The 536,139-nt window shown below is 44.2% G+C and overlaps 5 protein-coding genes and 1 long non-coding RNA gene across 14 annotated transcripts; 3 read left to right on the top strand and 3 right to left on the bottom strand.

Annotated features, from left to right (window-relative positions):
* Positions 1-12,534: 12,534 nt before the first annotated feature.
* C20H3orf20 (chromosome 20 C3orf20 homolog) lies at positions 12,535-96,541 on the top strand. The gene is made up of 14 exons (XM_049863416.1): positions 12,535-13,006; positions 14,177-14,317; positions 26,644-26,763; positions 29,805-29,937; positions 31,067-31,366; positions 49,472-49,624; positions 50,420-50,540; positions 56,465-56,596; positions 63,344-63,467; positions 65,212-65,461; positions 86,279-86,582; positions 88,712-88,819; positions 90,146-90,288; positions 96,436-96,541. Exons 1-14 carry the CDS (start codon positions 12,535-12,537, stop codon positions 96,539-96,541), a joined length of 2,607 nt encoding a protein of 868 aa, XP_049719373.1.
* Positions 96,542-182,958: 86,417 nt separating this feature from the next.
* FGD5 (FYVE, RhoGEF and PH domain containing 5) lies at positions 182,959-337,290 on the top strand. Its single transcript, XM_049863003.1, has 21 exons — positions 182,959-183,280; positions 192,467-195,155; positions 246,143-246,275; positions 264,053-264,111; positions 264,219-264,249; positions 287,786-287,946; positions 288,418-288,574; positions 289,152-289,239; positions 290,899-290,949; positions 291,548-291,606; positions 302,076-302,147; positions 303,154-303,222; positions 307,564-307,647; positions 309,482-309,561; positions 312,254-312,353; positions 312,753-312,890; positions 313,524-313,653; positions 315,115-315,245; positions 319,481-319,609; positions 323,624-323,778; positions 324,145-337,290. Exons 1-21 carry the CDS (start codon positions 183,268-183,270, stop codon positions 324,179-324,181), a joined length of 4,566 nt encoding a protein of 1,521 aa, XP_049718960.1. The 5' UTR covers positions 182,959-183,267; the 3' UTR covers positions 324,182-337,290.
* On the bottom strand, positions 319,452-344,967 carry LOC126064214 (uncharacterized). The gene is made up of 2 exons (XR_007514460.1): positions 343,748-344,967; positions 319,452-323,387 (listed from the first exon to the last, which is right to left on the bottom strand). It is a non-coding gene; the product is annotated as an uncharacterized LOC126064214 (long non-coding RNA).
* Positions 344,968-345,202: 235 nt separating this feature from the next.
* NR2C2 (nuclear receptor subfamily 2 group C member 2) lies at positions 345,203-474,005 on the top strand. Of its 7 annotated transcripts, XM_049863008.1 has the most exons (21): positions 345,433-350,823; positions 352,566-361,444; positions 361,601-361,691; positions 361,867-366,786; positions 381,944-382,016; positions 391,094-391,162; positions 393,039-393,262; positions 418,846-418,956; positions 431,512-431,712; positions 433,276-433,378; positions 443,248-443,427; positions 445,480-445,627; positions 446,390-446,483; positions 448,755-448,888; positions 449,416-449,454; positions 449,904-450,081; positions 451,340-451,461; positions 453,928-454,067; positions 455,839-455,976; positions 456,836-456,941; positions 467,456-474,005. In XM_049863008.1, the coding sequence occupies exons 7-21, from the start codon at positions 393,254-393,256 to the stop codon at positions 467,628-467,630; spliced, it is 1,878 nt and encodes a 625-aa protein (XP_049718965.1). In that variant the 5' UTR covers positions 345,433-350,823; positions 352,566-361,444; positions 361,601-361,691; positions 361,867-366,786; positions 381,944-382,016; positions 391,094-391,162; positions 393,039-393,253; the 3' UTR covers positions 467,631-474,005. The 7 variants fall into 7 exon arrangements, with proteins under 7 accessions (XP_049718967.1, XP_049718965.1, XP_049718963.1 ...); XM_049863006.1 differs by lacking the exons at positions 381,944-382,016; positions 391,094-391,162; positions 393,039-393,262; XM_049863007.1 differs by lacking the exons at positions 345,433-350,823; positions 381,944-382,016; positions 391,094-391,162; positions 393,039-393,262; positions 449,416-449,454.
* An 81-nt stretch (positions 474,006-474,086) lies between these two features.
* MRPS25 (mitochondrial ribosomal protein S25) lies at positions 474,087-498,195 on the bottom strand. The gene is made up of 4 exons (XM_049863012.1): positions 497,939-498,195; positions 479,598-479,704; positions 475,917-476,004; positions 474,087-475,162 (listed from the first exon to the last, which is right to left on the bottom strand). Exons 1-4 carry the CDS (start codon positions 498,070-498,072, stop codon positions 474,970-474,972), a joined length of 522 nt encoding a protein of 173 aa, XP_049718969.1. The 5' UTR covers positions 498,073-498,195; the 3' UTR covers positions 474,087-474,969.
* A 5,150-nt stretch (positions 498,196-503,345) lies between these two features.
* Positions 503,346-535,142, bottom strand: RBSN (rabenosyn, RAB effector). 3 transcript variants are annotated; one of them, XM_049862664.1, is made up of 12 exons: positions 535,053-535,142; positions 532,208-532,527; positions 527,560-527,700; positions 525,050-525,150; positions 524,148-524,193; positions 523,873-524,034; positions 521,676-521,917; positions 519,837-519,907; positions 511,613-511,699; positions 510,596-510,698; positions 508,789-508,893; positions 503,346-508,174 (listed from the first exon to the last, which is right to left on the bottom strand). In XM_049862664.1, the coding sequence occupies exons 2-12, from the start codon at positions 532,353-532,355 to the stop codon at positions 507,023-507,025; spliced, it is 2,358 nt and encodes a 785-aa protein (XP_049718621.1). In that variant the 5' UTR covers positions 532,356-532,527; positions 535,053-535,142; the 3' UTR covers positions 503,346-507,022. The 3 variants fall into 3 exon arrangements, with proteins under 3 accessions (XP_049718621.1, XP_049718620.1, XP_049718619.1); XM_049862663.1 differs by having other exon boundaries at positions 534,944-535,131; XM_049862662.1 differs by having other exon boundaries at positions 535,012-535,131.
* Between the last annotated feature and the right edge of the window lie 997 nt (positions 535,143-536,139).

Raw genomic sequence — 536,139 nt, 5'->3', positions numbered from 1 at the left:
TTCAGCGGGAAAAGTAGAGCCACCTACCCAAGTTGTTCCAAACATAGGTAATCGTATTCTAAATTTTCCCAATAGCTGAATTGAGTCTCAATTTTTAGATTTAAGTTAATAAAATGAAAATTCGGTTTCTTAGTCATTCTAACCACATTCCACGTGCTCCAAAGGCTACTGCAGTGGACAGACCAACCCTAAAAGACCTGTTTTTACATGCTTTATGATCTGATTATGTACAAGCCTCCCTTTCGTAACTAAAGGATTGGCAAATACATTTCTTCCAGGCGTGCGTTAAACATTCAGGGTACTCTTAGGACCATATTTATCTTGGGAGCAAGTACTGGCAAACCCTCCGGGAGGAAAACATGACCACGCCTTAGTTATGTCTTTGTAGAGAGCTAAGTGAAGCGTTTTGGATCAGAAATTACTTTGAATTATGTGTTTTCCCTGTCATCTCTTCTCTAGGCCTTTGTGTGTTTTGCTACAGTTGGTCTGAATTGTCTAAATAAATCATTTTTTTTGCTGGAAAAATCCCCAACGGAGAAAATGTAAATTCATATACATGAGGTTCCTGCTATGTTTAGCCATACATTTGCCAAAGATAATTTACTTCTTCTTAAAGCTGTAGTGCAGCCCGCAGGGTGGTTTTCAGCTAACCTTGTTGTGACATACAGGCAAGGCAGTAGAATTTAGAACTTAGAATGGGGGCGGGTACTGGTCTTTACAGTTAATACAACATAGCCAGGCCATATGTGTTTATTTCCTTTTAAGCCAGTAAATTGAACTACAGTGGTTGTCTGTAAAGCAGTTCATGTGAGAAACTACATGACTCAGGTAAGAGATGGTGACTGATGAGAACTTGTTGACCCATTGGAAACGGAGAGAGAAAATGAAACTCCCAGCCCTTTCCACCTGCCCTTGCTAGCTGGCTTGGTTGGTGAGGTGTTTTGCTAGTGTAGGTTGTAGGCATCGAGCTTCATGTTTGAAGTGTGTGTGTGTGTGTGTGTGTGATTGGTGTAGGTCATTGTCTAGGAAAACTGAAAAATCAAAATAGTCAAGTGTTCACAAGCGAAGCAAAGTGTAGTGAAAACCTGTACCCAGCCTAGTACTGATCCTCCATTAGGGCGTTTTAAAAAGAAGTCCCGGGCTACGTGTATGTACTCAGGCATAATAAATGTATGTTTGTCTGGTAATGAGAGAGGTCAGAAATATTTCTCAGCACCGACAATTTAAATAACATTCTCTACTACGTTTCTAATTATCCTGTTTTCCCCAACTCTGAAACCTTACGTGGCTTGGTGGCAATTTTTCCTGGTTTTGAGCATTTTCCCTGGGGTATGTTGTATTCTTCTCCATATCTACTCAATTATTACTGATAATGGAACTTACCTGAGTCTGAACACTTAGGAGACTTGGCCCCTCAGGTCCACCTCGCCCTGACGCACACCATCCTCTCCACACACACACAGTCACGGTGCCTCAGGGCTGTCTTGGAATACCTCGATCCGCCCGTTTGCTGTTTCTGACTAACATGGCTTATGTTGAAGGAGGCTTTTGGGCTTTCTGATGTTATCAGGAAAACCCAAGAAAAACCCCTACTCCCAGCCAGGGGTCTCCCAGCTACAAGTGCTAGCTGTCTTTGCGGGAGACTCATGTTTTATATTACCTTCTTTCCAAAAATGATCATCTTTACCTTAAAAAGAGAAGAGTCTAAATCATGGTCTGCATAGATTTTCATGTGCCGTGTATATGTTTATATACCATTTGAGTTTTTCTGACCACTATTTCTAGAGCTCAGCTTCTCAGTTATTTTTAATCACTGCCCAGTAGGTCCTCAGATTAATATACATCATTGACAGTCACATCCCCAGTTGTTGGCTGTCTGCATTCTTTCACGATTTTGAATGAAGCAGTTGTAAGCATCTTTTAATTTCATTTAGCAAGCATTGATCTGTATACAAGTACCTCTCCTCCCCCTTTATAAGCAGGCCCCTTGGGCATTATTTTCTGAAGGGAGACCACTGGGTCAAAGGGAGGATCGTTTTTACGTTTCTTTGGTACCATAATGAATCTCCGCGGTCGAGGATGCAGGTGGTTTACAAGTGAGTTCCCTGCAGGGCGAACAGATATTGATTAGTCAGAATCAACTCAACAGCGGTGGGTTTTTAGGTAACATAAGGAGCTGCCTAGTGACTCAGCAGTTAAAGAGTTTGGCTGCAAACCAAAATGTTGGGATTTCAAATCCACCAGCTAGCTGCTCCTTGGAAACCTTATGGGGCAATTCTATGTGTCCTGTAGGATTGCTGTGAGCTGGAATCAACTCGACAGCAGTGGTCTGGTTCTGATCTAGGTAGCATAAAAGGAGCCATGGTGGTGCAGTGGTTAAGCGCTCAGCAGCTAAGCAAAAGGACAGCAGTTTGAACCCACCAGCTGCTCTGTGGAGAAAGATGTGGCAGTCTGCTTCTGTAAAGATTACAGCCTTGGAAACCCCATTGGGGCAGTTCTACCCTGTCCTATATGGTCACTATGAGTTGGAATTGACTCCGTGGCAACAGGTTTGGTTTTTTAGCTTTAGGTAGCATAAGGGAGTCCCTGGGTGGCAAAAATGGTTAAGTGTTTGAATACTTACCAAAAGATTGGCGGTTCAAAACCACCCAGAGGTGCCTCAGAAGAAAGGCCCAGCAATCTGCTTCCAAAAGGTCACAGCCTTGATTACCCTATGAAGCGCAGTTCTACTCTGCAACTCTGCAACATGAGCTGGAATCGACTCTGTGGCATCGGGTTTGTTTTTTTTTTTGATAGATAGCGTAAAGTTAAGCCTTAATGTATGTGCACTGGCCTAACTGTGCTTGCTCTAAGATCCACTTCTCTCTGTAGCCGAGTCCTGCACGTTTTCTCTCATTTGCTAAGAGAATTCAAGCACCTATCCAGCACATGGTTTTATATGCTGAACAATGGAACAGGGCCTATTAGTTTTCCCTTAGTCCAATCTCCATTCCTCTCCTGTGCAGATCAAGGGTGTATTTTCCTGCCTGTCCCACCAGAAGCTGTGCTTGCTCACAGTTTGCAGCCATGCAATCTGGACTCATTGCCCTTAGCAAAAGTGTTTCTGATTAAAACCAGAGTGAGCCAGAAACTAGAGAAAATAGCAAAGAAAGCCAGGATCAGATAAGCTGAAGCAGCTTAGTTTAAGTTTGTCATTCAGTATACAGCTTTGTTTACTTCTTTCCAATCACGTGTTCTTGGATCTGAGCCAGTAAAAGGAGTAGGCATACCCTTCTCTCTTTGAAATCTACACCTGAATGTCCCCATCCCAGTTTCCTTCTCAGCAGGTGCCCCAGGTTCTCCCGAAGCCTGTTCTGAACGTGCCCACTTTTCATCCCTGGCCAGCACTGTGTGCCCTCGGCAATTCGCTGCGTCTGTGCCTTCTCAGTAGCCCTCCCTAGCGCACCTAGGATTGGGAATCCTTTGTTGCTACAGGCAAGAAGGGAGCTATGGGGACAGCTCACCTTGGCAGATACCCAAGGGTAGTCGACGTTCCCTACCACTCCTTCCCTTCCCGCAGTGCCGGCACCAGAAGGACAGTCTCAACTTCAGATGCCTCCTGGGCTTGCAATCCTCGCGTGGTTTCCCATTACCTACAAGATAAATTCCCAGCTCAGCATATGACACAAGTGCTTTGCATACGGCCCTGCGACCCCTCCAGCTTCATCTCCCACTCTCTGCCCTCCCCCATCCATGCTATCTTAAGGCATCTTCAAGTTACTTGCAGTTCTCCAAACTTGTCGGGCTGTTTAAGGCCTCCAGCTTTTACAGGTGCTGTTCCCATTGCCTGACATGGGCTTTCCTTCCTGGTTCACTATCAGTCACCAGTTGCCGTCAAGTCCATTCCGACTCATGGAGATGTGTCAGATTAGAATGATGCGCCAAAGGTTTTCAAGGCTGTGATCTTCCAAAGGTAGATCACCAGGCCTTTCTTCCAAGGCATCTCTGGGTGGGTTTGAACCACCAACCTTTCAGTTAGTAGCCAAGCGTTTGACCATTTGAACTTCCAGGGACTCCCTCTTTGTTCACAAATCAGCTTCTATTTCATGACCAGTTTATGTAATTGCCTTTGTGCAGCCTTTTTCACCACTTCAAATAATGACCTTTTTTCCCCCTAAATTATTTGTTGTTGTTGAGCATATACACACCAAAACGTACACCAATTCAACAGTTCCTACGTGTACAATTTGGTGACACTGATTAGATTCTTCAACTTGTACAGCCATTCTCACCCTCCTTTTCTGAGTTGTTCTTCCCTCCTTAACATAAACTCACTATCCCCTAAGGTTCCTATCTAATCTCTCGAGTTGCTGTTGTCAATTTGATACCATATAGATAGTTCTTAAAAGAGCATAATGCTCAAGGCAGACTTTTTTTACTGGGTAAGCTAAGCTATTGTTCAGTTTTAAGATGACTTCAGGGGATATTTTTGGCTTAAGGTTTAAAGATTATCTCAGCAATAATTTTAGGGGTTCATCTACCCACCATGGCTCCAGAAAGTCTAGAGTCCATGAGAGTTTGAAATTCTGTTCTGAATTTTCCCCCTTTTAATCAGGATTCTTCTATGGAATCTTTGATCAAAATGTTCAGCAATAGTAGCCAGGAACCATCCAGTTCTGGTCTCATGGCAAAGGAGGCAGTTGTTCATGGAGGCAATCAGCCACACATTCCATATCCTCCTCCTATTCCTGACTTTACGTCTTCCTCTGTTGCTGCAGGTGAATAGAGACCAATTGAATGGCCGCTTGCAAGTTTTTGAGATTCCAGGCACTATGCAACGAACTAGGACGTAGAACAGAAGTTTTATGTATATACTGGTTATTATATTCTTGTCAGATATATAGTTTCCAAAGATATTGTCCCAGTCTGTAACTCCTTTTTTCACTTTTTTGATAAAGTCTCTTGATAAACAAAAGTTTTTAATTTTTATGAGGTCCTATTATTTTGTCTTTTGTTATTTGTGTTTTTGTTATTAGATAATCTACTGCTGAAAGTTAGACCTGACAGTATTGCCCCTGCTTGTTCTTCTAAGAATTTTATGGTTTTAGTTTGCACATTTAGATCCTTAGTCCATATTGAATTTGCTTTTGTGTATGGTGTGAGGCATAGATCCTATTTCATTTTTCTGCTTGTGGAAATCCAATTTTCCCAGCACCGTCTATTGAAGAAACTCTTCTTTCTCCATCCAATGGACTTAGCACTCTTGTGAAAAATCAGTTGATCACAGATGTGTGATTTTATTTCTGGACTCCCAATTCTGTTGCATTGGTATACGTGTCTGTTGTTATACCAGTACAAGGCTGTTTTGATTAATGTTGTTGTTGTTAGGTGCCATCAAGTTGGTTCCGACTCTTAGTGGCCCTATGTACAACAGAATGAAACGCTGCCCAGTCCTGCGCCATCCTCACGATCACTGTTATGCTTGAGCCCATTGTTGCAGCCCCTGTGTCAGCCCATCTCATTGAGGGTCTTCCTTTTTTTCTCTGACCCTCTGCTTTACCAGGCATGATGTCCTTCTCCACGGACTGATCCCTCCTGATAACATGTCCAAAGTATGTGAGACGTAGTCTCACCACCCTTGGTTCTAAGGAGCATTTTAGTTGCACTTTGTCCAAGATAGATTTGTTCGTTCTTTTTGACAGTCCGTGGTATATTCAGTATTCTTATTTTTTAAACATACTACCACTCGCTGCATTTTGATTGGCACACTTAGCTCATTAACATTCATTGTAATTACTGATAAGAAATGACTTCTACCATTTTGTTATTTGTTTGCTGTGTGTCTTAAGCCTTCTTTGTCTTTGTCCTTCACTACTGCTTGCTTATGTGTTTTGTCGGTTTAATGTAGCGTTTTTGGTTCCCTTCTCCTATTTTTTGTGTATGTTTTTATATATATATTTTTTTAGTGGTTACCATGAATATTACATTTTAAGAGCTTGTGTTTATAACATTGTAAGGTAAGCTGGTACCAACTTCAGCAACATACACAAGAAATTTCATATCTGTACTATCCCTCTCCCCCCTTTTGTTGTTATCACTAATGGTGTCTTTATGTTTCATGTGCCCTGTAGCGTAATTATATCCTTGCCTTTTATATATTTGTTATTTAAAAACATGAAGGACAAAATATTTAGAATTATCAAGCATGAATGCCTTATTATTAGCCCTTATACTTTTCCCTGCAGTTCCCTTTATTACGGATCTTTCTTTTTATGTATAGCTTCAAATTACTTTTTAGTGCCTTTTCCCCTTCCATCTACAGAACTCCCGTTAGTGTTTTTTGTAGGGTCAGTCTGGTGGATATGAACTCTTTCAGCTTCTGTTTGTCTGGGATTGTTTTAATTTCACCCCATTCTTGAAGGATAGTTTTGCTGGGTATAGTATTCTCGGTTGACAGTGGGGTTTTTTTTTTTTTCTTCCTTTCAGCACTTTAAATATAGCATTCCATTGACTTCTGGCTTCCAATGTTTCTGAGGAAAACTCAGCACTTAATCTTACTGGGGATCCTTTGTATGTGACTGTTTGCTTCTCTCTACCTGCTTTCAGGATTCTCTCTTTATCTTTTATTTTTGAGGGCCTAAGTATGATGTGTCATGGTATAGATATCTTGGGGTTTATCCTGCTTGGGGCTCTTTGAGCTTCTTGGATTTGTAGATTCATGTCCTTTGTTAGATTGGGAAAATTTTCTGTCATTATTTCTTCAAATATTCTTTCTGTCCCTTTTTTTCTCTCATCTCTTTCTGGAATTCCCATGATATATTAGGTCTCTTGTTGTTGTCTCATAATTCCATTAAACTGTGCTCAGCCTTCTTGAGCCTCTGTTCTTGTTGCTCTTCAGTGTCTGTAATTTTAACTATCTTATCCTCTAATTCTCTGATTCTTTCTTCTGCCTGATTAAATCTGTTGGTAAGTCCTGTTGTGTTTCTCATTTCAATTATTATCAATTTCAGTTGCAATATCTCTTTTTTTAGATCCTCATTTTGTTCTTGCATTGTTTTACTCCTTTTTTCTCTTTGTCTGTGCTTTCCCTTAGTCCTTTAATTATGTTGTTGTATTATAGAGTTCCATTTTTTTTTCTTCATTATTTGGTCATCCCTAGATGTGCTTTCATTCCTTTTGTCATGTTAATTTGGTTGGGCCATCATTTCTCTGTTCTTTGAGTGTCTTGTAATTTTTGTTGTTGTGGCATTAAAATTTTTGAGGGTGTTAACTTTCTCAGTTTTCACCAGTATTTGGTATTTTTGCCCACACTACTTTCTGCAAGAAACTCTAGGGTGGACAAAGCCTTTGGCCTTTGCTTACCATTTCCTATCCCTCGCTATGATAGCTCCTTCTCCCTCCCTGGGTTAATTGAGATTGGAAAGTTCCATCTCTCATTTTTCAACTTTCAATCTCTCTCAAGCACACCAGAGAATATGCTGTGGTGAGTCTGTCCAACAGGGGTCACCACCGCTCAGGTGAGCTATCATGTGTTAACCTGTGCACCAGAGGGGATAGTCCCCTCTTTGTGGCTATTACTCCCTTCTCTGTTTCTGCAATCACATTTTTAGTTGGTTTTGCCTGAGGTTTCCTTCCCTGCTGTGTGGGGGCTGCTTATATCTGAGCTGGCATTCAGGGGGAGCACAGGTAGACTTTCCTCCATTTCAGGAGGAGGAAGGGCTGACACTACCCAGAAGAACCTCCGAGAGATCTGTGTTGTTAGTTTCAGACCCCCCAGTGCCCCTATGGTGATTGGGGGAATAGTCTCCGCTTAGGCGATCTGCCTCCTGACTCCACTGTAAGAAACCTTCCGTAGGAGTTTGAGTTCATATCAGTCCAGCAGCTGACAGTTACCAGTAGGGGTAGGGATAGTCACACTCCAAACAGACCCCTAGGGTGGTCTACCTTGTAGCTGTCAGAGCCTGCCCTGTAGTCTGCTGGCTGAGATACAGCCTCCACTCAGGATGCCTGCTTCCTAGCACACAGCAGCCTCAGTCAGCAGTCCTCAGCACCAACCGTAAGGGGGATCAGACAGACCCAAACTGATCCCCAAGGAGTCCTATCCTGTTTGCACAGGGAGGCAGGATTTCCATGGCTTTGTGGTTATTTCTGTTGTGTAACCCTTATCATATACTCTGTAAGTTCATTTTGTAAGTCTGTTTTTGCCTTTTATACTGTGATCTACTCAAGAGCAAGATCTGTGTCTCAGTGATGAGAAGATGAATGAATGACAGCATAAAAATTGATGAAAAGAGGGAGTGATGGTGTCCCAGCATGGTGGTGTCAGTCAGGAATCCCACTTGACTACAAGACGCGAGATCTGAATAAAGTATCTTAAAGATGCTATGGGTTTATTCCCCCACATAAAAGACATTTAGAGGTAGGTGGTTAAAGACGCCATCAGGAACCCAGGCTCTGCCATTCTGCTTTGTCTCCTTTAGTACATGGCTGGTCCCCTCAAGGTCAGCTCATGGGTCAAGATGACTGCTAGGGCTACAGCCTTTTCATACATTCCAGGCAGGATGAAGAAGAAGGGTGGTGGGTAAAGAAAAAGTGTCCTTTCCTTGAAGGCAGCCTCCTTTAAAGAGATTTCTCCGAGTTCTACCCAAAAACTTCCACTTTCATCTCATAAGCCAGATGTAGACACATGATTACCTCTTTTGAAAAAGATATATCATAATAAATATAGGTAATTAAAAATAATATTTCTTTAAAAAACAGCTTTTAAATCTAAATAAACATTTGTCCAAAGAAATATACAAATGGTCAATAAGCACATGAAAAGATGCACGACATCATTAGTCATTCCAAAAACATACCAACCTGTTGCCATTGAGTCAGTTCTGACTCATGGCGACCCCATGTGTTACAGAGTAGAACTGCTCCATGGGGTTTTCTCGGCTGTAACCTTATTAGAAGCACATCACCAGGCCTTTCTTCTGCAGTACCACTGGGTGGGTTCAAAATGCCAACGTTTAGGTTAGCAGTTGAGAGCAAACCATTTGCGCCACGTAGGGACCTCATTGGAGCTCTGGTGGCACAGTGATTATGCTTTCAGCTGCTAACAAATGTTTGGCAGTTCAAATCCACCACCCTCTCCTTGGAAATCCTATGGGGCAGTTCTACTCTGTCCTATAGGGTCGCTATGAGTCGGAATTGACTCCATGGCAACAGGTCCCTACCTCATTAATGTCATTGTCATTGTTTTTACGCGCTGTTGAGTCCATTTTGACTCAGAGAGACATCTGATGGAGTAGAATCACCCCACAGAGTTTTCTTGGCTGTAATCTTTGCAGAAGCAGTCACCAGGTCTTTCTCCACTGGAGTCACTGTGAGTTAAAAACAACTCAATGACACCTAACAACAGTTATTAGTCATTAGGGAAATGCAAATCAAAAGCACAATGAAATACAGCTTTATACCCACTAGAATGGCTAGAATCAAAAAGGCATAATAACAAATATTGATAAGGATATGGAGAAATTAGAGCCTTGGTGGGAATCTAAAATAGTGCAGCCACTGTGGAAAACAGCTTGGCAGTTCCTCAAGAAGTTCCGCATAGAGCTAGCACGTGACCCAGCAATTCTACTCTACATAAGTATCTAAGAGAATGAAAACATATGTCCATATAAAAACATACATGAATAGCAACACTATTCATAATTTCCACATGTTCATAAACTGATGGATGGATAAATAAAATGTGATATATCCGTACAGTGAAATATTATTTGGCAATAAAAGAAACCCAATACTGATACACACAATGAGAGGGATGAGCTTCAAAAACAACACAGAGTGAAAGAAGCCGTACACAAAGGACCAGGTGTTGTATGATTCCATTTATATGCAACGTCCAGAATACGAGACAGGAAGTAGATTAGTGGTTGCTGGGGTGGGGGTAATGGGGAGTGACTGCTAACAGCTACGGGGTTTCCTTTTAGGGTGATGAAAATGTTCTAAAAGTAGATAGTGGTGTTGGTTGCATAATGCAGTGAATATACTAAAAACCATTGTTGTACCTATTAAAAAGTGACTTGTGTGGTGTGTGAAGATTATCTTTATCTCAATAAAGCTGTTTTAAAAATCAGCTTTTATCTGTTTGTAAAACATATCTTTAAAATTAACCTCAAAAGAAAGGAAATGGTGGAGGGGGCTGGGAAGAAGTTCCCAAAACCAGTTAACATTTAAAAGATTGTATTAGTTGTCTTCTTCTCTTCATCTGAGTCTTGGCTTTAAAAAAAAAAAAATCTGCCCTGCATAGTCAGGGTCAGATCTCTCTGGCTGGTTGCCCAGCTGACAGAGACTCTGAATGGTTTCTTTGTTCTGTAACTTATCATTTCAAAAACGGGTCTATTTTTTGGAGCCTCCAAAGCTGCAGAATAGCGATGCCAGGGGGTCAGCAAATAGGCTTAAGCAGTCGATTTATCTGCACGCCAGCAGGGTGTTAGGAGAGCTTGTTCTATGCAACTCTTGTTACTCGGAGATTTTGTTGCTAATAAACAGAGGCATCTGGAAGGCTGTGAAGAAGTAGTATCATGCCTGGAAGGGCTTCTGCACCAGAAGTCTGTGGACAGGTAGTTCCTAACAAAGAGCTTTGTCCCTCTAAGTCTCTGATTCCTTGTCAGTAGAACAGGAAAAACACTGCCATTCTCATCGCAGGGCTGTTACTCACAACCATACCTATGAGCATGCTTTGTAAACACTGAAGGTAGGTAATAGTAGAAACTGTCCTGGAACATCAGCCTAGGAGTGGCTCCAGAGGACTGAACTGTTAACAGGTCAAGGTCTGAGAATGAAAGAGGCTTATCTGGCTGGAGAAGAAGAGTGTGGGCTCAATGGAGGGGCATTGTCAGGAAGAGAGGGTAAGAGAGAGAGCTGGAAGACTGCAGTAATAGACTGTTGTTGTCAGAAGGCACTGACCAGCAGTCTTCCTCCATTGGCTCAAAAGGCCACCAGCTATGCTGGTCGCCACAGCAGGGTCATTTAAGTTAGACAGCAGGGAACCATGCTGACACCACATCAAGATGCTGGCAAAGAGCAACCGAGGAGGGCACAGAATCCCTCTCTTATAAGCATCCCTTGGACCAATCCTTATGTGTTCCAGATTCTTGAGCCTCTTTTACCCGTTGCTGTTGAGTCAATCCTGACTCATAGCAACCCTATAGAACAGAGCAGAACTACACTATAGGGCTTCCAAGAAGCAGCTGGTGGATTGGAAGTGCCAACTTTTTGGTTAGCAGTCAAGCTCTTAACCACTACGCCACCAGGGTTCCTGAGCCTTTTTTGTAGAAGCTTATATTCTCACAACACTCCTCAGGAATTCAAAGAAAAAAAAAAAAAAAGAAAATCACCATTTTGTGTAGCATCAGATCAGGAAGTGTTTTTACATTTTTATGAATGTATTTTAGATGGATATATTCCTGAAGAATGTTACATGGGTTCATTTTGGTTCAATGAATGAAGCTTTCAGATCCAGTAACAAAACCTGCACAGATGTTTTTAGTCATTTTTGTGATCATTATTCTTTATACTCTCTCTTCAACCAGTGGCCTATTTTTGGTATAAGTTAAGAATAAAAAACAATTAAAAAAATATGGAAAGGTGAAAACACCATGGCATCTAAAGAACACGCCATCTGTCCTCCCTTGAAGAAAACTCAGAGCCCTCACATAGTTCTACTTAAGCTGGGAAAATATCGATTATAGTTCACTGATTTTGAAGTTGGCAGTTTTCACATTTTATCACCTCTGAAATCGTGATACGTCTTACAGTCAATGGCATCTTATGTTCATTCTTCCTTTCTTGTAAGATTTTGCAGCTTATAATCAATGATGTCTTGGATTTGATGACATGTGGTACATTGTATTAGTCCCTGAATTAAGAAAGATATGCTTTCCTCGTTCTTCCTGTCTGCCCTTGGGTGTACATGTTGAATAGTTCCATGCCCACCCTTGCATTGCAGCCAGGAGCTTCAGTGTCACCAGAGGGGGCCAACGAACCATCTTTTTGTTTTTGCAGGTTTTTATTGATAGACCACAAGCAGATCTTCCATCCTCAGATCTTTAACTATGAAAGGTGCAGTGGAACCTCTCTCCCTTTCCCATCCCTCCCATTCTTCTGGCCACCGGGGTCCTTCCATAGGTATTCAGTTTGTATGACTGTCACTGGAAGCTTTTCTGGAATCATACTCTGTATAGACATCACCTGGCTCTTTCCAAAGTCACCCACTGTCACTGCTCTGTCTAATGGTGTCTCTGGGAAGAAAAGGGAGAGGAGGTATGCCTTAGCCTACTTTTGACCAATTATTTCCTTACTCTTCCAGGAGAAGAGCCACAAGCTCAATGACCTGTAAGGGCCATTTCAGCACTTCCATTTTGCCTGTCTCCAGGGCTTCACCTTAGGTAGGAACTTTTGCTCTCATTCACCTCTCACAGTGCTCTGACTCTTTATAGCTGAAGGTCCCTCTTGTCCAAGATGGACAGTGTTACCTAGCAGGATGCATTCTCTAACAACATGAATGACATCAAGAGTAACCAAGAACTGTACCAGCACTACTCAGCCATGGCCCCCAAGATGCTGGCCCGCATCTCCAAACTCCTCATGACCTGCCGGAACTCAGGCATCCATGTACCCAAGGGCATCAGAAACATCTTTGAGTTCACCTGGGAAGAGCTCATCGCTGACCCCATGGTGCCTACCCCGTCTGACATCTTAGGCCTGGAGATCAGTTTGGGGCCACCACCTATGCCTGTGGAGTTGGCTCCCGTGCAGCTCCCTACCCAGAAGAAACTACCACCGCCAGTACCACCACCATCACTACTGCCAAAATCCAGTGGTGCAACCAAGCACTCCACCCCATCTCCTACCCAGACACGCGCAGTGACTGCCGGCCAGGAAACCCTGCACAAGTTTCAGCGCCAGTCCATCCACCTGCTGACAGAACTCCTCACCCTGAAAATGAAGGCCATGGTGGAGTCTGCATCAGGTAAGGCTGGCTTACAAGATTCTGGAAGGATCTGGTCCAGATGTGTTTTTTGTGTGTATGTGTATCCACCATATTCACCCCAGACAGGTATACTAGGATGAGCTGGAAATAGGTGGCAGCACGGATCTGCTTTAGGAATTTAATTCCTTCCCATTACCACTCCCAAGAGTCATCCTCTCATCTCTCTGATCTCCCATTTTTCCTTCCATTCCCACAACTTTGGAGAGCCCAGATTGGAAGGTTAGCAGTTGTCTTAGTTTCCTAGGACTGCCATAACAAAATACCACAAGATGGGTGACTTCAAACAGCAGAAATTTATTGTTTCACAGTTCTGGAGAGAGAAGTTGAAATTCAGGACCTTGGCAAGGCTCTGCTCTCTCTGCCAACTCTAGGGGAAGATCCTTCCTTGTCTCTTGCAGCTTTTGGTAACCCCAGGCATTTCCTGCCTTTCCTTGGCTTGTAGATGCATCTGCATACAGCCTCTCCTCCTGTGTGAACCCTGTCTCCCTTTTATAAAGGAAGACAATACTCAGAAGCGATTAGGACCTAACCTACTCTGGTATGACCTCATTAGCTTAAGTGATAATATCTTCAAAGAAAGACCCTATATCCAAACAGGGGTTAGGAATTCAACATATCTGCCTGAGGGGCACAAGTTGATGCATAACAGTAGTGAAGAACAGCGTGAGCTCAGAGGCATTGAAGGGAGGAGTTGGTGGTAATTATTCAGAGGAGGAGAGAGACAGCACCCATGAGGCACAGTGTGGAGGTATGAATCAGGAGGGCCTACTGGAAGGTAGCAAGACAAAAGCCCAGTGGACCCAGAGCCAGGATCCTTATGAATACTAGGGTTCAAGGTGAGGGTGTCATCCCAGGATCAAGGCAGGGACCTAGAGCAGCATCAGTAACTAAGCCTTCTCCATGCTGTGTTATTTTAGATACTAACAGACCTGTGGGTAGTAATAGAGAAGGGTAAGGGGGCTGAGAGCAAAGGGCCCTGACAGGTCTTGAGAGTTTGAGACCCTTTCATTAGGAGCCCACTCAAACTTGCTTACTCTAGGAATGGATCTTCCCTCTACTCTACATCCTGGGCCCTTTAAGGAGGTTGCTTTCTACAAGCACCAGTCCCTTGCTGGGAGGAAAATGTGTTGTCTTTGATGATTCCTTTAGTAGGTGCCAACCCGCTGGACATCACAAGACGCTTCGTGGAGGCCAGCCACCTTCTCCATCTCAATGCCAAGGAGATGGCCTTTGACTACTTGGTCGGCACAATCGGGAGAAGTGGCTATAGTGGTGGACAGTTGGGGAAAGGTGGGTACCTGCGTGTCAGCCCTTAGGTAAAAAGTTCAAACAAAACCAACAAGAATGCAGTGAAAGGTAAAACCCCCAGTTTAAAAGTCTTTCATTTCCAAGAGTTGAGGTGGATGTGGAGCAGTAGAGACTCTCAAACACTATAGGGAAGTATATACATGTGTGCAGTTACTGTGAAGCATAATTTGGTGGTATCTGTTTGATGGAAGATGTTTCTATTTTACCACCCAGCAGTTTCTCTTCTAGGTCACTCCCTAGATCTGTGCTTTGCAAACTATCTGTGAAGGACCGTTATTTTAAATTTCCAATCTGTCGTGGACCTATCCTTTTTAAAATACTATAAAAATATCACAGCGGTGTCAAATTGCTACAAAAGTTTCTAAATGCTTACTTCCAATTTTTATACTTACATTGTCATAGGCTGGTCTGGACTGATACCAATCCACAGACCACACTTAGAGTGGCACTGCCCTGGAGCAACTCACACAAGTGTATAAGAAGTGGGATAAGAATGTTTATTGCAGAATTACTTGGGATGGCAAGAAAATTGGAAACAACCTAAATGTCCATCAACAGGAGAATAAGTAAATTATGGTCTATTTAGACAGTGGAACACATGAGCAGTGAAAATAAATGAAGCACTACAGCACACAACACAGATAAATCTCAAAAACGTAGTGTTAACAATACTGGGGAAATCAGCACATCTTGACCAAGAAGTTTCATAGACACATCCAGACTCTCTGAGGGACTGAATTACTGGGCTGAGGGCTGAGGACCATGGTCTCGGGAGACATCTAGCTCAATTGGCCTAACATAGTTTATAAAGAAAAAGTTCTACATACTACTCTGGTGAGTAGTGTCTGGGGTCTTAAAAGCTTGTGAGCAGCCATCTAAGACATTCAACTGGTCCCACCCTGTCTGGAGCAAGGGAGAATGAAGAAAACCAAAGACACAAGGGAAAAACTAGTCCAAAGAACTAATGGACTACAACTACCACAGCCTCCACCAGGCTGAGTCCAGCACAGCTAGATGGTGTCTGGCTACCACCACCAACTGCTCTGACAGGGATCACAATAGAGGGCCCCAGACAGAGCTAGAGAAAAATATAGAACAAAATTCAAACTCACAAAAAAAGATCAGACCTACTGGTCAGACGGAGACTGGAGAAACTCCAAGAGTATGACCTCGGACATCCTTTTAACTCAGTACTGAAGTCATCCCTGAGGTTCACCCTTCAGCCAAAGATTAGAGAGGCCCATAAACCAAAATGAAACTAAACGGGCACACCAGCTCAGAGGCAAGCACTAGAAGGTAAGAGGGAACAGAAAAGCTGGTTAACAGGGAACCCAAGGTCAAGAAGGGAAGAGTGTTGACATGTTGTGGGGTTGGCAACAAATGTAACGAAACAATATGTGTATTAACTGTTTAATGAGAAACTAATTTGCTCTGTAAACCTTCATCTAAAGTACAATAAAATAATAATAAAATGTAGCGTTAAGCAAAAAAAAAAAAAAAAAGCAAGCTGTGGAAGAATACATCTGGTATGATACCATTTAAATCAAGTTCTAAATATTTAATAATATATTGTTTGTGGGTACATTATAGGAAATACAAGTATAAATGCATGAAGGGGGATGTCAAATGCAAATTCAGGGAGTGATCTCTGGAGAGAAGGGAATGGGATCTGGGAGCAGTATACAGTGGTTCAGTTGTATATGTGATATTTTATATTTCATGCTTTGTGCATACACAAATGTTCATTTTGAATGCCTAAAAGTACCCACTATTAGGAGATTTTATGTTGTTGTTAGGTGCCTTTGAGTTGGTTCCGACTCATAGTAACCCTGTGTACAACAGAATGAAACACTGCCCGGTCCTGCGCCATCCTCACAATCATTGCTGTGCTTGAGCCCATTGTTGGAGCCACTGCGTCATTCCATCTCCTTGAGGGTCTTCCTCTTTTTCACTGACCACTTTACCAACCATGATGTCCTTTCCAGGGCCTGGTCCCTGCTGATAACACGCCCAAAGTACACAAGATGAAGTCTTGCCATTCTTGCTTCTAAGGAGCATTCAGGCTGTACTTCTTCCAAGACAGATTTATTCATTCTTGTGGCAGTCCATGGTATATATTCAATATTTTTCACCAACACCATAATTCAAAAGCATCAATTCTTCTCTGGTCTTCCTTATTCTTCGTCCAGCTTCCACATGCTTATGAGGCTATTGAAAATACCATGATTTCACCAACACCATAATTCAAAAGCATCAATTCTTCTCTGGTCTTCCTTATTCTTCGTCCAGCTTCCACATGCTTATGAGGATATTGAAAATACCATGGTTTGGGTCAGGCACACTTGAGTCCTCAGAATGACATCTTCACTTTTTAACACTTTAAAGAGGTCTTTTGCAGAAGATTTCACCCGTGCAATATTTCATTTGATCTCTTGGTTGCTGCTTCCATGGGCATTGATTATGGATCCACTTAAAATGAAATCCTAGACAACTTCAGTGTTTTCTTTGTTTATCAGGATGCTGCTTATTGGTCCAGTTGTGAGGACTTTTGTTTTCATTATAATCCATACTGAAGGCTGCGGGAGGTTTTATAAAACCACCCACTGCCGTCGAGTCAATTCAGACTCATAGCGACCCTATAGGTCAGAGTAGAACTACCCCATAGAGTTTCCAAGGAGTGCCTGGTGGACTTGAACCACCAACCTTTTGGTTAGCAGCTGTAGCACTTAACTACTACTCCACCAGGGTTTCTAGGAGGTTTTATAGGGAACCATAAAAAGAAAAATTGTATATCATAGCCATTCACCCTCACCATAAAATTAGTCCCCATTTACCATTTAGCATGTTTAGCCATGTCAGGTAAGTCGATATCTTTCTTGGGCTCTCCCTGATGGTTAGAGGTTAAACATCTAATAATAGTATGCGGATACAGTGAAAATGAAGTGCATAGTAAAGTTTCACATCTTGGGAAAGAAGTAGGATTTCATGAAGTCAATGAAAGTGATGTTGGGGAGCTGCTCAAATCACATGGGAAGCCACTGATAAGTGATGTAGCAGAACAAAACTAGGTGACTACTTAAGAAGGGAAAGTCATCTAGGTTAATGACTGTGAAGAAGGAGGAACGTTTTGTGTGTCAAAAGCTTAAAACAAAAATCGATAAAGCCCTTGAATATTTTTGCAAAAGACAAACATAAAGGAACTTATGTTTTATTGTGCTAGCATACAGTCATTCAGGAAAAAAAAAAATCACACCCCCTCAAAAAATCAACATTTTTTATTTCTTATGAGAATTAACATGTACTTACAATGTAAACCAAGTTTTCTTAAATTCAAGATAAAATAAGCTTATTTTTATGATTTTTCATTTCTTTTTCTAAGATAAAATTCCAGTCAAACATTTTCCCAACTATTTACCAGGAAATCGAGATCTCTGCTTTAAGGGGATTTACTCTGGGCAGATCCTCTCTTTATGGTACAGTTATTTATTCAAATGCTTTTCATGCTGGCATAACTGGATATCTATCTGTAAAAAAAATGAAACAAGACCCGTACCTCACAACATACAAAAAAAACTAACTCAAAATGGGTCAAAGACCTAAATGTAAAATCTAAAATGTTGAAGATCTTGGAAGTAAAAATAGGGACAATGCTAGGGGCCATAATACATGGCATAAATACTATACAAACCATAACTAACAATGCACAAACATCAGAGGAGAAACTAGATAACAGGTAGCCCCTAAAAATCAAACACTTATGCTCATCCAAAGACTTCACCAAAAGAGTAAAAAGGCAACCTACAGGCGGGGAAAGAATTTTTGGCTGCAACATACCTAATAAGGGTCTAATCTCTAAAACCTATAAGATATTGCAACACCTCAACAACAAAAAGGCCATCTAATTTAAAAATGGGGAAAGGATATGAACAAGCACTTCACCAAAGAAGACATTCGGGTGGCCAGCAGACACATGAGGAAATGCTCACAATCATTAGCCATTAGAGAAATGCAAATCAAAACTGCAATAAGACACTGTCTCACCCCAACAAGGCTGGCGCTAATACAAAAAACACTAACAAATGTTGAAGAGGTTGTGGAGAGATTAGAACTCTTATGCATTGTAGGTGGGAAAGTAAAATGGTACAACCACTTTGAAAATAAGAGCTGTCACACAAATAGACATACGCACACCCATGTTCACTGCAGCACTACTCACAATAGCAAAAAGATGGAAACAACTTAAATGCCCATCAACAGACAAATGGATAAACAAATTATAGTACATACAGACAATAGGATATTACGGAACAATAAAAGCAATGATGAATCCGAGAAACATCTCACAACATGGATGAATCTGGAGGGCATTATGCTGAGTGAAATAAGTCAGTCAGAAAAGAACAAATATTGTATGAGTCCACTATTATAAGAACTTAAGAAAAGGTTTAAAAACAGAAAAAAAAAGCATTCTTTGGTGGTTACAAGGGTGGGGAGAGAGGGGGAGGGGAAATCATTAACTAGATAGTAGACAAAGATCAACTTCAGTTAAGGGAAGGACAACACACAGTACAGGGGAAATCAGCACAACTAGACCAAAGCAAAAGCAAAGAAGTTTCCTGGACATCCAAACACTTTGAGGGACAGAGTAGCTGAGACTGGGGCCTGTGGACCATAGTTTCGGAGGACATCTCGGTCAATTGGCACAACATAGTTTATAAAAAGAATGTTCTACATTCCACTTTGGTGAGTGGCATCTGGTGTCTTAAAAGCTTGCCAGCGTATCTAAGATACATCAATTAGTCCCATCCCATTCAGAGCAAAGGAGAATGAGGAAAACCAAAGGCACAAGGAAAATACTAGCCCAAAAACTAAAGGACCAAATGAACCAGAGACTCCATCAGCCTGAGATCAGAAGAACTGAACGGTGCCTGGCTACCACCAATGACTGTCCTGACAGGAAACACAACAGAGAGTTCCAGACAAAGCAGGAGAAACATGTGGAACAGTCCACCCAGAAATGCCTCAGAAGAAAGGCCGGGTGATCTACTTCCAAAAATCAGTGATTGAAAACCCTATGGAGCACTGTTACCCTCTGACACACTTGAGGTTGCTATGAGTCCGAAGTGACTCAATGGCAACTTCTTTTAAATAAGATTTTATTGTTTTTGGTGAAAGTTTACACAGCAGAATAAGGTTCCCATTTGACAATTTTCTATACAAATTATTCAGTGACAGTTACACTTTTCAGAACGTGTCAACATTTTCTTTAACTGCATTCTGGTTGTTTCGTTTCCAGTACTCTAGTTTCCCTAGCCCCTTATCTTTTCATTTTTGCTTTACAGTAATTGTTGACCTTTTGGTCTCATATAGGTGGCTTTCTAATGAAGTCCCATATTCATGAATAATATCCTTTATTTTGAGTGCCAATATGTTATTTCACTAAAAGGTGATCTCAAGGGATAGTTTCAGTTCAAGGTTGAAAGAATATCTCAGGGCAATAGTCTCAAGGGAGTCCTTCAGTCTCAACTGGTCCAGTAAGTCTGGACTTTTTAAGAATTTGAGTTCTGTTCCACATTTTTCTCCTGTTCTATCAGGGTCCATCTACTATGGCCCTGATCAGAACTGTAGGTAGTGGTAACCGGGCACCATCTAGTTCTTCTGGTCTCAGGGTAGATGATACAATGGTTCATGTAACCTCTTTGCCTGGTAGACTAATTTCTTCTCTGAGACTTTGGTTTCCTTCTTTCTCTTTTGCTCCTGATGAATAGAGACCGATAGTTGTATCTTAGATGGCTGTTCACAAGTTTTTAAGGCCCCAGACCCCACTAACCTCACTAGGATGCAGAACGTAAACTTTGTGAGCTGTATTATGCCAGTTGATTGAGTTTTCCCATGAGACTAACACAGAGTAGGAAGAAAATTTTGGCTGCAGCATATCCGATCAGGGTCTAATCTCTAAAACCTACAAGATACTGCAAAACCTCAACAACAAAATAACAAATAACCCATGTAAAAAATGGGCAAAGGATACGAACAGGCACTTCACCAAAGAAGACATTCAGGCAGCTAACAGGTACATGAGGAAATGCTCACGATCATCAGCCACTAGAGAAATGCAAATCAAAACTACAATGAGATTCCATCTCACCCCAACAAGGCTAGCATTAATCCAAAAAACACAAAATAATAAATGTTGGAGTGGTTGTGGAGAGACTGGAACATTTATGCACTGCTGGTGGGAATGTAAAAAGGTACAACCACTTTGGAAGCCAATTTGGCACTTCCTTAAAAATCTAGCAATAGAAGTAACATACGATCCAGCAACCCCAGCACTTGGAGTATATCCTAGAGAAATAAGAGCTGTCACACGAATAGGTATATGCACACACATGTTCATTGCAGCAATGTTCACAATATCAAAAAGTTGGAAACAACATAGGTGGCCATCAATGGATGAATGGATAAACAAATTATGGTATATTCACACATTGGAATACTATGCAACAATAAAGAACAATGATGAATCCTTGAAACATTTTATAACCTGGAGGAATCTGGAAGGCATTATGCTGAGTGAAATAAGTCAGTCACAAAAGGACAAATATTATATGAGACCACTATTATAAAAACTCAAGGTTTAAACACAGAAGAAAACATTCTTTGTGGTTACGGGGGGGAGGCGGGGAGGGAGAAGGGTATTCACTAACTAGATAGTAGATAAGAATTATCTTAGGTGAAGGGAAGGACAACACACAATACAAGGGAAGTCAGCACAACTGGACTAAACCAAAAGCTGAGAAGTTTCCTGAATACAACCAAACACTTCAAGGGACCGAGTAGCAGGAGCGGGGGTTTGGGGACCATGGTTTCAGGGGACATCTAGGTCAACTGGTGTAACAGTTTATTAAGAAAATGTTCTGCATCCCATTTTGGTGAGTGACATCTGGGGTCTTAAATGCTAGCAAGTGGCCATCTAAGATGCATCAATTGGTTCTATTCCACTTGGAGCTAAGGAAAATGAAGAACACCAAAGACACAAGGAAAACATTAGCCCAAGAAACAAAAAGGGCCACATAAGCCAGAGAGACTCCATCTGTCTGAGACCAGAAAAACTACATGGTGCCCGGCTACCACCAAGGAGCTCCCTGACAGGGAACACAACAAAGAGTCCCTGACGGAGCAGGAAAAAAGTAGGGTGCAGAACTCAAATTCTAGTAAAAAGGTCAGAGTTAATGGTCTGAGACTGGAGGAACCCCAGAAGACATGGCCCCCAGACTCTCTGTTAACCCAGAACTAAAACCATTCCCAAAGCCAACTCTTCAGACAAAGATTTGACTGGACTATAAGACATAACAAATTATGGATAACGTTGCCAAGAACGGGAGTTCCAGAACACTTAATTGTGCTCATGAGGAACCTTTACACAGATCAAGAGGTGGTTGTTCGGACAGAACAAGGGGTTACTGATTGGTTTAAAGTCAGGAAAAGTGTGTGCCAGGGTTGTATTCTTTCACCATACCTATTCAAACTGTATGCTGAGCAAATAATTTGAGAAGCTGAGCTATATGAAGAAGAATGGGGCATCAGGATTGGTGGAAGACTCATTAACAACCTGCATTATGCAGATGGCACAACCTTGCTTGCTGAAAGTGAAGAGGACTTGAAGCACTTATTAATGAAGCTCAAAGACCACAGCCTTCAGTCTGGATTGCACCTCAACATAAAACAATAAATTCTCACAACTGGACCAATGAGCAACATCATGATAAACGGAGAAAAGCTTGAAGTTGTCAAGGGTTTCATTTTACTTGGATCCACAATCAACAGCCATGGAAGCAGCAGTCAAGAAATCAAAAGACGCATTGCATTGGGTAAATCTGCTGCAAAGGACCTCTTTAAAGTGTTGAGGAGCAAAGATGTCACCCTGAAGACTAAGGTGTGCCTGACCCAAGCCATGGTATTTTCAATCGCATCATATGCATGTGAAAGCTGGACAATGAATAAGGAAGATCAAAGAAGAATTGATGCCCTTGAGTTGTGGTGTTGGCAAAGAATATTGAATATACATGGACTGCCAGAAGAACGAACAAATCTGTCTTAGAAGAAGTACAACCAGAATGCTCCTTAGAAGCAAGGATGGCGAGACTGCGTCTTACATACTTTGGACATGTTGTCAGGAGGGATCAGTCTCTGGAGAAGGACATCATTCTAGGCAAAGTACAGGGTCAGCGGAAAAGAGGAAGACCCTCAACAAGGTGGATTGGCACAGTGGCTGCAACAATGGGCTCAAGCATAACAACGATTGTAAGGATGGCACAGGATGGGGCAGTGTTTCGTTCTGTTGTGCATAGGGTCGCTATGAGTCGGAGCCGACTTGATGGCACCTAACAACAACAATAAGACATAAAATGATACTAGTGAAGAGTGTGCTTCATGAGACTAAATGGGCAGCTCCTGTCTGGAGGCAAGTTGAGAGGGTGGAAAGGGACAGGAGCTGCTTGCATGGACACGGGAAATCCAGGGCGGAAAGGAAGGGTGTGCTGACATACAGGAATAGCAACCAGGGTCACATAGCAATGTGTGTATAAATTTTTGTGTGAGAACTAACTTGAGCTGTAAACTTTCACTTAAAGCACAATTAAAAAAAAAGCGGGAACATAGTAATATTTGCCTTTATATAATTGACTTATTTCACTTAGCATTATGTCCTCCAAATCAACCCATGTTATAATACGTTTTTCGGACTCATCATCGTTATTTATGGTGGCATAGTATTCCATTGTAAGTATGTACCGTCGTGCATTGACCGGCACTCAGGCTGTTTCCATTTTTTTGCTGTTGTGAATCATGCTGCAATGAACATAGGTGTGCATATGCCTGTCCGTGACTTTTATTACATCTCTGGGACATATACTTAGAAGTAGGATGGCTCAATCATAAGGCATTTCTATTTCTAGTTTTTTGAGGAAGCACCACACCGTTTTTCATAGTGGTTGTACCATTTTACAGTCCCCCCAACAATGGATAATTGGTCTAATCTCCCCACATCCTTGCCAAGATTTTTTTTTAACTGTTTTGCTTATAATCAGTGTCGTTTTAGCTGGGGTGAGATGGTATCTCATTGTAGTTTTGATTTGCTTTTCTCTAATGGCTAATTGTCATGAGAATCTTTGCATGTGTTTGCTGGCCACTTTAATGTCCTCTTTGATGAAGTGTGTGTTCATGTCCTTTGCCCATTTCTTAATTGGGTTGTTTGTCTTTTTGTTGTCGAGTTGTTGAAGTTTTCTATATATTTCAGATATTATACCCCTCTTGGATATGTCCTTCCCAAAGATTCTTTCCCAGTCTGTAGGTTGTCTTTTTACTCTTTTGATAAAGTCTTTTAATAAAGCACAAAGTATTTAACTTTTAGGTGATCTCAATTATCTAATTTATCTTCTGCTATTTGTGCATTTGTAGTTATGTTTGTTAGCTTATTATTTTTAAAAAATAGGTCCAATAATTTTCTCCCTATGTTTTCTTCTAGGAACTTTATAGTTTTAGGTTTAACATTCAGATCTTTGATCCACGTTGAGTTAGTTTTTGTGCATGGTGTGAAGTATGGGTTCTGTTTTATTTTTCTGCACGTGGATAGCCAGTTTTGCCAGCACCATTTATTAAAGAGACCATTTCTTCCCCATTGAATGGACTTTGACTCCTTGACAAAAATCAGTTGTCCATAGATAGATGGATTTATTCCTGGGTTCTCAATTCTGTTCCACTCGTCTGTGTGCCTTTTATTGAACAAATACCTGGCTGTTTTGATTACAGTGGCTGTATGGTATGTTTTGATATCGGGGAATGTGAGGCCTCCCACTTTGTTCTTCTTCTTCAATATTGCTTTGGATATTTGGGACCTCTTTCCTTTCTATATAAAGTTGGTCATTAGTTTTTCCATTTCAATAAAGAATGTTGCTGGGATCTGTATTGGAATTGCATTTATCTGTAGATTGCTTTAGGTCGTATTGACATTTTCACTATATTAAGCTTTCCAATCCATGAGCACGGAATGTCCTTCCATTTATGTAGGTCTCTTTTAGGTTCTTCTAGTGGCATTTTATGATTTTCATTGTATAAGCCTTTTATGTTCCTGTTTAAGTTAATTCCTAGGTATTTTATTGTTTGGGGGGTATTGTAAATGGTATTGGAAACCCTGGTGGCGTAGTGGTTAAGCACTACGGCTGCTAACCAAAGGGTTGGCAGTTCGAATCCGCCAGGGACTCCTTGGAAACCCTATGGGGCAGTTCTACTCTGTCCTATAGGGTCGCTATGAGTCGGAATTGATGACATTGGGTTTTTGGGTTTGGGTAAATGGTATTGTTTTCTTGATTTCCTTTTCAGAATACTCCTTGTTAGTGTAAAGGAACCCAACTGATTTTTGTGTGTTGATCTTGTGCCCTGCAGTGTTGCTAAGTTCTATTAGATTCAGCAGTTTTCTTGTGGAATCTTTAAGGTTTTCTCTGTATAGGATCATATCATCTGTAAATAGAGAGAGTTTTACTTCCTTCTTTCTAATTTAGATACCTTTTATTTCTTTCTTGCCTTTTTTCTCTGGCTAGGACTTCCAGTACTGTATTGATTAAGAGTGGTGATAATGGGCATTCTTGTCTTATTCCCATTCTCAAGGGGAAGTCTCTCAGTCTTTCTCCATTGAAAATAATGTTAGCTGTTGGTTTCACATGTTGTTGTTGTTGCTGGTGCCATCGAGTCAGTTCCAACTCATAGCGACCCCTATGAGCAACAGAACAAAACCCTGCCCGGTCCTGCACCATCCTCACAATCGTTGCTATGCCTGAGCCCACTGTTGCAGCCACTGTGTCAACCCATCTTGTTGATTTTGCGTACATGCTCTTAATTATGTTGAGAAATTTCCTTTTCTACTCCTACTTTGCTGAGAGTTTTTATCAGAAAAAGGTGTTGGATTTTATCAAATGCATTTTCTGCATCAATTGAGATGATCATGTGGTTCTTTTCCTTTGTTTCATGTATGTGATGAATTATATTGATTGATTTTCTAACGTTGAACCACCCTTGCATTCCTAGTGTGACTCCCACTTGATTGTGATATGAGGCTTTCTTAATATATTGTTAAATTCTCTTGGCTAGAATTGTTGAGAATTTTTGCATTTATATTCATGAGGGATATTTGTCTGTAATTTTTTTTTTGTAGTGTCTATGCCGGGGTTATGCCTGGTTTTGATATCAGGGTGATGCTGGCTTCATAGAATGAGTTAAGAATATTCCTTCTTTTTCTATGTTTTAGAAGACTTTGAGTAAAATTGATGTCAACTCCTCTCTGAATGTTTGGTAAAATTCCTCAGTGAAACCATCTGATCCTGGGCTTTTTGTTGTTGTTGTTGGCGATTTTTGTAATGACATCTTCAATCTCTTCTTTTCTTGTGGGTCTGTTTAGATTTTGTGTGTCTATTTGTGTTAGTTTAGGGAGGTAGCATGTTCTAGGAATTTGTCCATTTCATCTAGGTTTTCAAGTTCACTGAAGCACAGTTTTTCGTAGTGTTCTGTTATGATCCTCTCTGTCTCAGTTGGGTCTGTTTTAATGTTTCCAGTGTCATTTCTTATTTTGGTTATTTGCCTCTTCTCGTCTTTTTTTTTTTTTTTTTTCAATCAGTTAAACCAGTGGTTTGTCTACTTTATTGATCCTTTCAAAGAACCAGCTTCTGGTTTTGCTGATTCTATTGTTTGCCTGTTTTCTATTTCATTTATTTCTGCTCTGATCTCTTTTATTTCTTTCTTATGGTTCCTTTGGTCTTCTTTTACTCTACCTTTTCTTTTTGTTCAAGTTGTCGGGTTGCTGATTTTGGATATTTCTTCTTTTTTTTTAATGTAGGCATTTATTGCTATGGATTTTACTCTGAGCACTGCTTTTGCTGTGTTCCAAAGGTTTTGATATGTTGTGTTTTTATTTTTGTTTGATTCTAAGTATTTTTTTTAATTTCACTTTCTATATCTGCATTTGCCCATAGAGTAATGTCCCCTTTTGTGCTTGCTGCTCCCTGCACCCTGCTCTGGTGTCAGTTCACTCTTGAGGGGCCTGGGAGGGGAGAGGTTCTAGAGGGGAACTTAAAGATTTTTCTTAATTACTCTGAGCCTACCAAAGTGTTAAAAAGTCTGTTTCTTCTCGGACCTGATTATTTTGAAATAACAGAGAACTTTAGAATATCTGGTCCACTATACCACTAGAATAAGAAGTCTATACTACATTTTTGGTTAAAATTTTGAAAGAAAAATTCCGCTCTCTTCCACTCCAGATTCATTCAATAGCATCTCTGCCGTGGGAGTGAACTCACCGTATCAGCTCATTTACCAGTCTTCTACAGGCTGTCTGAGCTTTTCTCTCTCAACCATAAGGGAAGGCAAGAGGAAAACAGGTAAAAATGGTTCTCAGCAAGACTATCTTTGGTGGTGGTATTGGTGGGGGACAGGAGATTCCCTTATAGCATGTGAAGGTTGGTGAGATGGTTTGATTTGGTTTTCTGATTGGAGGGATGCATTGGAGGCCCAGCAGCTATTGATATAATATTGATGAATCTCAACCCTGTCACTTCACCTGTAGTCTAATCCTCTGAATGTCTTCATGCCCTCTAAACCTGGTTATATACTTTCCTTGCCTGGGACAACCCCGCCAAGCCCACATTTACCACATTCTACAGTTCCTAAAATCAGTCCTTCTGCTCAGAGAGATTTGCATTGCCCCTGGTCACACAGTTAGTAATAGAACCAGGATTTGAACAGAGGTATGGAGCCCTGGTGGCACAGTGGTTAAGAGCTCGGCTGCTGAGCAAAATTTAGGCAGTTCGAATCCACAAGCACTTCTCAGAAACTCTGTGGGACAGTTCTACTCTGTCCTATAGGGTCACTATGAGTCAGAATTGACTTAGTGGCAATGGGTTTTGGTTTTATTCATGGATACAATCTAACAGATGCCAGTTGTGTGTCCAATACTGGGCTAGTTCATGTGGGGAGAAAACAGAGACATAGAAGACACTCCTATTAAGGAAGACACACCAGATAGCAGATGAGATCAAAAGGTATAAAAACAATTGTGCAACCAGAAGGCCAGAGAAGGGAGAGATGAGTTGGATCTGGAGAGGAGCAGGACAAGACCTTCCAGAACTTCCAGCGCTGCCCAGGGCTGTGATGCAGGGAGGGCGGGATAGGGTGGGTAAGGTAGGATCTGGGAGGTAGGAGTGCTCAAAGTCTGTCCAATTGATTCCCACAGATCCTGGAGGTAAGCCTGGAAGTTGAGAAGCTTGGATTTTATTTCTGCCCCTGCCCCTGACTGGCCGTGTGACTTGCCAACCTCCGGCCTCACTCTCCTCCTTGGTAAAATGGGTATGGTTACTGGGGCGGTCAGCAGTGTTCATAGATCTGAAACACACATTTGTTGTTATTACTGTATTCCTTTATGTCGTCATTTACCATATTGATTTTATCCTATATCCTTTCAGCTATGGAATAAATAGTCATTGAGTACTTACTAATTGTCAGTCACTGTTCTGAATGCTGGGGATATAGCCTCCGCCAGTGGAGCTGAAATTCTCAGCTTCCCTGGGCAGGGAGTAGATTCACCTGCCTGTCACTTGTTTCCCTTTCTTCACCTCTGTGGACGCAGTTCATCTCATGTGGTCCACTAACACACAACCTCATGTCCACCACCCCTTCGTTTGCTTCCAGTCTTACCACATCTCCTCCTGAACTGGCTCTAAATCCATGCGGATACTTTTAGGGTAAGGAAGGTATTCTCAAGGAACCCCGTGATTTCACGGTTCTTTCTTCCTAATGACTTTCAGGGTGATACCTTGAGTAAGGCTGTTCCAAAGCAAACGTTAAGTAAGTCGGTTAGTGTTTCTCTCTGTCTATGCCCTGCCACCCCATCAAGACGCAATTCTTCATTATGGCCTTTGGTGTTGCAGCATCCCTGCTAGGATGTAGGTTCAGTGATGCAGCATTTGGTATAGGTTCTCAACCTTGTCTGGGAATTACTCTCACATGTGCATGTTACCATGGGTGATTGACCTTCCCTAATAGCTTATAAGTAAAGCAACTGTATGTCCTAGTTTGCCCAGGAATGTCCCAGCTTATGCTTATTGTCCTGGCATAATTGCCAGTTATACCCACTTTCTATCTAAAAAGTTTCCCAGTTTGGCTAATACGTAGTCATTCCAGTTTTAAGTCATTTTGAGTTTGGGGCCTCCACTATCTGTTCCATATGCATGTTCTATCACGCCTCACCAAATGTGCCCGCCTTTGCACTTCTGGGGCGGGGAAGACTTGGGGCAAATACATCCCAGGAGTTGGACCAGCTTCCTGAGGGGACAGCAGCTACATCCGAGAGGGAGTTCCACATTTGAGGAAGAGGACTGGGGGAAGTGTGTGGACGGTGTTCCTAGTCAGAGCAAGAGGCTGTCAGCACTGCGGCCCGGGCCTCCTGGGCCAGGCCAGACTTAGACACTCAGGCCAGCAGGTAGCTCTAGGATGTCAGCCACCAAGAAGCTGGAGCTCAGGCCATGGCCTTAAGGTCAGGGTCAAGACTCTGGTCCCTGGTGGCAGGAGGGGTGGCAGAAGGACCAGGAACTGGTCAGGGTAGTTGATACCAGGGACAGTGCCCAAGCACCAGCCAGAAACTCAAAGGTTGGCTGACCACAAGGATGGCTCCAATCGGAGGCCCTTGGGGCCCAGCCGAAACCTGAGAATCCCCCGGGCCTGAAACCAGATGTCATTCCTGAGACCAAGGCAAAGTTGAGCCTGCAGAGAGTGAAGGAGATCAGATGGTTGCATTGCAGGCAGGTGGGGCAGCCTAACTTGGAGGCAGGCAGGACCTGACATACACCCCAAGCAGAGCCTTCTGAAACCTCAGTCGTTTGAGGGGTCACCTCTACAACTTTGTTTTACCATACCCTCAGGCCACTTAACACTTGCCACGGAGGATAACAGCAAAAATAAGCACAATAAACACAAGCCATTTTCTTTCAGTCTCAATTGATACATACTTCTCCCTGTAGAAGGCTCTGAGCTTAGTCAACATTAGAGAAATGGTAAGGCCAACTTAGACAAAATGGAGGGTTTTTTTTTTTCTCTTTAATCAGAAGCATCAAAAGGGAATGACTTCACTGTTGATGTTAGCCATGTCAGTGTGCTGCCCACCTAAACCCAGGCTGCCTCCTCACTTGTCACAAATGGGTCCCTAATAAGTGCTTAACAATTTACTTGTACAGACTCGAGTCTTTTGTATAAGTGACCTGTCAAGGATTCAGGCCCCTGGGAAGCATAAAACGATGCCCCCATTGTTTTGATTCTTGGGAGATGCTGCTCTCCTGCTATCTCCCCTCACCCTCATCCCCTGGTGAACATGGCAGCTTAAAAAACCATTTTCTAACTCCCCCTCCCAACCTCTTTGTCTATGGTACAGGCAAATCCAAAATTGTGGAAGACGTAACCCCATCCCCGCTACGCGTAGCAGGGACCTCTACCTCTGACAGCATGGAGTTGAGCGACCCCTGCCCCGAGGCCCGGGAGAAGCTGCACGAGATGTGTTGCCATATGTGAGCACCCCGGGGGTCAGGGGTGGCCGAGTGTCCTCACGGTCCCCTTACCCCCATAACCAAGCCTGAGAGGGGATGGCCAAGGAGGGGGATGGTTGCCAGGGCCCATCTGTGCAGGAAGGGGAGATCAGAGGATTGTGCCTGCCACCCAATCATCATAACAATAATGACAGTGGTGATGGCTGTCCCTTCACACACACAGCTTCCCCACATCCTTTCCCATTCATAATCCTTTCCATCCTCACTATGATCTGACGAGGAAGAATTGATTAATGCCTGCTTTGCAATCAAGGAAACTGAAGCAGCCTAGGCCGGTAAGTGGTTGTCTGAGGTAACACTGCCACGTCTATCTGGCTTTAAGTGCAATGCTCATTGCCCTTGCAGCATGTGGCCTCGGTAATGCCGCTCTCTTGGGTCTTTTCAGATTAAAGACCCTGTGCCCTGAATTTTTATTTCTTCACATAATTTGTCAGATGTTCTTCTACTTTTGTAGAAACATGTTTTCTTAATACTTCTCAAAACAAAACAAAAAAGACATTTACATTGATTATTAATGACACTTACGATTAAGTGGGTCCCACAACTCCCAGCAAGTGATTCTACATTTCCCCAAAATCCCAGACCATAAAGTATTAAAAATGTATGCACAGCTACTATCTAAGTCATATACGTCCCCTAAGGGTAACTAGGCCACCGAGTGTTACTACAGCTACAGAGCATGGGCAGGGGGCAGCCACCCAGGTTTCCACCTTTCTGGCATCCTGTAAGGAAGCTCTCTTTACTTGTAACCCAAGGATTGGGGGTGATCAGAGTCTCCAGCTCACCTGGTCCCTCCATTCTGCCTACAGTTCCACTCTGTAGGTCCTCACTCCAGCACCGAAGGTGGAAATCCAGACATCAGGGAAGGACCTGGTCTTTGAGAGATGCTGAGACCTTCCCACTTCTTCCTAAATGCACTGTCTATGAGGGGTTTTATGAGGTTGAAGGGGTGGTGTGGAGTGGATACTTCTGAGGACAGGGGATGGGATGGGAGCCTGGGTCACTGGCGAGAATGAAGGGACTATCTAGAGATTCCCCTGGAGAGTGAGAGCCAAGTAGCTAGAAGACATGTTGGTCACCTTCCCTGCAGAGAAGCCGAAAGGGCCTCGTGGAGAGGGAAGAATATCTCCTACCCGGTGATATTACGCAGCTACAGGACAAAGATACCTGTTCATCCATCACCGACTCCCAAAGGGGATTTGGGGGCCCACCATGCTCATTTCCCGAGTTCCAACCACCCTCACACTTCAGGTGCTCAGACCCCTACTCCCATCACCCATCAGCCTTCCGTTCACCAAACTCTCTATGGTCGGCATTCTCAAGAGTGGAGGGGGCCCAAGAAGACCATCAAGTTGCATTACACCTTCTATGATGGGTCCTCTTTCGTTTAGTATCCTTTTATTTGGTACTGTCTTTCTCCCTGGCAACTCAGCTCCTGCTACCCCAAAACCAAAGAAACCAGACCAGGTGCTGTTGGGTTGATTCCAACTCATGGAGACCCTATGTGTGTCAGAGTAGAACTATGATCCAGAGGATTTTCAGTGGCTGACTTTCTTGGAAATAGATTGCCAGGCCTTTCTTCTGAGGTACCTCTAGGTGGACTCAAACCACCAACATTTTGGTTAGCAGCCAAGTGCTTAACTGTCCGTGCCATTCAGGAACTCCTCTGAAGCTTCGGGGCTTAAAAAAGCCTAAGTTTTAACTTCTGCTTTTTATTTGATCAGAGAGACTTAGTGACAGGTCACTTAGGTGATTAAGTGTTTGCCCAGGTCAGAGTCAGGAGGGTGTAAAAATGGCATGGCGGCAGCATCAGACCTGTTTACCTAACTTCACGATGGGGAGGGAGAATTACCTCAGTATCACCCTAAGACTGACTCCTATGAGGCGGAGGTCAGATATACCTCCTCTCTGCAACCTTTTTAACAGTTCTGACACCAGCGACCCCTCCCTTGGCAAGCTCTACTTCTCTGCTGGGTTCTATAATTTGTGGTGGTGGCCACACAGAACTTACGGACAATGTTCACGATTATGGGTTTATTAGGAAAGTAGCAGGTTACAATTCAGGATCAGAAATGACTCAGGATACAGCAGTTCTTCAACCAGGACAGGCTCTTCTCAGATGTGCCAGAAGGCAGGCCTCACTCTCCGGCCCTTGGCCCCTCGGTGCCTCAGCCTGGCCTCTGCCTTGCTCGAGCAAGTGTTAGAAATCTCTTTAGCTCTACCAATAAATGCCCAGGGGCACCCCACTCCTCCAGGAAGCCTCCTGCCCAAAGGCACTCAGCTCTCATGGTCTGAGGGTTGGCAAATCCCCTGGAGATGCCTCGTTCAGTGAGCAGGAAAGCCTACTGTACCATCTCATACTGGTTTCCTGGTTCTGCTGCTGCTGGTTCTCTGCTATGCCTGCTGCTGCTTCTTGCCGTGCTGGACCATCTCCAGTGTTACAGCTCTCTGTCTTCTGGGTCTAGGAGGCTCTCAGCATGGGGGTCCCCAGTCCAAAGGACACAGTGTACTCCTAGCTCTTCTTCTTGGTGGTAGTGTCCCCTCACCTCCACTTGTCTCTCCTTTTATGTCTTGTAAGATTAAAGGTATGATTCAAGTCAGGGTGTGACTTAATAAGGGTGGTGACTGGGGTAAGGGTGGTGACTTGAGTCACACCCTCTAGTAAAGATACGTCCCACCCTAATCCTACCTCATTAACATAACAGAAAACTCACAAATGAGACCATAACCACAGGCATAGAGGTTAGAATTTATAACATATCACAAAACGGAGGATAATTACATCAGACCACAAATGGAGGATGATTACATTATTACATAACTGCCAAATTACATCGTTACACAACTGCCAAACCACTGAAAATCATGGCTCAGCCAAGGTGACACATAACTTTAACCATCACAGGTTCCATTACACGTTGTTTGCACAGTTCCACTCAATCGTTGTGTAGGACTCACACAGACCATGGCTAGAAGGACCATATTAAATAATTCACTGCACTACAGAGGGTCAGAAGAAGTACCAAGTTCCAAGCCCCAAGCTCAGTTCATTTCAGATCAGCAAGAATATACCAAACCCCTACTTCATGTGAGCATGAATATGATAGTCCCAGACTCCAAGGATCTGCCAGGTGAGAAGAGGTTGAAAACAGAAAACAATTCATCTCTAGCAGAGAGAAGAGGTCTTTGGAGGCTCTATATACTTTGGGATCTTTACCCTGCTGTCCCTGGCTCAATGGTTAAGCCCTGTGTTCCTTGCCTACTCCTCCCCAAAAGGTCCACGTTTTTGGAGCCTGAACCCTCACCACCATATTCTACTGGCACGTACCCAATCTGCTCCCCAGCTGAGGTCTGCCTGTTTTCGTGAGCATATGGCTACCTAGGTTCCAACCTCCGGGTTCTCTCTGAGAACCTGATGAAAGCCATAGACCTTTTCCCCCAGAAATACGTGCTTATACACAAGCATGTAAAGTGTTACCTGTGATTGCAGACCAATGCCTGTCTATGGACCTGGATCTGAGAATGCTAGATTTAGGGAAACCATGGCTTCTAAAAGGCCTTTGGAGGGTGAACCTGGTAGACTATGCATACTTCAGAGTAAATTGAGTCGGATTGCTTTTCTTCATTCACAGACATTTATCAAATATCTATTATGTGTAATGAATTAATAGAATGAAATGAAGGGGCCATTTATAGCTTAGAGAGAACATGTTTAGATAAATTGCTTTCTTCCCAAATGAATTTGGGTGGTGAAGGTAAGCGAGAGTCCTTCCTTTGGAGAAAGTATGGGAAGCAACAGATCAGAAAGTCACCTTGGCCTCCTGTGTTCTTTTCAGGGGTCCTGTTGCCCACTCCCAAGCATGCCCTACAGCTGGAACAGACTTGATACCCAATCCATTTGGCAACACTGAGGCCAACAAGGGTGAAAAAAAAAAAAATTTTTTTTTTTTTTTGAAGCACTTATTATTTCAGGTTACACGGTCTTAGTTACACAAAATGTTAAAGATGGTAGACACACACAAACTCATTCATTCTTGACCCCATGTTGTAGATGTGGGGAAATTGAGGCCCCAAAGGGTGGGGTGACTTACTCAATGCCACAAAAGGAATTCGGTGGCAGAGCCAGGCTTGGATTCAGGGCCTCCTTCCTCAATCTAGGGCCCTTTTTTCAAGCACCCTTTTTATGCCTTTAAGGATGGCTTCCTCCAGCAGACAGGGGGGCAGGGGGGATGGAAGGGGACTTACTTTGCTAATAAAGTCACTAGGCACTCAGGATTCCCTGTCTTGGGAGGAGAAGGCAGATCTCTGAGCTGTCTCAGCTATCTTTCATAGAGGCCAAGCTGTCAAACCAGGGTTGCAGTAACAGCCCTCTCGCCTCATTGAGCCTATCTCTTGACTGAACTGGGAATTCAGGATTTAAGCTCCTTGTCAAAGAAGTCCTATTGTTTCTCTGACCATAAATGAATCCTTTCATCATACTCTGTTAAAGCGTGCTTCCAATGTGTCCTGCAATACTGAACACAGCCAATTCCTTTGAGAATAGCCGCTGCTTGCTATGGGTTGTGGAACCTCAGCCCCTACTTTTCTGACTCTTCATTACATTTAATAAGATTATCTCCCTGAGCTATGTTGTTGAATTAGGTTTCTATTATTAGGACCAGATGGGGAGGTGGACTAGCATATGATCTGGGCACCGCATCCCAGCTTGCTGGAATCTTTTGTCTCGACTATCCCAGAATTCTGAGGCTCTCTGGGTGGGACCACTCCAAATCTTGGGGCCTTGGCTGTGGGCATACTTGTCTCATACTGCAACAATGATCATATCTTGGCCAGTCATTGTTCTAGACCCAGTTCTTGGCAACCTTGCACAAATCACTTAATCTCTCTGTGTCTCACTTTCCTCAATTATAAGATGAAGACATTGGACTCAAAGATCCTGAAAGGGAAGTTCTGTGTTACTGTGTGCAGATGGCCAAAGCACATGGGCAGCTGTCTGATCCCTCCTGAATAGAGAAAATGTTTGGAAAACACTTCGCTCACCTCGTGGCTACCACAGAACCCTGGGTTCAGATTGATTTCTGCTTCCACAGAGATTGCTGGGCAAAACTCTCAGGTAAAAAGTTATACATCAGCCCTTGGGGTACCAAAAGGCTCCAAGTCGTGCTGGGGTTTGCACTTGCCAGCTTCAGACCCCAAAGCCATTGTGGTATATATTTCGTTTGGGTTGTCAGTGCCTCCCGGATCTCTTCCCTCAATCACCGATTCTCCCTTCAAAACCTTCCCTCACACTAAGATACAAATTTTAAATTTAAATTAATAACAAACATCAATCACTATGTGTCCGACACTGTGCTCAGCTCTATCGCTTAGGGATTCGTTGAGTATTCAGAACCACTCTGTGAGATAATCATTTTTTTTTTAATTTATTGTGGTAAAATACACATAACATAAAATTTATTTTAAAAAGTAAAGAATTCAGTGGCATTAAAACATTCACGGTGTTGTGCAAAAGGAAATCCCATACCCATTATCAGTCATTCCGCATATCTCCCTTTGCCCCAGTTCCTGGAAACCACTCACCTATGGATTTGTCTGTTCTGGCCATTTCATATAAATGGAATACAACATGTGGTCTTTTGGTGTCTGGCTTCTTTTACTCAGCATAATGTTTTCAAAGTTCATCCACATTGTAGCATTTTTTTTTTTTTAGGTAAAATTCACATAACATAAAATTATTTTAATGTGTACCATTCAGTGGCATTTAGTATAATTCACAATGTTGTGCAACCACCACCTCTGTCAAGTTCCAAACCATTCTCATCACCCAAAAAGAAAACCCATTATACAATCACTTCCCATCTCCCCCTACCCCAGTCCCTGTTGTTGTTGTTGTTAGGTGCCATCGAGTTGGTTCCGACTCATAGCGAGCCTGTGCACAACGGAACGAAACACTGCCTGGTCCTGCGCCACCCTTACAATCGTTGTTATGTTTGAGCTCATTGTTGCAGCCACTGTGTCAATCCACCTCGTTGAGGGTCTTCCTCTTTTCCACTGACCCTGTACTCTTCCAAGCATGATGTCCTTCTCCAGGGACTGATCCCTCCTGACAACATGTCCAAAGTATGTAAGATGCAGTCTCACCATCCTTGCCTTTAAGGAGCATTCTGGTTGTGTTTCTTCCAAGACAGATTTGTTCATTCTTTTGGCAGTCCATGGTATATTCAATATTCTTCACCAACACTACAATTCAAAGGCGTTAACTCTTCTTCAGTCTTCCTTATTCATTGTCCAGCTTTCACATGCATATGATGCGATCGAAAATACCATGGCTTGGGTCAGGCACACCTTAGTCTTCCAGGTGACATCTTTGCTCTTCAACACTTTGAAGAGGTCCTTTGCAGCAGATTTGCCCAATGCAATGCGTCTTTTGATTTCTTGACTGCTGCTTCCATGGCTGTTGATTGTGGATCCAAGTAAAATGAAATCCTTGACAACTTCAATCTTTTCTCCCTTTATCATGATGTTGCTCATTGGTCCAGTTGTGAGGATTTTTGTTTTCTTTATGTTGAGGTGCAATCCAGACTGAAGGCTGTGGTCTTTGATCTTCATTAATAAGTGCTTCAAGTCCTCTTCACTTTCAGCAAGCAAGGTTGTGTCATTTGCATAACGCAGGTTGTTAATTAGTCTTCCTCCAATTCTGATGCCCCGTTCTTCTTCATATAGTCCAGCTTCTTGTATTATTTGTTCGGCATACAGATTAAATAGGTATGGTGAAAGAATACAACCCTGCCACACACCTTTTCTGACTCTAAACCAATCAGTATCCTCTTGTTCTGTCTGAACAACTGCCTCTTGATCCATGTAAAGGTTCCTCATGAGCACAATTAAGTGTTCTGGAATTCCCATTCTTTGCAGTGTTATCCATAATTTGTTATGATCCATACAGTCAAATACCTTTGCATAATCAATAAAACACAGGTAAACATCCTTCTGGTATTCTCTGCTTTCATCCAGGAGCCATCTGACATCAGCAATGATATCCCTGGTTCCACGTCCTCTTCTGAAACCAGCCTGAATTTCTGGCAGTTCCTGTTGAACCCTGGGAACCACCAATCTGCCTCTGTCTGTGTCGATTTGCCTATATTAGATACTTCATATAAATGGAAGCATACAATATGTGACCTTGAGTCTGGTTTCTTTCCTTAGCTTAATGTTTTACCATGTTGTTGTATCTATCAGAACTACATTCCTTTTTATGACTGAATAATATTCCATTGTATGTATGCAATGTATACCACATTTTGTTTATCCATTCACCCATTGATGGACACTTTGGTGGTTTCCACCTTTTGACTGTTGTGGATAGTGCTGCTATGAACATTCTTGTACAAGTTTTTGTTTGAACATCTGTTTTCAATTCTTTTGGTTATACGCCTAGGAGTGGAATTGCTTGTTCATAGGGTAATTCTATGTTGAACTCATTGAGGAGCTGCCAAACGGTTTTCCGCACCAGCTACACTATTTTACATTCCCGTCAGCAGTATGAGGGTTCCAATTAATTCGCATCCTCATCAACTCTTGTTATTTGCTGATTTTTTATTATTATTATCATAGCCATCCTAGTGAGTGTGAAGTGCTATCTCATTGAGGCTCTGATTTCCATTTCCCTGATGACTAATGGCACTGAGAATCTTTTCACAAGATTGTTGGCCACTTGGATATTTTCTTTGGGGAAATGTTTATTCAAGTCCTTTGTTGAATTTTTTATTGGGCTGTTTGTCTTTTAGTTGTCGAGTTTAAGGATTCTTTATGTATTCTGAATAGTAGACCCTGACGAGATAGGTGATTCGCAAATATTTTCTCCATTCAGTGGGGTGTCTTCATTCCCTTAATAGTATCTTTTGATGCAAAAAGTTTTTAATTTGGATTAAGTCCAATTTTTAAATTTCTGTTGTCTTATTGTGCTTTGAGTTTCCTATCTAAAACCATTGCCAAATCCAAGGTCATAAAGATTTACTCCTACATTTTCTTCTAAAGGTTTATAGTTTTTACTTTTAGAGTTAGGTCTTGATATGTTTTAAGGTAGAGTGTGAGATGATTCATTGGTGATCCATATGCATATGGTTATCCAGTTGTCCCAGCACCATTTGTTGAAGACACTATTTCTCCATTGAATGGTCTTGTCACTCTGTTGAAAATGAATTGACCATAGATGTATGCATTTATTTCTGGATTCTCAATTCTCTTCTATTGATCTATTTGTCTACCCTGACGCCAGTACCACACTATTTTTAATTACTGTAGCTTTGTAGTGAGTTTTGAAATCCGGAAATATGAGTCTTCCCTTTGTTTTTCTTTTTCAAGATTGTTTTGGCCATTTGGGGCATTTGGGGTTCCTTGTAATTCCATATGTATTTGAGGATCAACTTTTCCCCATTTCTGAAAAAAAAATTGGGATTTTGATAGGCATTACATTGAACCTCAATCACTTTGAGGAGTATTGTCATCTTAACAATATTAAGTCTTTCAATCCATGAGCACAGGATGTCTTTCGATTTATTTAGATACTCTTTAATTTCTACCAACAATGTTTTCTAGCTTTTAGCATACAAGTCTTTCACTTTCTTGGTTAAATTTATTCCTAAGTATTTTATTATTTTTGATGCTTGTTATAGATCTAATTGTGTCCGCCCAAAATGTGTGTCAACTTGGCTAGGCCATGATTCCCAGTATTGTGTGGTTGTCCTCCATTTTGTGATCTGATATAATTATCCCATGCTTTGCAAATTCCAGCCTCTATGATATTAATGAGGCAGGATTAGAGGCAGTTAATTTAACAAGGCAGGATACAGTCTGTAGAATGAGATTGTATCTTGACTCAATCTCTTTTGAGATATAAAAGAGAGACGTGAGCAGAGAGGAGAGGGACCTCATTACTACCAAGCAAGAAGAGCCAGGAATGGAGCATGTCTTTTGGACCCAAGGTCTCTGTGCTGAGAACTTCCGAGACCAGGGGAAGATTGATGACAAGGACCTCCCCAAAAGCCGACGGAGAAAAAAACCGTCCCCTAGAGCTGGCACCCTGAATTCAGACTTCTAGCCTCCCAAATTGTGAAAGAGTAAATTTCTGTTTGTTAAAGCCATCCACTTGTGGTATTTTTGTTATAGCAGCACTAGATAATTAAGACAATGCTATTGCAAATGAAATTGTTTTCTTAATTTCCTTTTGGATTGTTCATTGCTAATGTATAGAAATACAATTGATTTTGTGTGTTGATTTTGTTTTGTGGATTCTTAAGAATTTTCTATATATAAGATCATGCCATCTGTCAACAGAGATAATTTTACTTCTTCCTTTCCAATTTGGATGCCCTTTATTTCCTTTTCTTGCCTAGTAGTTCTGGTTAGAACTTCCAGTACAATGTTGAATAGAAGTGATGAAAGCACACGTTCTTGTCTTGTTCCTGATCCCAGGAACAAGCTTCTAGACTTTTACCATTGATTATGATATTATCTGTGGGTTTTTCATAAATTCCCTTTATCATTGTTTTGTTTTGTGTTTTTTTTTTAACTTTATTTTTGATGAAAATATACACAGCAAGACCTGCTCCCATTCCACAGTTTCTAGACATACTGATAAGTGATGTTGGCTGTATTCTTCACTTTGTGTCAACATTCTTATTATTTCTGTTCTAGTTGTTTCACTTCCATTTACTTAATCTTTCTGCCCCCAACCTTCATATGTGTTTTAAAATAGCTATTGATCCTTTGGTCTTATGTGGGTGTGGGTGTGTGTGTGTGTGTATATATATATAATATTAAGATATTAAGTGATTTTATCATGAAAGGGTGTTGGATTTTGTCAAATGCTTTTTTGCTTCAATTGAAATTGAACTGAAATAAATTCATGTGATTTTTCCCTTCATTATCTTAATGTGATGTATTATATTCATTTATTTTATGTTGAATCACCCTTGCATCCCTGGGATATACCCATTTGGTTGTAGTGTATAAATAATATGCTGCTGGTTTCAATTTGCTAATATTTTTACATCTGTATTTATAAGAAATATTGGTATGTAGTTTTCTTATGAAGTCTTTGTCTGTCTTTGGTATAAGGGTAATACTGTTCTCACATAATGAGTAAGTGTTCCTTTTCTTCTGTTTTTAGAAGTTTTCAAGGAGTTAATTTTTTTCCATTTTTTTAAAAATAATTTTTATTGAGCTTTAAGTGAACGTTTACAAATCAAGTCAGTGTGTCACATATAAGCTTATATACACCTTACTCCTTACTCCCACTTACTCTCCCCCTAATGAGTCAGCCCTTCCAGTCTATCCTTTCATGACAATTTTGCCAGTTTCTAACCCTCTCTACCCTGCTATCTCCCCTCCAGACAGGAGATGCCAACACAGTCTCAAGTGTCCACCTGATACAAGTAGCTCTCTCTTCATCAGCATCTCTCTCCTACCCATTGTCCAGTCCCTTCCGTGTCTGATGAGTTGTCTTCTGGAATGGTTCCTGTCCTGGGCCAACAGAAGGTTTGGGGACCATGACCGCCGGGATTCCTCTAGTCTCAGTCAGACCATTAAGTCTGTCTTTTTGTGAGAATTTGGGGTCTGCATCCCACTGATCTCCTGCTCCCTCAGGGGTTCTCTGTTGTGCTCCCTGTCAGGGCAGTCATGGGTTGTGGCCGGCACCATCTAGTTCTTCTGGTCTCAGGATGATGTAAGACTCTGGTTCATGTGGCCCTTTCTGTCTCTTGGGCTCTTAGTTATTGTGTGACCTTGGTGTTCTTGTTCTTCATTCTCCTTTGCTCCAGGTGGGTTGAGACCCGTTGATGCATCTAAATGGCCGCTTGTTAGCATTTAAGACCCCAGACGCCACATTTCAAAGTGGGATGCAGAATGTTTTCACAATAGTATTATTTTGCCAATTGACTTAGAAGTTCCCTTAAGCCATAGTCCCCAAACCCCTGCCCTTGCTCCGCTGACCTTTGAAGCATTCAGTTTATCCCGGAAACTTCTTTGCTTTTGGTCCAGTCCATTTGAGCTGACCTTCAATGTATCGAGTATTGTCCGTCCCTTCACCTAAAATAGTTCTTATCTACTAACTAATCAGTAAATAACCCTCTCCCGCCTTCCCTCCCTCCCCTCCTCGTAACCACAAAAGTATGTGTTCTTCTCAGTTTATACTATTTCTCAAGATCTTATAATAGTGGTCTTATACAATATTTGTCCTTTTGCCTCTGACTAATTTCACTCAGCATAATGCCTTCCAGGTTCCTCCATGTTATGAAATGTTTCACAGATTTGTCACTGTTCTTTATCGATGTGTAGTATTCCATTGTGTGAATATACCACAATTTATTTAACCATTCATCCGTTGATGGACACCTTGGTTGCTTCCAGCTTTTTGCTATTGTAAACAGAGCTGCAATAAACATGGGTGTGCATATATCTGTTCGTGTGAAGGCTCTTATTACTCTAGGGTATATTCTAAGGAGTGGGATTTCTGGGTTGTATGGTAGTTCTATTTCTAACTTTTTAAGAAAATGCCAGATAGATTTCCAAAGTGGTTGTACCATTTTACATTCCCACCAGCAGTGTATAAGAGTTCCAATCTCTCCGCAGCCTCTCCAACATCTATTGTTTTGTGTTTTTTGGATTAATGCCAGCCTTGTTGGAGTGAGATGGAATCTCATCGTGGTTTTAATTTGCATTTCTCTAATGGCTAATGATCGAGAGCATTTTCTCATGTGTCTGTCAGCTGCCTGAATATCTTCTTTAGTGAAGTGTGTGTTCATAACCTTTGCCCACTTCTTGATTGGGTTGTTTGTCTTTTTGTGGTTGAGTTTTAACAGAATCATATAGATTTTAGAGATCAGGCACTGGTCGGAGATGTCATAACTGAAAATTCTTTCCCAATCTGTAGGTGGTCTTTTTACTCTTTTGGTGAAGTCTTTAGATGAGCATAGGTGTTTGATTTTTAGGAGCTCCCAGTTATCTGGTTTCTCTTCGTCATTTTTGGTAATATTTTGTATTCTGTTTATGCCTTGAATTAGGGCTCCTAACGTTGTCCCAATTTTTTCTTCCATGATCTTTATCGTTTTAGTCTTTATGTTTAGGTCTTTGATCCACTTGGAGTTAGTTTTTGTGCGTGGTGTGAGGTATGGGTCCTGTTTCATTTTTTTTGCAAATGGATATCCAGTTATGCCAGCACCATTTGTTAAAAAGACTATCTTTTCCCCAATTAACTGACACTGGGCCTTTGTCAAATATCAGCTGTTCATATGTGGATGGATTTATATCTGGGTTCTCAATTCTGTTCCATTGGTCTATGTGTCTGTTGTTGTACCAGTACCAGGCTGTTTTGACTACTGTGGCTGTATAATAGGTTCCAAAATCAGGTAGAGTGAGGCCTCCCACTTTCTTCTTCTTTTTCAGTAATGCTTTACTTATCCGCGGCTTCTTTCCCTTCCATATGAAGTTGGTGATTTGTTTCTCCACCACATTAAAAAATGTCATTGGAATTTGCATCAGAATTGCATTGTATGTATAGATGGCTTTTGGTAGGATAGACATTTTTACTATGTTAAGTCTTCCTATCCATGAGCAAGGTATGTTTTTCCACTTAAGTAGGTCCTTTTTAGTTTCTTGCAGTAGTTCTTTGTAGTTTTGTTTGTATAGGTCCTTTACATCTTTGGTAAGATTTATTCCTAAGTATTTTATCTTCTTGGGGGCTACTGTGAATGGTATGGATTTGGTGATTTCCTCTTCGATGTTCTTTTTGTGGATGTAGAGGAATCCAAGTGATTTTTGTGTGTTTATCTTATAACCTGAGACTCTGCCAAACTCTTCTATTAGTTTCAGTAGTTTTCTGGAGGATTCTTTAGGGTTTTCTGTGTATAAGATCATGTCATCTGCAAATAGAGATAATTTTACTTCCCCCTTGCCAATCCGGATGCCCTTTATTTCTTTGTCTAGCCTAATTGCTCTGGCTAGGACTTCTAGCACAATGTTGAATAAGAGCGATGATAAAGGGCATCCTTGTCTGGTTCCCGTTCTCAAGGGAAATGCTTTCAAGCTCTCTCAAGGAGTTAATTTTTTAATTAACTCTTTAATAGAGCTCACCAATGAAAGCATCTAGTCCTAGGCTTTCTTTGTTGGAGGATTTTTTTTTTTTTTTTTAACTAATTCAATCTCTTTTACTTGTCATAGGTTTATTTAGATTTTCTAATTCTTCTCAAGTCAGTTTTGGTAGTTTGTGTCTTTCTAGGACTAGCTTATCTAATTTGTTGGCATACAATTGTTCATTGTATTTTCTTATCATCCTTTTTATTTCTTTAAGATCAGTAGTAATATCCTTACTTTTTTTCTAATAATTTGAGTCTTTTCTCTTATTTTTTCAGTCTAACTAAAGGTTTGTCAATTTTGTTGATCTTTTGAAAAAAACAACTTTTGATTTCATTGATTGTCTCTATTGTTCTTCTATTCTCTATTTTGTTTGTCTCCACTCTAATCTTTATTATTTACTTCATTCTGATTGCTTTGGGTTTAGTTTTCTCCAATTAAGATTTGGAAGTTCTTAAGTTAGAAGTTTGGGTTATTGATTTCACATCTTTATTCTTTACTAATGTAAGCGTTATAGCTAACAAGTTTTCTCTGAACACTGCACTTATTTCATCCCATAAATTTTGGTATGTTGTATATTCATTTTCATTTCATCTCAAAGTACTTTCTAATTTCCCTTGTGATTTATTGTTTGGTTTATTTATTGGTTAAGAAGGAGCTGTGTAATTTCCCCATATATTTGAATTTTTCTAAATATCCTTCTATTATTGATTTCTAGTTTAATTCCATTGTGACACCCAGAGCTCAACAGGACTACCTTGTTTTTCCAGGTCTTGTAAGTTTTCTGCCTTTGACAGGATGCAGTCTTACCACTTTTCTATCATTTATCTTAATGAAAAATGTTTGAGTTTTCCTTCTCTGACAGGTTTCTGCTTTATACTTTCACAGATTTACTGTATTTTGCATGATTTCTATGTTTTTAAATTTATTGAGACTTGTTTTTTGGCCTAATATATGATCTATTCTGGAGAATGTTTCATGTGCACTTGAGAAAAATCTGTATCCTTTTGTTGGCTAGAGTTAGGCCTCAGTGGTTAGAGTTAGGCCTAATTGGTTTATACTTTTTAAGTTCTCTGTTTCATTGTTAAACTTCTGTTTAATTGTTCTATCCATTATTGAGAATCAGGTATTGAAGCCTCCAATGATTATTTTAGATCTATTTATTTCTTCCTTCAACTCTGTCAATTTTTGCATTATATATTTTTGAGCTCTGATGTTAGGTGTGCTTATGTATTTAATTGTTTTATCTTCTTGAGGGATTGACCTTTTCCTCAACATATAATGTCCTTTGTCTCATTACAATCTTTGACTTAAAGTCTATTTTTGTCTGGTATTAGTATAGCTACCTCTGCCCACTTTGGTTACTCTTTGCATAGAATATATTTTTCCATCCTTTCGCTTTCAAGCCAATTGTGTCTTTGGATCCAAAGTGAGTCTTTTGTAGACATCATAGGTGCCTCATGTTTATGTATATATGCTGCCAGTCCCTACCTTCTGGTTGTAGAGTTTAATCCACTTAAAGTAACTACTGATATGAAAGGCTCGCTGCTGCCATTTACTGTTTTCTGTATGTCTTATCTCTTTTTCTTCCTCATTTCCTCCTTTTGTGTTTGATTTTTTATTTTTCGCTCTTTCAATTTCCCTCTCATTTCCTTTTCTGTATTTTGAAATTAATTTTCTCAGTTCTTTTCCTGAAAATTACAATCGATAAACCAACTAGTTTGAATTAATACCAGCTTAACTTCAATTGTATTTTTTTTTTTTTTTTAACTTCAATAGTATACAAAACGCTGCTGTCATACAGCTCCATTCTTCCCCCCATGATGGTTAAGGTTGTGTGTCAACTTGGGTGGGCCATGATTCTCAGTGGTTTGGAAGTTATGATGTAGCTTGGCAGCTATGTAATAATGTAATTACCTCCATAATGAGATCTGATGTAATCACTTCCATGATGAGATCTGCTACATCTGCCAGTCAGTTAAAAGGGAGTTTCCTTGGAGGTGTGGCCTGCATCCAATATATGGTGGACCTTCTGGCAAAGCTCACTGGCTTTTGCTCATTGTGGATCCTCATCTGGCCTCCAGTTCTTGGGACTTGAGTTAGCAGCTTACCTGCTGATATTGGAATTCATCAGCCTCTGCAGCCTGTGAGCCAGTGGACTGCCATCTTACCTGCCGATCTTGGGATTCATCAGCCTCTGCAGCCTCTGAGCCAGAAACCTGCTGTCTGACCTGCTGGTCTTGGGTTCACCAGCCCCTGCAGCTACATGTGTCAGGAGATGCCTCCAGCCTGACCCACAGACTTGGGACTTTCTAGCCTCTACAACCGTGTGAGCCATTTCCTTGATATAAACCTCTCTCTATAGACAGATGGAAACCCTGGTGGCATAGTGGTTAAGTGCTACGGCTGCTAACCAAGAGGTCAGCAGTTCAAATCCGCCAGGTGCTCCTTGGAAACTCTATGGTGCAGTTCTACTCTGTTCTATATGGTCACTATGAGTCAGAATTGACTCGACAGCAGTGGGTTTATAGATAGATAGATAGATTACATAGAAAGGTATAGATGCATTTCACTAGTTTTGCTCCTCTAGAGAACTCAGCCTAAGACACACCTTATGTTGTTTTTATCAGAAATTACACTTTTATATATATATTTGTGTAGTTACCTTTATTGATTTTTATTTTTTTATAGCTTTGTATTACTGTTTAGTGTCCTTTCATTACAGCTTGAAGGACTCCCTTTAGCATTTCTTGTTGGGCTCATCTACTAGTGACAAACTTTCTCAGCTTTTGTTTATCTGGGTATGTCTTAAATTCTCTTTAGTTAAAAAAATTTATTGTGGTTATATATATATATATTTTTTAATTTTTTGTTGTGATAAAATATATACAACAGAACATTTTCCATTTTAACCACTTTTAAGTGTACGATTCAGTGACATTAGTTATATTTACAATGGTGTACAACCATTACTGCTCTCTATTTCCAGAATCTTTTCATTACCCCAAACAGAAACTAAGTATTCATGAAGCAATAACTTTCCATCCCCCTTTCTCCCAGCTCCTGGTAAGCACTAATCTACTTTGTTCTTTATGCATTTGTCTATTCTAGATATTTCATGTAAGTTCTCCTCAATTTTTGAGGAATGGTTTTGCTTGATGTAGAATTATTGGATGACAGTTTTTTTTCCTTTCAGCGCTTTAAATATGTCATTCCACTGTCTTCTGCCTTCTGTAGTTTCTGATGAAAAACCCACCTTTAATCTTACTGAAGATCCCTTGTACACGACGAGTTTCTTCTCTTGCTGCTTTTGATATTCTCTCCTTGTTCTTCTACAGTTTGATTATAATGTGTTTCAGTGTGGATCTCTTTGAGTTTATCCTACTTGAAGTTCATTGAGATTCTTGGATGCATAGATTCATGTCTTTCATAAAATTTGGGAAATTTTCAGCCATTATTTTTTAAAATATTCTTTATGAACCTTTCTCTCCTCTCCCTTTGGGACTCGTATTAGGCACATGTTGGTACACTTGGTGGTGTCCCACAGATCCCTTAGGCTCTGTTCAGTTTTATTTATTTATCTTCATTTCTAATCCTGAGACTGGAAAATCTCAATTGATCTGTCTTCAAGTTTGCGGATTCTTTCTTCTACTGCTCTTATCTTCTGTTAAACATCTCCAGTGAGTTTTTTCATTTAGTTGGTGTACTTTTCAGCTCCAGATTTTCCATTTGGCTAATTTTATAATTTCTATCTCTGTACCATGACTATCAGTTTAGTGAGGCATTGTTCTTATGATTTCCTTCAGTTCTTTGTTAAGTTTTCTTTAGCTCTTTGATCATACTTAAGACAGTTGATTTAAGGTCTTTACCTAGTAAGCCCAGTGTCTGAATTTCCTCAGGGGGATGATTTCTATAAAAATCTGTTTTTCCTTTGAATAGGTCATACATACTTTCTTCTTTTTGTTAGAAACTGAATATTTTGAATATTATAATGCCATAACTCTTGAAATTCTCCTCTCTTCCCAGGTTTTGTTGTTGCTGATTGTGGTAATTTGTGGTTGTTTGTTTGTTTAGTAGCATTTCTAAAGTATTTTATATAAAGACTGTATTCTTTGTCATGTGTGGTCACTGAAGTCTCTGTTCTGTTAGCTTAATGATCAGTGCTAGTGAATTCACAGAGATTTCCTTAAATGTCTGGAGCCATAAACAAACAAACAACAAGGACCAAAAAGGAAAAAAATACTCTCCCAGTCTTTGCAGATTAGCTCAGAGTTGAGGCACTCCTTCAATGCTTAGCCAGGTGAAGCGTTGCAACTCTGTCTTAGCTTTCACTTTCTGCTGTGAAGAACCTAAAGATTAGCCAGATGTGAAAGCTTAGGGTCTTCTCAGGTTTTTTCTTAGCATGTGTCTAGCCCCTTTCCAGATTCACTGGTATACGTGGGAGCTTTTCAAAGCCCTTACTCCCCCATATATCTCCTTCTACAGCCTCTTACTTCCTAAGCATTCCAGTCCATCTTCTGCTTGCCTAGTCTGTTATCCTTTGCCTCAGGTGGTTGCATTTAGTACATACCTTTAAGTGCTTTCAACAAACACCACTGGGGAGGCTGTTCCAACCCTGAGAAAGTTCTGAGAGAGGTGAAACAAAGGCAAGCCTCTCAGCTGATCCCTCAGGAGCCACCAGACAGATCAAAATCTCCCATCACAATTCTCTCTGGCACCAGCAAGCCACACTAGGAATGCATGCTGCTATCCCCATGGCTAGCTCTGGGCTAGGGAATAGGGGATGATATGCAGTTAAGTAAAAACTCCACAATACTCTCTTACCAAAATTTAACAGTTTCTTTCTTAAGCGCTTTTCTGGTTGTTTTAAGGTTTTTGTTTTTGTTTTTAAATTAGATCCCAGAGCTCAGAAAAATTAGATTTGGAAGTTTTTTCTAGGTTGTTTCTTTAGCAGAGGAGCAGATTTTTGGAGTTCCCTTGGCTGACATTTTTGGTAATGTCACCAAGCATTACTTTTATCCCTGTTTTTCATATGAGAAAATTGAGGCTCAGAAGGGTTATTTAAACTTGTTCAGGGTTTCAGAATTTAGTATTAGAGCCAGGATCTAAACCCAAGTGGTCCGACTTGAGCTTATCCTCACAGCCACAGTGCTTCACAGATTTTGACTGAGCCTCTTACAGCTGGGGATACAACATGCAAAACATACAGCCCTGCCCTCTAGGAATTGCGTAGTGTCAGAGAAGGTTGTGAACACAACAAGAAAAAAATTATCAGTGCTATCTGAGAGGCACAGAGGGATGAGGAAATGCAGAAGGGGCAGAAGCCATTTCCCGTGGAGGGACCGGGGAAGCTGTGTGGAAAAGGTTGGCAGGCTCTGCCATTATAGCAATAATCAGCAGTCATTGAGCATTGGCTCTCTGTTGGGCACTTCAGACACTTGACCTTATTGAGTTCTCATAAGGTATGTCCCTATATGACATCTGAGGCTCAGAGAGGTGAAGCAAATTATTCAGGTCACATGGCTCAGGGGTGGTTGGACTGGGATTGCAAACCAGGTTAAAGGGACTCTAAAGATTGTGTCTTTTTAATGTTTCAAATATGGCTCTCTGTTGAGCCCTGCACCAGAGGGCTTGCACCCTGAGCAGGGTAAAGGAAGAGAAGCTCTCATGAGGTGTGTATGGTATTTTTCTGCTGGCAGGAAAAGATTTAGTGTAGTGGACCCCAGTGCTAACCACTGAAATTCATTTACATAATGTAATTCCTGCACACAAGACAGTAGCTGGCAACACCATGGCCTTGTGAGTCAGGACAAATGCTTCTTGGGGGCTCCTTAGGAGGAAATGAGCAGGGAGACATTGCCGACCCTCCTAGACTGGCCACAAGGGGCGTAGCCTGACAGTGTTAGAAATATCACTGGCTTAGGAGTTCAGACAATGACTCTGCCATTTCTTTGTGGAGTGGTCCTGGGAAGGCCATTTCTCTGCACCTTAAGTTTCTCATCTGTAGGGTGGCCAACTCATCCTGGCTCGCCTGAGACTTTCTTGGTTTTAGTACTGAAGGTCCCATGTCCCAGGAAACACCTCGGACCCAGGGAAACCCTACTCATCTGTGAGATGGGGATAATACTTCCTACCACAGGGTTGTCGAGAGGAATAGAAAGAAGATACATGAAAGCACTCGGCATGTGGTTGTGTTCCATGATAGTTTAATCGTTACTTATGCAAAATGCAGGGAAGGTCATTGAAGAGGATGAATGATGTACTCAATAGCTAAGACTTTGACATGTAGACTTGCTTCCCATGGGGCACCTGGGAACAGAACCGGGAGAGCTTTCTGTTAGTTCCACTTGACCATTTCTACCAGCTATCCCTCTGGAAACATCGCCATGTGTCAGATCCCTACGTGCTGCAGAGGGAGAGCCATCACCTGGCTCTTTAACGATGTGCCCAACTTCTCCTTCCTGGCCCTGTTCAACGCTGAAGGCCAGGGCTGCGTTCAGTACAACACAAAAGCCCGGTGAGTGGGTTGTGGGAACCCTGGCCCCATGGAAGTGTCTCTAGGGGTGACAGAGGAGGGCACTAGGTGGCAACTAGGAGTCTCTGGGAAAAGCAGGGGCCTTCCAGTGTCCAGAGGTGTAGGAAGGCAGGGAGACAGGGTCAAGGCAGTACCTACAGGGAAGTAGGTACTTGGAGGCTAGGCTCTTGCTTGCTGGATCCATGTTGCAGCCAATAAGAATGGCAGCTCCCCAAGTCCTACTCCACTTGGTAACTCCATAACACCTCACTCAATGCTAGAACATATAATCAAGATCTTGATTATTGGTTAGAATCATAGAAGAATTCTACTATGGAAAAATGTTCTATACCAGGAGTGAGTGGAGGAGAGGCTATGGACACCAGTTCTGTGGTGTCTTTTAAAAGAAGCACATAGTCTTGCTAGCCAAAGGTTGATTTTGTCCAGCCTTTCATCAGGAACTTAGAAGCAATTGCCTACTTTTGTATTATAGATGTTCCTGCTCCCACTTTTGTGCCCTGAGAGCTTGTATGCTCATGATCCTGGCACAAATTCCATTTCTTCCCCTCTTGGGTTTGACTTGAGTCCCCACCATCTCCCTCAGGCCTGCCCTCCTACAAAATCCCCCAGTAGCACCAAGTGTTAAGGGCCCTCAGAGCATACTAGGCTGAGGAAGCAAGGTAAGCTGCAGGACTCCAAGTTTCCTCCAGCCTGGGACAGTGTCAGAGCCCTACCTGTAGAAGTAAGAGCTTTTTTCCATGGCCCAGTGGAAACTATTCATTTCTGTGTCTCTTCTAGCTGTCCATATGTCTTGGTCTTAGATGAGGAAGGTGGGACCACCAATGACCAAAAGGGCTACGTAGTCCACAAGTGGAGCTGGACTTCTAAGACAGAGACGTTGCTCTCCCTGGAATACAAGGTAATGGTAAGCAGCACAGGGTGGCGGGGGCGGGGGCAGCATTGAGCTCCTCCACCATAAGGAGTGCCTTGGCAGCCTTCTCTGGGCTGCTCAGCATTAAAAGCCACAGGACTACCTATAAGACAGGAACCCTGCCCTCAAGGAGCTCAGTCTCATTCAGAGGTTCCAAAATTGGTGTGTGGTGGCCCAGGGCTGGCTGAGGTAAAATTTTCACCAGCCTACAGAAACTGTTAGCTGTGATCTTTCTTGGTAATATCCTTCCTATTTTATTTTTATTATTACATTTTTATAGTTAAAATGTCCTTTATTTTATGAAATAACAATTATAGTAATTGATAATTTTATCTCTAATGTCTATACATGGCAGTAATAAAATTTTATTCAGTCATTCATCAAAGATTAAATAATTATTTAATGTTGAATTATTACTAATATTAAATAATAACAATAAATTTAATTTATTAACAAAGTAATTGAATGTGTTTGTCACTTTATCTAGGGCAGAGTTTCTCAACCTTGGCATACTGGTATTTTGGCTGGATAGTTCTCAGTGATGGGGGCCATCCTGTGCATTATAGGATGTTTTTCAGCATCCTTGGCCCCTACTCATTAGATGCCGGTAGTGGCCACTCAGTGTGACAACCAAAAATATCTCCAAACATTGGCAAATGTTCCCTAGGGGGCAAAATTGCCCCCAATTGGGAACCACTGATCTAGAAGATAGAAAGATAAACAAGACCCCCTCAAGGAACTCAAGAGTCTAGCGGACTAATAAGAACACAACTAGACAAGGATAAGAGCTGCGACAGGGGCAAGCTTATAGGATTGGGATTCAGAGAAAGATCACAGAACATAGAATCAGCTCAAGGTGACCTCAGATTATGGACCCCAAGATAAGGATTACAAACATAAGTGCTCTTAGAGTGCATGGAGGGGTGCAAGCATCCTAGCCCTAACCCTCTGTCTCTTACCCTTTCTGTTAATCCTGTACATTGGCCATTGGGTTTTCTCCTTATATTCTGCTTTCTTTAGATCACACCTCTGCTCAGAAATATTCAATCCCTTGAGTATGCCTCATGCTTACTAACCCCATAGCCTGAAATGCACCCCCTCTTCCTCTCTGCCAACTCAAACTTGCCTTCCTGCAAAGCCCTTCTCAGACTTCCCCTCTTTCATGGCACCCCAGCCCATACCCATTTCTCTCTTCTCACAGTGCCCACAGACTATATTAATCATTTCACAATTAGTAATATAACGAAGAGGTTCTCAGCTCTGGCTGCATATCAGAATCACCTATAAAAACCAAAAACCCATTGCCATCGAGTCAATTCTGACTCATAGCAACTCTATAGGACAGAGTAAAACTCACCCATAGGGTTTCCAAGGAATGGCTGGTGAATTTGAACTGCTGACCTTTTGGTCTGCATCCGAATGCTTAACCATTATGCCACCGGGGCTCCCTACAGGACTTTAAAAAAATATAGATTCCCAAGCACAGATCCAGAGCAATTCTGATTCAGTTGGTTTATTATGAGTTCTGAATTTCTGTAGTTTTTTTAAAGTTCACAAATGTTTCTGATACTTGGCCAAGTCTGAGTCCCCAATATAAGGTTGTTGAGTTGTCTTAATATATATGTATGAAAAGTTTATAGTCCAAGAAGATTATAAATTAGTTGAAGGCAGGTACCATATTATGCGTTAATGTGGCCAAGTGGAAAAAGATCTGGGATGAGAGACTGAGGAGCCTACTACTAGTGTCAGCTTTTCCAGACTTTGGCTGTACGGCTTTGTGAAAACCACTTAGCTTGCAGCATCTAAATAAAGTGGGTAATGGAACCTGCCCTCTTGCCTCGCAGTGCTTTTGTGAGAATTAAATAGTGGAGGGGAAGATACTTTGACATCACTAAAGTATTTTAGCAGTGTATTTTAGCTCATTGTTTTATCCCCTGGAACTGTATACGAAACGTGCAACAGGTGCTGGGATAGTCAGGAACAGCCTGGAAGAGAAAGTGGCCCTTGAGTTGTAACATGAGTGTATGTGAGTATGATTGACATAAAGTGGAGAAGGAAGGAAGAATATTCTGGGTAGAGGGAGTAGCATTTGTAAAGGTTTGGAGTTGGGGCTCAGTGTGGCAACCTTGAAAGTTCACAAATGTTTCTTGTGAAAGAAAGGTGGGACCTGAGGTGTATAGTTTGCAGGTTGGGGGTGAAAAGCATTGGATGAAGGGCTCGCATGATGTCTGGAGGCTGCAGTGGCTAGTTTTTTGTTTTGTTTTTAACTCAGATATTTGCCATTTATAGTGTTCTTGATTCCTTCCTGAAAACCAAATTTTCCTCTGGTATAATTTTCCTTCAACCTGGAGAATTTTCTTCAGCATTTCTTGAAGTACATATCTGGCAACAAACTCTCAGTTTTCTTTTATGTCTTTGTTGAAGGATATTTTACTAGATATGGAATTCTGAGTTGACGGTTTCTGCCCCACCCCTCCCCCCGCCAGCACTTCGAAGATGTTGTTCCATTGTGTTCTGTCCTTCATAGTTTATGTAAGAAGTCTGGGGATTTTCAAATCACTGCCCGTTTTCTCTAGCTGCTTTCAAGATTTTCTCTTTTCTTGGTTTTCTAAGTTTGACTATGATGTGTCTAAGAGTGGTTGCCTTCATATTTATTCTATTTGGGTTTACTGAGCATCTTGAACCTGTAAATTCATGCATTTCACCAAATCTGGAAGTCTTCTGCCATTATTTTAGAAAAAAATTTTTGCTCCAATCTCTCACCTTTTCTTCTCAGAGTCCATTACACGTATTTTAGAACTTTTGATATTGTCCAAAAGGTCCTAGCGGTTCTGTTCTTTTTTCAAAAATTTTCTCTTTACTTCTCAGATTGATTAGTTCTATTCATCTATATTCAAGTTCACTGACTTTCTTCTGTCATCTCAATTCTGCTATTATGCCAATCCTGTGAATTTTTTTTTAATTTTAGATATTATATTTTTCAGATCTAGAAATTCCATTTAGTTCTTTTTTATAGTTTCTATTTCTATGCTGAGATTTCCTATTTTTTCATTCATTACAAGTGTATTTTTCTACACTTCATTGAACATAGTTAAATTAGCTGCTTTAACTTCCTTGCCCGATAATTCCAATGTCTGGGCCATATCTGACAGGGTTGGCTTCTGTTGATTATCTGTTGTCTTGAGCATAGGTAACACTTTACTAGTTCTTCATATGTCACATAATTTGGATCGTATTCAGAACATGGCAAATGTTATGTTGTGGAGACTCTGAGTTCTATTATATTTCTCTGAAAAGTGTTGATACTCTGTTTTAACTGGCAATTAACTTGGTTAGACTCAAACTACAAACTCTGTCTCACAGTGGGCAGCAGCTCAAATCTAAGTTCAATTTTTGTTTGTTTTGCCCTACCCGTAAGCTGTTTTGAGTCTACCCTGTACATGCATGATTTCAGGGATTGGCCAGAAACTTGTGCAGTTTATAGGCAGAATTTGGAGCTCTCCTTCTCTGGCTCTGTCCATTCTTGAATTCCTTCCTCACTTTCCTCTGACTATAGTTGCACCATTTCTGTCCTCTGGCTCTTTAGGCCAGAAAGACAGTGGGTTTTCTATGAGAATTTTGGCCATGACTGTGGCCCACCCTCAGCCTAATAATGTAAATAATAAATGTAAAACAGAAACTCACACCATGCTGATCCCTTCTTTTAAGTTTTGACTCCCTTTCAAAATCTGCCTGCTTTTTTTTACAGGTAGCTGTTTTTGTATTTTTCAAGTTTTAGTAACCTGCATGAGGGTCATCCTGTTAGGAGCTGACTTTGTTATATTGAAAGTAGAACCAGGTGGTTAGTTTTTAAGCTGAGGACTGGTATGGTGGGTCAGCATTTGTGTGGAAGGTCAGGTGGAGAGGGAGAGAGCAGTGGAGGGGCTTGTGGAAAGGCTAGTTGTGGGGCTACTAGTCAGACCTGACATGAGTAAGAGTGGTGGCAATAAAAAAGAGGGGAAAGACATATAGAAAAATAAATAATTCAATGGAGTTCTTTTACAGGCTATACAGGAAAATGAGAGAGGAGGGAATAATAGATGACTCCACAGTCCCCAACCATGCGTCTGGGTGGGTGACAGTCCCATTTGTGGAAACAGGGAAGTTGGAAAAGAGGATCAGTGATTGATATGGTTTTAGATATGCTGATTGGGCTCAGTGGTCATCTCTCCCTGGGCTGTTGCAACATAGATCCTGACTCTGAGTGAGAGATTGGTGCTGCAGATAAGGATTTGGGGATGATGGATATATGTGACCGGGCTGGCTTATGAATGAGTAAGAAGATAAGCAGTAGCTCAGTTTGGAGAGCACCATATTTGGGGCATTGGGGGAGAGAAAGAGAAACCACCCAGGGGTCAGGGATAATAAATAACAGCTTCACCATCATAAGTCCTTTGCATGTTTTATCCCATGAAATTTGCTCAATGTCCTAGAAGAAATGTTCTACTATTGTCCCGAGTCTCAGGAAAGCTAACCAACTTGCCCAAAATTGCTTAAGTAGTAAGCGGTGATACTGGGATTTGAACCCTGTCCAACTTCAGGAATTGAGTTCTTAACCATGGCTCTATACTGCATTCCTCCAGGAGAACAGGAGAGGGTAGGGATTCCCTTTAGTGAGGGTGATCAACAATTTTGAAGATCTCAAAACTTGGCAAGAAGACAGCCATAGATAAATGTTTTCAGGGTGCTGGAGGATACTAGAATCCTGACTGCAGAGAATGAGGAACTGGCTCAATGGTAAGGAAGTTAAGTGTAGACCCTTGGGCCACCAAGTGGAATGTAGAATAAAATGACAGAGTAAAGTGGAGATTGTTTCCTAAATTCAGAAGAATCCTGAGAGTGTTTGTAGGCAAGAGGGTATTGTAGATCAGGGATATTGAAGGCTGAAGAAAGAAGCATTTCCATTCAACAGCCACATACTTGTAGGCCCTTGGATAGGGCCACTCTGTATAAATAACTCACTGCACATGTGAACTGTCCAGGAGACTTGAGTATGAGTCGTTCTGCCCTGTCCTGATGATAGCTCCTCATGTTTGGTATGGGCCTTTATGGCTTACAAAGTCACTCCCATAATCTTTATCTCATTGCTCTAGCCTTTCAACTATATCTTGTCGAAGAATTCAAGATTCAGAGAGGCTAAATGGCTTGCTAACAAGAGTCAGGGCTGGGGCTCACCCCTAGACCACCATGTTCTCAGTAAGGAGTGAGTTGGTATAAGGGCAACTCACTCTCTCTATGTTCCCACCTGGGACTATTAAACAGGAAATCCCACCTTTGGGAAGTGATGAAAAGGGGAGCTTTTGCCCCTTTTTCCACTAGTCTTTGGCACTTCCTCAGAGAAAGAGTAGTAACATATTTGGTGAGTATAGGGGAAGGGATTGAGCACGTGTGGCTCAGCCCCTGTGGGGTTCACTTTTTCCATCTGCCCACCCACTCACAAGTGGGATACCTTCTGGTGCTCCTTGCCATAGGATCAGCTTCCCAAGCTCTAGGGCAAGGTTTGTAGTAAGACTGGTGCCTGGGTGCATACTAAGTCAGGGGCAAAGTATTAGCCTCTGATCCAAGCTGCATTTCCAATCCAGCTTGACCAGAAACGAAGCTGTTCATCTGCCTGATGTGGTTCTAAACTTGGGTTGGAATGGGAAGGAACAGGGATAAGGAGGCATCAGTTACTTTTCCTGCTAATCCACCAAAGAGAGACTGGAATCTTTCTCTTTCCCATAAAAGCTAAATTCTAACATAAGAAATGGAAAGATCTTACAAATTCTTCAGTCTCGAGTGAAGAGGTGTTTTGTGGTTTGTGGTGGTTCAGGAAAGGGTAGGTGGGACAATAGAAGCAGGAGTCCTGTGATCATTCATTCCTTCACCTGCAGGTGAATGATCAAATGAAGTTGACCGTGCTGGGGCAGGACTCAATAGTGGTCACCTTCACCGCCCTGAATGAGACAGTAACACTCACTATATCGGCCAACAATTGTCCTCATGGGATGACACATGATAAACGGGTAAGGCAAAGCTGACCAGCACCCAGCTCTGACCCCAGGGCATCTTAGTGTGGGGGGCCACCTCACATCTCAATACCTTTGCTCGTGCTGTCCCCCCGATGCAAGGCCTTACCTCTTTCTCTGCCTAATGGACTCCTACTCATTATTCATGGCCTAAGCTTAGAGTCACCTTCTCTGTGAAACTTCTCATATCAGCTAAGAGTCTTTCAGCTGTCAGTGACAGGACCCAATGCAGACTGGCTTAAACATAAAAAGAGAACATACTGGCTCAGCAACTGAAAACTCTGTCAATATCTAGCTTCAGGCATCGTGTGGATCCAGGTCCTCAAACGATTCCGTAAGATCTTTCCAACTCTTGACTCCGTTCTCCTCTTTATTAGATTTATTGTCAGAAAGTTTCTCTCCTTATGGTGACAAGATGCTCATGAGCATCTCTGGGCTATTATTATACCAGTTTTCATCTTCCCCGGAGAAGAAAGCTTTTTCTTGCCTAAGCACTGCTGTAAAAGTGCCATTTTTCAGCACTCACTGACTCCCTTGGCTATCTGTGGCTGAAGTATTCACTGTGGTGAGGCTGTGTGTTCCTCTTATTGGCCAGGCTGGAATTTCATGCCCATCCTGGGAGCCAATAGGGGAGATCAGCCCAGGGCTGAACCAATTGGTTCTGCCCAGTTCAGTCATGGTCAACGAAACGAAACCCAAAAGGACTCAAATTTTTAAAATGTGGGTAAAGCATAACGGTAAGCAGAATGGGAAGAATTATGAGTTGAAGCCCTGCTAAGAACTTCATTTCCCTCTCAGAAAACAAGGGCAGCGTGTGCACTGGGTAGTAAACAAACCTCTTGACCAGCGGAGTTGAAAACAGTGGTGTCCCACTCAAAGATGGCGGCCGACTACGTCGCTTTGAAAGTGTGTTGCTCTCCACAGTCCTGGCAATAATCCATCCCGCCACATCAGGCTCCTGAAAGGGTTGCTATGCCTCTTCCAAGTCTCCCATTGCAGGGCTTCAACTTGTAATTTTTCCTCTTCCGCATATCTTTCCACTTCTCTCAAATTAAAAATTCAAGTCTGTTCTGATTTCACTTCGTTGGCCATGGCCAAAGCCCTGGATCAGCCGTAAGTGGACCATCTGGGCTAAGTATGACCAGGAGTGTTTTCCTAAAGGAAAAATAATGGTGCTGTTATCAGCAGGAGAAGAAATGATGCTAGACAGAATAACTGCCAATGTGTTGGCGACCACTCCTCACTGCTCCCTTCCCCACCCAGGTAGAATGCGTCTCTCCCTCTGCTGAGCCCTCCAGCAGTGACGCTCTTCCGTTCTAGCATTCCTTTATTTATGAGCCAAGCTCCTCCACCACACTGCAGATCCCCCCTGGGTCCTACTAATGTCTGTTTCCCCAGAATTTAGCACAGGACTGCTTAAATTAAGTACTTACTAAGTATTTGTTCCACCACACATCTGTCAGTTTGTCATACTATGGTGGCTTGCATGTTGCTGTTATGCTGGAAGCTATGCCACCAGTATTTCAAATGCCAGCAGGGTCACCCATGGTGAAGAGGTTTCAGTGGAGCTTCCAGACTAAGGCCATGAAGAAAGCCCCGGTGGTGATCTACTTCTGAAAATTAGCCAGTGACAACGGTATGGATCACAACAGAACGGTGCCCGATGGACACAGTGCTGGAAGATGAGCACCTAGACCGGAAGGCACTACCATAGCTGCAAAACAGTTCATACAGACTGACAATCGTGAAAACAGTGAAGGACTGGGCAACACTGCGTTCTGTTGTGCATGTGGTTGCCATGAGTCAGAGCCGACTCAATGGCAGCTAACAACCACAACAGGTATTTGTTGGATGAATGAGAAAACAGCAGAGGCTTCTGTTCATTGGGTCTTCGTTGACCCTGCTGCGTGCCTGGGTCTGGGTCAATACCACGGGGAGAGAAGGAGGAGATGGAGAAGACGACCAGAACAACACACAGTCCCTAATCCCTGAGGGTGTATAGTCCGGAAGGGAATGCTTGACGTGTAGCACTGAAGCACCCAAGGGCTCAGTCAGATGGTGCAGACCATTCTCGTTCCATAAAGGGCACTTCAGCGGGGCTGGCTTACTCAGGGAGGGCTCCTTGGAGCAGGAGCAGGGTGACCACACCTCCCACTTGACCTGGGCCAATCTCAGTTTACACCTGTAAGCCTGGTGGAATTATTAAGAGTACCACCTTTCACTCTCTAAAGTGTCCTGGTTTGGATGATAAATTCTATGGTCATCCTGAGCATGAAGTGAGCAAGCTGCAGAGGTAAGTGCCACTGCATGCCACAGGCCCACAGACTCACAGAGCTGGCCAGTATACCAGTTGCCATCCGTTTGGTTCTAACTCACGGTGACCTATGCGTATCAGAGTAGAACCGTGCTTTGTAGGGTTTTCAGTGGCTAATGTTTTAGAAGTGGATTGCCAGGCTTTTCTCCCAAAGCACCTCTGGGTGGACTCGAACTTCCAGCCTTTTGGTTAGAAACTGAGCATGTTAACTGTTTGCCCCACTCATGGACTCCACAGCCGACACAGCCCCTAAAGAGCGCTGGCCCCATTCTCATTTTCACAAGGAAACCAAGGCAAAGATTTGTTGGAGATCAATGTTATCTGAATAAGAAAATACCTGTGTTTCTCCTGGAGGAACAATTTGCCCCTGTTTTTTTCTACTGCATTTTAAGTGCAGCAGCGTTTCAACTTCAGCCATTCGTTAACTAATTCAATAAACGTTGATTAGCAACCACAGTGAGCCAGGTTGGCTGACGGGGAAATAGAAATGAAGAAGTTACTCTCCTTCTCATCTCTGAGATACTTTCAGTTTATTGGATTATAACCACCAGTTATAATCCAGCTTGATTAACGTGGGGTCCCAGATAGAGGGGCGCTGCAGGTACTGGGGACCAAGGAGAGAAAGTGTTCATTAAAGGGGCCTCAGAGGAACTCCCAGGAAATGCAAATGCCAGTGAATTCAACCTGGACTGGTTGCTTCAAAGATCAAAATATCCACAGGATTTTCAGTCTGTCTGGGCTGAGAGAAATTATCAGGCTTGTGGATGACTGTGTGCTGTCAATTTGGCCCCGTACTATTACTCTAAACATCATTGTCACGTGCATGCTATGTATGAGGTCACACATCTGTTTCTTGAATACCTTTTCAGACTGTGTAAAAATGTAAGTTTACTTCTAAAGGGCAATAGGTTTTAGAAAAGACTCATTCTTGTAAAATTCCAGGAATGTTCTGTTTTTCTGGCAGCCCATGGTCGGGTTATCTCTGAAGTCTGGAACACAGCTGAGAAGCAGGGCATAGCAATTAAAGACCCCATGAATAATCAAGAGAAGTCCCTCTAAGTTCTTGTACTACACGTGTCCTCTGGGCATAGGAAACCAATGCCGCAACCACCAATCGCCGTCAAGTTGAATCCGACTCCTGGCAATGCCACGTGTGTCAGAGTAGAAGTGTTCTCCACAGGGTTTTCAATGGCTGATTTTTTGGCTGTAGATTGCCAGACCTTTCTTCTGAGGCACGTCTGGGTAAACGAATAGCCAATTTTTCAGGTAGTAGCCAAGTGCTTTAACTGTTTGCTCCTCCAGGGACTCTAAGCATAGGAAAGCCCCTCAGTGATTCAAGTCTTTTTTTTTTTTTCCTGAGCTTAAGCAAGTTTTGCAAACTAGAATCAGAAGTCCAGAGTTAGACGGATGGTTCAGTGCGGTAGCCACAAGCCACATGTGGCTATTGAGCACTTGAAATGTGAGTAGTCCAAATTGAGATGGGTGGCAAATGTAAAATAAACCCAGATTTCAAAGACTTAGAATGAAAAGAGAAAGTAAAATCTCTCATTAATAATTGTTTATGTGAGCCACAGGTTGAAATGATAATCTTTTTTGATCTATTGGGTTAAATAACTATATTATTAAAATGAATTTCACCTGTCAAAATTTTTTTCATATGGATAGTAGAGTATTTAAAGTTACATATGTAGCCTGCAATGTATTCCTACTGGACGAGCTGGTCTAGAGGGCAGAGTCCCCATTATGGGAAGCATGCATTAAGGGAAGTTTACAGAGACTCGGTGTGACAGGTAGAAGGCTGCAAAGTTAATTAAAAATGGCATCATAACTCACAGAGCATAACTGTCTTGGGGACATTTAGCAAAGGGCTAAACAGACCAGTACGCTGAAACAGCTTCTGGAAACAGTGCAGCCTTAGAGAAGATGGTAATTGACCATGACCAAGAAGACTGACCTGCCAAAAAAGCGGTCAGGTTTTAACCTTGTCTGTCTGAGAATACAGGATGTGTACCGTATATTACAGCATTCCAACTAGGTAACCAGATGAATAAATATCATGACTTATTGCAGGCAGCAGGGTTTCCAAATGTTGCTTTCACCGTGTGGTTAAGCATCTCAGGATATTTCTGCATGAAATCTTGAGGCTCATAGGATTGGCTCATCTGAGATTCTTGGACTGTGAAAGCTGAAAGGAGCCTATGGGAAAATTTGCTGAGCGTAGAGTTGGCAAAGAGCTTAGGCTAGGAAGAAGCCATAAGGCCTTTCCCTTCCTTGTCCTAGGCCTCAGTTTCCTCAACCGTGTAGAGCTCTGTGAGGGCCTGCCCAGCTTTGATGTGCTCCCACTCTGTGACTTTTGCAATCTGTTCAATTGCCACTGTGTGTGTGCTTATTTGGGGTGGCTTATCCGTCACCTACCAAATTCCTGGCCACCTAGGAAGACTGTGGGGGATAGCCCCCTCCCCCCAAGTCTCTGTCACTGGGAAGCTTGTTCGATAGCTTCCCCAGACACTCATCACCCTGGAAGAGCCACCCATCAGAGTGACAGCCAAAACGGCAGTTGCAGCTTTTACAGCCCTGCAGCCTGACTCTTCACTAAATATTTCTATCAAGGCAGCACTTCGGGAGCGAGGTAACGTCTTAATTTAAATGCTTTATTAGCTCGGAGTGCTACCGCAAATCCTTTTTGGAAGCAGCCTGGGTATAAATTACAAATAAATAAATAAAATTAGCCCAGAAGCAGCTGCTGGGGCAGGCAATCTGAAGGATTGTTGCGCCCTTCTATTCATTGGGACATCCTTTACAGAATCCCTACTTGCAGGGTAAGGAGGAAGCTGGGCCAGCTTCGCTGTTCTTTAGAAAAGCTGTTTGCCACCCGCCCCATTCTCCCACTCTCTCCACCTGATACTTAAATTCCACAGGAGAAATTTTTTTCGCTCTTCCCCTGTGTAAAGAGGAGACCTAGAAAGCATGGGTCCTGCCCTCAAGAATCTGATGAAGTCTAGGGACAGAGGAAGAATAAAAATGACCAGGACACAGGGCAGAAGGGAAAGGAATGGAAGCAGGACAAAGATGGCAGTTTAGCATAGAGGGCAGTTACTGTTGGCTACGAAAATCTGGGAAGGCATCCGGGAGAAAAAGACTTTTAAAAAGTTGGGTCCTGACTACAAATTCCTCTGGAATCTGAGACCGATTTTGCCATACCACTGAGACGCCCCAACGGTTCAGAGGGCATTGTAGATCAGGTTCCCTGGGAACAGACTCTGAAATGGAAACACAAATGCAGTTGTTTATTGTGGAGGATTCCTGAGGGTAGCAGGCTTGGCCCGAGGGAGAGGTTGAGCAGCAATGCAGTCACAGCAAAGACCTCAGTGATCCCACAGGTGCCCCGGAGCCAGAATGGCCCTTTAGCGTAATCCTGGATTGAGACAAGAAGCCTGAGTCTTTGTCCCCACAATGACCAATCGTCATGCATGACCTTTGGCCAAGGACAATTCCTCAGCTGAGAGCTATTGGCAGCTGGAGAAATGCAGGAGCCTCTGGGAGACATACCACGGTATCTACTACAGGGTGGGACTGGCAGCGCAGCGAGAGCTCCCAGAGGCCTTGGTTCATTCAGCTATTTATTAATACAATGAACATTTGTTGAGCTCCTTCTACAGGACAGGCACTCAGACACAGAGGATGCTGTCTTAGTGACCTAGTGCTACTGTAACACAAATACCACACGTGGGTGGCTTTAAAGAGCAGAAACTTAATATTCTCACAGTTCAGGAGACTAAAAGTCCAAATCAGGGTCTTGACCATGTAGATTCCTTCCTTGTTGGTAGCCCCAAACACTCCTTGGTTCCTTGGCAATTCTCACATAGCATCTGTCTTTCTAGTATGTGTGCGTCCTTCTCTGTGTCTATGCTGCTCTTTATATAACTCAGAAGTGATTAGGTTTAGGATCCACCCTACACTGTTATGACTGCAACTGATTGATTACATTATATCAGATTGCACTGTGAATGGTGATTACATTACGTTACGTTATGTTACACTACATGCACAGGTATAGAGGTTGGGGGGACACAGTTCAATCCATAACCAATCAAGACTCACTCCCTGGCCTCTAGGAGCTTACAGTCTAGAGGCGAAGACAGATTCAGATACAATTAATTACTTATGTCTTCAAGTTCCAGAGAGACCATTATGGGGGTTCAAGGCAAGTGGCAGCTCTGGGCAGTAAAATCAGGGAAAACCTTCCAAGATGGGGCCATGTGAGTCAGGTCAGGGCCAGTGTGCAGAAACTCACGGGGCTGAGGGGAGAGAAGTGCTTTTCAGGCAGAGGGAACAACACATACTCCAAACAAGAGCAAGTCCTGGTTTTCACTGGGTAGGGCAGACAACACCTCGAAGGGCAAGTGACAACCGCCTTTCCCTCTCTGCAGGTGCCCCGCAGAATCAGCAGCCTTGACGACAAGATTTCTAAGATGAGCCGAGCCCTGGCTGAGATCAAGAAGAGGTTTCAGAAAACAGTGACTCAGTTCATGAATTCTGTCTTGCTGACAGCAGGTAACAAGGGGGCAGAAAAGTGGGTCACCAGCAGGTTGTCTCATAGGACAGCTCTCCCCCAGTTCCTACTGATTGCTTCATCTTGAGTCTGAGTCTCCAACAGGGTGGCCAAGGCAGGGAGGATTGTCCAGGTATAGATGGGGCATTAGACTCCAATTGCCACATCGCTAATAAACAGTGAACTTTGCCACTTCAACTTCTGAGCCCTCTCCCTGTGTGTCTGTTCATGTTTCTGTGTGTCTGCCTTATTTTCCTATGTCTCTTATTGTCTCCCTGTATCACTCCTTGTCCCCAGCCCCACATCTAGGTCACCTGTCAGCTCCATGTTCCACATCGTCCATCCATTCATAGCCACTGTTCCTCCCTCCTTGTTGTGGGAGACCTCAGTAGAAGAAGAAAAAACAGTCACCTCCCCAGGCTGTTCTTGTCAGGCCCACAGAGTTCCCCTAGGCAGGCATGGGTAGCCTCAGGAGCCCTTCCACCTCTGGGCTTTCCTCATCACGGCCCACGGACCTGGAGACAAAGGATCACTCACCCTACAGTGTGTTGCGCCCTTGCTAGATACCAAGGGGCTGTGCTCTCCCCAGGGCCTCCATGGGGAAATTGTCCTTTGTCCTTAAAGACTCAGTTAAAATGCCCCCCTCTCTGGGAGGCCTTTCCTGACTCCCCCGGCAGAATTGGTCACACCTTCTACCTTCCTCGGGACACCCAGAGCATTTTATAGGTGCTCTAATTTTATAGAGCTTACTTCCAAGCATTGTAAAGGAATATTAGCCCTGGTAGCACAGTGGTTAAGAGCTCAGCAGCTAACCAAAAGGTTAGCAGTTTGAATCCACCAGGCACTCCTTGGAAACCCTATGGGACAGTTCTACTCTGCCCTATAGGGTTGATATGAGCTGGAATCAACTCAACAGCAACGGGTTTGGTTTGTTTTCTTTATACCCCCTACACCCCAGTCTGGGCCAACTCTCTGTGCCCAGCATCTATCACCCACTAAATGTTTGGTAAGCGGATAAAGGAAAAAGAATTCCCTGACCTCAGAAGTTTTCCAGGCTAGTAGGGGAAGCGAGACAAGAGTGCAAATAAATACAACACAACGAAGGAAGTAGATGGAAGTTACTTAAATCTGGCAACCGGGGAAGAGAATTCTGAGGGACAGGAAGAGCATGAGTCAGAAATGCATGCTGAATGAGGTCTCCCTCTGTACCCAGCCTCTGCGAGGGTGCAATGGAGGATACAGAGCCAAATGAGGCCAGGCCATGTGGGGAGAGTGAGGTCTGCACTGGATCTAGACAATGAAGAGAGGTGGGATGTCTTCTTCTTACATCCATCCAACATTTACTGATTAAAACTTGTACTAGGGTTAAAATATTGCCTGATACAGTGCTGGAAGATGAGCCCCCTACATTGGAAGGCGCTCAAAATACACAGTGGCTGCAACAATGGACTCAAGTATATCAACAATCATGAAGATGGCACAGACCAGGCAGGGTTTTGTTCTGTTGTGTGTGGGGTCAGCGTGAGTCAGAGCCTACTCAGGGACAACTACTGACAATAACATTTGTACTAGGCAGTAGAGGGGAGGCACTCCAGGCAGGGGTGCCAGGAGGAGTGAAGAAGTGGGGATGGAGATGAGCTGGCAAGGGCTCATGTGTTCAGAGCCTCAGAGCAGAGGCAGAGGAGGCCAAGGAGGTTGGCTGAGGCAAGGCTGGGAAGAGAGATTGATGGCAGTGTCTGTTAACAGGTCTATTCACCATAGAATATCCCATAAGAGAAGAGGCAGAGCTCATTCGGACCAAGGTGAAATCCGGGCCTTATGTTGATCGGGCCCCCAAGCTGAGTTTATTCTCAGGAGAACCTCTCTTAAGATCTCACTCGGCGCGACCAGAATCCTCGATTGGAGAATCTTCCAGGGAAGAGTCTGCATCTGCTCCTGTGAGCCCCACTCGGAGGAAGACCCTCAAAATCCAAGCCAAGCCCATGGTTAAATCCAGGTTGGTGGAGCCCTTCGTTTCTTCCACTTCTGTGTGTCAGTTGCTGTCATGGGTAGATGAAGGTGAAGGAGACAGAAGAGGCCCCTCCGTTTTGGTGCTTAAGTTCTAGGGGAGGGGAAAGATAGAAGACAAACAAAGGAGCAAATGAAATAATTTTAGATAATAATAAGGGCTAGGAAGCAAATAAATCAGAGTAATAGGCTAGAGCAGGGGTTGGCAAACTATGGCTCACGGTCCAAATCTGGCCTTGTTGCCTGTTTTTTATGGCCCATGAGCTAAGAATGGATTTTGCATTTTTAAATTCTTGGGGAGAAGATCAAGAGTATTTCATGACATGTGAAATTATATGAAATTCAAACTTCATTATCCATAAACAAGGTTTCGTTGGAACGCAGCCACACCAATTTACTTGCATACTGTCTGCAGCTGCTTTCCTGCTACACTGGAAGAGTTGAGTAGTTGTGACAGAGATCCCCTGGCCTGCAAAGCCTAAAATATTTACTATCTGGCCCTTTAAGGAAACCCTGGTGGCGTGGTGGTTAAGTCCTAGGGCTGCTAACCAAAAGGTCAGCAGTTCAAATCCATCAGGTGCTCCTTGGAAACCCTATGCAGCAGTTCTACTCTGACCTACAGGGTCACTATGAGTCGGAATTGACTCGATGGCAACAGGTTTGGTTTTTTTTTTGGCACTTTATAGAAAATGTTTACTCCCCACCCCCAGAGCAGAGAGTATAGTGGTGTGGGATGTGCCCCACTAGGTGGAGAGGTCAGGGAAGACGATTCTGAGGAGACGGTATATAAATGGAGGTCTGAAGGATGAGAAATCAGCAGCCACAAACAGATATGGGGAAAGAACATCAGGCAGAGGGTACAGCAAGTACAAAGGCCCTGAAACAGGAACAAATATGGTCTGTGTGAGGAACAGCAAGAAGACCAGTGTGACTGGACGTGAAGAAGGGGGAGTATGATGTGAATTGAGGACAGAGAGGTAGGCAGGACCCAGACCAAGGAGCCTTTTTTGCATCAGAGGAAGCCATTCCATGGCTTTGGGAAAGGGTGTGTGTAAAATGGTGGCAGTGGTACTAGCATCATCACCTGTCTAACCTCATGGGGGATAATGACCAGGATCAGCCCAAAGCTGATTCTCACGGGGTGGAGATCAGGCATACCTCCACTCCAAGCTTTTTACCAATTCTGACTCCAGCTATTCTCCCCACGACACTCTATTTCTGTACTGGGTTCAATAATCTATTGCAATTGCCACAAAACTCACAGACTGTACTTACAGTTAAATGGTTTATTAAGGAAGTAACAGGGTACAACCTGGGATCAGGATCAGGAAGCATGTAGGCAAAGTCTCCCTTCTTCAGTGCAGGACAGCTCTTTCAGCTCCTCTAAATTGTGCAGGCCTTCTCTCTCTCTTTCAGGACAGACTCCTCTCAGCATCCTGAGGGCAGGTTCCTTTCAGCCCCCTAAGGACAGGCTCCTCTCAGCCTGCTCAGAACAGGCTGTCCTTGGCACCCTGAGGACAGGCTCCTCCTGGCCCTCTCAGGACAGACTCCTCTCGACCCATCTCAGGACAGGCTTCTCTTAGCCCTGCTGTCTGTTGCCACCAGCTCTGCCACTGAGCCCCTTCCGGGCCTCTCACTGTCCTCAATATTACAGCCCTTGGCCTGTTACAGATCTTTTATGAGGTTCCTTGCCTCCTCTCTCTCTTTCTTTGCTGCTTCTCTCTTCTTTGTTCCTTTTGCTTCTTCCTGCTGCTTCTCTTCCTGCTTCTTTCTGTCTGACAAACCTCTGTGGGGATGGCTGCTTAAATACACAAACACCTTGTCAATTTCAAAGCATGGCACTCTCATCAGGGCCATGAACTGACTAATCCTCTCTCAGTAGGCTACAGACACTTCTTTTGCATAGTAGGTGTGACGGTTAAGGTTATGTGTCAACTTGGCTGGACCATGATTCTCAATGATGTGGCAGTTACATAATGATGTAATTGGCAGTTATATAATGATGTAGTCACCCTCCATGATGTGATCTGATCTGATCAGCCAATCAGTTGTAAGGGGAGTTTCCTTGTGGATGTGGCCTTCATCGTATATTCTGGCAAAGTTTACTTGCTTGCTCTGGATCCTGCATCTGGCTCATCATCATCTGACATCCGATTCTTGGGACTTGAGCCAGTGGCCTGCCATATTGCCTTCCAGTCAAGGGATTCATCAGCCTCCACAGTCTGTAGACCAGCAGCCTCCTGCCTTAATTGCCAGTCTTGGATTCATCAGCCTCTGCAGCCCATGAGCAAGTGGCCTGCTGTCTGCCCTTCCGATCTTGGGTTCATCAGCCCCTGCAGCTGTGTGAGTCAGGAGAAGCCTCTAGCCTGACACCTGACCCACAGACTTGGAACTTGCCAACCTCTACAACCGTGTGAGCCAGTTCCTTGAGATAAATCTTTCCCTCTCTTTATACATACATATATATATATATATAATCACTGGTTTTGCTTTTCTAGAGAACCCAGCCTAAGACATTTGGTGCCGAGAGTGGTTCTATACAAACAAAATCATAAGGATGAATTTTCTGAATTGGTTCTCAAGTGTCACTAATCTTAAAGGTACTGATGATTCTGCCTCCAGTCGTAAAGATGACGCTGCTAATCCATGGCATGAGATGGCAATATCAGTACGCAAAATATCATCACCAATAGATCAAGTATTGCTGAGAAGCAAAGCCCTGGGTAATTGCATGTTTGATACTTTTCTACAATTTTGTTAGAATGAGGCTGGTTGGTTGACCCTACTTTCACTAGACAAAGTGGTTAAAGAAAAGAATGAGCTTAGGGCTTCAGAGTCACAACTTAAGCACAGCATAAAAGACCTCAAATTTGCCACTTCTGCCCTGAAAGACTTATTTCTTGTAGTTACAGAGCCAATACTGCAAAAAACCAAAATCAGAGTCTTATTATAAGAGTGGCTGAATTACAATGCGAATGAATCCCCAACCTCGAATGGTGTCTGAAGTTAAAGTGATACCATTGACCGAGAAGAAATGGGATCCTGAAACTTGGGATGGAGACATATGGGCAGATAATGAGGAAGCTGGGGACACCGAGCCCGTAAATTCTGTTGAATCACTCCTACCAACAGAACCAGCCCTCTTACCCCCACCTGAAGAGATCACTCCACCTTTGTCTGCTAAGCCACCCTCCCCAGTAAAACCATCATCCCTTCCACCCCCATCTGATGAGATTAACCCAGCTGTGCCTGAAGAGTCTTTGTCTGAGATATCACCTGCAGCAACACCTGGGGTATTCCCTGAAGTAGGGAAATTGGCATGTTAGAGTGGATTTCTCAGGGGAGACCCACAAACCCACACATGGCGTGCCCAGAGGACACACCTTTTACCACAACAGTGAGGAACAAATTTGTGAAGGAAGCCCCAGCATCCATGAAGACTGCTGTGATTGCTATTTCATGTAAGTCAGATTTGACAGTGGGAACTACCCTAACTGAATTGGGGCCTAACTACAACGGGGCTGATTGGATCCCATGGTGGTAGGGACAAGTGGCAGCACTCAATCGACAAAGACAAGGTTGATGTGGTTGCTGTAACCGACAGTGGAGTTAAAGCAATAATCAGAGTAGCCTGACTCATATGGACTTATGCTGTTGGCTACTTAGTCATGGTGTCTCTAGGAGTGAAAGAGATGGATGGGAAATGTACTAAATATTGACTTGATCTGTACAAGCAGAAGAATTCCAGGTCAAGTGAATGGCAGTCCAACTCAAATCTCCAGAATAGAAAGTCATGGCCCCTCAGTCAATTCCCAGACTTGAGCCAGTTTACAGACCCACAAACCCTTGAATGAAAGGGAGGCTGGGTCCCTTTGAGGAAGAACCCCACTATGCTGCCAAAAATTTATACCGTTAATCTCTTTCCCAGCCTTCCCCAAAGGGATCTATGGTCTTTTACAAGAGTGACTGTTCATTGGGGAAGAGGAAAAAATCAGACTTTTGGGGGATTACTGGATACTGGCTCTGAATTGACAGTTTTGTTCTTATTGGGATAGACACTCTTGATACAGATTTGCCTTCCTTGAATGCAATGCCTCTGCCAAAACTACCATCTGTGGACTCACAGAATCTTATCCACCGTCATGGTATCCAACAAAGCATTGCCTCAGATCAAAGGACTCACATCACAGTAAATGAAGTATTCCTCATGGAATTCACTTGTCTCACCATGTTCCCCATAATCCTGAAGCCACTGGCTTGATAGAACAATGGAATGGCCTTCTAAAGACACAATTCTGGTGCCAGCTAGGTAGCAACACTTTGCAGGGTTGGGGCAATGTTCTCTAGGAGGCTATATATGCTCTAAACCAACATCTAGTATATGGTGCTGTTTCTCCAATAGCCAGGATTCATAATTCCAGGAATCAAGGTGTGGAGATGGTAGTGGCACCACTCACTATTACCTTAGTGAGCCATTCACAAAATTTTTGCTTCCTGCCCCCATGACCCTATGCCCTGCACATCTAGAGTCTTAGTTCCAAAGGGAGGAATGATCCCACCTGGAAACACATCACTGATTCCACTGAACTGGAAGTTAAGAATGCCACCCAGCCACCTTGGGGTCCTCAGGCCTCTGAATCAACAGGCAAAGAAGGGAGTTACCTTATTGGCTAGAGTGTTCGACCCTGACTACAAAGGGGCAATTGGATTGATGTTGCATAATGGAGGTAAAAAAGAGTATGTCTGGAATAAAAGAGATCCCTCAGGGCATTTCTTAGTACTACATGCCCTGTGATTAAAGTCTATGGCAAACTATAGCAACCCAATTCCAACATGACTACTGATAGCCCAGACCCTTCAGGAATGAAGGTTTGGGTCACCCCACCAGGCAAAGAACCATGACCAGTTGAGATGCTTGTTGAGGGTATGGGAATACGGAATGGGTGGTGGAAGAAGGTAGTTCTAAATACCAGTTATAAGCATGTGACCAGCTGCAGAAATGAAGACTATAATCGTTGAGTATTTCTTCCTTGTCTGTGTGCATCAAATATTTTTGTTTTCTTCACTTATAAAATATATGATGTAAATGGGGCTAGTGCATTTTTGGTTGTACATATGATAGTTGTATCATGTTAGGTGAATGTATGGCTTCATAATTGTCTATTTAGAGATTATGGTTTAAAGAGATGTGTACAGGTGCCAAGTTGACAAGGGGTGGGACTGTGATGGTTAAGGTTGTGTGTCAACTTGGCTGGACCATGATTCTCAGTTGTTTAATAGTTATGTAATGATGTATTTTAGCAGCTATGTAATGATGTAGTCATCCTCCATGATGTGATCAGCCAATCAGTTGTAAGGGGAGTTTCCTTGCTGGTATGGCCTCCATCCAATATGTATATCGATGTTCTGGCAAAGCTCACTTGCTTGCTCTGGATCCTCCATCTGGCTCATCATCTGACCTCCGGTTCTTGGGACTTGAGCCAGCATTCTGCCATATTGCCTGCCAATGTTGGGGTTCATCAGCATCCACAGCCTGTGAGCCAGCAGTCTGCTTCTTACCTGCCAATCTTAAATTCATTAGCCTCTAGCCTGTGAGCCAGCATCCAGCCATCTGGCCTGCAGATCTTGGGTTCATCAGACCCTGCAGCTACAGAGGCCTCCAGCCTGACGCTTGACCCCCAGACTTGGGACTTGCCAACCTCTACCGCCACATGAGCCATTTCCTTGAGACAAATCTACCTAGATGGTTAGCTATTTATACACTTCACTGGTTTTCCTTCTCTAGAGAACCCAGCATAAGAGAGTAGGCTGCAGGCACTTCATTTTCACAGTCTATTGACCAGTCCCTGCAAAATGCATACCAATCGCAGGGCAGGCTACAGCCCAGGTCCAGACAAAAAGTATCAAAACCAAGTTTTTTACAGTTTACCCAGGAAATGTCAATCAATCTGAACATAAGTAACAAACCCTCTGTGGTAGAAAAATAGGGAAAAGACCTATCAAGGGTTATGGGAAAAAAAACCTCTCAAGCTGTTTTTCCAAAGAACCAAGGAAAAAGATCTCATAAATTTTTTATATCCTGTTTAACAGCTTTCCCTACTCAAGCAACATGGCAATATTGTCCAGAGCTGCCTTTTAGTAGCTTTTTTGGTTTCGACTATCAAATTTATCTCTATCCTCCACCTGGAATTTATTTCTGTACCTGATGTGATGTAGTGGTTGTCTAAATTTGTTCCATATGGCTGTCTAAGTGATCTAGCTCCACCCATTGAAAAAATTTTTATATTCTCTCAGCTCTTTGGTGCAAACTCTGTCACAAGTCAACGTCCTGTGTATATAAATTATCATTTTCTGAGCTCTCTATTTTGTTCTTTGTCTAACGTTTCACCAATACCAAACCGTCTTAATTATTACAGCTTTATAATAAATATCGATATGCAGCAGAGTGAGTACTCAAACTTTGTTATTCTTTAAAATTGTTGGCCCTTTACATTTCCATGAAATTTTAATATCAGCTTGTCAATTTAAAGAATTTCCTGGGATTTCAGTTGAATTGTTAATGTCTTTTGAAATATTTCAATCCATGGACATGGTATATTCCTTTAATTATTTAGGTCTTCTTTAATCTCTCTATAACATTTTATATTTTTTAGCACAGAGGACTTTTATGTCTTTCATTAGATTCATACCATGTTATTTAATGGTTTGTGTGCTATTATAAATTATATTTTTTTAATTTAATTTTTCTATTTGTTGCTAGTATGTAGAAAGGCAATTGGTTTTATCTCATTCTTAAATTTATTTTTAATTTTCATACAGTAAACTTTAATCTTTTTGGTGTAAACATCTATGAATTTTGACAAATGCTTAGAGTTGTGTAATCACCACCATAGCCAATACACAATGGTTCCATCAGTCCTTCCCCCCAAAATATTCCCTCATGCAACTCCTTTGTAGTCGAATTCTTCTCTCATCCTTATTCCCTGAAAACCACTGATCTGTTCTCTGTTACTAGTTTTGCCTTTTCCAGAATGTCATATAAATGGAATTATACTGTATGTAGCCTTTTCAGTCTAGCGCCTTCACTTACCATAATGCAAGTGAGACTAATCCTGTTTTTGCATATATTAATAGTTTGTTTCTTTTTATTGCTCAGTAGTATTGTTTCAGGATTCCCTAAGGACCACCTCCACATTTGGAGGTTCATTAAGACTCATGGGACTTAACATACAGTTGTACTCATAGATAAGATTTATTAAAGTGAAAGGATTCATGATATAATCAACAAGGGAAAAAGACACAAAAATTGGAGAAACCCATGTAAAAGTTTCCATATTCTTTTTCCCTCCTGTGAGGGGACACACCACTCATGCTTCTTTCTCCAGCAGCAAAAAATGCAGTAACGTGTATGCAATGTTTCTGCCCAGGGAAGCCCATTAGAGACCCAGGACACAAAGTTTTTATTGGGTCCTGGTCACATAGACACCTTCTGCCTAGCAACTGTCAAAATTCCAGACACCCAGAAAGAAAGCAGACGTTCAGCATAAATCACATTGTTTGCACAAACAGTCTAAACACAATGCAGGGAATGGTTCAGGTGCCAAGTTCCCAGATGTAAGCCAAGGGCCAAACTTGTAATCAGTCCCTTCTAAAGATAATAGCCTCAGGCCTTCTGTGTAAACTCTTTTCTGCACATATTCCATTGTATGGTTGGGCAACGTTTTGTTTCTCCACTCACCCATTGACAGACATTTGACTTGAGTAAATGCCTGAGAGTGAGATTGTTGGGTTGAATATTAAGTGTATGTTTTACCTTATAAGAAAGGCCAAATTATTTTCCCAAGTAGCTATACCATTTTACATTCCCACCAGTAATGTATGAGAGTTCCAGTTGTTCCGAATCTTCATCAGTAGTAGATATAGTCGGTTTTGTTTTAGCCATTCTAACAGATGTGTAGGGATAGCTCATTATCATTTTAATTTACATTCCCTAATAATAATGATATTGAACATCTTTTCATGTGTTTATTTGCCATTTATAATCTTCTTTGTTGACGTATCTGTTCGAATATTTTTAAAATTACTGTGATATATATGTACACATAAACACACATATATATTTTAATAAACATTTGCCATCTCAGCTATTTTTACACATGCAATTCAGTGATATTAAATACATTCACCAAGTTGTACAACCATCAACACTATGTTTCCAAATTTTTTCATCACCCTTAACAGAAACTCAGTACCTCTTAAGAAATAACTTCCTCCTTTTCTCTCCCACCTGCCCCTGGTAACCACTAATAAAATTTGTCCCTCTGTGTTTGCACATTCTAGATATTTCATATTTCATGTAAGTGTGTTGTTGTTAGGTGCCATTGAGTTGGTTCCGATTCCTAGCGATCCTATGTACAACAGAACAAATCTACCCTTTCTCGCACCATCCTCACAATCATTGCTATGTTTGAGCCCATTTTTACAGCTACTGTGTCAATCCGTCTCATTAAGGGTTTTCCTCTTTTTCACTAATCCCCTACTTTATCATGCGCGACGTTCTTCTCCAGGGACTGGTTCCTTCTAATAATATGTCCAAAGAACATGAGACGAAGTCTCACCATCCTTGCTTCTAAGAAGTGTTCTGGCTGTACTTCTTCCAAAACAGATTTGTTTGTTCTTCTGGCAGTCCGTGGTATATTCACTATTCTTTGCCAACACCATAATTCAAAGCCATCAATTCTTCTTAGGTCTTCCTTATTCACTTTTCAACTTCAGCATGTATATGAGGTGACTGAAAATACCATGGTGTGGGTCAGACACACTGTTAGTCCTTTTATATCTGCCTTATTTCATGCAGCATAACGTTTTCAAGGTTCATCCACGTTGTAACATGTATCAGAACTTTATTTCTCTTTATGGCTGAATAATATTTCATTGTATGAATACTACATTTTGTTTGTCCATTCACCTGTTGATGAACACTTGGGTTGTTTCCACCTTTGGCTATTGTGCTCTGAACATTGGTGTACAAGTATCTGTTTCTGTCACTCCTTTCAAGTCTTCTAGGTATATACCTAGAAATATTTTCCCTAGTGGCTACACCATTTTACAATTTCACCCACAGTGAATGAGGCTTTCAATTTCTCCACATCCCCTGCAACACTTGTGGTTTTCTGTTTTTCTGATAATAGCCATCCCAGTTGGCGTAGAGTGGTATCTCACTGTGGTTTTGATTTGCATTTCAGTGGTAGAATTCTAGCCTCCCACAAAGGAGACCCAGGTTTGATTCCCAGCCAATGCTCCTCAAGTGCAGCCACCATCTGTCAACAAGGGATTGCATGTTGCTATGATGCTGAACAGGTTTCAGTGGAAGTTTCAGACTAAATGGACTAGGGAAAAAGGCTGGATAATCAGCTTCTGAAAATCAGCCAGTGATAACCCTATGGATCAAAACGGTCTGACCCCATTGTGCACGGGGTCATCACGAGTGCAGGTGACTTGATAGCAGCTAACAACAATGTCAACAATGACTAATAACATTGAGCATCTTGCAATGTGCTTTTTGGTCATTTGTATATCTTCTTTGGTGAAATGTATATTCAATTCCTTTGTCCATTTTTCAATTGGGCTTTTTATCTTTTTGATGTTGAGTTGTATAAATTATTTATATATTCTAAATATTAAACCCATATCAGATATTTTCTTTCACTTTGTAGGTTGTTTCTTTACTGTGTTGATAAAGTCCTTTGACACACAAAATTTTTTAGTTTCAATGAAGTCCAATATGTCATTTTGTCTTTTGTTGCTGGGGCTTTTGGTGTCATATCTAAGAATCTATCGTCAAAAACTAGATCCTGAAACATTATCTCTGTGTTTTGTTCTAAGAGTTTTATGGTCTTAGTTCTTACATTTAGGTAGTTGATCCATTTTGAGCTAATTTTCGTATATGGTGTGAGCTATGGGTCCAACTTCATTGTTTTGCATGTGGAAATCCAGTTATCTTGGCACCGTTAATTGAAATCTGTTCAAATCTTTTGCACATTTTTTATATGGCTGTTTGTTTTCTTATGTTGAGTTTTGAGAGCTGCTTATTCTAGATACAAGCCCTTTATCAGATATGGGATTTACAGATATTTTCTCACAATCTATGGCTTGATTTTTCATCCTCTTACAGAGCAAAAGTTTTCTGTTTTGATGAAGTTCAATTTATCAGTTTTTTCTTTTATAGATTGTAACTTTGGTGTCATGTCTAAAAACTCTTGCCTAACCCAATTGTTCTCCACCAAAAATGATTTTGTCCCCCAGGGAACATTTGGCAATGTTTAGAGACATTTTTGATTGTCACAACTAGGGGGTACTACTACCATCTAGTGGGTAAAAGTCAGCAACGCTGCTAATGATCCTACAATGGACCAAACACTACTTCCACAACAAAGAATTATTCAGTCCATAACGTCAATAGTACCAAAATTGAGAAACCCCGGCCTAGCCCAATGTCACAAAAAGATTTTCTTCTATAAGTTTTATAGTTTTATGTTTTACATTTAGGTCAATGGTCCATTTTGAGTTAATTTTTTTTAATAAGGTACAACGTATGAGTTGAAGTTCTTTTTTGTTCGTACTAAATGTTCCAACAGCATATTTCAAAAAGATAACATTTTCTCTTTTAAATTGCCTTTGCACCTTTATAAAAATATCAATTGGCTATATTTATGTGGGCCTCTTCCTGGATCCTTTATTTTGTTAATACTGTATGGTGAATTACACTGATGATTTTCAAAAGTTGAACCAGCCTTGCATTCCTGGGGTAAGCCCCACTTGGTCATAATGTATTTTTCTTGCTAGTTCAATTTTCTAACATTTTGTTGGTAATTTTTTGCATCTATATGCGTGAGGGTTATTGGTCTGTAGTTTTCTTGTAATGTTTTTGTCCAGCTTTGGCATCAGGGTAATGTTGGCCTAATAAAATGTATAGGATGTATTTCCTCCTCTTCTATTTTGTATTGAATTGGTATTAATTTTTTCCTTAAATGTTTGGTACAATTTATCAATGAAACCATCTCACCAAGTTTCCTTTATTGGAAACCCTTTAAGTACAAATTTAATGACTTTAATAGTTATAGCACTATTCAAGTTATCTGTTTCTTCTTGAGTAAGTTTTAGTAGCTTGTGTTTTTAAAGGAATTGGCTCATTCCGTCTAAGTTGGTGAATTTACATGCAAAGAGACATTTGTACTGTTCACTTATTATCTTTTTAATGTCTGTAGGGCCTTTAGTGATAGCCTTTCTTTTATTTCTGATATTGGTAAATTGTGTCTTTTTTTTTTTTTTTCTTGGTCAGCCTAGTTAGAGTTCCGTCAATTTTATTGCTCTTTTCAAAGAACCACCTTTTGGTTTCATTGTTTTATCTAATTGTTTTTCTGTTTACAATTTCATTGATTTCTGCTTTTTATTGTTTTCTTCCTTCTGCTTACTTTGTGTTTAACTTGCCCTTTTCTGGTTTCTTAAGGTATAAGCTTAGAGTATTGATTTGAGGCCTTCTTTTCCAATGTATAAACATTTAATTCTGTAAATTTTTCTCTAAGTACTCCTCTACCTGCATCCCACAAATTTTGACATGTTGGATTTTTGTTGTTATTCAGTTCAAAATACAGTAAAACCTGCGAAAGCTGGAGCTTGTGTAATGCAGAAACCTCTCAGAGAAGGAAAACTCAAATATTTTCCACTAAAAGGAGTGATAGAAAAGTGGTAAGACTGCACCCTGTCAAAGGCAGAAAACTGACAAGACCCAGAAAAACAAGGCAATCCCGTTCCGGTTCTCAAGGAGTTTCACTGTATTTTCTAATTTCCCTTGTAACATCATCTGTGACCCATGGGTTATTTATAAGTGTGTAATTGGTTTTTTGGGTTAATTTCCAAATATGTGAGGATTTTACAGATTTCTTTCTGTTACTGACTTGTAGTTTATTTCTGGTATAGCCTAAGAACATATTTTGTATGATTTCAGTTCTTTTAAATTTGTTAAGGTTTGTTTTAAGATCCCAGAATATGGCCTATCTTGGTGAGTGTTCCATATGCACTTGCAAAGAATGTATTCTGCCCTTGTTGGGTGGAGTCTTCAACAAATGACCATGAGGTCAAGTTGCTTGATAGTATCGCTGATTTTCTGTCTTCTTGTTCTGTTGATCACTGAGAAGGAGTGTTGATGTTTCCAAGCATGATTGTGGATTTGTCAATTTTTCCTTCATGTTCTTTTTTTTTCTTCATGTCTTAGAGCTATGCTGTTAGGTGTGAAACATTTAGGACTATTATGTCTTCTTGGTGAATTGATTCTTTCATCATTATGTAATGTGTCTCTTTATATCTGCTAATTTTTCTTATTCTAAAGTCTACTTTCTCTGTTAATAGCATACACATTCCAGCTTTCTTTTGATTACTGTTTCCATGGTTGTCTTAGTCATCTAGTGCTGCTATAACAGAAATACCACAAGTGGATGCCTTTAACAAAGAGAAGTTTGTTCTCTCACAGTCCAATAGGCTACAAGTCTGAATTCAGGGCACCAGCTCCAGGGGAAGGCTTTCTCTCTCTGTCGGCATTGGAGGAAGGTCCTTGTCATCAGTCTTCCCTTGGTCTGGGAGCATCTCAGTGCAGGAACCTCAGGTCCAAAGAATGCGCTCTGCTCCCGGTGCTGCTTGCTTTCTTGGCGATATGAGGTCCCTGCCCTCCTCCCTCGCTAGCTTCCCTTTCCTTTTATCTCTTGAGAAATAAAAGGTGGTGCAGGCCACATCTCAGGGAAACTCCCTTTACATTGGTTCAGGGACGTGACCTGGGTAAGTGTAGTGTTACAATCCCACCCTAATCCTCTTTAACATAAAATTACAATCACAAAATGGAGGACAACCACACAATACTGGGAATCACGGCCTAACCAAGTTGACACACATTTTGGGGGGATATATAATCAATCCTTGACAACGGCATAAATTTTCTCTCCTTTTACCTTTAATCTGTCTATATGTTTAGAGTGGGTTTCTTTTATATAGCATATAGTTAGGTCTCATATTTTATCTAGCTTTACACTGTCTTTAGTTGATGCATTTAGGCTATTTACATTTATGTAATTACCGATATGATTAAAGTCTACCATTTTATTATTTTTTTCTGTTCTTCTGCTCTGCTTTTTCATTCTTCTCTTTCTCCTTTCCTGCCTATTTTTGGATTATTTAAAATTTCCTTAGTATTTTATTTTAATTTATCTACTGGTGTTTTGGACCCTAATAGCATAGTGGTTAAGTGCTACAGCTGCTAACCAAAAGTCCGGCTGTTCAAATCTACCAGGTGCTTCTTGGAAACTCTATGGGGCAGTTCTTGACTCAATGGCAACAGGTTTGGTTTGGGTTTTTTACTGGTGTTTTGGCTATATCTCTTTGCTTTTTAATTAAGTGTTTGCTCTAGGATTTACAATATGCATGCCTTGCCCATCACAATCTATCTAGGTCTAATATTTTACCATTGTAAGGCAAATGTAGAAGACTTACAACCATATAAGTTTCTTTATTCTCCCATTCTTTATATTATAAAGATATTTATCATTTCTGTTGCTCTTTATCCATTCCTGAAATTCTAAGTTTGCCTCTGGGATCATTCTCCTTCAGTCTGAAGTATTTCCTTTGGCGTCTCTTCTAGTGCAGATCTGCTGATGATAAACTGTCTTTGTTTTCTTTAATCTGAAGATACCAGTAAAAAACCAGTGCCGTCGAGTCGATTCCGACTCATAGCGACCCTATAGGACAGAGTAGAACTGCCCCAAAAAGTTTCCAAGGAGCACCTGGCAGATTTGAACTGCCAACCTTTTGGTTAGCAGCTGTAGCACTTAACCACTACGCTAGATAGATGTCTTTATAGCTGTAGCACTTAACCACTACGCTAGATAGATGTCTTTATAGCTGTAGCACTTAACCACTACACTAGATAGATGTCTTTATTTTGCTCTCATTCCTGAAGGATATTTTCACTGAATACAGGATTGTGATTTGACAGGGTTTTTGTTTCCTTCCAGCAATGTGAAGATGTTGTTCCACAGTCTTGTGGTTTCCATTCTTTCCGATGGGAAATTCTCAGTCATTTGAATCATTATTCCTCTATATGTAATGTGTAGTTTTTGTTTTTTTTCTTTCTGGCTGTTTTTAAGATCTTTTTGGTATATTTGGTTTTTAGCAGCTGGATTTTGATGTGTCTGGATGTGGTTTTATTTTATCATATCTGGAGTTTGTGAGATTCTTGAATCTATAAATGTATGTCTTTCACCAAAATTGAGGAAATTTTTAGTCAGCATTTCTTCAAATGTGTTTTTCTATACCAGTCTCTTTCTCCTCTCCTTCATTGACACGATGTTGGACACTTTGAAATTGTCTGTGAGGTGCTGAAAGCAATTTGGCCTTTATTTTCAGTTCTTTTGTGCCAGACCACACCTGGGGCTAATGACTGGGTGCTGACCAGACCAAGAGACATCACCTGCAGCCTGATGTTGACTAGTCTCAGAGGGCATGATGTAATCCATCTTGACCATGTGGTGAGGCCAATAAAGACTCTGAGCACAGAGGCTCAGAGGGCTTCCTGGTTGATGAGAACATCTGCACTCAGGAGGGTAGAGCATCCCCTTGGGTCATGGAAGCTTCAAATTGGGATCCCTTCCAGACCTCAACCTATGTGTTTCTTCATTTGTATCCTTTTTGGTTGTAATAAATTTGTAGTCATAAGCAAATCATTGAACCCAAAGAGGCAGCGGGAGCCAGCAGGTCGGGAAAGGGGTGTTGTGTGGAGTCCTGGTTTGTGGCTGATATCTTGAAAGGGTAGGGTGAAACCAGCTGTGAATCTGTGGCCAGGAGGGCAGAAGAGTGGGATGTTGTGTGGACTCCACAAGCTTTCGGTCGGTGTCTGCCTATTTGGCAGTCTGAAGAACTGTGTCCTTTTAAATTGTGAACTCTGATCTAGCTCTGGGGTGGCTAGGGTCATAGAAGGCCTGTGTGGACAGGTGGTCTGAAGGACAGTATTCATCTAACTTGTGAGCTCTGACCTAGCTCTGGGTGGCTACGGTAGGAGAGAGTGTGCATGAGTAGCAGACAGTGAGAATGGAGAAGTGGGAAGGTGAGGATAGGATCTACCTCCACACTTTGTGAACTGGATTCATGCTAAGCCTTACCATGCAGTTAGCAACAAAGGTGGAATTTACCCATTTTGTCCCTTATGTAGCATGGTGTTCCACAGGGCACTGAAGCTTTGTTCTTTTTTTTTTTTTTTAATCTTTTTTTCTCTCTGTTCTTCAGATTGAGTTATTTATATTGCTGTATCTTCAAGTCACTGATTCTTTCCTCTGTCTTCTGCATTCTGCTATTGAAACCATCTACTGAATTTTTATTTCAAATACTGTATTTCTCAGTTCTAAAACTTTTATTTGATTCTTTATTTATATTTTCTTTTTCTTGGCTAAGAGCTTCTATCTTTTCATTCATTTCATGGAGGATGGTTATAATAGCTGCTTTAAAGTCTTTGATAATTCCAACATCTGGATCATCTTGGGGTTGGCATGTGTCTTTTCCCTTGGGTAGATTTTCCGAGTTCATGGTATGTTGAATAATTTTGGATTATATCCTAAACATTTTGTATATTGTGTTGTCAAACTCTAGGTCCTTTTAAAGTCCTTTGGGAATGTTGATTTGTGTGTGTGTGTGTGTGCGTGTTGTTTTAACAATCAACTGGTTATATTCAGACTGCAAGTCCTGTCTTGCCTTTTGTGGGTGGTAATTCCAATTTCAGTTAAATTTTCAAAGCCTTTACAATGGTGTTTAGGTCTGCCCCTTATATGTGCTACTTGGGGATTAGTTTGGAACTTGGACAGTAGTTTATATGATAGTTCAGTTCTCAAAATTTCTGCTATGCTTTCTGGGGGATATTCTGTACATGCACAACTTGACTGGGAGTCTAGGACTTAGGTCAGTTTATACATGAAATTATGAGACCCTCTTTTCCTGCTCTCTCCTCTGTATGATTTCCCCTCATACTCTCCAGAAATCAGGAGCTCTGTTTTCTGGTCTTCTGGATAAAAAACATACTCTCCAGCAGTCAGGAGCCCAGTTTTCTGATCTTCAGAGTTGTAGCCATGGGCATTTTTTTTTCTTTTTTAAATATTTTATTGGAGTAAAATATATAACAAAAAATTTACCATTGTAGCCTGCTTTTCTCTTCCCCTACTATTTCCCTTTTCTTTTTTTTTTTTTAATAATTTTTATTGTGCTTTAAGTGAAAGTTTAAAAATCAAGTCAGTCTGTCACATGTAAGCTTATATACACCTTACTACATACTCCCATTTACTCTCCCCCTAATGAGTCAGCCCACTCCCTTCCTCCAGTCTCTCCTTTCGTGACCGTTTTGCCAGTTTGTAACCCTCTCTCCCCTCCAGACAGGAGATGCCAATACAGTCTCAAGTGTCCACCTGATACAAGTAGCTCACTCTTCATCAGCATCTCTCTCCAGCCCATTGTCCAGTCCCTTCCATGTCTGATGAGTAGTCTTCGGGAATGGTTCCTATCCTGGGCCAGCAGAAGGTTTGGGGACCATGACTGCTGGGATTCTTCTAGTCTTAGTCAGACCATTAAGTCTGGTCTTTTTATGAGAATTTGGGGTCTGCATCCCACTGTTCTTCTGCTCCCTCAGGAGCTCTCTGTTGTATTCCCTGTCAGGGCAGTCATCAGTTGTAGCCGGACACCATCTAGTTCTTCTGGTCTCAGGATGATGTAAGTCTCTAGTTCATGTGGCCGTTTCTGTCTCGGGCTCATAGTTATCGTGTGACCTTGGTGTTCTTCATTCTCCTTTGATCCAGATGGGTTGAGACCAATTGATGCATCTTAGATGGCCGCTTGTTAGCATTTAAGACCCCAGACGCCACACTTCAAAGTGGGATGCGGAACGTTATCATAATAGAGTTTATCATGCCAATTGACTTAGAAGTCCCCTTAAGCCATAGTCCCCAAACCCCCACCCTTGCTCCGCTGACCTTCGAAGCATTCAGTTTATCCCGGAAACTTCTTTGCTTTTAGTCCAGTCCAGTTGAGCTGACCTTCCCTGCATTGAGTATTGTCCTTCCCTTCACCTAAAGTAGTTCTTATCTACTAACCAATCAGTAAATAACCCTCTCCCACCTTCCCACCCTCCCCCCTCTCGTAACCACAAAAGAATGTGTTCTTCTCAGTTTATACTATTTCTCAAGAACTTACAATAGTGGTCTTATACAGTATTTGTCCTTTTGCATCTGACTAATTTCACTCAGCATAATGCCTTCCAGGTTCCTCCATGTTATGAAATATTTCACAGATTTGTCACTGTTCTTTATCGATGCGTAGTATTCCATTGTGTGAATATACCACAGTTTATTTACTCATTCATCCGTTGATGGACACCTTGGTTGCTTCCAGCTTTTTGCTGTTGTAAACAGAGCTGCAATAAACATGGGTGTGCATATATCTGTTCGTGTGAAGGCTCTTGTTTCTCTAGGGTATATTCCGAGGAGTGGGATTTCTGGGTTGTATGGTAGTTCTATTTCTAACTGTTTAAGATAACGCCAGATAGATTTCCAAAGTGGTTGTACCATTTTACATTCCCACCAGCAGTGTATAAGAGTTCCAACCTCTCCGCAGCCTCTCCAACATTCATTATTTTGTGTTTTTTGGATTAATGCCAGCCTTGTTGCAGTGAGATGGAATCTCATCGTAGTTTTAATTTGCATTTCTCTAATGGCTAATGATCGAGAGCATTTTCTCATGTCTCTGTTAGCTGCCTGAATATCTTCTTTAGTGAAGTGTGTGTTCATATCCTTTGCCCACTTCTTGATTGGGTTGTTTGTCTTTTTGTGGTTGAGTTTTGACAGAATCATGTAGATTTTAGAGATCAAGTGCTGGTCGGAGATGTCATAGCTGAAAATTCTTTCCCAGTCTGTAGGTGGTCTTTTTACTCTTTTGGTGAAGTCTTTAGATGAGCATAGGTGTTTGATTTTTAGGAGCTCCCAGTTATCTGGTTTCTCTTCGTCATTTTTGGTAATGTTTTGTATTCTGTTTATGCCTTGTATTAGGGCTCCTAGGGTTGTCCCTATTTTTTCTTCCATGATCTTTATCGTTTTAGTCTTTATGTTTAGGTCTTTGATCCACTTGGAGTTAGTTTTTGTGCATGGTGTGAGGTATGGGTCCTGTTTCATTTTTTTGCAAATGGATATCCAGTTATGCCAGCACCATTTGTTAAAAAGACTATCTTTTCCCCAATTAACTGACACTGGGCCTTTGTCAAATATCAGCTGCTCATATGTGGATGGATTTATATCTGGGTTCTCAATTCTGTTCCATTGGTCTATGTGCCTGTTGTTGTACTAGTACCAGGCTGTTTTGACTACTGTGGCTGTATAATATGTTCTAAAATCAGGTAGAGTGAGGCCTCCCAGTTTCTTCTTCTTTTTCAGTAATGCTTTACTTATCCGGGGCTTCTTTCCCTTCCATATGAAGTTGGTGATTTGTTTCTACATCACTTTAAAAAACGTCATTGGAATTTGGATCGGAAGTGCATTGTATGTATAGATGGCTTTTGGTAGAATAGACATTTTTACTATGTTTAGTCTTCCTATCCATGAGCAGCCACTGGCATTTTTAAACAGTTCTCCATGACTGGGCCCACCTTTAGGGTGAAGTGATGAGAGGAAACAGATTTTTTTAAATACTGGAAATTCCACTCACACTCTTTGCATGTGAGGGATCCCTTTTCCTGGTTCTCATATCCAGAGAGATGGGTTTTCTTTCAAGGGAATGTCAATGTCATTGGGGCACAGCCAGGAAAGAAAAAAGAGGAAACAAAACGAGAATTCTCCCCACACACCAATATTTTTTAACACTTTGAAGATGTCTTTCTGTTGTTTTCTATCTTCTATAATTTCTGTTAAGAAGTCAGCTCTCTTATTGTTACTCCTTTGAAAGTAATTTGTCTTTTTCCTATTGGTCTGAATTTTTTTTTCTATCTTTACTTTTTAGAGATTTTCTTTGATGTGCCTAGATGTGATTTTCATTGTATGTATCCTGTTTGTAGCACTTCTTTAGCTTTCATCAGTTTGGGAAAATTCTCAGCCATTATTTAGTTAAATATTGGTTTTGTTTCTTTCCTACTCTTCTTCCTTCTTCTCCTCTATCTGGGATTCTAAATACATCCATGTTACACCTTTTCACTGAGTTCTTTATATCTCTTATTCTCTGTTCTATATTTTTCATCCTTTTTCCCCTACTGTACTTCAGTCTGGATATTTTCTACTGATCTGTCTTCCAATTTGCTAATGCTTTCTTTAACTGTGTCTTATCTGCTCTTAAAACTCATCTCTTGAGTTCTTGAATTAATTTATTCTATTTTTTCAGTTCTACAAGTTCTGTTTGACTCTTTTAGATTCTAATTCTATGCTGAAATTCTCCATATTGTCTTCTTTTTTTTTTGTACATATTAATCATAATCACTTTACAGTCTATGTCAAATAACTTCCAGGTTTCTGTAAAGAGCAAAGACTATTTATTAGATGTACAAAAGTGTTATTTAAACTGTAAGTGCTACAAAAATGTAGAATAATGTGATAATGTGTTTCTGGATACCCTCAAGAACACTGAAGGAAGGTAAAGAGGGAACAGACAAATCTGTCTACCACATCAGGGCTACCTTACCATATACTTTGGCTAGATTTTCAGCAGGCAACAGGCAGCAAAGAGGGCAGGGAGGGGCTTATGTGGGAAGCTAGAAGACAGCACTCCCTCTCCAGGAGGGAACAGTGAGCAAGGGTGAACAGAACCCCTTCCTAACCATTTTTATAGCCTCAGGAGCTCTAGAGAGGATGCTGAACATCAGAGTGTGGAGCAGGAGAGGTAGGTTCCTGCTACTGCAGCAGCTGTCCTGTCTGGAGAGGCAGCTGAGGTCTGAACAAGTCCTTTGGGAAGGAGCTGCTAGGCATAGGAACTTTGGCACCAGGCTTCCAGGATTGCAGAGCCCAGAGCTGGGGGGGGGTGGGGGGGGGGACGGGGATTTTTCTAAGTGTAGAGGCCAGAGTAGAGAAAAGTCAAGTTGAAATGGAAAGTAAGACAACTGATGAGGGCACCATAGACCAGGCCGAAGAGCAGTCAGGGGCATGAGAAGTCATAAGAACATCATGGCCGTCTTTAAAGCACATTGGAGGGACTTGGACTTTCATTCTGTAAAAGATGGAAAACCACTGGTGGGTTTCCACCAGAGGACTGATGTGACCTGATTCAGGTTTAACAGGATCACTTTGTCTGCATGCGGGTAGAGAGTGGACTGAAGAGGGGCCGAGGAAAGAAACAGAGGGCCCATTTGGAGGTAACAGCAGGCAGCTAGGCAAGACAGGCTGGAGGCCTGGAGTCCATTGGTAGGGGTGGAGGGAAGGACAAGTGGTTACATCTCTGACAGGCTTGCTGACAGCTTGGACGGGATGTGGGTGCAAGAGAAAGAGGAGTGAAGGATAACTCTGAAGTTTGGGTCCATAAATGGATGGATGAACAAATAGTTTCTTATTCCTGCCTTGCACCTGAGGACACTGAGGCCCAGAGTGGTCAGGGCATCCAGCTGCAGCCAGCTGCCTTGCACATTGGTGTGGAAGCCAGCTGAGGGCCTGCCTGTAGCTAGACTCTTCACGGGGCCTTCCTCAGTCTGGGTCAGTGGCAATGAGGACGGGCCAGAGCCTGTCTGCTGAGCACCACCCCTTTGCTCTCCTTGCAGGGCCAAAGCCCAAGAGGCACGCAGCCCCACTGCCTGGGCAGCCTCGCCCTGCGACTGCCCGCTGGTGCTGCGGAAGCTCATCCGCAAGGAAGACATCCGGGCCGGCTGCAAATGCGTTGTGAAGGCACCCCTGGTATCTGATGTGGAGCTGGAGCGCTTCATGTCAGCACCCCGCGACCCCAGCCAGGTACTGGTGTTCGGGATCATCTCAGTCCAGAACCCAGCCAGAACCGCCCACCTCCAGTGGCTGCTGGACACCCTCTACCGTCACCGGCAGCAGGGCCGTGCCTCACCCTGCATCCAGGTTGGTCAAGGCCCCTGGGGAGGCCCCAGCAGGGCTCAGGCTAGGGAGGGGGCCCAGAGAAGGATCCCATGAGGCTAGGAGTGGTCTGACATCTGGGGGAGAGGCTACCCCTCCAGCCTTTCAGGTTCTTTTCTCCTTAGTCTTTGCTCACATGCTTGCTCCTGTCAGAATGCTCTGCCCCACCGCTCCACCTCCCCCTCCCCCTTCCATCCCAGGATGAGTTACTACATCAAGCTGAGCACCTTGTCTGATCCTAAGACACGGTCAAGGCGCTGTCATTTTCCTCTGGATCACGCATCACAGTTGTGATAACTTATTTGTGTGACCATTTAGAACACAAACTGTGTTCCCCTCCACCTTCTACATTTGCCTACAGTCCCTGAGTGCCCACTGTGAGCTGGGCTCGAGCAGGCTCTGGGTCCCACGGCTAACTCACACATGGCCATGCCTGAAGGAGCTTCCAGCAAGGTGGGGGACAAGTTCCACTGGCCCTGATGATGGCCACGCAGGGACGGCAGCTCCAGGCACTGCAGGAGCCAGGAAGGGTGTGCCTGCCGCCTCTCAGAGGGTGGAAGGGTCCCCAGGAGGACTGGATTTGGCAGGGGGCTGAGTGTTTCCAGCAGAGGCAGGGGCCTGTGCAAAGGCTGATGCAGGAGAAAGGGCTGCTTGAGCTCCACCTCCTTATGGTAGAAGTCCCGAGGGAGTCAAGGGCCCAAGGGCTGGACAGGGCGCCTATAACCCCATCCCTGCCCTTGTGCCCCAGCACAATCATCCCTAAGTCTCAGGTCTTCGTCCTTTAAGTCAGCAGTCATCCTTGGCGTGTTACCCAAAATCAGGGGTGGCAGCGTCCTCAAACTAACTGAGGCAGAGGATGCCATGTGGACACATGAGCTTTGTGTCCACCTGGTGACATCTTTAAGTCCTCCTTACAAATGCCAGGAGCTCAGGATTTGTGACCCCTCTGATCAGATGCTAATAACCCACTCACTCTTTCATTCCAAGTTAGCACAAAGTCAGTCACAAGCCCTTTCACTAGTCTCATACGTGGAAGCCACATTTGTTTCCTGGAGTTGACTTCTGATTTCGTTAAATTCTGTGAACATTTGTTTCATACCTGCTCTGTGTCCATCAGTGTATAAGACAGACCTAATCCTCCCTCCATGGGACTTCGAATTGACTTTAGTTTACAGAGCTTTATCTGTTCATCCATAATTGTCCCTAAATAGTGGGAATTCCTGGGTGCTCTGGCCCTGCCATGAACAGCATGAATGGGGACAAGGCCTGGCTAAGGTGGTGGAGCAGATGAAGATCTGGGTGATGGGAGTGATGGCTGCCATGGCTAGAGGTGGTGTCTGGTCTCTCTGTGACTTGTGCCCCACCATTAGGGCAGAAACACTCCCTGACATTCTCTTACTTTGAAAGCCTGAGCACTGGGAGCCATTCCTGGTGTCCCATTTTTAAATGAAAGTTCAGTGTGACTCAGCAGGGTGGCTGGCGGCACCTGAAAATAAAAGGCAGATTGAAACTGAAAAACATCACATTGGCTGCTTTAATGGACCTTTAGCATCCAGAATGAAGGAGTTGAAAGAGACCAGCTTTAGTCTGGATTGAGGTGTAGGTGTAGTTCCAGTCCTGCATCGAATTCAATGGCCTGCAGGTGTCTGGAGGGGCAGCCAACCTGGGGTAGCAGGAGAAGGAAACCCTTATCCTGTGGGAAGCAGATGCCTAAGCCTGGAAATGGGTGCACCTGGAGCATGGCTTTCATCTTCAAATCTCCCAAGGGCTTATCCCAGGGCAGAGGGAGCAGTTATGTTCTATGAACCTCATAAGATGGTGCCAGGTGTCATCTCAGTGACAACCTTCACCAATGGAGGGCCCTCAGTGGACCCACTGCCTCTGGGGACAGTGAGCTCGTCATGGAGGAGTATATGTGGGGGCAGAATGACCCCTTGGGCAGGAGTGGGGCAGGGGGTTGTAGCATGGGGCTCCAGGACTCAGATGGGCACTCGCCTGGCCGAGAATCCCGGAATCCAAGTGAGTCTTCTTGGGATGCACTCAATGGCAACTAAATGCAACACTAACAATTTCTTGGTGTGGGGTGAGAGCACTGGGCATTTCTGTCTTGGCAGTGCCGGCATGACCCCTACCGCCTGCTGCGGTATGACCCGGACAGCCCCCTGCAGAACGACCCGCCTCTGCTGGTGAAGAAGTACGCGGTGGTGCAGGGCATGGTTCTGGTGAGCCGGAGCCCAGTCACAAATGTGGGAGGAGTGAGAAAGAGAGGGACAATGAGGGAGCGTGGGCTTCAGGATCTGCTCCCCACCCATGCAGAGGCCAGAGAGAGGAAGGACTCATCGGGGGGTCACCCAGCACGGGGAGCTGAGGCTAGAGCCCAGCCTCCCGTCCCCAACCCTCAGCTCTACCCAACGTGTTCCCCAATCCAGGAGACTGAAGGGACAGGAGGTACTTAACCCAGAGAATCAAATTCCTTTTAACACATGTTTTTAAATAAGCTTTATACTAAAAACAGGAGTCCCTGAGTGGGGCAAATAGTTAAGCACTCGACCAACTAACTGAAGGCTGGCTGTTCGAACCCACCCAAAGGCTCCTGGGCAGACAGGCCTGGCGATTTGCTTCTGAAAGGTCACAGCCCTTTGGAGCAGTTCTGCTCTGCACACATGGAGTCGTCAGGAGTCAGAATGGACTCGATGCCACTGGTTTGGTATTTTTGGTTTGGTTATACTAAAAACAATTTATTATAAAAAAAATATGTGTTCAGTAGAGAAAATTTGGAAAATACAATTTAGAAAATAATTCTCATATTATGCAGAGAGAGTACAAACACAGGGCCCCTGCTCACAATTTGGTGTCTGGCCTTGCAGTCTTTTTCTTCATATATGGTTTAGGGTCCTGCTTTGTTAACTGAAATGATATCATGAACATTTCCCCAGGTCTTTAAATCATTTGTAACACCTGACTTTTAATGACTGCATAGTAGCCTGCCATTCAATTTCTCCATCCCTGCTCCCTTTCTTGGACATTTAGGTTATTTCCAACTTTTTTTTTTCCCCATAACAAATAGCGCCATGATGAGTCTCCTTGCCCATAAATCTTTGGACAGCTCTCTAATTGTTGGAGACTGACATGTGGAAGTTGGGGAATACAGAGAGGAGCATGTCTACCCTCCCCTGAGGAGGGCTAAGCACACACAGATATGTGGGGTGAGAAGCAGAGTTGGCTGGACAGCTGTGGGCAGCGGGGTGGGCCTCCGAGCAGAGAGACACCCTTCAGGCCCCAGCACGTTGGGAGGGCTGTGAGCGAAGTGCCCACAGGAGGGCTAAGGCTAGGAGGGTGGGGCTGTGCTCTGACTTGGAGGCCTACCACACTTCACTGGGCCACTCAGGCGGGCAGCACCCCTTCCTGGGCCACCAGAGGCCTAAATTCCAGCCCAAGCTCTGCGACGCCCATGGCCCTGTCCTCTGAGCTTGAGAACTCACCTGCCTTATTATTTCATGCTGATGTGCTGAGGGCCTCCCCCTCTGTTTCCTCCCGTCTGTCAACAGATGTTCGCTGAGGGGAAGCTCCTTTTTGGAGGCTGTGTTTTGAATGGATATGGCTTCAGCAAGCAGAACCTGCTGAAACAGATCTTCCGGGCTCGACATGATTGCAAGATGGGCTACTTCCTGCCAGATGACTACAAATTTAGGTAAAACAGGAAATCCGTGGGGATGAGGGATGGGTATAGGGAGGGATGCAGAGAAGACAGCCTGTGGGGGGGGGGGCACATGGGGAGGTGAGTGGAGCCAAAGAGGAGTGAGGTGGGGGAAGCCAGAGATAGCAGAGGACAGCCTTGGCTGCAGTGCGCATGGTAAAAACTGGCGGCAAGGGGAATTTGCAGGTGGGCAGGGCAGAACAGGAGCAGGCACTCAGTCTGTGAACAAGGCCGTGTTGTTGGTTGGTCTGGGTCACAAGGTTGGGAAGGCAGGGAAATGGGATTGTTTGCACAGTGCTGGTTCCTGCTGGAGAACTAATACAGACAGGGTTTGGGCAGGGGCCCTTGCTACCCTCTTCCTTCTTTCCTGCCACTCCCTACTACCTGTGCAGTATGCAGTTCCAACTCTGCCTCTACTCTGCACACCAGCAGGACCACATAGACCATGATTGTTCATGGAGTGACTGTAGACCTTGTATACGGAGGCAGGGTGCTGCCCCTAAGCCTCTAATCTCAGATTTTTCAACCAAGAGCTACCAATGTATTGAGCACCTGGGCCCAGCTTTGCTGAGATGGTCACAGGTAGGTTTCTTGGCTCAGGAAGCATGCTGCCTTGTCCAGGAAAGGAGCCTAGTGTTTATGAAGTTACTGAGAGCTCTGTCAGGAGCCTATGACCAGATTCTAAAATGTCTGGCACCAGACAGTGTGGTGCAGTAAATCAGGGGTCACGAGGCATAAAGTCCCTGCTCCACTCTTTACTAGCTGAGTGACCTTGGGCTCATCAGTCTGCCTCCCTAATCCTCAGTTTCCTCACCCTTCAAATGAGGATGATCATACCTATCTCACAGGGTCATCGTGAGGGTCTTATGCTATTGTGTTTGTTGAAGTGCTTTGTAAGCCATAAAGCAGTGAACCAGCATGTATAAAAACATTATCTGCATGAAGATGTGTCGTTGTCTATGATTGTACCCCACAGTACTGAGCCCGGGCAGCCCTCCATTCCCACACAGGTTCCTTGGTTTTCTAGGCGTCCAGATGCCAGTGAGCTGAGTCTGAGCCTTGTCCAAATGTCTGCCTGGCCTGATGAAGTAGGGGGATCCTACCCCCAGGACCAGTGGAGGTCACACAAAATGACCCCAAAATCATGGAGCACTTCATAGAGCCTAGGAACATCAGGAAGGGCAGATACTGAAATGTGCCGGAAAAAAAAACACTGAGATCCCATGGCCTAAGGCTCAAAGAGGGGAGAAGTCTTATCCTGGATTCTCTAGAGAAGCAAAACCAGTAAAGCAAATAAATATATATAGAGAAAGAGATTTATATCAAGGAAATGGCTCACGTGGTTATAGAGGCTGGAACATCCCAAGTCCGTGGGTGAGGAAAGAGGCTTTTCCTGATTCACTTAGCCACAGGGGCTGGCAAACCCAAGATTGGCAGGTCAGAGAGCAGGGCTCTTGCTAACAGGCTGCAAAGATCAATGAATCCCAAGATTGGTAGGCCAGACCGCAGGTAAGCTGCTAGCTCAAATCCCAAGAACCAGAGGTCAGACAAACAGGAGCCAGCTGCAGGATCCAGCGTGAGCAAAAAGCCCCCAAGCCTTGCCAGAATGTCCACTTATATTTGATGCAGGCCATATGCCCAAGGAAACTCCCTTTCAACTGATTGGCTACTCACAGCAGATTCCATCATGGGGGTAATCACATGTCAGATCTCAACAGGGAAGTGATCACAATGTTATACAACTGCCAAAACACTGAAAATCATGGCCCAGCCAAATAGACACACAATCTTAACCATCACAGGAGGGCTCAGAGGCACCTGAAAACAAGTTCATCAACAGTCCAGAGGAAAGTAAGACAAGGAGCTGGGACCGCTCAGGTTTAACCCTGTCAAGACCCTATTACTTTCTCTTTTTAAATTTATTTTTGATACTATGTGTTTTCAGTAATGGAAGGCATGCTGAATCAAGGAGTCTTGCTGAATTCATGTTATGAAATATGAATTTTGATACATATTTTGTGGTGAACATATGTCCCAAAAAACACACCAAATCATGGCACCATAATTTGTGGGATGCAATGTCCCACCAATCATAGGAGTCACAAGTTACTGCAGGTGCCTTCCATTTGGTCACATTGGTCACCTCCTGTTTTCCAAATATCACACACACACACACACAAACCACCAGAGCTCCCTATCCCTACCTATCACATAAAAAAAATCACATAGGAAACCATAAATATGTTTACAAGGCTTATCTAGCCATACAAAAGCCAAAAGAGACAAAAGTTTGACCCAATCACAGTTCCTAGGTGCACTGTCTCATACATAAGCCTTCTTCTACCTTAGTGAATTTTTGCTGAAGAACATTTCTTTCATTTTTCACCATTATACGAGCCCCCACTGGAGGGCAGCATACACTTTTAGTGGGAAAAGCAGCCTCCCAAGAAAGCTGAGAACCCAAAAATGTTTGTGGGCACATTCTGTCCCTAGAACCATGAAAGATAAGAGAAACACCAAAGACAGAAGGAGGAGGATACCAGCACAGATGGACAGAAGAGAGGGCAGTGACCTGTCCATAAAAAAACCCATTGCTGTCGAGTCGATTCCAACTCATAGTGACCCTATAGAACACAGTAAAATTGCCCCATAGGGTTTCCAAGTAGCAGTTGGTGGATTTGAACTGTTGAGCTTTTGGTTAGTAGCAGTAGCTCTTAACCACTGTGCCACCAGGGCTCCAAGAACCTGTCATGAAGACCAAAATTGCAAATGAGCTGAGGCTGCTGGAAAATGCAAAGACAACAAGCAAAGGCTCTTTCAGAAACATTCAGAGAGAGGACAGGAGGAAGGCAGGCTTGCCACTTGGGGATGTGATGAATGGGGAATCGGGGGGTGCTGAGAGTAATTACAACAGCACAAAAAGGTGTAGCTCTTACTTTGCTTCTGCCGTCCTCAAGAACAAGGCAATAGGTCAAATAGGAAAGGGAGGCAATGTCTTTAAAAGGGAAGAGAAAGGTAAAAAGGAGACTGGCCACCTTGAATAGCTGTGACCTGGACAAGCCACTTACCCTCTCTGGGACTCAGCCTCTCTGTCTGTAAAGTAAGAAAAGGAAGAGTTTTCATTGTGTTGGGCTGTGAGGGTTACCTGTCAACTCTGTAGAGTGCTGGTACATCACTAACATTCACTGAGAGTTTACTAATTACAGTTGTTAGTGCCATTATTATTATTATTACTAAATAAGTTCTGGTCTCCTAATTTGTTACATCCAAGGGTTCTGAGAGGACTTAAAGGTATATTTACAGCAGTTTTCAATAATTTTTGAGGAATGGTGGGGAAGGAATCAGAAAACTAGATACGCACACAAAGTAGATATACACAAAGACAGCCTAGGTTTTTGAAAGTGGAAAAGGGTAGATTCCTGAAATTATAAACTATTAGGATTCATCCTAATTCCGGAATGACCTATTAGGTTGATGGTTTGAAAGCATTTAGGGAAAAAAGGGGGTGGAATGTCACAGGACAACTTCAACGATTTTCAATGAGTTGTCAACAATTTCATTCTACTTGGATTCACAATCAATGCCCATGGAAGCAACAGTCAAGAAATCAAAGAACATTGGACAAATCTGCTGCAAAAGACCACTTTGAAGTGTTAAATAGCAAAGATGTCATTATAAGAACTAAAGCATGCCTGACCCAAGCCATGTTATTTTCAGTCACCTCATATGTATGCAAAAGTTGGACAATAAATAAGAAGATTGAAGAACTGACACATTTGAATTGTGGTGTTGGCAAAGAATATTGGCTATACAGTGGACTGCCAGAACAATGAACAAATCTGTCTTGGAAGAAGTACGATTAGAATGCTCCTTAGAAGTGAGGATGGTGAGACTTTGTCTCACTTACTTTGGATATATTATCAAAGGGACCTGTCCCTGGAGAAGGACATTGTGCTTGGTAGAGGATCAGTGAAAAATAGGAAGACCCTCAATGAGATGGACTGACACAGTGGCTTCAACAGTGGGCTCAAACATAGCAACCATTGTGAGGATAGTGCAGGACTAGGCAACATTTCATTCTGTTATACAAAAGGTTGCTACTTGATGGCACCTAACAACAACATATCTGTGAAATAAACCACCCCAAGCAACAATCATTATTGCTCATGGTCTGGGACTCAACTAGGCATTTCTTGCTTGGGGTCCTCATGTACTTGTGGTTAGAAGCTGGCTGGGGCTGAAATAGCCTGGAAGCATTTCTTACATGCATGCCTGACTACTGATGCTGGCTGTCAGCCAGAACACTTACTCTTGGCTTCTCTATGTGGCCTGGGCTTCCACACAGCATGGCGGCTGGGTTCTGAGAGCAAGCGTCCCAAGAAAGAGCTGATAGAAGCTGTATTGTCTTTTATGACCTAGCCTCATAAGTCATGTAGCATTACATTCCCCTGCATGCAAGTCCCTGGGACAGTGGTCGGCTAGACTTGGCAGACAACTGACCAAGGTGTCAGCATTCCATCAGAAGTGTGATTTCTAGGCTGTGAGTTAAGTTCATATCTCCTTGTGGGTTTTCTAGAGTTTTCATAGGTCTGATCACCGAGGTAGCCCAATTCTGGCCAACGTGGAGGGGTGTGTGTATATGTTGGGGAAGGCAGTTCTCTTCCTACCTCTATCGTTCTGACATCCAGCCTTGCACCCTCACCCAGGTGAGGAGGTAGATCTGGCTATAAAAGCCTTACCTCCTCTCTGACTCACACTGAGAGGGCCCCATAGCCCTGAACTCAACTTTTCCTCTTCTTCCTTCTCCAAGTCAGGTCCCAACCGAGGAGAGGTCCCTTTGTCAAAGAGCTTGCTACCTCTGAGCCTTGGTCTCGAGCAGCCCCAGCCACTTCCCCTCCCTTCTCCAGCACCCTTTCCCCCAGTCCACAACAGTGCATAGCCAACCTACCACTTGCCAGCTACTATGGCAGCATCCTCCCTCAGCCCAAGGAAGCCTACCCTAGAGGCTACCTCCCTAGGCCTTTCTCATTCTATCCTCAGGCCCCTCAATAGCTCTTATAAAAGATGAGTAAATCCAGGCTCTGGAAGAGGGTGTACATTCTCTGTGCCCACAGGTCAAGGCATGGAAGAGCTGGCATTCAGCCTTGGCCCCCGGCTGCCTTCCAGAAAGCTGACCTCCCCTCTCCACACCCAGGCAGCTTTCCCTACCGTACCCACTTTGTTGGGTCTCAGCAAGGCTTTGGTTTAGCTCCAGGGTTTTGACATGGTGAGCCTGTTGCTGACCTGCTCTAGGTCAAGTCATTCTGTTAGGGGAGCCAGGGACAAGCAAGGTGGGGACCAGGCCTGGCTGCTGAGATAAAGCTCCTGGCTCGTGGAGAGCAAGCAGTAGAAGCCTTCCAGGATGGAGGCAATGCTGGACTTCCCATGTGTTAGGGAGTCAATGTGGATCAGTTCATGAGAAGTCCAGGCGAGACCTGCTGGAGCAGGGGCCCCTACTGAAGTTATGATAAGCAGGCATCGGGTAGGCAGGGGAAGGGCCTGTCAAAGGGGGCTTCCATAACTTGATTTTACAGGAAATGAGGAGCCATTGAAGGTTTTGAGCTAGGGAGAAGCTTAATCAGAGTCAGGCTTTAAACTCACGAACATGGCAGGGACTGGTTTGGGGTTTATCAAGATTGTCATGAGCTTGTCACAGGAACAGATGATTGGTATGGATGAAGAGGGTCAAAGCCACCTCTCTCTGGACTGAGGACCTGAGTGGGACTGAGAGAGATGTTACCTTCCTCGAGTGGAACAAGGGAAGGTGGGCTCCACTCACCAAAGCAAGTACAAAGATTTTTGAAATTGGGTGCTCAGTAAACTCTTTCGGTATAGATGAATGGATGAATGAAATGTCCAGGGGGCAGGGGGGCTCTGCTTCTTTCTGGAACTTTTCCCGCACTCTCCAAGAACCCAATGCCCGCCAGAGATCCTGAGGATCTCCTCTCCATTCCGGCTGGGTGGCGTGAGGGAGCTTTGCAGGGAGGCCTGAAGGGTCCCTCAGCCTACCCCCTGTACCTCCGCCTCTACCCCTGCCCTCTGGGAATAGCACAGGCTGGAAGCAACTGCTTCTGGGCTCAGCCCAGGCTCCTTCTCACACAGGTGGCCTGAGGGCCTCATCTTCTTCAACGGCCACTCGGCAGGTCTTCAGTCTGCAGATGAGGTGTTCAAAAGGGCCATTTCAACGTTACTGTATGTGCTCCTGTGAGGTGGGGGTGAGGCACGAAGAAAAGCCTTAGTTTGCTAAATGCAAACTCTGTGAATATACCAGATTCTGAGGCCCTGTTTTGGTATTTCTTCATTTTTTAATTTTTCTAGGAACCTCAAGAGGATGGAAGGGTCCCCAGTTGTCTCTTGTTGACTCAGAAAGGCCTCGACCTTGAGCAAGTCATTATTTGTCCCTTCATGTGGTCTTTAAGGGCAGTAGAGATTTAAACAGACCACCACACTGTTTCTTGCTCAAAGCCTTTGTGAGTCCCACCCCTGCCTCGACGGTCTCTCCACACTCACTCCCAGCCCAAGCCCATCCTCAGCCTGGGTGGCTCATGCTTCACATTCAATTCTTTGGCATGGATGCCATCTTCCCCCAGAAAGTGGGTGGGATGCCACTTCCCCAGCTGCCACCTCCCTGCCAGCTACTCGTGGGGCAAGGCCTAGCAGGACCAAGCCAAGCAGAGCCCAGTAAGTGCGGACTGAATGAACACACAGTGGGTGATGAGTGGGTCCTGTCCCTGCCATGAACTCACTAGGTGCCCTTGAACAAGCCTCTCATCTCTCTGGACATCAACGCCCTTGTCTGTAGCATGGGGACAGAGGTCCTTGAGTAGCCTGTTTCCCAGGGCTGTGTGATACTCAAAACTGTTGTACCCAGGAAGTGGGTGTAGTAGGCAGTAAGTGGGGTGCAAGGGGAGGAGGACCATGCCTCATGATGGTTTCCTGACTTCATTCCTCTCTCCTTGCCCGCTCGCACCCCTACCCCCACAGGCATCACCTGTGGTCAGGGTTGGGAGTTCAGAAGTAGCTGGCACATGGGATGGGGCAAATCTAGCCTAAGACAGAAGCCAGGGAAGCAAACCCTGGGCCTCCAGAGTGGTCAGATCCTGCCTTCACCGGCCCTTGGGAAAAGAAGCACTTGTGCCCTTTTTCTCTCGATCAAGAAAACAAACAAGTGAACAGTTGCTGTTGAGTTGACTCCAACTCAGGGTGACCCCATGTGTGTCAGAATGAAACTGTGCCCCGTAGGGTTTTTTTTTTTTTTTTTTATAATAACTTTTATTAAGCTTCAAGTGAACGTTTACAAATCCAATCAGTCTGTCACATATAAGTTTACATACATCTCACTCCCTACTCCCACTTACTCTCCCCGTCTTGAGTCAGCCCTTTCAGTCTCTCCTTTCTTGACAATTTTGCCGGCTTCCCTCTCTCTCTATCCTCCCATCCCCCCTCCAGACAAGAGTTGCCAACACAATCTCAAGTGTACACCTGATATAATTAGCTCACTCTTCATCAGCGTCTCTCTCCCACCCGCTGACCAGTCCCTTTCATGTCTGATGAGTTGTCTTCAGGGATGGTTCCTGTCCTGTGTCAACAGGAGGTCTGGAGAGCATGACCGCCGGGATTCCTCCAGTCTCAGTCAGACCATTAAGTTTGGTCTTCTTATGAGAATTTGGGGTCTGCATCCCACTGCTCTCCTGCTCCCTCAGGGGTCCTCTGCTGAGCTCCCTGTCAGGGCAGTCATCGATTGTGGCCGGGCACCAACTAGTTCTTCTGGTCTCAGGATGATGTAGGTCTCTGGTTCATGTGGCCCTTTCTGTCTCTTGGGCTCTTAGTTGTCATGTGGACTTGGTGTTCTTCATTTTCCTTTGCTCCAGGTGGGTTGAGACCAATTGCTGCATCTTAGATGGCTGCTTGTTAGCATTTAAGACCCCAGACGCCACATTTCAAAGTGGGATGCAGAATGATTTCATAATAGAATTATTTTGCCAATTGACTTAGAAGTCCCCGCAAACCATGTTCCCCAGACCCCCGCGCTTGCTCCGCTGAGCTTTGAAGCATTCATTTTATCCTGGAAACTTCTTTGCTTTTGGTCCAGTCCAATTGAGCTGACCTTCCATGTATTGAGTGTTGTCTTTCCCTTCACCTAAAGCAGTTCTTATCTACTGATTAATCAATAAAAAACCCTCTCCCACCCTCCCTCCCTCCCCCCCTCGTAACCACAAAAGTATGTGTTCTTCTCAGGTTTACTATTTCTCAAGATCTTATAATAGTGGTCTTATACAGTATTTGTCCTTTTGCCTCTGACTCATTTCGCTCAGCATAATGCCTTCCAGGTTCCTCCATGTTATGAAATGTTTCAGAGATTCGTCACTGTTCTTTATCGATGCGTAGTATTCCATTGTGTGAATATACCACAATTTATTTACCCATTCATCCGTTGATGGACACCTTGGTTGCTTCCAACTTTTTGCTATTGTAAACAGAGCTGCAATAAACATGGGTGTGCATATATCTGTTTGTATGAAGGCTCTTGTATCTCTAGGGTATATTCCGAGGAGTGGGATTTCTGGGTTGTATGGTAGTTCTATTTCTAACTGTTTAAGATAACGCCAGATAGATTTCCAAAGTGGTTGTACCATTTTACATTCCCACCAGCAGTGTATGAGAGTTCCAATCTCTCCGCAGCCTCTCCAACATTTATTATTTTGTGTTTTTTGGATTAATGCCAGCCTTGCTGGTGTGAGATGGAATCTCATCGTAGTTTTAATTTGCATTTCTCTAATGGCTAATGATCGAGAGCATTTTCTCATGTATCTGTTGGCTGCCTGAATATCTTCTTTAGAGAAATGTGTGTTCATATCCTTTGCCCACTTCTTGATTGGGTTGTTTGTCTTTTTGTGGTTGAGTTTTGACAGAATCATGTAGATTTTAGAGATCAGGCGCTGGTCGGAGATGTCATAGCTGAAAATTCTTTCCCAATCTGTAGGTGGTCTTTTTACTCTTTTGGTGAAGTCTTTAGATGAGCATAGGTGTTTGATTTTTAGGAGCTCCCAGTTATCTGGTTTCTCTTCGTCATTTTTGGTAATGTTTTGTATTCTGTTTATACCTTGTATTAGGGCTCCTAGGGTTGTCCCAATTTTTTCTTCCATGATCTTTATCGTTTTAGTCTTTATGTTTAGGTCTTTGATCCACTTGGAGTTAGTTTTTGTGCATGGTGTGAGGTATGGGTCCTGTTTCATTTTTTTGCAAATGGATATCCAGTTATGCCAGCACCATTTGTTAAAAAGGCTGTCTTTTCCCCAGTTAATTGACACTGGTCCTTTGTCAAATATCAGCTGCTCATACGTGGATGGATCTATGTCTGGGTTCTCAATTCTGTTCCATTGGTCTATGTGTCTGTTGTTGTACCAATACCAGGCTGTTTTGACTACTGTGGCTGTATAATAGGTTCTGAAGTCAGGTAAGGTGAGGCCTCCCACTTTCTTCTTCTTTTTCAGTAGTGCTTTGCTTATCCGGGGCTTTTTTCCCTTCCATATGAAATTGGTGATTTGTTTCTCTATCCCCTTAAAATATGACATTGGAATTTGGATCGGAAGTGCGTTAAATGTATAGATGGCTTTTGGTAGTATAGACATTTTTACTATGTTAAGTCTTCCTATCCATGAGCAAGGTATGTTTTTCCACTTAAGTATGTCCTTTTGAATTTCTTGTAGTAGAGCTTTGTAGTTTTCTTTGTATAGGTCTTTTACATCCTTGGTAAGATTTATTCCTAAGTATCTTATCTTCTTGGGGGCTACCGTGAATGGTATTGATTTGGTTATTTCCTCTTCGGTGTTCTTTTTGTTGATGTAGAGGAATCCAAGTGATTTTTGTATGTTTATTTTATAACCTGAGACTCTGCCAAACTCTTCTATTAGTTTCAGTAGTTTTCTGGAGGATTCCTTAGGGTTTTCTGTGTATATAATCATGTCATCTGCAAATAGTGATAACTTTACTTCTTCCTTGCCAATCCGGATACCTTTTATTTCTTTGTCTAGCCTGATTGCCCTGGCTAAGACTTCCAACACGATGTTGAATAAGAGCGGTGATAAAGGGCATCCTTGTCTGGTTCCCGTTCTCAAGGGAAATGCTTTCAGGTTCTCTCCATTTAGAGTGATATTGGCTGTTGGCTTTGCATAGATGCCCTTTATTATGTTGAGGAATTTTCCTTCAATTCCTATTTTGGTAAGAGTTTTTATCATAAATGGGTGTTGGACTTTGTCAAATGCCTTTTCTGCATCAATTGATAAGATCATGTGGTTTTTGTCTTTTGTTTTATTTATGTGATGGATTACATTAATGGTTTTTCTGATATTAAACCAGCCTTGCATACCTGGTATAAATCCCACTTGATCAGGGTGAATTATTTTTTTGATGTGTTGTTGGATTCTATTGGCTAGAATTTTGTTGAGGATTTTTGCATCAATGTTCATGAGGGATATAGGTCTATAATTTTCTTTTTTTGTAATGTCTTTACCTGGTTTTGGTATCAGGGAGATGGTGGCTTCATAGAATGAGTTGGGTAGTATTCCGTCATTTTCTATGCTTTGGAATACCTTTAGTAGTAGTGGTGTTAACTCTTCTCTGAAAATTTGGTAGAACTCTGCAGTGAAGCCATCCGGGCCAGGACTTTTTTTTGTTGGGAGTTTTTTGATTACCGTTTCAATCTCTTTTTTTGTTATGGGTCTATTTAGTTGTTCTGCTTCTGAATGTGTTAGTTTAGGTAGGTAGTGTTTTTCAAGGAATTCATCCATTTCTTCTAGGTTTTCAAATTTGTTAGAGTACAATTTTTCATAATAATCTGAAATGATTCTTTTAATTTCATTTGGTTCTGTTGTGATGTGGTCCTTCTCATTTCTTATTCGGGTTATTTGTTTCCTTTCCTGTATTTCTTTAGTCAGTCTAGCCAATGGTTTATCAATTTTGTTAATTTTTTCAAAGAACCAGCTTTTGGCTTTGTTAATTCTTTCAATTGTTTTTCTGTTCTCTAATTCATTTAGTTCAGCTCTAATTTTTATTATTTGTTTTCTTCTGGTGCCTGATGGATTCTTTTGTTGCTCACTTTCTATTTGTTCAAGTTGTAGGGACAGTTCTCTGATTTTGGCTCTTTCTTCTTTTTGTATGTGTGCATTTATTGATATAAATTGACCTCTGAGCACTGCTTTTGCTGTGTCCCAGAGGTTTTGATAGGAAGTATTTTCATTCTCGTTGCTGTCTATGAATTTCCTTATTCCCTCCTTGATGTCTTCTATAACCCAGTCTTTTTTCAGGAGGGTATTGTTCATTTTCCAAGTATTTGATTTCTTTTCCCTCGTTCTTCTGTTATTGATCTCTAGTTTTATTGCCTTGTGGTCTGAGAAGATGCTTTGTAATATTTCGATGTTTTGGACTCTGCAAAGGTTTGTTTTATGACCTAATATGTGGTCTATTCTAGAGAATGTTCCATGTGCGCTAGAAAAAAAAGTATATTTTGCAGCAGTTGGGTGGAGAGTTCTGTATAAGTCAATGAGGTCAAGTTGGTTGATTGTTGTAATTAGATCTTCCGTGTCTCTGTTGAGCTTCTTACTGGATGTCCTGTCCTTCTCCGAAAGGGGTGTGTTGAAGTCTCCTACTATAATTGTGGAGGTATCTATCTCGCTTTTCAGTTCTGTTAAAATTTGATTTATATATCTTGCAGCCCTGTCATTGGGTGCGTAAATATTTAATATGGTTATGTCTTCCTGATCAATTGTCCCTTTTATCATTATATAGTGTCCTTCTTTATCCTTTGTGGTGGATTTAAGTCTAAAGTCTATTTTGTCAGAAATTAATATTGCTACTCCTCTTCTTTTTTGCTTATTGTTTGCTTGATATACTTTTTTCCATCCTTTGAGTTTTAGTTTGTTTGTGTCTCTAAGTCTAAGGTGTGTCTCTTGTAGGCAGCATATAGATGGATCGTGTTTCTTTATCCAGTCTGTGACTCTCTGTCTCTTTATTGGTGCATTTAGTCCATTTACATTCAGGGTAATTATAGATAAATAAGTTTTTAGTGCTGTCATTTTGATGCCTTTTTATGTGTGTTGTTGACAATTTCATTTTTCCACATACTTTTTTGTGCTGAGGCGTTTTTCTTAGTAAATTGTGAGATCCTCACTTTCATAGTGTTTGACTTTATGTTAGTTGAGTCGTTACGTTTTTCTTGGTTTTTGTCTTGAGTTATAGAGTTGTTATACCTTTTTGTGGTTACCTCATTATATACCCCTATTTTTCTAAGTAAAAACCTAACTTGTATTGTTCTATATCGCCTTGTATCACTCTCCATATGGCAGTTCAATGCCTCCTGTATTTAGTCCCTCTTTTTGATTATTGTGATCTTTTACCTATTGACTTCCATGATTCCCTGTTATGTGTATTTTTTTTTAATTAATCTTAATTTGTTTGTTTTTGTGATTTCCCTATTTGAGTTGATATCAGGACGTTCTGTTTTGTGACCTTGTGTTGTGCTGATATCTGATATTATTGGTTCCCTGACCAAACAATATCCTTTAGTATTTCTTGTAGCTTTGGTTTGGTTTTTGCAAATTCTCTAAACTTGTGTTTGTCTGTAAATATCTTAATTTCGCCTTCATATTTCAGAGAGAGTTTTGCTGGATATATGATCCTTGGTTGGCAGTTCTTCTCCTTCAGTGTTCTGTATATGTCGTCCCATTCCCTTCTTGCCTGCATGGTTTCTGCTGAGTAGTCAGAACATATTCTTATTGATTCTCCCTTGAAGGAAACCTTTCTTTTCTCCCTGGCTGCTTTTAAAATTTTCTGTTTATCTTTGGTTTTGGTGAGTTTGATGATAATATGTCTTGGTGTTTTTCTTTTTGGATCAATCTTAAATGGGGTTCGATGAGCATCTTGGATAGATATCCTTTCGTCTTTCATGATGTCAGGGAAGTTTTCTGTCAGAAGTTCTTCAACTATTTTCTCTGTGTTTTCTGTCCCCCCTCCCTGTTCTGGGACTCCAATCACCCGCAGGTTATCCTTCTTGATAGAGTCCCACATAATTCTTAGGGTTTCTTCATTTTTTTTAATTCTTTTATCTGATTTTTTTTCAGCTATGTTGGTGTTGATTCCCTGGTCCTCCAGATGTCCCAGTCTGCATTCTAATTGCTCGAGTCTGCTCCTCTGACTTCCTAGTGTGTTGTCTAATTCTGTTATTTTATTGTTAATCTTTTGGATTTCTACATGTTGTCTCTCTATGGATTCTTGCAACTTATTAATTTTTCCAGTATGTTCTTGAATAATCTTTTTGAGTTCTTCAACAGTTTTATCAGTGTGTTCCTTGGCTTTTTCTGCAGATATCCTAATTTCATTTGTGATATCATTAAGCATTCTGTAAATTAGTTTTTTATATTCTGTATCTGATAATTCCAAAATTGTATCTTCATTTGGGAAAGATTTTGATTCTTTTGTTTGGGGAGTTGGAGAAGCTGTCACGGTCTGCTTCTTTAAGTGGTTTGATATGGATTGTTGTCTCCGAGCCATCACTGGGAAACTAGTTTTTCCAGAAAATCCGCTAAAAAAAAAACTGCAGTCAGATCCCTATCAGAGTTCTCCCTCTGGCTCAGGCTATTCAGATGTTAATGAAGCCGCCTGGGGAGGGTGGGGGAGGGAACAGAGAGATAGGAGAGTAGCACTTCAGAATATAGCCAGAGTTGCTTGTCTTGCTTGGAAAGACTATTATATCTGAGATTCCCGCGGGCGCGTCGCCTATGTGTGCTGTCTGTGTGGAGATTGCCCCCGGGGGGTCTGGCCCGCTGGAGTCACGGTCAGATCCTCCGCTTCCAGCCCCACGCCCAGCGTCAAGGCTCCCCTACTGGGACGGTGCACTCTCGACTCCAAAATCAGTCGCTGCCTCCCGGGGACTTCTCGTCCCTCCAGCCGCGTGGCCGTGCCGTCCCCGTGAACCAGGTGGGCCCCCTCCCGGGGTTAGTTCAGATGGGTGGAGTAGCTCCCCGTGCTTGTGCCGCGACCGAGTGTCCCGGCTGGAACGCTGTTCTCCCCGCTCCAATACCAGTCGCTGCCTCCCGGGGACTTCTCCTACCGGCTGCGTCCCACGCCGCCCGCGCGACCCGGATGGTCACCTTCCCGGGGTTAGTTCAGGGGGTGGAGCAACTCTCCGTGTTTATGGCGTACCTGCGTGCAGTCCAAATCCCTGTGGGACGGTTCCCCGGCTCGGGTGCTGCTCTTTCTGCTCCAAGATCAGTCACTGCCTCCCGGGGACTTCTCCTAACGGCTGCGTCCCACGCCGCCCGTGGAACCGGCTAGTCCCCCTCCCGGGGTTAGTTCAGGGGGGTGGAGCAGGTCTCTGTGCTTGTGCCGTACCTGACTGGTATGCTGGCTCCAGGCTCTGGAAACAATCGCTGCTTCCCCGTATTAGTTCGTTCTCCGTCTCTAAATCTGTGTTTGTTGTTCAGGGTTCGTAGATTGTTATGTATGTGATCGATTCACTTGTTTTTCCGTGTCTTTGTTGTAAGAGGGATCCGAGGTAGCGTCTGCCTAGTCCGCCATCTTGGCTCCGCCTCCCCCCGTAGGGTTTTCAGTGATTGATTTTTCAGAAGTAAATCACCAGGCCTTTCTTCAAAAGTGCCTCTGGGTAGACTAGAACTGCCAACCTTTCAGTTAGCAACCAAGCGTGTTAACCATTCACACCACCCGGGACTTCTTTTTCTCTTTAGGAATGTGGGAATCGCAGGGACCAGGCTGGTGGGGGCTGCTTGCCCCCTGGCACCCCCAGCTCTAGGTCCCTCTGGCTCTGCCCCACTCAGTAATCCCCCCCCCATCCTGCCTCCCTGCAGCGCTTCAATCCCCATCCAGAGCCTCGTGGATTCTGAACTGTCAAAGAGAGCAATATTGGAGGATGTCCAAGGAAGCTTTTCCTCGTTGGCCCTGGGGGATAGGATGGAGGAGTCGTCTCCAGAAGTGGAGAAGTAGGTATCCCCACAAGCCTGGCTAGAAGAATAGGTGTCACTAACATCAGGGCCCTGGCTCTGCCACCAATACCACAGCTGGTGGTGGGGCCTTGGGTGAGTCACTCTCCCAGGCCTTAGTCATCTCCGTAAACCCCTCCGTAAACCCTGGCCCCTCTTATCCACACAGTCCAGCTGGCATCAAGTCTGCTCCCTGGAGCTGCTGGCTGTGGTCTGGGGGGTGGAGATGGTGGCCCTTTTGCAGATGGTACCCCAACCCCACAGCCCAGACCCATTGTCTGATGGGTGGTGACTGCTTGCTGTGCCTGCAAGGAACTAGCTAGAACTGTCAAAAGTGCACTCAATCGGTGGTGTTAGCTGTGAAACAAAGCATGACCCTATGTGTTCACACAGTCCTCATCAAGATAGAAAAGCAAAACCACAAGCATCTAGAAAAGTCACAAGTGCCATGGGTACCCTAGGGCTGGAAACGAGCCCAGGCAGCATCATGTGTGCCAGGGAGAGAGACGCAGAGACCTGGGCTGAGCCCAGGGCAGGGCTCCAGCTTCTGCTCAGGCCAGCACCCCCCCACCCACCCACAGCATTTGCCTCTCTCTATTTTGATAATTAGAGTAAAGGAGCCCGAAATGGACCCTCATCCTCTCAGCAAAGCCAGGAGGGGCAGTAAGAAGATATCTGGCTGGAAGAAACAGTCCTCTAAGAAGTGATGCCGCCTACACCAGCCACTGAGAGTACCAGGCCACAGGCCTGGACACTGCTTCTCCCCCATCCCCGTCTCCATAGCCTCCTACCTGCCTTCCCAACCTCTGTGTAATAAACAAGCCTGCTCCAGCATCTGGGTGAGGCCGTGGGGTAGGCTGGGGCAGGCCTGGCTAGGTCTTGCTCATACAAGGCCCGAGGCCCCCTGACAGCCCTGTTCCAGGCTAAGTCCTCGGAAACTTGGTTCTCCCAAACTCAGGGCTTCCTCTGTGGCTGGTTGAAAGAGTCTGAGAATGTTCCACACCTAAGGCCACAAAGGTCCCTCACTCCAAGGGTCCAAGATCAATAATATATTAACCCCTGCAGATGGAGCTATACTGTGCCTTCCTCCCCTTCACTGGGTGGGAAGATTCAGGCCCAAGTGGAAAAGAGGGCTAAAGAAAGAAGAGGGATGAGGGAGGCAGGCAGAGAAGGGCAGAACAGATGAGAGAAGAGGCAAAGAGAGACGGTGAGAAAGGAGCAAGTGGGGGAGGGAGGAAAGAGGTGAGAGGGAGGAAGAAACCAGGGGGAAGGGAAGGAGAGGGAGAGAATGTAGTGGGGATGTTAGAAGCAGGTAGGGACACAGAGGCCACCCCAGGGACCCTTCACTGGCACCTGGAAAGCTAGAGCCCTGCGGCCCCCATGTCAGGCTAATACCCCCATTCAGCCCAGCACCAGTGCCCTCTGGTGGAGTCCTTACCAACCTCACCGGGCCTGGAGATGGCTGGCTCCCTGGTGGCACAGGCAGGGGCCTCGTGGCACCAGCTCTTGGCCAGCAGCTCTGAGCTCCCATGCCTAGGGCTCACGAGAGTCCATTTCCTCGGAGTGGAGTAAAGGCTTCAAAGGGTCTGCTCGTCTCCAAGCCGGAAGAGCTCAGGCCTGGATCTACGGTTGGTCGGCACTCAGTGACTTGTTCTACATTTAAGTGTTCGTGTTGCCTTTGTAAGATAAGCTTTTTCAGTCTGAAGTTTTTGAAGTTTAATTTTAATATTTTAAATTGTACTCTTCATATGTATTTTTTTAAATTATACCCTGCCAAATAGATTTGAAATGGCCTGCTGTGTTCTTAAGCCTGTATCATTTGATATTTAAGGGCCGTGGTATTTGTCATGGCTCCCGGTGTCTAACCACTCTCCCCGCCTTCCCTCCAGGGCACAAGTACACAAGAGGACAGAAAGGCAAGGGGAAACAGCTACCACCTCACCCAGGCATACAGGCACCTAATACCCCTAAGGCAGGACTCTGGTGAAGGTTGGAATGGCCTGAGGTCTCTGATCTCCTGCTCTGACTCGGATCTCTGAGCCCGCGGCACGTCAACAGCCACGTGGGCTAGGAGCACAGGCCTATCTCTAAAGGGCAGTTCTGGCCCCACGCAGCGTGCTCCCCACTCCGAAATGGGGCAGGAAAGAGCTACATATGAGCAGGGGTGCCTCCCACTGGTGGAACGGGGCCAGTGAATGTCCAAACCACCAGTTGCCGTCCAGTTGGTCCCGATTCATGGCGATCTCGTGTGTGTCAGAGCAGAACTGTGATCCACAGAGTTTTCAATAGCTGAGTTTTTGGAAGCAGGTCACCAGGACTTTCTTCCAAGGTGCCTCTGGGACGGACTTGAACCTCCAGCCTTTCAGCTAGCAGCGGGCATGTTAATAACTTGCACCACCCAGGGATTCCGGTGGATGTCCAGTGCTACATCATGAAATGGTTCTCCGGGGAGGAGGAAGAAAAGGGGAAGAAAAATGGAAACACTGGGAGAAGGAGATTAGCTTTCATCCCCTAACAATGTTCCAACAATATTTGCAAGCCAGGAGTGATGGGGAGGTGCTGGGCTACTCGGGAAAGTCATTAACGCTTGTCTGACTTGTCGTAGTGAAACACCAAACTTATACTTTTCTGGAAATGAAAACAAAGAGTTTTACTGAAGGATAAAAATGTTTTGTGAAATGGGAGACACACAAGCACCCGGACAGGATGCTGCAGTGCTCCAAACTGCAAAAAGAGAGACAGATTTTTGTTACAGGAAGCAAACAAAGGTTTTGTCTGATCACAGGCACATGACAAAAGTTTCAAGGGGTTTGTCAAACTACAGACTTTCTTAACATTAATCTCTAACCTAACATTAATCTGTAACCTACTGGGACCTGTTTGATCGAGACAATCTTCTTAACATCAGCAAGTCTATTTGTTAACATCCTGGGGAACAATTGACTTGGCTTTCTGCATATTTTCCTCTCCCTCTTATCTTAAGGTAACAAGCTATACTTCTACAGATTTACAAAGAGTCAGCAAAAATGGAGCAAAGGTCTCAGTGAGTACATGAAGCCTGATTTGAGGGTATCAGTAAATTAGAACTGAGACTTGGTAGTTTGGCATTTACCTCATCTTGAGACAACTGCAAGGCTTCATCTTTACTTAACATTATCAGTTGTGTTTCCTAACTTCCTGGGACAATGTTGACTAAAAGTATTCTCCTAGGACAAGCTGCATAAACATTCTTAGCGAACAATTCTTAGTATAAGCGAAAGTCCTTTCTCTTTTCTGTGTTACGAACAATTAAACTTTTACAAGAGGCTGAATTATCTTTTGAGCAAAACCAAAAGCTTCTAGGTCAGACTACAGTTTGATTCAAAATGGAATTTAATTTAGATATGGGCTTGCTACTTTATTCATGCCAAGCACCTCGGGTTTTGGGGTCCACATACACTTCCATACACAGGCTCTAATAGCTGGTTTTTTCCTTCACACTCTCCCCTATTTTTTTTTTCTTTGCACACAGGGTGGTACAAGACTTTCTAAGGCAAAAAACTGTGGCCTGATTCAAGTGGACGCTCCACAGATGACAAATAAACGATGCGTTGCTGCTTATTCTATACCCCAGGCCTATGCAGGCATCATTAATCAATCACAGCACTCTTTCCTACTGAACCTGGTGATGCCTCTCAGAAACTGTCAGCACAAAGATCCAGACAGGCACCAACTAACTACCAATCTTTGCCATCCATGCAGTAGCTCTTTCCTCTACCTGAGCCTCAGTTTTTAGGAAGGCCTCTTGGAGTAAGTGAGGGTCAGGTCAGAGCCAGAGATTAAAGGGTAGGTTTTGTTAGGAGGCTGTGCTGTGCCAGGAGTGGGTAAGTGGAGATGGGATTACTCACCCTCCAGGTAATCAGTCTGTCAGGGAGACAAGTAATGGTCAGTAGCCTTGGGGTATCTGGGAAATGGGGGCAGGGCCTCCCTTTATCGTTGAGCTCCTTTTGTTCAATGCTTGTTCAGACTGAGCAGAAGGCCCTGGAGAGAGGAAGTCTATCCATGACGAGCCCAAGAGTCAAATTAAAACTAGAAGGAAATCCAGAGATCAGAGGATCTAACCCCTCACTTTATGGAGAAGGTGATTGGGGCCCAGAGAAAGGAGGGGGGCTGCCAGAGGCCACACAGCCAACAAATGCTGGCATTAAGTGAGGTTCCCAGTGCCAAATCCACTCTCTATCCTCCACTCCATCTCTCTGTAGGGAGCTGGACCCAGGGCCAGAGAGGAAGGGGGAACTGGTAGGACAGAAAGACAGGCACTAGACTTCCATTTCCAGCAATACTACAGATTAGATGGACTGGAAAAAAAAAACCAAAAAACTCTTCAGTTAAAAAACACACAGAACTACTGGATAACCTGAATCAAATACCACTTTAAATGCTTATCTGGCCTCACACGGTAATAAGGAAAATCCTCAAGGGACTAAAAACAAAGAGGAAGCAAGAGCTCCCAGTGACCTAGAACCTGGACCTTAGTGGTTGCTAGAGACAGGAGACAGAGCCTTGGGTCTGAACAAGATGGCAAATTTTACATGAGATTCTCAAATGTAAATCTGGGACGTTCAATATATCAAAAATGCAAAGGGAACTTAAAAGCCTCAGTCTCAGTCAGAGAAAAAAGTTTTGGTTAAGTTTACCTCTCAGAATTATATTTATAGCCTACTTTTACAGAGATTTGGGGTTTACATGCATATACAGTCTTTGAAGTCTGCGGAACCCCAAGCCAGTGGTCACCAGTTAGTAGCCTGCCAGGATGCCTGGCAGAAACAAACACAAATCCTTTCTGGAGATTGGCACTCTCAAACTAGACCTCATAGGATTCCCACAGAGAGAGTCCAGCTGAACTTGAATTCACAATCCAAAATTTGGAAACATAAGCCAAAATGAATTAAACAGATATCAATATTTAATATCAAACATTAAATTAGTCATCCAAGACTTTGGATATTGGGATTGTCAGATACAGATTATATGTTTAAAATGTTTAAATAAATTAAAAAAAAAAAAGAAAAAGAGAAGCAAGGAAGAAGGTTATCAAACAAAATGGAGATGGACTGAATTTTGCTTCAACACATGTTAGAGTAATGTATTAGACTGGTCCTCCTACCACAAATAACCAGAACACTGGACAAAATATGAAAAATTATTTCCAGACATTGAACAAGAGACAGAAGAGGTTTGTGATAATGAAAAGAAGAGAAACAGTGAGTTCTACAATCACTGTGACTTTCTGCAAGAGATACTTTATGGATCATGGTCCAAGAAATTTGGAAGACAGCTACCTGGCCAACTGACTGCAAGAGATTTGTATTTGTGCCCATTCCAAAGAAAGGTGATCCAAGAGAATGCAGAAATTATCAAACAATATCATTAATATCACACACAAGTAAAATTTTGCTAAAGATAATTAAAAAACAGTTGCAGCGGTATATCGACAGGGAATTGCCAGAAATTCAAGCCGGATTCAGAAGAGAATGTGGAATGAGGGATATCATTGCTGATGTCAGATGGATCTTGGCTGAAAGCAGAGAATACCAGAAAGATGTTTAAAAAAAAAAAAAAAAAAAAAAACCATTGCCCTCAAGTGGATTCTGACTCATACCAACCCTATAGAACAGAGTAGAACTGCCCCATAGTTTTCAAGGAGTGCCTGGTGGATTCGAACTGCTGACCCCTTTAGTTAACGGCCATAGCTCTTAACCTCTATGCCACCAGCATTTTCAGAAAGATGTTTACCTAAGTTTTATTGACTGTGCAAAGGCATTCAACTGCGTGGATCTGTTATGGATTGAATTGTGTCCCCTCAAAATGTGTGTCAGCTTGGCTGGCCATGATTCCTAGTTTTCTGTGGCTGTCCACAATTTTATGATCTGATATGATTATCCTATGTGTTGTAAATTCTAACCTTTTTTTATGAGATTAAATGGGGCCCTGGTGGCACAGTGGCTAAAGAGCTTGGCTGCTAACTAAAAGGTCAGCAGTTTGAACCTACCAACCACCCCTTGGATACCCTATGGGGCAGTTCTCCTCTGTCCTATAGAGTCACTAGGAGTCAGAATTGACTCTAGAGCAATGGGTTATTTATTTTTTTTAATGATATTTATAAGGCAGGATTAGAGGCAGTTATGTTAACGAAGCAGGACTCAATCTACAGGATTAGGATGTATCTTGAGTCAATCTCTTTTAAGATATAAAAAAGAGAATCTAGCAGAGAGAAGAGGGACCCCATGCCAACAAGAAAGAAGTTATGGGAGCAAAGCGTGTCCTTTGGACCTGGGGTCCCTTCACTGAGAAGCTCCTAGACCCACGGGAAGTTTAATGACAAGGACCTTCCCCCAGAGCTGACATGACAGAGAGATAAAGACTTCCCCTGGAGCTGGTGCCCTGAATTTGGACTTCTAGCCTCCAAAACTGTGAGAGAATAAATTTGTGTTTGTTAAAGCCATCCACCTGTGATATTTCTGTTATAACAGCACTAGATAACCAAGACGGGATCATAACAAATTATTGATAACATTGCATAGAATGGGAATTTCAGAACACTTAATCGTGCTCGTGAGGAACCTGTACATAGACCAAGAGGCCTTTGTTCAAACACAAAAAGGGGATACTGCATGGTTTAAAATCAGGAAAGGTGTGCGTCAAGGTTGTATTCTTTCACCATACTTATTCAATCTGTATGCTGAAAAAATAATCCAAGAAGCTGGAGTCTATGAAGAAGAAAACAGCATTAGGACTGGAGGAAGACTCATTAACAACCTGCAATATGCAGATGACACAACCTTGCTTGCTTAAAGTGAAGAGGATTTGAAGTACTTCGTGATGAAGACTAAAACTACACATTCAGTATGAATTACACTTGAACATAAGGAAAACAAAAATCCTCACAACTGGACCAATAAGCAACTTCATGATAAATGGAGAAAAGACTGAAAGTTGTCAAGGCTTTCATTTTACTTAGATCCACAATCAACACCCACGGAAGCAGCAGTCAGGTAATCAAACAATGTACAGCATTGGGCAAACCTGCTGCAAAAGACCTCTTTAAAGTGTTGAAAAGCAAAGATGTCACTTGAGGATTTAGCTGCGCCTGACCTAAAAAAAAGCCATGGTAATTTCAATCGCCTCACATGCATCTGAAAGCTGGACGATGAATAAGGAAGGCCAAAGAAGAACTGACGCATTTGTATTGTGGTGTTGGTGAAGAATACTGAATACACCATGAACTGCCAGAAGAACAAAAAAGCCTGTCTTAGAAGAAGTACAGCCAGAGTGCTCCTTGGAAGCGAGAGTAGTGAGACTTCATCTCATGTACTTTGGACATGTTATCAGGAGGCATCAGTCCCTGGAGAAGGACATCATGTTTGGTAAGTTAGAGGGTCAGTGAAAAAGAGGAAGACCCTCAATGAGATGGACTGACACAGTGGTTCCAGCAATGGGTTCAAACACAGCAACCATTGCTAGGATGGCACAAGGGCAGGCAGTATTTCATTCTATTGTACATAGGGTTGCTATGAGTCAGAACTAACTTGATGTCACCTAACAATGACAACAACATAAATAACTGTATACCAATAAATTAGATAACTTAGATTAAATGGACAAATTCCTAGAAAGAAACTACCCTGATACCAAAAACAAAGACATCACAAAGAAAACTACAGATCTATATCTATGAATATAGATATAAGAAACCTCAACAAAATACTAACAAATGAATCCAGCAGTATATGAAAAGATTGTACACCATGATCATGTGGGGTTTATCCCAGAAATACAAGGTTGGTTTAACATCTGAAAATCAGTTAATGTAATGTAATGCACCATATAAATAGAATAAAAGATAGAACCACATGATCACAAAAAAGACCAGAGAAAAAGTATTTGACAAAATCCAATAGCCCTTCATAATAAAACGTTAAACAAACTAACTTTTTCAATCTGAAGAGGACATCTACAAACAACCCACGGCTAACAGTCTACTCAATGGTGAAAGCCTGAGTGCTTTCCTCCAAATGTCAGGAAAAGACGAGGATGTCCATTTGCACCACTTCTATTCAACATTGTCCTAGAGTTTGTAGCCTAGGGAGTTAGGAAATAAAGAGAAATAAAAGGTATCCAGGTTGAAAAGGAAGTAAAACAGACATCAGTAATCTTGTATAATGTAGAAAATTAACTGTTTAAACTAATAAACTAATTCAGCCAGATTGTAGGACAGTGTTGATGTTGTAGGTTCCATCGAGTCAGTTCCAACTCATAGTGAGTGACCCCAGGGACAACAGAAGAAAACACTGCCTGGTCTTGTACCTTCCTCACAACCTTCGCAACGCTTGAGCCCATTGTTGCAGCCACTGTATCAATCCCTCTTGTTGAGGGTCTTCCTCTTTTCTGCTGATCCTCTACTTTGCCAAGCATGACGTTCTTCTCCAGGAACCGGTCCCCCTGATAACATGTCCAAAGTTTGTGAGATGAAGTCTCTTCATTCTTGCTTCCAAGGACATTCTGGTTGTACTTCTTCCAAGACAGACTTGTTCATTCTTCATTCTCCTGGCAGTCCATATATTTTTTGCCAACACCATAATTCAAATGCATCAATTCTTCCGTCTTCCTTATTCATTGTTCAGCTTTCCCATGTATGTGAGGCAATTGAAAATATCACGGCTTGGGTCAGGCACACCATAGTCCTCAAAGTGACATCTTTGCTTTTTAACACTTTAAAGAGGTCTTTTGCAGCAGATTTTTCCAATGCAATATATCTTTTGATTTCTTGACTGCTGCTTCCATGGGCATTGATTGTGGATCCAAGTAAAATGAAATCCTTGACGACTTCAGTTTTCTCTCCTTATCATGATGTTGTTTATTGGTGGAGTTGTAAGAATTTTTGTTCTCTTTATGTTGAGGTGTAATCCATACTGAAGGCTGTAGTCTTTGATCTTCATCAGGAAGTGTTTCAAGTCCTCTTAGCTTTCAGCAAGCAAGGTTGTGTCATCTGCATATCGCAGGTTTTTAGTCTTCATCCAATCCTTATGCCATATTCTTCTTCATATAGTCCAGTTTCTCAGATTATTTGCTCAGCATACAGATTGAATAAGTATGGTGAAAGGATACAAACCTGACATACACCTTTCCTGATTTTAAACCATGCAGCATTCCCTGTTCTTTTCAAATGACTGACTCTTGGTTGTGAGATACAAGACCAATATACAAAATTTTATTTTATTTTTATATGCTTTCAATGAATGATCTGAAAATAAAATTAGGAAAGCAACTCCACTTACAGTAGCATCAAAGAAAATAAAATATTTAAGAATAAATTTAACAAAAGAAGTATAAAATTTATATCTATAAACTGCAAAACATTGTTGAAATAAATTAAAGAAAATCTAAATAAATAGAAAATAGGCATCCCATGTTCATGGATCTTAATATTGTTAAGATATCAATACTCTCCAAACTGATCTACATATTCATTGCAATCCCTATGATATCTCAGCTGTCTTTTTTTAAGAAATGGAAAACCTGATCCTAAAATTCATATAGAAATGAAAGGAACATAGGATAGCAAATATATATGTGTGTGTGTGTGTGTGTGTGTATGTGTATATATATATATATATATATATATATATATATATATATATATATATATATATGAGCAAAGTTGAAGGACTCACACTTCCCAAATTCAAAACTTACTACAAAGGTATATTAATCAAAACAGTGTGGGGCTGAAATGAGGACAGACATATGGATCAATGGAACAGAATTAAGAATCCAGAAATAAACTCACATTAATTGATCTTTGAGAAGGGTGCCAAAACATTTTAACGGGGAAAAATAGTATTTTCAGCAAATGGTACTGAAATAACTGGATATCATATGCAAAAGAATGAAGTTATACCCATATCTCACACTGTATACAAAAATTAACTCAAAATAGATCAAAACCTAAATGTAAGAGCTAAAAATATGAAACTCTTGGAAAAAAATATAGGAATAAATCTTTGTGATTCCTGCATTAGAAAAAACTTTCTTAGATTGGACACCAAAATCAAAACTTACAAAAGAAAAATCGTAGGTGAATTGGACTTCATCAAAATTAAAAACTTTTGGTCTTCAAAGGACTGACCAAGAAAATGGAAAAGCAGCTCACAGAATGGAAGAATATATTTGCAAAACATATTTGATAAGGGACTTGTATCTAAACATAAAAAGAACTCTTACAGTTAAATGGGCAAACAACCCAACTTTAAAAATGGGCAGAGGATCTGAATAGATATCTCTAAAAAGAAGGATATGTGAATGGCTAATAGGTACATGAAAAGATGCTTAATAATTAATTAACATTATTAGCCATCAGAGAAATACAAATAAAAACCAAAATGAGAATCAACTTCACACTCAGTAGGATAGCTAAAATTAAAAAGACAGATAATAACAAGTGTTAGAGAAGATGTGGACAAATTGGACCACTCATACACATGTCATTGTTAGGTGCCTACAACCAGGTTCCAACACATAGCAACCCTACGTACAACAGAATGAGACATGGCTCGATCCTGCGCCACCCTCACAATCATTGCTATGTGTGAGCCCCTTGTTGCAGCCACTGTGTCAGTCCATCTCATTGAAGGTCTTTCTCTTTTTCGCTGACCCTCTAACTTACCAAACATGATGCCCTTCTTCAGGGACTGATCCCTCCTAATAAATGTCCAAAGTACATGAGATGAAGTCTCACCACCCTCGCTTCCAAGGAACATTCTGGCTGTACTTCTAAGACAGACTTGTTTGTTCTTCTGGCAGTCCATGGTATATTCAGTATTCCTTGTCAGCACCATTATTCAAACTCATCAGCTCTTCTTTGACCTTCCTTATTCATTGTCCAGCTTTCACATGCATGCGAAGCAATTGAAATTATCATGGTCAGGTGCACCTTAATCCTCAAGTGACATCTCTGCTTTTCAACACTTTAAAGAAGTCTTTTGCAGCAGGTTTACCCAGTGCAGTACATCGTTTGATTACTTGACTGTTGCTTCCATGGGTGTTGATTGTGGATCTAAGTAAAATGAAATCCTTGACAACTTCAATTATTTCTCCACTTATCATGATGTTGCTTATTGGCCCGGTTGTGAGGATTTTTGTTTTCATATGTTGAAGTGCTTCAAGTCCTATTTGCTTTCAGCAAGCAAGGTTGTGTCATCTGCGTATTGCAGGTTGTTAATGAGCCTTCCTCCAATCTTGATACTGTGTTTTTCTTCATATACTCCGGTTTCTCCGATTATTTGCTCAGCATATAGGCTGAATAAGTATGGTGAAAGAATACAACCCTGACACACACCTCTCCCTATTTTTAAACCATGCAGTATCCCCTTTTTGTGTTTGGATGAACTGCCTCTTGGTCTATGTACAAGTTCCTCATGAGCACAATTAAGTTCTGGAATTCCCATTCCACACAATGTTATCCGTAATTTGTTACGATCCACACAGTCAAATGCCTTTGCATAGTCAATAAAACACAGATAAACATCTTTCTGGTATTCTCTGCTTTCAGCCAGGATCCATCTGACATCAGCAATGATATCCCTCGTTCCACATCCTCTTCTGAATCCAGCTTGAATTTTTGGTAGTGCCCTGTTGACACACTGCTGCAAACGCTTTTGAATGATCTTCAGCAAAATTTTACTCGTGTGTGATATTAATGATATTGTTCAATAATTTCCACATTCTGTTGAATCACCTTTCTTTGGAATGGACACAGATATGGATCTCTTCCAGTCAGTTGCCCAGGTAGCTGTCTTCCAAATTTCTTGGCATAGACAAGTGAGCACCTCCAGTGCTGTACCCCTTTGTTGAAAGATCTCAACTGGTGTCATGTCAATTCCTGGAGTCTTGTTTTTGGACTTCTTCCTTCAATGCCATTGGTTCTTGATTATATGCTATCTCTTGAAATGCTGAATGGTGACCAATTCTTTTTTTTTTTTTTGTGATTTAAGTGAAAGTTTACAAATCAAGTCAGTCAAGTCAGTCTCTTACACAAAAACTTATATACACCTTGCTATGTACTCCTAGCTACTCTCCCCCTAGTGAGACAGCATACTCCTTCTCTCCACCCTATATTCCCCATGTCCATTCAACCACCTCCTGTCCCCCTCTGCCTTCTCATCTTGCCTCCAGACAGGAGCTGCCCACATAGTTTCATGTGTCTACTTGAGCCAAGAAGCTCACTCCTGGCCAGTATCATTTTCTTATAGTCCAGTCTAATCCGTGTCTGAAGAGTTGGTTTTGGGAATGGTTCCAGCCTTGGGCTAACAGAACGTCTGGGCACCATGACCTCTGGGGTCGTTCTAGTCTCATTCAGACCATTAAGTCTGGTCTTTTGATGAGAATTTGAGGTCTGCATCCCACTGTTCTCCTGCTCTATCAGGGATTCTCCGTTGTGCTCCCTATCAGGTCAGTCATTGTTGGTTGTAGCTACGCACCGTCTAGTTCTTCTGGTCTGAGGCTGGTGTAGTCTCTGGTTTATGTGGCCCTTTCTGTCTCTTGGGCTCATATCTACCTTGTATCTTTTATGTTCCTCATTCTCCTTCGCTTCAGGTGGATTGAGAACAATAGATGCATCTTAGATGGCTGCTAGCTAATGTTTAAGACCCCAGACGCCACTCACCAAAGTGGGATCCAGAACGTTTTCGTGATACATTTTGTAATGCCAGTTGACCTAGATGTCCCCTGAAACCATGGTCCCCAGACCCCTGTCCCTGCTACTCTGGCCTTCAAAGCATTTGGTTGTATTCACGAAACTTCTTTGCTTTTGGTTTAGTCCAGTTTTGCTGACCTTTCCTGTATTGTGTGTTGTCTTTCCCTTCACCTAAAATAGTTCTTGCAAATGGTGACCAATTCTTTTTGATACAGTAACTCTGTGTATTCTCTCTGTCTTCTTTTGATGCTTCCTGCGTCATTCAATATTTTGCCCATAAAATCCTTCAAAATTGCAACTCAAGGCTTGAATTTTTTCTTCAATTCTTTCAGGTTGAGAAATGCTGAGTGTGTTCTTCTCTTTTGGTTTTGTAGCTCCATGTCTTTGCACATTTCGTTATATTTACTGTGTCTTCTTGAGTGGCCTTTGAAATCTTCTGTTCAGTTCTTTTACTTCACCATTTCTTCCACTCACTTTATCAACTCTATGTTCAAGAGCAAGTTTCAGAGTCCCTTCTGACATCCATTTTGGTCTTTTCTTTCTTTCCTGTCTTTTTAACAACACCTTGCTTTCTTCATGTGGGACGTCCTTGATGTCATTCCACAGCTCAACTGGTCTTCTATCATTAGTATTTAATGCATCAAATCTATTCTTCAGATGGTCTTCCAAACTCAGGTGGAATAGACTCAAGGTCATACTTTGGTTCTCATGCACTTGTTTTAATTTTCTTCAGCTTCAACTTAAATTTGCGTATGAGCAATTGGTAGTCTGTTCCACAATTGGTCCCTGGCCTTGTTCTGACTGATGATGTTGGTTTTTCTATCATCTCTTTCCACCAATGTAGTCTGTTTTATTCCTGTATTTTCCACCCAGTGAGGTCCATGTGTATAGTCACTCTTTATGTTGTTGAAAAAAAGTATTTGCAGTGAATATGTCGTTGGTCTTGCAAAATTCTATCATGCAATCTCTGGCATTGTTTCTGTCACCAAAGGCATATTTTCTAACTACCAATCCTTCTTTGTTTCCGACTTTTACATTCCAATCCCATGTAATTATCCCTGCAAATGATTTCATATTTGATCAATTTTGGACTGCAGAAGCTGGTAAAAATCTTCAATTTCCTAGTCTTTAGCATTAGTGGTTGGTGTGTGAATTTGAATAGTAGTGATATTAACTGGTCTTCCTTGTAGGCATATGGATATTATCCTATCACTGTTGTGTTGTACTTCAGGATAGATCTTTAAACACTCTTTTTGATGGTGAATGCAATGCCATTCCTCTTCAATTGGTCATTCCCAGCAGAATAGACAATACGATTGTCTGATTCAAAATGGCCAATACCAGTCCATTTCAGCTCACTGATACCTAGGATATCGATTTTTATGCATTCCACTTCATTTTTGACAACTTTCAATTTTCCTGGTTTCATACTATGTACTTTCCACATTCCAATTATTAATGGATGTTTGCATATGTTTCTTCTCATTTTGAGTAGTGCCACATCAGCAGAGGAAGGTCCCAAAAGCTTTACTCCATCCATGTCATTAAGGTCAACCCTTCTTTGAGGAGGCAGCTCGTCCTCAGTAGTATTTTGAGTGCCTTCCAACCTGAAGGGCTCATCTTCCAGCACTATATCAGACAACATTCCACTGCTATTCATAAGGTTTTCACTGGCCAGTTTTTTCAAAAGTAGACTGCCAGGTCCTTCTTCTTAGTCTTTCTTAGACTGGAAGGTCCGTTGAAACCTGTCTACCATAGATGATCCTGCTGGAATATGAAATACTGGTGGCATAGCATCCATCATTACAGCAACATGCAAGTCACTGCAGTACAATAAACTAACAAATGTGTGGGAATAAACTGCTGGTGGAATTGTAAAAGTGTTCTGTCATTTTGGAAAATAGTTTTGTAATTGAAAAAGTTAAAGATAGAGTTATATTTCTATGACCCAGCATTCCACTCTTAGCTATATGTTGTTGCTGTTATGTGCCATTGAGTTGATTCCAACTCATACCAATCTCATGTGACAGAGCAGAACTGCCCCTTAGGGTTTCCCAGGCTGTAATCTTTCCAGGGGAGCCCTAATGGTGCAGTGGTTAAGAGCTACTGCTGCTATCCAAAAGGTTGGCAGTTTGATTCCACCAATCGCTCCTTGGAAACCCTATTGGGGCAGTTCTACTTTGTCCTGTCAGGTCACTATGAGTCAGAGTCAACTCAATGGTGAGTTTTTTTTTTTTTTTTTTTTTTTATGGGAGCAGATCGCCAAGTCTTTTCTCCTGCAGAGACACTGGTGAGTTCAAACCACCAACTTTATGGTTAGCAGCTGAGTGCTTAACCATTGCACCACCAGGGCTCCCTCTTAGCTGCATACTCATGAAAAATGAAAACATATTTCCACACAAAAGCTTGTAAGGAATGCTCATGACATTATTCGTAATAGCAAAAAATGTGGAAAGAACCCAAATATCGATTGATTGATGAATAGATAAACAAAATGTGTTTATATGTACATTCAATGGGATATTATTCAGGAAAAAAAGGAATGTAGTACTGACATATACTTCAACATGGGTGAACAACAAGGATGGTCTTATATATGCATATAAGGCCACATATTGTATGATTCCATTTATATAAAATGGCCAGAATAGGAAAATTATAGGGGCAGAAGTGGTTTACTAGGGCTGGGGACAGTGTGGGGCATGGAGTTTTTTGGGGGGTAATGAAAATTTTCTAAAATTGATTGCAGTAATGATTGCACAGCTTTGTGAATATACCAAAAACCATTGCATTACAAATTTTAAATAGATGAATCGTATGGTATAAGAATTATACCTCAATAAAGATGTTATTTTTTCAAAAAAATAAAGAAGAAAGAGTATATGCTAATATCAGTAGGTACAGAAAAAGCTTTAGCAAAATTCAGCATCTGCTTATGATAAAAACTCCCATCAAACTAGGAATAGAAAGGAAGTCCCTCAATATGATAAAGACTATTCACAAAAAACTTAATATTATACTTAATGGTGAAAGACTGAATACTTTCCTCCTAAGATCAGGAACAATATAAGGATGCCTGTCTTGTTTAGTCCTATTTAACATCGTATGGAGGTCCTAGCCAGGGCAATACAGCAAGCGAAAGAGATAAAAGGCATACAGATTGGAAAGAAGGAAATGAAATGATGAAGAATATAGAAAATCTTAAAGGATATGAAAAAAAGCTATTAGAAGCAATAAATGAGATTAGCAAATTTGGAGAATACATGTTCAATACACAAAAATCTATTGTATTCTAAGTTTTTTTTTTTTAAACCATTTACAATAGTATACAAAAAACATGATGTACTCAATGATTGACAACTTAGGTGCTAACCAAAAGGTCAGCAGTTCAAATCCACCAGCTGCTCCTTGGAAACCCTATGGGGGTAGTTCTCCTCTGTCCTATAGGGTTGCTATGAGTCAGAACTGACTCAATGGCACAGAACAACAATAACTACTTAGTAATAAAGGAATTTTAACAAAATAGGTGCAAAACCATACACTTAAAACCACTAATCGGTGAAAAAGGTGGAGTAAAGAACTCCAAGAGCCCATTCCTCCACAGAAACAGTGAATAAACTGGCAAAATCTGTCAGAACCAATTCTTTTGGAACTCTGAAAAATAGTCAAAGGTTTACAGCCACCAAAGGAACACTTAATGAAAAAAGAGACTGAATCATGTTGTTTAAGGAAATTACTATGACTCACCAGCTAACCACTAAGCTAACCAGAGACTCAGCGGCCAACAAGGATAAAGAATACACATTTTACAAAGTTAATTCAGAAAATTCACTAAACAAACAGCAGCAGCCTCAACAAGCAGCAACAACAAACCCTGGGGAGAGGGCAGAATCTGATTTCCACAGTTACCACATTATATATTCAAAATATCCAGTTTCCAATTAAAAAAAAAAATTACAAGGCACACAATGAAGCAGGAAACCATGACCCATTCACAGAAATAAACTAAATGAATAGAAATTCTACCTAAGTAATCCCAGGCATTGGACATATTATATTAGACAAAGACTTTAAATGAACTGTCTTGAATGTGTTCAAAGAGCTAAAAGAAACCATAGACAAAGAACTAAAGGAAAGCAGGAAAATGATATCTCACAAAAGACAATATAAATATAGAGATAGGAATGACTTTTTTTTTTTTAATTTTGGGGCTGAAAAGTACAATAAATGAATTGAAAAATTCACTAGTGGTGCTTGACAGCAAATTTGAGCAGGCAGAAGGAATAAATATACTTGAAGACAGGTTAATTGAAATTACCAGTCTGAGGAGCATAAAGAGAGATGAACAGAGCCTACAAGATCTGTGGGACACCATCAAGCTGAAGTACTGATACAGGCTTCAACATGGATGAGCCTTGAAAACATTATGCTAAATAAAACAGGATGGTTATAACAGGAGACCAAGAAGGAGAGAGAAAATGGAAGAAAGAATATTTGAAGAAATAGTGACCGAAATGTCCCAAATTTGATGAAAAACATGAATCTACATATCCAAGATGCTCAACAAACTGCCAATAGGCTAACCTCAAAGAGATCTACGCCAAGACATGCTATAAGCAAACTGACAAAAGACAAAGAAAATCTTGAAACTAGCAAGAGAGAAATGACTCATCACATATAAGGGGTCCTCAGTAAGACCGACAGCCAATTTTTCAGCAAAATCCATGCAGGCCAGAAGGCAGTGGGATGACATATTTAATGTGTTGAAAGAAAAAAAAATGTCCATCAAGAATCCAAATACAATAAAACTATCCTCCCAAAAATAAGGGAGAACTTAAGACATTCCTGATAAAAGCTGAGGGAGTTTGTTGCTAGCAGACTTGCCTTACAAAATATGGAAAGTCTTTGAAAGTGAACTGAAAGGACACTAGACAGTAACCCAAAGCCATACAAAGAAATGAAGAACACTGATAAAGGTACACACTTTGGTAAATATAAAATCCAGTATTTTTGTATTTTGGCTTGTAACTCAGGTTTTTTTCAATATAAATCATAAGACAAATGTATAAAACAATAATCATAAATATGCTAATGAGCACACAATGTATAAAAATGTAGTTTGTGACAATAAAAATATAAAGGAGGGGGTAGAACTGTGTAGGAGCAGTTTTTGTATACTATTAAAGCTAAGCTGGTATTAATTCAAACAAGATTGCTATAAATTTAAGATGTTAATTATAATTTTCAGGGTAACCTCTAAGAAAATAACTAAAAAATACATAAGAAGGGAAATAAGGGAATCAAACCAGTACACTACAAAAAAATCAATTAACCACAAAAGAAGGCAGTAACAAAGGAAATGAGGAACAAAAAAGATACATATAGAAAACAAATAGCAAAATGGCAGAAGTCAGTCCTACCATATCAATAATTAATGGATTAAACTCTCCAATTAAAAGGCAGAGATTGATTGGCACAATGGATAAATAAACATGATTCCACTATATGCTCTCTGCAGGAGACTCACTTTAGACCCAGAACACAACTAGGTTGAAAGTGAAAGGACGGAAAAGATATTCCATGCAAAAAATAACCAAAAGGGAGCTGGGGTGGCTATGTTAATGCCGCAGTAGAGTCTGGCCTTGTCTAATTTTAGGAGGCGGGTGGAGAATCAAGATCAACAGCCCAGGGCTGATTCTTATTAGGTAGAGGTCAGACATACTTCCTCCCTCCAACCTTTTCACCAATTCTGACACCAGCTGTCTCTTCCACTGCACTCTCTACTGCTCTGCTGGATTAGGTAATTCGTTGCAATAAAAAAAAAAATAGCCACTTAGAATTCACAGACCATACTCCCAGTTAAGGGATTTATTAGGGAAGTAACAGGTTACAATTCAGGTTCAGGAATGACTCAGGATACAGTTCTTTGATCAGGACAGCCTCTTCTCACCCGTGCCCACAGGCAGGCTTCTCCCTGACCCTTGGCCCTTGTCCCTCGGCCTGGCCTCAGCCCTGCTTAAGCAAATGTTACAAAGCTCTTTAGCTTCACCAATAAGTACCCAGAGGTACCCCACTCCACCAGTAAGCCTCGACCCAAAGGGCTGGGAAGTCCAGTGTGTTGCCTCACACTAGTCTCTTGGTTCTACTGCTGCCGTTTCTCTGCTGCCACTTCTGTTTCACGGTGTCTCTGGTGTTACAGTTCTCTCTGTCCCCTGGGCTGAGGAGTTTCTCAGCACAGGGATCCTTGGCCCAAAGGACATGCTCTGCTCTTGTTTCTTCTTTTTTGTTGATGGTAAGGTCACCTCTCTGCTCTGGGATTGGCTCTCTTTTTAAGACTAGTGAAATGGCAAAACTGACCACTCCCCTCATTAAGTTTCCATATACCTTGTTTGCATGGTCTCACCCCCACAAAGGATCTGTGCACCTTATTTGCATTGTTAGTAAGCTGTCCAATCCCTTTGGTGGGCCACAAGTACCTTATTTGCATAGTCCCACCCAATTATCATGTGACGGTTACAAGGAAAATGGTTAGAAGAGTCATATTAAGTAATTCACCGCAGCACAGAAAAGATATTCCATGCAAACAGTAACCATAAGGGAGCTGGGGGTGACTGCTAATATCAGACAAAACAGACTTCATGTAAAAAATTGTTCCATGATACAAATAAGGGCATTATGTATTGATAAAATGGTCAACAGATGAAGAAGATGTAACAATTATAAACATATACATACTTAACAACAAAGCCCCACAATATATGAAGCAAAAAACTGACGGGATTCAAGGGGGAGAAATAGTTCAACAGTAATAGGTAGAGATTACAACACTCTGCTTTCAGTAGCGGATAAAACAACTAGACAAAAGGTGAACAAGGAAATAGGAGACTTGAAAACTGCTGTAAACTAACTAGATCTGACAGACATACATAGAACACTCTACCCAACAACAAACGACGGTATAACACACATTCTTCTGAAGTGCAGATGGAACATTCCCCAGTATACACCGTATGTTAGGCCACAAAAGAAGTCGCAATAAATTGAAAAACATTAAAATCATAAAGAGTGCCTTCTCTGAGCAAAATAGATTAAAATTAGAAATAGATAACAGAAGGTAATTTGGAAAGTTCACAAATATGTGGAAATTAAAGGACACGCTTTCAAACAATATAGAAGAAATCGCAAGGGAAATTAGAAAATACTTTGAGAAAAATGAAAATAAAAACAAGACATACCAAAACTTATGGAATGCAGTGAAAGCAACGCTCCAAGGAAAATCTGTATCTGTAAATGCCTACCTTAAAAAAGAAGGAAATAAGAAAAAGTTAAATAACCCAGTTAAAAAATGGGCAAAAGACTTGAGAAGATATTTCTCCAAAGAACATATACAAATGGTCAATAACCACATGAAAAGACGCTCAATATCTTTAGTCATTGAAAACCCGTTGCCGTCAAGTCAATTCCGACCCATAGTGGCCCCAGAGGACACAGTACAACTGCCTCATAGGGTTTCCAAGCAGTGGCTGGTGGATTTGAACTGTCAACCTTTTGGTTAGCAGCCATATTACTTAACCATTGTGCCACCAGGGCTCCCATTAGTTATTGGGGTGATGCAAATCAAAACCACTTTGAGATACCACTTCACACACACTAGGATGGCTATTATTAAAAACACTGAAAATAACAAGTGTTGACAAGGATGTGGAGAAATTGGAAGCCTTGTCCACTGCTGGTGGGAATGTAAAATGGTACAGCTGCTGTAGAAAACTGTTTGGCAGTTACTCAAAAATTTAAACATAGAATTACCATATGACCCAGCAATTTCACTCCTGGGTATATACCCCCAAAATTTGAAAGCAGGTGTTCAAACAAAGACTTGTATATGAATGTTTATAGCTGCACTATTCGCAATAGCCCCCCAAAACTGGAATCCATTGGATGAATGGAGAAACAAAACGTGGTACATCTACACAATGGAATATTACTCAGCCCTAAAAAGGAATGAAGTACTGATACATACTTTGACTTAGATGGACCTTGAAAATATTATGCTAAGTGAAAGAAGCTAGACATAAAAAGCCACATATCATATGATTCCATTTATATGAAATGTCCAGAGTTAGCAAAAATTTTTTGAATCTGTGAATATATTCAAACACATTAGTAATCAGAACTGGTTAGACCCGTTGCCGTGGAGTTGATTCCAACTCATAACGACCATACAGGACAGAGTAGAACTGCACCATAGGGTTTCCAAAATGCTGCTGGTGGATTCAAACTGCCAATCTTTTGGTTAGCAGCTGAGCTCTTAACCACTGCACTACCAGGGCTCCACCAGTAATCAGAGAAATGCTAATTAAAATATTAATGAGATATCACTTTATACTTACTGGATTGAAAGAAAATGTAGATAGATGACGTGAAAATGTGGTGGGATGAGGAGCTATGGGAGTCCTTACACATGGCCAAGTGGAGGTTTTCCCTGGAGAGCAACCAGGATGTACTTAGAGAAATTGTGTGGACCTAGACATTCTGCCCATGGGTATACATACCATCAGAAAGACCCGGCAGCATCCGTTTTGGTGGGGGGCGTTAGAGACAGACAGTGTGTCCACCGCCGGGGAGCAGGTGGATCTAGTGCTGTGGAGGTGCACGTGGATTCGCCCTCAGCAGTAAGACGCAGTGAGTTAGGCGCACACACAACAATATGGCATTCTTAAACACAGCACAGGGTGTAAGAAACAGAATGAGATCCTCACAGTGGCATTTGCACCAGGAGTGAACTGGGGCAGAAGAAAGAGAGCAGAGTGCTTGCCCAAGGGGCTGAGCCTGATCTGCTGGGAGCCCAGGATGGCTACAGGGAGCCCAGGAGAATAGAATAAACCCAAGGCCCCCAGGTGCTGAGGCCTCTGGCTCCTTTTCACCCACAGTTAACAAGACTTTCCTCCCGCTTCCATAAATAAAGCCTGCTTCTCCCTGCACCCCACACCCACCAAACATTTACATGTCTTGAGACTATGTGCAAGCCACTTGGTGTTTGTGGGCCTCTGCTTCCTCATCTGTAAAGTGGCCATGATCACAGTAACAACCCCCCCAAGGCTGTTGGGTGGATTAAATACCATAATGCAGGGAATGTGGATGACAATAACTATTTATTAATAAAATGTCTAAAGAGTTTCTCCTCCTTCTTCGCCCACCTCCCAAGGATGCCATCCTCCACCATGCAAGGTCCATCAGCTTCATCAAGGGTTAAGGTGCTCGGCTGCCAGCTGCTGAGAAGCAGGAGTAAAGTGTCCACTGACAGCCAATGTCTCCCTATCTGTGAGCAATCTCCTACCGCTCTCAGTTCAGGCTTTCAGAAATGAAACCCCCCCGGCTGGCCAAGGAGGCACCGACAGCGCTGGCTGCATCATAATGACTTTCCCCGACAGGGGGATTGGGGTGGGTGCTCCCCTCTCAGCTTGCCTTGGCTCTCTTTCCCTTCCACAGGACTAGGGTCTGCGGGGGACCCCTGGGCTGTCCCAGAGCTGTCAGCTCACATGTGGGAGAGAGATTGGGTCGTTCAAGCTTCTGGCCCTGTGGAATTGAAGGGAAGGGGAAGAAAGAAGGGAGGGTGGAGGTCTTAAACTGTAGGGGGGAAAGCTGGGGTTCTGGAGCTGGGGGCAGGGGAGGGAGAGATAGCTGAGGGTCCTGAGGCTGAGATGGGGGGAACCACTGGTGGTCCTGAAGCTGGAGAACTGCTGTGCCCCAGACACTGGGCCTTCAAGACCTCATCCTGCCGTGGGTTAGTGCAGGATTTTTCAAGCTGCAGAGTATGACCTATTACTGAGTTGGAAGATCAATTTAGTGGGTTGTGATCTGCATTTTTAAGAACTAGAATAGAAAATATCAGCATACATTATATTAAATAAAACTAAAAGCTTTGTTTCAGTCACCTGTGAGTGCAGACCCAGAGTCACCTGACTGGTCTGTGACCTCGGGCACATTCTTTAACCTTCCTTATCTGTCAATGGGGAGAAGACCCGCACCCGCTTCCTGAGTTATTATGAGAATAGAATGAGGGAACACAGGGACGTGCCTGGCACATGTAAACACCCTGTGATGTTTGGCTCTTTTTTTGTTCTCACTGGGCCACTGTGGAAAATGTGTTTCTTCCTTGGGAGAGCTGTCACAAAAGCTCGAGAGCCTCTTCAATCAAGGGATGTGTATAGGACCAGCTTGTGGCAAGAATTCAGGGTGCAGCCTTGTGCAGGGGAGTTGCTCTTATTAAATTAGAAATGAGGGGCCCGAGAGGAAAACGAAAAGCAAGAACAAGAGTCTCCAGAGGCAGGGCTGAGTGCATACAGCCCTCACCAGTTTACACAGCCCACTGGCCTCCCTTAGCCCTTGGGCACTCTGGACAAGGTACTGGCGCCACCGGCATGGTGTTGCCCACTTTGCAGGTGAGGGGTGGAGACTCAGGGTGAAGGGCATTCTTTGCATTGTGTTCCAAGTCAGCTACAGGCCGGGACGCGCACCAGGCAGTCAGTCTTCAGTCTCTGGACTGCACTGCTGGCCACTTAGGCCCACCCCAACCCAACAAGGACCAAACTGCTGGCCACTCAGGCCCACTCCAACCCAACAAGGGTCTCTTTTTTGGGGGGGGGAGGGCGATACGGAAATGATAATAATTATCCTAATTTCCCAATTGATAGGCTCCAGGAAGGAGGAAATAAACTTGAAAAAAAAATCCTCTGGCTAGTCCCTCTTTTATAGTTGTCCCACCTCCAGCCTCGGGTCCCCAGAGCAGTAAATTATGGGATGAAGGACCTAACTCCTCGCTCGATGAGTCCACCCTGAGACCTGGTACTTCATCAGACGAGGAAGCTGGGCCTTTACCAGGAGCAATGAGAGCTTAGAAACTACCGAGACTGGGCCTAGCTGATGTCAAGATGACTAAGCAGGCGGAAGGGATCCCAACTGGGGCTGAGCTTGTCCCAGGACCCTAATGACAGCACTCGAATCTCCTGAGTGGGTGGGATGGGCCCTGCACTCTGCTTGATGTGCATCTGTTTATCCAGTCCTCCCCCAACTGTATCATGCCCATTTTACAAGCGGGTAGACTGAGGCTCAGAGACGTCAAGTCACTCACAGGCCTCCACATCATGGCTGAGGCTTCTCTGACTACAGAGCCTGTGCTCCAAGGCCTCATATACACAGTTAATCCTAACACAATGCTGGCAGGTAGGTGTTATTACCCTTTCCTGGTTATTCATTCAACTAATTTCATTTTTTTTTTTTTGTGGGTTTAATTTCATATCGCAATGGCTACATGCCAGGCCTGATTCAAAGATAGAAAGGCAGCCAGAGTCCAGCTCTCACTGAGTTTACAAGCAAGGAAACAAATCATTTATTGATCTCCTGCTGTGTGTCAATGGTCCCTAGGTGGTGCAAATTCATTTGCACTCCACTGCTAACTTAACGGTTGGCAGTTCGAGCCCATCCAGCAGCACCACAGAAGAAAAGCCTGGCAGTCTGCTCCCATAAAGTTCACAGCCAAGAAAATCCTATGGAGTGCAATTCTACTTTGCAACACATGGGGTTGCCGTGAGTCAGAATCAATGGCAAAAGATTTTTTTTTTAACTACGTGTCAGACACAATACTTAACTGCTTTAGCTCCTTCAATGCCTACCCCAGTTTCTCCCACACTCACACCCCATTTTCAAATGTGAAGGTGAAGCTGGGAGTGGGAAAAGGGTGGGCCCAAGACCTCACAGCCAATGTGGGCGTAGCCAGGTCTGAGCCTAGACTCCCTGCCCTCGAAACCCTCAGAGCTGGTGAAGCCAGGCTTGCTGGGACCAGCCGGAGTGTGCACCTCACTTCCTCTCTCTGCCCCTCACCCCCTCACTCCGAGTTCTTCATCCAAGATGGCCTCGTTTCTGTTCCTCGAACAAGCCGAGGTCCCTCATGCCTGTGCAGTGGCCATGCCCTCTGTCTGGAAGTCTCTCCGCCACATCATTGCCATATGGCTAGCAACTTATTACCGGTCAGTCCCATTCAAACTTCAGCTCCTCAGAGGGCCCCTGCCCTCCCCATTCGTGTTGTCCTCTGCCTCCACCCTCGAACCCTCACCCCATATCACCTATTTCATTTTCCTCTAAGTGTTTATGACTACCTGGTCTTGGTTCAGGTATGTGTTTTCTGTCTACCTGATGGGACGGAAAGTTCATGAGCACAGATTCTCATTTCACATTCCAGTTTTGTCTCTACGAAGCAGAGTAAACTTGCCTAAGTCATTTCCTTTCTCTCAGCAGGGCCGGATTACCCAATAAGCAAGGTACACACCACAAAACAGGTGAAATTGTTCACTACAAATTAGTAAGTAAACACAAGTAAGCCCATGTGTACCTTGCTTAATGTAAGCCCGTATGCACCTTGCTTACTGGTTAATCCACTCTTGTCTCTTGGCCTCGGTGTCTTATCTGTAAAAGGGGGATGCTGACATCTACCGCTCAGAATGTTGGCAAGGATACACCATGACAATGACATGGTACCCAGCATACAGTAGGAGCATATCACACAATGTTGTTGCTGTTAGGTGCCATCGAGCTGATTTTCCACTCATATTGACCCCATATAACAGAGCAGAACTGTCCCATAGGGTTTTCTAGGCTGTCGTTTCTATGGGAACAAATTGCAAGTTCTTTTTCCCAAGGAGCAGATGGTTGGTTTGAACCACCAACCTTTCGGTTAGCAGCCAAATGCTTAACCGTTGTGCCAGCACAATACCAAAACCAAACCTGCTGCCAACAAGTTGATTCTGACTCATAGTGACCCTATGGGACAGGGTAGAACTGCACCGTAGGGTTTCCAAGGAGCACCGGGTGGATTCAAACTGCCAACATTTTGATTAGCAGCCATAGCTCTCAATCACTATGCCACCAGCGTTTCCTCCAGCACAATGGGTGGTAAAATAAATGTGCACACAACATATAACCCAATTTAAAAATGGGCCAAACAACCAACTTGACCTCGTAGACATATGTAGAACACTCCACCCAACAGCAACCAACGATACTTTCTTTTCTAGTGCACTTGGAACATTCTCTAGAATAGACCACATATTAGGTCATAAAGCAAGCCTTAGCAGAATCCAAAAAATTGAAATATTATGAAGCATCTTCTCTGACCATAAGACCACAAAAGTGGAAATCAATAACAGGAAAAGCAGGGAAAAGAAATCAAACACTTGGAAACTGAACAATACCCTACTCAAAAAGACTGGATTATAGAAGACGTTAAGGATGGAATAAAGAAATTCATAGAATCCAATGAGAATGAAAACACTTCCTATCAGAACCTTTGGGACATGGCAAAAGCGGTGCTCAGAGGCCAATTTATATCAATAAATGCACACATCCAAAAAGAAGAAAGGCCAAAATCAAAGAATTATCCCTACAACTTGAACGAATAGAAAGAGAGCAACAAAAGAAACCCACAGGCACCAGAAGAAAACAAATAATAAAAATTAGAGCTGAACTAAATGAAGTAGAAAACAGAAAAACAATTGAAAGAATTAACAAGACCAAAAGCTGGTTTTTTGAAAAAAATCAACACAATTGATACACCATTGACCACACTGACAAAAAAAAAAAAAAAAAACAGGAGAAGAAGCAAATAACCTGAATAAGAAATGAGATGGGCGATATTACAACAGACCCAACTGAAATTAAAAGAATCATATCGGATTACTATGAAAAACTATACCCAAACAAATTTGAAAACCTAGAAGAAATGGATGAATTCCTAGAAACACACTACCTACCTAAACTAACACAAACAGAGGTAGAACAACTAAATAGACCCATAACAAAAGAAGGGATTGAAAAGGTAATCAAAAAACTCCCAACAAAAAAAAAGCCCTGGTCCAGACGGCTTCACTGCAGAGTTCTACCAAACTTTCAGAGAAGAGTTAACACCACTACTACTAAAGGTATTTCAGAGCACAGAGAAGGACGGAATACTACCAACACATTCTATGAAGCCACCATCTCCCTGATACCAAAACCAGGTAAAGACACCACAAGAAAAGAAAATTATAGACCTATATCCCTCATGAACATAGATGCAAAAATCCTCAACAAAATTCTAGCCAATAAAATTCAACAACATATCAAAAAAAAACTCACCATGACCAAGTGGGATTCATACCAGGTATGCAGGGATGGTTCAACATTAGAAAAACAATTAATGTAATCTACCACATAAATAAAACAAAAGACAAGAATCACATGATTTTATCAATTGATGCAGAAATGGCATTTGACAAAGTTCAACACTCATTCATGATAAAAACTCTCAGCAAAACAGGGATAGAAGGAAAATTCCTCAACATAATAAAGGGCATTTATACAAAGCCAATAGCCAACATCACCCTAAATGGAGAGAGCCTGAAAGCATTCCCCTTGAGATCAGGAACCAGACAAGGATGCCCTTTATCACCACTCTTATTCAACATTGTATTGGAGGTCCTAGCCAGAGCAATTAGGCTAGATAAAGAAATAAAGGGCATCCAGATTGGCAAGGAAGAAGTAAAAGTATCTCTATTAGCAGATGACATGATCTTATACACAGAAAACCCTAAGGAATCCTCAAGAAAACTACTGAAACTAATAGAAGAGTTCAGCAGAGTATCGGGATGCAAGATAAACATACAAAAATCATTTGGATTCCTCTACACCAACAAAAAGAACATCAAAGAGGAAATCACCCAATCAATGCCATTTACAGTAGCCTCCAAGAAGATAAAATACTTAGGAATAAATCTTACCAGAGATGTAAAAGACTTATACAAAGAAAACTACAGTACACTTCTGCAAGAAAAAAAAGGTAGGTAAGTGGAAAAACATACCTTGCTCGTGGGTAGGAAGACCGAACATTATAAAAATGTCTATTCTACCAAAAGCAATCTATACATTTAATGCAATTCCAATCCAAATTCCAACGACATTCTTTAATTTTAAATGGAGAAACAAATCACCAACTTCGTATGGAAGGGAAAGAGGCCCCAGATAAATAAGGCATTACTGAAAAAGAAGAACAAAGTGGGAGGCCTTACTTTACCTGACTTTAGAACCCATTATACCGCCACAGTAGTCAAAACAGCCTGGTAATGGTACAACAACAGATACATGGACCAATGGAACAGAATTGAGAATCCAGACATAAACCCATCCACATATGAGCAGCTGATATTAGACAAATGCCCCAAACAGTTAAATGGGGAAAAGACGGTCTTTTTAACAAAGGTGCTGGCATAACTGGATATCCATCTGCAAAAAAATGAAACAAGACCCATACCTCACTCCATGCACAAAAACTAACTCAAAATGGATCAAAGACCTAAATATAAAATCTAAAACGATAAAGATCATGGAAGAAAAAATAGGGACAATGTTAGGAGCCCTAATACAAGGCATAAACAGTATACAAAACATTACTGATAATGCAGAAGAAAAACTAGATAACTGGGAGCTCCTAAAAATCAAACAGCTATGCTCATCCAAAGATTTCATCAAAAGAGTAAAAAGATTACCTACAGGCTGGGAAAAAGTTTTTAGCTATGACATTTCTGATCAGTACCTGATCTACATGATACTGAAAAAACTCAACTGCAAAAAGACAAATAACCCAATTAAAAAGTGGGCAAAAGATATGAATAGACACTTCACTAAAGAAGACATTCAGGAAGCTAACAGATACATAAGGAAATGTTCACGATCATTAGCCATTAGAGAAATGCAGATGAAAACTACAATGAGATTTCATCTCACTCCAACAAGGCTGGCATTAATTCAAAAAACACAAAATAATAAATGTTGGAGAGACTGGAACACTTATACACTGCTGGTGGGAATGTAAAATGGTACAACCACTTTGGAAATCGATTTGTAGCTTCCTTAAAAAGCTAGAAATAGAACTACCATACAATCCAGCAATCCCACTGCTTGGAATGTATCCTAGAGAAATAAGAACCTTTACATGATTGCACACCCATGTTTACTGCAGCACTGTTTACAATAGCAAAAAGATGGAAGCACCCAAGGTGCCCATCAATGGATGAATGGATAAATAAATTATTTTATATTCACACAATGGAATACTACGCATCGATAAAGAACAGTGAGGAATCTGTGAAACATTTCATAACACGGAGGAAGCTGGTAGGCATTATGCTGAGCGAAATTAGTCAGTTGCAAAAGGACAAATATTGTATAAGACCACTATTATAAGAACTTGAGAAATAGTTTAAACTGAGAAGAAAACATTCTTTTGTGGTTACAAGAGCGGGGAGGGAGGGAAGGTGGAAGAGGGGTATTCACTAATTAGGTAGTAGATAACAACTACTTTAGGTGAAGGGAAAGACAGTACACAATACAGGGGAGGTCAGCACAACTGGACTAAACCAAAAGCAAAGAAGTTTCCTGAATAAACTGAATGCTTCGAAAGCCAGCATAGCAGGGGCCAGGGGTCTGGGGACCATGGTTTCAGGGGACATCTAAGTCAATTGGCATAATAAAATCTATTAAGAAAACATTCTGCATCCCACTTTGAAGAGTGGTGTCTGGGGTCTTAAGCGCTAGCAAGCAGCCATCTAAGATGCCTCAATTGGTCTCAACCCACCTGGATCAAAGGCGAATGAAGAACACCAAGGACACAAGGCAGTTACGAGCCCAAGAGACAGAAAAGGCCACGTGAACCAGAGACTACCTCATCCTGAGACCAGAAGAACTAGATGGTGCCTGGCTACAACCGATGACTGCCCTGACAGGGAACACAACAGAGAACCCCTGAGGGAGCAGGAGACCAGTGGGATGCAGACCCCAAATTCTCATAAGACCAGACTTAATGGTCTGACTGAGACTAGAAGGACCCCGGTGGTCATGGCCCCCAGACCCTCTGTTGGCCCAGGACAGGAACCATTCCCGAAGCCAACTCTTCAGACATGGATTGGACTGGACAATGGGTTGGAGAGGGATGCTGGTGAGGAGTGAGCTTCTTGGATCAGGGGGACACTTGAGACTATGTTAGCATCTCCTGCTTGGAGGGGAGATGAGAGGGTGGAGGGAGTTAAAAGCTGGCAAAATGGACACAAAAAGAGAGAGTGGAGGAAGAGAGCGGGCTGTCTTATTAGGGGGAGAGTAATTGGGAGTGTGCAGCAAGGTGTATATAAGTTTTTGTGTGAGAGACTGACTTGATTTGTAAACTTTCAGTTAAAGCACAATAAAAATTATATATATATAAATAAAAGGGCCAGGGACTTGAACAGACATTTCGCCAAAGAAAATATTTTAATGGACAATAGAACATGAAAAGATGTTCAACATCGTTAGTCATTAGGGAAGTGCAAATCGAAACCACAGTGAGATACCATTTCACGCCCACTAGCGTGGTTATGATAAAAGAGGCAGACAAAAGCAAGTGTTGGTGACAACGTGGATCAGTCAGAACCCTCATCCACTGCTGGTGGGAAGGTGAATAGTGCAACTGCCCAGAAAAACAATCTGGAAGTCCTTCAAGTGGTTAACATAGAGTTGCCGTGTGAGCCAGCGATTCCACTTTTGGTGTGCGTAAGTCCACACAAAAGCTCGTACACAAATATTCGTAGCAGCATTATTTATAACAGCCAGAAGGTGAAAACAACTCAAATATCCAGCAACAGATGAATAATAAAATGTGTTATATCCATCTGGTGGAATATTATTTGACAGTAAAAAGAAACGAGCTATCAAGCCACGAAAAGGCAAGGAGGAACCTTAAACGCATACTGCTAATAAGTGAAAAAGGAAGGAGCCCTGGTGGCACAGCGGTTAAACTAACCGGAAGGTCGGCAGTTCAAACCCACCAGTTGCTCTGTGGGGGAAAAATGTGGCAGTCTGCTTCCGTAAAGATTTATGGCCTTAGAAACCCTATAGGGCAGTTCTACTCTGGCCTATAAGGTTGCTATGTGTCAGAATCAACTTGACAGCAATGAGTTTTGTGTTTTTTTTTTTTTTAATGAAAGAAGCCAGTCCAAAAGAGCTACATACAGTATGATTTCAATTATGAAAAAATTGCTGTCGAGTTGATTCCGACTCATAGCAATCCTATAGGACAAAGTAGAACTGCCCCATAGGGTTTCCAAGACTGTAATCTTTAAGGAAGCAGGCTGCCATGTCTTTCTCCTGCAGAGTGGCTGGTGGGTTCGAACTGCTGACCTTACAGTTAACAGCTGAGCTCTTAACCACTGAACCACCAGGGCTCTTTCCAACTATAAAACATTCTGGAAAAGGCAAAACTACAGAGAGGCAAAAGATGAACGGTTGCTAGGGCTTCAGGAGGAGGGGGGAGGGATGAACAGATGGACTTTTAGGGTAGTGAAACTGTTTTGTGTGACACTGTAATGGTGGACATGTGACATTATACACTTGTCAAAACCTATAGGACTGTAGAACACACGGAGCGAACCCTACCGTAAACCACAGACTTGCATTAATGATAATGTATCGATATTCATTCATCAATTGTAGCAAACGTACCACACTAATGCCAAGTGTTAATAATAGAAGAAACTGTGTGCAGAGGAGAGAAAGGGCATGAATAGGAATTCTGTACTTGCTGCAGAATTTTCCTAAGCCTAAACCTACTCTAAAAAATCAAGTGTATTTTTTTAAAGGAATAGAGTATGGATACATGCTATGACATGGATGAGCCTTGAAAACATTATGCTAAATGAAAGAAATCGGGCAAACAGACCACGTATTGTCTGGTTCCATTGATATGAAACGTCCTGAACAGACAAATTCATCAAGACAGAAAGTAGATTAGTGGGTGCAGGGGCTGGGGGAGTGGGTTGGGGAGGTAATGGGGACAGAGTTTCTTTTTGAGGTGATGAAAATGGTCTAAATTTAGATTGTGCTGGTGGTTGCACAACTCTGGGGATAGACTAACACCCCACTGAGTTTACACTTTAAAAGGGTGAGTTGTATGGTAAGTTTTAAATTACCCTAGGAGGCAAATTCTCTTGTGAGTCCCATTTTACAGACAAGGAAAATTAAGCATAGGGAGATGAGTTAGGTTGCTCAAGATCACACAGCCGGTTAGTGGCAGGGCTGGGATTTGAACCCAGTCCCTCTGGCTCCAGAACCCATGGTCTTACACCAGTCACTTGGACAAATATTATAATTCCTAGAAAATACACTTTGTAATCTCTAACAGCCCCTGGCTGGTGCAAACAGTTAATGTGCTAGGCTGTAGACGAAAAGGTTGGAGGTTCAAGTCCATCTAGAGCTGCCTCAGAAGAAAGGTCCGGTGATCTAGTGAGAAATCAGCCATTGAGAATCCTATGGAGCACAGTTCTACTCTGACACACATGGGGGTCACCATGAATCAGAGTCAACTCAACAGCAGCTGGTTTTGGTTTATTTATTAGACACCTGCCTCATCAGGGACTGAGTGAAATGCTTCCCCCATATTAGTCCATTTAATCGACTCCATTTTTCAAATGAGGAAACTGAGGCTCAGCAACTTGCCAGAAGCCACCCGGCTGGTTAAAAGCTGAGCTTGGATGTGAATTCTTCTATTTAACAAAAAAACCTTCGCTTTTTCTACTCCTTCATGCTACCTCGTAGAAAGAATGTCAGGGGCCATGGAGCCCAGCAACTTCCTTTACAGATGGGGAAACTGAGGCTCAGAGCAGGCAAGTGCCTGCCCAAAACTAGGCAGCTCCTTGGGCCTCAGCTTTCCCACCAGTGAGGTGGGATGGGGTGAATTCCTAAGTCCTCCCCTTTTCAAGATCCAATGGTCCTTTATTTGGTGGGTTTTGATTCTGTGAATCTAAATGACTCCTCCTCGCTCCCAACAAGGAAACAACATTTGTTGAGAAAAAAAAAAAAGAGAAAGAAAAGAAATTAAAAAACTCACCCTGGTTCTTAGTCTGTGGTGTTGTGGAAACAACCAGTGAAGACAATAAGGCAGGAGGTAACCAGCCACAGAGTGGAAGTGAAGAAAGAAGTGAGGGCAGTGAACTGTCCCCAGAGCAGATGGGCGGCCGGCTTTTCTCCATTCAGGAAGGAGGCAGAAGAGCTCTCAGCATCCTTGATCTAGCCCATCCCGAACACCTGCTAAGCACTGGGACCCCAAGCAGCTTCCTTTAATTCTTGTAACAGCTCCCCCTTTCATGGATGGAAAAACTGAGGCAGGGGATGGATCTCAAGGTCCAGAGCCAGAAACAAGTGTCCAGGTTAGCAGGAAGCATGTCCCAAGTATGGCCAGGGAGGTGATAAGGGCACTGGGCAGATGTGGGGACAGTTGAGGCCTGCAGGGGCTCTTCCCAGAGGCTAGAGTGCTCCCCTCCATGGAGGGGTGTTTGCCCACCTGCAGTGGGGGCTGGTTAGGGTATGGGGAGGGGCTGGGGCCTCTGACAGGATGGACTGGGGTACCATTGCCTCCCCTTTCCTCTGCCTCTCTTTCCGCCTAACACCTAGCTGCTCTGCCCAACCGGTATCCTTTTCAGGCTTTCTCTCTTACTCTTCCCACCCTTGCCCCATAAATCTGTTTGGAATGGGTGCATAAGTATACTCATTAAAAAAAAAAAAAATTCTCTCTGACTAAGGGTATCTTTCTGTCTCTGTGTCTGTCTGCTATCTCTGTCTCCTCATCTTCCTGACTCTGGGTTTCTCACTGTCTCTGTTGCCTCTGTCTCATTTGGCCTCTCCTTCTCTAACTGTACTCATTCTCTGTCTATCTGTCTGTCTGATTCTCTCTGTCACTGGATCTGTGTGTGTGCCTGTCTGTCTCTCTCTTCATCTCTCTGTGTCTCTCTGTCTCTGGGTCTCTCTCTCTACCTCTGTCTGTTTCTGTCTTTCCACTGGCTTTTTAGCTTCCTCCCTCCTGAGGTCCCCTCTGGACAGAAATTCCTTCTAGACAAGCTGCCCCCCACCTCACCCCATCTGTCTCCTCTCCTAAAAGCAGAAGAGTTTCAAGGGCTGGGGACAGCAGTCAGCTAGGCAGGAACTCGGCAAGACCACACAAGCCTCATCCTCCTTTTGGGCAGACATTGAGCTGTGTGATGTCTTCAGGCCAGGACCCTAGAGGGTGGCCTGAGGGACAGAGCAGTTGGTCAGGTCCTGGCTGGGCAACCACAAGACCACCTGTGAAAGACCTAGTTCTTAACAGTTTAGCAAGAAAAGAATGCATTGGCTCCCAACCACAGTGACTGGAGAGGGGACATAGCCCCACCAGGACCCTCTTTCTTGGCTTTCATCTCTGCCCACCTCTGCAGACTCTCACGTGGCTTCTCCAGTAACAGGAGTGTTTGCTCCCAGCGTCTGTAGATCAGTCTCAGGGAAGGACTCTGATTGGCTATTCCTTGACCTAGTCATTGTTGCCAGATGGATTGAGAACTATGATTGGCCATGTCTATCAGCAGATGGGGTGTCAACGCTTATTACCAGGAGAAGGGGGATAGAAAAACGTGCTGAGCAGAGAAAAACAATAGCTGCAAGAGTCTCTTCCCTACGCTGGCCATGTGGTCTAGATCATGTCCTACCTCTTCCCCGCCTGTTTCCTCAGCTATAAAATGGGACTGGAGACAAAGAAAGGGGAGGAGTCTTTAGTGACTCCTCCTATACCTGCAGAATTCACAAATGTGCCACATTCTGATGATGACTTTGCCCAATCAGGATCCCCAGCCCTGTGGTTCCATTGGTCCCCAAATGAATGAACTCTCTTCCGATTTTGCCCTAAAAGCTGCCCTCACATGAGCTCATTCAGGCCTGAAATCACTCCATGAGGGAGGAACTCACACTCTCTCCATTTTTCAGAAGAGAAAACGGAGACACCAGGAAGTTAAGCAACAAGCAAAATAATTCAGTGACCAAACTCAAACCCGTTGCCTTCAAGTCACAGCGATCCTTTAGGACAGAGTAGAACTGCCCCATAGAGTTTCCAAGTTTTTTTTTTTTTTTTGGTAGATTCAAACCGCCGACTTTTTGATTAGCAGCTTGAGCTCTTAACCACTCTGCTACCAGGGCTGCAAGTCAGTGACAGAAGGACAAATATTGTATGATCCCAATTACATGAAATATCTAGAACAGGGAAATGTATAAAACACCAAAAACCAAACACATTGCTGTCGAGCTGATTCCAACTCAAAGCAGTAAATGTATAGAGACAAAAATTTACTCATGGCTACCAGGGGCAGGGTAGAGGGAAAAGGGGGAGTCATTGCTAAGGGTTTCTGTTGAGGGTGATGGAAAAATCTGGGTAGTGGTGATGACAGCACGACATGGTGAAGGTGATTAATGTCACTGAATTGCTGTGTTGAAATGGCAAATGTTTTGTCATATATATACTTCCCACAGTCAAAAAAAAAAGAAGTCTCTTGCCCAAGTCACAGAATAAGTGGCAGAGCCAAGATCTGAACTCATGAACTCGAGTCTTTTGACCTAAAACACAGGGAAGAACTGCTTTTCTCTTTTTCTACAGGAAATAGGGAAAGAGAGAAGGAAGAAGAAAAAGGAGAAAAGGGGGGAGCTAGATGAGAATGTCAGAAAAATAAGAAGCTACGATTTTCCTCAGGAACACAACCGTGGGCCGCTTCTGCTCCAAAGCTGGGACGAGGTGGGGCAGAGGGCGGGCACCAGGGAGGGTGTCACTAGGGAAGGTATCACCAGGGAGGGCACTACAGGTGGTGTGCAGGGCCTCAGTGCAGGCTGAGAGGCAGGAAGCACTGGGGAGTATTTGCCTAGTAGGTAAGGTCTCAGGAAGGGAGCAGTGGAGGGTATGGGTGGGAAAGTGGATTGAGGCCAAAGGGCCTTGAATGCCAAGCTCAGGGGGCAGAGGAGGGAGGAGGAGGCAGTGTGACAACCTGGAATTACCCTCCTCTAGGACCAAGGTTGCCTGTGCCCAGGGCTTCCAGTTGGCACTTCCAGGCTGATGCTCCCCACTCATCTGTCCCAAACGTGGGCACTGCAGCCTGGAAGGTTCCTGGGCTATTGACACTGGCCACAGCATGGGTTTGGGGCCCAGCGTGGTGCTGGTGGGGGAAGGTGATTAGGTCTCCACAGCCCTCCAGGCCAATGCCTTCCCTTCCCTGCTGCCTCTGCCCAGTCCAGGCCCCATCACTGCTCCCCTGCTCTCTGCTCCCATCTCGCCCCTGACAAGTGATTTCTTTATGGCCCTGGCACTCCCCTGCTCAAAGCCCTTCCATGGCTCCCCACTGCCTTTGCAAATGCACTGTCCTGTCCCTTTTATCCTTGTCTCATTACCTAGTGGGCTGCTACTCAAAGTTCAGGCCTCAGTTAGCTATCACCTCCTCCAGGAAGCCTTCCACAAATCTCCACTGTGTTCCATGTCTTTTCTAGGCATCCACAACCCCCTCTCCTTCCACTTAACCTTTGCCATTAATACCTGTCTACATGTCACCTCTCCATTGGCTCTGGGCTCCTCCAGGCACGACCTGGGTCTCCCCTCTCATCGATAACCCTGCTCCCTGCCAGGGGCTAGCCCAGAGAGGGTGCCCAGGAAATGCTTGCTGAATGACTATGTGACCAATAGACTGAGCGAGTGTTGGAAGTGAGGGAGGCAGGCAGGGAAGGTAGGGAGAAGGGAGAGGGTCACAGCGTCTTTGGCTTTGGTCAGTCCTGACCGGGGAGCAGACTGAGCCCTGCATGTAAAAAGGACCCTTGCGTGCCCCAGTAAATCTCCCTTCTTCTCTCCCTGCCCCCACACAGGTCACCAATGCACTCAATCCTTGGGCTCATGTCTTGCCCCTCACCTCAGTTTATAGGCAGCCCTAGACTCTCCACTCCAGACCTACTCTAGACAGTTCTTCCTCAGGGGTGACACTGCCTGAAGTCCCTCATCTGAGCCCTCCTGACAAGAGGCTCCCAGAGGCTGTGTTGTCTGTCGAACACTGCCCCAGGGCCCAGCGATGTGCTGGCTACTCCACATGGCTCATCTCATTCAAACCCCCCAAGAAACCTAGAGCTGGGGACATTTACAAACCTGTTTTACAGAGCAGAGCATACAGGCTGTTCTGGGAGAGGCACTCCATTATCTAGTGGGAGAAACACTTTGTGAGCCTGTGCCTGGGAGTCAGGAGACATGGGCTCCAGTCCGAGATCAATGACAAATCTGCCCAAGGACGCAAGTGGGGTCAGCGACCCCTCCAGCCACCAGGAGCCACCATGACCCACTCCTGACACCCACTGTTAGGCAAGGACTCGAGGCCAGGCCGGCCCACAGAGTGCTGGGTCCACCCAGCAGCTGCCCAGCTCCCGACAGATCTGAGCCTTTGCTGGCTGCCAGCCCAACGCCAGGCATGACAGGCTCCGTTCTGTCCCCACGCGCTGTGGCTGGAGCTGAGCGCAGCGTGGGCTGCCACATTAATGGCAGCTAATGCCCCAAACAGGAGGAGTTGCTCTCCCCCTCTAAGTTTCTGTCCAACGCCAACAAATACTCATCGACTGCTAGTGCATGGCACCCACAGGGCTACAGCAGGGAGTGAAACAACAAGGGCCCTCCTCTCCAGGTTTGGAGGGGTTGATGCTAAATCCAGTAAGCAAAATACATAGGATGGAAAGGACAAATATGGCATGATCCCACTTACATGAAATATCTGCAATAGGCAAATGCACAGAGACAGAAAATGAAGTAGTGGTTACCATAAAAGATGGAGGAATGAAGAGTTATTGCTTAAGGGATACAGAGTTTCCATTCAGGGAAATGAAAAAAAAAAAAATCTAAATAAACGAAACAAAATATATAGTGTGTCTGGTGGTGATGAGGGTTGTAGGAAGGTGTCTTGGTTATCTAGTGCTGCTATAACAGAAATACCACAAGTTGGACGAATGGCTTTAACAAACAGATTGATTTTCTCACAGTTTAGGAGGCTGGAAGTCCAAATTCAGAACATCAGCTCTAGGGGAAGGCTTTCTTTCTCTGTTGGCTCTGGAACAAGGTCCTTGTCTCTTCAGCTGCTGCTTCCTGGTTCCTTGGAGATCTCCATGTGTCTTGGCATCTCTCTTCCTCCATCTCTGCTTGCTAGTTTGCTTGTTTAATCTCTTTTATATCTCAAAAGAGATTGACTCAAGATATACCCTATGCTAATGCTGCCTCATTAACATAACAAAGATAACCCATTCCCAAATGGGATTATAACCACAGGCATAGAGGTTAGGATTTATAACACATATTTTGGGGGGACATAATTCAATCCATAACAGAAGGGTAAAGCAGGGAGGGCCTCCCTGAGGAGGTGACATTTGAACAAAGACCTGAAGGAGGTGAGGGAGGAGCCACTGGGATGTCCAAAGGAAGAGCCTTTCGAGTAAAGGCCCTGGGATGGGAGTGGGCTTGGAGTGGTCAAAGAACTATTTTGGCTGTGTGGCTAAAGTGGAAGGGCTATGGCAGAGTGAAGAGGAGGAGAGATGAGAGGGCAACCGTGGGCCTTCTACTGGGAGAGTGTTGGCTTTTACTCTGAGGGAGGTGAGAGCTGTGGAGAGTGCTGAGTGAAGGAGGGATGGGCCCTGACCTGCCTGTGTGTGGAGACCTGCCTGTCTGTGGAGATGGAGGCAGAGAGCCCAATAAGGAGGCCACTACAGTCCTCCAAGTGAGTGATGACAGTGGTTTGGCCAGGCTGGCAACAGTGAGACATGGTCAACTTCTGGGCATATATCTTGAAGGTCAAGTCAACAGGATTTCCTAACACATCAGATTTGGGGTGGGAGGGAAAGAGAGGTGTCAGGCATGGGGTGTCAAGGTTTTGGCCCTGAGCAACTGGAAGGCTGAGGATGCAGTTCCTGGGGGGAGGGGGGCTATGGGAAGAGCAGATTCGGGCAGTGGCATTGGGACCTGGGTTTCAGTTGTTGAGATGCCAACCAGGCACCCAGGAGACAGGGCTGGTGCTGGCTTCCCAGGGTGCAGAGACTGTGGAAGGAAGGCAGCCAGCCTCTCCATTCAGGAAGGTACTTCCTGGGAAAGGGAGGCACACGGGAGAGAGAGTGGGCTGCAATGGAGGGGTCAGCCTCCCCATGAGCTGGGGTGCTGGCTCGCATCCAGGGGTCTCCAGCCTGAGACTTAGGACCCTTCTCCAAGCTGGCTTGAGGGGCACAAGTGGAGGGAGGCCAAGAGGGGACTCTCTTGAGGAAGGCTGGAATTCCCACCTTGTTGGTGTTTTCAAGGGATGCTTTTCAGCTGGTTGTGGGTCTCTTAATTGTAAGCAATTTGCTCTGGGTAAAGCAGACAAAGCACAGAGTAAACAGATGTCCCTTACCATTCTCTTCCTGTCCTTCCCATTGCATCAGGGGGAGTCTCAAGTGGGTGCTACCACGTCTTTAACACCTTTGGACACTTGCTAATATCTCTCCTTAACCAAAGGAGGCCAGGTTTCAAGCTCAGAGCCTTCTGTAGGTGACAGAATTGGCAAGAATTTAATAATGTAGCTTTATGCCCAGAGTCAATTTGTTGTACTGTGGCAGCTTGCGTGTTGCCGTGATGCTGGAATCTATGCCATTGGTATTGCAAATGCCAGTAGGGTCATTCATGGAGGACAGGTTTTAGCAGAGCTCCAGACTAAAATAGACTAGGAAGAAGGACCTGGCAGTCTACTTCTGAAAAATCTGGACAGTGAAAACCTTATGAATAGCAGCGGAACACTGTCTGACATAGTGTCGAAAGATGAGCCTCTCAGGTTGGAAGGCACTCAAAAGAAGAGCTGTCTCCTCAAAGTACAATCAACCTTAATGACGTGGTTGGAGTAAAGCTTTTCAGACCTTCATCTGCTGATGTGGCATGATTCAGAACAAGAAGAGCTGCAAACATCCATTAATAATTGGAATGTGGAATGTATGAAGTATGAATCTAGGAAAATTGGAAGTCATCAAAAATGAAATGGAACGCATAGACATACTTATCCTGCGCATTAGTGAGCTGAAATGGACTGGTATTGGCCATTTTGAATCAGGTAATCATATGATCTACTATGGTAAGAATGACAAACTGAAGAGGAATGGTGTCACATTCATCATCAAAAAGAACATTTCAAGATCTATCCTGAAGTACAACACTGTTGGTAATGGGATAATATGCATATGCCTACAAGGAAGACCAGTGAATACGGCTATTATTCAAATTTATGCATTGCCCACTAATGCCAAAGGTTAAGAAACTAAAGATTTTTACCAACTTCTGCAGTATGAAAATGATCAAATATGCAACCAAGATGCATTGATAATTACTGGTGATGGGAATGTGAAAGGTAGAAACAGAGAAGAAGGATTGGTAGTCGGAAAATATGGCCTTGGTAATAAAAATGATGCTGGAGATTGCATGATAGAATTTTGCAAGACCAATGGCTTATTCATTGCAAATATCTTTTTTCAACAACATAAACATGGACCTCGCTGGATGGAATACACAGGAATCGAATCAACCACATCTGTGGAAAGAGACAATGGAGAAGCTCAATATTATCGGTCCAAAACAAGGCCAGGGGCTGACTGTGAGCAAGTCATCAACTGCTCATATGCAAATTCAAGTTGAAGCTGAAGAAAAATTTTAACAATCCACAAGAGCCAAAGTACGACCTTAAGTATATCCCACCTGAATTTAGCGAATAGATTTAACCCATTGAACACTAATGACTGAAGACCAGAAAAGTTGTAAAATGACATCAAGGATGTTTTACACGAAGAAAGCAAAAGGTCATTAAGAAGACAGGAAAGAAAGAAAAGACCAAAGTGGATGTCAGAAAAGACTCTAAAACTTGCTATTGAACATAGGGTAGCTAAAGCAAATGGAAGAAATGATGAAGTAAAAGAGCTGGACAGAAGATTTCAAGGGGCAGCTCAAGAAGACAAAGTAAAGTATTATAATGAAATATGCAAAGACCTGGAGTTAGAAAACCAAAAGGGAAGAACATGCTCAGCATTTCTCAAGCTGAAAGAGCTGAAGAAAAAATTAAAGCCTCAAGTTGCAATTTTCAAGGAGTCTGTGGGCAAAATATCGAATGACTCAGAAAACATCAAAAGAAGATGGAAGGAAGAGACAGCCATTGTACCAAAAAGAACTGGTCAACATTCAACCATTTCAGAAGGAAGCATATGACCGAGAACCGATGGTACTGAAGGAAGAAGTCCAAGCTGCATTGAAGTCACTGGCGAAAAACAAGGCTCCAGGAATTGAAAGAATACCAACTGAGATCTTTCAACTAACAGATGCAATGTTGGAAGCACTCACTTGCCTATGCCAAGAATTTTGGAAGACAGTGACCTGGCCAACTGACTGGAAGAGATCCATATTTGTGTCCATCACAAAGAAGGGTGATCCAACAGAATGTGGAAATTTTCGAACAATATCTTCAATATCACATGCAAGTAAAATTTTGCTGAAGATAATTCGAAAACAATTGAAGCAGTACATCAACAGGGAATTGCTAGAAATTCAAACTGGATTCAGAAGAGGGCATGGAACTAGGGATATCATTGCAGATGTCAGATGGATCTTGGCTGAAATCAGAGAATACCAGAAAGATGTTTACCTATGTTTTATTGTCTATGCAAAGACATTTGATTGTGTGGGTCATGACAAATTATGGATAACTTTGCAAAGAATGGGAATTCCAGAGCACTTAATTATGCTCATGAGAAACCTGTCCACAGACCAAGAGGCAGGTGTTCGAACAGAACAAGGGGACATTGCGTGGTTTAAAAGAAGGAAAGGGGTGCATCACAGTTGTATCCTTATACTCTGTTGTATCCTTTCAATCTGTATGCTGAGCAAATAATCTGATAAACTGGACTACGTGAAAAAGAATGTGGGATCAGAATTGGAGGAAGACTCATTAACAACCTGGGATATGCAGATGACACAACCTTGTCTTGCTGAAAGTGAAGAGGACTTGAAGTACTTAACTGATGAAGGTCAAAGACTACAGCCTTCAGTATGGATTGCACCTCAACATAAAGAAAACAAAAATCCTCATAATTGGACCAATAAGAAACATCATGATAAACACAGAAAAGATTGAAGTTGTCGGAGATTTCACTTTACTTGGGTCCACAATCAGCGCTCATGGAGGCAGCAGTCAAGAAATCAAAGAACACACTGCATTAGGCAAATCTGCTGCAAAAGACCTCGTTAAAGTGTTGAAAAGCACAAATATCACTTTGAGACCTAAGGTGCTCCTGAACCAAGCTATGGTATTTTGAATCACCTTGTAGGCTTTGGAAAGCTGCACAACAAATAAGGAAGACCAAAGAAGAATTGATGCCTTTGAATTGTGGTTTTGGCAAAGAATATTGAATATACCATGGACTGCCAGAAGAATGAACAAGTCTGTCTTGGAAGATGTACAACCAGAATGCTCCTTGGAAATGAGGATGGAGGAGACTTCATCTCAAGTACTTTGGACATGCTATCAGGAGGGACCAGTCCCTGGAAAAGGACATCATGCTTGGTAAAGTAGAGGGTCAGTGAAAAAGAGGAAGACCCTCAAGAGTATGGATTGACACAGTGACTGCAAGGATGGGCTCAAACATAGCAACGACTGTGAAAATGGCACAGAACCAGGCAACAATTTGGTTTGTTGTACTTAGAGTGGCTATGAGTTGGAACTGACTCTACGGCACCTAGTAAAACATGTCCAGTTTACCTATTTTACAGTGACCTTGTATTTATGACAAATCACAGCAGTGATTAAAAGTTTCCCTTTTTTAGATTACACTAGAGGGTCCTGGACAGAGCTGATGGAAAATATATAACAAAATTCTAACTCACAAAAAAAGACCAGACTTACTGTCCTGAGACTAGAGAAACCACAAGAGTATGACCCCCGAACACCCTTTCAGCTCAGTAATGAAGTCACTGCTGAGGTTCACCCTTCAGCCAAAGATTAGACAGGACCATAAAACAAAACCAGACTAAAGGGGCACAACAGCCCAGGGACAAGGACCAGAAGGCAGGAGTGGACAAGAAAGCTGGTAACAGGGAACTCAAGGTCGAGAAGGGAGAGTGTTGACATTTCAGGGGGTTGTTAACCAATGTCAGAAGACAATACGTGTACTAACTGTTTAATAAGAAACTAGTTTGTTCTGTAAACCTTCATCTAAAGTTCAATAAAAATTTTTTTTAATTTAATTTTATTGTGTGTTAAGTGAAAGTTTACAACACAAATTAATTTCTCTTTCAAAAATTTATACCCGAATTGTTCTGTGACATTGGTTGCAATCCCCACAGTGTCAACACTCTCCCTTTTCCCTTTCCACACTGAGTTCCCTGTGCCCATTTGTCCAGTTTTCCTGTCCCTTCCTGCCTTTTTGTCTTTGCTTTTGGGCAGGTGTTGCCCATTTGTTCGTGTATACTTGATTGAACTAAAGAGCACATTCCTCACGTGTTATTGGTTGTTTTATAGGCCTGTCTAATCTTTGGCTGAAATGTGGACTTCAGGAATGGCTTCAGTTCTGAGTTAGCAGGGTGTCTGCAGGCCATAGTCTCAGGGGGTTATCCAGTTTCTGTCAGGCGATTAAGTCTGGTCTTTTTTGGTCAGTTTAAATTTTTTCTACATTTTTCTCCCACTCTGTCTAGGACCCTCTATTGTGATCCCTATCAGAGTAGTTGGTGGTAGTAGCTGGGCACCATCTAGTCGTGCTGGACTCAGTCTAGTGGAAACTGCGTTAGTTGTGGTCCATTAGTCCATTGGACTAATCTTTCCCTTGTTTCTTTGGTTTTCTTCATTCTCACTTGCTCCAGACGGGGTGGGACCAGTGGAATATCTTAGATGGTCGCTCCCAAGCTTTTAAGACCCCAGATGCTACTTACAAAAGTAGGATGTAGCACATTTTCTTTATAAACTACGCCATGCCTGTTGAGCTAGATGTTCCCTAAGGCCATGGTCCCCAGCCCTCAGCCCAGTAATTTGGTCCTTCAGGAAGTTTGCCTGTGTCTATGAAGCTTCCAGGCACTTGCCTTGGTCAAGTTGTACTGACTTCCCCAGTATTGTGTACTGTCTTACTACCTAGTTGTTTTTGTTGTTTTTAAGAAAGGTGTTATTCAATTTCTATGCATTTGATTTTCTTTTTTTTTTTTCCTTGCTCTCTTGTTATTGATTTCCACTTTTATGGCATTGTGATCAGAGAGAATGCTCTGTATTATTTTGATGGTTTGGATTTTATTGAAGGTTGCTTTGTGGCCTAAAATGTGGTCTATTCTGGAGAATATTCCATGTGTCAACACTCTTCCCCTTTCCCTTTCCACTGCAAGTTCTCCATGTCCATTTGTTTAGTTTTTCTGTCCCTTCCTGCCTTTTCGTCTTTGCGTTTGGGCAGGTGTTGCCAGTTTGGTCTCATGTACTTGATTGAACTGAGAAGTATATCGCTCATGTATATTATTGCTTGTTTTATAGGCCTGGCTACTCTTTGGCTGAAAGGCAGTTGCTTAGTAGGTATTGAGTTTCTCTTTGGGGTATAAAAAAGGTTTAGAAATAAATGGCGGTGATGGCTGCACAACATGGTGAAAGTAGTTAATGTCACTGAGTTGTACACTTAAAAATGTGTAAAAGAGCAAATTTTATGTTATATATATTTAACCACAATAAAAATTTTGGAAGATTATTGAGAACTTGAGACACACCCCCTTAATAAACATTTCAGCACGGTTGCTACGAGGCTTGGCTTGTGTTGTTTGTCTTGTTTGGGGTAATGACTCTGTCTGGTCTCACTGTCTGCGACGTCCCCTTTCTTTCCTGTCTCCAGAGCCTTCTCCTCCAGAAAGTGGGAACAGCAGGCCTCAGCTTCTTCACTGCCCACCTTGGCCAGGTTCTGAGATGACTGAGAGTCCTAGTCCACTGGGGGCATCTCCACATGGGCCAGGTCTGTCTGTACTTGCACTGTATGACACACTGACTCCTCACCTGGGGTCTCTGCCACCCGGGGCCCTCAGGTCTTAGGGGTAGCGGCAAATTTAGCTTTCTGCCTACTAGGGCTTTGCACATCATAGCTCCTCTTGTCGAGCGCTCACCGAGTGCCCCCTCTGTATGCACGACTCATCTACCCCTCAGCAGTCCTGTGAGGTGGGTACTGTGCTGTCTCCATTTTATGGATGAGGATGCCGAGATGATGAGGCTGGCCCAGATCACGTGACAGACGAGTATCTGGTCCAGGATGATACATGATAGTGAGCGCTGAGCTGAGTCCCCAAGCTTCACCTGGGAAGGGGTGGGCAAGAGGAGCAGGAGAGGATGGGGGGGGCCTCAGGACTCTGCCTCTTCCAAAAAAGTGGCTTCAACCATGTGTCCAGCAGTTGCCCTTCCACAAGCTCAGTCTGTTAAGGACAAACCAGTACCCCCCAGGCACTGGGAACTGATTCTTCCCTTCTGGTCATGTTGCTAAGTGCTGTCGAGTAGGCCCCAACTCATGGTGACTCCATGCAGAACAGAGTGCCCATTCCCAAGATCGGTTGCTGATCAGACTATTGTTATCCAGAGGGTTTTCACTGGCTGATTTTTGGAAGTAGATTGTCAGGCCTTTCTTCCTAGTCTGTCTGAGCCTGGAAGCTCCGCTGAAACCTGTTCAGCATCACAGCAGCTTGCAGCCCCCACTGACCAATGCCTTGTGTCTACGCATGAGGTGCATGGGCCAGGAGTTGAAAGCAGGTCTCCTGCAGAGAAGGGGAGAATTCTACCACTGAACTATCACCGACCCAAGAGTCCTCCCGTCCCAAGACTCAAACCCATTGCCGTTGAGTCACTACCAATTCATAGCGACCCTGTAGGACAGAGTAGAACTGGCCCCTATGGCTTCCAAGGCTATAAGTCTTTACGGAAGCAGATTGCCACATTTTTCTCCCGTGGGGCGGCTGGTGGGTTCAAACCGCTAACCTTTCAGTTAACAGATGAGCACTTTAACCACCATGCCAACAGAGGTCCTTAGTCTTCCCTTACCAAAAAAAAAACCAAACCCGTTGCTGTGGAATAGGTTCTCACTCATAGCGACCCTATAGGACAGAGTACAACTGCCCCATAAGGTTTCCAAGGAGTGGCTGGTGGATTCTAACTGCTAACCTTTTGGTTAGCAGCTGAGCTCTTAACCACTGTGCCACTTGGGCTCCAGCCCTCCCTTAAACCACAAAAGGAGACCAAACCCTTTGCCATCGAGTCAATTCTGACTCATAGCGACCCTAATCAGACTCCTGAAGAGGGCAATGCTTAACATTAAAGGCTGTGATTTCTGATATCCATAGGGTGAAAGCTCCTCCTTGGAGTTCCTCCGTAATAATTTCTACCACATTTACTCTGTGCCAGGCACTGGGCTTACACTTCACAGGTACAAACTTGCTTACCCCTCACAATGGCCCTATGATGTAGGTGTTTGTATTATTCCCATTTTGAAGGGGACAGGGAGGCAAAAATGCTTATATAAGGTCGTACAGCACGTCCATGGTGGAGCCGGGAGTCAAGCCCAGGGAATTTGCCTCCAGGCTCATCAAAAGTGCAGGCCAGGCCTGAGAGGCCAGAGAGGATAAGGTTGTGGGATCTGGAGCTGCTGGGGCAGAAGATCCAGCCCCCCCACGCTGGCCTGGGTGGTGGCCAGAGCGGGGGAAGCCCGGGAGCCCTCTTACATGGTATTGTCACCCCTGGAGGGTGGGTGTGCCCCCTCTGCTTGCACACCCCCAGTGATGAGGAGCTCACTCCCTCCTGCAGCCTCTGTCCTCCCTGCCCCACTCTGCCTGAGAGAAACTTCCTCGTCCTCACCCTGTGACTCCATCCCCTGGTAAGGCCCGGTGCTGCCCTTGGAACCCCCAGGCCTGCTTGCTCCCCCTGCTCTGAGATAGCATCTAGGACCCTCAGGCTGTGCCAGCTGCAGCCCCTCTGACTCTCCCTAACCAGAGGACTTTTCCGAACCCCAAAGTCTGTGACCGTCACCCAGGGGGCTCTAAGGGTGGTGTGGAGATTAAAATGAAGACAGTTCTGCAGCTACTTGTGTCTGTGTGTGTCTGTGTGTACACATGTGTATATGTATGCATGCGCATAGGTATGGGTGCACGTGTATTCTGTGGAGGGTGCGTGTGCACATGTGCGTGCATACATGTGTGTAAGTGTGTATGGTGTGTGTGGTGTGTGTGTGTAAAAATGGCAGTGTGGTGTCAGAGGTCTTCCAGCTTCTGGAGGGGGGAGAAGAGAGAATCATTAGCAGCCTCAGCCCAAGAATGATTGCTCTGAGGTGGAGGTCAAACATACCTCCACCCTCCAACCTTTTCACCAACCCTGACACCAGCCATCCCTTCCATGGCACTCTCTACTTCTCTGCTGGGTTCAACAATTCATTGCCATGGGCACACAGAACTCACAGACAATACTCACAATTACAGGGTTTATTAGCGAAGTAACAGAATACAACTCAGTATCAGGTACAACTCAGGACTCAGTTCTTAGGTCAGGAAAGTTTATTGACTAGGCCTGTAGGCAGGCTTCTCTCTCTCTGTGTTCTTGGCCCCACAGCCCCTCGGCCCCTTGGCCCCTCGGCCCCTCGACCCTTTGGCCCCTCAGCCCCTCAGGCTGGCCTGACCTCTGCCTTGCTCAGGCAAGTGTTATAAAGCTCTTCAGCTCTACCAGTAAGTGCTGGGAGGCACCCCGTTCCACTAGCAAGCCTCATGCCTGAAGGCATTCAACTCTCGCCCCATGGGTTGGCATGCCCACTATAGCCACCTCACTCAGTGGGCTGTAGATCTGCTGGTTCTGCTGCTGCCATTTCTCTGCTGCGCTTGCCTCTGCTTGTCACTGTCTCAAGCCTTCTCTGATGTTACAGCTCCCTCTGTCTCCTGGGTCTAGGAGGGACCCCAAGTCTAAAGGACAAGCTCTGCTCCTAGCTCTTCTTTCTTGATGGTAGTGAGGTTCCCACTCTGCTCTGGGATTGGCTTTCTTTTAGACCTTACGGGATGGCAAAATTGACCAATTCCCTCATTAGGTTTCCATACACCTTATTTGTATTGTCAGCAAGCTGTCCAATCCACTTGGTGGGCCACAAGCCCCTTATTTGCATAGTCACTTTGTGGGAGTTACAAGACAAGGCTAAAAGGGCCACATTAAGTAATTCACTGCACCGCAGCATGTGTGAGTGTGTGTGGTATCTACGTGTGAGTGTGTGACATGTATAGTGTATGTGCATCTGTGTATCTGTGTGATGTGTGGGGTGTGAGTGTGCGTTGGGTGTGTTTGTGTATACATGTTTATGTGTACATGTGTCAGGGCTGGTGTGGGGGTGGGGGTGCAGTGCTCTGCTTCCACCCAGCCTCTCTACTTCTGCCCCCACTGAGAGGCCAGCCTGTTGCGCTGTTTCCAGGGTCTGGCCCTTTTAAATTTAGCTGCAGGAAAAAGCAGTTTCTACAGGCCTGGAACGCAGAGACAATCAGCAACAGGAAAAAGTCATCCGAGGGGAGTTTTCAATGAATTATGGGGGCATTGTTCCTGCACCAAGGAGCCAGGGCTGCTGGTTCGGGCCTCACTGACCCAGCCCAGGCCTTTGGGCAAAACATTTGCCTGGAGCTACGTCAGGACAACACAATGTGGGCGTCTGAAGGCCAAAAAAAAAAAAAAAAAAAAGTCAGAGGAAAAAAAATACTGGAAATTCCCTGAGTCCCAGCAATGGAAGAGCCTTTCTTGAAAATCAACAGCAAGGGAAAGGTTGCTGCCCGCCCAGGCGGGGACCTCGGGGAGCGGGAGGAAGTCGCAAGCGATATTTTGAGATATTTTCAGTCTGGTGTGATGCCGGTTGATTTTCCAAAACACAGGGCCTCATGCTGGGGGGAGAGCTGAGGTTGGACTGGGGCTGACTAGGGGTGTGGCCGGGGTGCAGGATGGGCCAGGACGAGGACATAAACAGAAGCTGACCCAGTTGGAGAGCTCTGGTGCTCCTGCCGGCCAACTCCCAGGCCCCTCGAAGCCCTGGGAGGCCCAGGGGGTCTCCTGTTGACCCAAAGACCCTTCCAGACCTATCTTTGGTGAGAGAACTGCAGATGAGTTCTGGGATCCCCCATGCAGAAAGCCTGCTGGGTGGCCAGACGGAATCTGCTTGCTTGCCTCTCCTGACAGGGAACTCACTACCTTTTGGGCAACCTGCCCTATTTCTGCAGAGCTCTGACTGCGAAAAGCATTAATAATGTTTACTGAAGGGACACAGCCATGATCAAAACAGACAAGAATTCCTGTCCTCATGGAGCTGACATTCCAGTGAGGGAACACTGACAACATACAAAATAAATAAATTTTATAGTATGCTAAAAATTGCAAATGCTATGGAGGAGATAGGGCCTTTGGTGGTTGTGGTAGAATTCTTGCCTTCTGTGCAGGAGGCTCGTGTTCGTTTCCCAGCCAGTGTACCTCGTGTGCAGCCACTGCCCATCTGTCAGCGAGGCTTGCATGTTGCTATGATGCTGAGCAGATTTCAGCGGAGCTTCCAGACTAAGACAGGCTAGGAAGAAAGGCCTGGTGATCCACCTCCAAAAATCAACCAGCAAAAATCCTATAGATCATAACGGTCCAATCCGAAACCAGTTACGGGGGTAGTGCAGGACCAGGCAGCATTTTGTTCCGTTGCACATGGTGTTGTCCTGAGTGGGGGGCCAACTCAACAGCAGCTAATGATAACAATAACAACACGGAGAAGATAAAGCAGGGAAGAGGGAAGGAGGGGCTTGGGATGCAACTCTGAAAATGTAGGGTTGAGAAGAAAATTCTTCCTCACTCTCGGTCGGCTGGAATCTACCTTCCTGGGATGTTCCCAGGGTCCCCTGTTCTGCCTCCTGGACCCACAAGCCCACCTGTTCACCCTGTCCTGGGACAGCCCTGTTCCGTTCTGGGCTAAGCAGGGCCAGCACCCCATAGGAAAGGGGCTCCAACTCCCTTCTCGTCCTTCTCCAAGGGTCCCAAGCTGAACACCTTTAAAAGTTCTACCTCTATTAATGCAACCTAAGGTGCCCTTTGAAGTTCTCTAGGTGATGCAAATGGTTTGCACTCAAACTGTTAACTTAAAGGTTGGCAGTTTGAAACCACCCAGTGGTACCTTGAAAGAAAGTGTTTCCATAAAGATTACAGCCTAGAAACCCTATGGAGCACAGTTCTACCTTGTAACACAAGGGATCACCACGAGTCGGAATGGACTCCATGGCGACTACAACAAGATCGCCTTTAGCTGCCTTAGTAGCTGCACCCCACCGTTAACTCCTGCTGAGCCAGCAGCTTCTGGTGCTATGAGCTGTCAATAAGACCGTCTTCTCTACCCAAGGTCAAGGGTAGCATGGCTCCCAGACCCAAAAACCAGACTTGAGTTTATTCCTATCACCTTCCTGTGCGAGGGTCTGTCCATGCAGCTAGCAGAGATCTTTTTGGCACAGAGGTGGAGCATGGAGAAGGCACACGAAGAGTTAATATTTCTACCATACAGAGGGTGCCTATAAATCGATAAGAAAAATACACAACAAAACTAGAGAAACAAACGTGGGCTAAGAATATGATCAGGAATTCACAGATAGGGAAATGCAAATGGCCAATGGACGAATGAGAAGAAGCTCAACCTCCCAGGGAGTCTTGGAAATGCAAATTGAAAGAACAATGAGATGCCATTCTTCTCTCATCAGATTGGAAAAAATATTAAATATTGATGACATCCAGTGCCAGAAAAGGGGAGGGGGAGTCAGGACGTTTGGACCCTGCTGAGGGGGAGTGTCAACGGCCGCAATCTTCTGGGACAGTAATCTGTGGTTTCTAGGAAAGTTTAAAATGGGTGCACCCTTTGATCCAGTAATTCCACTTTTGAGAATTTATCCTACAAAACCGTAGATGCATAAGGTGATCCTGTCATGGATTGAATTGTGTCCCTCCCAAAATACGTGTCAACTTGGTTAGGCCATGATTCCCAGTATTGTGTGGTTGTCCTCAATTTCGTGATTGTAATTTTATGCTAAAGAGGATTAGGGTGGGATTGTAACATCACCCTTACTCAGGTCACCAACCTGATCCAAGGTAAAGGGAGTTTCCCTGGGGTGTGGCCTGCACCACCTTTTAGCTTCAGGAGATAAAAAGAAAGGGAAGCAAGCAGAGTTGGGGACCTCATACCACCAAGAAAGAAGCACCAGGAGCAGAGTGTGTCCTTTGGGCTTGGGGTCCCTACGTGAAGAAGCTCCTAGTCCTGGGGAACATTGACAAGAAGGCCGACAGAGAGAATGTCTTCCCCTGGAGCTGATGCCCTGAATTTGGACTTTTAGCCTATTTTACTATGAGGAAATAAATTTCCCTTTGTTAAAGCCATCCACTTGTGGTAATTCTGTTATGGCAGCACCAGGTGACTAAGACAGATCTGTACAAGGATGTTGGTTGCCAAAAAAAAAAAAAAGAGTGTACTAAATATTGATCAATAGAGCAATGATCGAATGATCTATAGGACATTCATCCTATAAAATATTAGGTAGCTAATAAGATCTCTAGGCGCGGAGCTGGAAACATGTTTATGATATATTATTAGACAAAAAACAAATTGCAAAGTCAGGCATAGAGTATGACGCTATTTTTGTAAATATGTTTGCAAGAGCAAGGAGAAAAGTGGAAAAAAATACTCACTAAACTGCTAACATCCGTTACCCCAGGGGAGGAGAATCGCGAGAGCAAGATTGTTAGCTTTTTCTGTGTCGCTTCCAAGTTGTTTGACTCACACAATAAGTTTTCATGGCTCTAATAGTTTAAGTAGTAACTGCTTTTTCTTAAAAGTCATTTTTAAATGGTTCTTTTTTGAAAACCCTATGCAGCCCAGTTCTACTCTGACACACGTGGAGTCGCCATGAGTGGGAATCTACTCCACACCAACTTTTTTTTTTCCCCCAGTACTCAAAGTATATATATTTTTTAATTTAAAAATGTTTGTGGTGAGGATATGTATAACAAAAATCATGCTGTTTCAACATTTTTATGTGTACAGTTCAGGACACTGATTACTTCCATCATGTCCTGCAGCCATTTAAAGGGTTCTTGTGGAGATCTGTCCATCAGGTGATAATAGGGAGCCAGGGAGGGCACTTGCATATAATGGGAATCGGCCCAAGGACAGGATGGAAAGTTGTCCTCTCCCTGCTGGGCTGGGGGCTACCAGGAGGCCCATGTGACTTCCAGCTCATTGCAGATCCCCCTCCTGAACCTCCCAAAAGATACAAGAGCAGGGGTCCCATAGTTCACTGAGCCCCATGGATTCTCCCTGCCTCAGTTTCCCATATCTGCCTCACCTGTCTTCTCTGTTCTGCAAATGGCACAGACTCCAGAAACTGTGAAGAAGGGACTAGGCTAGTTTTCCTAATCTTGGTCAAAGATTTGGGGGTTCAGGGCCTAGGCCTGGAGGATGACTAGTTTCCATCTTGCCTGCCAACTCTGAACAGTGAGATAGAGGCAGCCAGCGGTGCTATGCAGAACGGAATTCAGAAGCCACTCTAGGATCTACTGGGAAGTGTCTGCAGTTAATTAGTAATATCTGCACTGGACATGGCATTGGTGAAAGGAAGCACCAGGTTACTGACGGGCCCGAAGTGGTCCAGGTAAATGATTTCCAGAGTGACTTTTGTACAGGAATCACTGGGGACCTTGTTAACATGCAGGTTCTGATCTAGTCAGGTGGGAATGGGGCCTGAGATTTTGCATTTCTGACAAACTTCTGGCTGATACTGATGCTACTGGTCCATTGAGGAGCAAGGGGCAGGGATCTTTTAGCTCTCCATTCACAGCCACATGCTCCTCTCCCTGGACTTTTCCACATTTGCACAGAGGAGTCAATACATCAAACACGGCTGCTATCCATCACATGGTCTGATTCTTGTAACAGCCTAGGTCATTACCTTCTTTGACAGATGAAGAACTGGAGGCCTGAGGGGGGAAGAACTCGGCCCAGGCACCCTACCCATAGGTGGCAAAGGTGGACCCAGGAAGAAGATGGCCAACCTTGGCCCCACCCAGCCACCCCCTTTCTCCTGGAGCCTGAAACCAGCCAGAGAGACCCTGCTGCTCCCTCAAGTGCTGCTTTCATGCTTTCACTGCTGTAAATAAGGCCTTGCCAGCTCTCTCCTTCCTCTGTCTCCATCCACACTGGGCTCTGAAGCCAAGGAGGGACAGAGTGAGTTATGGGCTCGGGGAAGCCCATTAGTCACTGGAGCAAGGGAAGTTAACTCGAGCTTATTAACGCTAAACGTTTATTATTCACATTGATCACCGCTGCAGACAGCACCCGCTCCCCACCCCCCAGAGCCAGGGCTGCACATTCTTATAAGCAAGATTGAGATCTGGGCTGAAGACGTTCCCTGTGTTTCCAAGTCCCTAGAAAAGAAAAGCAGTCAGGGTGCGGACTGCTTAGCTGCCCCAAGGGCCCTTCCAAGAGGCCTGCCACTCACCCACTCCCCACTTATCTGCCAGCCCCTGATCTGGGCTGGGACCTGAGCCCAGACCTTGGATGGCACAAAGGAGGTGGGGCAGCCTGGTGGGTAAGAGTCTCACCTTCAGGTCTGCATGCAGCAGCTGGTGACCTTGTGTCAGTCACATGACTTTTGAGAGATTCAACTTGGCCTTCTAGAAAATGGGGATGTGTTCATTTATCCAACAAATATTTATTGAGCATCTACTATATGCCAGGCACTGTTCTAGGCATTAAGATAGAGTAAAGGACAGATACACTGTCTGCCCCCGTGGGATTTATATATTGGAGGTGGAGACAGTTAGAAAGTGATTGAAAAACAAAATAATGTCAGATAGTGGTGCAGTGAAGAAAAGAACCAGGGTCATATGATGGACAGTGACTAGTGGCACCGGGGGATGTTAGAGGGGGTAGCCAGGGAAAGCCTCTCCAAGGTAACATTTCCTGAATGATAGGAAGGATCCAAACACAGGAAGATTATGGGAAGAGCAATCCAGGCAGAGGGAACAGCAAGTGCAAAGGCCCTGAGGCAGGCAAACCTTGGCCGGGGTGTCCCAGAGGCATGCATGATGGGAGTGTGGTATGAGATGAGGAGGGAGAAATGAGGCCAGTTCACATGGGGCCTTGCAGGCCATTGCAAGGATTTTGGATTTTATTCTAAATCCAGTGGGGAGCCACTGGGTGGTTTTAGGTTGAAAAGGTCATTAAAAATATAACCATATTTAACCTCCCTCCAATGCTATTATGAAGAGTGGTAGACACTGGGTACCCCGCCCAGATCCCCATTAGCAGGATACCAGCAAATGGCTGACAGGTGCCTCTTCTCCTGTGAATTGCCCCCAGCTACTTACCTTCTCCAGGTTAGGCCCCCTTGCCTCCAAGTGGGGTCAGCTCTGTGGTGCTATGCGTGTTCTGGGGCTACTGGGGTCAGGCTGAGACCAGCCTCCAGCCAGGACCACAGGCGGGCTTGGCCCTTCTCTCCTGCCCTCTCCTGCACCCCTCCCTTCTTTCTGTGAGTATTTCTCAGTAATTCACTTGTACCTAGATCCTTGACTCAGGCTGTGCTTCGAGGGAACCCTTTCCCCACCACCAAGCCATGAGGATGGGACAGAATAGTGACCGTAAAGGTTGAACTTAACGCCTACCACTTGGCAGTAACGCAGGGTGACGAACTCATCCTGGTTTGCCCAGGACATCCCCGATTTTAGGGCTGAAAGTCCTGTGTCCCAGGAAACCCTTAGTTCTGGGCAAACCGGGACGGATGGTCACCCTTGGTAACCCTGGGTATAAATGTTGCTAGCTGCCGTGGAATCGGCCCCTGACTCTTGGTGATCCCATGCAGAATGGAATGAAACACTGCTCAGTGCTGCACTCTCTCCATGACTGGCTGAGATCAGACTGGTGTGAAACATAGGATTTTTCTTGGTTGATTTTTGGAAGTAAATCACCAGGCCTTTCTTCCTAGTCTTTCTTGGTCTGGAAGCTCTGCTGAAGTCTGTTCAGCATTATATCTACACGCAAGCCTCCGCTGACAGGTGTATCGGCCAGGAATTGAACCCAGGTTGCCTGCATGTGAGATGAGAATTCTACCACTGAATTACCACTGCCCCCACATATGCATTCATACATTTATTTCCGTCAAATACTTCCTGGTGGTCTCCTTGTGTCAGGCTCGTCAGTGGAACCACGACAGGGTCCTGCCCTCATGGAGCTCAGTCCAGTTGCAGGAGGAAGATAGTACATTAGAGAGTGACTCAGGATGTGCAGGTCAGGAGAGCCCTCCAGGGGTGGTGAGGTGGGGGCTGCCTCTAAAGGAGGAGAAGCTGCTGCCTAGGAAAAGGGGAGGGGGCATCTGGGCAGAACACCCACCCTGGTGAGCGAATGCCCAGGAGAGGCCCTGGCTTTGGATCTACAAATTCAGAGAGGCTGAGAGAAGCAGGTTCTGGGTGATTCCATGAGCCATGCCCTGAGCTCCTCCAGGCCTCAGTTTCCCTATCTGGGAAGGTCCCTCCAGCTCCAGCAGACAATTCAGAAAGTCTACGAAACAAAAACCTCTTTGGGAGGAGCCTATGAGGCCACTGAGGCCCCAGGGCCATCCTGAGCCGCCAGTGCACATGGAGATGGGGAGGCAGTGCCATCTCTCAGTCAAGGTCGTTAAGACAGAACAAGAAACTTTCTCTGAACCCTGAAGTCCGGCAACAACCCCAACAAGTAGGCCTATTATCTCCATTTTACAGATAAAGAAACTGAGGCTTAGAGAGATATAGTAATTGCTTAGAGTTACATAGACAACAGTAGTGGAGCCAGGGCTAGGTCCCAGGACTCTCAGGCTCCATAGCCACTGAGCCTGACAGTAATCCAATAAATTCAAGATGATACAGAAGGCATTATTACCTCCATTTTATTCATTCCTCTATGCACTCCCCCTTTATCCATTCCCTTTTATAAAGGAAGTGGACAAAAGCACAGATTCTGTGGCCAGTCTGCCTGGGGTCCAATCCCAGCTCCACCATGCATAAGGTGTGGGACCGAAGGCAAATTACTTAAGCTGTTTGTGCTTTGAGTTCCTCTCTTTAAAACCGAAGGGCATAATAGCACCTCCCTCAAAGGGTTGTTGTAAAGGTTAAATGAGTTGATAAATGTAAAGCACTTAAAACTATGTAGCACATTGTAAGTCTCAGCTATTATTGCTTTTTTACTATGATGACTTAGTATGATGCAAATCATAACAATAAAACATTGGAAACAACCTAAAGGTTCAGCTATAGGTGAGTTATTAAGCCAATCATGATTTATCCGTTTCAAAGGACACAAGAGTAAATAAGACAAGGTGGTCAAAAAAGGCCCTGAATAGTTAAAGTAATACTGAAGAAGACGAACAAAGTAGGAGGCTTCACACTTCCTGATCTCAAAACATACTATACAGCCACAGTAATAAAAACAGCCTGGGACTAATTCAATGACAGACACATAGATCAATGGAACAGAATTGAGAACCCAGAAGTAAATCCATCCATCTGTGGACAATTGATTTTTGACAAGGGGTCAAAGTCCATTCAATGGGGATGAAACGGTCTCTTTAACAAATGGTTCTGGCAAAACTAGCTATCCATTTGCAGAAAAATGAAACAGGACCCATATCTCACACCATACACAAAACTAACTCAAAATGGATCAAAGACTAAATATTAAAGCTAAAACTGTAAAGTTCCTGGAAGATAACATAGAGACAAAACCATGGGACCTAATTTTTTTCAGAAATAGGTTATCAAACACAACTACAAATGCATGAACAACAGAATACAAATTAGACAACTGGGACCTCCTAAAAATTAAATACTTGTGGTCATCAAAAGACTTTATCAAAAGAGTAAAAAGAGAACCTATAGACTGGGAAAAAGTCTTTGGGAATGACATATCTGATAAGGGTCTAATCTCTAAAACATATAGAAAACTTCAACAACTCAATATCAAAAAACAATTCAATTAAAAAATGGGCAAAGGACATGAACAGGCAGTTCACCAAAGAGGACTTTCAACCGGCCAACAAACACATGAAAAGATACTCATGATCATTAGCCATTAGAGAGATGCAAATCAAAATTTACAATGAGAAACCATCTCACCCCAGCAAAATTGGCACCAATTAAAGGGGAAAAAAAAAAAAAAAACAGAAAACAACAAATGCTGGCAAGGACATGAGGAGGTTGGAGCCCTTATCCACTGCTGGTGGGATTATAAATTGGTACAACCACTATGGAAAACAGTATGGCGCTTCCTCAAAAAGCTAGGAATAAAAATATCATATGATCCCGCATTCCTACTCCTGTGTATATACCCTAGAGATCTAATAGCAGTGGCAAGAATAGACATGCACATCTATGTTCATTGCAGCAAAAAGATGGAAACAACCTAAGTGCCAATCAGTGAATGAATGGATAAACAAATTGTGGTACGTACATACAATGGAATACTAAGCAACCATAAAGAATAACGATGAGTTCTCAATATATATTATAATGTGGATGAATCTGGAGGACATTATGCTGAGTGAAATAAGTCAATCACAAAAGGGCAAATATTGTGTGATCACACTTTTAAAAGCAGATAAGAATAAGCTATACATACAGAAAGCAACACTCATTGGTGGTTACCAGGGATGGGAGGGGGAGGAAAGGGGAATCACTCTCTAGACAGCAGACACTTGTTATTTTTGCTGTCAAACCCATTGCCTTTGAGTTGATTCGAACTCACAGTGACAATACAGAGCAGAGTAGAACTGCCCTACAGGGTCTCCAGGCAGCAGCTGGTGGATTCAAACTGCCAACCTTTTGGTTAACAGCTGTAGCTCTTAACCACTGTGCTACAGGGCTCCATTTTTGGTGATAGGAAAGACAATACCGAATGTAGGTGGAGCGTGCACAAATTGCCAAGGTAAATGATGATGCTAAGAAGTACACAAGAATGAGGGACATTTTTGGTCTTTGCAACAATTCTTATATTGCTTGTAAGAATGCACAATAACAACCAAAAATTATGTATGTGGTCACATAGGTAGATATGTGTGCAGATATGTGTACAGGAAGGTTTGTGCGGTTATATACGGGTGCACATATAGGCATATCTGAAGGCGTATGTACATATATATGTATGTGTATGCTGCATATATATTCATATATATAACAAAGCACATAGGGGACACAGTTACATATATTTCCTAGACATAACCAAACACCTTGTGGGATTGGTCTACTGGATTTGAAGGCTTAGGACCATAGTCTCATGGAACAACTTCATCAACTGGCATAATATAGATCATAAAGTTTATGTTCTACATTCTAGCTTGGTGAGTAGTGTCTGGGGTCTTAAAAGTTTGCAAGCAACCATCTAAGATACTACCATTGGTCTCTATTTGTCCAGAGCAAAGGAGAAAGAAGGAAACCAAAGACTCAATGAAGAAGCTAGTCAACAGGACTAATAACCTATACCAAGCATGGCCTCATTTATCTTGAGACCAGAATTAGATGGTGCCTTGCTACCACTATCAACCTTTCTGACCAGGGACACAAGAGATGGTCCTGGATAGAATGGGAGAAAAATGTAGAACGAAAGTCAAATTCTTAAAAAAAAAATAAGGCCAGACTTATTGGGCCAGTAGAGACTAGAGGAACCCCCAAGACTATCACCCTGAGATACTCTTTAAATTTTGTACTGAAACCACACCCGAAGGTCAGCTTTTAGCTAAATAATAGCTTGGCTCATAAAGTAAGCAATAACATCTGTGAGCACTGTGCTCTTTAAAAAAAATCATCTATATGAGACCAAATGGTCAACATTTAGCCTACAGCAAAGATGAGAAGGTAAGAGGGGTGCAGGGAAGCTAGATTAATGGAGATGGAACAAACAGAATGGAAATAATGAGAATGTTGACACATTATGAAAAATGTAACCAATGTCACTGAATGTTACATATAAAAAAATGTTACATATAGAAATTATTAAATGGGAACCTAATCCGCTGTGTAAACTTTCACCAAAAACACAATACAATACTATTAAAATTAAGTAAATATATGAATAAAATAAAAACGGATTACAAAAAATGTCAGAGTGGTCTTGGTGCAAGGTCCCTGGGTGGTACAAATGGTTTGCACTCAACTACTAACCTAAAGGTTGATGGTTCAAACTCACCAAACGACACCACAGGAGAAAGGCCTGGTGATCTGCTTCCATAAAGGTTACAGCCAAGAAAACACTCTGGAGCAGTTCTACTGGGGTAGAATACATGGGGTCACCATGAGTGGGAATTGACTCAATGGCAATGAGTTTGGTTTGGTTTGGGTTGAGCCTGAGTGCAAGGACAGACAAATAGATGCATGGAACAGAATAGAGTCCAGAATCAAACCGGCACACATGGAATCATATGACTTAATAACAACAGAGACACTGCAGTACTGTGGGAAAAAGACAATGTTTTAAATAGATGGTGCTGGATAAGTTGGATATACACATGGGGAACAAAGATTCTTGACCCCTACCTCACACCACACACCATTTCAGTTTCAGTGCACACTAAGCAGCCTTTCACCTTGACGAGAATATTGGCTGTGTATACACCTACTCAGACCCGTGCATTTGAAATAGGTAATTCAATGAGAAAGCTTGAGAACGCAGGATAGTAAAACTGAACTAACTACCACCATTTCAAATGCGTGCATAGAATCTGACAAAGATAAACCAGTTGCTGTCGAGTCGATTCCAATTCATGGAGATCCCACGTGTATCAGGGTAGAGCTGTGCTTTGTAGGGTTTTCAATGGCTGATTTTTCAGAAGTGGAATACCAGGCTTTTCTTCCGAGGCACCTCTGGGTGAACCTGAACTTCTAACCTTTTGGTTAGCAGCTGAGAACGTTAACTATCTCCACCACCCAGGGGCTCCCTGACAAGGATGTTAAGGTGAATTTCCATGGTGTCAATGGCTTTACGTGAACGAAAATGCTGGTTGTGATGGTTGTCCTTTTCAGTAAAACAAAGGACAGTTCTTAATTTTGAAGCTAACTCACACATCTCACCCAAACTAAGATAATTGCAGGAGAAGGACAATGAATCTCAGGCAACAAGTCGTCAATAAGAAAGTTCCAATTTCCTTCAGCGAAAAAGGAAAACATGTTTTTGTTGTCCCCTGACAGCAAGATGGAAAAAAATAAAATCACCAAGGGAAAAGTCACCCCACGCTTTCCTCGCGTTCGTGGGCCCCCACCATTGTGGCGCTGCAAGGAAGTCTAAAGTTGAATGAGCAAAACATGTTTTCCTTCTGCAGGACATCTGTAGGAACTGTTGGAATCAATTTTTGGAAAACATAAAAATAAAATAAACCTCAGTCCATGGTAAACACTACCCCTTCTATCTGGGATCAGGAAAGCAAAGGTTAGGATTGGGGTCAGTGTAGAACAGTGGGCCAGCAGGCCATGCAGGAGGCGGGACACTGTGTGAGGCAGGAGTCTTCCTACGCCTTGGTTTCCCCATCTGCAGATACACAATCCCGTGTCCACCTCACAGGGGTGGGGGTGACTGTGCCATTTCACTCACTCAGTCACTGTGTGTTTAGCTCCTCTGTTTCAGGCTGTGACCTGGGGGCTGGACACCATAAGATGCAGTTGTCCTAGCACTGGTATGAGCAGGGCCAGCTTCATGGGCATGTGGCCAGTGCAGTCACACAGGGGCCCACACTCACATGGGCCTGCACTTTGTCTAAACCCCCATGCTCTCCCATTACCATCTTGAAATTGCCAATTATTTCTGGACAGTGGCTCAACATTTTCATTTTGCACTAGGCCCTGCAAATTATGTAGCTGGTTCTGGGCATGAAATAAGACCCCACGAGGTTTTCTGATTGCTTGCTGGGTATATCTGACCCCTCTGGGTTCCACCTAAGGCCCAGCACAAAGCGGGTGCTGATGAATGGGGCTTTAAGTTAAAGTGAGAGTAGAAGCTGGGGTCGCGGGCCATGCTTCACCACCTGTCTCAGGTATGCCTGGCCACAGGAGCTTCTCATACCTCGTGGGAGGAGGATATTGCCACTGTTTCAGGGGAAATCATCTCCGTTTTGGTTTGGAATTTCCTGAGTTAAGTAGAAAAAACACCAGCTGTGTAAGTGATGCAAACGGTTAAGCACTCAGTGGGTGATCAAAAGGTTGGAGGTTTGAATCCACCGAGAGGTGCCTCGTAGGAAGGTCTGGCGATCTACTTCTGAAAAAGCAGCCATTGAAACCCTACAGAGCACAGTTGTCCTCTGACACAGATGGGGTCGACATGAGTCAAAACTGACGCAGCAGCAACTGGTTAACTGGTGTGGTCACAACAGACCTGGGATCGACTCCTTCCCCCTCGCCGCCAGTGTGTTCTTGGGCAAGTCTCTTCTCTGTGGGCCTCAGTTTCCTCATGTGTAAAATGGGTATACTCACACTGGGCATACAGAGTGCTTGCGAAGATTAGATAGGACAATGCTTACGGTACCATAGTCCTGCTAGTTTGAGGAGGCACCAAGCCCACGTCCAAACAGAGCAAGGGTATCTGGATCCTGAGGGAGGCGTTACACAGACCTGAAATTTCCAGGACTAAAGGATTAAGTTTAGAGGCAAATCCCCCTCAGCCTTTAAAATTGAGTTTGGTTTGACCTTAAATCACTGCCCTGAGAGAAGAGTGAGTGCCCTGGGTGACTAAAACACTCACCTGTGCATCAGAATCCAGAAGGGCTGGACTCCGCTGCCTGTTCAGGAGTGAAATGTGAGCAAATTGTAATTTAGAGACAGTCAAAACTATCAAGCCAATAAGAAATGCCACATGGGTTAGACCTTCACAAAACGCACAAAAATATCAAATCCTAACTGATCACCTACTATGTGGCAGGCACTTAATTAATAACACTTAATGATCATAGAATCTAACATTTATTGGGGAGGCATTGGTGGGTCCATCCTAGAAATTTTCCCTTTCATGGGGGAGACCTGGGTTTTATTCCCGACCAGTTCATCTCATGTGAAGCCACCACCCGACTGTCGGAGAAGCCTACTTGTTGCTACAATGCTAAGCAGGTTTCAGTGGACCTTCTAGGCTAAGACAAATTAGAAAGAAAGGCCTGGTGACCTACTTCTGAAAATTAGCTCATCGATCCTGGGGATGGTGCAGGGCCAGGCAGGATTTCATTCCATTGTGCATGGGGTCTCCAGGAGTCAGGGACCAAGTGGACAGCGGTCGACAGTATTTATTGAGGAGTTGCTATGCGTCAGGTACTGGGCTAAGTGTTTAAGGGTCATTATCCTATTTTGTCTTCTTAATGGGCATATGTGGCAGGTGCCAGAATTTTCCCATTTTACAGATGAGGAGACAGACACCCAGAGAGGGAAACAGAGGTGCCGCGGCACAGAGCTAGTAAATAGTGGGGCTGGGACTAAAACCTCGGAGCATCTTCCATGCTCTCATCCCAAACTCAGCTTTCAAAGCTCTGGCCCCAGCCCACAACGTATGGAATACTAAGTAGGATTCAGCATGTGGCCTCTGCCTGGTCACATGTGGAACACACTCCCCATGCACCTCCACCTTGTTTAGGGACTCCCCGAGCTGAGGAGGGCCAGGCTGCCCTCTGCATCAGGGCAGGCAGCTTGGAGGTAGTTGGGCAGAGAGGGCTGTGTGTGCTAACTGCAGCATCCTCTCAGGGACAGGGCCGTGAGGCAATGGATGGTCGCCAGAGGCACCAAGGGTTTAATGGTATTCCCGGACTGGGCTGATTCATTTCTCTAAGTGTCTGGGCTCCAGGCGGGAGAGGCTCACACCCGTAACTGATGGTGTCCCTGAAGGGGTCACGCTGATGCACACCACACAGGCACACATGCTTACTAAGTTAATTAATATGGTCTTTCCAGAGCCACTTTCTCACCTCTGCTACAGGGCCTACAGGGTCTCAGTCTCCATTCTGGAGCTGGAATGGGGAACACAAATCAGGATTTGGCCTTGGGGCACATCAAAATGCCTCTTTTGAACACCCCCTTTCTGGTGCATCAGGGAAGGTAACACTGTTACCCTCATTCTGCAAAGCCACCCCACTAAGGAAGGATTGGTCCTGTGAGGAAGTGAGTTCTCTGACCCTGGGAACATTCAAGCAGAGGGTGGCTGTCAGAGGTGGGAAGTCGGAGCAGACAACTCGTCAGGTCCTTCCTGGCCTGCCACTCTTCCCTGCTCGGCAGGGCAGGCCTGGATATGGCCAGCCCCTTTAGACAGTACCCCACATTGTTGAATACTAACAATCAGGTTCTCATCTAACAACTCAGAACTTCAGTCCCTTTGGCTAGAAAGGGGTCTGAGTGTTCCCTTGCCCTAGGCTCTACTCACCTTTTAATGTAACTTCCAAAGGCGTAACCCCATGTTTCCCAAAATAAAGAATCCAGAGCCCAATCCCAGGGAATCTTAACTCAGTGGGCTTGGGACGCAGTGTGGTAATCCGTATTTTCAATTAGCCCAGAAGACTCTTCTGATCAGGGGGTTTGGGTTCCACTGTACGAACCCGAAGGTGTGGACTATGGCAGTGAGCAGCAAACCCTGAGAGATTTTTCAGAAAGTCCAATCACCCTTTTTCGTTCTCCGTTTGTACAGGAGGCCGCTTTCTGCTGGGGGTGGCGTGGGGCGGGGAAAGGTTCAGGCTTCTGAATCACTGCTGGATTTAACTACCCCTCTGCGACTTACCAGCCACAGGACCTCAGCTTCCTCATCTGAAAACTGGGGATAATGATACATCCCTCCTGGTACCCTCAGCCCCCAACGTGGTTCTTGGCAAGTAGGTGCTCGATCAAGGTTAATTCCTTTATGTACTAATACCAACAGTACCTGGGTGGTGCAAATGGTTAAATGTTTGACTACTAGCCGCAAAGTTAACTGTCTGAACCCAACCAGAGGCACCTCGGAAGACAGAAGTAGTGATCCGCTTCCAGAATCAGCTTGCAGCACGTAACAACAACAAATCCCAGTTACCGTGGAGTCGACTCCAACTCACTGTGACCCCGTATGCGTCTGAGTAGAACTGTGCTCCACAGGGCCTTCAATGGCTGTGATCTTTTGGAAGTAGATTACCAGGTCTTTCTTCTGAAGGGCCTCTGGGTGGATTTGAACTCCCAACCTTTCAGGTTAGTAGCTGAGTGCTTAACCATTTGTGCCACTCAGGGATTCCTTTATAAAACAAACATTTAATCCTTGATCCCCCACTAATCCTCTTGAGAACTGGTTTCCTAGAGCAAGACCATCAGTCCTTTCAGACTTGGAAGCCTCCCTGCACCCTGAAGAGGTGAGTGGGAGTTTGGTGATGAGCCCCGGGAATGGGGGACTCTGTTGCTATCATTTGTTCAGCACTGAACACACATTACAATGAGTGCTTACTGTGTGCCAGGCACTATTCCAGACACTGGGGATAGCGCAGCCCATGAGGAAGACTAGTTCTGCCCTCCTGGAGCAGACATCTTAGTTGGGGAGACAGACAACACATAGGATGACAGATGAATAAATGGAGGGATATCAGATATGGATGCATGAAATGAAAAAGAGAGACTGGGTGGGTGGATGGGATGGCAGGGTGGGGCTGAGAGCTGAGTGGTAGTCAGGGAAACCTCTGTGAGGAGGTGACGTTTGAGGCTTGCATAATGAGAGGAGCCCATCCAGTCACAACTTGGGAAGACATTTTCCCAGTGGAGGGAACAGCAGGTTCTGGGGCTGGGACCAGTGAGGCAGGGTCAGGAAAGGAAGGGTAGGCCAGTGTGGCTGGAGGGGAGTGGAAAGGGAAGGATGGTGGGGGTAAGGCGGATGAGGGACCAGTCTTAGAGACCATGACACAGACAGCAGATGTATGCCCAGTGCAACTGTTGAGCACCTGCTGTGTGCCAGCCAGGATACTGGGAGCAGCACCTCCCAGCATCCTCACAGCAGCCCTTGGGCACTGAAGGAGAGGGAGGGGCATGTCCTGGCGACCCATCAGGGAAAAGGCTGGCTCCTGAGTGGTGTCACATTTGGGCACAAGCCCCAAGGTCGCCAACACCCCCCCCCCCACCCGCCAACACAGGTTAGGGAATGACTGTCTCTCTCCTGACTCAGGTCTCTCCAGGGTGATAGGGCAGGGTCCTCCAAAAAAAAAAAAAAAAAACACCTTTCAGAACCCCAAGTGCCCAAGGGGACAAAGCCAGAGGGAAATCTTTAAAAATTCCTACAGAATCTGCCCCTCCCCTCTGTGGCTTCACACGGCTCAGAGAATAACATTCAAAGTCCTGCATCCTGTGGCCCCTGAAGAGCGACCCCTCCTGCCTTCTCTCTGACCACTTGTGCTCCTTGCTGTTCCTCAGACAGCACACGCCCTTCCTCACCTCAGGTCCTTTGCCCCTGCTGTTCCCTCTACCTGGAATGCCCTTCCCCCAGGTCTGCATACAACAGACTCCTCCTCATGCCCCCAGGTGTCCTCTCCTCAGAGGCCCCTTCTTGACCTGTCACGCTGAAGAGACCTCTCTACACACCCCATCTCTAACCATTGCTCACAGCACTGATGGCTCTCTGAAATTATCTCATTTACATTTATTTGTGTACTTGTTCACTGTCTACCTCCTCAACTACAAAATTCATTCCACGAGGGCAGAGGTTTTGTTAGTGTGGTTGTTCACTGCTACGTCCTCAGGACTGACTGGCATGACACAGAGAAAATGTTTTGAATGAGTAAATGTTGAACGAGTAAAGGCTCACAACAGCCCTCCGTGGCAGGCACTCTAATCCCATTTTACAGGTAGAGAAACTCAGGCCTGGGAAGGAACCAAGATTTAAATTGAGACACGGCCTGACTCTAGACCCCACACGTGTGCCAGCTGTGCCTGACTTACTGGGTGACCAGGCCTTTACCCTCTGAGCTAACCTAAACATCCTCATCCATAAGACAGGTGTAAAATTCCAGCCATGACTTTTCCCCAGAATAGTGAGAGCCTTGGAGGATGTCACTGAGGAGGACCCACCTTCTCACCTGTACATGTCACCACCCCATGAGGGGTCAGTAGGTTGGAGGAGCGGCCCTCAGCCAGGCCTGCCTTCGGAAGGGTTAACGTGGCCTCTTTGTCCCGTGGTTGCCATGGGGACAGTTCCTGTCCTTCAGGAAGCAGGGAGAGCAGTTTCCTGTTTTGAAGAAGGCTTGAGGGCTGTTTTCCTCCAATCAGCCTGCCCAGAGAGGGGCAGGAAGCGCAGGGCCGGTAGCCCCTGCCGCTGGGTGTGTGGCGGAGCTGTGCCCACACCCAGCCTGCCAGGAGGGGCCATTGTGGAAATGCAGCCTTGGGAAAGAGCCAAACAGGCCAGCGCAAGGAAAAAAAATGGCTGGCCGGAAGAGGGTGGCTGCTTCCTCCACAGACCTTGAATCCCACCCAGTGATAAAAAACCCACCCAGTGATAAAAACTCAGAGCTGGCCCTGCCCAGCCTCAGGCTGCCCTCCCCCAGAGCTCAGTCCTTTCTTGGGGAGTTGTAGACTGTAACCCCTGTTCCAGCCAAGGCCTGCTGGGCAAAGGCCACCTTCTCATCAGCCTCTGAGGACCTGCCTGCCCCTTTCCACTAAATGCACCACCATCCCTCACATGGCACTTCCCATCCCCGCAGCATTGTCCCTGCCTGGCCTGCCCTTTCCTGCTCCCCTCCTCCTGGAAGCCTTCTTAGCATGCATTTGAGCCCCCATAGCAGTCCCAGGTCAGGAATGTTCGTAAGTTCAGGCCTCATCCCCTCTAACTGGACACCTGCTCCAGCCTCCTCAGGTCATCATCCTACCCCTTTGGCTGGCCCACCACTCCAGCTACCACCATTATCTTTCTACCACACAGGTCTGACCACATCATTCCTTCCCCTCAAAAACGCTCCATGGCTCCCATGGCCTGCAGAATAAAGTCCAAACTCCCTGGCCTGTCAGTGGAGCGTTTTCCCCACATGTACCCCATGCTGTGACCACCACACTTCTCACCATGCCCCAGCCCTGCCTTCCTCTTCCCCCTCCAGGCACTGCTTGGGCTGTTCCCTCCGCCTGGAAAATGCCACAGCCCAGCCTAAATGTCACCTCCTTTGGGAAGCCTTCCTGCCCAGGTCCCAGCCAAGGCACATTATCCTTTCTTCTAGCTCTCCTCCCCTAGCTCAATTCAAGCCCCACCAGCCCCACTGATTTCACCGTTAACAGACCCAAGCCCTTCTCTGACCAGACTGTGAGCTCTTCAAGAACAGAAAAGTGAAGAGAGACAGAAATGAACATTCCTTATTCAGTCCTTGTAGACAGCAAGGAGAGAGGTCTCATTATCCCCATTTTACAGAGGAGAAAATCGAGGTACAGAAAGAAGTGTCCTGCCCGATGCCAGAGGCAGTGAATGGTGAAGTTGGGGGTCTCCAGGCCCCCTTCTCCTCTCCTCATGCCTGGCCTGGGTCACCACTGAGGTGGGGGTGGGTGGGTGCCTGAGCCAAGCTTATCTGAGGTTCCCCCCACCAATCTTTGTGGCATGGGAAGGAAAGGGCGGCCTTGCTAAGACTGTCCACCCCAGCAGGTGTCCGGCCTAGATTTGTCCTCCCCTGGAGCCAGGAAGGCAACTCGATTATTCTCCAGGGGGAAGATAAGCCCTGGTGGCCGATGACGTCGAAGCCTCGGCACTGCAAGTGAAGCGTCCCAAGCTGCAGGGACCTAGGGGTAACTTTCTTTTTAATAACGTGCATTTCATCTGTGGTGACAAAAGGTACACTGCTCGTCATGAAAAACCAGGGGACACAGAAGGACTGTGCCTGAAGAGTGGGATGTGAAGGCGGCCAGCAGTGGGGTCCCAGCTTCATAGCAGAGCCCCAGTCTCAGCGGGAAACAAAACCTCAGGCTTTCGCCACTTGTCTCTCCTGAGCTGGGGCAGGAAGCATAGCCAGGGTGCCACCCGTGCCTCAGGAACCCCCCTCACCCAGCCTAGTATATAGTGGCTATTCAATCAGTGCTTCCTCCTGTCTCTCTCCTGCTCTGATTGAGGGGTCTGTGGGCCTCAGTTCCTGGGCTGTTTTGTTTATAACATTTATTGAGTACCAGCTACGTACCAGACATTGAAATGATCATTATTGAGCACCTCCTATGACTCTCTCCTCTGCTGAGTGCTTTACAGGAATTATCTCATTTAATGAGCAGACACCATTATCACTTCCATTTTACAAGAGCCAGTGTGCCCAAGTGGGTAAGAGAGCCAGCTCCAGAGCCAGGCTGACTCTCTTCCACTTACTAGCTGTGCATTCCTGGACAAGTGCCTTAGCCTCTCTGAGCTGTGATACCCTCGTCTGTAAAATGGGGTTAATAATAATGCCTACCCATGGGCTGTGGAGAATATTAAATGAGTTCATATATGCAAAACATTTTCTTGAGTGCACGTAATACACGCTCAACAAATATGAACTATTTTGGTTTACCAATGGGGAAACTGAGGCTCAGTGACGTGCCCAAGATCATGCCCAGGTTAGCATACTTCCTGACGGAGACACTTGGCCATGGCCATCTTCACAAGGGCTCACAGCGCCTCCTCTGGTTCCCTTTTGTTTTTCGAGAACGTGACCTCCTCCAGGTTCCGTGCTGGCTTAGCCCTTTGCCAAGGCTTCAGGTCACAGGAACAGGGGGCTGGATTTCAGCGGTTTTAGCCCAAGGTTGCCCCAGATTGTCTAAGGATAATAAAAAGATGGGAGACATTTGCTTACTTGGAGAATCCTGATTTTTATGGTATATTGTGTATGAGTGAGAGGTGTACGGGGTGGGGCAGTTTTAGAAGACCCAGGGTCTTCAACAGTCCAGTGGGGGGTGACGTTGGTTTCAGTAGCCCAGGGCATATGCCATCCCTGCAGCAGCATCTGAAGACATCTGAGGGGTGGTGCAATAATAGGAGCACTAGGTTGGGAGGTCCATGTTTCCACCATTGGTGATCTAATCAGAATGATGGATAATCGGCATTGAGTGGCCTGCTCCTCAGCTAATCGGACACTCTGGAGGGCAGAGTCTGAATTTGGCCTGGTTGCCTTGTACCTGGCTCAGGGCCTGGCACAAAGGGGGCTCTCAGCACATTTTTGTTGAACGAAGGAAGGAAGGAAGGGAGGGAGAGAGAGGGAGGGAAGGAGGGAAGAAGGAAGGAAGGAAGGTCCAGAGTTCTGGTCCTGACTTCGCCACTATGACCTTGGCAGGGGTGGTGTGATGGTGAACAGCACAGGCTTTGGAGACAGATAGACCTAGGTTTAGTCCCAACTCCACCACTAGCTCTGATACATGAGTAAGTCTCTCACGTCTCTGGCGCTCAGTTTTCTCATCTGTAAAATGGGAATAATGATAAAACCACTCCATATGCTTATGAGAAGTATGAAAAGGGTTTAGCACAGAGAAAGTGCTCAATAGATGTTGTTTTTGTTGGGTGCCATCAAGTCAAATCCAACTTATGGAGACCCCATGTGTTACAGTATAGAACTGCCCCCACAGGATTTTCTTTACAGAAGCAGATTACCAGGTCTTTCTCCCACAAAGCTACTGGGTGGGTTCGAACTGCCAACCTTTCCGTTAGCAGCCCAGCACTTAACTGTTGTGCCACCGGGGCTCCCTAAGGAGCACAGTTCTACTCTGACACATATGGGGTTGCCATGAGTTGAAGTCAACTCAACGGCATCTAGTTATCTTTTAAAGTGCTGTAAAAACGGTGTGGCAGCAGCGTCTGACCTCTAACTTCACAAGGAGGAAAGGGAATCAAGATCAACAGCCTAAGGCTGATTCTTATCAGGTGGAGGTTAGACATATCTCCCCTCTCCAACCTTATTACCAATTCTGACAACCAGCCGTCCCTCCCACGGCACTCTCTACTTTTCTGCTGGGTTTGGTAATTCATTGCAATGGCCACACAAAACTCACAGACCATATTCACAGTTAAGGGGTTTATTAGGGAAGCAACAGGTTACAATTCAGGTTCAGAAACGACTCAGGGTATAGTTCTTTAACCAGGACAGCCTCTTCTCAGCTGTGCTCATAGGCAAGCCTCTCTCTGGCCCTCGCCTCCTTGGTCTGGCCTCGGCCCTTCTTGGGCAAGAGTTACAAAGCTCTTTAGCTCTGCCAATAAGTGCCTGGGGACACCCCGCTCCAACAGTAAGCCTCAGCCGATGGCACTCGGCCCTTGTGCTCCGTGCGTCCGAGAAGCTAGTTCTGCCAGGTGCCCGGAGGCTCCCCATTCCGACAGCAAGCTTCTTGCCCTAAGGTGCTCAGCTTTCTTGCTCAGTGAGCCAGGAAAGCCCACTGCACCATCTCCTGCCTGTCTCCTGGTTCTGCTGTCTCTGGGGCCGCCATTTCTCTGCCACTGTTTCTCACCATCTTTCACTGTCTCACAGCTCTGTCTCCTGGGTCTAGGAGGTTCTTGGCGCAGGGATCCCAGGTGCAAAGGACGTGCTCCACCCCGTCTCTTCTACTTGGTGGTAGTTAGGTTCCCCCTATTTCCTTCTCTGGGATGACTCATTTTAAGCCTAGCGGGATGACAAAACTGACCAATCCCCTTGTAGGATTCCATACACCTAATTTGCATGATCTCACCCCCCACAAGGGTGCCATACACCTTATTTGCGTTTTTAGCAAGCTATCCACTCCCTTTGGTGGGCCACAAGCATCTTATTTGCATAGTCCCACCCAGTCATTTGGTGGGAGTTATAAGACTGTGGCAAGAAAGACCATATAAAAATTATCCATCACATGGCAAACACCAATGATAATAATAATATATGCTGGTAGCTACTGGCCGTTTAGACCATCCTAGTAGACAGAAAGAGCAGAAGGAAAGAGAACCAAAAGAGAAGGAAGGTCAACTTGAGGAGGCCTGACCACTGCTGAGGATCTGCCTTCAAGGTGTCGTGCTCCAACCCTGCCAGGCTCCTTCAGGAGGGGAGGAAGGGCTTCTGTTTTCAAAAGATGAAATAAGAGACTGCAGCTATTCCAGGAAAAGGTGCAGGGTTTTCAAGCTCCACAGGATTGACTCAGCACTAGATGCCTGGAGATGTGGATTCCATCCCTGGCTGTGCCCCTAACTCACTCCATGACTTCAGGCCAGTCATTTCCTCTTTCTGGGCCTCAGCTTCCCCATCTGTCAAATGGGGCCTAACATTTCCCCTGGGTCATTCACAGTTTGTTGAGAGAAACAACCAAATTGGTAAGAGCATTTTGGAAAAATAAAAAATCTAGGGAGACATTCATTTTTGCCTATCACAAAGAAGAAAATTCAGACCATGTTCTCTGAGAGCATGCAGTGTGAGCTCTGGCTGGGCTGTAAGGGAAAATGACCCCTTTCTGGGCCTCAGTCTTCCCATCTATAAAACGGGGATATAAAAACTCCTTTATAGGATTCCTGGGGAGAATGCATGTGTGAAAGGCTCATAAACAGGAGCAAAGATGGTCATCATCCCATCAAGTCCTTTTTGGGTATTTACTGTCATCCCCTAGTATTCAGCAAGTGGCTGTGGCTCAGCTTCATAAGGACTAAGCAAGTCCGACCGACAGTGTTAACACTGGATGTTTGTAAACACCACAGTCTTTCACATCCATTTTCTCCTATTAGAAAAAACTAACAAAGGAGTAAGCATTTCAATTTCACAGCCCATAACTCTGAACCATCAGGTGGCATCAGCTAAACAAATTCAGGCCTGTGCATTTTCCCAACTGGCCTTGGTGCTATTATTTTTTAAAGTAGATTCTGCTTAGCCTCCAATCCCAAATTCAACAGTAGTGAAAAGGGTTTAGCAAAGAATTGAGGTCTCTCCATGGCCTCCTTTCTCCCCTGCAGTGAAGGGTGACATTGGCCATTGAGAGAATTATCTGAGCCCCCCCTCTCCTGCCCCTGCCCTAGGGGTCCTAGGCTATTTGGTTTTTCTTGCTCATTCCTAGAAACAAGCTCAATGCTTTAAAATCTATTTTCTTTTGCATCAAATATTGAAGCGATTTATCCACTCACTCACCCATTGGTACCCATATTCAAACACAGACATACCTCCTCAACCTTGTCTACCACCAACCCACCTCTTCCATCACCTCTCCTACCTCTGCCTCCTCTAGACCTCATCATCACCTTCACCACCTTTCCCACCTCTACCCTCTCTTGTCCCCCTCCATTACCTCAGCCCAGGGATGGATTACCCAATAAGTAAGGTAAGCAGGACATCCACAAAACAGGGGTACCAGTTGCCCAAAGCAAAGACCCACAGATGCCAAGCAGACAGGACACAAGGAAAAGTGAGCACCACAGTGGAGAGGCACTGTTAGAGCAATAAGTGAAACTGATGCCAGCTCCAGTGCTTGAGGACGTGCCGGCTGGAAATAAAAGTTCACACAGGGTCAGGAGGGTGGCCATGTGCAAGGCTGTTAAGCTATGAGGACCCTACCACCTCAACACCTTCATTGACATCTGTCTCCTACAGTCCCCTCCCTTGTAATTGAAACTCCTTCTCAGCAGGTCTCTTGGGAGTATACTATTTCTTTCTAATAAACAAGAGGTGGGGGTGGGCTATTGAGTCTAACTCTTGCTACATTCACCCAATATGTAAGTGGATCCAACATGAGCAGTTACTGGGCAAGGATGGATTATATTAATGGATAACAGGTCTCTGACCCATTTTCAGAGAACCGTCTTGTACATCCATGTCTGCTAATACAGCAACTCCAGCCAGGAGGGTCAGCAATGCTCTTTGCCACGATATAAACACAAGGGTATGCTCTTGTGCACATCCTGGCAAACAACCAATGGGAACTCCAGTCCCAGATGATGCGCAAAAGTGAGGGAACTCGGATATGTCGACCAATGCAATGAATTCAGTTAAGTTACTTTTTAACTGTATAGTATTTACATACAGGGTCATGTCCTAAGTTTTATATACAATAATATTTATAACTTTAACTTCCAAATATGTTTGGCATGCATGCGGATGCATTCTAGCATATATTCAATACTAACATAGCAAACGTCCAAAAAGTTTTAATTTACGTATCAAGTAAGTTTCATTTTTTTATTGTATCTTGTGCAGGACAAAGTACTTGATATTACTCTGTATGTGCTAATAAACGAGGTAGTAAACCAAAAAAATCCATTGCTGTCAAGTCGATCTCGACTCCTAGAGACCCTACAGGACAGAGTAGAACTGCCCCATAGAGTTTCCAAGGAGTGGCTGGTGGATTCAAACTGTAGACCTTTTGGTTAGCAGCCATAGCTCTTGAAAACCAAACGTGTTGCTGTCGACTCGGTTCTGACTCATGGTGATTCCATAGGACACGGTAGAACTGCCCCATAGAGTTTCCAAAGAGCAACTGGTGGGTTTGAACTGCCGACCTTTTGGTTAGCAGCCAAGCTCTTAACCACTGGGCCACCAAGGCTCCAGGCACATTAAGAGGACACAAAATTCAATATTTATTTATTGTGCAAAGGAGGAAACACAATGCATATTTCCCAATTTTGAAATTGCTTTACGCATATTCCTAACTTTAACAATGACTAACTGCACAACAGAACACTCATTTCATCCCTATAGAGACTCAAAAACCCTCAGCATTCGACAATGATTCAAGACAGGCTCAATCCGTTATCTTTTATTATGTGTGGAATTAGATAATTTTGGCAGCTTAAATGTGATGACATCATTGAAAAATCTATATGAGCAAAGAATAGAAATGTTTTTAATTATAACATGTTAGAGATGAAAGCTGTATCTAGAAATAAAATATAGTAACTTGTTATAATATTTATTTTCTGATCATTAAATTTTCTTTTATGACATCTTTTCACGTGTTCATTTACAATTATAGCACTTACTACAAAGCAAGTACCAAAATTAAAGTACGAGTCATTTAAAGCAAAATTAAAACCTGTAACCCGCTGCTGTCGAGTGGCTTTCCCACGCACAGCAAAACTGGTGAAAGTCAATTTTTCATTGTGGGAGATTAATAGAATTTTACGTTGTTGAAACAGCTAAGCTCATTGATTCATTTTCTTTGTTGTAGAGTATGTCGGATATTCTTTCTGTAGGAAATGTGGTATATTGTAAAAATCTTAGCACCCTGCATCCACTAAAAACTTTATAATCCATTTCAGGTCATTCCACTAAAATGGCGAACCCCACTTTTGTGTTCAATTGCTACCATTATAGTCACATTTAAGAAGTTATATCATGGATAGCTAAAACCCACACACATATATCCGCATAGATATAACTCACATACCCCATTCGAATGCGTGAGTAAGCAGAGGAGGGGGCACTACAGATTATCAGTGTTCAGGGCCCTCACGTGCCTTAGTCCTGCTCTGCCTCAACCATCTCCATCACTTCTTCCACCCCTACCTCCTCTAGCACCTTGTCAACCATCTCCATCACATCTGTCACCTCGACCACCTCTACCTTCTCCAGCACTTCATCAACCACTCCATCACCTTGACGACCACCACCTCCATCATCTCAACCGATTCCATAACCTCTACCACATTACTTCAGCTAATTCCACCACTTCAATCTCAATAATTCCATGTCTTAGTTATCTAGTGCTGCTATAACAGAAATACCACAAGTAGATGGCTTTATCAAAGAGAAACTGATTCTCTCACAGTCTAGGAGGCTAGAAGGCTGAATTCGGGGTGCCAGCTCCAGGGGAAGGCTTTCTCTCTGTCGGCACTGGGGGAAGGTCCTTGTCATCAATCTCCCCCAGTCCAGGAGCTTCTCAGAGCAAGGTCCCCGGGTCCAAAAGATGTGCTGTGCTCCCAGTGCTTCTTTCTTGGTGGTATGATGTCTCCCTGTCTCTCTGCTCCGGTCTGTTTTATATCTCAGAAGAGATTGACTCAAAATACAACCTCATCTTGTAGATTGAGTCCTGCCTCATTAAGATAACTGCCTCTAATCCTGCTTCATTAACATCATGGAGGTAGGATTTATGACACATAGAAAAATCACATCATATGATAAAACGGTGGACAATCACACAATACTGGGAATTATGACCTAGTCAAGTTGACACACAGTTTTGGTGGACACAATTCAATCCGTAACACTCCATAACCTCCATCGTCCCGCCACCTCAACCAACTCCACCACTCCCACCACTTCCATCACTTCCTCCAAGTCCACCACCTCCACCACCAACTACATCACATCCTCCATCTTCACCACCATTTCCACAACTATATCCATCACCTCCTCCACCTCCACCACTTCTACCACCTCACCACCTCCACCTCCTTTACCTCCTTAACCTCCAATACCACCTCTACTACTTCTAACAGCACCTCCACCATCACCATCTCCACCCACCTCCATGGATCCACTAGGCTTATTCAGAGCCTGTTTAAGTAACACAACATTTCCATTCCAGAGGCACAAGTATTTCTGTGGCTTGGAGATAGGTTGTTAGAGAGGATCAAATTCAATTTCTCATTTTGTAGTTGGGGAAACAGGTCCTTGCCTTCGCCTGAAAGTGCACATGATCCAGTTCTATATTACGGGCATTATAAACAACAACAGCAAAGACTGCAAACCTGGTTAGCTTTGTGGAGTGCAAAAGCACTCTAGAAACATTTTTGTAAGGATACCAACAAGTGAATTTAATGTCCTCTGTCTTTCCACATGGCCTTACTGGAATCTATTTATTCTTGCCTTCAGTGTGTATGCGTTGATCTCTGTGTGCCAGGCACAGACTGGTTCACGTAAAAATTCAGATCAGACCTTCATGCATACCATGCATTTTTAGTGAGCACCTAAGATGCACCAGGAGTTCTGCTGGGTGCATATTAGGTGCTCACCAGAAACTTACCAACCTTCTAATAATGTATTAATAAGAAGACAGAGGGCAGGGATTTAAGTTCTTCCTCCAAAGAGAACCTGGGGAAATTGTGATGTCCTTTCCCTTCCTCTGTGTACCTTGGCAGCATGTCTGGCCAAAAAGAAATGGGGTGGGTTGTTTCTCCAACCGTAATGTGCACACAAATCATCTGAAGACCATGTTAAAATGCAGATTCCGACTTAGTAGTTCTGGGGCCTGAAGTTCTACATTTCTAAGAAGCAAGGCATTTCGCCAGTGCGATAAAAACCTCTGCTCATCTGGGACCACTTGGACCAAAAGGCTGGGCAAAAGGTTTCTAGATTCAGGCAGACACAGCCAAGGCTACGAAATGCCTCACGTCCATTTGGAATTCTGCCTCCTCACCAAGACCCCAGTCTCTGCCTCCTTCAATCCCAGGAAACCAAAAGTGGTCCCAGACAATAGCCTGAACATTCATCCTAGGCCTTTATTCACGTGGACAACACGAATCTTCAGAGGACCTACAAAGTGCTGGGTTCTGTGCTAACTGCCAGGGCTGCAGCATTGGGCAGGGCAAACACAGCCCCCGTCCTTGGAGCAATCAGCTGGGCAAAGGGTCATTTCTGGGCATTTCTTCCCCATCTGATGGAAAGGAAGGGATGAGCTTTGCCCACAGTATATATATTAGTTGCCTAGGGCTGCCGTAACAAAGTACCACAAAGTGGGTGGCTTAAGACAACAGAAACTTATGGTCTCACAGTTCCGGAGGCTGGAAATCTGAAATCAAGGTGTCAGCAGGACCATGCTCTCTCTGAAGGTTCTAGGGGAAGATCTTTCCTTGCCTCTTCATAGTTTCTGGTGGCTCGTGGCAATCCTTGGTGTTCCTTGTCTTGTAGACGTATCACTCCAATCTCTACCTCCACCCTCACATAGCCACCTTTCCTCTTTGTCTGTCTGTGTCTCTTCTTCCTCTTTTATAGGACACCACTCATCTTGGCCCAAGTAACTCCCTCCACCTGGAAACCCGTTCCTTTCCACTTCTCCCAGCTGCCTGATCCATCCATCCTTCTCCACTTGGAGGCCACCTTCAAGCACCCCAGCAGGGTAGCAGACCTATCTGGGAGCTCTTTTAGGGCGGAGGCTGGGTCTGAGTCATCCACTTTGCCCTAAACCAGGCCCAAGGAGATGCTGGCCCTTGTGCACTGAGTGAAAAATGATGTCACCTGCTCAGGGAGGCCTTCCTTAATTTCCATTCTCTAATTTTTTTTTTTTTTTTTTTTTTTTACCCCAGTGGTTCTCAAACATGTGCTTGCATCAGAAGGACCTGAAAAGTTTGGTAAAACATTTAGGATTTCTGATTCAGTAAGTCTGGGGAGGGTCCTGAGAATTTTCGTATCTAACTTTCCATACGGGTGTGGGGACACTTTCAGAGGCCCTACTGTACCTTATTACCTTGGAGCATCTCCCTCAAGGCACTTACCACTATCTGAAATGGTATTTGCTGCTTGTCTTGGGTCTCCAGCGACCTAGCGACCTCCTCTCACCTAAGGTCCATGAAGGCAAGAATTTGGGGCTGCCTTGTTCCGCCCTCAGCACAGCGCCTAGCGCAGGACTGAACGATGTTCGACATTGCAAATAAACGGACAGATGGGCCGTTGGATGCAAAGACCAGAAAGTCCTCAGGAGCCCCATTCACAGGCCTCCCCAGGCCCCGGTCCTAATCCCTTGAACCTCGAGCGGCTCCCCCAATCCCCACGGCCACGGCCCCTTTAAATGTGCACGGGAATGCCTCGCCCCTCGGCTCCCTAGATCCCTGACTGAACAGAAAAAAAAAAAAAAAAAAGGCTTCCTCTTCGCTAGCGGGAGGAAACATCTAGGAGGGGGCGGAGGCGCGCGGCGGCAGCAGCAGGGCAGCGAGGCTGGGGCGCCGCGGCCAAAGCGCAGCGCGTCCCGCGCGGAGCCCGGAGCCGACGCGACGCCTCGGGCTGCCCCGGCCACCGCCCCTCCCCCGTGCGCTCTACCCCGCGCCCCCTCCCCTCTCTGCTCCTCCGCCCCCACCGGCGCGGCCCCGCCCCCGGAGGCTCGTGCTCAGCGCCCCCACTTGCCCTGGTTCCGCGCGGAATCCCGAGTAAAGGGGCAGCCGCGCGCTGCTCCGGCCGTGACCCCGCGCGCCGCGCTCGCACCCCGTCCCCTCCACCGGCCCCATCCCCGCCCCAGGCTCGCGCCCCGCGCCCCCACTTGCCCTGCGCGCCGCGCGGTGTCCGGCGCGCGCCGGGGGGCGGGGCGGGCGCCAAGGGGTGCGGGCCCCGCGGGGCGGCCATGGAGTGAAGAGGCGCGCTGACTCGAACTCGGACAGACTGACGCACCGACGATCTGACGGGCGGCCCCGGGCACCGCGCGCTGGAAGATGAACAGAGCAGGTAGGAGGCTCCGTGGGACCTCAGGCGCCGCGGGACGCGCGCGAGGGGTCCCGGTCGGGCTCTCCAAGTTGGAACCCTTGGGGTTCCTGGAGTGAGCTGCCAGGACTCCCCGACCTTCCCACCCTGCACAGCCTCGCCCGGGGTATGGGCGGGTCCCGAGTCTCTTCGCCGTTGAAGCTGAGAATCGGGGGCCCCTGCCGGAGACGCCCCGCCCCAGGGACGCCCCGTCAGCCTTGGCGAGACCGCGCCTGGCCTCGTTAGCGTGTAACCCATTCTCACCGCGGCTCCCAGAGCGAGGGTCTCCTCAGTAGCAGAGAAAGGCACCCCATTTGCAAAAGCGACTTGGTTGCGCCCCCAAACCCTGTCCCTAGCTCCTGAGGTTCCCGCCAGGCCCTTGCTCAGGCTCCTCAGGGGCACCATCTGGCCCAAGGACCCATCCAGAGCTTTCTCACAACTGGGGTTCGTTCTTGGGCCTCCAGTACCTTTAGAGAATTCCCCGCTCCTTTCTCTCTCCCCAAAACCCGAAGCTTGGCGCACACTCCCCGGATGAGACGAAAAAGCCCTAAATTTACTCCCCCCACCCTCAGTGCACCCCACCCCTCGCAGCACCCTGGCCGGGGGCCGCCTTTGTGCCTCTCCCAGGGGATCGAACGCCAAGAGGACACTCCTAGCCGAGGCTCAGCCGCACACCAGGCGCCCCCCCATCCCTCGCCACCTCTGTCCTGATAATCTGACTTCCTCCCCCACCTCCCCACCCCCAGCTCATCCCTCCAGTTCGGGGATTCCGTGAATACAGAATGTATTTGGAAAGAAATCCTAGCAGGAGTGCCATTTAACAGATTTAGAAACTGAGAATCAGAATTGGGCGATGTCTAGGGCCACTTCTTGGAAGTCCCATCTCAACCCACTGAGAGGGCAGAAAGTTCCCTCAAAGATGCGAGTTTACAAGGGAACATTCCCAGTTAACTTCATCATCTGCCTGCCAGGAGCGATTGCCACTCTTTTTTCTTTTTCTCTTAGAATTGAGCCGAGGGCAGCCCCCTCCACGACCAACACCCTTGTCCGAAGCCATACTCCAAAACACATCCCTAAAGAAACAGGAAGCCACCATTTTGGCTGTCTTGGAACCATATCCTGCTGTCTTGTGTGTGTGTGTGTGTGTGTTGTGGATTTTTTCTTTAAAAAAAAAAAAATAGTTTTAGTGAAAAAAAAAATCATTGTCTTGAGAGAGCTGTGCAGGCAGGAGACATTGGGGCTGGACTGATTTGACAAAGGAGCTTCTCGGGGACTTAGGAGTGTGGCCACCACCTCCCTGTGTCCAGGCGCTGTTGCTGCGGGGCATGTGGACACCTGGCAGCTAGTAGGTGGCTCACAGAATTGGGGGGAGGGAGGGTAGGGGCAAGGGTACCACTTGGTGGGAGCAGAGAAGGCTGGAGCAGGGTCCCAGCCACCAAGCCAGCCACTGCTGGGAGGAAGAAGGTGGCCTCCTGCCTATGCTGGCACAGCCTAGACAGAACCAGGCTAGCTTTTTCCTACGCTCCCAATAAAACTCGCTTTAAAACAATGGTGAGAGAGTTTCCAGTTTTCCCACATGTTTCCCTGCGTGAAGCTTGGGGGAGCCCTCCCTTCTCTTCATCTGGGGGATGGAGTGAGTCGAAATCAACTTAGAGGCAGGTTTGGTTCCAGGAAATCTTAGCAGCTATCATCTTTGGGTTCAGCTGCCCAGTAATTTATCTCTAGCACAAACCTGATTACTATTTCAGTGTGATAGCCACGATAGCAGCCTCTTGTCATGATTTCTGTGTGCGATAACCTGAGTCCCCTGATTGTGTAGCGTAGTGGTTCACGGACTTTGTGGGCTTGAATCTCAGAGCAACCGTTTACTTAGTTATGTGACCTTGAGCAGGTGACATCCTCTCTGTGCTTCAGTTTCTTCATCTCAGAAATGGGGATGAAAAGATCTTTCTCACTGAGTTCTCATGGTTAAATGAAATAATTCAGGTAAGATGCCTAGAACAATGTCTGTCACGTTACAAGCGACCAATAAATACTGTAGTTAGGTGCTGTTGCGTTGATTCTGACTCATAGTGACCCTGTTTACAACAGAAGGAAACATTACCTGGTGCTGCGCCATCTTCACAATTGTTGCTGTGTTTGAGCCCATTGTTGCAGCCACTGTGTCAGTCCATCTCATTGAGAGTCTTCCTCTTTTTTGTTGACCTTTTACTTTACCGAGCATGATGTCCTTCTCTAGGGACTTTTCCCTCCTGATACTAAAAAAAATATTTATTGTGTGCTTACTATGAATCTTTTTACTATGAATCAGAGTCCCAGGGTGGTGCAAATGGTTAAGCGCTCAGCTGCTAACCAAAAGGTTGGAGGTTCGAGTCTACCTAGAGGTGCCTCGGAAGAAATCTACTTCTGAAAAATCAGCCATTGAAAACCCTGTGGAGCACATTTCTACCCTGACATACACGCGGTCACCATGAGTTAGAATTGACTTGACAGCAACTGGCTACTGGTTCTGATTACTATGAATCAGACCCTGCTTTTGAGTGTTTTACTTGTATTGATTTATTTAGTTTTTATAATAGCCTTATTAGGTGAGTACTGTTGCTATCCCTGTTTTATAAATGGGAAAATTGAGGTGCAGAAATGTCATAAGGAAGTCACTGGGTGGTGCTGAGACAAGATGGTAACTCAAGACTGTCCAGCTTGAGAGTCTACTTTTTTATCCAGTGCCCAACACACAGTACGTACCCAGGAAGTGTTTGCCAGTTGACTTTGTTGGGCATCTTATGTCTGTTATTTCCCTTGAATTTCTTAACAGTGCTGTGAAAAAGGGAGGGAGGGATGTATCTTCCATTTTATTGAGAAGAAAACTGAGGCTTGGAGGGGCAAAGCGATGTGTCCAAGGTCACACAACCAGTGAGTGGCAAAGCTGGGATTGGAGTCCAGGTCTTGCTGAGCCCAAAGCTCATGCTCTTTGTACCTGGCATACTTTCTTCCCAGTAAGTGCTCGGTCATGGATCACTGGGCTAGGTTAACAGCAGCTAATTAGAAATCATCAGGCTTGGCATAGACAGTCCAGCAGGTACCCACGAATGCAAGTGAAATTAAGATGCAGTTGGAAGGTGAAACTGGAAAATAATTACTCTTGGAACATATGGTTATGAGAATTCCGGGGGGAGTGTAGTAAGCTGCAGTTGAAGCAGACTTAGGGACTGAAGATGTGAATGTCACAGGACATCACAGAAAGAGCCCTGAGTTTAACAGGTTGTGGTTGGCCGGAGCAGACGGCGCTTCCTGACTGGCCCAATCCTCTCGTTTTAGAGCTGGGGAACTAAGGCTCAGAGAGGAGAAGGCTATTGCCCAAGGTCGCACCTCCAGTTAATGGCAGAGCCATGGGTGGAGATCAGGGATCCTGCCTCCCAGTCCAGTGCTCCTCCCAGTACCCCCTCTAGTTGAACCTCTACATGGATGGCAAGGGAGCAGCAAACATGAATATGTGGATGACAGATATTTAATTAGGGAGAAAATATAAACTGGTACCAGGAAGCTGGCAGGAGATGGTTTTTATCACCAGAAACTGCTCATAATCTCTTTCTCCTGTTGTTGTGGTTCCCCCTGCCCCCAGTTAACTCTTGGCATTTTGGCTCAGCGAGTGTCCTGCATTTGAGTCCTCCTCAGGTTTAGCAAACTGCCAGGATGCCCTGGGAGTTGGCAGTGAGGGTGGGGAGGTTACGATTCCCAGGCTCTGTGATACAGGGAGGGAGAAGGTTCACACAGCAGCAGAGGGAATCAGGAGAATGCAAAGGGTTCACCACCTACATCCACACTGGATTCTGGGGAGTCGGTAGGATTAGCTTAACCCACAAAGGATAAGCTCTGATTTATCCTGTAGTTTTCCCCCTAAATCTCAACCACACTGGACTCTTTACGGTACCCCTAAAGTACTTTGCATTCACCTGCCTCTGGTCCTCTGCATGTGCTGTTCCGCTCCCTGGGATGCCCTGTCCCCACCCTCTTTTTGATTATGAAAATCCTCCCTGTGTTTCAGTGTGCACCCCAGTGTTGCCTCTTCCCTGAGCCTTCTCTAGGCAGAATTCTGTTTCAAAAACCACCTGCTTATGGTAATTCTGTTGTAGCAGCACTAGATAACTAAGACAAGAGTGTTCCTCTTTTTCACTCACCTTCTGTGCATCTCCAGGGACTGGTAACATGTCCAAAGTACATGAGACTAAGACTCACCATCTTCATTCCTAAGGACCATTCTGTCTGTAAAAAAAAAAAAAAATTCTGTCTGTACTTCTTCCAAAATGGATCTATTCATGAGAGTCCATGGTATATTCATTATTCTTCACTGTTTTCATAATTTAAAGGCATTTAGAGACACAGATAACGTTGTACTCTGAGGGCAGAGCTGCATCTGGTTCATTGTCGGAAGGGAGGCAGGGAGGGAGCAGACCTGGGAGCACTCACACTCGATTGTCTTTGTACCTCACGGGTATTCCCTCCTCAGTCTCCTCTGCTGGCTCCTTCTCATAACATCGGAGGCACCAGCTCCCTCCTTGGTCCTGCTGTCCATAATGATCCCTTGGTGATTTCACCAGACTCATGCCTTCAATTCCATCTATGTGATGGATGCCTCCAGCCAGACCTCCCTCTGGGCCCAGACTGCTATTCAGATACCTACTTGGTGTCTCCACCTAGGTATCTAATAACTCAAATAGTTTTGTCACTGCTGTTGAGTCAGCCCCGATTCTGGTGACCCCATGTATAACAGAACGTCGTCCAGTTCTCCATCAGCCTCACAATCTCCAGGATATTCGAGTTCACTGTTGTGACTGTTGTGCCAGTCCATCTCGCTGAGGGTCTCCCTCACCCTCACTGGCCCTCTGCTTCACCAAACATGGTATGTCCTCCTCCAGCAATTGATTCATCCTTGTGACACATCGAAGACAGTGTTCTGTTGTGATCCCTAAGATTTTCATTGACTAATTTTTGGAACTGAATCCCCAGACCTTTCTTCCTGGTCTGTCTAAAGCTCTGCTGAAACCTGTCCACCATGGGTGACCCTGCTGGTGTTTGAAATATGGATGGCATAGCTTCCAGGATCACCACAGTATGACAAACTGACTGACCAGCGGTGGAACTGGAACTTAATATGTGCAAACTGAAATTCTGGCTTTCCCTGCCCACCACCTATAGTCTTCCCCTGTCGCATTTGGTGGCATATTCACATTTCTAGTTGCTCAAAACTTGGGCAATGTCCTTGACCTTCTTTCTTTTTCTTACACCCCATATCTAAATTGTCAGCAGATGCTTTCAACTCTACCTTCATATTCGGAACCTGAGTCATTTCCACCACTTCCACTGCTACGTGGGCCATACCTCATCTCTTGCCTGGATTATTGCAACAGTGTCATCACTGGTCTCTGTGCCTCCATCTGCACCACATCAGTTTATCTTCAGCACAGTAGCCAGAGTGCTCATGTCCTTCCTCTGTTCAAAACCCTTTAATGGCTTCGCACATCACTCTGAGCAAACCCAGAGTCCTCCATGGCCTTCATGGGCCTGCGTAATCTGAACCCTTCTCATTACCCCTCTGGCCTCATCTCCCACTTCTCCCTCTTGCCGTTTCTAGAACATGCCAAGTAAACTTTGCCCTCACCTCTTTCGAGTCTTTGCTCAAATATCCCCTCAGTGAGGCCCCCACTCCTAATCTGTTGTTGTTATCTGCCGTTCCGTGCACGGTGGAACAAGATGTTGCCTGGTCCTGTGTCATCCCGTGATGCATTATGGAGCAGACTGTTGTGATCCGCAGAGTTTTCACTGGTCAGTTTTCAGAAGTAGATTGCCAGGCCTTTCTTCCTAGTCCATCTTAGTCTGGAAGCTCCACTGAAACCTGTTCAGCACCATAGCCACACACAAGCCTCCACCGACAGATGGGTGGTAGCTGTAACATACAGTATGTAATATACTTACTGCTTTTATTGCTTACCTCCCAGTGCTAGAATATAAGGTCCACAAGGATAGGGTCTTCACTTCATTTATTGATGTATCCAAAGAGCATAGATGAATGCTTGGCACATAGTAGGTGCTCATAAATATATATTGATTTTAGTTGGATTAAAGGAGATTGAATGAGAGTGAATAAAGCCAGTTATTCACCTTCTGGTCAGTTAGTACTTCTGAGCCCTGACCCTGGCCTTGTATAAACCTCTCACCTGGCCAGCTGTCCCTGGTCCCTCTGGCTTCAATGTCCCTGCATTTTACCCTTCTCTGCCTCACTAGATCCTAGGACCCCTGAGCCTCCTCTGTAGAGAAAACACTCGGTGGCAGAAAGGTAAAGACAGAGTTCAGGTGACTGGACCAGGAAGCAGGAAACTCACCATCTACCCAGCTCTGCTCTGGACTTGCTGGAGCAGTCCAAGGCAATCACTTGCCCTCTCTGTGCCTTGGTTTGCTTATCTTTCAGTGAGGAGCCAGGCAAGGCCATTTTGCGTGGTGTGCTATAGTCTAAGAGGGGATGCAGGTGAAATGCCCCAACCCCAGAATTGGAAGCACGAGATGGCGTGAGTACTGTCATTCCCTAGGGTCTTTTGGGAAAGGCATTGTCTTGCAGGATCATGCCTCAGACGCCATCTCTAGCCTTTCCCAAAGAGATGGTGCCCGCTGATCAATAGGTTGACTGGATGAAGGATGAGGTGGAGGTAGGGGGCGGGGCAGTCAGTCCAGGTGATGGTCGTTTTTCAAGGCCCATCTGTCTTTCTGTCACGTCTCATGGCGCCCATGTAAAGTGCCACCTGTTAAGGATGAGAAATGAGAGTCCTCACCCCCACAGAATGATTTCATGCTGATGCCTTATGCTGAGGCCTTGAAGCTGATATTATGTAGTATATCAGTGTGGAGCAAGACTCATACGGGGGGAAGATGAGAGATGGGCAAATATCGACTGTATCAGGACGATAATAGCTACTGTTTATTGAGTGCTTGTATATGAAGTTCTGCTACTAAGCACTTTTAATATATATCTTTTAATCTTAACAACCCCTTGAGGGTAGGTACTACTGTTGTACCCATTTTAAAGATGAGGAAACTGAGGCTCAGCTTTATAGTTTATAAGTGGCAAAACCATGATTCATACCCATGTCAGCCAGGCTGCAAAGGCTCACACTGTTAGCCCACCCTGCTAGGCAGCTGAAGCTTATCTGTATAAGCTCCGAATTTTTGTTTTCTCACTAATCTGGACAGATGTTTTTTCCTAAACGATGACAGCTCACTCTGCCTTCAGTGTGGAAAGGGACTGGCAGGGACAGACAGGAACAGGGCGGCCAGGGAAGCGATGTGGATGGTGGACCTGGCTTATGGCAGGCAGTAAAGATGCTTAAATCGAAAGTGGGCAACTACTCCCTTGACTGTTCCACTTGTCCAAATCCTTCCCATCCTGCAAAATTTAGCTGAGATTTCACCTTCCCCAAGAGATCTTCCCTTACCACTGGACACTTCAGCCCTTGCTTCCCTAATTCCTGTTGCATTTATGGTTTGCACCACATCTTTTATTCTGCCATCTTCAACGGATGGAAACCCTAGTAGTATAGTGGTTAAGAGATACAGCTGCTAACCAAAAGGTCAGCAGTTCAAATCCACCAGGTGGTCTTTGGAAACCCTATGGGACAGCCTTGCTCTGTCTGATAGGGTTGCTATGTGTCAGAATTGACTCAACGGCAATGGAGTTTTTGTTTTGTTTTAACAGATCTTCAGCATTCACGAAGGATGAGACCTTTTGTAGATATCCTTGTTGGCAAATGCCAAAAACCAAACCTGTTGCCATCGAGTCAATTCCGGCTCATAGTGACCCTATAAGACATAGTAGAGCTGCCCCATAGGGTTTCCAAGGCTGTAAGCTTTACGGGAGCAGACTGCCACATCTTTCTCCCATGGTGTGGCTGGTGGGTTGAGCTGCCGACCATTCGGTTAGTAGCCAAGTGCGTAACCACTGTGCCACCAGGGCTCCTTATGTTGGCAAATACCATAGAATTCCTCCCGTGAAATTAGGATGCAGGACAATTAGCGGGATACCAGTCTTAAAGCATTTAGAATTCAGGTGGGACCCCCTGCAGAATCTTACATCACTGCCACAAACCATTGGTATGTCACTTCTAAAGGGATGATACAATGGACTGTTGAGCCATCATGTTCCATGGGCCTCTGACTCTCAACTCTATTTGTTCTGTTAGTCTTGCCTCCCTAACTTGACTATGAGTACTCAGCAGAGATATTCTATTCATCTTGAAGTGAGAAGACTCTACTATCTACAGTGCTGTGTGTATAGATAGTAGGTATCCAGTGAGTTTACTCTAAAATGTTAGCTCCACGAGGGTGACAGAGATGGTGGCTATCAAGTTCAACATTGTCTCATGAGCACCTGGCACATCCCACCGAGTTGCCATCAGGTCGACCCGAACTCCTGGCAACCCCACGTGTGTCAGAGAAAACAGTGTTCCATAGGGTTTTCATTGGCAGCTTTTTCACAAGTAGATCATCGGGCCTTTCTTCTGAGGCACCTCTGGGTGGACTTGAACCTCCAACCTTCTGGTTAGCAGCCAAGCATATGCACATAGCACGCAGCATGTGTTTAATAAATATTTGTTGAACGGACGCCTGCAGCAACCTGGACACCCTTATTTGAGGACAAGATTTCATTTGTTGAGTTTTGTTAGCTGGACTGTATATAGAAGAAGGATCTGTTCACATTGTTTATAGAATAACTCTTAAATGGAAGGTCAAGGAATTTTAAAGGTTATGGTGGAGAGGATAAGCTTAAAACAAAATATAATAGATCGAGATCGCATGGAGTCCCTGGGTAGTACAAACGATTATGTACATAGCTATTAACCAAAAGGTTGGCAGTTTGAGTCCACCCAGAGGCACCTTGAAGAAGGGCCTGGTGATTACTTCTGAAAAATCAACCATTGAAAACCCTGTGGAGCACAATACTCTCACACAAATGGGGTTGCCATGAGTCCGGATTGACTCGATGGCAACTGGTTTGGTTCTTTTTTTGGTTTTTGGTTCACATGGGTCGAGGGAACCATCTTTAATGTCCCCTTGCAGATGACATGCAGGAGAATCTGAATAGAAATAAAGTTAACTGTAGTTTTCTCTCTTTTCACCCTCCAGATTCACCGAAGCCACCAGTTGCTCCCAAGCCAAAGACTACTAGCCCCCTCACACCACTGGCTTCACCCAAATTCCCTTCATCACCCCGACCTGACAGTCTTCACAGTCCAAACTCTATGATCAGGGGGCCAAAGCCCCCCATTGCCCCCAAGCCCAAGCTGAGTGCCCCCCATGAGTGGCGAGCCAGCGTGTATGTGAACAACAGCTTAAACAAATGCAGCAATGGGAAACTGCTCTGCGTAGATAGGGGGCTTTATGAAGGGCACCAGTCCAACCTGGAGTGCTCTGAGTCAGAGGCAGATGAGGACTACATTGTGGCCCCCAAGGCGCCGGTGAGAGCGGAGGAACCCGCGGATGGGGACTGTGTGGAGAATGAAGTCTTGGTGCCTGCAGATGCTCCTGGGGAAGAGGAACACAAGGAGGAGGGAGGTGAAGAGTGTGATGTGGAGGGGTCAGGAGCTGGAGAGGACATGGCTGCCCTGGCTGAAGGGACAGTGAGTGGAGAGAGTGATGGAGGCATGGCCCAGGCCCCTGAGAACGCGGCTGAGGAGGAGGACTGTGAGGGTGACCTGGGGGAAGGAGAGCAGGTGCTTACACAAAAGGAGGAAGAGGAGGAGGTGGAGGAACACAGTGCATACAACCAGGAGGACAGGGGCCCTCGGGATGGAGAGGAGGTCTTCCAGCACGATATCCCGACCCACATCAAACTAGAGGACCCGGTAGCCCCTGGTGAGGCGCCTGGACTCCCTGAGGCCCCCATGGAGGTGGAAGAGGACAGTGAGAAAGGTTGTGCCATGGCAGAAGCCAGGGACCCGGATGAGCGAGTGGCTTCCAGCAATCCCAGCGAGGTGGATGCTGAAGATGCCAGGGAGGAGCCCCCAGAGAAGGAGGAATTGGCCTCAGATGTCCAGGAGGCAGCCATGGCTGTAGAAAACCCAAATGTCTCTGCGGAGACGTGTGAAGATGCCACAGGAGGTGGTGGCCAGGTGGACGATGCCCATCCTGACCCAGGTGAGAGCACCAGCCAGGAAGAAGGGGCAGTGGTCCAGAAGATGGATGAAGACCCTCAGAGAGGTGAGGGCCCCATCGAGGACGAGGAAGATGAGCCTGCTGAGGACAGCTGCCAGATAGTTCCTTTCGAGAATGACTGTGCTGACAGCTTCGAGACATCCCTTACAGGGAGTCCCTACGAGTTCTTCGCGACTGAGAGCACCTCTTTTTGTAGTGAAAGCTATCCGCCATTTTCTGAGTCAGCAGAAGGCTTAGAATCAGAGCAAGGGTCAAAGTCAGAGCTTTGTGCAGAGGAGGACCCTGAGGCTGGGACTGTGTGTGGCCAGCATGACCCCCCGGAGGGTGCTGTCTGTGAGGGCCCCTCTGTCCCTGAGGTGGTGGTCTTGCCAGAGGACGCCTTGGGTGAGGATGCCATGGACGACTCGCTCACCAACCCCTATGTGTTGGGTGTTGGCCTTGCGTGCCAGGCTGACTGGTGTGAAGCGCAAACTGGGCCCAACGCCCTGAGTGGTTATGCCACAAGGGAAGAAATGAGCTCCGATGTGGATGGCGGCCTGCTCCCCATCGACAGGAAAAACCTCGTCTCCAGAGCCCGTCCCCACTCCGGGAAGGTGGCTGGCTACGTCCCAGAAACTGTCCCAGAAGAAACTGGACCAGAATCTGGCTCGGCAGCTGTTGGCGGTGGAGGTGCCATTGCAGAGGCAAGAAAGACAGGTTTGTCACTGGAGGGGAAGCCTCCGGAAGCCACCAGCAGGGCCTTGCCGGCCAAGCCTAGGGCCTTCACTCTGTACCCACGGTCATTCTCTGTAGAAGGCCGAGAGATTCCGTTTTCCCTGTTCCGCGAGCCGGAGGGATCTGGGTTAGATGACCATCGGATAAAAAGGAATGAGGACAACCTTTCTCTGCCCTGTATGATCGGCTCTTCTGGAAGCTTCTCCCAGAGAAACCATCTACCCTCCAGTGGTACATCGACACCATCGTCTGTGGTCGACATCCCACCCCCCTTTGACCTGGCCTGCATCACCAAGAAGCCCATTACAAAGAGCTCACCCTCACTCCTGACTGAGAGCGACTCCCTGGACAAGCACACCAAGAAGAAGAAGTCATCCTTTAAGCGATTCCTGGCACTGACGTTTAAGAAGAAGACAGAGAGCAAAGTGCATGTGGAGGTGAATGTGTCCTCTTCCCGCTCCTCCTCAGAGTCCAGCTACCACGGGCCTTCCCGGCTCCTGGAGATCGACCGGAGAAGCCTCAGTAACTCGCCTCAGCTAAAGTCTAGGACGGGGAAGCTCCGGGCTTCTGAGTCCCCCTCCTCCCTCATCTTCTACAGGGATGGCAAGAGGAGAGGTGTCCCCTTCAGCAGAACGGTGTCCAGAGTGGAGTCTTTCGAAGACCGCTCTAGGCCTCCCTTCCTGCCCTTGCCACTGACCAAGCCGCGGTCCATCTCGTTCCCCAATGCAGACACTTCAGACTACGAGAACATTCCAGCTATGAATTCTGACTATGAAAACATCCAGATTCCACCCCGGAGGCCTGCAAGGACTGGGACTTTCACGAAGCTCTTTGAAGATCATAGCAGAGCCGTGTCCATGGCAAATGAAAATGATGGCTATGTGGACATGAGCAGCTTCAACGCCTTTGAGAGCAAACAGCAGGGTGCAGACCAAGAAGCAGAAAGGTACCGTAGAATTGTATTTTCTTTCTTGTTTGGCAGGGGTGGATATCGGAGAGGCAGCTGAGGTGTAGGTGACAGAATGGACTTGCCTTTGAGTCTCCCATTTTGCTTCCTTCTGGCTGTGTGACTTGAGTGAGTGGCTTTACCTCTCCGAGCCTCAGTTACTTCATCTATGAAATGGGACTCATGTTTGAGAAGGTCAAAGTAGATAATCTGCGTGAGACTACTGTGTAAAGTGTGGGATATGGTACAATGTGAGTGTGTGTATTTATGTTCCTTGGGGGACATTTCTCATCTCTTTTAGGTAGATGGCTTTGCTACTCGCCCCTGGGAAGGTCACCAAGAGAAAAGGTTGTGGAATCTTACCAAACTAAATCTCTTTCACCATCAGGAAAATACCCTCAATTGAGATTGATACCTTTTTATTGTGTAAATATACACTGTATTCAATGGGGAACTAGAAAAGACAATTTATTTAGATTGTTTAAAAAGCTAAGGGTGCCCTGAGCTAAATTTCTGAATGGAGTCTTTAAGAGGTACATCCAAGCTGAATGTTTTTTTGGACTGATTCACTTTGGAAGTGGGAGTGAAACACTGGAGCTATTGATAAGAGCAGGGGTTTTCTGACCTCCACCTTTCCAAGACTGCCTGAATGCACTTACTGGTTATCCTAAGTGGATAATTGCCAAATCTGGCTGTTCCTTGTACATTGTGGATGCAACTTAAAGGCGGTGCAGTTAAATGCTAGCCATTTACACTCTTCTGCCTGATCTAAATAACGAAAAGCCAAAATTGTTATGATTTTAAAAGAAATATCTGATCTTCCCTCTAATGTGCAGTAACTTAACCAGTCCTGCACAGCTGTTGCTGCCACAAGAATTCCTAAGGGATCTGCAGTAATGAATAGATAAGAATGATTTGCAATTAGCATTAGCTATATTGCTGGAGTACAGATGCTAGGAAGTGTTTGGATGGTGTATTCTCTTGAGTATTTTACACGGTTTCCCACCTTGGCTCCGTCTTCTCCCTACCCCAAGTCTGGATAAAGCTATTCATTAATTTTGTCTAGGATGAAGGGGTTTGTTTGCCAAGCAAAGAACAGGGTCTAATTTAGACAAGGTAGACATGTGGGAGCTCGTAGAGGGTTGGGGAGGCAGAGCCAAACAATGCATTGCGTTTGTAGTTATCAGCAGGGTTTGACAAGACCATATCCTAGGTGAGTGCCTCCCAGCACTATACAGAACCAAGCTTTGAAACATTAAAATCTCCATGCTGGAAGGGACCTCAAGGGGCATATGGTCAAGCTTCCCATCTCTAACAGGTGGTCATCCAGTGTACATTTGAATTCCTCTAGCCACAGGGAACACGCCACTTCCTGGGGCTGCCTTGTCTGTTGCTAGGTACCCTGACTATTAGGAAGTTTTTCTTTCTGATTGAGGCACGCACTGTCTCCCCTCCAAGATCCCTGCCACAGTCACACGGGCTCTGTTCTTTCAAGTCAGGTACACGAACTCATTTCCTCTTTTGTGTACAGCCCTTTAGAGACTGTCTTAGTTACCTAGTGCTGCTGTAACAGAAATACCACAAGTGGATATCTTTTAAAAAAGAGAAATTTATTCTCTCACAGTCTAGGAGGCTAGAAATCCAAATTCAGGGCACCAGTTCCAGAGGAAGTCCTTTTCTCTCTGTTGGCTCTGGAGGAAAGTCCTTGTTTGTCATCAGTCTTCCCCAGTTGAGGAGCTTCTCAGCACAGGGACCCCAGGTCCAAAGGACATGCTCTGCTTCTGGCACTACTTTCTTGGTGGTATGAGGTCCTCATCCCAAGTTTCAAGATCCCATTTCTTCCCAATCAATGTCCTCACTTTAACTGTAGACAGTTAAGTTGCTGTTGTAATTCAGCCACTCTTAGAATAAGACTGTGGGTTTGGTTTTCAGCAATCTCAGCTCTGTTATGACAGGAAATCAGTCTTTCTTTCAAAGCACAAGTGGAAACTTTGAGGTCATTTATGCGGCACTCGAGCTTTGACTCTGAAGCCCTAAGAGCACTTCTTTCTTTCACCAGTTTGTCTAGTGAAAGTAGGACCAACCAACCAGCTTCCTTATACTTCTCGTTATGACAAAATTGTAGAAAGGTATCTTGCATGCAATCATGCAGAGCCTTACCTTTCAACAGTACCTGATCTATTGGTGGTGATATTTTACGTATTTGTATTCCCACCTCACTCCGTGGATTAGCAGTGCCCTCTTCACTGCTGGAAGCAGAGTCATCAACTTTAAGACTAATCAGACTTCAGAACCAACTTAGAAAACTCATCCTTATAATTTTGTTTCTCTGGAACCACTCCTGGTACCAAATGTCTTAGGCTGGGTTCTCTAGAGAAGCAAAACCAATAAAGCATATAAATATATATAGAGAGAAAGATTTATATCAAGGAAATGGCTCATGCAGTTGTAGAGGCTGGCACATCCTAAGCCCATGGGTCAGGATAGAGGCTTCTCCTGATTCACATAGCTGCAGGGGCTGGTGAACCCAAGATCAGCAGGTCAGAGAGCAGGGCTCTTGCTCACAGGCTGTGAAGATGGATGAATCCCAGGGTCAGCAGGCAAGACCACAGATAAGCTTCTAGGTCAAGTCCCAAGAGCCAGAAGCCAGACGAACAGGAGCCAGCTGCAGGATCCAGCGCAAGCAAAAAGCCCCCAAGCCTTGCCAAAATGTCTGCTTATATTCGATGCAGGCCACACACCCAAGGAAACTCCCTTTCAGCTGGTTGGCTACTCACAGCATATCCCATCATGAGGGTGATTACGTATCAGATCTCGACAGGGAAGTGATCACAACATTATACAACTGCCAAAACACTGAGAACCATGGCCCAGCTAAGTTGACACACAGTCTTAACCATCACAGAGACTGAAATCCGCATCCATAGAATCACAGGATTTTAGAGCTGGAAGGAACTTCAGACCTCATCTAGTCCTGTTACAGAGTAGGAAACTAAGGCACAGGGGGAAAATGACTTGCCTGCAGTCTCTCAGCAAGTTAGTGGAGAAATCAGTGCTAGGACTTGGGTTTCTGACTGACTCCTGGTTCAGTAATTTGCCATGAATTAACACTAAGGGATGCCGGGTCTGGTTGTGCAGGCTGTGCACAGTACAACCCCAGGGCCACCATTCACCTTTTAGTCTGTGAATGGACCCCCCTAGAGTTGTGCAGTGCACTGGCTACTTGGCCATCTGGAAGGGCCCTTTTGCCTTGACCTGTACCTTGTCCAAAAAACAAACAAGTTCCCTTCATCCAGACTAACATGACAATAAATGAATAAAATATCCATGGAAATACTAATGTCTACCATAGCGTTTACCATATTTTGGGAAACCCTGGTAGCCTAGTGGTTAAGTGCCAGGGCTGCTAACCAAATGGTCGGCAGTTCAAATCCACCAGACAGTCCTTGGAAACTGTATGGAGCAGTTCTGCTGTGTCCTGTAGGATCCCTGTGAGTCAGAAGTGACTCAACGGCACCTGACAACCATATTGTGACTGTGTACTTTGTGCCAGGCACTGTGCTAGGGGCTTTTCCTGGATTACCTCACAGTCGATGCTACAGCCTGGGGCCTTAGTTGAACATCCTGAACTCTCAGACTCTGAATTTCAAAAGCACTATTGGCCCAGCTCTGGAGACATGTCACCGAAGACCAGACTGACTGGGGTAAATCTCCCATGCAGGAACCACATCCTCTTGGACATCAATCAGTGAGCAATGCTTTCTTCTGCTTTCCTGCATGAAACAGATGGAAGCAAGGGGGCAGGAAAATTCCCGCTTTGGGCTGGAACAGGTCTGGGCAAGGGAGGTTTCAGACACATCAAGTTGAGAGGCATGAATGACTGCCCGTGGGGGTGGGGGCCCCACTTCTGCACTGAATGGGCTTTTTAAGTATGGGGGATGCTGGTTATCTGAGACATGTCCACAGGGGTCCTTGGGGTCAGATGGGATGAGAGGGTGGGGAGGCAGTTCCTTCCTCCTTCCGGTGCTTGTCCTACCCTACACCTTGTTCAGTGTGAGGATCAGAGGCAGAAGCCAAAATAAATATAAACAGCCCTGAAAGAGAGTAAGACAGTACACTGAAAGATGTGGGTCTAAAATCTGCTCATGAACTTGCTGTGGGGCCTTGGAAAAGGCTGGGCCACAGTTTCTTCATCTGTAAATTGAGAACGCTAGACCAGATCTGTGTTCCTCAAGCATCAGCCTTTCTGCTGTCACCTTTGCCGTTCTTGCTACACCGCCTGCACTAGGATTTACTTATTGTTTTTCTTTAAATCAATCCATCTTTTTTACTTAATAAAAAAATACTTAGAAAAGAAACTTTATGCCACTATTGGGAAATGGAAAATCACTATCAGTTGCCATAAATAAGAAGGTAATTGAAAAATAAGATAGAAAGAAGAATAAAATAACATTGGTTATTAACACTGGCTTGAGGTTGTTACTTGCCAAAGTTGTGAGCTGGAGGCCTGGTCTCTTTGTTAAACAGGGAGATGTGTAAGTGTTGGAGAGGTGTTAAAGACACCTTGGTACCACATGGAGACCTTCAACTTGACATAAGCAGAAGGATTCAAAGAGCCTTGAAAAGGAAATAACTCTCTTGTGGTGTCATTCAGTGTTATTTAAATCCAAGTCCTTTTTCCCATTAAAAGGGCCTCCCTTCAAGAAACATAGAGTTAAAAAAAAAAAAAGAAGAAAGAAACAAATGTGGAGTGTATTACAGAATTCAGAAAGCCCTTTGAGACCCCTAAATCAATGAGCAGCAGCTCAGGGTCTAATGGAAGATTAGGAAGGTTCTTCTGTGCAGTTACTTCCTTTGAGATTTATATACACAGATAATAGCTCTTTAGTGGCTGTAATATTATTATTAGCCATCTTATATTTTATAAAATAAAATTATATCAATCATTGTATATGTTCATCTTTCTCATGGTACACTATGAAAGGTTTTGTTCTCCTTTAGTTTAAAATGTAATTTGCAAAACATTCTTTTGTTCCTGAGTTGACCTTTGTGCAAAAGAGAAAAAGAAAAAAAAAAAAAGTTGCCAGCAGTGATCTAGCCCAACACTTCACTTTTCAAATAGGGTGTTTTATGACCTCGGTCAGTACTTAGTGGGGGTATCCCAATCTTCTGAATATCCCACTGCACCTCAATGTGGTGGTTACCCACTAGGAACTTAATAAATGCATGTAGAAGAATTAGTGATTTTAAACTTCAAGGGGAAAAGAACTATCATTCATGAAGTACCTACTTTAAGCAACAATTCTAGGCGCTTTGTATACATTTACGAAACACCTGTTTTATGCAAGACACTGCACACAATGGTCTTGTCCTAAGTGTCTCATTAAATGTATGTTCTTTCTGTTTGTTTTAATATGATGCTGAGTCTCCTTTAATAACGCAGCATTGTACGTCAGCGCAGATCTCTGCTGCCACTCTCTGCAACATTTTATTGGGAAAATGTTTGAACTCACAGAAAAGTTGAAAGAGTTTTACAGGAAGCATCCCTGTGCTTATCCCTGTGTCTCCCCGTCTCTCCATCCACGGCCTTTTCTGTTTACAGATGAGGACACTGTGGCCCAGGGAAATTCCGCGAGAGGTAGTAGAGCACGGTGGTCAGGCACATGGGCTTTTGAGCCAAGCTGCCTGGGTCTGAATTGATGCTCCACCACTTGTTAGCAGTGTGACCTGGGACAAGTTTTTTTACCTCTCTGTGCCTCCATTTCTTCCCCTGTAAAGGAGTGTGATGATAGCACCTGCCGCATAACGTCCTTAAGTCTAAAGGAATTAACATGGCACGTAATAAAGTGATCAGTAAACATTTCTTTTTAAGCGACATGATCAAGGTCACATAGTGGTGGAGGCAGAATTTGAATCCTTTTCTGTCTGATTCCAAGGGTGTAGGTGGCAGGTGACTGTCTTTCTCAGCTGTTCTTCTGCATATGATGGACTCGGTGGTTAGGACATCACTGGGGTCATCAACATGTGCACTTTAGCTGCGGGCATGGCAGCCTTACCTCTGGACTCCCGCATGAGATTGGTTCAGGGCTACAGCCAACAACTCGAGCAATATTGATTTGGAGTCCTACCAGCCTCTTACACAAAGGACAGCAGCACCAGGGGTTTTCTAATTGCGTGATTATAATAGTAAAAGTGCCCGTTTGTATGGCCGTGATCATAGCTGTTATCTCACTTGCAACTTACAGTGGGTTGGGCAGGGTAAGGATCCTCAGTGTGCATTTTCCAGGTGGGAAAACTGAGACCTGGTGAAGCGATAGGAACTCTTCTCTGTCACACAGGTAGTAAGTTGCAAAAGGACAAATACCGTATGATCCCCCTTATATAAAATAAGCAAATATATAGAAACGAAGTGGTTACTGGGGTATGAAGGAGGCGGGGGAGGGTTTGCTTAGGGTGCATTGAGTTTATAGTAATAGTGGTGGAATTATTTGGAAAAAGGGTAGCATGAATGGTTGTACAACTGAAGAATGTAATCAGTGTCACTGAATTGTACATGTGGAAATTGTTGAGATGGCATATGCATTGTTACACATACTTCTACCACAGTTTTTAAAAAAATGAGTTTGTGGATTGGCCACATTGTATGACATGCATATGAGAATAAGGAGTGAGAAAATCCAGGTAGTTTAATGTTCCAGCTAACTAATCATGACCATGCATTTACTCATTTAAGAAATGAGTCGTCCTCGGGAAGGGACTGTACTGAGTGAAGTGTAGGAGGAGAGAAAGGTGGACCAGGCACCACCCCTGCCCTCAGTGGACTTACAGTCTGAGGGTAGGGAGAAGACTAAGACCCAAGTCACAGCATGCAAGATGGAAACAGCTCAGGACCCCAAAAGTAAGGAGTCTGAGGAGGGAGGAATGGTTTTATGGACAAGGTGGTATTTGAATGGACATACACTGAAGGAAAAGAAGGCTTTGGACATTTGGAGATAGGGAGAAGGCATTTCAGGAAGAGGGAAGTGGCTGAGGAAAGGTGTAGAGTACATATGGAGAAACATATAACAATGGTTTTTAGCAGCTAGAACTGCATTGAAAATGATTTAATCTTTATTCGGAAGATAGCTTGGCATACTTATACTTACCCTGGAAAAGAGTTCTCATTGTCTGCAGAAGTAGAGAACATAGAGAGGAGATTGGGTTGAAAGACTGCAGGACAAACTCAAATGACATCTTTTTCTAATTGCCAGTTATTGCAGTACAGTGTTGCACCAACTCAGCTAAGTCACCCATTCACTCTGCTAACATTTGTTGAGCATCTATTAAATGTCAGATACTATTCTAGGTACTAGAGGGATGAAGATCCCTGTCCTCGAGGCATTTTCAGTCTGGCTGGCTGGGGAGAAAGGCTGATAAAGAGGCAGCTAGAACATAGTGGGAGCCCTGGTGGCACAGTGGTAAAAGAGCTTGTCTGCTAACCGAAAGGTCTGCAGTTCAAATCTACCAGCTGCTCTTTGGAAACCCTATGGAGCAGTTCTGCTCTGTCCTGGAGGGTCACTTGATGGCAACGGGTTTGGGGTTTTTTGGTTTTTTGGTGTTTTTTAGAACATAGCACGATAAAGGGATAAAGGCTTTACCAGGAGTACACTCAAACAGCTGGAGGAGGAGGGACAGTAGAGGAGGCTCCCTGTCTAGGAGACACTTGAGCTGGGTTTTGACAGAGGAATAGGAGTTCATGGTGGAAGCAAACAGTCTTAGAGGAGGAGAAAGCTTGCCTAAGAGTCTGGCAGTTGGACAGGACCTTGATGTATTCTGGAGATGGTGCTCAACACACATGGCTGAGAGATGAAGTTGGGAAGGCAGGTTGGGGCCCAATTGAGAGGTGCCTTGTAGATCAGTTTAGTGAGTTTGTACTTTCCCCCTTGTCAGTGGGGAGTCAATGGTGATTTTTAAATGGCAGGGAAGGGATGACACGATGAAGATCATGCATTGACATGAATACCTTGTTGGCAGTGGGGAGAGTGGAAGGAATGGAGAGAGGGAAAACAGGGAGATGAGTTAAGAGGCTGTTGCAGTGGTCCCCTCAAGAGGTGATGAAGCCCAACCCAGGGATGTAGCAGTGGGAAGGGGCAGAGAGGAATTCTGCTTTCAGAATGTGCACAGCAACCCTAGCTTCCCCAGTGTCCACTTAACTCTAGGGCTAGTTAGTGTCTACCTTTGCCTTTCTCTGCTCATTCTTGTATTTATCTTTTATAGTCTGTCTGGCCCCAAATAAATAAAAGGTTTGACGTACTTTCCAATAGAAGACACAGCAAAGAAAAAAAAAAAAGAATTAAATCTTTAAAATAAAATTTAGAGAATACAAGCCAAGTCATAAAGTTGGGAGAGGTGATGGTGTGGGTAGCCCAGACCAAGGACAGCAGCTGCGGTGAAAGTTCGGAAAATCCAGTGCAAAATCTAGCAATAAGAGCCTCCTCCTACCCTCTCACTCCCAACCCACCACCTCCCAGCATCAGGGCTTGAGGCATAAAATGTAGTAAATATTTTGCTGAAGTGATTCCCCAAGAAAGTGAAACCTGACTTTCATTTTTTACCACCGGAGACGGTACTGTAGCAACAAATCTATGCATCCTTGTAAAACAAAGGTGATTTACAGCCTCATCTGTAAATCCTTGGGTGTGTATGTAGCAGAGCTGCTGCTAAGCCTCCTGCTGACTAATTCCATTGGTGCTGAGAGCTGCGTGGCTGGATTTTTGGCACATCCTAGCTGTGGTATTCATTGGTATCTTTATATCTGCCTGTAAGCTGGGAGCCTTCCTATTATTATGTTTTTGACAAATGAACTCATGCAGAGCTTTCATTAAGTTTCATTGAAAGGACCTGGAAATGCCATAAAAATTATTATAATCTCAAAACCATCATATCCTCATGCATGTGGCTGTGCTTCCCATTGAAATTGACTGATGAGACTACTCAGTTTTTAATTTTCTGACTTAAAATAAGACCATCTGCAGCTTTTTTTTTTTTAGCAATAATTTTTAATTAAATGCAATAAAATTTACAGGAAAGGCCCCTATAAGAAAATCGTGTCAGGAACGCAGTTATTGTAACATTAGTAGTGCCATATTAAGGCCCCCAACTACTTTTTGTTTCCTTCCAGAGCTATATAATGTTGAAGAAATTCTGATTAAGTGTTCATCATAAAGTGGTTTTACCTTCATAAAGTCAGGGCCTCCCCCGTTGGGAAGTGGGAAAATAATTCCCGCTAATAAAAGACAGTCATGTTGTCAAGAGCTCTTTGGTAAAATGTCAGCAGCTGATCTCCTTGACCAGCTGAGCCCCAGAGGAAGGGTGAGGTCTTTGTTCCAACCAGTCTGGATGGCGCTTCATATATTTGGGCCTCTCTCTTCCCACCTGTAGAATGGGGATGAGCATATCATATGATGCAGACAGAGAAAAAAGGCATGTCTTATCTATGTTTCAGGCACTCCTCCAGTCAGTATGCATTTCATTGTTAGCTGCCATCCAGTCAGCCCTTGACACAGGGTAAACCCACGCACAACGAAATGAAATGGTGTCTGGTCCTGCACCATCCCCGTGATCAGTTGCAGATCAGACCATTGCGATCCGAATATAGGGTTTTCATTGGCTGATTTTTAGAAGTAGATCACTAGGCCTTTCTTCGTAGTCCGTCTTAGTGTGGAAAAAAAAAAAAAAAACTCCACTAAAACCTGTCCAGCATCATAGCAACACCCAAGCCTGCACCGATGGGTACTGGCTGCACATGAAGTACACTGGCGACTACCTGCTAGGTGCCCCAGTATGAGCTTTGCACCAGTATGAACAGACAGATGAGGTCCCTGCTCTCACAGAACTGGCATTCTCCTAGGGAGAGGCAGACAGTAAACAGACTAATGTGTAAATGAGATAATTATAGCCTGTGAAAAAGAAGGAAATAGAGTGATGTGATGGAAAGTGGTGGAATGGTGGTCAAGGAAAGCTTCTGTGAGGAAATGACTTTTGAGTGAACCTTGAATGACATTACGACTTTGTAAAAACAGCATAGGGGCAGTGTGTGACCTCCTCTAGCTTCATGAGGGGGAAGGAGAATCAAGATGAACAGCCAAAGGCTGATTCCTATGAGGTGGAGGTCAGACATGACTCCTCTCTTTGCTACCTTTACCAATTCTGATACCAACTCCCTTCCCACAGTACTCTCTACTTCTCTGCTGGGTTCAATAATTCATTGCAGTGGCCCCACAGAACTCACAGACCGTACTCACAATTATGGGGTTTATTAGGGAAGTAACAGTTTACAGTTCAGGCTCAGGAATGCTCAAAGACAAAGTTCTTCCATCAGGACAGCCTCTTTCTTCACAGCCGTGCTCGCAGGCACACCTCTCTCTGACCCTAGGCCTCTGCCCAAAGGCACTCAGCTTTCTCGCATCGTGGGCTGGGAAGCTCACCGTACCATCTCCTGCTGCTGGGTCTCTCCTGTCGTGTCTCCCCTGCCACCACTTCTTACCATCTTCAGGGTTACAGCTGGCTCGCTCTGTCAGTCTCCTGCTTCCAGGAGCTTCTCAGGACAGGGATTCTGGGTCCAAAAGACGTGCTGGTTCCTGGCTGTTCTTCCTTGGTGGTGGTGGGATGCTCTCTTTCCTGCCTCTGGGGTGGCTTATTTCAAGCCCAGCGGGATGGCAAAACTGACCAATCCCTTTGGTAAGCCACAATTATCTTATTTGCACAGTCCCTCCCAATCATTTGGGTGACCATGGTGAGAAAGGCCACACAAAAGTGATCCATTACACTGCAGACATCATGGTGGGAAGGAGGGCATTCTGGGCAGAGGGAACAGAAGGAACAAAGGCCCTGAGGTTGGAGGTCCTTGTGGGGTTTGTGGAGAGGCAAGTGATGGGAGATGAGATGGGCAGAGGCCTCCATGAAAGAAAGATCTGACTTTAATAAGAAGCCATTGAAGGAATGTGTTAGGATCCAGAAATGTTTGAATTATATGAACTTTTCAGACCATTTCACAAGATTTGTATGTTTAGGGTCAGATCAGCCAATAATTTGAAAATGCAACAAAGAGTATTTGCTGTTCAGAACGGTTCTGGGGGCATTAAAGGGGCTAGGGTTTAGGTCCCAGATCTGCCTCTAGCTATGTGATTTTGAGCATCTGGGTCTCAGGTCTCCCACTTATGACTGCTCTGGAATGGTTTGGAACCAGTGGCTTTGTGTTCTTCATATGAGTGCCCTTTACAGAAGTTAGCAGTGGTCCAGGATACCTAGAGGAGACTGTTCAGGCCAGATGAGAGCGGGTGGCAGGTGATAAGGCTGGGAAAATTCCTGAGAAGGAACTTGCTGAATTTGAACATGTATTCCCTAATACATTGAATTGATTTGATCCTATGAGCATTAGGGAGCTATTGAAGGCTTTAGAGCACGGGAGTGATGCAGTCAGCTAGTGCTTTAGCATAGCTATCGTCGGCTGTGTGGGATGAAATGGAGGAAAAGCAGCCACCACAGTAAGGCATCTAAACACCAGAGGATCAAGACTTGATAGCAGGACTTAGCCTCTTCATCTTCTATATAGTTAAAAAAAAAAAAAAAATTGCTGTTGAGTGGATTCCAACTCATAGCGACCCTATAGGACAGGGTAGAACCTATAGGGTTTCCAGGGAGCAGCTGGTAGATTTGATCTGTCGACCTTTTGGTTAGCAGCCCTAGCACTTAACCACTGCGCCACCAGCGTAGAATGCTATAAATTTTAGGGCATTCCAGTCGCAGCTATGGCACAGTGGCTCAGAGCAGAATAAACCAGAGCCACATTTAAGCCTGAATTTCCCAGCATATGGGGTTCTCTGGTTGGCTGACGGCATTTAGTTAGCACAGTTGACAGAAGAGAGGCAGTGTGACACAGCAGGAAGAGAGAATGCGCTAAAGTTGAGCTCTGCCGCTTACCCTGTTGTCTAATCTGTACAAGAGGGTACAGTGGTCCTTTCATCACTAAGTTGTCATAAAGAGTCAGATAGTCCATGTGCAGGGGCTTTGTCAGATACAAAAAGTCATACCATCGGCCTCGTACTTTGCTTCCAGGAGCTGAGGTGCACAGGCAGATACTGCTTCCCACTCCAGTGTGTCAGGCTCTGTTGAGCACTCGCTATATGCCCGGCACAGCCTTAGACCTTTTCTGTGTGTTAACTCAGTTCATCTTAAAAGCCACCCTGCAACATAGATACTTTTATTGTCTATACTTTGCAGATGAGGAAACTGAGGCACAAAGAGGTTAAGTAAAGGACTCAGGATCACAGAGCTAGTCAGGGGCAGAGCTGGAATTTTAACCCAGGTGGTTTCCAGCACCCATGTTCTCAACAGTGCTGTGAGGTGCTTTCTCATGCTATGTGCATTATTCCTGGATATCCCTTTGGGGGTAGTTACCCAGTTTTACTTTTTTAGTAGATAAAGAAACTAAGGTTCAGGGTAGTGACATGACTTCCAAGCCAGTAAGCGATGGAGCCAGGACTGGAAGGTAGGTCTCTCTAGGTCAGCGGTCTGCTGTCTTTCTGGCTCACCTCCTTTGAGAGTCCCCACAACTGGAATTCGACACCTCTAGGTGTCAAAGATGGAGACACACGCTGGGGTCTGAATCTTCAGAATGGAAATGTCCCTATTCCAGGTGTTGAGAGTCAGACTGCTTCTAATGACTGTCCACTTGCTTAGATCCACGTGGCCAGGAGGTGATGTAAAAACTATTTATAGAGAGAACAGCACACATGATTGCAGTAACAATCAAAGGGATGATATTATGCGGGAGGTTAACGCTTCCTTAGATTGCCTGGCCAGGGTCGGGTAGGGCCCTTGGGGAATTTATCATCCATGCTTACAGTACTCTAGGTCAACAGGACAAAAAGCTCATCATGATTTCTAAGTGATGAATGAATGCATTTCAGCTGGCTTCTTCAGAATGCCCCAAGATTGTCTAGCCTCCCAAGGATGAAGGCAGCCGCCGAGTCGTGTGTCGGGGAATTCTGAGCTTGCAGCTGAGAATTGTGGTGATTCCCTCTCTTGGCAAAGCCTGGGTCTCTGGCTGATTTCCTCCAAGACAAATGGCTCTGGATTGAGATTGTTTTTAAGGATGATGTGGCTGGCCTCTATGTAAACAGACTCATTTTCTACATGCACGAGGTTGTTCTGGAGCCTTGGATAGAGCCCAAGGGAAGTTTCTCCAGGTCAAGGCATGACCTAAGAACTTGAAATTTCAGGCTTGCTTGCATGTTTTAATTAAGAAAACTAGATACCACACACACACACACACATGCACACACACACAAAAAAAATCCTGACTTACAGAATCTGCTTGAGGACCTTGAGTTCTGCTTGTACTTTGTTACGGTGTGACTTCCATACTCTAAAACGTGTGTCCAGCAGGGCTGTCCTGTGAAGTAGTGAGCTTCCCATCATGGCTAGTAATCAAACAGAAGTGGAGAGGACACCAGAGCCTATCGTGAGGCTGTTGTGGCATTCATGGGACAGGAAATCTGAGCTCTTGGGGTCATTCTTGGCTGTGCATTTGGAGTCCTAAGGAAGCAGGTAGGCTGGAGAGGCCCAAGGAGGCTTTACTGTTAGTTGCTGTCAAGTGGATACCAACTCGTGGTGATCCCACCTGCAGAGTAGAACTGCTCCATAAAGTTTTCAAGGCTGTGAACTTTTGGAAGGTGACCTTGGCTCTTCCAGGGAGCCTGTGGGTGGGCTCTAACCACCAGCCTTTCAGCTAGTAGTAGAGCACTTAACCATTTGTGCCACCCAGGGACTCCTAAAGAGACCGCAGGAGGATCCAATATCTGCTCTGAGACCAGTTCCAAGAGGTACCTCCTGATACAGGAAGATGTGGTTGTCATATCCAGCGCCCACTTCATCTGAATGCTGACTCACCTGCTGAAAATTCAGCACTCAGAAGCGGGGTAGCTCCTGGGCCCTGGCCTCCCTAGGGAGAGTGCAGAAGCTATCTTCTAGAGTCGCCGACCTGGCTGAATTGTAGTGGGTAGGAAGATTGGTTATGTGCTGCTCCTTGGGCTCCTTCATACACTTAATTTCAGTGATTTTCAAATCTTCTGTTGCAGTGGAATCTTCTTTCAAATGAAAACTTACTTGGAACCTCAACATAAAACATGGGTTTGTTATTATAATTCTGTTTCATAATTTCAGTTAATGTGATTGTCATGAATAGAAGTCTTGGAAATTGGAGTTATGGATTGCAGTACTGGTTTTGTAGCCTAATTAAGTGTGATAATTTTGTGTAGCTGTATGTTGTGGGGGTTGGGAGCATGCTCTCTGGAGCCAGATGGCTGCATTTAAATCTTAGCTCTGCCACTTACTAGTTGTGTATTCTTGGGCCAATTACTTAACCTCTTTGTGCCTCAGCTTCCTTATCAGGGAAAACAGCAGTACCACCTCAAGGAGTTGTGAGGGTTAAATAAATTAACATGCGCAAAGAATTTAGCACAAACGTAGTGCATTGTGAGTGCTCAGTACACTTTAGCTATTATGATTAGCACCATATCAGCGTCTGTATCCATGAAATTCAAAGCAGACATTTGTGAATCTTCACCCGCAGTAACCTAGGGCTTCTGAGGAACACTTCTTGAAAACACCACCTCATTTCGTATAATCTGGACAGGGTTCTTTTAATACGAGCTATCTGTTGGGTATACATGTGAAGTCTTTTTCACCAGTCATTTAATCAGTTGCTTACAGAATCCTGTGCCAGTAATAATGGGGGAGGAGAAGACATGGTGGTTCCAGCCCATCTTTCAAAAAGAGGCATTTAATTATACATCATGATCAAGTGAGATTTATTCCAGGAATGCAAGGTTGGTTCAACATTAGAAAATCAGTCAACGTAATACACTACATTAATAGAACAAAGGAAAAGAATCACATGATTATCTCAACTTTTGCAGAAAAGGCATTTGATAAAATTCAGTACCCTTTCTTGATAAAAACTCTCAACAAGATAAGCATAAAAGGGAAGTACCTCCACATGATTAAGCACATTTATGAAGAACTAACAGCTGACATTATACTCAATGGAGAAAGATTGAGAACTTTTCTCTTGAAAACAGGAACAAGGCAAGGATGCCCAGTTTCGACGCTGCTATTCAATATTGTACTGGAAATCCTAGCCAAAGGAACATGACAAGAAAAAGAAATAAAAGTTACCCAGTTTGGAAAAGAAAAGGTAAAAGTATCTCTATACACAGATAACAAGATCCTATATAGAAAATCCCAAAGAATCTACTAAAAAGCTTCTAGAACTAATAGAGGAATTTAGCAAAGTTGCAGGATACAAGATCAACACACAAAAATCTGTTCAGTTTCTATGCATCAGATGTGAGAAATCTGAAAAGGAGATTAAGAAAACTACATTTACAATAGCAGCTAAGACAACAAAATGTCTAGGAATAAATTTACTCAGGGATGTAAAAGACTTATACAATAAAAATGATAAAACACTGTTGAAAGAGATTAAAGAAGACCTAAATAGATGAAAAGACATTCTGTGCTCATGAATTGGAAGACTTAATATAGTTAAGATGTCACTACTACCTGTCTTAGTTATCTAGTGCTGCTATGACAGAAATACTACAAGTGGAAGACTTTAACAAAGAGAATTTTATTCTCTCACAGTCTAGGAGGCTAGAGGTCCAATTCAAGGTGCCAGCTCCAGAGGAAGGCTTTCTCTGTCTGTCGGCTCTGGAGGAAGGCCCTTATCATCAATCTTTCCCCATGGAAGAGCTTCTTAGAGCAGGGATCCTGGGTCCAAAGGACACGCTATTCTCCTGGCTCTTGTTTCTTGGTAGTATGAGGTCCCCATGTCTCTCTGCTCACTTTTCTCTTTTATATCTTGAAAGAGATTGGCTTAAGACAAAACCTAATCTTACAGATTGAGTCCTGCCTCATTACCGTAACTGCTGCTAATCCCACCTCATTAACATCGTAGAAATAGGATTTACAGCACACAGGAAAAACCCATCAGATGACAAAATGGTGGACAGTCACACAACACTGGGAATCATGGCTTAGCCAAGTTGACACACATTTTGGGGGGACACAATTCAATCCATGACATTCTACCCTTTGGCTCCCCAAAATTCATGTCCTTGCCACTTGTAAAACACATTCACACCATCATATCTTAGCAAAAGTGTTAACTCCAAGTCCAAAATCTAAAAATTTCTCTTAGTCTGTGAAATCTCGAGTACAAATTATATGCTTCCAAAGTACAGTGGTAGAACGGGCACAAGCTAGACATTTCCATTAAAAATGGGAGAAATTGGAGGGAAAGAAGGAATAACAGGCACCAAGCAAGTCAGCAGAACACATTATATTAGCCCTCAAGGCTTGAAAATAATCCTCTGTTCTCTGAGACCATTTAGACAGTGGCCCTGCCCTCCAGACTCTAGGTGTTGGCCACACTCTCCAGATTCTGAGTGGAGGCCTCTCGGCTCACTGGAAGGGCAACTCTGCTGCCTCGAATTTGGGTGGCCCCATTCTCCTGGTCCATCTCAGTGGCAACTCCACCACCCTTTGGGACCCAGGCAGCTCAGCTTCTTGTGTTCCTTGTCTCTTCAGCTTCTGCTTCCTGGTTCCTTGGCCTCTCAGTCCCTTGGGCCTCACCGCCCTGTCTGCCCTGCTGGGGCAAGTGTTCCAAAGCTCTTTAGCTCCACTGGTAAGTGCCTGGAGGCACCCCACTCCAGTAGTAAACTTCGGCCGAAAGGCACTCAGCTCTCTTGTTCCATGGGTTGGCAAGAATAGCTCCAGAGGTAAGTGCCTGGAAGTACCCCACTCCACCAGGAAGCCTCCTGCCAAAAGCACTCAGCTGCCTCGCTCCATGGGTCAGCTCCAGCACTGTCTCACGCTGGTCTCCTGGTTTTGCTGTTGCCGTTTTCTGCTGCTGCTTCGCACTGTCTGTACCATCTCCGGTATAACATCTCTCCTTATTTCCTTCTGAGTCCTCTATCTAGTCACAGTTTCAGAACGGCTTCCAAATTTTAGGTATTAGCACCCCACTCTCAGTACCAGATACTGTCTTAGTTATATAGTGCTGCTGTAACAGAAATACTCAAGTGGATGGCTTTAACAAAGAGAAAGTTATTTTCTCACAGTCTAGGAGGCTAGAAGTCCAAATTCAGGGTTCAAGCTCCAGGGGAAGGCTTTGTCTGTCGGCTCTGCAGGAACGTCCTTGTCATCAATTTTCCCCACTGGAGGAGCTTCTCAGCCCAGGGACTCCAAGTCCAAAGGACGCGCCATTCTCCTGGCTCTTGTTTCTTGGTAGCATGAGGTTCCCATGTCTCTCTGCTCACTTCTCTCTTTTATATCTCAAAAGAGATTGGCTTAAGACAAAACCTAATCTTGTAGATTGAGTCCTGCCTCATTAACATAACTGCCTCTAATCCTACCTCGTTAACATCATAGAAATAGGATTTATAACACAGGAAAATCCCATCAGATGATAAAATGATGGACAGTCACACAATACTGGGAATCATGGCCTAGCCAAATTGGCACATATTTTGGGGGGACACAATTCAATCCATGGCACTACCCAAAGTGATCTACAGATACAATGCAATCCTGGTCAAAATTCCAACACAGTCTTTACAGGAATGGAAAGAACTAATCCTCAAATTTATATGGAAAGACGAGACCCTAGATAGCCAAAGCAATTTTGAAGAACAACAAAGTAGGAGGCTTCTGACTTCAAAACGTATTACACAGCTACATTAATCAAGGAGCCCTGGTGGCATAGTGGCTAAAAGCTGCATCTGTTCGAGTCCACCAGCTGCTCCTTGGCAACCCTATGGGGCAGTTCAGCCCTATCCTATAGGGTCACTATGAGTCGGAATTGAATTGATGGCAACAAGTTGTTTTGTTTTTTTTTTTCCACAGTAATCAAAATATCCTGGTACTGGTTTAATGATAGACACACAGACCAATGGAATAGAATTGAAAATCCAGAAATAAATCCAAACATCTGTGGTCAATTGATTTTCGACAAGGGAGCCAAATCCATTCAGTGTGGAAGGAACAGTCTCTTCAACAAATGGTGCTAGCCATACTGGATTTCCACATGCAGAAAAATGAAACAAGATCCATACCTCATACCATACCCAAAAACTAACTCAAAATGGATGAAAGACCTAAATGTTAAATCTAAAACCGTGAAGCCTTGGAAGAATATAGGAGCAAAGCTTTGGGACCTAATTTTCTTCAATGTTAGATTGGCAAACACAACAACAAATGAACAAGCAACAGAAAACAAAATAGATAACTGGGACTTCATAAAAGTTAAATACTTACGTTCGTCAAAAGACTTTATAAAAAGAGTAAAGAGACAGTCTACAGACTGGTAAAAAGTCTTTGGGAATGATATAACTGATAAGGGTCTAATATCTAGAATATATAGAAAACTTCTACAACCTATCAACAAAAAGACAGATAACCCAATCAGAAAACTGGGCAAGGGACATGAACAGACACTTCACCAAAGAGGATATTTCAAATGGCCAACAGATACATGAAAAGATTCTCAAAATCATTAGCAATCAGAGAAATGCAAATTAAAACCACAATGAGATACCATTTCACTCCTATTAAGGGGCTAAGATTAGAACAAACAACAACAACAACAAAAAGCCCCAGAAAATAATAAGTGTTGGAAGGGATGTGGAGAAATTGGAGCCCTCATCCATTGCTGGTGGGAATGCAGAATGATACAGCCATTGTGGAAAACAGCCTGGCAGTTCCACAAAAAACTAGAGGAGCTAATATATGACCCAGCAATTCCTCTCCTAGGTATATACTCTAGGGATCTAATAGAAGTGATAGGAACAGACATATGCACACCTATGTTCTTTGCAGCGCTATTCACAATAGGGAAAAGATGGAAACAACCTAAGTGCCTGTAACAGATGAATGGAGAAGTAAAGTGTGGTACACACAAACAATGGACTACTACTCAACAGTAAAGAAAATTGAGTTTCCAAAATATCTTGAAATATGAATGAACTGGAGGACATTAAACCAAACCTGTTGCCATTGAGTTGATTCCAACTTATGACAACCCTGTAGGACAGAGTAGAACTGCCCTATAGAGTTTTTAAGGAGCGCCTGGTGGATTCAAACTGCCAGCCTTTTGGTTAGCAGCCGTAGCTCGTAACCACTACGCCACCAGGGGTTCCTGGAGGACATGTGTCTACTGTCTAGGGAGTGAATCCCCTTCCCCCCGTCCCTGGTAACCACTGATGAACATTAGTTTCTGTATGTTTACGTGTTCATGTCAGTTCATAAAAGTGAGAACATTCTCTGTGTGTGTGTGTGTGTGTGTGTATGGAAACCCTGGTGGCGTAGTGATTAAGTGGTACAGCTGCTAACCAAAGGGTCGGCAGTTTAAATCCGCCAGGCGCTCCTAGGAAAATCCGTGGGGCAGTTCTACTCTGTCCTATAGGGTCGCTATGAGTCGGAATCGACTTGATGGCACTGGGTTTTTGTTTTGGTTTTTTGTATATACAGATAGATAGCTAGATAGATAGCTAGATAGATAGCTAGATAGCTAGATAGATAAAGATATATTTTTTGTGTGTGTGTGTAATTTCCTCCATTGTGTTATTTCTGGTGATGGGAAAGCTAACACTGAATAAGGGTGAATTGTGCACAGCTCAATGAAGGTAAATGATGTCACTAAAATGTACAAGAAAAAAGGACCTGCTGGTAATTGCTATGGTATATATGATTGTGAAACGACGGTAACAACAGCCAAAAAATATACGTGCAGGTATATATGTATGTATGTAGGCATGTATGTGTATAAAAAAAAACCAAACCCATTGCCGTCGGGTCAGTCTGACTCATAGCAACCCTATAGGACAGAGTAGAACTGCCCCATAGTGTTTCCAAGGAGTAAGCTGGTGGTTTCAAACTGCTGACCTTTTGGTTAGCAGCCTAGCTCTTAACCACTGTGCCACCAGGGCTCCGTATATGTGTATAAAAACAAAAACGTGTATAGGTATGTGTGTGTGTGTGTGTATATATATATATATATATATATATGTCTTGGATGAAGTACAACCAGAATGCTCCTTAGAAGCAAGGATGGTGAGACTGCATCTTACATACTTTGGACATGTCAGGAGGGCTCAGTCCCTGGAGAAGGACATCATACTTGGCAGAGTACAGGGTCAGCGGAAAAGAGGAAGACCCTCAACGAGGTGGTTTGACACAGTGGCTGCAACAGTGGGCTCAAGCATAACAATGATTATGGGCATGGCGTGGGACCGGGCAGTGTTTCATTCTGTGGTACATAGGGCCGCTATGAGTCAGAACCGACTCGACAACACCTAACAACAACAACATGTATATGTGTGTGTATATATAGGTGTATGTATACCTACTAGCTCCATTGATTCTCCCCGCAGCCACCCTTTGGAGTAGGCAAGACACAGATTGTTTTAGTCACCCAGCGCTGCTGTACCACACATACCACAAGTGGGTGGCTTTAAAGAACACAGATTTGTTTTCTCACAGTTCAGGAGGCTAGAAGTCTGAATTCAGAGTGTGGCTCTAGGGGAGGTCCTTCCTTTTCTATTTCAGCTTTGAGTAGCTGCAGATGGGTCTGTCCCCATATTCTGTCTTCTTTTCCCACTGTGTGTTTCTCTGTGTCTATCCTGCTCTTTTTATAATTCAGAAGTGGTTAGATTTAGAACCCACTCTACTCAAGTATGACCCAATTAACACAACAAATAAAACGCTGTTTCCGAACAGGATCATGTTTACAGGTAAAGGGACCAATATTTTAATACATATTTGGAGGGGACATAATTCAATCCATTTTTTATTGTTAGTTGCCGTTGACTCAGCTCCAGCTCACGGTGACCTTACATATAACAATGAAATGTTGCCTGGCCTGGTGCCATCTTCATGATCATTGGTATGTTTAAGTTAAAAGCAACATTCAATCAAAGACCTGGAAGACAAATAGGGGATAGTCATAAAGAGTTATTTTTTGTGTGGGATCTTGGGTAAGCAGGCTATACAATGGGGATAATAGATAAGGTCAAATAACTTATGGTTAAGGAAAACCCATGCTAGGTACTTGGCACAGGGTCTGGTTCTCAGTGAATGTTAATTATTGTTGTTGTCATTATGCTAGTACATAATATGTAGAAGGGATCTAAGGAGGGGCGAGAAGGCCCCTTTAAGACCAAGGGTTTGGGAAATACCAGCGAAGGGGCAGGTGATGAACAGAGTAGAAACTGGAGACTCAAAGAGTAGCTGGTACAAGATAGCATTGCTGGCAAGTGGCAGGGTTGGAATTAAAGCTCTGGGTGTCTGCTCCGAAGCCACATGCACATGGCCAATGGGGAGTTGAGGTGATTGGCCCTGCGACTGACATGGGTAGGGTGTGGCAGTCATGGGCCACACCTGGAGTGCTGCCGGAGGGTGATAACAGAAGAAAGGCGGATGATTTCATGGGACTGGGGATTGTTCTGGGCCAGCACTACCTCCCCACTCCCTGCCCCATTGAAGCTCCTTGTAGATGCTGCATCTTGTTTCCAGGGAGGTTCCTGATCCAAACCCAAGTTTCCTTGCCAGCCTGAGGCCAGAGGTCAAGGCTGGGTTCAGAGCCATGGAGTGAGTCAGAGGCTTCATGGAAATCAGAGAGCCTGGATGGCTATTCAGGCTCAGAGACAAGGAGGCCTCCCCTTGTCTTCCCCAAACCCAAACACCCATGGACTCTAGGATGACCTGAAGTCCCCACCTAGGGCTGGCCAGCAGCACTGAGTGAAGAGATGTTTGTGGCTTCCAACTTTATCCCCCGCCCCCTCCCCGCCTAGATTTTTGGTCTCTCTGTGAGCCTCCCCTGTGTTCCAGTCGTGGGGAGGGAGTTCAAGATACCCCCTAGCCAGTCTAAACTCCCCCACTTTACAGAGGAGAAACTGAGGCCTAGAGAGGAGAAGAGAGAAGTGCTGGGACTTGGGTCCTTGATCCCTCCACTGAACCAGCGGCATAAGCTTAGTAAATAAATGGATAAGATGGTGAAGGAGGCGAGGGCAGTGCTGAACCCAGGGAATGGCGTGCCACTCTAATGGGAGGATTTCAGATGCTGTATTAAATGCTTGGGGGGATATTCTGGAACAGAGAGCCTTCTTTGTGTTCCTCAGAGCCCAGCAGGTACGCACCACCCTCGCTGACCTCCCCCACCCTGGGAGTTGATCACTTTCTCCGTTGTACCTCCCTGTAGAATCTGTCCCCTGTGTTGTTGATGTAACTTCTCCCTGACTGCACCATGAGTTCCAACAGGGCATTGGCATGTATGGTTCGTCCCCATGTCCCAGCACTTAGCCCGGGCCGTGGTGCCCAGGTGATGCTCAGCACAAGTGTGTTAAATAAATGAATGTATTTATTATGCAGGCTGGGGGCACTGTGTTATCTCAGAGGGTTGTACCCCACCTGAATAGAACCTTCACCCTTCATAAGAACAGGTTCTTACCAAGGCCCAGCAGTGTGCCGGGTGCTGGGGAAACAGGAGAAGCAGGCAGGCAGTAGCTCTTTCCCTCCTGGAGTTTATAGCCTGCCTATTTCATGTAAAGTAACGTGAAGTGCCTGATGAAACAGTTAATTATTTAAATTCAGCTATGATGAGCACTCCAAAGAAGTACATGAATTCTAAGCACTTGTGACAGGGACTCTCTCCTGCTTGTGGCCAGAGAAGACCTTTGAGAAACCAAATCTTGGGCTGGGTCCTAAAATATGATCAGGAATTAACCTGTAAAGAGGGGCTTGGGGGAAAGGTCAGGAAGAGTTTTCCAGGCTGAGGGAACCCCGTGAGTCGCATGTATGCAGCCTGTTGTGTTCCACCACAAGGACCCTGTGAGGAAGGTACAGTTATCGTTCCATTTCACAGATGAGGAAACTGAGGCTCAGATCAGGGAAGTGTCTGCCCAAAGCCATACAAATACCACAAGGAAAAGCTGGGATTTGGAGGCAGATCTGTCCGAGTCCAGGGCCCATGCTCTTTCTGTGGCTGGTTGTGCCCTGACGGGGCAGGAAGCCGGAGCTGGCTTGGTGATGTCACAGTCCACTGGGCCAGAGCCTTCACTTCCTGGCTGGGAAGGCCAGACTCACTGCTCCACTCCCTGCCCACACCCAAGGGCTCACCCACTCCCAGCTCCTTCCTTTTCTCTTTCACTCTGCATCCTGGCCCTTTTTTTTTTTGGCAGCTGTTACCTATGTGATCAACTCCAGGCTTCTGCTTCCTCAGCTGTACAATGAGGAGGCAGACAACAGAATTTCTGAGGTTCCTGAGAGTTTAGTTTTTCTACCTGTGACTCTGACCTTGAAAGACATTTTTGAGCCTGACATATAGAAATAAATGTTTAAATCACTCTCATGAACATTCACTGGACAGCTCCTTCAGGCCAGCCCTGGTGGGCCTGGGATCTGGGAATCACAGACAGCGCTCAGACTTAGATCCCGCCGAGGAAGGCAGATCAACAAACAGCTAATTAGATGTGATTATAAGTATGATACACAGCGTTCTGCAGGCTCAGGAGGAGCAGCCAAGTGCTTCGAAGAAAAGGCTTCCCTGAGGAGTTTGCAGGGTTCTAAATGGACATTTGAGCCTGGGCTTAAAGGATGAATAAGTTTGCAAGGTGAAGTGTGTGAAACCCAGACCAGTTGCTGGCCCCATGTGTGTCAAGAGTAACACTGTGCTCCATAGGATTTTCAGTGGCTGATTTTTTGGAAGTAGTTTGTCAGGCCTTTCTTCTGAGGCACCTCTGGGTAGACTTGAACCTCCAGCCTTTTGGTTAGCAGCCTAGCGAGTTAACTGGTTGCACCACCCAGAGACCCTGAAGCGTGAGAATGATATTCCAGACAGCAGGGACAGCATACACAAAAACACACGGCTATGAAAGTGCACCATGTACAGAGCCAGAGGGGAGCACACGGCGGCCAGACTGTATGTGGTGTGGGTGGTAGATGGCAAGAGGTCAGACTCCCAAGCTTCAGCTCCTGTAGTGTGGAGAATAGAAGCAGAGAGCTGAGAGGCAGGGCTGAGATTCCCAGCCTGGGGCTCTGATCCTGCTCCTGCTGCCTTCGTTGAGGCATCCCCTGCCTTTTTTTCATCTTTGTTGAAACTACCTGAAATTAAGTAGGAGAGTCCCCTCCCCCACAGTTGGAGAAGGGGAAGGTGTGGGGGTAACAATGTCTTTTGAGGCTGGGGTCCGGTCTGCCTCCCAATTATCCCTGGAGAGGGGCCATCTCAGCTCACAGGGGGTCTCCTTCTCAAGTTGCCTTTAATGGACGATGCCTTGATGACAGGCACAAATTAGTTTCTTTTGAATGGGCCAATTAGAGCTAATAGCTGGGGGAAAATGTCTTTAGGTGGCATTGGGCTGAGGTCTAGCCTTCTCTCGGCTTTGTGGTGTGAACTAGAGGGGCTTTTCAAAACCCTGGTTGCTCTGGCATCTAGCTTGCTCCATCCTCATCTCTTTGGCCTGAGGGGCAGCTGGTTCTTGAATAAATAGTATTCAGCCGTGTGTGGACTCTGTCCTCCTACAGAGGTGGAGGCAGGTTGGGAGGTGTTTGCAGGCTCTTTGTGAATCACGGGTCTAAGCCAGTGACTGATTTTGGTAATTTTACAAAGGTGTCCATAGCATGCCATAGTTTGGTTTTGGGATTACAGCCCTGGTTTCCCTCTGGGAGTGAAAATTGCCCCAGAAAAGCCTCACACACATACCCCTCCCCTGCCCAGTTCTGTGTGTTGCTCTCTGCCTCTTGCTTTGTGACCTTGATAGATTCGCTTCTACTTTCTGGGCCTCAGTTTCCCCATTTGCAAAGTGACAGGTTTAGGCTAAGTTATTCCTAAGGGTTGTTTTGAGTCTAACGACCTATTAGTGTTCTATTGCTGCTTTTATATGGCCTTTCTTGGTGTGGTCTTGTAACTCCCACTAAATGATTGGGTGGGACTATGCAATGAGGTACATGTGGCCCACCGAAGGGATTGGACAGCTTGCTAATAATGCAAATAAGATGCATGGCACCCTTGTGGAGGTGGGACCATGCAAATAAGGTATATGGAACCCTAACGAGGGAATTGGTCAGTTTTGCCATCCTACCAGGCTTAAAATGAACCATCTGAGAGGCAGAAAGGGGGGACCTCACTACCACCAATGAGAGATGGGAGCAGAGTGCATTCTTTGGACTAGTGATCTCTGTGCTGATAACTGCCTAGATCCAGGAGACAGAGAGAGCTGTAACAGCTGAGATGGTGTAAGACACAAGAAGCAGTAGCAGAGAGATGATGGCAGCAGGAGCCACAGAATCAGGAGACCAGTAGGAGACAGCACAGTGGGCTTCCCGGCCCACGGAGGGAGGAAGCTGAGCACCTCAGGCAGGAGGCTTGTGGTGGAGTGGGGCACCTCCGGGCACGTGGCAGAGCCAGGCTTGCCGACCCACAGAGTGAGAGAGCTGAGCACTTTTGGGCAGGAGGCTTGCTGGTGGAGTAGAGTTCCTGTGGGCACTTGTTGGTGGAGCTAGGCTTGCTGACCCATGGACCAAGAGAGCTGAGTGTCTTCAGGCCAAGGCTTACTGGCAAAGCAGGGTGCCTCTGGGCACTTATTGGCAGAGATAAAGCACTTTGTAGCACTTGTCTGAGCAAGGCAGAGGCTGGGCCAAGGGGCTGAGGGCCAGAGAGAGGTCTGCCTGCGGGCACGGCTGAGAAGAGGCTGTCCTGGTCAAAGAACTGTATCCTGAGTCATCCCTGATCCTGGATTATAACCTGTTAGTTCCCTAATAGACCCCATAATCATGAGTATTGCCTGTGAGTTCTGTGTGGCATTGCAACTAATTATTGAACCCAGTAGAGAAGTAAACAGTGCCATGTAAGGGACAGCTGGTGTCACAGTTGGTAAAAAGGCTGGAGAGAGAAGGTATGTCTGACCTCTGCCTCATAGGAATCGGCCTTGGGCTGTTGATACTGCTGATTCTCTCACCGTCACTTGTGAAGTTAGATGAGGAGGTCAGACACACCCGCCACGGCATTTTTACACATAGCAATTTACTACACACTTAGTGACTTCGAACAACATCCATTTTTTATCTTGCAGCTCTGCAGGTCAGAAGTCTGGTAGACTTGGCTGTGTGCTCTGTTTAGGGTCTCTCAAGGCTGAAATCAGCATGTCTGCTGACCGGAGCTTTCTTCTGGAGGCTTTGGGGAGAACCTGCTTCCAAGCTCATGCAGGTTGATGGCTGACTTCAGTTGCAGGGCTGAGGCCCCTGTGTCCTTGCTGACTATCAACAGGGACTGATCTTTGATCCCAGAGGCCACCTGCATTTCTTTTCGTGATTTCCACACGGCCCCCTCTAGCAACAGTGGGTCGAATCCCTCTCTCACTTTAAATCTCTGTGATTTCTCTTTCTGCCATTACATCTCTCTGAGAGAAAGATTTATCTCAAGGAAATGGTTCACGTGGTTGTAGAGGCTGGCAAGTCCCAAGTCCGTGGGTCAGGTGTCAGGCTGGAGGCTTCTCCTGACTCACATAGCTTCAGGGGCTGATGACTCTAAGATCAGGAGGGAATACGGCAGACCCCTGGCTCAAGGCCCAAGAACTGGATGTCAGATGATGGTGAGCTGGATGCAGGATCCAGAGCAAGCGAAAGCCCGCGAGCTTTTTCAGAACATTCATATGTATTGGATGCAGGCCACACCCCTGGGGAAATGCCCCTTGCAACTGATTGGCTGATCACATCAAATAACATCATGGAGGTGATAACATTATATCACAAAATGGAAGATAACTACATCATTACTTAACTGCCAAACTACATTATTACAGAACTGTCTTAGTCATCTGGTGCTACTGTAACAGACATACCAAAAGTGGATGGCTTTAACAAACAGAAATTTATTTCCTCAGAGTAAAGTAGGCTAAAAGTCCAAATTCAGGGCGTCACCTCCACGGGAAGGCTTTCTCTCTCTTTCAGCCTTCTCATCAGTCTTTCCCCAGACTAGAAGCTTCTCTGTGCAGGAACCCCAGGTCCAAAGGGCACGCTCTGCTTCCAGCACTGCTTTCTTGGTGGTATGAGGTCCCCCTGTTGCTCTGCTGACTTCTTTTTTATATCTCAAGAGATGGCCTCAAGACAAAATCCAATCTTGTAGATTGAGTCCTGCTTCGCTGAAGCAACTGCCTCCCTCATTGACATCATAGAGGAAGGGTTTACGACATGTCGGAAAATCACACAATACCAGGAATCCTGACCCAGCCAAACTGATATACACATTTTGGGGGGACATAATTCAATCCATGAAACTACATCATTGCATAACTGCCAAATGACATCATTGCTTAACTCCCAAACCACTGAGAATCATGGCCCAGCCATATTGATGCACAACCTTAACCATCATAAGTCCTGAGTGCAAAACACATTCCCTTCATCCCAAGGTACCCCAAAATCTCATCCCGTTACAGCCTCTACTTAAAAACTCTCATCTAAATCTCATCAGTTCAAAAGTCCCAAATCTCATCATCTTAAATCAGGTATGGGCATGATCCATCCTGTGGCATAATTCCTCTTCATCAGTGAATCTGAGAAACTAAAACAGGTCATCTGAGTCCCAGAATACAGTGATGGGACTGGCATAGGGTAACAGAAACATTCCAGTTCAAGCGAAGAAAATGGGAGGTTAAATGAAGTCAGATGACACAGCAGGGGGCCTCGCATTCCTCTCCCAAAACTATGGGGGGAAAACACACCAGCCTCTCAGTCCCTTCTACCTCTGCTTCCGTAGTTGATCAGAAGAACACTAATTATATTTTTGGAGTCCCTGGGTAGTATAAACAGTTAACACACTCTCCTGCTAACTGTAAGTTGAAGTTTCAAGTCCCAGAAGTACCTTGGAAGAAAGACCAGGGTTGTCTCCTTCCAAAAATCCAACATTGAAAACATTGCAGCACAGTTCTACTCTGATACACATGGGGTGGCCATGAGTCAGAGTTGATTCGACGGATGGCAACTGTTAGTTATATCCTGGCCCTGTCTTTGGGGTTTTGGGAATATGCATTTGCACAGCTTTGTATCAGTTGGTTAGAAGCAATAAAGAATTTAATTGAAACGCAGCAGAAAGGTTTTAAGTAAGACATCAGAGCGATGTTTGGTATGAAAAGGATTTGTTAGCACCGAAGGAAAAGCCTTTGCTTCCAGCACCACCTCTTCCCTTTCCTCAACACCAGGAAGCGGGAAACACAAAGGCTTTGGCATTAGCTCCGCCACTTTCTAGCTGTGTGAGATTAGGGAATTCATTTCACCTCCCTGAACCTTAGTCTCTTCATCTGTAAAATGGAGATATCACGGCACACCTCGTAAACTTGTTGTGAAGATCAAATGAGAATAGTATGTGCAAATGTTTTATAGACTTTTAACTGTTTGCAAGTAGCTGTATTTGTGTCTGGGCCCCAGTGGGTCAAGTCTAGTGCCCACCTGGGGGGTCCCAGGAGGCTTGGCTGCCATGGCACCTCCTCCTCCTTTGGAATGAGTCACCCCTCCCCTCCTTGATAACCTGATTAATTGGCAAGCGTTTATGGGAAAGAACAAGAAGTGGAACTCATGACAATGGGCAGAATTCCAGCAACACTGAAGGAAATAGTGCTGTTGGGGTAGTCCAAACCAAAAACCAAACGTGTTGCTGTCAAGTTCATTCTGACTCATAGAGACCCTGCAGGACAGAGTAGAACTGCCCCATAGAGTTTTCAAGGAGCAGCTGGTGGATTGGAACTGCCAACCTTTTGGTTATAGTGGGAGGGAAATTTAGCCAATCCATTTCAGTTTAAAAAAAAAAATTAATATTTTCTAAAAAGTAATATGCACTCCAGAAATCCAGATCTATGGTAAAAAATGAAATCTTAGTCCACTGAGCTCCTCTTCTCCAGCCCCCTCCCCAGATGTTACCAACACGCTCTCCAGTAATGATAATTGATAATCACCTGGGCCTGCTCGGTTGGGCCATGTAAGATGGGAACGGTGGTAATACTGAGGGGCAGTGAAGGTACTTTTAATTACACTGGGAATAATTGTGAAGATTCTCAATAAAAGTCAAACACTGAAAATTATCACCGTAAAGTGCTGCTCTATGCAGGATGACTACTTACCGTTGCTGAGCCGTCTTTATTCCGATGAGATTGGCTGCAGTTACAGAGCGCCAGGGCCTGCTGGGTTAACGCTGCTCCACGGTGGTGTGTATCAAATTATAGAGGGCTGAGGAGTGAGAGGGTCGATGGGAATAATTCAAGATTCTGTAAGGATTCTGGGAGGGAGGAAGGAAATGAACAGGCTTACGCAGTTAAGGAGAAGACTTACTTTTTAGGATAAGATTTCAGAGAAGATACAGAAAAGGGCATGGGTATAACTGACAATTGCCCTTCCTCCCTTATCTAGAAACCCTGCTGGCGTAGTGGTTAAGTGCTATGGCTGCTAACCAAAAGGTCAGTAGTTCAAATCCACCAGGAGCTCCTTGGAAACTCTACGGGGCAGTTCTACTCTATTCTATAGGATTCCTATGAGTCAAGGACACAGGCCGGGGGGAGGGTCCCGAGCCGTCTCCTGGGGGTCTGAGTATGACAGGAAGTGCCATCACTAACAGTGTTGACCTGACAGGTACAATCGAGGGGTACCGGCCCCTACGGCAGCCTCTGCCTCCCAGAAGTCCCAGTCACTCAAGAGCACTTATTCCTGGGGATTTAGAAGGCTGCTTCCCCTCAGTGTGCTGGGGCCCCAGACCCTGCCTTCTGCGGTCCTTTTTTCCCCAAGAAGACTCAGGCGTTGCTAGAATCCAGATGTTTGGCTTTCATTCCTGCCCAGCACAGAGTTCAGCCTGACAGTTAAGTCTGGGGTGTGCTTTTGTCTTGGAAAGACCTCCTGGCTCGGGCAGCCTCAGACTTCTGGGACCCAGTGAAATGTAACTACACGTCCCCATGTCAGAAATGCCAAGTTGTCCTTAAACCAGCTAATGATGTCCCAGCAAGGCCCTTCTGCCATTTCTCTACAAGGAGTTAAAGGGGAGCTTCTCCTCAGACGACAAGATCACAGCCACATCCTTGTTTGACCAGCCGGTGAGGGGCTAGAAATGACTTCACTAGAGGGTGCTGAACTTCTAGAAAATGCTGAACTTCAAAGTGTCCTCTCTTCCTTGTCCATGGTGTGGGTACAGCATAGTGTCTGAGTCCAGTCTGCTCAGCGCAGGCGTCCAACCCCCCAGGTAGCCTCCTTGCTCCATCTCTGGTGTGTTAGGGCACGCCTCCTCCCCACTACTCAGGTCTTCCCGTTTGGGACTCTGTAGGCCCCTCAAGCCCTTCCACACTTGTCCCACCCCATTCTTCCAACATCTCTCCGCCCCCCTTATGTCCCTCAGAACCGACCAAACAAAATCACGTCTTGTCCCGTATACATCTGAGCTTTCTGACCCCACACCGTTCCCTTGCTGTGCTTAATACCCAGCTGCTCTTTCACTCTTTCCATGTGTCCACTTCCTTCCCAAGGGCACAGTTTGGCCCATTGTAAATACCACCTTCTCCTCGTTGCTTTGATTGTGTCTTTTGGCAGTTAGTGGTATCTCTTGTGTCATTTGATTTTCCCAACAGTTTTTCTGTCCTTCTCTTACAGTTTACGGGACTTTTTGCTTTCCCCACTCTTACGTGGCCATGTACCTGTTATTGTGGTATGGCTCCTAGTTAGACTGTCAGCTACATGTGAGCAAGGACTTTTCTTCCTTTTCTCCTTTGGTGTCCAGCACAGTGCCAGGCATGTAAGGATTCCATACTGTGTCTTGGAGGGGAAGATGGGTGGTGGTAGATAGACAGGTGGATAGTTAGTTGGACAGGTTCCCATCATCCATTGCTAGTGGAAGTGTGAAATGGGGCGGACTTTGTGGAAAACAGTTTGGCAGTTCCTCAAAAAGTTGAACATAGAATTTACCATATGACCCAGCAATTCCATTGCTAGGTATATACCCAAAAGAATTGAAGTCAGGGATGAAGACAAGTACTTGTACAGCAGTGTTCCTTGCAACACTGTTCACAGTAGCCAAAAGGTGGAAATAACCCAAGTGTCTATCAATAGCTGAATGGGTAAATAAAATGTGGTGTATACATACAATGGAATATCACCCAGCCGTAAAGAGAAGTGAAGTTTTTATATGTGTTACAACACAGATGAACTTTGAAAACCTTATGCTAAGTGAAAAGGCCACATATTGTATGATTACATTCATACGAGGTATCTAGAACAGGCAACTGCGTAGAGGCCAGAGTAGATTAATGGCTACCAGGGGCTTGGGATGGGGGGGAATGGGAAGTTACTGCTTGAGGGGTATTGAGTTTCTCTTTGGGGTGACAAAAGTGTTTTGGAGATGATAGTGGTGATGGGTGCACAATTGTGAACGTAATTAACGCCATTGAATTGTACACTCAAAACTGGTGAATTTTATATACATTTTACCACAATAAGGTGTTTTTAAAAACACAGAGGCACAGGTTCTACAGGCCATGGTGCCCTCTTGCCTCAGACAGATTGCTCCAATGAGACCTCTGTGCTGGGCTGTCCCCCCACCTCCTTCCTCTGCACCATTAAAATAGAAAACACAAGTATATGTTTAAGTGTTTGCTATATTTATCAAATGAGGTTTATGTTTCTTATTCTTAATTTAAAAATGCTCAGCTGAAGACTTGATGTTTCTGGGAGAAAAAAAGAGAATCTTAAATTGAGTTACCTTTTTCTCATGTTTGACCTTTTGCTTGATTCATGTTTTTCTTTTTAGACTGTGGCTCTTGATGAAAGGAAGGGTCCCTGTCCAAAACTTAACGTAGTACCCGGCACAGAGCAGGGTCTTCATAAATACTGAGCTGAACCACGCTGCAGTCAACAGAATAGGAACCGTGAGGTTGCTGAGGCTTGGAGATTGTCCACTAAATGTGCTCAGAGGGGGTTTAGCATGGGTGGAGAGGGAGGCTGATGGGCCGTGGCCAGGTGCCTTCTCTGCTGTGGGCTTCACCTCCCTGCATAGACCCTCTCTGGGGGCAGACTCTGAGTCGCACTGGCTGCAGGCAGCCCTCGGCCGAGGACTCTGCAGCTGGCATTGCATGCAGAGCCTCATCTGGAGGCCAGGCAGCCCCACTTGAATCCCAGGCCCCGGTTGTGCTGGGCCCACCCCTGCCCAGACCCTGATGAGTGTGCCAGGCTCACCCTGCCCCACTTCTGATGAGCTCACAGCTGACCCCACCCCATCAGGCTCGCTTTCCAGTGGACAAAACACCTAGCCTGGTGGGAGGAAGGAATGCTGGAGGCTGGAGGTCAACTCTCAGTTTTGCACCTGTATGTGCGCACAGGGCTTTTCTCACTTCCTTGCCCCTCACAGCAACCCTGAGGGTTGGAGGGAAGGGATTCCTGTCCCTACCTGACAGATGGAGAGATCAAAGCTCCCAGGGTTGCACTAGGTGAGATGGGGTATGAACCTGAGTTTCCTGACCCTCTCAGCTACAGCATTTCTCAAATCTTAATGTGCCTAAAAATCAGAAATGGCAAATGTTCTATTACATATATATTTACCGCAGTAAAAAAAAAAAAAAAATGTTGCTTGTTAGAATGCCAGTTTCCAGGCCCTGCCCCCAGAGATTCTGATTCACTGGGTCAGGAATCTGCACTTTTTACCACCTCCCAGAGGTACTCTAAGGCCCACACTTTGAGAAACACTGTGCTAGATCTCGTGGCTTCTCCTTAATAAGCTGTGTGGGGAAGTTACCTCCACCTCTGTAAGGTCCATTCCAGGATTCCCGGGGCCAAGATGAAGGCAGAGGAGAGGAGAATGTGGCCTCAGGACCTGGCTGACCTTTGTGTATTTATGTGAAGGAAGGGTTGGGGAAAAGCACCCCTTCAGGGACAGCCAGTTGGGACAGGTAGTACAAGTTGCCAAGCAATCTCTAGGTTTGTCACGGCAAACCTGTGACCCAAGACTAGTACTGAGCAGTGCCTGAAGTGTCTTGCTTTTTAGTGAGACTTGGTTTAAAATTCTGGCTACCCAGCTTACCAGCTGCATGATTTTGAGTAGTCACTTAATGTCTCTGAGCCTCAGTTTTCTCATCTGTGAAATGGAGCCAGTGATTCCTATCTCATAGACTTGTTGGGAGAACTAAATTATATAATTAACACACTGTTGTGCTTCAATAAAAAAAAAAAAACTCAGTTTCTCCCAACCAGGCCACATACATACCGGTCTCCATGCCTTTGCTCCCGCTGCTATTTTTCCTACCTGGAAAGTCTTGTCCTCATCTCTTCTCTTAACTACTGTTCATCTGCTCAGTTGCAATAGCCCCTGACCAGTGTCTCATTACCTTCCAAGGTATGCAGGGAAGTCCCCGCCCCGGGTTTTGGGGTAGCTGGAAGGACAGGTATCTACCTCAGTGAGGGCTCTTAACTTCTCTGCCTCTTGGGATTCAAGAGTTCACAGAAATGCTGCCTCAGCTCATTCAGAGAATGCCTAGAGTTTCTAGTTTGTTTGTTCTCATTTTCTGTCGCTTGTACTTGTCACCAAATCCTCCTGACATCCCCTTCCCCCACACCATTTCCATTGTAAGAGTGCTGAAGATAGAGATTTTCCAGTTCCACTCATTGAATCGGGCTGGCTGCAGGAGTGGTTTCATCCAGCTGCATTCCATGGTCATCCTCAACTGACCGGCCACACCAACCCATAAATTATTTTACTTTTGGAAGTTTGACGTTAAATGAATGAAGTTACTCGCTTTGCGGTTGGAAGGGACCTTTACAATGGGGACACCAGGCCCTTACTAGATGCCTCAGTTCCCAGCAAGGTGGTACTTGAATACCTCCAGGGACAGGGTTCTCACTCCCCCCATGCAAGGCTGTTGCGTCATCTTACAGCAGTTTTGTCTGCTGGTTTCTCTTCTGACTCTGAGAGGTTTGGTAAGCTTGCCTGTACCAGAGAGTCTGGAAACAAGTGATGCAGGCAGGCGCAAGGCAGCAGGACTCTGAACCCAAAGGCTGGGATGTGAAGTAGGTTATCAAGACAGGGACCCAGACCCGGGCTCTGGGTTACAAGGTGGGGTTCACATCATTCCCAGTGCTGGGCCTCATCGTCAAGGTGGGATGTGGAGCCGTGATCACAGCAGTGTATTTTGTTTTTAGAACTTTACAGCTTGCCAACTGCTTTAGTACACTTAATCTCAGAATTAGTCTCAGAATCTGGGGCCCGGCGGGGAGGCGGTACTGAGACTGAGGTAGGAGGCAGGGTGGGGCAACATGTAGAGAGGAAGGATGAGGGGATGAGGGACTGGGCTGCTTGGAGACTGGGTTTGGGGTTGGGTGATGGTACACAGAGACAAACCCATGCCACCAAGTCCTGTGATTTATTTAAGTAAAGGCATCTTTCTCTTACTAAAACACTTCCCTGTTTGATGATACTTCAGACTGATTTTAAACAAGATTTTTCTCCTGAGTCATTAACTAGGGGCAAACTCATCATTTTAATCAAACTTGAGTCGACAACCTAGATTTTCACGATGAGTAGAATGTTTCAAACCAGTTTGGGGCTTGAGGTTGGTGGATCACCATGCCATCCTCAGGATTCAGTTTTCCAGCTCATTGCCTGTTTCCCAGCACTTTCTTTCATCCCAGCCAGAATGGTCTTTGCAATGAGTGGTTTCCCGAGCCTCCCATTGTTGTAGTCTCTGTCCTGCGCATGTAGGGAGGGGACCGTGCCAGCTGGAGTTGCAGCCGAACTTTTAGAACCCATATTTCAAAGCAATTACTGACAAAAAAGAAAGATTAACTGCACAGCTCATAAATACTTCCAGATACCCGGCCACAGGCTGATCACGCAGTACCCTGGGTGCATGGCGAGTCTTTTGACCTGCCCCCACACTGGGCTCGGAGTCAGGAGCCACTGTCCAAGGTCTTGGTCCTCTGGGGTTCATGCAGGGAATAAAGAGGTGTGGTTCTGCCAAGGGGAGAACTGTCTGCCATGGGGCCAGAGACTGGGCTCCAGTCCTCCTTGAACCGTCTTGCTGTGGGTCTTGGGCAGGTCTTTTGGCCTCTCTGGGGCTCATTTTTTCCTCCCTCTGTTGGAGATGGTAATGCCTACCATACAGGTTCGTGGTGAGAATCAGTTTAGGTTATGTGGAGGTGTTTGTAAAGTGCTGTACAGATTGCAGCTGAGCTATAAGGAAATCCTGTCCAACTGATTCTTAGAGCCTAAGATGGTAAGTTTAAGACAAAGGTGGCTAGACCTGGTGGTGGGGTACTTGGGTGGCACAGTTAAGTGATTGGCTCATAACCCAAAGGTTGGAGGTTTGAGTCCGTTGCGGGGCTAGGCTTCCCAGCTTGGGACTAAGCCCTGCCTAGGGTCTTGCCTTCTACTGACCAAGAATGACCAGGAGAGGCTCAGAGGTTCCACATGAACAAAGGTTTATTAGTGACAGAAAGAGAGTAAAGGCTCGTGAGGGAAAGATGGAGGGGGGCTTCCACCTATGCTAGCCTCCAGTCTCTCCCCAAACAAAGGATTTCCTAGGGTTTATAAAAGTTTTTAGGAGGGAAAAAGGCATTATCTTTATTCATTAAATGGGTGAAGATTTCCAGGAGAAGGAGGGATTATGAAAATCAGATGCACGTGCAGTTAGAATTCAAGATGGATTTCTGCACAGAGGTTGCTGGAACTAAGATGGAGTCTGTCACAAAGGCTGCCAGGATGTCAAGCAGGACTTATTCTGGGATGTCGTGCATGTGTGATGCCTCTGGACCATGGTTCAAGTCCCAGCGAGGGGTCCCTGCTCATGTTCGTCTCATGTGGAAGGTCATTCATAGGCCACATTGATCTTTACTGCGCACGCTCTATACCTGGTGGGGTCTTGAAAAACAACTCGGGAGGATTATCAGTAATTTATAGCTGGTCAAGCACACAGGGCCTTGAAATGTAGCCCCTTATCTTGTCCAAGCACCTAGTTTGTTAATCACAAGTAGTTCTCGGGTGCCAGCAGCAAAAGTTATATGGTGGTCTGCACTTAGGATTTGATTCCAAGAATACTGAGTCAGAGGCTGTTTAATTCAGCCAGCCCTATCTCTTGCCTGTCTCAAGTCCACCCAGAGGCACCTCAGAAGAAAGGCCTGGTGGTCTACTTCTGAAAACTCAGCCACTGGAAGCCCTGTGGGGCACAGTTCTACTATGGCACACATGGGGTCGCCATGAGTCAGAGTTGACTCGACGGCAGCTGGTTTGTTTTGTTTTGGTTTTGGTTTTAGACTTAGGGGATCCTCCCCGCACCCCCAGAGGCAGCATACATGATTTCTTTGGTGTCAGACAGATCAGAGTCAAATCCTGACTCCAGCGCTTCACAAAAGTTAATACCTAACTTACACTGTTGCTTCGAGGAGCTCCTGCAGGTGGGCCCTGGGCAGAGGACCGGTTACACAGGAAGCTCACAGCGGTAGCCTTAGTGTTAACAATACATCAGGAAAGACTTTCAGATTTAAAAAATGAGAGATGAGATTTTGTGAGGATTTGTTCCACTTTCAACACCTAACATGCTGATGTGAACTGTTGCATGAGCTCTTCTACCCATTGTGTCATCTGCTCTACCAGCAATCCGGTGAGGTGGGTGGAGCAGGGATTTCAGTCTCCATTTTATAAATGAGGAAACTGAGGCAGAGAGAAAGGAAGTGGTTTTGTCCAAGGTTACAGGAAGGGTTACTGGCAAAAGAAGAGTCTCCTGCCTGACTTTCAGAATACCCTTCTAACCCTGAACTATTTTGAGGTTATAAATCCCAACCCCAAAGTGCCTCCCTGGTGGGCTGCGATCTGGAGACCTGGGTCTCTCCTGGATTGAGTTTTCAGGAAACATTTAAAAACAGTGGCAACAATATAGTTACTATGTGCCAGGCACTGTTCTAAGTGCTTTATAGATATTAATTTACAAAATCTTGACAAAAAACTCAGTGAGGTTGGTACTGGTATGAACCCCATTTTATAGATGAGAAAACTGAGGCATAGAGCGAGACAGTAGCTTGTTCAAGGCTGTATACCTAGTAAGTGGCAGAGAACCAGGTTTTGAAAACTCCAGCTGGCTGGGCCCAGAGGCTGTGCTCCTAACCAGGGTTCTACTTTCAAGGACTCCAAGGGTCACGGTCAGTGTATTGGGCTTCGGGTATAGAGATGAGCAAGGCGTGACCCTTCATTTTACCACACACCTGCTGTGTGGCCTGGGGTGAGCCTCTTCTCCCTTGGAGCCTTCCTTTGCTTACCTGCAGCATGGGGACATTGGCTTCTTCAGCTCTGGCAAAGGGTAGCATTGCTCAGGGTCCCAGGGAAGGCCTGGGTGTGGAGTCGCCAACTGGAGCCTCGGGCCAGCCATTGTGTGCTGGGCTCGCTGGCGGTCAGGGCGTGGCCCCACACTGCCAGGCCCTTCCCAAGGAGGAAGTATCCACTGTTTACAGGAAATGCAGGACAAGGCCCGGGAGGCCTGGAGGATGGGCAGGCAGCCAGCCCCTGTGATCCCTGAAGACATGTCTGGGCCCTGGTGGGGCCTTGGCGGGTGCCCCTCTTTCTAGTCCCAAGGACGATGCTTTTTGTTGTTGTGGAAGAGAAAAGTCCCACTTCCCAGGCAGCCCTTCCCCTCCGCACGCCTCTTCCCTCTGAGATGGCCACACCCCACATGCCTTAGGAAAACCAAGGGGTCAGCTGACCCCACTGTCCAGTGGGAGACCCTGAGAGCTGTGTGATGTCTTCTTATCCTAGCAGTGCCACCACCTTGGGCATACGCCTTCCCACTGTGGACCCCACTTTCCTCATCTGTTAAATGGGTGCCTTGCTGCAGCCCTAACATAAATGCATGGAAAAGCCCTGTCCTCACAGAGCCCACTGTCCAGCTGTGAGAAGCAAGATGCAGAAAGCCGTAGCTCTCTCCGAGGCCTATGTCAATTACGGGGAGTGTAGGTTATTTGAAAAAGCCTGGGTAAGTACGAGAAAGGGAGCTAACATCCACTGAGTCCATCCCAGGTGTCTGGCAATGTTAGTTGCTTGTACATACCTGATTTTACCCTTTATGATCACATACCGTATTTGAAGACAGAACCCCTGAATTGAAGTCTTGGCACTGCTACTTGCTGGCTGTATCACCTTGAGCAAATCCCCCCACCTCACTGAGCTTCAATGTTCTCATCTGTAAAACAGGGGCTATCTCATGGATTCCCACACTCTCCTCTTTGCCCTACAGGGGTTGCCGAGTCCATCTCACCCTCTCCCACCTGGACCATGGCCACACCCTCTCTGGGCTCCCACCTCCAGTGTGTGTCCCTCTTGTTGCTCTCCACAAGAGGCCAGGGTGAATTTTCTGGCGAGCACACCTGATGGGGTCCCTCCCCTGGCTAAGATTTTTCACTAGCTCCACGTTACCCCTGGGATACACGGTTCAGGAGCCTTAGCCCTGCCGCTGAGTCCCCTGGATCTACCCCGGACTCCTCAACAGCCTCTTCTCCCAGCGCTTCTTCCCTCATAGGTGATGCTTATGGGTCTGCTGCACACAGGCCTGGAGGACATTTCTCCCTCTGTGCCTTTGTGTCAACTCCCTCCAGATGTTCTCCACTACCGCCCTCTTCTTGGACTGTCTTCTGCTCAGCCCCAGGCTCAGCTCAGGTCTCACCTGGTACAACAGTCCTTCTCTGAATCCTCCCCCCCACCACACACACACATCTCTCTGCTGTGCTGCTTCCTTGTAGCACCCACCACCCTGCCTTGTCTTTATGTGTTTGCTTTTCCAGTAGGCTGTGAGCACCTCAAGGGCAGATAGAGATAGATAGCTGCTGTAGAGTTGACTCTGACTCACGGTGAGCTTATGTACAACCGAACAAAACACTGCCCCATCCTGCATCATCCTCGTAATCACCAGCATGTTCGAGACCATCATCGCAGCTATTACGTCAGTCCATCTCCCTGAAGGTCGCTCTCACCATTACTGCCTATCCACCAAACATGATGTCTTCCTCCAGAGATTGTTCCCTTCTGATGATATGGCCAATGCTCTCTTGTAATCCATAGGGTTTTCTTTGCTTAATTTTTGGAAGTAGATCACTAAGCCTTTTTTCCTAGACTGTCTGGAAACTGCTGAAACCTGTCCAGCATGGGTGACCCTGCTGGTATATGAAGTACCAGTTGCATAGCTTCCAGCATCACACAACATGCAAGCCACCGCAGTACAACGAACAGACAGGTGGTGGCAAAGGCAGATCAGGAATATCTTATTCTCCAGGGTCCCCAGTACTAGGCATGGATTAAACAGCCATAGAAGTTCTCTGAACGTGGAATGTGTGGGATGAGCTTGTGCACTTGGTCAGGGAAGGCTTCCTGGAGTAGGAGGTGAGGCCTGAGCTGGGCCTGGGAAGGAGAATCCTTTAGGCAAGGGGACACTGGGCCTGGGAGGGTGTGAGGGAGTCAGGTCCACAGACACTTCCAGACATCCCTTCTTGGCTGGGCCCTGGGGACCACAGAACCAGTCACACACCGTGCCCTGGAGGAGCTCTCCATGGACTTGAGTGGATTTAAAAGCTCTTGAAGACCTTTGGCAAAGGATGGCATCTCTCTGGGGTAAAGGAGGTGGGTGGTCTTGGGTTCAGCAAGACCCCAAAATACATGAGGTGACCAGAGTGTCCATGTGTGTCATGTTTCTGGGTCCAGGCATGTCCCCCTGTGTGTGCCACCCTCCCCTCTGGGCCTGAGCATTAGTATATCCTTCCCAGACTGGCTCTGTGTGATTGATTTTCTCTGCCCCCCACCCAGGCATCCCACTCTTGATGTGTGTTAGCAAGGACTGCACCCTCCTTCCTTCTTTGTGCCCCGCTGCATTGTGTACACTCTGTGTGTCTCAGTGCCTCCCACACATTTTCATGTCTGTCTCCCACACCATCACTCTCCTGGCCGTGCCCAGCTCAGAGAAGACAGCAGTGAACGAAATGAATGAACATGTCCAGTGAGTGTGTCCAGCTGTGGGCAGTCTGTTGGTGGTGATGTCTGGAGCAGTTGATGGAAGGAGAATAGCAGAGTGGACCTTGGACCAGTCTTTAACCTCACAGAGCCTCAGTTTCCCAGCTGAAAAATGGGGATAATAATGGTGCTTGCCTTACTAAATTGAGAGGATGAAACGAGGTAGTCTGTGTGACGTGTATAACTCAGTGCTCAGTAAACGTTAGCTTCTGTTATTGGTAGAAGCTGTATGGACTAGTGCTTAGAAGGGTGACCCTGAAGCCAGATTCCCAGATCCTACCTCTGAGCTGCGTCTCTTTGCACGTGTCTCCCCATCTGTAAAATGGGCATGTTAATTCTTACATGACATCTCTGAGTGGTGAAAATGGTTAAACAGTCAGCTGCTAACTGCAAGGTTGGAGGTTCAGGTTCATCCAGAGGTGCCTCGAAAGAAAGTCCTGCTGATCTAGTTTCAGAAAAATCAGCCGCAGAAAATGCTGTGGAGCACAGTTCTGCTCTGACACACACAGGGTGGCCGTCATTCAGAATTGAGTCAATGGCAGCTGGTAATAGCTCCATGACATGGTTCATGTGAAGAGCTGATAAAGCCCCTGGCGCACAGTAAAGCACTCAAACACACTGGCTTCTACTTCTGCTGGTGCCACTGTTATTATTACGACAAGAGGTTTGGCAACAGGTGCCAGTGTGAAAGCGAGAGGTGAAGAGAAAGGGGTTGTTTATCAGCCCACCACATACTGAAACCACAAACTACCCCTGTCATAGCTCTGGAGCTTTAGATGTGGTCTGAAGTTATCAGATTATAGTGCCCTTCATGACCCTTCAGCCGCTGCATCCTCTCCCCTGCCCTTCCCACCTCCCCCGTGTCTGGGTTACTCTGGATTCCTGGAGGCAGATGACAGGAGAAAGAAGCATCCGAGCTTCCTCCTGCTTTGGGCTGGAGTTAGATGCTGGGGATCGTGCCTGTGAAGCCCATCTTGTAGATGAGGAAACTGAGGCAATCCCAGCCAACAGTTTTTTAGCATCCACCGAACCTGTGGATGAACCAGACCCCGCGCGTGGGATGCCTTCCCTCACCTCCAGCTGTGTGCAAAGTAAGATAAAATTGTAGGCTAAGAAGAAAAAAAACTCATTGATCCGCTGAGATGTGGCTGTCCACAGCGTCCTCAGTGGCGGCAGTGCCTGCTGATGCCTTTCCAGTGGACTCGGCCACCAAGGTGTTGAGCACCTGGTGTGTGTCAGGCACCAAGCAATAGGTGTGGAAATAGACACTGTCACTGAGAGCGGGATGAGGAGTCAGATGAACTAGCGGAGATAGGACTGAGACATAATAGTCCGGCTGTTGCGTACATGCTTGCGGAGCACCTACTGTGTGCCATAGGTGGAAAACACGGAGATGAATAGCAAGCACGTGACTCCTGCCCTTAAGGGACTTGTAGCTAATAGATGAGCTAATACAAGAGCATGGAAAACTGTAGCCACAAAATGTAGACTGTGATGGGAGCCCCTCCCAGCTGGAGAGATGGAGAAGGCTTCCTGGAAGAGGTGGTATTTGGGCCTGACATTGGAAGGTGAGTGGAGGAGAGGTGGGCAAGAATTCTGAAACAGTCTTGGAAGAGGCACAGAGGTGGTAAAGTACAAGGGTGTACGTGGGCCAGTGCGTTGGTGGTTTGGGTGCAGTTGATGGTCAGTAATGTGGCAGGAATCGTGAGGGACAAAAAGCCCTTTGGATCTCAAGTCACAGAACGTTATGGTGGGAAGGGCTTTCAAAGGTCCTCTGGCCCCTTATTTTACAGATGAGGAAAGTGAAGCTCAGAGAGGGGAAGGGCCCACCTAGTGTCACGCAGCAAGCCCTGTTCTTTAGACCTTGAGGAGCTCTGCCTGACTAGTTCAGCCCTGGCCTTTTGCTCAGACTGATCGTAGTAAAATGAAATTATCAGGCACTGTGCTGAGCAGGGGAAACCCTGGTGGCATAGTGGTTAAGAGCTACGTCTGCCAACCAAAAGGTCAGCAGTTCAGATCCACCAGACATTTCTTGGAAACTCTATGGGGCAGTTCTCCTCTGTCCTGTAGGGTCACTATGAGTCAGAACCGAGTCAATGGCAGTGGGGTTTTTTTTTTGTTTGTTTGTTTTGGTGCTGAGCAGGGAGCCCTGGTGGTGTAGTGGTTAAGAGCTACCGCTGCTAACCAAAAGGTCAGCAGTTTGAATCCACCAGCCACTCCTGAGAAACTCTGTAGGGCAGTTCTACTCTGTCCTATAGGGTCACTGTGAGTCTTGGAATCGACACGACAGCAGCAGGTTTTTTTTTAATTTTTGGTACTGAGTAGTTCATATACCTCATTTATAGACATCTCATTTGATTCTCATGTAAACCCTGGGAGGGTAAGTACTTATCATCTCCATTTTGCTGATGAGGAAACTGAGGCAGAGGGTCATTGGGCTGAGAAGTGGCAGAACTGAATCTTGACCTCAGGCAGTCTGATTCCAAAGCTTGTGCCCTTTACTACTGTCCTCTGTTAGTCCCAGAAATGGCTGAAGTGTTAGGGTCAGTTGTTATCATTAGGCCAGGCCCATGTACCAACAGTGGGGCTGCTGCTAAGGACCAGAAATGCGGAACCCTGCCTCTGCAGCCCCTATCAGTAACGTAACTAACCTAAGAAGTCAGTGTCTGAAATTCAGAACCTGAGAGACCATCACACTGGGGGGCTCGGAGCTCTGGTGCACAAGGTTTTTCTTTTTATTATTGTATCATTTTATGGGACTCAGTAAAGATCTTCTAGAAGTTATAATTTTTTTTTTTCTGGACCTCTGAACCTCAGTTGATTTATCTGAAAATGAAGCCTTCATAGTCATAGTTATGGTTTTCTTTGGCTAGGAAAAGCTGTAATGTGTTTGCCTGGGACAGGAGACTGAGCTGGAATCAGGGAAAGCAAAACTCCTTGAAAATCCATATAAAACCACTTCCCATTCCCTAGAATGATTAAAATTAAAAAGATAGGCAGTAATGATAGCTGGTAAAGATGTGGAGAAGTTCAGACCCATGCACATTAGTTTGTTGGTTCCTCAAAACGTTAAACATAGAGTGACCATATGACCCAGCAGTTCTGCTCCTAGATGTACATCTGTGTGTATCCAGAAAAATTTAAAACATACAGCTGCATAAAAACTTGTACCTCTGTGTTCATAACAGCATTATTCACAGTAGCCAAGAAGTGCGGTCAACCCCAAACTTCATCAACTGACAACTAAAACCAAAAAAACCCATTGCCATCGAGTGGATTCCGACTCATAGCGACCCTATAGGACAGAGTAGAACTGCCCCATAGAGTTTCCAGGGAGCACCTGGTGGATTCAAACTGCCAGCCTTTTGGTTCGCAGCTGTAGCACTTAACTGCTATGCCATCAGGGTTTCCCAACTGATAACTAGATAAATAAAATGTGGTCTATTCATACAATGGAATATTTTTCAGCTGTAAAAAGGAATAAAGTACCGATACATGCTACAACATGAATGAACCTCAGAAGCATTATGCCGAGTGTTCAGTCTGTATGACGTGTCCAGAATAGGCCAAGCCATAGATTCAGAAAGTAGATTGGTGGTTGCCTAGGGCCGAGGGAGGGAGGGAGGGAGGGAGGGAGGGATTAGTGGCTGCTAATGAGTACAGGGTTTCTTTCTGGAGTGAAGAATACGTTCTAAAATTACATTGTGGTGAGGATTGCATAACTGTGAATATACTAAAAAGCACTGAATTGTATACTTTAAAAGGGTAAATTTTATGGTATGTGAATTATATCTCGATAAAGCTGTTACAAAAAGAGCAAAAATCCCTATAAAACCATGACACTGTGTTTTAAGGGGGAGGCGGGGTGGGGACATCACAGGTCAGAGAGCAAGGGTGAGCGTTTGTTTTTACTTAGTGAAAAGTAGAAATTGTGTTTTAAGAAGGCCTCTCCTTCGGTGCTGTTTCTGGGAACCATTACTAGCGCTCCCCCTTGGCTGACCCTGGTGCATGACGCACCCTCTCCAGGAGGGAGCAGAGAGGCCTCACTGGGGACAGAGGCAGCACAGGCTGTCAGCTGCTCTCTGTGCCTGGTCCCCAGGCCAAGGACTAGTGATCTGGTCTGAGCATGTGACTTCACACACTGGGCATTTTGTGCATCAAGTCTAGTCCCCACCTTCAGGTTACAGGTGTGGAGATGGCAGCCTGCAGGGACAGTCATGTAGCCCAGGTCACATGCAGGTTAGTGGTAAATACAGGGCCCCAGGGCTTCTGACCCCTGTCCTCCTGGGCTCTTGCCACTGCACCAGACTCCTGCTGTGCCTCACTGTTAGAGGCCCCAGTTGGTATGTGGTTAATATCTGCCAGTATCTCAGTGTCCCTGTGAGGGAGTGCAACATGGGAGGGCTAAGTATTGAGCAGAGGTGCCACCTGGGGAAGGCCTGGGGGACAGTTTGCAGGAGCTTCTTTGAGTACTGAGAGGGTGGTCGGGGGTGGGGGTGGGGAGTTGGCAGGGGACAGGATTAAAAGTCTAAGCTTTGGAAATGCCTGATTTTTGCACCCAGCCCTCCCCTCCTCTATCCATGTCCAAGCTCTTCCAGCTGCTCTGCTAATTAGGATACTCATATTCTCCAGGTCAGCCATCCTGGCTCCTCCATCTCAAACTTTCCAGCTCCCAGAGAGCCCAGCCCTGAATCCCCCTTCCCCTCCCTGGCGAGCTTCGGAGAGGGCCCAGCCTGTCTCAGAGGAGCCAGAAAACGTTGCATCTGCAATCTGGCCGCGGTCACCCGTAGCGTTGCAACCAGCAAGGACAGAGTTTCAGGTTAGAGCGTTGGCCCGGAGAGAGCCCCAAGGGGAAGCATTCCCTTTTTTTATGAGCTTTTGGGCCATTTGGGCTGTGTTCCGGCTCATGGCTCTGAGTGAGGGTTACATAGGACAGAATTTAATGGGCAGAATTGTAGCAGCAGTTGGCCGTACTACAAAGTGCTGATCTCGCCCTGTGGATGCATGTGTCATTTTATGACTCCAGGCAGATGGAAAGGACTGGGCTCACTCTGAGGGTCGTATAAGGTAACCCGCTCTGGGTAGCTTTAATTTACGCCCCTGAAGCAGAAATGGGAAACCCTAGTGTCATAGTGGTTAAGTGCTACGGCTGCTAACCAAAAGATCAGCAGTTCAAGTCTGTCAGGTGCTCCTTGGAAACTCTATGGGGCAGTTCTACTCTGCCCTACAGGGTTGCTATGAGTTGGAATCCACTCAATGGCAGCAGGTTTTTTAGTGGGTAAGCAGAAGTGGACACAGAGGGAGGACACAGTGTTGTAGAGAATAGTTGGGGGGTTTAGCTCTTGGCTCTTCTGCAGGCTCTTCTGGGCTATCCAGAAAGGACCAACTACATGCTAGGCAGTGGCTGCCTGGCCCTCATGTTCTCATTCAGTCCCACAGTGAACCTACATAACCATCCCACTTGACAGATAAGAAACTGAGAGATTAGGTGACCTGCCTAAGGTGACCAGTGACTCTCTCCCATCTGATGCCAAAGTTGTAGGCCGCTTGGTCTCTAAGCTTACAGGACTGGCTGCCTGGTCCTTTTGCCCGCTATCCCCAGCATGTGACTCCCCAGGTGACTCCTTGAGTGCTGAGACTATATGACGCCCGTAGTGGGTAAGCAGAAGTGGACACAGAGGGAGGACACAGTGTAGTGATCACATGCCCAGGACTTCCTGGGCAGTACTTCCATTTGAAGTACAACTGCCCATTGGTCCTATTGGCACTATTGACATAATCCCTAGAAATTCCCTTCTTTTGGCTTCCATACTGTATCTGTCAGACTGCCTCCCTCGCCCAGAATGCATTCAAGTTTCAGACCCTCTGTCCTGTTTTGGGACTTGGGAAATACGGCCACTGAACTTGAGGGTGACTCTGAGGCTCCAGCAAGGTAACAGGTATGAAGGAGCTTGTAAATCATAAGGTATTATAGAGATAGGGGCCTTTTCACTGGTTCTGAATCACCCTCAGCGTCAGACAGGGAGCAGGTAAGGTACCACTTGATGGTAGGGTAGGGCAGTCTGTGTTTTTGTAATCCTGGTGGGCTAATCTGATAAACTTGTCCCATTTGATACTGAAAGACCGTGGAAGTAATAACACTAGCTGATATTTATTGAGTGCTTTCTATGTGCCAGGCACTCTTCCAAATCATCTAAGTAACCTATACTTATATTTGCCATCCCCCCCATTTTACAGATTAAAAAAAAAAAATTGAGTCCTGGAAAGATTAAGTGACTTGCTTGAAGTGGCAGAGCTGGAATTCAACCCAAGCAGTCTGACTTCTGACTCACTTTCTTAGCTAATACTTCGCATTGTACTTTCTGTGAGGTCAGAGAGAGTGCTTCCGTCATTTTAGATTCCTCCAGTGTTAGCTAATCCATGGAGGTGCTGATCCGTATTTATGGAATAAGTGAATGAGGGAACAGATGGATACAAGGGTGGATGGTTGAATGACCGGATAACTGAGTAGATAGATGGAAAGATGGCCAGGTGGGGGGATGGATGAATGGGTGCATGGACAGATGGCTGAGTGAATGGGTGATTGGATAGATGAATGGGTGGATGGGTAGGTGAATAGATGGATGAATGGGTGAGTGGATGAATGAGTGGATAGATAGGTGAGTGAGAGGATGGATGAGCAGATGAGTGTATGGGTAGATGGATGGATGAATGGATAGATGGATGGATGGTTGGGTAGGTGGTTGGGTTAGAGGACTTTCCCGTATGTAATATTATTTTGTATGTTCAAAGAGGCTATGTGGAGACAAAATTTCATTTAGTCCTGATTATACCGTAATGGATATTTTGACTACAAAGGCAGTAGAATAAAAACAATTGTCTATTTGCTCATCACTATATTTTTTTTATACTGGTAACACAGAGGCTGGAATGTGAGGACTCTTGATAAGTATTTTTGAATGAGTGTATGAGTAAGTGAATGAATGAATGGATGGATGGAATACCAAACAGGCAGGCACCAGATAGCAATGCAGAGTCTTGCAGCCTTCTTTAGAATGACAGATTGTGGAGATGGATGCAATTTGTAAGTGTTCCCAGTATGTTTACCCAAAGGAAGAAGTGGTTACTCACCCAGGACACAGATTCTACCAGGGCCTGCCAGGGCATTGGGGCAGAAGTTGTTAAAACATCTGTTAAAGGTGTTTTCTTCCCTTGTATCTGAAGACCAACCTCTAGCAACTATCAAGAGTCCGCTAGAGTAGCTGTGTTGTTACTTGTCTCAGAATCAGAATGTTTTGGTTCATTTATTTAACTAATGGCTTCTATCCACGATAGGGGCTGTCGATACAACTTTCACTGCATCTGAAAGGGCATTAAATTATACTTGTTCTTTGACGTTTCATGGCAATTTGTTGCCATTTGATGTTCTCACAATCCCTAAATGGGACAGTGCAATAACTGAGCCAGAAATATCAACAAAGCACCCGAGCCCTTGTCTCCTGACTTCCGTTTTAGTGGAAGATGTGGAATCAAAAGAGGGCCAGATGGGCCACGTTTCTAACCAAAGCTGAGATGGATTGAGGACAGATGGCTGGTGGGTCAGAGGTAACAAGGTTTCTCTCTGTGAGGAGTTCAGTGGTGAGCAAGATTATTTTAGATGCTAGATGGTCAAACATCTTCTATAGTTTAATAATTAGATGGTTTACTTAAAGTGTTAGAAAAATACTTCACAGATGTTATTAGGATGAACCAGAGTAGTTAGTATTTGTTAGAAATGGGTCAACTCAGAGAAAACATTAGGTAATTAATAGAACAGGTGTATACAGCTAGAGCAGAGCTGGGGAAGGTGAGGAAGCGGCTCAGGTTTGGGAAGCACCCCCAAAGATAGGAAGGAATGTGGGTAAAGGCAATGAAGAGAACGAAAGCTAAAATTGATTAGAGTCTTACCTGGGAATCATTTTCTCATCCATAGCACCTGTTAGGAAAGGTCTGGGTTGTACCTTCTTTCCCTTGATAAGGAGAAGGAGTGAGACAAGAGCACGGTAACTGCTCTGTCCCTCACCATGACCAGTCATCCTACCAGAGCACCGTGGGCTCCTGCTGGGGCCTCATGTGGCCATTGCTCTTGGAAGAGAGCAAGGTCCTCCATCCACTGGACCAACAACTGCAAACTGCACACAGGTGCCTGGAAGCTGGTTGCTGAGGCCCTAGGCCATGCAGTCACTTTTCTGAACATGGTTCTGAGCTCTGCTAAACAAGTGAGGTGTATCGGACATTGGACTAGGGACAGCTCTTTAGTGGAGGAAGTAGGCGGCCTCGATGGTGGGGAAATCAGCAGTGAAGGAGCTGGAGGGTGTTCCTGGGAATTGGGAAGGCTCTTTGTATGCCTTGGTAGTATATGGCTTGTTGCAGAATATTGTTTGCTCTCATGGTTTGAAAGAAAAGGCCAAGAAAGTAATTTTTTAAAAAGGAGAAGTCAGAGGCCTAACCAACTGGTAGTTGTCAGATAGTAGGTTGGGGTCGGGGCTCAGCCTGGCAGCCAGAATTGAAGCTTAGCCTGATGTCCAGGATCAGGACTTAGCCTGGCATCCAGGAGTGGGGCTCAGCAAGGGTCAGGGTCAGGGCTTAAGCTGGAGTCCAGGTTCAGGGTCCAGCCTGGAGACCAGGGTCAGGACTCAGCCTGATGTCCACGGTTGAGGATTAGCCTGTAGTACAGGGTCAGGGCTCAGCCTGGGTTGTACCTTCTTTCCCTTGATAAGGAGAAGGAATGAGACAAGGGCACAGTAACTGCTCTGTCCCTCACCATGACCAGTCATCCTACTGGAGCACTGTGGGCTCCTGCTGGGGCCTCATGTGGCCCTTGCTCTTGGAAGAGAGCAAGGTCCTCCATCCACTGGACCAACAACTGCAAACTGCACACAGGTGCAGCCTGGGGCAGGGTTAGGGCTCAGCCTGGGGCAGGCGCAGCTAGTGCCTCTGTACACAGTGCACAAGCCACAGTCCCCTCTTCCCCACATTATGTCAGTGGAAGCCCAGGCAGGAACAGACTCTGCCATGGTAGGCCACCTCCTCCCTTTGTTGCTTGGGCTCCAGGTTTTCTGGAGACAGGTATCCATAGTTCCGGCTCCTATGATAGTCGAGAAGGCTGGGCCCCAGCTCAGCTGTAGCCTAAGGCTCAGTTTCTCCTCCCCTGGAAACCCCCTCCCATCCACACTTCCATTTGCCTGGACCGGGGCCAGAGGCAAGGACAGTGTGTGAGATGGGGTGAGAGTCAGCTCAGCCAGTCTGGTGAGTGGAGTACTCCCTTCTTTCCTCCCATCCATCTGTCGTTCCAGCATTTCATCCTGCCATTCCCAGAGGGCAGGAGAAAGTACTTGATACCAATTTAACCATATTTAATAAGTATTTAATAAGACCAGATGCCTAGATTTTGAGTATGAAGAGTAGTTTTTTGAGAAATTGTTTGGGGCCACATTGCCAGTGGCAGGTGGGAGCCATTGAAGGTTTTTGAGCAGGAGAGGGGCATGGCCTGATCTCTGTTGTAGAACAGTCACTCTGTTGTGTGGAGAGGAAGGTTAGGGCATGGACCTCTGGCCTCTCAGAGAAAGGATAGTCCTGCTTTAGGTTGGTTTATGTCCTTATAAGGTCTAGCTCCCACCCTGACCCTGCACACTTACCCTTCCTGCCCACCCCCTCCAGCCATACTGGCCTCTCTAATTCCTTGAGTGTGCCAAGCACGTTGGTGCCTCAGTGCTTTTACACACACTCCTTTCTCTGCCTGGACCACCTCCCTGTGCCGTCACAAGGCTGGCTCCTCCTCCTCCTGGTCTGGGCCTCAGAGAAGCTGACCTATCTCAGGGCTCCTCCTTTATTATTCCCTCTGAAAGCACTTTGTCTTCTCTCACTGATCACAACTGGTGATCATTTATTAATTCACTTTTTGAGGACAAAGACTATATCTGCTTTATTCACCGGTGTTTACCCAGTACCTAGCCCCATGCGCGGCATAAAGTAGGCAATCAATAAGTATGTATTGAATGTGTGTATTAATTAGTCAATCAATGGCAGTGTCTTTGTAATAGTCGCAGGTACATAGCTATAAGATGGTTATCACACCTGTGTAAGCTTTCTAACCATTGATCCTCACAGCACCTGCCAAGGTGAGACAGGAATTATTATCCCCATTTAGTCAAGGTAGAAACTGAGACAGTAAGAGCTTGTCCTTGATCTAACTGATGGCAAGACTGCAGCTAGGGGCTGGATGCTCATCCTGGGCTCTATCACATCATGACATCCCTATTCAGTGCCAGAGACCACAGTCACCTTGAGGATTGACCCTGCTGCCTGACCACACCCATCGAAATGCCTAGGCCAGTCACACAGCAGACAGCTGGCCCCAAGCATCTCTTGCTGTCATAGTGAACTCTTTAAACCTTCTTTCACCATTGCTTTAGGTCCCTGGGTGGCACAAACAGTTTGTGCTTGACTACTAACCTTTACGTTGGTGGGTCAAACCCACTCAGCAGTGGCACGGAAGAAAGGCCTGGCAGTCTTCTTCCGTAAAGATCACAGCCAAGAAAACCCTATTAAGTAGTACAGTTCTACTCTGTAATACGTGGGGTCTCCATGAGTCAGAATCGGCTCAACGGCTATGGGTTTGGTTTCAGCATCACAACCCGCCTTGGATCTAACAGACAGACAGGTCTGTCTTCCCCCTAGACCAGGGTTTGCACCTGGGTCTTACTAATTTCTGAGTCCCTTTGGAGGGCACAGAGCCTTGCACCCAGAGGCATTTGTTAACAGCTCATGCCGTCACTCCAAAGCTGGCCTGTTGCCTTTGACTTTGCTGGACAGGGAGCTCTAACCGTCTCTCTCCCCTGTCTGACCCCAGCGCCTACACAGAGCCCTACAAGGTCTGTCCCATCTTGGCAATACCTCCCACATCGCTCCTCACATCGGATGAAGAGCAGGGAAGCTCGGAGGAGGAGGAGTGTGCTCCAAGAGACCCCAGCGTCACCCACAAGGTAGGACACCCCTCTGGGGGAGCAGCAGGTGGGATGTGGGGGTCAAAGATGGGAGGGGTGGAGAGAGGGTAGTAGAGGATCACTACACCTCCTCTCGGTGTGGACGGAGCTGTTTGCAAATAGCCAGCCCTGAGCTGGACCCCGAGGCTGAGCCACCTAGCGGCTGGGCTGCAGCTTTTAAAACATAGCAAACACAGAGTCCTGCTCCAGTGACAAGCACTGCTCCTGTTCATATGCTCTTGGGTCTGATGACATTTGGGGCTTCCCAGAGCCCTTGTGCTAAAGTGGAGTAGAGCTGCCTAATTTGAATAGGCAGACCTGGATTCTAACAACTTCGGGCCCCTGGGCCTCAGCTTTCTCATCTGTAAAGTGGGAATCGTAGTGAAGATGAGATGAATTAAGGGACGTAAATGAGTTTCGTTAACTGCAAAGAGATTTAGAATGAAAGCTGGTTTCCCCCTTCTTTACCTTACGGCAATGCTAAGAGAGGATAGGCTGGTGGAAGGGGTGTTATTTGTCCGGGGTTAGATGGTGAGTTGAGGCCCAAACCACAGTGAAGACCCTAACCTTCTTATAGTCAACAGTGCATGCCACCCCTCCTCACCCCTCTGGGGGAAAATCAGAAAGGAAAGAGATTATGTGAATATAAAGAATTAGCCACAGAGTGGCGTCAGTGACGATGATACACTCCCTCTATTGGGTGCTCATGATGAGCGTGGGCCTCACCTCCATTACTGACATCATCTCAGTTCATCCCACAGCCCTCTGAGCAGGAATTACTTCCCACATTTGGCATTTGCAGAAACAGGTCAGAGAAGCAAAGAACCTACCCAGGGTCACACAACTGGCATGTGGTGTTACCCAGGAAATGTCATGGGTTGAGAAGATTGAGACCTCCTCAGACTCACCTATGCCCCCCTCAGACCCCCCCCCGACCCCGTCTTTGGACGAGTAGCTGGAGAGGCTGGGGCCCACAGCCTCCCAACACAACTGACCTCTCTCCAGGCACCTCTTCCTGACTCTGCCTTCCCACTCTTGATCCCCTTCTATTTCCATTGATTAGAGTAGATTAATGCATGTCGAAGCACTCAGCAGAAGTGCCTGGCACTCACCAAGCATTTGATAAACAGTGATGCCTTTCATTTTGTTTTCATGTACTTGATTCCTTTTAAAAATTCATTTGTCTAAAGCCCAGTGTCAGTTAATTGGGGAAAAGATAGTCTTTTTAACAAATGGTGCTGGCATAACTGGATATCTATTTGCAAAAAAATGAAACAGGACCCATACCTCACACCATGCACAAAAACTAACTCCAAGTGGATCAAAGACCTAAATGTAAAGACTAAAACGATAAAGATCATGGAAGAAAAAATAGGGACAACATTAAGAGCCCTAATACAAGGCATAAACAGAATACAAAACATTACTAAAAATGACAAAGAGAAACCAGATAACTGGGAGCTCCTAAAAATCAAACACCTATGCTCATCTAAAGACTTCACCAAAAGAGTAAAAAGACCACCTACAGATTGGGAAAAAAAATTCAGCCTTGACATCTCTGACCAGCACCTGATCTCTAAAATCTATATGATTCTGTTAAAACTCAACCACAGAAAGACAAACAACCCAATCAAAAAGTGGGCAAAGGATATGAACACGCATTTCACTAAAGAAGATATTCAGGCTGCTAACAGACACATGAGAAAATGCTCTCGGTCATTAGCCATTAGAGAAATGCAAATTAAAACAACGATGAGATTCCATCTCACTCCAACAAGGCTGGCATTAATCCAAAAAACACAAAATAATAAATGTTGGAGGGGCTGCAGAGAGACTGGAACTCTTATACACTGCTGGTGGGAATGTAAAATGGTACAACCACTTTGGAAATCTGTCTGGCATTTTCTTAAACAGTTAGAAATAGAACTACCATACAACCCAGAAATCCCACTCCTCGGAATATACCCTAGAGAAATAAGAGCCTTTACACGAACAGATATATGCACACCCATGTTTATTGCAGCACTGTTTACAATAGCAAAAAGCTGGAAGCAACCAAGGTGTCCATCAATAGATGAATGGTTCAATAAATTATGGTACATTCACACAATGAAATGGTACGCATCGATAAAGAACAGTGAGGAATCTGTGAAACATTTCATAACATGGAGGAACCTGGAAGGCATTATGCTGAGTGAAATTAGTCAGATGCAAAAGGACAAATACTGTATAAGACCACTATTATAAGTTCTTGAGAAATAGTATAAACTGAGAAGAACATATTCTTTTGTGGTTATGAGAGGGGGGAAGGAGGAAGGGTGGGAGAGGGTTATTTACTGATTGGTTAGTAGATAAGAACTACTTTAGGTGAAGGGAAGGACAATACTTAATACAGGGAAGGTCAGCTCAACTGGACTGGACCAAAAGCAAAGAAGTTTCCGGGATAAACTGAATGCTTCGAAGGTCAGTGGAGCAAGGGCGGGGGTTTGGGGACTATGGCTTAAGGGGACTTCTAAGTCAATTGACATAATAAACTCTATTATGAAAACATTCTGCATCCCACTTTGAAGTGTGGCGTCTGGGGTCTTAAATGCTAACAAGCGGCCATCTAAGATGCATCTGTTGGTGTCAACCCATCTGGATCAAAGGAGAATGAAGAACACCAAGGTCACACGATAACTATGAGCCTGAGACAGAAAGGGCCACATAAACTAGAGACTTACATCATCCTGAGACCAGAAGAACTAGATGGTGCCCGGTCACAGCTGATGACTGCCTTGACAGGGAACACAACAGAGAACTCCTGAGGGAGCAGGAGAACAGTGGGATGCAGACCCCAAATTCTCATAAAAAGACCAGACTTAATGGTCTGACTGAGACTAGAAGAATCCCAGCAGTCATGGTCCCCAAACCTTCTGTTGGCCCAGGACAGGAACCATTCCAGAAGACAACTCATCAGATATGGAAGGGACTGGACAATGGGCTGGAGAGAGATGCTGATGAAGAGTGAGCTACTTGTATCAGGTGGACACTTGAGACTGTGTTGGCATCTCCTGTCTGGAGGGGAGATGGGAGGGTAGAGAGGGTTAGAAACTGGCAAAACGGCCACGAAAGGAGAGACTGGAGGAAGGGAGCGGGCTGACTCATTAGGGGGAGAGTAAATGGGAGTATGTAGTAAGGTGTATGTATATAAGCTTATATGTGAGAGACTGACTTGATTTGTAAACTTTCACTTAAAGCACAATAAAAATTATTTAAAAAAATTCATTTGTCTGCCTGTACAGTGTTTTCATAAAGCAATGTACCAAGTGTTAGGGGAACACTTAGGAGAGCTCCTCCCTCTTCTTCTCACACCGACCCCTTCCATTCTCCCCTCTCCTCTAAGTTCCTTCTCTCTGTCTCTCCTTCTTCAGCCCCGTTTGTCCTCTTAACCCATCACTTATGTCCCACTTGTCTTTCCCTAGATATAGTCAGCACCTGCCATCTGCAGGCACCATCCTAAGTGCTTCTACGTCTGTCATTTCTTTTCCTCCTTACAGTGGCTTCCCTGAGGTGACAGTTGAGGACACAGAGCTTCTGAGAGGTTAAGGAACCCATCTAAAGTCACATTGCTAGCTAGAGATTGATGGGGTTGGTATGGCAGCTCCAAGTCCAGGGTTGGTTGTCTTTTCACTGTAGTTCTCGGGGGGCCTTCTCTTGTATCTCCACTCCTCCCCCTCCTAAGGAATTATGGGTTCCTGGTGGGAGAAAAGGAGGGGAGCCTTGAGTTAGTGGGGCCCAACTAGAGTTGATTTTGTTTTTCCTGGGCATCCCTGGGGGAGTCCCTGGGTTGTGCAAACAGTTAGCTTGGATACTAACCGAAAGGTTGGAGGTTCAAGTCCACTCAGAGGCAGCTCAGAAGAAAGGCCTGGTAACGTACTTCTGAAAGATCACAGCCACTGAACATCCTGCAGGGTACAGTTCTACTTTCACACACACTGGTCACCGTAAGCTGGGGTCAGCTCGCGGCCAGCCAGTGGTGGTGGTGGGATCCCCAGAGTCATAGAATCTGGGGGCAGAAAGAAATCGTTGTCATCGAGGGTTTGGCCCCTACTCTGAAGCTGGGAATCGGGTTTGGGCACCAGCCCCAGGAGAGCTGAAGGACTCACAGAGCAGCAGTACCCCCCACATGTGACTTTCTGCACCTCGGTGAGCCCCACCCTGTACTGGTTTCCCACCACTGTCGCCCAGTTCTTTGCTTGAACCTTCCTCTGGGATCACCTGAGTCTCCTCTTACAGCTGTGTTACCACGGGCAGGCACATCGTGGGGCCTCAATTCTCCCATCTCTAAAATTGGGCATTAGTATTAACTACTGAGATGTGGGAGGGTTGAATGTATAGGGGTTAGGATGCCAACACATATTATATTTTAACACATATTTTGGGAGGATACAATTCAATCCGTAACACACTTCCTCGCCTGAGTCTCATTGTCACCTTTCCCTGCCTGAGCCCGGGCCGAAGCTTGCCTACCTTCTGGAGCAGGCTTTCTAGTCATAGTTCCCTGCCAGCTCCCTGCCCAGGCAGGTCATTGTTTCCACTGCTGAGACCACATGCCTCGCCCTGCACGAGACCTCTGCTCTGCCCGGGCACCAGCTCGCCAGGGCTGTGGCCTCCGTGCTGTCTGCCCTTAGCCAGAGATGGACCCTATGTTGTTCCTTTCACCTGCAGCCCGGCTTTGACAACCTGTCCCGGGTTAAAGGGTCCCCGTGATCCCTGCCGTTCCCCGCAGCCAGACCCTAGCTGGGGTGAAATGCTGCAGACTTCTGGATCAAGTTGTACAGCCTACATGTGCTCCCTTCTCGGTGATCCCCACCCTGTAGTGGTTTCCCACCACAGTCCCCCAGTCCTCTGCTTAAACTTTCCTCTGGGATCACCTACATCTCCTCCTCCAGCTGTGTTACTACGGGCACATTGTGGGGCCTCAGTTTTCCGATCTCTAAAATGGAGGCGTTAATAGTAACTACCGGGATGTGGGGAGGCTGCCCTAAACCTTTGTCCACTTCAGGCTGTAGCCCTGTTCTCCCCATTCCCGGAAAACAACCTCATCTCCTGTCTGACACTAAATCCCCTCCTCCCCACCCACACCTCATTTCTCTGTCTTCACTCACTTCCTCCCCACCCCTTCTCATGCTTCAACATGAATTTATTTATTTCACAAGCACTTACTGAGTGCCTGCTGTGTGCCAGGCACGCCTCTGAGGGCTGCAGATATAGATCAGATCAGGTCCCTGCCCTGGCAGAGTTTACATTCTAGAAAACTCATTAGATCAAGTTAGGTCGTGATGTGTGCTATTAAAAGAAAACCAAACAAAAAACACACAGTGATAGGGGACAGAGTGCCTGGGGTGAGGAGGGGCAATCTTAGACAGGAAGCCCAGGGGAAGCCTGTTTGATGAGGAGGGTACATTTGAGCAGGGGGCTGAATAGCGTGAGGGGGCAGGTTGTGGGAAGATCTGAGGATAGAGCATGCCAGGCAGAGAGAACAGCAAGTGCAAAGGCCCTGGGGTGGGCATGACATTGTGAGCTGGAGGAATAAAAGGTCAAGATGCAGGAGCAGAGTGAGAGAGGGAAACATAGAAGGAGATGAGGCTGGAGGGGATCTTCACATCTTCCTCAACTGACAGGCATATTCAAGTTCTCCCTACTTTTCCCCCCTTCCTCCCTGCTCTTCCTCAGTGCTGTTCTGCACAGTCTTCTTTGACCTCCAGAAGCCAGACTTCCATCCACTGGCCCCAACCCTCTGCACTTCATCCACCCCAGACCCTGTCTCACTGGTTCCTGAGCCTCAGCTCTGTTGCTCATGCCCTCCTTGGGTTAGCCCCTCTGTCCTTGGCTTTGCTGGCACTGCCCTCTCCTGGTCTCATCCGACTTCTCTGACCATCCAGCTCTGCCTACTCCTCCTCCACACTATGCATTCCACAAGGCCTGACCTCCCCCAGCACCTTTTCCTCATTCCGTGACCTCTGCTTGGGCGGCCCCTTCCAGACCAGCTTCCCGGTCTTTGCAGATGACATTCCTGGAGCTAAGCTTTTGGCCTGGCCCCTCTCTGGAGCTTCACACTCAAGCTTCCAGCTGCCCTTTTGGGCCCTTCTCAGAGGCTCCCACAAACACCTCAAACTCAACACATCCAAAACTGAGGTCACCATTTTCCCACCCTGCCAGCCTGCTTCTCCTCTTGTGTTCGTTACCCTCGTTGTGGTCAATAGATTTAGAAGATTTGAATCCCTGACAGCCCATCTTCTATTGCCATGTCTTAATCACAGATCAGCTAAAATTCAGCAAACACCTAGGCCTCTGGCCAGGAGGCATCATCAGGAAGGAGACAAAAACAAATTCTGTGTGTTCTTTAAACCCACCCCAGGGCCTTTGTACTTGCGTTTCCTTCACCTGAAACACTTCCTGCCCCAGGTCTCAAGTTAAATGTCACTTCCATAGAGAACCCTCCCTATCACCTGCTAGTCTCAGTCTCAGCATTCCTGTTTATTTCCTTCCTTATACTTACCTCAAGCTGTAATGATGCTCTTTACTTTTCTACTTGCGTAGCTCCACGAAGGCAGCGACTACGTTTGCTCTATTCACAGTTGAGTCTTCATTTCCTGGCACGTAAAAAAAAAAAAATACTCAGTACCTATCTTTGAAATAACTAATAAATAAATGAATGCATTAGACTTACTACTTCCTGTTATTTAAGTAAGGAAAACAAGACTTAAACACATGACAGTTTAATAAATAAAAACATTTGTTTGGCCATCGTGATGAAATGAGTTCCTTTATGTGGCCTTTTGCCTTGGTTTTTTGAAAAAACAGCTTGAGAGATTTTTCCCCTAAACCCTGAGGAGTTAATTTTGCCCTGATTTTCTACTCCAGAGGGTTTGTTACTTTTACCCAGGTTGATTGACATTTCCTGGGTAAGCTGTAAACAACTTGGTTTGATATTTTTTGTCTGGTCTTGGGCTACAGCCTGCCCTGTGATTGGTATGCATCTTGCAGGGATTGGTCAACAGACTGCACAAATGAGGTATCGCTAGCCTGCTATGCAAAAGAAGTGTCTGTGGCCTACTGAGAGGGGATTAGTCAGTTCATGGCCCTGGTGGGAGGGCCATTCCTTGAAACTGACTAGGAGTTAGTGTATATATGCAGCGAACACCACAGAGGTTTGTCAGACAGAAAGAAGCAGGAAGAGAAGCAAAAGGAAAAAGCAGAAGGAAGAAAGAAGAAACAGGGAGAAAGAGAAGAAGCAAAGAACCTCCTTAAGAGAGCTGTAACACAGGTCAAGGGCTGTGACACTGACGACAGCAAGAGGCCCGTAGGGGGCTCAGTGGCAGAGTTGGTTGTGACAGACAGCAGGGCCAAGATGAGCCTGTCCTGAGGGGACTGAGAGGATCCTGTCCTTGGGGACTGAAAGGAGGCTTGCACAGCCAAGAGGAGCTGAGTGAGCTGTCGTGCACTGGAGGAGGGAAACTTTACCTTCATGCTTTCTGATCCCAAGTTGTAGCTTGTTGATTTTGATCCCAGGTTATATCCTGTTAACTTCCTTAACAAACCACCTAACTGTAAGTATGATCTGTGAGTTTTGTGTGGCCATTGCAACAGATTCTCGAACGCAGAAGAGAAATAGTACTGTGGGGAGGGATAGCTGGTGTCAGAATTGGTTAGCAGGTTGGGTAATGGAAGTATGTCTGACCTCCAACCCATGGGAATCAGCTTTGGGCTGATCCTGGTCATTATCCCTCTGAAGTTAGACAGTTCTGAGCCTACTACTACCATTTTACAGCCATGTGCTTTGCGGAGTTGTGAGCCACCCCACACATGTTTATCTTTCCTTTGCTTTGCACAGCTCCCAGGAACCACTCAGAGGCTGCAGCAATTCTGTGCAGTAACACAGGACACAATTTAAGGCAGAGTGTAAACAGAGGAAGAGGGATGCAGACCCTCAGAACTCAAAAGGATGCGTGAGAATACGGGCTCAGAGGCTCAGAGGCGTCCTGGGTACCTGTGTGTCTTAAATGTCTTGTCTTGAGTCTCTCGGGTTGGAGACTTCAGGAGCCAAAGCGTTAGGCACAGGACAGTTAGGACACCCTGGCCCTGAAAGAGCATATTCGGTGACTGAAAGCCCTCTCTGTTAAGTCTCAACTTTGCCCCACTTGTCTAGAATTGGGGTCACAAGGTCATATTCACCCTCGCTTTCTCTTTCCTGACTTGGCAGCATTCACTGTCTATACATAGTCTAGAGCCTTGCTATGCAATGCGCCATCCTGAACCAGCAGCAGCATCACCTGAAAGCTTGTTAGAAATGCAGCAGCACAGATCCCACCCCAGACTTGCTGAACCAGGGTGTGCATGCTAACAAGATCCCAGTGATTCGTGCGTTCACTGAAGTTTGAACTCTGTTCCATATATCAGCAGCCACCCAACCCATATTGAGCACTCACAGTGCCCTCAGCTCTGCAGAATGCCAGAGATGGAGCTAATGGGCTCCTTGCCCGTGGGGAACTCACAGTCACGTTAGAGGATGAAAAAGCTACTCACATCAAAATCTTTGAACATTACATTTACGTTCGGCCTACTTTTTTTGAATATCGTGTCTCACAATTAAAAAAAAAATAAACAAAGTCTGCTCCTGAGATGGAGCAGTTGTGGGGCCGTCCCCAGGTGCTCAGCTGTGTAAGCTAAGCCATGAGTGGTATAAGAGTTCCAAGTCTGCAGAGCCAGGGCAAGCTGGGAGGGTTCCAGGAGGAGATGAGGCTTGAACTGAGCCTTGCAGGAGAGTGGACTTAGTTAAGTGGAAAAGAGAAGGAAGGCTTATAAGAGGGAAGAATAGGTAGCACCAAGGCATGGAATCCAGCCATTGCCTGGCTTTTTGAGGTCATGGCGGGTCCCTTCTTAAACCAGGAGAGCTGGTGAGGACAGGAAGCCTGTATCCTGTGTGTGCCATGTGCTGGCAGCTACACCCTTTCCCGCTGTCCAGTGATGGGAACTGGCCAATTATAATCACAGCTGCTTTCTTTGGATTCTAGAAGGTGAAAGAGCTGAAAAGGGTGCTTTGAGAGGCCCCTTGTTTTATAGGAAGAAGAACTAAAACTCACAGAGAAGCCATCACTTATTCGGGGTATCCAGCAAGTTGGAGGCTGTTAGAGATTGAATTGTGTTCTCCCAAAAATATGTGTGAAAATCCTAACCCCTGTACCTGTAAATGTGACCTTATTTGGAAATAGAGGGTTCCTCTTATTATGTTGTTTCTGAGTGGTGCGGGTGGTTAAGCACTTAGCTACTAACTGAAAAGTTGGCAGTTCAAGTCCACACAAAAGCTCCTTGGAAGAGAGGCTTGGTGATACACTTCCAAAAACACTATGAAGCACAGTTCTACTCTGACACACCAGGGGCTTCCCATGAGTCAAAATCAACTCGACAGCAACTGGTTTGGTTTTGGGTTTTTTTTTGTTGAGTTAATTAGACCAGAGTAGGGTGGGTCCTAAACCTAATCACTTCTGAGTTATAAAAAGAGCAGAATAGACACACAGAAACACACAGCAGGGAGAGGAAGACAGACAACACAGACAGATGTAGCAACAAGCCCAGGGAACACCAAAGATTGCCAACAGCAACTAGAAGCTGAAATAGGCAAGGAAGAACCTTCTCCTAGAGCTGATGCCCTGAATTCCGACACCTGGCCTCCCGAATTGTAAGAAAGTAAATTTGTGTTCCTTAAAGCCATCCACTTGTGGCATTTCTCTTCCAGCAGCCCTAGGTAACTAAGGCACAGGCAAAGTGAGAAGTAGAAATTGAGTCTCCTGATGTCTCATTTGGAGCTTTCCAAGATAGCATGCTGCTTCTATTAAGTTATTACCTAACTGCAGCCATGGCCAGAGAGTCTTTCCAGAACTAAGTTTTCTCTGTGGCTCTGCCAAACCCAGACTCACCAGCTTGTCTTGAGGCAGTGGACCAAGGCAGGGTGTCAGCATGAGCATGGTCCCGGGACGCTGGCGGGGCCTCTGCTTGGTCCCACCTCCTTCCTCTTTATCCTGGTGAGCACCTATTCTCCATCACCATCCCGATCCCTCCTCTGCTCCTATGAGTACAGGTACAGCTGGGGTGGAAAATGAGCCATCCCCCTGAGTGCCTCTCTGAATTTTTACCCAGCCGTTGAAGGCTGTGCTAGAAGTCCTGATCCAAATTGCAAAAACAAATGCCCATGCTTGTGGCTCTGGTGTCCTGAGGAGCTTCCCAGAGGACAGCATGTTCTCCTGGAGGTGTCACCTGCACGTCTGGCTCCCTGAACAGTCTCCCTTCTCCAGATGTGACAGGAGAGCACAGTCTCAAACAGGTCCCCAAAGTGAGGGGCTCCAATAAGCCACCTCCAGCGACCTGTAAGGTATGATGACTCATAAATACTACCCCAGGGCTTGAAACAGCCATAGAAGGTAGCCCCTTCCCACTTTCTAGATGTGAATTTTTGGGAGTTTTCTCAGGTCAACTGTGTGGCTGGGGAGGCTAGCAAATTTGGGGTATTGGAGTTCCTTCCCTGGAGTACTGCCTGCCCCACCTCAAGTTTAGCTTGGGACCTAGAGACACTTACTGAGACTACATGGGAGATGTGGACACAGGGCCATGCATGAGCTCAAAAGACCCAGAAGTAGGGACAGTATGGTGAATCTAAGGAGTAGAATTTAGTTGCATGTGGCATGGAGGACTGCGGTGGAGGTGCCCAGTAGGGTTTTATGTACTGGTCACAGAAGGCTCTTTCCGTAAGCATGGGAGTCTGGGAGTGACAGCAGAACATGACGCTGTGGGGTAGGGTGGGGGCCTGGGTGCGAGACTGGAGCTTTCAATGCGTTAACAGACAAGTGTAGTCAAGGCAGGGAGAGCACAGGAGCTTGGGTCCAAGATGGGGAGCTTGAAGCCCACGATGTCAGAAGCAGAGCTGAGTGTACCCAAGGCCCAGGGTGGGAGGAGTGGACATCGGTGCAAGTCAGCTGAGGAGGAGGTCTCAAGAGGAGAGAGGCCGGGTGTTAATAGTGTGAAGGTTGAAGCGCCCACATGACCACAGGAAGTAGAGGATAGGTATTATTGTTGATAGCAGCATCAAGTTAGCCCCCAACTCATGGTGACCCCATGCACAACAGAACAAAACATTGCCTGATCCTGTGCCATCTCCATGATCAGTTGCAGATGAGACTGTTGTGATCCATTGGGCTTTCACTGGCTGGTTTTCAGAAGCAGATCACCAGGCTTGTCTCCCTAGTTTGTTGTAACCTGTTCAGGATCATAGCAACACACAGGCCTCCACTGACAGGCGGTGGCTATACATGAGGTGCACTGGCCAGGAATTGATGGGGGTAAACACTGAGCCAAGTGTGGAGTCCTGGGGAATGTGGGGCTCTGCCTGGAGCTGGCAGAGCAAAGGTGAAGAGAAAGAGGCAATTTTTTTCAAAGACAAAGCTGGCATCAGCTCCAGAGGCCCTCAAAAGGGGAAAGATGGATGGAAAGATGAGCTTTTGGGGGGTTCTTCCTCGTCCGCTACGTAGAACGTTATGGAAAGAGCGGACCATCCTGGGGCACAGGATGCTCCTTAAAGGGCCTGTAAGAGAGGGCTTTTGTGCTGCTGATGCTGTTACTCATGCGCTGACGATAATATCTTACGCCTCTGTAGCTCTCTACCGATGGTGAAGAGACTTTCTATTTGATCCTAGAACAGTGGCTCTCACAACTTCTGGTCTCAGACACGTCCATCCTCTTAAAAATCATTGAGGACCCCAAAAAGAGTTTCTGTTTATATGAATTACATCTGTCAATATTTACCACAGTAGAAAGTAAAAAAGAAAATTTTAAAACATTCATCTTTTAACTTATTTAAAAGCAACAACAGTACACTCATTACCCATTAACAGAAATGGCATTTTTTATGAAAAATAATTACTTTTTTTTTTTTTTTTAATTAGTGAGAATGGTGGAATTGGTTTTTGCAATCTTTTTGCAAGTCTTTTTAATGCCTGGCCTAATAGCAGACAGCTGGGTACTCATGTCTGCTTCTGCCTTCCGTCTCTTGGGACTGGTACCTTGGTTGAATTATATGAAGAAAATCTGGCTCACACAGATATGTAAAGGTAAAGGGAGGGCTTTACAGATACCCTGAAAGAACCTCAGTGAACCCCACTTTGAGAGCTACTGCTCTAGAAGGAGGCCAAGTACCCCCATTTTACAGTTGGAAAACCAAGGCAGGAAGGTAGAGGACCAAGCACTCCTGACTCTTTCTGTAGCCCGTTGTTTAACTGTGAGGTTCCCAAAGGAAGGATGGACCTCCCCTCAACCTATCCCTGGTCTCAACATAGCTGAGTGTTGAACCAAGTTTGTCAGGGGCCTGGGAGGGAGGCATGGCCAGGATGGTACTTGGGAATGGAAGCAATAAGCAACCTGGGTCACGGAAGAGGGGCAGCCAGCACCTGGTGTTAACACCCGCTTGGCTTTTAAGAAACACAGTAGCAAAGGCCCTGGTGCCCCCACCCCCACACTTCTGGGAGGAACCCTGTTCCCAGAAGCCTGTCCCTGGACACTGCCGTCAGCCGCTAAAGTTCATTTCCTGGTTAAACAAACATCTATATTAAATGGTCCAGTTGGGCAACGCCCAGAAACGACTTTTGAGGAGTGTCTTGGGCACACAACCTGCCAGGCCCCCTCCTTGACCGTCTGGTGAAGACGCATCCATCATGGGGGAGGCACTAAAGCAGGATGGCCCATGTTCCGCCCGGAGTCGGCCTGTCTGCAAGAGGGGCTGGAGACGTGCCGTATGCCGTGTCTGACCCTACCAGACGTCTGTCCCGACTGCTTAGAGATTGTAACAAGGGTAATGGTGATAACTCTAAAAAGTGCTGGTGGGGTGGGACCACTCCCATCCATCCTCTCCTCCCATCCTTGCAGGGTGAGGGGAAACTGAGGCACTGGGGCATGGTTTCCCCAAGATGTTCTTTTTCCTCTGCACCATTGTGGCCAGTGCTTTGAGGATCAGGAATTAGAAAAAGCAGAGGGCAGGGCAGGCCCCTCCTATATTGCTAGACTCCTACTTCTGGCCTTTACCACGCAGGTAAAGAGTAAGTGTTCCCTATTTTTTTAAAAAAAAAAAAAACACCACCGTCTCCAATCAGCATAGGTAACATTTGTCGAGTACTTGCTACATACCAGGCACTCTGCTAAGTATTTGGACTTTGGGACCAGGCTGCCCAGGCTTGAATCTTGCCTTTGCCACTTACTAGAAGTGACCTTGGGCAAAGGGTGGGACTTAATTGCATCTCAGGTTCCTCATTTGTAAAATGGAGATAATAATAGTATCTATACATAAAAAGTACTAATAGCCAGTACTTTGTCTGGCTTACTTTGGACATGTTATTAGCCAATCCCTGGAGAAGGACATCATGCTTTGTAGAGGGTCAGCAAAAAAGAGGAAGACCCTCAACAAGATGGATTGACACAGTGGCTGCAACCAGGGGCTCAAACGTAACAATTATGAGAATGGCTGAGGACCGGGCAGCATTTCGTCCGTTATGCATAGGGTTGCTGGGAGTGTGAGTTGACTGGACAGCGTCTAACAGCAGCAACAACCTCTTAGGTTCCTGGGAAGATTCAATAGGTTATACATGTAAAAAGCCTAGAACCATACTTAACAGGTATGTGAAGAACACGAAAATCTATACAACTGGACCAATAAACAGTATCATGAAAAATCAAGAAGAAATGGAAGTTCTCAAGGATTTCATTCTGCTTAGATCAACAAACAACATCCATGGAAGCAGCAGTCAAGAAATCGGACAACATATTGCATTGGGCAAATTGCAAAAAAGACTTCTTTAAAGTTTTAAAAAGCTTGTTTTTGCCTCATATGCATGCAAAAGTTGGATAGTGAAAAAGGAAGACAGAAGAAGAATTGATGTGTTCAGACTGGTGTTGATGAACAAATCAGTCTTAAAAGAAATGCAATCAGAATCGTACTTAAAAACAAGGATGGCAAGACTTTGACTCAGTTACTTCAGACATATCAGCAAAGACCGATCTTTAGAAAAGAACATCATGTTTGGTAAAGTACAGGGTCAAGGAAAATAAGGCAAACTCTTAATGCGGTGGAATGACTCAATAGCCCCAGCAGTGGACTCCAACATACCAGCGATCATGAAGATGGTGCAGGACCACACAGCGTTTCGTTATGCTGTACATAAAGTCACCATGAGCTGGGGCTGACTAAATGGCAGCTAAAAACAAAATGCCCAATAAATGCTAACTTTAATAGTATTAAGTATTACTACTATTATTTCTCTTTTACAGATGAGGCTCAGAGAAGGGAAGTAACTTGCCCGAGGGCATAAGGATAGGAGTACATAGAGCTGGGGATTTGAACTCAGGTCTTCTGGCTGCAGAGCACAGGCTCTCACCATCATACTGTATGACAAGTGAGAATTGAATCACAAGCCTCTAGAATATTTGAGGTATTGGAGGTCATCTTGTCCTTTGTGTTCATTTTATAGATGACAAAACTGAGCTTCAAATCTCCTGAACTTTCCCTACGGATTAATTTTCTTTATAGAGGTTTTGCCACAGGGTTTCTTAAGCTATTGAGGAGCTGTCCTTGCAGAATAAATTTTGTCTTTGCGAGGATTTTGCTCATGAAAACTTTTCCCTCAAGGGACTCTGCAGGGGCCCCTCCGTTGGGAAGAGTGAGCTCCTCTTGTCCACCCAGCCCCACACTAGCCCTGGAGATGGGTCACCAGGTGGTGAGTCATGATTCAGTGCCAGGGTAGGGCGGGAGGTGGGTGAGCACTCCTCAGACACCCCAGTAGACCGTGTGTCTAACCATGTGCCCAAGCTCAACCCCCACCTCTGCCCTAGTTTGATGGATTTGGAGGGAGTGAAAGCTCCCAAAAAACTTTTCTTCTTAGCCAAGAAACCATTAGGGATGGACCAACTAGAGAGGGGAACTCATTTTTTGAGCACCTACTATGTGCCAGGTATTGTTTGTCATTTTGTTAGTTTATTCAAATATATATTGAACATCTACTGTGTACAAGGATATTGGATAGTATCCCTGACAGAAAGAAAAGTACAACAAGATAAAGCGTTAGAGCAGGGATTCTCAACCAGAGTTAAGATTTTACCACCCCTCTCTCCAATTTCTCCACTCTCCAAAGGACATCTGACAATGTCTGGAGACATTTTTCGTTGTCACAACTGAGAAGGAGCTACTACAGGCATCCAGGGATACTGCTAATATCCCACAGTACACAGGACAGCCCCCACCACAGACAGGTATCTGGTCCAAAATATCAGGAGTGCCCAGGTTGAGAAACCCCAGGGTAGAGAATGACTTCGGTGTTTGACTTAGTTACCTAGTGCTGTTATAACAGAAATACCACAAGTGGATGGCTTTAGCAGAAATTTATTCTCTCAAAGTCTAGGAGGCAAGAAGTCTGAATCTAGGGTGCCAGCTCCCAGGAAAGGCTTTCTCTGTCTGTTGGTTCTGGGGGAAGGTCCTTGTCATCAAGCTTCCCCTGGTCTAGGAGCTTCTCAGTGCAGGGACCCTGGGTCCAAAGGACACGCTCCACTCCCGGTGCTTCTTTCTTGGTGGTTTAAGGCCCGTCTCCTCTCTGCTGGATTCTCTTTTATATCTCAGAAGAGATTGACCCAAGATACATCCTAATCCTATAGATTGTGTCCTCCCTCATTAGCATAACTGCCTGTAATCCTGCCTCATTAATATCATAGATGGTAAGATTTACAACGTGTAGGATAATCACATCAGATCACAAATGGAGAACAACCACACGGTGCTGGGAATCATGGCCTAGCCAACTTGATACACATTTTAGAGGAACACAATTCAATCCATGACAGTGTTTTTTAGGTAGAGTGGTCATGGACAGCCATGCCGAGGGTGTGACTTTTGAGCAGGTATCGGAAAAAGTCAGAAAAAAAGAATGAGAAGATCTGGGGAAGAGCATTGCAGGAAGAGGGAACAGCATGTACAGAGGCCCTGAGTCAGGAATGCATTCATCAAGAAGAGCAGTGTGTGTGCAATTGGGTTGATTGTTCTCCACCACGTTTCAGATGAAAAACTGAGATTCAGAGATGGTGGTTTACCGAAGGTGATATAATTAAACAGTGTTGGAGCCAGGATTTGAATTTGGATGTGCCTGATTCCAGAGTCCATCTGCTTTCCGCTGCCTCAGCTTACTCTTCTTTTTACAGTTGAGGATTTTCCCCTACTTGACTCTATAAATGTTTTTTTCTTATTCTTTCCCTGGGTGCTTGGTTCCTACATCGTTCCACCAATAACGATAGTGATAGCCAATACTTTTGTAGTGCTTACCATGTGTCAGGCACTGTTCCAAGTATTTTAAATATATTAACCCATTTAATCCTCAAAAAAAGCATGTGTGATAGAAACCGTTATACTCTTATGCCCATTTTACAGATAGAAAATTGAGGCACAGAGAGGTTAACTGACTTGTTCAACTACCAAGAGGTGGGATTTGAGTCCAAACTGCCTAGTCCCAGAGTCTATGCTCTTAACCGCAACTCTGTCCAACTGCTGCTATCTCAGAAGGTCATGAGTTTCTACCACTAGAGGTGTTTATTCACTTGACCAATGATACGTCAAGTTTAGCAACGCACAGGGTTCAGCACAGAGGGAATTTGCTTTGTCCACACATGGGGAAACTGAGGCCCCACCTCTGGAAGTGACTTGTGCAGGGTAACACTGTGGGTGGTGGTAGAGCTGGAACCAGAACCCAAGTGTCCCAGCCAAGTGCCCTGTGCTCCACCATGGGCCCCCGCCCCACCACGCCTGCACATTCTCAGTGCCCACCGTCTGCTTTGTCTGGCTGCCCTATCATGTCTTTGCGCTTCTGGATCCCAGACACCAGCCATATCTGGTTTGGGGCCATAGAAGGGGCCTGTTTGCAGCAAAAACCCAAACATCTGTCTCAGCTCCTGCCCGCCCTTCCTGTTTACGGACATAATCTCAGTTTATCCTCCGATTTTACGAGCATGGAAACTGAGGCTCAGATGGGTGAAATGGCTTACCTTCTGAGGTCAGCCAGCAGAGTTAGTGCTTCCCAAGTGGAATGAGTGTATATTCATTCATTCACTTATTCTTTCGCTTACCCTTCCTTCCTTCTTCCTGTCCTTCCTATCAGCAAAGGAGAACCCACTGTATGGCAGGCACTGGTCCCTTCCCTTCCAGGGAGACATAATTGATAGGCGTCATGAGAGAGGAATGCTCAGAGAGAATACCCAACCCAGCTGGGTGATGGGGTTAGCCAGGTAGAGAAGGGGAAAAGGACACAGGAAGAGAATGCGCAAAAGCAGGAAGGTAAGAGAGTTTACGGTGCACAGAGAACCATAGGTTGTTCAAGGTTGCTGGGTGTGGGTGGGGAGGAAGCAGAGGCCATGCGATCACAATAATGGCCCTTTATCAAGCATTTACTGTGTGCCAGGCATCGGACTGGGCATTATCCCAGCAGCTTTCTGAGTTGGACGCTCTTAACATGCATGTTTGCAGATGAGGAAAATGAGGTGCAGAGAGGCTAAGTAACTTGTTGAAAATTGCACAGGTAATGAGTCCCAGGGAAGGAAGGTGCTGAGAAGCACTTGGGATTTGCCTCAGGCAGCATAGTTGCCTGGTGGAGCAGGCTCTCCTGTCTGCTTCTCCCATTGATTCCCACCACAGCTGATGGCCCTGTTTCTTCCCCCAGGTGGAAGGACAGTCCAGAGCCCATGTCATCGCCCAGGAATTGCTCTCTTCGGAGAAAGCGTGAGTCCCCAAGCAGCTGCCTGTGGCCTTGAGCTTGTAACCATCACCCCTCCCGGGCTTATGCAGGATGGGAATTAATGCCGACTCAACCCTCTTTCCCTCTGCAGATACGTGGAAATGCTCCAGCACTTACATTTGGTGAGTTAATCATTTTAATTGTCTAAACTAATTGCCCTTTTATAAGGCTGTGATCTAAGAGGCAGAAAAGCAATGAGGAGACAGAGGTGAACCCATTGGCGGCAGGCAAGTGTTCACCGAGGCTTTTCAGGGAAGTCTATTCCTGATTAACGTGCTTTGATGGGAGGAGGCGGATGGCGCTGTACTTTCTGCGGGTTTGTCTCCCTGCTTTGGGTGAGGTGTGCTGAGGTTTCTGGAAGGATGTTTGAGGTCTCCTCATCCCTGTTGTTGAGGAAGGTGGAAGGAGGAAGATGCATGGGTGGCTCCAGGCCATTGCTGGGTATGCAGGTTAAGGTTATAGGTGAATGTGTGTGTGTGTGTGTGTGTGCACGTGTGTTAATTGTAAGTTTGGGTCCATGGAGAAGATGATGTGTTCACACTGAGAGAGCAGCTGTGGGTAAGCAAGAGGCGTTACCAGTCACCCCAGAACTGAGGTAAAGCCTAAGCCTCTGGAGTTTTCAGAGAATAAAAGGCCAGACTTGGGGATGGGCTGGATAGATGGACTGACTGACCCCACTGGGCACTGCTGACCTTCACAGCTCCAGAGACTGCCTGGAATGTCTCTGTTATAGTCAGTGCAATTCAGTTCAACAAACAGGAGCTGGGGCATGGAAAACAGAGCAGACACGTTCTCCTCCCAGGAGCCCTCTGGCCAGGGAAGGAAACAGATTAGCAGATGAGCCATTTTTGGGAACTTGGTTGTGGTCAGTAGTGGAATGCTTGCCATCCATGCAGGAGATCTAGATTGGATTCCCAACCAAGTGTACTTCTTGTGCAGCTACCAACCGTCTGTGAGTGGAGGCTCGTGCATTGCTGCGACTGAGGGAGCGACTGACCACATCAAGAAATTGGGCAGGCTTCCCTGAGCAAGTGATGTTTGGGCTCGAGAATAGGCAATGGTTGAGGGAAGAGGGCTTTTAGGCAGAGGACAAGATAAAGATGTGGGGATGTGAGGCGCATGATGGGCTCTGGACCCGTGAGTATGCTAAGCCATTTGCAGTCTAGTCATACAGTTCAGCATTTGATCCTATGCTGCTTTGTATTTTGCTCCCCATAGATCTCATAGAATGCCACAGCTGGGAATGTCCACCCTGGACATTTTATAGGTGGTAATTTTTAGTGTATAGACCCAATGAGGGCAGCAGGGGTTCAGTGGTAGAATTCTTGCCGTCCATGCAGGAGATCTGGATTCCATTTGTGACCGATGCAGCCGCCAACCGTCTGTCAGTGGAGGCTGGCATGTTGCTATGATGCTGAACAGGTTTCAGTGGAGCTTCCAGACTCAGAAAGACTAGGGAGAAAGGTGACCTACTTCAGAAAATCAGCCAGTGAAAACCCTATGGATCACAATGGTCAGATCTGCAACTGATCACAGGGATGGTGTGGGACCAGGCAGTGTTTTATTCTCTTGTGTGTGGAGTCGATACGAGTTGAGGGCCAACTGGACGGCAGCTAACAACATCAGTATGGAAGCCCAGTGTCACACGGTGACTGAATCAGGATGACCCCCCCCCCCGGGTCTGGAGCTCCTCGGGGCAAGTCATCTCTGGGTGCACCAGAGTGCCCAGCACTGCCCCAGGCCTCTTGCTGAATCCAGCCAAGGCCCGGGTCAGGACCTCTATGCTGGTGCCACTTTCCAAAGTGAGTAGAGAGCATCAGGCCCTAAGGGGAGGGCAGAGCACAACTGTGGCTTGGCCTCCCAGTCCTTGTTTTCCCTTCACCACATGTGGATTATTAAACTCAAAAGCCCTCAGGTGTGCAGTGTATGAGCCACCCCCCACTTGGTGCCCAACAGACCCTTCTAGCAAGGGCAGGAAGCCACTCTCCCATCTCCCCCCTGTCACTTGCTCCCAAGCTGGCAGCATGACAGAGGGGCTGGGTTTTCTTGCTTTATGACTTTGTTAAGAGGGTTTTAACTGGGAAACTTCCATCTGTGTTTGCACTGTGTCCTGCCAGTTGGAAAGATGCGTAAGCTGCTGGTAACCCATGATAATATGCTGAGGAGGAGGGAGAAAAGGAGCCCGTAAAAATCACAGCTCACAAGCTGGTTGCGGGAAACCGTGGTCTGAAGCTGTACTTACAATGCCAGTGCTTGTGGGGATGGAAGTGGCAGAATTCCCCCAATGTGACCCCAGGTCTTAGCCTGGCTCACTAATCTTAAAGGAGACCCATGGACTTTGGGACATTTCTACCACTCCCCAACCTTGGCTCCATTTCTGGTTGCTAAGGTGGTGGGCCCTTTCTCTGAAAATCTCTCCTTAGAGATTTGATGCTATTGAAACCCTAAGGCTGCCTGTGATGGGGAGGGGCTACCTTTGCATTCTAAACCTCCCCAGCTGGAAAGGTCCCTGGCTCCTTTATGCTGTGGTCCCTGGGGGATGGCCTCTGAGCCTTTGATCTTCTGTGTTTGGAATTCAACTCTGTCCTTTGGCTAAAGGTAGATAGAGCTAACTCAGGGATTACTAAAAATTCTGGTCATCCAAAATTAAATCCTAATGGTCAAGCTCCTATTATTGTATAGCCTGTTAATTAAAAATGGTTTTCACATTTTTAATGGATTGTGGAAAAAGGGACAGTGTGTGGCTCACAAAGCCTAAAATAAAAATGTTTACTATCTGGTCCTTTAGAAAAAAGGTTTGCTGACTCCTGGTTTAAAGGCTCTCCTCTATTCTTCCAGGAATTCAGCCATAAATGCATTCATCCATCTGTTCATCTGTGTAGATAATCAATCTTTCACCCACCCATCTAACTAGCTATTCACCCACTGACCTGTTCTTTGCTTTATCCATGTACCTAATGATACATCCATGCACCCATTCATCTCGCAGCTCATTCACTACCCAGTTGTTTGTACATCCACCTGTCTATCCATCCACTTACCCCTCCATTCGTCTACCCATCTACCAGTCATCCATCTACCCATCCCACCCACCCATCCATCCATTCAACTTACTGGTTCGTTCCAGATAGAACACCACAGTATGTTTTCAGTGCTCTAGGTACTGAGATAAGCCTTGGTGCCTCAGAGATGAATAAGGCCTGGAATCTGCCCTTGAGTAGGTCTCCCCCTTTTTTTTTTTTCAGGGAGGGAGATTAAGATGGGAGGAGAAATGCATATGTGAACAGACAGTTAATCTGCTCTGTGGCAAGTTTAATTTGTGCAACTATAGTTTTGTGTAAAATCTGCAGAAGCATGGAGGAGAATGAGGACTCCCTAACCCTTGGGGGCATGCAGAAGAGGTGCCTGTGAGATGGACTTTGAAGGAGTTCACCAGGCTAGGGCAGTGATGGAAAAGGACACAAGGCAAGGTGGTCCACATCAGCCTGAAAGCACGTGGCATGTTTGGAGAACGGTGCGTTGTCGCATATGGTTAGAATGTAGATACTTTTGGAAAGGCGGATTGGAGCTGGAATTAAGGGTCAAGTGATTGGTCCAAAAACAGAGCTCGGACCAGGTCTTACATCAAGAGTAGTTAGATATTTTGAACAGATATGGCCTCTGGATACCTTCAAGCCTCTGTTTTCTCATCCAAAAAAAAAATCCTGCTTCCAACAGCCACTGAAAATTTCTACAGTGGGTCACTCCTTTGGGCTAAGACATTGAAGGCTGTTCAGAAGCCAGTCGGCTCACTGGGAGAGGTAACTCTGGAAGTTATTACTGACGCCCTGGGAGAAAGTCCCCACCCAAGGAGTCCTACATGATCTGTTCCCTGTCTACCTCTCCAGTGTCACCTCCCACCACTTTCTTCTGCACTCACTCCAGCCACGCTGGCCTTCTTGCTGTTATTCAGATTCTGCAAATGCGTCCACACCTCACAGCTTTGGTACTTGCTCTTCCCTTTGATGAGAATGTCCTACCCCTGACTTTGAGTAGCCGTTTCCTTCTCCTCATTCAAGTCTCAGCTCAAATGTCACCCCCTCAAAGAAGTGGCACCCCAAAACTTAATGGCATAAAAACAACCAGTGTATCATGCTCACGGATTCTCTGGGTCAGGAGTTTGGACAGGGCAGAGTGGGAGAACTTGTCTCCATGATGCTCCATGATGTCCGGAGCCTCAGGTGGGAGACTGAAACGGCTAGGGGTGACTTGAGGGTTAGGGACTGGAAGCATGTGGAAGTGTCTTCACTAACATATCTGGTGATTGATGCTAGCAATAGGCTGGGACCTCAGCTGGGGCCGTTGTTCAGAACATTTACATGTGGTCTGTGCTTGGGCTAGTTTGGGCTACCCCCCAGCAGGGTGACTGGGTCCCACGAGCAAGCATCCTAAGAGAGAAGAAGGAGGAAGTATGTGACATTTTTATGGCCTGATCTCAGAAGTCACCTAGTCCCGTTCCACCATGCTCTGTTGGCCGAGGCAGTCACAGAGGTCCACCCAGGTTCAAGGAGAGGAGACATATACTTCACTATTCAGTGGGAGGAGTATCAAGGTTACATCGCTTGAAGAGCATGTGAGATAGGAGATATTGTTGTGGCCATTATTGGAAAATACAATCTACCACAGAAGTGTTTCCTAATAATTCTATTTCAATTACGAATTGTGTTTGACTGCTAGTAACAAAGCCTCAGTTATGGTGACATAAATAATTTAGAGATTATTCTGTCATGTGAAAGAAATACAGAAGTAGGAAGTCCAGATGAAGTTTGATAGCTCCACAGTCTTGGGGACCAAGACTCTATCTATCTTTCTGTTGCCTCCATTTCCAGGGTTCCTCATGAACACAGGATGGCTTCTGTAGAGCTCCAGCCATCATATTCATGTCCCAGGCAGGAAGAAGGAAGAAGGGGGGAAAGCAAAAAAGTCATGCCTCCTGGCTGACTCAGCCCTCTTGAAAAAGCTTTCTTTAAAACTCCACCCAACAACATCTGCTTCCATCTCATTAGGCACTCCTAGGTACAAGGGAAGCTAGGTCAACTGAAGTTGACTGGCTCTAAGCTGGGCTTGGCTGAATGAATCTGCTTCTTGTATATCCATTCTTGGGCCCAGGCTGAAGGGAAAACAGGTACTTGGGCAGCTGTTTCCATGGCAGTGGCAGGAGAGCAAGTACGAAAACCAGGGAGCTTCTAGGACTCAAGTTTACAACTCACACATCATCACTTCTGCCCACATCCCATTGGCCAGAGCAAGTGCCATCGCCAGGCCCAATGGCAGGGGGCAGGAATATGCTCTCTCCAACAGTGAGACTGTGGCAAGGGTGTGGATGCAGGTGAAGAACCATAGCCATAATACCTCTACTCCACTCTCTAGCTCATGCTCCTTTTTATTTTCTTTATATTACTTTTCACTGTTCGAAATCCTCTCATTTAAGTATCTGTTTACTTATGCTGTATTTTGTTTTCATTCAGTTGAAAATACTTCCTAATTCCCCTTAGAATTTCTTCTTCGACCTATGGATCATTTAAAAACGTATTAATTTCTAGATACCTGTGAATTTCCCAAATTTTCCTCTGTTCTTGATTTCTAATTTGATTCCACGGTGATTGGAGAACATGCTTTATATGGTTTCAGTCCCTTTAAATTTATCGTGACTTGTTTTATGGTCTTTCCCGGAGAATGTTCCATATGCAGTTGAAAAGAATGTGTTTTCTGCTCTTCTCAGGTGACATCTATAGATGTCACTAGGCCAGGCTGGTTGGTAGTGTTGTTTGAGACTTCAGCATCCTTGCTGATTTTCTGTCTAGTTCTGTCCACTGTTGAAGGTGGAGTATTGATGTCTGCAGCCATTATTATTGAATTGTCTGTCTTTGTCTTCAGTTCCATCCGTTTTTGCTGCATGTATTTGGGGCTCTGTTGCCAGGCGCTTATTTACTGACTGTAGCCTTCACTGAACTCTGAGCCCTTCCAGGGCAGAGAGCTTGACTGCCTTCCCTGTTCCCAATGGCTTGTGATGCCTGGTACACAGTCGGTGCTCAGTAAATATCTGCTGAGTGAGTGGGTGGCAGAGTCAGCCCTTCCTGCCGTCCTGCTCATTTATTCAGTCACAGTATCCCTTGAGTACCTCCTGTGTGCTACTCATCATGAACAACAAAGGGGAGGCCCCTGCCCTCCAGGAGCTGACAGTCCAGGGAGGGAGAGACAGGCATGAGAGGAAGAGTATGAATACAGAGATGGGGGACACACTGAGGCTGTGGGGTATCAGGGGAGGCACCTGACCCAGTCTTTTGTGGGCCAGAGAAGGATTTAGAGAGGAAAAGCGGTCTAAACTGAGACTTGAAGGTTGAGGAGGAGTTAGCCAGTTGTGGGTACTGTGAGGAAGGGTTGCACCCAGCAAAGAGACCAGCATGTGCAAAAGCCCAGGGGCCAGTTGGAGAATGGTGTGTTTCAATTGCAAGAAATTAGCCTGGCTGGAGCATTGTGAGGGAGAGGGACAGCAGTGAGAGCTGAGGCTAGAGAGGTGAGGGCAGAGCCAGGAGAGCCCAGGAGCCAGGTTTGGGGTTTGGATTTGATCCCCTGGGGAACTGTGGGGAGGTCCTGGGGTGACCCCTACAAGAGGTGAGGGTGGACTGGAGTTAGAGGGAGACAAAGGGAATGGAGTGCTGCACGTGGATTTGAGGGCCCTGTGCTTGGTGATTGGCTCTGGGGTAAGGAAGGTGGAAGGTCCAGGCTGACCCCAAATTCCGACTTGCTGATTCACTAAAATGGCAAGTACCGGGGTATCAGCTTAAGGGTGTCAGGGTGGGCATGGGAAGAGATGCTGAGTTTAGTGGAGGTCTTGTTAAGTTTGAGGGGTAATGCGAAGGACGTAGAGTGGTCAGCTGGACATGGGATGTGGTTTGAAGATGATCAAATGTGGAAGTGTAAACTTAAGCTCCAGGAGCGGATGGATTTCACCCAAGTGAGGAGAGGGCTCCCAGGTACCCTGGGCAGGAGGCACTTGGAGGCTGGGAGCCTCAGGACTAGTAAAAAACAAAACCAAACCCACTGCCATCCAGTCGATTCCAACTCATGGCAACCCTGTAGGACAGAGTAGAACTGCCCCATAGGGTTTCCAAGGAGTGGCTGGTGGCTTTGAACTGGTAACCTTTCAGTTAGTAGCCAAATGCTTAACCACTACACTGCCAGGGTTCCTGGGATCATCATAGAGAAGAGTATTAGGAAAAAAAAATAGTACCGAATCACAGGAAATCCAGGGTGGCAAGGGGGAGTGTGCTGTCACATTGTAGGGATAGCAGCTAGGGTCATATACCAATGTGTGTATAAGTTTTTTGTATGAGGAACTAACTTGAGCTGGAAGCTTTCACTTAAAGCACAATTAAAAAAAAAAAATGGTGCCGAAAGGCAAACTAATGGCTTCATAATCTTTTCTGTGTATCCCAGGGACAGCACCACGCCCACTTTGCCCGGTGGCAGTAACCACTTAAAAGGGTGTCAGGACGGAGCCAGGTTGCTGAGGCTGCCAGGAGAGGGAGAAGCTGTCACAAAGCCCTCCCTTATCACTGTGTAGGAGTTTAATTTGGCTGTGGCCGGACTGCTGACATGATTGGGACAAACGCAGTAGCTAGAGTGACTCTGTTATAGTGGATGTGGCAGTTTATTTATCTAAATTGGCGTATTATCAGCTTGGCCTCCTCGAGGTGCGCTTTCCTCTCCCAGCCGCCTTTTGGTCTCATTATAGTCAGTGTCAAGTGTGCCAGAGGGGAGGAGGGCGGGGAAGGCAGTGAGCGTGTGTTGAGCTCCTTTTATGTGCTTGGCGCTTTGCATATATTATCTCATTTAATTGCACATAGTATGTGATCAATAAATAGGTCTCAGATGTTGGATGGCACAAACACTAAGTCTCAGAGAAAGTGAACGACTTTGTTCAAGGTCACACACTGAGTGAGTAAAAAGGTCCAAACCAAACCAAACCAAAACCAAACCCATTGCCATCAAGTCGATTCCAACTCATAGAGATCCTATAGGACAGAGTAGAACTGCCCAGTATGGTTTCCAAGGAGCAGCTGTTGGATTCAAACTGCCAACCTTTTGGTTAGCAGCTGAGCTCTTAACCACTGTGTCGTCAGGGCTCCCCAGCACGGCCGGGGCTATCTAATTTCAAAGCCCTGAGAAGGGAAGGAGATAAATACATGTGGAATAGTCCGGTTAGTGGTAGAGGGGCCCTAGAAGGAGGAAATCAGTGTGACCTGGAGGAATGAAGTCAGGGAAGGCTTCCTGGAGGAGGTGGTGTTGCAGTGGGCACTGAGGGACAGAAAATAGGAACAGACCTTCCAACTGGTAGGAGCAGCAGGAACAAGTGCATGGAGGGCTACAGAGAGAGAAGGCTTGGGGGTGTAGGATGTACAGGAAGCGATTGGAGAGCCAGTCTTCAGGGAGAGCCCAAATGCCATGTCCCAAGGTGTTTCGAGTTGGAGTCATGGGAATTTGGGAGCCCTGAGGACTTGAGCAGGACAGACATAGTGAAGGAGGTTTAGGGAAGGTGGGTCTGATGAGTTAGGTGACGCTGGGGGACTGGAAGGTTAACCCATACCAAGCCCCAGAACAGCCTCGTATGCTGGCGAAGTTAATGTGGGGCAAGGAGACTTTTGTGCTCTGTGAGAGCAGAGAGCGTGACTGTCTCTTACCTATCTGTGTACTTTTTGCCCATAGACAACATCAAGAAATAATTGAGTAAGGAGGACCCTGTTTCTGTTCTAAGTCTTTCGCTGGGTTGTTCAGGGCACAGCAAACATACTGATGTGTGGAAGAATCAGAGGGAGGCAAAGTTTAGTTCCGCATGAGGAGATGTGCTTTCTTTCTAAACTGGAGTTGTCCAGGGGGTGAGCTCCCCATATCCGGAGGTATGAGCACAGTAGCTGTTGAGGAGATAACAGTAGAGGAGGTTCTCACCAGCATGTGGTTCTTTCCCTCTATAGTTTCAGAGTCGAGGAAAAAAGTGCTGTGTGACTTTGAAAAATCCCCTTGTCCTTAATGCCTCAGTTTTCCCACTCTGAGAAGGTGGGTGAGATTCAGAGGTCTTTAGCCACAGAACCTTGTCTTCAAATGAAATTTTACTCAGTACCCCAATAAGAAGAGTGGATGAAAGTGGAGGTGCTTTGGTTCAAAGTGGGGTGGAAGCAGAATTTGGGTTCTGCCCCTACCTCTGTTAAACCTGGGTCTCCACAGGGCACAGTGTGAGAATTCATCTAGACCAGTGGTTCTCAAAGTGTGGTCCTAGACCAGCATCAGCGTCACCTGGGAACTTAGGAGAAATGTACATTTTTGGGCCTCATCCCAGACTTCCTGAATCCAAACTCTGGGAGTGGGTTCCCACAATCTGTATGTGTTTGGCTTTTTTGTTTGAAGAAATCTATGTTTTAATAAACCCAGCAGATGTTTTTGGTGCATAAAGTTTGAGAACTGCTGCTATAAAGGAATGTGAGCTATAAGGCTCCAGAGGTAGGCTAGGTTAGCTCTCGAACGGCCATGAATGCCAGGGGTTTAACTTACCTTTGAGGGCAGGAGGGGCTGCCGAAGGGCTTGGGACAGAGGTGAAAGCAGCAGGGAAACTTTGCTTGTCCTCCCACCCCAGCCACCTCCAAGAACTGTTTTCCTCTTTATTTTTTTATTTACGTACAGTTAAGTGCACAGATGTTGAAGGCACTGCTCAAATTTATATATATATATATGCATACGTTTGTAACCACCACCCAGAGAGAACATTTCCAGGATCCCAGAAGTTTCCTTTGTGTTCCTTCCCAGTCATTGCCACCCCCCAGAGGTTACTAATGTTTTGATTTCTGTCACCATCAATTGGTTTATCCTGTTCTTGAATTACAACATACGTACTCTTTTCTGTCGGGCTTCTTTAGCTTCACAATGATGTCTGTGAGATTCACCCAGATGTTTGTGGATGTCCGTATCCCTTTGTATGGATACACTGCAGTTTCTTTCTCTCTACGCCTGCTGATGGACATTTGGGTTGTTTTAGTTTGAGCTAGTATGAAAAAAGCTGCTATGAATGTTTTTCTGCGTGTCTTTTAGGGAACATGTGTACTCATTTCTCCTCAGTATTTACCTAGGAATAAAATGGCAGGGTCATAGGTAAGCAGAAAACAAAAAAAAAAAACAAACCTATTGCTGTCGAGTTGATTCCAACTCATAGCGACCCTATAGGACAGAGTAGAACTATCTCATAGGATTTCCAAGAAGTGGCTCGTGGATTCAAACTGCTGACCTTCTGGTTAGAAGCTGAACTCTTAACCAGTGCGCCACCAGGGCTCCTAGGTAAGCACAGATTTAGCTTTATTAGACACTACCAATCAGTTTTCCAGGAAGATTGAAGCAGTATCCTACGGTTAAGTGCTCTGCTGCTGACTGAAAGGTTGGTGGTTGAAACTCATGCAGCTGCCCCACCGGAGAAAGACCTGGAGATCCGCTTCTGTAAAGAGTACAGCCTTGGAAGCCCTATGGGGCAGCTCTCCTCTGTCACATGGGGTTGTTGTGAGTCAGAATTGACCCGAAGGCATCTAACAACAACAACAGCGATGTATGAGTTATCCCGTAACCTTGCCAACATTTGGTGTTGTCAGTCTTTGTAACCATGGCCGTTCTCGTGATTGTGTAGTGGTTTCTCATTGTATTTTTAAATTGCATTTCCCTGATGATTGATGAAATTGAGCATCTTTCCTTCTGTGTATCAGCCATTTGGAAATCCTTTTTTGATATGTGTCTATTGCTTATTTTTTTAATTGAGTGGCCTGTCTTTTTCTTATTCAGTTGTAGTTCTTTAAATATTCTGAATACAAGTCTATAGTCAAATGAATGTATTGTGAACATCTCCCAGTCTGTGGCTTCCCTGTTCACTTTTTTTAAACAGCTACATCAAGATCTAATTCACATACCAAAAGCTCACCCACTTAAAGTGTACATTTCAGTGACTTCATAGTCACAAAGTTGTGCATCCACCACCACAATCAATTTTTGAATATTTTCATCACTCCACAAAAAGACACCCTGCACCCCTTAGCTGTCACTCACCCTTCTCCCACCCCCTGCCACATTCTCCCCCCACCCCACGTCCTCAGCAACCACCAACCCAGTTTCTTCCTGTTCTGGACACTTCACATAAATGGAATCATACACAACTTTAGTGACTGGATTCTTCCATTTAGCATAATACTTTCACAGCTCGCCCACATCGTAGCATGTGTCCGTACTTCATTACTTTTTATTGCCAAATAATATTCCATTGTATAGATATTCCACATGTTGTTTATCCATTAATCATTTAATGAACATTTGAATTGTTTCTAACTTTTGACTGTAATAAAAATTCTGCTGTGAACATTCATGTACAGGTTTTTGTATGGAAGTATATATTCATTTCTCTTGAGTATATGCCTAAGAATGGAATTGCTGGGTCATATGGGAACTTGATCTTTAACCTCCTAAGGAACTCTACTAGACTGTTTCCAAAGTGACTGTGCCATTTTACATTCCCACCAGCAATGGATGAGGGTTTCCATTCCTCCAGCTGCTTGACAACACGTTTTTATTCAGTCTTTTTTATAATAGCCATCCTGGTAGATGTAAAATGGTATCTCATTGTAGTTTTGGTTTGCGTTTACCTAATGACTAATGATGTTGACCATCTTTTCATGTGCTTATTGGCCATTCATGTATCTTCTTTGGAGAAATGTCTATTCAAATCCTTTGAATTGAGGTGAAATTCATATAACATAAAATTGACCATTTTAAGAAAATTCTCTTAAATGGTGTTGGGAAAATTGGATTTCCACATGTAGAAAAATGAAACAGGACCCATGCCTCACATCATAAACAAAAACAAATTCAAAATGGATTGACGAACTAATATGAAAACGATACCATAAAATTCTTAGAAGAAAATGCAGGGGCAATACTGTCAAGCCCAGGTTTTAACAATGGATTACCTAATATAATAACAGAAGTACAGATAGAAAAAGAGAGAATAAGTAAATGGCCCCTCATAAAAATTAAAAGCTTTTGTTCATCAAGAGACTTTACCAAAAAAGTGAAAAGACAAGCTACTGACTGGGAGAGTATCTTTGGAAACCATATATCTGATGAGAATTTAATAACCAAAATATATATAAAACTTTGACAGTTTAACAACAAAAAACTAATAACCCACTCATAAAATAGGCAAAGGACTTGAATAGACATCTGATCAAAGAGAACATGCAAATGGCCAGTAAACACATGAAAAGATGCTCAACCTCATTAGCCATCAAAACCACAGTGCTATGTCATGTCACTCTCACTAGGATGACTAAGATTAAAAAAAAAAAAAAAAAACAGAAAATAACAAATGTTGATCAAGATGTGGGAAAATTAGGACCCTTATCCATTGCTGGTGGTAATACAAAATGGTACAGCGGTTGTGGCAAACAGTGTGATGGTTCCTCAAAAAAACTAAAAATAGAAATTCCCATTGCTGTCGAGCCCATTCCAACTCATAGCAACTCTGTATGACCCAGCAATTCCACTCCTAGGTATATGCCCAAAAGACCTGAAAGTAGAGACTCAAAAAGAGACCTGTACACCAGTGTTCATTGCAGCACTATTCGTAATAGCCAAAAGATGAAAACAACCTAAATGGCCATCAGCAGATGAATGAATAAACAAAATGTTGGACGTACATAGAGCGGAATACTACTCAGCCATTTGAAGAAATGGTCTTGATACATGCCACAATATAGGTGGAACTTGAAGACATTATGCCAAGTGAAATAAGTCAATCACAAAAGGACAAATATTGTATGACCTTGCTTACATAAAAAGACAAGAAAAGGCAAATGTACAGAGACCAAAGTTTATTAGTGGTTACAGGGCAGGAGGGAGGGAAAAAAGGTCGTTAACAGTGATGGAAAAATCTCATTGATTAAGGGTAGAGTCGTACAGCCAATTAATGTAATTGTTGTCAATAAGTTGTACACCTGTGGAAAGTTGAATTGGCAAATGTTATGATAGATATATTTAAAACAATGACAAAAAAAAAAGAGAGGCTGCTGAGGCTGCTTAGAAATTGTTGGATTGGCGTATGTTTTACTGTGTATATTCTCAACAACAAAAATAAAATAAATAATTTTTAAAAATTCACCACTTTAAGTGAACAACTCAGTGGCATTAAGTACATTCCCATTTTGTGCAGCCCCCAAAACATTTTCATCACCCCAAAATGAAACCACATACCCATTAAACACGCGTTCCCCACTTCTCCCTCTGTTCCGCCCCTGCCAACTACCTGTCTGCTCTCCGTATCTATGAACTTGTCCATTCTGGATATTTCATGTGAATGGAATCATGCGATATGTGACCTTTTGTGTCTGGTTTATTTCACGCAGCATAATGTTTTCAAGGTTCAGCCAGTTTTAGCATGTATCAGAATTTCATTATTTTTTACAGCAGAATAATATAATCCATTGTGTGTATATAACACAATTTATCCGTGTATCGGTTGTATATCGGTTCTTGGACATTCGGGTTGTTTCTATCTTTTGGCTATTGTAAATAGTGCTACAAAGAGCATTCGCTTGTGTTCCATTCTCTTGGTTATATACCTAGGACTGTGATCCTAAGCCTTCAAGCCTAGAAAATCAATCTCATGAAGTATTTGGTTATGTCTAAGAAGTATCTGTAACTGTGCCCACTATGTGGTTTATCATATATATGAATATATACATACACATATATACCTGTATATTCATATTAAAAAACCAAACCAAACTCATTGCCCTTGAGTCGGTTCTGACTCAGCAACCCCATAGGACAGAGTAGAACTGCCCCATAGGGTTTCCAAGGAGAGGCTGGTAGATTCGAGCTGCCGACTTTTTGCTTAGCAGCCTGAGCCCTTAACCACTAGAAAAATCTATATGTGAATATATGTGTGCACACACATATATAGCAATACACATACGTGCATACATACATACATATTTAGCCCCACAGTTTTTTTTTTTTTTTTTGGTTGTTGATGTTCTTGCAAGGTTATATGTGTCTTATCCTTTACCAAAAATGTCCTTTTCTCTTGTGTATTTCTTAGTGGCATCATTTACCTTGGTCAGTCTGTGAACACTTCACCCACATTTGGTGCTACCTTTCCCATCACTAGATGAGAGTGATTCCCCCGCCCCGCCCCGGTAACCACCAATGAACATTGGTCTCTGTATATGGGGCACGTTTGTGTCAGCATGCATTCCCTGGGTGGGGGGGGCATGGCCAGGCCTGGTATGTGTCTGGCCTCTTGGAATCCCTGCGAATCCACTTGACTTCTGGCAGCGACATCCGTGATTGGACTTCCTGCCAGGAGGAGGACATTTCTGGCCACCCACCAACTATTGGGCCTGGGGAATGGAGACACTGTATCACACAGAAAACTCCAATTGGTATGTTTGGATGAGGGACCAGGGCCATGCTCCTGAGTGTGAGGTCCCTGCTTCCATCGCAGGCAAGCCTGAGGCCAAGAGGCCATCCTCAGACTCAGGCCTGCGTACCAGGCTGTTCCTTGCTCTTTTTCCTACCCCTTACCTGTCACTTCTAGCCCTCCCTCCTCTCTTCACTGGGAGGAGAGAAGACCAGAAAGCTTCCTGGAGGGAGGCTGCCTATCCTCTTGGGCACTTTCCCCATTCAGATCTTTATATAAGGAAGACCTTTCTCGCAGTAAAAACTGTTATCAGTGGAATTCTGTGTAAGCCAGTAGTGAGTTCCCTATTAGGGGTGGCAATCAGGCTGTGCACCAGGCTGCCCTGGGGTTTCTGAGGTTGAGCAGAGAGCCCTGGGCCAGGGTTCTGGAGCCCTGGGTTTCATCTCACTCTATGGCCTCGTACAAGTCACATCCTCTCTCTAGGCCATCCATGAGTGAGAAATTGAGGTGGAGCAATGGATAGAGCTTGGGCTTTGGAGTTAGGCAGACCTGGGTTCAAATCTCACCATCTCAGGAGCCTTGGGCAAGTTGCTTGATCTCTCTAGGCTTTCATTCCTTTGTTGCTAAAATGGGAATAATAATGATAACAGCAAAGTGATAGGGTTGTTGTGAGGATTAAATGGGAGAGTGAATGCTAAGTGCTTGTCACACATGGCTTGCTTGGAGAGTGTTCAGTCAGTGTCAGCTGCTATTGTTTGAGCACCTCCCCTGGGCTGGGTGCGGGAGAGAAGCAGACACAGGAACACATCATCCTAAAACATGATAGAAGGCAGTCTGTACACATCCTGCAAAGAGGTATTTATTGTATCTCCATTTTACAGAGGAGGAAATTTAGGTTCATAGAGGTAACGTGACTAGCACAAGATCACACATAGGTCACTCTCCAGGTTGACAAGGACTTGTCTGTGTTATCTAGGCCTTGACCTTATAAGGAGGGAACCTTGTAAGCAGAGAACCTTGTAAGGAGGAAGTGAGTATGGCGAGTGGGTGGAGCCAGCTGGGTGGGGGTGTCAGGCACCCAGAGAAGTTTGGACTTGGTCCTGCAAGCATTGGGGAGCCGAGCCACCAGTCGGCTCTTCTTCTCATTATCCCTAATTCATCCCCTTCTTCCATCCCCATGGCCACCATCAAGTCCTGGCCTCCATCCCTCTCACCTGGGCCACTGAAACAGCCTCCCCACCGGTCACCTCCAGTTTGTGCTCCCAGCTGTAGCTGGAGTGAATATTCTAAGACAGTTACCCAGTCACATTGCTCCCCTGCTTAGCATCTTCCAGTGGTTCCCCGTTATCCAGGATAAACCCCAAGCCCCTTAAAAAGCCTGCTAGGTCATGTATGACATGTCCCCTACCTGGCTCTCCAGCATCATAGTGTGACAGTGCTGTGCACTTTTTGCATATCTCTGTGTACATGTGTGTACTTACACACACACATACACAGCACTCAGACCACACTCAGCTTCTCAGTTTCTCTTCCACCACTGGGCCTTTGCACGTGCTGTTCCCTCTGTCTAGAACACCCACTCTGGCCTCGGTTTAGGCCCCACTTCCCTGGCAGGCTTTCCCAGAACCAAGTTGGTTCTCCTTCCTCTGGTTTGCCACAGCCCCTGTGCCTCTGCCACTGCAACACTCACAGCTCTGTGTTGAAATCACTTTTGTTCTTGTCTCCTTTCCCCCAGATTGCAAACTCTTTGAGAGCAGAATCAGGTCTCTCCTCTCTTCTCAGGACCTAGCGCAAAGCAGGCGCTTAGAGAATGTTGTTGAAGGAATAGGGAGATGAGGTATGTGTGTTGTCTTCCTTCTTCTCCCTCTGAGGTGGATTTCAGGGCTGCCAGGTGTGATGGAGGTCGAGAATTATTGAGACTGCAAGAACTTTCCAGGGAGTGATGGATGGTGCGGCTGGCACTTAGCACATCCAGCCAATAAGTGCTGTTTGAGAGAGGATGTCTGTGGCAGTTCCGATTATGCTCTGGTATTTTAAATGAGTTGTATTAATGATGGTCACTCGGCCCATGTGAACAGAGTCCATTCAGGGAGAATTAATTACAGACGAGAAACCGGCTTGCAGAGCAATTAATATTTAGGGTGCCTGGAGTGTGGTGTGAATGCAGCATCGGTCTTGTCTTTGCTTGTCCTTTCCTTTTTCCCTGTCTTCACATGGGCGCCTGTGGTGCTCTAGGTCTGGGCATCAGGGTGACAGCTCCTGGTCTTGGCTCCCCCCTAACTTACTCTCCTTGTCTGTTAAAGAAGGATTGCTCAAGCAATCAGCAAACTATGAAACACCTTCCCTGTGTCTCATTCTGTGCTAGATTTTAGAAACATGTTGTTGTTAGCTGCCTTTGAATCGTCTCCACACGTGACTACCCATGTACAACAGAACAAAACGTTTTCAGGTCCTGTGTCATCTTCATGATCGTTTCTATGCTGGAGTCCATTGTTATGTCCACTGTGTATTTCGAGTGCCTTCCATACGTGCCACCAGGAGCTCCTTGGAAACCCTGTGTGTCAATTCAGCTCTGTCGTATAGGGTCCTCTGAGTCAAAATCGACTCGACGGCAGCAGGTTTGGTTTGGTTTTGGTCCTATACTTGGGGGCTTATCTTTCAGCACTGTATCTGTTGTGATCTGTAAGGTTTTCATTGGCTGATTTTTTGAAATAGATTGCCAGGTGTTTCTTCCTAGAAACAAAACATACATAGCCCTGCTCTAAAGAGGGAGTATCTAAAATAAAATTACAACTACCATGTAGACAGCACTTTACAGTTTGCAAAGCCATTTTAATCATCAGTGTGAGCCTCACAGCAACCTCATGCCCTGGTTAGTGGTGCTGTTATCCCCATTTTACAGATGAAGAAACTGGAGCTCAGAGAGGTGACAACCTGCCAAAGTTACCCAACTACTGTATGGAGTAGCCAGGCTTGCACCTCAGTGCAGATTAGATGAGAGAGTGTGTTGAGAATCCTGTGTCACTGAGCCACCCAAGTCAGAAGGGTCATTGTCCTCATCAGGTTACCAGGTATCTTCTGTCTTTCCATGGGATGCCAGGGATGACAAGACCCTGCAGGGCTGGAGGGTGGGTCCTGAACATAGAGACTAACAAGGAAAGAGTAGGAGAGTTCTCTTGCCCAGGTCAGCAGAGGAAGCCTTTAGTCCAGGTTCAGAATGACTCAGGAGTCACAGAGCCAACTGTGGGCAAAAATAAGAAGTAACAAAAACCTCATGGAATTTGGTTTCTTGATTTAGGTCATGGTTCCATGGGACATCCCAGTTAATTGGCTTAATGTGTTTAGTGCTTTTCTTCTACCTCCTAGTTTGTAGCCTAATGCCTGGGGTCTTAAAAGCTTGCAAGCAGCCATTCAGGCACAACAATTGGTCTCTATTCACCTGGAGCAACAGAGGAAGGAGAGTCAGGAATAGGAGGAGTATGTGGAATGTGTGGCTGGTTGCCTCCATGAACAGCTACCTCCTTTGTCAAGAGACCAGACTAGATGATGCCCAGCTACTATTACTGAACATTGTCTTTTAATTTTTATTGTGCTTTAAGTGAAAGTTTACAAATCAAGTCAGTCTCTCATACAAAAATTCATACACACCTTGGTATGTACTCCTAATTGCTCTCCTCCTAATGAAACAGCACACTCCATCCTTCCACTCTCTGTTTTTGTGTCCATTTGGCCAGCTCCTGACTCCCTCTGCCCTCCCATCTCCCCTCCAGACAGGAGATGCTAACATAGTCTCTTGTGTCTACTTGATCCAAGAAGCTCACTCTTCACCAGTATCATTTTCTATCCCCTTGTCTGGTCTAATCCCTGTCTGAAGAGTTAGCTTTGGGAATGGTTCCTGTCTTGGGCTAACAGAAGGCCTGGGGACCATGACCACGGGGTTCCTTCTAGTCTCAGTCAGACCATTAAGGCTGGTCTTTTTACGAGAATTTGGGATCTGCATCCCACTGCTCTCCTCCTCCCTCAGGGGTTCTCTGTTGTGTTCCCTGTCAGAGAGGTCATTGGTTGTAGCTGGGCACCATCTAGTTCTGGTCTCAGGCTGATGTAGTCTCTGGTTTATGTAGCCCTTTCTGTCTTTTGAGCTCATAATTACCTTCTGTCTTTGGTGTTCATTCTCCTTTGCTCCAGGTGGGTTGAGACCAATTGATGCATCTTAGATGACTGCTGGCTAGCATTTAAGACCACAGATGCCACTCTCCAAAGTGGGATGCAGAATGTTATCTTAATAGATTTTATTATGCCAATTGACTTAGATGTCCCCTGAAACCATGGTCCCCAAACCCCCGCCCCTGCTACGCTGGCCTTTGAAGCATTCAGTTTATTCAGGAGATGTCTTTGCTTTTGGTTTAGTCCAGTTGTGCTGACTTCGCCTGTATTGTGCGCTGTCTTTCCCTTACCTAAAATAGTTCTTAACTACTATCTAATTAGTGAAAGCCCCTCCCCCTCCCTCCCTCCCTCCCTCCCTCCCTCCCCCCTCTTCTAACCATCAAAGAATATTTTCTTCTCTGTTTAAACTATTTCTCGAGTTCTTATAATAGTGGTCTCATACAATATTTGTCCTTTTGCAACTGACTAATTTCACTCAGCATAATGCCTTCCAGATTCCTCCATGTTATGAAATGTTTCACGGGTTCATCATTGTTCTTTATTGATGCGTAACATTCCATTGTGTGAATATACTATAATTTATCCATTCATCTGTTGATAGGCACCTTGGTTGCTTCCATCTTCTTGCTATTGTAAACAGTACTGCAGTGAACATGGGTGTGCATATATCTGTTCATGTAAAGGCTCTTGTTTCTCTAGGATATATTCCAAGGAGTGGGATTGCTGGATCGTATGGTAATTTGTTTCTAGCTTTTTAAGGAAGCGCCGAATCGATTTCCAGAGTGGTTGTACCATTTCACATTCCCACCAGCAGTGTATAAATGCTCCAGTCTCTCCACAATCTCTCCAACATTTATTATTTTGTGTTTTTTGGATTAATGCCAGTCTTGTTGCAGTGAGATGGAATCTCATTGTAGTTTTGATTTGCATTTTTCTAATGACTGATGATGGTGAGCATTTCCTCATGTATCTGTTCACCTCTTGAATGTCTTCTTTAGTGAAGTGCCTGTTCATATCTTTTGCCCATTTTTTAATTGGGTTATTTGTCTTTTTGCAGTTGAGTTTTTGCAGTATCATGTAGATTTTAGAGATCAGGTGCTGATCAGAAATGTCATAGCTAAAAACTTTTTTCCCAGTCTGTAGGTAGTCAGTCTTTTTACTCTTTTGGTGAAATCTTTGGATGAGCATAGGTGTTTGATTTTTAGGAGCTCCCAGTTACCTAGTTTTTCTTCTGCATTGTTAGTAATGTTTTGTATACTGTTTATGCCATGTATTAGTGCTCCTAGCGTTGTCCCTATTTTTTCTTCCATGATCTTTATAGTTTTAGATTTTATATTTAGGCCTTTGATCCATTTTGAGTTAATTTTTGTGCATGGTGTGAGCTATGGGTCTTGTTGCATTTTTTTGCGGATGGATATCCAATTATGCCAGCACCATTTGTTAAAGAGACTTTCTTTCCCCCCATTTAACTGACTTTGGGCCTTTGTCAAGTATCAGCTGCTCATATGTGGATGGATTTATATCTGGATTTTCTGTTCTGTTCCATTGGTCTATGTACCTGTTGTTGTACCAGTACCAGGCTGTTTTAACTACTGTGGCGGTATAATAGGTTCTCAAATAAGGTAGAGTGAGGCCTCCCACTTTGTTCTTCTTTCTCAGTAATGCTTTACTTATCCGGGGCCTCTTTCCCTTGCATATGAAGTTGGTGATTTGTTTCTCCATCTCATTAAAAAATGTCATTGGAATTTGCATCAGAATTGCATTGTATCTGTAGATGGCTTTTGGTAGAATAGACATTTTTGCAATGTTAAGTCTTCCTATCCATGAGCAAGGTATGTTTTTCCACTTATGTAGGTCTATTTTGGTTTCTTGCAGTACTGTCTTGTAGTTTTCTTTGTGTAGGTCTTTTACATCTCTGGTAAGATTTATTCCTAAGTATTTTATCTTCTTGGGGGCTACTGTAAATAATATTGATTTGGTGATTTCCTCTCCAATGTTCCTTTTGTTGGTGCCATTACTGAACACTTTGATCAAAGATTCCAGAGAAGAATCCTAATTGAAAGGGGGGAAATGCAGAACAGAATTTCAAATCCTCACGGACCAGACTTTCTGCAGTCATGGAGGCTGGATGAACCCCCAGAACTATTGCCCGGAAATAACCTTTAAAACTTAAACCAAAACTATCTCAGAAATCTTCTTAAAACCAAACAATAGTTCAGCTTAACTAGTAAAAAAGGTCTGCCTTGAGTATTATGCTTTTTTAAGAACTATCTATATGAGATCAAAGTGACAATAGCAACTAGAAAGATTAGATAGAAATCCTAGGGGAAATGGGTTTATGTTAATGGGGGAGGAAGAACTCAGAAAAAGAGGGTGAGAATGGTTGCACAACTCTGAGAATGTAATCACTGTCACTAAATTGTACATGTAGAAACTGTTGAATTGGTGTATGTTTTGCTGTGTATATTCTCAACAACAGCAAAATAAATAAAATTATTTATTAAAAAAAAAAAAAGAACTAATACCTTCTCCTTCTAACTGCCCTCCTCACCAGTTCTTACTGGTAACTCACACTTTCTCCACCCTCTGAAACGTGCTTTCAGGAAGCTGCTGCTAACTCCCATACAATGAGATTCTGTTTCTAATTATAGCTCATGCACGTGGCCTACACTGAGGACACCCGTGCCCTGTGCCCAGAGAATCCCCTCATTAGTTCAAGATTCGGCCCCTGAGAATTCTGATCTTTGTGACGGCGCTGAGGGTCTCTTGAGACCTGCAGATTTCAAGGGGCTGGGCCTTTTGGGGGCTGGTCTTAAGAGGCGCCAGCTCATCCTCCCTTCTTGGGACTGCAAGCCAGGGTGGGGCCGCCCTCCCAGAATTTCCCCGCCCCCACCACCACCAGTTCCCGGCAGAGCAGGTCACCATGGCGGGAGGTCAGTGCAGGACAGGATGAGGTGTTCAGGAAGCAGAGCCCTCTGTAACCCCCACATCTGCTGGCCCCTGTCTGACAGCGCAGGCGGCCTCTGCAGATGTTCAAGGGGCAGGGCAGGAGCGTCCCGCAGACTCCATCTCTTTCTATCTCTGTCTCTTTCCATCAACCCCTCCTTCGCTTCACTTCCCTCCCTCCCTCCTCCTCTTCTTCCCTCTCTCCCTCTCTCTCTTTCCTTGTTTTTCTTTCTCTCTCCTTCTTTCCCTCTCTCTCCCCTATCCCACCTCCTTGCCGTTTTTCCTACCCCTCTCCTGTCACCTCTGGCCCTCCCTCCTCTCTTTCACTGGGAGGAGAGAAGACCAGAAAGGCTTCGTAGAGGGGGCTGCTCATCCCCTCAGGCACTTCCTTTTGGACTTTTAGCAGTGAAAACTGTCCAACAGTGGAATTAACTATGTTAGTAGTGAGTTTCCCACTGAGAGAGGTAATCAGACAAAGCAGAGTGATCATCCTTCCTGCGTGTGTAAAGGTGATTCCTCCTGTGACCCTGAGATTGTCCTGATTGGCGTTGCCCTGCAATTCAAGGTGGTTTCAGGGTCCCCAGTGTTTTTAAAACTGTAGAGCTGGGCCTTATGCAAGAGCAGGTGTATTTGAAAATAAAATATTTTTGTTGTGAGAAAGAAGTCTCATTGTTAGTTGCCATTGAGTCAGCCCCGTCAGCCCCCAGCTCTCAGCAACCCCATGCACAACAGAACAAAACACTGCCCGGGCCTGCGCCATCCCCATGATCTGTTGTGGACCAGACGATGTTCCATTGTGATCCACAGGGTTTTCACTAGCAGATTTTCAGAAGTAGATTGCCATACCTTTCTTCCTAGTCTGTCTTAGTCTGGAAGCCCCACTGAAGTCTGTTCAGCATCAGCATCGTAGCAACACGCACGCCTCCACTGACAGATGGGTGGTGGCTCACGTGGTACACTGGCCGGGAATCAAACCTGGGTCTCCCTCATGGAAGGCAAGAATTCTACTGCTGAACCACCACTGCCCCCGAAAGAAATGTTACCTTCTTTATAATATTAATGTTTATTAAATTTATTTTTATTTTAAAAGCAAATTAATCACGATACAGAATTTTTAGAAAATTGAATCAAGAAAAAAAATCATTCCTAATTCCACGTACTGGACACAGCCACCGCTTATATTTTGTTGTGTTTCCTTTTAGCTTTTTCCTTTGTTCATTTTTTATACAACTGTACTAGTGTGTGGAAACGACTGTGTATACCTTCGTGATTTCTTAGTACTGAGCTTCAGTATTTTCCGTAGTCGCCGTCATTATCATTTTTAATGACAGCTCGGTACTCTGTGGAGTGGATGCACTAGGATTTCCATAGACTTTGTTTTGAAAACACATCTTATGAGCCTCTTCAAAGATGGATAATTGTAAAGGAAGAGCTTTCTCTTTCTCCAGGGAAGGAACCACCCCATCTTTGAAGAGTGCTCCCCTAAGCTGCCCAGGGAAGAGGAAGTGTAAGCATGAAGCCCAGCTCTGTGCTAGGAACAGCACGGGCGCTCTTCTGTTGTTAGCTGCTGCAGAGTTACCATGACTCGTGGTGACCCCATGTGTGGTGGAATGAAGTGCCACCATCAGTGGTGACCCCATGTGTGGTGGAATGAAGTGCCACCATCAGTTGCAGATGGAACTGTTGTGACCCCATAGGGTTTCTTTGGCTGATTTTTGGAAGTAGATCTGCAGGTCTTTCTTTCTAGTCCATCTTAGTCTGAAACCTACTCAGCATCATGGCAACACACAGGCCTCCGCGGATAGACAGGTGCTGACTACACATGAGGTGCTTGTAGGGCATCGGTTAATTAAACCCTTATGACCACAAAGTGCATGTCGCCGTCCCTGTTTTATGGATGAGAAAGCTTGGGTCCAGACACACTGGCTCAAGGTCACTGGGCTTTCTTTATGTAGGCCAGGGCTCCAAAGCCACAGGTGGGGCCTGCCTGACTGTGCCCAGCCGAGGAGAATCTTGTGCTCAGGCCTCTCAGCCCTTGGGTAACAGGCCTCTTGGGGTTTCAGGATTTCCATGGAGCTGTCATGAGGACCTTGGATGAGATGGACCAAGAGGGCAGGGACGTGCTGTCCAGAGAGGAGCTGAGGCTAGGCCTGAGCCAACTCCCAGCCATCCATGACCTTCACCAAGGGATCCTGGAGGAGCTAGAGGAGAGGCTGGCGCACTGGTGAGCGTTTCCCCGACCCCACCCCAAATTCTGTTGTCCTACGGGGCAGAAAACCAAAAATCCCAAACCGGCTGTGAAGTTGACTCTGACTCATGGCGACCCCATTGTGTCGCAGTAGAACTGTGCTCCACAGCGTTTTCAATGGCTGATTTCTCGGAAGTCAATCACCAGGGCTCTCTTCCAAGGCACCTCTGGACGGACTCGAACCTCCAACCTTTCAGTTAGGAGTGAGCGTGTTAACCGTTTGTACCACCCAGGGACACCCACTGTGAGGCAGAAAGGGTGATAAAAACACCACTATGTGACATGTGTCTGCATTTTACTTAAGTGTAAAATCATTTCCCCAAAGGAAAACCGCTTTGGAAAGAGCTGGGGTTCACACCCAGGGCTATAGCTTAAACATCTACCCTCTAACTGCTATGCCGAGTGGATTCAGGCTGAGTTCTCTGTCCATCTCCTCCCTGACTGCAGGGAGGGCCAGCAGAAGGTGGCTGACGTCTTCCTGGCGCGAGAGCAGGGATTCGACCACCACGCCGCTCACATCCTGCAGTTCGACAGGTACCTGGGTCTGCTCAGTGAGAACTGCCTCTACTCCCCGCGGCTGGCAGCTGCTGTCCGTGAATTCGAGGTGGGTCCCTTGCTCCGCTGAGTCCCTCCTCTAAGGACGTAAGAGGGGCAGTTGGCACTGAAGGGCGTAACGCACGTGGATGGGGCATCCAGGTCAGGCCAAGGCTGAGGAGCAGAGAGGGAGACCTGGCTGGGGGGAATGAAGGGTGATCCATCAGGAGGGAAAGCTGGGAACCCAGGACATCCCCTGCTGGGCCATCATGACAGCTCAGTGACCCTGGCCACCAAGGGTCTCTTTGGCAGTTCTCCTGTCCCAGTAGAAAAGCATGAATCAACCTGGGGCCCCAGACACTGGGGTGACCAAGGCAGTTACCGGCACTGGCCACGCACTGAGTGTCCGGTTACTGGGCCCTTTCTCTATTTCTAAAACTAAGAGTGAAGCAGGGGCCAGGAGAGGTATATTACTGAGTATTGTACCAGCTGTGAGCCTGTAGGGCTGATCTGGGAAGACCCTCTGGCGGCGGGGGGAACCTGGATTTGAAGATGGGGAAGAAGTTCAGGTTGGCCAGGAAAAGGTGTGAGGGGATGCTGTGAGCCTGGAGTCTCTGATGGGGTTTTCTTGCCTTCTCTGAGAGCAGCAGAGTCTGCAAGGAGGTGGCCAAAGCGTGAAGCATCGGCTCCTGAGGGTGGTGCAGCGCCTCTTCCAGTACCAAGTGCTTCTCACAGGTGGGCACCCCAGGAGGTCACGGTAAACAGAGGTGGTGGGTAGAGAGGAAGCACCTGGGGAAGGGGTGGACATGACAGCAAGGTGAGTGATGATGACATCCCTTCCTGCAAAGGCTGTTGGGGAAGGAGGAGAGGGGGTTGCTCAATTTCTTGCCTCCCTGTCCCTCCAGAGGCACTTGATTTACCCCCACCTTCCCTCCAGTTGAGCCAACTTGGAAACCTCACTGTAGTGGCTGCCAGCTATTGGTGCCTTCAGCCTCTCCCATCCCAGACCTCCCTCATTCTACATTTCCCCCGTCTCAACCAGGCAACTCCTCATTTCACTAAAACTGCTCTTGCCAAGGTCACCAAAGCCTTCCTTGTGGCCAAAATCTGTGGACATTTCAGTCTTGGACTTGCTTGATCTCTCTGTGGCTTTGGCACTGACCGCTTCCTGCTTCCTGAAGCCCTTCCCTCCCAGGCTTCTGTGATACACTCTTCACGTGTTCCTCCAGCCTCTCAGGCTGCCCTTTCACCTCTGCTGACAGCCTCTCTTCCTCCCCTTCCTCCACCGGGTGTCCCGTAAAGTCAGTGTTCCTCCGGCTCAGTCCTAAGACCTCTCTCCTTCCCGCTCTACAGACTGTTCCTGGGGTTGTCATCCTCTCCCCACCTCTACCTGCCAGAAACACCCACACCTCCTCTGAGCTCTAGACCCACTCACCCAATGACCTTCCAGAGGATAAAGAGTCCCATCCAGGGGAACTGACGTTCCAGTGGACCAGTCAGCCGCCACACACATAAACATACACATGCAGTTTCAGGTAGTGAAAGGACCGAAATGAAAATACTCTAGGGTAAGGGGATAGAGAATTCATTCATCTAACTCTGCAAATGTTTATTGAACACCTACTACGTACCATGCTCTATGCCAGAGCTTGTATTCTGGTGGGAAAAACAGACAAATGAATAAGAAATGAAAATATATGTCAGTGATAAGAGCTCTGCAAAAAGTAAAACAGGTTAAGGTGACAGAGAGGAACAGGGCTGCTGGATTAGGTACAGTGGTCAGGGAAGACCTTTCTGAGGAGGTGATGCTGAACATAGATCTCAGTGAAGTGAGGGCATGAAACATACGGAGAATGGGAAGAAGAGAGTGCCAGGCGGAGGGAAGAGCAAGTGCAGAGGCCCTGGGGTAGGAACGAGCTTGATGTGTTCAAGAAATAGCAGGCATGCCCACATGGCTGGAATGGAGTGAGTGAGGTGTGGGAAGTGGTATTTGGAGAAGGGCCAGCCCTGTAGAGCCTTGTTAAAGGTTTAACACATCACACTGTGCTGTACTGATTGACATGTCTACCTCCGTCAACAGACTGTGTGCTTCTTAAAGGCAGGTGTCACCTTGCATCCCACAGGCATAGCATGGTACAGGCATACAGCAGGCACTCAGTAGGTATTTGTTGAGCAATTGAATGACTAGCAGTGGTGGTATCGATGCTGATAGTGGTCATGGGGGCCTGGTACTGTGATAGCCTGTATTGTGGAGCTAACAGGTGGGAGGATGGACATCCCCTTCTTCTCAAACTTACCTTCCATCTCTGGAGAGAAAGACGGTGGCCATAGTGTAGACAAAGGGGCTAGCCTCACCAGGGCATAACTGACTCCCAACTCTTGTTCTGCCTACAGACTATTTAAATAACCTTTGCCCAGACTCGGCTGAGTACGAGAACACTCAGGGTAAGTCAGGCATGCCCCAGGAGGAAGGGGACACACTCCTCTTTGGGCCCTGTCTCTCCCAGCTCTGCCCTCTGTAGTAGTTTCCAAGCCCAGGACCGAGTCAGGGTGTGTTCTAGATACCAACCTTCCAGGGCTTCTCCGGATATTCGAAGGTGATTCTTCCCTTTCCACTTGACCACGAGGAGTCCCTGAGATTGCCGACCTCCAGAAAGAGGAGGAGAAAGGGGTGACCAGAATTTGGTGATGGGAGGTAGTGCCAGGTCTGAAAAGCTACCCCAGTCTCCGTATCTCCTCCCAATTCTGCGTGGCTGTGCCTGGAGGACCTACCTGCCAGGCATTTCACATCTTAACATATTCAGTCTACATCCAGGGGAGCTGGGGCCCAGAGTGACCAAATCACTGTCAGGGTCACCTAGGCAGCAACCTGACCTTCCATGGGAAAAGCTGACCACCCACATACAAAGTCCTGCAGCTGCAGCAGTGTCAGGGAGCACATGGAGGGAGGGGCAGGGAGGGGCATGGCCAGGGAAGAGGCAAGGACAGCGACAATTAGACTGGCCCTAAACAGCCCAGCTGTCTGCTCTGCTTCCCTCCACAGGCGCACTGACCCTCATCTCCAAAGTCACGGACCGTGTCAACGACAGCATGGAGCAGGGGGTAAGTGTGGCCTCTTAATACCTCCTTCAGGTGCAGGTTCCAGAACCCTCCTCTACCCTGCCCTGGGACTTCCTTAGGGTACCCTACTTCCAGGGGGACTAAAGGCAACCATCTGTCTCCTGGGACCTTGCAAAGAGCCTTGAGTTCTGGCATGACACTTGCTGTGTGACCTCTGGTTCTGAGTGTCCTTCTCTGGGGCTCAGGTTCACCGTTTGAGCAATGAGGGTGGCTAATGATGTGCACAGACTCGCTAAGTATTGCCCGACTGTAGTCTGAGATCTCCTGCATCAGCACTTGGAGTGCTTTGTAAACTACAGATTCCTAGACATATGTTAGATCTATCCAGTCAGAATTTTCCGAGGTGGGGTCCAGTGATATCCATTTTTAGCAAGTACCCCAGGTAAATTTGATGCACATCAAAGTTTGAGAACCACTAGAATTTGTGGCCTCTAAGTGCATGTCTGGTTCTGACAGCGTGTGACTCTGTATGGTTAGATATTTATCAAGGGTTTACTGGGTTTCTGCCAAGGATGGCAAACTTTATTCCACATGCCAACTCCATTTGAATGATTACCAATTATTTGAGTCTACAAATGTGTGGTTCCGCTAAGCTATAAATATGCTTAAGCTCTGTGTTAAGAAGGATCCTGAAGCGTGGAGTCCTAGCTCAGTGGGAAAGAGTTCAGTAATCGATTAGTGATGTCTTCCCCAGGTGCAGAAGGGGATAGTGGTAGTCTGTGTGCCAAAGAATTGCTCAGCTTTGCTGTGGCAGATAACGAAGAAAATCCTTACACTAAGTCATCCATAGTCAGAAGAAGAGCAAGAGAAAGAACATTTATGGAACACATACCGTGTTTCTGGTCATGTGCTGGGGACTGGAGATCCAGAGATCAGACATGAATCCTAGTCCTTGAGGAAATCACAGCTTTGTGAAGCAGTAAATATGTGGACACAGATAACCTTGATAAACATCACAAGAGAGGGAGAGAAAACGTTGCAAGTTCCAAGAAGGGAGGCACCCTTCCACCTGGGGTTGTGAGAAGAGGTGGTACAGGAGGTGTCTCCAGGGAAGGATGCGTCTACATGCCAGGAAGGCAAGGGGAGGAAAGGTGCACCAGGAAGAGGGAATGGCAGGGGCAAAGGCATGACAGTAGGAAAGTGTAGGATGCGGACTAGTTCAGAGAGCCACCCAGCATGACTGGACAAGGGGTTCCGGGGAGGAGAGGTAGGACAGGAGTCTACGGGGGGAGGCTGGGGTGTTGAGTGTGGAGCTGAAGCCATAGCCAACTGGGTGTGGAAAAATAGGCCGGTTTCCCGGGCCCGTTTTCAGGGTGGGTCAGACATGCTTTGTCATCGAGTCCCTTCCTGCAGGTCTGCCTAGCTCCCTCCTCTGTCACTTTGGCATTCTGAACACACAGTGAAATGTCACTCAACACAGCTTGGCACAGAGAGGTGCTCTGTGGCCCAGCACCCTGGCAGAGCAGCAGATGGGCAGTGTTCTCCATAGTGTCCTCCAGCTCGGGCCACCTCTGCCTCCAAAGAGAAAACTGGGTCAGGGAGGGATGTGCCCTCCCTCCCACCAGTGAGCCTGTGTGAGGAGGAACGGAGTAGCCTATAGCCAAACGCCCTCCAGGCTCCCTGCAAAGGCTGAGGTCATATGCTGCACCAGGAACCACCACGGCCTGCTGTCCCTCAATCCAGCTGTGGACAGCTGCTCCAGAGCCTGCTGTGGATAAGCATTGGGCAGGCAGAGGGGTGGACAGGCGGATCCACATCAGCCCCGACCCAGAGACAGAGCTCAGTGACTGTGAGCCCTGGTGTCCTTGAGAGCTAGGCTGGGGCTCTGCCTCCTCCTTCCCCACAGCCACCAGCGCAGCTCAGGCCTCATCCCCTCCTGCTTGGACTATTGCTGAAGGTCCTTCTCAGCTTCTGGCCAGAGTGATCCTTTTCAAATATGTCTGATGGTGCCATTCCTCCATTTTGGAAAGCCTTCCATGCTCCGCACCACCTTTGGTAGAGTTTGGAAAGTAGTTATTTGTTGTGATGACCAGAAAAGGCTTCCTGGAGGAGGCAGCAGTCACTGTGGCCAGAAGCCCTCACCTAGGTAGCTAAGCCAGAGGTATGATAGGAAGAGCCAAGCTCCCACCACTCCACTGATCGAAAATGGGGCCCTCCTCCCTACCTGCCATACTGCCTGAGGTTCCACCATTAAACTCACTTGGATAAAGTTCTGGCAGCCAAGCCAACATGTGAATACATGAGAAAGGGCAGCCTGTGAACAGAACAGTGCTGGTTCTGACATGAGGAGTCAGCTCTAGGAACACAACTCGAAGAGCTGAGACCCAGGAAGGCCCCTCCCACCCTCTATCCTCATGTTCTGATGGAGGACAGAGAATAGATGGGAATGTCCAAAAGACACGATGGCAAAAGTCATCTTCACCAGCTCTTCAGGAACAGCCGAATAGATTCCCACATAGCGTTTGTACCCACAATGATAATAAAAGCAGCTGCCCCTACTGGGAACTTGCTGTTTTCAGGCATGGTGCCAGCTGCTTGGTAAACATGACCCCCTTAAGCCTCACAACCATCCTGCAAGGGAAGTGTTATTAGCCAAGTTTCACAAGTAGGGAGACTGAGGCTTGGAGAAAGGAGTAACCTTGCCCAAGATACACCCCTGCTAGTTGCCGTAGAGTCAATTCCAATTCCTGGCAACCCCACGCGTGTCAGAAAACCTTAGGGTTTTCAGTGGCTGATTTTTCAGAAGAAGGAGCCTCTGGGTGGACTCAAACCTCTAGCCTTTTGGTTAGCAGGCGGATGCATCGACCATTTGCCCCTCCCAGGGGCTCAAGATCACTTGGCTATAAATGTGAGAGCCGTATTTGAACTCAGTTCTGTCTTAAGCAGCAGGCCAGTCTTCCTTGTGCCTGTCGCACACAGGCTCAGACCCACAGCCTCACATGCACTCTTCATGAACACGCATCTGTGTGCCCACACACAACACCTGCTCACAGAGTTCAAGAGGGACCGCTTTTCTGTTTCCCACATTTGTTTTATTAGCTGTAGTGTTGTTATTATTAATCCAGCCATGAGGTGTATCATTAAATGGAAGATTGGAGTTGGTTCCCAGATTTGTCAAGAGTAAGAACCCGTTTGAAGACTTGCTTAAAGGGTAGATGTAGCTTGGTTCTAACTGCAACTACCCAGACGAAGCTTCTGGAGTCTTCCCAAGGAGAAAAATCATACAAGTGGTTACAAAGTTAGGCTTTCAAGACTTTAAAGCAAATTAGCCATTAATTGGCCTCTTCTCTATAGGGTCACTATGAGTCTGAATCGAGTCAACAGCATTCAGCAACAATCTCGGTAGCATGAAAATAAAATCTCTTTCTCCAGAAGAGAGTATCAGGAGACATGGGCAAAGTCTGGTTACATCATTTTTCTGAAGAAGTACTTACTTCACCTTCATTTTTTTTAATAGAATTTATTTTTCAGAACAGTTTTAGATTTACAGAATTATTGTGAAAATAGAACAGAGTCCTTGAAGTCTACCCCGCTCCCAGTTTCTCCTGTTATTAACATCTCACGTTAAAAAACTCGAAAACCCGTTGCTGTTGAATTGATTCTGACTCAGAGAGACCCTACCTATAGGACAGAGTAGAACTGCCCCGCTGGGTTTACACGGAGGAGCTGGTGGATTCGAAGCCTGACCTTTTGGTTAGCAGCCAAGCTCTTAACCGCTATGCCACCAGGGCTTCAATTTAGTGTGGTATACATTTGTCACAATTTTTGAACCAATATTGATATGTTATTAACCAAGGCCATACTTTATTCAGATTTCCTTTGTTTTTTCCTAGCGCCCTTTTTCCATTCGAGGATCCTGTCTAGGATACCATATACATTTAGTTGTCATGTCTCCTTAGGCTCCTCTTGGCTGTGACAATTTCTCAGACATTCCTTGCTTTTGATGACCTTGACAGTTTTGAGGAGTATTGCTCAGGTATATTGTAGGGTACCCCTCAATTGGAATTTGATGTTTTTCTCCTGATTAGAATAGGGTTATGGGTTGTCTTAGTTGTCTAGTGCTGTCATAACAGAAATACTACAAGTGGATGGCTTTAACAAAGAGAAATTAATTTTCTCATAGTCTAGTAGGTTACAAGTCCAAATCTAGGGCGTCAGCTGCAGGGGAAGGCTTTCTCTATCTGTTGGCTCTGGAGGAAGATCCTTGTCCTCAATCTTCCCCTGGTTGAGGAGCTTCTCAGGCGCAGGGACCCCAGGTCCAAAGGACGTACTCTGGTTCCTTTGCTGCTTTCTTGGTGGTATGAGGTCCCCAACTCTCTGCTTGCTTCCCTTTCCTTTTACCTCTTGAGAGAGAGAAGGTAGCGCAGGCCACACGCCCGGGAAACTCTCTTTATCTTGGATCAGGGAGGTGACCTGAGTGAGGGTGGTGTTACAATCCCACCCTAATCTTCTCAACAGAAAATTACAATCACAAAATGGAGGACAGCCATACAATACTGAGAATCATGGCTTAACCAAGTTGATACACAAATTTTTGGGGGGGACATAATTCAATCCATGACATGGGTTTTTGAGATCATAAAGTGCCATTTTCATCATGTATCAAGGGTACATGCTATCAACATGACTTATCGCTGTTGATAATGACCTTGATCCTTTGGCCGAAGTAGTGTTTATCAAGTTTCTCCACTGTAAGGTTACCCTCTTTTCCCTCTTCTTTCCATTCTGTACTCTTTGGAAAAGAGTCACTATGCTCAGCTCATACTTAAGGAGTAGGGAGTTATGCTTTCCCTCCTTTAGGGTGGAGTATCTACATAAATTATTTGGAATTCTTTTGCATGGGAGATTTGTCTCTTCTTCCCCGTTTACTAATGTATTCAATCATGTATTTATGTAAGTCTGTACTCTTAGATTTGGTTATAATCCAGTCCTGCCCTTCTTGTTTTGTCCCTCATGTTGTTCCAGCTCTGACCACTTGAAGCTCTTTCAGTTGGCTCTGGTGTCCTTTTCACATACCCCATCAACGGGGCCTTTGGGTTGTTTTCTTTTCTTTTTGGGAGGGTGGGAGGCCACGTCCTTATTTTCTGGCACTATAAGATGCCCCAGGCTTATCTTGTATATCTCCTGCCCCAGTTCTAGAATCTGCCATTTCTACAAAGATCCCTAGTTCCTTTAATTGGAGAATGGTATTAGAAACCAAGGAGTCCCTGGGTGGTGCAAACAGTTAAGCACTCAGCTGCGAACTGAAAGGTTGGAGGTTTGAGTCTTACCCAGAAGCACCTTGGAAGAAAGGCCTGGCTACCTACTTCTGAAAAATCAGCCATTGAAAACCCTCTGGAGCACAGTTCTACTCTGATAGACATGGGGTAGCCATGAGTTGGAGTCGACACAATAGCAACTGTTTGATTTGTTTTGTTTTGTTTTTTGGTTACTAGAAATCAAGATCTGGGCACTAGGTGTGCTCGTTTCTACTGGGGTGCCATTTCTTTTAGGCTTCCTCAGCAAATAGAGCAAAGAAGCACATATGTATATAGTAACCCATGGCATGTCTGGGGATATTTCTTTATGTAACCATCTGTCTCTATATTAAGCTAAACATGAGTTCTTACTGTTGTCTCCAACTCTAATCCTTTACCGTTTAGATCATTCTGGGCTCCTCCCCTTGCTTATCTGTAAATTCCCACTCCAACAGTGAGGATGCTGGCTCCCAACAACCATTATCTATTAACTTAAGCGTTTGATTTATCTTCATTTTTAAAATACACTTTATTTTTTTAGAGAAGTTTTAGGTTTACAGAAAAAAAAAATGTGCAAAAAGGAGGGAGTTCCCATATACCCTGCTTCTCCCTAATAGTTTCTCCTGTTGTTAACATTTTGCATTAGTGTGGTACATTTTTTATAATTGATGACCCATTATTGATACATTATTAACTAAATTCCATAGTTTATGTTAAGGTTCACTCTTTGTGTTGTACAGTTCTGTAGGTTTTGACAAATGTGTAATGTCATGTATCCAGCATTAAAGTATCATGCCCTTACAATGCCCCATGCTTCACCTGTTTATCGCTCCCCTTCCCCCTGAACCCCTGGCAGCCACCGATCTTTCTACTGTGTCCATAGTTTTGCCTTTTCCACAGTGTCGTGTAGCTGGACTCATACAGGATGTAGCTTTTTCAAACTGGCTTCTTTTACTTAGCAGTGCACATTTTGGGTTCCTCTATGTCTTTTCATGGCTTGATAGCTTCTTTCTTTTTTGCAAATGCTCCATCGTGTGGACGTACTACAGTTTGTTTATCCCTTCATCTGTCGAAGGGCATCTTGGTTGCTTCCAGTTTCTGGTAGTTATGAACAAAGCTGCTACGAACATTCCTGTGCAGGTTTTTGTGTAGACATGAGTTTTCAGTTCATTTGGGGAAATACCCAGAAGCATGATTGCTGGATCGCATGGTGAGACTATGTTTAGCTTTGTAAGAAACTTCCAGACTGTCTGCCAAAGTGGCTGTACTATTTTGCATCCCCAGCAGCAAGGAATAAGTGTCCCTGCTGCTCCACATCCTTCCCAGGATTTGGTGTCGTCAGTGTTTTGGATTTGGGCCCTTCTGATAGGTGTGTGTAGTGGTATCCGATTGTTTTAATCTGCAGTCACCTAAAGACATATGACGTTGAGCATCTTTTCATATGTGTGTTTGCCATCTGTGTGTTTTCTTTGGTGAAGTGTCTGTTCAGATCTTTTGCTTATTTTTAAATTGGATTGTTTGTCTTCTTGTTGTTGAGTTTTAAGAGTTCCTTGTTTATTTCTGGATACAATATTTTGCAGAAGTTTTCTCCCAGCCTGTGGCTTGGCTTTTCATTCTCTTAACAGTGCCTTTCACAGAGCAGAAGTTTTTAATTTTAATAAATTTCAACTTAACAACTTTTTCTTTTATGGATTGTGCTTGTAGTGTCATATCTGAACACTCATTGCCAAACCCAAAGCCACCTAGATATTCTCTTGTGTTGTCTTCTAGAAATTGTATAGCGCTGCATTTAGCATTTAGTTCTGTGATCCATTTTCAGATAATTTTTGTGAAAGGCAATAAGCTCTGTCTAGATTCATTTTTCACATATGGATGTCCAGTTGTTCCAACACCATTTGTTGAAAAGACTATCCTTTTTCTATTGAATTGCTTTTGCTCCTTTGTCAAAAAAAAATCAATTGACTATATTTGTGTGGATATATTTCTCAGATTCCTAATCTGTTTCACTGATCTATTTGTCACTTCTTTCACCAATACCACACCGTCTTGATCACTGTGCCTTTATAGTAACTATTGAAGTCAGGTAGTGTCAGTTCTCCAAATTTGTTCTTATTCAGTATTGTGTTGGCTATTCTGAGTCCTTTGCCATTCCATATAAACTTTAGAATCAGTGTGTCACTATCTGTAGAATAATTTGCTGGGATTTTGATTGGTATTGCATTGAATCTGTAGATCTTATTGGGAAGAATTGACGTCTTGATAATATAAGTCTTCTTATCTTCATTGTTGAGAGGTTATTTTTCCCTAGATATAGAAATCTGGATTGACCAATGTTTTTCTTTCAGAATTTTATAGATGCCACTCCATTGTCTTCTTGCTTGAATAGTTTCTGATGAGAAGGCTGATGTAATTTTTATCTTTCTCTTTATGTAACGTGTCATTTTTTCTGGCTCCTTCAGGATCTTCTCTTTATATTTGATTTTTAGCAGTTTGACTATGATGTATCTACTTGTGTATGTGTGGGGTTTTGGGGGGACAGAGGGTGATGTTTATCCTAATGTGATTCTTGAGCTTCTTGAATCTGTGATTTGTTGTCTTTCATTAATTTTGGAAATTTCCAGCCATTATCTCCTCATGTATTTCTGATGCCCTATTCTTTCTGTCTTTTTTTTTGTGTGTATGTGGGACTCCATTTACACATACGTTGGATTATTTTATATTGTCCCACTGCTCTTGGATACTCTATTCTTTTTTCCCTAACTCTTTGTGTTTCGGTTTGGATAATCTCTACTGATGTATCTTCAAGTGAATCAATTATTTCCTCAGCTGTGTTCAGATTGCTGCTAAGCCTGTCAAAGGAATTCTTCACTTCTGATATGTGTTTTTTATTTACAACGTTTCCATTTGACTTTTATAGCTTCCATCTCTGTTGAAATGCTATGCCTGTTCATACATGTTGTTCACCTTTTCTGCTAGATCCTTTAACATGTTATTTACACTTATTTTAAAGTCCCTATCTGAAAGTTCCAACATCTGTGTCACCTCTCAGTCTTGTTTTGTTGAATGGTTTATCTCTGGAAAATGAATTTTTGTTGGTGGTGTTTTTTTTTTTTTTTTCTTCTGTTTTTCTGTTTCCCATAATTTTCCATTGAATGCCAGATATTATTATATAGAAGAACTGTAGAGACAGGTAAATAGTATTTATACCTAGAAGTGGTTGCCATTAGTATGGGGGCTTGAGTCAGTCTAGTCAGTAGTTGAGCTGGGTCTGGGTTTTGTTATTACCTTCAGTGCTCCACAGATTTCATGTTCCTCTGGCAGTGGGCTGATGCCACCTTGTGCTTCTTGTGGAGCTTACAGTGCTGGGAGTTTTTCTCATGTCTCTGCTCCATCCTCAGCATTTAACAACCTCTGCACCACAGAAGGGATCTCATTTCTCTCCATGTACTTCCCCCTCTCAGAGGTAGACTACTATTTCTTATTATCGGTATTAGGCTTATATGGTGGGCACAAGGGAGATTTCTCAGTTCTCCTGGACAAACCTGAGTCTTAAGTAGGGCCAGTGGGCCAGGCTCTCTCAGCATTCCTATACCACCCCTCCATGGCAGCCAGACTGTGCCTCGTAACTGTCTTGGACCATTTCTGCCCCTCCCAGCAGTAGCTGAACTCTGTTTTGTACTGGGCCCAAGGCATTTCCTCCCGCTCTCCTAGGGGCAGACAGCTTTTGCTTCCACCTTTTCTCCAGAACTATAGTAACTGTGCCTGGACTCTGGGGGTGGGAGCATTTCCTGAGCCTTCCCAATGGCTGATGCCTTTTTGCTTTGTATGGGAGAGGGGTGTGGATGGGGTTCTGTGCCAGCCCCGGAGTGGCAGCCTGCATGCCTGTACCACCAAAGGGGGCTCTTTCTGGCCTCCTGCCCTGCCCCCAGTCATCCTTGTGAGCACTGGGTGGAGACTCATAGAAAAGAGCTTGCAGATGAGTACAGATGTCACTCATATCCAGGACTGCCTGATGTTCTAAACCATCACACCAGCCACACTTGACCTTTACAAATTCATTAACATTTTATCTGCTTTCTTTTCACCCTCTATTATGCTGACCACCTCTTCCTCCTGTGTATTACCAAAGGTGCCACAGCTCTTTGCTGGTGTCTCCGTGGAGGGGCTTGTCATTCTCTGAAATTCCATTCATTTGGTTGCCTGGTAACCTCAGCTGTCTGATAGGCTTAAGAAAAGTTATGATTTTTTAGATTATCTGGCTTTTTCTCATTGTTAGCATGGGAGCAGTGTTCTCTTGCAGCTTTCTACATCATAAGCGGAAGCAGAACTGTTATAGATTTTAATGGGTAGGATTTTATGCTCAAAATCATGGCCAACATAAAGGATTTTTCAAGGCAATTTCGCTACATACAATTTTTACCTTATTAGCTGATGTTAGAACCCAACCCTGCATCAGGTTCAAGGGACTCCTGTCCCACAGGGTCTTACAAGGCACATAAAGTGTCTGGCACAGGGCTTGGCACACAGTAAGTTCTCAGTACATGGTTATAATAGTTATGTTTAGTATTACGGGGTGCTGTGCAGAGAGGAGCAGGAGGTGTGCTACCTTACAGGCACTTTTAGTGCCTTGTAAGAGAGGGAAGCATATCACCTTACATATTTAAGATAAGCCAACAGGGACTGACAAGGAATTCCCAGACACACTTATTTTCCTAGCCACGAGGCACCAAGAGGCACCGAACCAGCTTCCTCCAAAGCTGGTGCGTTGGGTTGGTTACTCTCCTTCCAAGGTTTCACCCAGGGCTGGAAGCCAGGAGAGACAGTCTGGCCTTGGGCATCTGTTGCCCCTGATTCCTGAAGTTTGATGCAGCAGACCTTATGATGAACACAGGCGTAGAGCATGGGTGGTTGCCCGGAGACAAAGAGGTCTAGGCCGGCACAGAGAGGCCAAGTGACCATCCCTGTGGCACACAGAAAGGTGGTGGTGTCGGGACCTAGGTCTGGAGGGACTTGCCTGATTGTAGACAGCTCAGAGCTTGGCATCCTACAGAGCTGGGCACAAGTCTCAGTCCTGCCACTGACAAGAGGTGAGATTTTGAGAAGGCCTTTCTGAGCTCCATTTCCCTCCTCTGAACGGAAGCACTGCCACCCCTTGCAGAGAAGATAAGACCCCTTGGCCTGACCATCTCCCCCTTTCCCTGCTCTTGCCCACAGGAAAATCTGCAGAAGCTGGTCCACATTGAGCACAGTGTCCGGGGCCAAGGGGATCTCCTCCAGCCAGGAAGGGTGAGTGCTGCCATGGGCAGGGGCAGAGGGCGGACAGGCTGGCAAGCAGGCGAGGCTCCGATAAGCCCCATTGTTCAGCTGGGCTGGCCCCAGACAGGCCTGGCTGCAGGTGCTGTTTACCCATGGAGGGAGGGAGGGAGGGACGCTGGCTCTCCCGGGCTCACCCAGACCCATCGGCTGCCTCCACTGGGGTTTTCCACACAGGCATCTGTTCCTTGGGCATGCTGGTTGGGTTCAGTGCTCCCTAGAGTCACTGGGAAAGCAGGAAAACTCTCTCTCAAGAGCATCTTAAAAATAACATTTTTCAAGAGACAAGTTTACCCACTTTTAAGCTTCCAGATGGAAAGCAAAAACTCAGTTCAATAAATGGTCAAAAATATGTTCATTACCTGCTATAGCCCATGAAGTACAAGAGATAAAGGGATAAAAGATTGTGCTTAGGAGATTTCATTCCAAGTTAGCACGGAATTCACTAGCCTAGGATATTCTGGCCTGGGTTGTCAGTTCAGTTAAATATTAAGTACCCCTTTGTGTCCTCCAGAATTAAGGAAGGGCCCTGCCGCAGCTGTTCACAGGTCGTCAGCTGTTTTAGCAAACCTTCAGAGGCTCTGTTGTGAATGGTTTCTCTCCTCCTGGTGGCAGACCAGGGAGGGAGTCATTGTTCGGACCACTCTGTGGCCAAAACAGTGCCTGGGGCCTGGTACAATACCTGGCAGACTGCTCCTGGAAGGCCAAGATGCCTCACTACCTTCCGTGGCTGCTCTCGCATACATGGAGCAGCTCTTATAAGCTGGAAATTCACCCACAAGCTGGTCTCTGATACTCTGGGAGACATTACAATTTAAGTTCTTCACTCAGGGGCCTCTCTCCCCTGTCCCTGGCATCGAGGGGAAATGTTGCCCCCAACCCCCAACACGCACACACACACACACACACACACACACACACTCCTTGGGACAGCTCGGGGAATCGGCCCGGTCACCGAGCTTTGCTTCTTTCCCCGCAGGAGTTTCTGAAGGAAGGGACGCTGATGAAGGTAACAGGAAAAAATAGACGTCCCCGACACCTGTTTTTAGTAAGTACCTGGCCCCCAAACCATGTCCCAGAGCTGTCAAGTTCTGTGAAACCTTCTTGGGCCAACACTCGGGAACAGCTGGGAGGGGGAGGAAGGGTAGAGCGGAGTCTTCAGGATCATTCTGTACGGCTGAGCTTTCCCAGAAGCTGAGAGCGGAACCCTAGGAAACCACAAACCATCATTCATTTACTATTAGAATGATTTTGAGGGGAATGTTGCTAAAACGTAATTACCCCGTCTCTGCCTTCAACATCGGAAAACCAGGAAATTCTGAAACTGGGAATAACTGTCTGGTTCAACTGCCTTGTTTAACACGTGGAAAAACCGAGGCCCAGAGAGGGAGGCTGATTTGGCCAAGTCCCCAGCATGTTGTTGGCAGAGCCCCAGAAGGAGACCCAGGACTGTGACCGCTGTCCAGCACTTGCCCCGCTGCTCAGGAGACTGAGTGTAATCTAACGTTTTTGATGGTTTACAGCCAGGACCTCGAATACCAGGGAGTGTCTGGGCTCATGGTGTATAAATTGTCAACGTCAGTGACTGCTGAGCCAGAAGCAGCTCTTTGCCTCAAACCTATGACCCCAAGTTGCTATGCTTTATAAGTTCTTCCGTCTGCTGAGTGTAATTTTTCTCTCCACTCTTTCACTTGTAGTTGTCATTCCTTGTTATTGTCAGTAATGGCTGCCTCTAACGACCTCTCAGACTTTCTGTCTACTCAGTTAGAATTGTGTGTAAAGTGATAGTAGGTTGTGAGTGTGGGTGTAAGAACTCTCTTGGTTTCGGATATTTGCTGAGCGCCTTCTCTGTGCTGGGTGCTGGAAACAAAGAGATAAAAGTCACATTCCCTCCCCTCAACCTTTATAGTGATGGGAGAAAGAAACCATTGTAAATATGAAGTTAGGAGGATGCTATGGAGGGAGTCGCAGGGAGCCATGTGAGCAAAGAGGACTAAGGAGAGTCAGAGAACAAAAAGAAGGTGAACAATATAACATCAGCAGCTGACATTTATTGAGTCTTTACTGGGTGCCACGTACTATGCCAGGAGGCAGTGAGAGAGTTCCGGGGTACAACTCTTGCCTTTCAGTCAGGAGACCGGGTTCAGTTCTCAAATAATGTAGCTCAAGTACAGCCACCATCCGTCTGTCAGTGGAGGCTTGCATGTTGTTATGATGCTCAACAGGTTTCAGCGGAGCTTCCAGACTTAAGATGGACTAGGAAGAAGGGCCTGGTGATCTACTTCCAAAAATCAGCCAGTGGAAACTACGGATCACAACGGTCCGATCTGCAGCCAATCATGGGGATGGTGCAGGACCAGGCAGCATCTCATGATATTGTGCACGGGGTCACCATGAGTCAGGGGCTGACTCAGCAGCAGCTAACAGCAACAACGCCCTGTGCTAAGTGTTTTGTGTGTTTCCTGGATAAAGTGATACCTGAACTAAGCCCTGAAGGAGATTGGGAGTTTGTCATGTACACGAAGGAAGGGCATTTTCAGATAGAGGGAAGCATGGTATGTGTGGGGGACCACTGTGAATCTGTGAAATCTTTCTCTGCAGATGGTTGGGCCATTCAGCTCATAAGACAGCCATACCCCATATGGACCTTCCCCAGAGGGGGCCACGTGGGAGCTGAGTTTCAGGGAGGGCTAATGGTGCTGAGTAGCTCACCATTCACGGGAGCTTCAGAAGTCCTGAACCTGGCCAGAAAGGGGGAGTCCGTAGCTACGCTGGCCTCAGTGGCTTCTTTCCTGAGGCCCAGGCTCAGTGGGCCCCTCTGCCCGGTAGGAAGCACGTGGTGAACCAAGCTGAGTCCCTCCCTCTGCTCCCCCTAAAAGAGCTCTCTCTCCCCTCCCGTGATGATCCCTGTGCTCTGCCTGGCTGGTGCTGCAGTGCAAGGGGGAGCTTTGGCTGTAGACAAGAGGAGATTAGACCCCCGGGAGGCCCCAAGAAAGGAATCTGAGGGCCACGCAGTGCACAGTCCAGATTGAAGTTCTCAGAAGGATCGTAAAGCTCCCAACAGATGCTTGCATCCCTTTCTCTAAGTAGTTTTGTTTTTAATATAGATAATATAAAATTTGCATTTTCATTTTTTTAACTAGACAATTCAGTGGCATTAATGATATTCACAGTGTTCCTCAATCACCACCTGTATATGTTTATAAAACTTTTTCATCATCTCTAGGTAGTTTTTTGAATTCTGCTTACATACCTCTGGTGATGGGGAGCTCACTGTCTGTTGTAGCAGTCATTCATTTCACAACTCCTTTTTGGTCTCTTGTGTGCCAGGATCTCTGCTGGGTTTGTAGACCTGGTCCTTGCCATGTTGTGGATCTTGGGATCCAGTGGGGAAAGGAGTCCCCTGTTCCATGTTAACCAGTTACTGTCGAGTTGACTCTGACTCACGGCAACCCCATGTGTGTCAGAGTAGAATGACACGCCATAGGGTTTTCAGTGGCTGATTTTTCAGAGGTAGATCGCCAGGCCCTTCTTCTGAGGCATCTCTTGGTGGACTCTAATCTTTCCGTTAGTAGCCAAGCATGTTAACTGTTTGTACCACCCAGAGACTCCTGTTCCATGTTAGATGAGACTAAATATTTGAAAACTCTTTTTATTGAAGAGAAAGCTGTCTCCCTCAATTTAGGGATATCAATGCGATAATCCTCACAGCTGGGCCAATGAGCAGCATCATGATAAACAGAAAAGATTGAAGTTGTCAAGGATTTCATTTTACTTGGATCTGCAGTCAACATCCATGAAGCAACAGTCAAGAAATCAAACAACATATTGCACTGGGCCAATCTGCTGAAAAAGACCTCTTTAAAGTTTTAAAAAACAAAGATGTGACTTGGAGAACTAAGGTGCACCTGACCCAAGCAAGCCGTGGTGTTCAGTCGCCTCATATGCATGCGAAAGCTGGACAGTGAATAAGGAAGACCAAAGAAGAACTGATGCCTTTGAATTGTGGTTTTGGCAAAGAATATTGAATATACCATGGACTGCCAGAAGAGTGAACAAACCCCTCAAGGGTTTTTCCTTCCTCTCGCCATTCCTCCCTCCCTCCCTCCGTCTCTCCTTCCCTCCCTTAACTATATTTTATCAAGGTTGAATTTATGTACGGTTGTTGCTAGCTGCCATCAAGTTGGCTCCAACTCATGGCGATCCCACATACAACAAAATGAAGTGTTGGCTAGTCCTGCACCGCCTTCACGATCACTGGTACGATCGAGTCCATTGTTGCAGCCACTCTGTGTTTTGAGTGTCTTCCAGCCTAGGGGGCTCATCTTCCAGCACTGTATCAGACAGTGTTCTGTTGTGATCCATAGGGTTTTTATCAGCTAACACTCAGAGGTAGATCACTGGGCTTCTTCCTTCTCTGGCTTAGTCTGGAAGCTCCACTGAAACCTGTCCACCATAGGTGACCCTGCTGGTATTTGAAATACTGCTGGCATAGCTTCTGGCATCACAGCAACACGCAGGCCACCACAGTACAACAAACTGATACACCAATCTTAAGTGATTATGTCAGTGCATTTTGACAAATGTATATCGGCATGTAATCACAACCCGGCTCAAGATATAGAACATTCCCAGCCCCCTAGAAAGTTCCTTGGTGCTCCTTCTCAGTTACTTTTCCCCACCCCCAACCCAGGCAGTCACTGGCCTGATTTCTGCCCCTATCAATGAGTTTTGTCTGCTCCAGAACTTCATAAAAATGTGATCCAGTGTGCGCTCTTTTGCATCTGGCTCCTTTCACGCAGCGAGTTGGAGATTCAGCTGAAACAGGGCAGGGTCAGGATTGACAGCCCCTGCGCCATCCTGAGGGTGACAACATCCTTCAGACTTTAAACCTTCCAGCTAAGCAGAAACTCTCCGAAGGAGGGAGTTGTGTGTATCTGCAGTTCATGCCTTTTGACTGCTGAGGAATATTCCGTTGTGTGGATGGACCACGGTTTGGTTATCCACGTACCTGTTGCTAGACATTTGGGCTGTTTCCAGCTTGGTGTTCTTAAGAATAAAGCTGCTGCGAACACTCTTTAGAAGACTCTCTGCAGGTATGAGCATTGATTCCTAGGAGCGGAATTAGGGGGAAGGGGTTCATGTATTAACACAGAGTGCTGTTCCATGTAGGGCAGCTGCTGTCACTATGAGCAGGACCGAGCAAGAGGGGGCTCTGACAGCTCCTCGGATCCAGCCACGCCCCCTAGTTTACATATTGTTTACATATTACCCTGTGGAAATGCTAGATGCCTTCGCACCCCAAGGCTGAGTGACTCCCCCGCTGACAGAAGCCCAGGGCAGCCTTCTGGGAGCAGGCGCCTTCTGACTGGGCTTTCCCTCCCCGCAGATGAGCGATGTGCTTCTCTACACTTACCCCCAGAAGGATGGCAAGTACCGGCTGAAGAACACCTTGGCGGTGGCCAGCATGAAGGTAATGCCTGGTGCTAGGTACCTCGGGGTGGGGTGGGGAGAACCTCCAGGGAAGAGGAGATCCTGGAGAGGGTAGTACCCAAGGAGAGGAAGGAATGCTAGGGGAGAAGAGGATCCTGGGGTGGAGGGTCCTCAGGGAGGAGGAAACGGTGCTAAATTGTGGGTTACGGTGAGTTTATGCTACAGGTGGTCCAGGGAGAGGGGAAGAAGGTGTGGGAGGACTTCCTGGAGAAGGGGAGCTAAGCCCTTTAAAGTGGATGATATTTGAACACATGGGGAAGGGAGAGAGGGAAGGGCATTCTAGGAGTAGGAAAATGCCTGAGGAAAGGCTTGGAGGTAGGAAACAAGCAGGGGTTTGGCCAGTATTTATAGGACAAAGGTAAGAGAGATGCCAGCCCTGCTGAAAGTCTTGTGGGTGAGGCTGGAGACACAGGAGGGGGCCTGGCCATGGGGGGCCTAGCTCAGAGCAACTTGATTCCAGGAACAGGGATGGTTGGGAGCTAACGGGGACTCTTTGTAACTTAAAAAAAAAAAAAAAGTTATAGTGGTAAAACATATAACATAAAATTCGCCATTTTAACCATTTTAAGTGTATAATTCAGCAGCATTGATGACGTTCAAATGTTGTAAAGTTGTCACCTCCATCTATTTCCAAAACTTTTCATCACCCCAAGCAGATCCTCTGAACGCATTAAGCGATAGCTTCCCATTCCTACTACTCCCATTCCCCTTCTCCACAAGCCCCTGGCAACTTGGAATCTACTTGCTGTCTCTATGAATTTACCTATTCTAGATATTTTTTATAAGTGGAACCTTGCAATATATGTCTTTTTGTGACTGACTTATTTCACTCAGCATAATGTTTTCAAGGTTCATCCATGTTGTGGTATGTACCAGGCCTTCCTTTCTCTTTATGGCTGAGTGATATTCCACTGTGTGGATGTACCACGTTTTGTTTATCCATTCATCTGTTGATGGACACGTGAGTGGTTTCCACCTTTTGACGATTGTAAATAACGGTGCCATGAACACTGGTGAACAAGTATCTGTTTGAGTCCTTGCTTTCAGGTCTCTTGGGTATATACCTTGGGGGGGAATTGTTGGGTCATATGGTAGTTCTACGTTTAACTTTTTGAGGAGTTGCCAAGTTGTTTTCTACAGCAGCTGCACCATTTTCCATGCCCACCAGCAATGGATGAGGGTTCCAGTTTCTCTACATCTTCGCCAACACTTGCTGTTTTCTGTTTTTCTGATTACAGTCATCATCCTAGTCAGGGAGACATGGTCTCTCATTGTGTGATAGGTATTCTCAAGGGGACATTAATTCTGGCACCGGATGGGGATGGTGTCAGAGGGGAAAACTGAGGTGGAAGAAGATATCAGAGGGTTGCTGTTATTTCTGAGGGCTGAGGTTGGGATGGTGCGGAGAGCTGTAGGAGGCATTTTGGGGTCTCTCATCCCTGTAGGCTCTTTTACACGGAGAAGGGGAAGACAGAAGCACTTTTCTTAGCAGGAAGTCTTGTTCCTTTTTTAACCAGAGTTTCTACTTAGGAGCCTTTTAAAGAAGGCTGTGGAGACAGTGGTCGTTGGTAGTCACACGTCCAGCACGCCTGTTCACCCAGAGGCTGCTGAGGTGGCCATCCCAGGGCTGGAGGGGGTGGCAGAGGGCCATTTCAGCAGCCAGGGCCCACCCACAGCATCTGTCATCAGAGAAAAGTTTGCCCTTTACAGATGAGGAAACTCACCTCAGAGGGGAAGTGGCTCCAGGAGAAGAATTGTCTGTGGCCACCCCCTTCCTCCCCACCCTGATGGGGCTGCTTGCTGTTGGTTTTCAGGTCAGCCGTCCTGTACTGGAGAAAGTGCCCTATGCTTTAAGGATCGAGACTTCTGAGTCCTGCCTGACCCTGTCTGCAAGGTACAGGGAGGTGGGAGGGAGGGCCTAGAATATAAAATGGCAAATTTAAAGGTAGAAAGGTCTGGAATAACAAATGCCAGATAGGTCACCTTTTTTATTTTTGTAACCTTTGGGATCAGAGTTTTTTTTTTCTTCTTCAGAGTTTCTTAACCACCTTTGGGTCACAAGCCCCTTAGAGAATCTGATAGAACTATGGCTTCACTCTGCAGAAGAACGTGCTTACACATAAAATTTTATATATAACTTCAGGGGCTTCTAGAGCCCATTGTTGAAATATAACAATATCTAACTTTATCAACAGTTTATCTCTTCACAGATTATTGGATCTTTACAGCAATCCAAAAATAAAAAATGAGTGAACGCTTTTCCATTATCTTTCCCAGCTTGAGGGTGGGGAGGGAAGAAAATATGGCCTTCCTACTAGGAAAAAAAAAAACAATCGTCATCAAGGCAACCCTGGCTCATGGCAACCCCATTTATGCATCAGAGTAGAACTGTGCTCCGTAGGGTTTTCAATGGCCGATTTTTTGGAAGTAGATTGCTGGACCTTTCTTCTGAGATGCCTTCCTTGGTGCACTCGAACCGCCAACCTTGCGGTTAGCAGCTGAGCGCATTAACCGTTTGCACCAGCCGGGGGCTTCTGCTAGAAATGTCTGCATTCCCTCCAGTCCCTCAGGTTTCCGAGGGTTCCCTCATAGCTCACTCACAGCTTCCCCTGGTCCCCTTTCAGGGCAAGACAAGCTCTTGGATGCACAGAAACCAGGGTGGTGTGGGCCCTGATGGGGGCAACTCTTCAGTCAGGGCCAGGCGTGGTGGAGGTTGGGACTGGGTTCCAGTGTCTCTGCCAGTGTATGACCATGGGGTGAGCAGAGATATCCCTAGTGGGTGTCTGTGTCCTGCTGGATGTGTGTGGTGGTTTTGGGTGCAAAAGAGGACACACACACTCTCACACTCACTCTCGTAGATGGATCTATTCATAAAGCTTTTATTAGCACCTCCTCAATGCCAGATGCTTTGCTGAGAACACAAAAAGGCTGGTAGGAGAGTTGTAACCTGGCTATAATGCAGAACAGTAACTGCTGTGACACAGTAAATCTGTAAGAGCTGGAACTTGACAGGACTGCCACATTTTTCCAGGTCTCGCAGGTTTTTCTCCTTTGACAGGGTGCAGTCACCACTCCTGTCACTCTCTACTTAGTGGGAAATACTTGAGTTTTCTTTCTCTGACAGGTTTCCACCTCACACAGATTCCAGCTTTTGCAGGTGTTACTGTAGTTAGTAAGAGTGATGTACTGAACACCTGTTGGGTCTCAGGCATGGTGCTGAGCACTTTGCAAGTGTTCCCTCCTCTGATCCTTGTCAGCACCCTGGGAGGCCAGGATCACAGCCAGTTTCAGGAATGGGGCGTTGTGGCCTAGCTAGGGGTCCGTACAGCTATGTGAGGCAGGACTGGGGGTGACCCCAGGACTTTCACTCAGAGCTCTCACCCAGTACAGTTTACTGCCCCAGGGGCTAGAAGGTGTACTGGGAATTCGGAGGAGGGGGTTGCTGGGCTGGTCTCCGTGGCCTCTCCTCACGTCTTGGTAAAGTCAGGGGCATGAGGAAGCCTGGTGTATAGTTTCTGCTTGCCCAGCTAGAGGGTGGTAACTGACCACACTACAGCCTTCAGGTGGGCCTGTCCATCTCCCCCAGGCAGGGGCACTGCCCTCTGGCCAGTGGTGGCCTAGAGGAGCCTCTCACTGACAGGCCAGTCACCTTCTTGCTAACCCAGGTCCCTCACACTACAGCTCCCAGGGGACAGTGGAACCCAGACAGCTCCACTTAGGAACATGGCATCTGGCTGCCCACCAAGCCAGTTTGGCCTTTGCCAGCCAGAAGGAAGGCGATTTACCAAACCCAGCCACCCCCGCTTCCTCCCAGGCCAGACTGATCCCTTGTTCAGCCAAGGCCACCTGGGTCAAGCTGCAGGCTTATGTGAAGGGTGAGGACGACACCTAGTGGGCACTATGAGAATTCTCGCCCATCCAACAGCAATGTGAAGCCCCCGCCCCATGTCCAGGGCAGCTCACAGCCGGTGGGGGTCACTCACCACTCAGGAAGCCCTGCTGGGCATAGGGCGGGTACTTGGAAAGCCTGTTTGTTGGATGAGTAAATGTGTGGGAAGTTATATGGGAAAATGAGGATGATGGAGATACCTTCGCCAGCTCCTGTCCACCCCATCCCTCCTCGTGTGACCAGACCTCTGTCCCCTGCCAGCCTGTCTCTACTAAGGGCAGCCCACAGCATCCTCGGAGTGGGATTTCCACACTTCCTGGGATCCTGAGGGGCTCTAGAGCCCCCTGAGCCTTCATAGTGCCCTTGCTTCTACAGGGTGCTTTGCCATTTACCCACCCCCATCTCCTCACAGCCAACCTGTAATTAGATAGATATTGCTGTTGCTCCCATATTATAGGTGAAAGAACAGGCCCAGAGGGCAAACCACTGGACCATGGCCCTCTGCTCATCAATGGAGGGGCCGAGACCAACCGGGGTCTGTCTGGCAGATAGCCTGGTGCTTTGATAGTGGGATTTCAGGCACGTGAAAGGCTCAGGTTTGGGGAGGGGGCATCGAGGGCATCAGTAGCCTGAGGAGCATGCTTGGGGGGAGTGGAGGCCTGCACACGCCATGGCTCACACCAGCTGGTCCCCACAGCTCCTGTGCAGAGAGGGACGAGTGGTACAGCTGTCTAAACAGGGCCCTTCCCGAGGACTACAAGGCACAGGCCCTGGCTGCGTTCCACCACAGCGTGGAGGTGAGTGGTGGACGTGGGCCCCCGACTCAGCCTCAGAACTCGGGTTCCCTGGGAGTGGTACCAGGATGGACCCATCCTGCCCAGGTGGATCTGCAGCACCGTTCATGAGGGCACTGGCTCCTCCTCCCTACTCCTTCGCTCCCCTCGTGTCTTCACCCCACCCTGGGGTGGTCACAGTGCGGCCCAGGAGCACAGCACCCCCACTCACACAGTTTCTAAGCCCAGGCTAGCATCCTGGGACATTAGACAGGGACGGTTTTACAGTTTGAACCCACCGCCACCCCACACACATATACACTCTGTACAGAGAGGGAACCTGAGGCCCATGGCGGGCCTCACTGGGGCCACCCATCCGGCGGGTCTGACCACAGTGCTGGCCCATTGGTTCTGTTGCTCCAGATGCGGGAGCGGCTGGGGGTTAGCCTGGGGGAGAGGCCCCCCACCCTGGTGCCTGTCACACACGTCATGATGTGCATGAACTGTGGCTGCGACTTCTCCCTCACGCTGAGGCGCCATCACTGCCACGCCTGCGGCAAGGTGGGTCCCTGTCGGGGGAGCGTGCGCCTGGGCTGGCGGGGGGGCAGGGGAGGGGAGACGAGTGTCCCTGCCCAGCCAGAGAGTCAGGCTGTCCATCAGGTACCAAGTGTCAGGCCCAGAGTCTGAGAGGAGGGGTAATTATTCTCATCTTACTGATGCCCTCAAACCAGGACTCCAAATCTGGCCCATCACACCCTCCAAAGAATAAAACAGTTGCTGTCAAATTTTTGTCAAGTTAGCTCTGACTCATGACAGCCCCCTAGGTGTGAGTAGAAGTGTGCTCCATAGGGTTTCCAGTGGGTGATTTTTTGGAAGTAGATCACTAGGCTTTTCTTCCAAGACACCCCTGGACTTGAACCTCCGACCTTTTGGTGAGCAGCCTAGTGTGTTAACTATTTCCACCACCCAGCCAGAGAAAATAGTCGACATGGTTGTTGCCCTTGAAGGGAGGCGTAGTGTCACGGTTAGGTGCACAGGCTCACTGGGAAGGCAGGTAAGCCTGCATAGAACATGCCACAGCAGTGCTGGGAAAGCAGGGAGACAGCATCGCCTGGTGATGGAGACACGGGGCTCCCTGGAGGGGTGGGGGCAGCAGAGGCCCCCTCAGACAGGTGTTCCCACCTGGGCCTGCAGATCGTGTGCCGCAACTGTTCACGCAACAAGTACCCTCTGAAGTACCTCAAGGACCGGATGGCCAAGGTCTGCGACGGCTGCTACGGAAAGCTGAAGAAGAGGGGCGGGGACATCCCGGGCCTGATGAGAGGTAACACCGGGACCAGCCTCACCTGTCTCCCAGGGCAGCCTTCGGGGCTTCTCCCTGGCCTGTGGTTCATACCTGAAACCCTTTTTCCCAGGAGAGAGTTGTTCACTCCATGGAGGGAGGGGAAGCTTAGAAAAAAAAACAGCCCTGGAGGAGGGAATCCAAGCAAAACCAAACCTGTTGCCGTCGAGTCAATTCCAACTCATAGCAACCGTATCAGACAGAGTAGAACTGCCCGATAGAGTTTCCAGGGAGCACCTGGCGGATGCAAACTGCTGACCTTTTGGGTAGCAGCCGTAGCACTACGCCACCAGTCTTTCCAGAGGAGGGAATAGAATGGTTTAAATCGGGGCGGGATTAATCCGTAAGCATGGTATGCACCAGCTTGCACTGACCAAGGTACGCACTGGCTTAATTGTATTTACCTGCTAATCTGCGGTGAGCAATTTCACATGTGGGGGACAGGTGACATTGTGCATTGCAGATTGGTGGGAGGGCACAATTGGGCCCATGTCTACCTTGCTTATTGGGTAATCCAGCCCTGGTTTAAAATCATATCATGGTACCAGTTCTCAAAATGTGGTTTCCATGGAAAATTGATAGTTGTTCTCAGAAGAAGCATCCTGTGGTCATCTAAGTTTGGGACAAACACTGCAGTGTGGGTCTCATGTTTACCATACCATGGTGGTGGTAGCTGCCGCCGGGTCGGCTCTGACTCGTGGCAACCCCACGTACAACAGAACAAAATGTTGCCCAGTGCTGCGCCATCTTCATGATAGTTGGTGCGCTTGGATCCATTGTTGTGTCCACTGTGTATTTTGAGTGGCTTCCAGCCTAAAGCGCATCTTCCAGCACTGTATCAGGCAATATTCTGTTGTGGTCTTTAGGGTTTTTATTGGCTGATTTTCAGAAGTAGATCACGAGGCCTTTCTTTCTAGTCTTATTTTACCATAGAGTCCCCTTTTTTTTAAGAGTGTCCTTTAGCCTGTGTTCTATGGTCCTCTTTTTGGGACTAAGGTTGCTGAGACTGATAGCCAAGTGTTTCCTGGTTCAGGGTGTAAGGAGCCCCAAGAAGCTAAGCGGCCCCTTGAGAGATTATGCTTAAGAGCCAGGCTTTGCCCAAGCAGGGCCAGGCTGGAGGAGAACAAGTATATCCTCTGCTCACTGGGGCCTCAGCGAAGGCAGCAGAGAGGATGGCCTAGCCCCTGCCTCATGCCTCTTAGTGCTCTGAGGTCTAGAGAAGAAGGGACCCTGCACCCTGGGAAAGCCTTCCTGCCTGACCCGCGTTGCCTTGGCCTGTGTCAGGAAAAGGAAGGATGCCATCTGTCCCGTCACACTTATCCCCTCGGTGAGGCTGTTTCAGATCTCAGACAGGGCAGGTAGCCCTGATTTTATAGGAAAGGTGTGTGCCCTCCTGTCCATGTGGATGCTCACCTCCTCCTCTGTGGGTTCTCTTGGTTACAGAGCGGCCCGTGAGCATGAGCTTCCCCCTGCCCTCGCCCCGCTTCTCGAGCAGTGCCTTCTCGTCCGTCTTTCACAGCATCAACCCCTCAACCTTCAAGAAACAGAAGAAAGTCCCTTCAGCCCTGGCTGAGGTAAGGCAGGTGGGGCTGCCTGCGTGGGAGGCAGTGGATTTGCAAGGTCCAGTGTCCTTCTGGGTGGACTGGGTCAGGCTCATGCTCCTCAGGCCCTCCCCTGTCCCAGCCTGACCCTGTCTTTTCTGGACCAAGGGAATTCCTAGTGGGAGGGAGTCTGGCTACAAAGGCCAACTCAGTACTAAAAAGGCAGAGCCTGGTCTTTTCTTTCCACCCTTCAAAACAACCCTGCCTCCTGGCATGACTAAGGTGACGCTTGGTGGCAGAGGACAGGACCTGCAATGTTGTAGGTGATGCTAACCAGTTGCCACTGAGTCAACTCCAACTTCTGGAGACCCCATGTGTGTCAGAGTAGAACTGTGCTCCACAGTTTTTTTTTTAGATAATTTTTTATTGTGTTTTTGGTGAAAGTTTATACAGCAAATTAGGTTCCCATTTGACAATTTCTTTACAAATTGTGCAGGGACATTAATTAAATTTTTCACAGTGTGTCAACGTTCTCTTTGTGTTCTGGTTGTTCCATTTCTAGTACTCTAGTTTCCCTGCACACTTGTCTTCTCATTTTTGCTTTAGAGCAATTGTTGACCTTTTGGTCTCATGTAGATGGTTTTTTAATGGAGCACCATCCTCATGGATAATGTCCTTTATTTTGTGTGCCAATTTGTGTGCTCAGTGTTGAAAGAGTATTTTGGGGCAATAGTATTAGGGAGTCCTCTAGTTTCAACTGGTCTAGTAAGCCTGGACTTTTTAAGAATTTGAGTTCTGTTCGTGTTTTTCTCTCATTCTCTCAGGGTTTATCTATTGTGGCCGTGGTCAGAATGGTTAGTAGTCATAGCCAGGTACCATCTAGTTCTTCTGGTCTCAGGGTAGCTGAGGCCATGGCTTGGGTAGGCTATTAGCCCCGTAGACTAGTTTCTTCTCTAACAAGTACAGATTAGTAGTTGTATGTTAGATGGCTCATTGCAAGCTTTTAAAACCCCAGATAATACTCACGTTACAAGGGTGTAGAACATAAACTTTGTGATACCAGTAGACTGAGTTGTCCCATGAGACTAGGGTCCTAAGCCTTCAAATTCAGACAATCATTCTCACGTGGTATTTGGTTATATCTGAGAATATCTGTAACTGTGTCCTTTATGAATATATATGCATGTATGTACACATCCACATGTATACATATATATAGATACTTCTATCTGTGCACTCGCATGTACTCACCTATACCTGTACCTACCCATACACATATATGCCTATACACCTACATATGTGACCACACACTCATTTTTTGGTTGTTGTTGGTATTGTTGCCAGATTATGTTATATTCTTTAGCACAGACATCCTTTTCTCTTGGGCAGTTCTTAGTGGCATCGTTTGCTGTGGTCAAGCTGTGCGTGGGGTTTTCAGTGGCTGGTTTTTTAGATCACCAGGACTTTTTTCCAAGCCACCTCTGAGTGACTAGAACCTTCAGCCTTTTGGTTAGCAGTAAGGGCAACCACTCAGGGACTCCATAGTGTTAGGAGACTTCTTTCCCGTGCTTCTCTTCCCTCCTCCTTTTCCTTTTGCCCACAGGCTAGACCTAAGGATGTCCCCGAGGCCCTTTAAGGAAGGGTACTATACAGATTACTAGGGGTTTGCAGTCTGAAGGCGTGAGGGTCCCAGGTTAGGTCTCACACCAGGCCCTCTGAGCTGGACCACCTTCCACCCAGGGGGTCTTAAACGAGCTCAGGTGTGAACCTCCCAGGGCCGTGGTACTCTTCGTGGGAAACCTCAGAATGGACTAAACTCCCATCTATCCTGCAAACCAGGAGTCATTTTTGCTAGCTACACACAGGACCAGATTATACACGTATGTGTATATTCTAATCACAGCCACAAACAAATGTGTGCCTATGCATATATACGAGCTGTCCAACAATGTCCAACAACATGTGACCAGCTGTTCCAGGTTTTGCCATTGATACTCATTATTGAGTAGCAGGTGGCAAGGGTGTAAAAAGGTGTTATGGGATGAAAAACTTAAATGGGCACAGTTCTACTTAATTCCTTTGGCAAATTAAAAATCTTGGAAATAACATATACCCAGTAAAAAATTTTTTTTCAAAAAGGCATAAAAGAATATATGATGAAAAGTGAGTTTCTCTCCCTCCCCAGACTCCCTCGGAGGTAACCGCCCTCAAGTTTCGTGTGGATCTTTTCAGAAATTTTCATGCATATGTGTGTGTGTATGTATATATGTATAATATGCAATTATAGATTTTGTTTTTTATGTAAAAGGTAGCATATTATACTGAATCTTCTATATATTTTTCCACTTAATTTATCTTAGAGATCATTTCACCTGATCTCATAGACATAAATCTCACACTTTTTGCGTTGTATGGCTGTACCATAATTGATTGAACTAGTCCTTTTCCATAAACTGAGAAAAGACTACCCTACTTTCTCTTTAGTGGTGGTCTGCATGAGTCAAGCTCATAGACCCTGAGTGGTCCCTGAGTACAGACTTTGAGAACCTCTGTTCTTACCCAGGGAACCGGTAAGCCTTCTGGAGTCAGTCTGCTCTGATCCCGTTGCCCTCCAGGTTGGCCCCAGCTGGCCTCTTGGTGTTTTCTGGCCCAAGTGACAACAACTGTTTTATTACCCAGCAAGGTCTGCTTTCCACCGATGGGCAGGGGCCCAGGACAAATGTGCCCCAAAGCCTCCTATCCTCTCTGCCTTCTCCCAGCTGCCCCACCTCACTAAGACCTGCTTCCCACCAGGAGTTCTGCAGATGTGCTGCCCAGACGCATCTGCCGGAGGGAGGCTGCAGCGTACTCTTGGCTTTCCCTGGCTGTCACCCCGGCCTCTTCCATCTACTCTGCTTTGCTTTTGCTGCATAGATGTTTTAGGGCAAGTGGGGAAGGAAAGCCAGTGTTTACCATTAGGAGTCTCAGAACCTCTGTTAGGGCAGGATATAATACCAGGTTCCTTTGCTAGTACTTCTCAAAATAGCCTGAGCTGGTTGTAGGTTCCTTTCCTGCTGTGGTAGAAAGAACTCTGGAGTATTTGCTGAGAGATCCAAGTTTTTACCTCCTCTTCAACTTGCTAGGGATTTAACCTTCAGTAGCTCCCTCCATTCCTCTGGGCCTCTGTTTCTCATCTATAAAATGAGAGGTCAGATGAAGTTATGTCTAAGCCTTGCTCTAAAAGGCAGATCAGTCTGTATTGAGCACTTACAGTGGGTCAGGCACTATCCCTGTGCTTTTTCATTCCTTTTTTACTAGTAAGGAAACTGAGACTTAGAGGAAGTGAGTAAATTGCCCAGCATTACCCAGCTAGTAACTGGTTGAACCTAGAGTGGAGCTCCAAATTGGTATTACTCCAACCCTGTGTTCTTAAAACCAGCTGCTGTTGAGTTGACACCAACTAATGGCAACTCTGTGTGTCAACGTAGAGCTGTGCTCCATAACGTTTTCAGTGGCAGATTTTTTGGAATTGGATTGTCAGGCCTTTCTTCCAAGGCACCTCTGGGTGGACTGGAACTTCCAACCTTTCAACTGAGCCTGTTAACAATTTGCACCACCCAGGGGCTCCCCTGTGTTCTTAACCACCACAGAGCCCGTCCTACATAATAATAATAATAAAAGGAATTAATGCTATACATGCCCAATTAGACAGATTGTAAAACCTTTTAGGTAAACAGTAGAAAGAGATAAACTGAAATATTTAAGGATCAATTTTAGAAGGAAGAGCCTCTTGCCCAAGTATCCGCAGTTCTGTTAGGGGAGGGCAAGAATTTTAAACACCACTAGAGGGCAGCATTTTTTATTGTGCTTTAAGTGAAAGTTCACAAATCAAGTCAGTCTCCCATACAAAAACCTATACACACCTTGCTGTGTACTCCTAGCTGCTCTCCCCCTAATGAGACAGCACACCGCTCCACTGCACCCTGTATACCCCATGTCCATTCAGCCAGCTTCTGTCCCCCTCTGTCTTCTCATCTCGCCTCCAGACAGGAGCTGAGAGGGCAGCACTTTTGAAGGCAGCTTTTGACTCATGTGTTTCCTGGATCCAAAACTATATTCAGTAAGTCCTTTTTGCTGACTTTGGTACTTGTTGGAGTCTGAGACCTTAACCAAGTATCAGATTTCAAAGCAGTATAAACGCTCTGACAGCTGGTTTGGAATGTCATTTTCTCTGTTTGAACCATGCCCTACCACCTGGGATCCTGACCACTCTGCTTACCTCCCACCAGGTGGCTGCCTCAGGAGAGGGCTCTGCCATTAGCGGCTATCTCAGCCGGTGTAAGAAAGGCAAGAGGCACTGGAAGAAGCTCTGGTTTGTCATCAAAGGCAAGGTTCTCTACACCTACATGGCCAGTGAGGTACGGTTTGATTTACACTGTTTCCTCTCTCCTGTGAAAGCCCACAAGTTTGCTTGTGTCTGAGAGCACCCACCTAAGGCGGTGGGGGGCCTGGGATGCTGGCACCGTTCTTATTTTAATCCAGTCTTTATTGAGCAATGCCATTCGCTAACAGTTGCTGTGGACACATGACCACCTGTCGGCTCTAAATAGAAGAAATTTTCAGTCTCTGTGGAGGTAAAATGGTACAATAACATGTTAAATGGGCAATAAAACGTTAAATGCCACAGGCCCAGCATCTAGTACAAGCAAGACACTTTATAAAAGACAGCACCTTTCTGCTTGCTACTTCAGTCATTTCGGACAAAATGCAACTGCTCGGAGGCAGCTGTTGTCAGTTGCCATTGAGCTGGCTCCAGCTCATGGCGACCTTATGTATAACAGATCAAGATGTTACCCAGTCCTGTGCCATCCTCATAATCGTTGCTGTGTTTGAGCCCATTGTAGCCCCTGAGTCAGTCCATTTCATTGAGGATTGCCCTCATTCTCACTGACCCTCTACCAACCATGATGTCTTTGTGTAGCGATTGGTCTTTCCTGATGTTGTGTCCAAAATAAGCAAGATGAGGTCTCACCATCCTTGCTTCTAGGAAGCAATCTGGTTGTATTTCTTCTAAGAATGATTTGCTCGTTCTTCTGGCAGTCCAAGGTATATTTGATATTTGTCATCAACACAATTCAAGTGCATCAATTCCGTCTTCCTTAAGATGGAAGGTGGAAGACGCTATGACACTTTTACTATATATTGTCTCATGGTAACTCTTCTAAATAAAACTTAAATTTGTGTTTTTATAGAACATGTTACATTTCTGTCTTCTAAAATGTAGGAGAGCGAGCCTGGGAAACCAAGCCATCCTCTGAAATGGGGAGGTGTAGGGGTATGGTGGTACCTCAGAGGGCTGTCTGGTCCTGGCCTGCCCTGACCTGCTGAGTAACATGAAAGAGATCCATCGGCAGGCCCACCATCTGGTGGCTCCCACAGGCTAAATCCTGGAGGAGAAAGGACAAAAGGCACTTCCTTCTGGGGGACATAAAGCTTAGCTCGTAAAGGGCCTGCATCTGGACAGCTGCAGTCAACTCTGTCCTCAGGGTCACGGAGGCCAGCAGCAAAGCAGACAGACAGAGGGGCCCACTGTGGCCTTCAGTGATTCAGGCACTGTGAGCTGAGCCCCATTCCCACCCTGCCAGGGCCTTTCACTCACATGTCCACAGATTGGATGTTCTGTGATGAGGAGAATTTTGGTCTCTCCAGAACACACTGAAGTTTGCTGTCCTACCCTTCTGCAGCCAGAGCAGCATCTTCCCAAGTAGGCATTCCACGGGACACACACAGGGTTTCTATAAAAACTGGTTCTCAGGGAACCCCCAGTAGGCAGTCAGCTAGACCTCCTCACGGTAGTACTTCCCTGAGTCTCTCGTGTACTAAGGCTGTGAATCTCTAAGCCGTGGAGATTTCCCAGGCTGCACTATGCATAACGGTTGTTGCATAGAACACGCTGTGGGAAGAAATGTAGACTTAGGTAACAAAGGCCACCAGTACCAGTTGCCATTGAGTCAGCTCCTACTCATGGTGACCCCATTAGTGTCAGAGTAGAACCGTGCTCCACAGGGTTTCCAATGGCTGATTTTTTGGAAGTAGGTCACTTTCTCTTAAGGCACCTCTGGGTGGACACAAACCTCCAACCTTGCCATTAGCAGGTGAACACATTAACTGTTTGCACCACCTGGGGGCTATCAAATACCTTGGAATCTTTTTTTTTTTCCAACATTTTATCATAAAAATTTTCAAGTGTAAAGAAATGTTGAAATAATTTTACAGTGAACACTCATATACTTATCAACTGAATTATATAATTAACATTTACCGTACTTTATCTCATGTTCATTTATTCACCCTCTACCCATAATTTACATATAATGAAATGTGCAAATCTTAAATATACTATTTGATGAGTTTTAACTAATGCATGCACCTGTAAATCTCCACCCTCACCCCATCCCCAGAGGTAATGCACTATTCTGATTTTTTTCCACCATCAACTAGATCTTCATATAAATGGAGTCATATGTGGCTTCTTCCACTCAACATGTTTTTGAGACTTATCCGTGTTGTTGCATATAGCAATAGTTCATTCTTTTGTGTTCCTGAGCAGTATTTCATTTGGTGAATATACTGTAGTTTATCCACTCACCAGTTAAAGGACATTCCAGTGTTTGGCAATTATGAATAAATCTACTTTTAAACACGTAAGCGTAAGTTTTTATTTCACTTGTGTAAATACCTAGGATTAGAGTTAATGGATCAAAAGGAAGGTATATATTTGGTTTCAAAGAAATTGCCAGACCTTCTTCCAAATTGCCAGAATCATTTTATACTCCCACCAGTGATGCATGAAAATTTTAGAGTTCCAGTGGCTCCACATCTTTGTCAGCACTTGATGTTGTCATTCTTTTTAAGTTAGCCATTCTGGTGGGGATGTAGTGGCATCTCAGTGTGGTTTTAATTTAGATTTCCCTGATGACTCGTGATATGTAAAGCACATGGTGTTTTTCATGTGCTTATTGCCCATTCATATATGTTCCTTTGGGCAGTGTCTGTTCAGATCTTTTGCTCATTTTTTTTAAAGTGGGTTGTCTGTTTTTTTGTCATTGAGTTATACCAAACCAAACCCATTGCTGTCAAGTCAAATCTGACTCACAGCAACCCTATAGGACAAAGTAGAACTGCCCCCATAGAGTTTCCATGGAGCAGCTGGTAGATTTGAACTGCCAACCTTTTGGCTAACAGCTGTAGTTCTTAACCATTATGCCACCAGGGTTTCCTATTGAGTTATCGTAGTTCTTTATATATCCTTGATACTGGTCCTTTGTCAGATAAATGTTTTGTAAATACTCTCTCCCAGTCTGTGACTTGCTTATTCATTTTTCTTAATAGTTTCTTTTGAGGAACGCAAGTTTTTCATTTTGATGAAGTCTATTTTATCAATGTTTTCCTTTATGGCTTTTGCTTTCTGTGTCCTAATTAACCTTTGTCCACACCAAATCATGAAGATATTTTCCCTTATTTTCTTCTGAAAACTTTATGGTTTTAGCTTTCACATTCAGGTCTATCTCAAATTAATTTTTGTGCATAGTGTAAGATGGGGATCAGGGTTCTTTTTTTTTTTTTTTTTTTTTCCTTACGGATATCCAGTTACTCCATCTCCATTTGTTCCTACTAGATTGTTTTGGTGTCCTTGTTAAACATCAAATGACTGAATAGGTGTGGATCTCTTTCTGGGCTCTCTATTCTGTTTCATTGATTCATTTACTAATCCTTATACGAATACCACACTCCCTTGATTAGAATAACTTTATAGTAAGTCTTGAAATGAGGTTGTGTAAGTCCTTTAATTTGGTTTTTTCCACTGAGCACTGTTTTTAAGATCCATCTTTGTTTCTCTGGGTACATCTCATGAAATTATTACCAACTTGATAGCACAGGCACCCTGACTACTCCTTATTTAGGCACTGTGGATGAGGGTATGGGGGAATGAGTACAGATTATGTCATCAGAGGTAACTGGACAACTAACGGAGCCACTGATGAATCGAGTCAGTGGAAAGAATATGGGGTTAGAAGGTAGTGAAGAGTCCAAATGCTGGCTCTGCCTCTTACTAGCTGTGTGATGTTGGGGAAGTTACTTACCTTCTCTAGCTTCAGTTTCTTCTTAGACTGGGGGTGACCCCTTCTATGATTGCTGTGGAGATTAAACAAGACAATAAAGGTGAAAACTCCTAGTAGGCTGTCAAGAAATGGTACTTTCTTTCCTTCCTCCTGACTGGTCCACTTATGTGGTTATTCTGCAGTGGCCATAGCATGCCCCCCACACACGGGCTCTTCATGCATCTGAGATTGGGCGTGACAGTAAGAGCCAAGCTCCTGACTGTGTGCCATGCAGTACTTTCTATCACTTTCCCCTTCTGCCCTCTGCAGGACAAAGTGGCCATGGAGAGTATGCCTCTGCTGGGTTTCACCATTGCCCCAGAGAAGGAAGAGGGCAGCAGTGAAGTAGGACCGATTTTTCACCTTTACCACAAGAAAACTCTATTTTATAGCTTCAAAGCAGAGGATACCCATTCAGCTCAGAGGTAACCAGAATCATTAGCCCTGTACCCCCATGCCTCTCTCTAAAGGAAACAAGTTGGTAACCAGGGCTTCAGCTCTTGTTGTCCAGTTATCAGATCCCATCAAGGCCCTTTGGGCCAAAACACAACAACAGAACTACCTGTTCCTGGTCTAAGAATGTCTAGACTCATGACTCATTCATACAGGCATGTATTGATTGAGCCAACTTTTGCACTGTGTTCCAGGTCTTTTGTTAAGTCCTTGGGAAGCAAATATGCATATGACATAGTCCCTGACCTCAGACTAATAGTTCAGCCATGTATAGGTTCTGTGACCAGAGTCACAGGCAGAGCCACCAAACCAAGTGTCCATGTTCTTCTCTTTTGCAGATGGATTGAGGCCATGGAAGATGCCAGTGTGTTATAGCAGTTACCAAGTATGTGGACTCAGAATAAACTCTTAGGTTGATATGTGGACCTTTCCAGAAGCTGATCGATGTCTCACCTCCTCTGGACACACATCTGGATTCAGCATGAGTCATGACCTTTTTTGCCATAACCCCCCTCTTACACCTTTACAAGTGGAACCTTCAAGGAGTATTTATGGACCTCTCCTTTTTGTCTTCGTTTTTTCTACCCCATCATAAACAATTTCCTTATCCAGCAAAGAGTTAAGAATTAGTAACATGAAGACATGGAAACCAATAGAAAAGTACATTACAAAGGCAGGCTTACAGTAGAACAAGCTCTTACAGTTTTTACTCGTGGTAAATAGTATCACTTTTCATATTGTTGATTTGTGTGCCTCAGGTGCCATGAGCAACAACTAGGAAGTAGCAGCCACTCTCACTGAAAGCACTTTATGGTTTTACTGAGCTGCAACCTCCAATTTTATGTTTTCCAAGTGATTTACTGAAGTAAAAAGCAAACGGGGTCCTGTGGACAAATTGGCCACCAATGCTATAGTAAGGGCACATACAAGTGGACCTGGCTTGCCCCCAGTCAGCGGGTGATACTTGGAGGCCCTCATGATTGTGGGTGGCCACGCTCCCCTGGATAGGAAGGGGAGGGCTTCGTCATCCTACTGATCGCACGTCCTGTATCCAGATGTAACTTATTAAAGGAGAGACTCACTCCTTCCACTGTAGTCCTCAACACCGCACCAGTGCTGAGAACTCAGCTGCCAGCAGATCCAGCCCCTGGAGGTCACCGTAATCCTCTCAAGAGTCAAAGTCCACGTTCATTTTTGGTGTGCCTTCCTCTTGTACCCCATACAAGTGACAACACTGTGTAAGAGAATACCTACTTTAGGCATGGTAATCCTTCAGCAGAGTTCCTAGGTGGTACAGTTGCCGCGCTCGGCTGCTAACTGAAAAGTTGGAGGTTCAAGTCCACGCACAGGTGCCTCAGAAGAAAGGCCTGGCGACCTACTTCTGAAAAATCAGCCATTGAAAACCCTGTGGAGCACAGTTCTACTCTGTACGTGTGGGGTCGCCATGAGTCAGGGTCGACTCGATGGTGACGGTTACTGGTTAATTCTTCAGCTGTATCACCGAAGCCTTTATATTTTTTGAAGGAGATAAAAAAAGAGAAAGTAAGATATAATCAGAAGGTGAATCCGTGGTCTTGGCAGATGGCTCTGGACACAGTGAGGGAGCACAGAAGCACTGGTTTGAAGGTATTCTCTGAGCGCCTAGGGTGAAATCATCTCTCACTGGTGACTGTTTCTTACATAAAGCAGGGGGTATGTCAGGGCAGGAGTCCTTGTTACTCTCACTGCAGTTTAAAAAAAATCATATCATTTTTCTGATACCCTGTCTGCATCCTCCCCTTGCCCCTCTCCCTGCCCCCTAAACAAAGGCATTTGCTGACAAACCTTTTGTAAAAGCACCATCTCAAGGAGTTATTTACATTAAATATTTTCAGGGGAAATTTTTTTCTAGTTCGCAATTTTTCTTTTAAAATGTTTGCATTATACATTTAATTAATGATTCAAGGTGAGTGATTAGAGAGATCTTTTTTGTTAGTTTTTGAGGGCTTATTCCACTTTTGAATCATTTTCATCATCAAACATGTTTAAACGGGCCTCCTAGATTCTTGTCCCTGGGTGGTGCCAACAGTAATGCACTTGGCTACTAACTGGAAGGTTGGAGGTTTGAGTCCACCCAGGGGTGCCGTGCAAGAAAGGCCTGGTGATCTCCTTAGAAAAATCAGCCATTGGAAAAAAACCCTATGGAGCACAGCTCTGCTCTGACACATGTGAGGTCACCGGGAGTTGGAGTCAACTCCACGGCAATTGGTGGTTTCCTAGACCCTTTTAAACTCTTAGAAAGCACAGCAAGACTTCGGTACAAGGCAGTGGGGATTTTTCCCAACTTGTCACACGCTGCCATGTCAGATCCTGAGCATCAGAAGGTCATCTGAAGTCTCTCTTACTTTATATCATCCTATAACTGATACTCTGTGAAGAAGAGGTAATAGTACTTTTAGTTTTCACTGAATAAAACCAAACCAAATCCATTGCCATCAAGTCCATTCTGACTCATAGTGACCCTATAAGACAGAACAGAACTGCCCCACATGGTTTCCAAGGAGCATCTGGTGGATTCGAACTGCCGACCTTTTGGTTAGCAGCCAGTGTCTTAACTACTACGCCACCAGGGTTTCCTCTCACTGAACGGTTAACCTAATTAAAATCCCTGGATTATAAATAAGCTATACTGGTTGGATTTTATAAAAGGAAACTAGCAGGGGCCACCAAGACCCTCCATAGCTCAATTGTGACTGGGCAAAGGCCTGCCTATTCTGTCTCAACCTTGTTCTTAATAGGTCCTTCCCGTGGTTCTTGTACTCATCTCACGCAGATTTCCACAGGCCAGCTTTGCTTGGTGTGCATCTTAGTTACCTAGTGCTGCCATAACATGTGGGTGGTTTTAAAGAACAGAAATTTATTGTCTCACAGTGTTGAAGGCTAGAAGTTCAAATCAGGGTCTCAGCCATGTCAGTTCCTTCCATGAGCCTCTCTCCTAGTTTCTGCTGTCTGCTGGTGATGCTTGACATGGTTTTTTGCTTAGAGTCCTGGTTTCACAGTGATTAAGAGTTCAGCTGCTAACCAGAATGTTGGCAGTTCAAACCTACCGGCCGCTCCTTGGAAACCCTATGGGGCAGTTCTACTCTGTCCTGTAGGATCACTAGGAGTCGGAATCGACTCGATGGCAATGGGTTAGGTTTGGTTTGGTTTAGACAATCCTCACATGGACTCTCTTTCCCCATGTATGTGTGTCTGTCTGTCTCTCTGTCTATTCTGGTCTTTCATAACTCAGAAGTGATTAGGTTTAGTATCCACCCTACACTAGTAGGACCTCCGCTGATTAATTGGTTATATTAAATTGCATTATAGGAGGTCATCGTTATAGATGTCACGTAGTCCTTGGGTGGCACGAACAGTTTGCGCTTAACAGGGACACCTCAGAAGAAAGGCCTGTTGACCTGCCACTAAAAGGTCACAGCCTTGAAAAGACACTACATTGTGGGAGGCCAACTGGCCTAATCATGTAGAAGTACCCCATGACAGCAACTTGACTAGTGTTAGGCCTAACAACTGGGAACCATAGCCTAGCCAAGTTGACATGTAAAATTAACCTTCACAGTGTGCCTTCTCTACCATTCTCTTTCTCCAGCCTGTTTCCCATGTCCATGTCACACATCTCTGACTGTGAGGCCTGCCCAAAGTAACAGGGAGGAAGCTGTCCCCTCTGGTCTGAGGGAAGTCCTTCCCACCCACCAGAAGCTGGGGCAATGGCTGGCTTCCACAAGGTAGGTGTGCTCCCCAAAGCCCTCACTGCTCCTCCCCACTGTTCCCCCAGCACAGAGCATGTGAGAAAGCAGGATGTGCCAGGCCAAACTGTGGCCCAGAAATTAGAAAACTCGGGCCATAGGCAAATCATTCACTTGAGTAGCTCTGAGCCTCGGTTTCTTCATCTGTAAAATGGAGATCATTCTAGCTTCTCTCAGAGGGTTGAAGTGATAAGGCCCAAACTGAATGTTTGCGAAAGTAATCTGAAAGCCACAAGCTGATAGCAAAGTGTATGGCATCATTAGACAAAGTAAAATCTTGGGCCCTGCTTACTAATAATACACAATGAAGACAGAAAACACAAAAAGGCCTGCCTTCTTAACCAGGAAAATGGCAAGGAAGAGAAGGCCTGAAAAGGGCCTGGGCACAATTAGGTTTGACTCCTTTGGTCATTATAGGTCTTTTTCCCTTTCATTTGTTTTTAATTATGTCTCCCTGAGCTCCTCATGTGGACCAGAAAAACAGGCCTCTGCAGGGTTGGAGTCTATGACAAGGCCAGACACAGACCCTCCAAATTCCCATTCTTTGGGAGGTTCCCATAATCACAATGATTACCTGAACTGTTCGTCCCCACTGATTAATTAGAGCAAATGCTTCTTAAGCAAAGTTTAGTTAAGATTCTCTCCTTCCCCCAAGTCCCTAAACTTTGGCTCACTTTCAGCCTGAGCTGGCAAACAGCCCTTCCTTAAGGCCTCTTCCTGAAAATAGGCTGGCCTCAGCATAAAACCTTCTCTGATCTGCTATTCGATCAAGCCACCCTTTCATTCAACTTCCCCACGCCTGGTTCTTTTCTACTCTTGTTTAAAAAAAAAAAAAAAGAAGAAACCAAACCCATTGCCATGGCGTCAATTCCGACTCAAAGCGACCCTGTAGGACAGAGTAGAACAGCCCCGTAGGATTTCCAAGGAGCAGCTGGTGGATTCAAACTGCCAACCTTTTGGGTGGATAGCAGCTATAGCTCCTAACCACTGTGCCACCACGGCTCCAGCCTTGTTTATTCCTCTGTTAAAAAAAAAAAAAAAAAACCTTTTTTTTTGCCTAACTCTTGAGATACAGATCCTTTGTTCAGAGCAGTCCCCTGTGGCCGTGGTTCCCACCCATTTGCAATAATCCTTTTAAATAAAGTCTCTCTTTACTAAGTCAAAAAAAAAATCAATATTTTATAAAAATCCAGATTTTTCTGAAAGCAAGCAGCACTTACATTATGGTTACTTCACTTGTTTCTCCAGCCTGGGTTGTTTTTTGGTTTTTTTTTTTTAAGTATTTTATTTCTTTTCGGCAGCAGTATATATAACCAAACATACATGCATTCGCAATTTCTACGTAAACGGTAACGTTGGCTACATACTTCACGTTGTGTCAGCATCTCACTGTCTCTACCTGTGTTGTTCCGTCACCGTTAATTCACGCTCCTTGCCCTTTAAAGTTCTCTGTGCTTTGGATGAGCTGCCATCAGTTTAAACTCGTACAGATAATTCTTAACAAGAGCTCTCTGCTCAGGGCCGACATTCTTTATTGATTGGGTTGAACTGTTGTTTAGTTTAACGATGGCTTCATGGTTTTTTCATGGTTTAGTTTAAGTTCAAGGTTTAAAGATTATTTCCAGGTGTTAGATTTGGGGGTTCCCCCTGTCTGGTTTCCATATGAGTTTCAAAGGGCTGTTCCGTGCATCTCCTTTTGATCAGGATCCATCTGTTGGGTCCTTGATCAAAACATTCAGTAGTGGTAGCTGGGCACCACCCATTTCTTCTGTCTTATGGTCATGGGGGTAGTTTATGGAGGCAATTAAACCCGTAGCCCATTTCCTTCTCTGATTCCTGGGTCTCCTTCCTCTGCTGTTCCAGGAGAAGAGAGACCAATTGTGGTATCTTAGTTGGCCATGCCCAAGCTTTAAGACTCCAGGCCCTAGTCACCAAACTAGGAGGTACAATAGAAACTCTAAAAACAACCTTAGGCCAATTCTGGATTGGTCATAATAAGTAAGACAAATTCTGTTTATTGTTACTAATATGAAGCACACTAGAAGAAACCGTAGTATCAATGGACATTGGGGCCCTAATAATTCTTCCACATAACAGAAATATACTCTGAGTTTCCCCAGTCAGGCTGACAAACTAGCTGACCAATTCATTCTCCCTGAATGTCCTCTGGCCTGGGTAAAGGTGTGGAGTCAGGGAGCTCCTTCTAAGTACCCACCTGATGCTCTGCTGATCTCTGGGCATGGGCTACCCAGGCCAGTGCTTAAGATCATGGCAGCAGTACTTACAGCAGCAGGACAGTAACATGGCTAGAGTCCCTTCTGTGGCTACCTTATCATGGCTGAAAATGGCCTTGAGGGTTCATCTAGTCCAACCTCTTTTGATGGTGTAAAAGTCATCACTGAAGACTGAAGCCCTGACTGATCACATAGGTTAAGAGTGGTGCCAAACCTGCTAGAACCCAAGTTCCTGTCTGCTACAGCACCCAGGGTTAACAATGTGCTATAATATTCTTCTATTAATTGGTTCAGTCTTCGTTTTATGGCTTCTGTGATCATGGAAGCTTCTGTATTTCTGTGCAATAGTTGAGAGGACAGATGTCCACAGTAAGATTTCTTGTGGCCTGTTTTCAGCAGCATGTAAAAGGAAACCAGCCTCAAACTTGTTTAAAACAATAAAGAAATTAGCTCAACAAGAGGAAGTCCAAAAGCAGGGCAGGTTGAGGGATAGGCAGGTCTTCACTGTTCTCTGACCTGCTGTCCACTTGTCAGCAGTTATTTGGGCGTCTGTTAGATATGTTCACTAAATATTACTTTAAAGGGTATTGGGGAAGCTTATTTGGTAATATTGATCTTTTAAGCTACTGGGCAAACACAATTTTTAAATCAGCAGCCAAATAACCCTGACCTCTCAAGGGCTCTGGCCATCAAGTTGATTCTGACTCATAGTGACCCCATGTGACAGAGCAGAACTGCCCCATAGGGTTTTCTAGGCTGTAATCTTTACAGAAGCAGACTGCCGCATCTTTCTCCTGCAGAGCAGCTGGTGGCTTAACCACTGCATGACCAGACCTTACAGTATGATTATTAGCAACAAATAATAGCAAACACCTGTGAAGCCAGCACTCTAACTAAGCACTTCGACCTTGTTACTTTGTTTAATGCTCCCAATGACCTGTTGAGGTGTGTGCTATTATTACCCCCATTTTACAGATGAGGTAAGGGGATTAGAACCATTAGGTCACTTGCCCAGGGTCACTCACTCACAGTTGGCAAAGCATTGGCTAGCTAGTCACAAAACCCACACTCTGAACTGCGTCACTACATAGCTTCCCTTGAATGTGCCTGAGCCGGTACTGAGCGATTTTCTGGTACCCGCAGTGCGAGTTTCCTCCTACAATTGACAGAAGTCTCTGGATGCAGAGAGCCAATCAGTAGGACCTTTTCCTCCGAAGTCATAACAGACATAATGCTAAGTCAGCCTAAAATTTGTATGTTATTGTCCAAGCAAACATCCAATGCTTCATTACATTATTTCATGTAATACACAATCCAATGTTATTTCAACATATTATACAAATGGATACAGTTCCGTCTTCTGCAATCGTATTGTGCACCAGACTTACCTCAATTGAATGTGGGAATCTGGATGTTTAAAACTCATGCTTTAAAAAAAATTTTTTTTTAGCACATACTCTTAGTGTTATCCAACAATTGACATGTTGGGACGCACACTCAAATATGACAGATTTTTAAACAACCTGACTTCATGGATTCAGCACAGTTTTCTCACTACAGAAGAAAACATCAGAAATACTAGGATGAATTTATAAACAATAACCTAACACACTGGCCCATTCCTTGCTATTTTTTTCAAATCCTTTAAGAATCTGCACTGTGTGGTGAAAAGACAAGTGTAAAGGTTATGGTTAACGTGTGTTCTGTGACAGTAGACAAGAAGTCTCATTTGAAGAAGAAAGTTATACCCTTGTTGTACCAGTTCCAAGAAGAAGAGAGCTCAAGTTTATGGAACACCTTTTGTGTCTCCGATGAAGGCCCTCCCGGCTACCATTCACAGCATCCCTAAGGGAGAAGGACAATTTTCAGAAACGAAAAGCAAGCCGATCGAAGCAGTGCACAGCCCAGAGCCTGTGGGCCATGCGAAGTCAGAGCAATTGTGTCTGGGGTGAGAGTCCACAAATTTGCAGTGTACCACAATCAGAACAAGGGTCACTCCACCCACACCGGCCCCCACTAGCCAGACTGATGATGGAGAGCAGGGAGGAGCAGCCAGAGGGAGAGCTGCCCTGGGGACTAGGCTCTAGTCAGGTCAGTGCCCCAAGGCAGGCTTGTCCTCTGCCCTTCTGGCCTAGACCTCACATCCTGGGGTTTCCCTCACACAGGTCCAGGTGGGGCTCAGGCATCTATAGTTTTTACACGTGCCTCAGAAGATTCTGAGGTCATTGGTGGTTCAGTGGTAGAATTCTCACCCTCCACGTGGGAGACTTGGGTTTGATTCCTGGCCAAACGCCTCTTGTGCAGCCATCACCCATCTGTCATTGGAGGCTTGTGTGTTGCTGTGCACACACGAGGTTTCAGTGGAGCTTCCAGACTGAGATGGACTAGGAAGAGAGGCCTACATGCAAAAACTCTATGGGTCACAACAGTACGATCCACCATCGCAGAATGGTGCAGGACGACCCCACAGCATTTTATGCTGTCCTGCATGGGGCCACCATGAGTCAGGGGCCAACTCCCTGGGAACTAACAACCACAGAAGCTGGGGGTGGTGTTGGAGAGGTCTCATAGAGGAGGTGGTATCTGTCAAATAAAAATAAGGAAAGCAGTGGTGGTAAGGGATGGCTATAATATGAACACCCTAAGCATAAGATCTGCAAGTGTCTCAAAAGAACCAAAAAACCAAACCCGTTGCCATCAAGCTGACTCATAGCGACCCTATTGGGCAGAACAGAACTGTCCAGTAGGGTTTCCAAGGCTGTAACCTTTACAGAAACAGAAGGCCACATCCTTCTCCCCAGGAGTGGCTGGTGGATTTGAAACACCGACCTTTCCGTTAGCAGCTGAGTGCTTAACCATTGTGCCACCAGACTTCCTTCAAAAGAGTTGCGTGGGGAAAAAAAGAATAAACAGGATAGAGAAAACCCAGGTGTGGGGAAGTGGGATGAGGGGGTGACTTCGTCGGATAGTAGATCAGAATGTTCTTGGCGGGGAGACCTTGAGGAGGGATAGTATATTGGCTCAGGGGTGAGGGTGGAGGAAGGAGAGAAGCTTAACTAAAATTTGGTTAACAAGCACCTTGTTTCTGATTGATCAGTGGAGAACAAACAGTTTGGTTACGCTTTTATGACTGGCCTTGTCATAGGTAAACAAGGGGCATCTTATCTAAGTGCTATGGGAGGACTGGTTATTTGCAGTAAGCCTTTTCCTCAACAAAAAGCAGGGCTTCGAACCGTTTGTTCCAGGTGATTCCTGTGTAGAACTTCCTGGGAACTTGAGAAATGAAAATTCTCAGCAGGGAACTTGTTAGAAATGCAAATTCTCACCAAGGGGTCGAACCTTAATGAACTAGTTCAAAGCCCTGACCCAAAGGGTGGGATTTCTTTAACCCTTACTGTTTTCCCGTATCATAGGGTTCACGGAAATTTTAATATTAACATATCTCAACTGCACCTTGAAACATGAGTACAAACTTAGTTGTCACTGGCAGTGGTCTCAGCTTGTCCTTGGACTGTGAGTCTGTGGGAGAAGTGCTAATTTGCAAGATGTATTCATGTTCAGATCCTTAGCTGAAGAAAAGAGACCTAAGCATCTGAAAATTCTGATAAGGCATGAGCGCTGGCCTTGGTATCATCAGGTATGATTGGAAGACACATTTTAGAATCCAACACTATGCCAGACTTCACAGGAGAAATGTGTGCACAAGGTAGTAGATATTAAAGGCAGCAGCTGCGGTGGGGAGAACCAGCCAAACTGAGCTAGACAGGCCTACCACAGCTAGTGAAAATGCCTTCTTCCACAGAGCTTTTCTCTGGTGATCATGTGAGAGACTGTGCAGAACAAGTTCCCGACATGGACTGGGTCTCTTTGTACAAATAATTTGATGTTGTCATACAGAACAGGCATTTTGTGCTGGCAGAGCAGAATGGCAACAGGCCTCACTCTTTACCTGGATCGTTTCTCCAGGGTGATGTTGTGATACAACGTAGAGAGGCAGCATGACCAAATGAGCAAAACAGAGCTTGCATGAAATAAAATCTATACTAAGTAGACACAATAAACAAGTTTTTTTGTTTGTTTGCTTTTAGACTGGAGTCATGGTTTTCAGACTCTGGGAGTGGTTGTGAAATCAATTTAATGGATCACAGCCAGCTCCCCCATCACACACACAGAACAGAATAGAACATATCAGAGTATATCCATTGTCCTTAAGGACTATTTCATAAAATTTTTGTTTTAGTTACATGGGGCCCTGATGGCGCACTGGTTGAGAGCTATGGCATGCTACAGCTGCTAACCAAAAGGTCGGGAGTTCAAATCCACCAGGCACTCCTTAGAAACTCTATGGAGCAGTTTTACTCTGTCCTGTAGGGCAGCTATGAGTCGGAATTGACTCTATGGCAATGGGTTATATTACTATATACTAATTGCTGATGTAAAAATGTATTTAAAATTATAAATTATGGTAAAAAAAATTTAAACTACTAGCTTAAGAGTATCAAGTTAGAAAAAAGAGCACAAGGTTAAATACATATGAGCCAAAACAAAAGACTAAAGTCACGCAGGCAATTGCAATGACATATTTGCAGTTTTATTTTCTGAATGGCTTCACAGTGTAACAAGGGGAAAAAAATAAAAAAATTAATGGTAAGGCTACACTTTTTTTTCATCAGGAAATGGATACTGTAGCAATTCAGGGAGACCCCTATTACTGGTATACTTATAAATTATAAAAATTCTCCAGGAGCTGAGAGTTACAAATATTATAAATCTTTAAAAGAATATGTTTTAGGCCAGGACTCCTAAAGCGTGTTTTTAACAGTGAATAGTGCTCTCATTTATATAAAGATTCCCAACTCAAGTGTGAACGGCCCTGAACGACCTCAAAGACACTTCAAAATTCGGACCTCATTTTCAGTGTAAGACTAAAACGGTGCAACTCACATTCCTTCCAAAGGTGGACTCAGAGGGAAAGGAGTTATGAGGATTTGGCTGTAATTTTCCAGCATATTCAACCAACAGCTGTGAAATCTGAAAGTCTGTCTTGCGGTGTAGTGTGGACAATAAGCCCTGTAAGTTCTTTAGGGCTCCTGTTAGGTAGCAGATAAGCAAATATGAGCGGTAAATCAGAGAGTAAAAAAGTGCCATATACAGGAAGTCCGTGGCCCCTCAAATCCAGCGTCCTCTATTTAACAACCCCTAACAGTATCACACTAGAATCATGAATGTATCACACTAGAATCATGAATGTATGATGGAGCCCCCCTGTTGTGCGCAGCAGACAAGAAAGTCAATTATTTCTTGATCGCTACAGTAATTGGCTTAAAGCTTGAGACTTGATTATTCCAACACATACAATTATGGAAGTTGTTATAGGAATAAAATGAGAGATCTTTTTTAAAGATACAGTTATAATATCTCCTTAATGTGACCTTGAATCTCATGGGGCAAGGTGAAAAAGGACCGTTGGTTTTCACGTTAACAATTTCATTCATTTCTCTTAAATCTCAACCTTTCACCTACTCAACAAAGATCCTCCATTTTTACAATCGTCAAAATATTCCAGTCACATCCTATGGCTTCATCACCAGCTACATAGGATTAGAACCAGGTACTCTTCTTGAGGAATCTGGTGGAGAAAATGGCCTTTAGAAAGAAAGTATGGCTTTTTCCAGATATGTTCCTTGACATTGTTGAGCTTTCCTTGTGAAACATTTTAAGTCTTTTTCCTCTTTATTTACAAAAGCTATAGAAATAAAATTTCTTGATAGAGGGTACAGCATAATGTTTCCTGACAAGTTCTCTCTTTATAGGAAAAACATTTGTTAAATAGCATATTTCAATTTTTAAAGAAAATGAGTGTAGCATAAAAAAGTTGCAAGTTGCTGATCTGATAAAAGTGCTCACTGCAGGACTTCTGGCAGGAGCTATGAGCTTGGAGCTTCAACAACCATCATCAATGCCTCAGTTTACTGCTTACAAAGCACTCCACATGCTTCCTTCAACACTCAGCCATGCTGTGAGGTGGTGCAGCCTCCACTGACCAGGAAGCAAACAGACTGCTGGCTGGATTTCTTATCAGACTCCACGATCAGTTATGGCAAGTCCGGAATGTGGTGAGACGTCAGGGATGTTCTCTGCTCTGCCACCGCCACCCTGCTCAGCTGACAAGTTATTAATTCTTGGCTATTCTGGAAACTGACTCCACTGATTCAAACTGTGATACACTGTTGACTGATAAATATTGACTTTCCTAATATTGAGAAATGCTGATTACCTGAGTTATAACTGAAACATCTATGGTACATATCAGATTTAATGTTGAAAACCAGCCCCAAGAAACACATTATGACATCTATGTCCAGGATTAGTTGGCTGGAAAGCAAGGTAAATACGATTGGGATTGTGTTTCCTGGTGCTAGAAATTCCCAGTAGACTGTTGAAATAAGAGGATGAATTGTTTCTCATGGAATCCAGGCTTTCTGGACTCATGGAGGCTGGATGAACCCCTGAAACTATTGCCCTGAGATAATCCTTAAACCTTAAACGAAAAATATCCCCTGAAGTCTCCTTAAAACCAAATAGTTTAGCTTAACTAGTAAAGAATGACTGCCTTGAGCATTGCGCTCTTTTTAGATCTATCTATATGGGATCAAACCGACAACAACTCAAAAGATTAGACAGGAAACCCAGGGGGCAGTGAGTTTATGTTAACGGAGGAGGAACAACTCGAAAAAAGAGAGTGAGAATGCTTGCAAAACCTGAAGAACGTAATCAGTATCACTGAATTGTACATGTAGAAATTGTTGAATTGGTGTATATTCTCAACAACAGCAACAACAAAAATAAGATATTAAAAAAGAGAATGAATCCCAAGTGGCTGAATGTTGTGTATGTAAGTTAATGAGAATTCTAAGGAACTTTGGAATACTGCGATATCTAGGTACTATTTTACCACGATGAGGTGCTAGTGGTTCAGTGGTAGAATTCTTGTCTTTCATGCAGAACACCTAAGTTTCATTGCCTGGCCAACACACCTCATGTGCGGCCACCACCCATCCCTCAGTGGAGCCTTGTGTGTTGCTATATGATGTTGCTAAGATGGACTAGGAAGAAAGGCCTGGCGATCTACTTCCAAAGATCAATCAGTGAAAACCCCAAGGACCACAGTGGTCCCATCTGCAACAGATCATGAAGGTGGTGCAGCACTGGGCAGAATTCATTCCATTGCGCGTGGAGTCACCATGAGTTGGGGGCCAACTCTATGGCAGTTAACATTTTACCATTTGGAGTCACTGGGTGATGCAAATGGTTAACATGCTTGGCTGCTAACCAAAAGGCTGGCAGTTTGAGTCCACCCAGAGGTGCCACAGAAGAAGGGCCTGGTGATCTACTTCCAAAAAATGAGCCATTGAAAACCCTGTGGAGCACAGTTTTATTCTGACACATGTGGGGTTGTCTTGAGTTGGGCAATGGCAGCTGGCTGGTTGGTTATTTTACCACTGACACCAAGCTTGGCAGGATACTAAGCACTAGAGACACTAGTTCTTTACTACCTGCCACTGCACAATTTGAGGAGTCAGGTACAAAAAATGTAATTCTCTATGGGAGAATGGATAAATGCACAGTCAATGTGCCTGAGGCAGATTAGGAAAGAGTTCGCAAAGATGACTTCCGAGTCAAGGTTCGACATCTGAGGATGGGGTTGCCTTATGGAGAAAGGAGGTGGGGAGGTCACTGGAGGCAGAGAACAGGATGAGCAGACGTGGTGGTAGGACGCCTGTGGCATGTTCAGGGATTGGGGTAGTTCAGTATTGCCAAAGTGCAGCAAGAAAGTGACAAAAACAGCTGAGATGAGAAAGGCAGTTTAGGGCCAGATCATTCAGGATCACTGAATACCCCTGTCCGAGCATTTGGTACTTATCCTAGTATACTAAGAGAGTCTTCAGATACTTGAAAACAGGTGACAAGAACAGATCTAAGTTTTAAAAAAATCACACTGGCCTTCCATTTAAACAAGACAATTGAACACATAGGTCGTTCATTCTATTTTTCAGTGACAGGCACTATGATAGATCCCCACCTGCCTGCTCTTCTTACAATGTGACTTTGATGGTCCTTCCAACTAGTGGTGGGGTCTACATCCCCTCCCCTGAACCTAGGCAGAACTTTGTGACTGCCTGCATAAGCAGCAAACAGAGGAAGTCTCTGTGATTTCTGGGGATAGATCATAAAAATGCCACCTTATTCTCTTGGGAAGGTCCCTAGCTAATGCAAACAGTTTACGCTTGACTACTAACCTACAGATTGGCTGTTTGAACCCACCCAGTGTAAGAAAGCCCTAGCGATCTACTTCCGTAAAGATCACAGCCAAGAAAACCCTATGAAACAGTTCTACTCTGTAACACATCGGGTCGCCATGAGTGGGAATCAACTCGGCAGTAAGGGAATTGAGTTTGGTTTATTCTCTTGGGGCCCTGGCTCTTGGAGTGCATCCACCATGTTGTGAGGAAGCCCAGGCCACATGGAGAGGCCACGTGTAGGTGTTCAGGCTGGCAGCCAACATCAACCACTAGACATGTGAATGAGGAAGGCCATCAGATAACTCAAGCTCCAGCTGCTATCTGACTGCAACCACGAGACTGAGAACCACTTATCTGAGCCCCCTAGAACTGCACGACAATAAAGACTGTTGGGTTTTAACTAATTTTTGGGGTGATTTGTTATGCAAGGATAACCAGAAAACATGGATTTCTTGGTCCCTGCCTAACCTCACTAAAAGAGCAGGCAGAACTCACAAGGACAAAAAGAATTTGATAGGTGGCACAGGGTATGGGAAATGTCAACCCAGTTTTTGAAGATACAAGTGGCAGCCGATTTAGCAGAGGAGAAAGCTAAAACCAAAGTGCCTGCAGGGAGGGATACCATGAAACACAATTGTTTGGGGCCCCTGACCCTGGAGAGGCTCAGAAGCTGGAGGCACAGGGTCTTGGAAGGCCAGCGTGTGGACTAGGGCTGAGAACAGTAGGATTTATCGAGTCTATGTTAGGAGTCCTGCTACCCTCAGATCCCCTATACACACAAGTGACCACTCTTCCCCTACCCTGACAGGAGATAGTTTTCTTCTCTGGAAAAAGCAGCTGGAGGACTCAGGAACACAGGCACAGCGAGAGCAGAGGTAAGATACTTCATTGAAAACAAGAGGACTAAGAGAGTCTAAGAAGACATTGGTGGTTCAATGGGAGAATTTTTGCCTTCCGTGCCGGGGAGCTGAGTTCGACTCCCGGCCAATGTACCTCATGAACAACCACTACCAAGCTGTCGGTGGAGGCTTGCGTGTTGCTGTTATGCTGAACAGGCTTCAGCAGAGCTTCCAGACTAAGGTGGACTAGGAGGGAAGGCCGATGATCTACTTCTGAAAATCAACCAGTGAAAACCCTATGGATCACAAAGGTCCAGTCTGCAACTGATGGGGATGGTGCAGCACTGGACAGCATGTTGTTCCATGTGCACGGGGACACAATCAGTTGGCGGACTCTGCCTCCTTACCCCCGCTCAGCATCCAGAATGTTGCGAGCCAGGCTTAACACGTCCCCACCCTTACCCCTTCGTAAGAGGTGGTAGGATTCAACTTGTTTCCTGCCTTCCAAGTTCCCTCCCAATGACAAATATAAACATATGCTCAATAGAAGTAATCAAAATTTTTAATGAGTTCAACGGTATTTTTATAGTAAGTCTATCATTGAAAGATGTTCTAGTCTCGAGGTCTGTACAAGGCCCGCTGTGGAGGACTTTTAATGGGCCTGCTTAGGAATTCAGATTTTATGATTGGTCAGAGGTCCCAAACTGGTAGCACGAGGCCCAGACTCAAGCTTATGATATACTGTGTGCCCTGCACAGCTTAAAAACCATTTGAGGCTGCTGCAAATATTTTATAGTTGGTATTTTACCTTTAAAAATCTATTTTTCTGGCTTGAGAAATCAGATCCACCACTTCTGGCCCACATTCCAGGTGCTAAGGAAGGGGTGCCCCTTTGAGGTCTTGAGCTCTCCAGATCTCCCCAAACATTTAACATACAAATGGTGTTTCCACCAGCTTAGGAACCTCATGTGAATTACATGCCTGCCCCCACCCCCCAGGGATTTGTTTTCACTCCTGCCCTAAGCAATGTGGAATCAGTGAAGAACTAGTTAGGGATAGGAATGGCTGCTTTAGAAGCTCAGGCAGCAGTGTGAAGTGCGGGTGGATGGATGGGGAGGGGGTAGCAGGTCAAGATTGGTTAGGAAACCGTGGCAGTGGGCAGGTGAGGAGCTAACCTAGGGAACAGTGGGAGAGTGAGGAGGGCTCAGATTTCAGAGGAGACTCAATAGGATTTGTTGTCATTTAGGCCCTCCTCCCTATCCAGGTTGGCAGAGCACTTGCACAGCTGCAGATCAGAAGCCTTAGGGCTGCATTCTATTCCTCCCCAAGGCAAAAGGCAGGATCTAAAGCAAAGTAGAGAAGAGAGGGAAAGGCTTCTCCAAGGAACCTGTGGCTGCAAGATCCATCTCCTGGCCTTCCGCAGCCTGTGGGGTAGAAATAATCTCTTCTTTTAGGAACTCAAGAAACGCTATTTCAGACTTCCTGAGCAGGAAGGTCAGACAGTCCTAGGTGGGTTAGGTCTTAAGGTGGTATTGGGCTAGGAGAGAAGCTGCCAGGCCCCAAGATTGAGAGCTCTTAGGCTACATTCTAAAAACAAACAAAAATACCCTTTGCAGCAACCTACACTCTAAAATGGGGTCACGGGCAGGTGCATTTTTCTAAGGAGATAGTCTAATTTCCGTGGCATACTCAATATGGTTCATGCCCCTCCCAAAAAACCCAAAAATTACTGCTCTAAGATGTATGAGCCAAGTACAACTCAGAAATAACACCGTCTCAAGATCTGGGAAGGCCCAGGTCAGAGATCAAAGGGGCACGACTGACTAAAAGCAACTCCGGCCCTGTGGGAGAGTGCTAGGAAACGTGCTCTCCTGGTGCACCTGTGTTCCAGGACCACCAACCCACCACAGCTACAGTCTTTTTCTTTTCTCTTCTTGAGAAAAACAAAGGTCAGATACAAGCTGAGGCCTCCCCAAGTGGCCTTCTGAGCTGCCCCAGTCTGTGGTAAGAGCTTGTCGACTCTGCAGAAAATAAGGAGGTGGGTGTGGGTATGCGTGGTAGAGGGTTTTCTCCCAGTCAGGAGTCCCCAAGGACAGAAGAAATAAGCAAAAAATAACTCTTTAACAGATGCTCCACCACTTGCTAGCCACATGACCTTGGAGACGTCATCCTCCCTGTTGAGGCCTTGACCTCTTCGGCTGTACAACACCTACCTCATCAGGTTACTGTGAAGATTAGGAACACACAATCTGGTATTCAGAGATTACAACTGTTCACTTTCCAAATTCTTAAAAATAAGACAAATAACAAATTAAAAAAAAAAAACTTTAATTGTGCTTTAGGAGAAACTTTACAGAGCAAATTAGTTTCTCATTCAAAAACTTATACACAAACTTGTTTTGTGACACCAGCTGGAATCCACGCATCGTCAGCACTCTCCCCCTTTCTCTTTCCACCCTGGGTTCCCTGTGTCCAGTTTTCCTGTCCCTTCCTGCCTTCTCGCCTTTGCTTTTGGGCAGGTGTTGCCCATTTGGTCTCCATACTTGAACTAAGAAGCACGTTCCTCACATGTGTTGTTTTATAGACCTATCTAATCAATCTTTGGCTGGAGCCTTGGTGGTACAGTGGTTAAACATTTGTTCGCTAACCTAAAAAGTCAGCAGTTCGAATTCACCAGCCACTCCCTGGGAACCCTATGGGGTAATTCTACTCTGTCCTAAAAGGTTGCTATGAGTTGGAAACAACTCGATGACAACGGGTTATGGGTTTTTATCAGTTAACCTTTGGGTGAAAGGTGGACTTCGGGATTGGCTTCAGTTCTGAGTTAGCAGGGTGTCTAGGGGCCATAGTCTCAGAGGTTCCTACAGTCTCGGTCAAACTAGAAAGTCTGGTCTTTGTGAATCTGAATTTTGTTCTACATTTTTCTCTCGCTCTGTCTGGGGCCCTCTACTGTGATCCCTGTCAGAGTGGTTAGTGGTCGTAGCTGGGCACCATTTAGTATAAACCGGGCACCATTAAAGCACAAACTTAAAAAAAAAAAAATACATTTAAAGTAATCTTGGATAGCAAAAAAATGTTCACTCTGGGCTAGGTACAAAATCAAACTGTAAGATATAGTTCCTGCTTTCAAGGAGTTCACAGACTAGCAGGAGAGACAGACAAGCCAGTCAATGATTGAACAGAACAGATGGGTGAGTGCTGTGAAAAAGACCTGCCCAGAGAGGGAACACCTGGGTCTCACCTGAACAGCACTGTGCAAAGAGCCAAAAGCCCCAGGCTCACATGCCAACTCAGGAAGTCGCCAAACCTTGTCTTCACTGAGCTAGTCCGTAAAAACAGGGACGATGAAATGAATATCGTTCACCATACACTGTTGCTGGAAACACATTCACTTAATATGTGCCTGTTTCACACCTGCTCTGTACCAGGTACTGGGCTACAGGGCTAGGACAGAGACGGACAAGGCACATCCTGACACAAGGCTCACAGTCCAGGCAGGTGGCCAGATAAGCATACACAGGGCTGGGTAATGCCAAATGTATCAGCAGTTCTGCCAGCCCACCATCCCTGTGAGTGAATAATCCCCCGGTGTGGTCAAAAAGTTAAAAAAAAAAAAAAAAAAATCAAAGTGTATTTCAAAAAGTAAAACAGAAAAAATTCTTTTTTTTTTGCCACATGTTTGGAATTAGACAGTGACTCAGGCCTCGTGTGTGCATCAGAATCACCTGTGATGCTCGGTAGACATGCTGGCGGCAGGCCCTACAAAAAGCTTACGGGGCCTGGCAATTCTGAAGTGCGTCCCTGCAGCAAGAATCTTTTATTTTAAAGGCTCATAAAACAAGATTAAAAGCACTATTCATGCAAATGTAGGTGGTTCTCATAATAGTAACCCACTAACTGAAACAAACGGAGAGTATAGCTAGTGTAATACAGCCAGTATTACACCCATCAAACGTTGTAAGTTAACTTAAGAGTTCTCACTAAAAGAACTTCCAGTGAAAACTCAGGTCCCTAACTGGTACAGTCTGCATTATTAACCTAAAGGTTGGCAGTTCGAATCCACCCAGTAGTACCACAGAAGAAAACCCCGGTGATCTGCTTCTGTTAAGATCAAAGCCAAGAAAATCCTATGGAGCAGTTATGTCCTTTACACATGGGATCACCATGAGCTGGAACTCACTCGAAAGCAAAGGTTCTTTTTAAAGTGAAAACACAATGGAGCAAAAAAAAAAAGGCACTATGGCAGTGCTGACCTCAGCTTTGGGACCCCTGTTGTCGCTGATACTGTATGCGATTTGTGTGCGTGTGCATCTGTTTTCATCAGGAGAAGAAAAGCTGCTCCAAGCAATGAAGGTTATGAGCCCTTATGCAACTAACCTTTAATTGAAAATTTACTGCGTGCTATTACAAACGGGGCAAACAAATGCAGCATAGTTTACTGCATAGACTTAAACGTCAAAAGGACAAGTCAGAGCTGGGCTTCACTTCCTGCGCCTGAAACATGGGGCCTCGGTTCACTTGCCTCAGTAAAATGAAAATGATAGAATCCCATTCACAGAGTTGCTGCGTATTAAATCAAAGAAAGAACAATATAAGCCATTGTGTTTAATATCTAGCACAACCGTATTTACCCCCCCAAAAAACATCATTGATGTGTGAATTCTCATGCTACACGTGAGTATTATTTAACACTAAAAAGTTATTTTTTTAAAGAGTACACGGCTGTAAAACAGTCCATGTTTGCAAAGATTTACCACTTTTTGGGTCTCACCCACCTCACCTGCAAAATAGGGAAAATCTTCCTGCTAGAAGAGGATCCCATCATGTCATCTCTGGAGGCCCCTTCCAGCTTCAGGATCTGTGGTTCACTATGACATTATGAATTCAGCTTTTCTCCCACTTCCTTCCTTCCAAGGTGAGAACAAAGATGAAGGGAAAACGTGTGTTTAAAGAATTTTCTACCAAATACTCAAAGTTCGGGTTACCCTGATAAAAGCAAGCCCAAAAGGCTACTGTTTAAGAAAAAGGATTTACCCATCCATCTTGAAGTATTCATTCACAATACACAAGAAAAGCGCAGAAATGAATTAGCACAGGGTCTGCAGCCCACAAGGAGTCCAGCGTAAATAAATGCTCCAGGCCATCTAAATAAATAACTGGCCTGCACCTTCCAACTCAAAACCACCGCTTGGGGGAAAAAAAAAAAAAAGGCAAAATATCTAAGAAAACCCGAAACGGCAAGATTCGTAACACGATGAGACGCAACTTTCTTCATATGATTTAAGCAATTTTATTAAAAGATGCTTTGCATACACTTACGTAGTCACCTTTTAGTTACTCCCGTGTTTTCAAATCGCGAGAGGTGGGGGGTGGACACGGAATTACCCAAGGTCCAGATATACTGTTAAGACCACTTTCAACGCTTTACCTGGCATTAGCAGAAACTGGGGCAGCCAAGGACCTTTAAAGCTTAAATAAAAAACCATATGCACCAAATAAGGCGCCAGGAGTCCCACACCCCCCCGCCCGTAAGCACGCATTTCCGACCCACAGGCGCTCCGCTGCGTGGCTGCGGGGACCCGTCGCGCCCGTCAGGCCCCCCGATTCTCACACAAACCAACCCCCTCCCCGAGCTTGGGCGCGAGGCCGGGGCGGAGGCTGTGACAGCGAGAACCCCGTCCGCACCCGGCCTCGCGGGGCTCACCGTCCCCCGGGCGGGGCTGGCCCGTAAAGAGATAACGGTACCCGGTGCTGACAGCTTTTTAAGACGACCCAGGTTCTCCCCCGGAAAAGCCGTGGGCCGCGCGCGCCGCAAGGCTCGGCCCCCAGATGAAGCCTCCCGGGACGGCGGGCGCGGCGGAGGCGGGACGCGAGCCCCGCGAGGCGAGCCGGTCCCCAGCCCGTGGGCCTCGAGGCCCGAGCGCCGGCCGCGGCGTTCCGGTGCGCGCGCGCGCCTCAGCCAATCGCGTGCTCGCCCGCCCCCCGCGGCCGCGGCGAGGCTGGCGCTGGGAAGAGGAAGAAGAACATTCGCCCTCCTCCTACCAGCGCGCGGGCGGCGGCGGCGGCGGCACCGGGGTCACGAACTCTGACCTTTCACTGACAAAAACAATAACAAACCCCCCCTTCCCCGCGACCCCGGCGGCGCCCCCGGGCCCGCCCCCGCCGCCCCGGCTCCCACCTCGGCGTCTCGTCTCGGCCGGCTCCCCCGCGAGCCCGCGGCCCCCGGGGCTCCCGCCAGCCGCGAACGCCGGGAGCCCGGCCTCCCCGCGCCCTGCCCTCCGCGCCGGGGGCCGCCCGCCGCAGACACGGGACCAGCTTCGAGGCCGCTTTGGCGCCAAATCCTGAGGTAAAATTGAAAAAGGGTCGGGGCGGGCTGGCGGCGGAGGGGGCGGGCCTGGCGCGCGGACATGGAGGCGCCGCGACGGCGGCGGCTGAACCCGACCTTTTTACCTTTGCCACGGGGCGGCGGCGGCGGCGGCGGCGGCGGCGCCGGACGCTTTGCATAGTGGGCCGGGCCGCTCCCCTCCCCTCCCCGCCCGCGCCCGGGCGAAGCGAGCGGGCTCCCCCTGACCGGCCGGGCCGGCGCGAGGGTGGGGGGCGGAGGGAGAATGGCCGCGGCCCCGCCTCACAGTTGGCTCTCCGCCAGCGCCGCCATTTTGTTCTCGACGGAGATGGCTCCGGCTGGGCCGGGCTTTCCTCCTCCTTCTCCTCCTCCTCCTCCCCGCAGTCCCTCCTTCCCTCTCTCCCAGGCTCCTCGCCCCTCCAGCTTTCCGCTTGTCGTTGGCGGCCGTCGCGGCCCAACCGCCGTTTTTTCCGAAGGGGAGGGTGGAGGAAGAGGAGGAAGGCGGGACTGGGGCGCGACCTCGTGAACGATGGCTGAGCCGACCAATGGGTGCCCCGCTAGGAGGGCCGGGGTCTGTGGCGCCCCCCCCCCCGAGGCTCTGTGGATTGGCTCGGACCGGAGGGGGCGGTCCCGTGCGGCGCGGAGCCCTGGCGGGGCGGGAGCAGGGCCGGGGCGCCGAGTAGGGCCCGGGCCGGGGGGGCGTGGCCGGGGCCGGGGGCGTGGCCGGGGCCGGGCGCGGTGCTCGGGGGCGCGGCCTGGGTGGAGGCCCTTGGCGCCCGGGACTCGGCCTGGCGGAAGGCTTCCCTTGGCGTGGAACGCGTCCAGGCTGAGTCCTGCAGAACAATAGTAGTAAAGGTGATGAAGCGTCTTCAATCCACGGCGCTGTCGCGTGGGAAGAGACTTTCCCGAGTCTGGACACCACGCAGGGCTCCGGCCGGTACTGTCGGCCTGACCATGAGTGAATCCCCATTCTGGGGCCCGGTTTAATAGACAGCAAAATGGGGAAAATGAGCATTCTTGCCAGGGAGGACCTCCGGTCCCAGGATTGTTCGAAGGGCTCAACTCAGAAAATGGAGTCCAGGCCACTTTGTGAACCTCACAGTAATATAAAAATGGTGTTACTGTTAGAAATGGAATGTAAAGCCGCCAGGAGTGGAAAGCTTAAAGGTATTGGGGCTTGAGAGAACAGTTGGAGGTAATTCTTTTCTCATTCGTTCATTAAATACATATTTACTTGCTTGTAGGCACTGGGGATGTATCCCGAGAACCAGCTGGCCATGACCCCAGCCCTTCTAGAGATGGGGGAGGGGCGTGAATAGACAGTTAAATAAAAGGATAAATTTCAGTTTACCATGTAAAAAATGAAACTACATGAGATATTAGAGAAGGTTCGAGGGAGCTAATTTATATTGAGTGGTCAGGCAAGGCTCCTCTGAAGAGGCGAGGTTTGAACTAAGTCAAAGATGAGAAGGAACTCAAGGAAGGAATCGTGTACCAGAGAGAACACCTGTGTTAACCAGAGGAAAAACATTTGGGGTGATTGAGAACAGTCCGGTTGTGCCTGGAGAGTGGTTGGAACTAGTTTTGGGCGTTTCCATTATCCCACTTTACCGCCAGGTTACAGACTGTGAAATATGGCAGAGGCAATGGAGAACAAGTTTTCAGTTTAATAGTAAAAAAGAGAGTTAAGCAGAATACAGTCAGATGAACTGCTGGTGAATACGTGTCTTAGAGGGGAAAGGCTCAGAAAATTATAGTTACGTACAGATTCAAATCTTTGTCAGCTTCTTAAATAGCCATATTTAGTTCATCAAATATTTGCTGAGCTCTACGAATACCCCAGGCAGTATATGCTAGCTTGGGAATACAGAGATGACTAAAACGCTGATCTTTGTCCTCAAATATGTATGAATGTGATTCTATACACATGAGTTCTTTTTCTGTCTCTTGTATATATTTTTTTTTTTTTTTTTTTGTATATGTATGTGTGTGTGTACAATAGAACTGCTCCATAGGGCTTTCAAGGCTGTGACCTTTTGGAAGCAGATTGCCAGGCCTGTGTTCTTATTTGGAAATTAATACAATCTTCCTTTTAGAATTGAAGTTTAAATGAGTTAACGTAAATAAAGACTTAGGAAAGTGCCTGGCATACAGTAAACATTCAGTTAATAATAGGAGTTATTGTTGTTAAAGAGCCTTGGTGGCACAGTGGTTGAGAGCTCAGCTTCTAAGCAAAAGGTTGGAGTTTGAATCCACCAGCTGCTCCTTGGGAACCCTGTGGGACAGTTCTACTCTGTCCTGTAGGGTCGCTATGAGTTGGAATCGACTCAACAGCAACGGGGTTTTTTGATATTGTTACCATTAAGGAGCCCTGGTGATGCAGTGGTTAAAGTGCTCAGCTGCTAACTGGAAGACTGGTGGTTCGAACATACCAGCTGCTCCGTGAGAGAAAGGTGTGGCAGTCTGCTTCTGTCAAGATTTATAGCCTTGGAAACCTTATGGGGCAGTTCTGCTCTGTCCTGTAGGGTCGTTGTGAGTTGCAATTGACAGCGCTGGGTTAGGTGTTTGGGTATTGTTTTATGAAGCAGTAGTTGACTGGTATAAAAAAGTTGATTGGTATAGATATTGGACTAGTTAAGTGATGTAAGCAATGAAAATTTTAAGCAGTGTGGTGTAAGGGCAAGAACACTGGAGTAGGACATTGGGGTTCTAGTTTTAGCACTTCTGCCTTCAGATAGTCATTTGGCATCCAGACCAGAAGTTTACATAGAAAACAAAGTAGTGGAACTAAATAGTACTAGCAAAAATATAGGGTGTTTTACAATTTATAAAACTCTTTTACAAGTATTACGTTTTTCAGGCCCCATAAGGACCTACGTAGTGGTAGAGCCCTTTTACTGCTCTCTATTTAAACACCCTTCGAAAGCTTTCATCATTTCCTTATCCCTGTGCTCTAGACATACTGGCCTTCAGCTTCGGGACAGTGTGGCCTACTTTCTGCACAGGCCCTTTGGACATGCTGTTCCCTCAGGCTGGAATGCTGACATGCCTTGATCCCTGCATGCACACATACCTTAGCCTTGCAGATCTTACCGCCAGCATCACTTCCCCTGGACAGCCCTCCCTGACACCCACTGCCAGTCTAGATCAGATTCTATATACTGTTTTCTTTCCTTCGTAATCTTTATCTCACTTTGTAGTTACACAGTCCTTCTGTGATTGTATGGAACCCTCATGGCGCAGTGGTTAAAGAGCTTGGCTGCTAGCCAAAAGGTCAGCAGTTCGAATCTACTAGCTGCTCCTTGGAAATCCTACAGGGCGGTTCTACTCTGTCCTATAAGGGTCGCTATAAGTCAGAATCAACTTGATGGCAGCAGGTTTGGTTTTCGGTTTTATATGATTGTTGGATTAATGTCTGCCCCCTTTACCACACTGTAAGCTTTATGAGAGCAAGAATCATTTTGCTTACCGTTATATTGCTAGTACTTAGCAGAGTGCCTAGCACTATTTGTTGAATGAATGAATTGTTACTAATTTATATCACTGATAGTTACATTGCTGCACATTAATGAGTGCATTTTTATGTGGGCTTGTTTGGCAATTAAAATAGCAGTGCCAGCAATAAAATGTCTGTTACAGTATTTGGATGAATTTATGAAGTGGTTCTTGACCGACGGCACTGCTTGGAGATGTAAATATGGATAAGGTGATTCTTTTTAGCCACTTACGTAGTGATTGCTGGTTTGTTTTTTTTAAGATGAGAAATAGCTGATTTTCATAATAAATTACGATGTAGTTATTTGAGAGCTAATAAGTTCGTATATGAAGAAGTAAATAACCCGAATATAATCATGTCATCTACTTTAACTAAAGAAACAAAGCACCAAGCTAATGTGATTTTCTCGAGATTAAAAATTCTGGTCATTCTTTCTCCATCACAAGGGATCAGATATCAGGGAAGAAGTCTTTGGTGGTTTTGCAGGAAGTTGTGAGTTGAAAGTTTCTGTGGCCATTAATTTTAAAAATTCATCTTTCCAAATCTTTGCTTCACCAAGGTTAAAAGCAGATTTTGTGAAGTATATAACAACTTTCCACTGGAAAGAGTGGTAAAGAGAATATTTCTGTTGACTTATTTGATATAATACAGATTTTCCCAATAAAATGACTGCTGTGATATTTTAAAAACAGTAACAGCCCCATTTTTATTTCATGTATTTTTTGGATTAAATTAAAGAATTTTTGGTATCCCTTGTTCAATTTACCACTTTTAATCCCTTTAACTAATTATTCAGGGTAACCGGACAACAGATAGTTTAATGAAAAAGTGATGTATTGTCTTACACCATTAAATTACTTATTTATTGCTTTTGTAAAAAACAGCTTGGGGGCAGTGTCTGATCTCTTTTAACGTCACAAGAAAAAAAAAACCGCAGTGCCATAGAGTCGATTCCGACTCATGGTGACCCTATAGGACAGAGTAAAACTGCCTCATAGAGTTTCCAAGGAGCGCCTGACAGATTCGAACTGCTGACCCTTTGGCTGATTGCTGTGAGCAGAGATCAAACGTGCCTCCTCTCTCTGCCATCTTTTCCAATTCTGACACCAGCCATTACTCCCACGGCACTCTCTACTTCTCTACAGGATTTGATAATTCATTGCAGTGGCCACACAGAATTCACAGACAATACTCATGATTATGGGGTTTATTAGGGAAGTATAGGTTACAGTTCAGGTTGAGGAATGCTCAGGATACTGTTCTTCCATCAGGACAGCCCCTTCCCAGCCATGCTCACAGGCACATCTCTCTGGCCCTCAGCCCTGCTCCAGCAAGTGTTAGAAAACTCTTTTAGTTAAGCCAGTAAGTGCCCAGAGGCACTCTCCTCCGCCAGCAAGCCTTCTGCCCAAAGGCACTCAGCTTTCTCACTCCATGAGCTGGGAAGCCCACCATTCTGTCTCCTGCTGTAGTTTTTCTGCCACTGACTGCTTCTCTTGTAGTGTCTTTCACCAGCTACTGGTTCCAGGAGCTTCTCAGCCAGGGGTCCTGGGTCCAAAAGATGCACTCTTCACTCCTGACCTTTCTTGGCGGTGGTGGGATTCTCTCCTTCCCACCTCTGGGATGGCTCATTTCAAGCCCAGCAAGAAGGGAAAAACTGACCCCCTGGTGGGACACAGTTATTCTATCTGCACAGTCCCACCTAATCACATGGGTTGAAGTTACAAGACCGTGGCGAAAAAGGCCACACGAAAACAATTCCTTGCGTCACGGCTTTCAACAGTTGTATCTATAGGGTTGCTATGAGTCGGAATCAACTTGACAGCAGTGGGTTTGTTTTTTTGAGTTTATTTACAGTGAACTTGAGATTCTGTTTTCCTGAACATATCTTTACAGAAAGAAGAAAACCCTATGTGTAATAACCTTCTCACTTTATGAGGACTGCTGGAATGTTTTTAACACTTGTCTCCTAGGAGTCAAATGACAACGTGGTGCAACGGAAAGAGCTTGGGCTATGGAGGTAAAAAAAACCTGGCTCTGGAACCCTGAGTTGTTAGCCTTTTTGAGGCTTATGTAGTCCTCATTTGTAAAATGGGGTGGGTGGAGCCAACATTGAGAGTGGGGGTAAGGGTAGGAGTCACTTGTGCAAATGATAATCTGAGAACAAGGGAGGTGGGCCTGTGTAGAACAGCCCCTCCCTCAACCTAGGTGCTGAGCCAGTGGCCTCCTGTGTCTAGCTGCTGGAGTCTTTCCATATATTGAGGGCTTGCTTTTTGGATTTTAACCTTTGAAGTCTCTTAACCAGTTATGTATGCCCTATGTTCCTCTAGCCCCAAGGCACCTCACAGAACAACTACCATTATTAACTTAATAAATGCCAGGTAGGGAAAGTTTGTGAAGGAATCATAGAATCTCAGAGTTGGAAGGGGTCTTACAGCTTGTTGAGTCTAGTCTCCCTCGTGATGTGAAATTCCCCTTCCAGATTTTAGTGTATCTCTTTATGCTTTATTGCTGATTGTGAAGGTCTTAAATAATGCCTTTTTTTCCTCCCATGAATGATCATCATCATTAACGTAATGAACACATTCATGCGAACACCGTTATAAAAGATGTTTTTTTCCTTATTTGTTGGAGGCTTCCTTGCTGCAACCTAACATGTCTGGAGGCCGAGATTCCCTTTGTAATTCCCTTCTGTCCTGTCATTCCTTCCCCATATCCCTTTTTATCTGCTGCTGCTACCTGCTCCCCATCGTCACTTCAGGTGCCCTGAGTGCTAGAAAGTTTTAAGAAGCAGGAGTTATGTATCACAAGGCAGGACAGCCTGGGAACAACAGCTCAGTTAGCATGGCTCATGATAATGAGGAGGAAGAGTGGAGAGAAGGAGTAAAAGCCCAGATCATAGTGTTGGTGGAAGGTATTGATACAGGAACAGTTAGAGCAGATGAAGATCCCTGGCATCTGGGAGTCTTGAAGTACAGGGATGGAAAGTGAGTTGTTAAGAATGGGAAAGAGATAGGACAGCTCAGATATTTAATTTCCATTCTGATTCACCTGGTCTCAGGAGCAAAGTATGAAAGTCCTGAAGTCCCTTAATAGAAGACGAAACCTTTCATCTTATGATTGTTGACAATAGCCCCAAAGATTCTAATCCCTGACATTGTTGATAGGGAGGAATTTCATTCCAAGATTCCAAGTGTAAACAAAGGTATCTTCATTTCCTGTTTGGATTAGTGGGAGGTGTGAGGGAAGAAGCCATGGTGGCACAGTGGTTAAAGTGCTCATCTGCTAACCAAAAGGTCGGCAGTTCAAACCCACTAGCTGCTCTGCTGGAGAAAGATGTGACAGTCTGCTTCTGTAAAGATTTACAGCCTTGGAAACTCTATGGGGCAATTCTACTTTGTCCTATAGGGTTGCTATGAGTCAGAATCGACTCGATGGCAGTGGGTTTTGTTTTTTGATTCTTGGTAAGAGAAGGTATTGGGGCCTGAAAAATGGGGTGAATGCTACTGAAGAGTGAGGAAGAGAAATGAGAGGCTAGTGGGGTAAGACTCAAGCATGAGGACTTTTGTTTCCTGCTTGGCTGCCCACAAATGTACCTTAAAAACTCCAATAACCGCTTGCTTCTATATGGTAGGTGGGTCTCTGTTGAGAAAGATACGTAATTGAGATTGGATGGTGTCTTAGTTATCTAGTGCCTTTATAACAGAAGTACCACAAGTGGGTGGCTTTAACAAACAAATTTATTTTCTTGTTGTTTACAAGGCCAGAAGTCTGAACTCAGGGCACTGGCTCTAGGGGAAGGTCTTTCCGGCTCTGGGGTAAGATCTTTGTCTCTTTTCAGCTTCTGTTTCTTGGTTCCTTGGTAATCTCCACATGGCTTGGCATCTATCTTTCATCTCTGCTTCTTTCTCTGCCTAATCAGCTTGGTTTATATCACAAGACATATCCTACACTGATATGGACTCATGAACATAATAAAGAAAACCCGATTCCCAAATGAGGTTACATCCACCAGTATCCAAAAAAACCCTTGCTGTTGAGTTGATTTCGATTCATAGCGACCCTATAGGACAGAGTAGAACTGCCCCACAGAGTTTCCAAGGAGTGCCTGGTGGATTTGAACTGCTGACCTTTTGGTTAGCAGCCATAGCACTTAACCACCAAGCCACCAGGGTTTCCATCCACAAGTACAGGAGTTAGGAATTACAACACATATTTTGGGGGGACACAGTTCAGTCCATAACAGATAGCTTCATGATGCATTTCCCCCAGTGGTATTCCTTGTACAGTGCATCTGATTATGTTTCATTTGTAGAACATTTCAGAAATGTCATTTGTACCACCCTCATATTCATATTCTCTCTTTTTCTCCTGCTATAATGCATCTTTTTACAAGGTCAATTAGTTGAATAGCCCATTCCCTTAGAATATTGAAGAATCACCTTTTAATTGCTATACCAAGGTTCAAAGCAGATGTCACAAATTGCGTCAGCCATCAACTGGAGATTCTGGTAATTAGAATACTTTTGTTCGCTTATTTGATACAATGCAGATATTTTTTCGAGTAAAATTTAAATTTATAATGTATGTTTTTTGAAGAAATAAAAGACAAATTCAATTTTTAAAAATTAGAAAATTTTTGGACAGAGTAGCTGGGGCCTGGGGACCATAATTTCAGGGAACATCTAGGTCACTTGGCATAACAAAGTTTTTTAAGAAAATATTCTACATCCCACTTTGGAGAATGGTGTCTGAGGTCTTAAAAGGTTGCGAGTGGCCATCTAAGATACGTCAACTGGTCCCATCCCACTTGGAGCAAAGGAGAATGAAGAAAACCAAAGACACAAGGAAAGTACTAGTCTAAAGGACTAAGAGACCAGAAGAACTAGATGGTGCCTTGCTACCACCAGGGACTGCCTTGACAGGGAACACAACAGAGAATCCTGGACAGAGCAGGAGAAAAATGTAGAAAGTCACATAAAAAGACCAGCCTTAATGGTCTGACAGAGACTGGAGGAACCCCAAAACTATGGCCCTTGGACACACTGTTAACCCGGAACTGAAACCATTCTCGAAGCCCGCTCTTCAGACGAAGATTAGACAGGACTATAAAACAAAAATAATACACATGAGGAGTGTGATTCTTAGTTCAGTCAGATATAGGAGACCAAATGGGCAGCTCCTGTCCAAAAGCAGGATGAGAAGGCAGGAAGGGACAGAAAGTAGTCGAAGGGGCAGAAAGTAGCCAAATGGACACTGGGAGCCCAGGGTGGAAAGGGGGGGTGTGCGTCACATTGTGGGGATTGCAGCTAATGCCACAAAACAATGTATGTTTAATTTTTTGTATGAGAAATTAACTTGAGCTGTAAACTTTAACCTAAAGCACAATTAAAAAAAAAATTAGATTTTCAAATGAAAATAGCAGTGCAGCAAAAGGCAGTTGAAGAATGTTCATAGTAACTGTAGTGGTAAGAGCTTCAAACTAGAAACAATTTAAATGTCCATCAGCTATAGGATGGATAAATAAATAGCCCTGGTGGCACAGTGATTAAGAGCTTGGTTACTAACTAAACGGTTGACAGTTTGAATCCACCAGCTTCTCCATGGAAACCCTATGGGGCAGTTCTCTGTCCTATAGATTCGCTATGAGTCGGAATCAGCTTCATGGCAATGGGTTTGTTTGTTTTGGTCATGATCATACATTGGAATGCCATCAGCAATGAAAATGGACTAACTACTAGTAGTTATCACAAAAATAATGTTGAGCAAAAGAAACCAGGCACAAAAAAAGTACATCACATATAGGTCAAAAACAAGCAAAACTAATCCACGGTAATAGAAGTCAGGAGAAGAAAGGGGAAGTTGATAAGTGTGATGGAATAGAAGGGGGACTCGCAGGTATCAGTAATACTGTGTTTTCTGGCCTGTGTGGTGTTTACATTGTATGTATTCACTTAGTAAAAATTCATTGAGCTGTTTCATGTACGATTTGTGCACTTCAGTGTTTGCATGTTAAATTTAGCAAAATGCTTCAAGGAAAAACTTTTCCTTTTAAAAAAGAAAATTATCCTTACATTTTAATTAAGAGATTAGTATATAGGCAACATTTTAAGGGAAAAGTTTGTTCATGTTCCAGAAGAATTGTCATGTTACTATTTGGGTGGTTCTGGTTCAGAAATTTCTGTAAGCAATTTCTTGTTGCCATCGAGTTGATTCTGATTCATAGCAACCCTAAAGGACAAAGTAGAACTGCCCCGTAGGATTTCCAAGGCTGTTTTTTTTTTTAATCTTTATAGAAGCAGACTGCCACATCTTTCTCCCACAGAGCAGCTGGTGGGTTTGAACCACTAACCTTTTGATTAGCACCCAAGTGCTTAACCACTGTGCCACCAGGACTCTTCCCCTATAAATGATACTGAAACATAAATTACATATTTAGAAATTAGTGTTTGTCTGAATCAGTTATTAAATTATCTAGCTTATGTAAGCTAGATAATTTTGTTGCCTTAGATAATTAACTAGTCTCCTGTTACTTTAAATTTCCTCCTCTTGAGTTCTTTTTTCTGGGAAACTTCCAAAGGGCATTGTGATATAGAGAGAAAATTGTGATTTTAGAGTCAAAGAGGCCTGAATTGGAATCCTAGCTCCATTACTTAGCTGGATAACTTGTGAGACCGGCTTACTAGCTGGGTGACTGGCTGGCTGATTTTGTACAGGCTGATTAAATTTGGAGTCTTAGGTTTTCTTATCTGTTTTGGTGGGGTGATAATACCTACTCAGAAAGCATGTTAAGGATTAAATGAGATAAAACCAAAACCAAGTCAAACCCATTGCCGTTGAGTTGATTCTGACTCATGGCAACCCTATAGGACAGAGTAGAACTTGCCCCATAGTGTTTCCAAGGCTGTAATCTTTACGGAAGCAGACTGCTGCATCTTTCTCTCACGGAGCAGCTGGTGGGTTTGGACCGCTGACTTTTCAGTTAGCAGCCAAGCACATAGTCACTGAGCACTATCTTTGCAAGAAGATGTTGTTGTTAGGTGCTGTCAAGTCAGTTCCGACTCACAGCAACCCTGTGTACAACAGAACAAAATGCTGCCTGGTCTTGTGCCATCCTCACAGTCATTGTTGCAGCCACTGTGTTAGTCCATCTCATTGAGGATCTACCTCTTTTTCGCTGACCCTCTACTTTACCAAGCATTATGTCCTTTTCCAGGAACTGGTTCCTCCTGACAACATGTCCAAAGTACATGAGACAAAGTCTCACCATCCTTGCTTCTAAGAAGCATTATGTCTGTACTTTTTCCAAGACGGATTTGTTTGTTCTTTTGGCAGTCAATGGTATATTCAGTGTTCTCTGCCAACACCATAATTTAAAGGCATCAGTTCTTCTTAGGTCTTCCTTATTCGTTGTCCAGTTTTTGCGTGCGTATGAAGCAATTGAAAACACCATGACTTGCTCAGGGTTGCGTTAGTTCTGAAAGTGACATCTTTGCTTTTTAAAACTTTAAAAGAGGTCTTTTGCAGCAGATTTGCCTAATGCAGCGCATTTCTTGATTTCTTGACTGCTGCTTCCATGGATGTTGATTGTGGATCCAAGTAAAGTGAAATCCTTGACAACGTCAGTCTTTTCTCCGTTTATCGTGATGTTGCTTATTGGTCCAGTTTTGAGGATTTTTGTTTTCTTTATGTTTTGTTTTTTTTTTTATGTTGGGGTGTAATCTATACTGAAGGCTGTGGTTTTTGATCTTCATCAGTAAGTGCTTCAAATCCTCTTCACTTTCAGCAAAGCAAGGTTGTGTCATCTGCTTATCGCAGGTTGTTTATGAGTCTTCCTCCAATCCTGATGCCCCGTTCTTCATATAGTCCAGCTCTTTGGATTATTTGTTCAGCATGTAGACTGAAAAGTATGGTGAAATGATACAGTCCTGATGCACACCTTTCTTAGCTTTAAACCATACAGTATCCTCTTTTTCTGTTCAAACGACAGCTTCTTGGTCTAAGTACAGGTGCCTCATGACCATGGTTAAGTGTTCTGGAATTCCCATTCGTCACAATGTTATCTGTAATTTGTTATGATCCACACAGTCAGATGCCTTTGCATAGTCAATAAAACACAGGTAAACGTCTTTCTGATATTCTCTGCTTTCAGCCATGATCCATCTGATATCAGGAATGATAACCCTTGTTCCATGTCCTCTTCTGAATCCAGCTTGAATCTCTGGCAGTTCCTTGTCGATGTACTGCTGCAAACGCTTTTGAATGATCTTTAGCAAAATTTTACTTGTGTGTGATACTCATGATATTGTTCAATAATTTCTACATTATATTGCATCACTTTTCTTTGGAATGAGCACAAATATGGATCTCTTCCAGTTGGTTGGCCAGGTAGCTGTCTTCCGGATTTCTTGGCATAGATGAATGAGCACTTCCAGCATTGTATCCATTTGTTGAAACATCTCAATTGGTATTCAGTCAGTTCCTGGAGCCTTGTTTTTCGCCAGTGCCTTCAGTGCAGCTTGGACTTCTTCCTTCGGTACCATAGGTTCCTGATCATATGTTACCTCCTGAAATGGATGAACGTCGACCAGTTCTTTTTGGTACAGTGACTGTGTGTATTCCTTCCATCTTTTTTTGATGCTTCCTGCATCGTTTAATATTTTCCGTATAGAATCCTTCAGTATTGCACCTCAAAACTTGAAAGAAGATGGATTTCATTTGAAATGCTGTGAAAGTATTGGGATTTAAAATGTTTATGTATATTTGTTGGTTTAGTTCGTGATAGGAATAATTACTTTAAAAATCATGTAGGTTTTTCAAACATGTAGAGTTATTTTGCATTTAATAGGGCTTCCAACCGAGGCTGATTTGGAGAATAGACTATGGATCATTGCCCTAAGAGGCCGTCATTAATTCTTTAGGAGAAAAGAGGTAATTAGATTAATGTAAGTTTTGTGTGTGCATTCAGCAAATTTGCTAGCCAAAATTTTCCATCAAATACCTTATTTCCTTCAAGAAACAGAATTTCATATATTAACTTAGTGCGGCTGTTGTTTCCCATGGCAAAAGGTGCATTTTAGGAGACTTTCAGAATAATAGAAGGCATTCTTAGAGTACAAAAGCAATATCATCCTTTTTAGACTATTCTCTAGATTTCCTTCTTATTAGTGAGAGAGCCTACAGCTCATAATTTCAATGCTGAGCTGTACTCAAGTGGGAATAAAGAGTCTAAATTGGGGGGTTATTGAGGGTCACATCATAGGTGCTCAGTAAATCCATCTGCTTTCCATCCACCCATCTATCCCTGGATCACATTAGTAGAAATGAAGAGAGTCCACGTTACCTTTACACTTTGGGCTCCTTGGTAAAGTAAGGAAAATCACCCACAGTGTACAATTTTTTTCTTAGGGGAAATCTCCATGTAGAAAATTGCAGCACTGCCCTGGTAGGATAGGAATGCCATGTAGGTAAGAGCCACTTTTCTTCCCTTCTATTCCCTCTCTATGAGTCAGAATTGACTCGACGGCACTGGGTTTGGTTTTTTGTTTTTTATTCCCTCTCTATCTTTAACACACACATATCATTGCTGCCCCTTTCTTACAGACCATCCTTTTCATGTGAAAGAAACAAGTTTCCTATGGGGGGGCACAATGGGCAGGAAATCACCTGACAAAAAAGCTACGTAATCTGAGTCTAAATAGTGGCAAGGTTTCCAGTGACAGGATGTTTGTGTGAACTTGACCTCAGATGCTGCGTCTTAGTGAGCATCTTTTCTGTCAGTGAACATTTATATTGTACTAAACCTGTCACTTGATGTCCACTCCCTGATTTGAAGTCTTGATCTGTGATTTCAAGTCTTGAGCTATATATCTCTCATATTTTATCCTTTTTCAGGCTATTTGACTCCTCATTTTTTATTTTCTGACAATCAAAGCAAAATAAAAGTTACACTGAATATCTTATACCTGTCAAGAAGTTCTGTACTCAGTAGCATTTTATAAGTAGTTATTAGGTATTTTTAAAGTATTTGTGAGATTTTATTCTAATTAGCCCTTTCATTTTGCCCAGTTGTACAGTTTGACAGGGTGAATTACAAATGCCATGTGTATGTGTGTCTGGCACATGTGCGTGCATGCACACACATACAAATTTCATATGGATGTTATGTCAGAATAAGAGACCTGTTCCTGATTATAGTATAGATTTTACAGTTTGAGTTATTGATTTCAAATATCTTTGAGAAAATAAAGTGTTACCATCACCTTGTACCAGTAGTAGCTACCAATGTACCAAGAATTACTTTTCACAGTCAATGTACCAAGAATTACTTTTCACAGTAACCTCATATAGTCTAATATCAGAGAGATCAGCTTAGTGCTGGAGCCTCAGAATCCAGTGCACTTATTTAAATGAGAAAATATCAAGATGGCAGATACTTTGAATGTTATATAATTGTGGGCCACATAATACATAAATACAGATTATTGATATCAGTTCATTGTGGAAGGAAAGGCAAGTTCCCCTGCCCTTCCCTGCTCAAGGAAGACAGTAGTTCCCTTGTCCCAGGACTTGCTTATTGTTACCTGAGACACCGGTTCCTAAGCCTGCCCCTGTGGAGAGCATAGCTGAGCTGTGCTGGTAACTGGAAAGTCAGGTGTTTCCAGCCAGAGCCTAGCTTTCACCTCAGTGGGGTCTGTAACCTTGTCTGGGTAAAGAAACCCTCGTTGCAAGGTTTCATCAACTGTATACTTTTTATGAGCCTGGAACAGTTGATTCAGAGTCATCATTGTGTTCTCTACTTCTTTATTATTAAAGTGGTGGTATTGGTCTACTTGGTTTTAGAAGAATTTATGTTAAAACTTACTATGCATAAACCCCAAGCAATAATGGTTTTACTTCCGTCATTCTGTAATATGTATATAATAGTTTTTATATACTGTGCCCTGTTGTCATTTGTATGCTATACAGTAAAAACTCATTAATTGAAGTTAAGTTTAATAATCGCCTTTATCTCTGGTCTTGACTCTTGCTGCTACTCCCTAACTGGCTGCCTTTCTCTTTTCTGTCATCTCCACACTACTACCCAAAGGATTTTTTTTTTTTAAACCCGTATATGATCACTTTATAATTCTGTCAAACTACTGATAATTCACCATTGTCCACGGTGTCAGCCGCTTTCCTCCCCTGACTTCTCCCACAGTTCCACATAAGAGTGCCTGCTTTTCTTTGACTGTGCCATTTGCCTTCTTAGTCACCTAGTACTGCCATAACAGAAATACCACGAGTGGATGGCTTTAACAAAGAGAAATTTTTTTCCTCACAGTAAAGTAGTCTAAAAGTCCAAATTCAAGGCATCAGTACCAGGGGAAGGCTTTCTGTCTCTGTCGAGTCTGGAAAAAGGTCCTTATCCTCAGCCTTCCCACAGTCGAGGAACTTGTCAAGCACAGGGACCTCGGGTCCAAAGGATGTGCTTTGCTCCTGGTGCTGCTTTCTTCATGGTTTGAGGCCCCAAACTCTCTGCTTGCTTCCCTTTCCTTTTATGTCTTGAGAGATAGAAGGTGGTGCGGGCCCCACCCCAGGGAAATTCCCTTTACATTGGATCAGGAAGGTGACCTGAGTAAGGGTGGTGTTACGATACCACCCTAATTCTGTTTAGTGTAAAATTACAATCACAAAATGGAGGACAGCCACACAGTACTGGGAATCATGGCCTAATCAAGTTGACACATATTCTGGGGGAGACAATTCAATCCATGACACCTTCATACCTGCTAGTTTTATATGAGCTGTCCCCTCTGCTGAGAACTCAGTCACCATCCTGCCCTCTCTTTGCTTGCTGAACTCCCACCCTTGCTTTAAGACCCAGTTTAAATATCTCCCCTCCTAGAAAACTTTCGCCGATTCCCACTGGCAGAAGAAGGAGGTGCTTCTCCCTTTGGACACTCATTGTAGCATTTACGTATTTCTTTTTCTTTTACGTATTTCTTCATATTTCTCAGCAGTCAGTTCATTGCTTAGTTCATATTAGGATTGGTAGTGGTGGTTGGCTTGATTAGTTTAAAATCACTATAGGAAGATATTCTGTAGCAGTTTTTTATGCTTTTGATACTTCGACTTATAACTCTTTAGGCAACCCACCCAACTCTTTTCAGTAAACCTTGTTTCTGGGGTCAGCCTTTGAAAGTTAGGGAGCTGAGTGGATCAAGTACCAGCTTTTGAAGACTCAGGTTTCTGTACCAAGATGTAGTGTAGTGTTCTGTCCACAGTACCGATACAGTGTCCAACCTGTAGTAACCACTCAGTAAATGTTAGTTACTGTCAGTATTATCATGCTGATCTCCAACAGGCAAGGAGATTGTTTTGAATAACTTTATTTCTATAGCTTGTAATATAAAAATAATAGGTTTCTTCCCCCCAGATTTCAAATGCAGACTTAGATTGTGCTAGTGAATACGATTTTCAGACTACATATTTAGACACAACCCTCTGTTCCTAGAGATACTCATTCTAGGGGATCATCCCCTAATTGATAACCACTGCCTGCTACCCTTTCCAAAACTCTCTGCCATTTGTTCTCACTGTGTGATCTTTCTGTCTCTAGGACTGCCTATGGCTGCGGTAGCAGTAAGAGAATCTCTCAGGTGAGAGTCTTAACTCCTGACACTATCTTTTCATTTTTTTCCTTAACCTCTGACACTATCTTTTTTACCCTGGGGAGGTACTTGAATGAAATGTTTTCCCCTTCTTAGCATCATCTGGAAAAAAAAAAAAAAATTTTTTTTTTTTTTTTTTTACAGCATCATCTGAGGATTTTGTTTTACCTCACGTTGTGATGTCCTTGAAGAAGCAGCCTGTGTCTTTTTTATTTACATAAGAGGATAGGATATGGTTTGTGAATTCACGTATTTTCAAAAATAATGAAATGGAAAATATTTTTGAAATTACTCTCATTTCTCGTTTATTACATTTAAATCTTTATTGAAAACACTTGCTTTGCATAGTTTCTTTCAAGTTCTCTCTCTCTCTTTTACTTTCATTTTTTTGTCTCTGCTTGTTTTTCCAGAAGGTGTACCTTCCTTCTTGTTCATTTTTAAGCAGATTCCAAAACTGCTGTTGATGATGCCTGAAGCTGCTTTGGAGGCAGAAAATCAACAGTGAGATCAAGAATTGTAAGAATTCAAGTATGAAGAAGGTTGATGCTCTGGGTATTAGAGGTTTGAGATAGCCCAGGGTACTGTCCCAACAGGAAATTGGTATGGAAGAGAAAGGCGGGGGCACTTGCCATACCAGAGAGCAAAACCTTTATTAGAAAGCTACAGTGATAAGACAGTGGTATTGGCATAGAGAAAGAGAAGTGGAACAGAATAGAGAACCTAGAGTTACATTCACATATGTAGGGAAACCTAAGATATGGCAGAGGTGACATTGCAGGTCAGTGGAGAAAAGGATAGATTGTTCAATAAATGGTGCTAGAAAACTGATTATCCATATGGGAAAGAAATTAATTGGATCCTTACTCCTCATCAGACTCAAGAATTAATCTGCAGATGGATTAAAAGACTTATATGTGAGGAGCAAAACTTAAACACTTAGAAGAAAATATACCAAATTATGACTTTGGGGGTGGAACAAGATTTTTATAAATAAAACATAAAAGTACAAACTATAAAGGAAAATATCAATAAATTCAGCCATATTAAATTCAAGAACTCCTGTTCATCTAAAGATGCCATAAACAGATGAGCCGCAGAGTGGGAGAAGATATTTGTAGCTCATATAATCAACAAAGAATTTATGTCCAGAATATTTAGCTTTTCTAAGCTAAACAAGTTTACTACTACTTCTCTGTGACCTAACATCTCTAGTCACTAGTCATTAGAATTCCCTTGGGACCCCAAGCCCTGTGAGAGGTTGTTAGGTGCTGAAAATATGAGTGTTACGGTGAATTATTACAGAAAGTTTTCTGAGTTACTAAGTCTCTGTAAAATCACGCAGTCATTTATAAAGTCTACTTCAACTCTAAACTTAAAGGATTAAGCCATTAATTTTAAGGAAAATCAATAGAAGGATATGCCTTTCTAGATCTCTCTTATTTGTATACTATTCAGTAATATTTCCCTAACAATATTCCTGCAGCATTCAAATTCACGTATTTCTAGCATCAGACTGTAGTCGATAATAGCAGCAGAAATACTGGTAACTCCTAAAAGTGCTAAAATTAGTAGTTGCTCCTGCATGTTTGAATTTTAGTTCTTAATAAGAGTGTATAACCACTATTGTCTTTATCCATTTGATTTTTGAGAGCTCTCATTTACTGTTTTAAGGAAAAAGATTATAGAACTGTAGACTTTTCATATGCAATAATTATTTTAAACAACAGTTGATTGACTTCTAGAAATAGTACATTTGAAGTATGCGTTTTTCCTTCCATTTCTGTTAGTTGGAACAAGACTGTAGCAAGGGGAAATACCAGAGTGTTTCTCTGTGCTTTCCCTTTTAGAAACAAAAGTAAAAAAGACTTTACTGCTTACAGAAAGAATAAATAACCACGAACACCGTCTCCACAGTTTCAAACCTAATCCCGTTATGTGAAAATGAAGACTCACTGATACTGGTGACCTGGCCTCCACCATAGCAGCTGTTGCGATACTGCTCTTACAGGTTTTTGACTCCTTGAAGGCAGGGGCCAGGAATTTATATTTGTCAATCACAGTTTCATGGTGCCATTTCTCCCGTGTTGCCATTTTGGCAGTAAATAACGTAAAGGGGGATTATGGTAATAGAAGTGGCTATCTAGTAGTGGATAGAATAATTTAGAAAGTTACCAGAGACTTAAAGTTTTATCAGTATAATACTTTAAATAAAAACTGCAGGAAAGAGTTTTGTAAAATCTCATTGCAAAATAGTTAAGAATAGTTTGTGATTGAAGAAGGGCCAAAAAAATGAGCTATGTACACATTTGTATGTGTTATGTGCACAGTAATATCATTTTTACATGTAAATCTGGGAAATAAATGATACCAGAGTTTCGTTCGCCTCTTAACCGTGGTACTTATACAGTCAGTGATTCGTCTAGGAACTAGGCCAAAGTTCTTGTTTTTAGATGCTGTCGAGTCAGCTCCAACTCATAGTGACCCTTCATACAACAGATCGAAACACCGCCCAGTCCTGCGCCATCCTCACAAACATTGCTGTGTTTGAGCCCATTGTTGCAGCCTCTGTGTCACTGCATCTAGTTGAAGGTCTTCTGTTTTTCGCTGACCCTCTACTTTACCAAGCATGATATCCTTCTCCAGGGACTGGTCTGTCCAGGTAACATGTCCAAACCACATGATACAAAGTCTCGCCATCCTCACTTAAAGGAGCATTCTGGCTGTATGTTTTCCAAGACAGACTTGTTCATTCTTTGGTAGTCCACAGTATATTCAATATTCTTCACCAGCACCATAATTCAAAGGCATCAATTCTTCTCCCGTCTTCCTTATTCATTGTCCAGTCTTTGCATTCATATGAGGCAGTTAAAATACCATGGCTTGGGTCAGGTGAAACAGCCCAGATGGTACAGTGGTTAAAGCACTTGGCTGCTAACCAAAAGGTTGGCGGTTCAAACCCAGCAGCTGCTCTGTGGGAGAAAGACGTAGCGGTTTGCTTCTGTAAAGATTTACAGCCTTGGGAACCCTATGGGGCAGTTGTACTCTGTCGTATAGGGTTGCTATGAGTCGTGGTTGACTTGACGGCAGTGGGGTGTTTTTTTGGGGGGGAGGTCAGGTGCCTTTTAGTCCTCAAGGTGACATCTTTGCTTTTTAACACTTTAAAGAGGTCTTTTGCAGTGGATTTGCCCCATGCAATACGTCATTTGATTTCTTGACTGCTTTTTTTTTCTTCCATGGTCGTTGATTGTAGATCCAAGTAAAAGAAATCCTTGACAACTTCAGTATTTTCTCCATTTATGGTGATGGTCCAGTTGTGAGGATTTTTGTTTTCTTTGTGTTGAGGTGTAATCCATACTGAAGGCTGTAGTCTTTGATCTTCATCAATAAGTGCTTCAAGTCTTCTTCACTTTCAGCAAGCGAAGTTGTGTCATCTGCCTGTTGCAGGTTGTTAATGAGCTCTTCTCCAGTCATGCTGCAGCATTCCTCTTCATATAGTCCAGCTTCTCAGACTATTTGCTTAGCATACAGACTGAATAAATGTGGTGAAAAGGTACAACTCTGACACACACCTTTGCTGATTTTAAACCATGCGGTATCCCCTTGTTCTGTTCTGTTCAAAAGCACCCTTGCTTTTGAAAGGAAAAATACATCAGTGTGCTCTTTTGTTTCTCTTGGTCTGTGTACAGGTTCTTCATGAGCACAATGAAGTGTTCTGGAATTCTCATTCTTTGCAATGTTATCCATAATTTGTTACAATCCACGCAGTCTTGTGCCTTTGCATAGTAAATAAAACACAAGTAATCATCTTTCTGGTATTCTCTGCTTTCAGCCAAGATCCATCTGACATGAGCAACGATATCCCTTATTCCATGTCCTCTTCTGAACCCAGCTTGAATTTCTGGCAGTTCCCTGTCGATGTGTTGCTACAGCCGTTTTTGAATTATCTTCAGCATAATTTTACTCATGTGTAATATTAATGATAAGTCAAAACCAAACCAAACCCAGTGCCGTCGAGTCAATTCCGACTCATAGCGACCCTATAGGACAGAGTAAAACTGCCCCGTAGAGTTTCCAAGGAGTGCCTGGTGGATTCAAACTGCCGACCCTTTGGTTAGCAGCTGTAGCACTTAACCACTATGCCACCAGGGTTTCCAATATTAAAGATATTGTCCAATAATTTCTGCATTCTATTAGATCACCTCCCTTTGGAAAGGGTACAAATATGGATCTCTTCCAGTCTGTTGGCCAGGTAGCTGTCTTCCAAATTGCTTGGCATAGATGAATGAGTGCTTCCAGTTTTGGATCCATTTGTTGAAACATCTTAATTGGTGTTCTGTCAATTACTGGAGCCTTGTTTTTCAGCACTCCCTTCACTGGACTCCCTTTAGCTTGAATTATTTGTGGCAGGGTTATTGGGAAACATTTCGGGAAGTGTTCAGAGAAGCTGTGTCTTATAGCTGGAAGAGACCAGGGGGTTTGCATGTACAGCTGTTTCATCAGCAATGTTTATGCTCAAGTGGCCCTGACTCAGGAGACTAGCACACTTTTGATTTTTAGATTATCTGTCTCAATTTTTGCAAATGATGGCACCATACCTACTTTTTTCTATTAATAGAAAGCTGAATTACCTGGTTTTCTTAATCTAATAAGGATTTTAAAGTATGCATTGATAAATTTATGGGTACCATTTTCTTAGCACAGTTCAGTGATGCAATGTCTTTAATTCTTTTCTCTATTAATGATAATGTTTGCCTTTCAACCATGCATGAGGTTAGCACCTAGGCAGGGTTTTGCTTCTCACATTGCCACTAGTAACAGAAGCATAGTTGATGATAGCCATCTAGTGCTCCGTATCCAGAGTTGATCTCACACCTTTCTCAGATAGCCACCTTCTTTTTCAGCATAGTGTGACAGGGAGCTATCAAAAAAGGTGTGATTCCTACCTCCTTGAGACGTAAATTAAACTGTTACAACCCAAGAGACTTGATTAGAATTAAAGCTCCAAATTCATCTTTGTCTATATTTACCAGGGGTTGTCTTGTTTTCACACTGACATGTTTCTACAAATAATTTTGTACCTGTAACTGAAGAAGTTGTATCCAGATATGCTTAACCTGCTAGCTCTTTCTCCAGTAGAGGGCAAAATCTGCATAAGGTAGTACCAAAGATGAGTTTTGATTGCTAGTATTTTTCAAGTAGCCTGGTTTCTCTCCACCTGATGGAAGTTGCTGCATCTTTCCAAACAGGTTCTCTAATGATCTTGCTTCACCATGGCTACAAATATGGAGGGGCTGGTTCAGCACAGAGTGGGGACCCAGCAGGTGGCTGAGGTGAGTGACAGGGGCTAGCACAATAGCTAGCACCCTTGCTTTTGAAAGGAAAAAATACATCAGTGTGCTCTTTTGTTTCAAAACCATCCCAGTGAATTCAGCATGTAATCCAAATCCAAAGTAAAATGCTAGCATTGAAGAAAAAATAAAAATGACAAGAACATTTATTCCTAATGTTTCTTTGCATGACGAGGGTGGCCTACCTGCGTATAATAAGGTGACTAAAAAAATTTCCTCTTGAACCAAAAACTAATAGAATCTGATGCTTATAGAAGTTGTGGGTATGATGTTAACTCCAAGGCTCTGTCTTAGTTTCTTTCACTCTTAATAATTGGTTAATACCATGGAATGGTGGAAGGCCCACTTCTATGCATTCAGCAGTCATTATTGGTCCTCTGCCATTGGAATTGTACTGGAGATCATGCTAAGTACTGAGAAGTACAGAGGTGAATAAGCCACGGGTCCTTTCTTCAACATTTGCGGTGTCTAGTTAGGGAATAATTATAAAACAGGGTAAGAAGTGTAATTCCATGTGAAGGAGGTTTTTCTGGAGGTGGGTCTCAAATGGTGAGTACGCATTCGTAAGACAGACCCAGATGGAGTGGGTGGGAAAGTGTGTGGCAGATACATAACTAAGTCAAGCATATGTAAAGAGACAGAGCATGGAATAGCTTGGGATGTTCAGGCAACTTGAGGTGTAAAAGAGGTAGGCAGGGACCAGATTTGGAAAAACACTGTTAATCTCTACTCACTAATAAAATAATCACTTTGACTATTACTTGGTACAAGTCCCTATGCATGGGCTTTAATCCTCACAACAACCTTTTGAGGTGGATACTGTAAGTGTTCCCAATTCATAATTGAAAAAACCAAGGCTCAGAGATGTAGATAATAGGACAGGTGCGCATTGTGGCAGAACTGAGATTCCGACCCATACCTCTTTCACTTCTTCCAAAGCTCCTTCAATTAATCACATGTCATGCTGGAACCAGGGATATTGGAGGTGTTCAGATTTGTATTTTTGAACTAATGTTTATATTTCTAGGGCAAAGACACAATGTTAGGAATGGACATTTAAAGAAAAGGTTTAAAAAAACAAAACAAGAACTAAGTACAAACATGGCAGTTTAAACCACTAAAAATTATGAGCAGATTTTCAGATTTTAGATCAGCCACTAACTTTAAGGTAACTAGTTGTTCCCTTTTCCCCAGACAAATAATAATAAATATTAATGAACACGAAAGAAGATAAACCAAACAAAACCTACTGCCATCAAGTCAGTTACTGTAGGACAGAAGAGTACTGCCCCATAGGGTTTCCAAGGCTGTAATCTTTACCGGAGCAGACTGCCACATCTTTCTCCCACAGAGTGGCTGGTGGGTCCGAACCTCCAACTTTACTGTTAGCAGCTGAGTACTTAGCCACTGTACCACCAGGGCTCCTTTGAAAGAAGATAGATTTCATAAATTTGTTAATGTGAAATTTTTGAAAGGGCTGTTAGGGCTGTGAAAGTATTGGGGTTTAAAATATTCATGTGTATCTGTTGGTTTAGTTTGTGATAGGAATAATTACATTGAAAATCCTGTAGTTTTTTTTTTTTTGTATGGATTATGGAAACCCTGGTGGCGTAGTGGTTAAGTGCTACGGCTGCTAACCAAGAGGCCAGCAGTTCGAATCCGCCAGGTGCTCCTGGGAAACTCTATGGGGCAGTTCTACTCTGTCCTGTAGAGTCGCTATGAGTCGGAATCAACTGGATGGCAATGGGTTTGGTTTTTTTTTTTTAACATGGATCATTGCCCTAAGAGGCCATTGTTAATTCTCTAGGATAAAAGAGGTAGTTAGGTTAATGTAAGTTTGGTGTCTGCATTCAGCAAATTTGCTAGCTAAAATTTTTTGTCAAATACCTTATTTCCTTTAGGAAATAGAATTTCATATATTACCTTAGTACAGCTGTTATTTCCCGTGGCAAAAAAATGCATTTTAGGAGACTTTCAGAATAATATAAGGCATTCTTAATTAGGAACACAAAAGCAGTATCTTCCTATTTCAAATATTCTCTAGATTCCATTGCCATTAAACTAGCTAAGCAAGTAAAAAAGCCTGCAGTTCATCATTTTAGTGCTGAGCTGTAATCAAGTAGAAATAGTCTAAATTGAGGAGTTATTAATGTTGGATATTCATTTATTTAATCAGCAGACAATGAAGGAACACTACCCCTTTCCTTAGGCTGGTGGTGGGGGCTGCACAGGTAAATAATATGACTGGAAGTGTGCTCTGTAAGAACTCTCTGTCAAAGGGTTAAGTGTGAGTTGGGCCATGCTAGAGGGGAAGGACAGGAAGGACCTCAGTAGGAAGGAGAATCTATAGTCAGATTGTGGGCTATGGGATCAGATAGACTGGGGTTTAAATTCAGACCCTGCCACTTGTTATCTGGGTGACTTCTCAGTGCCTCAGTTTCCTCATCTAGAAAATGGGAATAATAATAGTACCTGTCTATCTTATAGGGTTGTTATGAGGATTTAATGAAGTAATAATATATAAGAGCTTTAGTAGTGCCATACTTTTGCTCTAAGAATGAGATAAGGCAGCATTGTCAATTCTATAAATGTTCTCTGGAGTCCCAGATCAACCTTTTTCTCTGTTGGTCAGGTAAGTCACAGATTACAAGGCAAACTACAAAAATTGGATAATACAAAATAACAACTTGATGTTCTATAGAGAGCTCAAATTTATTCATTTATTCAGAGAGGCAGTTTAATATAGTGGTAAAAAAAATGCAGATGCTGGAGCCAGGTTGCCTGAATTTAAGCCCTGGCACTTGCAAGCTGTGTGACCTCTCTGTGCCTAGTTCTGCATCTAGAGAATGGGGAGAATAATGGTATTTACCTTTATAGGATTGCTTGGGATTAGTAGATGAGTTAAAACAAGTAAACCTCTTAGAACAGTGCCTGGCACATAGTAAGAGCTATAGAAGTGTTGGTTATTGCTATTTTATGTCATATTGAGGAAAGTCCCATTGTAGTTTATTCTCAATAATTCCTTTCTGGTGGAAAATTATGGACTTTCCTTTTTCACTTACAGAATTTCTTTCAAATATTCCCTCTGATCTTAGTGGGAATTATATGTATAATTGTTAACTGTACAAACCCCACGTTCTCACAGAAGATATTAAAACACTGGGTGGGTGGTTTCTACTAGATGACCCTTCTGATTTCTTGAAAACTCGATATTTTGGATATCTTAAGGATACGTAAGCTGGAATCATTATACCCGTGGGTATGACAAGAATTCCTTGGACTTAGAATCCATTTTTCAGTTGCCCCCTTAATTAATCTAAATTGTACTTGACAGTACAGGGGAGATATTTAAATTTTTTTAATGTCATTATTACCTTGGCCTTTCATTTCTTATCCTTAATATTATATCTTACCCAGTTTTTTGCAAATGTTTTGTTCCACGCTGTAGGTGACTTCAGAGATGAAGTTATCTGAGCTTCTTCAACTCTTGGAATATCTCTGGCTGTTATCTTTTAAGATATCTGAAAAATCTACAGATGTAGATTTCATCCTTTTTTCCCTTCATCAGCATAGCCTGTACTGGCTGATTTTTTTTTTTTTTTTTCCTCCAGAGGTCTTTCCTAACCAAATGCTTTTTAGGTCACAATGACATTGGTAACAGAAGCATTTTGGGGTTGGGGAATGTATTCACTGATAGTTTCTGAACCGTAATGTTGAGTTACAAAGAGATGATGCGTGAGCGAACTGAAAATCCCAAAGAAGAAGCCCCTGTACAGTGTGACGAATAGTCAGGGTTAGATGGATGGGCTGCTCGAATCAACTCAGTTGAGCTGTACTTTCAAGAAATAATATGCAGCTCACTCTTTCACCAGTACATTATTATATGCCTCTAGCTCTTCCAAACCAAGTTTGATTCAAAACTGGCTTATAGGAACATTTAAAATTTAATATTAACCATTAAAATTTGCCATACTATTTAAATAAAAAAAAAAACTTTTTAATTTTGAAATAATTTTAGATTTACAGAGAAGTTGCAAAGATAGTACAGAGAGTTTCCAATAACCTCCATCCAGCCTCTCCCGTTGTTAAATTCTTACATTACCATGGTGCACTTGTCAAAACTAAGAGAACATCGTTGGTATGTTACCGTTAACTGAACTCTAGACTTATTTGGCTTTCACCAGTTTTTCCACGAATTTTTTTTTCCTGTCCCAAGATCAGTCTAGGATCAATTAATAAATAATAGGCGACATAGGGTTAATTTCCAAAACATGAAGAAAACTCATCCCCAGTTTCCCATTTCATAATTCTGATGCTAACAACCCAGAGCTGGGTGTCTGCAAGTTAGAACTCTGTTCTTCCAGTCCCTACCAAATAGGCAAAACGCCAGCCTTTCTGCTGGCTCTCAGTGCCCCTGGCAGGTTTGATAATTCACCAGAATGACTCACAGAACTCAATGGAAACTATTACCTATATTTACAGTACCCATTTATTATAGCCAGAAAGGATACAAGCAAAGAGATACATCAGGCACAGTCTGGGAGAGGTACTGGCATGAGACTTTCATTGTCCTCAGGGATGGGTAGCACCGTCTTCTGTGCATGGATGGTCTCACCAATTGAGGAAACCCACAAGAGAGCGCTTCAAGGTCCAGAGTCCCCGAGTCTTTGGGACCTCATGAAGATACATGTCCAGTGAATACATACGATTGGCTTCATCATGCCCCCTCCCTTCCTGAGCCCTGTTCCAGGGTGGGTCCTGTGTAGCCCCTACTTGGCGTGGGTATTTTAGAAAGATGAAGAGTTCAGGCTGTTTTCAAAAACCAGAGACAAAAAGCCAAACTTAGTTCTTTGTCCCACAATTAATGTAATACGTCATATCAACTGAATAAAAAACATTATCTCAATAGATGCAGAAAAAGCGTTTGAGAAAATCAAACACCCTTTCATAATAGAAAACACTTAACAAACTAGGAATAGAAGAGAACTTCCTCAGCCTGATAAAGGGAATCTGTGAAAAACCCACAGCTAACATTGTTCTTAATGGTGAAAGACTGGATGCTTTCTCCCTAAAATAAGGAGCAAAACAAAGATGTCTGCTCTCACTGCCACTTCTTTTCAGCACTGTACTGGAGGTTCTAGCTAGGGCAGTTAGGCAAAACAAAGAAGTAAAAGGCGTCCAGATTGGAAAGGAAGAGGTAAAATATTTCTATTTGGAGATGACATGATTTTGTATGTATAAAATTCCCAAGAATCTACTAAACCATTAGAACTAATAAGCAAATTCAGCAAGGTTGCAGGATTCAAGATCAAGATACAAAAAATCTATTGTATTTCTGCACACTTGTATCAAACAATTTGAAAGAAATTTTTAAAAATTCCATTTGCAGTAACATCAAAAAGAATAAAGTAGTTACGAATACGTTTAACAAAAGAAGTGCAAAACTTATATACAAATCATTGTTGAAAAAAATTGAAGATCTAAATAATCAGAAAAACATCCTGTGTTCATGGACTGGAAGACTTAACATTGTTAAGCTGGCAGTACTTTTTAAACTGATCTACCAGTTCAACATAATCCAGATCAGAACCCCATCTGACTTCTTTGAAGAAATTGACAAGCTGATTTTAAAATTTATGTGAGATTGGAAAGGACCCAGAATAGCTAAAACAGTCTTGCAAAAAAGAACAGAATAGGAGGGCTCATACTTTCCTGTTTCAAAACTTACTGTAAAGCAATGGTAATCAAGCCAATGTGGTACTGGCGCAAGGATAGACATACAGATCAAGGGATTAGAATTGAGAGTCCAGAAATAAACCCATACATCAATGGTTGACTGATTTTCAGCCAGGGTTACAAGAGCATCATGGAGAAAGAATCATCTTTTCAACAAATGGTGCTAGGCCAATTCGATAGCCACATACGAGAAAATGAAGTTAGACCTTTAGTTCACACCATATACAAAAATTAATTCAAAGTGGATCAAAGGTCCAAATACAAGAGCTAAAACTTTAAAACTCTTAGAAGAAAACATAGGGGTAGATCTTCACGACCTTGGATTTGGCAGTGGATACTTAGATATGACACCAAAATCATAATTAACAAAATTTAAAATAGATAAATTGTACTTCATCAAAATTAAAACTTTTCATTCATTTACTCGACTAATATAAATTGCTCCCATACTTTGGACCAGGGCTTTTACTAGGTTATTACGGATACAGCAATAAACAGAATTTAGCTTCTTCCCAAAATGTTTATAGTCTAGTATGTGTGACAGGCACTCATAATTCAGGACAGATAATACAGTGATACAGTTGGGAGAGGTACAGACTGTTACTGGAACTCACAGAAAGGAGAACTAAGAGTATCTCAGAGGGTTTTGGATGGTATCCTGTGAAGATATATATATGTATGTGTATATATATATGTGTACATGTGTTTTGCTTTTTGGAGACCCTAGTGGCTTAGTGGTTAAGTGCTACCACTGCTAACCAAGAGGTTGGCAGTTCGAATCTGCCAGGCGCTCCTTGGAAACTGTATCGGGCAGTTCTACTCTGTCCTATAGGGTTGCTATGAGTCAGATTTGACTCGATGGCAGTGGGGTTTATTTTGCTTTTTCGTTCTTAAATGTTTGTGCTTCACAGGACACCATCAAGAATGTGAAAAGGCAACCCACAGAGTAGGAGAAAATATTTGCAAATCACATATATGATAAAGAGACTTGTATCTAGAATATGAAAAAAGAATTCTAATGATTCAATAATAAAAAGACAACCCAATTAAAAATGGGACAAAGGATCTGAATAGACATTTCTCCAAAGAAGATGTATAAATGGCCAGTAAACACACGAAAAGATGTCCAGCATCATTAGTCATTAGACATTAGGGAAATGCAAATCAGATTACCAAATTACGCCCACTAGGATGGCTAGAATCGACTCGACGGCACTGGGTTGGGTTTTTTCGGAAGGCTAGAAGCAAAAGGGCAGGCAATAACAAGTGCTGACAAGAACGTGAAGAAATTGGGTCTCTCATACGTTGCTGGTAGAAATGTAAAATGGTACAAATGTTAATGCTCATACCAGCATTATCCATAATAGCCAAAAGGTGAAACAACCCAAATATTTATTAACGGAATGAATGGATAAACAAAGTGTAATATATTCATGCAATGGAATATTATTTGATTATACAAAGGAATGAAGTAGTGATACATGCTACAACATGGATGAACCTTGAAAACATTATGCTAAGTCAAAGAAGCCAGGCACAAATGACCATATATTATTTAATTCCATTCATATAAAATGTCCCAAACAGGAAAATCTGTAGAGACAGAAAGTAGATTAGTGGTCACTTAGTGCTTCAGAGGAGGCAAATAATGTGTGCAGGTGGGGAAGGGGAAAAGGGAAGGAATACTATCTAAATAGTATGGGATTTCTTTTTTTTTTTTTTAATAAGTTTTATTGTGCTTTAAGTGAAAGTTTACAAATCAAGTCAGTCTCTCACACAAAAACCCATACACACCATGCTACACACTCCCAATTACTCTCCCCCTAATGAGACAGCCAGCTCTCTCCCTCCACTCTCTTTTCATGTCCTTTTCGCCAGCATCTAACCCCCTCCGCCCTCTCATCTCCCCTCCAGGCAGGAGATGCCAACCTAGTCTCAAGTGTCCACCTGATCCAAGAAGCTCACTCCTCACCAGCATCCCTCTCCAACCCATTGTCCAGTCCAATCCATGCTTGAAGAGTTGGCTTCGGGAATGGTTCCTGTCCTGGGGCATTAGAAGGTCTGGGGGTCATGACCACCAGGGTCCTTCCAGTCTCAGTCAGACCATTAAGTCTGGTGTTATGAGAATTTGGGGTCTGCATCCCACTGCTCTCCTGTTCCCTCAGGGGTTCTCTGTTGTGTTCCCTGTCAGGGCAGTCATCGGTTGTAGCTGGGCACCATCTAGTTCTTTTGGTTTCACGATGATGTAGTCACTGGTTCATGTGGCCCTTTCTGTCTCTTGGGCTCGTGATCACCTTGTGTCCTTGGTGTTCTTCATTCTCCATTGATCCAGGTGGGTTGAGACCAATTGATGCATCTTAGATGGCTGCTCGCTAGCGTTTAAGGCCCCAGACACCACTCTTCAAAGTGGGGTGCAGAATGTTTTCTTAATAGATTTTATTATGCCAGTTGACTTAGATGTCCCCTGAAGCCATGGTCCCCAGACCCCTGCCCCTGCTATGCTGGCCTTCGAAGCATTCAGTTTATTCAGGAAACTTCTTTGCTTTTGGTTTAGTTCAATTGTGCTGACATCCCGTGTGTTGTGTGCTGTGGTGCCCTTTACCTAAAGTAGTTCTTATCTACTATCTAATTAGTGAATACCCCTCTCCCACCCTCCCACCTCCCTGTCTCCTAACCTCAAAAGAATGTTTTCTTAGTTTTTCAAGTTCTTATAATAGTGGTCTTATACAATATTTGTCCTTTTGCAGCTGACTAATTTTACTCAGCATAGTGCCTTCCAGGTTCCTCCATGTTATGAAATGTTTTACAGATTCCTCACTGTTGTTTATTGATGCATAGTATTTCTTTGTGTGAATATACCATAATTTATTTATCCATTCATCTGTTGATGGGCACCTTGGTTGCTTCCATGTTTTTGTTATTGTAAACAGTGCTGCAATAAACATGGGTGTGCATGTATCTGTTTGTGTAAAGGCTCTTATTTCTCTAGGATATATCCCGAGGAGTGGGATTGCTGGATCGTATGGTAGTTCTATTTTCTAACTTTTTAAGGCAGCACCAAATCGATTTCCAAAGTGGTTGTACATTTTACATTCCCACCAGCAGTGTATAAGTGTTCCAGTCTCTCCAACATTTATTATTTTGTGTTTTTTTAATTATGCCAGCCTTGTTGGAGTGAGATGAAATCTCGTTGTAGTTTTGATCTGCATCTCTCTAATGGCTAATGATCGTGAACATTTCCTCATGTATCTGTTAGCTACCTGAATGTCTTCTTTAGTGAAGTGTCTATTCATATCTTTTGCCCATTTTTTAATTGGGTTATTTGTCTTTTTGCAGTTTCATGTAGATTTTAGAGATCAGGCGCTGATCAGAAATGTCATAGCTAAAAACTTTTTCCCAGTCTGTAGGTAGTCTTTTTATTCTTTTGGTGAAGTCTTTGGATGAGCATAAGTGTTTGATTTTTAGGAGCTCCCAGTTACCTAGTTTTTCTTCTAAATTCTTTATAATGTTTTCTATACTGTTTATGCCATGTATTTAGGGCTCCTAACATTGTCCCTATTTTTTCTTCCATGATCTTTATCATTTTAGATTTTATATTTAGGTCTTTGATCCATTTTCAGTTAGTTTTTGTGCATGGAGTGAGGTATGGGTCTTGTTTCATTTTTTTGCAGCTGGATGTCCAGTTATGCCAGCACCATTTGTTAAAAAGACTGTCTTTTCCCCATTTAACTGTTCTGGGGCCTTTGTCAAATATCAACTGCTCCTATGTGGATGGATTTATGTCTGGATTCTCAATTCTGTTCCGTTGATCTATGTATCTGTTGTTGTACCAGTACCAGGCTGTTTTGACTACTGTGGCAGTATAATAGGTTCTAAAATCAGGTAAAGTAAGGCCTCCCACTTTGTTCTTCTTTTTCAGTAATCCCTTCTTTATCTGGGGGCTCTTTCCCTTCCATATGAAATTGGTGATTTGTTTCTCCATCTCATTAAAGAATGTCTTTGGGATTTGGATTGGAATTGCATTAAATGTATAGATCGCTTTTGGTGAATATACATTTTTATAATATTAAGTCTTCCTATCCATGAGCAAGGTACGTTCTTCCACTTATGTAAGTCTCTTTTGGTTTCTTGCAGAAGTGTACTGTAGTTTTCTTTGTATAAGTCTTTTACATCTCTGGTAAGGTTTATTCCTAAGTATTTTATCTTCTTGGGGGCTACTGTAAATGGCATTGATTGGGTGATTTCCTCTTCGATGTTCTTTTTGTTGGTGTAGAGGAATCCAAGTGATTTTTGTATGTTTATCTTGTATCCCGATACTGTGCTGAACTCTTCTATTAGTTTCAGTAGTTTTCTGGAGGATTCCTTAGGATTTTCTGTGTATAAGATCATGTCATCTGCAAATAGAGATACTTTTACTTCTTCCCTACCAATCTGGATGCCCTTTCTTTCTTTATCTAGCCTAATTGCCCTGGCTAGGACTTCCAGCACAATGTTGAATAAGAGTGGTGATAAAGGGCATCCTTGTCTGGTTCCCGATCTCAGTGGGAATGTTTTCAGGCTCTATTCATTTAGGGTGATGTTGGCTGTTGGTTTTGTATAAATGCCCTTTATTATGTTGAGAAATTTTCCTTCTATTCCTGTTTTGCTGAGAGTTTTTATCATGCATGAGCGTTGAACTTTTTCAAATGCCTTTTCTGCATCAATTGATAAAATCATGGGGTTCTTGTCTTTTATTTATGTGGTGGATTACATGAATTGTTTTTCTAATGTTGAACCATCCCTGCATACCTGGTATGAATCCCACTTGGTCATGGTGAATTATTTTTTTGATATGTTGAATTCTTTTGGCTAGAATTTTGTTGAGGATTTTTGCATCTACATTCATGTGGGATATAGGTCTGTAATTTTCTTCTCTTGTGGTATCTTTACCTGGTTTTGGTATCAGGGATATGGTGGCTTCATAGAATGAGTTTGGTATTACTCCATCCTTTTCTATGCTCTGAAATACCTTTAGGAGTAGTGGTGTTAACTCTTCTCTGAATGTTTGGTAGAACTCTGCAGTGAAGCGGTCTGGGCCAGGGCTTTTTTTTGTTGGGAGTTTTTTGATTACCTTTTCAATCTCTTCTTTTGTTATGGGTCTATTTAGTTGTTCTACCTCTGTTTGTGTTAGTTTAGGTAGGTACTGTGTTTCTAGGAATTCATCCATTTCTTCTAGGTTTTCAGATTTGTTTGAGTATAGTTTTTCATAGTAATCTGATATGATTCTTTTAATTTCAGTTGGGTCTGTTGTGATACCGCCCTTCTCATTTTTTATTCGGGTTATTTTCTTCTCCTGTTTTTTTTTTTCTGTCAGTGTGGCCAATGCTGTATCAATTTTGTTGATTTTTTTCAAAAAACCAGCTTTTGATCTTGTTAATTCTTTCAGTTGTTTTTCTGTTTTCTATTTCATCTAGTTCAGCTCTAATTTCTATTATTTGTTTTCTTCTGGTGCCTGTGGGTTTCTTTTGTTGCTGTCTTTATATTTGTTCAAGTTGTAGGGATAGTTCTTTGCTTTTTGCCCTTTCTTTTTGGATGTGTGCATTTATTGATATAAATTGGCCTCTGAGGACCACTTTTGCTGTGTCCCAAAGGTTCTGATAGGAAGTGTTTTCATTCTCATTGGATTCTCTGAATTTCTTTTTTCCATCCTTAATGTCTTCTATAATCCAGTCTTTTTTTGAGCAGGGTATTGTTTGGTTTCCAAGTGTTTGATTTCTTTTCCCTGCTTTTCCTGTTATTCATTTCCACTTTTATGGCCTTATGGTCAGAGAAGATGCTTTGTAATATTTCAGTGTTTTGGATTCTGCTAAGTCTTGCTTCATGACCTAATATCTGGTCTATTCTATCTAGAGAATGTTCCATGTGCACTAGAAAAGAAAGTATAGTTGGTTGCTGTTGGGTGGAGTGTTCTGTATATGTCTACGATGTCAAGTTGGTTGATCGTGGCATTTAGATCTTCCGTGTCTTTATTGAGCTTCTTTCAGGATGTCCTGTCCTTCACCGAAAGTGGTGTGTCGAAGTCTCCTACTATTATTGTGGAGCTGTCTATCTCACTTTTCAGTTCTGTTAAAGTTTGTTTTATGTATCTTGCAGCCCTGTCATTGGGTGCATAAATATTTAATATGGCTATATCTTCCTGGTCTATTGTCCCTTTAATCATTATGTAGTGTCCTTTATCCTTTGTGGTGGATTTAACTTTAAAGTCTGTTTTGTCAGAAATTAATATTGCCACTCCTGCTCTTTTTTGATAGTTGTTTGCTTGATATATTTTTTTCCATCCTTTGAGTTTTAGTTTGTTTGTGTCTCTAAGGTGTGTCTCTTGTAGGCAGCATATAGACAGATCTTGTTTTTTAATCCATTCTGCCACTCTCTGTCTCTCTATTGGTGCATTTAGTCCATTTATATTCAGGGTAATTATGGATAGGTATGAGTTTAGTGCTATCATTTTGATGTCTTTTTTTTGTATGTTGACAGCTTCTTTTTCCCACTTGATTTTATGTGCTGAGTAGATTTTTTTTATATATTGTCCTTTCCTCATATTTGTTGTTGATTTTGTTTCTGATGAGTCTATTTTTCCCTTGTATTTTATTTTGATGAGTAGGATAGTTTGTCTCCTTTGTGGTTACCTTATTATTTACCCGTTTTTCTAAATTTATAACTAACTTTTATTTCTTTGTATCGCTGTATCTTCTTCTCCATATGGAAGGTGTATGATTACATTTCTTAGTTATGGGATTTCTTTTTGAGATGATGACTTCTAAAAGTATGGTGATGGTTGCACATGTCTGTGACTGTATTAAAAACCATTTAATTGTGCACTTTAAATGCGTGTTTTATATGGTATGTGATTTATATCTCAGTAAAGGTGTTTTAAAAAATAATATACACAGTCACCAGGGCTCCGTGTAATAATTTACTTATAGCTATTTGCTATATATTGTAGTACAGTATGCTGGGTATTTTATGCTAAGTTCTTTGTATTCATTATCTCATTTAATACTCCCAATAGTATTACTAACCCAAAAAACCAAACTCATTGCCATCAAGTCAATACCAACTCATAGCGACCCTATAGGCCAGAGTAGGACTACCACATAGGGTTTCCAAGGACCAGCAGGTAGATTTGGTCTGCTGACCTTTTGGTTAGCAGCTAAACACTTAACCACTGTGTTATCAGGGCTCCAGTAACACTATTAGGAAAGCATTATTATTTTCCAATTTTATGTAAGAAGAAGCTGGGGTAGAGAGATTAACTTGCTAGGTTTCAGACTCAACATCTTAGTAACTTCAGAGTCCAAGCTTTTAACCACTATACAATAGTCAAAAATGTCCCAAATGCTAACAGTTTGCTTAGTTTTCTAGATGATGAGCAATTTTTTTAATACCTTCATTTCCAAATTTTGCCTATAACTACTATTATTTAAGCAAATTAACTATTGTTTTTTTTCCTTGTCACACAGTGTCAGAAACCTGGCTAAGTCTAGGCTTCTGCTAAAATATATTTACTGTAGAATTGACTATGAAACTTGACAAGGAACAATATAGTTTTTTTTGAAAGAAATAGTTAACAGATGAGAATTTGTAGCTGAAGCGATAGGAGTTTGAATCATACCTAGCAGTGGCATTAATTTTGCTTTTCGCATCTTGAAAGACATGGATTTTCCTAAAGGGCTTTGGTATTTTTTAAGCATTAAGATTTCCCTCTATAACTGAAAATTTAAAGCAGATGCAAATACACACGTGTATTTCTTCATCGTTGCTTAAATAAAAATTTTAAAAAGTTCAAAAAGACACTTTTCAACTCCATAGAATATTTTGAGTCTGGAGAGATTTAGGAGTTAACCTGTTGTAACATTTTAAGGGGCTTAAGGATTGGCAGAAAGTGACTAGTCATGCAGCCAACCTGTAAGTTGCTTGTCTGTCTGTTCACACAGTGGAAGTAAGGTGGCTATGCAGATCTTGGCATTCCTGGTCCCTAGGTTGTCAAAAGGGCTGTCAGCCATTGGACAATCTTTGAACAGGGAAGGTCCTGCCACCTTGTAAAAATGACATAGCGGGGGCATCTCACCTCTTTTAACTTCACAAGGGGGGGAGGAGAATTGAGATCAGCAACCCAAGGCTGATTCCTACGAGGCAGAGACCAAATATACCTTCACCCTCCAATTTTTTTTACCAATTCTGACACCAGCCATCCCTCCCACAGCACTCTGTATTACTCTGTTGAGTTGGATAATTCATTGCAGTGGCCAACTCATGATTACTGGGTTTTTAAAAAAGGTTACAATTCAAGAAGCAGTTCTTCGATCAGGATAGCTTCTTTTCAGTTGTGGCCACAGGCAGGCTCTCTCTCTGCCCCTCGGCCCTCTGGCCTGGCTTCTGCCGCACTTGATCAAGTGTTACAAAACCCGATAGTCCACAAATAAGTGCCTGAGGGCACCCCACTCTGCCAGTAAACATCAGCCCAGAGGCACGTAGCTTTCCCACTCCATGGGTCGGCAAGCTTACCTCCGCCAACAAATGCCCGGAGGCACCCCACTCTTCCAAGTTCGGCAAGCCTCGTGTCTGAAGGTGCTCAGCTTTTTCACTTCATGGGCCAGGAAGCTCACCACACCATCCCCTGTTGGTCTCCTGGGTTTGGTCTCAGTGCTTCTCGCCATCTTGCAGTCTCGTGTTACAGCTCTCTCTCTGTGTATCTTGGGTCTAGCAGGGATGCTGGGTCAAAGTACACGCTCTACTCCTATGTCGTCTTCTTGGTGGTAGCTGGTAGTCAGTTCCCCCTTCTGCTTCTGGGATGGCTCATTTTAAGTTAATGAGATGGCAGAACTGACCAGTCCCCTCGTTAGGGTTCCATATACCTTATTTCCATGCTCCCACTCCCATAAGGATGCTATGCACCTTATTTGTATTATTAGCTAGCTGTCCAATCCCTTTGGTAGACCACAACCACCATAATTGTATAGTCCCACCCAATCTTTTGGTGAGAGTTAAGACCATGGCTAGAAAGACCATACAAAAGCAATCCATCGCACCGCGTACCTCTTACTACCCCTGTGCTCTTTTATCATCAGGGCTTACGCCATCATTATAGATAACTTAGACTAACACTTCCACATAGGGGAGTGTTGAAAAACATAGGGCTCTTGAATCAAACTCAGTATTGGCAAGGCCACATCTCCTCAAGGGGGAGAAATCAAAGTCATTTCCCAGGTTTCAGGTTTATGGTATCTTGGAAAGTCCAACTCATAATTAAATTTGAGTAATTCTGTGATCTTACAAACTGAACTTTCTGAGTTTTCGTTTTCTTATTAAAGAAAATGTACGTGTATATACATTTAAAAGTTAAGCACAACTATGTTTATTACAGCACTATTCACAACAGCCAAGAGCTGAAAACAGCCTAAATGTTCATCAGCAGATGAGTGGATAAACAAAATGTGGTACGTACATGCAATGGGAAATGAAGTCCTGATATATGCCACAACATGGATGAACCTTGAAAACGTTACGATGATTGAAATAACTCAGTCTCTAAAGGACAACTGTTGTTCGGCCACATTCATATTAAATATCTGGAGTAGGCAAGTATATAGAGATCAAAGTTTATTAGTGGTTACTAGGGCAGGTGGGAAACCAAATCTAAAACACGTTGCCATTGAGTCAATTTTGACTCATAGTGACCCTATAGTACAGGGTAGAACTGCCCCGTAAGGTTTCCAAGGAGTGGCTGGTGGATTTGAACTGTTGACCTTTTGGTTAGCAGCCAAGCTCTTAACCACTAGGTGGGAAAAAAAGGAGGCTGTAAAAACGGCAGGGCATAGTGACAAGCCTCCTTGTCTAATTTCTAGAAAGGGAGGGAAGAGGATCATTAGCCCAAGGCCAACTCTTCTGAGATGGAGGTCAAGCATACCTCCACCCTCCAACCTTTAACCTTATCACCAATTCTGACACCATTCTTCTTCCCATGGCTCTCTATATCTCTGCGGGGTTTGCTGATTCATTGCAGTGGCCACACAGAACTCATAGACCGTACTCGAAGTTACAGATTTATTAGGGAAGTAACAGGTTACAACTCGGGATGATGATCAAGAAGCATGTCGGCAAAGTCTCCCTTCTTAAGTGCAGGACAGCTCTCAGCTCCTCTCAGCCCTGCTGAGCTCCTATTCGCCCCCTGAGGACACACTCCCCCAGCCCCATCGGGACAGGCATCCTCTCTCAGCCCTTAGCTCCCATTCGGGCCTGACCTCTGCCCTCTGTCCTGCGTGGTCAAATGTTGCAAAGCTCTTTAGCTCCTCCAGCAGGTGCCCTTAGACACCCAACTCCACCAGTAAGCCTCAGCCTGAAGGTGCTCAACTCTCACTCCACGGGTTGGCACACCCACTGTAGCCGCCTCACTCCATGGGCTGATAAACCCACTTTGCCGTCTTGCGCTGGTCTCTTGGTTCTGCTTCCGCCATTTCTCTACCACCACTACTTGGTGTCTCTCATCATCTCCGTGTTACAGCTCTCTCTGTGTCTCCTGAGTCTAGGAGATTCTGAGCACAAGAACCCAGGTTCCAAAGGACATGCTCTCCTGGTTCTCCTTTCTTGATACTAGTGAGGTTCTCTTCCCACCTCTGAGATGGTTCATTTTAAGCCTAGAGGAATGGCAAAACTGACCAATCCCCTCCTTAGGTATCTGTCTTGGCCATCTAGTGCCTCTGTAACAGAAATACCACAAGTGGATGGCTTTACCAGAGAGAAGTTTTTTTTTTTCACAGTCCAGTAGGCTAGAAGTCCAAATTCAGGGCCCAGCTCCAGGGGAAGGCTTTCTCATCGACCTTCCCTTGGTCTGGGAGCATCTCAGCGCAGGAACCTCAGGTCCAAAGGACGTGCTCTGTTCCCGGAGCTTCTTTCTTGGTGGTATGAGGTCCCCACATCTCTTTGCTTGCTTCTCTCTTCTATAGCTCAAAAGAGATTGGCTTAAGACACTATCTGATATTGTAGATCTCATCAATATAACTGCCCCTAATCCATCTTATTACATCATAGTGATAGGATTTACACTATCAGTATTGTATGATACTGAAAGTCATGGCCATGCCAAGTTGACAGATGTTTTTGGGGGACACAGTTCAATCCATGGCAGTATCCATACACCTTATTTGCATGGCCCCACCCCCCATGAGGGTTCCATGCACATTATTTGCATTATTAACAGGCTGTTCAATCCACTTGGTGGGCCACAGATACCTTTTTTACATAGTGCCACCCAGTCATTTTGTGAAAGTTACAAGACCATGCATGGTTAGAAGGGCCATATTAATTAATTCACTGACGGGGAAAGGCAGACGTAATGCTTAAGGGATACTGAGCGTCTGTGAAGGATGATGGAAAAATTCAGGGAGGGTGATGGCTGAACAATGTGATGAATATAATTAATGTCATTGGCTGTGCATGTGAAGATCATTGAAATGGCAAATGCTTTGTTACCTGATACCCCAATAAAAAAAATGAGGGGAGGGAGGACTCAGATAATACTATGTACGGCTTAAAACAAAACAGGCTACTGAACACCCTCTTCCTTTTCCTTTTCTTCAATCTTCCTGTCTAAATTTGCATTTTTTTCTTGTACTTAACTCCTTGTTTTAAAAAATATCCCCAACTCTGCTATTTCTTGATTTATTAGTTTTAGCCATTATCTTTTGACTGCCATTATAGTTGAAGAAACTTTAGCATTCTCTCAGTGCCCCATACTCTCCTCCAACTTCTCTTCCCTCCACTCTCCCAATAAAGTTACATCCTATATGTATAACAGCATTTGTGTTACCTCATTATGACACTGGGTCCCTGAGTGATGCAGATGATTTGCGCTTGACTGCTAACCTAGAGGAAGCCCTGGTGGTGTAGTGGTTAAGTGCTATGGCTGCTAACCAAAAGGTTGACGGTTCAGATCCACCAGGCGCTCCTTGGAAACTCTATGGGGCAGTTCTACTGTGTTGTATAGGGTCGCTATGAATCAGAATTGACTCAGTGGAAGTGGGTTTACTAATCTAAAGGTTGTCAGGTTGAACCCTCCCAGTGGCACTGTGGAAGAAAGGCCTGGCAATCTGCTTCTGTAAAGTTGATGTTCAGGAAAACCCTGTGGAGCAGTTCCACTCTGTAACACTGCGGTTGCCATGCGCTGGGATCAGCTCGACGGCAGGGGATTAGTTTTGGTTTGGGTTATTGTGACACTGTCATGGATACCTCCCGGTGTCTCCAGTATGGCTGTAAAACCCTCTGTTTTCTGTGTACTTACGTCAGGGGAATTTTCCGTGTACTCTTCATCTCTGAGAACATTCCTTCTAAAGCCCTCTGGCTTCCTGTCCCAGTGCTTTTTAGGTACTCTGCATAGCTGTCATTCTTTATCCTGCTGTTGGGTTGTGTTCTTTTTTCCTGGAGTCCATGTTTTTTTTTTTTTTTCCTTTCTTTTTTTCTGATAGATAACGTGCCAATAGCTGCCCAGGAAAGGGTACAGCGGGGGTGAATTGCTTTTTCTTATGTATCTAAACATATCTATCTTTGTACCCACATGCTTGATTGATAGTTCGGCAATAGAAATCTAAGTTGAAAATAATTTTACCTCAGAATTTTAAAGGCACCATTTTATTGTTTTCCAGCTTCCAGTGTTGCCATTCTCGTTCTTCTTCCTTTTTTTTTTTTAATAGAATTTTTTTTTTTTTTTTTTTTCCATTTCCCTTCTTGATCCTTGCAGGTGACTTTCTCACCCCACCTCCCGCCCCCTAACTGTTAAGATCTTTCTTTATCCCTGTCGTTTTATAATTTCATAATAATGTCTTTTAGTGTATATATTTTTTCATACACTGTCCTAGGCACTGGGTCCTTTCAGTCTGAAAACTCATGTCCTCCTGTTCTAGGAAATTGTTTTATTCTAGTTCTCTTGTGATTTATTCCCTCAATTTTCCCCTCCCCCTAGTCTCTCTACAAAACTCCTAATTAATTGGATGCTAGCTCTCTTGAACTAATCCTTTCATTTCCTCATCTTTTCTCTCCTATTTCCAACTTCATCTGCCTCTACTTTCAGGGAAATTTCACAAATTAGAATCTGACTCTGGCTCTTGTTACTTGAGCATGTTACTTAATCTCTCTGTGCCATTTTCTTCAACTCTCAAATGATGTTAATAATTGTACTGATCTTAGAAAATCATTGTAAGGGTTAAATGAATGCATGTAAAGCATGCACACAGCAAGTAATACATCTTGACACATAGTAAGCACTCAAAAGTTTAGCTGCTACTGATACCATTATTGTTTCAATGTTATTTTCATTTTTGCTGCAATATTTTCTAATTTCAAGGAGCTCTGTTCCTTTTTTTATAGCAAACTCCTCTTGTTTCACAGATGCAATAGTTTGCTTATTTCTCCAAGGATGTTTATTGCAGTTTTTTACTCTTTAGTTTTCTTCTGCTTCTTACATAGTTGCCATTTTATCCAAGTTCCTATTTAGAAATGTTCCTTTGTTTTAGTTTGTTCCTTTCTTATGGAAACTTTCCTGAAACGAATAATGATCCTTGTTGTTGCTTCATATTTAAGCATGAAAACAAAAGCTTTTATATATGTATAAGGCTTGAAGAAAGCAGGTCATTAAAAAGACAAGAAAGAAGGAAACGACCAAAATGGATGTCAGAAGAGACTCTGAAACTTGTTTTGAACAGAGTCTCTAAAAGGAATGGAAGAAATAAAAGAGCTGAACAGAAGATTTCAAAGGGTGGCTCAAGAAGATAGAGTATTATAATGAGGTGTGCAAAGACCTGGAGTTAGAAAACCAAAAGGGAAGAAGACATTCTGCATTTCTGAAGCTGAAAGAACTGAAGAAAAATACAAGCCTTGAGTTAGTTACAATAGTGAAGGATTCTGTGGGCAAAATATTGAATGATGCAGGAAGCATCAAAAGAAGGTGGAAGAAAACCCAAACACACTGTTCCAAAAAGAATTGGTTGATGTTCAGCCATTTCAGAAGGTAGCATATGGTCAAGAATCGACAGTACTGGAGGAAGAAGTCCATGCTCCACTGAAGACATTGTAAGAAAAACAAGGCTCCAGGAATTGATGGAATACTAATTGAGATGTTTCAACAAACCGGTGCAGTGCTGAAGGTGCTCACTCGCCTATGCCAAGAAATTTGGAAGATAGCTACCTGGCCAACCAGTTGCAAGAGATTCATATTTGTGCCCATTCCAAAGAAAGGCAACTTGCTGAAGATAATTCAAAAACAGTTGCAGCAGTATATATCAACAGGGAATTGCCAAAAATTCAAGCCAGTTCAGAAAAGGACATGGAATGAGGGATATCATTGCTGATGACAGATTTTGGCTAACAGGAGAGAATACCAGAAAGATGATTACATGTGTTTTATTGACTATGCACAGGCATTCGACTGTGTGGATCGTAACAAGTTATGGATAACATTGTAAAGAATCGAAATTCCAGAACACTAAATTGTGTTCATGTGGAACCTGTACGTAGACCAAAAGACAGTTGGTCAAACAGAACAAGGGGGTATGGCATGGTTTAAAATTAGGAAAAACGTGTGTCAGAGTTGCTTGGTCAATCTAGATGTTGAGCAAATCCAAAAAGCTGGACTATACAAAGAAGAGTATGGCATCAGGATTAGAAGAAGACTCATTAACAATCTGCAATATGCAGATGACACAACCATGCTTGGTGAAAACAAAGAGGACTTGAAGCACTTACTGATGAAGATCAAAAACTACATCGTTCAGTATGGATTACACCTCAACATAAAGAAAACAAAAATCCTTACAACTGGACCAGTAAGCAACATCATTATAAATGGAGAAATACTGAAGTTGTCAAGCATTTCATTTTGCTTGATCCACAGTCAAGAAATCAAACAATGCATTGCATTGGGCAAATTTGTGTCAAAAAACCTCTTTCAAGATGTCACTTTGAGAAGTAAGGTTTGCCTGACCCAAGTTGTTGATGTTTTCAATTGCCTCATTGCAAAAGCTAGGCAATAAATAAGGAAGACCAAGGAAGAATCAATGTCTTTGAATTATGGTGTTGGTGAAGAATACTGAATATATGATGAACAAATAAAACTGTCTTGAAGGAAGTACAGCCAGAATTCTCCTTAGAGACTTCGTCTCACATACTTTGGACATGTTATCAGGAGGGACCAGTCCCTGGAGAAGGACATCATACTTGGTAAAGTAGAAGGTCGACAAAAAAGAGGAAGTCCCTCATTGAGATGGATTGACATAGTGGTTACAACAACGGGCTCAAGCATAGCAATGATTGTCAGGATGTGGACCACGCAGCGTTAACGTTCTTTCGTGCTTAGGGTCACTATCCTTCAGAACCGACTGGACAGCACCTAACAATAAGGCTTGTCATCTAGTTTGGTTTGATTTAACTGTGGGATGATTGCATAGGCATCTACCCATTTTTAGGGGGTGCCCAAATGTCAGTAGCTGTAGGTATCTTTTTTGTGGCTATTTAGTTTTTCAGACAAGAATTCTTCAATTTCCTGTCTGAGGAGTATGTGCCCTGTTGCCAGTCTTTTTAAGCTGAGGCACAAGGGCGTTGGTGGAGTGGGCTGTTTCACCATTCAGTACTTAAATTTTCTTGTAACCTCCCTTCTTTTTTTTTTTAAATTGTGCTTTAGGTGAAAGTTTACAGCTCAAGTTAGTTTCTCATACAAAAATTTATACACACATTGTTATGTGACCCTAGTTGCTATCCCTAAAATATGACCACACATTCCTCCTTTCTACCCCGGATTCCCTGTGTCCATTCAACCAAGCTCCTATCCCTTTCTGTCTTCTCATCTCACCTCTGGACAGGAGCTGCCCATTTAGTCTCATGTATCTACCTGAACTAAAAAAAACATTCTTCACGAGTATCGTTTTACGTTTTATAGTTCAGTCTATTCTTTGCCTGAGGAGTTGGCTTCGGGAATGGTTTTAGTTCTGGGTTAATAGAGAGTCCGGGGGCCATGTCTTCTGGGGTTCCTCCAGTCTCAGTCAGACCATTAAGTCTGGTCTTTTTACTAGAATTTGAATTCTGCACCCTACTTTCCTGCTGCTATGTCAAGGACTCTCTCTTGTGTTCCCTGTCAGGACGGTCATAGGTAGTAGCCGGGCATCATCTAGTTCTTCTGGTCTCAGGCCGATGTAGTCTCTGGTTTATGTGACCCCTTTTGTCTCTTGGGCTAATAGTTTCCTCGTCTCTTTGGTGTTCTTCATTCTCCTTTGCTCCAGGTGGGTTGGGATCAATTGATGCATCTCAGAGGGCTGCTCGCTAGCTTTTAAGACCCCAGACGCCACTCACCAAAGTGGGTTGCAGAACATTTTCTTAATGAACTTTGTTATGCCAGTTGACCTAGATGTCCCCTGAAACCATGCCAGACCCCCGCCTCAGCTCCACTGTCCCTCGAAGTGAGATTGTGTTCAGGAAACTTCTTAGCTTGTGGTTTAGTCCAGTGGTGCTGAGTAACCTCCCTCTTTGAAAACTGAAGAATGGGACTCCCCCCTTCACTGTGCAGATGTGTTTGTTATCTCTGGGTCTAGAGCCTATCCACATACTGTGATTTTTCTGCAGTAGAAAGAGGAAGTATTGGTGATGGTGATGAGTTACATGGCTGTACCATGCATTCAGTCAGTCCCCTGGCTTTTTTTTAGTGTTGCAGTACTAAGCCTTTCCAGGTTTCTGGAATTTAGCTTGTTCTGGGAATTAGCTTGTTTCTCATTAGTATCCACCTCTGCAGTCATTTGGGGTTCATTTTTGTTCGTTGTTGCTAAGTCAATTTCCACTCCACCATCCACTTTGTATCTTCCAAAAAATTGTTAACATCTGTGATCCGCTGTCTCCTTACCTGTTCTTTTTGTTTTTGTGAGTGTATATATATATACACATATATATTTTTAAATTCTTTGCTCATAACTTTAATATAGTTTGAGAATGATAAGTGCATATGTATTTACTCTCTCTAACTGAAAGTCAGGGAAAGTACCACTAGTAAAGCAAATCTAAATTATTCAGGGACTTCAGGGTGCTCAAGCAATTTCCCATTTACTTACCCCAAGTACTTATGGAGTGCTTGTTCTAGTCATTGTTCTGTTTCTCAAGATAAAGACCCTGTTCACGGGAAGTTTCTGTTCTACTGAGAAACAATAAACATCTAAGCAAACAAAAAATGTTGAGAGCAGTAAGTACAATAAAGAAAAGTACAGCCAATGAAAAGAGGTAGAACATGACAAGAGTTACTATTTAAGCACATTCAGGGAAGTTTTTTTTTTTTTTTTTTAATGAAGGTTTACAGAACAAACTAACTTCTCATTAAACAGTTAGTACACATACTGTTTTATGACATTGGTTAACAACTCCACAGCATGTCAACACTCTCCTTTCTTGACCTTGGGTTCCCTATTACCAGCTTTCCTGTCCCCTCCTGCCTTCTAGTCCTTGCCCCTGGGCTGGTGTGCCCCTTTAGTCTTGTTTTGTTTTATGGGCCTGTCTGATCTTTGGCTGAAGGGTGAACCTCAGGAGTTACCTCATTATTGAGCTAAAAGGGTGTCCAGGAGCCATACTCTCCAGGTTTCTCCAGTTTCTGTCAAGTCAGTAAGTCTGGTCTTTTTGTGTGTGTGTGTGTGTGTGTGTGTGAGAGAGAGAGAGTTTTGTTCTACATTTTTCTCCAGCTCTGTCTGGGACCCTCTGCAATGATCCCCGTCAGAGCAAACAGTGGTGGTAGCTGGGCACCATCTAGTTGTACTGGAATCAGTCTGATGGAGGCTGTGGTAGTTGTGGTCCAGTAGTTATTTGGACTAATCTCTCCCTTGTATCTAGTTTTCTTCATTCTCCCTTGCCCCTGAAGGGATGAGAACAGTGGAGTGGAGTATCTTAGATGGCTGTTCACAGGCTTTTAAGACCCTAGAGGCAACTCACCAAATAAATGTAGAACATTTTCTTTATAAACTGTGTTGTGCCAGTGGAGCTAGATGTTTCCTGAGACCATGGTCCCCATAGTCCTCAGCCCAGCAGTTAGGTTCCTCAAGGAGTTTGGAGGTGTCTGTGGAGCTTCCATGACCTTGCCTTGTACAAGTTGTGCTGGCTTCCCCAGGATTGTGTACTGTCTTACCCTTCACCAAAGTTGCCACTTACCTATCTGATGTAGTGTTTTCCCATCGAAGATTTTTTCTTTTGAAGGTGGCATTTAAACTGAGACCTGGATGAAGCGAGATAGTGATTTATGTGAGTATGTGGGGGTAGGGATTAGGAGTATGGGGAGTGTTCAGGCAGAGCAAGTGCCAGGACCCTGGGGGCATGCCCATATAATGGGAGTGCAGTGAGCAAGGGAGAAAGTGGTAGGAAATGAAGTCAGAGTGGTAGGTAGGAACTAGATCATCTTGGGCTTTACAGGCCATAGCCAGGAACTTGGATTTTATTCTGCATATGTTTGGGAGCTGTTAAACTCTTGTGCAAGGGAATGACTCGACCCAATTCATGTTTGCAGAGAATTACTTTGGAAGCCACATGGAAAACAGCTACCATAGGGGAGCATGAGTGGAAGCAGAAGGACCAGGTAGGGGAGACTCTTAAATTTGAGTTAAGATAATGATGACTCAGACTAGGATGGAGGAGAAATGAAACAGCCAGACCCTGGCCAGGCGTAGCAAGGGTAATGAGCACCCAGTGGCAATCTTTAAGTTGCACCCAATCCCCTCCCGCCCGCCACCCATTTCAAGATGTGTAAGATGTTGATAGTATCAAGGTGTCAGCAGAAACGCCTAACCCCCCTCTTGTCCAGCTGCCTTAGTTAGGTGTCTTTCATACTTACGGCACTTCAGAAAGCCATTCTGTACCTCACCTGGCTCCCCCTTGGACTTGTGCCAGGGGGCAGGTGCCGCCTCTGCACCCCCCTCTCCCTCCTCCCCTCACTATCCCTCCAGGTCCTAGGTGTGTTTTGAAGACGAGCCAGTAACGTTTGCTGGTGGATTTAACATAGGGTCTGAGAGAACAAGATTAGTTGAGGATGATAAGAGGATTTGAGGGCCTATGCAGCTGTGTGAATGGTGATACCATTTACTAAGATGGGAAGGACTAGGGGAAGTGTAGATTTGGGAGGTTTGGACTTTGACATGCCTTTTAGACATCTACCTGGAAATGTTAAGTATACACTTATATGAGTCTAAAGTTCAGAGGAGAGATTGGGGCAGGGGTTATCTCAGGAACCCTGGACTCCCTAGATTGTGTCACCTAAGGAGACAGTTAAAGAAAACAAGAGATCTGAGGACTGAGCCCTGGGGTATGTCAGCTTTCTAAGTTGAGAAGATGAGGAAAGGAGAGGGAATGGTCAGAGAGGTAGGAGGAGAATGAGGAGAGTCCTGTCCTGGAAATGAAGGGAAGGAATCATGCCAGGGGTTGGAAATAATGCTGACGTTTCTGTGTTAATAATAGATTTTCATTTGTCTTCCTGTAATTATCTTTGATGATGATGAGTATATAAATGCTGAAAAATTTGATGTGGTGAAGTTGTTGTTAGATACTGTAGACGTCTTAAGAAAGTTATTTTCATAAGAAACATGCTTGGAATGTTGCTTTTTTGTTTTTACTTGTTTGCTTTTTTAAATAGTACTTAAAAGGGACCAGACTCTCTGACCAAAGCAAAGGGAAGTGACCATGTGACCCCAGGTTTAGTTCTCACATAGCCTGGTTGTACATCCTAAGACTCAGTTGTGTGAGTGCCACCAGTATCCTTCCAGTAAATCGCCCTTTTCTCTTCACTTGAGCAAGTTTGATTGTCAGTTGTAACCAATCACTAACAAAAGCATCCAACTCCTCCCAAGTCCTAATATTTGATATGTATCTGGCATGTTATATTTCAGGAATAGAAACCTAAATTTTCAGTTAGTAGATTAATTTGACTCCTTTTGCCTATGAAATTGAATAAGTTATCTGTTGGGATTCAAGTCCATGGGGGTCAAATATACACATGGATTGGATTTGTATAGAGAGCATATTACAGAGATAGAGAAAAAGTAATGTAATCCAAGATCACAAAGATTTTCTCCTGTGTTTTTCCTAGAAGCTTTACTATTTTTAACTTAATCACAGTCTGGTCAGAGAACATGATCTGTATGCTTCTAATTCTTTGAAATTTGTTTATTTTTAATTTGGTGTTTTACCTTCCAGACTTTTTCCCATTCATCTATCTGTAGCTATAGAAACATCTAGGTTTTAGATTTTAATGTAAATGTGATCATATTGGATATGATCTACAAGTTGCTTTTTTATTTTTTCTTGGATATGAAGCAGGGCTTTGAGTTGGTTCTTTCTGGTTCCAACCCCTGCTGAGAATTTGCATTTCTAACAAATTCCTACGAAGTACACAAGAATCACTTGGGGATTTTGTTAAAATGTAGATTCTGATTCAGTATATCTGGGTTTGCTCTTTTTAGGTGCTGCCAAGTCGATATCTACTCACAGCAACCTGTGTGCAGCAGAACAAAACACTGCCTGGTCCTGTACCATCTTCATGATCGTTGTTATGCTTAAGCGCATTGTTGTAGCCACTGTGTCAAAGCCATCTCTTTGAGAGTCTTCCCCTTTTTCACTGACCCTCTACTTTACCAAGCACGATGCCCTTCTCCAGGGACCAATCTCTCCTGATAACATGTCCAAAGTACGTGAGATGAAATCTCACCATCCTTGCTTCTGAGGAGTATCCTGGCTGTATACGTCTTCTAAGACAGCTTTGTTCCTTCCTTCAGCAGGCCATAGTTGTCTTAGGCTGGGTTCATTAGAGAAGCAAAACCAGTAAAGCATATAAATATCTATATAGAGAGATTTATATCAAGGAAATGGCTCATGTGGTTGTAGAAGCTGGAACGTCCCAAATCCGGGGGTCAGGCTGGAGGCTTCTCCTGATTCATGTAGCCATAGGGACTGGCGAACCCAAGATCAGTAGGTCAGACGTCAGGGCCCTTGCTCACAGGGTGGGACAACCAATGAATCCCAAGATCAGCAGGCGATACAGCAGTAAGCTGCTAGCTCAAGTTCCAAGAACCAGAGATCAGGCAAACAGGAGCCAGCTGCGGGATCCCGAGTGAGCAAAAGCCTGTGAGCTTTGCCAGAGAGTACGCTTATATTCTATACAGCCCACACCCCCAAGGAAATCCCCTTTCAACAGATTGGCTACTCACAGCAGATCCCATCATGGAAGTGATCACATTTTCTTAAAACTGCCAAACCACTGAGAGTTATGGCCGAGCCACATTGACACATAACCTTAACAATCACAATGATACATTCAATATTCTTTGTCAACACCATAATTTAAAGGCATCAATTCTTCTTCAGTCTATCTTATTCATTGCCCAGCTTTTGCATGCGTATGAGGTGATTGAAAATATCATGGCTTGGATCAGGCGAACCTTATTCCTCAAAGTGACATCTTTGGTTTTTAACACTTTAGAGAGCTCTTTTGCAGCAGATTGCTCAATGCAGTGTGTCATTTGATTTCTCTTTTTTTGTGTGTGCTTTAAAAAAAAAAAAAATTTTTTAAGTGAAAGTTTACAAATCAAGTCGGTTTCTCATACAAAAACTTATACACACCTTGCTGTGTACTCCTAATTGCTCTCCCCCTAATGAGACAGCACACTCCTCCTCTCCACCCTGTATTCCCCGTGTCCATTCAGCCAGCTCTTGTCCCTCTCTGCCTTCTCATCTTGCCTCTAGACAGTAGCTGCCCACATAGTCTCATGTGTCTACTTGAGCCAAGAAGCTGACTCCTCACCAGTATCATTTTCTCTCATATAGTCTAGTCCAGTCCTTATCTAGAGTTGGCTTTTGGAATGGTTCTAGTCTTGGGCTAACAGAAGGTCCACGGACCATGACCTCTGGGGTCCTTCTAGTCTCAGTCAGACCATTAAGTCTGGTCTTTTTACGAGAACTTGAGGTCTGTATCTCTCTGTTCTCCTGCTCCATCAGGGATTCTCTGTTGTGTTCCCTGTCAGGGCAGTCATCGATTGTAGCTGGGCACCATCTAGTCTCAGGCTGATGCAGTATCTGGTTTATGTGGCCGTTTCTCATTTGATTTCTTGACTGCTGCTTCCATGGATGTTGATTGGATTCAAGTAAAATGAAAACCTTGACAACTTCAGTCATTTCTCCGCTTACCATGATGTTGCTTATCGGTTCAGTTGTGAGGATTTTTGTTTTCTTTATGTTGAGGTGTAATCCATACTGAAAGCTATAGTCTTCAAGTCCTCTTCACTTTCAGCAAGCAAGGTTGTGTCATTCGCATATCACAGGTTGTTAATGAGTATTGCTCAGCATACAGATTAAATATTGTGAAAGGATACAACCCTAATGCACACTTTTCCTGACTTTAAACCACAGAGTATCTCGTTGTTCTGTTTGAACAACTGCCTCTTGATCTATGTATAGGTTCCTCATGAGCACAACTAAGTGTTCAGGAATTCTCATTCTTCACAGTCTTATGCATAATTTGTTACGATCCACACAGTCAAATGTCTTTGAATAGTCAATAAAAGACAGTCATCTTTCTGGTATTCTGTGCTTTCAGCCAAGATCCATTTGACATAAGCAATGATATCCCTCCTTCCACATTCTCTTCTGAATCCAGCTTGAATTTCTGGCAGTTCCTTGTCAATGTACCGCTACAGCTGCTTTGCAGATAGATCTTCAGCAAAACTTTACCTGTGTGTGACATTAATAATATTATTTGATAATTTCCGCATTTTCTTGGATCACCTTTATTTGAAATAGGCATAAATATGAATCTTTTCTAGTCAGTTGGCCAGGTAGCTGTCTTCCAAATTTCTTGGCATAGACGAGTAAGCACTTCCAGTGCTGCATCTGTTTGTTGAAACATCTCAATTGGTATTCTCTTAATTCCCGGAGCCTTGTTTTTCACCAGCCTCTTCAGTGCAGCTTAGACTTCCTCCCTTAGTACCATCAATTCTTGATCACATGCTACCTCCTGAAATGATTGAATATCGACCCGTTCTTTTTGTACAGTGACTCTGTATTCCTTCCGTCTTCTTTTGATGCTTCCTGCATCGTTCAGTATTTTGCCCATAGAATCCTTCCCTATTGCAACTTGAGGATTGAATTTCTTCTTCAGTTCTTTCAGCTTGCAAAATGCCAAGCGTTTTCTTCCCTTTTGGTTTTCTATCTCCAAGTCTTTGCATTTCCACACCAGACAAAGTAAAGTATTATAATGACGAGTCTTTGCATGTCATTGTAATAGTTTGCTGGTGTGGAAATGCATGTTCTGAGCAGATAACTTGTTAAAAATGCAAACTCTCAGCAGGGTTTTGAATCAGAATGAACTGGTTTGAAGCCCTGGTATAGAGATGTACATATATTTTTTTACTATTATATGTTGTTGCTGTTAGGTGCTGTTGGGTCGATTTTCAACTTGCAACAACTGTATGTGGCAAAGTAGAACTGCCCCACAGGGTTTTCTAGGCTATAATCTTTATGGAAGCAGATCGCCAGCTCTTTCTCCTGTGGAGCTGCTGGGTGAGTTCGAACTAATAACGTTTCACGTAGCAGCCTAGAGCTTAACCATCGCGCCACCAGGGCTTCTTTTATATAAATTAGATATATACTTACTTAGCACTCCACTATGGATGCACGTTTAGGTGTTTCCAAATTTTGTCACATATGAGTAGTGCTGCAACTAACATTTATTTACATATGGCTCCTTGGGCTCCTATGTGGGAGTAATTTATTTACTACACTAGAATTAGAATTGCTGGATCCAAAGCTATCTGAGTCAAATTTTATCTTCCTTTTTTTTTTAACATAGGTTTTTTTTCTCTTGAAACAAAGAAATGTGTTTACTTTTATTTTTTTCAACTTCAACAGTTCCCAAATACTTGGCCTCAGAAGAGCCTCTCCTCTTTTTTTTTTTTTTTTTAATTTTTATTGTGCTTTAAGTGAAAGTTTACAAATCAAGTCAGCCTCTTCACACAAAAATTTGTATACACCTTGCTGTATACTCCTAATTGCTCTCCCCCTAATGAGACAGCATGCTCCTTCCCTCCACTCTATCTTTTCGTGTCCATTCCGCTAGCTTCTGACCCCCTCTGCCCTCTCAACTCCCCTCCAGGTAGATGACAACATAGTCTCAGGTGTCTACTTGATCCAAGAAGCTCATTCTTCACCAGCATCTTTTTCTATCCCATTGTCTAGTCCAATCCATGTCTGAAGAGTTGGCTTCGGGAATGGTTCCTGTCTTGTGCTAACAGGTCTAGGGGCCATGACCACCTGGGTCCTTCTAGTCTCAATCAGACCATTAAGTCTGGTCTTTTTACAAGAATTTGGGGTCTGCATCCCACTGTTCTCCTTCTCCCTCAGGGGTTCTCTGTTGTGTTCCCTCTCAGGGCAGTCATTGGTTGTAGCGGGGCATCATCTAGTTCTTCTGGTCTCAGGCTGATGTAGTCTTTGGTTTATGTGGCCCTTTCTGTCTCTTGGACTCATAATTACCTTGTGTCCTTGGTGTTCTTCATTCTCCTTTGCTCCAGGTGGGTTGAGACCCATTGATGCATCTTAGATGGCCGTCTGCTAGCATTTAAGACCCCAGATGCCACTCTCCAAAGTGGGATGCAAAATGTTTTCTTAATAGATTTTATTATGCCAGTTGACGAAGATGTCACCTGAAACCATGGTCCCCAGACCATCGCCCCTGCTCTGCTGGCCTTCAAAGCAGGAAGCTTCTTTGCTTTTGGTTTAGTAAAGTTGTGCTGACCTCTCCTGTATTGTGTGTTGTCTTTCCCTTCACCTAAAGTAGTTCTTATCCACTGTCTCATTAGTTAACACAGTTTTTTAACAGTCACATAGCCTCATATCTAAGAAGTAGTTGGGACATTAATTAGCTCAGCTGTTGATTCAGCAAGCATTCATTGAGCACACATTGTGTGAGCCTCCCTTCTAGGAATCCATAGTCAAAGACAGGGGTTCTCAATTCTTTCAGACTCAGTGCCTCCTTTTTATTAAGTATTTTAAAAAAACATTTTATTGTAAAAATATTTACCAATTCAGCATTTTTTACATGTACAGTTCAGTGGTGTGGCAGGGTGTCTAACCTTTTCTGACTTCAGGAGGGGGGAGACTTAACCATCAACATCAGTCCAAAGATGATTCCATGAGGTAGAGGTCAAACATACCTCTCCTCTCCAACCTTCTTACCGATTCTGACACCAGCCGTCCCTCCCACGGCACTCTCTACTTCTCTGCTGGGTTTGATAATCCATTGTAACGGCCACGTTGAACATACAGACAATACTCACGATTATGGGGTTTATTAGGGAAGTACCAGGTTATGACCCAAGATCAAGATCAGGAAGCATGTAGGCAGGTTGTCTCTTCTTTAGTGCAAGACAGCTCTCTCAGCTCCTCTGAGCCATGCAGGGCTCCTCTTGGCTCCCTCAGGACAGGCTTCCTCTAGGTCCCCTCAGAACAGTTGCCCTCTCTCGGCCCTTGGCCCTCAGCCTGGCCTGTATCCTGTTTGGGCGAGTTTTACAAAGCTCTTTTAGCTCTGTTGGTAAGTGTCCTGAGGCACCACATCCCACCAGTAAGCCCTTGAAAATGCTTAGCTTTCTTGCTCCATGGGTAGGCATACCCTGCCTCTGCCACTGTCTCTCTGCCCTTACTTCTTGCTGTCTCTTGCCTTCTCCAGTGTTACTACTCTCTATCTCCTGGGTTTAGGAGGTTCTCAGAGTGGGGACATCTGGTTCAAAGGATGCATGCTGCACTCCTGGCTTTTCTTCCTTGGTGGCAGTGAGGTCCCTTCTTTCCGCCTTTGGGATGGCTCATTTCAAGCCTAGCAGGATGGCAGAACTGTCGAATCCCCTTGTTATATAGGGTTTCATATACCTTATTTGCATGGTCCCACCCCCACAAGACTGCCATGCACCTTATTTGCATTATTAGCAATGCTGTCCAATTCCCTTGGTGTACCACAAGCACCTTATTTGCATAACCCTACCCAATCATTTTATAGGAGTCACAAGACCATGCATGGCTAGAAGGGCATATTAAGTAATTCACTGCACTGTAGTCTGTCATGTTGTGCAACAATTACCATTATCTGTTTCCAAATTATCCCACGCAATTAACAGAAACCAGGGCTTCAAACCGGTTCAGTCATGCGTTGACAAATCGAAACCAGAGGAGACCCAAATTTTTACAACTTGGGTGATCTGTAATGATAACCAGAATGGGGAAAATTACAGGTCGAAGCAGTGGAATGGGAGACTCAGAAGAGACATAGGGAACCCTTTCAGGAGCTTGATGTGTAAGATTGGATTATTGGTAGGACTGTGGCAAGCAACACACATTGAAAGCAATGTGATTGGCCACCATCTTTGAACCGGGCACCACTGTTTCCAACTCTGCTCAAAATTCCGCAGGCAAGAGATTTGGTTGCTGTGCAACATGTATGCTGCCCTTGTTCTCTAAGAGGGAGATTAGGCTTCAACCTGTAGTTTTTCTCATTCCAGTTCACCCAATTTTTAAAAATTCGGGTCTGTTCTAGTTTCACTTCCTCAGTCACGACTGAGTTAGGAAGAACCAGTTCGAAGCCCTGATGGAAACTCAGTGCTCCTTAAGCGAAGACGTCTTTTCTCCCCTTCCTTCCCATCCCTGGTAACCACTAAAATGTCTGTATGTTGTTGTTATTGTTGTGTGCCATCAAGTTGATTCCAACTCATAGCAACCCCATGTGACAGAGTAGAACTGTCCCATAGTGTTTCCTAGGCTGTAATCTTTATGGGAGCAGACCAACAGGTCTTTTCTCCCTTGGAGCAGCTTGTGGGTTTGAACCATTGACCTTTCAGTTAACGGCCAAGTGCTTAACCCTTGCGCCACAAGGGCTCCTTAAAAATGTCTCTGTACGTTAGTCTGTTTCATATAAGTGGGATCACACAATATTTTTCGTTTTGTGACTGACTTATTTAACTTAGCATGATGTTTTCAAGGTTCATCCGTGTTGCATTCATATCTCTTTATTACTGAGTAATACCACGTTTTGTTTATCCATTCATCTGTTTATGGACATTTAGGTTGTTTCCACCTTTTGGGTATTGTGATTAGTCCTGCAATGAACATTGGTGTACGAGTTTGTGCTTGTATTCCTGCTTTCAATTCTTTTGGGTATATACCTAGGATTGGGTCCTAAGGTAGTTCTATGTTTAAATTTTTGAGGAACCACCAAACTCTTCTCCACAGTGGCTATACCATTTTGCACTCCCACTAGCAGTGACTGAGGATTCACTTTTTCCACATCCTTGTCAACACCTGTTGCTTTCCATTTTTTGATCATAGCCATTCTGTAGGGGAGGGGGTATGGGGGAGTGATACTGATTTGCATCTCTCTAATGACTTATGGCCTGGTGGCATAGTGTTTAAGTGTTCGGCTGCTCATCAAAAGGCTGGCAGTTCAAATCCACCAGTCGCTCCTTGGAAACCCTATGGGGCAGTTCTGATGTGTCCTGTAGGGTCGCTATGAGTTGGAATCGACTCCGTGGCAACAGGTAACAGCTTACGGAGAGGGCAGTGGTGGTTCAGTGGTAGAGTTCAAATGTGGTATACCCGAGTTCAGTTCTCAGCCAGTGCACCTCGGTGCAGCCGCTGCTCGTCTGTTAGTGGAGGCTTGTGTGTTGCTGTGATGCTGAACAGGCTTCAGTGGAGCTGACAGACTAGGAAGAACGGCCTGGTAATCTACTTCCGAAAGCCAGCTATAGATAACAATGGTCCAGTCCACAACAGATCTTGGGGATGGTGCAGGATTGGGCAGTGTTTTGTTCTGTTGTACGTAGGGTCGCCATGAGTCAGGGGCAGAGTCTACGGCAGCTAACAATGACCAGTGACATCAAGCATTATTTCTTGTCTTTTTTGACCATTTGTATATCCTCTTTGGTGAAGTGTCTGTTCAGTTCCTTTGCCCATATGTCTTGGGACAGAGTAGTGAGAATCTATCACAGAAAACATAACTTCCTTTTTTGAAATTCCACTACACTTGAGGTATGCCTTTAGTTTCTAATACTTAAAAAGACCTTCAAGACCATATTCTTTTATTGGTCATAGGAAATAGAGGATTGGAAAATGAAATGATTTAGTCTACTAAATCAATAAATAACTCAAAAGTGAAGCTATAGGAAGAGAACATCTTACTCAGGTTGTGTGTTCAGCACCGCACTTTATTTCCTCCGAACCAAATATCAGGAAATTGTAATCGGAATGCCCTATATTTATATATTTTACTTTATATTTTTTGCCTCATTTAATCCTCCCAATAACCTGTGAAGTAAGAGGTATTAACCTCAATTTTACAGGTGAGTAAACAGAAGCTTAGAACAATTAAGGTCCTTGCCCGAAGCCACTCAAACAGGAGCCAGAATTCTAAGCTGTGTTTGCATGTAACTTAGCTACCTACCGGGATAATTCAGTTTAGCTTCGTAGTTGCAGAAACATAGCCTAGTTTGGAAGGAAAAAAAAAAAAAAAAAAACTCCAGTAGTATATCTTTAATAGGCAAGGAGACTGAGAATCATCTTTCACAGTAGACTTCTGTATCTCCTAGAAAGAAAAAAAAAAGTTTATTATTTCAAGGGGTAAGAAGGGGAGTTTTTCTTTTAAAACTGAGGAAAAGAGATAGGAAGAACACTCATTACTTCAGACTTGGGGTAGAAAATAAGAACATTCCACAACTATAACCATTATTCTACTTTATCACCTATCGAAAATAACCATTTCTGCCTCCACCTCTGGCACTCCATACCTTTCTTACTCTTACCTTTTGCTATAATGCTTCTCTATATCTAACAAACATATGTACTTGTTTGTCTCATCACATTAGAATGTAAATTTCAGGAAGGCAGAAACTTTGTTTCATTCACGGTTGTTTCCCAGTACCTAAAAACAGCATCTGGCACATAGTAAGCACTCAATATTAAGACTTGTTTATTGAATAAATCAAAATATTCCCTTTCAGTCTTTTTTCACATGTATATCATCCAACTGTAATACAGTATGCATACAAGTTTGTCAGTATCTTTTCCCCAGGTTGCTACATAGTCTGCATGACCATCATTTTTCATAGCTATATAATGACATATCAGGGGAGCATGGCATAATTTATTAATCCATCTTCTAGTTTGGGGCACTGGTCTTTCTCTGTTATAATAAATATTTATAAATAGATATTTTCATTCTTTGCCCAAAAACCAAACGTTGCGTCGAGTAGAGCCGACTCATAGGGACCCAGTCAAGAAGCTTAATAGCAAACAATAGAAACCGTTGCTAATTTAAACAGAAATGGGGTTCTTAAAGAATACTGAGTTAAAGTATATGTGAAAGAAAGAGAGATAACTTACAGAGTTGCTGCTGTACAACCCACCTCCAGGAGGGCTGCAGAAGCAGCTTTGCAGCAAGAAACAACACCCAAAATCACACTGCAGAGCTGGTCTGGTGACTTCCAAGGCTGGTGATGGATCTCCAGCTTCCAGTGCAATGCCTCAGGCTAGTGCATCCAGTTGACACCCGAGTTCTCTTCCAAGGGAGGCCAGGACAGCAAGGATCTGGCATTTCTGCTTTTACAGTTGGAGGGAGGCTCTGCCTCACCCAGACTCCTGAGAGAGGGAATTCCTATATTCCCTAGAAGCATAAGTTATGATCACACACTGATAAATCCATTTACATATTTAGGATATATTTTGTACGGTGGATTCCCAGAGGTGGAATTACCAGATCAAAAGGAATGAACAAATTTTTATGATGAAAGGAGCAGACCTGTTGGCTTCAATAATTTAGTCTTAGAGCTTTCTGCTTTTTTGTATTAATCTCTTTACATATTATTTTAATGACTAAGTGAATAAAGTATTAATGTTTCTTAGAATTTTAAATAGTTTTTGAGGCGGAAAGACTCTTGAAAAGGAGAATCATCTCATTTTTTTCTCTTGGTTAATTTTTCCCTTTTGGGTCAGGGTGCCTTGGTTCATGCTAGAATCCGAAAAATTGGATGGCATATCCATTCAACTCAGACTGTTTTAGGTTAGCACGCGCTTAAATTTCTGGAGTGAAAAGTCTTCACTCAGAACAGACTGAGCTTTTTTAAAACTCCCTCCCTCTCTCCACCCGCCCACTCCGTTCCTGTGTAAAAATACTTATCCATAAAACCTGTTTCTTCCTATCTTTCCCCAGGCTTTTATTTGTTTGTTTGTTTTGATCATTGGTGAGCATTCACATCATGTTAGTTGTTTGTTGAGGTATTAAAACAAGTGGTGAAGTTCCTCTGTCAAACAGGAGGCTATAGCCTGGTTTAGTGACAGATGCTTTGTCCTAACCCACCACTAACTGCTGTGACCTCAGGAGCTCCCTTTCCTCTGTGGCCGTAGAGGACAAGGCTTAGAATTGAAGACACTTCGTGGCCCAGGTTGTTATAGTGCTCTTTGCTCACACTGACTACATATGCCCATCTTTCCACCCGAATGAATGTGAGGCCAGGACTCTGTCCTGTATCCATGTCTCTAGCGTATATTGGGTGGGTGTAGTAAAATGGTCGTTAAATGAGCCCAGTTCTGTTATTTTTATGGGTATTTTTGTATATGGTGCAGAGAGTGTGTCGTTGCCTTCCTTTTGAATGAAAGATGAACTTGCCAAGACCCCATATCTTTAAAAGTATTAGCTTAACGTACTGTGATGTAGAAGATGCTGTGGTGTGTAGAAGAGGTGGTAACTCCTGAGATGTCCAAGTCTTCCTTGCACTGCTTATAGTTTTAACACTATTTTGAGTTGGTTGTACTCCATGGTAACATTCTCCTGAGCTCTGGGATCAGGAAAGGTGGTCTTTAAGGGAAGTATGGGGGAGGGGAGACTTGAGCAGTGGCAACGATCAAGGTAAAAGGAAGAACTTTGTAAAGCAAAGTACATCTTCCGTAGAAGCAATTAATCATATTATTAGACAAACTGCTTTAGAGCTGGCGAAACAGCAGGAACATGTCGATTTTGCTTCCTTGGTTACAGGGAGTGATAGCGTACTTGACCTTCAGTAGAGCAGGGTCACAGAGAGGGCATCTTTAAACAGCCCTGTCTGGTTTTGGTGAATGGAATCTGTGCTGGCAGGGTTTGAAAGCAGATGCCTGTAAATCCCTCTAACCTCTCCTCTTGGGTTAGACTCTCTTTGGCCTGGGGAGGTTGCTGAGGAAAAATGTAAATAAAGCTGCAGGGAGCTGCAGGCCTGGTAAGTATATAAGTGTCCTGAAGAAAACAAGACTGCAATATTGAAACCTTTTTCTTTCTGTTTCTAGGGAAAGATTCCTTGTAATGCGGTGTATTTCACAGTCACTTGTGTGTTTGAAGGAATTGGATTCAGTATCTGTTGTTGTTCTTAGCATCTAGCAGATTATTTCTTCCTAGGAACTTGTGTTTGAGTATGCTAAGTAGACTCAGGTAGGGAAAAGCTGTGTTTTTTTTTTTTTAAAGCAGGTTTATAAACCATGCTGTGGTTGTTGATTTGAGTCTTTGCTTTTGTGCCAAGAAATTTAGGGATGTAGTTTTATCTTTTTAATCTATATTATCAACCAGCAGATTGAAAAACCGGTTAATCAATTCTGATACAAATGATGCTGAAATTCAAAACTGTATTTATAATGTTCAGGTTTGATGCCTTCATTGACTCTAATATTAAGAACAACTGGACTTGGCGCTGGTAAGTAGAAATAACTCTTTAGGAACCTGGCACAATGGCCTTATAAAATTCTAATCCGTTTTGTGAGATGAGGGGTAAGCAGTTTAAAGACCAGCAGCCTCCTGTAGATCTTCTCTTTATGATGCAAGTTGTAGCACAAGGATGGCTTAAGTTAGCTCTGCCCACTGACCCTTCACCACACTTATTATTTAATGTCCCATTGAAATATATATAAAGGGAGGATGTGGTACATTTCATTTTAGGCTCTAGGTGTCCCTTGCCTGAAGCCCTTTGCCCCACCTAGGCACTTACATTGTTCATTATTTCACTGAGAGTGTGAAGAGGAAGTAGAAAGTTCCTGGTTGAAATTTGTAACAAATTAGATGTGCATGATCTTTTTTTTTTTTCCACAGAATGTGAACCTTGCTGCACTATTAATAACCCATAGGAATGTTACAATCAAAATCCAGAATAAATTCTAGATTTAGAAATTCTTAATATTTGTCCATTAGCTCGATGCTGTGGGCATGCTCTTCAACCCAGTTGTTCAACTTGCAGCAAATGTATGTAAACTACAGAAATTTTTCATAGGAATTAATTCCTAAAAAATTCTGCCAAGGCAAGGTCGTTTTATGATGGAATAGAGAAAGTTCCCACTCCAGTGTGAAAACATTTGAACTTCCTTCATCGGTCTCATAAATCCTCTTGTGTCAGTGGCAACCTAAACTCCTTGGTTTACATAATAATTTGCCAGGGCAGGTGTTGTAGGGTACCTGCAGGATGTATAATAAGCAGACAGGCAGAAGTGTGGAGTAAAAACAACGAAGGATTTAGGCAGAGTTCCAGGATCAAGAGCTATAAAACAGAGCCTTCGTTTTCACTCCTAAGTTAATAAGTGTTCATTCACTAGGCCTTTATTGCAGGCCTGATATGTGCCTGGCCTCATGAATAACGGGAAAGTAAGAAATAATCCCTCTTGCCCTCAGAGATAGACATGAACAGGCAGTTAGAGCAAGTGCCCTGTGGAGAGTGCTAAGATGCAAGGGACTCTGGGAGACCAGGAAGGGCTTCTATACCAACCTGAGAGGTCAGGAAAGGCTTGCCAGAAGAGCAAGCCTTTTTTTTTTTTCTCTCCTTGATTTAAAAAAAAAAATTTATTATGCTTTAGGTGGAAGTTTACAAATCCAGTCAGTTTCTCATACAAAAAGCCATACACACCCCGCTGTGCACTCCCAGCTGCTCTGCCCTTAATGAGACAGCACATTCCTCCTCTCCACCCTGTATTCCCCATGTCCATTCAACCAGCTCCTGTCCCCTTCTTCTTTCTCATCTCACCACCAGACAGGAGCTGCCCACATAGTCTCATGTGTCCACTTGAGCCACGAAGTTCATTCCTCACCAGCATCATTGTCTATTTTATAGTCCAGGCCAATCCCTGTCAGTGGAGTTGGTTTTGGGAATGGTTCCAATCTTGGGCTGTCAAAGGGTCTGGGAACCATGGCTGTCAGGGCCCCTCCACTCTCAGTCAGACCTTTAAACCTGGTCTTTTTATGAGAATTTAAGATCTGCATCCCACTGTACTCCTGCTCCATCAGGGATTCTCTGTTGTGTTCCCTGTCAGGGCAGCGATAGGTGGTAGCCAGGTACCATCTAGTTCTTCTCGTCTCAGGCTGATGAAGTCTCTGGTTTATGTGGCCCTTTCTGTCTCTTGGGCTCATATTTACCTTGTGTCTTTGCTGTTCTTCATTCTCCTTTGAGGAGCAAGGCTTTTATTAAACTCTTAAGACAATAAACATTTGTGTGTTGAACAAGCATGGATTACTTCAGAAAAGTTGTGAAATGGAACAGCTGATTTTACCTTTTAAGCATGGATTGGAAACCATTCCTTGGAAGGCCTCTGTCCAAACCAGAGCTTTAAACTGGTTCGTTCCAGCTTGAACCCCTGCTGAGAATTTGAATTTCTAACAGGTTCCTTGCTGATACTTTGCATTTCTACCCCCAGATATACTGAATCAGAATCTACATTTTAACAAGATCCCCATGTGATTCTTAGGTATCACCTCCTAGGAACTTGTTAGAAATGAAAATTCTCAGCAGGAATTTAAATCAGAACTAACCATTGCAAAGCCATGGTCCAAACATACTTTCACATCCAGCTTGCTAGTGATTTAATTGAGTCCTTTGGACTAACAGTTAAATAATTCCTTGGGCTAACAGTTTTCCTATCATAATACAAGCCAGGGTATAACACATACCTGGCTGTTTTCAGGCATTTATACTTCATTGTGAATTAAATGATCCTATCCTTTGCAACCTGAGCGGGTTGAACAGGCAGAGGTAGGCTAAGACAGTAGGCTCTGAAAAGGCAGGCAGGAAAGGATAGAAAGGAGACACTTTAACTCACTGGAAATGCATCTAGTATTTGTATATCCTGTTACCAAATTGACTTTTTATCACTGTGCTGGATGGTACTAGAATGCTCCTGGAAAAAAGATTTCCTGCCTTGTCTGTTCATAATATTGGCTCTAAATCCACACCGTTGGAAGAACTTCTAAGGGGTCTTATCATGGCATCACTTTGCCTTCAGGCAAAACCACTCTAAATTGCCCCTCATGATATTAGAGGATCCCAAACATTTTCCCATTGATCTGTTACTTTCAAAGTTAACATCCCCACACTGAATCCTAGGGATATTTAAGGCTATTCGTTCTCCCCCTTTCCATCCCGGGTTCCCAGTGTCCGTTTCTCTAGTTCTTGTCCCTTCCTGCCTACATATCTTGCTTTTGGGCAGAAGTTGCCCATTTGGTCTCCTATATTTGATTGAACTATAAGAAGCACATTCCTCACGTGTGTTGTTTGTTTTATAGGTCTGTCTATGTCTGAAATGTGGGCTTCGGGACTGGTTTCAATTCTGATTTAGCAAAATGTCCATAGTCTGCAGTATCTGTCAGACCAATAAGTCTGGTCTTTTTTTTGTGAATTTGAATTTTGTCTTACATTTTTCTCCCGCTCTGTCTGGGACTTGGAGGACACAATTCAAACCATAACACCTAAGAATGGCAATACTGGGCCGTGTAGTAATTCTGTTTAACCTTTTGAGGAATGGTCAGATTGTCTTCCAAAACAGCTGTACCATTTCACTTTCCCACCAGCAGCATGTGAGAGATCCCGTTTCTTCACATCCTTGTCAATACTTGTTATTGCCTACCGTTTTTATGATAGCTGGCCTAGTGGGTGTGATTAGGTATCTCACTGCGGCTTTGATTTGAATTCCTCTGATCAATAATGATATTGAGCATTTCTTCATATGCTTACCGGCCATTCATATATCTTCTTTGGAGAAACATCTATCTAATGCCTTTGTCCACTTTTAAATTAGGTTGTTTTTCTTTTTTTATTAAGTTGTAATAGTTCTTTATATATTCTGTGTGTATGTGTAAAATCAGATACATGGTTTGCAAAATTTTTCTCCCATTCTGTAGATTGTCTTTTCATTTTTTTGATGGTGTTCTTTGAAGCACAAAAGTTTTTGAATTCGGTGATGTCTGATTTAATTTTTTTTGTTTGTGCTTTTTGTGTCATATCTAAGAAACAATTTGCCTAATCCAAGGCTTTGAAAAGCCTATATTTTTCTTCTAGAAATTTTATATTTTTAGCTCTTACTAGGTCTTTGATCCATTTTGAGTTAATTTTTATGTATGCTGTGAAGTAGGGGGTCCAAATTCAGTGTTGTGCGTGTGGATATTCAGTTGTTCCAGCACTGTTTGTTGAAAAGATTATTATTTCCCCATTGAATTATCTTGGCATCCTTGTCAAAAATTACTTGTCATTCAATGTAGGGATATATTTGTGGACTCTCAGTTCTATTCAGTTGATCAGTATGTCTAACCTTATGCCAGTTCCAGGAGTCCCTGGGGGGTGCAGATAGTTAAGTGGTTGACTATTAACTGAAAGGTTGGTGGTTCGAACCCACCCAGAGGCACCTTGCAAGAAGGGCCTGGGGATCTGTTTCCTAAAGGTCATAGCCTTGAAAATCGTATGGAGCACAGTTCTACTCTGCAACATACGGGGTCACCATGAGTTGGAATTGACTAGACTACAACTGTGTGTTGTTGTTATGCCAGTACCAAACAGCCGTGATTACTGTGCCTTTGTACTAAGTTTTTGAAGTTGGGAAGTATGAGTCCTCCAACTTTGTTCTTTTTCAAGATTGTCTTAACTATCCTGTGCCTCCTATGTTTTCATGTGAATTTTAGAATCAGCTTATCAATTTATGCAAAAAAGCTGAAATTTTGATAAGGGTTGTACAGAATCTATATCGAAATTTGGGGATAATTGCTATCTCTAACAATGATATTTTATAGTTTTCAGCCTTACACTTCTTTTGTTAAATTTATTCCTAAGTATTTTACTCTTTTTGATGCTATTGTAAAAGGAATTTTTTAATTTCATTTTTTGATTGCTCGTTGCTAGTGTATAGATATATAAGAGATATTTGTATATTGATCATGTATCCTACAACCTTGCTGAACTCATTTATTAGCTCTAATGATTTTTTTATACATTCCTTAGGATTTTCTATATGCAAGATCGTGTCATCTGCAAATAGAGTTTTACTTTTTCCTTTCCAATCTGGGTACCCTTTATTTCTTTTTCTTGCTTAAGTGTCCTGGCTGTAATCAGTACTATGTTGAATAGAAGTGGCAAGAACAGGCATCCTTATCTTGTTCTAGATCTTAGGGAGAAAGCTTTCATTCCTTCAACATGAAGTATGATATTAGCTGTGAGTTTTTATTGTAGATAATCTTTTATCAGGTTGAGGAAGTTCCTTTCTATCCCTAGTTTGTTGAGTGTTTTTATCATGAAGGGGTTTTGGGTTTTGTCAGATTCTCTTTCCGCGTTAATTGAGATGGTCATGTGGCTTTTGTCCTTTATTCTATTAGTCTGGTGTATTATATTGATTGATTTTTATGTATTGAACCAACCTTGTATTCCTGGGATAAATCCCATTTGGCCATGGTGTATAATCCTTTTTTTATATGCTGCTGAATTTGGTTTAATAGTGGTTTTTTTTATAACTTTTATTGAGCTTCAAGTGAACGTTTACAAATTAAGTCAGACTGTCACATATAAGTTTATATACACCTTATTCCATACTCCCACTTGCTCTCCCCCTAATGAGTCAGCCCTTCCAGTCTCTCCTTTTGTGACAATTTTGCCAGCTTCCAACTCTCTCTATCCTCCCATCCCCCCTCCAGACAGGAGATGCCAACACAGTCTCAAGTGTCCACCTGATACGATTAGCTCACTCTTCATCAGCATCTCTCTCCTACCCACTGTCCAGTCCCTTCCATGTCTGATGAGTTGTCTTCGGGAATGGTTCCTGTCCTGTGCCAACAGAAGGTTTGGGGACCATGACCGCCAGGATTCCTCTAGTCTCAGTCAGACCATTAAGTATGGTCTTTTCTTGAGAATTTGGGGTCTGCATCCCACTGATCTCCTGCTGCCTTAGGGGTTCTCTGTTGTGCTCCCTGTCAGGGCAGTCATCGGTTGTGGCCGGACACCAACTAGTTCTTCTGGTCTCAGGATGATGTAGGCCTCTGGTTCATGTGGCCCTTTCTGTCTCTTGGGCTCATAGTTATCTTGTGACCTTGGTGTTCTTCTTTCTCCTTTGATCCAGGTGGGTTGAGACCAATTGATGCATCTTAGATGGCTGCTTGTTAGCATTTAAGACCCCAGACGCCACATTTCAAAGTGTGATGCAGAATGTTTTCAAAATAGAATTATTTTGCCAATTAACTTAGAAGTCCCCTTAAACCATGGTCCCCAAACCCCCGCCCTTGCTCCGCTGACCTTTGAAGCATTCATTTTATCCCAGAAACTTCTTTGCTTTTGGTCCAGTCCAGTTGAGCTGACCTTCCATTTATTGAGTATTGTCCTTCCCTTCACCTAAAGCAGTTCTTATCTACTAATTAATCAGTAAAAAACCCTCTCCCACCCTCCCTCCCCGGCCCCCTCGTAACCACAAAAGTATGTGTTCTTCTCAGTTTATACTATTTCTCAAGATCTTATAATGGTGGTCTTATACAATATTTGTCCTTTTGCCTCTGACTAATTTCGCTCAGCATAATGCCTTCCAGATTCCTCCATGTTATGAAATGTTTCACAGATTCGTCACTGTTCTTTATCGATGCGTAGTATTCCATGGTGTGAATATACCACAATTTATTTAATCATTCATCCGTTGATGGACACCTTGGTTGCTTCCAGCTTTTTGGTATTGTAAACAGAGCTGCAGTAAACATGGGTGTGCATATATCTGTTCGGGTAAAGGCTCTTATTTCTCTAGGGTATATTCCGAGGAGTGGGATTTCTGGGTTGTATGGTAGTTCTATTTCTAACTTTTTAAGAAAATGCCAGATAGATTTCCAAAGTGGTTGTACCATTTTACATTCCCACCAGCAGTGTATAAGAGTTCCAGTCTCTCCGCAGCCTCTCCATCATTTGTTATTTTGTGTTTTTTGGATTAATGCCAGCCTTGTTGGAGTGAGATGGAATCTCATCATAGTTTTAATTTGCATTTCTCTAATGGCTAATGATCGAGAGCATTTTCTCATGTCTCTGTTAGCTGCCTGAATATCTTCTTTAGTGAAGTGCGTGTTCATCTCCTTTGCCCACTTCTTGATTGGGTTGTTTGTCTTTTTGTGGTTGAGTTTTGACAGAATCATACAGATTTTAGAGATCAGGCGCTGGTTGGAGATGTCATAGCTGAAAATGCTTTCCCAGTCTGTAGGTGGTCTTTTTATTCTTTTGGTGAAGTCTTTAGATGAGCATAGGTGTTTGATTTTTAGGAGCTCCCAGTTATCTGGTTTCTCTTCATCATTTCTGGTAATGTTTTGTATTGTTTATGCCTTGTATTAGGGCTCCTAACATTGTCCCTATTTTTTCTTCCATGATCTTTATCATTTTAGTCTTTATGTTTAGGTCTTTGATCCACTTGGAGTTAGTTTTTGTGCATGGTGTGAGGTATGGGTCCTGTTTCATTTTTTTGCAAATGGATATCCAGTTATGCCAGCACCATTTGTTAAAAAGACTATCTTTTCCCCAATTAACTGACACCGGGCCTTTGTCAAATATCAGCTGCTCATATGTGGATGGATTTATATGTGGGTTCTCAATTCTGTTCCATTGGTCTATGTGCCTGTTGTTGTACCAGTACTAGGCTGTTTTGACTACTGTGGCTGTATAATATGTTCTAAAACCAGGTAGAGTGAGGCCTCCCGCTTTGTTCTTCTTTTTCAGTAATGCTTTACTTAACCGAGGCTTCTTTCCCTTCCATATGAAGTTGGTGATTGGTTTCTCCATCACATTAAAAAATGTCATTGGAATTTGGATCGGAAGTGCATTGTATGTATAGATGGCTTTTGGTAGAATAGACTTTTTTACTATGTTAAGTCTTCCTATCCATGAGCAAGGTATGTTTTTCCACTTATGTAGGTCCTTTTTAGTTTCTTGCACTAGTACTTTGTAGTTATCTCTGTATAGGTCTTTTACATCTTTGGTTAAGATTTATTCCTAAGTATTTTATCTTCTAGGGGGCTACTGTGAATGGTATTGATTTGGTGATTTCCTCTTCGATGTTCTTTTTGTTGATGTAGAAGAATCCAAATGATTTTTGTATGTTTATCTTATAACCTGAGACTCTGCCAAACTCTTCTATTAGTTTCAGTAGTTTTCTTGAGGATCGTTTAGGGTTTTCTGTGTATAAAATCATGTCATCTGCAAATGGAGATAATTTTACTTCCTCCATGCCAATCCGGATGCCCTTTATTTCTTTGTCTAGCCTAATTTCTCTGGCTAGGACCTCTAGCACAATGTCGAATAAGAGCGGTGATAAAGGGCATCCTTGTCTGGTTCCTGTTCTCAAGGAAAATGCTTTCAGGCTCTCTCCATTTAGGGTGATGTTGGCTGTTGGCTGTTGGCTTTGTATAGATGCCCTTTATTATGTTGAGGAATTTTCCTTCAATTCCTATTTTGCTGAGAGTTTTTATCATGAATGGGTGTTGGACTTTGTCAAATGCCTTTTCTGCATCAATTGATAAGATCATGTGGTTTTTCTCTTTTGTTTTATTTATATGGTGGATTACATTAATGGTTTTTCTAATATTAAACCAGCCTTGCATACCTGGTATAAATCCCACTTGGTCGTGGTGGATTATTTTTTTGATATGTTGTTGAATTCTATTGGCTAGAATTTTGTTGAGGATTTTTGCATCTATGTTCATGAGGGGTATAGGTCTGTGATTTTCTTTTTTTGTGGTGTCTTTACCTGGTTTTGGTATCAGGGATATGGTGGCTTCATAGAATGAGTTAGGTAGTATTCCATCATTTTCTATGCTTTGAAATACCTTTGGTAGTAGTGGTGTTAACTCTTCTCTGAAAGTTGGTAGAACTCTGCAGTGATGCCATCCGGGCCAGGGCTTTTTTTTTGTTGAGAGTTTTTTGATTACCTTTTCAATCTCTTTTTTTGTTATGGGTCTATTTAGTTGTTCTACTTCTGATTGTGTTAGTTTAGGTAGGTAGTGTTTTTCTAGGAATTCATCCATTTCTTCTAGGTTTGCAAATCTGTTAGACTGCAGTTTTTCATAATAATCTGATATGATTCTTTTAATTTCAGTTGGGTCTGTTGTGATGTGGCCCATCTCGTTTCTTATTCAGGTTATTTGTTTCCTTTCCTGTATTTCTTTAGTCAGTCTGGCCAATGGTTTATCTATTTTGTTAATTTTTTCAAAGAAGCAGCTTTTGGCTTTGTTAATTCTTTTAATTGTTTTTCTGTTCTCTAATTCATTTTTTTAATTCATTTAGTTCAGCTCTAATTTTTATTATTTGTTTTCTTCTGGTGCCTGATGGATTCTTTTGTTGCTCACTTTCTATTTGTTCAAGTCGTAGGGACAGTTCTCTCATTTTGGCTCTTTCTTCTTTACGTATGTGTGCATTTATTGTTATAAATTGACCGCTGAGCACTGCTTTTACTGTGTCCCAGAGGTTTTGATAGGAAGTGTTTTCATTCTCGTTGCATTCTTTGAATTTCTTTATTCCCTCCTTAATGTCTTCTATAACCCAGTCTTTTTTGAGCAGGGTATTGTTCAGTTTTCAAGTATTTGATTTCTTTTCCCTAATTTTTCTGCTCTTGTTTTCCACTTTTATGGCCTTGTGGTCTGAGAAGATGCTTTGTAATATTTCGATGTTTTGGATTCTGCAAAGGTTTGTTTTATGACCTAATATGTGGTCTATTCTAGAGAATGTTCCATGTGCGCTAGAAAGAAAAGTATACTTTGCAGCTGTTGGGTGGAGCGTTCTGTATAAGTCTAAGAGGTCAAGTTGGTTGATTGTAGCAATTAGGTCTTCCGTGTCTCTGTTGAGCTACTTACCGGAAGTCCTGTCCTTCTCCGAAAGTGGTGTGTTGAAGTCTCCTACTATAATTGTGGAGGTGTCTATCTCACTTTTCAGTTCTGTTAAAGTTTGTTTTATGTATCTTGCAGCCCTGTCACTGGGTGCATAAATATTTGATATGGTTATGTCTTCCTGGTTAATTGTCCCTTTAATCATTATGTAGTGTCTGTCCTTCTTTATGCTTTGTGGTGGATTTAACTTTAAAGTCTATTTTGTCAGAAATTAATATTGCTACTCCTGCTCTTTTTTGATTGTTGTTTGCTTGATATATTTTTTTCCATCCTTTGAGTTTTAGTTTGTTTGTGTCTCTAAGTCTAAGGTGTGTCTCTTGTAGGCAGCATACAGACGGATCGTGTTCTTTATCCAGTCTGAGACTCTCTGTGTCTTTATTGGTGCATTTAGTCCATTTACATTCAGTGTAATTATAGATAAATATAAAAGAAAAAATTTTTTCTTTTATGTGTTTAGTGCTGTCATTTTGATGTCTTTTTGTGTGTGTTGTTGACAATTTCATTTTTCCACTTACTTTTTTGTGCTGAGACGTTTTTCTTTGTAAATTGTGTTCCTCGTTTTCATAGTAGTTGACTTTATGTTTGCTGAGTCGTCATGTTTTTCTTGGTTTTTATCTTGAGTTACGGAGTTGTTATACCTCTGTGTGGTTACCTTAATATTTACCCCTATTTTTCTAAGTAAAAACCTAACTTGTATTGTCCTATATCACCTTGTTTCCCTCTCCGTATGGCAGTTCTATGCCTCCTGTATTTAGTCCCTCTTTTTGATTATTGTGATCTTTTACATATTGACTTCAATGATTCCCTGTTTTGAGTGTTTTTTTCTTTTTAAAGTTAATCTTAATTTGTTTTTGTGATTTCCCTATTTGAGCTGATACCAGGATATTCTGTTCTGTGACCTTGTGTTGTGCTGGTATCTGATAGTATTGATTTTCTGACCAATTTCCTTTAGTATTTCTTGTAGCTTTGGCTTGGTTTTTCCAAATTCTCTAAGCTTGTGTTTATTTGTAAATGTTTTAATTTCACCTTCATATTTGAGAGAGAGTTTTGCTGGATATATGATCTTTGGCTGGCAGTTTTTCTCCTTCAGTGCTCTATATGTCATCCCGTTGCCTTCTTGACTGCATGGTTTCTGCTGAGTAGTCTGAACTTATTCTTATTGATTTTCCTTTGTAGGAGACCTTTCTTTTATCCCTGGCTGCTTTTAAAATTTTCTCTTTATCTTTGGTTTTGGCAAGTTTGATGATAATATGTCTTGGTGATTTTCTTTTTGGATCAGTTCTTATATGGGGTTTGATGAGCATCTTGGATAGATATCCTTTCGTCTTTCATGATGTCAGGGAAGTTTTCTGCCAACAGATCTTCAGCTATTCTCTCTGTATTTTCTATTATCCCTCCCTGTTCTGGGGCTCCAATCACATGCAAGTTATTCTTCTTGATAGAATCCCACATGATTCTTAGGGTTTCTTCTTTTTTTTTTTTTTAATTCTTTTATCTGATTTTTTTCAGCTATATTCGTGTCAGTTCCCTTGTCCTCCATGTCCCCCACTCTGCATTCCAGTTCCTCGAGTCTGCTCCTCTGACTTCCTATTGAGTTGTCTAATTCTGTAATTTTACAGTTAATCTTTTGGATTTCTGAATGCTGTCTCTCTATGCAGCTTATTAATTTTTCCACTGTGTTCTTGAATAAACTTTTTGATTTCTTCCACTGCTTTATCAGTGTGTTCCTTGGCTTTTTCTGTAGATTGCCTTATTTCGTTTTTGAGGTCATCCCTGATGTCTTGAAGCATTCTGTAAATTAGTTTTTTATATTTTGCATCTGGCAATTCCAGGATTGTATCCTCATTTGGGAAAGATTTTGATTTTTTAGTTTGGGGAGTTGTAGAAGCAATCATGGTCTGCTGCTTTATGTGGTTTGATATGGACTGCTGTCTCCAAGCCATCTATAAGATATTGTAATGATTTATTTTGTATTTGCTCACTGAGTCTTATCTTGTTTTGTTTTCTTTCAATATACGTAGATGGGCTACTAGATTGCGCTGTCTTGATTTTTGTAGCCCTTGAATCACTTATGTCCTATTACCAGCTGGTTTGGGCTGTTGCCAGATATATAAGCCTAAGAGTGTGTTCACTATTCTTGAGTAGAATCTGATTTTGGGTCATCAAGTGTGTGGTGCAGACTGTCACCTATCCACCTAGAGGAGTAGTGGTGATAGTCGTGTGCACCAGATTCTGGTAGCAGCAGGGGGTCACACTCCAGAGGGGGCAGGATGCTGACAGGCTTCCCCCAAGTGCCAGTGAGGTAGGTGTGTCTCTTTTCCTAAAGCACTTTGGTGGGTGGGCTCTGCAGCTGTGCCTTAGGCACCCAATGCAAGTACTTCTACAGATTGGTAGGTGTCACCCTCCTTAGACCCCTAAGGCAGGAGGCTAGGTGGTCTGGGGGGAGCTTCAGCCCTCAGATCCCTGTTGTGGGTCAGTGAGGGCTCTGTTGAATATGCAGCGATATCAGACCTGGGAAACTTGTCATTCCAGTAATCAGCTAAAACAATTACAGTTAGATCCCTATCAGAATTGCCTTTGCATTATAATAGCCACCTTGTTCCCTGTAGGGATGAAAGCCCAAGACAGTGGATCTCACATGCTTGGCTGGAGCTGGTTCTGTATTTTTAGTCCAATTAGGGAAGGATTTTTGGTCCCTGGGTTTTTTGTAACTGCTTCTTTCAGGCCAGGAGAATGGGTTAGGAAAAGACAGAAAAAAAGAAAAAAAAAGAAAAACCACAGAGCACTTCACTCTCTGGCTCAGGAAATTCCAATGTTAATGAAGCCGTCTGGGAAGGGGAGGGGAGGGATCAGATAAATAGGAGAGAGTAGCACCCCGTAATATAGACAAAGTTACTTATCTTGTTTGGTGATGACTGTTTTATTTGAGATTCCCAAGGGGTGTGTAGCCTGTGTGTGTTGGCTGGGTTGAGATTGCCACTGAGTGAGGGTCAGGCCTGCTTCCTGTGCTTGTGCTGTCTCAGAAGCCTTGGTCAGTTCCTCTGCTCCCAGTCCAAAGCCCAGCGCCACGGTTCCCTGGCTGGGATGCCGCACTCCAGGCTCCAAAATCAGTTGCTGCCTCCCAGTGGCGTCTCCTCCAGTCAGCCACGTTGCTGCGCTGCCTGCGTGCGCTGGCTGGGCTTCCCCCGAGGTCATTTCTGGGGGCTAGGGCTGTGTCCCGTGTTTGCAGCATCTCAGGATGCCGTGCTCAGCTCCCCTGCATCCAGTCCAAAGCCCGGCGCCAAGGTTTTCTGACTGGGACGCTGGCTCCAGGCTCCGAAAGCAGTCGTTGTTTCCTCGTGGTTGTTCGTTCTCAGCCTCTGTCACTCAGGCCAACTCTTTAAATCTGTGTTTGATGGTCAGGGTTCATAGATTGTCATGTATGTGATCAATTCATTTGTTTTTCCGAGTCTTGGTTGCAAGAGGGATCCGAGGTAGCATCTATCTAGTCAGCCATCTTGGCCCCGCCTCTCTATAAAGTTTTTTTTTTTTTTGTGGTAAAAATATACATAACAGAACATATACCATCTCAATAATTTCTCCATGTACAATTCAGTAAGACTGATTATATAATATACTCTTAATCAAAGGAAAATACTGTGTCCACTTCAGGTGCCCAGGATACCACCCATAACCTTGAATCTTATCTTGTGTGATGGCTTTCCCCGTTCTCATCCCATTGGTGCTGAGATGTTGGCAAGTACTGATTCCAGCAGTTTTTGGTGTAATGTTGTTTCCGTTTGCCATCCCCTACAGGGTTGTCAGAGCCTTTCTTGTGGAAACTGTAATCTTAAAAGGAGTATTTTATAACAGGCTTTTAAGAGTGAGAAAATTCACAGGCGAGGTCAGCACAACTGGACTAAACCAAAAGCAAAGAAGTTTCCTGAATAAACAATGCTTCGAAGGCCAGTGTAGCAGGGGCGGGGGCTTGGGGACCATGGTTTCAGGGGATATCTAAGTCAATGGGCATAATAAAATCTATTAAGAAAACATTAGCATCCCACTTTGGAGAGTGGCGTCTGGGGCCTTAAACACTAGCAAGCGATCATCTAAGATGCATCAATTGGTCTCAACCCACCTGGAGCAAAGGAGAATGAAGAACACCAAGGACACAAGGTAATTATGAGCCTTAGAGACAGAAAGGGCCACATAAACCAGAGACCACATCAGCCTGAGACCAGAAGAACTAGATGGTGCCTGGTTACAACCGATGACTGCCCTGACAGGGAACACAACAGAGAACCCCTGAGGGAACAGGAGAGCAGTGGGATGTAGACCCCAAATTCTCATAAAAAGACCAGACTTAATGGTCTGACTGAGCCTAGAAGGACCCCAGTGGTCATGGCCCGCAGACCTTCTGTTGGGCCAGGACAAGAACCATTCCCAAAACCAACTCTTCAGATAGGGATTGGACTGGACAATGGGATGGAGAGGGATGCTGGTGAGGAGTGAGCTTCTTGGATCAGGTGGACAGTTGAGACTACGTTGGCATCTCCTGTCTGGAGGGGAGATGAGAGGAAAGAGAGGTTTAGAAGCTGGCGGAATGGACACAAAAAGAGAGAGTGGAGGGAGAGAGCGGGCTGCCTCATTAGGTGGAGAGCAGTTGGGAGTATGTAGCAAGGTGTACATAAGTTTTTGTGTGAGAGACTGACTTGATTTGTAAACTTTCACTTAAAGCACAATAAAAATTTTTTTTTTAAGTGAGAAAATTCAAAGATCATCTCTAAAGGTATTTTATTAGCTTCTTCTGATTACCTTAATAAAGTAATTAAGGTTGTACAGAGCAGAACTGAAAATTCCTACATGGTTTTTTTCCTCTAATTTCCAACATTAGAAATGGCTATTTTAAGATTGTGTTTTCTCAGGGCCATCTGGTAGCAATATCTCATTGATTCCTTTTTTGTCCCAGATCCATACTCTAGAACTACAAGGGTTTATACTCAAGGCCACAGCAGTGGAAGCAAGAGGCGTGGTCCTTAGGACTGTGGCCACCACTGGACATCTTTCTGAGCCCCATTATGATCCAGCCTACTTCTCCCCTACAGGTACCACGTGCTCAGACTTCTCGTTCGGAATCTCCAGGGATGACCAGCCCCTCCCCGCGCATCCAGATAATCTCCACTGACTCTGCAGTAGCCTCTCCTCAGCGCATTCAGGTACCCACACTTGTTCCCACTTGGTTCTGGCCACCTGCCTAAGAGCGACCCTGCTTTCCCAAATCCTTTCCAAAACCCAGCCTGCCTAAAGGTTTCACTAAGGATTTGTGCCTCTTGGGCATCAAGTACAGAACTTCATTCTTTAAAAAATAAAAAAAAATTTTAAGGGTTTACATTCATTTGATTAAGTTACTTTTAAAGCAAAAGTTCAAACTATAAAAGTTGGGGATGAAGTACCATTTTATTACTATCCTAGTAGTTAAGAGCAAGAGCCCCCACTATAAAGTCAAATCCAGCGCCCTTACTTCATAGCTTTTTTGACCTTGGGCATATATTTTTGGAGAACACTGTTAACATATTGCTACTTTATTCTTCCAGAGATAGGCTCTGCATACACACTTAAAAGCACATATATAAATACACAGATGGTATTTTTACATGAGTGTTGGCATTCTGTGCATAGTTACGCTCTCTTTTTCTTAACAATCTCTTAAAGATGTTTCTACATTGTACAAATAGAGCTGCCTCTTTTTCTTGAGTAGCTGCTTCGTAGATAATGAGAGTACTGTATATTATACTGTGTGTTTTGTTTTAGTTTTAATTTCATTGTAATAAAGTATATAGCAAAAAAATTTAACCACTGTCCATTTTCAAAAGTTTGTTCCCAAGTGAAAACTCAGTAATCTTTTAGCTATAACTCCCATTACCCCCTCCCCTAGCCCCTGGTAACCACTAATAATCTTGTACAATTGCCTGTTCTAGATATTTCATGTAAGTGGGATCATACAATATTTGTCCTTTTGTGTCTGGATTATTTCATTCAGCATAGTGTTTTCAGGGTTCATCCGTGTCATAGTATGTCTCAGAATTTCATTTCTCTTCTTGACTAAATAATATTCCATCGTATACATATACCACATTTTCTTTATCCATTCATCTGTTGATGGACACTTGGATTGTTTCCACCTCTTGGCTACTGTGAATAATGTTGTAGTGAATATTGGTGTACAAGTAACTGTTTGAGTTCCTGCTTTCAAGTATTTTATAAATGGAATATTTTATAAAAGTTCAAGCTAATTGATTGTGCTGTTCAGATCAGCTATATCCTCACTGATTTTCTGCTTGCTTGATCTAGCGGTTACTGAGGGATTGTTGAAGTCTCTAACTTTAATAGTTGATTTGTCTATTTCTCTTTGCGGTTCTATCAGATTTTACCTCACATATTTGATGCTCTGTTGCTAGGTGCATACATGTTTACAATTGTTATATCTTCTTGAAGAATTGACCTCTTTATCCTTATGTAGGAAACCCTGGTGGCGTAGTGGTTAAGAGCTATGGCTGCTAACCAAAAGGTTGGCAGTTCAAATCCACCAGGCACTCCTTAGAAACTCTCTGGGGCAGTTCTCCTCTGTCCTGTGCGGTCACTATGAGTTGGAATCAGCTCGACAGCAGTGGGTTTTTTTTTTCATCCTTATGTAGTACACCTCTATATCTCTGATAATTTTCCTTGTTCTGAAGCCTGCCTTTTCTGAAATTAATATAATTACTCCAGCTTTCTTTTGATTAGTGTTAGCATACTATATCTTTCCTTATCCTTTTACTTTTATCAGTGTCTCTGTAGTTAAAGTGGGCTTCTTTTAGACAACATATAGTTGGGTCTTCATTTTTTTAATCTACTCTGACAATCTCTGTTTTTTAATTGTTGTATGTAAACCATTCGGAAACCCTGGTGGCATAGTGGTTAAGTGCTGTGGCTGCTAACCAAAAGTTCAGCAGTTCGAATCCAACAGGCGCTCCTTGGAAACTCTATAGGGCAGCTCTACTCTGTCCTATAGGGTCGCTATGAGTTGGAATTGACTCGGCGGCAGTAGGTTTGGGTTTGGGGTACACCAGTCACATTTAAAGTGATTATTGATGTATTTAGATTAATATCAATTATGTGTATAACTGTTTTCTATTCATTGCCAGAGGCTTCTTTTTCTGCCTTCTCTGGTTTTGATTGAGCAGTTTTTCCTCTCGTAGCCTATCAAATACACTTAAAAGATTTTTTTTTTTCATGATTGCCCTAGAGCTTAAAATATCCTTTTTAAACTAATCTAGGTCCATCTTCAAATAACACTATTCCATTTCATGTGTAGTACAGGTATCTCATAACAGAATATTCCCTTTTCCTCGCTCTCAACCCTTGTGATATTGCTATCAGTCATTTCACTTATCTATGTGTCATAATCACCTAATAAGTTACTATTATTAATTTAAACAGTTAATTTTAGATCAAATAAGAATAAGAAAAGTAAAAGATTTTATTCTCCCTTCTTTTTTTTATTTCTTCTCTGAAGCTCTTCCCTTGTTTCTGAGCTATATTGTTTTCTTTCTTCCCTGAAGAAGATCTTTTACCATCTCTTACAGGGAAAGTCTGCTGTGATAAAGTCCCTTAGTTTTGTTTGTCTGAGAAAATCTGTATTACTCCTTCACTTTTGAAGGATAATTTCACTCAATATGGAATTCCGAGTTGATGGAGTTTTCTTTCAACGTTTTAAATATTCCACTTCACTTTCTTCTTGCTTGTATGATTTCTGATGAGAAGTCTGCTTATGATTCTTATCCTTACTTCTTTGTTAGTAAGGTGTCCCTTCCCGTTCCTGTGGCTTCCTCTCAAGATTTTCTCTTTGTCTTTGATTTTCTACAGTTTGACTATGATGTGCCCAGATGTAGTTTTGTTCAGCTTTTTATTCTTCTTGGTGTTCTCTCAGCTTCCTGGATCTGTGGTTTGGTGTCTGTAATTAATTTTGGGAAGTTCTCAGCTATTCTCATTTCAAATGTATCTTCTTCATCCTATCTTTCTTCTCTTTCTGTTATTCCAGTTATCTGTGTGTTACCTCTTTTAAAATCGTCCCATAGGTCTTGGACATTCTGTTCTGGCTTTGCTTTTTTCACTCTTTGCATTTCAGTTAAAGCAGTTTCTACTGACCTATCTTTTAAGCTTACTGATACTTTCCTTGCCTATGTCCAGTCTACTGGTGAGCCCATCAAAGACATTCTTCACTCCTGAAGTCTTCTTAAAGCCAAACAGTAGTTTAGCTTAACTAGTAAAGAATGTCTGCCTTTAGCATCGTGCTCTTTTAAGATCTATCTATATGGGATCGAATTGACAATAGCAACTCAGAATATTAGATAGGAAACTTAGGGGTCAACGAGTTTGTGTTAATGGAGGAGGAACAACTCAGAAAAGGAAGATGAGAATGATTGTACAACTCGAAGAATGTAATCAGTGTCGCTGAATTGTGCACGTATAAATTGTTGAATTGATATGTTCTGCTATATGTATATTCTTAACAAAAACAAATTATTTTTTAAAAAGCATTCTTCATCTCTTATAGTGTGTTTGATTTCTAGCATTTCCTTTTGATATTCTCAGCTTATATTACTCATCTGTTTTTGCATGTTGTCTACTTTTTCCATTAGAGCCCTTAATACATTAGTCAAACTTATTTTAAACTCCCTATTTGATATCTGACTTTGGTTCTGATCTTCGCTTTGCCTTTGCTTTGCTTTTGTCAGGCTATGCTTTTTCTTGCCATCTGGCATGCCTTGTAATTTTTTGTTGAAGGCCAGACATTATCAGTTGTATCAGGTAATAGGAGCTACAGTAAATAGCCCTCAAATGTGAGGATTCATTTTTATCTGGTTAGGAGTTGGGTTGTATTTAATGTTTGTTGTAGCATTGGTATTAGTCTTCAGGTTCCTCTAGCATCCTTATTGTTGTCTCTCTTATCTTTGGGCTTCCTCACCTATTCCTCCTTGGATCGTCTGTGTCTTGCCACTCTTTCAGCTGTAATCCGCTTTATTATACTGGAGCCCCTGTTGGTGTGCTGGTAAGGTGTGGGGTAGGGAAAGCATTCTAAAATCTTACGATTAAATTTCAGTATTTCAGTGGGCCTGTGTCCCTGAGCTATGATTTTCACAGGTGTTTCTTAGTTCCCCCAATACCCCTTTAGATGAGACAAGAAGGGTAAAAAGATCTTTTTTTTTAATTTGAAGCACTTTCCCTCAATCTCTCACTGAAAATCCTTGAGTGTATTTAGAAGACACCTTTTTTTCTCCCTAATTTTATATTGTCTGTGTTTTCTAATTTCTTCCACTGTTTTTTTTCCAATTTTATTTATCTGTTTTTTCTTTGATTTTTTTTTTTTTTAATTATGCTTTAGGTGAAGGTTTACACAGCAAATTAGTTTTCCATTCATTAGTTTATACACAAATTGTTTCATGACATTGATTGTACCCTACAATGTGTCAGCACTCTCCCTGTTACTACCCTGAGTTCCCCGTTTCCATTCATCCAGTTTTCCTGCACCTTCTTGCTTTGTCATCTTTGATTTTGGGCAGATGTTACCTTTTTGGTCTCATAGGAGTGGTTGTTCTAAGGAGCACTTTCCTCATGGGTGTTAATCGTTTATTTTATAGGCCCGTTTATAGTTTGGAAACCCTGTTGGCATAGTGGTTAAGAGCTGTGGCTGCCAACCAAAAGATCAGCAGTTCGAATCCACCAGGCACTCCTTGGAAACCCTATGGAGCAGTTCAGCTCATTGCTGTCACCGTGAGTTGGAATCAACCTGACAGCAATGGGTTTGGTTGAGTTTGGTTTATAATTTGGCCAGAAGGTGATCTCCTGGAATAACTTCATTTCCAAGTTAAGCGTGTCTAAGGGCCATAGTCTCAGGTTCCTCCAGTCTGTCTCGGACCAGTAAATCTGGCTTAGAAGATACTTTTTAAAGTTATTCAGGGAAGAAAACTTTGACACATATTTTATCTACCTGAACTTTTTAGAGATTGACTTGGTTGGGCTAAATGTTCATATGAGTTAAATTTATGTATGAAAAGAAGGTTTATTTACCTTTTTTGTTAAGTCAGAAAAATTTTAAATGGACTTTATTTTACCTTTTTTTTTTTGAAATGTTGTGGTTTAAGTGAAAGTTTACAGATCAAGTCAGTCTCTCATACAAAAATTTATATACAGCTTGTATATACTCCTAGTTGCTCTCCCCGCTAATGAGACAGCACACTCCTTCCCTCCACTCTGTATTGCCTTGTCCGTTCAGCCAGCTTCTGACCCCCTCTGCCCTCTCATCTCCTCTCTAGACAGGAGCTGCCCACATAGCCTCGTGAGTCTATTTGATCTAAGAAGCTCACTCTTAACCAGTATCATTTTCTTTCCCACGGTTCAGTCCAATCCCTGTCTGAAGAGTTGGCTTTGGGAATGGTTCCTGTCTTGAGCTAACAGAAGGTCTGGTCAGGGTCCTTGTAGTCTCAGTCAGACCATTAAGTCTGGTCTTTTTATGAGAATTTGAGGTCTGCATCCCACTGCTCTCCTGCTCCCTCGGGAATTCTCTGTTGTATTCCTTGCCAGGGCAGTCATCAGTTGTAGCCGGACACCATCTAGTTCTTCTGGTCTCAGGCTGATGTGGTCTCTGGTAAATGTGGCCCTTTTTGTCTCCTGGCTCATAATTACCTTGTGTATTTGGTGTTCTTCATTCTCCTTTGCTCCAGGTGGGTTGAGACCCATTGATGCATCTTAGATGGCCGCCTGCTAATGTTTAAGACCCCAGAAACCACTCTCCAAAGTGGGATGCTAATGTTTTCTTAATAGATTTTATTATGCCAGTTGACTTAGATGTCCCCTGAAACCATGGTCCCCAAGCCCTTGCCCCTGCTATGCTGGCCTTTGAAGTTTTCAGTTTATTCAGGAAACTGCTTTGCTTTGGTTTGGTCCAGTTGTGCTGACCTCTCCTGTATGTGTGTTCTCTTTCTCTTCACCTAAATAGTTCTTATCTACTATCTAATTAGTGAAAACCCCTCTCCCTCGCTCCCTCCCCACTCTCGTAACCATCAAAGAATATTTTCTTCTCTGTTTAAACTTTTTTTCAAGTTCTTATAATAGTGGCCTGTACAATATTTGTCCTTTTGCAGCCGACTAATTTCACTCAGCATAATGCCTTCCAGATTCCTCCATGTTATGAAATGTTTCACGGATTCGTTGTTGTTCTTTATCAATGCGTAGTATTCCATTGTGTGAATATACCATAATTTATTTAACCATTCATCCATTGATGGGCACCTTCGTTGCTTCCATCTTTTTGCTATTGTAAACAGTGCTGCAGTGAACATGGGTGTGCATACATCTGTTCATGTTAAGGCTCTCACTTCTCTAGGATATATTCCAAGGAGTGGGATTGCTGGATCGTATGGTAGTTCTATTTCTAGTTTTTTAAGGAAGCGCCCAATCGATTTCCAAAGTGGTTGTACCATTTTACATTCCCACTACCAATGTATAAGTGTTCCAGTCTCTCCACAGCCTCTCCAACATTGATTATTTTGTGTGTTTTGGATTAATGCCAGCCTCGTTGGAGTGAGATGGAATCTCACTGTAGTTTTGATTTGCATTTTTCTAATTTTTTTAATGATCGTGAGCATTTCCTCATGTATCTGTTAGCTACTTGAATGTCTTCTTTAGTGAAGTGACTGTTCATATCCTTTGCCCATTTTTTAATTGGGTTATTTGTCTTTTTGTAGCTGAGCTTTTGTAGTATCCTGTAGAGTTTAGAGATCAGATGCTTACCGGAAATGTCATAGCTGAAAACTTTTTCCCAGTCTGTAGGTAGTCTTTTTACTCTTTCAGTGAAGTCTTTGGATGAGCATAGGTGTTTGATTTTTAGGAGCTCCCAGTTATCTAGTTTCTCTTCTGCATTGTTAGTAATGTTTTATATACTGTTTACGCCATGTATTAGGACTCCTAGCATTGTCCCTATTTTTTTCTTCGATAATCTTTATTGTTTTAGAGTTTATATTTAGGTCTTTGATCCATTTTGAGTTAGTTTTTGAGCATGGTGTGAGGTATGGGTCTTATTTCATTTTTTTGCAGACGGGTATCCAGTTATGCCAGCACCATTTGTTAAAGAGACTACCTTTCCCCCATTTAACTGACTTTGGGCCTTTGTCAAATATCAGCTGCTCATATGTGGATTGTTTTACCTTTTTAAAATTTTTTTTAATTTAATCACTCTTGCTATTGTCCTTTGGTATGCTGTCCATATTCTCTAATATACCCTGACCTGAAACAAGAGTGTAACAATCTGAGAAGTAGTGCATATTATAGTGTAAGAAATCTGAAGTTGTATTTTGGGGCGGGGGGGGGGTGGGGGGATCCTGAGTAGCTTCCTGTTAGAGTGAAATTCAAGCTCCCAACTAGAGCCTAAGCAAGGGCCTGCAGGGCTGGCACGCCTCCCTCTCTCGACTCTTGGGCCACGTTTTGTTGTCCATTGCACTGTGAGCAGTTCAAGGAAGTCCCTCCTCTAGGGGCTTTTCATATGCTAGAACGTTCCCCTTTTTTGGAACATGCTTTTCCATCAACCTTTATCTGCCTTTTCCTCAGCTTTGAATTTTGGCTTAAATGCCACCTTGTGCCTTGCCTGACTTCTCTTTGTAAAGTTAAGTGCCTGTGTTATTCCCTCTTAAGCTCATTTGATCTTTTCCTTTATAACATATCATAATTTTAAGTTGGTTACTACTATATTTACTTGTGTATTGCGTATGTCTTCCACTAAACTAAAAGCTTCATGAGGGTGGAGCTATCTCCATATGCCCATTGTCTAGCACACTGCCTGGTACAAAGTAGACAGTAAATGTTTGAGGAATGAATGAAAGAGTGAGCGAAATGCAGTCGGAAAGTCTTGACTTTCTGGATGGCAGAAATATGATGAGATAAAAGGGTAAAGACAGAACTCCCTAAGTGAGGAGAGAAGCTTAGAGGGAGGAAATGCTTTTCCTCAGATCTTGTTACATTCTGGGCTGTTTACCAAGTACGTTCACACACATAATAGCCTTTTACTCTCCCAGTAATTCTGTTTTATAGATACGTAATTGGGGGCTCAGAGGCCTTATGTACCTGGTCTAAGTTGGTGCAGCTGGGAAACAGTAGAGCAAGCATCCCATTCGTGTCTCTCTAGCTGCAAAGGCCTGTCTCAGGGAGCACAAGCTCAGATGTTTATAGGGCAAGGCAGCAATGAAGGAGGTGGGCAAGGGGAGAATTCAGGGGAACCAGAGAGCCCATGCCTCATCTAACGTCGCGTCCACCACCCTACCCAGCTCCCACCAGTGTGTACCATGGGGGAATTTGGGCCCCAGATGGCCAGGGCTTCTAGTTATCAAGAGAAATGTAAATCTGATTTTTATGGAAAATACTCTTAATTTTACATGTTGGCAACCAACTTTTTTAAAAATTTTAAACTTTGATTATAGAAGTCAAAAGTTATCCAGTGGCTGGTTTGGGCCCGTAGGCTGTCAGTTTACAGGCTTTCCTTTGCGATAGAAATAATGAGAGCACAGCTTGGCTGGACCAGAGAGCTGACAACGTGGAGGAGAGTGATGGAGAGAATGTTTACATGTTGGAGCTGAAGGCCTTTTGTGTTAGAGCTAGAGAGGGCCCTGGATTGGTAGAGGGCAGTCAGTTCTGCTAGAATATGACATATGCATTCCTGAAAATTCCCATGGTGTGCAGGAGTCAGCAGTAAAACCACAGAGCTAATGGGCAAAATGGGGCGTCTTAGGCTGGGTTCTCTAAAGAAATAAAACCAGTAAAGCGTATAAATACATAGATTTACATCAAGAAAACAGGTCACGTCCCAAGTCTGTGGATCAGAATAGAGGCCTGTCCCAATTCACGGAGCTGCAGAAGCTGGTAAACCCAAGATTGGCAGGTTGGAGAACAGGGCTCTCGCTCACAGGCTGTGAAAGTCAAGGAACCCAAAGTCGGCAGGCAAGACCACAAGGTTTCTCCTGATTCATGTAGCTGCGGGGGCTGGTGAGCCCAAGACGGGCAGGTCAGGGAACAGGACTCTTGCTCACAGGCTCCCAAGATCGACGCCACTAGTTCAAGTCCCAAGAACCAGAGGTCAGACAAGAGGATCCAGAACAAGCCAAAAACCTTGGCAAGATGAACAGGAAGGAAGTAGGTGGCAGAGGGTGGAGAGAGGAAGGCTGAGGGGTTGGTGAACCGCCACAGGCCCCACCTCTGCCAGTACCAGTCAGCTGATTCCATCATGGGGATGATCACATATCAGATTTCAACAGGAAAGCGATCATGACATTGTACTGCCAAAACACTGAGAATCATCACCCAGCCAAGTTGACACACAATCTTAACCATCACATGGGTTTAGTAGCATAATCCTCAAAGACTTTGCCAGTGATGCATTAAAAGTCAGATATAAACCAAATAAAAACTTGCACAGTTTTACACATGTAAAATGGCTAAGAAAGATATAAATACTACCGTATATATGATACTGTACCTTGAAAAGGACCTGAAGTTGACTCATGGAAGAAGGATTGCAGCTTGGGTGTTATTGTGAAGTGGTGGAAGAACAGTTTTCTAGAATCAGTGAAAGTTTTAACACCAGATTGATGGAACTGAGGTGGCTGGTAAATGTTTGATGTGTGTGTGTTTTGTGTATTCTTACACAACTCGATTCAGGTGGGTGTTTTTTTTTTTTTGCCTTCACCTAGTGTTTCTGGGTTTAGTGTTTCTCATGAAGAAGTTGTGCATAAACAAACACAAGATTTCCAGTATGTTCACATTGTCACCTAGCACATCAATTGCGTTGGATCAAATTTGCCTTTTCAAAGCAAGCATTTTAGCAGCACTGACTATAGCCAGGCTGTGGAGGCCTTAAAATTGACACAAAAATAAGAAATCCCTTCTTACCTTGCTCCCCTACCCCTGCTGTGTTATTTTTGGCAGGCAAGGAGTATGAACAATTGTTCCAAGTAGATGAAGTTTGCCTCTCCTCCACAGGCGGTATAAACATTAGTGAGTTTTGGGTACCTACTCTCAATTTGACATTTTTTCATCTCATTAAACAGGAGCCCACCTGCTAGTGTTTATTAGCAAGGTCTCTGCCTAATGGAGTCACTGGTGGCGTAGTGGTTCAGTGCTACGGCTGCTAACCAAAAAGTCAACAGTTCGAAACCGCCATGCATTCCTTGGAAACTCTGTGGGGCAGTTCTGCTCTGTGCTATAGGGCCACTATGAGTCGGAATCAACTTGATGGCAGTGGGTATGGTTCTTTGGTTTTCTGCCCAATGATCACCCTTGGATTCCAGTAGGGTATTACGGGGATTTTTTTTCCCCATGGAGGAGATTTCTCTAAATGGAGAGTACAGATATCTTGGGAGGGGAGAATAAACAAACAAAATAACAAAAGAAAATTGTCATTCATTGAGTCTTTGGGGGGAAAAAAAGACAAGGCTGATCAGAGCTTTGGAATATGTGTTATGCACAGTCACCAAGACCTTCTGTCCCTGTCTAGACATAACCAACTCTTACCTTCCACCACCTACCTGGGCCCCATACCTTCCATGCTTCTGCCAAGAGCACTGGGAAGGAGCACAAGAGGAGATGACATGCCTTATCTCTGAACATGCCACGTGTGGTGGAATTACTAGCCTCACCATGGTTTTAGTTAGTAATTGAAGACCCCTCTCGATTACATACTATTTCGTTTCTTAACAGGGAAAACAGCTTAGAAAGGAAATAAGATTTGGTAGACAAAAAAGAAATCAAACATTTGACTTTCAGATCTCAGGTTATGAGGACCTTCTGGAGGCCATCTTACTTACCTCCCACCCAAGGCAGGAGTCCCTTCTATGGCAGCTGAGAAATGTGTGTCACCCAACCTGTGTCTGAGATCTTTCAGTTGAGGATTGGGTAGGAAAGCTTTTTAAAAGTGAATTCTTTTCACAAGGTTTTCTGTATCATGTTTTACTTTTCCAGGGGACTCTGGCTATGTCATGGGTTGAAACAATGAGAGATATTTCCTTTCCTTCTCTCTAAGTCTGTTCTTTTTCAGCCTTAAAGATCTTTGGTCCTTCAGTTGGAAATGGTGACATACTAGGATTTTTATCCAGCTATTAGCGAAGAATTTATTCTTGTGTCTTACGTTGCTCCTCTCCTGTTCTTTCTCATCTTGCTCTTGCTGGGCTCCCAGCTTCAACACACTTGGCCATGGCTTCCTGTCTTACTTCATTCAGGTGTTTGCCCGAATGTCACTCCCTCAGAGAAATTTTTCTTTCCACCGTTGCCCCCTTGCCTCCTTCCCCGTGTCATACTCCGTTCACTTATTCTGCTTCACCTTTCCCCATGGCACTTACACTGACTGATACTCTGTCATGTCTTTATTCACAGCCTGTTTTCCCTGCTTGAAGGTTAGTTTCAGGAAGGCAGGACCTTTATTTGTTCATGTCCCTGTCTCTAGTACCTAGAACAGTGCTTGACAGAGTGGACACTCAACAAATATTTGTTAAATGATTGAATCTTTTCTTTCCTTATGTCATTAAAAAAAAACTAACATTGTCTGGTTTCCAGACTGGAGAGTTGACAGAGCTATTGTATCAGACTCTGTGAGTTTGTTGTCTGAACCTTGGAATTCCGTTTCATAAAGGAAGAGTCTGTCAAGGGGTGGTGCAGATGCCACACCTGCCGTTAAATGTGTTATGCTGTACAAAACTGAACCCAAATTCTAGCCAGAAGTGCAGCACATCTCCCTTTGCCCATATCCTAGCAACAACAGACCCGAGTCCCATTTGCAGTGGGGACCTGCTGGTGTCCTGAGGGAGAGGTGGGTAGTGCTCCAAGCTAGGGGCACGTGGACTGGGAAAGGGGCAGGACAGGGATTAGAACAGTTTCAAAGAATTTCATAAGTGGGTATAAGAAAGGGCGCTTGTGCTGTAGCGACGGTTTTTATTGCAGCCAGTGCAGTTAGCCAACAACTCTGGGAGGAGGTAGGCTCTGACAGCTGTGGCTTCTGAAAAGTGGGGGCCCTTGACGTTTCAGAGTAAGGAGTTCTCCAGAGTCAGCATGCACTGCCTTCAGTGTATCCCACAAGCTTTTACTTTCTTCTCTCCATGTGCCCAGCCCTCTGCTGGCCCTGAGTCACACGTGGTCTCTGCCTTAAAGACCTCAGAATCTAGAAATGGGAGTGAGTTGGGTGGGTGGTAGAAGCAGGGTCAATCAATGGTGAGTCGAGTATGTGTCAGGAAGGGACTCCCTGCATTCCATCAGCCCAAGCCAAGATTATTTACAGGACCTTCCCTTCAGAAATGGCCCATCTTTAAAGTGGTCATTCCCAATTTTTTTGTTTGCCCATGTTATTTTATTATGCTAGGTCAAGGATATTATTCTTTTTTAAGTTAAACCTATCATTTATTGTTTATTACTTATTGCCTTCATTTCATAAAAGAAAGGCATTTTAATTCTAAAAATAGCAGGAAAGGTATAATCCTAGAATAAAACTAGCCTTCTGAAAATTAGTTTCTGAAGAATTCACTACTGTGTTTTGTTTTGTTTTTTTTTTTTCATTTCACCATGGACTGGTGAAACGGCATCTTGGACCACACTGGCTCAGGGACTGGTGTTTGGCAACCACCGCTTCTGAGCACCACCTACATGTGCACAAGGTGCACGGTGTTCCTTGAGGGCAGCCTCCATGTTGTGTCTTGTAGATTGTGACAGACCAGCAGACAGGACAGAAGATCCAGATAGTCACTGCAGTGGACGCCTCCGGATCCCCCAAACAGCAGTTCATCCTAACCAGCCCAGATGGAGCTGGAACTGGGAAGGTGATCCTGGCTTCACCGGAGACATCCAGCGCCAAGCAGCTCATATTCACCACCTCTGACAATCTCGTCCCTGGCAGGATCCAGGTAAGGCCTGCTGAACAGTCATTCATTTCAGCACTTCTGCTTCTGAACTTGTTCCTGACTCTTAAACTTTTGCCTTGGAGGCCAAATCTATCCCTAGAAGGCCCTTTGGGGACCTGAAAACATGGCAAGTTTTCTGCTTTGGCCAAAGTTAAAAAAAAAAAAAGAAAGAAACAGCAAATGAGTGGCAAGACCCAAAGGGCAGCCAGGTACAGTGCTCAGAGGGGATGGAGTTTGAGACAGGAAAAATCAGTAGCCCCCAGGAGACTGGCCATTAGCAAGCTGGCACGGAGGGCACTAGAGAATTTTTTCCTATCTAAGGCCACGTGGTGGCCACAGCAGGACGACCTCTGCCTTGTCCAGATTGTCAAACCTGGTCCCTATGTCCTGCCCATCCTTACTCCTGTGAGCTGCTAGCTCTGGTTCCCTCAGCTCTCGCCTCCATCTATGCCCTGGTTCTCCCTACTCTGGCAGGGAGGAGTGAGGTCAGGGACAGGGCATAGGAAGGAGAAGCACAAGGAGCATTGGGTTGAAGGGAAGCAGGAGTGTTGCTCAGCATAAGGTGGGGAAGCGTAAATTTCCTAACTTAGAGAATAGATACTTGAGGCTAGGGTCCCATGTTTAGTCAGGGTTAAGGTACTTTCTTTGGGACTTTCCACTATGAAGAAATTTAAGGAAGGAAAGAATTTTTTCCTTCTGATAGAGCTGGGCTTTCAGAACGGTATTTTTGAGACACCTTACACTGCAGGTAGTAAATAGTGTCTCCTCCTTCCTTTCCGAGAGTACATTCTAACCATCTGAAATCAGAATTCCTCCTTTCTTATTTCAAGTACTCCTCGTTTGTGAAAGGATGGCTGTAGATTTTATTGCATATTTCACAAGAGGTGATTCTACGTAATGTTTTCTGTATATGTTCCCACTATACATAAAGTCATTTTAAGGCTTATCATTGGCTCAAATTCAGATATATTTTAATAACAACTGTTTTTTCCCCTGTTTTATATTGATACAGTTTTCTCTGAGATGAGTAGCACTATTTGTCACCTAGACAGTTGGTACAAATGAAGAGGAAATAGCAGATTTCAGAGACTACATACCTTTTCTAGTCCTCTCATCTCCAACTGGCTCAGTGAGAAACCTGGTTATTTAATTAGGTAATAGAGCTTGTCTACTGGCTGTTTCTCTGGCAAATCCACCTCTTTGCATACTCCCATGTTTAATGGGAATAGAGAGGCTGCCAGAAGGACCATAAATACTGCATGTTGGAGCATCTGTATGTGGTTGCCCACATGGCTCCAGTCCTGGGTGGCTGAGGTAGCCAGATACAAGAACGTAGATGAGTGGAGACCCTCCCTGACTCTGGAAAATAACCTGCTGAACGGGCCCAGTCGGTGAGCAGCAGGACCGTTTCGGATATCAGGTCATGTTGTGGGTGGAATTTTCCCAGTTGTTCTGCCCAGAGTTCCTCCTTAAAAACTGAGGATTAGGAATTTACAGTTAAACATTACTTTGCTCAGTGATCTGGTTTTTAATCAACACCTTGCTTATTTCCTGATTTCTTCTCAGATCGTCACGGATTCTGCTTCTGTCGAGCGTTTGCTGGGGAAGGCCGACGTCCAGCGGCCCCAGGTGGTAGAGTACTGTGTGGTCTGTGGAGACAAAGCCTCTGGTGAGTAACCCAGGAGTGCTGGGTGCGTATCTTGAACAAAGTCATGAACCGGATTGGGGGTGGGGCTGGGACAGTAGCTAACAAAGAGAAAGCATTTTCTGTAGGTTCCAAAATGTGAAGTCTGCTTTTCTTATTGGAGTAGTAATGTAAATAAACATACCAGTATGTCAGGTTATTAAGATCCAAAGGAAATGTCAAGAAACTAGTCTGTGATTTGTGAATGTTGGTTAAATGTCTAACATACAGTTGTTATGTACATACCACTAATTCAGTTAATACTTGCACAGTGCTTTGATATTTCACAAGATGTGCTATTTGTATAATCCTCCTTCGTCCTAACTTACCTACTTATATCATCTTCTCACTATAACCCAGTCTGATACACTACTGTAATAGAGGAGGAGGGAGCATGTGGTTCTGGCTGAGTCCCAGGGTGAGGAGATTGGCCTCACAGACAGCCACACCTGTGAGCTGTGGTGTTTGAGTGTGTGCATGTTAGGTAAAGCAGGGGAAGGGCATTCCAGCTAGTGAAGTAAAGGCCCAGAGAGTTTTTTGTCCACGTCCATGGTGTCTCTGGTAAAGAGCTCATGGGCTTCTGTGGTTAAGATGTGGTATAAAGAGACTGGAGATGTCTGACCCAAAAGTTCAGACTTTGGCCTGCTAGAACTGCGAAGCCATAGATGGTAAGAGAGACAGGCAGGGAGGAATGGAGAAGTATTTGATGAGGGCAAAGTTCAAGTGATTTCCATGGACATAGGCCTGCATTCTGTGATGACTGCTTGGTTCCATTTTACTCTTTAGTCATGAAACTCACAGGAGCTTAGGAGACATTGTGATTCTGGCTGAAAAAAACAAGAGACTGGACCATGTTTCTTAGGAGGACAGCCCCAGGCAAGCATCTGCAGCACATCAGGAGCTCCAGCTTCCCCTACGAGCTAGTGACACCATTTGCTCTGTCACTGTTGCCCTGCCTCTGCTCCCACCCCTTGTCCTGGTAAACCAACCATCCCTACCCCTCCTCTGAGGCCCTTACCTACTTCACCTGCTTCAAGGAGACAGTGGTGCCTCTGGTCCTAATCGCCCTTTTGTACAGCCTCTCTAGCAATTTGTTGTGCTGTCTTTTAAATGATTCTTTGCAAATCTGTCTTTCCCTACCAGACTGAGAAAGACCATGTCTTATCCATCCATCTCTATGTTCCCATCTTCTCACACAGCAAGGAGGAGGCATTTAGCAAATTTGAACAAATGAATGAAGCGTGAACATAACAGAGGCTATAGAATCTGCTTGGTTTTTCCCACTTATCAGTCTTCTTCTGTACTAAAAGAAAAGGCCTAGCACAGGCTTTCCCATGCTGTTGTCTCAAGATATTAGAGGTCACTCTAAGGGATAGAAAGCACGAGGAAATAGACTGCAAGGAAGGAAAAAACAATGTATACAAAAGTAATTTTAGCAAGAGTATTTTTATTTCTTTTTTTTTTTTCACAAAAGCTTATTCTTAACTGTACAGCAGGCCCCAAGACAACACTTCATTCTAACTGTAGGTGGCAGTAGTATTACAGCAGGGAATCTAGATGTTTAAATAGGAATGGAATCAAGGGTCACCATCGCCTCAGTCGCAAAGAACAGCTTATTTTTTGCCCTATTCTAAATTTCACCCGTGGCCAGGGGGCCCTTCCGTGTAGCCTTTGCTTTTAATTCAAGTTTCTTCTGCTTTTCTTCTTATTTCTTCTTGAAAGCTTTATCTTCCTCATCTGTTTCCTTGGCCTGCTTCTTGATATGTTTCAGAGGCTTCTTTTTGCCACCTTCTTGGCCAGACATGGTGCCTGCCATCCCTTCCCTAGACCCTGCCACCAGGAGCGGGCAAGACTAATCTTAAAAACACAAAATTGAAATCCTCCGAATGTGCACTCTGGTTCCCCACGCTAGAGCTTAGCACAGTCGGGCCCTCTCTGTTGTTCTTAGGTGCCATCAAGTTGGTCTGACTCAACAGCGCCCCTGAATGAAACACTACCTGGTTCTGCCCCATCCTCACAATCGTTGCTGTGCTTGAGCACATTGTTGCAGCCACTGAGTCAGTCCATCTCATTGAGGGTCTTCCTCTTCTTCGCTGACCCTCTACTTTATCAAGCATGATGTCCTGCTCCAGGGACTGATCCTTCCTGACAACATGCCAGAGTGTTTGAGACATAGTCACACTGTCCTTGCTTCTAAGGAGCAATCTGGTTGCACTTCTTCCAGGACAGATTCGTTCGTTCTTCTGGCAGTCCATAGTATATTCAGTATTCTTCTCCAACACCACAGTTCAAAGATACTAATTCTTCCGTCTTCTTTATTCATCGTCTAGCTTTCACATGCATAGGAGGTGATTAAAAACACCATGGCTTAGGTCAGGTGCACCTTAGTCTTCAAGGTGACATCTTTGCTTTTCAACACTTTAAAGAGGTCCTTTGCAGCAGATTTGCACAATGCAGTGAGTCTTTTGATTTCTTGACTGCCGCTTCCATAAGTGTTGATTGTAGAGCCAAGTAAACTGAAATCCTTGACAACCTCAATCTTTTTTTTTTCTTTTGGAAAAAAAAAATTTTTTTTTTTTTTTTTTTTTTAATTTTTATTGTGCTTTAAGTGAAAGTTTACAAATCAGGTCAGTCACTCGTACAAAAATGTATATTACCCCACCTCCACCTTGCTATATACTCGTAATTGCTCTCCCCCTAATGAGACAGCACATTCTTCCCTCCACTTTGTATTTTCGTGTCCATTTGGCCAACTTTTGACCCCCTCTGCCCTCTCATCTCCCCTCTAGACAGGAGATGCCAACATAGTCTCATGAGTCTACTTGATCCAAGAAGCTTACTCTTCACCAGTGTCATTTTCTTTCCCATAGTCCAGTCCAATCCCTGTCTGAAGAGTTGGCTTTGGGAATGGTTCCTGTCTTGAGCTAACAGAAGGTCTGGTCGGGGTCCTTCTAGTCTCAGTCAGACCATTAAGACTGGCCTTTTTATGAGAACTTGGAGTCTACATCCCACCGCTCTCCTGCTCCCTCAGGGGTTCTCTGTTGTGTTCATTGTCAGGGCAGTCATCGGTTGTAGCCAGGCACCATCTAGTTCTTCTGGTCTCGGGCTAATGTAGTCTCTGGTTTATGTGGCCCTTTCTGTCTCTTGGACTCATAATTACCTTGTGTATTTGGTGTTCTTCATTCTCCTTTGCTCCAGGTGGGTTGAGACCCATTGATGCATCTTAGATGGCCACTTGCTAGCGTTTAAGACCCCAGAAGCTGCCCTCCAAAGTGAGATGCAAAGCGTTTTCTTAATAGATTTTATTATGCCAATTGACTTAGATGTCCCCTGAAGCAGTGGTCCCCAAACCCCTGCCCCTGCTACGCTAGCCTTCGAAGTGTTCAGTTTATTCAGGAAACTTCTTTGCTTTTGCTTTAGTCTAGTTGTCCAGACCCCACCTGTATTTTGTTGTCTTTCCCTTCACCTAAGGTAATTCTTATCTACTATCTAATTAGTGAAAACCCCTCTCCCTCCCTCCCCCATCTTGTAACCATCAAAGAATATTTTCTTCTCTGTTTAAACTGTTTCTCCAGTTATTGTAATAGTGGTCTTAAACAGTGTCCTTTTGCAACTGACTAATTTCACTCAGCATAATGCCTTCCAGATTCCTCCATGTTATGAAATGTTTCACAGATTCATCATTGTTCTTTATTAATGAGTAGTACTCCATTGTGTGGATATACCATTATTTATTTATATATCCTTCTGTTGATGGGCGCCTTGGTTGCTTCCAGCTTTTTACTATTGTAAACAGTGCTGCAGTGAACGTGGGTGTGCATATATCTGTTCATGTTAAGGCCCTTACTCCTCTAGGATATATTCCAAGGGGTAGGATTGCTGGGTGGCATGGTAATTCTATTTCTAGTTTTTTAAGGAAGCACCAAATCGATTTCCAAAGTGGTTGTACCATTTTACATTCCCGCCAGCAGTGTGTAAGTGTTCCAGTTTCTTCACAACCTCTCCAACATTTATTATTTTGTGTGTTTTGGATTGATGCCAGCCTCGTTGGAGTGAGATGGAATCTCACTGTAGTTTTGATTTGCATTTTTCTAATGGCTAATGATCGTGAGCATTTCCTCATGTATCTGTTAGCTTCCTGAATGTCTTCTTTAGTGAAGTGACTGTTCATATCCTTTGCCCATTTTTTAATTCGGTTATTTGTCTTTTTGTAGTTGAGTTTTTGCAGTATCATATAGATTTTAGAGATTAGGCACTGATCGGAAATGTCATAGCTGAAAACTTTTTCCCAGTCTGTAGGTAATCTTTTTACTCTTTTGGTGAAGTCTTTGGACGAGCATAGATAGGTATTTGATTTTTAGGAGCTCCCAGTTATCTAGTTTCTCTTCTGCATTGTTAGTAATGTTTTTGTATACTGTTTATGCCATGTATTAGGGCTTCTACCATTGTCCCTATTTTTTCTTTGATGACATTTATTGTTTTAGATTTTATACTTAGGTATTTGATTCATTTTGAGTTAGCTTTTGAGCATGGTGTGAGATATGGGTCTTGTTTCATTTTTTTGCAGATGGATATCCAGTTATGCCAGCACCATTTGTTAAAGAGACTCTCTTTTCCCCATTTAACTCACTTTGGGCCTTTGTCAAATATCAGCTACTCTTATGTGTATGGATTTATGTCTGGATTCTCAATTCTGTTTCATTGGTCTATGTATCTGTTGTTGTACCAGTACCAGGCTGTTTTGACTACTGCAGCAATATAATAGGTTCTAAAATCAGGTAGTGTGAGGCCTCCCACTTTTTTCTACTTTTTCAGTAATGCTTTACTTATCCAGGGCCTCTTTCCCTTCCATATGAAGTTGGTGATTTGTTTCTCCATCTCATTAGAAATGTCATTGGAATTTGGTTTGGAATTGCATTGTATCTATAGATTGCTTTTGGTAGAATAGACATTTTTACAATGTTAAGTCTTCCTATCCATAAGCAAGATATGTTTTTCCACTTACGTAGGTCTCTTTTGGTTTCTTTCAGTAGTGTCTTGTAGTTTTCTTTGTATAGGTCTTTTACATCTCTGGTAAGATTTATTCTTAAGCATTTTATCTTCTTGGGGGCTACTGTAAATGGTATTGATTTGGTGATTTCCTCTTCGATGTTCTTTTTGTTGATGTAGAGGAATCCAAGTGATTTTTGTATGTTTAGCTTGTAACCTGAGACTCTGCCAAACTCTTCTATTAGTTTCAGTAGTTTTGTTGCGGATTGTTTAGGGTTTTCTGTGTATAAGATCATGTCATCTGCAAATGGAGATAAACTTCTTCCTTACCAATCTGGATGCCCTTTATTTCTTTATCTAGCCTAATCACTCTGGCTAGGACCTTCAGGGCAATGTTGAATAAGAGTGGTGATAAAGGACATTCTTGTCTGGGTTCTCAATCTCAAGGGGAATGCTTTCAGACTCTCTCCATTTAGGGTGATGTTGGCTGTTGGCTTTGTATAAATGTCCTTTATTATGTTGAGGAATTTTCCTTCTATTCCTATTTGCTGAGAGTTTTTATCATGAATGAGTGTTGAGCTTTGTCAAATGCCTTTTCTGCATCGATAAGGTCATGTGGTTCTTGTCTTCTGTTTTATTTATATGATGGATTACATTAATTATTTTTCTATCGTCGAACCATTCCTGCAAACCTGTTATGAATCCCACTTGGTCATGGTGATTTTTTATTTTTTTGATATGTTGAATTCTATTGGCTGGAATTTTGTTGAGGATTTTTGCATCTAAGTTCATGAGGGATATAGGTCTGTAATTTTCTTTTTTTGTGGAGTCTTTACCTAGTTTTGGTATCAGGAATATGCTGGCTTCATAGAATGAGTTTGGGAGTATTTCCGTCCTTTTCTATGCCCTGAAATACCTTTAGCAGTAGTGGTGTTAACTCTTCTCTGAAAGTTCAGTAGAACTCTCCAGTGAAGCCACCTGGGCCAGGGTGCTTTTTTTATTGGGAGTTTTTTGACTGCCTTTTCAATCTCTTTTGTTATGGGTCTGTTTAGTTGTTCTACCTCTGTTTGTGTTAGTTTAGGTAGGTAGTGTGTTTCTAGAAATTCATCCATTTCTTCTAGGTTTGCAAATTTGTTAGAGTACAATTTCTTGTAGTAATCTGATACTTTTAATTTCTGAAATCTTTAATTTCAGTTGACTCTGTTGTAGTATCACCCATCTCATTTCTTACTTGGGTTGTCTTCTGGTGCCTGAGGATTTCTTTTGTTGCTGTCTGTTCAAGTTGTAAGGATAATTCTTTGATTTTTGGCCCTTTTTTCTTTTTGTGTGTGTGTGTTTATTGATACAAATTGACCTCTGAGCACTGCTTTCCCTGTGTCCCAAAGGTTCTGATAGGAATTGTTTTCATTCTCATTGGATTCTATGAATTTCTTTATTTCATCCTTAATGTCTTCTGTTACCCAGTCATTTTTGAGCAGGGTATTGTTCAGGCTCCACGTGTTCCTTTTCCCTGCTTTTTCTGTTACTGATTTCTACTTTTATGGCCTTATGGTCAGAGAAAATGCTTTGTAATATTTCGATGTTTCGGGTTCTGCTAAGGCTTGCTTTATGACGTAATATGTGGTCTATTGTATAGAATGTTCCATGTGCACTAGAAAACAAAGTATACTTGGCTGCTGTTGGGTGGAGTGTTCTGTATATGTCTCCGAGGTCAAGTTGGTTGATTGTGGCATTTAGATCTTCCGTGGCATTTAGATCTTCCGTGTCTTTATTGAGCTTCCATCTGGATGTCCTGTCCTTCACTGAAAGTGGTGTGTTGAGGTCTCCTACTGTAATAGTGGAGCTATCTCACTTTTCAATGCTGCTAGAGTTTATGTATCTTGCAGCCCTGTCATTGGGTGCATAAATATTTAATATGGTTATATCCTCCTGGTTTATTGTTCCTTTAGTCATTACATAATGTCATTCCTTGTCCTTTGTGGTAGATTTAACTTCGAAGTCTGTTTTGTCGGAAATTAATACTGCCACTCCTGCTCTTTTTTGATTGTTGTTTGCTTGATATATTTTTCCACCCTTTGAGTTTTAGTTTGTTTGTGTCTCTAAGTCTAAGGTGTGTCTCTTGTAGGCAGCATATAGACGGATTGTGTTCTTTTTAATCCATTCTGCCACTCTCTGTCTCATTATTGGTGCGTTTAGTCCATTTATATTCAGCGTAATTATAGATAGGTAGGAGTTGAGTGCTGTCATTTTGATGTCTTTTTTTGTGTGTTGTGGGCAGTTTCTTTTTCCCACTTAATTTTTTGTACATCCCAGACCCAGTGCCATTTATATTCAGTGTAAAAATTATAGATAGATACGAGTTGAGTGTTGTCATTTCGATGTCTTTTTTTGTGTGTTGTGGACAGTTTCTTTTTCCCACTTAATTTTTTGTGCATCCAAGACCCAGTGCCATTTATATTCAGCGTAATTATAGATAGATACGAGTTGAGTGCTGTCATTTGATGTCTTTTTTTGTGTGTTGTGGACAGTTTCTTTTTCCCACCTAATTTTTTCTGCATAGTAGTTTATATATTGTCTTTTCCTCTGATTCTTTGTCATTGATTTTGTTTCTGCTGGGTCTTTATTTTTTTCTTGTATTTTATTTTGATGAGTAGGATAGTCTCCTTTGTGGTTACCTTAATATTTACCCCTGTTTTTCTAAATTTAAACCTAGCTTTTATTTCTTTATATCACCTTGTCTTTCTCTCCATCTGAAAGATCTATGACTACATTTCTTAGTCCCTCTTTTTTGGTTTAATGTTGTCTTTTACATAGTTGTATTTTTTTATCTTGATTTATTTTTGTGATTACCCTGTCTGGGTTGACATCTGATTGTTCTGTCCAGTATTCCAATCTTGGGTTGATTCCTGACATTGATCTTCTATCCAAAGAACTCCATTTAGTATTTCTTGTAGTTTTGTTTTGGTTTTTACGAATTCCCTAAACTTCTGTTTATCTGGAAATGTCCTAATTTCACCTTCATATTTGAGAGACAGTTTTACTGGATATATGATGCTTGGCTGGCAGTTTTTTCCTTCAATGCTTTATATAAGTCATCCCATTGCCTTCTTGCCTGCATGGTTTCTGTGGAGTAGTCTGAGTTTATTCTTATTGACTGTACTTTGTAGGTGACTTTTTGTTTTTCCCTAGCTGCTCTTAAAATTCTCTCTTTGTCTTTAGTTTTGGCAAGTTTGTTTGTAATATATCTTGGTGACTTTTCTTTTAGAATCTACCTTATGTGGAGTTCAGGGAGCATCTTGGATAGATATCTTCCCATCTTTCACAGTATCAGGGAAGTTTTCTGCTTACAAATCTTCAACAGTTCTCTCTGTATTTTGTGTTGTCCCTCCCTGTTCTGATGCTCCAGTCACACATAGGCTATTTCTCTTGATAGAGTTTCATGTGATTCTTAAGGTTTCTTCATTTTTTTAAATTCTTTTATCTGATTTTTCTTCAGATATGTTGGTGCCAAGTGCTTTATCTTCAAGCTCACCAGTTCTGCCTTCTACTTGCTCAATTCTGCTCCTCTGACTTTGTGTTGAGTTGTCTAATTCTCTAATTTTATTGAACAACCTCAGTCTTTTCCTGTTTATCATGATGTTGCTTTTTGGTCCAGCTGTGAGAATTTTTGTTTTCTTTATGTCGAGGTATAATCTAAACTGAAGGTTGTAGTCTTTGATCATCAGTAACTGCTTCAAGTCCTCTTCACTTTCAGCAAGTAAATTTTTGTCATCTGCATAATGCGCATTGTTAATGAGCCATCCTCCAAACCTGATGCTGCATTTTTCTTCATATAATCCAGCTTCTCAGATTACTTGCTTAGCATACGGATTGAATAGGTATGGTGAAAGGATACAACCCTCATGCACACTTTTCCTGACTTTCAACCCCGCAGTATTCCCTTTTTCTTTTCAAATGACTGCCTCTTGATCTATGTACAGGTGCCTCATGAGCACAATTAAGTGTTCTGGAATTCACATTCCTTTGAACCCTCTGTAGCCACTATAAATGACTATCCTGTAAAATGTGTCATCTCCAGCAATGTAGCTATGAAATTGACTTAGGTAAAAAAGACAGAACCAGAAGAGCATATCCATGGTCTGTCTCAGCTGACATCAGTGAGGACATTTGTGTGAAAGTACGTTGTGAGCTAGGAAGGCAGACTTAAATAAGGGGCTCTTTTTAATGTCATTGGTTATTCAAGGTTAGACACACCAAAGTAAACAAGATTAGAACAATGAGTTAGATTTAATAAATGTATTTTTAGAATTGTGTCTTCGTGAGCCACGTGGCAGGCCTTGTCTTGGGCCTAAGCAGTCACAGTTCCCTGGGGAAGGTCTAGAGCCTAGGACGTGAGCCAGAGAGATGGAGTAAATGCAGATGTGAGCCCCTGTGTGATAAAACAGCACAACCATGATGTGTCTGCTCTGTTCCTCTCCTGGAAGACAGGGGAGCTGAGGAAATTCACAAACCCCCATCTACAGTGCTAGGGCCAGGTTCCACAGTGGACAATGCAACTCAACCACCATCTCTAAGCTCTTCCTGTTAGGTCTTTTGTGTACTAAGAGCATTGAGGTCATGTCCTTTACCAGCAGTCACATAACCGCTCTGGGCTTCCATTTTTCCATCATTACCTCAAGGATTGTGGAGAAGTCATGGGCACCAGTCATGGGCACCATGCTAAATGTTCAGGCAGTAGCCTGCTGGTGTCCACATGGCCATCCGTATCTGGCACCGTAGCACCAGTCAGTTTTCTATATCTACCTTAAAAACAGGGCCTGCCTGTCCTATTGGCGAACTGCCTCATGTATTGTTCCTCCTTTCAGGTCGTCACTATGGGGCCGTCAGCTGTGAAGGTTGCAAAGGTTTCTTCAAAAGGAGTGTGAGGAAAAATTTAACCTACAGCTGTCGGAGCAACCAAGACTGCATCATCAATAAACACCATCGGAACCGCTGTCAGTTTTGCCGGCTGAAAAAATGCTTAGAGATGGGCATGAAAATGGAATGTGAGTAAGAGTATTAAAAATCACAATGAGTAAACACGGAGGGAAGAAAATGAGCAAGAGTCTATTAAATTAGTGTTCTGTATCAGAGCCAGTAGAGCTGGGGTTGATCAGTTCCTATGGTGTGTGTAGAAAAGCCCTATTCTGGGTAAATGTGGGAGGCAGTCCAGTGGAGTGGGGTGAACACAGGCTTTGGAGTAAAGCAGATACCAGAGCACTGACACCTAAGCGCTACGAGGCTTTGGGAAAACATGTTGCCTCTCTTAGCCTCAGTGTCCTCATCTATAAAACAGAACTCCTTACCTTACGTACAGCTCTGAGGCTTAAGCGAGGCTATGCTTTACTCACTGTTTTCTTAGCCTCTGCACTCAACAGGTGCTCATCACAGGCACCCAGAAAATAATCACCACCACCACCCCGCTCCAGGGAGGCAGAAAGGAAGTCCTAAGGTAGATTATGTTCTTGCCATGGTCGGAATTTGTGCCTGGCTTGATTTTTTTTTAGAGTCATGTAGTCTGGATCAGTTCTATATGATGTGGGCCCTTCAGTCTTTTGATGAAATATCAGCATCCTTTTTAGAGTTGATCTGGCGCTCCCCAACCCCCCAGGGGTTGTGTCCAGCTGCATTGGGCTTCTTTGGGGCTAGGCCTTCTGCCAAGCCCTCTGTGCAACTGGGCTTCTACAGAGAGCGCTGTTGTCCCTGGGTATGGGGCAGCCAGGGAACGTCTCAGGCCCCTGCTTTCAGCTCCTATGTCCAGAATATTTGGGGTCAAGAATTCCAAAACCAGACCCTCACCCACAAGGACTAGTAAGCATTGGGGTCTATTTCCCAGTTAGTGGTGAAAACAAGACCAGGATCCAAGATAGGCAGCAGAGAGAAATCCAGAGGGAGTGGATATGGGCTGTCAAACCATGGCGGGAAAATGGAGGTTGGCAGAAGCAGGCACACTGGGCCTGACAGGGCTGCAAGCTGCGTCCCCAGCAGTAGGGAGAAAGGAGAAAACCAGGGTGCTTGGCCTGGCTTGGCAGCCCTGGACCTGTTGAGGGTGCTACCCTTCTCTCATCTCCTGCAAGATCCCCTAGGAAGGCTGGACACCAATTCAAAAGTATCAGTGTTTGCATTTCTGGAAACAGAACGCTGCAGAATTCACCAGGGAACAAATGAAGATTTGTTCTTTGAGAAATTAGAGGTATCAGCCTGATCTCTGCCTAGTGTGATGTTTTTATTTTATCCAGCGATGCTGTTCTTTCTCCAGGGTGAATGAGCACATCACTGACTTGGTGTAGAATTGGCCCACATTGACAAGTTGTCCTGTTTATCAAGAGTGAATAGTTTTACTCAGAACATTGACTGGAATCAGCCTTTTCCAATCACAGCTATAGTTACAAAACTCAGGAGGACCCAACTGAATTTCAGTTTGGTTAGCAGGATATCTGAATTCTAGTCTCTGGAGCTCATCCCATACTCCTTTCTTTTCAGCACACCTTCATATGCTTCAGTTCTTTCTGGCATGTAGACCTGTTTTTATACCAGATTGCTGAAAAGAGATTGCTAGTGTGATATAAAATTAACACCCATTAAACAATTTGCAGAAGCTATTGTTTGAGGCTTGAATTGAAAGTTAGAATGGTTCCTTTATAATTTGTGGTGTTGGACAAGCTCTCTGTTAAGGACCCACTTGAAGATGAGGCATTTCTCATCTTGGAAAGAGTCTCTTTTGTTAGTAGCAAGAAGTGATAACACAGGAGGCTCAGTGTGGCCCTCCCACGACGTGCAAATGCCCTGCCGCGGTTTCTTAGCATGCGGCCGGCACCTGCCGTCCTGAGCTCTTTTTTTGTTCCTTTTTATTTGACATGGCATTGTTTCACGTTGAGCCCTTCTCTCTTTTGGCTGAAAAGTCCACCATAAAAACTGAGCTAGACTAACCTAGCTCCAGAGCTTAGCATCCCTGCAGTAATTGACTGACTGAGGAAGACCCCTTACTTTACCATGAGAGATACAGTTTTTATTGACTTGACTTTTTTTCTCTAAACATGAATGTGTTGTGATTTAAGCTGTGCAGAGTGAACGGAAACCCTTCGATGTGCAGCGGGAGAAGCCAAGCAATTGTGCTGCTTCAACTGAGAAAATCTATATCCGGAAGGACCTGAGAAGTCCCCTGATAGCCACCCCCACATTTGTGGCAGACAAAGATGGAGCAAGGTCAGTCCCCTGGTTTCATGAAGGGTGGCATCAGGAGCAGCCTTTGGAGCTGATTGGAGGAGGCACAGATATTCCTTGGAGAGGGGGCTTTTATGACTCCCTGCCCACCTACCACAGCTTTTAGAGCTGTTTTACCGCCTTCCACCCTTTTCGGAACGGCTCCAGTCACACCTCTGGACAGGCCTGAGGATGGCTGACTAAAGATGGCCTCAGAATTCCGTCTGTCTCAGCGGCTCAAGTCATCTCCTTCTTAGTTTGGGCATCATTTAATATATAGGAAAATAATTCGTTCCATAGTTCAAAATTGGGGGCTTTTTTGAAGTACAGACACTAGGTCTAAATCCCAGGTGAGATCCCAGATAGTAAGGTAATTTGCATGTTCTCTTTAATGTAATTATTTAATTTAAAAGGAACAAAGAGGGAAAACAAGAAACCACAAATGCATCTGGAGAAATGGAGTCGAGGGTACTTCGGTAATCTAAAGACCAGGTTAACTTTATTGGCAGAACCACCACAGTCTCCAGTCAGTCTGGAAAACTCTGGTGGCTATGTTTGATGCTGCTTTAGACCACAGACTCGGCTTTGTGCACAACCCTTTGCAGAGAGAAGGAGGTTATTTAGTCACTCGGGGGATGCATTTAGTTAGAGCTTTTCTGCCATTCAGACACCCCTGCACACATGGAAGGGACAGGGAAGTGCAACACGATCTCACTGTGCGTACAATGTTGGAAGCTACTCTGGGTTTCTTTATGTCTTAAATAGACAGACAGGTCTTCTTGATCCAGGGATGCTTGTGAACATCCAACAGCCTTTGATACGTGAGGACGGCACAGTTCTCCTGGCCACGGATTCCAAGGTGATGTTCTCTACCTACACCCTCACCTCCTCCACCGTGTTCACAATGTGCTGCTGCTTTAAATGTGTGTGCCCCGCATCCCCCTTCCGGGCCTGCAGAAACCACACTGAAAGCATAACCTTCTGCATCTCTGTGTGCTTCTTGTTGTGACACAGCTTTCTGGGATTTGTTTGAGGGATGCTGATGGCTTTGCAGAAACCCCGGTCAGGGCTACCTGGTCATGGTCATTTATAACACATTAGAGTTTAGAGTTCAGTTTGGTGAAAAGCGTGTGGTTCTGTTCTCTTATTAAGAGGTTTTTTTTCCCCTGGCACACACATTGGTAAACTGCTGGCATCCTGAGAAAGTAGGTACTCATCCTAAGCAGGCCTTTGTCAAAACTCCGATTCCTTTTTATTAGATGATCTTCTGGAGGAAGTTCAACCAGGATTCTAATAATTCTAAAACTTTGCTAGAGCAAATCAGCCATAGGGAATTGACCTTGTTGTGGACAGAGATGGCCTGTTAACCTGAGAGAGAGAGCAAACTGGCTAACTCCTCCAGAGATAACCCGAGCAAAGGAATGCACTGTTCCTCCCTGACACTGTGTCGCAGAATTGATGGTCTCTGTTTTTCTCGTTTTGACGTTCCTGATGTAAACCAGTAGTGAAGCAGCAGCAAGCCGTGGCTGAGGTCCGATTTCTGTAGTCTGAAGGGGATGGCTGGGTAACTGAGCGTCCTGGTGGTGCTGCTATTCTTCACTCCGAAGCTGAGCCACAGGGTTCTTTCTCTGCTGTTTTCATGCACATTAATATGCACACTCGGGACGGGAAGGACCATCATCTTCTGGGAGAAAGAGGACAAAAATTAGAGCTCTTGGCTGGCGTGGAGGCCTGCCCTTTGGCCCGTTAGTTCCCTTGGCTGGACTCTGAGCCACCTGTTCTGGTCCAGTGATGATCTGCATGACATGAGCTGACGAGTTCCACCTGGCTCTCTGCTCCTCGCCCACCAGGCCTTCTTGCTGCACCGTGGGGTGTAGAGAACACATAAGCCCGAGGGGAAGGCCTTCCCTGAAGAACCTTAAAAACTCCTGATGACCATCATGGGATTTCCTGGCATCCATTCTAACTGTGCAGTCCATACAAAGGACTAAAAACAAGAATTCCGCCCCCCGCCCCCCAAAAAAACTCATGCCCTTTATAATCACCACACAATTCACACACACACACACACACACCTGCAGCCCTAGGCAAACACTAATCTAGTTTTTGTCTCTGTAATTTGCCTATTCTGGACATTTCATGTAAATGCAATCATAGAACATAGAGTCTTTTGTGACCGGCTGCTTTCAGTCAGCGTGTTCTCAAGGCTCGTCTGCGTTGTAGTATGTAGTAGCACCTTATTCCTTTTTATGACTGAATAATGTTCCGTTGTATGGATATACACAGTTCTCTGTTCAACAGTTGGATAGACCCTTGTCAGATACACGGTTTGCAAATACTTTCTCCCGTTCTGTGTGTTGTCTTTTAACTTTCTTGATTGTGCCCTTTGAAGCACAAAAGTTTGTAATTTTTGTGAAGCTCAGTTTATCTGCAATCACATGTGTAGTTTTTTTTTTAAATTGTGTTTTAAATGAAACCTTACAGAGTAAATTAGTTTCTCATTAAATAATTTATACACGTCATTTTGTGACTTTGGTTACCAATCCCGCAACATGTCAATGCTGTCCCCTTCTCGACCTTGTGTTCCCCATTTCCATTTGTCCAGCTTTCCTGTCCCTTGCCTCTCATGCATGCCCCTGGGCTGGTGTGCCCATTTAGTCTCATATACACGGTTGAGCTACGTGTATTTTTGTTTTATCAGCCTGTGTTATCTTTGGCTGAAGAGTGAACGTCAGGAGTGACTTCAGTACTGAGTTAAAAGGGTGTCCAGGGCCATACTCTCAGGGTTACGTGTGTGGATTTATGTAACCGCTACATTATGTTGAGTGAAAGAAGCCGTTTATATGAAGTGTCCGGAGTAGGCAAATTATAGAGACAGAAACTATATCAGTGCTTGCCTAGGGCTGGGGGGAAGGTAGATGTGGGGTGACTGTAAAAGGCATGCAGTTTTTGTGGGGATTCTTGTTCTTAGTCTTTAGTATGGACCAAGATCTAGAACTATACCATCACCAAAAAGATCTCCCTTGTGCTATCCCTTTATACTGACACCTCTCTAGAAGGGCTGTTTTTGTTGGCCTAAGAGTCATTATGTGTGTGCTCATTTTTAATGCTGTTATTTTTTTTTTAATAGGCAGAAACAAGCCAGGGAGCCCTGGGTACACTAGCAAATGTAGTGACTTCCCTTGCCAACCTGAGTGAATCCCTTAACAATGGTGACACTTCAGAGATCCAGCCGGAGGACCAGTCTGCAAGTGAGATCACCCGGTACGAGCCCATGAGGACAGGGCTCCCCTCCTGACGTGCACACACAGTCGCTGTGTTTTGAGTGTGGACGGTAGCATTGTGACCCCCACCCTGTATTTAATCAAGGGTTGTCACAGTGACCCTGCACATCTGCCTTCTTTCCAGTTTTAATTACGGGAATGTGGACCCACTTACATTAGGTGGCATAAAGCAATCAAAACTGCTTTTCATTCCAGACAATGAAAAAGGAGATTGAGTAACTCAGTGGAAGCAGGGGAAAAAAACCTTTCAGTGGCCAGATGTTATATTTGTATTTATCACTGTATATTGCACCTGAATATTAATAGATCGTCCCCCCTTTCACTTCTGTTTTGTCCTGTTTTTCTCATGTATATTTTCTCCAAGTAGTGAATTTCGACCCTAAAACCACGAGGGCAGATGGATAGATAGATATAGCTGACAGGTAGCAGTAGCTGGTCCCAGACGTCTGTAACTGGCTGCTGAGGACGCTTCTCTGCAGCTTGGCTCTTGTGTTTTGCTCCTTTCAGGAGGGACCAGTCAATCCTGCCCATTGTGCCAGTCGTCAGGTGAGGAGCTGGGGCCACACAAGCGCTCTGCCCGCATGTTCATGTGTGGTCAGACAGCAGGATGAAAATCTAAGTTCAGTGGAAAGAGGATGGGATTTGAGTTAGAATTCTGGTTCCACCACTTAACTAGCTGGGTGGTCTTGGAAAAGTTATTTAATGTCTCTAAACCTCGATTTTCACATTTGTAAAATGGAAAAAATGCCTACTTTGAAGGGTATTATGAAAAAATAGAAATATGTATGTGGAAATAAATGGTACATAGCTCAGTGGCTGAGATGATGTACAAATACTCAGTAAATACAAGCTTTCATTGTTATCCCTTCCCTCAGGAGGTATAATTTAGTTATCTTTCCCCATTTCATTATATGTCTAACTTTTATCTCAGCTAGAGCTCTGTTCCCCGTAAAATCTGTGGATTCACGGCACTTGTTGCTTCATTTTGCTCACAGGGCATTCGATACCTTAGCTAAAGCACTTAATACCACAGACAGCTCCTCTCCCCCAAGCCTGGCAGATGGGATAGACACCAGTGGAGGAGGGAGCATCCATGTCATCAGCAGAGACCAGTCAACACCCATCATTGAAGTGGAAGGTCCCCTCCTTTCAGACACACATGTCACATTTAAGGTGAGTACTTTTGGCCTAACCACATGCCCTAGCCTCCCCAGCCCATTGGGAGCGGACCTCTCTGCCAAAGCTAGTCTGTAGTTTTAAAAATCAAACCTTGGAATGAACTCATTTCCATATTGTGATGTCTGACATTATGGCTACAAGCAGGACTTTGTATTCCAGAACAGTATTCCCATTAGGAAGCATGTTCACCCTTACTTTGCTCACAGTGCCATTCGGTTCTGAAGGTGACCCTGAAGTAGGTGTGACCCACCCTGCCAGAACAGGCAGGTGTGGTCTTGACCTGTTCCTCCAGGGGCCCTGACAGTGAGAGCTGATACTGACTGCTCAGCCTTCCTGCCTTACCGTCATGACTTGACTCAACCCAGGCACAGACAGTTGTCTCCTTGCTGTTGACTAGAAGCCTTGTATAAAATTCTCAAATAAGAATCCAGCTTTTACTCCCAACTGCCCCAACCATATTGCCCTCTAGAACCACAGAAAACAAATTGTAGACATCCTGGAAGAGTGCTATTAGGTTGTCTTCCTCTCTTCTTCAGTGGCCTTGCCTTTTCTACAGAACACTTCCAGGGCCCCTTGAAGCCCTCTCAGTCTCTGGTTCTCCAGACCAAGTCTTCTTTTTCCCCCAGTTTTCCATGCTGATGAGACCTGTCTGGTTATTTAGGAAAATTGGGTCCCTGCACATAGTTGCCCATGTATGTCCAGGATACAGTGGAATTCCAGCTTCAGGTGGAGCCCCTTCTAGACCAAGGGGTGCTTGTAGCCCAGGCCCGACATGGTGGTGGGATTTCATCCGCCTGCCATACCAGGCTTTCATAGTTACCTTGAGGCTGCCTACAAAATGCCTGCTAGCCCACGAGGTTGATCCCTGTTTCTCTGATTGAATTTAGACTTTAATCTATGGCTCAAAACAGAATTACCTTAGAACAAATAACATTTTAGTTGCTCAGCAGTTGAGGAGTATGCCTTTGTATGGATGAGCTGGAATGTACCCCTCAGGCTTCTCAACTGCATTCCAAGGGCTACCAGATCCTACCCCACGGGGAAGAAAACAAAGGAGTTTGTGAAAGCCCCTTCCGCCCACCCCCCAGTGCAGGAAACACATACTTCATTAAGGATGGGGCCACACAAGAGCCTCAAAATCAGAGACAGTGACTGTGGCTGCCACTATTGTTGAAATGCAACAGGGATACATGTTGACAGAGGCATCTACCTGTCCCACCTTCATCTCCTGTGCTGTGTGTCTCCTCTTCAGCTAACGATGCCCAGCCCGATGCCAGAGTACCTCAATGTGCACTACATCTGCGAGTCTGCATCCCGCCTGCTCTTCCTTTCCATGCACTGGGCTAGGTCAATCCCAGCCTTTCAGGCACTTGGGTAAGTGGCCTTTTCCTCTGTGTGTATCCTTAGGCAAGGGCCTTCTCACTAGCAGTGGTCTGGAAAATTTCTGAGGGTCCTCCCAGTTTGACTGTTTCTGTGGCCTAGGTCAAGTGACCCTGAGTTTCCTCTCAAATATATTCAGTGGGCAATAAGCACATGGTAGTGATTGTCAGTTCCACAACGTTCCTCAAACACTGATTGAGCCTTCCGTACGTGCCCGGGATAGAGTGGAGTGGAAGGTAGTCGTCATCCCTGGCACTGTGGAGCTTATAATCTAATTTACCATACAAAGTGTGAATCGAAGACTGTCCTTGGCCCTTGACAAGGTTAGGAACTTGAACCAACTGTGTCCTCAAACACAGTGCTCTGATTTATATTCTTGCACAGCTGCTTTTCTCCATGCTGGCCAGCACTTTGAGCAGCACTACAGGAAGCCCCTTCTTCTTGCTTCTTTACTGAGCATCACTTGTGTGTGTTCGTCTTATTTTTCCCCGAGATCCCAGCACTGGCTCTGCCATTGTACCCGTCAGGTAGCGCATGGGCTGGTCACAAGATTTCAAAATAAGTCCATAAGAGACAAATTATGGCCTTGAGTATATCCCACCTGAATTTAGAGACCATCTCAAGAACTCTATGGGGCAGTTGTACTCTGTCCTGTAGGGTTGCTATGAGTTAGAATCTACTTGAAGGCAGTGGGTTTTGGTTGGTTTATGGGTAAGATATTGAATGATGCAGGAAGCATCAAAGGAAGATGGAAGGAATATACAGAGTCACTGTACCAAAAATAATTGGTCAACATTCAGCTATTTGAGGAGGTAGCATATGATCAAGAACCAATGATAACTGAAGGAAGAAGTCCAAGCTGCACTGAAGGCATTGGTGAAAAACAAGGGTCCAGTAACTGAGGGAATAATAGAGATGCTTCAACAAATGAATGCAACACTAGAAGCTGGCAGCATCTGTGCCAAGAAATTTCAAAGGCAGCTACCTGGCCAACCAACTGGAAGAGATCCATATTTGCATCCATTCTAAAGAAAGGTGATCCAAGAGGAGGAGGAAATTATTGAACAATATCATTAATATCTCATGCAAATAAAATTTTGCTGAAGATCATTCAAAAGCAGTTACAGCAGTACATTGACAGGGAACTGCCAGAAATTTAGGCTGGGTTCAGAAGAAGATGCGAAATGAGGGATATCATTGTTGATGTCAGATGGATCTTGGCTAAAAGTAGAGAATACCAGAAAGATGATTACTTCTGTTTTATCAACGATGCAAAGGCATTCAACCATGTGGATCATAACAAATTACGGATGACATTACAAAGAATGGGAATTCCAGAACACTTAGTTGTGCTCATGAGGAACCTGTACATAGAGCAAGAGGCAGTCGTTCAAACAGAACATGGGGATACTGTGTGGTTTAAAATCAGGAAAGGTGTGTGTCAGGGTTGTATCCTTTTACCATGCATATTCAATCTGTATGCTGAGCAAATAATTTGAGAAGCTAAACTGTGTGAAGGAGAACGCAGCCTTCAGTATGGATTAGACCTCAACATAAAGAAAACAAAAAACATCACAACTAGACCAATAAGCAAATATTGAAGTTGCCAAGGATTTCATTTTATTTGGATCCACAATCAATGCCCCTGGAAGCAGCAGTCAAAAAAGCAAATGATGTATTGCATTGGGCAAATCTGCTGCAAAAGATGTCACTTTGAAGACTAAGATGCGCCTGACCCAAGCCATGGTATTTTCAATTGCCTGATATGCATGTGAAAGCTGGACAGTGAATAAAGAAGACTGAAGAAGAATTGATGCCTTTGAATTATGGTGTTGGAGAGGAATATTGAGTATACCGTAGACTGTCAGCAAAAGAAACAAATCTGTCTTGGAAGAAGTACAGCCAGAATGCTCTTTAAAAGGAAGGATGGCGAGACTTTGTCTCATGTACTTTGGACATGTTATCAGGAGGGATCAGTCCCCGGAGAAGGACATCATACTTGGTAGAGTAGAGGGCCAGTGAAAAAGAGGAAGACCCTCAGTGAGATGGATTGACATAATGGTTGCAACAATTGGCTTAATCGTAACGATAATTGTGAGGATGGCACAGGACTGGACAGTATTTTCATTCTGTTATACATAGGGTCTCAGTGAGTCAGAACCAACTCGACAGCACTGACAACAACAGCAGAAAATGATAGTTTGGCCATACCTATTAAAATTTCTCTTAAGTTAAAGAGCTTTTAGAAGAGATTGGTCAGTTTTATCGACAGAGGGCCTTTATTTTGGGCATTCATAGATACTGGTTTCTTGGAGGATGATCCTGGACATACTGTAGGCCTTCAGCAAATACCTGCTGAATACCCTTGTTTGGGGAATGCTGGGATTGGTGCTTGCATGCCCCATTCCTGGGAGAAGTGCCAGCACGCACCCACACCCACCCTCTTCCCTGTGTTACCAGGCAGGACTGCAACACCAGCCTCGTGCGGGCCTGCTGGAACGAGCTCTTCACCCTTGGCCTGGCCCAGTGTGCCCAGGTCATGAGCCTCTCCACCATCCTGGCTGCCATCGTCAACCACCTGCAGAACAGCATCCAGGAAGGTAGGGCCAGGGACATGAGGGTGGAGTGTGTCTTGGTCCAACCCGTGCCATGGGGCAGGGCCCACCCTAGCAAAGGCAGATTGGCCAGCCTCAGTGTCCCTCAGCATCCACAGGCCAAGGGGTGTTTGACCATGAAGCCATGGACCTTTTTTCTCTTTTCATACAATGAATATGGGGGAAAAACAAAGCAAAACAACTGATTGAAAAAAATTGCCTACTTCAATACATAGGCGTTTAGTAGATGTTCTCAAAACAATCACACCTTCTGTTTTCATCTTCATTGACAGGTTACCCTTTGGTGTATAATATCTTACGAATCTTCATAATCCTATAAAGTAGGGATTATCTCGGATTTACATATGGGGAAACTGAGCCCCTGATAAGGTTCCTGACTTGCCCCAGATCACACAGTAAGTGGAAGAGCTGGAGTACAACCCTGTGGTGATGCATACACCCCAGTCTAGGACACTTTTATCTCACCCCATCTGCTCCTCAGTAAATGAACAAATGGCTCTCTTCTAGTAAGATCTGTGGCAACTGTCTAACATTTGATGGTCAAGCACCAGCTGTGTGAGGAACATGAGGTAGCTAGTGAAGTCTGTGCCCACACTACATGTCCGTCACACACTAAAGACCTCTGTCCAGAGTGAGCAATCCAAGATTCCAGACTAACACATAAAATCTTGGCGAACAAAAATCTTAGTACCTGAAACATTTACAGCTGGAGTGGAACTTAGCTGCATTCTTAATTGGGCATTCTAGCATTTGATATCTAGGAATATGAGTTACCTAGCCACACCTTTATTTTTCTAATTATTCCCTTAGAATATTTATATAAAGATGATTTTTTAAGAAGATGACTCTTAATCTTACTAAATTTAAGATATCTTCGCAAATGAGCTTTAGTTTTTTTTTTTTTTAATCACGCATTAGGTGAAAGCTTACATAGTAAATTAGTTTCCCATTCTATAGTTTGTACAAAGCGTTCCATGACGTTGGTTACATTCCCCACAATGTGTGTGCCCTCCCCCCATTTCCGTCCTACGTTCCCTGTTTCCTTTCACCCTGAAATGCTACCCGTTCTTGCCTTCTCATCTTTGCTTTTGGGCAAATGTTGCCCTTTTGCTCTCGTATAATAGATTGTGCTAAGTATCACATCCCTCTCGGGTGTTGTTTATTTTAGGGGCCTGGCTGTGATTTGGAGGGTTTTTTTTTAACTGAGTACAATGATACTAATACTTTCAGCAAAGTATTGCCATGAGGATTAAATGAGATAACATATAAAATTATTTTGATAATTAAAAATTGCCAACATGTAATGTTCAGTTCGGCAAGCATTTATTAAGTGCCTATACAGACTTAGAAAACCTACCCATCATTCTGGACTGACATATGCATCCTAAGCATAGAATGGAAGGAATAACTAATTTGTACGTACAGGCCAACAGTACTGCCCCGGGTGAGGTCAGGAGGGATCACAGGTCTAGAGGGTTTGGAACAGAATTTGGGTACCTGTTTAGATGATGGGATAAGAGTTAGATTGAGTTAATTACTTCCCATCAAAGACGTCAGTTACCTTTAATGACATTCTGAGTTGTCACTTTACCTTCAGCTAGAAAATGAGGTTCTTGATCATCTGGAGATAACTGGGGTTTTTTTAATTAAAAAGGGAAAGTATCCTCCCATTTCTTTCAATCTGTGGCCCCTTGAAGAAGCTGGTTTTGTTGTTCCTGTCAGCGTTTCTCAGAGGATCTGTAATGTTGGTTTCTAGATAAACTTTCTGGCGACCGGATAAAGCAAGTCATGGAACACATCTGGAAGCTGCAGGAGTTCTGTAACAGTATGGCGAAGCTGGATATAGACGGCTATGAGTATGCATACCTTAAAGCTATAGTTCTCTTTAGCCCCGGTAAGATATGCCGTGGTGACTCATGCCAGTTCTCCACTTGTGTCTACTGCTATTTCTGAACATGAACTTGTTGTCAAGTCTTCAGCGGTATAGAGAGCCCTGCCAGATTGTATGTGAACGAACATTCTCATAATAGGTGTACTTTGCCAGCTAACATAAATTGCTTTAAATTCTTGCTTCTGAAACTTAAAAAAAAAAAAAAAGAAATGCTACAGTACCTGATAACTTCATATACTACCTAGATTTAACATGTCCTAATTAAACCATTGCCAAATAAAACTATGACATACAAAACAGAATGTACCACCCGGTATCTTTTCAGCTCATATTAGCATCTATAACCCAGTGCAGATTGAAACTCCACAAGTTTACTCACAGTCTCTGTATAGAGCAGCAGCTGCCACTGGGCATGCTAAAAGGTATGGTCACAGCAGGTGAAGAAGCAGCAGCAGGGGTGCCTGAACTCACAAGCCCCCAGCTCTTCTGTCTAAGCCTCCAAAGAGGCTGCTTGAGCTGACCATTGTCCTCATAACTGGGCACGAACACAGTTTGCCTTATCTTCGTCCCCACTTCTCCACTCACAAACAAGGAAATATAGCTAGTAAAAGTAGGAGAAATTATATGATTAAATACCTAGAAAGAAAATTTCATGGGATAGTTTTAAAATCCTGGAGTAGTAGGAAGCCAGATGTCCAGAACCAACCCAAGTGGGGCTGCTCAGACAATAACATCCAAACTGGATCTGCCTTCAGAGTTCAATATATTGTACGTCAGAAATTTGACTAAAGTAAGTACAAAGAAGTCTGCAGTGAGGCTTTCCAAATGCAGATGGGAATTGGGGGCACTTTTCTGTTTTCAGATCATCCAGGTTTGACCAGCACAAGCCAGATTGAAAAATTCCAAGAAAAGGCACAGATGGAGTTGCAGGACTATGTTCAGAAAACATACTCAGAAGATACCTACCGGTGAGACACAAATGGGCACACACTCTGGCTTGGGCAGGAGGGAGTGGGGCTGGGTCAGTAGTTTCAAGTATAAATGCTGTTAGCCTTCCCATTTCTAGCAGCCTGTAGAGGCGCCATTCGATCACTCTTGTATTCTGTAGTTTTACAGGTGGTAATACAGTGAAAAGCTCTAGGGAGGGAGGGGTCCCAAACACCAATTTCAGTGTTGCTGTGTAACTTTGGACAGGACTGCAGATTTCTTCTCTTTAATCTGAGGGGTTGAAGTCAATGCTTTGTGGTCTCTGCTCAGGTTAACACTGTGCATGAGGCTAGTGTTCTCATGGAGATACCCTTGTCCAGAACAGTTTAAAAGAAATGTCCTTCTGTTCAGCACTCGCGGTGATGCTAAAGTACTTGACAGAAACAGAACCTGACTTCTATAAAGGAGTGGCTGAGTTGTATAAAATAATCATTTTACCGGCTGATAAACTGATTAAAAAAGGTCTGTTTATTTGCGGGAAAGTTAATTAACAGTATTGATTGTAATGGGTGGGCAGCAAAAATACATAAGTCAGCTTTTCTCATGCAGATTTGGACAGGAAAGCTGTTCTGAGATCGGGCAGAATGCGCTGACAGGCTTTCCGCCCAAGGAGTGGAAGAGCCCTTGCCCTGTGACCACTTCTAACTCCCTGGTGGCTACATGAATTTCTGGGGCCTTGTCAAGTAAATTATTTAATATTTCCCTCCCCACCTATCCCCACAAAGAAAATTTTTGAGTAAAACTGACAGTCCAGAAGATGTGTTGCCCCACCTCCCCAGACATTTTGTGTCCCCTGTACAGACCTCAGTCTGCAAGTGTCCGTAGAGCAGAGATACACCAGGCCCTGGGGGGACAATTGCTCTGGTGTGATTGGGGGCCTGCTGGCAAAGAGCTTGCTTCACTTAGGCGTACATCCATGGCCCAGGTGCAGGTTTTGCAAAAGCAAGACCATTTTCTACTGGATTTGCTGAAGAACTAATCATAAATCTAGAATAACTTCAGCCTCGATATATACAGAATGGGACTGTCTCAGAATGTACATTCAGCCAGAATTCATACATCTAACCAGGCATGTAGGCAAGGTGTCTGTCCCCTGAGGCCACAGACCTACTCCCACACAGTTTCTAGAAATGCCCCTCTTGGGGGCTGCTGGCAGAGCCCCTGCACACTCTCGAATCTCTTTAACATCAGCAACTCTCAGGCCTTTGAAAGTCAGTGTAATGTTTCTGGAAAAATCATGAGTCGTCCTAGTCTAGTTGTGGGGCCTAGGTGTGTGAATCAGGTGATATGGGGCCAAAAATGAGATAAGGGAGACATTTTTATAGGACTCTGCAACTCACTCAAAGACAATTCCCAAAGAAAAGGTTCTAGAATGCTTTTACATCCTGTTTATATATTAACTTTTAAAATCTTTTCCACCCCTGTGCCTTTTCTCATACTGTTTTTTCCCCATGAAATACCCTGCCACATCTCCCCATTCTTTGCATCTCTGTTGATGGAAGCCATAGCCAGCCTCTCAGGCCCAGCTGAGATGCCCCATGCTGCACGAAGTCCTCCCAAGACCTGTCAGCCTGTGTTGCCCTCGGGATCTGGGGGCGGTGTTCCTTATCCCACGCATGCCCGCAAGACTGGAGCACAGTGCTTTGTGCAGGGAAGGCACGACATTCCTGATGGCTGGCGAATGGCTGATGGTGCTGTGACACTGCTTGCATAATCCGAGTACATTTTTTCTCTTTTTAAAAATAAGATCCTCTGTAGAAAAAAATGAGAATATTCTGGAAAGGAAAAAGAAAACCTTTAACTCAGTGAAAACACCACTCTCCAGAGATACCTACTGTTAACGTTTTATGTATTTACTTCCAGAAATTTTCTATATATGTGTAATTGGAATCATAAAATACAAAAGGGTTTTTTTTTTTTTTTTTTTTTAATGTTCTGGTGAAAGTTTATAGAGCAAATTAGTTTCCTATTCAACAATTTATACACAGCTTGTTTCGTGACATTGATGATAAAACCACTGAGTGTGTCAGAACTCTTCCCCCTTCTTCTCCGGGTTCCCTGTGTCCGTTTGCCCTGCTTTCCTGCTCCTACCTTCCTCCTGAACTTTGCTTTTGAGCAAATGCTCCTCTTTAGGTCTCACGTTGATTGTTCTGAGGTTTACATTGCTCGCTGATGTTATTCATTTTATAGTCCTGTCCATTGTATGGCCATAATGTGATCTCCAAGAGTGATTTCAGTTCGAAGTTTGAAGAGTGTTTAAGGGTCATAGTCTCAGGGGTCCCACCAGTCTCTGTTCAATCAGTAAGTCTGGTCTTATGAATTTATGAGTTTGAATTTTGTTCTACATTTCTCTCCCACTCTATGACCTACTATTGTCCTGGTCAGAGCTGTCAGTAGTGGTAGCTGGGCACCATATAGTTCTTCTGGTCTTAGGCTAGTGGAGACTGTGGTTCACGTGTCCATTACTCCTTTGAACTAATGGTTTCCTTGAGTCTTTGATTTTCTTCACCTTTCTTTGCTCTGGACAGGAAGAGACCAATTGTATCTTAGATGGCCGCTTGCAAGGTTTTAAGACCCCAGTCGCTACTCATCGAGGTAGGATGTAGAACCTTGTGTGGATTATGATATGCCAGTTGACCCAGATGTCCCCTGAGACTATGGTCCTAGCTCTCAAGCTCAGTATCTCAGTTCCAGGAGATATATGGTTATGGCTAAGAAGTTTTCATGACTGTGTCTGCTGTGTACACCATTGCATACGTTGGGTATATCTGCAGCACGTACATATGTATGTGTATGTGTAATTCCATATACCCTCCCACCTTGTTCAGCTTACGTATCTACTTATATATCCACTCATACATTATTGTTATTAATGTTGTAGGATTGTATATGTATTACTGTTTACCTTGTTGCGTTTTACTCTTGTATACCTTTCAGTGTCTTCCTTTACTTTGATTTTGTTGTGCTGACTTCCTCCATATTGTGTATTTTCTCTCCCTTCACCAGAGCTAGTATGTGTCTACTATCTAGTTAGTCGTTTTCCCTCCCCCTCCCATCCCTGATAACCATCAAAGAATCTTTTTGTCTGTGTGTAAAGCTTTCCTTGGGTTTTTATAATAGTGGTCTCATTATAATATTTGTCCTTTTGTGATTACTTATTTTACTCAGCATAATGTCCTCCAGGTTCATCCATGTTGTCAGGTGTTTCGTGGATTCATCATTATTCTTTAACGTTGCGTCGTATTTTGTATATATGTACCACGGTTTATCCATTCATCCATTGATGGGCACTTAGGCTGTTTCCATCTTTTTGCTATTGTAAGTAATGATGCAGTAAACCTGGGTGTGCATATATGTCTATTGGTGTGATGGCTCTTATGTCTCTAGGATATATACCTAGGAGTGGGACTGGTGGATCATATGGTATTTCTAGCTTTTTGAGGAGGTGCCATATCATCTTCCGTAATAGTTGTACCATTTTACATTCTCACCAGCAGTGTATGAGAGTTCACATCTCCCTACAGCCTCTCCAGCATTTGTTGTTTTTTCTTTTTTTGATCAATGCCATTATTACTAGTGTGAGATAGTATCTCATTGTAGTTTTCATTTGCGTCTCTCTAAAAAAGGTTTTTTTTCTTTTTTTTTTTAATGGCTAGTGAGTTGACTTGACAGCAGTGAGTTTTTAGTGGCTAATGATTTTTTTTTAATGATCATGAGGATCTCTTCATGTGTTGTTGGCTGCCTGGATGTCTTCTTTGATGAAGTGTCTGTTCATGTCCTTGCCCCTTTCTAACTGAGTTGTTTGTCTTTTTGTTGTTGAGTTGGAATTTTATATAAGTTTTAGAGATTAGACCCTTGTCAGATACATCATAGCCAAATTTTTTTTTCCCAGTCTGTAGGTTCTCTTTTTACTTTTTTGGAAAAGTCTTTTGACGAGCATAAGTATTTGATTTTCAGGAGGTCCCAGTCATCGAGTTATCTTCTACTGTTTTTGCTTTTTTAGTTAAGTTTGATAGTCTATTTATGCCAGAAATTAGGACTCCTAAGTTTGCATCTGTTTTTTTTTCTGTGATCTTTATGGTTTTAGTTTTTACATTTAGGTCTTTGATACATCTTGAGTTAGTCTTTGTGTATGGTGTGAGGTATGGATCCTATTTCATTTTTCTGCAAATAGATATCCAGTTTTGCCATCACCGTTTGTTAAAGAGACTGTCTCTTACCCATTTAATGGATTTTGAGCCTTTGTCAAAGATTAACTGCCCATAGGTGGGTGTATTTATTTCTGGGTTCTCAATTCTGTTCCATTGGTCTGTCCATTGTACCAGGATCAGACGGTTTTGACTATTGCAGCTGTATAGTAGGTTCTGAGATCGGGAAGTATGAGGCCTCCTACTTCGTTCTTCTTCAGGAATGCTTTACTTACCCAGGGCCTTTTTCCTTTCCATATAAAGCTGATGATTAGTTTTTCTGTCTTGTTAAAGAATGTTGTTGGAATTTAGATCAAGATTGCATTATATCTGTAGATTGTATTGTTTTTACAATGTTAAGTCCTCTTATCCATGATTCATGGAATATTTTTCCATTTATTCAGGTCTCTCTTGATTTTTTGCAGTAGTTTTCTTTGTATAAGTTTTTTACATCCCTAGTTAGGTTATTCCCAAGTATTTTATCTTTTGGGGGCCATATCAAAAGGTAAGCAGTTCAAATCCACCAGCCACTCTATGGGAGAAAAGTATGACAGTCTGCTTGTATAAAGATTTACACCCTTGGGAACTCAGTGGGGAAGTTCTACTCTGTCCTGTAGGGTTGCTGTGAGTCGAGATCAACTTGCTAGCAGTGGTAATGGGTATCATAATTGGTATTGTTTTCCTGATTTTCTTTTCGGAGTATTCTTGTTTAGTGTAGAGGAATCAACTGATTTTTGTATGTTCATCTTGTATCCTGCAACTTTACTAAATTTTTCCATTAGTTCCAGTAGTTTTCCTGTAGAGTCTCTGGGATTTTCGATATATGGGACCATATCATCTGCAAGTAGGGATAGTTTTACATCTTCCTTACCAATTTGGATGCCTTTTATTTCCCTTTCTTGCCTTATTGTCTAGCTAGGACTTGCAGTACGACACTGAATAAAAATGATGATAAAGGGCATCCTTGTCTAGTTCCCGTTCTCGAGGGGAATGCTCTTAGTCTCTCTCCATTGAGAATAACGTTGGCTATTGGTTTTGTATATATTCCCTTAATTATGTTTAAGAATTTTCCATCTGTTCCTATTTTCCTGAGCGTTTTTATCAAGAATGGGTGTTGGATTTTATCAGTGCCTTTTCTGCATTGATTGAGATATGTGATTCTTTTCCTTTGTTTTATTTATGTGGTGAGTTACATTGATTGATTTTCTACTGTTAAATCATTCTTGCATACCTGGTATGAATCCCACTTGGTTGTGGTGTTTCTTTTTGTTTTGTCTTGTCTTTAATATGCTGTTGGGTTATGTTGGCTAAGATTTTGTTGAGAATTTTTACGTCTATATTCATAAGGGATATTGGTCTATCATTTTCTTTTTTAGTGGTGTCTTTGCCTGGCTTTGGTATCAGGGTTATGCTGGCTTCACAGATTGAATTCGAGTGTGTTCCTTCCTTTTCCTATGTTCTGGAATAGTTCGAGCAGGATTGGTGTTGACTCTTTTCTGAATGTTTGGCAGAACTCTACAATGAAGCCGTCTGCACTGGGGCTTTTTTTTTGTGATCTCTTGACTTTCTTCTTTTTTTATGGGTCCGTCTAAATTCTCTACTTCAGCTTGTGTTAGTACAGGTAGGTAGTGTGTTTCCAGAAATTTGTCCTTTTCTTTTTGGTTTTCAAATTTGTTAGAGTACAGTTTCTCATGGTATTCTAATTTCTAGTCTGATCCTTTTTTATCTCAGTTTGTTCTGTTATAATGCCACCCATCTCATTTGTTATTTTGGTTATTTGCATCTTTTCCCTTGTCAATTTGGCCAGTGGTTTGTCTGTTTTTACTGATTTCAAAGAACCAGCTTCTAGTCTTGTTGGTTCCTTCTATTGTTTTTCTGTATTCTGTTTCATTTATTTCCCTTCTATGTTTTTTCTTTTTTCTGGTGACTGGGGGCTTTTTTTGAATTCTTTTTCTATTTGTTCGAGTTGTAGGGTTAAGCTGTTGATTATGGCCCTTCTTTTTTGGTGTATGCTTTATTGCTATAAATTCTTCTCTGAGCACTGCTTTTGCTGTGTCCCACAGGTTTTTGTATGTTGTGTTTGAATTCTCATTTGATGCTAGGAATTTATTTCGTTTTTTATTTCTTCTGTTACTAAGTGATATTTAAGCAAGATATTCAGTTTCCATGTATTTGATTTTGTTCCCCTGTTCTTCCTGTTACTGATTTCTAGTTTTATAGCATTGTGGTTGGAGAAAATGCTTTGTATTATTTCAATGTTTTGTAATTTATCGAGGCTTGCTTTGTGGCCTAAAATCTGTTTTTTTCTGGAGAATGATCCATCTACTTTGGAAAAGAATGTATACAGTGCTGCTGTTGCATGGAATGTTTTGAATATGTCTATGAGGCCAAGTTGGTTGTTTTATTTAGATCTTCTGTATCTTTGTTTCTGTTTGTTCTGTCCTTCATAAGAAGTGGTGTGTTAAAGTATCCTACTATCATTGTGGAACTGTCAGTTTCTCTTTCCAGTGCCGTAAGTTTGTTTTATATATTTTGGATCTCTGTCATTGAGTGTGTAGGTATTTATTATGGTTATATCTTCTTGGTGGATTGTCCCTTTAATCGTTATACGATGCCCTCCTTGTCTGTTATGATGGATTTGATTTAAAGTCTGTTTTATCAGAGATTGATATTGCCACTCATGTTCTTTTTTGGTTACTGTTTGCATGACATATTTTTTCCCATCCTTTGACTTTTAACCTATTTCCGTCTTTGTGTCTAAAGTGTGTCTCTTATAGGCAACGTATTGATGGGTCATTTTTTTAAATCCATTCTGCCACTCTCCCTTGACTGGTGCATTTAAACCATTTATATGCAGTGTGATTATCGATAGGTATGCATTTACTATCGTCATTTTGTTATGTTTTGTTGTGGTGTTGCTGTTTTCTTTGTTCCTCTTAATTTTCTGTGCTGAGTTCTTTTTTTTATGTATTTTCTTTTCACCTCCCTCATTGTTGTTGGTTTTGTATTTACTGAGTCTTTTATAGCTTTCTTCTTTAGTGAGTAGGTTTATTAACTTTCTTTGCGGTTACTCTGACATATTTACCTTTATCTTCTTAAGTTTAAAACAGTCTGGTATTTCTTGATATCGCCATGACATGCTCTCCATATAGAAGTTCTGTGTCTACACCATTTATTCCCCCTTTTTGTTTTGGAAGTTATCGTTGCTTACAGATTGACCTCTCTGGTTCCCTGTTTTTAGTTTTATAGCTTTATTTTACTTTTGAGGTTTCTCTATCTGGGTTGGCATCTTGATGATGCCGTTGTGTGGCCTACTCTCAGGTTGTTGTCTGATGTCGGTTCTCTATTCAAAGGACTCCCTTTAATATTTCTTGTAAGGATGGTCTGGCTTTTACAAAGTCCTTTAATTTCTGTTTATCTGAGAATGTCTTAATTTTGTCATCATATCTGAGAGACACTTTTGCAAGGTATATGAGTCTTGGTTGGCAATTCTTCTTTCAGGGTTTTATATATGTCATTCCATCGCCTTCTTGCCTGCATGGTTTCTGCCAACAAATCAGAGCTGTTTTAGTCTCACTGAAGTTCCTTTGTAGGTGATCTTTTGTTTTTCCCGAGCTGATCAGAATTCTCTGTTTAGCTTTGAACTTGGAATGTTTTATTTTGATATGTCCTGGTGACTTTCTTTTGGGGTCTGTCCTGTATGGGGCTCATTGAGCTTCTTGGATGGGAATCTTCTCATCTTTCATGACATTGGGGAAGTTTTCTTTCAGCAGACCTTCAGACGTTCTCTCTGCTTTTGTCTTATCTCCTCCTGTTCTGGGACTCCAATCATGCATAACTTATTCCTTTCATAGTGTCCCACATAACTCTCAGGCTTTCTTCATTTTTTTCATGCTTTTTTCTGATGGTTCCTCAAACAAATTGGTATCAGGGGATTTGTCTTCTGTTTTGCTAATTCTTTCTTCCATTGTTTCAATTCTACTTCTGTACCCTTCAATTGAGTTACCAATTTCTGACATTTTATTGTTAATCTTCTGGATTTCTAGTTGCTGTTTTTGTATGATTTCTAATTGTCTATTTGTCATTCTTTTTTGTATTGTTTTCCTGAATTCTTCTAGAGTTTTGTCTGTGTTTTCCTTGATCTCTTTGAGGACCCTATTTATAATTCCTTATCAGGAATTTGAATTCCTTATCAGGCAGTTCCGTTACCAGCTCTTCCTTAGGAAGATTTTCTGCACCTTTATTTGGTCACTTGGCTGATGTCCTGTTTCTTTATATGATTTGATACTGTCTGCTGTCTCCAGCATAAAGGTGTTATTTATGATTTTTTGTTTTGATATATCAGAGCTGGCGGGTTGGGTGTGCTTCCATGATCACTAGTCTGGCGGCACGGGAATGTTCTCTGCTTGCTCCCAGGTAGGCAGTCAGCAGTGGGCAGGGCAAGCCCTCATTGCTCTTCACTTTATGTGAGATGGCTGAGGGGTGGGTGGGTGACCAGGAGGTGTGGAGGTGCTCTTTCTCCAGCAAGGGACTCTTTCTCTCCAGCAGGGGAGGGGCAGAGCAGGCAGCCAGGGGTGTGGAGGCACTCCCTCCTGCAGGGCAGGGTGGGGAAGTCAGCCAGGGGTTGTGCAGGTGCTCTGGTCGGGGGAGGGGTGGGGTAGGTGGCCAGGAGTCACACAGGCACCCTGTGCTTTTCCCCAGTGGGGGGGGGCATGCAGCCAGGGATCAAGTAGGTACTCTCTCCCCTCCAGCAGGGGAGGGGTGGGATAGGTGGCTGGGGAGGGGGAAGAGAAAAAGGGGGGGGTGGGGGGGTCGTCTGCTGCTCCCTGTTCGTCCCCTGCTCTACCGGTCAGGTACTGCTGCTGGAGAGTCCCTCTGTCTCTGGGTCCCAGTTCCCTCCCTGCTCTGTGTACATCAGGATCCCTGAAGTTCTCATCCACCTTCCTGTACTTTCCCTCCTTAGCTCCAGTTCAGGTCCTGCTCTACTTGCTTCACTCCGGGTATGTCTACGCAGTTTGTTTCCTATTCAGAGTTCTGTGATGTTGTCTCCCTATGCTCCTCACCCAGTGTCACTGCTGGCTTTGTCTATAAATGGCCCCGCTGTGCTGGACTGGCTGGCAGGGCACCTCTGCTCCGTATCTCTCCCTGTTTGCTGCTGTCATTCAGTTTCTTTTTCCAATCAGTGTTTCATCTAATTCTATATCCTTTCATTTGATGCTCAAGTTTCCAGAGTTGTCATCTGTTATCTGTTACATCCTGTTTCGTGGGTCTTTGCTGTAGAGGGACAGCGTGTTACGTCTGGCCAGGCCGCTGCCTTAAATCCTCCCTGAAATACAAAAGGTTTTGTCAAAGAAAACTTTTTTTCATTTAATACACAATGACCATACATTCTTCTTCATCCTTTTCTGTGGCTAAGGAGATACCATAGTTTCATCAACATTTCCCTGCTAATGAAAATGTAGGTTGTTCCCAATGTGGGGCTGTGATAAAGCACTCTGCAGCGGGCATCCTTGCCCATGCTGCTTTTACCCTTCTCTGGTGTTTCCAGGGATCACTTCCTGGATGTGGAGTGACTGGACCACATGGAACGCTTCAGGTACACAGGATCCAGCTGCCCTTCAGGACACCTCATGGCGTGCCCTTCCACCCATGGTTTCTCCAAAGTGAAAATCTTACTGCTTTATTTTTAATTATAATACTAAATGAACACTGGAAACTGGGCAATTCAGTAAAAGATTTTTAATAGGAAAAAACCACTCCAGATCCCAATACTCAGAGACCAACTATTAGCATCTGGCAGCAGGCCTCCACAGATTTCCTTGATACACACATGTACACACAAATACACAAATGAGACTGTGCTGCACTTGCGGCTTTATAACCTGTTTTTTTAATTTTGATTCAGCAGTATGTCATGGATAGCTTTTCATACTAACAAATATAAATATTATCCTTTTTTTTGGTGCGTCAGTAGCATTCTCTTATATGGAAACACCATACTTCATTTTAATCTGTCCCTTACAGATGGATCTCCAGGTCTGTCTGTCTGTTGGTTGTGGTGGGGGAGGGAAGTTATTATAAATAACAGTGAAGGGAACATATTTGTATATACATCTTTGCATACACTTGTTTGATTTTTATCTCATGATAAATTCCTACAAGAGGAACTAATGAAATCAGGAAAAGCAGGGGTAGGTCTCTTTGGTTCCATTCTGAGGAGTACAGACAGGCTCTGGGAAAGTCGTCCAGGACTAAGTCTGAAGGGTGGCCCGCAGCTCCCTTTCTCTTAACGCCTCTCCCTCTTACAGCTTGGCCCGGATTCTTGTCCGCCTGCCAGCACTCAGGCTGATGAGCTCCAACATAACTGAAGAACTCTTTTTTACTGGTCTCATTGGCAACGTTTCAATAGACAGCATAATCCCCTACATCCTCAAGATGGAGACAGCAGAGTACAACGGCCAGATCACCGGAGCCAGTCTATAGTGCACATTGCACATCTGCTGAGGGACAGAAGACACCTCCAGAATCATACAAAGAAAATAAAAGTAGTGGTATTTTGGTATGTGCACATATTTCCAGTATGTTAGCCATTTCCTACCTGGTTTCTTTCTATCTGTTAATCCCTGAAAATAGCAACTAAAAGACTAGTAGGATCCTTTCTTGCTATAAGAAATGTTTTAATGCCTTTCAATGACGTAGCAAATTTTGGAACAATCTTTTAACTCAGTTTGTATTTAGAAATTCTCAAAGGGCAAAAAACAAAAAATTTTTTATAATGTCAGAGACTAGTATTAAAACTAAAAGAACCTAAGAAAACAGTATGCGTGTATATATGTTAAAAATGTCCTTGGAATTAATAGCTACTAATTACCAGGGTAATAATATTAGCACTTTCTAAGCACTTCTTGTCAATGCGTAATGTTAGCAACATCTTGCCTATGGACAGGGCAAATGAAAACTATATGTCTTTTGCTGAAATGGTAATGACTTCTGTGAAAACTCACTAGGGTACAGGAGACAATCGTTTGTTTATGTGTAAGAAAAGAGGGCATCATTCCTAATTTTATGCACATATTGGTGGTGGTAAGCTAAATTCCTGTGAACAAACGCAAACGTGGCTTATTTACAGCATGAACTGAAAGGATGGTAGCACAGTCAGTGGCGGCCCAAACCAGAAGCTTCTAGCCACATAGTTGATGGCTATCAGGTTCCCTGACCACATGGTCCTGGTGTGTGATGGGTGGTCCACAGAGCCTATGGTTCTCTTCTGATGATGGTTCTCAGAATCAGATTGCATCCTAGTTAGAGATGAACTGCCAAATGAGACATGCAATTTCTCCAGCAAGTGAAGCCATCCCCAAATCGTCTCTGCCAGAGTGCGAGGCAGGTGGAGCCATCTGACCAACAAGTGCAAGGTGGGCATTTGGAGCCCTTGCCTGGATTTCCTGAGTTTGGCCAAGGGTGGCTGCATGTTGTTCAGATGGAGGAGTGGAGGCCTCCTTGGAGTTCAGGGTTCCTTCCTTAGTGGTTTCCATTCCAGACGCCTTGAGAGGCATCTGTGTTCTGCAGCACAGTCAGAACAGACTGGCAGTGGAGCTGTGCAGGGTCTGGCTGCCTGGCCCCAATGGTCAGGGCCTGGTAGAGCTGAAGGAAGGTCTCAGGACATTTTCTGTCTGTTGACCTTAAACATCAGAGTTTCTCAGAACACCTCCAGACTCGTCATCTCTGTTGGCTTTTATTGGTCCTGGCACATGGTGCACTTTGGTTCCCCCAGCCATAGGCCAGAAAATTGCCCGGGAGTACTTAAAAGGCAGACTGCTTGCTCCTTCAAAGCCAACCCTCACCTCCCAACATGATGTTCTTTCTCTTATGTTACACCCACTGAGTTTATAGCAGGAACAGAATACGGCTATAAGGAAGCTCTGTTCTAGGGTAGCCATCAACTCCACGGATATGAAAAAGCAGCATTTCCTATTTGGGGAAACTGGCAAGTCCAAGTCAGGTGCTTTGTTTTCTTCATATATAACCAGATTAAGAAAATAGATCCTGGAAGGCAAAATTTGAGCCTCTTGAACCTTTTGATCAGATGGTGTCCAAAAAGACGCCAGTACACCTCCCTCCTTGAAGTGCTTGGATCTGCTTGGGCACATGGGCGTCAAGGTCAAGCCTCATGAAGCCTGTGGGATGCCAGGTGGTACTGCCAAGCACCATGGCACCCTGTTGATAAGCGGAAGTTTGCCACAGGTTTACGGTAAAAAAAAAAAAGGATGCTTTACCCTGAAGCAGGTGTTAGCAGCACTTTATGAGTCGTTGTTAATAGAAAGTCAGTGGGGATAGGATCTCCAACTTCTAAATTCCCGTTTGGATTTAATTATCTCATTCATAGTTCATGCCTTGGAAGCAAATTTGGGAGGAGAGGATGGCCGTTATAAAATGATGGAAAGGATTTCATTTTGCCAGCTTAAAGTCAGAGTCACCACAAAAAACTAGCTAAGACAACAGAGTTAGGGTGGGTGTCTCATTTCTGCTTGAGAAGGATTTTAGTAGAGGGCATTTTGAAGCACGTTTTTGTATCTTACACGAAAGTTGCCTATTTTTCTGTTCTTTTGATTTTCGAATGTAAGCATGTCTATTGGTCATGTAGCAATTCCCTAGGAATACATGTCGTGTCACATCTTTCAGATCTGAGTTCTTGGTGTTAGTGACAAGGTTCATACCAGCCACCCCTCCTCATCCCCATACCACTCAGCAGGCAGGCCTGGGAGTCCTAGGTCCATTATGGGATTTAAGACTCAGACTGCCGTAAGATACTGGGGCACCTGAAGGAGCTGCTGTTTAAATATATTGGGAATAGAGGCAAAACTGGCAGACATGGAGCACTTGGACAAGAAAGTGCTGGACTCTGGTGAGGTAGCCCTGGACAAAACCTAGATTTAGCTTGGAAGGTTGCTGATTAGAATCTGGTCCTGCCCTTTAATCTCCTTTATAGGTGATGGCTGATTCCAGTGGGCCATTTTGGATTTTGAATACTCCCTCATTAATTGCCCAGGTCCTCTTGGTCTTACTGGTGAAGTGGCCTTTTCCTTAAGGATGACATCACACAACCGGAACACTCTGCCTGAAGTCATTTCTGGCCTTTGACTTGCAGGTCCGTCTCTTGGTTTTTTGTTTGCATTTATTTTTTATTGGGGAGGGGGAGAGGGTCAAACTAGTTAAGAGAGAAAAAAAAAAAGTTCTTTAGTTAAGAGAAGTAAACCCCAAAGTCCAGAATTATTTAAAGGGATCCTAACCAAATAATTGGGCTCCAGCTTTCACAAGGCTTCAAGCCCTTGTTAGTAGTTTGTGAAACTAGCTTTAGTGAAATGAGGCAAGCCGTCTGCCTGCTGAATCCGAGATGTGCCAGAGGTGGGATGTGCTGCCATGTAGCCTGTTCCACTCCCTTAGTGAGGAGAAGCACATGGCTAAGGGAGGTGGGGACAGACGCACGGTCACTCTGGGTAAGTGGGCCCTTTTCCAGAAGTATCTCATCTCAGATAATGCTGGGTTGATAGTTGTGTGTTGAAATTTGTGGAGTTCATTACATACATGCATTGAACAGGACAGGAAGAGACTTAGAAAAAGACCAAATATGTTACTCAAGCAAATAATATTTTTTAAGTTATTCCTGGATAAAGTCTTTAGGAAGTATGGTACCATCCTTCTAATTTGCAATGTGTACATGTGTGTTGGGGGTTACATTATTTATTGTCTAATCTCTGCCATAAGGCCATGGTTTGAGGTTCTTTGGTTATCTTGGTTTTTATATTTAATTTCAGGTGTAGTCACTTGTTTTAAGATGTGCTACATAATTGCCCTCAAGAGGGATTGTTTTTTAGTTTGTCAATGTCAGAATTAAATGTGAACTCTGAGACAGGATGCCGGTTATAGTGATCATAATGGGCACGCCCAACTCCTTGGTTGCCCACATGTAACAGCAGCTTACTCAAAAGAGCATAGACTTGCAGCCACACTACATACATACCTGTTTGCCTGCTTTTGGGGTAGCCACAGTAGGGAGCTAAGAATTATAAGGGCTCTAGCCATAACTAGTTCTCTTTCTCGGGGGGGGGGGGAAGGCCTAACCCTTTGGGGGAATTGCCACCAGAGCAGCCTTGACCACACCTGGCTCTACGGTCACCAGGCCAAGCCCAGCTTCTGTGGGCCTAAGCAGACTGGAGTCCAGAGGCTTACTGCCCACTAACAGTGTCAGCGGCCTCGTGTGCAATAGAGTCCAAGATGACATCTCAGTACGTGAGTCCAGTCCAGGAAAGTGTCATCTGATGCTCTTACCCCAGGCTGGCAGTGCCTGTAGCTCCAGGAATGCGACTTAGCTGGCAGGTCAGGTGTCCACACGCTCCCTTTGGTCCAACTCCCATTATCTAGATTGTGAGGCTTCTGAAATGTCTTAACTTTGATGTCATCTTTTAAAGCCAGTCCTTTACAAAGACAGGGCTGGTTTGGGTCTTTGGAGCACAGGGCAGGACCTCCTCATTGTGTGCCTCCTGCCAACATGCACTTCTGCGTGTCCAGTCCTGGATTCTTCACATGGTGTGCGTGAACAGGCTTATAGCTGTCTGACTGAATGAATGTACATGTGTTTATATCTCCTCTATATGTACAGTGTATATAGTGTGCCTATGTGTATATAGATGTATATTGTGTATACAGACATGTAGCCACGTATCCAAACTTTCTATTTTCTTTTTTAAAGAGAGTCTATGGTGTCGCTCATGTAAATTGACAGGGATGTTCCAAGGCCCCTCAGCAGGGGAGATTTGCTGGTGATCTTCTTAACTCCAGTTCCCCTTGGGTGAGCCAGGCTGGGAAGGGCCATGAATGGCCACTCTGCACAGGGAAAGATCCAGACAGAGAGGTTCTGACAGGATGACGTGTCTCTGTGTTCTCTCGATTCAGACGAGGGCCAAAAAGCTGGAAGACAGTTTATTATAATATCCAAAACTAGGTGGTGATTTTTAACCTGCTTTTCACATACCTATTTATGGCCCAACTGGAGGGAACATAGTAGTTAAAGCCATCGACCTTCCCAGACACTCAGTGCATCGAATGGTCCAGAGACAACATCGTGGTCCAAGACCCAGAATGGTCCATCTCGAGGGAGCTTGACTCCCACGTGTGGTAGCAATTTCCCACCTTCCTGTGATCAGTCAGCAAGGTGGGGGCACTGTCCTGCAACTAAATAAATAAAAATTCCCATCTGTCTAACACCAGCTAAAAAACATTAGATAATCTCTAAAAATAAGCATGAATGTTGATGGTTAAATTGTGGCAAATAAGCTACAAATCTTGAATTACTTCCCTACACATAAACGCATGTGAATGAAACCCATTGACTTAACACCTTTCTGTAAATTATGATTTAAAAATTTAGATAAAAATTCCATTTTGTATGGATACATGTGCCCATAAAGCTATAGATGCCACATTTTCCTTGTCCAGATCTATTCTGATGCATTTTCCCCCTTAATCAGGCCTTAAACTGGGGAGCCCCTGAGGAGGCCATGCCCAGCCCACAGTGCTGCTCACTGGCCCTGTGAGCAGGGCTGAGTGAGCACCCGGGATGCTGGCAGAAACCATTCGATAACCACAGAACTCACATACACAACAGCTGCATTTTCTTTTCCTTCTTTTTAAAATAAGCTATTGAAGTATTTGGAAACACTTCATGAGACCATAGTACTCAGTGCCTTTTGTGAGACGGTGGGCCATGTCACCTTCAGCTTCCCCCATTTTTGATGTAAAGAAAGCTTGTATTTCACTGGCCTCATCCAACAGTGATTGTTCGACCTTTCACATGTCATTGCTTGTCGTGACAATCACACTATTGAAGATGGCTTTCCAGTCAAAATGCAAATGAAATCTTGACAGTCTGTAAATGAATCTTTAAATGTTCCCTTGGGCTGTTTATCTTAACCACATTCTAAAAATAAACTGTGAGCTTAAAAATAAGAGTTTAGGGGAAGAGAGAGACGCATATGAGGTTTTTTTTTAATGCCCAGCTAGACTTTCAGTTACAAAACCAGTCATTTTGGCATCTCAGTATTTACACATACAACATAGAAGAAATGCTCAGCAACGTTTACCACTCCATTTACAGACTGTGTTAACGTTTAGTACTTGGAGAGCGTTTGGGAGCAGTCACTTTATGTATGACCAGCTGTCATTTTAATGACCACAGCATTCATCAGCTCACATGCTGCTGCCACATACAACTCAAGTGCTGGGGTATTTTTCTACAGTCTCCCCGTCCTCCCAATTACCTTGTAAACCAGTGTTTAACTAGTTTTATAACTACTAAAAAGCTGCACATTTTTCATAGTACAAACTGTAGTTTTTACTTGTAGTTTGGACCTCTCTGTTAAAATGTAGCTGTATTACCAGCCCTTTTAAAAGTCACCTGTTAAAGGAAAATTCGGATGTTAGATTTTCTTGGGACCGTTTCTGTAACCTCTGTCCTTTACAATATAGAAAATATTGTTTATGCCATTACATTTTAATTCCAGGTTTAAAACCTGTTGAAAGCTATAGCTTTCCACAGCTTCTTTCCCCCTGTGAAATCAGCTTCGTATGTGTGATGGCATTTAAAAAATAGCATGTTCTTTTTAAATTGAATTTTATATCTAATCAATGTCTTCAGTCTTGAAGAAGAATTTGCATTGTTGTGTTTGTATATAGAGTATTGCAGTGCATGAATTAGCTTTATGCATTTTATTAAATGCTGTTTCAATGTGGCATTATTGTTGTGGCTTAATACTACTACCTAAATGAGGTTTATACTATTAAAAGTGAGTTAAAGACTAATGTGTATCTCACTCATCATTTCTCCTAATTGTAATACTTTTACTCCCTGACATGCAGAGGCCCCAAGATGCTCTCTTCTGAGCCTGGGTATAAGTGGCGAGGAAAGCCTCCTGGGACTCAGTGTCCACAACACTTCCTCTAATCGTAGCCTCATCTGAGGGTGACTTGGCCCTTTCTGGTCCCCTGGAACTTGGAAATACCTGTAGTGGAAAACTCTAGCAGGGCTATCTCTGCACCCTAGCGGGGAACTCCCTGTGGATGAAAGGGTGCACACAGATGTTTCTGGAGCAGTGGACTGAAGCACAGAGCCAGGCCTCCAAGCAGCTAGCTCACCCTGTAAGGATACCTGCTACCAGTATAAAATGTGCTCCTGACATCTCAGAACTTATGTCCTCTGCCCTCTCATTTGACAGCTTTTACAGCTTCGACTTGGAGGGTGAGCACTGCACAAAGGGCTGCCTTTAGATTTCTGAAAAATGCCCAAAAGGTCTGAATGGAGGAGTGCCCACACTGCCAGCCACAGACAGGGCTCTGCCAGACTCACCCCCCCTGCTCTCAGTTTTCCAGAGCAGGGTCTGAAACAAGACATGAGGCCAAAGAAGGCAGGAGAAGGTAGAGGGATCGAGACATGGGTGTCTAAAAGCTACTAGCTATACAGCCTAGCTCCCAAATACCCTGTCCTCATGCAGGCCTTCATCCTTTGCCTCGAAGACCAGGTAGCACGCCCCACTGCTAGATGAAGCATTTTATTGGCACAAAGGGACAGGGGTATTCATTTAGCAGCTCAGCTGCAGTTCCTCCTCCCCCTTCCCCAAGGTTCTTTTTCACAGGTGTGTAAAAGAGACCCGTTTATCATAAACAGATTTTCAGAGTCTTTCTGGGGACAGACAGGATCAGGGGCTTCCTGTGGCCAAGGAAAACCCCACAGTCAGGCCCGATCCCCCCAGCCCCAGAAGCCAAGGCCTCAGTCCTGGGCACTGGCTTTCAGAGTTGCTTTGTACTTCCCCCTCATCTCCTTGGGTAATGGCACCAGCGCTGGGCAGGGCACCTGCCCCTCCACTTCACAGATGCACTCCCGCAGGCAATACTTCCGGGGGCCAAAATGGGCAGGGTGAGAGAGCTGCCTTTTCTCTTCCTCCTCTTTCTCGAGGGTTTCCCTGCCACAGAGCACAGACAACAACAAAACCTGAGCACCAATGTGAGGAAAAGGAGGACCTCAGCAAACCCCCCACAAGCCAGGGAGACCTGGGTCTCATTTGCCTTGTAACTGCTGCTCCCTCCCCAAGTCCACTGGCCTCTAAGGAGGGAGGAGGGCTTGGCAGGAAGGACCCCTGCAGGAGAGCAATGTCAGAGGCCCCAGGGGGTATGGTCACCGTGGGACACACATCCCAGATGTTGTACTCCCACCCAGAACCATAGGACCAGGCACATCACAGCAGTGGTGTCAACATTCAGATCCACTCTTGGGTGGGGCCCACATCTCTGACTGGGAGGCACAATCACAGATTCGGAGCTCTGGAAATGCCTCATGTGGCCTCTCAAAGAAGAGTTCTTAGGTTCCCTCCCTCCTCTCGTCTCCTTTCACTCATGGAAAGAAAAGGGACGTGCCTCAGGGGACCCAGAGGTTAGACATCTGCCAGCGCCAAGCTGAAAGGCCCAAGGAGAGATGTCTCAGCAGCACAGAGAGGGTAAGTGTGTTAGCTGCATTTCTGAGGGCGCTGAAGCTTGTACAGGTGCAATGACCTGACTCACGTATCTGGTGAACAGCACAGCTAGACCTGAACTGATGCTGCAGCCCACGCTCTGAACCTCGGTGCCTCTATATTCTCCAGGCCCCTCCCAGCACACCCCTTTCTCTCAAACTCTGGGCTAAGACATCTGCCCCCGTCCAGGTCAACCCCAGCAACTCACTTGCTCTTCCCCAGGATTTTTTTGATGTGCTGCATGATCTCCTTATTGCTTTTGGTCTCCACATCCACCAGGACCTGCTCCCCAGTATCTGGAAACAAGAAACTTAGTGAGGAGAAAAGCTGAGACTTGGCAGCACACTCAGCCTCAAAAGGTTGGGATTTGGGATTTGCTTTGAGTTGCAGAAACATTTTAACAATAAAATAAATATACTTGATAACATAGCCCATACGCTACCCCCTCATTTTCCCATTTCTTCAGACATCAGCAGACAGGAACTTTACCTATGTGCAAAAGCATACATTTTTAATTAAAATTCCACATTCATGGATAATAAGCTGTTAAGATGGCAATTCTCCCCGAAGAAATCCACAGATTCAATCCAATCCCTATCAAAATCCCACCAAGTGTTTTTGCAGAAGCTAACAAGATGATCCGAAAATTCACGCAGAAATGCAAAGAACCCAGAGTAGCTAGAACAATTTTTGAAAAACAAGAAAATGGAAGAATGTTAACCCTCCAATTTCAAGATACCACCAAGTTACAGTATTCAAGATGGTGTGGTACTGCCATAAAACAAACCAAAACCAAACCCGCTGCTGTCAAAGTCAATTCCTACTCATAGCGAGCACACCCACATAAGAGCAATCAGGTGATTTTTGACATTAAGTACCAACTCAACGGGGAAACGACAGTCTTTTCAACAAACCGTGCCGGGACAACTGGGATCTCCACATGCAAATAAATGAATTTAGACCTTTACCTCACAAAATAAATAAAAATTAACTCAGATGGATCAGAGTCCTAAATATAAGAGCTAAAACTATAAAACTTGGAAGAAGGCATAGGAGAAAATCTTCATGACCTTGGGCAAAATTTTTTAGATATGACATCAAAAGCATAGTCCATAAAAAAAAAAAATTGAGAAACAACTTAAAATTCAAAGCTTTTACACTTTAGAAGACACTATAAACCACAGATTGGGAGAAAACATTCATAATTCAGATATTTGATAAAGAACTTGTATCCAGAATATATAAAGAACGCTTCCACTAAGAAGACAATCTAACCAAAAAACTGGAAAACTAAATAGACACTTTACCCCAAAATAAATACAATGGCTAATAATAAGCATATGAAAAGACACTCAGCATCATTGTTGTCAGGTGCCACCAAGTCGCCTCTGTCTCCTAGCTACCTCATGTGTAACAGGGTCCAGGACCTGCCCATTTCTGATCAACACAGCTGGAGCTTCCTGTTGGGCAGGTATGTGGTAATGGAAAGCAATTTTGGCCTTTGTCTTTGGTTCCCTGTAAACTAACCCTGGGAGTAACTGAGGTGACTTTATCTGGAACCTCAATCACACCTGAGGATTTGTGCTAACAAGTGGGGGCTGGCCAGATCAGAAAAGACTCACCTGGTAGGCCCATGTCAACTAACTGCACTGGCTGATAAAAGCCTTGAATAGGGAGGCTCAAGAGAGCTATGTGGATGGTGAAGGGAACATGATGCCCCCTCTTCGGGACATGGAAGCTCTGCGTTGAGAACCCTCCCAGACCTCATCTACGAGAGTCTTACCTGTGACGATTCTGACTTGTATCCTTTTGCTATGCTAAATCTATAATAGTTAAATACAGCACTTTCTGTGAGCCGTTCCAACAAATTATTGAACCCAAATGAGTAAGGGGGAGCCAGCAGGTCAAAATGAGGGAACCCAAGGGAGGTCCCTAACCTTGTGGCTGGCATTCTGAAGGGGTAAGTGGGGAAACCTCTGAATCTGTGGCCAGCAGATCAGAAGAGTAAGGTGTCATGTGGACTCCCAAACTGACAGCTGGTGTCTGCCTATTTGGCAGCGTAAAGGATGGTTTCCTTTTAACTTGGGGATCTGCCCTAGCTCTGACTGGTTATGGTCAGAGAGAGAGAGAGTCAGAAATGACTTGAGAAGTGGGAAACGGGGGACTGGATCAATCTCCACATTTTGGGGATTGAACTGATGACAATTTTTATTCATGAAACTAGCCGAGACTTTCTTAGAGCTGCACTAACCACCACAGAGGCTTCTCCTAGCTGGAGCTCCTTCCTTCTCCCTCTTCTCTCACAGGGCTCAGACCTTCACTGCGTCTGCACACCATGCTCACCCACCCCTGCTTTCTCTCCTCTCAATCTTTCAAGGTATTATCTCTAGCTAATCTCATCCTTCTATCTTAGCATCTAACAAAAACCCAAATGCTGGTCAACAGGTGAATGGATTAAGCTATAATATGACAGCACTGGGTTTATTTTTTAATATACTCACAGAATGCAATAAAAAGAATAAACTACCGATATATGCAGTAACACAGATCCATCTTAAAAACATGATGAAGCGTAAAAGAAGCCAGATACATTCACACTGTGAGATTCTATTTTTGAAATCATAAAGCCAACAAAACTCATCTACGGTGAAAGAAATCCTAACAGTGGTTGCCTTTGGGAGGATGGGGAATTAACCAGAAAGTAGCACTAGGGAACGTTCTGGAGTGAATGAAATGTTCTGTATCTTTATTGGGAAAGCAGTTTACACAGGTGTGTTCAACTGTCAGAACTCACCAAGCTGTACGCTTAAGATCTGTGCATTTTATTGTATGTAAACTGTACCTCGATAAATTTAATTTTTTTAAAAAGCCAACAAGACGCATACCTACACAAAAAATCGGCATGGTACCACCATTCTCTTCATTTCCCTTTTCTTGCTCTATTTTTCCTTTTTTTTTTTTTTAATAGCACTTACCTTCCAAAACACCATCTTGTTAAGGTTCTCCCTGTGTCTCCTCTGCTGGAATATCATCTCTACAAAGGCAGAAGCCTTTTTCTGTTTGGCTCCCTGATACCTGAAGTACCTACAATAGGGCCCACTTCCTAGCAGACATGTGATAAATATTTGCTGAATGAATGCAAACACACATCATTTTATTCCCTGAAACATTTCCCAATCTATGCTTCATCTGATTCTCAAAATTGTGTTAGGCAAATGTTTTGCCTCCATTTGAGAAATAGAGAAATGGGAAAATTAACTGCGCATAGTCAAAACGATTTAGTGGAGAGCTGGGCCAAGACACTGGGTCTTCTATCTGGCACTGAGCCTAGTTTAAGTGAACCAGCTTTCACTTAGCACCTCATACATACACAGGCAGGACCACATAAGAGCACGGCCCAGCGAGAACACACACAGACACACGGGCTGTTCATGGTCAGCACTACAAGGGGTTCTTTGGGGGCACAGGGAGGGCCAATCTAAGGGTTCAGGGAAGGCTTCCAAAAGAAATGCTGCCCATGCTGAGTCTTAAAGGATTTAAAAAATAATAGTAATAAGCAAAGAGAGGTAGGAAGGGCATTCCAGGCAAAGAGACCAGCATGAGCAAAGGCATCGCAGCTTGGTGTGGCAACGAAATGTGGGAAACCTAGCATGTGGGGTATGAGGCAGAGGTAAGAGACAAGGCTGGAGAGGGAGGCAGGAACATGAGTCTACACGTCAGCGGCCATTGCGTGAACGGGCTGGAGAAGCCAAAGGAGATGGGCAATCAGGGAAGGAGTATAAAAGCTCCTAGGAAGGACGGAGGGGAGGAGGGAAATTGTCTCTCCAGGCATGTCTCCAATCAGTGTCTCAGACAGCCCCTGACCACTGGCAGGGCCCCACTCACCCACCTAAATAGAACCGCAGGAACGGGGACGGTGTCATGTTCTTAAACATCATGATCTGCACCCAAGGGTTTCTATACTGGATCTGAGGTACGTTGAAAAACACAAATTTCCTGCAAAGGGAAGAAATAAAACCTGTGAGACAGTGTTTGTAACCTAAAACTTTGAGCATACGTGTTTTTCTGGGGAGAAGGTCCAGGGCTTTCATCACATTCTCAAAGAAGTCCCTGACCCCTAAACGGCGGAGGAAAACAGCTTTACGGAACCCATGAGTGTATTCTCGGAATGGTGTTGGGACCCCTGGTTGGTCATTTGAAGGAAGAGAAACTAGTATCCCTATCTCGCACTGGACACTAACCAAAAACCCACCAAGGCAAAAGTACAAACATAAAAGTGAACCTGCGTGAAGTCCTACACCTTGACGTGGGTGGTGGTTACACTGGTATCTTCATGGGGAAGTTTATCCTGCTGCACACTCACAGCCGTGCACTTAAATGTACCTAGGTTATACCCCAACTGGAGAAATGAAGCCATAAAAATAAGCATGAGGGGATATTTTTACAATACAGGAGTAGGGAAACCCTTTAAACTTAATAGTTTTAAAACAGAGATAAATTTGACTACATTAAAACCACTGAGTGGCAAAATTTAGCAAAGCCAAAATCAACATTTGCCAAACCAAACAAAATGTTTACAGAACATAAAACAAAGGGTTAATTTCCTTATAGGCTTACACATCATTAATACAACTTAACAACAAAAAAAAAGGAAAAGGCCACTAATAGGCAGTTCACAGAAAAAAAATCCAAATGGCCTATAATACATGAAGAGATTCTCAATATACTCCCACTAAAGTCAAGCTGGAGCCCTGGTGGTGCAGTGGTTAAAAGCTTGGCTGCTAACCAAAACGTCGGCAGTTCAAATCCATCAACGACCCCTTGAAAACCCTAGGGGGCAGCTCTACTCTGTCTTATAGGGTCACTATGAGTTAGAATTGACTCAATGGCGACGGGTTGGGTTTTGGTTTTTAAAGTCAAGCAAGTGAAAATAATGATTCCTTCTCACCTATTAAACTGCTAACCAAACCAAACCCAGTGCCGTCGAGTCTATTCTGACTCATAGCAACCCCACGGGACAGAGCAGAACTACCCCATAGAGCTTCCAAGGAACGCCTGGCGGATTCGAACTGCCGACCCTTTGGTTAGCAGTCATAGCACTTAACCACTACGCCACCAAGGTTTCCTTAAACTGCTAAAGATAAAAAGAAAAAAAAAAAGTTAACAGAAGTGGGGAAACACTTGCTTCAGAATATAAATTCAGGAGGCGGGGCCAAGATGGTGGCGTAGTCAGACGCTTCCTGTGATCCCTCTTACAACAAAGACACAAAAAAGCAAGTGAAACGATTATATTTATGGACAAACTAGGAGCCCTGAACATCAAAGGCAAAGTTAGAAAATGGACTCAGTGGCAGGGGAGGTAGAGATGGTTCAAAAGCGGAGAGGAGTTGCCAGACCTAATCTCTGCGAACCCTCAGGCACAATTCCCTAGAGCGACTGCGGCGGGGCTGGTGGTAGCAGTTCTGGACAGTTTCCTCAGGGAGAGACACGCAGCCGCACAGCCTACTCACACCTCCGGAACCAGAGAAGAACGGCACTCTCAGCAAAAGCTAACTACTTACATATATTTTACCACACCCTCAGCCCCCAAGTCGGCTTCAGTGGCTGTCGGTTTCCCTGGGCCTGAGATAGACCCTGCTGAGTGCCCTGAGTCATGATCCCGCCCTTGGAGAAGGAATGAATTCACAACTGGAGGAAAAGATAACCTGCCAGTTCCACAAAGCTGGGAAGCTCAGGATAGAAGCAGCTCCTGTTCAGGCATAAACGGTCCGGGGACTTTGAATACCTTTCCTCCCTGTATGGACCTGTGTGGGCCTATTTCAGGTGAATAGGCCCTTATTGGCAGACTGCAACTGTTTCAGCTGTGTGGTGAACAGGCTGGTGTTTGATGTTTGACACTGCTTTGCTTATTAAACAGGGTCCTCACCTACCCACATCAGGGGCCTAAGGACTAGTGGTTCCACCCACGTCACATAGTCACCCACAGCAGGGGTCCAAGGATAACTGGTACCTCCCAGTCCTTACAACCATATGGTGTGCATGGTCCGTCTGTAGAACCCACCCACCGGTGCACTCTAGGGAACAGGGACGTGCTTTTCTCACAGATACATGGGGGACGGTTGTCAGCCCCCTGCCTTGTTCAGAGCATGACCCCTGCTGCAACCAGATACCAGTACCTACACCAATCACCCCTGCCCCTCTAAGACTGTAGGAGAGCCTGTAACACACACGTGATGATCAACTACCTGGACACCTGAGCTGAATCCATACAACAAAAGTGAATGGACTCTTAGGCTCACATGCCTGGTAACAGCTCTAGCCATCTGGTGATAGGATGTTAGGGCTTCAAAGGTGAAAATAATCAAGCTAGCTCACTCAAGCAACCCATCTGGGAATATCAAAATGAAACAAAGCAAGAAGCGAGGGTGCAGTAAGCAAACATAAAATAAACTAATAGAATAACTTATAAATGGCGTGGAGACAAGAGTCAATATCAAATCACAGAAGGAAACAGACCATGATCGCTTCAACAAGCTCTCCAAACAAACTGTCAAGGGATCTCTGAATGAAGGTGCCTTCCTGGTATTACCGGATGCAGAATACAAAAGATTAATATACAGAACTCTTCAAGGCACCAGGAAGGAGATCAGGCAATACGCAGAACAACCTGAGGAACACACAGATATAGCAGTTGAAGAAATTAAAAAGGTTATTCAAGAACATAATGAAAAATTTAATAAGCTGCAAGAACCCATAGAGAGACAGCAATCAGAAATTCAGAAGATTAATAATGATATTACAGAATTAGACAACTCAAAACAAAGTCAGAGGAGCAGAATTGAGCAAGTGGAAGGCAGAATTAGTGAAGCTGAAGATAAAACACTTAGCACCAATATATTCAAAGAAAAATTGGATAAAAGAATTTTAAAAAATGAAGAAACCCTAAGAATCATGTGGGACTCTATCAAGAGAAATAACCTACAAGCGATTGGAATACCAGAAAAGGGAAGGATAACAGAAAATACAGAGAGAATTGTTGAAGATTTGTTGGCAGAAAACTTCCCTGATATCCTGAAATATGAGAAGATATCTACCCAAGATGCTCATCAAACTCCACTTAAAGTAGATCACAAAAGAAAGTCACCAAGACATAAACTTGCCAAAACCAAAGATAAAGAGAATTTTAAGAGCAGCTGAGAATAAACAAAAAGTCACCTACAAAGGAGAGTCAATAAGCTCGGATTACTTGGCAGAAACCATGCAGGCAAAAAGGCAATGAGATGACTTATATAAAGCATCAGAGGAAAAAAACTGCCAGCCAAGAACATATATCCAGCAACACTATCTCTCAAATATGAAGGCAAAATTAGGGCATTTCCAGATAAACAGAAGTTAAGGGAATTCATAAAAGCTACAAGAAATACTAAGGGGAGCTCTCTGGTTAGAAAATCAGTAATAGCAGATATCAACCCAAGACTAGAACACAGGACAGCAACCAGATGTCAACCCAGATAGGGAAATCACAAAAATAAATCAAGATAAAAAAAACTCTCAAAACAGGGAAACAGCAATGTAATTATGTCTAAGAAGACAACATTAAAACAATAAAGAGGGACTAAGAAATGTTATCACAGGTCTTTCATATAGAGAGGAAAACAAGGTGATATAAAGAAATAAAAGTTAGGTTTAAACTTAGAAAAATAGGGGTAAACATTAAGGTAACCACAAAGGAGACTAACAACACTACTCATCAAAATAAAATACAAGGAAAAAATAAAGACTCAGCAGGAACAAAATCAACACAACAAATAAGAGGAAAAGACAATATACAAACACAAACTACTCAGCACAGAAAATTAAGTGGGAAAAAGAAACTATCCACAACACACAAAAAAAGACATCAAAATGACAGCGCTAAACTCACACCTATCCATAATTACGCTGAATATAAATGGGCTAAATGCAGCAATAAAGAGACAGAGTGGCAGAATGGGTTAAAAAAAAAAAAAACACTATTAGTCTATATGCAGCCTACAAGAGACACACCTTAGACTTAGGATAGAAAAAAAATATATCAAGCAAACAACAATCAAAAAAGAGCAGGAGTGGCAGTATTTATTTCTGACAAAATAGACTTTAAAGTTAAATCTACCACAAAGAATAAGGAAGGACACTATTATAATGATTAAAGGGACATATAGCAGGAGGATATAACCATATTAAATATTTATGCACCCAGTGACAGGGCTGTAAGATACATAAACTCTTAACAACATTGAAAAGTGAGATAGACAGCTCCACAACTATAGTAGCAGACTTCAATACACCACCTTCTCTGAAGGACAGAACATGCAGAAAGATGCTCAATAAAGACAGGGAAGATCTAAATGCCACAATCAACCAACCTGACCTCATAGACATATACAGAACACTCCACCCAACAGCAGCAAAGTATATTTTCTTTTCTAGCACACATGGAACATTCTCTAGAATAGACTACATATTAGGTCATAAACCAAGCCTTAGCAGAATCCAAAACACAGAAATATGACAAAGCATCTTCTCTAACCATAAGGCAATAAAAGTAGAAATCAGAAAAAGCAGGGAAAAGAAATCAAACACTTGAAAACAGAACAATACCCTGCTCAAAAAAGACTGGATTATAGAAGACATTAAGGATGGAATAAAAAAAACTCATAGAATCCAAAGAGAAGGAAAACACTTCCTATCAGAACCTCTGAGACACAGCGAAAGCAGTGCTCAGAGGTCAATTTATATCAATAAATGCACATATACAAAAAGAAGAAAAGGCCAAAATCAAAGAATTATCCCTACAGCCTCAACAAATAGAAAGACAGCAACAAAAAGAAACACTCAGGCACCAGAAGAAACCACATAATAAAAATTAGAGCAGAATTAAGTGAAGTAGACAACAGAAAAATAACTGAAAGAGTTAACATGACCAAAAGCTGGTTCTTTGAAAAAATTAACAAAATTGATAAACCACTGGCCAAACTGACAAAAACAGGAGAGGAAGCAAATAACCCGAATAAGAAATGAGATGGGCGATATGACAACAGACCCAACTGAAATTAAAAGAATCATATCAGATTACTACGAAAAACTATACTCAAACAAATCTGAAAACCCAGAAGAAATGGATGAATTCCTAGAAACACACTATCTACCTAAACTAACACAAACAGAGGTAGAACTAAATAGACCCATAACAAAAGAAGAGATTGAAAAGGTAATTTTAAAACTCCCAACAAAAAAAAAAGCCCTGGCCCAGACTGCTTCATTGCAGAGTTCTAACAAACGGTCAGAGAAGAGTTAACACCACTACTCCTAAAGGTACTTCAGAGCATAGAAAAGGATGGAATACTCCCAAACTCATTCTATGAAGCCAGCATATCCCTGATACCAAAACCAGGTAAAGACACCACAAAAAAGGAAAATTACAGACCTATATCCCTCATGAATGTAGATGCAAAAATCCTCAACAAAATTCTAGCCAATAGAATACAACATATCAAAAAAATAATTCACCATGACCAAGTGGGATTCGTACCAGGTATGCAGGGATGGTTCAACAATAGAAACACAATTAATGTAATCTATCCACATCATATAAATAAGACAAGAACTACATGATCTTATTAATTGATGCAGAAAAGGCATTTGACAAAGCTCAACACTCATTCATGATAAGAACTCTCAGCAAATAGGAATAGAAGGAAAATTCCTCAACATAATAAAGGGCATCTATACAAGGCCAACAGCCAACATCATCCTAAATGGAGAGAGTCTGAAGGCATTCCCCTTAAGATTGGGAACCAGACAAGGATGCCCTTTATCACCAATCTTACTCAGCATTGTGCTGGAAGTCCTAGCCACAGCAATTAGGCTAGATAAAGAAATAAAGGGCATCCAGATTGGTAAGGAAGAAGTAAAAGTATCTCTATTTGCAGATGACATGATCTTATACACAGAAAATCCTGAACAATCCGCAACAAAACTACTGAAAGTAATAGTAGAGCTCAGCAGAGTATCAGGTTACAAAATGAACATACGAAAATCAGTTGTATTCCTCTACACCAACAAAAAGAACATCCAAGAGAAAATCACCAAATCAATACCATTTACAGTAGCCCCCAAGAAGATAAAATGCTTAGGAATAAATCTTACCAGAGATGTAAAAGACCTATACAAAGAAAACTACAAGACACTACTGAAAGAAACCAAAAAAGACCTACATAAGTGGAAAAACATACCTTGCTCATGGATAGGAAGACTTAACATTGTAGAAATTTTTATTCTACCAAAAGCAATCTATAGATACAATGCAATTCCAATCCAAATTCCAACGACATTTTTAATGAGATGGAGAAACAAATCACCAACTTCATATGGAAGGGAAAGAGGCCCTGGATAAGTAAAGCATTACTGAAAAAGTAGAACAAAGTGGGAGGCCTCACTCTACCTGATTTCAGAACCTATTATACTGCGACAGTAGCCAAAACAGCCTGGTACTGGTACAACAACAGGCACATAGACCCATGGAACAGGATTGAGAATCCAGACATAAATCCATCCACGTATGAGCAGCTGATATTTGACAAAGGCCCAAAGTCAGTTAAATGGGGAAAAGACAGTTTCTTTAACAAATGGTGCTGGCATAACTGGATATCCATCTGCAAAAAAATGAAACAAGACCCAGAGCTCACGCCATGCACAAAATCGATCAAAGATCTAAATATAAAATCCAAATCGAAAAAGATCACGGAAGAAAAAACAGGGACAATGCTAGGAGCCCTAATACATGGCATAAACAGTATATAAAACACTACTAACAATGCACAAACACCAGAAGAGAAACTAGGTAACTGGGAGCTCCTAAAAATCAAACACCTATGCTCATCCAAAGACTTCACCAAAAGAGTACAAAGACTACCTACAGACTGGGAAAAAGCTTTTAGCTATGACATTTCCGATCAGTGCCTGATCTCTAAAATCTACATGATAACTACAAAAAGACAACCCAATTAAAAAATTGGCAAAAGATATGAACAGGCACTTCACCAAAGAAGACATTCAGGTAGCTAACCGATACATGAGGAAATGTTCACAATCACTAGCCATTAGAAAAATGCAAATCAAAACTACAATGAGATTCCATCTCACTCCAACAAGGCTGGCATTAATCCAAAAAACACAAAATAATCAATGTTGGAGCACTTACACACTCCTAGTGGGAATGTAAAATGGTACAACCACTTTGGAAATCGATTTGGCGCTTCCTTAAAAAGCTAAGAAATAGAACTACCATACAATCCAGCAATCCTGCTCCTTGGAATATATCCTAGAGAAATAAGAGCCTTTACACGAACAGATATATGCACACCCATGTTCACTGCAGCACTGTTTACAACAGCAAAAAGATGGATGCAACCAAGGTACCCATCAACAGATGAATGGATAAATGATGATATAGTCACACAATGGAATACTATGCATCAATAAAGAACAATGATGAATCCGTGAAACATTTCACAACACAGAGGAATCTGGAAGGCATGCTGAGTGAAATTACTCAGTTGCAAAAGGACAAATATTGTATGAGACCACTATTATAAGAACTCGAGAAGTAGTTTGAACAGAGAAGAAAATATTCTTTGAAGTTATGAGAGTGGGGAGGAAGGGAGGGAGGGGGTATTCACTAATTAGTAGACAACAACTATTTTAGGTGAAGAGAAAGACAACACACAATACAGGGGAGGTCAGCACAACTGGACTAAACCAAAAGCAAATAAGTTTCCTGAATAAACTGAATGCTTCGAAGACTAGCATAGCAGGGGTGGGGGTTTGGGGGTCATGGTTTTGGGGGACATCTAAGTCAACTGGCATAATAAAATCTATTAAGAAAGCCTTCTGCATCCCACTTTGGAGACTGGCATCTGGGGTCTTAAACGCTAGCAAGCAGCCATCTAAGATGCATCAATTGGTCTCAACCCACCTGGAGCAAAGGAGAATGAAGAACACCATAGACACAAGGTAATTATGAGCCCAAGACACAGAAAGGGCCACATTTACCAGAGGGTACATCAGCCTGTGACCAGAGCTAGATGGTGCCCGGCTACAGCTGATGACTGCCCTGACAGGGAACACAACAGAGAACCCCTGAGAGAGCAGGAGAGAAGTGGGATGCAGACCTCAAATTCTCATAAAAAAAAAAACCAGATGTAATAGTCTTACTGAGGCTAGAGGGACCCCGGAGGTCATGGTCCCCAGACCTTCTGTCAGCTCAAGACAGGAACCATTCCCAGAGCCAACTCTTCAGACAGGGATTGGACTGGACTGTAGGATAGAAAATGATACTGATGAAGAGTGAGCTTCTTGGATCAAGTAGACACATGAGACTAGGTGGGCAGCTCCTGTCTGGAGGGGAGATGAGAGGGCAGAGGGGGTCAGAAGCTGGCTGAATGGACATGAAACATGAAAATAGAGGGTGGAGAGAAGGGGTGTGCTGTCTCATTAGGGGGAGAGCAACTAGGAGTATACAGCAAGGTGTATGTAAATTTTTGTATGACAGACTGACTTGATTTGTAGATTTTCACTTAAAGCATAAGAAAAACTAAAAAAAAGAAAAACAAACAAACAAAAGAATATAAATTCATTTAACCCCTTTGGAGGTCAATTTGGAGCTAGCAAAATTTTAAAAGCACAGATCTTTTTTTTTATTATTATTGTTTTATGGTAGTAAAAATATATACACAAAATTTGCGGCCTTAACCATTTTTCAGTGTACAAGTCTGTGATGTGAACTACGTTCATCGTGTTGTACAACTATCACTGCTATCTGTCTCCACTTTTTCCACTGCCATGAACAGAAACCCAGCGTCCCCTAGGCAACGACTCCCCGTTTCCCCCTCCCTCCCACTCCTGGTAACCACTAATAAACTGTGGTTTTTATGGTTTTGCCTATTGCAGGTAAGTGAGATCATACAGCATTTGTCCTTTTGAAAAGCACAGATCTTGCCTCAACAACTTCACTTCTGGTCTTAGAGAGGCTCCCACTTGAACGCAAAGCCACAGTTGAGGTTTACTGCAACATTATCTGTAATACAACGGGAAAGAGGAACAGCTTAAATGCCCACCGATATGGGACTGATTAAATAAGTTATCATACAACCATGTCTGGATCCTTCCGTCTGCCCCTCCCGGTCCCCTCCCCACCTCTTCTGTGTCCTGATGGTAACCAGATGACATCTGGGGCTTCCCTGCCCTCTGGCTTTGTAAGGGGTTTGGCCCATGGGGAGCACTGGCACGAGACTGGAAGGAGGGAGGTGAAGTCAAGGCATTTCCTTCCCTGGCTCGATCCCTGGCTATGTCTTAGCCCTGGCAGCTCCAGCCTCTAGGTCCCAACAACCACTCTCTCTCCTCATTTCCTCAGGCCTAGACCTACAGTCTTGGTCCATCACTTGTGGTTTCTTTTCCCCTTCCTTGCTCATACCTTTGCAAATTGTCCCTTAACTAAGCGATGCACAAATTATCCTAATTTAAACATGCTGTCTGTTTTCTGCTGGCAACCTGACCAGAACACCAGCCCAGGGAATGGTGAGAAAGGTATAGGGGACAGCAGCAGTCTTGGAACCAGACTGCATGGCTGCGAAGCCCGGCTCTGCCACTGCCTGGCTGGCAGACCCAGGGCAAGGCACTTTTCTGTGGCTCAACGTTTATGCCACCTGTAAAAAAAAAAAGGTGATAATAGTATGTGTACTACAGGGAACAGTTAAATAAATTAATATATAATTAAATGGGTTAATGTATACAAAGGACTTAAAAGACCACCTAGTACAAGTGTGCAGCAAGGTGTATATGGGTTTTTGTGTGAGAAACTGGCTTGATTTGTAAACTTTCACTTAAAGCACAATAAAAATTATTAAAAAAAAAAGTTTTATTATTATGTGACAGGAGCCCTGGTGGCGCAGTGGGTTAAGTGCTCAGCTAACCAAAAGGTCGGCAGTTCAAAACCAGCAGCCACTCTGCAGGAGAAAGATGTGGCATTCTGCTTCCATAGGATTTACAACTTCAGAAACCCTAAGAGGCAGGTCTACTCTGTCCTATAGCATCGCTATGAGTTAGAATCCACTTGATGGCAACGGGTTTGGCTTTTTTTCGTTGTTACTATTATATAAGATCCTTGGGTGGCATAAACAGTTTGTGTTTGACTACTAACCGAAAGGCTGGCAGTTCAAACCCACCCAGCAGCACCACAGAAGGCTTGGCGATCTGCTTCCACAAAGATTTTTTTAAGAACCTGTTGCCGTCAAGTTGATTCCAACTCACAGCAATCCTACAGGACAAAGCAGAACTGCGCCCTAGGGTGTCCAAGGAGCAGCTGGTAGATTTGAACTGCTGGCCTTTTGGTTAGCAGACAAGCTCTTAACCACTACACCACCAGGGTTCCTTCATGAAGATGACAGCCAAGAACACCCCATGGGGCAGTTCTAGTCTGTAACACATGGGGGCTCCATGAGTTGGAATCAACTCAACAGCAGCAGGTTTATTATCACATAGCTGATCAAAAGGAGGAGGCAGACCTATAAAGAGCTGACAAGGAATGGTCTTCCAGACACGCTGAGTGAAAAAAGCAAGGGCCAAAATATGCACGCAGTATATACTCATCTGTATGGGGTTTTTTAAGATACAAAAATGAAGATATGCGAACAGCTGAAAGGATTTTCACCTGATTTTGAGGACGCACTTAGAATGACATGACTTAAAGTAAGCCTCTCTGACATATGAAACTCACTGTGGAGAGTCCTGCAGGAGCTCCCCCAAAGCAGCAAGCCCTGATTCTCCCAGCAGCTGAACGTGAGATCTGAGAAAGGTCCAGGGGACACACTGGACAGAGAGAATAAATGATAGTTTCAGTGAGGCACCCCCAAGTCCAAACTGCCTGGGGCTCACACTTCAAATGGCAGGTAAGCAGTGGGGCTACTGCTCACACAAGCGGCACTTCGTAAGGATGAGTAACAGCAGGGTGTTATTAATAATAATTAATAAATCTTCTGATTCAACTAGAATAAAAATATAAACCCAATAGGTCCACATGTATATAACACATATGTTGAGTGTACACTGTGGTATGATGGATCACTTTTGTGTGGCCTTTCTGGCCATGGTCTTGTAACTCTCACCCAAGTGACTGGGTGGGACTATGCAAATAAGATAATGTGGCCCACCAACGGGACGGCCCAGCCAGCATGCTCCTCAGATGGGGACTTTTTGTCTCACATACTTTGGACATGTTATCAGAAGGGACCAGTCCCTGGAGAAGGACATCATGCTTGGTAAAGTAGGTCAGTGGAAAAGACGAAGACTCTCAACAAGATGGACTGACAAAGTGGCTACAACAACGGGCTGAAGCATAACAACGATACTGAAGATTTCACAAGACGGAGGAGGGTTTCATTCTGTTGTACACAGGGTCACCGTGAGTTGGAATGGACTCGATGGCACCTAACAACAACAAGGGGATTGGTCAGTTTTGCCATCCTGCTAGGCTTAAAATGAGCCTTCCCAGAAGTGGGAAGGAGAGGATCCCACCACTGGCAAGAAGAATGTCCTTTGGACCTGGGATCCCTGTGCTGAGAAGCTCCTGCAACCAGGAGAGGGAGAGAGAGAGAGAGCTGTAGCACTGATGATGGCAAAAAGCAGTGGCAGAGAAACAGCGGCAGAAGGGACCAGCAGGAAACGTCGCAGTGTGGTTCCCGGCCCACGGAACAAGAAAGCTGAGTGCTTTGGGCAGGAGGCTTGCTGGTGGAAGGAGTAGGGTATCTCTAACCACTTGGTGGAGCTAGGTTTGCTGACCCACAGAGCTAGAGCTGAGCACCTTCGGCGTGCTCAGCTTACTGAGCTTACTGGCGGGGTGGGGTGCCTCCGGGCACTTATTGGCAGAGCTAAAAAGAGTTTTGTAACACTTGTTTGAGCAGGACAGAGGCTGAGGGGCCAGAGAGAGGCGAGCCTATGGGCACAGCTGAAAAGAGGCCATCCTGATGGAAGAGCTGTATCCTGAGTGTTCCTGAACCTGAACCACAACCTGTTAACCAAACCAAACCCAGTGCCATCGAGTCGATTCCAACTCATAGCGACCCTATAGGACAGAGCAGAACTGCCCCGTAGAGTTTCCAAGGAGCGCCTGGTGGACTTGGTTAGCAGCCGTAGCACTTAACCACTACACCACCAGGGTTTCCCACAACCTGTTACTTCCCTAATAAGCCCCATAACAGTGAATATTGTCTGCGAGTTCTGTGTGGCTTTCGCAATGAATTATGAAACCCAGCAGAGAAGTAAACGGTGCCGTGGGAGGGACAGCTGGTGTCCGAACTGGTGAAGATGGCGGAGAAAGGAGCCATGTCTGACCCCTGCCTCAGAGGAATCAGGCTTGGGCTGTTATCTTCTTGCTCATGAAATTAGAGGCCAGATGTCTCTGCATGTGCGCACGCACGCGCGCACACACACACAGTGAAAGTGGCGCGACAGCATCATCAGACCTCCTCATCTAACTTTACAAGGTGGAGAGGGAGCAGAATCACCATCAGCCCGAGGCTTATCCCTATAGAGGTCAACATACTTCCACCCCCCGCCCCGATCTTTTTCCCAATTTTGACACCAGCCATCCCACCCAGACCACTCTCTACTTCTGCACTGGGCTCAATAATTTGTTGCAATGGCCACACAGAACTCACAGACCATACTCACAGGGTTTATTAGGGAATTAACAGGTTACAATTCGGGATCAGGATCAAGACAGACTTCTCTCTCCAGGTCCCTGGCCTGGCCTCTGCCCTGCTCGATAAGTGCCTGGAGGCACCCCACTGTGCCAGCAAACCTTCTGCCTGAAGGCGCTCAGCTCTCTCACTCCGTGGGTCAGTGAGCCTAGCTCTGCCAACAAGTGCTTGGAGGGAACCGACTCCACCTGCGACTCTCTTGCCCAGGGGCACTCAGCTCTCGTGCTCTGGGTTGGCACACCACTGTAGCTGCCTCCGTTCAGTGGGCCAGGAAGCCCATCACGCCATGTTGCATCAGTTCCCTGGTTCTGCTGCTGCTGCTTCTTGCTATCTCACGCCTTCTTCAGTGTTACAGCTCTCTGTTTGTCTCCAGAGTCTAGGAATGCTGGGACCCCGGGTCCAAAGGACATGGCCACTCCTGGCTCTTCTTTCTTGATGGTAGTGAGGTCTCCTCTCTGCCCTGGGATTGGCTTTTAAGCCTAGCAGGTGGCAAAACTGACCAATTCCCTCATTAAGGTTCCATACACCTTATTTGCACGCCCCCCTGCAATGATTCCATGTACCTGATTTGTAGAGTCCCACCCAATCATTCTGTGGGAGTCACAGACTATGAATTGCTAAAAGGGCCACGTTCAGAAATTCACTGCACCGCACACACTCACACAGAGATGCTTATATAAGTATAGAAAATTTCTGAAAGAAAATACAAAGAACTTAAAACAACTTAGGAGAGGTTGCCTCTAATGAGGCTTGGGGCAGAGGGTTTAGAGGAAAAGGGAAGAGATTTTCCACCTGTCCACTCACCCACCCATCCACCCATGTGTGTGCACGTATGTATATATGCATTTGCTTGACTGTATGTGTAACTTTATAAAACTAGCTTTTTAGAAATCACTTGAAGTTGTCAAGGATTTCACTTTACTTGGATCTACAATCAACACCCATGGAAGCAGCAGTCAAGAAATCACGAGACATATTGCATTGGGCAAATCTGCTGCGAAAAACCTCTTCAAAGTATTGAAGAGCAAAGATGTCACCTTGAAGACTAAGGTGCACCTGACCCAAGCCACGGTATTTTCAATCACATCATATGCATGTGAAAGCTGGACAATGAATAAGGAAGACCGAAGGAGAGTTGACGCCTTTGAGTTGTGGTGTTGGCGCAGAATATGGAATATATCATGGACTGCCAAAAGCACGAACAAATCTGTCTCGGAAGGAGTACAGCCAGAAGTACATCCTCGGAAGCAACGATGGCGAGACTGCGTCTCCCATCCCGTGGACGTGTTGTCAGGAGGGATCAGTCCCTGGAGAAGGACATCATGCTTGGTATGGTGGAGGGTCAGCAAAAAAGAGGAAGACCCTCAACAAGACGGGCTGACACAGTGGCTACAACAGTGGGCTCAAGTATGACAACAATTGTGCAGATGGCACATGACTGGGCAATGTTTTGTTCTGTTGTGCACAGGGTCACTATGAGTCGGAACCAACTTGATGACACCTAACAACAATGCCGTTAATATCCTCAAAATGATAAGAGCAGATTCTGCAATCATGAAACAACATCTGGATGCCATTTAAAAAGAAACAATTCAAGGACAGGAAAGAATTTTAGAAATTAAGATTTAAAGATCAAAGAGATCCAATATTCAAAGAAGGAGGAGTTCCAGAAAGAGGTATCAAAAAAAGGGGGAAAAAAAACCAGAGAGGGATAAATCATCAAAATAATTAAGGAATTTTTCTCCAAACCGAAGAGCACTAAAAGGGGCCTGCAGAATGGCCAGAACATGAAGGCAGAAGGCACATCACAGGAAGTTTCAGAATACTGGGGACAAAGAGAAGATTCACAAGCTTCCAAAGCAGGGGTAGTGAACAGGTGTGGCACCCTAAGGGTCAGGAATCAGAATGGCATAAGACTTCTCAAAAGCAACACTGGAAATTAAAACATAATGGAGCAATGCCTTCAGGATTCTGAGGGAAAATAATTCCCAGCTCTGTGTGAAGGAAGGGTAGCTAGCCATCTTCAGATGTGTTACTGAACTCAGACATACACATGCTTTCTCAGGACACTCTGGCAGATGTGCTTCAAGACAGTAAACCAAGAAAGTGGAAGACATGCGGTCCAAAGAAAGACTGAGGTGACGGAATACCTAGGATAATGGGTGAGGGGAGAGCCAAGAAGACAGCCATGAAGCTTGTTTTAAGATTTTTTCAAGAACATGATGAAATTCATAGAACCAATAGAAAACCTGATTATTTAACTGTCTGGGAAGACTTCCACAACTGGGGCAGAATCCAAAGTTGAAACAAAACAAAAACAGTGGCAATTATTAACTCCAGGGAAAACAAAAGATTTCCAAAAAGAAAAATAATCACAGTATTCTATCCAGCTCAACTGTGTGTAGTATTTACAAAGTCATATTAATTTAAACACGGAATATCGTACTATCCAAAATTCTGAAATAACTCTGTAGGGAGGATAGGGAGTCAGATGGTATGCATGTGTTTGGGGCAGAGGTGGCAACAGTGGGGAATGAGACCTAAATCATCTTCCATACTGACAAGTCAATAGAGATGCCTAAAACTGAAAAATTAAGTATGTTATTTAACTATAACCCATTGCTGTCTAGTCGGTTCAGACTCGCAGCAACCCTACGAGGCAGAATAGGGTTTCCAAGACTGTAAATCTTTATGGAAGCAGATTGCCACATCTTTCTCTCATGGAGCAGCCTGGTGGATTCGAACTGAAGACCTTTTGGTTAGCAGCGGAGCACTTTAACCACTGCTCCATCAGGGCCCACTTAACTACAGGGAGGTAAAACTCTAATTAAAGCGTTAGAAGTGACAGTTGTTGCCTCTAGGGATGGAAGCAGAGGTAGGGTACTGTCGCTTGTCCTTGTTAGCCTGTACAACTTGATAACTTGCAGGACTGTAAACTCAGAAGCTAAATTTACAATCCTGGGCTTAGGATGCCTCTGCTCAAACCCCACCCCCACAGCAGACTATCCTATCATCACAGAACTTTCTAAAAATGAACTAGGGCATACCCATGCAGGCATTTCCCACACCTACAACGACTAGGAAGGAGCCCTGGTGGTTTAACAGTTAAGCACCTGGATGCTAACCCGCCCAGTGGCTCCTCAGAAGAAGGACCTGGCAGCCTGCTCCCATAAAGACTACAGCCCAGGAAACCCTATGGGGTAGTCCTACTACATCACATGGGGGTCGCTATGAGTCAGAATGAACTCAATAGTACTTAACGGCTAGGACAGAAATTCAACAGGGATTTTAAAATAGTTCTTGTTGAAGCATGAAAGGAAAGTTAACAATGATAAGGTATCTCTTGTTGAGCACCTGCTGTATATGCCACACACTTTGCACTCCAATCCTCGCAACAACCGTGGAAGATGGGGCTTTACCACTAAGGAAAATGAGATCAGAAAAGTTAAGTAAACTGCCGTGTTGTTGTAGTTGGGCACTGTCCAGTTGATTCTGACTCAAAGCAACCCCAAGTGACAGAGAACTGCCCCATAGGGTTTCCTAGGCTGTAGTCTTCACACAGGCAGGTGGCCGGGTCTTTCTTCTGCAGAGCCGCTGGTGGGTTTGAACCGCCAACCTTTCAGTTAGCAGCTGAGTGTTTAACTGTTGAGCAACCAAGGCTCCTTTTAAACTGCCTGAGGTCACTCAATTATAATCCACCTAGGTATTGGGACTTGGCACCACTTCTTAAAACCCAACTATTTAAAAATCAGGAGATTTACATAAGCATCTGGATTTCTGGCTTCTTAATAAATCAGAAATTCTGCTAACATGGAGCCCACATTGGTAAAATGTAGCTGGGCAGCGAACACCCCTGCAGACAGGGCACGTGCTTTCCAGTTAACCACAGGCCCATCCAGCTGCCTCCTCCTTTTCGTGAGCTGCCTGGCCTCTGCCTTTGGGACCCCTGGTTTGCACAGATGCACAGTGGGTTATGGAGGAGTATGTGGGCCCATTCACCCCAAGCCCAAGTCTTCCAGGAAGCCCTCATCCCAGCTGATCCCATGGAAGCAGGTCCACATTCTCCTGTGCATCTGGGGAGACCTAATGGCTAGGAGGTAGCTTCTGACTATCCTGAACAGCCCTGCAATCAGGATCCCTCAGCACTGGGGACCACCCTCCACAGAGAGTTGCCCTCCCTGCCTCATTCTGACCACATACTCTCTAGACTCTGAACTCCTCCCCTCGCCTGACCTACAGATCTTGGGACCCAGGCCTGCAGCCTAACCTACAGATTTTGGACTTGCCAGGCCTCCACAATCCCACCCATTCCCAAAGGTTCTCAACAACAGGACGTTTTTCTTAGTCACTGTTGAATTCACAGCACACGGCACGAGGCCTAGCATTTAAGAGGCACTCAATCCATCTTTACTTCACACCTGAAGAGCCAAAAGCGCTCCTGTGGCCTCAAAGCTCAATTTGAACTTTTCACTTGGGAACTTCCATTAATGAGCTGCTACTCTGCTCCAGACTGAAGAGCTTAGGGTCTACTGGGGAAGTCTGCTGCCACACAGCTGACACATAATTAATCGCTTAATTATAACAGCGGTAAATCTTACAAAAGAGAAAGCACTTTCACACACTCGGAGTTACACAACGCCAGCTTACCATTCACCACTAGCCCTGGTACTCTGGACAAGCAAGTTATTTGACCTCTCTGTACCTCCCTTCCTCGTGCCTACAGTGGGGATAATACTGGGGTTTCTGTAAAGACCAGATGAAACATGCAGACATGTAACAAGGACTCAGTAAACGTTAGCAGCTGTTGCTTCTCTCACTTCATCCTCCTATCAGACCTGGGAACAGGATTCATCCCCGTTTGGCAGAAGACACTGAGAAGGCCCAACTCGCCTAAAGCCAGCAGATGGACAGCTGTCGCTCGTGGCTGGGCTCTGTCCTGATTCTGCTGCTCGCGCCTCCTCAAAGAGGCGATCTGAGCCCGACTCTCCTCATCACTCACCGGCCGGGCACCGGTAAGGAGGCGGTGGCCTCTCTCTAACCTCTCTCACTACAGCGCGTGCCCACCCTGGAGGAAGGAGAATGGGGCAGGAGGGAGGGGACTCTTGTCCTTCCAGCCCTCACTGCAGTCACTACTGCAAGTCAAGGCAGAGCTCCGCCGCCAACCCACCCCGAGGCCATGGCTCCGGCCGGGCCGCTGCCCTCCTTCTCTCGCCGTGGGACCTGGAGCAGCTACTCCTCAGTGTCCTCATCTGTAAAACGGGGGTAGTAACAGCTCCAACCTCAGGCTGCCATGCCCAGGATACGCGGGGGCCCAGCGCAGCTCCTTGTCTCAATAACCGGAAGCGACGTTACCCACAGGTTATGACAATGATCACTTTACAGTTTGCGAGGTCCGCGGGCGGGGCAGGAAGGACCCTCGCCTGCTCGGACTAACCTGGCGCCCTCGCCCAGCTTCCCTTGCGTGTTGTAATTCACCGTCATGACCTTCACCGACTCCTTGAATATCACGTCGCCCTGGCCCAGGTATTGCAGGGTGCGGCGAATGGGGAAGCGGCCCTTCATGGGCATGGCGGCGGCGGGGGCGGCGGCGGGCCCCGCAGGGCGGCCGAGAGGCTAGAACTGGAGAGAAGAGCCACCACCTCCCAGGCCAGCCGCACACGGATTACCCTCCGCGCGGCGATTCTGCCTCTCGCGCAGACTCACGGGACACTTCCCGAAGAGCAACGCGCGCCGCGGGGTAGCCTGGGACTTGGAGTCATGGGAAAGTGGGCGTGAACACCTTCGCTTTACCGCACCCATTGCCACGGAGTGATGCTGGCTCAGCTACCCTGTAAAGCCACCAAACCCAATGACTAGGACAGAAATTCAACAGAATCCAGTCGATTCTAACTCATAACGACCCTATAGGACAGAGTAAAACTACCCCATAGGGTTTCTAAGGCTGTAATCTTTTTTTTATGTAATTTTTATTGTGCTTTAAGTGAAAGTTTACAAATCAAGTCAGTCTCCCACACAAGACCCATATACACCTTGTACACACTCCCAGTTACTCTCCCCCTAATAAGGCAGCCCACAATCTCCATCCACTCTCTCTTTTTGTGTTCATGTCCCCAGCTTCTAACCCCCTCCACCCTCTCATCTCCCCTCCAGGCAGGAGATGCCAACATAGTCTCAAGTGTCCACCTGATCCAAGAAGCTCACTCCACACCAGCATCCCTCTCCAACCCATTGTCCAGTCCAATAGGTGCCTGAAGAGTTGGCTTCCAGAATGATTCCTGTCCTGGGCCAACAGAAGGTCTGGGGGCCATGACCACCGGGGTCCTTCTAGTCTCAGTCAGACCATTAAGTCCGGTCTTATGAGAATTTGGGGTCTGCATCCCACTGCTCTCCTGCTCCCTCAGGGGTTCTCTGTTCTGTTCCCTGTCAGGGCAGTCATCGGTTGTAGCCAGGCACCATTTAGTTCTTCTGGTCTCAGGATGATGCAGTCTCTGGTTCATGTGGCCCTTTCTGTCTCTTAAGCTTATAATCGCCTTGTGTCCTTGGTGTTCTTCATTCTCCCTTGATCCAAGTGGATTGAGATCAATTGATGCATCTTAGATGGCTGCTTGCTAGCGTTTAAGACCCCAGAAGCCACTCTTCAAAGTGGGATGTAAGGCTGTAATCTTTATAGAAGAGACTGCCACATCTTTCTCCCACGGCGACCTTTTGGTTAGCAGTCAGCACTTAACCACTGTGCCGCCAGGGCTCCTAGCCACCCTATAAAAACAAAACCCTATAGCCACCCTATAGAACTCCCTTTTCCTGGAAGTATGGGTTTTCACACTTTTAAGTTAGTAATTCCACCCCCTGCCACCCACACACACACACCCACACACACCCACACACGAAAATCTTTTTAAATAGGTGCAAGCTCAGTCAGACAATACAGTGGAAAGAAAATCAGGAGACCTGAGCTCAGATACCAAGTCTGCTGAAAAATTGCTATTCAACCTCAAATAAGTCAACTTTCCTTTCTCAACTTCTCCAGGGTTTGAATTGCAAATTTCTATCATTAACTAAAAATAAGCTGACTTGCAAAAAGAAAAAAAATGGTTTGGGATCTACTCCTTCTTAGTTTAGTCACTTAACAGCTCTGGACCTCAGTTATGTGGTAAGCAAAAGGGGGATGAAATGCATTTCTTAAGTACTCTTGTCTGAGAAAGTTTTTATTTCTTCAATCTGAAAGATAATTTCACAAGATACGTAATTCTAGGTTGGTGATTCTTTTTTAACACTTTAGATATTTTACTCCATTCTCTTCTTGCTTGCATGGCTTCTGACGGAGAAATCTGTAATTCTTACCCCTGTTTTTCTCTGTAGGTGAGTTTTTGCTCTGATTTTTTTCAGTATTTTCTCTTGGTCTTTGGTTTATGCAGTTTGAATATGATATACCTAGGTTTAGTTTTTGTTTTTTTTTTTTGTATTTATCCTGACCTTCCTGGATCTGTGGTTTGGTGTCTGTCATTAATTTTGTAAAGTTGTTGGCCATTATTACTTCAATTTTTTTTTTCCTTCTTCTGGTATTCCCATTACACATATGTTACATCTTTTAAAATTGTCCCACAGTGCTTGAATGTTGTTTGTTTTATCCCGTGGTTTTTTTTTTTTTTTTTTTTTCTCTTTGCATTTCAGTTAGGGAAGTTTCTATTGATATATCTCTATGTTGACTAATTATTTCCTCAGTCCTTCCCAGTCTACTAATGAGCCCATCAAAGGCATCTGTTATGGGTTGAATTGTGTTCCCCCATAATATGCTGTAAATCTTAACCCCTATACCTGTGGGCATAACCCCATTTGGGAATAGGGTTTTCTTTGTTATGTTAATGAGGCAGATCAGGCACAGAAGCAAGCAAGAACAGATGGGGAAGACAGATGCCACGCCACATGAAGATTGCCAAGGAGCCGAGGAAGAGAAGCTGAAAAGAAACAAAGACCTTCCCTCAAGAGCAGACAGAGAGAAAGCCTTCCCCTAAAGCCTGTGCCCTAAGGTCAGACTTCCAGACTCCTAAACTGTGAGAAAATAAATTTCTGTTCGTTAAAGCCACTGTGGTGTTTCTGTTACAGCAACACTAAGAAACTAAGCATTCTTCATTTCTGTTAGTGTTTCTGATTTCCAGAGTTTGCTTTGACTCTTTCTCGGCATTTCCATGTCTCTGCTCCCATCACCCATCTGTTCTTACATGTTGCTTACTCTTTCTATCAGAGCCTTTAATGTATTAATCAGTTATTTTAAATTTCTTATTGGATTGTTCTAACATCTGTACCAACATTTGAATCTGGTTCTGATGCTTGTTTTGCCTCATCACACTGTTTTTTCTTGCCTTTCAGCACATTCGTTAATCTTTTGTTGAAACCCAGACGATATTACTTGTATCATCAGGTAATAGGACTTGAGGTAAATAGCCCTCTAGTGTGAGAATTTCTGTTAATCTGGCTAGGAACTGGGCTTGTTAAATGTTTGCTGTAGGTGTAGGTGTCGGAGGCTTCAGATTCCTGTAGCATCCTTGTTTGTTTCTCCCCTCTTAATTTTGGGTTTCCCTAGATACCCTCTTGGAGAATCTGCGCCTTGCAGCTCTTTCAGCTGTAATCTATTATTATACTGGAGCCCCACTGGTGTGGTGGTAAAGTGTGGGGAAGGGGAAGCATTCTATAATCTTATGATTAAATCTCCCACCTTTTAGTGGGCCTGTGTCTTTGGGCTGTGACTTAAGCATTGCTTAACTTTTTCCCTATTTTAGGCAAATCTGCTGCAAAAAGCCTCTTTAACATTTTAAAAAGCAAAGATACCACTTTGATGACTGAGGTGTATCAGACCCAAGCCTCGGGTCTTTTAAATCACCCCCATACGCATGCAAAAGCTGGACGATGAAAAAGGAAGACAGAAAAAGAATTGATGCATACAAAGTCCCATGTTGGTAAAGAATATTGAATACACTTGACTGCGAGAAGAATGGACAGATCAGTCTTATAAGAAACATAACCAGAATGCTCCTTAGAAGCAAGGATAGTGAGACTTTGGCTCACTTATTTTGGAAATGTCATCAAAAAAGCCCAATCACTAGAAAAAGACATCATGTTTGGTAGGGTCAGCAAAAACAAGGAAAACCGCCAATGAGATGGACTGACCCAATAGCTGCAACAATTGAACTCAAACATCCCAATGACCATGAAGATGAGGCAGGACCAGGCAATGTGTGTCACATTCTGTTACATATACAGTCACCACGAATTGGAGCTTATTCTATGGCAACTAACAGCAAATCTTCCCCTCCCCTTACCAGAGCCCTGAGAGGATCTTTCTCAGCTCTTCACCCTGAAAACCCGGTGGGGGTTTCCTGAGGGTAAAACTCATCAAAGTGTGGGGTTCCTTAAACTGTGGGCCTGGGAGTTCCTCACTCTCATGCGAGTTCACACTCAGCCTGCAGCAATTCCTCAAAATTACCATTGAGTGCTCCTACCAGTTTCTGGTTCCAGCAGCTTCTGCTCCAGGTAAGCAGATCTTGGCTGTCACTTTCTAGATTCAATTGCCTCTCCAGATTTCAGGATGGCAGTTTGTCCTGCTATGTCAGTCCTCTGATGGATTCAAGAAAAGGCACGGGTTTTCAGTTTTCTCTTGTTGTGAGGACGGGAGGTGATGACTTCCAAACTCTGTATGTCTCTTTGAAACCAGAAGTCGGTTCTAAAGTCCTTTCAAATTGGGCTATGCTACTTAAGTTTTAGGCAGAAGAGCTTTTAATCTTAAAGCCCACAGGAGGGATGTGCTACGGTTGAAACATTCCATCCCACGCTAGAAACATCAATGTCCATATACAAGGCAGGTTAGGGCAGCCTGGGCTTTGAGTCAAACAGACCTGGCCTAGAATTCCAGTGGTGTAACCCTAAGCAAGTTTATCTTCACCACACTCATTTCCTCATCTGTAAACTGAGGTTATTGGGAGGATTAAATAACTGATGCATACCTAGCATTCTGTCTGGTCCATAGTAAGCACTAAGTATTATTATCCCCACCCAGTTCAGTAATCTACGTAGGTCCTCAGGAGCTCTTGGTTTCAAAGGCCCAAGTGATGTATCAGAAACCCACACAGCAGCACCCAGCCTTTCTCCACTGCCCTTTGAGCCAACACAGTGCTTGAATACTCCCACTGTACCTGACCCAGATCAAACTCTCCTTGCTACTTAGGGAGAAGTGAGTCAGGCAGGCCAGGGTTTAAATCATTCTACTACTTAACTGGCTGTGTGACTCCAGCCAGACTACCTGTCTTAACCTGTTTCCTTATAGGTGAGTACCTAAGTAACTACCTTACAGGCCTGCTTATAGGACAGATTTGCAACGGGTGGAAATGCAGCATAGAACAGAACATTTAATCAATAATGCAGAAGTAACTGAGGGTAAGGGCAGGACTGGAACACACATTTATCCCCTGCTGAGAGCCCAAAAGGTCCCTGGGTGGTGCAAACGGTTTGAGCTCAACTACTAACCTAAAGCTGGTGATTCGAACCCACCCAGCGGTACCACGGAAGAAAGGCCTAACAATCACCTTTCATTAAGATGACAGCCAAGAAAACCCTACGGAGCAGTTCTACTCTGTAACACATGGGGTCGTGTTGAGTCGGAATCAACTCAATGGCAACGGGTTTGGTATTTGGTTTGGTTTGGTTTTCAGAGCCCAGTGACCTTGATTTTATCTGGAGGTCTTAAACAGACAGGTAACACAGGAGCTGGACTCTCTTCTAACACCAAGATGGTCCATCATTAAGACAGAAGGGAGGGTGATGTTATCTGATGAGACTCACTTATAAGGCATGCACATACACGCGCAACCACTAACATCTGTTATTTTATTTTTTTTGAAAAAGATTCCAATACAAGACCCCAGAGTAGTACATGCAAATTAACAAGCCTCAAACTGACAGTCATTGTCAGATGACTGGCACAATCTCCTATCACGGTCAGCGTCCAGGTAAGAGACCAGCTTCTTGCTTTGAGTCCTGACAGTTAACTATACCAAAGTCCAACCTACCACATGGCCCATGATGACTCAGAGGTACATTTTAGTATCTGAACCACAAAGACACATTGAGCTGCAAGTACAATGAGTAAACGTCATTAGTGTGTTACACAGGGAAAAATACAAACAGGGCATAAGAAGGGAAAAGCTTATTTGCTTCATTTGCTGCATGAATCCCCAGAGTGTCCTCCATATATGATCGATGTCTAGGGAGACCTGCCAACGCCGTATCGAGAACGCCTCATTTGCTGATGAGATGGAGCTGCTTGCCTTGAAGGACTGTAGAAGGACTGTAGGAAGGGTGAAATATCCACAGGAGGTCAGAACTTGAAGTTGTGGTTACAATCCATAGGCCAACTTTTCCCTGCTGTCAGCCCGTCTGTAAATCCAACTTTGTGCCTGGATGAATCCTGGGAAGTGGTACAGCTGAGGGGTAGGAAATTCTAACTCCTGTTGTGACTGTGTTTACAGAAGGATACACCCATGGAAGAATTAAATGGAAGAATCCGTGGAAGAATACAGCCATGAAAAAATTCAATCAAATCAGAGGGATTTGGTTTTAGTTTGGTTTACTGTATCCAGCGAGGTTTTTTAAACATCGTTTTTTAAATGTTTCTTGTATGTGTGTCTCTCAATGCTCTTAGTTACTTTCAGATTGCTACCTGGAGCTGATTTTAGAGAAGAGGTATACTTAGTGAATTAGTCTTAATTGAAATCACCAGCTAATTAAAAGAGATTTATATTCTTGTTAGAAAAGTAATTAAGATGGAAAGCAGTGCTGAGCTTTTGCCACTACCTGCTCTTCAGTGCAGAGTGCCTCCTCTTCACTCAGAAAGGGCAGACTGAGAAGGGAGGGCTGTGCCAACCAGACATGAAACCCTCCAGAATAACAGCAGGAAGGGCGCAGGCCTCGGAAGAATGGAGGCCTGTGCCGCTCATCAGCTTGGGCTGCCTCTGGCTGCCATCTTCCCAAAACCACCCATGACAATTAGCAGCGTTGGCACCTGGCTGACACTAGTAACCCATCTGTATCCTCTGTTTGTGAACAGAATCCAATTGCAAAGAGGTCCTCCATACACCCTCTACCCAACCCCTCATCCCCCTACCCTACTCCAAATATAGGACCTTTTATTCAGCCAAAAGATCCAGTGGGTACTGAAGAAATGTGAATGGTGTGGACAAAAACACAGACTGTTTTTACACCAAGAGGTTTCAGGCAGGCCCAAGAGCAACGCGGTCTTCATCACGATGTAATGGAAAGAATTTCAGCTCTTGCACCAGTAACCAGAGAGTATGATCCAGAGTTAGTTCAGGGGCATAAAGTGACTAGTGGTCAGTTACTGTTCATTAGTAACAAGCACAACTGCAGGAGCTCTACTCAGTACACTTGGGTATCATGATGTCAAATGTGAGGGAAGGGTTATGTTCTTGAAAACCAAAGCACCAGAGCTAAGTTAACAATTTCCCTTTCTGCCCTTAATTGGTGAAAAGTACTGCAGTGCTCCTGGAATTGTCCTGGGTTGTGCCTCTTCAAACATTTCACTTGTTTAAAATCAGTAAAGGTGTGCATCAGGGTTGTATCCTTTCACCATGCTTATTCAGTCTGTCTGCTGGGCAAACAGTCTGAGAAGCTGGACTATATGAAGAAGCATGCAGCATCAGGATTGGCGGAAGACTCATTAACAACCTGCCATATGCAGATGACACAACCTTGCTTGCTGAAAGGGAAGAGGACTTGAAGCACTTACTGATGAAGATCAAAGACCACAGCCTTCAGTATGGATTACACTTCAACAGAAAGAAAACAAAAATCCTCACAACTGAACCAATAAGTAACGGAGAAAAGATTGATGTCGTCAAGGTTTTCATCTTACTTGGATCCACAATCAACGTCCATGGAAGCAGCAGTCAAGAAATCAAACGACATATTGCATTGGGCAAATCTGCTGCAAAAGACCTCTTTAAAGTGGTAAAAAGCAAAGATGTCACTTTGAGGACTAAGGTGCACCTGACCCAAGCCATGGTACTTTCAATTGCCTCATATGCACTTGAAAGCTGGTCAATGAATAAGGAAGACTGAAGAATTGACGGCTTCGAATTGTGTTTGGTGAAGAATACTGAATATACCATGGGCTGCCAGAAGAACGAATAAATCTGTCTAGAAGAAGTACAGCCAGAATGTTTCTTAGACACGAGGATGGCAAGACTCTGTCTCACATACTTTGGGCATGTTATCAGGAGGGACCAGTGCCTGGAGAAGGACATCATGCTCGGTAGAGTGAGGGTCAGCGAAAAAGAGGAAGACCCTTGACGAGCCGGTCTGACACAGTGGCCGCAATAATGGGCTCAAACGCAGCAATGATTGTGAAGGTAGTGCAGGACTGGGCAGTGTTTCGTTCTGTTGTACACAGGGTCACTATGAGTCAGAACCTACTTGACAGCATCTAAAAACAAATACTAAATGTTGTTAAGAAACTATCCCACCAGTGCCCCAGGTCAGGAGAGGATGAACCACAAGGGAAGAAGGCTGACCAACTTGCCCCTGAAAATCATTTTATCTTCTGACTCAAGGAAGCTTCCCCTCCCCCTGACAATGCTCCACAAAAGTTTCCTGATCACCAATTCCTAAATTATAGACTGGGCCTTTGAAAGAGGCCTGGATCAAGTGATTTTGCCAAAGCTCTGAGGGGGATTTCTCAGAGGAAAGACAATCATTCTCTGTCATTCAGTCCTATCAGAGACTCTTCCCTCCTCTTTTGACCAAAATGTTAACCACTCCTGTTTCCTAAAAAGCTCATGATCAGACTCACAATGACAACCCTTGCAATGGGACTTTAACTTCCAAAGAGAGACAACCAAGAACTTAACACGGACAGAGAAACAGACCCTCTCATCTCCATCTCCCTCTTAAAAAGAGGAGCTGGGCTCTCTGTGATCTAAACTATTCCTTTTACAGTAACACCTCCCTCTTTCCATTGTACAAGCAGGATGTACCAAGCATGGCAGAGAAAGCCCCCGGTGAGAGGGAACCCACAACCTAATGGGGACAGACTTCCACCAGAGCAGAATAGTTTAAAGAAGTCCATCTTGTCCACCTTGGCTAAAGGAAGGGCCCAATACAAGGTTGCCCTGTAACACTGCATAATGACCAAAGACCAGGCAGTAACAAATAGGCCCAAGAGGTGCATGGCAACCATTTCTACCCTGGGCTCAACAGAGCTGCATTTAGTTATATTTCAGGAGTGAAAATTGTAAAGTCCCTTCTAAAGGGGAAACTTCCAATTAAAAAAAAGAAAAAAACTGGAAAAGTGGCAGACAAATGCTCATTTTTCCTGTTATAGTTGCCATTATTCAACTGTAGTGGAAATACCTCAAAGTGCATAGCACAAAAGAGCAGATCCCCTCTGCTAACCTGTGGGCATCTTACTTCTCACCCTGCCTCCTTCCCCGTCAACCTCACCAGCCCCCAGTCAGTCAGTGCCCCCCTTCTGCTTGGCCAGAGTGCGCTTCAGCTCCCGCAGGTTCTCCGTCAGCACCTCCACCTCATCCAGGCGGCCGCACTGCTTGGCGTCGAAGATGTACGCCTTGATGTTGTCAATCTGCTGGAGGAGCAGCTCCTCCTCGATGGGCTCCTCACCCTCTGGCCCACTGTCACTGTCCATCTCAAACGGATTGGTAGAGGCGGGCTCCTCGAAGGGGTTGCCGGGAACAGGAGGGCTTGAAGGCCTCTGGGAGTGATGTTCACCTTCCTCATCGAAGGGGTTGGGCACTGGGCCATCCGGGGTAGTGAAGGGATTCCCCGCCACTGCCTCCTCCTCCTCCTCCTCTTCCTCAAAAGGATTGTACTCTTTTGGGATCCGGGCTGAAGGGCCGAAGGAAACCTCTGTAGCAGGAGAGCTGCCAGTGCCCTCCTCTGCCGGGCTGGAGAGATCTTCCTCATCAAAGGGATTTAGGGCAGGCACCTCATTTTGCTGTGACATGGTGCTCCGGAGGAAGAACTCCTGGCTGAGGGCTGGGGGCCCAGAGCACATCCTGATGGGTTCTCCAGCTGAGCAGGGTGAAGACGTCTTGGGAGCTACACTGCTTTTAACTAGGGGAGAGCCTGGGTCCAGAGCATAAGTAAGGTGGGTGCGAGGCTCTCTGCCAGGCTCCAGCTGAAAAGGCCTGACTTCCTGGATGTCTAGGAACTGTGTCCGTGTGTGCAGGGACGTTGCCTGGAACTGCTCCCTTTCTCGTTCCCACTCCCGTTCCTGGAGCATCTGCAGCTGTTCCCGTTGCAGGTCCTCCTCCTCAGCCTGCCTTCGGGACAGCTCAATGGCCTTCTCTGTCTGCTGCTGGTCATACTCATCCTGCAGCTGCCGCAGGTTCTCCTGCAGCGTGCGCATTTCGTCGGTCCGGCCTGCGGCCTTGGCCTGCCTGATGAACGATGTGATGTTGTGAATCTGCTGCAGAAGGGGGTCCGAGTCTTCACCATGGCCCTGGCCTCCTGAGAGCGGGAGCCAGCCCTCAGCCTTCCGCAAGGGGGCAGGGCCCCTATGAAGAGACGCCACCTCCCCATTGGTTGTCCGTGACGCCAGGTCACCGTGCCTTTCCACCAACCTTCGCTGGGATTCTAGGGCAGCCTAGGGAGAAGAAACACAGTCACAGGCCAATAGCAGGTGCTATCCTCAGAGGTCCCTTCTATCCCGTGCTAGCAAGACACCAATTTCCCACCTTAGGACAAACAAGACCAGCTGCTACAACCAAATTATGCTCTTCTGGGGGGTAAGAGGAGTGGCAGACTCTGATTTTCAAAAATAAAATAAAACGAATCACAGTAAGCTAAAGGATGAGATTCACTGGCCATCTACTTTTCTCAAACCTCTGGGGTATGCTACAACTCTATACTAGAGTCTCAAACAATATTAAGTATGCATATTATTTTCTGTTTAATACTGCATATTCCAGGGTGTTCTACAAAGAAAAGAACCCCCTAGCAGCTACATCCTCTGTAGCCTGCATCAGAGGGAGAAGGGCCAATCTGGGCAGGAGAAAATCAGCAGAACCTCTGGAAGAAAAACAAACATGCATTCTGGTTTTTGTAGACCAGAGTGAGGCCAGAATAGAAGGAAATCCAAGCTAGACAATGCAAGAGGTTCTGCTTTCCTGCAGCCTCACAGGACCGTCTGGGACCTGGGAAGGCCTCTGTGCTCTGGAAGCCTGAAGCAGAAGCCAGAGCCAGGATCACCTCACTCACTTGTCTCTCCAGAATCCTTTTCTTCTCCATTTCCTGCTTCCTTTTCTTTTTCAGTTCTTCAAATTGTTCTTTGGTTGGCAGTGACATCAAGCCAAGCAACTTTTCCTGTAGGGAGTCACAGACAAGTTTACACTTAAACCCTTTTGGGGAAAAAAATCAACCACAAGCCTTATGATGAGTCTGTGTCAGCTAAGCTACTACATATTAATTGATGGCCTCAGAAAAGGGCCTAACTAACCCTTGAATCAGGGCAAAGAGTCAACTTCCGAACTATTCCGCCCTTTCCTTATGAAATAACCAGTATCAGATGTCCCAGTTATTCACCTGTTCAAATGTCACCTTCTCGATGAGGCTTTTTCCCTGACAACTTATTTCAGTTTGTAAACCTGCATCCCAGCCCTCCCTATCCCTTCTCCACAGCCCTTTCCCCCATCTTATACACAATGCATTTTAGTTGTTTACCATCTACCCCCTCCCTAAAATATAAGTTTTATAAGAGCAGAAATGTTTGTCTTTTTTGTTCCCTGTAGGGCACCCAGCACCTAGAACATTGCCTGGCACGTGGTAGGCACTCAAGAAATGATTGCTGAATGTAATCACTACTCAGAAGGAGAAAAGGCCTCATTCTCTGCCATACAGTTTAAGGAAACTAGACCAGTAAGACTCTATCTATTAGAACTCTTTGCCAGGGAGGCCTGGAGGTAGTTACCCGCATTTCTCTCAGAAGGGGCGTTCAGAGGTTGAAAGATATAACTCAGCCCTAACCACCTAGGTTTAACCTGACTCTAAGCCATCAGCTGTTAACCAATGCCCTAGGAGGACTTCCTTATGAGTTTGTCCCCAGGAAGAAAAGCTATGTACAAGTATGCCCAGCATGGCAATGCTTATAATAGCAAAATGAGAATCTATCAAATGGCCAACTAAAGGGGGAGGGGTAAATAAAGGACGACAGACACAGTCAAAGCAGTATCCTGTAGCCATTCAAGCAACAGTGATCATGATATAAAACTTAAGGAAAAAAGAGGAGACACGAATGTGTAAATATGTACTAATCATAACTGTTGTTGTTTTTAGGTGCCGTTGAGTCAATTCTGACTCATAGCAACCCTATGGACAACAGAATGAAACACTGCCCAGTCCTGTGCCATCCTCACAACCATTGCCATGTTTGAGCCCATTGTTGTAGCCACTGTGTCAATCCATCTCGTTGAGGGTCTTCCTCTTTTTTGCTGACCCCCCACTTTACCAAGCATGATGCCCTTCTCCAGGGATTGGTTCCTCCTGACAACATGTCCAAAGTATGTGAGACGAAGTCTCACCACCCTCACTTCTAAGGGGCATTCTGGCTGTACTTCTTTCAAGACAGATTTGTTTCTTCTTCTGGCAGTCTGTGGTATGTTTAATATTCTTCATCAAAACCATAATTCAAATACATCAATTCTTCCCCAACCTTCCTTATTCATTGTCCAGCTTTCACATGCATACGAGGTGACTGAAAATACCATGGCGTGGGTCAGGCATACCTTAGTTCTCAAAGTGACATCTTTGCTTTTTAACACTTTAACTAATGTATATAAAAAATGCACTAGAAGAAAATACACTAGAATGTTGAGTGATTATATTTAGATATGGGATTAAAAGTGCTTTTACTTTTTTCTCTAAATGTGGCATAATCCATTTATGGTCTTAAAAAAATAATAAATGTATAAATAAAAAATAAAGAAGCTATTAGCATGGATTCTTTTCTGAGAGGCAGAAGCTCAAGATTTGCCAACTGTGATGTTTACGCCACCACAGGATGGCTTACCTGTACAAAAAGTGTAGCTGAGTATCTGACCATCCGCTGTAGCCGCAAAGTGTTTGGATGTGCTGGAGGGTCCTGGTTCAAGCCTAAGGTTAAGATCTTCTTACTGAATTGAAACAAATACATCAATGTAGGGGCACTACCAGCCTCAGAAACAAGGGTGAACAGTCCCTGGAAGTGGCAGGCTTTCACCGGGAGCGGGGAAGATTTGTGGAGGAGATGGGTTAGTGACGCCACTGGTTTCCTTGAGGACAAAGCCCATTTCTTGCCCTCTGTCTGTACGCAAGGGCCCTAATAGCACAGGGTGCACAACAAACACTGGGTCATCGAGGGACTGACCACATGGGCAGGGCCAGCAGCTGCACACGGTCCAGCACTTAGAAGGGCCTCTGCTTAGTTTAATGCTCTGCTGTCACTGTCTTAAAATTCTCCATTTTTGAACAAGGGCCCTGCATTTTAATTTTGCCCCAGGCCCTGAAAATTATGTTGCATAGATGGACAAAGACTCCGCATCTCAGTTCTCCTTCTCAGTCATTGCACTTTATATAGCTCGAAAGGCTGAATGAACCCTGACAGCCACCCCACAGTTAAAAAGCCACTGCAGACTTGAAGGATGGAGACTAGAGCCTGGGTTTCTACCCTGATGCCAATGCTTTTGCTAGTTGTGGTGCCTTTTATTGCCTATAAAATTGGGGATACTAACCTTATTTACCCCAATTACCTCACAGGGTAATTTTGATAGAATAAACGAGTTACTCTATATAGAAATATTCAGCGATGGGCACACAGTTGGTATCAATACATAACTCTTATTCCTTTAAAAGTACCAAACATTGGAAATCCTTAACTAAAAGTTACTGTGATACAGCGAGAGCCAGAGTTGTCACCTTCCTTGGCCTCCCCCTCACACATTTCCACTGTCCCTGAGACTCTGGGTGAGCCCAGGTCTGCTAGCCGTCCACCACTTCATTAAAACACAGCACCTTCCCCACTCAAACCAGCAGATGGGACAGGCCATACCTTAAGGCGTCTATTAGCTCATACGCTTTCTGCACTTCCACGCGAAGGTCATTGGCATGTTCCAGACTGTAGGTTGTCTCCCCAGCACTGAGGAGAAATCACAGAGACATCTGATCTAAATTTCATCGTACGGATTGAAGAATGTAGTGTAAAAGGGCTCTAAAGGTTTAAGGCCTCACAAAGGCAGATGTAGCTAATTTTCTCAAAGTAGCATCTTGTATGTAATGAAGGGCTCACTCCTCTTCACATTATAAGTGCTAATTAACTGGAAGCTGCTTTCCAGTTTGCACTCATCAGAGGGGCAAACTCATGCCTAGGACTCTGAGGACTAGCTCCTACACTCATCACTAAAATAAATTGGACTGAATCTACTTTGGAGACCTGACGGCATAGTGGTTAAGAGCTCGGCTGCTAACCAAAAGGTCAGCAGTTTGAATCCCCAGCCGCTCTTTGGAAACCACATGGGGCAGTTCTACTCTGTCCTACAGGGTCACTGGGAGTTGGAATCAACTTGACAGCAACATGTTTTGGGATCTACTTCAACCGACTTGCCCTAAGTAATTTTACTATGTCCAGTAAAATATATGAGGGGGTTTACTAAATGAGTTGGCTACACTACACTAGGGCAGAAAACCACTTGGCTTTTCTCACTCAAACATTACTCAGGGAGAAGAGGAATAATTCCGAGAGCTGATAAAGGAATCCCAGTACAAGCAGCCGCCTGCAGGGCACCATGCTGACTGATCCCTACATGAGAAAAGGACTTTGCCTTCACATCAGGAAGGGAGAGAGCGACTCTGCCTAGTGTGGAGGCAGAGTATCAGGGAAGGCCCAGTAAACCAGTTGCTGTTGAACTGACCTGGACTCATGGTGACCCCATGAGTAATAATAACTATGATCTTTCAGAAGTAGATTGCCAGGCCCTTCTTTTAAGGTGCCTCTAAACAAAAAAAATCTGTTGCCATCAAGTCGATTCCGACTCACAGCGACCCTACAGGACGGAGTAGAACTGCTCCATAGTTTCCAGGGAGCACCTGGTAGATTCAAACTGCCGACCTTTTGGTTAGCAACTGTAGCGCTTAACCACTACGCCACCAGGGTTTCCAAGGTGCCTCTGGGTAGATCCAAACCTCCAACTTTCAGTTAGTAGCCAAGCACTTAACCATTTCTGCTACCCAGGGACTCCTCAGGGAAGCCGAGAAGTGGCCTAACTCAAGTCTCAGAGGAACAACAGAATTTAGCATGTGATGTTATAATTACTCATTTACAAGCCTGTCACCTCCACCTGACTGCTAAATTCTGAAGGCCTGATTATAGCTTTTCATCTGCATATCCTCAGAAACTAGCAATATGGACCAAGCTTAATCAATGTCTATTGAGAGGAAAAACAACTCAGATCTCTCCACTGTTAATCCATCCTCAGAAATGGCCGCTCAGCTCCCTGTCTGAGGCCGCAGAAAGTTAAGTCCGCCGAAAGGGTAGCCAAGTTTACCTATTTTACCATCTATAAAATAGTCCTAAAAATCCATTGCCATTGCATCGATTCTGACTCATAGCGATCCTACAGGGCAGAGTAGAATTGCCCCATAAGGTTTCCAAGGCTGTAAATCTTTTACGGAAGCAGACTGCCATTTCTTTCTCCCGTGGAGCAGCTGGTGGGTTCAAACTGCTGACCTTTTGGTTAGCAGCCAAGTGCTTTAACCACTCCGCCACCAAAGCTCCTTATAAAATAGTCCTAGCTGGAAAAATACTGGTATGTACTGTAATCTGAGGATCTAGTAAGGCTGTTTGATCATCTCTGACTTCAAAGTTTACAAAAAGAACAGCACATTGGAAATGAGAAGACCTGAGCTTTGTCTTAATATCTCTAAGTCATCTGAAAAATGACAAAGTTAGCACAAATCTGAAATTACGTTCCCTGGTCTCAATCACATCAACTGGTTTTATGTCTCTCAGATGTGCCTATCACATCTGGTGTTACCTTGTTCATTCTTTGCTCACTCGACAATCGTCTGTCCTCCCACTAAAACGTAAGCTCCGTGAGAGTAGACACTATCTTCACCCTTCACTTCTGTATCCCCAGCACCTAGAACAGTGCCTGGCACATAACTGGTGTTCAATAAATACCTGTTGAATGAATGAACGCATGAATGAAGGGCTTAAAGCAAGGCTTCAAACTGGTTTGTTTCAGTTCGAACCCCTGCTGAGAATTTGCATTTCCACCTCAGATATACTGAATCAGAATCTATATTTTAACAAAATGCCCAGGAGATTCCTATGTATAGTAAGTTTTGAGAACCACTGTTCTCCTAGTGGTTCTCCGAATTGGTCCTTAAACAGCAGCATTAGCATTGCCTTTGAACTTGTTAGAAATGCAAATTCTCAGCCAGGGTTCGAACCAGACGGAAGCTGTTTGAAGCCCTGGCTTAAAGTCCTTCAGAACTGGTCTTTGAAAAAAAAAAATGGTCTTTGAAGAAGGAGTAAAAGCAGTAGCAGCTCCCAGCTAGCCAGGGAAGCCCATTAAACCCACAATGTATCTGAGGCACAAAGCAGAAAAGCAGCCAGACTCGGGGACAGAAGCCCCCTTGGATAACAACTTCAGGAGGAAAACACTGAGTTGTAGCTCAAACGACCAAGAACGTACCTCTCCTGGCTGTTGTCTCGGTAGAAAGGAGGTCCCCTGCCCTAATTTCAAACCAATGTGGGGAGGGACACTGATTACAGTGCGTTTCAGGGAAGAAAGGCTCAGGAGCATGAGACAGGTGCTTCACCAAGGATTCTCAAATTAGGGAAGGTATGTATCAGAATCACTGGGTGCTTCTTCCAAACTACTCACAGAAAGGGCAGTGTGTTCCAATGATGGAAATGATCGCCCAAGCAACTGCAGTTAGCCAAGAAAATGTGTCCTTCTCTTGCTGTGTTAGAACAAGTGCTCTAGGCTGAGGAATAGACAGAGGAAGGATGGGGTCCAGGAGTGCACATGCAGGTAGGGGAGGGGTGTAGGACAACGGCGGCCGAGCTTGGCAGGTCAAAAAAGGGGTTTTCCTCCTCTTCTGTTGTCTGCTGCTGGGTAGTACAGACACCTAGTTTCAAGGATTAGGGGAAGTGAGGACTGGGGCTGGTGACCCTACAGTGATTGCCTGGCCTTCTTTTCATTTCCTTCCTACCTCTTCTCCCCTTCCTGTTGGTTGGGAAACACTGGTGGAAGGGAGTGGGGGAGGGAGCAGGGGAAGGAAGAAGGGCCCCAAGGCACTGCAGAGTCAGGGAGAAATATAGGGGAAGGGGGATTCTTCAACAAACCAACTGGATTTAGCCTTTCATATTTTTTAAAATAATATTTAATTATGTTTTCATTGAAAGTTTACATAGCAAATCAGGTTCCCATTCAACAATTTCTATACGAATTGTTCAGTGACATTGGTTACATTTTTCACAATGGGTCAACATTCTCATCATTTCCGTTCTAGTTCCGTTTCCAGTAATCTAGTTTCCCTGCCCCCTCTACCTTCTTATCTTGCTTTAGAGTGAATGCTGACTGTTTGGTCTCATACTGATGAGTTTCTAATGGACCACAGTACTTGTGAAGGTTAATGTTAACTGTCAACTTGGCTAGCCTGTAATTCTCAGTGGTTTGCAGACAGTATGTATCACCTCCCATTTTGTGATCTGATGTGAGTAGCCAATCAATGGGAGAGGAGTTTCCTTGAGTGGCCTGCATTCATGATATAACAAATGTCCTGGCAAAGCTTGCTCCCTCTCAACCCTGCACTTGTCTCGTCATCCTCTGACCTCCAGTTCTTGGGACATCATAAGCCTTCAGCCAGCTGCCTGCCCAACAGATTTTGGATTTGCCAGCTCCCTCAACCCCGTGAACCAGCAGCCTGCCACCAGACTTGCAGGTTTTGGGTTCATCAACCCTGCAACCACATGAGTGAGAAGCCTCCAACCCTCCTGACCCATGGATTTGGGACTCGCCAGCCTCCATAACTGCCTCGACCATTTCCTTGAAATAAATCTCTCTCTATGTATTTACATATATGCATATATGCTTCACTGGTTTTGTTTCTCTAGAGAACCCAGCCTAAGACAGGACACATGGGGATATTCTTTATATTATGAGCCAATCTGTTATTTAGGTGATCTCTAGGAGTAGTTTCGACTCAAAATTTAAAGAATATCTCAGGGCGATAGTCTCAGGAGGTCCTCTCGTCTCAACCGGTTCAGTAAGTCTGGTCTTTTTAAGAATTTGAGTTCTGTTCTACATATTTTTCTCATTCTATCAGAATCCATTTATTGTGGCGCTGATCAGAACAGTCAGTAGTGGTACCCGGGACCATCTAGTTCTTCCAGTCTTAGGATAGATGAAGCCATCATTTGTATAGACTATTAGTTCTGTAGACTAGTTTCTTCTCTGAGTCTTTGGTTTCCCTCTTTCTCTTTTGCTCCAGACTAGTAGAGACAAATAGTTGTATGGCTGCTCACAAGCTTTTAAGACCTCAGATACTACTCACCAAACTAGGATGTTGAACACAGACTTTACGAGCTGTATCATGCCAATTGACTGAGTTGTCCCACGAGACTACAATCCTAAGGCTCTGAACCCAGTAAACCACTCCAGTGAGGTATTTGTTATTGTTTTTTTTTTCTTAAGAAGTATCCGTAATTGTGTCCCCTATGAGCTTTATTATGTATATGAATATACATGCATGTACACACATACATGTATATACATATGCACACAGATATACCTATACATGCACACATATATATATAAGCAGTCCCCAGGTTATGAACATCCAACTTTATGGACAATTCATACTTGAGAACAGACTGCCATAAATCCTATTATATTAAAAATTTGAGTTAAATACAATGGTTCATACTAATAAATGCACACACTACTTTGTAATACTCATGAAAACACTGCATGGGTGGAAGGCCCTTTATTCTTTACCCATAAAAGGCAATGGACACAGTAATGGGCTTTTAAGTGTTTTATATACATTAAAAAAAAAAAAAACCCATTGCCATAGAGTCAATTCAGACTCATAGCGACCCTATAGGACAGAGTGGAACTGCCCCATAGAGTTTCCAAGGAGCCTGGTGGATTTGAACTGCCGATCTTTTGGTTAGCAGCTGTAGCTCTTAACCACTACGCAACCAGGGTTTCCTTTATAAACACAGAAAGGTAAAATATATACTAAGACAAACATTTGACTGGGGAAAAAAAAAAACCTGTTGACTGACACTAAATAAGAACCGCATGTACCTGTTCCAACTTACCTACAAATTCGACTTAAAGACAAACTTAGGAACGGATCTTGTTTGTAACCAGGAAGCTGCCTGTACACATATACTTGCCTATACACATATATGCGTATATACCTACACATGTAACCACACATATATTTTATGGTTGTTGTTGCTATTATTACAAAATTGTATACTACAGCATTTACCAAAAATGTTCCTTATTCTTGTGTACTTACAGTGACAACATTGACCTTGGTCAAGCTGTATGCACTTCACCCACATTCAGTGTTACCTCTCCCATCACCAAAAATAACAAGTGTCCACTATCTAGAGAGTGATTCCACCCCACCCACCCATCTCTGGTAACCACCCATGAGCCTTCGTCTTTATATATCTATTCTTGTCTTCTTATAAAAGTGCATTCATGTAATATTTGTCCTTTTGTGACTGACTTATTTCACTGAGTATAATGTCCTCCAGATTCATCCATGTTATGTTTTGAGGACTCATCATTATTCTATATGGCTACGTAGTACTTCACTGTATGTATGTACCATATTTTTTTATCCATTCATCTGTTGATGGGCACTTAGGTTGTTCCCATTTTTTTGCTATTATGAAGAGTGCTGCAATGAATATAGGTGTCCATATGTCTGTCTGTGTCTCTCCTTTTAGATCTCTAGGGTATATATGCAGGAGTGGAATTGCTGGATCATAAGGTAGTTTTATTTCTAGTTTTTTGGGGAACTACCATAGTGGTTGTACTGTTTTACAATCCCATCAGCAGTGGATTAAGGTTCCAACCTTGCTACACCCTCACTAGCATTTGTTGTTCTCTGTTTTTTTTTTTTTTTAATCAGTGCCATTTTAGCTGGGGTGAGATGGTATCTCATTGTAGTTTTGATTTGCAGCTCTCTAATCGCTAAATGGCTAATCGCTGTAAGTCGGAATCAACTTGACGGCACTGGGTTTGTTGTTTTTTTTTTGTAACGGCTAATGATCAAGAGCATCTTTTCATGTGTTTGTTGGCCGCATAAATGCCCTCTTCGGTGAATTATCTGGCCTTTCATATTTTCGAAGCCTCAAAAAGTCAGGAAACACCTTAAGGACCATACTAACAAAAAAGTTCATTTTCTTTGAGTATGAGGCCACACGGTGTGTTTTTGTAACTGCATGTACCAGTTCAGTATACAGGCGCCTTCTCCCCAAAAATGCTTAACACAAATTTCCTCAAACAAATTAGCACTGTCATCTGGACTCATGGGAAGAGGGTCACAGGCGTGACTGGAGAAGGTGAATGAAGGAGGCACTTTATTCTTTACCCATAAAAAGTAATGGATACAGTAATGGGCTTATAACATCGCAGTCAATATCATGAAATAAAAGCCAAGCTTATCCCCTTTGTTTTCTGGAACATTATGAAGTATTGCCACAGTAAATGTCCAAATAAAAACATAGTTTTTTCCTAAACAGGCACATTTAATTCTACATGCATCACTACAAAGGTGGCAGGTAGGCCACACAGGCTTAAGACAAAAGCAGAAAACTCTCAAATTGAGAACACTGGATACCATAATTTTTTTCCTGCAGATTGGGAAAAAACTGCTGAGATCTGATTCTAGTAGTAGCACCCCCAAATTCTAGCTTCCTAGCCCTCAGGAGAAAGGCTCTTAAACAGCAGTCAATAACCTTTATTTGTGAAGGGCCAGGTAATAAATACTTTACATTTTGCAGGCCACACGGTCTCTGTCACAACCACTCAGCTCTGCTGTTGTAGCGCAAAAGCAGATGCAGCCACTAAGCAGACAAACAGGAATGGCTGAGTTCCAATACAATTTTATTTATAAAAACAGGTGGCCATAATAAGTGTTGGTGAGGATGTAGAGACATGGGAGCCCTCATACGCTGCTGGTGGGAATACAAAATGGCGCGGTCGTTTTCTAAAACGGTTTGGCAGTTCCTCAAAAAGAAACACAGAATCACCGTGTGACCCAACCATTCCACTCCTAGGTAGGTATATATGCCCCAGAGAAATGCAAACGTGTCCCCACACAAAAGCTGGTGCACAAATATTCACAGCAGCATTATTCTTAATAACGTAGAAAGAAGTAGAAACAACCCTCATGTCTATCAACTGACGAACGGATAAAGAAAATGCAGTATACACAGACAACGGGATAGCACTTGCCCATAAAAACGAATGAAGTGCTGACATGTTACAACACAGATGAACCTTGAAAACACTATGTTACGTTAGGGAAATCAGTCATAAAAGACCACATATTGTATAAGTCCATTTATACGAAATGTCCAGAACAGGCAAATCCATAGAGCCGGAATATAGACTGGGGGTTGCCAGGGGCTAGGGAAAGGGAGGAACGGGGAGCAGCTCATCAATGGATATGAGGTTTCCTTTTGGGGCAATGAAAATGTGTTGCACCTAGACAGAGGTGGTGGTTGTACAACACTGTGAGCGTACTAAATGTCACTGAATTGTTCACTTTAAAAGGGTTGATTTTATGGTACGTGAATTATATTTCAAGTTTTTTTTTTTTTCAAAAAAAAAAACATGTAGCAGGCTAGATCTGGCCCATGGGCCATGGTTTGTAAGCCCTGCTCTAAAGGAAATGCCTTCTTTCAGCCCTGGTACCCCATTTGCCCAGGCAAGGGCATGAGGCCCACTACCCTCCCCTCACTCCAGATGCTGCCCCCAGCGCTGGTGCCTATGGTTCAAGGCCCATCCCAAACCTGCTCACTCAGCATAGCTGGAGATCACCTGAACATGAGGGCACGTTTTTACAAAGCTCAAGTGATTGTAATGTGGCCCCACTGAAATACAGACATTGAGACAGTTCTCTGGAGTTAGTCACAGAAGAAAAGCATGGCCTGAGTTAGGTTTTCATTTTCAGAATTGTCAAAACGTCTGAAAAGATTCACCACGGAATCAGGAAAACAGAGAGGAGGAGCTTACTTTAATGCTGCGGCCATCCTGATGTATTCAGGAGCTTTCCGGTCAACTTTCTCCATGTAAAGTCGTAGTTTCTAAGAAGAGAAAAGAAGAGGTAAATGTGGAAGCCAATGGTGGTGATGGCTGCACAACATCAGGAACACAATGGCACTGAATTGCACATGTAAAAAAAATTGACATGGCAAATGTTTTGTTACAAACATTTTTCTAAAACGTGGTAAAAAAAATGCAGAGCTGTTTTTATTTTTTAGGCTGTTGTTATAGATATCCTGATTATCAAAACTACTTTGTAAGCAGAAAGAAAACCATGCTGTAAGGAAAGAGAGGGTAGAGCTTTTGACAGGATGTTTTTGAGAGAAGAAGGCCTTCCGGGACACAAGTCAATGTGTCTACCACCCAGGCAGAGAAGAGGAATTAGCTGCTACAGTCCTTCTTGGCCAGGTGATGCCAGGCAACAGCAAGACACCAGCACAAGGCATGGCTAGGGTTCCCCTCAAAAGAGAGGGAAGAAAAAATACACTGGCTGTTCATGAAAAGAAGACATCAGTCATGAACTCCACACGAAGAACGGATAAGAGCTACATTGGTAGCTGAGCAAGGGCTTAATTCACACCATTTCTAGTAGCCTGGGTATTTTCATAGTGACTCCAGAAACACAGCCATTATGATACAGAACTGCTAACAGTGACCATTCGGTGGTCATCAGACAAAAGTACACTCTTGGCCTGCTCAGGGTTTTTCTGGAGCTGCCTGGGCTGCTCTCCTCCTCCCCATCTCCTACACCTCCCTGCCCAACCCCACCTGGCTAATTCCTGCTCCACCTGCAGGTCTCACCTGGCCACTGGGAGGCTAAGCCCAGCCTCACTCCCAGATGTCTTGGTCTAAATCCCATGCTCTTTGCATTACAGGCAGTGCCCAGTAAAGAACATCTGACTTAAGGACAGCTGGTACTTGCCCTTTAATGTCATGTAAATTTGCCCTCATTTTAAAACAACTGAACCAACCCCTACTCACAACAAATCCATCATCACAATCACCTTCACTCGCTCCATGTGCAGCTTTCAAATCACTGGAAAGGCTTCGAGCCTTTTCTTGCACTAAAATCAAACCATTGCCACTGAGTCCGTTTTGACTCATAGCGACCCTATAGGACAGAGTAGAACTACCCGATAGGGTTTCCAAGGAGTGGCTGGTGGATTCGAACTGCCGACCTTTTGGTTAGCAGCCAAGCTCTTAACCCCTGTACCACCAGGGCTCCATTTCTTGCACTAAAGTAGGGCTAAATAAGAACTGTGTGTACCTGTTCTGACTTACCTACAAATTCAACTTAAAGACTTAAAGACAGAGTTAGGAATGATCTCGTTCTTAACCTGGGGACTGCCTGTACACCATGTTCCTCTTAAAGTGTGCATCTGTTAAAGGTGGTCTGGGGTCGCTGGTAGTAACAAGAGCTGAGGCATCTGAACAGACGTAAAGGGGAAATGCCAAACTTAACGGTCAATTTCCTAAACTCGTAGCCTAAGACTCCCAGGTGAGCCTCCCAGGGTGTGAACCTGCCCACACCATATGGCAACCACTATTTCAGCCCTTACCCCTGGGCCTCCAATGTCTCCACCCTGCCGCAAAGGAAGGGTAAGGACGCATGTTGGTTACGACATACCCGAGATGGTTCTGGGACTCACCCAGGGCCCTCAGAGCATGACCCTTTAGCAGAAACTTAAAATGATTCAAAGGAACCACTAACTTCACAAAGCATTCTCAGGACTCTGCAGGCCTGCACACAAGGAACAGCCGAGCCTGCCAGGCAAGTCAGAGGCAGAGCCCGGGACACACACGGCTCACCGCGTAGAGCTGCACGACGTCTGGCGTGTGCTCCTTCTCGTCGATCTGCCGCTCTCTCTTGAGCAGCGTGTCCTTGCAGTGCGTGCAGCAGCGGATGCGGTCGTCATCCTTCTCATCCAGCACCGAGCTCACGCTGCTCGTGCTGCTGACGCTGCCCCGCCGGGAGCCGTGGACACTGGTAGGTGACTGGCTGGGGCTAGTGTGGGTGCTCAGGGAGTCCTTGCTGGCACTGGTGAGCTTGTCTGTAAACCACAACACAAGACAGGCAGCAGTGACCCCCCAGCATCCAAGTATTCCACCTCCCAGGGCAGCAGCACATCTGTTCACAGGTGCTTGATCTGGGGGATAGGCAGCCCAGGCTCCTCCTACAGGCAAGAAGTACCTACACCTCTGCCCTCCTGGGGTCAGACTCCGGAGGGAAAGGACTCCCACTGCCATCCAGGGAAGGTCCAAACAGCCTAGGGTGGTCTGTCTTCAAGGCTCGGAGCCCCACCCTAACCTGGCCTCACCACGTACCACCTTCTTCCATTTTTCCTGTGCCTCAGACACACCCACATTCTCCCCCTTGACACTTTCCTCCATAGCCGTCCCCCATTCCCAAACCTCTCCTCCTATCTTTCCAGAGTGCAGCACAAGACATGTCCTCCAGGAAGCCTTCCCCAGTTCCTAAGGGTGAAAGATGCCGCCCTTATCAGCTCCTACACGCTGCCCATGCTGGGCACTTCCCACTGTTCCGCTTGTAAGATAGTTACATAGACACCCCAGAGCTTCCTGAGAAACCTATGACTCGGGGTGGAAGCTGTCTTATTTATACTTTCACCTTTAACATACCCAGCAGGGACACCAACTCCACAGCAGCTGAACAGGAAATGTTGGTTAATTAGCCCACACCACCACCCAGTGCTGTCGAGTCAATTCCGACTCATAGCGACCCTATAGGACAGAGTAGAACTGCGCCATAGAGTTTCCAAGGAGCTCCTGGTGGATTCGAACTGCCAACCTTTTGGTTAGCAGCTGTAGCACTTAACCACTACGCCACTGGGGTTTCCTTAATTAGCCCAAGGGAAGGAAAATATGCTACAAAAATATAGCTTATCAAGTCTCAGGTGAGTCGGTCTCCAAGACAAAGGCAAAGTATCAAGGTCAAGTGGGCCTGGTGGATGTTGGACAGATGCTTGGGCCCCCAGGTTGTCCAGACACCCTGTGGCCAACGGCATACACGGAGTCTGTGGGACTCTCCAGTGTTCAAGCCCACCTCAAATGTCCAGAAGCCAGTGAGATCATCTTCAGTGACTTTTAACCAGCTGAGATTCAAAGTCTGGGACCATCTAGTTCCACCTCACCTCTGTAGTCTCATTCTCACAGTTCTACACATGCACTCCATACTCCGCCAACTATTCCAATTGCTCATCCATTAACCTACTCTGCGTCTCTCCAAATTCCGTGCTCCTGCCTGGCACTCCGCCCAGCATGCCCTCCTCCCGCTCTCTTTTGCAATCCAACTCATCTTTCAAGGCTCCCCCGGAACCTCACCTTCCGACCCCGAGCACCCACGCTCCCGCTCTCCCTCAAGCGTCCACAGTACTCAGTCTCTCTCATATTATGATATGATAGCCTGTTCTACACAAGGGTGAGCTGTGAGTGGCTTTTATTCCAAAGGAAGTGACCAGCTCACTTCTCATTTTTCAAGTCCCTCTCCTAGTCTCCTTTACAAGCCCCACCTGCCCCATTCAGGCAGAGCTAATGAAGAGTTGATGAGCCTCTCCTGGTGCCTGACACACTTCTCTAATTATATTTTGTATAAAGCAACTATTTATGAGTCTGTATCCCCTGTTAAACTCTGGACTTCTGGAGGAACGGACTATGCCTTACAGACCAAAAAAAAACCAAACCTGTTGCCATCGAGTCAATTCCAACTCATGGCAACCTCATGCGTTACAGAGTAGAACTGCTCCACAGGGTTTCTTGGCTGACAGTTTACAGTAAGTCTTCTGATCCCTGCTATAGACCATTGTACCCCCAGCCCCAGCGCAGAGCCTGCAGGGAGCTCCTTGCAGTCAACGATCGAATGAATGAAGGTCTCATGGGCCATTAGTTTAAACAAAAAGGTCCCATGGTCCCAGGGGTAACAAGCTAATCCCAAGAGGAGATGAGAGCCCGGAGCCCACGTCCCCGGGGCTGCCTCAGCGTTACCTACTTGCCAAGGGAAGGTTGACGAACTCCATGCACTTCTTGCACATAATAGACCCGCAGAGGCGGCAGTGGTGGCGGCGGTTACGGAGGGTGAACTTATTTCCACAGTCTGGACAGAAAGGGACATCCTGGTCGTTGACCCAAGGCACCACTGACTTTTCTATTGCTTTGGGAAAAACAAACCAAACACCAAACAAAAAAGTGGGCCATTTTTACAAGAGATTTGGTCAGGGAGTAAGATAAAGAATAAAAAGAACGTGAACCAAGTTCTAGAGTTACCTCGAATCTTAGCAGATTCAGCATTCGTTCTGTCAAACGCAGTAAGCTGACAAGGAGAAAACAGTGCCAATGGAGTCAATCAGGAGATGTGCGCACTTCCCACAGGCAGGAGGCATCAAGTGGGAATGAGCACATCTGCATTTCTCGTGTCTCACCTGTCACCCCCAACCCCACAAGTCATGAAAGCAAGTTCACATGGGACAGAGTCTTAGTCTGCATGTAGAAGGCACCTCCCTTCCTATCTCTTTATTGTCAGTTACCCATGTGAGCAAGGACGAGGCAGAGCCGGCTACTGAAAGCAATGGGGGAACTCTCAGTTATCCACAGTTTTCTGCCCTACAAAGTATACAAGAAGAACTGTACCTGTGGTTGCTACCACGCCTACCACACAACCTAGGTTATACACCACAAGTATTACTAGGGTCAAAGTAAAACAGAGCGGTTGTAGCATAAGACATGCTCCCACACCACAGGACAAGAAGGCCCAGTCAGGTGTTCCCACCGTGTGCTGGCTCTGTCTGAAAACCTCCATAGGCCTGGTCACCAGTGTTCCTCTGTTTGCCATCAAATGATATCACACACTATGGCCCATGAAATGATACTGGCTGGGACACCCAAAAGAGAAAATCTGAGGGCAGAAAGGTTTTCCAGCAACCACTGGGCTCCATGGTAGGAAAAGGGAAGCCAGTATGGGGCAAGTCTGTCAAACTGGGCCCCTCCACTCAGTAGGACAGTCCAGGCTAGAAACGTCGCTCGTTCTCTGCACTCTCCAGGGAGGGCGTTTCTCTGCCAGCATCAGACATACACGACATACATGACACAGGCTGCAGAAATGTATCATTTTTTCTCCCAGAAAATATATATCTGTAGGAAAAAGAGTGTTTTGAAACAACAAAATTTACCTTCTCTAACCTGATTATTAACTTATTGACTTCGACAACATAGTGGTCAATTCTGGCAGCTCGGTGCTTTTTGAAATCGGAAAGATGGCTTCTCATAGCACCTAGAAGAAGGAAGGTGGGGAAGTAAGTGTCCCGTAATCTCTCTGATTGTACCCCTCTATCTTGCTGCTTATCTTCAATGAATTTCAGAAGCAAGTAAGAATTCTGGGACTGTAGAGCCTTACTATAAAAATTCAAAAACTAGGAAATTTTCTAAAATGTTAGTTACCTTGGTGGCCACAAAGTGCCATAAAAGAAACCTCAGAGTATAGTGGATAAGAGCTTGCACCCTACAGCCAGCCTGTGCTCAAGTTTCAATTCTGCCACATACTCTGTGACCTTGGACAAGTTACCTAACCTCTCTGAAACTTTGAGTACTCATCTATAAAATAGGGATAACAATAGTACCTACATCACAGGGCTGTTATGAGGATTAAGCAAGTTAAAATTTATAAACTCCTTAGAATATTGCCTAGCACATGAATGCCTGTTAAATAAAAAGGACAATAACCTTATCGGCGATTTTTTTTTTAATTCACCTCATACTTTACTTTCCAAAGTTGATACAAGATGGTTTCCCTCAGAATAAAAACAATCCTTCCCAAAATGGCCAAAAATGTGTAAACACTAATAAATGCCCTTGCAGGAGCTAGTTAAACAGATACTTCCTCTGTCCAGCAGCCAAGAGCCAGAACAAACCTCCCCAACCCAAATGGAACCACGCGGCTTATTGCCTCAATGTATCTAAAATATCCCCTGTTCAATCTCATCTCTTCCAAAATCCAACCCTGCCCCCTACCCTCCCAGCGCTCAGTTCACTTTCTCCTCCCAATGAACCCCTACTTTTAGGCACCGTGCCATATCTGGGATTTGTCACATGCCACACTCTTAACCATCCAAGCCTCTTTCTTCCCTAACCATGCTCTAACACCTAATTAAATTGTACTTTAGAATTCTTAGTGGTGATCATAGATATTAACTTCCAAAATGTGCCCTTCGCTTGACCTTCCACAATTTGTGGCCTCCTTCAGCAGCTGAAACAGGCAAGTTAATCAAAATCACCCTGATAATCTGACATCAGCTATCATGAACCAAGAATTCATATGCGTTAAATTTCTCCTTCATGCTTCTAATTAGCTTTCATATGTACAGTATTATTTTTAAAGCAATTTTCTTTTGCTTCACACTTTATTCTAGGATAATGCTGTCCAGTATAACTTTCTACAATGATAAAAGTGCTCCCACTCTCCAATATGGTAGCCACTGGTGGCACAATGGTTAAGAACTTGGCTGTTAATTGAAAGGTTGGCAGTTTGAACTCACCAGCAGCTCTGTGGGAGAAAAGACTTGGTGATCTGCTCCCATAAAGATTATAGCCTAGGAAACCCTATGGGGCAGCTCTACTCTGACATGTAGGGTCGCTATGAGTCAGAATCGACTCGATGGCATGCTGGAAAAGTGGTTAGTGTGGCTGAAGAATCAGTTTTTATTTCATTTTAAGTAATTTAAATTTAAATAGCCACATATGGCTAGTAGCTACCATACTGGGCAGCACAGTTCTAGGACTTTCTTCACCCAGAAAGATACCTTCCATAGTGACACTATTAGGATATGGTAGATGACCCTAGGTAAATATCACTTTCCCTCTTAGGACCTGTTTCCCCACCTACAAATGCGCATGAGCATCCCTACCATTCTACCTCACAAGGCTTTTGTAGAGATGATCAAGATGATGAATATCAAGGTAGGATAAAGCACTATGCATACAGAAGTTATTATTCATCCATTCCATGGACAGACAATATTTTATTATAATAATAATCGTTATCATCCAACAGTTAAAGGATATGCAAGATTATCTCGTTCATCTCAGAATGGCAAGATTTATTTTATAACAGCTTTACTGAGATGTACTTCACATACCATACAGTTCATCATTTAAAGCATACAATTGAGAGGTTTTTACATATATTCACAGAGTTGTCCAACATCACCACAATCAATTTTAGAATATTTTCATCACCCTAGAAGTATGATTATTTTGAAAGTAAGTAGAAGATACCATAATTATGTACTTCAGAAAAGTAAGTTGCACAAACCAGTGGCTCTCACTAGGTAGACAGCATCTTACATGAGGAGACATTCCCATCAATGGCGTTTGGGACTGGCCGTCAGGGAAACCTGGATCTACACTCTGTTCTGCAGTTTACTAGCTGTCTGACCCTGGTGGGTTCCCCTAGGGTGCAGTGAGGATTAACGGGCCACATATGTAAAGCATTTCAGGCAGTGCCTAATGCAAAGCAGACGCTCAGCTCCTCCTCCATTTTCTTCCCTCACTAGGACATAAAGTCCATGAGAAGCTTAGACCATTTCGGTTTTCTAATGCCTCTTCAGCCAACTCTTAAAACAGCACCTAGAGCATAGTAGATGCTCAATAAACATTTGCTGAATGAAAGAATGAACTTTCTTACCAAGTTCCTGGGGCTCCCACATGTAAGGATCAACCCCTCCATAGCTGAAAGACTCATATCCTTGAGTCCCTGACTCTGCTCGGTCATCTCCTTCTCGTTTCAACAACCTGTTCTTTGCTTTCTTGGCCTTCTGGACAAGACCTTGGAAAAAATGGAACAAATAACACAAATGAACCCATGAAGAACTTCCATTAAAGAGTCAAGGGAAATCTCAGAAAACAAGAGTTAATAAAAAAAATTGCCCTTTGTTTAAAAATGCTGAAGAAATGTTTGGATCCCAAATAAAATCCAACAATAAGCACACAAATACTGTATTACAAATACCACAGAGTAATACACTCACTAGTCAGTATTAGCAGTAAGTTGGTTTATATGGCCAACATATAGGCTAAATCCCTGTTTATTGCCAAATTTAAGAGTCCAGTTAAACAGAAGTGTTAAAATTAAACTTGATGAAAGAACCAGGGTGATGGAAGTACTTTTTCCTGTATCTTAAGTGGGGTGGTGAGGAGCCCTGGTGGCACAATGGTTAAGCATTCAGCTACTAACCAAAAGGTTCTGGCGGTTCGAACCCACCCAGTGGCTCCATGAAAGACCCAGCTATGTGCTTCTGTAAAGATTACAACCAAAAACCTTATGTGGCAGGACTACTCTGTCACGTGGGGTCGCTATGAGTTAGAAGCAACTCAATGGCACCCAACAACAACAACTAGGGTGGTAGTTACATGAATTTATACATTTTCAAAAATTTATATTGGATTATAAATTTACAAACTTTAGTGTATATTGGGGCCCTGGTGGCACAGTGGTTAAGAACTACGGCTGCTATCCAAAAGTCTGGCAATTCGAATCCACCAATCACTCCTTGGAAACGCTGTGGGACAGTTCCACTCTGTTCTGTAGAGTTGCTATGAATCAGATAGGCTCAATGGCAATGGGTTCTTTTTTGGGGGAGGGGGTTTATGTGTATACTATACCTCAATTAGGTAACCCTGGTGGTGTAGAGGTTAAGTGCTACAGCTGCTAACCAAAGGGTCAGCAGTTCAAATCCGCCAGGCACTCCTTGGAAAGTCTACGGGGCAGTTCTACTCTGTCGTATAGGGTCACTACGAGTCAGAATCAACTCGACGGCAGTGGGTATGGTCTTGGTTTGGTTACACCTCAATTAAAATAAATTTTTTTAAATCACATTCTACAGGACTAATTTATTTTTCCAGGGATTCATGAGTAAAACTTACCTCTGTAAGATTCAGCCAAAAAAAATTCTCAATTCTAAGTTGCTGACTCATTAATTTTCTTAAATCTTGGGTGATTACTACCCTTTTCTAACACTAGAATCTCGTAGAAAATATCAAATCTGATACAGTAGTAAATCTAATACAAAACGATATAATTTCTTTTACATTTAGTAGATTTGTAAGTAAGTTCCCATGACTTTCAAGCGCTGTCACCTGAATAACATTAAAGACACCCCTACAGTTTTTCAAAGGCCTAGGTAAATGCAGATGGTGGGGTGCTGGCTGGCAGGGGGTGAAAGTGATAAGATTATAGGCATGTCTTTGTTAGGCAGAAGAGCTAATAAAGCAAGCGCCCTGATTATCAGTCAGTCTGGGATGGCTTTTTCCAACAGCTGGAAAAATAAAGTCTACCAGAACTGAGGAGTCCCTGAGTGGTGCAAATGGTGAAGCACCTGGCTGCTAAGTAAAAGGTTGGAGACTCAAGTCTACTCAGAGGCACCTCGAAACAAAGGCCTGGCTATCTTGCTTCTAAAAAATCAGCCACTGAAAACACTGTGGAGCAAAGTTCTACTCTGACACATGCAGGATCTCCATGAGTTGGATTCAATTCGATGGCAGCTGGTTACCAGAACTGAAGGACACCCTTTAAAATGCATTAGTCTTTTTTAACAACAGGGAAGAGGAAATCACCTGACTGAACAAAGGGTCTAGCAGACAGGAAACTGAAGTAAGCAAACACCAATTCATTTTTGCAAATAAGACTAAACTGTGTTGAATTAAACAGGCAGTCTATACCATTTAACCACTATTAGGTGGCATAGAAAAACTGCCTGACAACCTTCCTAAGGTGGGTGTAGCCCTTCAAGTGGGGACAATTAAGAACAATCCCATATATTTTTAAAAAACATTTACAAAGCAGAAGCCACAGTTAATTTTCAACTACTGTTTTTTCAACTTACTGCAAATGTGCTAAAATGAAGCTGAACACACTGACAGGACATTAAAAAAAAAAAAAAAAAAAAAGCTGGCTCCAAAACCTGACAAAAACTTTAGCTCTTTTGGCTTTAACATTTTGCTTGCTTAAAATTAGCAAAGTCATAAAATTTCTAAGAATTCAGAGACCAAATGGCAAGATGATCTACTTCTGTAGAGCTTTTCAAAAATCTTCGATGTCAGCCTTTAAAACTTTACTTTCCTGATTTTGAAACACAGAAAACTGTAACATAAGCAGGAATTACCTCCTGACTAAAGGCATGACTACAGATGGTACTAAAGGAATGCTGAATTCAATCTTAGTTCTTCTGAGGTAAAGACACAAAAATAAAGCGGTGGGGGGAACTCTTCTGCTTTCAAGTTTCTTTCACAAGGAACAAAATTTCATTTCATGCCTATCAACGATATTACACATTTTTCCATTAAAAGACTAAAAGTATAAAAAAGAATAAATCCCTTTTCTAGAATCACAGAGCTACTAAGGGAAAAACCTGGTATTCAGTCATAGATCTTACTGCAAAAACAGTGTTCTTTCCACTCTAACTAAAATCAATCAAACCCACCGCCACTGAGTCACTTCCGACTCATGGTGACCCCGTGTGTTACGGAGCAGAATTGCTCCACAGGGTTTTCTTTGCTTTAATCTTTATAGAAGCAGATAGCCAGGCCTTTCTTCTGTGGTGCTGCTGGGTGGGTTTAAACTGCCAACCTTTAGATTAGTAGCCCACTCTATTATCCATAAATAGATTTCCATATCTATTATTCCTTAAATAATCTTAAACATCTTCCTCTAAAAGAAGGCTCATCACAGGCATCTGAGGGCATTCTTAATCTCTCTACCCACTGGCATCATCAACAGTCTTAGTAACACCATGGTATATGACTCAGTGCAGCTGACACAAAGACTGCAGGCTCATTGAAAATCATGGAGGCCCGTCAGTTGGCCAAAGGAAACTTAGGTAATCAGCAGTGATCTGCTTTTTTTTGCAGAAAACCGCAGTGCATCCTGTGATTGGATAACAGGGCCTCACATTACCAGTGATGCCCGTGTGGAAAGAGAAGCACTGAATTTGAAGATGACTTAAGACCTGGGTGCCAGGCCTTACTGTGCCAGTTCCTGTGTAACCTTGGATACTTACTCAACATCTCAGAGCCTCACTTACTATCTCTACCACAAGAACAACCGCCTTCCTGCAGGATTGTTGGGACAGTCAAAGGAATAACGTATGTGAAAGAGCTCTGAAAGCTATAAAGCACAATACTATTTTTTTTTGGAGGGGTGGGAGCTCCTAACAGTTATGGCTCTGCTCCAGCTTTTATAACCAGAAGCCACCTCACCCATCACGGCCCTCAGTATCTTAAAAATGTTTGACCCTGTCATGTTTCTGGATGGCAGTTATAGTTGTCACTGCCTTTAGCCATCTGAACTGAGAAGTGAGCCATGGAGTGAAACTCTATGAAAAATACCCGATTACGGGGTGCACGTGACTCACATGTTTAAAGGCCAAAGTCCACTCAGGAATCATTTCCTTTTCTCCCACCCAACAAAGAACTGTGAAGAATTGTGAATACAGCATCTCACCACCTTCAGAAATGCTGCCGGCTGTGAGAAGCAGGTTAGCTCAATCACTAGGAAAGCAAGTTCCAGAAGAGCTGCATCTTATTTGGGAGTAAGAATCTGAAGTCTAGGATGTACAATGAACACCATGTGTGGTCAAAATGACCTTTGGAAAACTCTTCCTTACAGTGTGTGAGGGGAGGGAGTATACTGGAACTCCCTGTACTTTCTGCAAAATTTTCCTGTAAATCTAAAACGGCTTTAAAAAATAGTCTGTTTAAGAAAGGAAACAATTACTTCTTCAACTCTCCGAGACCTGAGCCTCTGGAAGCTCAAAAGCCAAGTTTTAACTTTTTAGGTTGTTTCTCTCCGCTCTTCAGCAATGACCTTCTTCTTCCTGGGCTGCAGAAGGCAAAGTCCAGTTGGGGAAGGAAGGACGGCAGGAAGGATTCAATTTGTGACAGGTAAACGGGCTCATAAGGTACCTCCACTTTAACAGCAAAGGAAAGGAATTCCCAAACTCTCCTGGGGTAGTTAGTGGTTAGATATTTCACACAGTCCAGCAAGAGACAGCAGACTGTGGTGATTACTTTTACCTAGGTTCAAAGCCTCTGCCTCACTGTGTGAATTTAGGCAAGTTGCCTAATCTCTCCTCGTCTGGTGTCCTCACCAATAAAATGAGGCTCATAATCAGATACCTATAGTAAAGATTAAATTAATACACAGGAAGAACTTTGAACAATGCCTGGCACATAGTAAACACCAGATATGTGTTTGCTACTATTATACTAACTGATTTGATTATTATATTCTGGTAGCAACACGGAAGCTGATGAAAACCATCCCATGTGCCTCTTACTTTTAATTTGTCCTCTGACGTCACGATCTTCTCCTGAATGCTCTTCCTCGTAATGTGACTGAAGCTGATAGAAAGATTGCAGGTCCTTCAGGCACAGAGGGCAGAGGAAACCCTCCCTCACGTCCCCTGGGTCATCCAGGGAAGCCATGGCAGTGCCCTCTCAACCCCCACAAGGCACCAGCCTCATGCCAAAAGTCAGCTTGATTCCTCCACAAGGGGCCAGGGCTCCTGCGGCATTAGCTTAACGAAACAGCACACTGATGACGGGAAAGTGGCATCGCGGCCCTGGATGAGGTTTCCTCTCTGGAGTAGTAAGAGCCCTGAGAAAGGAAAGAAGAAGAGGGAAAAAACCCAATTCAGACAAATTAGCAGCAATTGAAAATCCTCTTTGTCTTTTCACAATTCAACAAAGGTTCTTAATGTTTGGTCACTGCAAGTTTAAGAAAGCAAACTACTTTTTCAAGTCCTTAGAACAAAAACACAAAGTCGTCTAAGATTTTGAGAATGTCACTGGACAACGGAAACTCACTGAAGCAGGAAGAAGAGAGTCTTGAGGACCAGAAAGGAAAATTCAACTTCAAAAGCAAACACAACACCAAGGCAATTCTTTTCACATTATTCCAAATGGTCCAACTTCATAATCTGATGCCACCGTGGCCGCTGAAGAAATTTCTGAAGTATTCATCACCAAGTAGTAGTTTTTATTTGACTCTCTTTACCTGGATCATTTATTCAACTGCATATATTGGGTTTTTGCTACCTGCAAAGCATCTGAGCCAGGAATGCAAAGACGAAAAAGACAGAGTGCCTGCCCTAAAAAACAAACAAAAAACCAGACCAAAACAAACCAAACACACACACACACAAAAAAAAAACCCATCTCAGTCAAAGCAGGAGCATTACAAAACCTAGTGTAATGAAAAGAACAATCTGTTTTGCGTTTTATATTTATAGAGCACTGTCTCACCAATGAGCTTACTAGATTTTATAAATCAGTTAGTGGCAGTTGAACAGCAGGCCCAATGTTCTCACTGCTTCAAAAACAAAAGGATTTCAGGACTTAATAAGTTACATTTTCTGGCTCATTGGGTCATGGCAAAGTCACTTCCAAGGTCGCCTAAGAAAGACTCCCAGCCATAGGAAGAATCCAGATAAAAACATTCCACGAAAGCAGAAATTTCTCCTCAGGGGAACTCTAGCCACACCTAGCTGTGACCCTCAGCTCTGGATGAACTTGTTCAGAGGGCCATTGAAGAGGGACTTTCTTGGCCCCAAACCTGAAGAGTGGCAGTGACCCAGAAACTAATCAACTGGAGACCCCAGGTCCCAGTTTTTTTCCTCTAGCTAAGAAATACTGGGGTTCAGTGGTAGAATTCTCACCTTCCATGCAGGAGGCCCAGATCTGATTCCCGGCTGATGTACCCCATGTGCAGCCACCACCCATCTGTCAGCGGAGCCTTGCATGTTATGATGCTAAATGGGTTTCAGGGGTGCTTCCAGACTAAGATGGACTGGGAGAAAAGGCCTGACCTGATTCCAAAAATAAGCCAATGAAAACCCAGTGGATCACAACAGTCCAGCCCACAGCTGATCATGGGGATGGCACAGGATCAGGCAGCAGTTCCTTCTGTTGTGCAAGTGGTTGCCATGAGTCAGGGGCCACCTCCATGGCAGCTAACAACAAACAACAACCAGCTTAACGACTACACACACGCAATTCCCAGCTCCTTTTCTAGATGGTCACGGAAACTGTAGCCCCAGGTCTGATCTGTTCTCTCTCCAGACAATGGTCCATCTGACATTCTGACTCTGAGAGCCCACTTCCTTCCCCTGCACTCACCCATAACCACCACAAATCAAATACTAACCACCACCGCCCCCACAGGCTCCCTCAGACTCACCCTTCACATCCCAGCCCAAACCCCACTTCCTCAAGGAAGCCTTCTCTGACTGGAGGCACACCCTCCATCTGATAGCACCTGTACTTCTTCACAACACTCATCTCAATTTATAATCACACGTACGTATGTAAAGTGACTAAATACACAAGACTGTAAGCTCTATGAGGGCAGAAACTACGTCTGTTTTCCCAACCATCATATCTCCAGGGTTTGGCACAGTGCCTGGCACACACATAGTCAAAACGCAGTAAGCCCGTGAATGAATGAAGGAACCCCAAAATCATATAGCCAAACACACACCACCTAACTGGACCCCACAACCATAACTGAATACATATGCAAGCTCCAAAACCCCAAATCGCACAAGAAATAAAAATAAAATCCACATATCCTACAACTACGCGTCCTACTTGAATGCTATCCTACCACATGCCTCACAGACTACACCTCCCGCAGCCGCGCTCACCACAGCCTCAAGACCGCATACAGCACTGGCCCACATAACACATCACGATTATGCACACGTCGTATAACCACAGACTGTTGGAAAAACCCAACCCCCATGGAGCACAGACATGACAACTCCACACGCCGCAGACACAACACAAACACTACAAACAACCCCACACAAACTCTGAGCACGAACGCTTCAACCTCACACAACCAGAGAACTGAACACAAGCATTCAGGAGACAGCCACCCGCTTCTCAGCCGCATAACCAAACACCAACCGTACGCTCCCCGCATAACCACACAGAGCCCAATCACTACAAGCACACACAAGCGAAACGCACAACCCAAAAGCCGCATCTCCCAGCACGTATGTCACACACACCGCACGCCCGCACGGCCGGCCTGTCTCGGTTGCCGAGTGGCGCCACGCCTCCGCCCTCCAGGCTCGACCTGGCTTCTGCAACCGGTCGGGGTTCCGCGGCCGCGCAGACCTGTCAGGTCCTCCCGCCGGGGCTGTGGGCCTTCACAGCCCCTTACACCATTGCAGCCGCCATCGCCATCCTCGGCTCGGTGCTCGGCAGGCGCGCCTGCGGAGGCGGTGCCAAAACCGGAAGGCAGGCTGGCAGACGCCCGTAGAGCGCCGAGTCTTCGAGGGCGTGAAGGGGCGGGAACGTACTCCACCCGCCCGAAGAGGACCGGCGGGCTATGTGTAGGTGCCTTAAGAACGGCGGGTAGCTCAGTGGTTAAAACCATCGACCCGAAATGTCGTTGGTTGGAAACCACCAGCGGCTCTCGCGGGAGAAAGACGTGGCAGTCAGCTTCATAGAGATTTACAGGCTTGGAAACCCTGTGGGGTCGCTATGAGTCAGAAGCCACTGGATGGTTTTTTGTGTTTGGATAATTCCTTTGTAAGGATCCTGGGTGGTGCAGTGGTTCAAGTGCTCGGCTGTTAATCGAAAGGTGGGCAGTTGGAACCCACCAGTGGCTCTGCAGGGTGGGGGAAGATGTGGCAGTCTGCTTTCTTTAAGATTACAGACTAGGAAACCCTATGAGGCAGTTCTCTGTCCTATAGGGTCGCTATGAGTCGAATTGACTTGACAGCAATGGATTGGGTTTTTTATAGTTCATTGTGCCAGTGAATGAGTCAGCAGAGGGGGTCTTTAACGCCTTCTACCCCCACTCCCAATTGCAGTTCTAAATTAATTCGAGAGTCAAAGTCCTTGAGAGCTAGAGTTGGAAGACTTGAGGAAAGCCGAGGATGTGGGAAAACTCGGAATAGAACCACATAAGTGTGTGCGCTTGGAATGAGAAGGCGTATCCAGTGGACGTACAATATGTTCAAATCTGTGACATTTCAAAAAACAGGATGGATTATTCAGCACTAACCACAAAGTATATAGAGACAAAACCTAATTCCAGTGCTGGTGAGACACTGGGCTTAGCAGTGGCCTGGGCTTCAGAAGCAAGAGCTGCAGAGCATGATGGCTTGGGCCTTGGAGTTCCAGATCCCTGGTCTTCCTTGACCCCTTTGATCCTTAGTATTACCATCTGTAAAATGGGGATAATAGTCTCCACCTC

This window comes from Elephas maximus, chromosome 20 (assembly GCF_024166365.1).
Source record: "Elephas maximus indicus isolate mEleMax1 chromosome 20, mEleMax1 primary haplotype, whole genome shotgun sequence".
Lineage (NCBI taxonomy): Eukaryota > Metazoa > Chordata > Mammalia > Proboscidea > Elephantidae > Elephas > Elephas maximus.
Note: the sequence above shows the minus strand (reverse complement) of the source record. Positions and strands in the feature narration are given on the sequence as shown.

What these genes read in the sequence shown, in the direction of transcription:
- RBSN (XM_049862664.1), bottom strand. Translation starts at nt 532,355, where the DNA reads ATGGCTTCCCTGGATGACCCAGGGGACGTGAGGGAGGGTTTCCTCTGC. An exon ending in GTGGGAGCCCCAGGAACTTG is followed by an intron (nt 525,151 to 527,559) that starts GTAAGAAAGTTC and finishes TCCTTCTTCTAG; the next exon opens with GTGCTATGAGAAGCCATCTT. An exon ending in AAAGGATTCTGGAGAGACAA is followed by an intron (nt 508,175 to 508,788) that starts GTGAGTGAGGTG and finishes TCTTCTCCCTAG; the next exon opens with GCTGCCCTAGAATCCCAGCG.
- FGD5 (XM_049863003.1), top strand. An exon ending in GAGGAGAGGCTGGCGCACTG is followed by an intron (nt 287,947 to 288,417) that starts GTGAGCGTTTCC and finishes CCCTGACTGCAG; the next exon opens with GGAGGGCCAGCAGAAGGTGG. An exon ending in GATACCCATTCAGCTCAGAG is followed by an intron (nt 323,779 to 324,144) that starts GTAACCAGAATC and finishes TCTCTTTTGCAG; the next exon opens with ATGGATTGAGGCCATGGAAG.
- C20H3orf20 (XM_049863416.1), top strand. Translation starts at nt 12,535, where the DNA reads ATGAATGACATCAAGAGTAACCAAGAACTGTACCAGCACTACTCAGCC. An exon ending in CACGAGATGTGTTGCCATAT is followed by an intron (nt 29,938 to 31,066) that starts GTGAGCACCCCG and finishes CCTTCCCTGCAG; the next exon opens with AGAAGCCGAAAGGGCCTCGT. An exon ending in TGCTCTCCCTGGAATACAAG is followed by an intron (nt 50,541 to 56,464) that starts GTAATGGTAAGC and finishes CTTCACCTGCAG; the next exon opens with GTGAATGATCAAATGAAGTT.
- MRPS25 (XM_049863012.1), bottom strand. Translation starts at nt 498,072, where the DNA reads ATGCCCATGAAGGGCCGCTTCCCCATTCGCCGCACCCTGCAATACCTG. An exon ending in GTTCCTGCGGTTCTATTTAG is followed by an intron (nt 476,005 to 479,597) that starts GTGGGTGAGTGG and finishes TCTTGTTTCCAG; the next exon opens with ATACTGGGGAGCAGGTCCTG. An exon ending in AAAATCCTGGGGAAGAGCAA is followed by an intron (nt 475,163 to 475,916) that starts GTGAGTTGCTGG and finishes GCTCTGTGGCAG; the next exon opens with GGAAACCCTCGAGAAAGAGG.
- NR2C2 (XM_049863004.1), top strand. Translation starts at nt 391,067, where the DNA reads ATGACTCGACCCAATTCATGTTTGCAGAGAATTACTTTGGAAGCCACA. An exon ending in AGTGGAAGCAGAAGGACCAG is followed by an intron (nt 391,163 to 418,845) that starts GTAGGGGAGACT and finishes TCTCCCCTACAG; the next exon opens with GTACCACGTGCTCAGACTTC. An exon ending in TCCTGGCCACGGATTCCAAG is followed by an intron (nt 446,484 to 448,754) that starts GTGATGTTCTCT and finishes TTTTTTTAATAG; the next exon opens with GCAGAAACAAGCCAGGGAGC.